Here is a 576716-nt window from a genome sequence, read left to right on the forward strand (position 1 = left end):
CCCCTACAACCTTCAAGGAATGGCGCATTCTTCATGGGATGGTGCATGCCTTAGCAACACAAGGTACTGCCCACATCTACTGTCGCGTTAATCTATTATCACCAAGAGAGAGGTAGTTCCGAACATCTGAAAGTGTCGACTGGTTGCCGAATAATAAACAAGCGTTAAATTCAGTGACGGAGGTTCAGGATTGGCGAGAGGAAGCAAGCACGTTGATTTGACGATTACGGGAACTACAAAGATTCCTAAACGTACTTACATACGGTGCAAATCATTTTACCGTTGCGCTGGAGGTATTTGTAACCTTGTTTTCATACGTAAGGTAGCGTATTTTAACAGCGAAGCTGTTTAGCAAATCGTAATTTTTCGTGTCCGCAGCTAAAAACACCAACAATGTGCCGGGCGCGCACGTGAGCACGGGCCTCAGGGCGGTCACCCGGAAGTCAACGAAACCGAGAAAATGCGTACCGCTCATATGCGCGTGCCTCGCGACGACCGCCCAGCGTCCCCTGCGCATGTTTGTCGAGCCAAGCATACCCATTCCGGGAGAATGGCCAAGATTGCGTCGACCACCCGGCAGTAAAAAAAACAAGAAAATGCCGAGCGCTCGTGTGTGCGTGCCTTGCGGCGACCGCCCAGCCTACACGGGGCAGGTTTGTCAAGCCAAGCATACCGACTTCGAAAGATTGGCCAACATTGGCAAAAAAAAAAAAAAAAACGCCAGCATTCGCAATAATCGAGGCAACGCTTGCTCGGAACGAAAACGACACATCATATCGTACAGCCCTCAAAGGTGATGTCCAATGATTATCACATCTAAAAAACTGAAGGAAGCTTACACTTATAGCAAGAATGATGGAGTAGAGGCCTTTGCGGCAGCGAAGAAGAACGAAATCGGCTGCAATCGTGGACTTAAACATTCCTGATGTTGGGGTTGGTTGCGTACAGCTTAGCTACCTTCAAGCCTTACGTATTAGTGTGAGCTTCCATTATTCTTTTATTTAGTTTGGTGAACGCTTCACCATATTGAAGAAGGCCAGTGGGGCTTTTTGGGCACTTGGCGCGCTTCTTGTATACAAGTTAATTTTTTGTTGCTGATGTACGGTTTCACCGGAGGGTTCGTGCTAGAAAGCTTACTGTATTCATTTCACATTTCTCTAGCTCCGTGAGGGTGACATGTGCTTTTATTTAGGAAGAGCGGTAAAAGAAGGCCGTGCTCTGCCGATACATAACCTCCCGGCTCACACCCAGAGCCGTCACGGCAAGATGTAACTTAATTACAAATGCCGTTAAAATAGAACTGCTATAAATCGAACAGAAAGCTTACTAGAAATATCGACTAAATGAAAGGTTTTTTCTATTCAAGGTTCGCGGCAACACAAATTCGAGCATCTCAACCCGCTTTGGGGGTTTAGCGTAATTGCTTTATGTTTGGTACGATAAAATATAAAAGTAAAATAAATACTAACGCTACCCGCTTTAGGCTTTAACTTTTGATGAAGATCCAACCCTAGGTTTTTTGCTTCCCTTTGGACCCTATGTCATCCATTTAAGGGTCATGTCTATGAAGGAGAAAGTTTTGCATTGCATTGCATCACACCCGGTATCTTTTCCTCCAAAGCAATTTGGGGTTATAAAAAAATTACTAAAGATAGTAGTCTTTCTTGTGCTACCTAAACGTGAAAAATTTGTTTGTCTGTACGTCTTCCTGTCGGTCCCGCGATCCAGACGCCTGGCCCAAATTAAATGATCTTTTGAACGAGACGTTTATATAAGCAAAACATTTCCGAACTGCTTAATCTGGTGGAACAGTTCAAAGTTCCCAATATTGTAGGCAAAACATATTAGGGGTATTTGAGGCTAAACACAAATACAAAAAAATTACACCATCTTCCCGTAGGGGAAGCCTGAGTAGTATGCGAAGTTCCCATTAGTTTTCAGTTCGCGTTTCCGTTGACGTTCAGCTTCGCGTGCCTTCGTTGTATCAGTAGCTTCTTGACGTAGTTTGAATAAGCGAAGGACATAAGGCGCGTTTGTAGCACATGCTCCCGTTTCGGTTTGTAGCGCAGTGGGAAGAGCGCCACGTACCTCCAGTTGAGGTCAGGGAGTCGTGGGATCGAAGCCGGCCTCCGCCTAACTGTTTCCTTTTATAGTGGACTGCGCTGACGTCAGCCCAAACTCTGACGGGGCTGAAGAGACGCTCATGCACAGTAGAGCGCGGACGGCGGACAACAACAACGACAACGAGGGAGGGAGGGAGACAGCCCCAAGCATGAGATGCTTCGCATCCAAAAGCACTCGCGCGGGATACTAGCCCTCCTGGGGGCTTTCCAGTAGGTCCCAGCGTACCAAAAATTTCAGTAGAAGGCGTGCGAGCCGCGGAATGCGCTCGAATTAAATTGATTGGAGCAAACGTTTTCCGCGTTTGTCGTGGGAGGGGTGAGACGGGGGAAAGGGTGACGGGGGCTGAAGGCAAGATGAGAGGCGTTTACGTGGCAGTGGCGGCCCAAGACTATCGTCCTCTCACGACATTTCCAGCGAAGTAAGCAGGTACACGGTCATTTTTTAACAGCGGAGCTGCTATTACTGGCCGTAAGCTCGGGATTCGTGCTCGGCGAAAACTCCCCGCAGGGAACGCTATTGAGTAGGCGTCGCGCAGCTGGTGAAATGGCCACTCTACAACCAAAATACACGTGATAGCTGCCGCCGCAACACTCCAGAGGAGCGTGCGCATGCGCTCAGTATCGCAGGAGAGTCCTTCGCGCAGGACCTCACGTCGTCGGTAAAATGAGCTCAGTATCGTACAAGAGACCCAGCGCTCAGCGCCTTTGCAGTTCTCGGCATGGCTCGGCCACTGACAGTTCGCATGACCGAGGAAGAGGCCGCGAATGGAAAGACGGGACGTGCTACTGAAGCTCACTGTGTCCGTCAATGCTCACCTACTACCGCTCCGCGATTCAAGTCTTGCGCATGAGTGAAAGATTCCCTAGACCTTTTCTTTGTGCTTCTTAAGCTGTTGTATTTCTCCCTCAATGAATGCTCGAGTTCACGAGGATGGCTTGGTGGGCTAGTTGGTGTAGCATCATGAAGAAATTAACAGCGCACAAAGACGATGACGCGCAAGGAAGAGATGACAGGGCAGGCGCTTGTCCTGTCATCACTTCCTTGTGTGTCGTCGTCTTTGTGCGGTGTTGACCCCTTTATAAAGCTGGAGTGTTTTATTTGTTGCCCGTATTGCTCTCGGTCGTTTGATTTGTTGTATCTGTTGTAAACTGCAAGTCCTAACGAGATTCACCTAGACCCGTGATACCCAGGCTCCAATCCGCTTCTCGAAGTCGGCGGTTTCTAAATTTCTTTCAGAAATCACTCTATTATCCGTCTATAAAATATATTAGACTGCTACATCCACCTTTAAAATAAAATATGCTACAATGGCCAATATTCGATGCAATGCTTCCAAGCACGCCCAATAACGGTACTTTTGTAGCGGCAGCTACAAAAGTACCGTTATTTTTGTACTTTTACCGTTACTTTTGTAGCGGCAGGTACCGTTACTTTTGTAGCGGCAGCTACAAAAGTACCGTTTCACCTAGCAAGATAAGTCAGGTTTCCCTTTTTACCGCACCCCAAAGAGCAGCCGTTCCTATGCCTATGACCATTGGTTGATTCATAAATAACCTTAATTGCGCGAAAGATTCAGAGACCACAGTTAAGGAAGGCTTCAGTTTCGCGCGATGAATACAGATTCTAATACTTGAGTGATCAGGCGAAGTATCCATCTTACAAAGCCAGAGCAGGCCGGGAAAGATGCATAGCTTTGTCACGGTGGGAAGTAGGAAATGCAATTTTATGGCCGAACACTCCCACAGGACGTGTATTCCATTCTGATAGCCTGCACTGTGATGGCAAGTAGGAAGAAGGTTTTATGTGTCTGAATGCAGGAAATGGACGCTGGCGGGTGTTGGGAAAGTATTTGTATGAAGCGGCGGATGAAAAATTGGCTCTTCTCGCGTGTCGTGCCTCCCTTTCTCCCTCTCTCCTTGGCGAGGAGCGTGTACTGGTGAGAGATTTCCTGCTTTTTTTGCCGAAGTTGGGTAAAGGCGCTTAGAAAGGGATAACCAATCGAAAGTCATGTGTGGTGCCCGGAGCGGTTTCGTGTCGGCCAGCGGGTTTGCTTGCCCATGGGATATGCTAATGAGAGGAGCGGACAGCTGCCACACGATCGACATCCAGAGGGGAAGTGGTTGATACGGATACAAACATAGTGCGTGCAAGCGCAAATACTGAAGTCAGCAGAAATCGCGCTGAGCGTTGGATACAGCAGGAGAGAGTATGATCTTCAATAAAATCACCCACAGGATAGCCGTATGGCCAGTCCTGATAGCTCAGCACAATAATTAGGAGCTACATGGGAGAAGCCGTGGCTGTCAAGAAGGCACAAAAGGAAGTAGGCGGTGAAAATATGAACAAAGGAGGCGAGATGATGTCAACTGCAAGGCATCAAATTCTTGTGGCGTCGCGCAGAATCCATGCAACTGCCGCAGCGCCAGCAGCTTGAGGATTGCTTTTGGGGAGGGATGGTGATTAAAGCTTGTTAATCTGTTTTTATCGCTGTGCTGCGAAAATGGGGAGTCAACAGCGGATTACGTAGAATGAGAAACCAGCGAAATTGATCAAACACCGCTGGAGCAACGGGAAAGTTTAAAGCACGAAGAATATATAAGAGAATTTCGGGCGGCCATCAAACAGCACATGCAAGAAGTGTCCGTGAAATACGGTTCCCAAAAAGAGGGAGAACTTTTCTACTAAGAACGCCGTGGTACAAAGAAACACCATGTTCCCGAAATTTTTTGCAGCCTTACTGAAGATGGTACTTGGTAACCGTGATTCCTGGAAGTAAGGGACCAGAGGAATTGGATAGTACGCGAGTAACTCGATCAATTCAAGCAGAGGATATTCATGACCTACAATACTTAAATTCATATTTATGGCTGCACTATTTAAATATAGTATTTTATAGACGCCTCGAGACCGCATTACCGCAACGGTAGCTGTAGCCATGACATTGATATGAGCGCAGAATCTAGGTTGGCGTTTATTTTGTACTTATCTAGCGCATTTTTCTCTGCGTACCTAAAACAATTGACGCGGAGGCATAATCACGCCAGGCTGAAACACTCAATTGTATACTCTCGGCAATGTTGGTTGTTTGACTGAATGTTGCCGCATCTCTGTTGGAAAAGCCTCCACATGTGTCAGTTTACGAGCATCGCAACTCCTTCACAGCTGCTTGGCATGGATCGAGGAAACAAATACTTAATTGGAATTGCAAGCTGACAACACCGACTTTTCTAATAGCCTGTGAACATTGCGCTGATGGGTATAAAAGCGTCTTTTGCAACTCCTCTCCCCGTCATACCTTCAAAGCAAGCACTTCAGAGCGTGTCACCTCTAGATCGAAGAAGCGGTCAGACGTTTGCCAAAACAATGTTTTCAATTCTGTTGTTTGTGGCCTGAAGCGGGCGACAAGAAAACGTCATTGACCAAACCCCCACGAATAAATCATAAATAGAAGCGGGATTTAGGTTTCAGGTGCACTCCCCGGCTGAAAGATATTTTTCGTCTGTAAAATGCATTCTTTCCACACTACACCCGCTGTCAGGTGTGGGTAAGCAAGGCAGGTTATCACTGAGAAAACTCTAAATAGATCATCGACTTAAAAGGATAAAGCTCGGCTGCCCTCGCGGAGGAACGAAACCTAAAACCTCTTTGTTATTCTTTTTGTTCTACACTTTTATGGCTTTGGCAAAGCAAACATAAAGTAAAGTATACACGGGTTTGCCTCTAAAAAATTCCGGACCATTGCAGACTGCGATGGTCCATGACCAGCGGAGCTTTTGGCTTCCGGAACGCAATGGAGAAAACGGGCCCTATGCAGTGTGCGGCGTTACTGGACAAAACGACACACGTTGGCTATTTTCAGTTTCATGTGTAGTTAAGTATTTCGTTTTTACATGAACATGGCTACAGCCGTATCTACAGACGAGACACCAATGTCAAGGGAATGTCAAGGGAAGCAGCTGTGAAGCGCGAACTGACGAGGCACAGGTGGTGAGGGGAGAAGGTGCACCACAGAGCTGTGACAACGCCCAAGCTGTGTTTGGCGATGGTGCGTCGTTGGTGTGAGTTGAGCGCCGATGACGAACAGGTGGTGAGTGGATGGGGCACACGGTGGCCAGCTTCAGCTGTATCAATGCTAAGAGGTTTTGTGGTTTGTGCTTTTTCTATGCCCCCTCTGGAAATTTACGTATTGCAGAACCGGTGTCAAATAAGAATGACCGCGTATCTGCTTCCTTCGTTGCAAATGTAGCCGAAAAACGATAGTCGACTGGCGCCCCTGGAAAATAAATGCCTCGCTTCTCTTTCCCGTTCACCTCTCATGCTGTTCTTCTTCCTTCTTGTTCCTCCCAAGACAGCGCTCAAGAGGCCAGATCAAATAAATTTAAATTTACCGCGTTCCACTGCTCCCAGTTGGGTGTCTCGATGCCAGCGCTGCCCTACGGCAGAGACGGTTGTGAATTGAGGCACCCTACTACGACGTTTATAGAACCTCAAGTTCCTTATGCACGAGCGTTCCACGCGGAACGTGGATTCCATCAAGTGGAATCTTTCGTTGCTATTGCCGTTTGATTTCTTAAATGCCGCCAAAAGGTAGCACTGGCAACAGCAGGCGATGGTTGTATGCTGTTGATGTAGCATTTCATTTGGCATCGCGAAAACCAAGCATCCGCGAATTTTTTAATAAAGGTACACTGCAAATATCACTTATGTATTGATTTTCTGCCTTGTGTCTGCGTAATGTTTTGTCCCTGTTCAACAATGTTGACAAGTGCGAACATTCACACCGGACTGAGACGTATAGATTTGGCTGTGAGTACACGACTGTTCCGCAGTTTCTGTTTAACTTTGACCGGGTGGCTGAATCGAGTCACAGACAGACATACACACAGACGAAATTTCTTTGTTTAAGTAGCCCAGGAAAGACTATCGTCTTTAAAATACAACGGGAATTCTGCACGTCTTTGTTACAGCCACAAGGCAATCGCAGTGCAAGAGGTCATCCCATCAGTCTTGCCGCGTGCCCCCAACTCTTAAACGCCAGCCCAGAAGGTGTACCCTGCGTTTCCGGTAAAATGTTAGCCGGAACAGCAAAGCTGCCAGACACAACAGGGAAGCGATGAAGCAAAGAAAACATTCATAGTTCACGCCCATGTGCGTGGCCTCCATGCATACGCTTCTTTGTCTCGTCGTCTCTTGTGGCGGCTTTCAAGATTAAGTAAACTTTACACCGTGGACCGCTCTTCTTCAGAGAGGAGCTGTGCTTCGTAGTAGCAGGCTTGGGTCTTCCGCAAAAGGCCTGCTCACCGTTTCTGCAGGAAGAAAGCAAACAAAACTTCAGGGGGGCAAGAGAAGAAATCCGGGAGACAGCGACAGCGTAAGTTTGTGGAAGCTCTGCTTATGTGAGGAGCTGCAAGTTTAAAGCTTATTTTTTATGGCACACTTACAGCGAAAGTCCTGTCGCGAGGATGCAGGCCAAACGTCTTTTTTTTTTTTCAAACTTGACATCGACGTGGACCCCCGGTACATCAGCTGAGAGAAAATAGCGAGCGCTATCTTATTACAAGCTCTGTGGGACCAAGAAAAAAAAAAACATTGCAATAATTGGAACGTTGAGGCACTACACAAAGTGTAATAGAACCAACAAAAGAAAAAAGGGCAAATGAAAGAGACAAAGAATGATGATGACGATCACGTGTTGTGTGAATTTTAATGGCGCAAGGATGACTCAGGGCAAAGAGCGCCAGAAGGAAGTCATTTCATGAGAGTGATATTAAAGTGAAATAAAAGAAACAAAGGGAAACAAAGAAATTTTAAAGAAAACGAACTTGTGCTGCTTTGAAAATACGCGTAGTTCTTCAAATTGCAGCTCCCCTCTACCTGCTCTTACTGTTGTAGGGACCACGTACTCCTGAGTCTTCTGGCCAACATGGCACTGTTTTTTCTTGTCAGCTGGAAATGGTTAGTGCGTAGCCTTTTCTTCGGTGATGAAACCGCACGTGTATATCCTTGTATTTTCAATTCACGCCGCAGCTGCCAGCCCCTGAAAACATGACAGTCACGTTCTTGACGGGCAAAATGACCCACCACAACCTCACTGGCAGTGCACCGCCTCGCCCCATATCTTCTTGTCCGCGTCATCCGAAGGAACTCTCTCACACAGTGACATCGTGAACCCTGAGGCAACAAAAAGAGATTACGCGGTGCACGTTTCGCCTATGGAGCTATTAAAACAATTCAATTAGAGCCCTTTGGAGCTGCCTTGATGCTGTTCCCGTACGAAAGGATACTGCTAGGCAGTACGGTGGAGGTAGATTTATTTCCCGCAGGGGGCACTTTTTCCGTCTCACATAACAAACAATAGCGTAGAAGATATTTCGTCATGCGCCATTGCGCGTACGTTTACAGCTTAGGAACACAGCTAATGTTAGGTTTTTCCACGCCTGCCCCTCCCAAAGTGCATGAGAAGTTATCCTCAAAGTCGTTACCCTCCAACCACGTACCTCTGTTCCTGAAACACCAGTTTATTCAACCGCAATTAAAGAAACAGGCGCGAAAGCGCAATGAGAGCTTCAGCACACGATTGTTTCTTTGAGCCCCGTTGCCGCTTGACTACAAAATATTTTCGTTTTGTACTTCCTTCTATACACGCTTGACTTCGCGGTGATTACAACATTTCCTTCCTACATATGTGCACGAAGGCTTCTGGTATATACCATGCACCCCAAGTCTGTTTTACAAGAAATTGTCCTTTGAACATGGATTTTCTTATTTCATACTCACGGGAAGTTTGCTAGTACGTATTCTTGGGCAAGTTGGTTTTGCGATTTTAGTGCTGTGTTGTGTGTCCTCTTTCTGGTCCTCGTTCTTTGCGCTATGAATTCCACAAATTCACAGAAAGATTCCTGTTTTTTTCTTGTTGTAGCTCCTTCCTTTGGTTAGGAAATATTCACAGGGGTACATAATTTGCTATCAGTCTTCGGTACTACAGGCTTGATAATGAGGCACTTTTCTGTTTGAACAAGACAGCTTTCTAAACAATAAACAAGACATCTCTCGATACAAATTTACCCCTTCGTTCATCACCCGTGCTCACTGTTCGCTATCCCTAAACCCGACTCCTCCAAAGGTTATTTTTAATGACCGCTGCGTTGACTTCGGGTATTTTTGAACGTACGAGTAACACCTCAAGTTCAAGCTCCGTATTTAAGCGCCTGAAATACGCGCTGTCTTGCATACGGATCGTTTTAGTGAGGGAAGTAAGCCTGTGTCTACTTTACAGTGCTTCACGATTGCACCCAAACATTTTAGATTGCTTTATTTCTCCCGTACTCAAGACAGGATAGCCAATAATGCTCCGGAAGAGTGACACCTGGCACCCTGTTTCTGACTTGTATCGTTTTTATAGAGACCCTCAGCACTTCTCTAAACCTTTTTCCGAAACGTTAAATGCTTGCACAACGTACTCAGCCAACACATCCAGTACTTAGATTAGGGGTTGGCGGTGTACCTCAGCCTAAAATTACCCAATGTCCAACGGATAACTTCGAAACTTGCTAGAAAGATTTTTTTCTCTCTTTAACGGTCTTCTCGTTCTTCGACCACTGGAATTGCGCCATTGCAGCGGTGTAGTGTAGCGGTACCTAGCGGTCGAATAACGCGAAGTTCTTAGAATTGTTCCACCGCTGGAATTACGCCATTACAGCGGTGTAGCGGCTATTTACGGGCGTTCCATGATTTGCAGCAATGAACGCATTCAATATCCACTTTAAAAATCAAGGCACAAAATGAAATCATACAGGGAAGGCGTATCGGCTTCGGCGAGCAAATCACGCAGTGCCGCTCAGCCACTTAACCCTAACTACAGCCTTCGAAGTGCTTCCGTACGCGAAGGAAAAAGTGAAAGCGTTCATTGGAAGTGTTGCAGAATCCCTTACGGGCACTCGTTATAAGATGACAGCGTTGAGAAAGCCAGTCATTGCAAAAGACAGTTCAACATTGTGTGGCTGTGGATTATTTGTCTTGATATTCGACATTTGCGGACAGCAATACTGTTCCTAGATTGTTTGCGCTCTTTTTTTCGTTTCCACCTTTACATATTGTTAGCAGGGTGTTGTGCCCAATACGGACAAGCACAAATGGCGTGATCGCGTCATCCAAAGACATCTATTTGCCTGAATAAATGTGGATTAATTCTTAGACATGTACAAGAACAAAAAATTGATAAGTGTATCCACAGAGGTTCCCCTGATAGCTAAAAGTACGGAGCTGATCCAAACTGCCCACTCGGCACACAGACAAGCACATATATTGAGGGAAACAAATCTGAATTAAACTAGAAGCAAGTAAAGATCTACATAAAATGGTAATGATAGATTAAAAGCAGAATACAGCCAAAGGCTATACTGAAATAAAACACGTACCAGCATAACCTCACAGACACCAAAGGGACAAAATACACAATAAAAATAGTGCAGCAATCACTACAATCGAAAATATACAGTTGGTGTCATTTATTCAAAACAATATTTGGCATATGCCTATGCTCATGCCAAGTCGATAATTTATTATCATTCACTGTAAATTTGTGAAGCCCTGATTACATGCACGGGCCCCTAGGCTCCCCGAGTGGTCACAGAACCTATTTCTGTCTGGGGAGCCCATAACACGCATGTTCAAGATAAACTCTGAATTTAGAATTCTAAATTGTGAAGTCGAGGGCTCCACTTGGAAATCGTATCAAGTAGGTGTCCCCTACCCGAAGCAATCAGTGACATTTTCTGTCACACTTGTCAAAGCCTGTCCGCCCGTATCCCTAAACGTATACACAATAAATGAAAAAAGAGTATTCTCAGCTTCTTTTATATGTAGTTTCGGTCATTGTCACCCCCGCTACCGTCTAGACGGCAGTCGTTTGTCAACAACCATGACAACGCCTGTGTTTGTGTTGAGTAGGCGCAAAAAAGGGCTACAGTGTGCGAGTACGTCGACAACCCGAAAGACAAAGAAATGGCATAGCGGAAGAGCATTAAGCGAGAAAGATGGCGTTGAGAAAGCCATGAGTAAGGTGGAGAAAAATAGAAAACCTCCATTGGGAGCAGATGGCGAGTCGTGTCTTTCTTATAACAGATGGATCGACGGCCGGGATGATGGTCACGACAGTCAGCGCACAGCTCGCCGAAGACCCCGGGAAATACGGAGCGAGCGTATGGCAGCAGACGCCTGGATGGAGGTTTTGTTTCTTGTGTGCAGTATATAAGTGGATCGGTATGTTGGTGACTGCTCGTGACGGCCTAATTGGTTGGTGGCCAGGAGATCGGACGCCTGTCACTGGACAGCGCCATCCCCGGGAATGGTGGCGATCGAAAAGGCTCTGACGGTAGTTGACCTGTTGCATTTAAAGGTTATTTCTTCTCGTTACGATTTACATCTTCTACGGGCCCATACCCTGCGGAGAAGCGGTTAACAATTGACATTTGGGAGGGCTAAGACATCAGCAGGGAAAAACAAATACGCGGTTAAGCAGACTCTTTAAAGGCTACAATAAAGAAGCCTGGAAGGAAAGAGCTTCAAAATAACAAATGAAACACCGGAGGTGTAAATGAATACACCTCCTAAAATGAAAACGAAAAATTTAAATAAATGGTCATAATCAAGGCACGTAAACGATAGCCACAAAAGCCCTGCTAGAGAAATATAAGCTCTTGGATCTACGGCTAAGACGTTCTGTTCCATCTCGAATTTGTTATTCTTCCTCTCTTCTTTCTTTCACTGTTTGCGCATAGAGAAACTTGAAAAATGGGTCAACACCGGATATCCACGTGTCTTGTGGTGGCCATATCTTCGTCTTTGCTTCCGCCACCTAACGCTTCCGTGTAAGCTTGTGGTCCACGTTTAGCACAGTTGTTTTGCTAGATATCGCTCTAGGAGACATCAGCAGCGACCACCTGACTTTCAATGAATGCCCTCAGAGGAAACTCGGTGTTGTGACGCATGAGCGATTTTCCCCGCCCGTCCGCCCTCACGCAAAATATCGATAGAAGCCCCCAGGCAAGACTATGCTTGATCGAACGAGCTTTTTAGTCCTTGCTCCTTTCAGCTGGAGCGCAAAGAATAGAAAAATGGGCAGGGGAAATCAGTAGAATGGTATAACTACGGGATGGAACGAAATCAGCGAATACGTTTGATAATAGTCGTAGTTTAATGCTAGCACCAACGAAGTTATATCACCTCCCCCTGTTGCATTGTACGAGTATCTACTAAGCCAAGTTTGAAGCAAAATGATGGCAACGAATAAATAGATTATAAGCAAAAAGAAACATACCCTTCGTTTTGTAAAGATCGACGGTTGCCAAATTTTGAACTGCCTGTAGAGAAATGACAATTTGGCGTTAAAGGGATAAAAATTTGGTATTTTTGTGTCCTTCGCATTATATAAGTGAAGCAGAACTTTAGGAACTTGTGTAGATCAAAATAATAAATCCGTTTAGCAGTCCTCGTTGCCATTTATTCTTATTTCTCCCATTTCCCTCTACATCAATAAAACCAAATATATGCGAAGGGAAGATTTGAACATTTTGTAAGAAGTAGCGCTTACGCTATACCAGGTGGTTTCCGAAATAAGGAGCCCTGATCGTCTACAAAAATGTTTTTCACCTGCGACTCTTCAAATAGAATACATTCATCATCATCATCATCAGCAGCAGCAGCCGTAGCAGCAGCAGCTGCAGCAACCTACTAAGTCTACCGCAGGATGAAGGCCTGTCCCATTACCTCCAACCGCTCCGGTCCTGCACTGGTCGAGTGCACAGCTTGCTTCCTAATTTCTGCATTTCATCCCTAAAGCCGCTTATGACCTTCCCCATTTGTCTAGACCTATCTCTTGGTACTTACTCTGTTAACATAATTGTCCACCGGTTGCCGGTTCGTATCCCTACATGGCCAGCCCAAGTGCATTTCTTTTCATTATTTGAACTATGCTGTCTCCTACTTTAATTTGTTCCCTCATCCGTGTAGCTTGTTTGCTGTCACTGAGTGTTATTCATAACATTATGCATTCCATGGCCCGTTAAGCCGACCTGTTTGTTTCCTAGGTGTTTAGTAAGATGCCATAGCATGTGTGGAGGCGTTATTCAGAAAGCTTGACAGGGCAAACAGAATTAATGACGAACGGGAAATACTTTAGCCGTTTGAGATTTGCGGATAATATAGTCTTGCTGAGTTGGACTGCAAAACACGTGCAAACAATGCTTGAGGAACTACAATCGGAATTCATGGACGTGGGATTATAGATAAATATAAACAAATCAAAGTAATGAGCAAGAAGCAAACCTAAAACGTCCTCTTCACGTTAGGTAACGAAACGCGAGAAGAAGTAAAAGGATGTAATTACATCGGACAGATGGTTATGGCTGACCCGAACAAGGAGAGAGAAATCCGGCGCAGAATAGGTATGGGTTGGGGAGAACCCGGCAAGCACTCCCAAAAAATCAAAAGTAAGCTAACTCTGACGCTCAAAAGACTTTTATTCTTCATTCTTCTGTCCCTTATCATGTTTGGCTTACGTTCACACTCGCCGTTTATTGGTATACAGCAAAAGACAGTTTCGGCAATTACCATTGTGTTGTTGTCTGAAACTTGTCTTGCAGGTGTTTTTAAAAACTGCTTTGATGTTTCTTTGTAACATAGTGACGCCCACAAAATATTCACCCTTGACACACCTCCCCCAACCGCAGCATCGCGTTTTCTGCTTCCGGATTGTGCCGGTGGGGTTACGTAAATGGCTTGGCCGTAAGAACGCCCTATCCAGGACGTAATAGTGCAGGCTCATTTAAAGTAAATCTTGCCGCCCATTACGTCGCCGCTGCTTTCTGTATGTGAAGAACTCTGTGTTTAAAGACTCGACATTTTCAGACGGCCGGGGCACGGTAGCCTAACGTGTGTTTTCAAAAAAGGGCACTACTGAAGTTGTTTCAAGCTGAAGTGAGATTCATGCATCGCTTTTTTCAGCGAGTCCAGGGAAAGAGGTTTTTGGGGTGGTAGAGGTACGTAAACAAATTTTACTCCTTATGTCTTCACCAGTATGGTTCTAGTTTACGATAATATCCTGAGCTTGTGTTCATGGCTTCAAGAGAATATATAAAATGCATATTGAACGTGGGTAAGTTCATCGGAGCTTTTTTCATTATTTTACTCAAACTTTTGTAGCATTACCCAATGGAACGTTGACCTGCAATTGCCTACGAAAATAAGTAGTGGTCGCCCGTTACATGAGCGGCCTAGCTATTTTATTCGATCGCAAGGTGCAAGCATCAACGATTAACTTTTACAATCAGTCTATATCAGGAAAGGCGGACAAGAAACATCAATTTCGACCGTTTAGTTTTTCATTTAAAATAAGGACCGACCCAAACGTAGTTGTCTTGCTAATAACAGCCCGTTACCCGCTGATCACGCAATGCCCACAATGATGCAGCTATTTATTAGGCGTGGCGCTTTAACTAACTCCGTTGGGTAATAGGTTGAGTCTCTGCGAAGATGGCTGAAGGCGTCAGGCACGCGAATGCGTTGGCATGCGCTTTTAACGCCGCAGTCTTCGAGCTATTGGTGGACCACACAAGACGCCAAGTATCTTTCTCTTGGAGATCGCGCAAATAAAAGGCAACGATTGCCAGCATTACCAAATCGTACTACACACCTAAAATGGAGTTTGCATGACATAACCGGTATTAACGCGAAAGCGTAAACCTAACAGCGAAATTTCCGTGTTCCGTCTAAAATGTAACGCAAAGCTCATTTTTGCATCTTCGGTACCGGTTTATTGGGTACCGGTGTTTAATTGCCTTACCATTAGTACCTTTTTGCAGGCATACTGCGTATGATGTGATCAAAAAGAAGACTCCGTATGCTCGGGGAAAAATCGCAACCTAAGTACATAAGCAGGTGGCTGTTGTGTACAGTTTACCTTCTAACCATTCGCTATGTCTTTCGGGTGTGCGAAAAAACTATACAACCCTGACACCTTCGCGCACTGAGGGGGTGCGTGATACGTAAGGTCACTGAATCAGCCCATCATCAAACAAGGACTACGAATGAAGCGCTTTAAATTCACGGAGGATCACCAAGCGTTCGTGACGCCGACGACAGCTCTCACCACTCCTATGACGAATTTTGCAGCGCCATCAAAAAGGAGTGTAGAAAACAATCAAAAGACATTTTAGAGTACCCGAGATCAGTGCCGAACTTTTTCTTTACTATTTCACAAATTTTAGTTTTTTTTTGTTGCTTTATCATGTTCGGCATTTACCTTTGCTTTTGCGGGTACAGGCAGCACCTCCTCCGTAAACGAAATGAATGCCTACGGGCTCTATCATGTCAGGCGTGAGGGCTACGCGGGCCACACGACTCGATAGGTTCCGCTGTGAGAAATGCGTTTCACATTATGTTACATGCCTAACTGTAGTGATAAGAAACCTATTAAGTAAACAAAAACGCAGCAACAAAATGTGCTACAGCTCCTTCGTACATTACAACGTGAGCCCAACAAGTTGAATTCCTGCAACGTAATGACAAAATGTAACTTACAGCAAGTAATCCACTACCTGTAGCTGCTTTCACGCGAGCCCAGTTTCAAAAGACAAAATGCATAATGCAGAACTGTCCCCGCTACAGCTCCTGCAAGAGATATGCTACGCTACCTGAAATAGTCCTTGCGAAAGGCAAACTGATATTCTAGTTGCGCCTTTGCAACAGGCGGTTTTGGGTAATTACAAGCTTGCCAGCCACCACGCCGTGACGTCGCTGAATGACTCGTGCGAGCATTTCGAAGGGTATCCCAGCGCAAGGCTTAATGGTGTAAAACCGATCTTCAAACTGGTCAACGTTCTAAATCATCGCAGAAATCGGTTGCGGCGTCATCTAACGTTGACCTCGATAGTGACGGGGCACCATTTGCTTTCCACTACAATTAGGCAGGACTACTCACGTGAGCCTTGTCAAAAATATTGCCATCACTCAATCTAGATTACGCTACATAGAAATGGGGGTTTCATCCGTGCAGAATCAATAATCAGCGCCCCAGTGTTGCGAAATTGCCATCCCACCACTGGCAAGCAGTTATTGCGATGTTGCCATCCGACCGCAGGCAACCAGTTGTTACATTCGGGCAGGCGTCCCAGCACCGTGCTCCGCTGCCTCCGTCATGTGAGGTAGCGTGGTGAAGAGCGGCCAGCAAAGGTTACTGCATCAGCCGAAGCAAGACGGGAACAACGCCCTTACGGGCGAGGGTACAGCACTTGAGCAGAATGACCGCATTGATTCGCTGCTCCAAAGCAAATGCTCTTCTGTGCTCGGGGCGCCGTAGTTTCTGCCCAAAGCTCTAGCCGCCCGACGCACCCTTCCCCCACCACACCGACACCTATCTATAGAGCATGCACACCACTACCGTGCCTTGCAAACAAACACCTTTCCCCACCCAAAAAGAGTCTTCCACTACTCCGAACAAATTGCGTCCCCTAGCTGCCCCTTCTGTGGAGCAGACTGTACTCTTTTCCACATGGTTGGTGGGTGCCCCTGCCACCCTCTCCCCAAACCATATCCCTACAACTCTACCAAGCTCTGGAGGCGCGCCCTGTCCAGCTCACGCCTGTCCGACCAGCTTCGATTGGTGGAGCGGGCTGTAGCGGCTGGGAAAGCATATGGGGTTCTGGACTGAGGACTCCACGTCCTCAAGACGCCATACAAATTTACTACACAATGAAGATGTTTATCCTCCTCCTGCTTCTCTAGCCGTCCAACAATGTTCTCCCTGATTTTGCACACCGCGCGAACATAGTACAGACACACACAACACTCTTTCCAGGGTTCGTGAGGGGTCGCTAGTAGCGGGGCACGCTGAGGCTGAGAGAGGGTAAACAGGACGTCTCCGCCTCGGCGTCCGCTTCCTTGGGAAAACTCTCAACTCGCCGCCTCTTCCACCGCCGAAGTTTCAATTACCCCGACAACGAGGCACCCTTGCACTGGCCGTTCTGCGGCATGTTGTGATCTGCCCAAGGTAGGCTTGAACTCGCATAACTTTGCAGGACGCGCAAATATGGTTTCACGCGCGCAGAATCGTAACAACGCTATGTGCTGCACTAGTTTCAACGGAGTTTTATTGAGTGCGAGATTTTAACAAACACGTGTTACGCTACCAATAACTGTGGTCTCTAGGCCTACGGGTATGTCTTCTGGACGTGTGTTTCATGCTACAGTCTTTAGTATACGTTGAGAGTTAGGTTCTGTATTTAAAGCAAGAGAATCTGAAGGCTCTCCAATTTTCCTCGAAGTGGTGTTCGTGTTGTTCGTACAGACTTTGAGGTAGGTCTGTTCGAGCAGGATGCTTCCGAGTCCTGTTTCGCAACGCTGAGAAGAGCGGAAAATTGTTGGTGTTTGTACCCAGCCATATCACAACAATGTAAAAAGACACCTACGAGACTACAAGAGGAAGAGCTGCTTTCCGCGGAGCTTTTGTTGAAGATTACCAAGTTAGATACTAAGTCACGAAATGGCGTTCGGGTTTTGTCGCAAATTAAATTTCGGAAGCAGAAGCTGTTCGAAGAGAACAAAAGTTTTCGAAATTACATGTCTCAGAACGTGACCTTCTTTTAGTGCGACGACATCGACAGATTCCTTGAACGCGACAATCCGGTTGTAAATTTATAATGCGCCTGCAGTGCCTACGGCACATGGCTGTTGAGATTGATCTCCGTGTCAGAAAAGGAGCGAGTGTGTCAAAGTGAAAGCGTCAGACCCGACTCCAAACGTTAAAAATATCACGAGGTTTGAACACCACTGTATAGGTGTTATAAAAATCTCGAAACATATATTTCCCTTTCACCGTGTGAAGAACAATGACCGGTGAACTCTGGTGCTTAATGTTACAGTCATCTAGGCGGCTGCTTGTCAGATAACTTGTATCTGGATAGATCCCGTAACAGACCAGTTACATCTGTTTTCTGCACCCATACTGCCTCCATCGACGGTCATGTATTGACAGCAGTCGATGATTCTGTAACATTTAACGCTCCACTGTGCACGAACTAGTTACGAGAAGTAAACAAAACTCAGTGTAATAGTGCAGTCGTCCTAGCGGCTAATTTGTTTCCGGATACTCTCGATAACGCAAGAGTTATAGCCGTGGTTTTCAAACATGCACACTCCGTTAGTAACAAGCTTCACACTGCAACACACAATGTGGAAACGCCAGCTTCGAAACTCCAAGATTGCAAATATTCCTTTAAAGCAGACTTCACCCGTAGGCAAAAATGCATGGCTGAACCTCAATATTCTTTACCAATATAAGGCGCCTTACATGAAAATGTTGAGGCCCTGGGCCCTACTTTTTTAACACGAAAGTGTTTTATTCCGGGGGTACACAAACATTTGAGTGACGTCATATCCGTCACGAAAGTGGCACCACTACAATGAAGCAAGAGGCCTGTGAATGGTGCACCCCTGCACATAGGGCGCTCTTGCGGGGAAGCAACATTTAGATCCAACGATTACGTTATACTTACAGTTGTTCGTGTTCGGGTTTTACATTTTAACACAGAAGTGTTTAAATGTAAAATGTTTAAATGTTTTATGCCACGATACACCACGATTGCACTGAGGTCATATCCGTCACCGAAATAACTCCAGTACACCTTCGTCACACGACCCGCCAGCAGGACGTCGCTCGCCAAGCACACCCACAAGACAGCCGGTGACTCGCAAATCATGCTCAGCTTCAGATTGCGCGGCACATTTCACTTTCGTGTTTTACCGACTCCTATGATAGACGAATCAAAGACAATTTTTTTTTATTTTGAAAGAATTTGGCCATGCGCTGAAGGTGGTTGCCACAGTTTTATGATCCCGGAGAAGTGAGCGGGCACCGCAAGGTGGCGTTACTCTAGCGCGCGATTCTTGTTTACATCGCTCTATTTTTCGGAGATAATCTGCTGGATCTTACCCATAGACAGCTGTACGGTGAAATAAGCACCTAAATTAATAAATTAAGAAATTTGCTCGTTCCTTTACCTATTTAACAAGTACAAGAAAGTTCGACAGCGAAAATTCGTTGCCGATGTTTTGTGTCCTCTGTGCCTACTCCTAAGCACAGCCCAATGCTAGAGACTCATAATATACACCATACTCGCAAATATGTATTGAACAAAAAAAATCCGGGCCATTTCCCCCTGACGTGAAACCTTGGCAGCGGCGAAACATGCACTTTATAACTGTATTCTTGGCGCCGTGGCGTTTTTTCCAATCCGGTGAGGGGTAGAGGTATATAGCTTTGCTATAAAATTCTTGTGTCCAAAGCGCGAGGCGTTGGAAAGCGAGGGTCCCGTTGTGTTTTTAGAACGCATTTTTGCCCACGGAGATGAAAAGTTCTAGCACGAGTCGTTGGAAAACTAGTGTCCCGGTGTTTTAATACCATGACTATATAAAACGATGATAACGACAGGAGACGCTGACAGCCCGAGCTCCTAAGGGGCTTCACCGCTAAAAAGTGTAAATGGCTCTGGAAGTTGGAGCTCAGCAATCGCTTGTGTGGAGCCATCGTGGGACTTCTGGCTGAAGAGGAGAAACAAAGGGAATATATAAAGGAAAGCCATACGTTTTGGAGTGCAATTTTATTCGCAAGCAGGCAACAAAATCGAAGGTTTAGTTTATTGATAGGGGTACTTTCGGTCCAACCTAAGAGACGCTTTTGTGAAATAAAATCTGTGTGGCTTAACGCCTCAAAAAACGCAAAATAAAAAAAATGCCCAATTCAATCTGGCGTATAAACCAAAGGTATTGGAGAGTACATTGTAGGGCCAACACCTAGCGTGGGGTGCATACAACTAGATACAGGGGGAACAGCGGGAACAGGTGGGCTAGATTTCTTCTGGAGACTAATAGAATAATAAACGAGCATGAGGACACCATTTGTTATATTCGTGTTGATTTTAAATCATTACTGTATTGGTACACATCGTCCACCTAGATTTGTCTTGCTAGGTTACCGCGTTTTTTAAGCAAACGGCTGCTCACCGGACCCGCCACCACCCTACCGCAACGGCCACCACACTTAGCCATTCGTACCGTATTATGCGATTTAGTGAAGCTTCTCGAAGAAAAAAAAACTAGCTACAAAAAAAATAGAAGCACCAAGGCCCAAACGCTGTGTAGTAGAAACGTGCATCCGTATGAACTTCTGTGTCTTTGAAAAAGTGCTATATTCGATTCGGTGTAATAGCTTACCGAAATGTCTGTGACGTGCATTCACGTTCAGGCATGATTACACGCAGTAGGTGCACAACATCGTCCAGTCGAAAGATGAGTCGAATTACCGCCATCAGCTTTTACTCAACATGCACCTCATAAAAAGATCTCGTGTGCATGGAAAGAAGATTTACTCTTGGCTCGAGCTTGTAGAAACCGGCTAGCGTAATCACGGTCTCCTGGCTTCCTCTCTACATGCTCTCATCTCCAGTTGTTCGAGAGGGGGGGATGAAAAGATCAATGACCTGTTTTTTGTATATTTATTTATTATTTACGCTAGATTGTAGGTTCCAACAGTCAAACGAGCGTGGAATCCGTTGCGTAGAAGCGGTTGCAAAAGAGTGCTCCGCAAGTGTTTGCTTGTTTCAGCGGAAAAACGATTAGGCGTAGGAGGATAGCAGTGAGTGGTGTCTATTTGTGCACACAGTACTCAATCTGTGTAGATCCCGCACTCCTCATTCTTGCGAAATCGATGCCGATGACTTTATTCGCTCTAATCTCTTCTGAGTGATTTTACTCGCGCTCCTATTCACTGCAGTGCCGCTGTAGCTGCGTAAAGAGCTGTGGACACCGATTCGTTGAATTTAATGCATAGGAGATGTTACGGCACCAGTTTTTATTGCTTAATCATTCTCTCGCAAGTCCCCAAGCGAAATTTGTCTGTAACAATATATGTGGCGGCTTTGATGTGCATCCTTATTTTTATCTTAAGCCTGGTTGTGTACACTGCGGGACGAATGACTTTTTAAAAGATCTTCTGCACGCTTTATGCACCTGCCATGCTACGCCCCTAGAGCGTTGTACTAGGTCCGAAATGCTGCTGGTTCGGTATATGACGTCGCCGCATACCATTGTAGGCTGTACCAGATAGGTTTAACCATGCTAGGTGAGGCGCCCTGGGACACAACAACATTTCCTCACCCGATAAGGCTTTATGTGCATATAAAGAATAATTTTTCTTTGAGCACACATAACCGCTATAATAGAAAAAATATACATGATTGGTACTTTCAGAATCGACACAAAAAAGAGAAACTAAAAAAAAACCACCAACTGCGTGCACTGGGCTTTTCTGTTCCTGAAGTTTCATCGACGTTTACTGCCCGAACAAAATTTTATGCTTTTCAAATATATATACTCTCGCGCTGTGGGTGGCTAAGAATTCTTTGTTTTCCCTGTGGGTCCTCGAACACAAATTTTACTAATTAAAATAAAATATTTATTCAGATTCTGCTCTCAAACACATTTATTTTTTTCGTTTGCTTCTCGCCATAATAGCACGTAAGTGCTGATCTATAGAGGCCAATTTTCTTGCAGATAGCGGCTCCTAAAGTGGTCATCAGAAACCTTTACGGACTTGTAGGAAACGATGCAAACGGCACACTGCGTGAAGTCAATATTGTATTCCGGTAACCAGAGAAAAAAGGAATCCCAAGGACAGATACAGTACAGGTGTTTAGTTGTGCCGTTTATCATGGCACCGACAACTATCTTGTGCCATCTCAATTTCAACTTATGTTCATTTGATTGGAGTGGAGAGGAAGGGAAAATAAACAGCAGTGGCTCAATTTTTATTGCCCTTCCAACCGACGGCGGACAGCGATGCATTTTTGCAACGAAAAAACAAAATCAATGACAGCGGCTGGAGAGATAAGGACAGAAAAATACCTTCGCCCGAAAAACAAAACCGTTAATTGCTAGATTTAAAAACACGATATTAGAATCCCGTTTTCTTACCTGCTTCTTGTCAGAGCAGATCTTAGATAATAGACGTCATTTTCCAATGATCTTGTCATACCAGCGGCAGGATGGTCGGATGCGCAAAGTCTTTAGTTTTCTGAAGCCTCAGCGTCAGTCTACGCAGATTCCTCATGACGCAGACCTGTGATACAAATATAGTAGCAATACATTATTTTACCAAATCCAGGAAATGAGGACAACTTGCAAACTATCTCTTTCACAAAGCTTGAAACTGCACAAATGGGCCACTGCAGTTCGTGACCTGGTATCCACACTTCATTGTTCGCTTCTTGCGTAGGTCACCCTGTACTTCTAGTGTACCACCCAAATGAAGGCGGCCTAGCAGTGTTGATGGGCAATCCCAAATAAATAAATAAATAAATAAATAAATAAATAAATAAATAAATAAATAAATAAATAAATAAATAAATAAATAAATAAATAAATAAATAAATAAATAAATAAATAAATAAATAAATAAATAAATAAATAAATAAATAAATAAATAAATAAATAAATAAATAAATAAATAAATAAATAAATAAATAAATAAATAAATAAATAAATAAATAAATAAATAAATAAATAAATAAATAAGACGGAGCTCCTTAACAATAGGACACAACATGAGGGCCGCAACTCGATATTTTCATGTGTGCTGTAGGTGCCGCACCAACCCTGAAGCAACCTGAGCTTAGACAAACATTCAGGAAGCGTCACGCAGGTAGAAGCAATATTCCACACAATGTTAGTTTACTTGGAGCCGTTTGCTGCCAGGCCACTGTCTTCAGGTCATTTTTTCAAAGTATACAACGACTGGCCATGTGCTTGTGACACTCCAGCATTAGCGGCGTCAGATTGTTCAAGCACTTCACTCTGAAACTTTCGCACAGCACAGAACGCTAGTCGGTGCTACAGACGTTACCGATGTAGAACAAATCAACACGCGGAGATAAAAGTGACCGATGGCAACTGCTCTTAGAAACTGATTAAAACTTTCCTCTCTTGGAATATTCACCTCGTGTGAGACGCTTTTTGCGGAATTCTGCACTGCACCTATGCCACCTAGAAACACAGGACATTGAACGCCTTCCAGATTACGGCGATAATACGCTAGAGATTGTCATGCAAAACATTAAAATTTAGCATATGCTACCTGCACTGGGCATGTTTCAAACTGACCACCACTAGGTAAAGCAGGGGACGACGCACGTAGCAGCACATCGGGTGCGCGGAATCTGGGGCGCACTGGAATACTGCTTTTTTTCTCGCTAGCCGTTTTATCCGCCGTAGATAGATTAATGCTTCTACTTTACCCCCTTGGTAGTCGCTAATAAACATAAAGAATTTCACAGACCTATTCCGCTACACTCATGATTGGAGATGCCATAAATTACGCGTACTATCTGTACACCCCACTCACTCGGCTATCTAGCCTTTCGTCATCATCAACAGCAACATCAACAGCCTACTAAGGTCCACTGCAGCACGAAGGCCTCTCTTTCGACCTCTAAACACTCCTGTCCTGCGCTGTTCGAGCCCATTCTTTGCCTCCGAATATCCTGATTTCATCCCTCCATCGTGTTATTGACATTTCCCTTCGTCTAAACCCGTCTCTCGGTATCCATTCTGTTACACTAATTGTCCACCGGTTGTCGCTTCGTATTGCTGCACGTCCCGCCCATGTCCATTTTTTTTATTTCAACTATATTATCTACTCCAGTTTGTTCCCTGATCCAGGAAGCTCGTTTGTGTCCCCAAGTGTTGCTCCTGTCATTCTTCGTTCCATGGCCCGTTGCACTCACTTCGCAATCCTTCACAGTCGGCTGCTGAGCTTGGCTGAAGTTGGGGAAAACTCTGGAATATAAACAGATAAAAAACAACCACGCACCCATAAAACCGGCCCACACGGGATGGGTGCCGATACAACGGCGGGCTTTTTTTGGGTTCATGTATCTGCGTGTTCTTTTTCTTCGGTACACTTTCTTGGTCTTTTTTAAATGCTGCGAATTCTTCATATTACTGTTGATGTATTCTTAGCGCCAGCGAACAATCTACTCAGCTGTACGCGCATACGTTCCAAAGTCTCTTCGCCAGAAAGTTATGGTACTGCGTTCGCCCTCATAAGTGCTGGGCCAACTAAGGCTCACAAGCACTCCGACATTTCTGCAAAATAAATGCGATAACTTATTACTGTAACCCAGAGAACGCGTAACTTCATAATTGAGGACACGAATTATATTTGAGACTAAGATGAAGTCGAGGCTCGTGCAAATGACGCTACCTCTCCCTCCCTCCCTCCGTCCGTCCGTCCGTACGTCCATGCCACGTCCATGCCTCCGTACCTGCGTACGTCCGTAGCAGTGTCCCCTTACATGTGTGCTATCTCGTAAAGTGTACTCTTCCCATCGTCAATGAAAGCTTGCTTCTAGGCTAGTTGGTCCATTGCTACTTATAAAGGTGTGCGCTAGGTTGCCATTGACGAAGACGAAGGGCGGGGACACAGAAAGCGCAACTAACAACTGTATTTTTTGATAAGGTCGGAAAATAAAGCCAGTTGCTATTTGCGCTGTCGTATGTGGGCATCTTCTATCTCGCTGTTCTGCGTCTTCGTCAATGGCAACTTAGCGCAGAGCTTCTTAATTTTCCTTCGTGGAACAAACCGTCGAGGATGACAGGCATCGCAAAATATTTACAAAATAAAAACACCCTATTTTTGTTTGGTTGTGGGGTCTAACTCACCGAAGCAACCTCTGGGTTATGAGCTGAACCGTAGTAGAGGGCTCCGGATTCATTTGGACCACATGGGGATCTCTAATGTCCGCTGAAATATCTTCGTACTCGCGGCTTCGATTTTACCCCTTATGACAAAGCAGCCACTGCGGCGGGGATCGAATCCCGTGTTCTTGAGGTCAAAGCCCAACGCCTTAGTCACTGATCCACGGAAACAGGTGACCCAGTTTTTCCCATGAATACGTATTCACGCTCTTCAGAACGGGTAGTTTATCCTGTACCAAGAAAGATGCATGGCCCACAACTCAAATTCTCCGGTAGGTACACTGATCCGCCAAGGTTTAAGGCCACAAAGACTTCACTTCAGTTACGGTTCTAATTTCACCTATCACGCTCTCTCCTCTCTCCACTCCACTGTCTCATCTCTCTCCTTCATGGGCTAATGGGCTCGATAGTTTTATACTGAAGCAAGTAAACGTATTCTCAAACCTGCCCAAGTAGTCCGTTCGCTCATTTCGTGGTCTCTCTCACGCTACCAAAACGTCTGGTCATGACTGTGTCTTTGCTCTAGGAGCCACTTGGTCATCGTCATCAACATGGTTGCCTCCTCACTAACAAACATGCTCTCATCAAACCAAAGGGCACAGTATGATGGGCGGGGTAGCGAACATCCCGCCCACTAGAGGGTGTTCCCGTCGGTTTTACTCCGCGGTTAGAGCACAAATAAGTGGATGGACTGTTTCACGGCTAGCAGGAGACGATTACTCGTTATTGGCTGGTCGGAATTGCGGCCCGCTACCTTTTTTTTTCTTCAGCAGCCGGATGGTGTCGTGTCATGAAATCTTTAACTACGTTGGGAACAGAGAATTGAGGAGGAGTGCCAGCCAGTGTTCTTGTGGAGGGAAAGAACTTTTCACGGGTTTCGAACTTCACATATTTCTGCGTCCGCCCTGATTCATAAAAATAATCATTCACCTATAAATTTTTGTTGGGTTTATAGTTTTCCTTTAATGCAAACCTTTACATAGCTAGGATTATGTGCATTTTGTTTCTGTGCGTATGCACAATCGCCTTCAACCAAAGCCCACTTTATAGCGAGTGCTGTGTAGAAAAATGTATAAACAATTTCACGCCAAATACATATTATATTTGGCCGCCAAGACGAATCTATCACTGTGCTGAGTTTCGTTTATTTCTCACAGTTGGAAAGTTCCCCATAAATAAGTTTGTTCCCTTTGTTCTAAAATCGTCGTCACCTCAGTGCCGTGTTTAAAACCGCTCCGCTGCTCATCCTCCTTCAAAGAGTTCAATGGTTCATAATTTTTTGCCAGTCTAACCAACAATATTTGTTTCAACTCATCTCCTGGTGTCCAGTGTTTAATTCCTCAGTGCAACAGACGGGTCTTCTGTGAACCTTAATGATTCATTCATTCATTCATTCATTCATTCATTCATTCATTCACTTACACTTGTTTACTCCCGCGCAATGTACTACGGCATACAAAGAGTAAGCGCACTTGGAGGAGATTGCAGAGTAATCGCTGCTTAAAACAATAGAAAAGCCCTGGCCTTAACTTCTAGCGCGCTGGGTCTCCTCAGAGGCTCGGTACTCTTTCCCCTACTTTTCTTCCCCTCCGTTGCGAGGCGCGCCGCGTCCCTTCCCTCGCGTTGCGCGGAAGCGCAACCGTGCGCGCGACCGTGTGCGCCCTGCGTTCTCCCCGGTGCGGCCGACAAATCGTCGCGCACTCGTCGCTCGAGCGCCGAACTGGACGGTCGCTCTTTCTGCGCGCTCGTGCGCTCTGTTCTCGCTCGCAGCAGTGGCAGCGGCAGCGTCCGGACAATTGTCAAATCCAGCGCTGTTTTTCCCCGATCCTTAAATTCTGCCGACCACCAAAATGTTCCTGAACTTTTCTTCCCGGCAGCTGTGATTGATTGCTGTTTGTTCACGCCGCGCCACTCGGGAGTTGGGAGTTGGCGTTCTTCCTCCTTCACCTGCCTGTCAAAGGCGCCCACAAGGAGGATTTATCGAGGAACATCCGGATAACGGCTTCCTTACTCGCCTGTAGGGTACCGGCGTACCGGGCAGTGCGGCGTGCGCCGGGTTTCGAAGAATTCTTCGCCCTTAGAGAATTGCGCGCGATGTTTCTTTACCCCTGAAGACAGCAAGTGCGTCTACAGGTGTTGCGACTGGAAACTAAACGAAAATAAAAGAAGACACCTCTGGGACAAGACGGCGCTGTGTGCGCAAAACTAGAACAGTGCGCGTGTGACTTCGTTTCTGTTCGTATCCTCTCGGTGGTCTTCCTAACATTTCTGCGTGGTTGGTGTCCAGTGTTCTTCGCAGCAGACACATCGGGAATTTCTTCTAAGGTAAGCAATTCCACATGCAGAATTCAGGTGGCGCGAATTTTTTTCATTCTTGGCGCATTTGATATTTCTAACTTATCGGTCGCTGGCTGGGTGGTGCCGAATATTTGTGTTACCACGCGAAACATTTTCTTCCCTGTTTGCTTACTTCATGAAAGTAATCGTAAATAGAAAATGACTGTTAACCTTAAAGTACGAAAAGTATTTTGTTTACTCGGATTACAAATTTGTACTTTTCTCGCAGTTAGCATGTGTGTGTGTGTCCCGCTCACTTGTCTCTCTTTTTGCACGCCATTTCGGGCTCTGTATATTTTAAGTGTAATATGGATCGCTGAATTGAAAGCTGATTTGATAGGACCATTCTTCCTCGCTGAATAAGGCACGTGCCTATCCTGGTGGGGTGGAAATTAGAACAAAATTGATATAGTAAGAAAGTGTTTTGGGCGGGTCAATCAAAGACCCCTCTTATCTCGAGGAGTGAAGACAAAAGCCAATGGCCAAAGAGGATGCCCCTGCCCTGCCTAACAAGACGAGACCGTCTTCGACAATTCAACCAAGCTTTTCCTGTTGATGCTTCTGGGACCAATTCTCTAACGTAAAAATTAATCCGGGTTTAGGCTTCATTTCGCTCGATTTGCTTTCTCCCCCCGCCGAGTGAGGAGAATTCAGCGCACTTTTTATCAATGTCCGCCTTTTCTCGCTGCGATTTTTATTAGTGCACAAAAGAGGAGCTAAGGCGCTTTAAAGGGATGGTTTAATGGCTCAACAAAGGGTTTCCATAACTTTTTCCAAATATTGTAAGCAATAGAACAAATTACTTAGCCGCCTCAATTTCTGTCATCCCACAGGAGTAAACTTATCATGCAGCCACCTTCAGCCCATGTTACTAAACAACAAGGGTTCATTTTTATGTTCACACAAAGAACGCATAAAGCAAATATTACAAGTACTACTACTAAAGTAAACAAACAAACTTACGAAGTAAACCGCATTCTGGACGTCAATTGTCAGAAAGACGCTGATCCGCTCTTTTTGGTGTCATTTTAAATATAAAGTTTAGTAGTGCTTCCGTCATCGCGCTTCTTGGTAAAATGGGACAAAAATTGCGACTCACTTTGTCCGTTCATGTTTGGAGCTGAAAGAAAAACAAAAAATTGTGCCGGGAAGTTCTTTTCGAAAATTCCGCCACCCTGTCGCTTCGGTTTAAAACAGCGGCATTCAACACGTTAAACTTTCACGACGGCTTTTTCTCCCAGCCCGCGTTGCTCCGTGTGGCCTATTTTACCGCTCAGCGGGTCGAAAGTTTGTGTTCGATAAAACCGGCCTCCTTTCTCCTTCGTCCTTGGAAATTTCTTGTTCTGCCAGAATACTCTATACCTTCTAACCGCAGGCTCCCTCGCAGCCCTGTCAGGGATATTTATTTATTTTTATTCGCGACGCGATCCAGACTCTTTGCAGCCGATATTTTTGTGTGGTGCGTGGTAGTAACTTCAAAGAAAACGCTTCTGCCACAGAAGCCACCAAGCTCGCTTGAACTCTGCGTTTCGAAGCACGAAAAAAAATGAATCTATGTTACTATGTTTGAGAAAATCTCTCTGGAGAACCACAAGGGCCACTTGGCGTACACAAAGACCGTCGCGTGGTCGCTTCCCTGTCAGTTTAGCGCTCACCCTATGCGCGCACCCTCATCCCTTGAGGATTCCTTTTCGCGCTGCGAGCAGCTCTTCCTTAAACCGATAAACCGGAAAATAAATTTTACAACACGCAAGTGGCGCATTCGCCCTGGAGGAATGTTTTAAACAGTTAAGTTCTTTCTTACGTGCTGCTTGATTTTTGCATCCCAATATGACAACGATCGAGCAAACAGCAGCATCACGAAGAGTAAGTGAAATTAAAGCCCCAAAAACGAAGGCAGCTCCCCACTAACGCATAACGCTTGAGGGTAGCGAAGCTGTTTGCAACCTTGACGACCATCACGAGGGTTCAAGTCCACGATTGCAGCCGATTTGCTTCTTCTTCGCTGCCGCAACGACCTATACTCCATCATTGTTGCTATAAGTGTGAGCTTTTTTCATTTTTTTTGGAAGTGATAATCATTGGACATAACCTCGGAGCAGCGTACGCTATGACGTGTCTTTCTCGTTCCGCCACGAATACGGCGAACTCTGGAGTGTTTCTCGTTCCGAGGAACTATTGCCGCCATTACGGTGAACGCTAGCTTTTTTTTGGCCAATAATGGTCAGTCTCTTTAACTGGGTATGCTTGGCTTGATGAACGTGCGCCGGGGACGCTGGGTGGTCGCTCCCGAGGCCCGCACACAGGAGCGCTCGGCGTTTTTGTGGGTCTTTTAGCTGCGGACACCATCCACTAACAATTTGCCCAACAACTTCGCTAAAAAGAACAGTGCCCCAATCACACTATACGCACACGACTAAAGCCTTTCTAATTGTCGGCGGCTACGCGACGGCTAACAGTGTGGCCAACCGTGCAGCTCTAAGATTTCAAAAATGTCTAAAATGAAAAGCAAGTGCGAGGATGTGGCCCAAAATGCGATTCTGTTCGCGGCAGAACGGAATCTCTGCTCCAGACAAAGTGAGTGCCCCTGGGACAAGACTTGGCAAATAGATTAACAAGGCTACACGAATGAAGGCGCTTTCATTTTTTCAGTGTAGAAGTTATGTCAAGTATACATCTCTTTTTGCATTTATTACCGATATATTGGCTCAAGTGTTTTTTTCGCAACTGAAACATTTGTAATGAGTTACCGCGATCTCTCAAAGAAAAAGCAGACAGCTCACAAGCAGCCACAAGAACCTGGCTATCGGAAGAGAAAAATACAGAGTTCGCAATCAGAGACGTAACCAGTAACATTACGAACACCGTAGATGAGATTATGTAAGTGGCGGAAAGCTTTTGCGGCCAATACGACTCTAGCAAACTAAGGCAAGAAGCAGGAGACGACGTCAGTATTTGAGGACGATGGGGGGATCTTTTTCGTAGCCAGCCGTTTCGGACCTACCCGGACGTTTTTTGAGCAATCAAATAACCAAGGAATAGTAAAAGGCAGCGGTGGGAAAAGGAGAAAATATGGACTGAGCTCCTCTATAGTTAGCGAAGCGTCGGGGAGACAGAGAGAGAGAGAAAGAGGGGGGGGGAGGGAGAGAGAGACAGCAAATTTGTGTATTACATTGCTGACACGTAAATACGCAAGGGACGAGAAAGGACAACAGAGACAAGCGTTTTTATTTATTTATTTATTTATTTATTTATTTATTTATTTATTTATTTATTTATTTATTTATTTATTTATTTATTTATTTATTTATTTATTTATTTATTTATTTATTTATTTATTTATTTATTTATTTATTTATTTATTTATTTATTTATTTATTTATTTATTTATTTATTTATTTATTTATTTATTTATTTATTTATTTATTTATTTATTTATTACGCAAAGCAATGGGGAGGAATGCTCAGTTCAAGACCCCTTCAGCTTTTCCAGCCTCAGCAGCCCGCAACACCAGCAGACGACTTATCTTGAAGTCGAAGCTGGTCAGAGCTTTCTCCCAAAGCTCGTAAGAATGCGAGATTGCGCGGATCTAGCCGGAATGGACGCCGCCCGCTACGATATGAAAGGACGTGCCGGGAGAGTGGCAGGATCGGCATAGCGGGGAATATACGGTGGGGTGCAATATATGGCATTTAGTGGGATGAGGGAAGGTATTTGTCAGGAGGGCGTGGAGCTGCCGTTCCTTTTCTTTGGTTAGGTGTTTACGCGGTGCTGGGTAATGGATACGCTCTGAGTTGTTCCTGTATTATCTCGTGATACGTGATCAACGGAATCTGCCTTCCGGCTCGCCTGCCTGGGCCTGCCGGATTAACTCTCGGGCTATCATGAGTAAAAAGCCACGAAAGTGAATCAGCGCAGAAGCGAGCACGTCAACTTTTTCGTTAGCATTCGTTAATCTGAAATAACAAAAAATGAGCAGTGGCTTAGCTCGGCTATGCCAGGATATACGTAGCGTGACCTAAGGTTCAGCTGGTTATTCTTAGGTTTCCCGGTTGTCTAGGCTTAGCTGATTATCACGCTTACTGTTGCTAAAACGATTTCCAAACCAATCCAATCCAATCCAATCCAATCCAGTTCAATCCGGTCCAGTCCAGTGACTGCTCTTCGCGCATGGCTGCTCCCGCAGCACGGCTTTCCAGGAGCCACGCGAAACAGCTATCAAGAGGCTCCGGCGCAGCGTCAGACTTAGCTACTGCGCAACGGAAGGCACGCGCCGGCGCCAGTGCGTCTGCCGTGGCTATGACGTCACTCCTCTGGAATGCGCAGACCGGCGGATGTGCAGACTCAATTCTCTACACACCCGTACTCTTATTGGATTGGATTTCAATCCAACACAATCCAATCCAAGCCAAGTCAATACAAATCAAGCAAATCCAAGCCAATCCAAGCCAATCCAACCCTATCCAAACCAATCTAATGCTCCTCGCGCTTGCGCAGAACGGCCCTTCACGGCCCACGCGAAACTGCTCAACCTCGGCCAGTGTAGCTTACGCTACAATATTCTTCCAGTGGTTGAGAACGTTACGTCGTATTGAGTGCCTCAAATAAATAGCTAAATAAGTGAGTGTTTTGTTTTTACAGTATTGTGTTCCCACGGAAACACAAGTGAACGATCTCTTGTACTCGACACAATCCGGCTCTTTTAAACAGCATAGCGGGTTAGTGTTTATATTAAAAAGAAAAACAAGGGCCTTGTCTTCGCGCTACAGGAGCAGCTTAGCGTTCACAACGGAGTTAACATATCCGCGCAAAACGGCACTTTCGCGGGGCCACTTGGCTCGTGAAACATTGCTTAATAGGTAAAGATAAACTGAAAGTCACATTGCTATGTTCTACCGCTTTTGTTTTCAGTCGTGGCCGCGTTGGCGTGGAGTTGCTGTTTTTTTATTCCCTCCAAACGTACTGGCCTTGCTAGCTTTGTACAACGTGAATGCGATAATAACTTTATTACTTAGCTCTAGCAGAAAACGGTAGATTTATGCACACTACGTAAAACCGACCCAGTTCCGAAATTTTTTCTTTACCATTTGTTACGGAAGCAGAGACAAAAGTTCTAATTTTTTCTGAACTGTTCTGAAATAAGTTATTAGCCCCTCAAACGAGGAACTAAACTACAAATGCTATTTTACTGCTTTCAGGCTTTCGGACTGTGTTTATTTCTCCCAGAAAACATCGATTTGTTATTGGTAACCCACAACCCAGTTTACGTGCTACAGCTGGTTTTTACTTGTGGTATTCGTTAAGAACTGCGGCACGCAGCAGAGTGGTTGGTGTGCATCAAGAGTAAAACGGTCTACAAGACTCATGCAGAACTACTTCGCGACGATGAGGATGGCTGTCAATACGCAGTGGTAGCACCCGGGGTCACGGAAAGGTGTTCGGGTCGGTCACAGGTCGGTCGGTTCAGACCGGTCAGTGCCAAAGGTTAGAAATAAAGCCGTTTTTTGTTCAGTCTCAATGTCGTTGTCGGGCACCTCGGTTGGTCGCCGAGGGCCCGACAACCACGGCACGTATGTTAAAAATATCGCAGACTTACCTGCTCCATGTTTTTCCCATGTACCCCTTGCTATATCATTCGATATGGCACTGGGCACACTTCACGGCTGGTCCCGAGCCACTATTAGACCTCGATTCCCCACCGCCAGATGACGAAGCGCATTTGTTACGCGTTCGAGTACACCCCCTAGCGCTAGAGAAAATAATTAAATATTCACTAACCAGTTCTTTCTACAAGCTGGTGTGGTACCGTGGACCGACTCCTGTCATAAACGCTCTTGACCAACTGCATCTTCAGAAAATGTATGAGTGTTATCTTCACGGAACCATAAACTATAAAATGCTGTCAAACAATTCAAGTTATTGAAGCTTGAACCGTGATATCTCTTCCACTATTCCCTACCTCCGTGTCCCTCTCCTTCCCCATCAGGACACTCCTGCCCCCTCAGACAATAAAGCTATTCCTCCTCCTCCCAAACATAGGTGCTCTGATATCACGTGTAACAGCGCATCATATTCGTCTCTTCGTTTTAATGGATGCGCCTGGATCTAAGTGTCCCGAATATGCGGGCGCAGGAAAATAAAACACCTGCAATTCAGACGCGAAGCAATAACTGGTTGCGGATTTAACTAAAAAAAAATGAATCATTTCTTTCCAGTGCCAAAAACTCTGAATGAACACATACAAAATGTCACTAGGATTAAAAAAGAATGCGTCCCTGTAATTCCTACATTTTCGTGTAGGGTTTCGGCAATGTCGGCCAACACGGTCAAAAATACCAGCCACATTTTACTGAGAGCGAACCATTTCCATATGAATATGCAGGTTTCTGACCCTTGAAAACGTTCGAAGAAGTTTGTTACAAAAATATTTCAGAAAATGTTCGCCATTCGGAAGCTAATGCGTCAGGCAACGACGTATCCTCATCGACGTCGGTGCCTCACTCAAAGTTTAAGCACGGGTTTCAATTCATTCCACGAATAAGTATTCATTGGCATCACCGCCGGAAGATCGTTTAAGTATCTGTGAGTGCGAATGTTAGTCAACTACAGCTGGCAACGGTTTGCTTTGAAGGTAAGCCTACGAAGTCTACGAAGGATTTTGTAACATCGAACAATGTGTATTCATCGTGTTTCGTCCATTTTTGTCTCCTTTTTACCAATTACGCAAAGAAATTCCAGACACTTAAACAGGGGCTTCAAGCAACAAGAAAATGCTATTGATCCGGAACTCACTAACCTTCGCTTTTCTGTGAACCATAAAAGTCCACGAACGAAAAAGAGGAAAACGATAGTTTTCAGAAACGGCACTTTTTTGTTGTTCTCGTCAAAAGTTTAGCCCTGTTTAACGACTCTTTAGAAACCATTTTGCTCCAGGTGTAAATGAGGCGTAGCTGAAATTAAAGAAAGTAGCCGTACGGCTTTAAAGACGACCTTCCAAAAACTTCGTCGCCAGAAAAGAGGCCTCCTGATTACCGGTCCCCAAGAAGATGACCGCGCGCTCCATTTTGCGTCCCCTTCGTTGGCGCCACTGCTGGCTAGAAGCTGGCTTTATAGTCGACACGTTACAGACATTGTACCGCCATCTCCCCCGCCTTTCATCGCTGTGGCCCGCTTTGTACAGCCCCTCCGGCCGGGGTGTACTTTCGTTGGTGTCCCTTTTGACGACGGGCTACCGTAGCTGCCGCTTCCGAAGCCTGGGCTAATGGAAGTGGCTGCCGCGGCGATAACTCCATAAGACGTGTTAAACCCCGTTTCAGCACTCTGCACTAGAGAGATAGGTGGGAGAACCTTTTTTTCTGCCTGAGTAGAACAGTTGACCTGAGCGAACTGGCTTCAACAAAACTGCTCTTGAAAGATAACAATAATAAGGAAAGGTACTGAACCGGAATCCATCTCCTGATAATGCTCGCCCAAGCGTTCCGATAACAATTGGTGCGCGGGACTGGGCAAGTTCCGGCTTAGACTAAGTTAGCCTGCCTTGATGGCGTATTTTTGCCTTTCAGGAACGTCAAGCAGTGAACTCACATTGTTGTAAATTTAGTGTTTTTATACTGAGTGTTTTATTAGCTAAAAACTGTTTCATGAATGTGTGATGTTCTCGTGTGTTTTGCTGCTGTGTATGTGTACACGGTGTATTACTTTTTTTTCCATGAAACGTCGAATACCCTCCGTCGGACGAAGGCAATGGTTGGCTCGCGAAGCTTTACTTGCGGAAATAAAATGGCGAAGTTCCAGAGGGAAAGTCAGAGCAAAGTCAAAGCGTCAACGATCAAAGTGCAAACAGCCTGAACGTCAAATTCCAAACTCAGACGACGGCAAAGAAATTACTCACAAAAAGGCTAAGCCCCCCCCCCCCCCCCCTCCCCCCCTTCTCCTCTTGTCAACCAGGACGGAACGGCGCAGTCGGATAGACGTCGGCTTCAAAACGCAAGGGAGCCGGTTGGATTCCGACCACTGAAATTATTCTTTCTTGCATCATCACCGTCATAATCATAATAACAATAATATAAAACAACAATAATAATAATGATGTGAGCTCCCAATGGTGGCTTTTTTTCAGGGCGTTTTGGTTACGACACTGCCATCAATATTTTCTGTTCACAGGGGCCAAAGACTAAATTTTAGTGGTGACAGTCGACCTGCCGCAGCATTTCTACCTTTTTTCCACATATGATAAGTAGCACAGCCAAAGTGAGAGCAAGATAGAAACGTGCGCTTATTTTGTGCGATTTTTGAGCGCCATTATCATTTGCATCAAATCCCGGCAATCCTTTCTGTTAAGTCGTTATTCACCAAATCGCTCAAAACTAGGGATGTACTCTAGCTCGTAATGTCACCGTTGTAGGCACTTATAATTGGACGTTTTTATTCGTTACTGACAGAAAGTATTGAATCAATGAGACGTTTTATATATTGCCAAAAACACCTATGTCAGTATGTGCTAACTTGTGCATAGACAGTAATGTGCCTTCCCTGAGAGTGCGTTCACAGGTTTCGAAGCGCATACGCTTTTTTGTTGCTGACTCATCTAGTAATTCCTGACTTAAACAACGCCTTTCTTACCGTGTCTGTGTTCCAGAAATAAAGCGTTCTTTTTTCAACGCCCGCCACCGAAGAGCAAGGCAATGATTGCCGTACTGCGACAGCTGGGCAGTGTTCTTCTGGCCCTGTGACAACACTATTCACTCGAAAAAAATAAAGGAGGAGACTGTGCGTCACTGATCTTGACGATACCCTAAAAAACGGCGGACGCTAATGCGAAACGCACAATAATGATAAGGTCAAGAACAAAGGGATATATAAAGTGGCGGAGCTGTCTGGAATAACACAATAAAAGTTAATGATGTTCACGCTTGTCAGAAGGCAAAGATTCAAGAAACGTCGAAAGAAAAAAAAGAGCTTCAGGGTAAAGAAAAAGAGGATTTCCCTTAAAAAATATATATTAAAATAGAATGATAGAACGAATGTGGAATATTTTTAAAGACCAACGAGGTTACGCTCAACGTGAGTGGGATAATGAAAGCCACGGAAGTGTTACAGGATGAGCGGTACGCTAACAACGTCAGGTCAGAAGACAGTACTTAAATGAGTACCTTGGGTCGCGAGGTTCAAATAATGCCAAAAGGCCACGTGGAAAAGGCGCTCAAGGGCACGAAGCGAGGTATAGCTGCAGAATACGGACGAGTAACCGAGCAACAGCTAAGAAACAGAGGACACATTTTAATAGAAAGGCTTGCCAAATGAGTGTTCGAGTTCCTCAGGACTTAAAAAATACCCTCATCATCGAAAAATGTGATCTCATGTTGGTTCGAAAGGATGATATGAAAGAACTTAACAATCGCGGGCTCGTTAGATTACTCTCTGTTATATACATGTTTTTATAGAAGTATTAGTTACGTTCCCAAACGAGGCATAAGAATTCTATCGACTGAAAAAGCAGGCTTGATTTTTTGGGCCCTACTGATTTCACTCATCTCATCTATCCGGTTATTGTGGAATCAGTGGAGCATAAAATTCCCTTTGTGTAAAGTTTCTAGATTACAGAAAAGCGTTTGATTATTAAGACACCACCACGCTACTTAACAATTCAGAGACAAAGAAATTGAGGAGACTTCCTTAAGAATCTTGAATGATAAGTACGAGGAAAGCGTGCACAGATTTATTCTTCACACAAACAGGTAAAAGTTCTAACCGAAAAAAAAGGGTGACACCAGGAGTCACTATCTCTCCATTATTGTTTAGAGCGGGTCAGGAGGTGGTATTTAGGAATTGTTTGTATGAACGCAAAAAGCGGGCGAGTTGATTTACGTTTCTCTTGAAAGGCTTTTAAAAAAACATGGACGCAGCCGAGAAAAAACATGCGCTCTGTTTGTGGCTTTCCTTGATGACGTCCGTATTTCTTGTGCCTTTTCAAGCTGGGAGTTGTTTGCAAGCTTCTCTGCTAGGGGTCAGAAGCCCGTGTAGCCGCAGAATATTTAGGCCCCTTCCAATTTTTCGCCGGCATTGTCTTCTTCAGTGAGAAAACGAACGCCTGAGAAAAGCCTCACAACTGTACTAAGAAAGCTCCGTCATGGAAGCAAATGAACTCTAAAGAAATCAGAAGTACACTTTTAGATGGAGGAAGTTGTCTTTATGTCCTAGGTTCTTCAGTTATTGAAGGAGTGTACGAACATGACTATCTTGTACGAAATTTCAGTGGTCATTCATATTACTACATGGAGGAAATAGGGCGTGGAAACAGTATGGGCTGGTCAACATTGGGCAAGCACTCTAAAACAATGTTAGGGCTGCCTTTGCTTCCAAACAAAAAGTGCACAGCCGAAGCTTACTTGGGTGAGTAATTCATGCAGAAACGTTGCGCCCAACCAAATACCTTAAATCAACCTGCGGTCAGCCAAATGACCTATCAGAAAAAGGATAATGGCAGTAAGCATTCGCGATATAAAATTGAGCGTCTTCTATCACGAGACAAATTCTGGGGGAGGACGCACTACCTCAAACAAGAACTAGAATTCGGCCGAGCATGTAATATATTGTGCTGTATACAGAGGGGCCTTCCAGGTAATAGAGTGAGTGACCCGTGACATACGGGTTTATACAAAATGAAGAAGAAAAGCTCAATGAAATAAAAAACCTCAGAAGTAAAAGATTGGAATCAGACGAGGCAATGCACGTGGTTGTAAGTCTATATTCCCCTGTCATTTTATAAATGGATCAGGTTATTTTGACATTAACCTTGCGTTTTCTTTTTATTTGTTTGTTTGCTTTTTGGTTGGGGGTGGGGGGGTTTGGCGCTGCCAGCTGGGCAGTGTGTAGGGCCATGTGTGTTGCATTCTCCTGTGAGTTGCATTAGATTGTTCTCCGGCTATAATGCACCTCATAGAAGAATACAATACCGATGGCCCTGCGCACTGCCCAGCGGCAAAGCCCAAAACAACCCCCCTCCCAGCAAAAAAAGAGACAACGCAAGGTGTGCAAAACCAACCTTTTTCAATATTGAAATAACAGGTAAATGTTGCAAATTAAAGGGCATCATTACGAGTTAACATTGCAGAAACCATAACAACTTCAAAAGAGAATGGGGGAGATTCACTCGACGGGACAGGCTGCCTACATACGGGGAAATCCGCGCCCATTGCCATTTGGCGCGTACGATTTTTTTTTTTAATTTCCACACCCATCTCTATCCCGATTCTTGGCAGTCAACTAGCGCCAGCTCCAGCCCCGCTTCTTCCCCACCCCTGCCATCATGTTTGCGGTATTTCCTGACACATGCGTAAAAGCATTTCAGTATTGGTGCGCCCCTCACGCACCATTATCCCACATTGAATGGGCCTGTGATAGCATCCCACTATCCAGGCACCGATTCCACGCCATTCTCTCTACCATGGCCGCCATGCGTTACCCAAACCTTCAAGTCCAAGAATACACGGCCCTCTTGGCTTGCGGCACCGGACTTCTGCCCAAAAAAGGGCCCTGCTGTCCGACGGATAACGGCGAGGACGCTGTTGGCCTAATCACCCCGGCTGTGGCAAATTAAAGTTATTCTGTCTTGCTGTCTGCCTCCAGCTAGGTTACAGCATTCCTTGAATGTTTCTAGCCACGGCCACACATTTTGTTCGTTTTCGCTTGTTTTTGCGCAAACTTGCATGATCTGACTAACCGGAGTAAAAGACGAAAACAGTAAGCAAACAATAAGACGCACGAGCGCACCACAAGCAAATCAGGTTTTTATTGATAAACACAATACGAAACAGGTGCTGTCAACAACGTTTAACAGGAAACTTCCCATACGGCAGGAATCAAGGCACCTAATAGACCCTGACAACGCCATCATTTTAGTAAAATGTTTGTTGACGGGCAAATCAACATGAACACAGCCACCTTCTTGTTGATTTGTCCGGTTTGTTGATGTTTGTTGTTGTTGATGTTTGAAGTTTCTTAAGGAAATCATCGTACTAGCGAACACTAAACAGAGACAGAGGCAAAAGAGGTGACGAAACACACGCTAGAACTTCAACTCAGTTTATGCACCAGAAACACGAAAAGGCTATATATACATGAAGCGTGGAAAGGGTAAAAAGCACTGAACACAAACCAAATAAAATAAAATAGTATCGCATTCGTCACACTTGCTCATATAACAAAGCCACCTCACAGTTCCCGCCAATATCACTCGGCGTAAATTAAACTTACACGTGTGTTCGGCTATCACCCCTCACCCGTGCACAACCTGCTCCCCCTCTCCAAAAAACCGATTTCCTTTTCAGACAGTGCCAAGGATGGTGAACTGATGCACCTTCCCCTTTCTCTATTTATCATGAAGGCCTCAAAAATTTCTCGTTTTATCTGCGAGGAAGACCTGTACAGAATGCGCGTGTGCAGAAAATCCTTGGCACTGTCTGAAAAGGAAATCGGTTTTTTGGAGAGGGGGAGCAGGTTGTGCACGGTTGAGGGGTGATAGCCGAACACACGTGTAAGTTTAATTTACGCCGAGTGATATTGGCGGGCACTGTGAGGTGGCTTTGTTATATGAGCAAGTGTGACGAGTGCGATACTATTTTATTTTATTTGGTTTGTGTTCACTGCTTTTTACCCTTTCCACGCTTCATGTATATATAGCCTTTTCGTGTTTCTGGTGCATAAACTGAGTTGAAGTTCTAGCGTGTGTTTCGTCGCCTCTTTTACTTCTGTCTCTGTTTAGTGTTCGCTAGTACAATGATTTCCTTAGTCAGTAACCAACTCGTCCAACTTGCCGCCTTAGTTGATGTTTGTTGACAGGCAAATCAACGTCAACACAACCACCTTCTTCTTGATTTGTCCGGTGGTTGCAGGGACATGGGATTGTACGGTATTCGGTATTGCTTTACCTACATTGTAGAATTCACCAACCTATTTAACTCCGTTAAAGCTGCGTTCTTCTCTATTGAGGCCCTACCTCAAAAGCGCAATTCCGTAAACATCGAAGGGCTATCAAGTGTTCATACACAAAAATATTTGTAGTGTCAACCAAAGTTAGCCAACACGCACCCATGTTCATTGGATAGCACGTGCGTAGAACTTGTAAGGAGGTGGGAAACAGTAGAAGAAATGACCGACTGACCAATACGACAAATATATTGTAATAAATTTAAACTCTTATCACCGTAGTCTAGTATATCAGTTTTTAGCGACACTACAATAACTTTTTAACGAATCATCTTACAACAGAGAGAGATTAAGACGACCTTGCTGGCGACCGGTAAAGATATAATTCTTTAGTCACAAGCTTCTTTACGAACAGTCTGTCTGCATTGCCGCGGAAACCGACGCGAACGGTATCGTAACTCCTAAACGTGTGAGAACAAGGGGAAAGGAACTAACAAGTAATAGCTGTCTCAGAAAACGTGGTCTTGTTCAGAAGAATGTGGCGGAAAAGTCCGTCGTTAAAAACGCCTTTTTAAAAAGCACCGCAGAAGTTTTTCTTCTTGCTTTCCAGCAACGCGTCGAGTGTGAATTGATAGCACGTTTATAGAGCACATCTATTTCCGTACGACGCTCAGGAACAAATTTGGCAGCACGAGGTTTAGTTCATTATTGAGTCCATGAGGTTTTCAGAACAAATAGGCATTTCCGCTTTGATTACCTCTTTACACGTGCGTGCACCGCTATTCACCCACACTGGCATTAAACATGTAATATAGCAAACATAGGTGCGCACAACGCTCCCTTGTATTACAACAGCCTCAAAGCAATTTGCAGCCAGACCTGAATCGCATCGCCTCCACGTGCGAAGTTATTAGGGCTAAACTTCGGCGGGTGCTGCCGGTGACAGAATGCAATCCTCCAGGACAATTGAGCGATAAAATCAGAGCCGTTTCAGTCGAAGTGGTTTCCTTGACCTACTTCACTACGTCGTTGCCAGAGCCTGTATAGCAAATTAGCGTATACAGTTCAGTTGAATTAAGCAAACCTGCTAAAACCGCGCATTCGGCCGAAAGTTTCGTGAATGTGTAGCGCGAGGCCAGCGCTGAAATAAATCTGTGAGACATCACAATGCCTGTTTATGCAAATTGCCTGCTTGAATTAGTTCGGGGACAGTGAACTTGCTCAAGAATGTCTCTGCACTTTCCTACAAGGGAACTCCGTCGGCTTTCGTTTGCGTATACAGGACGCTATAATGCGCTCTCTTCTCATTCCGCATAATTGCCGCATACATGTTGCGTTTTCCGATGTCACTGCTTTTCTGCCTGCTATTGTTTTACAGTGACGCTGCATACGCCGTGAACTGCGGTGTTTTTCACCGGTCGTGAATGCATAAAAAAGAGCTATGCGTGACTCCTCGCTTCGTTTTGGTTGACGAAACAGCCCATCACATAGAACCACTTGTGCCACAAATGGTTGTTGGACAGTGGCTAAGAATTGATGAAGGCTCCACGCACCATGCTAGGAATGTCGGCCTCATCTAGTCTGATCTCTCGCCACGAGAACTGGATAAACTAGTAATGTTTCTGTGTATCTAAGTACGCTTCGCTTTAACTTCGGAAAAACAGCCCCTGGCGGTTACCCACTTATTCAGAGCGAACGTGTGTAATGGCCAATATTTTGCTAAGGCTGCGTGCCCTAAGCTAATAGTATTTACCTCCTCCAGTCCTAATTCTTGCTACTTGAACTGGGTGTACCGCTTCTTGTCAAGTTTGGAGACATCGAAATTGAAGTTGCATAATAAAAACATCCCCTGGCGCAGCCCCGCAGCCACAGTTTGGTAACAGCCCGTGAACTGAATTGGGTAAGCTTGCAAAAGGGCGGCATGCCGCATGCTAGGTATGCCGGCCAGCTGTCCTACCAGCTCTTGCTACTTAAATTTAATGGACCCTGACTTGTTTGCCTTGGAGCATGCCCACCGAGTCCTGCGACCGCTACCACATGAGTGTGGTCATCACATTTAACCTAGGCAAAGTTGGTGTGTGCAACGTTATGGACGTTAGCTTTGGGCAAGCTTGGGGTTTTATATAGGGTAGAGGTTGTTGTGCCGTCTTTTGCCTCCACAGTGCATACATCCTGGCCGGGCCTGCCATAGTTCTCTGCTCTCTGACTTAAACGGGAGTCGATGGGTTGTAAATACAACACAGCTTTCTTGCCCATAGACAGAATGGATGCGCAGTTTTTTCTGGTGTAATGAGAAAACGCAAAAAAGCATGCGGAGCAAATTTAAAATTTTTGTACGCTTCGCGTAGTGTTCCGCAGTACCGCGGCAGTTGCTGAAACATTTCGTGGTAACACTTTCTCCTTCTCCGCAATTGGACAGTTTGTTAGTTCCCAGTGCGAAAGCAGTAATTCGTTCATGTTCTGTAAGGAAAAGGTAAGCAAAACAAACGTCTACAGAAGTGCATGCGAAACAGCATCACGTTAAGGTACTTTAGCAATAGCCCATGTTACTAACGCGTCGCGTTAAGGATCTTGTCTGGCAGAAAACCCGGCGTCCACGGTGGCGTTGACCACGAGCAAATAGAAATGGCGTCAGTGAAAAATCCCGCAGCACTACCTTGCGATGTCCCCTGATAGCCCAGGGGATCGCAAGACGTTGCCCTAACAGATGGCGTACAAGAAGAAACGGAAAATCCCGCCGCTAGCCGGCGCCGTGCAAGAAATGGAGTGTTGTGTTACGGCCGCTGGATGAGAGCGCACGCGCGGCTGTGTCATTACTAGTAAGTCAGTGTGGTACTCAAGGGCATGATAAGCGAATGATAATCCTATGCGAACGAGGCCCAATATGCCATCGCGTTCCACGGTCTATGGCGAACCTTAAGCCTCCTTCAAATTTAACATCGTAAGAGCTCACTAACACTTCGAACTTTCGTTAAAGTAACATGCTGCGACGCCGTTTCACAAGCAGTCTTGCATCGGCCCTTTGGAGGTTACACTTTCATGGGTGAGTTAAATTTGAGCAAGGCTTCCATGCTGCATTGTAATACGTCGCAAGATTGCATTGTGGTTTTACTCGAAACAGGTTTGGAGTAATTTCTGAAGCTGGTCCAACTGGAATATTAAAGGGCACGAAGAGACAAATATGCCAGTCGTCACAAGTAAAGAAATTTACCATAAAAATTGTGGAGCTTTATTGACAAGCTTACGACGTAAAGCTACAGAGATTCCAATGTAATGATGCAGAAACTAAGCAGGCTACTTCTTTCCAGGCCTTAAATGCTAACTACAGTCAGCAACGCATAAGTAAGGTTGTAACATTGCCATAAACATCCAACCATCATCATCACGGTTGTAACATTAAGACTATGGTAACTTGCCCGAAAACAAAAACAATAAAATGACAAACCAGAATAATTGAAAGCGGTTTTGAACGCTAATAAACGACACTCCCTTTATGTAAACACCCCCCCCCCTTTTAAAAATTCAGTTTTAGCAATTAGAATCGAATACCATAAAAAATAATAAATCTTTTCAGGCATCATCATGATAGTAAATTTCTGCATTTTTCCTGTAAAGCAATCTTAAAAGAAACAAATGACCCATTTCTTTGTATGACTGAGGCGTGCGCAATATCGACAAAACAACGAAAATAGACGCGACAGTTAGTCGGTCAATTTTCCTCATTTCTCTTCCGATAAGAAAGCACGTATGCAAATCGTCGACGTGGAGTACTGCATAATTATGTTTTTATCTAAAAGTTCCATCCCTACAAAATTGCAATCAAACTTGCATTGCAAAACGAACCTTTTAGTTTTAGATGGTACCGCGTTGCTAACCACCTGGAACTAATAATTTACTTCCGCTTGAGTCCGCACACAACATTGGCTCGTCAGAACCAACAAAACCCGCGAGATGCTGACGCAGGAAGCTGTTATTTCACGTTACTACCAGTTGAGAGCGAACCACTGGAAACCTAGTTAGCGAAAATTCGCTTGCACAAAACTTTCTATGCAGACGCGCTCATTCCCCATGGAGACGCCGACAATGCGGAATGCACTGCACTTAACGCCTGCATGCCGCTTCCTCTATCCGTGAGCGCGTATGCCATATCCAGCCCAACTTTATCGTGTGCCCAGTATGAGGTCGAACGAAAAGGAAGAGTTTGGAGAGTCCTCTTACCCCGTTTAGGCACAGAAGCATCTCTTCACAGCGTAGCGACTCGCCTTTTTTTCAAGTTTTATAGCGCTGCCTGATTCGCGTGCATGTTTGGCCGTTGCATCTACGCTTTTTTCCACTGATAGCTGTCCGAGCACGGCTGGGTGCACTGACGTATGCAACTCGGGGGTGGGAAGGAATGGGGGTATACAGTGGGGCCACTGACTCTACTTGTCATCAAGGAACGGCTATAGATCATTCTTTTTCGGTGGCACATCGTGTACTACCAAGTTTTCATGGCTTCGTCGTCTCCTGTCGCCGACAATCACGTGTTGTGCAATGCCTCAATTAAAAAAAACGGAGACAACAGCCAGAACGCATTGTCGCGAACGCCCACTGCCCCCTAAGTTTTTAGTTTTGTTTTTATTAATGTACTTTTTGGTTTTTTCTTCTTTATTCGTTTGGTCCCGCCGCCTTACTAATTATACACTGTGTGCGCAACTGTAACGACGTGTATCATAGTTTGGAACATACATCAAAAATACAAGTTAAGCGGTTTTTTTAACCAGTTGCCATTTTTAAACAATGCTTTTACTGCTGGCACCAAAAATGGTCTCTCCAGTTTAAATGTTTTTAACAGCGAAGATGTTTAGCAAATCCTAATTTTTCGTATCCGCAGTTAAACACACCAAGAAACTGCCGAGCGCTCGTGTGGGCATGTTTCGCGATGAAGGGTCCTCGGCTCCCTTTCGTCAAGCCAAGCATACCCATTTAAGGAGATCGGGCAAGATTGTGGCGACTGCCCGGCAGGTAAAAAAAAACCAAGAAAATGCCGAGCGCTCGTGGGTGCGTGCCTCGCTACGACCGCCCGGTGTCACCGGTGCACGTTTCTCAAGCCAAGTGACAGGTTTATCTTGTGTTATCTTAAGCATCGCACAACAAATAATATGACAATTAGCCGCTAAGGCGACTCTACCATTGCGCCGAGTTTCATTCACTTACGTTAATTAACTCGCAGTGAAGTTGTAACCGGTACAGAATGACTGTTTGCTGTCAATACATGGCCCTTTACGGAGTCAGCGCGTTTGCAGAAAACGCATGCAATTGTTGTTTTACCGAAACTATCGGAAAAGAACTTATATGATAAAAACTGCCAAGACGACTTTAGCAGCACGCACCACAGTTTTCTGGTCATCCTTTTTTGCAGAGTGTAAGAGCGATAAAGTTTTTTATTTGAAGTTATTACAGCAATATTTTGTGCACTCTTCTAGTTCAAATGCTTACGGCGACACCACACCTTCCCACCACCACTCGGTGGTCCTGAATAAACATTTCGCGAATTTCTTCCCTATGTCGTTGTGGGGACTAGAACTGGCCATTCAGCCTGCGGTTAACCGTAAGTTTACATACAGCCACGTTTAAAATCCTTCGCCCAAATATGAACGGTATTTGACAGAAGTGCAGAGCTCTCGTGCACCTCATCCTGATCTGCTTTCACTTGTGGCGAGTAAAGCTTTAAAACGTGTCTCTTTAAACCCGTACTATCTTGTAATGCCATAAAGGGCTGCTGCTCACACCGTAAGCTCCCTATACGCTGCTCTGGGTAAACTCACCCTCAATAGGAAAGCCCTGCACCATGCATTTCGGTGTATGCGCCCTTATTCTAACGAGGAGGCGGTATGCAGCCAGCACCCGAAGGAAACACAGCTATCTGGCGAATACCAATACAATTATAAACGATAGTACGTAATAAAAATCTCACGGGGAATTTCAGCTATTCTTTAGTAGCACGCAGTAGTCACCTTTCTGACTATCTATCCGTTGTAAGGCGCCTCAATTTGTTATATTCCACACCAAAAATAATTTACTCGCCATGTTCATTTCCGCTTGACGCACGTTTTCAAAATATCTACATCCCCGAAAGGATTCCACCATATCATGCAAAAGGGCCAAAATGTTGCAGCGAAAAATTAGGGGCCAAAGCGAACGCACATCATGCCCATACAGTGCTCTGCGCCTCCTGCGCCTTTCCCCCTTCCCTTTGTGCTGGCTTCTCAGCGATGGTAGGATTACTTGGATTAGTAGGCGCAGCTATGTCTCCACCCACACGCAATTCCTATGCGAACCCTTAATCTCTTGTGATACGGGCCACACGTGTAACATGTAACATGGGCGCCGAAGGAGTGGCACCGAGGTACGACGACCAAATCGTGAGAGCCAAAACGTATCTCTATTATTAAAAGAAATCCGCCGAGGCTTATCTCACGTGACAGCTTGCGGAAATATGCTTCCGGTATTCCTAAGCGCAGCTTCGCGGTAACTGTAACAGCATACCTCGTCTTTTCATCCCCCCTTGGCTCTGTTTGTCGGACCATCGGTATCAAACTAAGTCCCAATTCTAAGCCACCGGGGTCAAGTTGGTGTTAGCCGACAGCCGCTCGACGCTGCAGCATCCGGGCACCTAATTGACCGCTGTACACCCACACTTTTTCTGCCCGGTCCACTCAGGGGAGTATCTCGTCCGGCCGGATTTGCACTAAAACTTGCATGCGGAATGCATTCCTCATGAGTTCGCCTCTACTGGTAAACTTCCGGTTTCGTAAAAGTTCTAGTGATACAGAATTCGGTAGTGGTAAAAATTGTGAGTTGTTCTGTCCTAATCACCCGGACACGGGGACTGCACCGACTGCCCAACAGTGAAAACACCCAGTCAGCATCCTGGAGTACTACTTTCGCTGGGCATGCGCGCTCCCCATCGACGTCACATTTGGTGGTGCTTTGGAGCAATGCACTATGCAGAAACGGGTATGGCACACTCGGTGTGCCTAGGGTGGCGCCGCAAAGGTGCTTAAGTCATAATTAGGATGTGCACATTCAGTCATTCTATTTCGTTCGATTGATTGATTGATTGATTGATTGAGGGGTTTAACGCGCCGACGCAACGCGGGCGATGAGGCGCGCCGTAGTGGAGGGCTCCGGATTAATTTTGACCACCTGGGGATCCTTATCGTGCGCCGAAATCTCGTACACACGGGCTTTTTTGCTTTTCGCCTCCATCAGAAAAGCGGTCGCCGCGGCCGGGAATCGAACCCGCGACCTCGTACTCAGCAGCGCAACGCCTTAGCCACTGAGCCACCGCGGCGGGTTCTATTTCGTTCGATACACTTGTTAGGACATGCTATCAGTGCGGAGCCAATATTTAATTAGTTTATCAGTTGAGTCACACTAGTTTTTGCGGGATATTGTCCTATTAGCACCATTATGGCCCTTTTTCGGTGCTTAATTCACTGAAAAACTGGCCTGTGAAGTGGGCTTGAGAAAGGGGCTCAGAATTAATCAAGTCACATCTGATTCTCTGCCGGTTAGTTTTGAACAAAACTTACTAGCGAAGGATTGCGTTACTATCATTTGCTAATGAGGCCCTCAACCGGGAAATATCAGAAGGAACATGGAAGCTAACTCTCCAGCCGCCGGCATTCCAACCTTGTAAATACTGCGCCTCCCTCTCTGTTAAAAACCAGTGCGTAAGGGAAATCGCAACGGCCGACACGTGGCCAATGCATCATTCTGCCAACGGCCAGTCTAAACTTGTATTGCGGCTGCTGACATGGGCAGCCATTAGCAGTGTGTCTTCATTACCTGCAACAAATGAGCGTTTGAATGTAGCAAAAAAAAGCGACCAGGAAGAACACATTTCTCATTAGGGTGATGGGTTTGTACGGCCTGCGTACATGTGCACTAATAACAGCTGCCTCAACTATAACAAATACGAAGTACAAGGGCATAATGAGTTGATCAATAGTTCCTAAATCTGCTTCCCGGCTAAATGTAACAGTAAGGTTTGGGGGGTGGGCGCCGAGTTTGTTTTCCGTCAAATGCGTTTTTGAGTTTGCCACCGACGTCAAACTTTTACATTTCATTTCTTACCATGCATCTTGACAATCTGGCCCTTTACAGCAATCATCTTTATTGCCTTTTGTTTCTCTTCACCGGTTACTCAAATATTTTAAATCCTGTCATATCACTCTCATGAAATAGTTTTCCTTTGGGGATCTTTTCCCTTCGTCGGCCTTGCGCCATAAAAATCAAAACATCAACCAGGTTTGCCTGGTGGGCCCTTTCAGTGGTCCATTCACTTGCTGCTCTGGAATGCGAACACACGATGAAAAAAAAAACGAGCACGTTTTTTTGGTTTAAATAGTGAGCCGGATACATAGCGTTGTTTATCTACACTTGTGTTGCTTAAAAGTTCAAATCAGTTGCCGGGAAATGGGTAAGATGGTAAACGTTTTTTTGCAAAACGTCAAAGAACAAAATACAAGAACAAATGACAAAAGTGGAGCTGGGTTTTGAATGAATTCTAGTATCCTCGCGGCAAATAACTGAGCGTTGTGCGTTGATTCCGACCAGAGTTGTTTCCGTTAAACAGGGACAAGTTAATAACGGCAGCAGCTGCCAATTTATTGGGACGTTCGCTTAAAAAGCTGTGTCGGAGTGAGCACACAACTATATTGCGTTGGCTTTAAAACGTAGCCCAGGTGCCGTCAAAGGGCGTACTTCTTACCCTTCCCTTTTTTTAGTGCATTTAGGTTGTCAGAATGGCTGGGTGCCACGAACATGTTTTCCTGCATTCTGCGTTAATCAGTTCCAAAAAAGTATCTGCCGCTCTTACAAAAAGAAAACAAAAAAAAACGAAGTACGATTTTTGAGTGTGCTCAACATCCCGGCGATTCTTATGCTTTCAACAGAACCATGAATCGACCGGACCGCTTCTCTTTGTGATAGCTCATTAGCCCGTCTCTTTCTGTGCATCGCAGATAAGTCCTTCCGATGGCCATTACAGGCTTCATCAGAGCCGGAACAGCTCAATAATTTATATTTTGCATTCTCTTTTAAGGAGCGATAGAAAAACGACGTCTCTCGCAAAAGTTTTGAAGACATCCGGCTTAAGATACTTAATTCCCGGTCCTCGTCGTCGCAAGTTTTAGCTCGGGGCTTACATTACTCGCGGAAGTCCAGAGCTTTAATGAGGTCCTCATGACGTTCGTAGCAAGTAAGCGATGCCATGAAGTGTCCACTGTAAACAACCTAACCCCAAGGACGTCAAGGCGCTTCCGATCGAGCGGTGACGGATTAAGGTGGATAACAGTAATTGAATGGCTGAAGCAAGGCATCAGGTAAGCCCACATGCAGGTCTAACACCCGCATCTAAGAACTTCGTTCAGTGTGCGCAAAGCAGGGGGCATCGTGTAGATTGATGCGCCAACACTTCCGGTAGGATCAGGTTATACCTGATCAGCGGGAAGCGACATGGGAGCTCAAAAAAGGATTACTTTCACACACTGAGGATAAATGGGAGTGTTGAATGCCTCTTATACACAGCAATCAATCAAAACGTGTGGGTAAATTACGTTAAAAACCATGAAACGAACATTTTTAGGCAAAAGAACAGACTGAATTCATCACAAGCAAAACCAATGCAATGTTTCAGTGTCGTAAAACCAATTTGCATTGACCTCTTACCATCGTGAAGCTCATTTTTAAAATCATATTATTTGTACCCGGCTGTAGTACCCATCAGGAATAAAGGACCCCGGCCTCTTTTGGTGGTACGCGTCATGTTTTTAGCCGAATAAATGCTCCGGAATTTGGAATTTGCGTATAATTTCAAGTAGGCGTATTTATTACAATAATTTTGCTACTTCAGGTATTGAAGGGTATTGGTGTCCCATTTGAAAGTTGTTTCACCCTAGAAATATTTATGGCATCCCGTGTAACGGGTACTTGCCTTAGTGTTTATTTATTTCGAGTGCGGATTCTGTTGCTTCAAAAATTGAGACACAGTTCATCATCATTTAACCTCATCATCATTTAATGTTTCCTTAAAGGTCCCTTGCGGAAGATTACAGAGGGGGGGGGGGAGGGTAGCGGCAAAACAATAATACACACAATGAAAGAACGGTCATGTGAAACGAAAAACCGCAACAACTGAAAAATACACTAAAAATACGCGCAGACAGGAAAAGAAAAAAAAGGAAATTAAAACAAAAATAAAACGAGAAACAGGGTATGGCGCAACTAGTAAAGGTGATGGGCAGATAATAATTGTCGGAAAAATTAGTGTAACAATCAACGAAAAGTAAGAAGAAGCAACAAGCGAAAAAGTCACTAAAATACGAAATCGTAGTGTATTGGAAAAAATGGTCATATAAACGCGACAAATGGCAACAAGACGCAACAAACACGATAGTCACTGAACATACGCGTAGGCAAACGGAAAACGAAGCGGAAACACAGTACTGCCCAAATATTTCAGGGTGTGATCCGGTAGCAAATCTTGAAATTTTGAAACGTTGCGCTCTGCAACGACAGATTCTGGTAGGGACTTCATAGATGCATTGCAACGGGAAGGAAAGACTTGTTGAAAGCGTTAGCAGTACCATAAATAGGTTATATGCTTGAAGATTTGAACAGGCTATGTGACGAGCGAATGGGGGCAAGAAGACCGAGGTATGATGGCCAGCAAAAGTATGGTAAAACTTGTGAAACAGACAGGGTTGCGAAATTTTCCGTCTTGAAGCTAGAAAGGGGACACCAACAGACTTCTTCAAGTTTGTAACGCTGACACTGTTGTCATATTTTGATTAAAAAAGGAAACGAGAAGTGTGGTGTTGAACAGCTACCGGAGAGTCTGTGGGGCACATTTTCTGTGCGTTACAGATTGCAGAAGCGTATCCAAGTTTGCTACAAAAGAAAGTTTCTTATGCTAGTTTTCTAATCGAGTAAATGGGTCTTGAGGCCTTGCCTATTAGTTCTGGATAGTGGTTCGACCAATTTAATTTGTTAGTAATGATAACACCTTGGTAGCGGCAACTGTGGACGTAAGATAAATTAACGGAGCATAGGAGTAAAAAAAATTAGATATAGAGCGTTTCCGTGGTACGTGCATGGCCTTACATTTGGAAACATCCAGTTCCACCATCCATCGGCAACACCGTTTGTCTACCGAGATTAAATTATTTTGCAGAAAGTATTAGTTATTGCTATTGTACGAAGCGATTGCTATTAGTGGAGGATTAGTGTTACGACGATAAATAACACAATCATCGGCGAAGAAAGAAATTGAGTATGAAATGTCTGTTGGGCGGTCCTTTATAAATACAAGATAAAGGAATGGGCAGAGGAAGGAACCCAGAGGGACACCGGAGATTAATTTCGCAATATCTAAGAAGCGATTTTCTACACAGGTCAACTGGACGTGATCTGACAGAAAGCAGGTGATCCACCATAGGACTAGTGGTCCCAGGTTGAGGCATGAAAGTTTGGTCAGCAGTCGTTGGTGAGGGGTGCGATCGAAAGATTTTGAAAAGTCTATGTAGGTTGCATCCGTCTGAAATGAGGAATCCAAGTTTAGGGGAAGATTGGTGGTAGTTTGAAAAATTTGTGTGTCGCATAATAAGTCCGGACGAAAGCAATGTTTACTCGAGACAAAAGTATTGCTCTCGAGGTGGGACTATGTGTGATTATATGATATGTTATATATCTACAGGCAATACAAGTTAGCAAAATTGCGTGATAGTCGGATGGGTCGGAGCGCTTACCAGAATTAGATAGAGGAATTACTTTGCTGATTTTCCAGTCTTTCGCCAAACAACCCTCGCTAACAGACTGGGTAAAAATAATCCGTAATATCCGTAATCCGTAATATCTGAGTAAAAATGACAGTAGTAGCCTTAACTATTTTCACAGGTATGTTGTCATGTCCGGGGGAGCTAGAGAGGTTACGTATATTGATTAAATTTGTAATACCTTCAGTAGTTATTTCAATGGTAGGCATTTCAGTAAAGAAGACAATTATTGGCAAAACAGGAATGTTGGTGGAAGATTCGCAAGTGAAAACCGAAGAAAAGTGTGAACTTAGGACGTCAGCGCGCTTCTCGAGTTGAACCTAAGGCCCATCTGGATCAGTTATGGTAATGTTATACAACTGACCGTTACCGCGTGCGAGTACTTTCCAGAATATTGTTTAGTTAACACTAGTGATATTGAGGATACTTTGGTGGCAATAATTTTTCTCTGAACGCTCCAGAAGGCAGTTTTACTCGGGGATGCACTTAAAATATTTTCTTTCCATTTGGAGGCCTACCCCAATTTTTTGCCTCTCTGAAAATGCGCTTTTTCGTTTGTGGTAGACTTTTCAATAGGTTTGTGTTCCAGGGTTTCACAATAACACCACGGATGCAAATGAGGGGTACGCAAGTATTGATTAAGCCCAGGAGGTTTTGTTTATACAACAGCCAGTTTGCGTCAACAGACCTCCTAAAAACAGTTTCCAAACAGTTGGGTATTGATACAATGTTTTCAGTTCACTGTTGATTTAGGAAAAGTCAGTAGTGTTGTAGCCACGGATGCATTTAACTAACCGCTGCCTGATTGGGGCAGGCGTAGTCAGATTGAATGGGACAATACTGTGATCGCGCAGCCCACCGACACATGATAAACACTCAATATATTCGGGTTAAGAAAGGGGCACCATGGCGGCGGTGTTTGTGCAACGGGCTGGAAACTGCGGTTTCTGCGAGGATAAAGTTTAACACAAAATCAACAGAGTCTTTTGACTGGCGTGACGACGCGGTTAAATTGTCCCAATTTATATCCGGAAAGTTCAAATCACCGCAAAGGATGTAGTTAGCACATGGAAATTGAGAGGTGACATGCAAAATTACAGAGGTACCTATAAGTTCTCCGATAAAGGAAGAACCCACATCAGGTGGGAGATTACAAGATATGAGGACGTATGTGCTACTCGGCCAGACTATATTCACACAAGAAATATCATGGCAGCAATTGCTCGGGAGCTGGTAAGAAGGAATGCTATTTTTATGAAGACAGGAACACCACCACCCCTTCGTCCCATTTCATTGCGTCTAAAAACAGTGTAGGAATAATCTGCTGCCATAGCTCAGTACTGTTAAAGTGAGGGGTAAAAGACCTAGTTGAAATTGCCGCGTCTATGTTATTGTCATCGAGAAGGGCGTCCACTTGAAATCCAATTTATTAAAAGCAAATAAACGTAACCCAGCTGAATTCCAATCACATCTACTCGAAATGCATGAACGAGGACACGCCCCGTTACGTAATTCTTGCCCCAGAGCATCGCAGCCTGTAGCTTAACAATATTTCACGTTGTGATAGCGCTGTTTAAAAAAGTCATTGTAAGGGCGAAGCACCTTAGGGACTCGGGCTGTCGGCGTCTCCTGTAGTCACGGCACTAAAACACCGGGACAGTCACTTTCCAACGTCTCGCACTAGAACAGGACGCGTAATTAGAGAAAAGTGTATAATAGATAAAACCGGCTCAAAGTAAACTAACATAATTTACAGATTCGTAGAACGCTCCCTCTACGCTTCAGCAATCGTCAAGCACAAGCATAAGCTGTTTGTAGGCGGGTTATAATTTGTGTTACACTCAAATACCCACCGCCACTAGACGCTAGGCCTGGCCGGGTCGGGTTTTGGGTTTTAGGCCGAAGCAAGAAAAGGCATACATACCTGGTGCCGGGGCAACATTGGTCACGGAGGACGAGCCCCCAGGGCAAGGCGCGGGCATTCCACTGCACTCGCGTTGACGTCTGCCACGAACACAAACTGGGGCAGATGGGACATGAAAATTGCTTAAATCCGGTTCAACGCAAGAGAGGGCGCCACCACCTCTGCAAGCGCGCGATTGCTCTTCCCACCAGCGCTTCTCCGGCACCCAATGAGCGCGTGGCGTGGGGCAAGAGAGACTTACAGTCTTTGAATACACTTATACACTGCATGCATCGCTCCTTCCCAGATTTAACGTTATGGAGATAACCCGTTTTTTCGCCAACCCGCTTATTGATTTCACATTGAATTTCTTTATAATCTGCTAAAACGTCTCACAAGGTGTCAAACCAGCTGCTACTACTGAAGCTCAGAAACTTGTTGCGTGACACTATCGTACTGCCTAAAGGGTATCCTTACCACGGCTCACTAATGCATCCCGGCTGAAGGCGTAAGCTCAACCTTAGCCGATGTCATTTGGCGCATATTCAATCAATGGTTCTCCAATCTTTAGGTATTCATATTTACTATGATATTTGCTATACTGCTCTAACTAATCACGTTTTTTCTACAGATCACCTCTTCACTAGTGAGTGCATTTTTTTCTCTGCATTTTTTCCCTGATGTTTATGATCATCTAGTACTTCAAAAGCCATTTCATTTTATTCCAGCACGCAGCAGGGGAATCTTAATGTTGACAAGTCACTGCTTGCCGAATTTACCACCGAAAACTGCACATCATTATTTACCGCGCTATAATTCCCCCCTGTTGCCTCATAGACAACCCCAAATAAACACTCATGGACACTTTTCGCAATTAGAGAAAGATGAATTGTGTGAACACTGCACTACACATCGCAATATTACTAGGGTTTGCCTCACTGCCATCAGTGCCATGTCACCTTCCTTCAGAAAGAAGTCGATAATGGCTCGGGGCTGGAGACTAGACAGTTACCCCGATACCTCACGTTTGGTTTAGTGTGCAGAAAATTGTTGCATGTAAAGATAACTAAAAGGAAATTCCACGACGATACCAGCGTTGCCCTCAAATTTGCCTCCTTCTTGAATATCTAGGTGTTTGTACCTGACTGATCTTGGAAGAACAGGCTGAATTCATGAGTAGCAAAGCCAATTCATTGTTTCGGTGTCTTAATAGCAAGGTTCATCCCGCTCGTATCTGGAAGAAACTGATTTTTAAATCCCATCACTGGCACCCAGTTGAAATACACACCAGCAATATAGGATCCTTACGTACAGATACTCGTTTACAACTCTAAATAGTGCACAAACCTATGGCACAGAAATATTTTGTATAAGCGCCTTCACTTACTTTTTCAGTCAGTAAACAAAATTTAATTGAATAAATCATGGAATGTCATTAATCAAGTAAGACCACCATAGGTTCAAAGGACTTCTGCATGCGTTGTTATGGCCTTTCCGGAAACATAGAACGCGGTGCGTCATAAGAGAAATGGAAGCAATAAAACATAAAAGAATATGTCATGGGGTTCATCAGCGACGCAATTCTCAGAACAATGTAATTTTTGTGTCTTTCAACTTTAGTAAATAAGGATCCCGTTACGTTTTACAAGTTCAGCACGTCAAACTTTCCGTAAATGCACAGTAAAAGAAATTCGGAGGATACCTATATTCCCATCAATGTCAAGGTGAGTTGAATGCTTTGTTGAGCTGCTCTTGAAATTTCGGTCGAACATTCGCGTTTCTCTTTTCAAGCCACTGCTATATACTATTCCGCCAGGCGGTAGTTTCTAGGTCTTTGTCGCCCTCTTCTGTTGTGTGGTGCGCCGCCACCCATAGCGATGTGAAATGCTGCCCTTAGTTCTCCTCTGGCGCCGCTGTACCCCTTTCCCGGTGCGTGCTAGTCGGCTAGCGCTCTAATTTTCCGTACCGCTTCATTGCTCCAGAGCTATTTTTGGGGTTCAATTGGGTGCTCATGATGGAGCTCTAAGCAGCCGCCCATGCCTTGCAATGCCCGTTGCACCTTACATGCAAAGTCACTAGGGCCTTCGTCTTCCGTTCAAATTTAGGTTCGATTCAGTCATTTTTATGCTCAGCCCTATTCTATGGCCCGGGGTTGCTTTTGCATAAGCCAGCCGGCGTAGCTATGAAACGCTGCAGCTAAACTCCGTTCGTGAGGCGCTTCTGTGTGCCTGGAAGTCTTTTTTCTTCTACTGCAACCCTTTTATCTCTTTGCGCTGTAATGTGCCCATCGGTAATAACGTGGTGTCTGATATCTTTGAAATGCCCTCAAGTCCTCTTTCGAGGTTGGCTGGGTAAACCTGACAGAGTGTACGGGCGCTTTATCTGTATTTTCGCATGTTAAAATAAGCCAAAATTGCGAGGTATACTTCCAAAGAATTATGGGATCTGGATTTATTAAAATGTATAACCGCACATATAAGTAAAAACGAAGCCAAAATAGCCTACGTAAACAGTGTAGGTTTACTGGTGCTGTATCCATAAACAATATTTGTACAGGTTAAGAAAATTCAATTTAACCTACAGAATACCGGTAAATCTGGATGTAACGAACCTCTAGGGAACGAATTCCTGTATTTAACGCATTTTTAATCCCCCATTGCCAATACCTTTGAAGCCTATGTGTTAGCGACATCTATGTAACGAAACTTCGCGGCAGTTAACCTTAAATTAACGAAGTCGGCAAGCCCTTCAGTCTTTGTTTTTGCCACCTTTATCTCAAAAATCGGCCGGAGAAATGAAGTTTCCGCGCTTCTCCACTGCAGTCTAAGATATCGGTCCGTCGGTGATAAGTCCTGCTGCCAGAAAACGAAAAGTGGTGCCTCTTCAAGACAAGCGGGCAAGTTTAAATGCCGTCTCCGCCGGCGAGAAAGAAGAATGTCGCCGCCTCGTGCCGTACCCCAGGTAGTCCCATCGTAACTGTGTTGAGAGCGGTAAAGAGACACCAGTTCGCAAATAGGCAGTCTTTCAGCAAAAGTGTGTTGTGGAACCGCGTCAAGGCGCGAAAAAGTGTCAAAAGGCAACAGGGATATTTAAGTTACGTTTGTTATTGCGGGGGTAAGTGATCTTGCTTATTTGAAGCCCCGTGTAACGCCTAAGCTCGTGCGAAAGCAGCAGGCGCAAGGGACACAGTTTTTAGCTGTGAAATAGGTCCTATAAGGATGGATTTTATTGTAGGGTGTAACGCGCTGACGCGACGCAGGCGATGAGGTGCGCCGTAGTGGAGGGTTCCGGATTAATTTGACCACCGGGGGATCTTTAACGTACGCCGAAATATCGAACAAGGTCCATTAAGGATGAGTTCATCTTCACTGGTGTCTATCATTTGAGCTTCGTTTCGGTTTCATTAGCGCGAGCCTTTGCTGGAAACCTGTATTTAAAGGAAACCTGCATGTAATAAAAAATTGCGAACTTTTGTCAACTTCGTTAAATCCTGGTTTAACTGTATATAAAAAGGGAAACTAAAATAAGCTTTATTGCTGTAGAAAATGGGAAAAAAGCGGATCTTCCGCAACCTTTGGCCTTTCTACCATTTTCGCATAATGATGCCTGTGGATAAAGGCTTGAAGTCTGGTACCGTTAGTTCCGGGAAGACACTCTAGAAATGATGGGGGTGGGGGGAGCAAGAGGTAATAATATAGCTCGGGGGCTGTCTGTCATTGTTATCCCTCACAGGGGTTTTTTCTTTTATCCGCGCATCTTGTTTACCAAGCACGTCTCCCTTCATCCTCTCATAAACACAAACGTGCATTTTTTCTCTTTATCTAAATAAATAGTTTGCACACAAAAGTAGCGTAAGAGCTTATGTGTTTGTACAACGCGTAAGTGGGTAAGGAAATTATCACAGCGAATGGAAAGCTTTTGTGTAGAATGTCCGCAAAAATAAAAGGTCACTGTGTTAAAATCGTTTCTGTGGACTAGAAGAATAGCACTCTACACACAGAAAAAGTGGGATATTAGTTAGCACTTAAAAGATAATGACTGTCGTTTTTTCTGTGTGGAGGTTGGTTGGGGCATGTTTTAAACCCTTATGCTTTCTTTTCTTCAGGTCCTCGTCGATTTAAAAATATTACTTTTAAAACGGCTGGAGGGTCAACTCTTTTTTATGCATGCGTTTTACTTTTCCTCCGATCAGCGTCAGTTGTTTTGTCACTGTCGGCAAAAACAACGCATGTAATGGGCTTGTGGAAATAACACATAAACATCTGTTACAAAGCCATTTTTGTCAAGCCGCAGAAAATGGCAAAAAAATGAAAAACAATTCTTTGGTTTGTTTATCCCTGAAACCAAGGTGGCTTTTGAATATCGGTCGCTAAAACGTCAATCGTATGTTTTCTTCATTTTAGTTGTCATGTTTTTGTTGTTTGTAGATTTATTTCATCTCATAGTTTCTCCTTAAATTTTTTCCGCGGAAATTATAGTCGACGTTTTGTTTTTATTGCTTGAAGAAGATTTAGCCCGCCACGAAACGTTTGGAACTGTTTTCTTTCTACTACTTCGGCGAGACCCTTTTAAAGTGTCGGTACGTTTTCCATTGGGATGGCGGCTACATAGCTGGGAATAAACAGCCACAATCTTTTATCAAAGCGACATCATGTCTTCGACTTTAAACAAGACACTAGGCAGAACAAACCACACTCTGAGTAGATGAACAAATCCTCATTATTCCGCTGCAGTTACAAAGTTCGGTTTCTGAGTTAAAAACTGATAGCGGCCGCATGAAGTTACGAAAGTTGTACGCTTTCTTTAACGGTGGACACATGTTTTACATCAGCATACTTGCTCCTTCTTTGTACGTTATCTTGTAAGTTTGTAAATTTGTTATCTCTCTCCCACTTAACGTTTTTAGCAACCTCATATGCACTGCACAACGCGTTTGCGTATTGTGACTCCACAAAGAGATGACAGAAATGCGAATTCCTGTATCAATTTGGCTCAGTCTTACAAAACTTGACAAATCTGAGAACAATTCACGGAAATACTTTGTTCAATAGCGCAACTACCACTCTAAATATATATGACGACAACGACTGCGCACGGCATACATGGTTGTGGACAATTAGAGTAGAAGCAGCTCTTCAAGCGAAGATTTCTTCGTTTCACTGATGGCGGTGCCGTCACCATAACAGACTGCGGGAAAGCCAACTAAGAGAGGGCTTTTGATCATGACGATGCAACTAGACAAAAAATTACACCATCTTCCCGTAGGGGAACCCTCAGCAGAATGCGAAGCAGCCATGGGGTTGACTGAAATTCTCATTAGTTTTCAGTTCGTCGTTGCCGTTTACATTCAGCTTCGCGTGCCATCGTTGTATCAGTAGCTTCTTGACGTAGTTTGTATGAGTGAAGGACATAAGGCGTGTTCGTAGCACATGTTCCCGGCTCGGTTTGGAGCGCAGTGGGAAGAGCGCCACGTACCTCCCGGTCCGGCCAGAGAGTCGCGGGATTGAAAGCGGGCGCCGCCTATTTCTTTTTATGGTGGACTGTGCTGACGTCAGCCCAGGCGCTGACGGAGATGGAGAGACGCGCATGCGCAGTAGAGTGCGGACGGCAGACAACGACAACAAGAGACGGAGGGACACAGCCCCGAGCATGAGATGCTTCGCATTAAAAAAACACATTGCGCGGTAGGAATCGAACCTGGATCCAACCAATGGACGGAACAATCAAACTTGGCAGTACCTCGCTGTAGTAATTTGCAAGAGGGCATGCAGATACGGGTTTCTGGTCCTTTAAAAATAACCTTGAAATAGGTGGCTTTACAAAAAGGTGCGGCTACGCCAGACCCCCGTGCCCCAGTGTGCGGGACAAATTACTGCTGCTTGTTCGCTCAAGATACGATTTCGAAACAAAAACTGCAACCAAGGGGTGAATCTTTTGCACTTGCATCATTACATTCGATTGGCTCATTATTTTCGTTGGGTTCGTTGCGCTGAGTTGAAGTGGACTGTGGCTTTGAACTTTGCCACTTCGGATTTTGGACGGGGACAATGGCGGGATCTCGCTTCTTCGTGAGAGATTCGTTTGCTGTCGTCTGAGATTTGACTTTGACTCGCACGCAGTTTGGCTTTGATCATTGACGATTTGGCTTTGCAGCGGCTTTGACTTTGGAACTTCGCCATTTGATTTTTACACGCAAGCAAGCTTCGCGTTTTAACCATCGTCGCTGTTAGACGGAGGGGCTACTTATTTTTTAGGTAGCTTACGAGCCGTTCGCAGCCCTTATTGTAAGAATGCGAGATCCCCTCCGGTCATGTAACTGCCGACACAAGAATCACTGCTTAGTTCAAGGCACAACACAAGAAAGCAACGCAACCTTAAAAAGAGCCGTTATCCTTACATGCGCCTGAACAAACAATACCAACCCCACGTTTACAGAAAGTCAATGAGATTGGTGCCACTTATTGAAGTAATGCTCCGCGGAACGTGATTGTGTAAATATTGTTGTCTGTTCTCGTGGTGAAACATTAAAATAAAACGCCGGAAGCCGGAGTACCCCTCTAAGAGTTTAGTGAGGTTTTATTAAATGAATGTTTTTCGCTCTTGTGCATGTCCGTTCAGAACATACAATTCCGACCAATGATTTTCCAATGAAGCCGTTTGTTCTATATATGCAAAACCTCCTTTTATTCACCTTTCTGCTCACAGGCTTAGGAAAACGCTCTCAGGGGTTCGGTCTTATTGTCGTATTTTTCCAGTGCCTTCTCAATGACAATACACAGTGAAAACAAAGGCGTCACCCAACGTTATTTTAACCTGAGCTAATATCGTTGAATTAAAGCTGGTGTTCCGATCAGGTTCAGCTCTTGCTAAGACTCTGCAAATGTGCGCAGGCTAACTGTGCCTAAGGACATGCGTGCATTTAGGTTCGTTAAACTATGTTCCAGAAACCAAGTTTACGACTGGCAGCCATCGTAAACTTCACAGGAACACTGGGTTGTCCACGTTATATCTGCAGCTCCCGCGCTTGTAATGGCCCAAACGTCAAAGAGAAAGGTTTACGATCAACAAATAAACGGAAACGGCCTCTGTCTTTCCGAGCGAATGCGGCAACAAAGTTATAGCCGTTTGAGTTGGTTAGCGGAAAAGGGAAACATGTTTACTCTCAAAACATTGCAAATCATTGTCAACATTCGCTCATCTTTCAAGTGCAGTCCGATTTATTTGTTTTTTTTTTTTGCATTCTGTCTGGGTTCAGTCACACGACCGAGTACTCGTGTTCGCTACAGCACCATTGTTATAAAAAGGCAATTTATACACTGCTACCTCGTCGTCCATTGGGTTTATGTTGAACAGAAATAGCTTTTATGCTCGTCATACGTACGTCCAGTTTGTTTACACTGGGTTGTACTTTTGCGCTCTGTACGCAACATCAGGCCGTCTCAGCGCAAGAAAATAATACACAGCTGATTTTGTCTCAAAGCCCGACGTTGAATCCTCTCAATGACATTGTACTCGTCATTTTAAAAAGCGAGCACCGGTTTCATTTTTTAAATGTAGGCAAGGCACAACAGCAGCGTGAAGTGATTCATGGCTAAGAACGAAAACATTTTACATCATATAGAGCCATGGGCATCGGCAGCGGGGTGCATAAAGGCCACTTGCCAACACCCCCCCCCCCCCCCCACCTTCTACAACCAAGCCAGCCAAGCATAATGGCCCCGCCCTCTCGACCTTTCCATCTTCCCCCTCAATACAATGGCTTTGCCCTCTCAAGACAAAATCAAGCCGATGCCCATGTCCACAGTATTTGCATGTTTATCTTGCTGTGCATTAAAAATTTGGTGGCAGAAAAGGAAATAACGTGAGACCTAACCTTCGCTTGCGGTGAATGACTTCGGTATGAATTGAAAGCCAAGTCGTGTGTTTTGAATGGGGCGTATTTACCTTCTTTCTTGCGAAGTGGCTAATTCGCTGTATTGGATACAGCCACTTTAACTGCCTGTAGACGAAACAAGGTGCACATTGCACAAGCGAACGCGAACCCGTGCCAATACCGCATTCAACTCTCATCCCATTTATGCCAGTGCTTCGGACTTGGAACGCATTGTTCATCGGAACTTGAAATTGTCAATCTAAAGCGTGCCTGCAAGCGGGTCGACTCAACCACCAATGGAAAGTTCCCGTGTAGCCCGGGTATTAGTTACGTTTAGTCAGTTGAATAGTTCTTGAAAAAAACCTTTCGTAACACCGCTGATGAAAGCGCATGAAAATCACGCCCAGTTGCATTGGAGTTACCGTCCTTGCATTAAAGCAACCGTCGCAAATGTCACCGGCATCCAAGCATCACGCATAACAGAGATTCACTGACGACAGAGCTAGATGTCGGGACATCCAGACACGTACTCGTGTTGCAAACCACCTCTTAGGTCACCGCATCCATATATGTGCAGCTTTCTCGCCACGTAATTTGTTGTCGTTTTCTTTCTGGTCAGCCGAGTGCTCCTTGAATTATCTTCTGCGCTTGTGTTCGTGTTTCTCCGGCAGATTCATCCAAGGTTGTGAGGTTACGCAGATTTTATATTAACAAGTAGTACTAGACGGTTAATGTGCCACTGCTAGTAATTTTCTCTGCACATTGGCTCTTAAGTTTTAAACATTTTCTCGAACAATAATTGAGTCTACCATATTTTCCTTGAAAGGAAAAATGAGCGCAGGCTAGTGCATATTATTTTCAGCCTTGCAAACTGTGACGTTCTCATTTCGCCTGAGAGTCATAAGCCTTACAAAAAATAGATTTTAGGCCTTTGTTTTCCTTTATATGATTTCGCAATCTTTCAAGCATCACACTGGAGTTACTAACAGGGAAACTGAGACCGTTTGGGGTGAGGGACAGCGCCATTTATAGCTACTTTTGGCTAACGTTAAGAATCGCGTATGGAAACGAATGATAATACTGGGCTTTATGTAGCTCGGAGGTAGTAGGGAAGTCGTGTGCGTCTCAGGGGGACGCGAAGTTGCAGACGATCGCAAGCCTTGTCCTGCGCGATAAAGCCACCAACGCGTGCCACATATTCAGATATGCGCCGTGCTATAAATCATAAATCAAAATATTGCAGCGTTAGCTACAGTGGCCGAGGTTGAGCAATTTCGCGTGGCTCCTGGAGACCCGTGCTGCGCATGCGCGAGGAACAGTGACGTCACACGGCGTACAGCTGGTGCTCCAGAGCATCTGCCGCCGCGCGCACCTCGCGGGTGTGTGCATTTCAGAGGAGTGACGTCATACCCGCGGCAGATGCACTAGCACAGGCGCGTGCCCAGCTGTGCACCTCCGTTGCGCAGTAGCCATGTCTGACGCTGCGCCGAAGCCGCTTGATAGCGCCTCTCATCGGGAACCTTATCTCACGCTACATATATATCCAGACATAGCCGAGCTAAGCCACTGGTAATTTTTTTATCAGCGCAATTTTATCAGCACAAGCCACTGCTAATTTTTTATCAGCAACATCAGGACGCAAGCTTCTCCCTCAGGCCTCTAAGTGCTCCGGTCATGCTTTTTCCAAATTCATTCTATGCCACAAGATTTTTTTCATGTGCAGCTTTCCAGCTCATGGCAGTCCTTTCAACAGTGATTACTCAGCAATTTTTTAGCGAAATGAAAAGTTATTTTGCACAGCTAATATTTGGGGTGAATACTTGCTTTGTGCACAGTTTCAAGTCGCGCACCTTGCGCGACTGGGTTCCTGAGCCATGGGAACTATCCCATAGAAATGCATGGGGAGTTAGATTTGACAGCAAATTACACAAAAAAATAGTCATAAACCTGGAATGTTCTGTTAGCGTTTTATTCTTCGCGTTGACTTCTAGCTTAATGCCAAATATCATTTTCCTAAAGTGGTTTTTCTAGGTTCCCGATAGGTTGTAATCTTGAGCGAGAAAGCTGGGTATGTCATCTCATACGTCCGTCGAGTTACCGGCCTCTCGGTAGCCATTCTGTTACCCTCGTGATCCATCAGTCTTCTATCTCACTTTGTAGAGCCAGCGAACTCCAATTCTTTACTTGATATCAGCTCGGATGACTTCCACACGAGTGTGCTCCTTAATCTACGACAATTGCTTCATACGGTTAAGGGTACTATCCTTCTTATTTTCATTTCTCGTCCGTCCAACCTGTTTTTTTTCCAGTGTTTGGTAAATCCCCAAGTTCCGCTTCATTTGCCATCGCCGGCAAAACACTTCGATTGTTAACGATTTTTTGTGACAGAGGCAACTTTAAGTGTATTGTTTCAAAGTTCCCGCAGAATACAGCTCCGCAAACAGTAATTTCACACTTGATTTTTTCTTTGCGTCGACAGTGAAAAATAAAATTACCTCTTGTAGCGTCTTTTGTAAATTCATAGTTTTCTTCGACTTGATCACTTAAGCGTTCATGCATTGAGTCTGTCGGAATGAAATCAAACCGCTGGTACGCTTGGCATGTCAGGTTTAGAGAAATGTAGCAAAAAAAAAAAACTATGTAACACGAATTTCTCCAATTGAGCCTACTGAGGTAGAAAGTCGGATGCAGAGAAGATTTATAGGGACCGCGCAAAAGGTCTCTGCAACGAATTACGCAATACCAGCTTTGGGATATCTACCATTAAATTCAGCCTAACCAAAGTGTGTGCCATTGGGAAAACTCTTTGAGGTGCTCTGTATCTTTCGGCGCATGAAAAGATCAATGTCGCCACATGATTAAGCACAGTGAAGTGCAACCGGATCTTCTAGAACCATTAATCTCCAAGAGAAAAGAATCCCGCTTTATATAAGGGGACATATATTCAATTTATAGTTAAAAGTGCCCTACAAGTAAAGGCGGGCACAAGGGATCCTTCCCTTCCAATGGCGGCGTAAAGAATGCTTAGTAGGGATGTAGCAACCGAGCGCTTTGTGAAAGAGAAACCAACTGTTTAGGGGGCTTGGTGCTGTACGGCATTATTAGACTGTTCAGATCATCAGATGGTTAATTTTTGCAGAAACAGGCGTATCGCAACTGTTTTTCAGTTTCCCTGTCAAATGAGAATGCAATAACAGGGCACGGAAGCAAAGAGTGTTGCAACAGCGGATAAAGTAAAGCCGTCTGTTACAGACGTACAGTGTGCAAATGATTGCTAAGAGAAATTCAAAACAAACTATGAACAGAATTTGAAGCATTCAAATACGTAAGATTGTATGCGAACGATGACGTCCAGATCATGAGAACGTATATTTCCTAGCCAATCCGACAGATATTTTCAGGAGCAATAACAACAAAAAAAGGTTAAGGGAGAATAAGAAACTGGAAATATCTTTACAGGAACACTCAAAATTAACACACAGTTTTCTCAACATATTAGCTTGTATACGTGGGTACAAAACTGGACGTGTAACTGCTGTAAGTTCGGCCTGTTTTGGAAAAAGGAAATTCAAGAAAACAAGAAAATTTGTAGTATTATCATGAAATTATCAATCCACGGCATTTTCTTCGTAGGTTAGCATTCCCCCAAAAAGAATCTCTATGTAACGTATTTCCTTTTACCGAAGCAGACAATGCCGGGGTGCAAATTCAAATTTTAGCCTATTTCGATTGCGTCGAAAGAATTAACCACTGCAGCAAACACTATCCGAAAAAGGTAAAGTTGAATAGCAAGCTCATTGTTCCCGACAAATACCAGCGGGATTTATGTTCCCTATTTTCGAACACGTTTTATGCAGTATTTGTTTTGCACATGTATTGATTGATTGATTGACTAATCGGTTGTTTGATTGATTGATGGACTGGCCTGCTAAAATAACTGCGCACAGGGACGCGGTACTATCCCGGGGGCGGCGGCCCTGTTGATGGTGGTGACAGAAACGAAACACACTCGTGGTCGAGATTTCGCCGTACCAATTCCGATTTTAACTTGCCAGAAGCACAAAAGATGTGATTTACCAGCAGACCAAGCACCGAAATATTACAAAAGCGCGACACACTATATTTATAACTATGTTTTTATTGAAAATTTATATTCAACCAAGCCCTCATGCTGAACGCATTGTATTCAGTGAGACGAGCCAACCAGCTACACTGTAAGTCCCCCACCTATCTAACTCCAGTCCTCTCACTGGGGGTCTCGCGATTCGCACGTCCATAGGGCCCAACAGGGCTACGCGGGCTGGTCTGCACATAACCACCACCGGTTTCAATAGGGCGATGGGAGAGAAGACATGACACACTGCGCTGACAGCCGACTGGATGTTTTATTCACAAACCAGTGAGAAAGCATAGAAAAGGAGAAACATGGAATGGAAATGACAAAAAAAGTAGGTAAGAGCACACTAAATGGCTGGTTTATTTAAATACATACACGTACGTTTAGTTTATTATAAATGTAGTTTCTCCATTTATTCAGCCCACACAGAGGTGGAACGCTGCTGCCTTCGACCTTTCTGTTTAGCATACACGCTCCTAGACATTCACAAGTGCTCATCTCCCTGCGTGTTTTTTCCCAAGTTGCCCACATTCCTGAACATCAGAGAAGATCCGCACGTCGCCCAGTGTATGAGCAGATTATTTATTCTTCTCGATTTGAATGTGTTCGCGTCTTTGTGAACTGAACGCTCAGGCAGTGACTTGGCAGGCTGTCGCGCGATTTTGCGCGCGAGAACTTCACCTAGCAGACAGAATTCGTTCTGCAATGCCTGAACTTCCTGCCGTGATCTCTTGTGGCAGCTTGCGCAAGCAATCTCTTTAGTTTACCAAGCAGGCCACGTCGAACCAAATTTCCGCTCACTAACAAAAATAATAAAAAAAAAACAACTCAGTCACCGGCGTGCCGAATAAGTTTTTTAGCTTGGTCAAAATCCGGCGGAGATAAGGCAGCCGAGCCGTTTGGGGATCGAGCCTCTGCTTTTGCTTTTCTCTTTTCTACTTCTTCCAATTCCGAGCCTCCGTCAAACATTTACCGGCCGAGTTTCACCGCAGGTGCCCCGGGCCACCAGAATATGGAACCTTTTTGCTTGCTTTCTGAAGACCCTGATTGCATCTTTCGTGCAGAGCCCCACTTGAGGGCATTCTTTAAATATGCTAGGACGACGCTTCGATCAACGACCTTACAGCGCGCCCAAAAAGAAGTACCACTTATATGCAGGCTTGCAAACGTGTGTGGCCAAATGCTCCCCGCTAGGGGATTCTTTCCGATTCGCAATGTGTCGTCAATATTCATGTCCTCAAAAGAAAACTGGGATAGTTGCGACATATCCCTCCTTAAGATTACGTTTCCGTTCGAAGTATCTTGTTTTCCAACGCAGCATGCAGGACGGTTCTCGTTCGTGGTCGTTAGCACAAGACTGAGCGTTCCGCCTGGAGATCAGGGTCGTCCATGATGAAATCAGGGGCTAACCCGCGACTTTAATCGTTGAACACCGAGATGCACAGACGAGGTTCGTTCCCACCAGTTCACTTTCAGAAACCCTCATTGCGAAACAAGTTCAAGGGGTTCGACCGAAAGGCTGCCTGCAGTGCTTGCGAAATAGGAGATTTGTGGTCTGTCGGCAACTTGGACTCCCCGTGTGCTGAGCGCAAAACAAGCGTGAGCATGTACCAAGGCTTTTATGGTCTGTTAAATAGAATTGCATGTTCTCGAGTGGCGGACGACCAGACTTCCGACTTTCTTGTGGCCTTACCTACGCTCGCACCTGGATATTCACCGTGGATAATCATAGTGCGTACGTGCTGCGCCTGAGCCGCTTTTGTCCTCCGGCACACATTGCGGCGAGGACGTGATTATCGTACACGCGTGATTTCCTTAATGAGCGTGCTCATGGTGCGTTCTCGGGTTGCTGTGGCCGCTAGGCACTCAGCAAAAGTGGATACTTCGTTCATTGCTAGAGGTGCACATAAAGGCGAGAAGAAGGAATGTAAACACACAGCACGAGTGTTTGCTAGAAAAATGCGCGTTCATGTTTACGATGCTCCTGCAAAGAATCCTAGCCCAACTGCCAAGTTGTAAATTTTGTGACGCCGCATTTCCTGATGACTAACAGATTTTTTGTCGGCACGCTTTTTGCAGTCTTTCGTGCTGTTTGTATTTGGAGAGATTAGGAAACGGAGAACAAACAAAAAAATTAACACAAAATTTTGAACTTTTAAAGAAGGCTAAAACAAAAACCTGTACTTCTGCGGGAGGGGTCCTGCGAATAATTGTTCGCTTAAGTTGTGTTATTCACTTTTTTACCGGCATTTCAATGTGATAGTTCATCGTGGTGGGAGCTGACGTAGAGCCTGTGTAAGCTAATGCACCACGAATGCGTCACTTCATGCACAGATAATTATTCCATGATAGGAAAAGTCAATGGCATTTTCCGCGGCGGTTCTTCTACTAAGGCGTTGTGCTGTTGATCCCAAGAGGGGGAGGCGGGAGTGGCCCCTGAGAGACTACTTTTGAGATAGAAGTGAAAAGCAAAAACGTTAGTATGCCGATATTTAGGCTCACGCTGCAGATCTTTGGGTGCTCAAAAGTAATCCGGAGCCCTCCAGCACGTTGTGCCTGATGGCGTAGGTGTAGCTTCGGCGCGTAAACACCCTAATTTGTTTTGATAAAGCCAGTGGACCTCTTTACGCCTCCCGGATCATAAAAACTTCGAGGAAGAAACATTTAAGGAAGGGCAGCGGCGTAAAGGCACTTCCGGACCGGTAAACAGCTGAATGGCTCATGGTGTTATCGCCCGTGATTCAAAAAAGTTTCCTATATTTACCCTTGTTCAATACGTTTTTTATATTTGGACTAGGCCACGGGGGAAAGGGCGTGATAGGAAAGAGGAGACAAAGAAAAGGGAGGGGATGGCAGAGGTGCTTCGGTCGCGGAAGTTCAAGTGGTCCTCTCAGTGCCCTGTGTTCTTGTACTACCTGATTCCACTTTACATCAACTATCGCGCAGCTATAAACGAGCATGACTCACAGCGAATGACAACGTAAGATTATTTCTGTGCAAAATTCGCAGAAGCTCTGGAACCGCAAAATGCGTGAACCTAAACCCCGCTCCTAGGCACCGAGCCCCGTAAATCGGATTCACCACTGCGCACAAAATCACTGCTGGCAAGAAGTTTTGCAGTGAGGCAATGTGAGCAGTCCGCCATTGAATTGAATCAAACTTATTCCAGCATAAAGAAAAAAATACACGATGTAAACGTTACGGGAGGACGTACCAAAGTCAGCGACTGTCGGGGAGACCTCTTAGATATAATAGTGGGTTAACGAGAGAAACAAGCAATGCATAATGATTATTGTCAAGTACGCATAACGGATTACAGAATATACGTGTGGTTTTCCAGACGTGGTGACATATTGCACAATAAGTAAAAACGGGAACATGCGTACAATAAATAGACAAACGTGTTGCAGTATAATCACCGTAGTGAGTTTTAATTACTACTTCAAAAATGCTCCTTGTATTCTCATAAATGACTGTGTCATCTCTAAAGCAGAGAGATGGGTTACCACGTGGATGAAGCACAAAGATACTTCCGAGTTCAATACTTTCATGATACACCACGTATCCATAAGGAGCCCCATTTATCGTACGCTACGGGCAGACATGCGGATTTTGCATTTGAGCAGGGTTAGCTGTGCTTACACGGTTAAAGGTGAAGTGAGGAAGCCAGTTCAAGCACTTTAAGCCAAGCTGTACAAATCCGCCCGTACGTGTTCGCGCACACACACTTTATTGCAGAGGTCGGACACGTGTCCAGAGCTCCAGAGAAGGCCACTTTGTGTCCTTGCCTTCTAATAGGGCGCGTGTAGCACAGCGTGATTGCGCCTAATTTGGGCAGACTCCCTCACAGAAAGGCCGTACACTTTGTTTTGTTTGCGGCCCAGAGTCTTTGTGTGCGTACACAACGTTTAGCGCCTGTGCTAAGCCGGAGACAGAAAAGCGAAGCAAGACAAAAAAAAAAAGCCAGGATTACTATATACGCGCCCGGAAAGCGGAAACTTCGTCCCCAGTCGACCTGCTTTGTCTGAGCGCCGCGTTTCCAGAGCCAGGTACAAATAGAGGTGGCCGCTCGGGAAAGCGTGCGAAAGCGAGAATTGGGCGAGAGAAAGGTGCCAAGTGGTGACGTCAACGAATCGCCAATGAGCGCGCCTGGCGTTATGAAAGAGCCGCACGCACCATCGCTTCCATTGTGCTCGCGATAACTGCCTAATGAAGTCGCCGTGTTCATAAACATGAGCGCGCGCATGCTCGGCGACGCTATTCTCTTTCTATTTTTTGTCGCCTCTATCTGCAACATTCTCGTTTTCCCTCGCCCACTCTTGCTTTGACCCCTGGCGACTCAGAAATCATCCGTGGCAGGAGCACACTCGCCAGCCTACGGTGGCCTTTGTGAGAAGCAATGGACGTTTCGGAAAGCAAAAAATTAAACTCGACTGAGGGAAAATGACGTCGGCGGTGTAATCACAATGGTGATGCAACAAACATATCTCGCTGGCAGGATGAAAGGAAAAATTCTGACGCGACTAGCCAGATGATTAGTAGACAATTAGTTGCGCCCTGGAACGCCGTCGGAATGTGCCGATGGTTATATAGTGCATCTACCCCTTAAATGAGCAAAAACAAAAGAAACGAGGGGAGGGGGTTGGGCCTGCGAACTGTATTTCTATGTGGCATTCCTTCCGCAGCGCTATTTGTGCTGAGAAGTGTCGTAGATTGTTTTATGCCACGACTCAGTGACGAAACCATATCAGCTGGAACCAGATTATTAAGCAAAATCCAAGGAGGCGCGTCTTCAACAGACTGCCACCAGCATGCCACAAGGTCCGCTGTGAAGGGTTGCCCCGAGATACGGTTCTGACTTGCATTCTATTTTATTTCGGCTAACCTGTGTTCAGTTCAATACCACCATTTCAAAATGATCTTTATATCAGCATTGATCTTTATTATCTTTATAATCGGGAGGCATTCTCAGATAATGAATGCGGCCTACCATTGTCCTTGAAGAACAAAGTGTATCATACCTGAATCTTACCGATACTCACCTAGGGGGCAGAAACTTGGAGGCTTACTAGGCGGGTTGCACTTAAATTCAGGACGAGCCAGTGAGCACTGCAACTGAGGATGATAGGTGTAACCTTAAGGGATAAGAAGAGAGTGGAGTACGTCAGGCAACAAACACGGGTTAGGACATATTAGTAGAAATTAACAAGAATTGGGCGTGTGCAGAGCGTGTATTTCGAAGGCAAGATAACCGTGGGCCATTAAGGGTAACAGAGTGGATCCCTAGAGGAGGCAAGCGTTACAGGGGGCGGCAGAAAGTTATACGGGCAGATGAGATCAAGAAGTTTGCGGGGATAAATTGGTCGCAGTTTGCACAGGACTTGGATAATTGAAGATTAACGGGAAAGGCCTTTGCCCTGCAGCGGGCGTAGCTAGGCTGGTGGTGGTGATGATGATGATGACACAAATCAAGTGCTACTGCAAGCTCAAGCGTATTCGGAAAAACACCGCACTCACACCTCATGAATGAACATATTGTACATGAAGGCGAAAGGGGGCTGAATGTGGGTGCTGTCACCACTCGAGCTGCGTAAAAGGTGAGCAAACCGTGACACAAAGCGTTTGCTATAGCTAACCTTGCCGCAACACTGGCGTGCGGCAGCGTGACATGTTTTCATGCCTCCGTAACCACCACCTGCGCGAACTCCGGCCAGCGTGCGACGAGACGAGACAGGCGTGATTGTTTGCTTCATACCGGGCCAGCGTTACTTCATGCAGCGCACCCCAAGCGATATGCATATAGAATAGAACGAGATTCCGGGCTGTTAGGTTAGCTGCCCGTATAAATGGCCAAAGTGCAAAACACGAGATTTATTGACAGGTTTGAGCCGGGGCTCGGCAGTTATCAAGGATTTTGGGGAAATGTTGGAATATGTATATAAATACACACACATACCAAACCGAAAACCGGAACCGAACCATTATTTTTTGAGCCGGCTGAACCCGCACCGGAACAGAACCGAAAAAAGAAATAACGGTTTCCGGTTCTCAACAAAACGGTTCGACCATCCCGTTATTGATAAGGGGTGGTGTCATTAGGGGCTTCTTTCTTTCATGCGCCATGAACTTCGCAATTTCTCGCTTACTCCTACCCTTTCAATGAATCAAAACGCTCCGAACGCGCTCATCACGGTCACAACATGGTGAAAATTTGATTATTTGATTCGTTGTGAGGTTTGTTAATGCGCCGATGCAACGCAGGCGATGAGGCGCGCCGCAGTGGAGGGCTCAGGATTAATTTTGACCACCAGGGGATCTTTAGCGCGCTCCGAAATCTCAAACACACGGGCGTTTTCGCTTTTCGCCTCAATCATAAAAGCGGCCGCCACGTCCGGAAATCGAACCCGCGTCCTTCGGCTAAGTAGCACAACGCCATAGACACAACATGGTGAAACGACTGCACACCAGTATAGCAATTAAGACCCCTAATTGCAATGGTATGTTGCTGAAGATTGAGCAAGCAGGGTGCAAGGCTGTGAAGAAGAAACGTCAAACTCTTGGTTGCCTGCGCGATGTTTAAAGCACCGAATTCGCCCTTCCCGCGGTCGCCGGTGCGCCTGTCACCACGCCCCCACAAGGGGCCTTTAAAGGCTCAATAAAATGTTCGTCGCTATCTCTCTCTCCCTCATTGGGACGGTGCAAGTGCAATCAGTCCACGAGACCAGCCAAGGTTCGAGCCCTACATTTGCCTATGCCTATTTGCAGGAGCTAAAGAGTGTTGAAATTTTGGCTTTTAGGTACATGCATAATCACAAGAAATAAAACAGTGCCACAAACGAGACGCAGGAAGAAAGGGACGCACATATGTTTGTTATTGGTTCGATACATCGCCTTTATACAAGCGAGGCAAACCTCACGAAACGAGAAAGAGGGGGAAATAGGGCGAAGGGGCCGGAGAAATAAGATTCTTAAATGTACTACACGGGGATCAGAGAAGATTGGTTGATTATAAGGTTTAACGCGCCAACGCTACACAGGTATGAGGCGCGCCGGAGGGGTGGCCTCCGGATGAATTTCGACCACCAGGGGGATCTTTAGCGTGCGCCGAAATCTCGAACACGCGGGCGTTTTCGCGTTTCGCCTCCATCAGAAAAGCGGCCGCCGCGGCCGGGAATCGAAGCTTAGCAGTACGACGTCTTAGCCACTGAGCCACCGCGGCGGGTAAGGTAAGCGAAGATACGTGTCTATTCGAAATTCTAGAGATTGTGTTCTTTCGAATTGACAGGTGTGCCCAACGTTCGGCACTGTACGTTTGGTTTCGCTGATTTCCACTAGCGTGTTTCGTAGTCTCTTGTACAGGTAAAGCTGCTCTTCACAGGCGAATAAAATGCCATGTTGTGTGCGCGGGCGTGTGTTTGCGCGCTTTACGTGGTAGTTTCTTTGTTGATTGTTTTGCAATGGGGATGCAGGCAGTATTCGCTCTTGATTGTCGCAGTAAGCCCGATAACGAAGGGGCCGCAATCCATGGTCGGCGATATTTTTCCGCCGCGTCTTCTTACATGCTTGGCCAAGGATCCTAAATGGACCATGAAAACGAAGCCCTACCTTGCCTTATTTGAAAGAGCTGCCTTTGGTGACCCGTTAAGGACGCTGTTTTCATAAGAAGTGGCGAGAAACACTGAAAAAACTTTCAAATTTTCTGCCACCCAGCATCAGCAGCTGACGTAACAAGGAAGTAATTCAAGGAAAATGGACAATGTCCTAAGTCATTATTATCATCCAAGCAGTGCAATAAAACTAAGCAAGGGGCACCAATAAATAACACACTCATGTCTCTTGGCGGTGGCTTTGTGTAGTCGCTAGGACGACAGTAAGGGTGGTGAAAAAGAGGCTGGTACATTTTCTGTTACACCTGGCCTAGATTTTCAAATTTGACAGTAGTATTGCAGCTCATTTTAAAAAACCACTAGTTCGAGTGAAGAAAAAAATACTTCAGTTTTATGGTGGATTTAAAGTATACAAAACTGACTTTTCGCTCCTTGCTAATAATTCAGTTCTGAACCGGTTCGCGAACCGGTTCAACGCCCCGAACCGGTTCACGAACCGGTTCGGGGATCGAATTAGTCGAACCGGAACTGAACCGGAACAAAATAAATTTACCTGAACCCGAACCGTAACCTAACCCGTATTTTTTCGGTTCGACACACTGATATATATATATATATATATATATATATATATATATATATATATATATATATATATATACATACATATATATGTATATATTGAGGGAGCGAGCGTGCGGGCTCTGAGACAACGTTTATTATCCTGCTCCGGCCGAACGTTCCGGGACGCGCGAGTCCAACGACGATGATGATAATTACACACGGATGGTAATGGCGGTGGGGCGTGAGCACAAAATGCTGGGAAGCGTACCCTTCGGTGCTCACACTGGCCGTGATAGAGATGATGTCGCTTGCACAGTGTATCACACGGAAAGAACGCCCCCAATGCTCGCTATATATATATATATATAACGATTTTGGAATACGGGCAGCCATTGAAAGGGATACTTGATACTGACTATCTTATAAATAGGTGCGGATAAAACTGAATGTTGTCTTGAGAAAGGAAGAAAGGTCGGCATCCGACCGAAACATCGATAAATACAGTTATCTTAAAAACATTTACCCCTATATATATATATATATATATATATATATATATATATATATATATATATATATATATATATATATATTCTAAGGGGATGTATTGCTCAACGCGAGGTAGCTGACGAAAGGCCTTTAATGACCGTTATCCAAGATTGAGCCGGTTCACAGACGCGTGCCTGTCGTCTTCGTCGTCGGTGGTTTTTGTCTTGTTGCCACTGTCGATGCTGCTTTCGCGGCTGCGGAGTCTGGCGCACTATCGTGTTTTGTTCACTAGCGCCTGTACCATTCATCTCCCTTACAATATATATATATATATATATATATATATATATATATATATATATATATATATATATATATATATATATATATATATATAGTAAGGAAATGAGGGGCTCGTTGAGGAAATACATAAAGATAGGTCGGCAGTCTACAACGCCAAAGGAGGCATAGGGGTGTGGTTAGGCTCTTTTTTTACTACGGTTAATGGAGTTAACATTTTTTTAAATATACGAAAGAAAGAAAGAAAAACACGCGCCCAGAGTGGGGACCGAACCCACGCCTTTCGATTAGATCTTGGTAAGGCATTCGAGATCTAATCGGAAGGCGGGGGTTCAGTCCCCACTCTGGGCGCGTGTTTTTTTTCTTTCTTTCTTGCGTATATTTAAAAAAAATGTTAAGTCCATTAACCATAGTAAAAAAAAGAGCCGAACCACACTCCCATGCCTCCTTTGGCGTTGTAGACTGCGACCTATCTTTCTTTATAATATATATATATATATATATATATAGCGAATCAGAAAAATGGGAAATGAGGGGCTCGGTGAATTAAGAGAGATAAAAGCAGATGGAGAATTTTTTGAGTGAGAAAGAAAGTAGTGAAAAAATGCCCACCCGGCGGGCATTTTCTCACCACTTTCTTTCTGACTCGAAAATTCATCTGTTTCTATGACCTACCGCCTTCCCCCTTGCTTTCAGAGGTTTTCTTGACTGCCAATGCTTATTGTATATATATATATATATATATATATATATATATATATATATATATATATATATATATATATATATATATATATATATATATATATATATGATATTTGTGCAGAGAAGCTATTTACGATTGTAGAATTCTGCAGTGAACCACAAGGTGTTTGCACGGCCGCCTCTGCCGATAAGGAACCGAAGAATTGTCAATACTTTATCTTCATTCCAGCACCGACGGCCGACTTGGACATAGGCTTGGCCAGGTCCAACGACCAAGGCGGCGTCTTTCGCGGTGCGTAATGGCCGAGATCCAAACCTTCGCGTTAGTGCACAGAAGTAGTGGCGGTAGCAACGGCTCAAGGACAGCGGAAGCAGATCTGGGGCAGAAAGCCGAGAGCAGAGTACTAAGCTGGCGGGTCAACTTTCATGCACGACTATACAGTCGTATTACGAAATCCTTTGTGGCGTGGTTTTGGTTTCTGACGACTCTACAGCTTGCGATGAGAAGAAAAAGTTCTTGAAGAAAATGTGAGCGCTTACTTTCGTCTGACATTTTTTTTATTGAATCCGCATGTCAGGCCCAAGAAGTTTCATTTGCTTGTTCACTTTACTAATGGCTGCAACATCTTGTACCCAAACGCGTGATCTCCAGGTATATTTTTGGCAAAGCTAGTATCGGCACTAATAGTATCAACTAAAACAACATCCCTTCTGTAAGAAAATATTTAGCACCAGCTGCACGCAGCTAAGCAAACCGATTATTGCCGCGGCAGCTTATGGGCTCCGAATCCCAAATTTTGATTGCGACAATTTGTGTCTAACTAAAACCCATTTTTGCAGCTTCAACCATAAAATCGCTACCCGAGCACAATCGTAAACGCGCATGAAATGCTCTTTCTGCTTCAAAGATCCGGCGTGACAATGATCTGCACATATAACTTAATACAGTCTCTAAAACATGGTTGTTCCGCTTTGTTTTACTGCACGACGTGTAATAAGCAATAGATTATTGGGCTCATGCAAACTTCCAGCTAACAAGCGTCGCCATTGAGCTGCATACAACTGCGGAAATACAGCATGTTCAAGCAGCGCTAATCGAATGAGCGTGCTGCGTGTTTGGGCCTGCAATCAACTTGAGACCTCTTCGATAAATTATTAAAAGTCATCGCCTGTTCTTTTTATGTAATTTGGGTGTACAGAAGTTATGACATTTAAACAGCGGGGCCCGAAATACAAGGAGAGGAAGAGCTAAGGTGAAATATTTCTTTAGCGGCCCTACGTAAAAACTGTTACAGCTGTCCCCAGAAGACCCCAAACTAAAGATCTTCAGTGCACAAGAGTATGTTGATGGACGGGCTCGGGTAAAATTATAGGCGACGTAACAGCTCGCAAGTAGTTGACAAAGACTTTCACAAGAGACAGGACAAGTGCTGCCGTGTGTGTTTTGTGCTCTGTTATGCCTTCGAATCACTTTTTTTTTCTTACACGAGAAAGTGCGGTTCTATTTAGGTTCTAAATGCACTTGTTGGTACCTAACCCAACTCCATATCATTGTGGCTGCAGACATTCATGCGGGGCAGCTAAGTTGAGAAAGGATTTTAACGATAAAACCTACTTCTAAGCTGTGGGTACCCAATCCGTACCCACAGCTTCTGAAATTCGAATCATACGCATTCAGGCACAACTCATTTTTTTACTTTATTGCTTAGGAAAGCAACCAAACAGCGCGCAACTTTTTAGCAACGGTCACTGGGGTGGAGCTAATTCATCAGGTGAGATAGATTGTGTGTACTCTGTGTAAGTAAAGGTGTCAGAGGTTGATTAGCGATCAATATTTATATATTCATGAAGAAGGCGTGATTTAGGGTTTCTTATGAAAGTCTCTTGGGCGGTATACAGTGTGTAGGAGGCGGTACCGAAAAATCACAATGGTTGGTAGATGTTTCCTCTTCCAAAAACAGCAGCGGGAGGCAAAAAAATGCTTTGATATACCCGGGGATCCGCTTGTGCTAAGGAAATTCCACTCAAGACGAACACCCACACAGCAACAGATGGACCATTCTTTGCTAAGGATCAACGAAACGTCGATGGTAACGACAAACCTCGTTCTAGGAATTCAGACTTCTTAAGTCGCTTACTCTTTTCCTCTTACTCGCTTACTCACTTTTCCTCCGCATGGCGTGGGCCCGAAATACTCTCTGAAGAACGTCAACCGTCGTTTTTCCATTATGGCGCTGGCTCCTGTCGGACCTTCTTATACTTGACGGTAGAAGCAACTGAATCGGAAGATGTCCTCCTGAAATGCCCCCGCCATCTTTGCTTACTTTGCAGCTACTTTCATTTTAGAACCCCTTCGCTTATACGGCTGTCAACGGTACCTATGGAACAAAACCAGCTTGGCGATCAATTTGGTAGGCGGTGTGTGGGAAGAACTTTCATGTTGTAAAGAGTAGGTTACTTCTCTCCCTGAAATGAAGTACATGCAAGTCGTACGTCGTACTTCCAGTGTGAACCGACGCCGCTGAAGCGTGGAGTATCCTTGACCACCTCAAAAGGGAACATATTTACGTTGTATGGCCCATTGGAAAGAAGTATCGTTAACCTTACGCTGACGACTACAATGCGAAAGTTGAGAATTATAAAATAAATTCACGTAGTTAAAGCCATGCCTCAAATTAAGTTAAGGGAATGATTGGGAGCTTCTAAAAAAGTCATGGTTACTACGTACTCGGATTATTGTGTTTCAGTTAGATTCATATTAGGCGGATTCGGGCAGTCGCGGAAAGTTTCCGCGTGCCGATAGCAGCCGCACGGGCCTACTCACAGGATAAACCATGTTCTCTGAGACGTATCCCATGTCCTTCTTAAAAAAAGGGTACAGTTCTGATTGTATAAGACTGTTCCGTACTCTTGGTACCCAGTCAACACTACCAACCAACCATTTCAAGCAACCTGCGTTGATTTATAAGGTAAAATAACGGCATTGTATTGTCTGTAGGCGCGTTTATTGGACACGGTATCCAATTATTCCTGACGTATGAGCCTTCGAAATCTTGGCATGTGCAACATCGATTCAACTCAAAATTGGTGGGGATAACGTTTGTCGATTACAAAAATCTAAGCCTCCCCCAAAACGAATCTGACGTGACAAAACTATTTCTCCCTCAAATCGTTTTCCCATACAGGCATGTGCGCATATGTCTTTGCGCGCAACGACGTCTCTGATTAGTTCTGCAAATTGGCGCATTAGGGAAATGATTAATCTTTTCGCTTCGCGAAAGGCATTCATTTGCAAACGATGCAGGCGATGACAACAGGCGTCGTCAGGCTGCAAGGTCGCCAGCGCATATCGAACAAGTCGGGGAGGCAAAACGTATGCCGCGGCGCAAATGCGACCCGATTGTTTTCGGGGAGCGAAGTCTCGCTGCCAGATTACGGCTACGGCGGAGCCGACGATGCGGGTGATGATTGGACGTACACTAATGAAACGTGGGTTCACGAGTCCGCCCCACGCTGCCCGCATGCGTGAGATAAGGCGGGCGGCCCAAAGACGTGCGATCGCAGAATTGTCAGCGTGGCGCCGCGGTGAAAGTGTGTCCCCGATCGACACTCAGGAGATCAAGCCTTTGGTAGCCTCCATTGGGAAGTTGGCGACTAGCTAAGCCAACTCACGGCTTATAATTCTCGTCCGAGGCGGGGCCATTGCAACTGAACATATGGAATCCAACGCTTCTTTGATAACACTATGACAAATGGAGGCAGAACAAAAACAGTGTTGTTTGCAAAAATCTGACCCTAGTTTATAAAAACACTGAGATAAAGCTCCTACAATTTAGTGGAAGCCTTTTAACTACCAGCTCTTAATTAGGCGTGGTGTCAGATACCTTTTTTTGCTTGCACTAATATTCCCTTTTCAAGGTGCCTGTACACAGCTATTCGCTGTTTCTTAAGTTGTCTCTGGCCGTTGATATAATGCGGTTAATTGACGTTCTGCAGACGTGCTCTCCCTAAGCCGTGTATGGTGTGCGGTAATGTGCTGCCATTCAAATTTCACTTAGATATGTTCGGAGACCTTGTGCAGCTTATGAGCTGGCTCTTCAGACGACTAAACAGACCGGGTTCTTCCGTGGCGCTCTTGCTGTTCACGCTAAAGAGTCGCAGAAAAGAAGCGTGTGTGTACCATGCATACGGTCTTTTAAAATAGACATTCTGAATTCAACGCGGCGTTTTTTCCCTCTCTGCTCTTCTATGGTTTTACTTCTTTTTCGCTGTTAACATCTTTGCTGAGGGGATGCTTTCGACACAGGGACTGTTCGTTCATCGGGTTTAAATCGAGGGCTTACTTGAAGCCTGCCTTCCAACTCTGGGGAGAAGTATCTCGGGAATAATAGCTACCACAGTAGAATTGCATTCCCTCACTAGATAGGGATAAAGCCTTTTTAGTGAATGCCCCGTCTGGGGTACCGGTGAACATTTGCGCGGTAGCTTCTTACCAAGCCTAAACTTTTAACTCAGCCACAAACGTAACTCGTTCAAATAGGACGGCCTTATTTTTTAATACATTTCGCATTCTGCGTGTAGGCTAGTGCAGCAGTACTTGGGCTGTGTTTATAACTTTTCACTGTCGGCCTGCCTTTATATTTTTCCCGCCGTGCCTTACACAGATGATCCCTCTAAGGTGTTCTACCAGGTAGTATCTGTGATTTCGTCTTGATATTTCCCCTCAACAACAGCTCCCTGGCGTATGCCAGTGTTAAATCGTTGAGTGAAAAGCAGCCGAATGTGCTTTTATGGAGTTGGAAAGTCCAAACAAGGATCAGGGATAATTAGAAACTCTAAAAGTTGGTGAATCCTGTATGGCGAAATGGCCCCAGTATTTCAGAGTTGAGCAGCTTTGAATAAAAATGCTACGATAGTTAAGATCTTCGCAGATTTTGTCTAGCTATTAGGTGAAATGGGCATGTGTTTAGCGATGCTTGCAGCAGCGGTACTATTTTTAAGATAGTTGATTCAAGCGCAAAAAATAAATTTTTGCGAACTGTCCGAGCGCCTTTTATTTCCGGTCGAGCTATGACATTGAGCGGGTAAGTCAAGACGTTCTCTCGGTGTCTGTTGAAATGTAAAACCTTGCACATGCTGGGTGAACGCAGCCGTTGTTTAAACAAGGTTGCATTCGTCTGTCGCTTGAACGTACCCGATCCGTTAGAAAAGGTGGCACAGTAATGCATTTGCTTGTTCCCGGGGCAATCATTTGTTTTGGTTGTTTTTTAAGAGAGGGTTGGTCTCTGTCAAGTGTTCCAACACCCTTTCCATTCCATTCCGCAGTGATGCCTTTATGTAAAGCTGAAATGAAGTACTTCTACATTTATGCCGTGTGAAGTGAGAGGAAAAGAAATCGAGTCTTCCGATTTGGGCTTTTTTATGGCTCGAAAAATGTTTTTGTTCTTGTCTGCAACTATAGCGCTATGGACACACACTTAGACAAAGTGAGCAGCTAGAATTAAGAGGGGTGCAGTCGTCTCTAAACACGTTCCGACAGAAACTGATATCACAAAGATTTTCATTCAAAGCGTTTATTCTACGGCTTACTGAAGCTTCCAGGCGCTAACGCCGCCTGTACATTTGCCTGGTGAGGGGCGATAATAGTTGGTATGGCGTACTATTCTTGCTTAAACCTCTGGGGCAAAATAGATTCGTATAGTTCGTAAAGAAAGTTGTGCTCTCTTTCGACTACCACACTTAGAATAACCAGTGATAATCCGTGCGGGGAATTTTCCCTTTTTCAGAGAATTTTCGGCTGTACTTTTCGCCAAAAGTGAAAAAGGGAATCTTAAGTGGATTCAGGGAGTTTTAGGAGTTATGGAGTAAAAAGGAAACATATTGCCAGTAAACCTGACCTCGCAATGTTTATTTCTTTGATTTCTTTTAAAAAAGTTTCCTTAACACTTTGTTGGATTCATGTTTAAATATCTGCAACCATGTTCCCGCAGGCCACAAGCATACCAGGCCGCTTCCAATTCATTTCAGAAAATAGAAGGGAGCACAGTGTAAAAAAGTAATCACGGAGAAAGCACTGGTACAGCGTAAAGCCGCGACGGCGAAATGGCTGTGCCTGTTCGCATGTATTCGTGGGTAACATACAAAAAAAAGTATTTTGGGAGCGCCTTTGTCCACGTGCTGCCTACAAGAGAAGGCGGCAGCAGTCCCGGCACTGAGCTAAAATTACCTCAACTACCCAACAATGTCTTGTTATTTTCAATACCGGCAGTTGTAGCTTCGAGCTTTAGCATGCGAAGTAAGCACGCTCGTTCCTTCAAATTGAAAAATGCATAGTGAAATGCTGCTGAGGCTACGTGAAGTACACATAGGTAGCACTGGCTAATCTCCGAAACGGAACAGACGTATACGTAAACATCTATGAACACCACAAAGCGAATGCAGGGAATTGTGCAGGTAATTTTTCAAAAACTGCCGGGAAAAAATTCTAAAAAAGGGAATTTTTGAAACTAGAAATAGGAATTTTTCTCGTCAGTACGGAACATCACTGAGAATAATGCTTTCCTGCCAGTATATAATTTGTCCTTTAAGTATATTACTATCAAAGTAACCATGAGAATGTTTTTGAATAAGTAAGGAACATGACTATTTCAATTTTTTTAGGAAAATTGTTCTTGGAAAGCTCGATAAGTTGCAGCATAGGACTGTAAACACATTCTGCAGAATACAGTGCATTAAAAAAAAATTTAAGTGCATTAACTTTCCGTATAGCGCAAAGGACCGAAACGTTGTTGTTTGGCACTCGCGGAGCAAGTAGTGAACAACATAGCGTTTTCCTTATAGATTTGTTCGCGGAGCGTATCGCTATCGCGTAAGGTACACAAATCCAACCCAGAGAAAAAAGCAAGACAAACCAAGCAAATAAAGTGGCCACGTCTTTTACAGTATCTGATTTCCAGATGTTCACCTTGAAAATTCACTCGCGCGAGTCAGGAGAATGGGTTAACCGTACAATCGGCCTTCAAGTTCTCACACATTAACCAACAAGCATCTTTGGAGCGACGTCCTAAAAATTGTGCCCGGGGGAATATTTGTCATGGTTTTATTACATAAGTCCCTCTCCGTAATCCCCAGTGGCGCCGTTAAGCTGCCTGTGTAGACAACCGGTAAACATAAACAAGCAAGTCTGAGAAGTAAATTACATACCACAGAAACGTACGCCGCCGGCAAATTGCATTGTATGTGAGGGTTCCCGTGAGCACAACAAATTCTTCCCGGCAGTGACTTGGCTTACGCAGCACAGTATAGAGGGCTACCAGGCGTCCCTGAAATCTCATGTGCACAGCGAAAATAGCGTCCTGGCCTTGAACCCTTCCCAGTCGCGATCCTCCGCAACTATTGCAAGCGACCAACAAACACACGCAACGCAAGGCCTCTAGTTTGTTTCTATGCCCATGGTTGGCTGGGAATTCTGTGCAGTCCAATGCACCAACTAAGTTCTCAATGTTTGTCGCGATCATTTGATAGAATAGATACGAGGTAGCGGACGTCAGGGCAATTAGATGAATGAACTTGATAAAAGAACGGCGCGCGTGAACGGAATGTTATTGGTAGGCTTCGTGGACATTGTTACAGGCTTTATGTCGCCATCGGTTAAGCCCTTTTGCTGTATCAATTACACCAACAGGATAAATATTCTGACGTTGCAATCTCCAATCCCTCCGGATTTTCGGCCCCTGTAAGCAAGATTACTCCTTCAATCACAGCCTCTAATTCAGGCGCACATATGTTAAAACAGGCAAAACAGTTTTGTTTTTTTAAGATTGGCGGTGTTCATTTTCAGGATCATCCCTCACCACCGTCTTTTTATCCACATTTTAGGTGCAGCCCATGGTTCTGCTTAACGAAACCGAAAATAGAGACACCACGTTTTATTTAACAGGAGAGAAAAAGTTCACATGGTTCACGCTTGAACTACGAAAACTTAAAAGGGAACTTGAAGACAAGGTAAAACTGTTCATTTTGAAAGCGCTAGCTCTTGGTACCTCACTCAGCTCCATTATAGCAACGAAAGACAATTTTCACTCGAAGGAACGCTAGCAATATTTAAAGATTTGCATATTTTGCGCTACAGTAGCGTAATATTTGCAGAGTGACGTAATACAGTTGATTCATTGAAACACAGTTATCTGTGTGCTAACTACCTATTAGCATTCACTAATACAATCAAACCAGCCTGGAGGCCCCATTACAATGTCCCAGTGATGCCTCTTGGTGGTGGCTTTGGTTCGCCGGTGCCAATCGCGCAATCACGTTTCAGTGACGGAACTGAGAAATTTCCGGGAAATGATTGGGTGTCCCCACTGCTTTATATGTTTTTTTCTATAAGCCGTGGATTATTTTACCATTTGTAATAAGAGTGATAGTATTGTTATCGGGACTAAGCGGTTTTTTTAATGAACCAAGTTCGTATTTTTCTTCAAGGTCCTTTTAAGATACCTTTCGAGCTGTGTGTATTTGCAGATGATGAAGCCGCTGGTCCACCATTTATTAAGAACGCCAATACTTGAACAGCGCACTGTTCTAACTCTGTTTTTCAGATTGGCTGCTGCGTATTCATGTGACCTGTTATATAAGCCTAGCGCTAATTACAGCGAGCGTATGTAGTGTGCCAGACTACGCACTTTCTCTCAACCCACGCAGGCAGGAGCAAGTAAAGGGAAGTTATCGCCATGCCTCTCTCTAATGACGTGCCAACAGATGCTTACCGAGAGTGGTTGTTTGTTGTTCTTCTTAGGCATCTGCAGCCACAGGCTCCAAGGCACATGTGGTGTCGTCTTACTACGCTTAGCTTCTCTGGCGCTTGATTAGGAGCGAACAGAAACAATTACTCGTGAAACGAGCCGAACAATGCGGTGTCTCTGAGTATCTTTTACTACCAGGACCAAAGTGTAGAAAGGCAAACTTACAAAATATTCCCTCACGGCGTAACCCCGAACAATGGGGTATTTATCGTAGATCCTGAGCGGTGACTTACAACCGCGTCAAAATGCACAAACCATAAAGATTTTCAAAGCATTAGAGCTAAAACCTCGTATAGTCTCATACAACCTAGAAGACAAAATTACGTTTAAAACTGAATTTGAATTAGCCGGTTTAAACTCCTTCATTTTAAATAGTAACGAAGCCGGGGTGTTTCTTTTTTTATTGTGCTGCAACCTACAGGCCACCTGGAAGCTTTTAATCAAAACGACACCAACCGCTTTTGGCATGGCGCAAGGCGAGCTACTTACGAAAACTCGTGGCTTATAATGGTCTTCTATTCAAAACTTGCTCATATTTCTAGCGCGGAGAAGCAATTAACGAAACGAGAACATACGACAATAAGACACGCGGGGGACTGAAGCACAGCTGCCTTGGCGAATTAACATGTGAAGCAGTACAGTTATCAATACCGTTTCCGTTGAAACAGTGCAGCCTCTCATAACACCGACAGTTCAGGAGTGTGTTCACTTTTGTCCGCTGTCATTTACTCCAACAAGCAAAAGTTTCTCATTTCTTCATGTGATAGTTAGCAGGTACATATTTACTAGCCCAAAACACGTGTTTTAAATTTAGGCTTCTGTAGCCGTACTGAGCAGGTCTTGCAAAACCATCCGCAGGAACGTTCGGGGGCAGTTTGACGGGGTTGGAAGAGTATCAGAGGTACTAGAGAATCCAATGTAACTACCAGTCGTACACGTCGTTTAAATACCGACTAAGCTCACCTATTTAACCACCGGTCTTAAGCTTTCTTGTGGCAATTTGGACGTCATCCACTGTGCACTTTGCTGCGTCATACATTCTTTGCACTTCAGAAATAACGGTTTGAAAGCGCTATTTTTTAGCCATTTCCTGTAGTGAAATTTGGAAGTTGTCTAATGCAAAGTAATCAAATCCTAAATGAAGTGTAACCAAACGCGTGAAATTTGTCCGAAGCCTCTCTGTCGATTGAAATGCCTGTTAGCAGTTGTAGATTCTTTAATACTTCCTAAATTAGAAAGAAAAAAAGGCCCACTGCGCCAAGCATGTGAAAACATGTACACAGTCCATATTTTCGTTTTCAATATTCTCGGGTGTCCAACTGCCGGTATACAAACAATACCAGAACCCCGCATAAGCAAATGGAGCAGAAACGTGCAGCAAAATTTACGATGAGTGCTCCTCTATAACGATAATGGTCAACAGATTACATTCCAGCCTTTTTTGAATTACTCGCGCTGTGGCTGAAAACCACGAAAGAGAAACTGAAGTTAAATATTCCAACTAAGTATCATAAAAATGTGTCGATAATTTGTGCTATACTGCTGTGCGGATAACGAATGCTTGTAAGCATCCATAATCTCTGTGCACTAGCAATTCAGTGTCTGCATTTGAAGAAGTAGAATGCACAGAAGTGGTAGAATACGCAGAACCGGAAAATGCACAAAACGCTTTGAAAAATATTATAATTTTGGAGATGGCCAACTCAGCAGTATTTGAAGGAGGCACGAAATAAAGCGTGCAGGAAGTGAACTTTAATGTTTTAAGATTAGCATGGAATTAAACCCTCCTCAAATGGGAATATTCCGCAGCTGAAAAATGATCCCAGCCTGTTTGCCTATTTTTTTCGAATCGTTGCTTTGACCCAGAACAACCATACCTTGATTCCTTTGATTTAGGGCAAAGATTCCTCCGCACATGTGTTTTCCGTCGTTTCAGGAACGGAGGCGTCGCTAGAGCAACTTTGCGTCAAGGACACTGAAATGACACCTTTACGTTATGTGTCCCCTTTACCGTAGAGACGTAGGGAGTGGAAACTTCTTACCTGTAACACATGTCTCGACAGACGAGCTCACGAAATGTTTACATTGGCGCAGTAGGGTTCCAAAAGCTTTTTTTACTTCAGTTTTGAAACTGACCAATACTGTGATGTCAAATTTGAAAGCAACCTTTTATCTATTACCACGTACTAACCGGTGCGAACAGGGCTAACAATATGAGTGTTATAAACGTGGATGAATTCAACGTAATGTGGAAGAAAAAAAGGCCCCCTATACTGAACTGTTCAAACGCTTTTAAACTGCTTTTAATTAAGCCGTTTAAAACTTGCCCACGAAACTGTTTTGAACTAGAATTGAAAAAAATACACGCTCCATAGAGAATAAAAAAACTTTTCAGACTTAAAAGCGTCTATGGTAAACTTTACGGAATACGTTTGTTGTATTGCGCCAAGTTACTCTAAATGGTTTAAAAGTACTCCATCAGCTAGTAGCGTACTTTCGCGTCATTGAGAGGCGAATGTTTTAAGTTTGCCACATTCACAAAGGAAAGTTTCGACGCGTGTGCTACAGTTACTGTTTACATCTTCCTATTTGTTGCCCTACGTATGACAGCATTAATTTTTATTCAACTAAAAGCCTAAATGCGTTACATCAGGATAGTGCGCATTGAAGATTTAAAGGTCAAAAAGGAAACAAATTGAGGTACAAAGCAATGAATAGGAAAAGCCCGAACCCGAACTATAAGGAGTTTTTTTACTTGAATAGTTCGAGACAACGCCTGGTTTATGTGTTTCAAATTGCCGTTTCATTTGCTCGCATGGAAAGTTGGGCATGGGAGTAAGCGTCTTAAATGCTCTCAAGGAGAGGGATGGTTTTCACAGCAACAAAGGTGTATAGCATTGCTATGCAGCGAAAAACCTATGATTATTTTGTATGTAAAATGCACTAGTCGACATTTTCATTATCAATTCCGGAAGTGCATCAAAATTCAGAAAATCTCCTCCTGCGTGACCAAGCAAGGCTTTGAGCTAGAAAGTGATTCAGACCAGCGACACGTGGGAAACAGGCTCTGATCCATACCCTGAGTGCATATGTGCCTGCCGTGATTACCGGTGGGTCAGTCATAAGCAAAAACAGGGCTTGTTTATTGGAATGCTGCGGTTGTTATGAGCTGCGTAAACGGGCTACTCATTGGAAATTTTCAGCCGACTTCTGTTTCTTATTATGCCATAAATGTTGCATGGAACACAGGACAGTGAATAGCTAAATACAAAATTTCTGTTCGTAGCATGCGATCTTAAGATTAGCAGACTTACGCTCCTATTCCACAAAAGAACGTATCATGGCAAGGCCACTAACACTGTCGAGTCTGAGGCGATAGAGCATGTGTTCAATTCACAAAATTTCAAGCTTGGGAAAGACATTTATGCTATGGGTTTTTGCCAAAGGTGTCGCTGAAGACTGGCTTGCGGTGATGAGCCAGTAATAAAACATAAAAAGACGGCATAAAAGCCCCGAAGTACCTTTCAACATTAACATCGTGACGTATTTCTTCCAGCTGGTTAGTTCCCACGTATTGCAAAATCTTGAGGCCAGAGGCATGTAGTAATTATAATTCTCTTTAAAATTTCAAATATACCGTCTGAGCTGACTTTGGCAGAGGAAGGGGGAGATAATGAAGAGCCTGGTCTTCAGCAAGGACAACGTACCTTCCCGCCACCTCAACATTTTCCGCATATTTCGTACTCCGTTCGAAATTTCGCTATTTTGTTTCCTGGCGTAAGCATTCTAAAACGTCCGTAGGAATTCTAAGAAATCCTTGCGCAAATCGTTTGTTTCACAAAAACTTATCTTGCGTTAATAGCAACTGGTGTCATTTGTTTAGTTATTCATTAAAGAAGCTGCATTAGATTGCCCTTTGTGGTGCTACAACCTCACTGCATTACGATATTTTGTAGGCTGGTTGCGCTATGAGTGAACAGGTTGTGCGATTTTCATCGTTGTTAGCATGCATTCGGACATTTTGTGCGGCATTTTGTTTCGTTTGGTGACGTTGTTTTGTCCTCTTTTCTAACAATCTGCCTTTACCAGTGATCTACATTTACACTACTATGACAATTGACTATCTCCGCTCGCAAGTTGTGCGCTTTTGTGCTTGTACAAGGCGGAACCGTGTTGGTGCTGTTTGAATAATTTTGTAGCTTTCGGAATTTTTTTGTTTTTTGGTTTTGTTTTTGTAATCCAGCCAGGGTAGTGAGAACATGCAAATATTTGTGGTTTTGTTATTCATATTTATTTACAATCAGTTCTGTATTTTTCGTTCCTATTTTTTGTGTGTGTTACTTCGAAAAATTTTCAATATTTAGAAAATCGCAATAAATCTTTCTCTTGCACTACACACTTACACATTTTTATGCATATACAAAATGTTTCTGGCTGGTGGTTGTTTACAAAATAATCTGCATATTTTCTCTCTTTAATAAATATTGCCTTATGAGGATTACAGCGGTTTATTATATGTACTTGGGGGATTTGTTAAGTCATTTTTATCACTTGCTTCTGCAAATACTTTACGCTGAGAGATTTATACAAAAAATGTGGGAGCCTAATTTGTAGGCGTAAACAGGGAATGCCCGTGTGCCGAGATTTCACCGCACGCTTAAGATATCCAACTGGTCAAAATCTTCCACAGACTTCTACGGTGTGCTTCATCGCCTGCGGTTAGTTTCGGCACAATAAACCCAAAAAATATTTTACATGAGGGAATATTGCCAATTCCGCATTTTTTTTCACGTACAAAAATTACACTTTTCCCGTCTAGGGTACTCGGAAATGCTGCTTACGCATTAAAGTCGCATTTTTGTTTGTATTAGCTACGACAAGTTTCGATGAAGTCGCTAACAATTTCGTGACCAGGCGGAAGACCGCACAAGCACAGCGCATGTAAAAGAAGCTGAGACACAAGCGCCGCGTCCGATCGATACGGAAGTTTCCATTTTCACGGCGACACATAAATCCGATATGAGAGATGGGAGTTTTATTTCTCGCTTCTGCTCCGTGGCCGGGAATGCCCGGTACTAAGCGGCTTCCTGCGGACACGACTTTCCTCTCAGATGTCCAGTGAGCCCCGAAAGAATAAACAAGAAGGAAGGAAATTTGTTGCATGGTGACGCCGGTTGGCAGCGATTATATTCGTTCTGAAGCAGAGGCCCCTTCTCGAAAGGGACTCGGCAACACTCCCGACAAACGCTTTCACTCTTTACTTCATGTCTAGAAGCATCGTCAAATCTATAGTAATCAACAGCACAGGGCAGGATTTGCTCGTCGCAGTAGAACTATCCTCCTTCCGTTTCTGCTTTGCTTTGGCGCTTTTTTGTCGAGTGGCTATCGGATGCGTTTATTGCTGCAACAGAAAGGAGGCGCCCAATATTGGCTTCGTGCTACAATGACGTAATTTGAGCTCTCAAAGCACGCCAACACTCGGGAATGGGAGAAAGATCTTTTGTGCAGGTTTCCAAGTCATCTAATGTGCCTAGAGCAGTAATTCTTGGCTAAAGTGCTTTGTGGCCCACATTCTACCATTCTAAGTACTGGATATAGTTGTTCACTACGTCTTGAAAGCATTAAGGATTTAGAAAAAAAGGTGAAAGAAGTTTTGCAGTGTCTCTTTAACTGTGTGTGCATCGGTAATGGGTGCTTGAAGTCCGCCGCGTGCGGGGACAGGAACTTCAATAGCAAGCTGGTTTGAGACATTTTTTCTGGCACTGTGGGATGCCGCTTTACATTGAGCGAATGAAATATTTATGTACGTTTCCTTAGGACTCCGGGTGAGAAACTCGTTTTGTCGGACAGTCTATTATTGGCGTTAAATATCATTAGAAAATGTACCTACTGTGGACAGGCATGAAACTGTAATTCTTGTAATGAGGTCCAGTAGCAAAAAGGTGAAAACTCAACGGTGCTTTTGCTAACTTGCTTAAGAGCAAGGCGAAAAATCAAAGGAAGACAGAAAAATGAAAAACCGAAAGCGAGGTAAACCAAGTTCCCCGAATGACTCGGCGTTTTGAACTACCATTCATACATTTACTATACTCCATGTGAACAAAGCTTCATGTAGAAACACATGTTCCGCTCAGGCCTTATTGTAGGGAATGCTAATTACGTTCAGTAATTTCCTATATTGGCCCGAACCATGCACTGTATTTGTTCATTTATGCTTTGTTTTTACCGACTGGCTGTGTGTGTTATCGGTTTGGCAGGCGAAGCAGGTGTTGCATTCTTTCTTTCTTATGCCACGCGGGTGATCTCATTTGATAGGGAGAATGTTTCACTCTAACGTCACTGGCCTAGAATAATCTTCTTTGATCTACAGCGTACTCGATGTAAACACGTTGCAATAATCTAGAGCAAAGTATTTCGGTTTTGAAGGTGTCATGAATACAAAATACAAACCTGTTTTATTTGAAAGAACTAGGCTTCGGTAACGCGACTAATTCTATTCCAGCCCGGAGTGCATTTTTCACCATTAAGGAAGACAGGAAACATCGAAAGACGTTTAAGTTTCGCTGTACATGTTATCAGCAGTGGCGTGAGAAGGCTAATACTAAAAGCAGGGTTCTGGGTATATTAACTTCCCGCTAACATTCAAGCGCCAGGATTCAAACAGAAGAGGCACCCCTATAATTGCACCACCAAGATTCTTGGCGCTGGATTTGGTCGGCCACCGTAAAATGGAATGATAAATTCTTTGACTTGTGATAAGGCTGCGCGTAAAAAGGGCGGCCGAGTCACTCCTGCTTCAGCTATGTTTCTATGCTCTAAATTATTTGTTTCAAGTTTCACTTCACTGAAGTATCATTTTATTGAGTCAAAGTATGTTAAATGAATGAACTTGTATTTTGCCTTGGTAGTGCCGTACTAATTTTAAATTGAGAGAATTATTTCCTGTATTGACTGGTTAAAGCTCTGTTGACCTTTGAGTGAGGAGGCGCAGGGATATTTGTAAAGTTTTGTAGTTCCGATCACTTTGTAAATCACCAGTGAAACACATCGACACTTACCCAGTTTTGTAGCATAACGTTCTAGAAATAATCAAATCACTTAGATACATTTTATTCATTTCAAGCATTGAGCAGTCGCAGTAGTTGTCCCCAAGGCCTCAGTTTGAAACCGAAACACGGTTCTTGTTTTCCATCGAACGACTCTGTTGGAAGCCGCAAGAGACGTAGCCACGCGCTGTAAAATAGAATTCATAATGGAGTGCTGATGTGGTGGGTAATATTTCAACAGACGAGATCACCATTCACAAACACCTCCCCGAAGACATATTGCCGGAGCAGAGCAATTAAGAACGCCCTTCAGTTACGGTTCACAAGAAGCGCCATTCCCATTGGTTGGTTAATGTAATAAAAATGAGGAATTACGACAGAGACCAAGAAGGTGTTATTGCACAGTGAGACAGCGAAGCCATTTCAGCCTCCAATAGAATTTCTGCGCTTGCTGCTCCCCATGTAGGCCTGCGTGACGAGAAGTGAGTTGTGCGCACTTTCCATCGTTTCGGTGGAATATAGCACTCCAAGTTTATATAACGTCCACTCTGGTCGCAATCCTTCAAAACGTAATAGGAATAACAATCAACTTTTGTGCTAACCTTGAAATGAAGTTCCTTTTGAGCATACCAGAGAGCTGATTATTTCTCCTGTGCGGTAGGCGAAGGCCCTTAACCTCAATCCTTTTCATGTACGGCATTTGAGCATCTCCTTCACCGTCTACTATACAGACATTTGTGGCTGTCAACCCATTTTACATTTATTTTTAAATTGTCGAGGAATCACTATAGCCCAGCGTTCTGTAAAGAGAGGCCAAGTGACTGCGAAGGAGCCGTGCGATTACATCGGTCCTCCCCAAACCAACGCGGTAGCACGAATTCAGGAGACTGATTTTGCCCAAAGCCGCTGGACGACAACAATAAGGAAAGTTTCACTCGCTCCCGCGCATTCTTTATGCAAAAACGCATACCAAATGAAAAAGAAGGTGAACAAGGGAGTTCCTAGCCTTGCAGAGGACAGAACACACTCTGAAGGCAGATTTAGAAACAAGATAGTGATGACAAAAGAATTACCTCAGCCGCCGGTAGCAAGCTGCAGCTCCGCGCTGGCTACACCACAAAACGGCTGGGGAGCGGCGAACGCAATTGTGTGCAGGCGGTCTCGCCAAGTTGGAGAGGTCTGGCACGGGACCATGCTCATACATCAAAGGAGTGCTAGTTAGTTGGCAGACAATGTCCTCCAAAGTTCAGAGTAGAATTTCACACAGATATCGCAGAGTTGTGGTCCTGCTTTCCCAATTTGAAGTTTAACTTCCCTACTTTTGCTAGAGTGTACGGCGGCGTGCGTCGTCTGCTCCGTTTCAACCCGATTCTCAACGGTGCTGTCAACAGCGAAGTTATTAATCGCACTCAAATTGAACTCGAGGCATTATTTTGCGTTCGGTGGGGTAGAGTTTGGAACGTCCGACACAATTCATGGCTTAGCGCGGACAAGTACCGCCATCCCGCGGAACCCGACATAACCAGTAACGGCGCACTCACATTGTAGCCTGCATGCGTTCCTCGCCAGTTGATACAAACTATACCCGCGGCCATTGTGAAAGACCGTGTGTAATGGTGTTGTTCTCCATTACCCCTGACGTGTAAGTGGCCAGTTTCCTCTTTTCCTGTCGCCTTGCGTTCTTCCATCAAAATTATGATATTTAATGCATAGCCAAAAAGCATTCGCATCTTTTCTTGTTGACCTAAGTGTTCGCAGTTTTACGAGCCACTAAGTAATCACCCGGAATGCCATAATAGTTTCTAAGTTAAATTAGTTATATGACACAGACTGCCTAAACAAGCCGCAAATCCTCATGCCCAAAAGTGTTTTCGAATTTTCTCTGCTTAGCACGAACTGCTGTGTTGTCTTGGAGTGGATTCATGATGCTGTTTGTAGAAGCGGAATGTCTTGGCCGCAATGGCGCTAGACAGAGCTGTCGCAAAGGCGAACCAGAGACTTTGACCATGGTGAGTGGTCCTTGACATCGCATGAAAGACAGCTTTATGCATCCGGCCGAAGATATGCTAGCATCGAAGCACAACGATCCACTTTCCCTCCTTGAAGCACTCAACAAAGGTTGAAGGTTTGAAAACGGTACTGTAAATATAACAGCGGCAGTTGTGTAAGATTAGTCCCCTTTAGTTATGTACCCGTCATTTCCGCATTCAGTGCGAGCTAAATTAAAACACGAAACGCCTATGAGGACACCTCGGCGTCGTGATATTAGGGCCGAGCGCAAGCACTTCGCAACAGAGAAGAATTCTGTGATAGTACACCTTTATTTAGGAAGCGGTATCGTCAAAGCAGTTACGCGGCTGACCTGGGTGTCTAGGTGAAGGTAACGGAACTGAAGATATTGCGTCGACGTAGTCCTGGTGTCCGCGCAAAGCAGGGAACAGGAGCAAACACCGCCGTAAACTACCACATAGGGTGAAGTCCACACCTCTACAGATCGATTGTTTAAGTAAAACTTCCTGAAGAATTCTTTCGGAATCTCGCGCAGCATATCGCAAGCTTTATTTGAGATGAAAAAATTCCTATTACCTTAGCTAATCAACTAAAAGTTTATATTTTGCTGAAAATAAATAATGGGTTATTGCCTAAACGTGTGAGAATGATATAGTGCTGCTCCAAATATCGGTGTCAACTTTAACGTCTTCCCCTGCAGACAATCAATCAATCAATCAATCAATCAATCAATCAATAAATCAATCAATCAATCAATCAATCAATCAATCAATCAATCAATCAATCAATCAATCAATCAATCAATCAATCAATCAATATTAATGAATGAATGAATGAACCAATCGATCAATCAATCAATCAATCAATCAATCAATCAATGACACTGATGAATTAGCTTTGTTGCCTGTGCCTTTTTACTAACATCACTGTACTGACGCTTTGTAGAATACTTGAAATTGTGTTGACATATTTCTCTCACTGAAAACAACCCCGAGCGGGCAAAACTGAAGTTGTACAAGTCGTAAAATTCCAGTTGTTTCCAGTAAAACGAAGACGTTTATTTTCTTCATGGTCGTTTTTAAATAGATCTTGAATTAAAGAGCAAATCAGTTTGCAAATTTTATCTAACCACTCAGTTTAGCTGGAACAATGGAAATGTTGATGACGCTCTCTGAGCCATAGGACCTGTGTTTAAATAACACTTAAACATGACTTTATAAGACATAAACACAAGATCCCAGTGTAGGGCGGTAATGTGTGCCGAACAAATGCCCAGTGAACACCTTTCAGACTGTCGTGCTAAGGCATTTTCTTATTATACGATGCAGTGGGAAGACTAACTTATAGTATAGAACGAAGGCGCTTCATGACGGGTCCAGAAGAAATGAAAAGAAACATCAAAAGAAATTACATGCCAGCTCCTAAAACGTCAGATGAGAATACCAACAAAAGAAGACTTGCCCCCCAAAGTGAGCACGTCTGAGGCCACACGTGGTGGTCGTGCAGCTTCTTATCTGGCTTCCACAGGGACATTCTGCCTCGTGAGTCAAGCCTGAAGCCACGAAGACGAGGACGGTGAATGTACGCGAGATGGCCGACTTTCACGGTACGCTTCTTCGAATAAAGATGACTTCAGCCGAAAAGTGGGGAAGAATGCTTGTAACTTGGCTACGCTCCGGTCACTCTACCCCTCCCAAACTTTGAAACTGCTTGGTGTGGTGTCCTGAGAAAATAAAAAAAAATTACGCTTCATATGGTGCGCTTTCGTGTTCACCCCGAAAATATTTCTGGCGAAGCAGATTTTTCTATGCAGTGGCTTGTAATATTGAGAGTGATACGAAATTACACTTTGTGCTAATGAATGAATTATAAATGTCTGAAACATGAAACGTGTTTTCCAATGCGCAAAACAACAAAAACAAACGTTGCAGAATACATGAGAAAAAAATGAATTTCGCTATTTTTGGGTGGTTCCAGTTCCTGTCGTATTCGTGAAATTGGTAACGTATTGATACGTGGTAAAAAATTGTCCGGTCAAAATGTTGCGTAAGCATTTATATATTTTATTTCTCCCTCAAAACTGACGAACCGTCACATGGTAGCCATTTCGCTGTCTCGCGCGTAATCATGTTACTGATACTGTTTTAAGATATGGGTGGCCCATGGAATGCAGATGGCGCGAAGCTTAGACCGCCGAGATATGTTCAGTTTCATATAATTCGCCACACTCATCTTCTTTTTGCCACATGGCACTGAACTTTCCCCAATGTACTGCGCCCTAATTTAGTCTATTTGTCGACTATTCAGCGCAACAATATTCAACTTCATGCTTCATCAGTTCGTACACCCCGACGCCAATACAACGGAATTCCTTTTTTTAGCCGGGCTCCCACTTTGATCCCAGCCTACTCAATACTTCTCGGCCATCTTGATTTAATAAGTTCCAACTATGCTGATTGCCTTCCTGACACGCCCACAGCATGCAAGGGTTCAGATGGTCGTGAAGGTAGGTGTATGCGTCGTGGCTTTCAGAGTCACTCACTTTGATCTGCGCCCGCCCGGAATGGGAATGTAGTTGCCCAGTGTGTGTTGTAACTGGGCGTTATCCATTCAGCGTGCACGTGGAGGCGTTTCGGCGTCCCATGAGTGCTCCATTGATTGAACATATTTGCCCTCTGCGGTACGTTTCAGAACTTGTAAATCGAGGAGAGTGCCTCAAGCATATGTATAATCAGGGCTTTCGATGTATTTGCAACCTTCGTAATAGACTAGTCATGGCGGATAAAAGAGGCCGGAGAGAAACAGTAGTGGCTGCAGGGAAAAAAATGAAGTCAATAACGTATCATCATCATCTTCATGTTGATTCTCCCCCACACACCCATTTTGTGCTCTCGCCACTGGTGCGCTTGGCGTTACAATAAAGGTTCGCATAAAAGACAATTGCTAGGCATGTAAAGTAAAGGTTCGTTTGAAAGCAAACATTTTCCTGCCAGACGAGCCTTCAGCGTGCCAGAGTAGGCATGTTGATACATAAATTATGATAGCAGCGCAAAAGGAAGAGACACGTACGCCGACAAGACGACAAGGATTAGAGTCGCGGGTACTTGTCGCATTGTTTCCGTTTCTGTGTCTGTTGGCTGCTGTCATTGATTCAGGTGACCCTTGCCTGCTCAAGTACGTTGCGATAAACATCAAGACACGGAAGGTGGCGGCATGCTGTTGTTGTGGTTACTGAAACTTCTTAAGGCTCTTAAAAGTTGATCGCGCACCCCTGCAATTTTAATTGATCGACTGCAAGGGGAGACCTCGTACTGTATCTTTTCGGTTTTTATACCTACCTGGACATTCACTATAGGGTGGAATAAATGCGTTCAGTACCTTTGATCATCTTCCCCTTCATCCGCCTCTCATGACCATATTCATTCCGTCAAAACGATAAGGCATCCGACATGTAAACGGATATCACTCTGGACGCATGTTTTTCTACATTTTCTTCCCTACATAAAATAGAATCTTAACTTCAATGAACCGTAAGATTTGAGAAAAAGCCGACCTGTTATCCTAAGCCTTGCTTGGCGCTGTACACTGCTGGCGGTTATTTATATTCACTGTACCTTGCAGCGCCACTCATAGGACAGAGACCAAGGACGTCTTGCGTAGAGTAATTGATTTCGCAAGCGCTCTATTCCCGAATTCGCATGGCTATCGCGACGCTTCTATTTACTTAATGCGCCTCTAAAGCACTTGCTCTCTGCCTGCGGCTTCAAAATAAAAGGATCAAAGAAGTATAGATTTAGTTAAAACTACTATGGCGGCATCATCTTCGTGCGGAGGGCGATGTTTTCCCATCTGCACGTAAACCCGCCAGTGGGGTCAACAAGATCTGTGTTTGCTTGCTCTTCTGGGCAGCGTGAATGGACGTAATTTAGGCCTGAATAGAGGCGGATTCTCCTTTCGGCCGAGGACAAAGACTGCAGGTATTACTGGGGAAGGCCAGAGTTTGAAGAGAGCGCAAGCTCTTAAACAAGCATAGACTCTCAGTACGGAATGCCTTGGTAAAAAAGATGAAGCTATAGAAAAGAATAGTTCTGGTGCTTTTCAAATAAAAAGGCCTGGCTTTTGTAGTGGCGGTACTGCTGACAATGATGTCTAAAGAACCGACCGAAAAGGATCGTTAGAAGCTGCTTGTTAATTTGGCTGGCGGGTACATTGCCCTGACACGGAAAAATCCTGCCCTTTCGCGACTATGGAGGGAAGAAGATGTGAACAAACTTATCTTAATAAAGGCCTGCTTCTTGTGGTCTGTGGGCAACTTTCTGAAAGAGTGTATTTTTCTTACCTGCGCTTAAGGAACTTGGAAAGGTGATTGCCTTTATGTACTATGTGCTGTTGCGCCAGTCCGGTGTTTAAAATTCGAATAGGTGCATAAACCGAAGCCATTGCACAGATTGTTCGCTAATGTCACGAAAATGTAGTCTTATCTAGGAGCGTCGCTTGATGTCTGGATTATATGGCCTCTAAGGCCTACCCCATATTGTATTCTCTGCATTGCTCCATAGAACACAATGTTGAAAACGGAAGAGCCAAATTTCAGTAGGAATGGTATGTTTTCTGCGCACTCAAATTGCAAGCTTTCTCGCAGAATCCAGGAGCTCATCTTATCACGACTGTATTCGTAGTCATCGTTGCCAGGCTCCACATTTTATTTCTCTTTTACGATGAACTAGGTTCTCTTTCCACTCAGATATGCGATTTGTATCTAACCAGGTTGCCCATGCTGCGCTGTTGGTTTTATGACTCTATGACACAACGGCTCTATGACGCAGTTTTAGTCGCAAATAATTGTACCTTTCAGTCAGAACACCAAACATCGTTGGTTAGACTGAGGACTAGCTAACAGAGTAAATTGAAGCAAATGTTGGAAATGTTGTCTGGAATCTGTTTATCTATTGTCTACACATAAACATTCACCCCTCTTGATAACACATTTTTTGTTTTGTTTTGTTTTGTTTTTTCTTAGTATCATTAAGTCTAGTAGGGGCACGGTTTTGGCTTTCTGACAGCTATAGGGGCGGACACAGAATAAAAATTTCAACCCGTCGAACCGACAGTGCTGATCGATTAATAATGCGTTGCATTATTTGCCGAGTACCCCCTCGCAGCCAGGACCGCGCAGCGCACAGCATTTCCCTCAAAATGCCGATTTGGCGGGAGTAACAGCTTCCATCGTTATAATATCGTAAACGGAGATAACCAGTCCAACCGCATATACAAGAGAGAGAGAAACAACTTTAATGGGGAACCAATAATTCAGAAAAATAGAAAGAATAAAATTTAAACCTTCAGGCAAAATAAAAAAATATACATCTTATACATATTCCGCAATAACCGAATATAGGAAACGTTCAAAATATAAGTAAAAATGGCGAAACTAAGCGAAACGTGTAACGGCCTGCATTTCCACAACCATGTAGATTTGGCAGAAGTAACGCCTCTAAGCGTCGTAATAGCGTAAATGAAGATAAAGGATCGGACAGAATTTGGAGAAAATAAAAAATAAAAATCGAAACTATAAAATTTTTGCAAAAATGATCTGACAAAATAAACAATACGCATCGTGAACATTTCCCCCCAAAACTGAAGAATAAACAAAAAAAGTCCGGTAAAAACGTTAAAAAATACGAATATAAAATGTACAAAATGGCCCAACCCTGCACTACTCTTTTCATCTACGAAAAAGAAAAACCCCGAATTAGTGAAGTAAACAGACTTCATCGCTATGTAATATAAAGTTATATCATTGGCGAAGAGACAGAAAGAAAATTTTAAAACATTTCGACGTATAAAAATATTTTGAAATATTTCAACGTCTTTCTCTACTACTCGTAGCCATATTTGGCTGTAAACGCACACTCTAAACAAGCGGCATAACAATGTTCTGAATAGTAAACAAGGATAGTAGGCAATGCTCTAAATTTCAGCACATTTCTTTGAAAATATTTGCTCTGTGGGGTTTACAACAAGCACATGATGAGAAAGTGTCACATCGAACCTCGGTGGCTGTTTTAAAAATGATACGCGTGCAAAATATGCGATATTAAATCATTCCAGGCATTCCAGGCATTCTTGAAGAACCGTCAAGCTCTGAATCAAAGAACTCTGTTCAAGGTTTCGCACAGGAATGCTAAATTGCGCCTATTTACTATTACTTCCAATACGCGGGACAGACTTCCGCATGACACTCAGGTTACCATGATTCTTATCATTCCTTTTATATCAAGCACTATTTCCGGGTGGGTTGAGCTCAGACCCCATATTTACAGCAAGAGGAGCATTATTGTCTGTTACATGTAGGCGCTAAGGCGAAAGTTAATGAATTAAGTATTGGAAAGACCATGTCTCCGAATGATTGCTGCGTTCAAATTGTATTGAAATTGTAGACGATCTGAGGTCTGCACACGCAGATAAGTTTTTATTGCTTCTCTCTGGGGTTACGGTATTCATCCTTATATTATCCGACGATGAGACCGTAGCCTCCTATTGCAATGTAGCATGGGTTTCGAAACCAAGAAACACCAAAAAAATGCCACTAGACAATTGTATGCGGTATGGGTAACATTCACGAAACCGAGTAATCATGAGACCACATGTGGCGCGAACCGTTCGTACCTTCCCGCTTCTGCGTGACGTCACCATCTGCTACTACAATCCGAAGCAATTTTATCCAAACAAATTCCAAAGAAAAACCTCAAGTGACACGACCCCTTAAAACAGGTCTTAGGCGGAATTCAGAAATTCTCCGAAGGTAACGGAACACTGCATTCTTGCAAAATAAAAACGTGTCGGTTATCAGCCTCTCCTTTTTAATTTCTTCGCTAATCCTTGTGTTTTTAGAAGTTTCGCAATTGCGAACCAGAAAGCTGCTGTAACTTGAGTTGTGTCATCCTATGCTACATCAGTAGACTTGTGTAGCTAAGAGCCCACCATGAGTGCCATTACGCGAAAGAAAACCTCCCCTTTTATCTGTACAATTACAGACGCCACTTCAGACCCACAGCCTGTGCTTCTACTGCGTTCCCGCGAGGATGTTGAGCTCGAAGGTGAGTTCACTTCTCTCCGCAATGTTTTGTTCGGGTGCCGAAAACGCGGTGATTAGGTTGCGGAAGAAATTACAAACGCCAACAAAAGTGTCATATGTAACACATCCATGAGCCCCACGATTCCTTTGTTGCTGGCCATTAACACTATCAACCATAGCTTATTACCCATTCCTCAACAGATGCGCCGCCTGTCGTTGTAGTGACAGAAGATTTGTTGCGTACTTGAAGATACCAGAGCCTCAGAGTGCATTATGGTATAACTTTGGCACCCCACATAATTATTCAATACATCCGACGAAAACAAGACTGACGACTGAAACAGGGATACCTTGATCGCGGCGAGCTCACCTGGAGGTGAGGACTAAGGCTCGTACCGATCTGATGGGTCATAAGAAAAAACATAGCGACCTGCGTGCGATTAAAGGGTGGTGTACGTGGTCGACGACTACGCTGGGTGCTTTAAACAAGAGGAGAGGATTACTTCTGCCCCTTATCTTCAATAACATTCCCTCTTCCAACAATTTCCTAAAAGGCAGCTACCTGAAAAAAATATTTGTCAGTTTACATTAACCTCCGTTTCGGCGTGCAGTGATTTAAAAAATAGTAACAAAGAGCACCCTTTCCTAAAGGGGGCCACGTTTTGGTTTTGGCGGGCTGGTTTTGGCGGGAATTTATTTTTTTTTTCATAGAGCACTCCTCTCTAGTTGGCAATTGCTTCGCGCATCAAAGGCGGGTGCACATTAATCCATGTTCAAATCTCTCCTCGAATCTCAATAAAATTTTCCGCATATCGCGCCCTCCCAGGAGTGAAGTTATAGCTGATTAAATAAAAATAACATCATCGGATACCCAGTCAGGCTGCGCTAAATAGGCGGAGCCGTTTTGGAAGTACTACCGGAGACACAAACAGTAGTCTACCCCGGGATTGAAACTAGTCACCCTTGTGCAGTATTAGGCCGGATCCTATCAACCATAAAAAAAGTTGCGGCTGTAGTGGCCACCAATAGGCTCGTGGCGATGATGGTGATGACGACCAATGAATAATGTGTCTGTATACAAAACCTGTTTCGCTCTGTTCGCTCGAATATTTAGACCTTACATACCCCTTTCTCGGGCAAAAACACTTTCACAGTTGTAGACTATTAAAGCTGATTTATGAGAGCACCAGACTGATGTGAGGCTAAAGCTGGTACCTCTCTCACTATGGATTATTAGGGAGTATTTATTGAAATACGTCACATTATAAAACAGATGTACCACGTATCTGCCTGCTGTGCTGAGCATGACGTGGAAAGACGATTGCTTCTGCGGCTCTGCGTGGTAAGAAACCTCATCTCACTCCTTCCTCATGCTATGGTCTTCTCCTCCCTTCTCTCTCCCTTCCCCAATAATAAGCGCAATTCAGGTTTGCTCAATTCAGTCCAATTGTCCCATTCTCGCACTGCTGGCGCGCCACTCGGGAGATTTTTTTCTCGTTTTTCTTACAACAGCACTACTCCTATTTTTACAGTATTTACCTTCATCTCTGCGGCCTTCCGCTCCATTTTACGGTGTTTTTGTTCAGACCATTATTACACTGTAAATTTATTAACTCCTTTTTTGCCAATAACTGACACCCTTACAGCCGTTCAAAAGCAAAAGAACACCTTTTAAGGGTGTATTTAACAATATAAACCCCTTTAAACAGGTGTATTCTTGTGAATTTGTTAGGGCGTAAGGGGGTTAATTATAGATAGTGATTTACACCTTTCAGGGTGTGAATATTTTTACAGTGTACGGCTAGTGTTGTTTAAAGCAACGCTGGTATAGTCAATTAGGTGTGTATGTCTTCCCTCCAATATGCCTGTTTTATTTGCCCTGAACAATGGTGACATATCTGATGCACCCCACTAGTTTCGGTAGCTCGGAACTGTTTTGCTTGCATGTGTGTCTTAACCAAGCTTTGTTTCCATTTTTGGACGGGCGGCTAAATAGAGAGACAAACAGGCGGACAGTGAGAAAGACCGACCCAAATTTTCGCGTTTACGTAGCTCAAGAACGACCGCCGTCTTTTTAGGGGCAGCAAATTGTAGCGTTATGACGTACTCAGCCCAGAGGGCTACTTCATGTTTTTGAGGGTGTGCAGGGGTTGTTTACGGTTCCAACAGTAAAGCTTAAAAAGTGCTGATGAGTTCCGTTCATGCTTATCAATTGCCGCTCGCTTTGCGTCCAAACAGTTCGCGGAAATAAGGAGGAACAATATTAGCACGCCGACGAACCCTCTCCTGGGTGTACCCAGAAGTCGACGGAAGTACGCAAACAGTTCGACGAAACTTAAACGCACTGGCGGACTTTCCGGAATATTAATTGCCTCATTAGCGGGCCTATACTGGACTGCGGCACCACAGCCCACTTCTGAACAATCTGTAGAGTAGGGAAGAAAACGTCCCAAGAAGACCAGAAGTTCGTTAGATCTTGCGGATCTGCCGCGGTTAGCTGCAGATCCTTAGCGCGATGGCAGACTGTGTCAGAGAACGAGAAAGCAGGCGGGTAGAGAAAGAGGGGAGCTGGCGCGCGTGTCTGTTTCAAGATTAGGGACCGGAGCAATGTCGCGTGCAGATCACGTTCCTTCCGAATCACTTCCGTCAAGATTTAGGCCTTTTCCTCTCTCACTCCCTCTCCACCGGGCCCATAGGTCAACCTCCCTCCTTCTGGCCAACGTGCTTCAGTCCACGAGGGTAGGCCATGCGACGCCGCCGAGCTGCAATCTCTCCGCAAAGCCGGCCGACTCCGCTGTCGCGACAAGGCACGTCTCGAAGACGCCTTGTTTACTGTTTACCGGAATCCCTCTCCTCCGCTGCCTTTGTCCGGCGGTCAAATGTTCAGCCATCCGTTAAGAGGCACAAGAGAGAGTTTGAGAAAGCAGGCAGGGATGATTGAGGAGCCAGCACGGCTCGGTCGTTAAAGAAGAGACTAGAGAAAGTGTTTTTTGGTCATTGCCCCGCGGTGAGAGAAACGTTCAAGGGGGAAGGATTTGAAGATTGGGATTCATTTAGCGGACGATCCTTAGCATGTTTAGTTCACGCGCGTCAGTAGAGGCGACCCGCCGCGGTGGTTCAGTGGCTGAGGCGTTGTGCTGCTGAGCCCAAGGAAGCGGGTTCGATTTCCGGCCGCGGTGGCCGCTTTTATGATGGAGGCGAAGAGCGAAAACGCCAGTGTGGTCGAGCTTTCGGTGCACATTAAAGATACCCAGGTGTCCAAAATTACTCCGGAGTCCTCCATAATGGCGCGCGTCATCACCTGTGCAGCGTAGGCGCGTTAGATCTCATAATCAATGAATAGAGGCTGCCTTGTAGTGGTCAGCTGAGTGGGTTTCTGGATTTGAGTGAACTGTTGTTCTGTAAAGGGACTACGCGAACGCTTGATCGATGACGTTTCAATCGAAGCGGGGTGGGTGCGCATTGCTAGACGTTTTGTTTGCTGGTGCTGAGAAAAACTTTTCAGAGGACATCCACGTTTAGGTGTTTCGATGGGAAACCCGATGGCGTAACTTGTCTTCGATGGAGCGCTTTGAACCGTACCTCCTGCATTCACGGGAACAGCAGTGGTAGAAATAGTATATTCACTGGCAAAAATATACAATGACCCTTGGGCACGATCACTGAACTGGGAAAAACAAACACCAATGCGCAGGAAAGGCCCGCATGGAAATGAGGTGGGCTATGTGTATTCTCTGTTGTGCTTTCATTGTCGTGAGCCTATAGGCATGCCCTTTCATTTCGACATTCCTCTGGTCGCTGCACCCTATTCCAGCACTACAAAGGGTCGCTTCTCGCTGTCACCCTCGACGTTTTGGATTGGAGGTGATGATTACTTTATTCCCGCGGATATTTAAGTGCACAAAAGCTGCATCGTCCAGTGTACACGTGATTATCGTTCCATGAACCTAATGCTACCACCTGAAAAAGAACCCCGCAGCACGAAGTGCGGAAAGAGATTACTATACAGCCCAGACTGTCGTTACGGGACCATGCCAACGTGCTTAAGGACACGCAGGCAACGCCACGTGGCAAAGGTTGGAGTAATATTTATTGAAAAGCATTTTAAATAAGAACTGTTAAACCTTTATAATCATCATCGCGGCACCGATTCAATTATCATCATCCGTGCCCGTCATTACTCGTGAGCAACTCTCCCTCGAGCTGTTTCGTCTTTCTCCATCCGCCATCTTGTAAAATAGTATCACCATCGCATCACCGGGACGTCTCGGCCCTTGGTCTCTCCTCTCATTTTATATGGTGCCGACAAACCCGGGAAGAAGGCTCGCTGCGATTCGGAGTCATCTGAACCTTGGCCTATTAGAAGGAGGACCCCTAGATACCGACGACGGACCCTGGTGGTGGACAGATCGACGGTGGTGCTACCCAAAGCTGAACAACGTGATGATGCGCGGACGAGACGACCACGACTCCTCACCTGCGACGATTTTCCCCAATGACGGTTAATCGCTCGAGAACTGTGCCGAGACGCGAAAGCAACGTTAGGCTTGCCCATACAGATCAGTGATGTTCGCGATGTGTCGACGAGCCTTCTGCGCCAGCTACGAGAAACTGAAGTTAAATTGAGATTTTTGAATGAGGAAATCGAACCTTTGATTGACATCGGACACTTAGACCAGGAATTTGCCGGCAACATGGAATATGAAGAGGTAATTATGCATGTTATGATCCGATTGTACGACCGATTGAAAGATAGAAGTTGTGACACCACATTCTTAGGCAAGCAGGACCAAAATAGGGACTAAAATACAGCCGTTAGTCTTCTCGGGCGACCGTTCATCTTCAAGGGGAGTATCTGCAGCAGAGTACGTGCCGTGTGCATAAATGCGGAATAACTGTTCCTCCCCGCCGATCTATAAGGAGTAACAGGAAGACGAAACGCATGCAGTTAGTCTCTTTGCTGCGTCGTTAATCCCCTAATGGCGTCGTCGTTGCCCTTTTGCGCATATGTCTGCGAACAGTTTTACATTTCCAAAACACAAGCCATTGCAGTCAGTGGGTCCTTTAGATCGTGCCACGGGAGAAAATATTGATGTTAATTATAAGAAAATCGCCAAGGGTTAGTAGAGCGGCGGGTAATGGCAAGGACGGCGAAGCGCGATTGCCAGACGCTTCTCGGTGAGGTTGTGTTCATACGCTGTGTTTCATACGATTCATGCGAGGTAATAGCGTCCAATGAAAGATTTCAAGCGCGTCAACAGTCACAAAAATTATTGACAATAGCAAACGTTGATTCCTAAGCGTAATGAATATGTATATGTTTAACATACTAGAAAAAACGCAGTAGGTACTGATGACAACTGCAAAATAAAAATGCTCGCTACAAGTAAGCGTCGCGAAGTAATCTTTTGCACTCGGTACATAATTACCTTGTGCACCAAAGCCACGACAATGCTGCAACTGCTGTAAAACCCGGTTGCATTTTCCAGTCGCAATCGTCTAGCGACGCGAACTTGAAGAATTCAGGCTAAGGAACACCCAACTTGGTTTCGCCGATGCGGGAAAATATGGTCCGTTTCCCTATTCTGACAATCACACAGGCGACAGCTTTCACACACGATACCTAGAGTACTTAACATATGTATCGAACACTAAGAAAACACTTAGCTTGTGCTAATTTATGCGGACACACATGAGTCGTCCGATCGCCCAGCTACCTATGTCAACTAGGCGACGACGAGTTGATTGTTATTTACGAGAAAAAACTATGGTTGTGAGGCTCTACTTCAAATCGAACTGAGCAATGGTCCCTAAACCTAGCAAAGCGCTAAGCGCAAGGCGCAAAACGCGGTCACGTTCGCTTGCACGGATAGAAATTCGGGCACCAATTGCAATGGATCTGTTGCGTTATGCACATAACTACACGCTGTACACTTCAATATTATCTACCGCAGCTACTACCCAGCGGCGTGGCCCAGCGGATAGCGGGTCGGGTTCCTTGGTTATGTTTTCGGGCGTAAGGGGTTCGATCCCTGTCGGTGCCGGAGTTTTTTCTTTTTTCTGCACTCTCAGCAGTTAGTCTCTGGGTAGTATCGGAACAGACCATCCGGGGTGGGGGACTAACCGTTCGTCCCCTCGTGGTTAGTCCCCAAAGGGACTAATGATTGTGGCAGAGGAAGTTAGCCCCCCAAAAGACGAATTGTTAGTCCTTTTAGCCTAAGAGTGCACAAAACAGTGCCAAATAATGGGGACATCGCATTCATCAACAAACTTCAGTGTTTTTTTTACAATGAATGGACAGTTCTACGAGCCACGTGATTTGGAGACCCCCGCGAAACGCGCCCTATTAGCACGAAACTCACCTCAGTCAGATTTCCAATCGCAAACAGGACTTGAGAATGCGACACCTTCATTGTCTACACTAGACCTTCAAACTCAAGGCTCCTTACTCTCGCGAGCACTGAAATAGACTGCTGAGATATCCAGGAACAAGACAGGCGGCAGGTCATCGATTCGTAAAATAGCAGCAGAATATCCGTATGGCGAATATACCAAGCGGGAGACCATGGATTTCGAACCTGGAGAACTTCAAGGATAAAACAAGACACAAAAAGTAAAAGCGATGCATGACACTGAAGAGCGGTATGCTGAAGTTTTTGAGAGATATCCCAAGGGGATTGCTGCTGAACCTATCAGACAACCCAGTGCACGAAGGAAAGTTCGTGGAAAGCACGCTTTAAAGAAACAAAACATCTGATATCTGCAGCCGAATTGTCAATGTACAAAGCTCCAAAAAGAATCAGAAGTCTCCGGGAAACTGTTTTCAGGCCGGGGAATCTACATTAGAACAACTCACATCTGAGTACAAAAGCGTGGAAGATTGTCTACGAATTTCGACCTGAATGCATCGTCTGCACCGACACCCCCGGCAAGTGCACAGAAGACGGCCCCTGGGACAGTTTCGCCTTCCGATTGCCTCAGCGGATCTGACAGGAAGGTACTTGATGTAACCACTGGAGGCGGACCCACCAAGCCTTTGTTGTGGCCAGGGAATATGTTAAAGGTTTATAATCATCACCGCGGCACCGATGCAATTATCATCATCGGTGCCCATCATTACTTGTGAGCAGCTATCCCTCGAGCTGCTTCGTCTTTCTCCATCCGCCATCTTGTAAAATAGAACCACCGTCGTATCACCTGGACGTAGCGGCTCTTGGTCTCTCCTCTTATTTTATAAGAAGAATAAAAACCATAACAACAAAGTGTATTTGCATAGCGTCAGGTGGACTGGCCTTCGTAACAGTAGCATGCAATACATTGTACGGCGTGCTATTAAAGCGAAGCATACGATACATTGTAGGGTGGGTAACTAAAGAGAAGCTTTCTATGCCTTACTTTGGCCGTCCACTGTTACGCCCAAAACGCACTGCAGGAAAACTAACTTGCACAATGGGGTTCCACAAAGGGACGTCAAGTGCCTCAAGGAAAAAACGCTCCCTGTGGCCAGAATCGAATCTGAGTCACTCGCGTTATGAAAACGACGCCTATCCTATTGGGTCATTCCAATATGGTCAAACATTTGGGAATTTGAAAATTTGTTTGGCTTTGACTCAGGTTTTTTGGGAGAAAGCTTCACAGGTTCACCATCTTTCTGTTAAGAAAAGGCCTTTGATTTTTTAAAATACATACCATTGCATGTATATACATACGCACAGACACACACACACACACACACATATATATATATATATATATATATATATATATATATATATATATATATATATATATATATATATACATCTATAATCCTAAAATATATAGCCACTATTGGCTCTCTGGAAGGCCTAGTGCCTGTTGTCGAGACCGACGGGAAGAGCATGTGCGTCCTTGTGTACTCGAAGACGCACAAATTTTCTCGCTCCTGGTAGCCTTGCTCTGATTCTCAGTAAACAGCCGCAGGGCGAAATCTTTGTAGCACACCGTTCGCCCCGGTGATCAATCTGCGGCAAAAGGGCGGCTTATGCCATCTTTATCGCATGTATTCCTTGCGTTTGGATCAACATTCACTGCAAAGCAGCTTTTTTGTGTGTGTTATTGATATAGGTACCCATACTCTACGTTGTATAAATGAGGCAATAAAAATACAAAATATGAAAAAGGTCATTCTAAGTAATCGTTAATCAACACGCGGGAAGGACGTGTGTAAAATCCGGCGCCATCGGCACGTACATAATTCCACACATGTGTCTCGGGATGGCACGCATGCTAAACAGGCGTCGCCCTGGGGCGGTTCGCTGACAACCCCCCTATGCGCTCCATCAAAACCATACCGGGCGGGGCAGTAGCGAGTTTATTGTAAATAAATCAGTTTAACTTAAGTACGTTTTCAGTGGTCAATAGCCTTAAAAATACTTCCTGGGTGAAGTTTTAGTAATGCGGTAAATTACTAGTACTATGTAGGTACAAATCCATCATGAACAGCCTATTTCGGCCCATTGCTGGACAAACGGCCTCCCCCATTGACTTCCCCCTCTCCTGTCCTGCGCTGCCCGAGTCCATTCTTGGCCTCCGAATTTTCTTATTTCTTCTCTCCATCGAGGTAAATGCCTTCCGTTCTTCTAGTCCTCTGCGTCGATATTCATTCTGTTACCCTCTTGGTCCAGCTGCTGATGGTTCGTCTGGCTGTATGGCCAGCCAAGTCCCTTTATTCGTTTCGGTTGAAGTATGATCTCTTCTATTCGAGTTTGCTCCCTGATACAGGATGCTCGTTTCCTGTCCCAGCTAAGTGATTTTGATGTTGGTAGCTTACTTTTCATTATGTATGAGTTTTTTACGAGGGAGCCCCTACCCATCCCTATTCTGTACCGAATTTATTTCTTGTGGCAGTGAAAATCTGTCCTGGCTAGTTATGGTCTTCATCTTACTCCAGTATTTCGGTACCTATGCGGAAGAAGGTGCTTTCAGCATACTTATTTATCCTTGCTTTAGATTCACTCGTGTATCAAAAATATACTGCGAAGCTTTGTGATTGCAGATCTTCAATCATTTTTGCTGCTGTTCTGCTCATTGACAGAGTAATGCTATGTCGTCTGCCAACATCAGATGACTCGAGCATTATCCGTTTATCCGAAAATCTGCCTTTTCTTAGTCAAGCTTACTGAATACTCCCTCCAGACATGCATGCTGGGAACAATTTTGGTGTAATGGTATTTTCGTGTCACACTCTCTTTTTGTTTGTGAGGAATTATCCTGCCCGTACATTCCTCATAAATGTCGTCTAGGAGTATTATATAACTCTTTTCTATTCCTTGGTTTTTTAATGCTGCCAACACTGCTCCGTGGTCTATTGAATCAAGCGCGTCTTCATAGTCTATAGATCTCGCGTGAACAGGTTGATTATACTCTGCAGACTTTTTTTTATTACTTGATTAATGACACGGACGTGATCCATTGTAGGGTCTCCTTTCATGGACCCAGCCTGTTCCCTGGGTTGTTGAAAATCTAGGCTCCTATGACTGACCGACCCAGGAACAAAATAGGTAGTACTAAACAGGTAGCAGCACCCGCACACCAACGTCTAGCTAAAAGGATGACGATGTTAACCGTTTCGGCGAGGACGTTCAATAAACTGAAAATAAGGTAGACATTCTGGTCACGATATTGAGGGGTGTCTAGGGCAAAAGGTCAGAAAACAATCTGACAAAAAGATTAGGTAAATTTTAATGGGTAATTGGAATAGGCCTGGCGAAACTCTGGGTGGATTTGCTGAAAGAATCCGTGAGCATAATTATTGCATGTTTTAGAGAAGAAATAATTGGGATTTGGCATAAAAATCATAAAAAGAAAAACTAAAAATCACATCGACCAAAATCTAAGTGTCAATCTTGATTTTTATAATAGATATTCAGGGGCTTGGCATATTTTAATTAAGCGCTCACAGGATGGTCGCAAGCCGAATTAGGCTGCATTTAAGATGGCAAGAATAGAGAGTATTCAGACGAAGGAAACCCCACTGCATCAATCAAAAGGCAAAGCGCAGGAGTTTTCAGTAACGCTTCAGAAGAAATTCGTGGTTTTAAAAAAGCACTACGCGGGCCCATCCTCAAGGACAATATAACTATCATAACCAAAGTCTTATTGGTAGTTGTAAGAGGATAAGAGCGTACTTTGAGACAAACTCGCCAACTGTCGTTAAAACGGAAGTTGTGATTGAAAAAAAAAAAAAAAAACAGGCGTACTCGAAAGAATCAGAAAAGAATGAGGAACTAGGATTGTCCAAATTGTCTGAATACAGAAACAGATGTAAAACGCATGACTTCTGTGAACTTAATAGGAGTATCATTAAAGAAACATCAACCAAATCCTGGAGCATAAGGCTAACGAAGCCTATTATTTTCGGACATCGAATAGTATATCCACCGGGAGACGAGATGGTTGACACAACGAACAAGAATGACCTAACCAAGGGACAGGATCTGTGAGGGAGTATTTAAAACGCTTGACCCCACGGTGCCATCGGAACGAGGAAATAAAATATATCTGAACGTCTTGATATTTACAAATTACATCACCATGTTCCGTGTTTCAGGAAAAGGTCAACACAAAGTACAGCCTGAACTACACTGAAAAAGTCTAGTCGTACTGCAATAGATGAATATGAATGTAGAAAGCAATGTTAAATATGAACGCAAAGTGCTCCCTGTTTTAAGCCCAGCCAATAAAGCACTAGAAAAGGTGAATGTAAGGGGGCATCTTAAGAACGTTAGCCTGTTCGATTGAAACCACGGAAAGACAAGCTAGATTTATTATTGCGTGGAGAATATTTCTGGAAAACGGGAGTGCGATGAAGCGCAGGCTACCTGTGTCACTAAAAACAAACGCGTACAACAGATGTATACTCCCAGTCATGCCTTATGGGCAGCCACTTGGATACCTACTAAGCACCCCGAAAGAAACATATAGGTCTCCCCAAAAAGCCACGGAAAGAAGAATGATAGGAGTGACATTAGGTGTAGGAAGCAAGCGCTTTGGGTATAGGGTGCAAGCTGGCATTGACGTTATTCTTGCGAAAATTACGAGAAGGAAGTGAAACTGGGCCAGATAGACAGTTCTGAGAACTGGCAGCTGGTGGGCTTCAGAGTGACGGAGTGGCTACCGAGAGGCGAGACTAGGGGAGGGGACAACCATTAACTTGATAGAGGTATGAGGTCCACGGGTGCGTGTGTGGAAATGCCAGCTCCCGTACCGACGGAAACACCGCCGGCAGTACTGTAGTGTGATCTCTGGCAGCCCACTTTGTATTGGTGCACATCCGCCACCGCGTACGACAGGTATACAGGGCATTCTTCGTGGCGCATCTCGAATAGCGAAGCTCTAGCTTTTGCTGAGGTTGTTGCAATATAGTAGATGTACATCGTGTCTTGTTAGTCCCTTTGTGATACGGGGTTGACGTGGGTAACTACGCAAGGACATGAAATGGCCGAAAACTTGCTTGCGTGAAGCTGATAGCGGTCTCATGGGAATGGTTCACCGCAAGAAAAAATGATCGACATTGCGTTCCGAGACATCTATTTCGCGAGGTTGTTTCTTTGAAGTTGATTTCGAACAGACGCCACGGAAATCGCTTTTTGTTGACACTGTACGTCTTTTACGATCACTACGGGGTCACAGAACTGTACCTACAATTCTATTGCGCTGCTCTATACATCAAAGCAATTATAGGGTAATGTCTTCGTTAAAACATTTGACATGCCAGGAGTTAGCAATTGACAGCGAGTTCAAAGCACAAGGTTACTGTTTGAGTAAGGCTGAAATATTTTACGCCACTACGTGCCTTTCCATTGCCACAAGGATTATGCCATAAGGATTGACGACCCCTCCGTCTTACGACGATGAAGGTTGAAACGGGAATCTTTCTTGCGTGCGATTCTAATGGCGAAGAGCCACAGTTAAAGTGAGAATGAAGGTACTGCAGTGATCGCTCAGGGTAGCACCAATGTCTTTGCTCCCCATTTTTCTATTGTGAGTGTGACATTACTGAAGCACCTCGTGGAACCAATTGTTCTCGAGAGTATTGCCGCCCGCATGACGCCATCATTGAGACGAAGAAAGCTTCGCTTTAATATTTCGCTCCTTGCCGACTGTGTCAGAATCACGCAGCCGGAGAGACGTAGGCTCACCTACGCGAGGAACCCAGGTTGGAATCCCACCACGGGCAACGTGCTTCTTTTTGGGGGCGCTTGTGTAACTGGACTTTCCAGTGTTGCGTTTTGACACGCGCCTGACGCAAAAATGCCGTACGCCCGACGCCATCTCAACATTAGTATTGTGTTTTGAATCCTTTGCGGCCTAAAACTGATTGGCGGGGCCTTGAAAATTTTGGCGAAGCCTGTGCTTTGTATGCGATTCAGTTATGGAGCAGACTAATGCGCTTTACTGTTCTCCATAGCTAATACACCGTCCGTCTTTGCTGGCGGGGAAGAAAAATCACGAACCAGTTACCGCTCGTAATAAGATGATGCATACGGTATAAATTTGCTCAAACAAAAATCAGAACGCGGCTGGCCACTTGTCATACCTCATCATCATCATCATCATCATCATCACCATTTTTTACGGCCCTGTCTTGGGCATTGCACAAGGGGGGGGGGGCAGAAACAAGGGCTGGCGATGATCATGATAACTCAGGGGGAAGGGGAAACATGACAGCCACAGCAAGATTACATAAACACGACAACAGTGAGAACAAAAAGATTACATAAACATGAAAACAGGAAATTACATCTGGCACACATCTTGGGGAATTAACAGAAGAAGCGGGTGGAAATTTTCTGTCTGAGTGAAACAGCAAAATTTGGCCATAAGTAAGCTTCATTATAAGACAAATAATCATTAGAATAAAAAATAGAGGCCTAAGTAGGTAAGAAAGATGACCACAGGTAACTTTGCTGAAGCAAAACAGGGCTAAGCGGAAAAACAAATATGTGAAGTGAGGGCAAAGTGCGGTTAGTTAGACTAAATAATTAAGGAAATACGCAAACAGAACGACCACGCTTGGGGCCTTTTCCGGGTCTTAGAAAATGGCGTCCGCTGAAGCCATCATTGCCGCCCGGCGCGTATTGGCTGATTCAACCTAATACAAGCGAAATCGGGGCAAATTGAGCCTCGGACGTGATGGCAGTTCCTTGCAGCTCTTCGTAATGTACTGAGGCTACAGCACCGCTACACATTAGCCAGGATGTGCTCTGGCAAAATAAAAAGGAACCCCGCTTTTTTCATCTCATCATTGAAGGTAGTTTGCCCGAGCTTGTCTCTTCCTAGCTAATAGAAACGTGACCTTGTGGACTACTACCTAAAACAAGCACGGAACCCATTACAGCGCTGTTGCGACGTAGAGTCTTAATATAAAAAGTCTGCTTGGACAGTAATAGTGTCTTTTTATTTTCCTGGTGGTTACAATCCACTGTCGTTGCCAACATACTCCGACTTGTACTGCATGGCAGTTTCTGTTTGCCACATCGTAACGAGTAGTAAGAAAACATGAAATTTGAAGCCTCGCGCTTTAAATGCACAGTGCTGTGCAACGGAAACACTTCTTTCCAGCGGACAAATTATATTTTCGATGACAACTGACCAAGTTACGAATAATTAAAATGTACACCTTGTACAGATATCCCTTGAATAAGTCATGAGGCTTCAACGGCTTCGTTATACTCAAAATTTCTTTCGCTTCTTGTTTGTGCTTGAATATCTACCGAGGTTTCCTTACTTTCTTGTTTATTTTCTAAGACATACTAGAGGTGGATCAGGGAATTTACTGAGCAAACGATATGTTGGCTGCATCCATTCTCCTGTGGGTAGAGCTCCGCAGTCCAGGTAATCATGTCTCTGCTGGGCGCGTCAGCCCGTCCGTCCGTCAGTTCGTCAGCCAGTCAGCCCATCGGTCGGTTGGTCGGCCGGTCCAGTGAGTGAGTGAGTGAGCAATTGTACATTTCTGTCCCACTCACGTTCTTGAATACCGATAATTTATTGTATGAAGAAAACATTTGATATGTATTAAGTGAGCAATAGTCTTCAGTCTTCATAGTTACCAATCTTCATCTGAGTAACTCAGATGAAGACTGGTCTTCCAATCGAAACTTCAGTAAAGCACAGTTGTTGTTTCTCATCGTGAGTCAACCATTTGCTCAAATATTTCTTCTCGCTATATATATATATATATATATATATATATATATATATATATATAGATATATATATATATTTATATATATAATTAAAAATAGTTGACTTACGATTAAAAACAGTGGTTTATTGACATTTCGACTGGAGGACCAGTCTTCATCTGAGTACCGTACAAACTAGAAGCACGCACGCTTATATAGGTGCGGAAGGTGGGCTACAGTGCACCCCTGTAAGAACATAAGTTTGCGGTTTGGGGCGAAGGAACAGGGAAACTGCAAACTTAGGTGCTTAACAAGAGTGCACTGTAGCACACCTTCCGCACCTATATAAGCGTGCGTGCTTCTAGGTTGCACGTTGCGCAGATCAAGACTGGTCCGCCAGTCGAAACGTCTGTTAACCACTGGTTTCGTTTTTAATCGTAAGTCAAATATTTTCTAAATTTATATATATATATATATATATATATATATATATATATATATATATATATATATATATATATATATATATATATATATATATAGGGAGTAGTAGAACTTTGAAGATGGTAGAGAACACAAGAGAAGAAAAACTTCGAACAAGGTAAAAGCACGATTGTGGCCTACGTTTCAGCAAAGAGAACTTGCTTTCCTCCTTGGAAAGCAAGTTCTCTTTGCTGAAACGTAGGCCACAATCGTGCTTTTACCTTGTTCGAAGTTTTTCTTCTCTTATATATATATATATATATATACATATCAAGGTTGCAGTCGTCATTGCCAGTGCTATTCGGCTTTTTTTCGAAATATATAATAGGGCCGAATGACGTGTGCTTGTCACGTTTCTTTGATTCATTGATAAATAAGCGAAAATATAAGTCGAGAAAAAATCCGCCGTTTTCCGGGAGCGGGACTCGAACCCACATCTCCGCATAACCGGTGCGGTGCGTTAACCAATTACGCTATCCCCACAGCGGCTTCTCTCTCGACTTTAAAGCGGGGGTTTATATTTACAAGAGCTCTGAGGCCGGTCAACTAGCGCCGCCCCTCGACTACCGCGGGAGACGTAGAACGTCTTCTTTCCCAGCGGCCGCCACGTAGAACGTGGTCGGAGGTCGGGGTTAGCAATTGGCATATCCGAACTGCTGGAGCCAGTGCCTCGTAATGCATGTAGCAGAACAGAGAGATACGGGACGAGGGACTCGGTAAAGATACATATCAAGGTTGCAGTCGTCATTGCCAGTGCTATTCGGCTTTTTTTCGAAATATATAATAGGGCCGAATGACGTGTGCTTGTCACGTTTCTTTGATTCATTGATAAATAAGCGAAAATATAAGTCGAGAAAAAATCCGCCGTTTTCCGGGAGCGGGACTCGAACCCACATCTCCGCATAACCGGTGCGGTGCGTTAACCAATTACGCTATCCCCACAGCGGCTTCTCTCTCGACTTTAAAGCGGGGGTTTATATTTACAAGAGCTCTGAGGCCGGTCAACTAGCGCCGCCCCTCGACTACCGCGGGAGACGTAGAACGTCTTCTTTCCCAGCGGCCGCCACGTAGAACGTGGTCGGAGGTCGGGGTTAGCAATTGGCATATCCGAACTGCTGGAGCCAGTGCCTCGTAATGCATGTAGCAGAACAGAGAGATACGGGACGAGGGACTCGGTAAAGATACATATCAAGGTTGCAGTCGTCATTGCCAGTGCTATTCGGCTTTTTTTCGAAATATATAATAGGGCCGAATGACGTGTGCTTGTCACGTTTCTTTGATTCATTGATAAATAAGCGAAAATATAAGTCGAGAAAAAATCCGCCGTTTTCCGGGAGCGGGACTCGAACCCACATCTCCGCATAACCGGTGCGGTGCGTTAACCAATTACGCTATCCCCACAGCGGCTTCTCTCTCGACTTTAAAGCGGGGGTTTATATTTACAAGAGCTCTGAGGCCGGTCAACTAGCGCCGCCCCTCGACTACCGCGGGAGACGTAGAACGTCTTCTTTCCCAGCGGCCGCCACGTAGAACGTGGTCGGAGGTCGGGGTTAGCAATTGGCATATCCGAACTGCTGGAGCCAGTGCCTCGTAATGCATGTAGCAGAACAGAGAGATACGGGACGAGGGACTCGGTAAAGATACATATCAAGGTTGCAGTCGTCATTGCCAGTGCTATTCGGCTTTTTTTCGAAATATATAATAGGGCCGAATGACGTGTGCTTGTCACGTTTCTTTGATTCATTGATAAATAAGCGAAAATATAAGTCGAGAAAAAATCCGCCGTTTTCCGGGAGCGGGACTCGAACCCACATCTCCGCATAACCGGTGCGGTGCGTTAACCAATTACGCTATCCCCACAGCGGCTTCTCTCTCGACTTTAAAGCGGGGGTTTATATTTACAAGAGCTCTGAGGCCGGTCAACTAGCGCCGCCCCTCGACTACCGCGGGAGACGTAGAACGTCTTCTTTCCCAGCGGCCGCCACGTAGAACGTGGTCGGAGGTCAGGGTTAGCAATTGGCATATCCGAACTGCTGGAGCCAGTGCCTCGTAATGCATGTAGCAGAACAGAGAGATACGGGACGAGGGACTCGGTAAAGATACATATCCAGGTTGCAGTCGTCATTGCCAGTGCTATTCGGCTTTTTTTCGAAATATATAATAGGGCCGAATGACGTGTGCTTGTCACGTTTCTTTGATTCATTGATAAATAAGCGAAAATATAAGTCGAGAAAAAATCCGCCGTTTTCCGGGAGCGGGACTCGAACCCACATCTCCGCATAACCGGTGCGGTGCGTTAACCAATTACGCTATCCCCACAGCGGCTTCTCTCTCGACTTTAAAGCGGGGGTTTATATTTACAAGAGCTCTGAGGCCGGTCAACTAGCGCCGCCCCTCGACTACCGCGGGAGACGTAGAACGTCTTCTTTCCCAGCGGCCGCCACGTAGAACGTGGTCGGAGGTCGGGGTTAGCAATTGGCATATCCGAACTGCTGGAGCCAGTGCCTCGTAATGCATGTAGCAGAACAGAGAGATACGGGACGAGGGACTCGGTAAAGATACATATCAAGGTTGCAGTCGTCATTGCCAGTGCTATTCGGCTTTTTTTCGAAATATATAATAGGGCCGAATGACGTGTGCTTGTCACGTTTCTTTGATTCATTGATAAATAAGCGAAAATATAAGTCGAGAAAAAATCCGCCGTTTTCCGGGAGCGGGACTCGAACCCACATCTCCGCATAACCGGTGCGGTGCGTTAACCAATTACGCTATCCCCACAGCGGCTTCTCTCTCGACTTTAAAGCGGGGGTTTATATTTACAAGAGCTCTGAGGCCGGTCAACTAGCGCCGCCCCTCGACTACCGCGGGAGACGTAGAACGTCTTCTTTCCCAGCGGCCGCCACGTAGAACGTGGTCGGAGGTCGGGGTTAGCAATTGGCATATCCGAACTGCTGGAGCCAGTGCCTCGTAATGCATGTAGCAGAACAGAGAGATACGGGACGAGGGACTCGGTAAAGATACATATCAAGGTTGCAGTCGTCATTGCCAGTGCTATTCGGCTTTTTTTCGAAATATATAATAGGGCCGAATGACGTGTGCTTGTCACGTTTCTTTGATTCATTGATAAATAAGCGAAAATATAAGTCGAGAAAAAATCCGCCGTTTTCCGGGAGCGGGACTCGAACCCACATCTCCGCATAACCGGTGCGGTGCGTTAACCAATTACGCTATCCCCACAGCGGCTTCTCTCTCGACTTTAAAGCGGGGGTTTATATTTACAAGAGCTCTGAGGCCGGTCAACTAGCGCCGCCCCTCGACTACCGCGGGAGACGTAGAACGTCTTCTTTCCCAGCGGCCGCCACGTAGAACGTGGTCGGAGGTCGGGGTTAGCAATTGGCATATCCGAACTGCTGGAGCCAGTGCCTCGTAATGCATGTAGCAGAACAGAGAGATACGGGACGAGGGACTCGGTAAAGATACATATCAAGGTTGCAGTCGTCATTGCCAGTGCTATTCGGCTTTTTTTCGAAATATATAATAGGGCCGAATGACGTGTGCTTGTCACGTTTCTTTGATTCATTGATAAATAAGCGAAAATATAAGTCGAACGTTCTACGTGGCGGCCGCTGGGAAAGAAGACGTTCTACGTCTCCCGCGGTAGTCGAGGGGCGGCGCTAGTTGACCGGCCTCAGAGCTCTTGTAAATATAAACCCCCGCTTTAAAGTCGAGAGAGAAGCCGCTGTGGGGATAGCGTAATTGGTTAACGCACCGCACCGGTTATGCGGAGATGTGGGTTCGAGTCCCGCTCCCGGAAAACGGCGGATTTTTTCTCGACTTATATTTTCGCTTATTTATCAATGAATCAAAGAAACGTGACAAGCACACGTCATTCGGCCCTATTATATATTTCGAAAAAAAGCCGAATAGCACTGGCAATGACGACTGCAACCTTGATATGTATCTTTACCGAGTCCCTCGTCCCGTATCTCTCTGTTCTGCTACATGCATTACGAGGCACTGGCTCCAGCAGTTCGGATATGCCAATTGCTAACCCCGACCTCCGACCACGTTCTACCTGGCGGCCGCTGGGAAAGAAGACGTTCTACGTCTCCCGCGGTAGTCGAGGGGCGGCGCTAGTTGACCGGCCTCAGAGCTCTTGTAAATATAAACCCCCGCTTTAAAGTCGAGAGAGAAGCCGCTGTGGGGATAGCGTAATTGGTTAACGCACCGCACCGGTTATGCGGAGATGTGGGTTCGAGTCCCGCTCCCGGAAAACGGCGGATTTTTTCTCGACTTATATTTTCGCTTATTTATCAATGAATCAAAGAAACGTGACAAGCACACGTCATTCGGCCCTATTATATATTTCGAAAAAAAGCCGAATAGCACTGGCAATGACGACTGCAACCTTGATATGTATCTTTACCGAGTCCCTCGTCCCGTATCTCTCTGTTCTGCTACATGCATTACGAGGCACTGGCTCCAGCAGTTCGGATATGCCAATTGCTAACCCCGACCTCCGACCACGTTCTACGTGGCGGCCGCTGGGAAAGAAGACGTTCTACGTCTCCCGCGGTAGTCGAGGGGCGGCGCTAGTTGACCGGCCTCAGAGCTCTTGTAAATATAAACCCCCGCTTTAAAGTCGAGAGAGAAGCCGCTGTGGGGATAGCGTAATTGGTTAACGCACCGCACCGGTTATGCGGAGATGTGGGTTCGAGTCCCGCTCCCGGAAAACGGCGGATTTTTTCTCGACTTATATTTTCGCTTATTTATCAATGAATCAAAGAAACGTGACAAGCACACGTCATTCGGCCCTATTATATATTTCGAAAAAAAGCCGAATAGCACTGGCAATGACGACTGCAACCTTGATATGTATCTTTACCGAGTCCCTCGTCCCGTATCTCTCTGTTCTGCTACATGCATTACGAGGCACTGGCTCCAGCAGTTCGGATATGCCAATTGCTAACCCCGACCTCCGACCACGTTCTACGTGGCGGCCGCTGGGAAAGAAGACGTTCTACGTCTCCCGCGGTAGTCGAGGGGCGGCGCTAGTTGACCGGCCTCAGAGCTCTTGTAAATATAAACCCCCGCTTTAAAGTCGAGAGAGAAGCCGCTGTGGGGATAGCGTAATTGGTTAACGCACCGCACCGGTTATGCGGAGATGTGGGTTCGAGTCCCGCTCCCGGAAAACGGCGGATTTTTTCTCGACTTATATTTTCGCTTATTTATCAATGAATCAAAGAAACGTGACAAGCACACGTCATTCGGCCCTATTATATATTTCGAAAAAAAGCCGAATAGCACTGGCAATGACGACTGCAACCTTGATATGTATCTTTACCGAGTCCCTCGTCCCGTATCTCTCTGTTCTGCTACATGCATTACGAGGCACTGGCTCCAGCAGTTCGGATATGCCAATTGCTAACCCCGACCTCCGACCACGTTCTACGTGGCGGCCGCTGGGAAAGAAGACGTTCTACGTCTCCCGCGGTAATCGAGGGGCGGCGCTAGTTGACCGGCCTCAGAGCTCTTGTAAATATAAACCCCCGCTTTAAAGTCGAGAGAGAAGCCGCTGTGGGGATAGCGTAATTGGTTAACGCACCGCACCGGTTATGCGGAGATGTGGGTTCGAGTCCCGCTCCCGGAAAACGGCGGATTTTTTCTCGACTTATATTTTCGCTTATTTATCAATGAATCAAAGAAACGTGACAAGCACACGTCATTCGGCCCTATTATATATTTCGAAAAAAAGCCGAATAGCACTGGCAATGACGACTGCAACCTTGATATGTATCTTTACCGAGTCCCTCGTCCCGTATCTCTCTCTATATATATATATATATATAATATATATATATATATATATATGTGTGTGTGTGTGTGTGTGTGTGTATCTGTGCTTGCGTAGCATAAAACAACTACCCGTACCGTTAAGGTTCGGGTTCGGGTGAAATATATTCTTTCGGTGCAGTTTTCGTTAGATAATATTATGCGTGGAACCGGTTCGCGAACGGGTTCGAAAAGAATAACTAAATCCAAAGATTGTTTTACTTTGCAGTTCAAAATGATCTTAACTATAAAATACAACGTTGGTTTGTCCAAAAGATGGTTTTGTTTCAATAGCAATGCTGCCGATCTTAATGGCTGCTTTCCATAATCAATGTAAAAAATTTGATAAAAAATTTAACTTGTTGCCGCTCGCAAGGCACTTCTGTGCCCAGCCCTTAGGACGCCACAACATCCAGTTAGCGCGCTGAGAAATCGGGTTTTCTAGATTACGTCAACGCTTACATTGCACAGAGTCAAACTTGAAGGTTTTTCAATACCTACAACCTTCCTTGGCGTGAAAAGCGTCTTGCAGAGCCGGAATCGTGTAGAGCGAGTTACAAAATGCTTCTTCTTTACACAAAACAAGGTAATCGCTTATTTTGCTTCCATGGTTGCATTGACATCCCGTGCAGAGCGTGTAGACAAATCCAGCTGAGTAATAGTGCTGACCACGAGCTTGGGCGACTTCAGAATGCAGCAGCCTTTCCCCCAAAGCAAGAGAGAATTCTGCGTGCCATTTTGCACCAGTAACAATATACAGAAATAGTACGAAATTGTGACAGTAGTCTACTACGCCGTAAACACTTTCCAGCCGCTCTCCCTGTGTGACGAGCCTGTATAGAGTAGGCTTCACCTCCATACAGAAATGAATTGGGGGAACGACACTTTACCACGAGCAGATTGATTGATATAAGGGTTCAACGCACCGACGCAACGCAGGCGATGAGGCGCGCGGTAGTGGAGGGCTCCGCATTAATTTTGACCACCTGGGGATCTTTAACGTGCGCCGGAATCTCTTACACACGGGCGTTTTTGCGTTTCGCCTCTATCAGAAAAGCGGCCGCCGCGGCCGGGAATCGAACGCGTGACCTCGTGCTTTAGCAGCGCAACGCCTTAGCCACTGAGCCACCGCGGCGGGTAACTTTACCAAGAGCAATGGAAGTTTTATATTAAGTGTGAAATCAGTATCCCTCTGTATCCCCATAAATTATAAAATAATGCACCGATTAGGCACATTTGGGGCATGGGTCGCTGTGGCGCGGTGGAGCAAATGGTTTCCTACGTGTGCGTCTCCATTTTTGTTAATGCACGGGTTTTTTCATCAACCAGACAGTGGGTGGCTTCATCCTCATATAGACCATGAAACACGTGAAAACGTATCATGCGATCGCTATGCACCATTGTCTTGATAGACTCAAATATTATCCACGCGGTAGAATACTCGGCAAAATTCACCACGTCACCTGGTGCCCACTCCAGGCTAATAAACGCTATAACCATCATAAATTATAATCAACCTATACAGGAACATTCTGGCCCGTGGGAACCTTATGCAATGCCGAAAGAGCAGATGTAGCTCATATTTTATATGGCTGCCGCGACGTACCCGTCCCAGCTGTTCGCATTTATTTTATTCAGAGCAGTGAGAGGGGGCAGTGCTCAGCATCGGCCAGTCAGTGCAAGCTTGCGCCATGACAACAGCGCTGGAGGCCGCTGGAATGCATGGTCTTGTCGCCACATCCCGTGGCCATTAGCCCACAATGATGGATCTTTTAACGAAATCGAAATTTTGTTCATCCATCTATTAGGCGGGCTGAGACGACATAGTTTCCCTGCTAAAAAAAAAATAACAGGTCGAAAAAAGTGGATATTAAACTTTCGTTTTTCATGCTGCAAGTACAAGAAAAACATTGGGCAGGATGCTTATCCCAAATACATTCATTCATTATTTTAAAGTTCATTTTGGGTTGATGGCACTGCTATTTCAATTCATTTTTACAATGTTTAGTTCTTCTCCCGCTTAGTTCTTCTTCTGTCCTCCCCTCCCCTTGCTTTCTGGCGAACCGGGTGATGGCCACAGGCAATCACAAAAGTTCCCGCGGCTAAAGTAAGCCTTACAGGTGATCGATCGCCCGACCAAACCGCCTTTCGATTACTTGATTGAGACTGGCTCCTGGGTGTTTGTATTTCAAGACCACTTCCGGTTGCCGATCGCCTCACGCGAGCCGCACTAATAATTTCAGGATGTAAACAGCCCCGTGTTTATCGCGCGAGCCCATTTGTAGCCATTTAGACACACTGCGGATACGAAACAATGCGCCTAGGGCGCAACACAAGACCCTGCACCTTTTGTTATCGCGAGGCGCTCATCGGTGTTCCTGCCCTAGTATTTTGCGAAGTACCAAGTGTTAAATTATTCAGAACAACTCAACGGATGTCGAAAACCAGCGCATGGTTAGTTTCATTGCTTCCTGCGAAATATATTCTTTTGAAAGCGAGTTAAAACCGCGGCTGTTCGGGTTGGGAACATTTTAAGGAGATCATTTCAAGAATACACAAACCCTTTTGCAGGATCCGAGATCCGCAGTACTAGCCACCTTGGGAATGGGGACAAAAGATATTGGGTAAGTTCTCATTCCTCGCCAAAATTTCCGTTCCTCCGCTACTTCTCCCTAGTGGGTTGGCCGGAATCGATTCTTCGACATTTGTAGGGGTTGCTATAGAGCGGTTCGTTGTCAGTGTGCGTAGACAAGACACATCGATGGGAAATACGTTCGAGGAGGATTGGGATAGAAGCTGAATGCAGCCAGAATGCAGCATATACAAGTGATTCGACATTCAAAACCGAATCGTTATGAAAAGATTGGGGCAGATGGAATGGTTTGTGTCTAATACGTCGTGCCCTTTCAGATTCAAGCTCTAGGGATCGAAAGATACTTCCGGGGCTCTCGGGCACACAGCCTGGCGTTGTCAGTAAGGGGATATGGGAATGGAAATATACTGTTCGTTATTGAAAAAATGCCGAAAATGTTGACATCTGGCATATAACTGCACCCATTATTGTGCAGTTTTATTGAATTGCATGGCCGTCTTGCTGACGTCCAGTTCTGGAGCTCTAACACACATATGCCCGAAAACAGGCGCGGACGCAACTCTTGTAATCGAGAGCCAAAATAGTATCACGTGGGCTTTAGTTTGTTTTTGAGCAGAAAACTGTTATCGGTATTGGCTTTACTGTGAAGTACTTGCTTTGTAAAAAATAATCGCACATTTCTGAATCATTAACAATGCATGAGAACCTGTTCCCACTGTATCACGAACGTTGCGCCCTGCCAAATGCGCCCGCCTTCCTAAGGCTTTTTTAAACGCCCGCAAAGCGGCGTTTATAGCAAAATCGTTTGGCGCCGCTCCAACCACGTTCTCCGTTGAAGCCGTCTCAGTGATTCCGTTTCCCAGATTTAGCAGTGGCATTGGAGCTACGCCACTTAGTTTGCTGTCTACCAGTATCAGAACTTTGTCACCCCCATTTCCATTCAACCGTGCCATGAACGTCCTCGGTCCTGCACTCGTCTTACACTCCATTTTGCAACGCGAATCAGCGGGGAGAGGACGCGTCAAGAAGCGTGTCGGGGCGCACTTGACAGAGACAGTGGTGCGAGAGGGGTACCCCTACAGCCTCGAATCCCGCCGCCGAAGTGGGGATCGGGTTGGCGTCCTTCTCTTCGCGTTTGTCCTGTACTTTCTTGCGTTTCCGTCGCTCTGCATCCAGAGATATCGGGAATCAGCTTTGTCGACGTGCGTATGTATGGAACACGGAGTAATATTCAGCCCAAAAAGGACAACACTGAGGATAGGAAACGAGAAAAGCAGTCATGACGCCATCATAACCATCATCAACACATTCATCCTGATTGATTGATTGATTTGATTGTGGGGGTTTAACGCGCTGACGCTATACAGGCGATGAGGTGGAACGTAGTAAAGGGCTCCCGATTAATACTGACAAATTAGTGATCTTTAACGTACGCCGAAATCTCGAACATGCGGGTGTTTTTGCTTTTCTCCTCGATAAAAAAATTGGTCGCCGCGGCCTGGTATTGAACCCACATCCCTGGGCTCAGCAGCACAACGACATAGCTACTGAGCCACCGCGGCGCGTTCATCCTCAATCTGGTTGTGTCGACTGCAGGACGAAGTCCTCTCCTAAAGATCTCCATTGAAGTCTATCGAGTGGTAATTGAGTCAACCCTTTTCTCGAAAAAGTTTCCTCCATCGCGTCCATGGTCGACCCCTATTGCGTTTACGGTCTACTAGCAGCCACGTTGTTAAATTGATTGCCCACTTGTTGTCCCACACATCGGGTGACCTAGCCCGCCCATTCCCAGTTTGTTCACATATTTTCAGCTTCAATGTCGTCCACACTAGTCTGTTTTCACACAAAGCGGTACTCCTCAGCTAAGAGAATCACATCAACGATAATATTGTCATGCACAGCCAACCCAACAGACAGCGATCCCGTTCGATACGAAAATTAAAAATAAAAACCTACAATCCCAAAAAATAATGTCTGCAAAATTGACATGTGCGCGTGAGAGCGTAAATTGTGTGCCTACATGAAGTTTCAACGTTCCTTAATACCCCACTCATCACCCCCCTCATCGCGCCCCTCCCACGTGCTCTGCCAGAACGTGGTGCAGAAGTAACTGACACACTGGCAACTGAAGGTGGCCTGTTTCCTACGAGTATTAACCGGTCAGTACCCCACTCGTGAGGGTCTCGGGATAACCATTGGCCAACCAATTGACTTTGAGTAATCGATCTCTGCGCCGTATTCTCCAGAAGAATTGGGTGGAAGAGGGATGATGGGTTGCAGAGTGCGTGATGTCGACGTCTTTCTTTTGCAGTAAAATTGCCTATGAATTTGCGATACACGTAGTATCGCTACGTTCGCAGCACTTTTTGCCACTGCTACCCGCTCCTCGTGGGATTTAGGATTCTCCTCTACGAAACAGACGAATCGCTCGCTCTGAGAGTTGGGTACTCAGGCCACTGCGTTCTTGCGTTACAGCTAGCCGGGCAGCGTTGAGCTTCACACCGAAATGCTGGACGAGTAGCCTAAGAATTTTTCGTGCTGAGAGTGCAATGGACGTGCCGCACATCAAGTCAGCATCAAGAAATGCATCAACAAATTGATGAAGAAAGGAAGGAGAAAAGCACCTAATGAGGATCAGATAACAGCAGACCTTTTGAAAGATGGCGGGCAAATTGTAGTACAAAACTGGCAAACCTGTATACACAACGCGTAATGAACGTGAATTTACCGGAATCTTGGAAGAACACGAACAGCATCCTAATCTATTAGAGAGCTGACATGAAGGATTTAAAAAAATTACCGGCCGATCAGTTTACTGTCAGTCGTCTAAAAGGTACTTACGAAGGTAATCGCTAACAGGATTTCCGCCACCTTAAATTTTAGTTGACCGAAAGTACAAGAACGGTTTCGTAATGTCTATTCAACAATGGACCATATTCACACGATGAATCAGGTGTTAGAGAAATGCGCGGAGTATACTCAACCCCTGTATATTGCCTTCATAGATTATGAGAAAGCCTTTGACTCGGTCGAAACCTCAGGGAATCAGGGTGTCGACGAGAATTACGTAAGAATACTAGACGATATCTACATGGGTCCACAGCTACCATAGTCCTCCATAAGGAGATCAGTAAAAACTTATAACGAAGGGCGTCAGACAAGGAGATACAATCTCTCCAATGTTATTTACAGCATGTTTACAAGAGGTATTCCGAACATTGGATTGGGAACTGGTGGTGTAATGGTTACTGGAGAATACTTCAGTAAACTCAGATTTGATGATTCCGTTGTCTTGCTAAGTAACTTGGGAGACGACTTGCGAAGCAGGATTACCGCCTGAAGAAGCAGAGAAGAATCGTAGGCCTCAGTGGGCGTAGACAGGTTGTTGATGATGATGATGACATCCTCTTCAGCTGCACCGATCAATTGCATGCACCGATCAATTCTTGTTGCTTAATTTTATTTGCACGCCGTGTGGCCAGACGGGGCATATTTGTTTCGTGATAATAAGGTACAAAAAAAGCGTCACCACATTCAACTATGCAATTCTGTTCGCAGAATCTTTTCCTCACACTTCTTTAAATGTCCTTGCACACTCACTGACTACCCTTCCGATCCTGTTCGCGCCTCGTTCACTGCAGCTTCTCAGCTTTTAATCTTTGAATATATATCTGTTTTAACTCTGAATAAACATCGAAAAGTAGTTTGATTCACAGAGCCAGAGGCTCGATGTTAAACATGATGCTCCACTCCATCATAATATCACATCACAAACCATGTTTGTTAATCTATCTGGGATCATGATTAAAATAGTATCGTACACACAGTTTGACTACCTCGTAGAGGTGGTGCTGAACGGTGCGATGCCAAACTTGGCTTGCGACGTTCAAAGCAATTGTAATTGTAATTTCTGCTACGACATGCCATGACAAGAAACCATGACCAATATGTGTGACCTAGGACCTCCTTTAAAATTGTCTAGGCATGAACGCCTTATGAGTGGTAAATAAGGAATCCACAGCTTGGCAGCATAGGAAGCACAAAAGGCAGTGAAGGGAACAGGCCTGGTTCATGGGTTCAGCGCGAGGGAATGGGAAGAACTGACCAAACCAAAACACTTGCGGTGTAGAAAACAGTATTTCGAAAAAAAAAACATTTGATGGTGGATTGGTGTTTCTACGTTTTATTGCAGCCTGTCGCATACAACGCTTGTCCCATATAAGACTTTGAGAAACAAGAGAAAAGCCTGTTTCTATAGGTTTAAAACAGGTATATATACTCGGCCCTTGCTTGCGTGTACAATTGAATAAATTATTTGATGGGAATACTGGTACGGCTTTTCGTTCACAGCACTCCCGCTATTCATGCAACAGTGAAAAAATGTAACATAAAACACTGCTCCGCTTCTTACTTTACTTGGTTTGAAAATATTTTCTCTTTTTTTTAAATAAAGCTGGTATAGCTCTGGAGACACAGGTGAATACAATCCATGATTTTCTGCATGCAAAATATTCAATTAATGGTGACGTGTTCTGGCCTACCAGTTTTCTTGAAATAAACTCTCGTTTGGTGGGAAATCGCTAGCCGTAAATATACAGTATATTACCTCCATAAAGCTGCACCTCCTCACCGCACTCATCTTCTCATTCGCCTGCAGGACCGAAGGCTGTTTACTTGAACTTTGCCATTACATTTCAATCCAGTCTCCTTACCGCTTGAAATGTGAGCAACGTCTGCTTCTTTTCTATTTCGTTTTTTTCCGGTTCTCCACAGGGCCGTTCAATCCTTCTCTGAGCCGAAGTTTCCTGCATTTTGTATATTTTGGAACACCGAATAGGGAGCTTGCGACAACCCCACCTTAGACCAGGCGTCATCCATCGCCGGATTTCTATAGGAAGGGGAATCACTCAAGCAACACAGACAAAGAACGCAGGCTTTGGCTGTGGCTCGAAGTAAACAGTGGACGTAGCCTGGAAGAAGAAAGAAGCGTGGGAGTTCGAAAACCCGAGGCGGGGCGGGGGTGGCACTTCGGAAACGCTAGAAGAACAGACACCTTGCAACACACAGGACGAGGTGAGGTTTGTAGAGTGGCGTACTTCTCAAAGGCTTTCGCGTGGGAACACTTTCGCGTGGGAACACTTTCGGAGACCTCCAGGTGTGAATGAGCTCATGGGTGCTGCCGTTCGTTCTATTTGTCTTGTCAACTGCTTTTTTTGTGTGTATGTGGCCACGGCATTAAGCTCTCCACTACGTTTCTATTGCGTGAATTCTGGAAACTCCGGAAGCACTGCAAATAGGATGAAACCAGCTAGGGGTACTTTTTCTAGTGGAGTTGCAGGTTAGTAAAACGATAAAAACCCTGGGGTTTCTACATTTTAACACAAAACAAACGTTCCACCATTCACCCAAAGACGCTTTCCACATCCCTTTTTGTCCTCTACACCCACCTGTACGTCGTTAAAAGTTTGAAACCTCTACTTTCTTCTCACAAAAGCTCTCTTATATTAGAAGCCCGCCATAATACGATACTTTCCTTGTTCGATTTCCCCACGTGAAAGTTTTCTACGTACTTTTTTATCAGTTCCCAAATGTAAATAAACGCAAACGTACTACACAAGATTTTTGCCGCAAGCTTCTCCCTCTGCGTTTTATCGGGGTAGATTTCGTTGAAAGGAAAGAATGGAGGAGGTTGCTTATGTACCAACAATGTTTTGTGTTTGTAACTTGCGCTCTGAAAAGCCGTCAGGAGCTGCCCAAAAACCGGTGGTGCATAAACAAAGTGTCGGCAAAAAAAAAAAAACAACGTAGGTAGTGCTTTTGTCCGTTGAATGGAAATGTTCGTCCGGATAAGCTCTACTGAAAACGTCTGTCCAAACAATTCATGCTCTGCGAAAGAACCTACGCATGTCTTGGTTTTATGGTAAATAATTTAGAAGGGCATGCAATATTTTTGGTATTTTGGGTAACGGTGGAGCGAGATAGAAACCCCTACAGGGAGCTTTGTCGTCTAATAAAACAAACAAAAACAAAAGAACGTGTTTTTGTGCGTGCGTGCGGGTGGGGGCGGGTAGGGAAAGTCTCCTGAGCACACTTGCCCACTCGCTTTGACAGCCTAATAGCATCGCAGTGAGTGCCTAAGAAGGGTGTTCAGGTAGCTGAAACACTTAAATACTTTTGTGTTTCGGCGTAATTTGGACGCGAAACGAAGAAAGCAAACCTCGATTTAAGCCTCATAATTTCGGACGGTTTATTGTTGAAGGCAACCAGAAAACCGCAGAACACATGGTCACCTTCACCGTTATCCAATTGAACGTAACTACTTTTCTCTTCAAGATTCGGATTTCCTGAAAACTTTCATTGTGTGTAAATTTATTTGTCTCAAAAGGTGAGTGTGAGAGGGAAATAGGTTCCCAGCCTCATGTGGCCCAGAAAACAGACATCAATACCGCCATTTACGGTTTCAACGAAAGAAATATCTCACGCTTATAAGAACCGCTGAGATGTATACTGATATCATTTATAGTGTTTCACTCCATGAAGATCTCGTCCGAGAACGACCCTCGATGTTGTCTCACCCTTACATTAATTTTTACTTGATTCTGATATATTTGGCCTATGATACACCGATGCGAACCGGATCGTGGCCACAAATGTTCGATCAGTGTAGGGGACGGCTTCTTTTCTTAAACGTAATGATCCGTAAGGAGCGGCTGAGTAATTTATCTTAGGCACCGCACGGTAGACAGGACTCGCAGGGCTCCCTTATAGTACTGCTAAATAAATACAAGCAACGCCTACTTGAAATCGAAGCTGGCCTTGAACAATCATCGTACAATGGGACATTAGGGATGTGCGTTTCTCGATCAATACTTCGCGAAGGTCGCAAACAACTCCGACAATAAGGCGACCATTGTACATTTTGTTGCTGCTTGGGAGAAAAGTTATCCACAGTTGAGCAACAGTTAGGCACAGATAAAAGCCTCGGGAATATAGTTGGATGCAGCCTTCGAATGCCAGGAAAAACATTACCCCGCCAGATTACCAATTTCGGTTGTTCATCTGCGAAGGGGAGATAGCCTGTCATCAACTTTATTTTTGTTCACCAGAAAGAAACACATAATTATAGATAGAATAAAAAGGCCGCTATATTCTGATCGTTGGATTCCGGGGTCTCCGCTGGTAGTTCAAAGAAAACAAACAATTGTATTTGCGCAAGCACTAAGACCAACCTGGCATCAGTACGGCTAGAGCTTGCCTGCTTATAGAGCGCACCAGTAGAGCGAACGCTAGCGACTAACAGACATTTTATCACATGCCAGTTTATCGGGTAGAACCTCACAGATTAAATCCCCATTCCATTAAAGGCCATTTTAACGAACGTCAGTTTACGGAATCACGCATGCAGGTTTGATTAATTCATTTGGTATCATGGCGCCCTAAAGTTTGGATAATTGACATTTTAGCGAACATTTACCTAGACGCATACTTTCCAACAGTAGGAACGAGAAGGATGAGATCAGGGGCGGTATTCCCGTGTTTTGTCCCTTTTGTGTCCCTTTCAAACGTGTCCTTTTTGAGCGAGCCTTGATTGGCTAAAAGCGAACACCCGGATGTGGCGCCATGCAAGCCATGGAAGCACGGCGCAGCGATGAGCCGTGGCTACTCGGAGCAGACGATTTGGAGCAGACGATTTGGAGCAGACGATTTTTCGTCGCGGTTCGCTCGTGAAACACTAAACACATAAAAGATACTCCGATACGGTTTCAGTTCTTTAAAATGCGTTTGCAAGAACAGTTATGCTATTTGAGTCAAAGGCCCACTGATTAACCGGAGGTACGTCAGGATGAAAGGGACGCAAAAGGGACGTTTTCAAAAGAGACAGTTACGAGAATAGCGCCCCAGATGCATGTTTGTGTTCTTTAGTGTTTATTAATACAAAGCTTTCTAGCTTTACCAGCCAGAGCTCGGTAATTGGTAATTGGTCTACTGATGGAACGGAACGTTCTGCAAAAGACTACCACAAAACGTTGCGCAATACGCACATTTGGGTGGCTTTTTTTCTCAATGTCGGGCCTCAGGGGCCCTGCTATGATGCAATGCTGACAATAACTTGAGAACAGGGAAAGCTCAGCTGCACTTTAGCAATGCGTTTTAAAGCGAAGCTTTCTACGCCCCACATGCGCCGTAGTTCGTAAAACCAAAATACACAACAGGAAAGCCAAACTTACACAGTTGGTTTTCAGATAGGATACATGATTATTAACATGATGATGATGATGAAACGCGAAGCGCCTCCAGAAAGGAAATGCTTCTCAAGGTCGCAATCGAAACTGGGTCACTCGCGTTATTTGAAGCCGACATCGAAGCCGACATTTGAAGCCGACATTCGGATACGAATTAATCGAATTCAAACAAATCAATCTCAAACCCAGACTTACTTTATTTCGCGCCAAGGAAGCTTGGCGTTTCTACCGCTTTTCTTGTTAGTTGAAAGGGGCTTTGAATATTTATTCCCTTTTTTTCAAAACGTAAATCGCACAAGAAGGGCAATTCTAAGCTCCTGCGTAAATCCATAAAGGACGTATGTGGTATAGGTCAACTCACGGTAGAAGTATCAGATAACTTCCACAGTTATTACACTAGTATTGGTAACTGTCTAACTAGCTCCTTTCCACCTATCATTTGTTCATTCAGATTTACCGAGACGCGTCAATAAAGACTTTTACTCCCCCCCCCCCCCCCCATAGCAAAAGGTGGAATTTTTTCAGTGGTTTGTGGATTATTAGTTAGAGAAGCAATTGGGCCTCGTGACATCTATGCGAAGATTTTAAAATATAACACTGATGTGCCCTGCACCCCACTGTGTCAATTTTTAACCAAGCCTTCGAATCCCAAATATCGAAAACTTGCGAAGGCCGTACCGGTGTTTAAATCACGGTATCCAAATCATTCCTGTAGTCATCGACTGATATCCATGCTAAGCCTAATTGGTACTCTTTTTGAAAAGCTTATCTCAGCTCAGATAAACCTGTGTCTTCATGCAAACCACGTAATCTCTCCTCGACAGTAGGTGTGGAGGGCCTATCGGTAGTCCACATCTTAATTACATGCAAGGCACTGGACACAACAAGACACAGACACTTCAAGGAACTGTACAGACAACACATTCCGCTACACCCTTCCTTGTTTTTGGGTGACAATGCCATCGTCTCTGTGCAACGCGTTTTTAAATATTTGTCTGATGTTAACTTTTTAAACCTCATATACTATCATGCCTAATCAACACTGGCCCTATACACCAGCCATCTCCATTTGTTTTTTATTTGATTTTACTGTTAGTCTGGCTTACACATTTTAGTAGCCACTGTTTTCTGCTGTATAATTTTGTTTGGCGCTCTTTGCCCCAGCTGGCCTTGCGCCCGAAAAACCCAACCATCGTCATCATCATCATCATCTCCTCGACAGTATGGTTTTGTTACACATACGTCTACAGCCACAGCCATTCTGACCCTATCCCAGATCCTTATCTCCGCCATTCATGAAAATAAAATCGCAGAAAGAATCGCTTTAGATAACCGGAAAGAATTTGATACAGTTCGCCGTACACTGTTCTTACAGAAGTTGGAACCATTTCGGTTGGTGAACAGCCCAAACAGTGATTGATTTGATTGATTGATTCACACATTGATTGATTGTAGGGTTTAACGTGCCGACGCAACGCAGGCGATGAGGCGCGCCGTAGTGAAGGGCTCCGGATTAATTTTGACCACCTGGGTATCTTAAACGTGCGCCGAATTCTCGTACACACGGGCGTTTTTGCTTTTCGCTTCCATCAGAAAAGCAACCGCCGCGGCCGGGAATTGAACCCGCGCCTTCGTGCTCACCAGCACAACGCCTTATCCACTGAGCCACCGTGGCGGGTCAATGGTTCAATCAAATTCTTTATAAGCTATTTGTCATCAAGAAAGCAGAAAGTAGTAATTGGTAATGTTATTCTGGGTATAAATCAATCCCCAGTGGAATATCCTAATGCTCGGTCTTTGGATCAATTTTATTTTCTATTTCGATAAATTACTTTCCTAAGTCTGTTCGTTTTCAGAAGTTTTCATGCACGCTGAGGACACTCTTTTATTTGCAGTTGGTGAAGCTTTGCAAACCCTTCAAAATATTATCACGGCGGAATAATCCACCCTCTAAAACCAGTTTTTGCATAACAAATTAACTATTAATACTGATTATTCAAAACGTAAATTTTCATTCAAAATCAACACACTTCGATTTTGACACATTTATTCTAGCTTTAGAAAATCGTAGAATTAAAAAAGGTGTCTACAACTAAATACTTAGGAGTCATTTTTGATCAACACCTGCACTGGAGGAAGTAAATTGATAGCGTATGCCGGACAGTTGCTGTTGGTTGCTACAGAATACTTAAGGCCCGTCAATTCTTTCCACTTTCAACAGGTGATTTTGTATTTAATTGTACATCTGTGTCATCAACAAATAATTTTGTCTTTAGTGCTCTTGGCCCTTGTTGGCTTTGCGCCATTAAACCCAGACCATCAATTAAAACAATCAACAATCAATTAACACTTTCCACTTAACATTCTCCGGTACCTATACTTATCAGTATTACACTGCCATATAAGTTACCTTAATGAAGCGTGAGGGCTGACATAAGCGAGCTATTGAACTCCTATTCAAGGACTAAAAACGAGTGTTAAGAATAACAACACACTCTCCTTTCGACCACCCATTATTCGACGAACTTCGAGTGCTCTCTTTTACATCCCTTCGTGACTACGAAATCGCCGTTTTGGTCAATAGCATAGCAACACCTGGCTGTCCCTCACCCTTAACCTTTTTTTCTCTACCGGCTCGTACGACGAGACAGGCCAGAGGGGGATTTCAACGTTCCTGTTTGTAAAAATGCGTATGGTGAAGGCTTGATTGAGTGCTTTGGTTCGAAAGTAGTGAATGTGTTGTCAATTTACACTAAACTTGCAAGAAATTTTAAATTGGCGTGTAACATGTTTGAGTTGTATAATCAACGTGCTTAGTTTTCTGCAGTACGTAGTTCTTGTGTTTTGCTTTTCTCCGATTTGCCTAGTTTTGCAATCCAATAACGCAGTCATGTAAGTGCACCAGACAGTGGCCTTTGGCTATCGGTCCACATAATTGTATTAATTTCCAGAAATATTCGATAAAGTCACCTGATGTGGAAGGTCTTACTCTGTGTGTTTTTACAAGCACTCCGTCTATAAGGAAAGTGTTCTTTAGAAGCATCCTTGCAGAAAATACCACATCGTAAAATTATAGATTTGTTACCAATTTGTGCTCGATATTAATAGCGTAACTGCATAGTTTCATAACATGACGTGATAGCAATATCTTCGTTAATAACATTTAAACGCTTCTTACGCGTAGAAGGTCTGCTTCGGGGATTCAACCCGTGAAATGGCCTCACGCAAGTACAATTGGCTGAACCAGGCTCTGCATGTTTACATGTTGATATTAGCAATCAGGAGCGAATAAATGCGAACGCCTAAGTGATAATCAAAACTTAAAAACTTGCAATTTCTTCCAAGATAAATAAAATTATTTCATGTATCAGCGACGACAGCAAAGGACCGTTAACGCCTCCCATGTACACCACAGGAACAGCGTTGTTTTGTATCGTCGACGCGTGATGTCTGCCTTTGCGTGTTCTAGTTCACACTGTCATGTTTGTCTTTCCTTTGTTGTTTAATGTAGACTCGTTCCAAGTAAGGCTCTACTGTATGCAAATCTAGATGTATCGGCCATCGCTAGCGAAATCCCAGGGGCCCCACGCGTGCCGCAATGCCTGTCAACATAAAAGTTCCACGAGCGCGAAAGTTAATGAATCAAGGGGCGGTGCGCTTCACTTGAGGGAATTGTTATTATTTGTGTACTCCATGACTCCCAATCATTTTCAACAAGCCAAATACTTTTGTTATGTTTTATGATTGTATTGAACGATGATCCTCAGTGCACCACATAGTTTAGCACGCGATGACAACAGTCATTAAACTATCCCCTCGCAACTGCCTGATGTGCTACTCTGAATTGTTCAAAGAGGAAGAAGAGTCACCGTTTTTTGGAGGATGGCTGGTAGAGACAATCCACAAATATCTTCTGAGCTTCAATTATAATGATGTTCCGACATAATGTTTCTCGCCCACTTGTGTTTGTAAAATGGCACTAAAGGGAATATAGTGATTCTCTGAGGACAAAGCTGAAATAAACTGGCCACCAGTGTCCGTTGGCTTCAAAAATTACCTGTTGATCCGTGCCGTTAACCTAAATTCTTCTCCAATGAATGCGATAAAGAGAAATGGGTCAGGACTAGCACTTGTGTTACCACGAGTGAAAGGTCTCTTTGGCTTCATTTTGCAGAGACAGCGCACACCGTGTTTTATTAAAGTTAGAGTAGTAGATAATTCGATTCAGCTTGCACTTCCGCTAAAGCGATCCCACAGACGGCCCAGCCAGAGTGCTATCCATGGCAGGTCTGAGCGACCAAACGCCGCCGAAGCAACCTGTAAGCTGCCGCCGAGTCGCATGGTTCCCAAAAGCCAAATCTCCGAGCGAGGCCAGCTTCGACGCCCCTCCGGAGCGTGACGTTCCACCTGTCAAATTTCCCCTGCAGCAGCTCAAGAGAATTGCCACGCCATGATTGACGTCGTGAGACATGGCATTGTAGTGCTTTCGTTCTAAACCAAAGGTCTTAGGGCCTTGGTGTTTTAATATAACGCTACTAATATCACCACCAAAAAACGCGTTCTGGATGCGTTATATTGAAACCAACTTGATATATGCTTGGTGTATACAGTCAGAACAACTGCATGTCAATGCTTTTGTAAAGTTGGCTTCCTTAGAAAACTTTTCGTACAGCGGTGAAGCCTACTTAAAATTCCAGCTTACAGCTTTACGAGGCTTACTGTGAGGGCATCGGGTAGATACAGTGTAGTTGGGGTGTAGCAGTGAAGCCAACTCATGGCGGTTTAAGTGCTTTCTGGGGGAACACTTGACAAATAGAACAACACAAAAATACCCTGTCTAGGGTGAATACGACCTCCAAAAAAAGAGCAGTACAAAAAGAACAAAAAGGAAAAAAACAAACAAAATTAGCCCAGCGTGGCTGTCTCAACGTCGCGAACGCTGATGTTAGCAGTGGAGCTACCAGGTCTTTCCTAATTGCTCGGCTAAGATACATAGATGTGCTCAAGGCCAGGAGATTGATTCCCATTCCAGCCTATTCAAATACGCCATGTTCCACTGCTCGTGTCATCTATTGCAACCTTCTGTTACATTTTAATTTGGGATACTGCGCCGATGGCGAGGCACGAGCGCTTTTTGAATGTGGAGGTCAAAACATTTTTTCATGGCGTATTTTTTATTTGCTTTCGCAAAAATAACGCAGTTATCTATATTAAAGGAACAATGGATACAATACATATGCATTGCTGTCTTGCCTCAAATGTCAACCAGATTAGGAGAAATCTCGAATGTACAGTGAGTTTCCGCGAAGGAAAATTTGACATCCACCCTAAATGCAGCTGTGCGGCTACAAAGAAAAGCTATACAGGTTTCTGTATAGGTTGCAATAGCTTTATATCTTTCCTTGTGGCCGTGAAAAATTTCAGGTGGATGAAAAAGTTTCGTTCTCTGCCTCAAATATGCCTAATGATTTACTTCTCCAGAACAATGTTGACAAGTTTAAACATTGCTACCAGATTTTGTAGTTTAGAAATGCTTTGCCGCCTATATAAACGTCTCGTTCAAGAATTCTTTAACTGGTTGCACGTGTGCTTGGTGCTCGCTCTCTACCTCGCTAGTATATTCCCAGTATACACCGCTGTGCCCGCGTGACCACGCCTGGTCTTACGAAAGCCTCTAGTAAGAACAGCTTCCCTGTTAAGAGAAGGAGATTATTCCTTCGCTGTCGCAAACTGGGCCTAACCCAACCAAAACAAACCAAAGCATACTCTCGCCATCAGCTGCGTTCAGCTTTCTGAACCTAACAGATCCGTGAAACCACTCCCGGTTTCCTGAAAGGATTGCACGGCAAATACAATACGACCACGGATGGTGCACACTATATAAAAATGCTCCTAAGGAGATTGGGCCATGTTTTCTTCTTTGCTCTCTTCTGTCTGTAAAAAAACTTCTATGGTGTTCGTTGGGAAGTATATATACCTCAAAGGACCATCTAAATCTGAGACCCGAGAAGTTCCAACGAACTATGTCCTTGTCTTGTACACCCACCGCATATTGACCTTTTGGATTTTGTTCCAACTGGTTTTACAGAAAACTTTGCGAGCCACTCTGTGATTAGTACACTCCGCACGCTGAGCAGAAAATGGAAGCGTAGCAGTGTACAGAGCGCACTCGTGCCATATCGATCATTCGAGAAGGGCGGTTTATCCAGTTGACCTTTCGGTTGGGTTAAAAAAATGATATGAAACGTTAGCAAACACCGCTAAAAAACTGTGGTTAGCGAACTCCGCAAGCTGAGCTGAAAACGTGCGCGTTGCACTGTACAGAGCGCAATCGTCTTATATCGACCCATCGAAAAAGGAAGCGGTGTATTCCAACAACTTTTCACTTCAATAAAAAATTTGGTTCGAACCGCGGGACTGGTGCTCTGCATGATTCAGTGCCCATTGATATGGTAGAGTACTTCAATGGACATCATTCAGGCAGGTGGAGGAGAAGAAGGCCGAGCACTGTCGCAGGTTCCGGCGTTTGTCGATCGGTGTCTTTTGGGCACAGAATAACGCGCAATCGCACGGCTATGGCGTCGACGTTCACGCCCACACTGAATCAGGGCCCTCGTGGAATGGCTTCAGCCTAGCGTGTTTTGTGCCGTTTTCGGTTGGCTGAATGCTCCAGTCACGCAGCCTTTTGTGCCACCTAGCCCATTGACACGTCGGCACGTTACGCATGGCTAGACGTGCAGCGCTGTGGCGAAGGCCTTGACGAGGCTGATTTAGGCAAACCGGCTCCGTATCAGTGTTTTTCGTGTCTCTCCCAACGCAACGCAAGGGCGCTTTTGTAGTTTTTTAGGTCGAAGCCCTTTGGCGCCCGTCTCTGGCTTGGGCCGTGTTGTCGTCGTAACCGAGTGAACGAAGGCAAGACCGAGTAGTGAAAATACCGAGTTAACGATGGCAAGACCGAATAGTGAAAGAAAGCAAAGGAGGAGAGTGTCGCGAAATTGTAAGGAGAGGGTGGATCACCGTGGCGGCGCGAGCACTCTCCGAAAGTGTGCGGGGGGGGGGGGGAGAAGGGGCAGTTTGCTGTGCCCGCAGCAGACGCTCATCTGCGCGACGCTGGCGAAAACGTGAGGGGGGCGTTCGCATGAAGATGGTGTGCGTTCCCTGCCTAAGACGCGGGTCAAAGTCCCTCTTTGAGACGCACTTCGCGCCGTCGACACAGAGGCTCACCATAGCTGCCGTCAAGAGAACCCACGAGTGAGTGCTTCCTCACTACACTGCTGCTGCACTCAAATATCGCATTAGGGAGTATCGTAATCGCCAGACATTTTTTTTTGTTTTTTATTGAGCAATGACAACGTCCCTATCAGATAAAATGGCGCAATGTGCACAAGTAAAGTATTATCACAACAAACGTGTGTAAGGAGGACTATCCATGAAAGCTAATTTTGCACATGGCTGTAACAAACCGACTTTTATAAACGTATGCGCCGGTGCAGATGAAACACCCGTCATTCTTTTCATGCCTGAATAAACTTGAGCCAGGTGTACTGGATGTATGAAGTGTATAGAAATGTTCTTAATTCGGCGACTCAGCGTCATATGAGTCTATTATAATCATGATGAAGGCCATCAACAGTTCCAAGTCTGTTTTTGATAGTACCGCGTGGTTTTCAGTGAATTTATCAGACAGACACAGAACTTTTCAAAACCCAGCACCTTTATTTGTCGACTGACGAGAGTGGTCTTTATGGAACGGTGGGAATTGTGTTTGAAATGCGCTCATTGTGACATTCCTAATGTAGACAAGAAAGTAAATAGACCCATTTACTCCATGTTAGATAGCGGGTGTTACGTAGCGACTGTTTAAGATATTTTCTGTTAAAGAAAACAACCACTGCTCCTTTCAAACAACACAGGCGACTTTTCCATCTCTGAAATTTTTATAAGGTGAACAGAAGTTTATTCAAAGACATAATATGTATTTGCGATAAATGAATTTCGACGTCGTAAGTGAATACAGCAAAATAATGTTTGTAGATCATCTACCAAACCGTTTTACAACCTTCATCATCATCATCATCATCATTTATTTTACCCTAAAGGCCTCTCTCGGGGCATTACATAAGGGGGGGGGGAACAATCAAAGTACAAATGTCAATGAAAATACAGTTCATGTATACAGTTTTTGAATTACCAATGCATACAGGTAGGAACAAACAACAAAAAGAACACAGAGCATGTAGAACGAGTTATTAACAGTCAATTCCCAGTCCAAAATATACAGGTGGCAGGAAACAAACAACGAAAAAAGAAGAACAGCGATTAAGAGTCAAGGGTGGCTAGTAATAAATCTCTAAATTTAAAAGCAACTTGTTCGCTGACAATAGCATCAGTCAATCCATTCCACCCTTCAATAGCAGTAGGAAGAAATGATTTGTTAAAAGCGTTAGTAGAACCAAACAGCCGTTGAATACTCATGGAATTAAATAAGCGACGAGATGTTCGGACAGGCGGAAGTAAAAGTGAGCCATGTAGGTGAGGAAAACTGTAGTATAGTTTGTGAAAAAGACAGAGACGTGAAATTTTGCGTCGAGCTGACAAAACAGGGAGACCGAGGGATGATTTTATTAGACTGATGCTTGCTCGTTTGTCGTAATTTTTGGAGATGAATCTGGCGGCACGATTTTGGACGGATTCAAGAATGTTAATTAGGTATATCTGATGAGGGCTCCAAATCGCAGATGCGTATTCCATTTTAGTACGAACAAAAGTTTCAAAGGCCAATTTACGAAGGCTAGCAGGTGATAATGAGAATGACCTCCTAAGGTAGCCAAGAGTTTTTGAGGCATCGGCAGCTAGTTTGGTAATATGCTCGGTCCAGGTTAGTCTGCTTGTAATTACAACGCCCAGGTATCGGTAAGAATCCACTTGCGATAACACTACTGAGTTTAAGGAATACGGATGGATGACGTTAGTGTGTTTTCGTGAGACAGGCATGAACTTGCATTTGGAAATATTCGGCCTCATCATCCACTGAGCGCACCAGTTATCAATAATGTGTAAGTCTTGCTGTAGTATTAGTTGATCTTCGGGAGTTGATATACGACGATAGATGACGCAATCGTCTGCAAAAAGACGAAGCGTTGATGAAATGCCGGAAGGAAGATCATTTACGTAGATTAAAAAGAGAAGTGGACCGAGAACCGAGCCCTGAGGGACGCCAGAGATTACTGGAGTAGTATCGGAATGGGCACCACCGATAACAGTGAATTGCGACCGGCGGGTTAGGAAGCACTTAATCCATGATAAGGTCCGGGGATCGAGGGAAAGGGAAGAAAGTTTGTTGATAAGTCGTTGGTGAGGGACGAGATCGAAGGCCTTTGAAAAGTCAACGAAAATTACATCAGTCTGAAATGATGGATCAAGGTTAAGGAGCTGTGGTCATTCTACATGTGTTGTTAGAGGTGGACGCTCCTTTAATCACTCTAGCTACAATGATTACGCGATCAGACGAAGGCACGCTTCATAAATTTCCATAGTGTTACTCCAGTTCTTACCATGTCACGCCAATTACGGCAATTGTTTTCACCGAAGAGTATCGGGGAAACATTTGTCCAATAGGCTCCCCCCGCTTAGAAATTTCAAAGTATTATTGCCAGCAGTAAAATATTTACAGGCAGCTTGCCTCTTTGACAATTCTTTTTACGCATTTCTTTAAAAAAAGTATGCATATGTGGCTACGCTTTTTCTGTATGAGGACAAAAAAAGTCGTGCCCGCCGCTTTGGCTCAGCGGCTAAGGCGTTTCGTAGCCAAGCCCAAGGACGCCGATTCGGTTCAATTCCGGCGGGGGCGGACGCTTTTCTGATGAAGGCGAAAAGCCAGAACGTCTCTGCGTAGAAATTTTGGCGCACGTTAATGATCTTCAGGAGGTAAACATTAACCCGGAGCCTTCCACTACAGCGTTCCTTATTGCTCGGGTGCAGCTCAAATGGGGTAATTTTTAAAGAGAGTCGTTTTTTGCAGTCATCTACATATTTAAAGGGGCTCTGAAGGGAATTTGTCAAACTCCCGTTTTTGCTTCCACTGCGTAGACTGGCTCAAATTAACACGCTTTTCATCGTTTGTCTGGTCGATAACTCGGTAATTATTTTATAAAGGCCGAAAGAAGAAAAACTACCATGCGCGGTCTGCGGCCGCCGTACCAACTGAAGGCTGAGACGTCGGGAGGAGGTGCACCGTGATTGGACCATGTCCAAGATTAGCATTCAAAGAAGTTGCGTTTTCCGTTCTGTAAAACAACATGCTTGAGATCCGAAGTTCTTGTTGGATGGGCAGTCTCGATATCTCAATAATCATCGTACCACGCTTCTGCCATGTTGTCGTCTGTAAAATGCCTAAGATAAGCCTGCAGGGCGGCTTGTAATCGCAGCAATTACTAGCCGGGGTCTACGCAGTAGATGAACGCCTTCCGCGTCACCGCAGACGCTCAAATTCTATGCGGTTTTCTCCCATATTTGGAGCTTGCCTCACCCATGCCTGTATCGTAACAAGCGTATTCCCACTAGGCCAAGGGTCTGCTGATTCTGGCCTGTGCCCCATGCCCGCAAGCAGTCGGTGCTTACAGCAACAGCACGCCCTCGAAAACTCGCTAGAGCGTCAGTGTCAGTCTGCGCGCGTTTTGCGAAGTCGTTCGTGGAGCAGTGAACGTTGCGGCGCAAAAATGGTGAACTCAGTATCGAAAACATCAGCAGAAAACGAAGAAATCAACTTACAAAAAAAAAAAAGAATGTAACCTCGAGGATTCGAACTTGCGAGATGCAAAAACATCATCCCTAGCGCTCGAGACCACTCGGACACGCAGCTTTTTTTTTGTTTGTTTGTTACATGGGAGAATACGCTCAGACGTTGCAGTACGAGGAATACAAGCAAACAAAAGAATACACTGAAGTTATGAGAAGCACATATACATCAAAATTCAGGCAAACACACACAAGCGTTCAAAAGAGGGAACCAGTCAGGTGATTGGTCAAGCGAACTATACACACTATGTGCAAATGCCACAGTTTCTCGGAAATATGACTTAGTTGATCTTGGTGGCTCAGCATGCCTATCACATAAGCGGCATCGCCACAGACTGTACAAACCAATCAAGACAAACATGTCATAAGGCGGCTCACCAGGATATTCGAATGGTGAAAATCGGATGGAGAAAGGCGTAATATCCATATCTTTTCTGAGCGTTCACTGTAAAATGTCCCAGAAAAAGACAGCATCTCTGCAGTCTACAAAGCAGTGATCAATTGTCTCTGGTGGAGTACAGAGCCGACAGTCTGTTGACCAAGCTATAAACAGACCCCGGTCTTTCATCCAAGTTTTAACAGGGAGCGTGCCAATGTGTAATTTAAAGAAAAATGTTTTAACACCTGGCGGAACACACATTTTACACACTCTCTTGAGGACATCCTGGTACGGACACTGTAGGTACGGAACACGATATGAAGGTGTGGGAAAAAGCCCAGAAACCAGGGCATCAGAAATAGACTCTCGGGAAGCAGTAAATATGTACTCAAGGCTAAACCGAGCCTGTAAGAAACGAAACGTCTCAATCACTTCTTTGAGGAAACCTCGCGGGCTTCGGGCTGCGTCCACAGACAGCGAAGACACCACAACATCAGGGAGAAAATGTGCCCGACGTATTTACAGCACAGCTTTCAAGAAAGGATGTTGAACATCTCGAAAAGTAGAATAAACGTGAAAGAAGCTGCCGAAGAAACAGATGAACAAGCCCAAGTCCCCCTCGCAAAACCGGAAGAAAAAGGTTATCGCGACGCATTGGCTCACTACAGCCCTGCCGGCATTGGAAAAATGATGTATATAATGTATAACCAGTTTACAGACTTATTCAGTTTGAGTATTTCAAGTAGCTTAGGTGTATATTTGTTTTGTATAGCGCTCGTGCAGTAAGCGTCCCCCCAAATTTCCACAATATCTCACGTCTAGCAAAAGCGTTCGCAGATGTGTAGTCGTGCTGCTGACCGCTGCGCTTGTTCACCAAGCGCAAAAAGTGCTTCCTGACCCCTAGGTTTACGCTGTACGGTAAAAGTTTCAGTTGATTTTATTTCCTTAGTACCTGTATTGACTTCCGTGACTCTTCTCCCGCCTTCAAGAGGCCTTAGAGTAACCCGCCGCGGTGGCTCAGTGGCTAAGGCGTTCTGCTGCTGAGCACGAGGTCGCGGGTTCGATTCCCGGCCGCGGCGGCCGCTTTTCTGATGGAGGCGAAAAGCAAAAACGCCCGTGTGCACGAGATTTCGGCGCACGTTAAAGATCCCCAGGTGGTCAAAATTAATCCGGAGCCCTCCACTACGGCGCGCCTCATCGCCTGCGTTGCGTCGGCGCGTTAAACCCCACAATCAATCAAGAGGCCTTAGATTTTCCTACTATACTCGGTTACAACTCAAGAACGGCACCACCTCATGTAGTATATCACTCCGCCAAAGCGCCGGACCCGTGACGTCAGTGCGCGCGCGTTTTGAAAGGGGTTTGCTATGAATGGGTGATATCGTCTGCCTTGTCTCACGCAGTTTGTTTGTCGTCGCTGGAGTCGTTTATAAGCATATTAAGTCTAAAACATCACGAGAACGGCTCGGGCCATGCTCAAAATATTCCCAGTAACGCCCTACTTGCGCCGCGCGGAGAAACATCCGGCTACGGTGATAAGGCACAGCGGCAACTTGCGGTGCCGTTCTTAAGTTGTCACCGAGTATAGCGTACCAGTCACCGAAGCGTCGCATGTGCGCTTGTGCAGCGCTTCTGTGGAGCGACCTCGACTTGAAGCTTCATACGGGCTACAAACTAACAAACTAAAGAAAGGCACATTTTTTTCATTCAGAAACGTGTCGTGGCTCAGTTGCAACTGAGCGAATGAATTGCGACGACCCGTCGGCGGCCGCGGACTAAACGCTGGGCCGACTGACTGTCGGAAGGTCGGCGAGCCGTGGAGTAGCGCAGTCAAGCCAAGTTATTTCCTCCTGACGTCACATATAAACGCCACAGAAAATAGGTGAGGATGCAGGGAGAAGGACAGCATATTCGAATTGATTTTTCTACAAAATATATTCACGTAAACGCACTCAGAATGGTCGAAACATGCCTATCGACTCCGGACTACAATTTGCGCTAGTAATCACGCAATATTTACAAATAAATTCAGTGTCCCTTTATGTATTCGGACAGTACAGCCAACAAATCGACGGAGGCGTCTAAAAAAAATTCACAGAAAAACACCGGGAATAGAACTGCCCGTCAAAGGGGCTCGGTGCATTTATAGACAGTCTACCAGATCTGCACCGATTTTCTATGGCGAGCATGGAAAAGCTTGAAGTAGGGAGCAACAATTTTTTGCTCAGATAGCTTCGCCTTTCAAGAGGCTGGTAATGTTGTGTAACCGCTGCGGAAACAGGATATAACGCTCTGTATTTTCTTCAACTGCATGACTCTTGAAGAGTAAACCTCTGGCATCAAAGTGACGCAGTCATACAGTCATACAGTCAGGCATCACACCTTTCCTGACACACATCTCTTTTGAGAGTGTGTTTAGGCTGGCTCAAACTTCCATTGTCTCAACGGACCATGGAGCAAATAATGTTAGGAGTAACGCCCAAAGACAGGAAACGAGCTACCTGGATCAGGAAACAAACTCGAGTAGACGATATCTTAGTTCAAGTGGGCTGGCCATGTAGTGAGAAGAACTGACCGCAGGCGGACAATTAGGGTAGCAGAGTGGGTACGAAGTGATGGGTCTAGAAGGAGGAAAAGTCTAGTGATTCGACAGAGGCATGAATTAGAGACATTAGGGGGTAAACTGTGGACTGGAGCAGCGCAGGACAGTAGCGGTTGGAGGTCAATAGGAGAGGCTTTCGTCCTGCAGCAGACGTGAGTAAGCTGTTGATGACGATGGTTCCATCCCGTCTAAGGCCAGATCACCATGCCTGCAGTTTTATGCTTTGGACTCTTTCCGAGCGTCGAATAAACATATCAAAAAGGTTATTACAAGATCTCGCTCCAAAGATTGACCCTTCAGGCAAGCTGTCAGCCGTATCGGCAGACCCTCCTGAGGCCTCAGTATCGCCTCACAGCAGTGCTGGCTTAATTTACGGGGCTCTCACAGCTTTACTAATGTGTACTTCTCAAACTGTTTGTTGTTACCCATAACGTACTTGATTACTTGTCTGCTCATACGAATGTAAGAGTTAGAGAATCGAGCCTACTCGTGAGGGGGGAAGGGTCGCGAAAAACCAATTCAGTTTCTAGTTACCTTCGCAAAAAAGTAGGTTCATCGGAGTGCAAGAATAGGGGCAAAACAGATTTACGGCCGCCATGTCCCCTTTATGACCATTAAAACTTACTATAGCGTGGTATTTTCTTAGACGGTCCCTTTGCTTCTTTACATTATGTTTTCGGCCCGTATACACTACAGCTTATTTCAACAGTATCGCTGTTTTCTCCGTTTTTGGTAACTTCGTTGTATTTCCTCTGAACTATGAATGAAAGGGCGGCTTTTGAACACACCGTAATGATTGTGCCTTTTTATTAAGAGGTTATTTTCGTTTCACTAACCCATTATTACCGTTTTTAAGCCTACTGTTCTTTCTCACCAAATGTCTTGCGGTAACCTGTGGTAACCTGCCCCAGAGATTTAGCTCCACCCTGCTCTACGACGCAAAGTTAATTGTAGAAGGTTTCCTAATCTTCCGACTTCTGAGAAATGCGCAAAGAAAATAACAAGTTGAATACGGGACTTTTTTTCTTATCGCTAAGTGCGCGGCCGTGTTTTAAACACAATGAATAGTCGGAAGCAATAAGAACCACAAGGACTGGTAATTTATCGCTTTTGTCTTTTTTTTTTCAATCTCTCATACTATTTCTTCTTCGTAAAGCCGGCTCTTCACGTTCTTGTTTCGTTTGCAAGATTCTCATGCTTATTCCCAGTTTACTGAAAAATTGTTCCTGGCCTTTTGAATTTCCTGTGCACAAACGTTTCTTCTAAATTCAAAGCAGCTCACCATCCCCGTCATAATTAAATTTCTCAAGCAATTTTCACCTTCCCTCATTTCATCTGTTTTGCAATTGGACTTTGTCAGTGTTTGTAACAGGAAAGTAATCTTCTGACAAAGTAAATAGGAGCAATACCGTTGGAATATTATTCGTAAAACATTTCCTGGTTTAAATATGCCGAACAAAAACCTTTCATAAAGATTATCGTAAAAAAATGGGCTTTCCGTGGTCGCTGCAATTTCACAATGTAGGGACACCATATTTGAAGTTAAAGCAGATTGGACACATTGTCTGGCTCCAGATGAAACAATGTGAACAAAGTAAACTTGGAGCGAGATTTCCTCTTCTTAATGAAAAGAATTGATTAGAGACGTCACAGCCAGCGTGTGGTAATATAACAAACGCGAAGTGAAATTTTATTCATTTGAACGAAGTACAAAAAGCAGGAACTATTTCATTCCGCATACTATCAGAGAAAAGTATCATAAATTTATGCTTATCAAGCCGCTTTTTTTTGTTTTTTCTTTTGTCTGTGTACAAATGACTTGTTTTATGTGAATGGAAACGAATCAGTACGCAAGAGTTTCAGCTTTGTCTGACGTGATCACGCGCCGTGCATTGGGCATGGTCGGTCAAAAATCAATCATAGTCGGTTGGAACACAAATGCGATTTTCTCAGGGTAATTACGACCGGTGAAACTCACTAGCACAAGAAAAAAAGCAATTTTCACCGAAGTTCATAAAGAGCAAAAGCAAAATAAATTTGCTGCAGGCGCTTACAACTTGGTTCATGTCAATTATTCCGCGGTTATTTCTTGTGTTTCTGCACTGAACAGTTCCCGCTTCTTTGTTCTCAGATCTTTGATTTATCTAGGTCCAACTATGCCTTAATAATTACTCCAAGTTACTCCCCTCATTTATTAGTTGGTAATTACAGATAGGAATTTGTGTTGCGGCATCATTATCAGCCTTGAATTCTCCCCATCAGGACCTAAGAATCACTTTTATGCAATTGTAAGCACCCTCTAAAGCAGATATCCAAGGTTTCCATTCGAGAAAACTAGAAGTTATCAAGAAGAGAATAATGCAGCGTCTGGGCGCGCGTTTAGGGAAGGTCTCAGGTGCTTCCACGCTATAACGGTAGGTTTAGATATATTTTGGATCAAAATTACGCTTACAATAAATGTCAGCCATTGGAATCGCTGCAACCAAAGAAACCTTATAATGCCAGAGTCATTGCTCTTGGCTGTTTTCTTCCAAGTTTTGCATGGTCGGTGCTGTCAGGTAAGTGTTCACAATACGACAGTAGTTGCGCCAGTTACGAAAGCCCTGTAAAATTTAGCTATTATGGCGGGAACGAAGCTGCATCATGTTGCACGTATGCCTTGACAAAACCCAACGACAAAAAGTTCCAGGGTTTTTACGTACCTAGGCTTTTCTCAATTACCACGCGAATTACCTGGCAGAGAATAATAAATGTAAGTAGCTATGAGCAAATCAACGGCAAGGCAATCACTTTTTGCCTTAAGAAGTGAGATGGAAAGGTGAAATAGCTCCGCGGCCACTCCGAAAAAGGAAGCCTCAACGCGTTAGAGTTGACTGCGTGATTTTTTTAACACGAAAGTGTTTTATTCGGGTGTACAACAAGACCTCACTGACATTATATCCGTCACGAAATTGACATCGCCAGAAAACGTCCCAGTGACGCGGCGGCGCTAGGTTTCGAGCCCACGTTCCCTCTTGCCGCAGAAGGAGGTGGGAGACGCTCGGCCAACTGGGCTATAACTCACGCCTGTCTAGTTTTACCAACAGGCCTTATATCCTTCCCCATAAGAATATCTATTCAGATGGTGCTGTCGCTTAGGAGAAGTGAAGCGAAGTAGTGCTTTGGGAGGCTAATGAGCGCCGATAGTTGGCGCTACTGCTGCGGGCCGCGAAAGAGAAACTATGCGGCACATAGTGTTAGAATGTGAGGGTGTCCATCCAAAACTACATGAAGGGAATATTGGGCTTCCAGAAGCCCTAGGATTTAAGGGTATCAGAGAGGAAGTTAACTTCAAGGCTGTCGAGGGGACGAAAAGAAGATTAGAATGCTGGTGGACGAAAAGCAGAGAGGGGAATGTTGCCTAGGAGAGTTACCACCTGTAACAGGGAAAAGAAATTATTTCGGGCCTAATACGCTTTAGTGCCTGCCCTAAGCAGCGCTAGTATTAAACCAAGAGTGTAAAACACGGTTATATCAGTCCTTTTTGGTAAGATGAGATGTCATCACCCCGCTTCAAAGGGGAAACCAATAGCAATCATTGTCATCATTATCATCAGCGAACTCTGCCTCTTGCGTTCCACAAGCTGAGCTCTTCGCAACTCAACCGTCTGCTGTACACGCCACGGAGCACGACCGAACCGATCGCACCTTTGACCAAGCGACCCGCTAGCAGGACTTAGGTCTCCAAGCACACCCACAAGACAGCTGCCGACCCGCAAATCATGATTTTTACGCTGCAGCTGACCGCGACTTCACCAAACGTTTCGCAGACATCCAGTTCTGTTTCGTTCGCACGGCTTGCGAGCGCCTGCGGTTTCAGTCGTATTGACGCAATGCTCCGGCGCATGTAATCCAGTGTCTAATTTTGATGCGTCTAATGATGTCATACCGATGAACTATAAATAGCCATGTGCTAGTGCACATCGATGCACAATAAACATTCAACTGCTCCTGTGAAGGCAAATTTCCCTTTCGTGTTGTGCCGACTCCTGTGAAAGAGGTGTCAACCACATTTTTTTATTTTCCCCGGTGACAGCGCATCAAAACAGCGTTCTCCAACGGCTGAATATATGTGTATGGTGAACCGAGAAATACCCTACATAGTGAAGATTGCACACCATTCTTGCCTTAAAGGGACCCTGCAACACTTGCCATCGACTACTCGGAATGTATTTTGGGGTAAAGTCTTTGGTCGCAGCAATCTCCTCCCTCAAGAATTCTGAAAATTCGTTCACTATTACTGAAACTACGCGCGATGAGAAATCGCGCATAATTTTCCTTCTCAAGTCGACCGCAGCCACGTGAAGAAAGCTGCGTGCTCTCCCAGAGACGGGGGTGGCTCGTGGCATTCGGCTGACTTCGACATATCACATGCCGGGGAGTTGCCTCCTTTTCTCCGCAACGTGGAGGGGTCTATTTCTTGTCTGGTGCCACAAAAAAGCAGGCATGACTGCCTGCTCGCAAGCGCGCGCTCAGGCTGGTAGGGCGTTTTCGAAGTAATAAACGTTTGTGGTCGAGTGGTGTCGCTGACGGGAGAATATTGAGCCCGTCGCTCAAACTCCGCGCGCACTCAAAACATAAAAGAAACAGCCAAACTATGCGTACAGGTTCAGGCATAGAAGAGGTTGGTACACAGCGCCGACGACAGCGGATCGTCGCAGGAAAGGAGACATAAGCCCCGAAGTTGACCAGCGACAGCCAATAGAACAGCCCTGGCTCAAATGACGTCGTTTCGGCCTTGCTAGGGGTGCATAATGAGGAGAATCGAAAAGAGCGCGGTTGGTTTTCCGCGTCTTTCACAGTGTTTTGCGCTCCAACTGCTTCACGTACACGTGTAATATTTGGCTCAGGTATTCCTGGCAGTGTAATGTAAACGTCGCGGAGGTTTACTTGCACTGCACAAAGAGTGTTTCAGGGTCCCTTGAATGTTTCGCATCAACAATCATGGGGTACCTTGAGCAAACACTTTCCGGAGTGTCTAAGTCACTTTAACCTGTGTTACGAATGTAAAAAATCAGTTGTTTTCCGTGTCTTGTACTTGTGGTTGAACGGGGGTGCTTGTGGTTTTATGCGTTCGATTACTTCGTCAGAATTAGTTTCTTTCAAAGCGAAGCTTTCGTTGCCTCACTTTCTCTGAGGATGGTGATGACCGTTAGAAAGTGAAAGATAGTTGAAACTCGAAACCCTCTCTAGTCGAAACCCGAGTCTTCAAACTATAAAGCCAAAGTACAAAATCTAAATGGTTCCGTCCGAAACGCATGGCAGGAAAGCCAACTTACACGATGTGTTTCGACAACAGCACATCAAGCGCAGGTGCACAGTAAACCATTTATCCCTGGCCAATATCGCCCCTAGTGGGTGCATGCTCAACACTTCAAAGGCATCATCATCATCAGAGTCGGAAATCAGACAACAACGAACCAATCCCTCACTAAATTGGACCTGATTTGGCTCGGTTCGCTGTGAAAGAAAGCTTCGCCTTTGACCATATTTGTCGTTAGACGAAGGGGATTCGATATTTTTTGTAATTTGGTTTCGCAGGCCACTGTTTCAAGTGTTTTAAATTTCTCGTTTTTGGGGCTTTGCATAGGTTTTTTTATATCTTCATCTGCTGCGAGCTTTTTATTGGTGTTTATTGCATTTTTGTTGGCTAGTTGTAGTTTTTTTTATTGTGTACAGTAACAGGGCAACTTCTAAACAAACACCTGCATTTAGGACTTGGGGATTTCGTTTCAAAAAGCCTCCCGCTTCTCGGCAGCGCCTGGTCTGAGTCATTTCTGAACTGCATTTCAGGCCCTAAGTGTCCTGTTGAGCGCAAAAGTCTCCCTCCCCAAGCCGCGCCATGGGATCCTTGTACCGCTTGAGTTTTTTAAATTCTCAGTTGCTGCGACGCGTTTGACAGTGCGTACCACAGAAAAACAAGGCAGCGAGGACCTCGTGCCTTCATAGCTTGCGCATCAAAAAAACTTTAAAGAAGGCACGCAATCCCGTTACTGTGGCAAACACCTGCAGGGTGTCGCAGAGGGAGGACACGTCGCAATAGATCCTGGATCCTCCAACTTCCTAAGCTTAGTACGTTTTCAGACCAACCGGTTCGAAACCCACCTGACCGCGCGAAATCTCGATCTAATAGTTGCGAGCTCGAATACACGTGGCAAACCATCGCCATAGAGCCGTGGAGCCGAATACACGTGTCTTGAAAAAGGAAACTAGATGTTGCGAAACTTATCAAAGGAAAACAAGACAACGAGCTACGCAGACGCCAAGCCAAGGCGAGACGTCACAAGTGTGATGAGGAAGCGAAGACTTTCCATTCACCTCTTTATAAGGGCTGCTTATATGCTCACGTACGTTTTCTCGCTCGGCTCGTTGTGCTATGGGGAATCTAGTTCCCTGTACATACCCTACAGGCCGGCGGGGTTGAGGTGCCTGCTGAGAAAATAAGGGTGGAGAGTAATGCACCAATGATTACCTTTGAGTGCTTCCGATGTGTTGTTCGGTAGGACAAATTCAACACAGCTTCGACGCTCCTTACGCTGAGGCCACAACCAGAAGTGGTGTGGGAATGGGCAAATTTTGTTGCATGTGAAAGCAACAGCGTCGTTCAAGCTGCACCCCTAGGGAATCTCCAAATAAAGAAAATAATTGCCACAAATATTCTCATGACACACGTTTCCTCACCGTGGAGCAGTGTAAAGGCACCCAATTTCCGCTTTTCGCTGAAAAGAAGTTCGCCGTTCAGGGGTGCGGTTGTGGAGTTGAAAAAACGACGCACAGAGCACCCTGCAGCTCTTCCACTGTGTTACGCGGGCTGAGTAACTCTGAAAAGAGGGGTGGATATAATAAAGTCATGCACCATGCACGGCAACTTGTGCTCGACTACATTAGTAGGGTTTGGATACCTGAAACTTTTCACACAGTACGTCTCCCCACCCTGATCAGACTCCTATTGGCCGACGTTGCCCCTTTTGCTGAATTTTTCACCCCCTCCACCACACCGATAATACACCACTTCACGCTGTGAAGAAAAACTACATGCGCCGTCCCGTGATAGGCCGCCTGAGGCCGATGGAGTTGGAGCCGTTCTTTTGAGACCCTCTGCTTCACCTCCGCGGAGAAGAGCCCGGAACTTTCATCGCTTTATTGCGAGGAAGAGCTATGATGGGAGAATCAAACAATATTTTTTTTTTGTCTCACGTAACTCCGCACAATATTCAGACCATGCAACAGGAGATTTTACAGGTCACACCATAGTAGGGAGTAGCAACATGTTGCGCGCAGAGGTCACGTTGTTGTCCAAAGTCATAATTAGTATTACGGACAGAGTGCAGGTTATTCCCATGCAATTCCGGTGTAACAGATTGTCACGCGCACCCGTATCGGTTATCCTTGCTACAGTACATGCCGTTTATCGAAATTGTATCTCAGCGCTGAGCCAGAACACGACAGAAGCAAACTCACCTTGGCCAACCCCAGTAGTGTTCTATGATAAACTGATGCTTTAAATACGAGGCGCCGTCCAGTCGTGCTAGTGTCAGTGTGTCCGCAAATTTCGCCCTGGTTTCCTTTTTTCGTCGTATCGCACGAGGCTATTGCAGAAACTCACCTGCAGGTTTCCTGTAAAAAAGAGATACGTGTGGTGAGGACTTGGTAGTGTGTGCCGAAATGTCTAGGTCCTCTTGGTATCTTTAGTGCAGTTTCTAAGTGGGTAGGGTGCCAAAAAGAAGCAGTAGCACCAGTTTGTGGGCTACTGCAGCAAACGTTAATTATTTATAATTGGCCTTGCCTTTTCATTCCAATTAGTTAGCTGATGTGTAAAGTGAAAGGCACAAAAAACTACTACACAGACAACTTCACAGTGTTTTGCTTCATAAGCGTCGCGAATAGCGCCAATCGACTGTGTCAGTTGCGTTATCATCCGCGTATGTTACAGCCGTTTCACCGTGCACATGAATGTAACTTTCACTGAAATAATATAGAATAAACTAGTACATCCTCATCGTATGTCATCGTTGGAATAAATAGGATTGCGCCCGGATTGCCCAGATTACGGAGGAAACGCAATTTCTTCTCACAGATAATGCCCGCAGGAGGCATGTTTCTGGGGGAAAAGCCCCAAATTATGCCCGGATTAGCCTTTATTCTCTCCTGCCTACCATCATTTCGATGACCATAATCTAGCAGCATTACAAGAGGACGTTGCGTCACCCCGCTAAAGCATATGCATGCTTTGAAGCTTCAGGAAATGGGAACACTTTCGAAGTGCTCTGCTACTGACCGGCGCGCAATCACCGTGATCAAGCTTGGTTAAAAGGAAACCCAACCAGACCACTCTTTAACTCAATGAACTTTCCGCGCCATAAGGCAGAAAACCTTTTCCGGACCTCATCTGTCACAGAGACAGCGGAAGAAGCTGGCGGGATAGCTTAGAAAAAAAGGAGAACAGCACGGCGTGCCTGGAGCCTGCACGTAAAAAAATATTTGCTTTGGACGAAACCCCACCGAGATGAAGATTAATGGCAGTCTGGCTCGATTGCGCACACTGAAGCATGATCGGCCTCAGCACTACGTTAAGAGGCAATCCAAGCGGCGTATATTAAACGTCGGCATCTCCAAACCGCTACCCGTGCAAAGCCATAAATGCGCCAATCTCCGCAATCGCCGCGAGCGCAAAGTTACGCGCACTGTTGCGCAGTGGAATGTCCCTGGCTTTGCGCTCTCGCTACGTTTATGGCTTCCTTGGGACTCCAAAAGAGGCGAGACGGGATCATTGTTACTGGGGGCAACGCGGGTCGGTGCAACACCTGTTTGCTGTGAGAAGAGCAGTAATGCGGGCACAGGAAATATTGCGCGAAGGCTGCTGCTTTTAAAGCGCTGCAGGGGTCCTCGGCGGAACCGTTTTACTGACTTTTGTACGGAGCGCAGCTAACTTGGCAGTCTGGGATCACATCTGTGAACTTTAACTCACCTGTTAAATGTCGCAGACAGGTGGTAATAGAATCAGGTAGGCATGGTTACTATAGCCAACGTGTTGAAGTCGTTCTCTGAGAATATAGCAACATTTCAAGCTGAATTATAATTGCCAGGCGGAAGAAAGGATTCTGTACTTGGCGTATAGTTAACTTTCAATCGCCTATTTTAAGTGAAAGAAAGTGAAGGTCACTTAAAGAGCAAAACAGAACTTTAACTAATAGAATGAAACCGGCTGCACAATTTATCAGCTGCACAATACTTGAGAAGCGAATCAATTCGTTTTTTCCTGAAGGCAACGACTAACCCTGGTATTCTCAATCCTTCCTGTACTTGAGCCTCTAGTGGGTGAGGTCCTTGAAATCGATTTCCCCATGTATAAGCATTGCGGAATGCTCTCTTCAGCCGAGTAGAGGGAACCAATGAAGTGGAGGGCGGAATAAGAGTACAGACCTAAGACTCATGACGTTGTGACAGCAATATCTGTAAGATATTGCATGCCATGCCTGATCCTTAATGGGAATTTGCGTTATCATTTATAGTGCACTGCCGAAATTAATTTTGCCCGCATTGCTTGATTTCTTCATGCCGAGGGATGTACATGTCGGTTTTATGCAGCACTCAATGACTTCTTAATTTCTGCACTGGCATCGCATGTTTCACTATAACAGCGGACAGGATAATCGCACTCCGAATCAACTTTTCTTCCACACTTCATGGCACATTGACTTCTGCTGACTTCTACGGAAAAGCAGGCATATAAGACTCTGTGTTGTGCAAGCACATAAAACATTTCAGTGAGACACACAGCAACGGAACAAATTTATTTGTAAGCCTTTACCCTAATATTGCAAGGTGACAGGGCGAAAGTGGGATTTCTTGTGTACAGCTTTTATAAATCATTGAGCAGGTAAACATATGACGGGAAGTGTGAAGCTTCATAGACACGTATATGTCTTTTGGAGTTTATGCTATTTTGGTATGGAAGCAGTGCTCGTTCATCCGCAATCCGTTCAAATAGGTGTTTCGCAATGTTCATTCACAGTTTTAAAAATACGAACACCGCCGAGGGGCCCTTGAAATAAGTTAGTTCATTTTTGAGAAATTGGCGCATAGAGAAGTGTGCTAGCGAAATACCAAAAACCAAAGGATAGTTGGAGGCCTTCTTGGACGCGTTTGCTTCTCACTTTTAATTACACCATTGTTTAGAATCTTCGCGGCTCAGCATGTCAACAGCTTTAAGTGAGCTCTGCCGCCTTGAACCTATTGCGCTATCTCACTTGTTTCGTCGTATCTAACACTTGTTTCGCCGTTTTAAGTGCCTTGTCCTGGAAAGCCCCCGCAAACCTATGCGAACAACTTGCCTTCTCTCCGATAAGCTACTACCAAGGAAACCATAACACATTAGCTTTGCGACAGCTTCCGATTGATTTTTATGCCCGCCTAAAAACGGAACCTACGTACAACCCACTATTGTTTCAGCAGCGTGACGTCTTGTTCTTCGGTATGCATAAGCGAAAGGCCTTTCGACTAGATTCTCTCTCCTTAATTCTTTGTCTTCAGCTGCGGTGCCACAATCTGAAAGCAATCTTCTCTGCCACGTGAAAAAGTAAAATAAAAGCGCTGCTTTCTTTTCCTTTCAGGCTAAAAGTGAAGAACCGCCACACTGGCTTAGACAAAGAGCCGCGGGCGATGAATTACGAGCTCGAGGACGGCAAGTTAAAACGGGACTCAATGTGGGAAAAGGGACGTGGAGGCGCAGCTGAAAGGGAAAGTGTTCTCGAAGATGAATCCACTGTTCCTCCTGGTAGTCGACGGAAGCGGCTTCGTATATTAAATCCGCAACTGCATGCTGCTGACAGGGAAGAATTTACTCGCCTTTATTTCTCAGCCCGCGCGGTTAAAAGCGGCTGTAGTTGAAGTCTTAGATGACTCGAAAGCAGATTTGGAAGTAAGAAGCAAGCAATTATCTCCGGACGGGAAAAATGTCAAAGCATAAGACAAAAGAGACAGGAAATTTAAGGGGCTTACGACCTGAACGCTGCGACCAACTTCTGAGGGAGGAGTTTGTATTGCGGCCAACATACGCGGCCGCCGTCACTGGGTGTTTCACACTGTCGTTTCTCGCGCCGTCGCGTTAATTTGTAGCCTTTTTCCGGGTTACTCTTAGCGGCATTGTTCTTCCTGGTTGCAAGCGCGTCCCTGGATAAAACTGCGTTGCGCAATGAAAGCGGCGAGCTACTCTAGTCGCAAGCTTACTTGAAAAGAATCGTGGCTCATATGCGTGGGAACAGGTACCGGGGCGTCAGGTGTAGCCAGGTTGTCGTCATATCCGTGTTAGGCGTCTTGACGCTGGCAGGGCATGGCAACAATGTATACCGCCTCTGCCGTGTAACCTTCAACCATAGAGTATCATAGTAATTTATACAAGAGGGAAACCTGCCGCTGCAGCTGCGTCTCCTCATGGGCGCCGGCAAAGTAACTGAAAATGTTCCTCTCGCAATTGTCCGAGCTTGCTACTTGCACTTTTCAACCCCTGATGACACAGACGACAAGATTGGCGACCTTCTTGCTTCTTCGTACATTCGCAAGATGATTTGAAAAATGTCTGAAAAACGTTTTGGTGAAATATACTTTACAGTCATAAGATATGTTTGCTAGAGTTTTAGGGACAACATTTAAGGTTTATGCAGCCGCAGGCAACTTTTCACCTTAGGTTTCTTTTGTTGCCTACTCAGAGCAGCTCTGCGAAAATCCAAGCAGGCCAAAACTGCCCCCGCCATAGACGTTCTATGGGCAAATAAAATGCGGTGCTGCTTGAAGCTTCTCAGAACTGTTTTGAGCAGGCAAAAAAAAGAAGAGACCACTTGTTAACGAGGCATCCCAAGTAACGATGAAACGCTTCTCCGCGGCATATGAAGGCACGCTCGTTTAAGTGTGGCACAGGTCCGAAAAAAATTTAACGTGAAATTGACTGCTGATGGTAGCCGAAATGGCGCTTCGCAGTATTCTGCCAAATCAATGTAGGTGTTGAATAATAATCAACTGTTTTAATTGTTTGTCATTCCAGTCTTTGGTGTGTGTTTGTGCCAAACAAAAGGCCAACCCCCGTTGCCCGAACTAAGAAAACGTACGCGGTGTAGACGTCCGCGCTAATAGCACAACTAGACATAGACAGGGTTCTTCGGTAGCCTATGATTGCTACTGCACAATTGCAGAGTAAGGTTGAGCCCAACTCCCCCGAATGTGGAACATGCCCAAGCAAAGTAGCGGCGTTAGAGTTGAAGACCTTTTGTAATTGCCTTCCTGACGACCTTTAGAACAGCTTCCAGCCTGAAGATTGTGGTGTAGTTTTGCCAGAATTTGGTGTTTTTATGTAACAAACGGTATTTCATAGTGAATGAAACAAATGTCAGGCATTCGCCTGAAAGCAAATCTCGCTTTGCAATAGTGTTACTGCGAAGATATAATCTCTGCTCCTAGAAAGTTTAGTTCCAGTAAAATATCTATTGCATTTTAAGAGGGCTCTGATTTGGGCGAGTTGTTGAACGTTCATGATTGAAAATCGGCGCGGAAAAAAACACCGCACAAAAAAGGAACGAGAAGTAGACAGGAAAGCGCTGTCCTGTGTACTTCTCCTTCCTTTTTTGTGCTGTGTTTTCTCCGCGCTGATTTTCAATCATGAACTATTGCATTTCAAGTGAGGTGACATAGCTAGCCAAGAACAACAGATCAGAATGAGCAGGATGCGTTAGCTTGATCACCGCATGCGAAACTGCTCCAAGTTAGCATCGAGGAATTTCAGTTGCCTCTAAGACATCTATGTCGTTGCGAAAGCTGTTTGTCGCACTGAAAGTTCACGCAAACTGCGCTGCCTCCAACGCGTATGCGTTCTAGGGGCCTTGAGCAATAAAAATTCTGCCTAGAGGGCAAATTTAAAAATACGTGAAAGCATAACCTTATATTTTACGGTCAGGGTGAAGCTTTTGCAACCGAAGTGACAGTCGTAGGACAGATGTTATACATTAAAAAAAAAAAGCTTTTTTTTGTTCACCTTCAACAGTGTACGATACCACCGGGTTCTCACAATGCACTGCGACACCAGCACATGCACATCTTGCTTCGTTTCTTCAAGAATTCGACGCACGTGCAGCAGATCAGGAGGTATATCAACATTGCCAAACAACTTCACGTCTTTATTCGAATAGTTCAGCCGGCTGGGGTCAGCGGCTGGGGTTCCAGTGTTTCGTTTGTACGATTATCGGTTGATATCATGCTACAAAGGTTTTGTTAAGGATGGTACCGATACCACAACAAAACTTGCTAAGTTAAAATGAACCTTAAGTGTAGGGCTAACCAGGCACAAAGAAATTTGGGCTGTACGTGTACCCGCACCTAGAACGACTTACGATGAACAATTTGGTTTACAAACTACGTTCTCTGCTAAATTTATTAAACGAAGAGATTTAATCCTTCGTATAATCAAATCTGTCTCATAGAACGCATCGCCCAACTCATTTCATCTCGGGAATAGTACATGCGTCGGAACTTTACACCCTTTCCTTTTAGATTGATGCTATAATATTCATGTCACTTCATGACTATGCCTTTGGACGTTTCTCTACTATTTTAGCGTTATGTTAGAAAAATTTCATTACTCGGTGTTATATAACACTTGTCAATTGGTTTTGTAGTCATTGTTCATGACTCACCATCATGCTGCTGTTTGCTGACTTGTAACGTGGTCGGAACCTTGTCATGCAGCTCGAGCGTTTAGTCCCGTACTCCTCCTTTTCAAAGAAAATAAAGCTGTTTTATTGCTTAAAAAAATGTTGGCCTGCCAAGTCTACAAATCTGTCTGTGGCTGACTATCTTAACACTGTCCATGCGACAAAAAAAAGAAAGAAACTGTAGTACAACCATTGTTCACCGAGCAAAAACATAGCACTACGAGGCAAACTACTTCATTAGGCAGCGCATTAAGTCGGTGTGACGTCGACTTTTTGCATTGCTCGACTCGCCGTGTGTACACGGGCCTACCTCATCCAACGCGGTCGCTAATTGCATCAATCCCCCGCTGTCGGTTCGATGAGCCGCCCTGCCAATTTCCCATCAATTACGCCTACCACGCTGACTGACTCGCGAGCTCAGCAGTAAGAGGAACACTGCGGGGAAGTCTGCCCAGGCCGGCGTAGTTCGGGCCCGGGTTCGATTATTTAAGGAAGCTTCCTGTTATCGCTGGCATGCACCTGGGACCCTTCACTAGGTCGGGCCTTGGGAAGCTTCTTTGGACGTCGATTTAGGTGAACCCCCGAAAGCTCCCCAACTTTATGCCATTCCGGTTGCCTCTTCCTTCGAGGATTTCCCATTAATTTTCTCACGTGCCGACCGGCCTTGTCTCTAAGTTTGCTTTTTCTTCTTAGTAAACTGAATGGAAAGATTCGTCCTTAATTTGGAGAACGTTCGTAAGTCCATTCAAAATGCAGGCACAACGGCATGGAAAAGTTAAACTTGTACCAACACTTCTGCAGCAAGAAATGTGATCCTAAAGTTCGTTAACTTAGCACTAAAAGCTCAGAAAACGGTTCTTTTTAGGCAGAGCTTCGAGATATCGACAAAATAACAAAACCGGCAGGCCGTTTGTCTGAGCCAATTACCAACTGCCGTGCGAAAACTGAGTTTTTTAAACCAAACTGGTCGTTTTCTTGCACCGTTTTTTGGCATTGCTAGCCCTTTTTTTAAGGTTTGCGATTAATTTTCTTTACCAACGGGAGGTGTTTGAGCATGGGCATTATGTTTATATGTGGGCAATGCTCTTGAGAGTAGATGTCCTGACAGCGATGCTATGTCAGATTACCGTAGACGCGTAGCAGAGGATTGTTACAACCGCCTCTCCATCGCCACTGTTACAGTCACTGTTCTATCGTGTGTATATAACTTTATCTGCCGCCGGCGCTGTCCACTAAACAATGGTTCATCAAACCATTGCGCATTGAATCGCCCGACCTGTTGCGCAGAACCCTGCGAATATTCCTTGTGTCCTCCGACGTGATCCGACTGCGCATTTCTCGCCACAGTATAGCATTTACTAAACAAAGTCGCGTATTTGTGTTGCAAGGCTTTTTTTAGTGTGACCCTTGTGTCAATTTTGGACCCATGTATGATGTAGCGTGCTTTGAATTCTTGTTAACAACACGTTGTAAAGGCTATTGCTCCAATGGCCAAATTTGGAAAGCCAGATGCCAAAGAGCAAAAACACTTCCTTTCAAGCTCAATGTCAGCAAACAAGGCGAATACCTGAAAACAATGTGCGTACAACGCACAACCACGACGTATGTGATTTCACAGCATATAATGGAGGATCTGTAGTGTTGCTATCGATTTAATTACCCAGTAAACAACCATACTATTGCCATTGTTGGCAGCGCCAACAGCAAAGGCCGATGTCCCCGTGAAATACTATCCCGGAGTCCTGTGCCCTATCTTCGGCGGGCAGCCTTTCAGTGCCGTTCTTTTTAACTACTTCTATCCCCACTGACGCGAAGCGAAGCAGGCAACATAACAAGATGAGACAACGCCGGCTCACCCTCTAGAGAAGGGACACAAGGGACGGCTCTGTAATTGCGCATACATTGGCTCACTCGCCTTTATCCACGGAGCCGTTGACAACGATACGCAGAACTTCGGCTTCTAACTAGCGGAATGTAAACGAGGGAGGGGGGATACTTCATAAAACAGCTTAACTACAACGACCTTCCCGCGTTGAGAGGGCCGTGTACAGCGCGGTACCATCTGAGGATGTCTGGCTGCTATCAAACAGAGTGACTCATAGAGGAGCCTGGACAGCCTCTCTCTTGCTGACACGTGGATATCGCAGAAGACGGTGAAGGGGACGCTAGAGTAGGGGCCTCTGCTCGCTGTCACTTCAATAGTTGACGTGTTGTGGGTAGCTACGCTGGCAGACGAGAACGAGACTTCCGGCGTCTGCGTTGACCTTACAAATAGCGTGTAGTAATAAAGTGACAAGCGTCATATGTCAAAACAGGCAGGTGTCTGGATGGATATCTACAAGAGGCCAGGTGCCGAAAGATCTTGGTTCTTGCTACAGCAAGTGGGGTTTACAAACATTGGCTTGACAGCCCTACAAATATGTTGCTAAAAGTCTAAAGTCAATTATAGCTGCCCGAACGGCGATTGAAGCATTTTATGCTAACTAGCGCAATACAACACCTTTAATCTGCCTCCTGGAAGAGCGCGATTCTTTGTGATATGCGCATCCACCTCAACTGCTTAGTTCAAGGGCTTTGCCATCGCCATGTTGGTCAGACTCGTGATCATTCTTATCGGATGACACAGCAAACACTAAATCTGCCCTGAATAAAGCTACTAATAAGGCTTCCAGAGCGCACCCATCCTTTAATAGAAATTGCGCTCTTCGCTCACTCATCACAGCAACCAGCACCCCCATTGCTAATCTTCAACATCACATCAATTGATTGATTGTACGGTTTAACGCACGGATGCAACGCAGGCGATTAGGGGGGGGGGGTCCGAACGAGGCTATAACTATGGTGGGGAAACAAGCTGCGAAGTCTTTCATTACGCGCGCCCGCAGCTTTTTATCTTTCTGCTTTCCTTTTGTACGACGCAAAACTGCGCACTAACTGGTCTCTCGGTCGTTTACTGAACACCGCCGAAGAAGCCACGTTCCTCTTTCTTTCTCTCTCATACTCCTTTCTCTCCCAATCTCTTCCTTTTTTGTCGGCGTCGGGTATTGCAGACCGCCTGGAATGCCCGACACCCGCACTTAAAGGAAGTCATCTTCATTCACAAGCTCAAGTTATTGCCCGTTGGCGCCATCATCAAGCTTAACCATGCATTTAAAAACTGAAAAAAGTCTAGCACTTCCTATGTGTCTTAATAAAAGCCGAGTCTGAACAAAGTGGAAAAATCGAATTCATAGAATTACTATTGCGGCACATCTGAGGAGCTCTAAATGCTCCGGGGAAAAATTACTGCTTTTCATCGCTTTAGGAGTGGGTGTTTTTCAGTTTTCGCTTTTTCTGTCGTAATAAGTGATATACCGATAATGAATTCCGGTTGGCTTTTTTGCTCCTTTACTTGAACCAGCCGAGACAGAGGGCTCGCAGCCAACAGGTTTTCCATCTCCATCAATTTCAAGTGCTATACAACTTACAATTCCTCCGTGTTTGCATGCAGTTTAAACAAGGAACAACTTATTTCAATACACACCCTAATTTTAGCTCAAGGTACGAAGAATGCTACGAGGCCCGTATAACGCGTCTATAAATGAGCGCACAAAATGGTTGCCATTGCCATTTACCTATTTTCTATTGCCCCGTCCCTGTGCTAAGGACCTCTTTCTACACCCCGTCAGGTGTGTATTAGGGTCGTAAAATCGTTACGTTTATGCCTAGTAGAAAATGACTAATTTCTGTAACCTCGCTAAGTATGAAAATTGTGAAAATGTTAAAAATAATTTCTCGACATTTCTACGGATACCTTTCACAAACCAGTGTCAGATCAATTTTCTCACCCCAAAATTCCTACCCAGTATTTTCGGGTTCCACCATCGTCACCGTTAGAAGGAGGGGCGCACGATTTTTGTGTCTTCTGCTGTATGACAAGGAATATTTGTTATCTTCAATAGCCTAGCATAGCCACAGCTCTTTCGAATATTTTAAATGTGAGTGGGTACACAGCGAACATCGCAGGATTTTCGGGGAACAAAGACATATCACTGAAGCAAAGAAAGAGAAAGCAGGGCAGAAAAAAAGCGCGACGACAGTCCGAGAGAGCGCGAGTTTTCGTCCCCATTATTATTCTCTGCGTTGTTCTCTCTTCTGAGACAGAGTTCCTGCTCTCTTTTGTTGAAGGTTTTTCGTTTTCGGCTTGTCGATCGACGTCTACAGTCTTCAAACTCTTCGAGTCTTTCCTCAGCAAAACTTTCCTAATTACTACCTTGCGTACACGAACCGCGGGAAATTAACCACGGCATGTGGAGACCCTGAGGGAAATCGCATAATCAATTTTGGTCCTTGTTGGCGCTGCCTCAACTCCCAGCGTCCCCCCTTCCCAGTTCCTCTTTATCTACGCTCAACACAAGTAGGGCAGACTTCCGGTTTTACCAAGAAAATAAAACACATTTTTAAACCAACGAAGGCAAAAATAACGAAAAAGAACTGGCCGCCGCCTGTCATAAACATTCGGTGGTAATTCAAGATAAGCTAACTCCGGAAACACGTCGCCCTTAAGTTCTTTACCTTCCGGCCGTTCAATGGGCAGGGAGCACTTTAGATCAGCCCTGTGCGGACAGGAATGAGCGAGTAATTTGTTTTATGAAGGTTTCCCAGACGTGGCGCGAAACCCATTAGCGTCGTCAACTTTCCCAATTCTTTATATGACGCCTTGTCTCTATTTTTATCAACAAAATGATCGTATTTCGCTTATTCGCGTGTTCTCGTGTCGGAACCGTGACGAAGGCAGTAGAGATCTCTGCTTTTTTTCCATAAACGTTTCGACTGTCCCAACTAACGTCTGCCGGGCGTGTTTCCGCCATCTGTTTCCGGCAGCTGTTTTCAGACGGCTATTTGCTAAACGACTGTGAACAAGTTAAAGGTTGAAGTCGTAGCTTTCTGTGTGACTGAATATAGAGAAGAATACTTTTGTCGTTATCAAAGTGGTCACTAAAGGCTTCGTTATTCCTGCAGCTGCGATACTAAGATTCCGTTAACGTGACGAAATGGAGTGTCTAGGGGGCTGAACTGTTTATAAATGTTGTTCCAAGTGTGGTGTTAATGTTTATACAGGACTTCGCGGTACTCGATGTTAACAGACCTTAACACCGGGATTTAGCGGCTTGTTTGGCTCTAGATGAATTAATATCTCAAGGACACCAGCTAGTCATCTGAATCGGGTAAGATGACACGTCATCACTCCGTTTCAAAGGAAATACCACAATCAATCAATCAATCAATCAATCAATCAATCAATCAATCAATCAATCAATCAATCAATCAATCAATCGATCGATCGCTTGTTATTTTACTGCTCTTCATTAGGTGGTTTCAAATATATTCATAGGCAAGTGACGTGTTTTGGGGGCTAACGTGTCACTGTAGCTAAAAGACGGGTACAATACTTTACGTCTAAGCTGTCCGAGCAAGAACAGAATGGCGCTCGATTGCATCGTGCTGTTTTTTCATTCAGGCAATGAAAAAAGATAAAAATAGCTTAATATGTCCAAAGTATATTGCATGAATTCAAAAAAGTTCAGGACATTGGAGGTATGGACACCAAATTATGTGTTCCAACAAAGTAAGAGCTATAATAAAAGTACAAACACTCAGTGGCTGAGCCAAGGTGAACATAAACAATTATCATCATCCATAATGATTCTTGAATCCACAAGTACTGTATTTAAACACAGTAAATGAACGTGTGCGCAATCACTGCAACCTAAAACTTCTTTTCAGTTTTTGCGCATTTCAGGTTTTTGCTAAAATTCTTTCCAAGCCTCACCGAGGTTGCACCGGCACCGCGGATGCTCTACTGATGCCATTTATTCCTACTAATAATACATTTCGGTGACATGAAATGCCAGTTTAAGTTATGAAGGGAGATATAACGGCTCAATTTCTGCCGGCAGACGTCAGCTGAACACTCAACCGGAGCCTATGATTGTGCCTTAGAATAATATATTTGCCAATTGGAATCAATCTTTTCCGAACTGAATGCCTCATAATAAAAATTATATACGTTCCACAGTGATTACAAGTCACCGTCAAGTTGTTCCCCGTGAAATAAACATTCGTTCTACTTAGGCTTCGCGCTTTTACTTCCACTTCGTTTTTCTTTGTTCGGCGAATTTGTTAAAAGTACTAACGGACATGAACCAATCTACGGTAGCGATTTGTATCAACGGTCGTGAGAGAGGCATTTCTTCGGGCTCGTGTGTCGTTACTGGCGCTGTTGCTCCGGTTTATTGATTTACTCTGAGCCTACCCGCCGCGCTCCTCAGTTGCAAAGGCGTTGCGCTGCTGGGCACGAGGTCGCGGGTTCGATTTCCGGCCACACCCGCCGCGGTGGCTCAGTGGCTAAGGCGTTGCGCTGCTGAGCACGAGGTCGCGGGTTCGATTCCCGGCCGCGGCGGCCGCTTTTCTGATGGAGGCGAAAAGCAAAAACGCCCGTGTGTACGAGATTTCGGCGCACGATAAAGATCCCCAGGTGGTCAAAATTAATCCGGAGCCCTCCACTACGGCGCGCCTCATCGCCTGCGTTGCGTCGGCGCGTTAAGCCCCACAATCAATCAATCAAATCAATCGATTTCCGGCCACGGCGGTCGCTTTTCTGATAAAGGCGAAAAGCAAAAACGCCCGTGTGTAGGAGATTTCCGCGCACGTTAAAGATACCCAGGTGGGCAAAATTAACCCGGGGCCTTCCACTACGGCGCGCCTCATCGCCTGCGTTGCGTCGGTGCGTAAAACCCTATAATCAATCAATTTACTCTGAGCCGCAGCAAGATATTTTTGTTCACTCTAAACTGCCAACTGCTATCGCGCTATCGACCCTCACACACACACACACCTAACGATGTATCCGGTACTGTCGGAGTGACGAGCCAGCATCGAATAAGGCAACTGTTAAAGTGCCCTGACATGCCCGGAAGCGTGAGAGTAATAACCACTGTACTGAGCAGAGGCGATGCTGCTGCAGAGCCTGGAGATATGAACTACAGCTGAAATTACAAGGCACGGTTTCCTGCTTTCTCGCCTAAACTCTGAACTCGTGTGTCTTGTTTTTTTTTTCTTCAAATGACGCTACAACACACCTGCGATGGGCGCCATGTTTCGTGCATTATGGCGCCAATGGACTCATAATAATCAAGTTGAGCTATTTACCGCTTGTTTAACTGTAGAAAAACACACGCCGAAAACTGTAGTTGTAAGCATCAAAGGCGCATAACGGCTGTACACTGCGTTGTGGCCAAATAACCACTTTTCGAGGCGGCAAGAAAGTTTGTGTAAGCTGGTTTCTTATGCGCTGTGATGGAGATAGCCCTAAACACGGTGTCTGGTGTAAATGACGGAAGAGTAGCGAGGGTGCTGCTGAAATCCCGTATCTCTTACTTTATTGTCCCGGTAACATAAATGGGTGGGGCCATGCACCCAGCCTATCACTAAACAACGGCTGCAGACATTTATTTTCTATTGCCATGCGATGGCCCAACCTTTACTTAGCTTGGACAACAGAAGGAGAAGAAAAAAAGAAGAAGAAGAAGAAGAAGAAGAGGAAGAAGAAGAAGAAGAAGAAGAAGAAGAAGAAGAAGAAGAAGAAGAAGAAGAAGAAGAAGGACGAGGAGAAGTAGAAGGAGGAGGAGAATAAGAAGAAAGGAAATCGAAAAGAAAAGATGAGAAAATGAAACAAAAAAGAAGAGGAAGAAGAATAAGAAAAAGAAGAGGAAGAATAAAAAGAAACAGAAGAGGAAAAAGGAAAAGAAAAAGGAAAGCCCTTGAATACTTTTGCGGAATTATAAGAAGCATAACAACCGGTATTTTGCTACTCTATGTACAAACCTCGTACTCAGCGAGCTCAGTATGCAAGTCTGTGCAAACCAAACCAACGCAGCTGGATAGTGACGCACCTTTGGTTGGGCCTTCATCTCTTGCTACGGGATTGCTGATGTTCTCATCGGAAGAAAAATTTTGAGTCGCGTTTTTTCAAGAAGCATGGGGCGGTGGCAGGTTTCGAGGTGTTTGGTGTGGGCTTGCCTTGGAAAACCTGGATTTCTCACATTAGGCTTTTGTGGGACATCTAATCGTAAACAATAGTATATCAACCGGTCAAACAACGTCGTAGAAATGACTTTCTTCGCGGAAAAAAAGGCTAAGTGCAAAAAAATTCGCTTTTTAGACTATACACTGTGGTTAGCTGAGGCAAACAATCGTGCATTTTTCTTTTCATGGTAATGAGGACGGATATGAAAGATTATGGTGAAATAGGTACTAACAGCTTCTTTGAAAAACATGGCAAGACCACTTTTCTTCTCGACATTTCATGAAAGCGTCACGATGCCGCGTCAAAGTCGGTCGTTAGTAGAAACAAAAACACCCACGTAGAGTTTTTTGTTTTTTTCAAAAGACGGCTGTCTAGACGGTCTGTTAGCACTCGACCATTCCTAGGCACTGTCAGGGCGATACCCCATGCCGTTAGCTCACTAAACGCCCATCCTTTACTCAAGAACGTGACACTTTCGCAGTCTGTCTGAGAGTCTTGCGCTTCCTTTTCTTTTCTACATCAAAAGCAATTTGTGCAGGGACGGCCGTGGTTTGTTCTTTTGCCACCGTGACATGCCAAAGTGTCAATGCACCAGAACGCAAGTTAATGCCGTTTTTTTGCTGCGAAGCATCTATTTTGAAGCTATCCTCGAAGTTGCCGCGCGAGGCAGGTCACTGCACGACCATTTCGTTTCGCCATTACTCCGTCATGTGTTAGTTCTTGAGAATGTACGACCCTTTGGCCTTTTGGTCGTCACCAACAACTGGCTGAATTCTTGCTCCTTAAGACTATGTGTCCTGAACTGAGGTGTCACCCGGCAATACATCAGGTAGACTTTATCTTACTGCTTAACATCTGGTGAGCCTGAGCAGCCAATGCTTTTTTGTAGTACAAAGATTTAAGGATTGAGGTCCTAATAAATGTCAACTTCTGTACGATAATAATCGACGAAATTTCTGACAATGCGGCAAAAGTGGGCAGGAGCCTAGATTGTAGTTGAAAATTGTTGCATTGTGGATTTAAATATGGGCCCAGAATGATTTCATGATTTATCTACAGCAACAATTATTTAATCAGGTGCCCCGCATACTGTGCTAAAATAGGTTTTTTTATAATTGGGTTAAGTTAGGCAAACTTGAATGCAATATCTTGCTTTGGTCTATTAGCAGCGACGTTAATATATTGGATTGAGCGACGATCTAATTACAACCCGCTGTCGCGAAACACCAGCGACCGGGACTAGTCATTAACTTCCTCTTGAACTACCCGCTGAAAGACTCTGTGAAAGAGCCCAACGCGAGATTTAGGAATTTTTCATAGGACAACATGGGTGGTTATTAATTTGCCGTAATTGCTACATTGGCCGGAATGCGGGCCAGTACGTTGCAACTTCCATGACCTTGCCGCGAATCTCTCAATCAAGGAGCTGTCCCTTTGAAGTTCTCTTACCAAAATGGAATCAAGCTCATGTTGCAGGGGCTCCAGCACTATTAAACCTATAGCTGAAATATTAAAGCTGATAGCTGAAATATCAAAGGTCTGTCGTCGAAAAGAAGACAGAACCCAAGCATTCGATCTGCTATCACACTCCAGCTGCCAACAGTGCAATCTGAACTGACGGCTTTAATGAGAACAACGCCAGCGACGCCGCCTGCAGTTGGCCTACAGATGCGGGATTTTAATATAAAGGTGTGCGGGATATCTTCTTGACATTACAGGATGTGCGTAATTGAAACAATATGAGATGATTTTATTCAGCTAAGTATTTCATTCATCTTTATTAGATATTGTATTTGATGGCTTGAGTGCAGATTGCCTCCATTAGAAGCACATTTTAACTGTAGGAAAATAACAGCGCCTAAATAAGGCAGACAACACCTACGACCCGAAACAGGTGGCTTACTGCGTATGCAAAGTGAATGCAGATGAACCATTTGGGAAGCCGAAGAAGTGAGAGAAGCCTTTTGAAGAACTGGTATGAAAACGTGTTTGAACAAAGCGAAGTAGAGACTGCAGGTTCAAAACCAAACCAGTCCCACACCATACAACGCTAAATTTCGCACAAGGAGCGGAAAAATACAGACTGCCATTTGCATGCTGGTTGCTTGTTTCGGTTGCTCTTGTTGATGGCCACAAATATAGTTTGACCTCGGCCAGGCGCTATTGATACTTTCGCAACATCGTCGAAATTGATGACCTGTTTTGGAGAAACGTAATCTCCTTACTAACGAAACGGTACTGTTGATAATTGTTTCCGGTGCACAGAAGTCTGGCTGATGTGGTATGAGTGCAGCGACCTCATCAGACCCGTGTGCTGGTTTTAGGTAACATAGCTCGTATCATATTAGAAAATAATTATGGCCCAGCTTTAAACGAATTATAGGGGCAAACGGGCCCTCTGTTAGTGCAAACTGCGCATATGAAGAGGCCATGTGCAGGGAAAAAGAAATATTCTTAATGTAAGTGGACAACATATGCAGTTTTATTTTAAGGTGTCTATAACATGTACTTCGTACTAGTTTCGCGCCAGGTGGTTTTGGAGTATATTTAGTACTAGGGAAAGGTTCAAGCCAATGCATTTTACTTTAATAGCTGAATGGCGTAAGGAATGCAGTTGTGAGTGTAGCAGCTCTCGAAACAGATCTGTAAATAAGAAAGCAGGGAAGAAAAGGAGGAAGTACGAATGGACAAAAAAAAGGAAAAAAAGGAGACAATGTTTATTGCATAAAGCTCTGTTACCACCTGATCTATTCGAGCTTCAGGCATTGTGGGAAAGTGGCTGATGTACCTCCACTTTCTATATCCTTCCACGCATTTGTAATACTCCAAGTTTCCGTTAAAACTGCCATAACGGTTATTGTAATGTAGCGTTCCTGACAATCAGCCGAACTTTGTTGCCTTAACTGTACGTCTCATCCCGCAATGAGAATGGAAGAGCAATGCCAAAACAGATGACTTGTGCCAGATGTATCCTCTTCGGCACCTATATCTAAAATCGCAGATAGATCAGGAATAGTTTATAGGAACGAAGTAGACAGAGAAACATTTGCTGCAGTTGAGCAAACATTTAGGATGGTTAGAAAATTGTTTAGAGCTTGTCTATTCCATGTTAGATGTACATGATTCATCATTTTGTTTTGCAATTACAAACTGGCTCATGCTCAATATTTACGCTTGAACTCTATTTTGGCCGCATTGTAATCTATGCAAAAGCTAAGTAACTTGAAGCTCCTCATGAAGGCGCATCTGTTGCTTTATAGTTTCACAGCAATTGTAAAAAAAAATGGACAGAACTTTGTTAAAAAGTTGGGAAACAATGCGTACAACAATTTCAAACCGATCGGCGCAATCTAACTTCTACCCAAAACAGTTGCCATTAAATCGTTCGATACCTCACTGTAAAGCTCCTTGTAAAGCCCCTGTAAAGCCCTGGTGTCATGCCCTTTTCAGGATGACACCAGGGTGCAGTAATATTTTTCTGCAAAATCCAGCGTATGTACACATGCGGGCTCCCTAAATTGCCCAGTGATCGAGCATCTATTTTACACGAGCGAAACATGGCACAGACAGCAGTTGAGCTTGCCGCCATGGGAGTTGTTCAGACGTAAATGTCCACAGGATGTTTGAAGGAATACATATTCCGCATAGCGCTGCCCGCATTGGCTTGGGCAATAAAGTTTAGGGAAATTTTTAAAGAGGGAGAATTTATATCTAGTGTACTTGCCATCATAAACAACTGCAAGCGAGAAGCCGGCTATACAAGTTTATGGAAACGCCAGACTAGCATGTGCCGCCATCCGATTGCTAGAGGGCAGCACGGGGCACATTTATGGGTAAGAAACAAAAAAGGCCATCTTCGTCTATTTTTTTCTTAGGTACATTGAGATACCTCTAGAAAACGCTTGCAGAAAGCATAACGGAAAGCTATGAAAATGAATTACGTCAGATGCTTTCTTTCTGGGAATATATATATATATATATATATATATATATATATATATATATATATATATATATATATATATATATATATATATATATATATATATATATATATCTATATATATATATCAAAGTTGCAGTCCTTATTGCCAGTGCTGCTTGGCGTTTTTTTAACAGTGTTTTATAGTGCCAAATGAGGCATGAGTGCATTTTTTTTTGCAGGAATAAATAATTGAAAATTCAGGTCGAGAAAAAATGCGCCGTTTTTTCCGGAAAAAAACGGCGCATTTTTTCTCGACCTGAATTTTCAATTATTTATTCCTGCAAAAAAAAATGCACTCATACCTCATTTGGCACTACAAAACACTGTTAAAAAAACGCCAAGCAGCACTGGCAATAAGGACTGCAACTTTGATATGTGTCCTTACGGAATCCCTCGTCCCGTACGTCTCTGTTCTACAAAATATATATATATATATATATATATATATATATATATATATATATATATATATATATATATATATCTTTAAGAGAGAGAGAGAGAACGCAGTTTAATGGTACTGACGAGGTCTGTCCAGCAGATAGCCTAACATGCTACGTCAGGTGAATAATGACACTAATGGAAAAAAAAACGACAAGCGGTTTGTAGACAGAGTTCAGTAGTTCAAGGTAAAAATGAAAGAAGAGTTAAAACACACTAGAGAAATGTTCTAACGCACTGGGGGAATGTTCGCTTTCAATTTTAGCAGAGTTCAGGCAACCGCGGAGCGACTACACGTGGTCATGAGATCACAAGGTCAGGTTAAAAATAAAAGAAGGGGTAAACACGCAATGGATGAAGGTTCACTTTGAATTTGAGCACAGTTCAGGAAACTGCGGAGCGACCACGAGAAATCATAACACTTTGACAGCCAACCTAGTAGTCACGGTGAACACAGCCCCGAAATACCTTTAAGCAGCTTCAAGTAGCCTAATTGCTTGAGCAATAAGGATTGCACCTATAATGTGTGTTCTTAAATCGCTCGTCCCATATACTTCTCTTACGTATATATAGATATATATCTATATATATATATGTGTTTGTGCGTGCGCGTGTGCGTGTCTCCATGTGTGTGTGTTGTAACCGGTACTGTGAGCTTGGGCAAGGTAAAAAATGCTTAAAATCAATGACTTCAATGACAGGTCGAATGAAACAAGGTGTGCAAAGTTACAGTATGCTATTCCATATTTACTATTTTACGGAAGCACAAGGACCGAAACCAATCGAGTACGAAGCAGGGATATGTGTCTGTCATTTCTTACAAAACACAATGTAGCATTTTACAAAAAAAGGGGGGGAAAGCGTTCTTGTGGCGTTTTAAACGGTCCCAATAAGATATCAACGCGCAAGATGGTGTAATCCTGAATATATGTTTCAAAAAAATAATTATAAGCTTGCGGCAAAAGTGATATCCTCAGCAAGCGTCAGCCTCGTCACTTTCTTCACCATATTACCCTTAGTAATTAAGCCAGTACACTGTGATCATGTGCAAACTTGAGGCCACTACAGTTTTTAACCATATTGCCCCAGAGAATGTGTCGCTACGCTTTTCATAAGCTTAAAATCAAAGAGAGTACACTGTGTTAATCAACTAAAGATGGTGTAAGACCTAAATAGACTCTGCAACAATTTCGATAAACACTTTTACTGTTTCCTTCATGTGTAGAAGTATTGTAGAAGCTATAGTTATTGCCAATACAGAGCGGCACTGCGGAAGTTGCTCGTTTCAAGATATTCGCCTTATTTTGCTGCTTTGTTCTTCCGGCTTTCTTTTATTTGGCCATGGAATTCATTCATTCCTGCCACTGAAGGCCAGCAGCTTAAACCTTGCTGCAATGACGTAATTCGAGAGGTCGAAGAACGGCAACACCGGGAAAGAGAAAATTTTTTGAGCATGTTTTTTAAGCTATCTGCTGGGCATGGAGCAGTAGTTTTTGGCTGTGGAACTTTGGGACGTCCTACTCAGAGGTAGGCGGGCTCACTCATGAGTCCACCCACTTAGATTCATTTGGACTCAAGCTCACGCGTAAGTGTGAGTTTGAGTGAGCGCGAGGCTAGAGTGGCTAGGTGAGTTTGAGCTTGAGTCAGTCTGAGCCGAGTGGGCCCGAGTGAGTTTGAGCCCGACAGAGTTTGAGTACGCCTGAGACCGAGTGAGTTCTGAGTTCATTCTGTGTTATGAGTCCATTTTGAGTTCTGACTCCATTTTGAGTTTGATTCAATTTCGAGTTTGAGTCCACTGAGTTCTGAGTTCATTTTAGTTTTGTGCCCGAGTGAGTTCTCAGTTTTGCGCTGACTGTAAGTTTGAGTTTGAGAGCGCAGATGTGCTGCTCAGCAATGAGTCTGAGTTTGAGGGAGTGGTGATTCAAAAATAAATTTGTGAGTTTGAGTGAGCAGCGCCAACTTTGCCGAGGTATGCTCCTATTATACGTACTAGATGTGTTTGTTGACTGCTTTCTGAAAGCATTTAGGATTTGGAAAAGTTCAAAAACTGTTGCAGGGTCACTTTAAAACACAAAAAGCGCACGCACGGAATAGATGCTATGTGCGTGAATTGGATCAGCTAGATTTTCGCGCCTCCCCGGAAAGCAACAAAAGCGGCCAAGAATTGAACCCACGATATCGTGCTCAACCATAAAGGTTCGCCCTGCGTGGCCAGGTCTGTGGTACGCTCACGCGTGGCCCGCACATTTGCCATGTGGCGCCGTCGGTCGCCACGATCGACAACGACATCCCCATTCTGTATAGCACTTCTATGAATGACTGTCGCAAGATAACATTGTTATTTTAGCCCTAGTATTTTTCAGTGTAGCCACGGTTGGTGGTTTTCTTCTTTTCCGCACAAGCGAGCTCGACAGCTAGATGTGTAACATATTCTGGTCGCGTAGTTCTTTGGATACTCGTTTCAAGTTCGCGGCTTGTCGCAATAGGCAAGGACACTCCAGCGACACATTGAGAAGCGGTACACATAAGCGACACAAAGTGACAAAGCTCCCGGCCGTACTTGGACAAAATTGCACCTCGGGGCAAGGGTCGCTGGAAAATGAATAGGAATGTTTCGCAAAGCAGTCACGTTACGGGTAGAAATTATATATATTTCGCTTTGAAGTTACTGAGTAAGGGACAGCCTAAGCAAGAATGCCACGAAACTATAAAGCGACAGCGGATGTTGTGTTTTTGCTAGCGTCTGGGCACTCCGGGGGTGATTGCTTATTGGTTGTATTTTCTCGAGTACAGGCATTTGTACGGATGTTTCGAAGACATGGCACTGCTTATGGTAACAACCATATACCTCCTCGGTTCTGCTAGCGCGATAAGTTCAAATGCGGAAAATCTTAGAAAACCGATGAGCACTCCGGAAAATTGCGTGGCTCAAACTGCAGCTTGTTTAAATTTCTGGGCAAGTAGGTAGTTGTACCTATGGTAGTGGAAATCAAGCTAGAAATTTTACACTTGCGCAGTGCACTCCCAAGCAATAGCCTCATCATATGTAGACGCTTGGCATGTGCGTAATGATTTCGGCAAACAAGTGAAGACGCACGCTCAATATGTTCTGCAGCAATACAAAAACGACGAAGACATTGATATATATTTGCGATCCAGCCTTACGTACCTCATTTCAATGATGTTTGCAACAAAGCATTCACGCAGCATTGCAGACTCGGAATTATCTCCCGGGAGCTGGAAAGCCCACCCCGTTTCGTGCTTCATGATTTTGGGGGTCAAGAGGAATAACACTTTCGAATGGGAATGAGGTGCAGAAAAAAATAGCGATATTCTGTTTTCGGACAACTCTAGCAGATTACATGTGTATTACCATAGCATTGAATCGGTCGTTCCAACCTGCTAAAATATAGGGTATCAATGAGGAACGTTTTCCTGGTAAGTGTGATTCAAGCTACTTGTCTTTCCATTGAAGCATTAGGGTGGATCCCGGTGACCTGTCAGCTGGTATCAAGGGAAAATTAATTACAAACAATTTCACCCCACTTCAATGGGCCGTTAAAAACAGCTCAAGCTGTGCTCATTGTGCTCATTGAATATAGAGAACTAGAACCAGAAAGACGCAGACATTTCGCAGACCTATACACAAAACACACACGGGCCGCAACACCCAGCACATTTTCTATCAGACGAAGCAATTGTCAGTCTCGGAAGAGTGTTAACTTACCTTGCGGGTGTAGATTTGTTAAATGAAATTTCAAACTTTGTGTAACCACATTGTGCTGCTCAGTGATGAGGGCAGTGCTGAAGGTATATTATGGGATACTCAGGGGCCTCGCCTTTTTTCCCTTGGCAAAACGATCTGCCCGAGGCACCCTGTTTTGAAGACCGCACGTACTCGCGCTTCCCAACTGTTTTTCTTCACCTTTCTTCACTAACGAATAGCCCTATACGCAACTTTTAGCCAAGCACCTCTTAACAAAACACCAGTACTACCCTTGGCGCTCTTTGGACTAGTAGCCCTTGCGCCATTAAACCACACTACTACTACTAGCAGGCCTACGGCGACTACTACTAGGCCTAGTAGCATCACAGTGGCCGCTGTAATGTTAGAATGTAAATATTGAAAATAAGCAATGTCAGGTACAAGAAGAGCTTCGCTGGAACATTTAGACGCAGTGCAAACTACGTGAAAACACCATAAAATTAGAAGAACACATATCTGGGGCTTAACATTAAGTTAAAAATTGCGGTCTTCGGATAGTAACGAATGCGGGTGGTTGAAATTATAGCACTACCATGAGTGGATTCTTGAGAGTGTTTGTCTTGTTTTCTTTTCGTTCATTTTATAGGAGTTTTTATAAGAGCAGTGATTCACCACGGGCAAATCTGGGTCCAAATAATACTGAATGATATTAAAGCTTGCGAACATGGTCCACACCCGGAAGCAAAATGATTCGCCGGAGGCGGTGTCAGGAAGGACTGACCGAAAAGGAAAACCGAAGAGCACTAACCAAAAAATTTAAAGATGAGAGATATACCCATCCTCAATTAGTGCGGTGAATGAACCATGTAATAAAAGAGATTCACTTTGCAAGAATACCATTCGGGAGCCTTCGCTACAATACTACCGTTCGAAGAGGACGCGGGTTCGATGCCCGCCGCCGTGGCCACTTTTTGATGGAGGCGAAAAGCGAAAACGCCCGTGTGGGCGAGATTTTGGCGCACGTTAAAACTCCCTAGTTGGTCTAAATTAATCCGCAGCCCTCCACTACGGCGTGCGTCATCGCCTGCGTGGCGTCGGCGCATTAAACCCTTCAATCAATCAATCAATCAATCAATCAATCAATCAATCAATCAATCAATCAATCAATCAATCAATCAATCAATCAATCAATCAATCAATCGATCAATCAATCAATCAATCAATCAATCAATCAATCAATCAATCAATCAATCAATCAATCAAACTACCGTTTGTAACGGCAGTCGCCGTAATTTCATGTCGATTTTCAATCGGCGCTGTTCAGTCTAGACTGGCAGTGCAATTCATGTTGTCAGGCACACTTGCGTTCACGTCTTAAACTCCCTTCACCTCCCATTTCTCCTATTCCTCCTCTTAACGCACTCTCATCTTTTCCTACCATTCTCTGCGGTCCTTTTTCGTAAAGGTTTCAAATTTCCGGCAACGACGAACCACGGCTCTGGGATTTTGGAGATGACACTACTGTTGGTAGCGAAATAAAAGGAGCGCAAAGCTTTTGAAGCATAAGCAAAGCACTTTTAACCGAAAGACTCTGACAGGCAAGATACTACTAAACCGGAATGAAAACTGGTGGTTCAGGGCACCAAGTTGGTAGATTCTTTATAATATAATATTTCAAAACTATGCCACTATATTTAACGGGAAAATGCACCCTTACATTGAACCGAGATTGAACAGGCGTAAAAAAGACGTCACATTCCTAGCGCTTGGATGCCAGCTACAAGTGACGGGCGGTAAGTTATAAAGCGCAGTAACACAGCGGCCTTAGAGATATGACACAAAGAAATGGGGCCGCAGCGCCGTTTAAAAGCCGTGTCAAGTGAACCGCGTTAACAAAAGCAGAATGACACCAGATGCTAAGTGAAGCGACAGGAGATGCGATAACGTCTCTGAAAACGCGTACTCCGTTTTTCTTTGACTTGCTCGACGCGCTTGCGTATATTGCGTCGCCACTTTGTCAATGCTTTTAGCGCGTTTTCTATGCTGGGCACACTTGCAATGCCTGTTTACGTGAGAATGCTCGGCGTTTTCTGAATAAAGCTTGAAATCGCCTTTCCTATCACTGCTGGTTGGGCCGTTCCACCGAGAGTGCTCGGGCCTCAATACAACGTTGTTTTATTGCTGAGTCTCTTCATAGGGATATATTCCAAGTTGACTTCTTTTACGTTGATGTCAGCTGACCGAAATGTGTCAGGTATCCATCAGTTTCCCGGGTGGCAAGAAGTTTGCCTTTTTGTGTGAAAGTTGTCGTGCGTGTTCCGATCCCTCCTAAACTTCGCAGGTGTTTTCTCTGTTCTCACGAGTTTTATCAGATAAGGTACAGTGCGTATGCAAATGTTTATTTGAAAAACAAGGAGGACCAGAAATGCCCGATGTTTTTGTTGTTCTAACAAACCAGTCTTCCGGTCGGTATTTTTGATATCGACTAGCTGTTGGATAGGATCAGTTAGACCTCTCCTCGAAAGAATAGTTTGTGCAATCGTCACAGACCCTTCCAGAATTTGTTTACAGAAAACAGTTTGGCATGGCACCGCGAGAACCCCTTGCGCATTGCGCTCCAGCACTTGTTGGGGTTGAGAATTTTTGTTTCGTAATGTGAAAACGCCGCAACGCTTACTAATCTCCTCGACTCCCGTAAACATATTGGAGTGTTTATACCAAACATAAAGGCTAAAATTTAAAATCATCGCGCTTCATCTTGGAAAGATTTTAATGAACATATTAATCAATCCTACACAATCTACGAAAAGTACGCCACAAGGCCATTTAGTTCAACGGTAGCACTAACGTAATTATTCACTCAGTGCCCATGCTTCGTATTTCAAGACCCTTCGGAATTAGGTTAGCTGTCGACTTAAGCTTGCTTCGTCTGTTACGTTTCATAAAAATCTGGACTAACGTGGTGCTCATAATATTTTGGCTTTTGCGGGAACAGATCAGGACATTTTGGTTCCGACGTCCTCTGCCTAATTACTAAACATTAGCAGCGGCTCAAAAGCACGAAGCCGCAGTAGCGCCCGGTGCATTCGTAATGTGTCGCCCCGAATTTCTTGCGTTCTGCGCAGCGTGGCTCTCGTCTATTCTAAAACAGTAACGGTGCGCGCCTGAATTGTTTCCGAAATGAAATAAAGGTAAAGTTGAAGGTTTATACCCTTGAGGACAAATGAATAAGTGCAGAAAAAAAAGGGGGGGGGGGCGGGAGAGACAATCAAAGAGGATTGCGGCCAGCGTGCTTGTTCGTGATATAACCAAACCTGAATACAATATTTTTCTTTAACCAAGGCATTGTAGTCACGACGCAATAAACATTTTAGTAATGGGTGGGGAAGAATAATTAGTGTCACTGCTATCTATACTGAGGAACTGCGCAGAGAACAAATTAAATTGAAGTAAGGAAAGAAGATAACGATTTGGAGGATAGTAGACGAGAGACAAGAGGAAGATTAACGAGACAGGAAGTGGTAAAATGGATGCAAAACAGTTGAAGCCTTCTACGTCTGGGCACGGAAGTTAAGGATTAAAATGTGCCACAGCGGCCTTCATTCTGGAAAGAATGGGGCCAACGAGACCTCTCGTACATTTACCGCATTCGTCCCATAATAAAGCCACCAAGCAGTATAAATTATTCCGGTTCTCTGTGGCCTCCACTCTGCGTATTAAAAACTGTTTGCGAGTCATAAATGCCAACTGCAATTTCTTTCGTAAAGATAACATGACATGGCAGTGAATAAAAAGATAAATCCTCTGCTTGTATCTCTTGGTAACCCAGGTTTCCCAATGCAGGGCTGTAAGTTATCCTGCTGTAGGTATTCTTACATTCTTCATAAGATATAAAATTTGAGTTCTTTTTTTCTACATGGTCTGAAAGTCTGAAACACAACTCGAAAAAAATACAGAGCGAAACAAGAGGGAGTTTGCAATAAACACTTTTGTGAGAAGCCCTGCTACCAGTGGTCCCGCTCGATTAAGATTGGTATATAATGCTGTCTCAGACTCTAGACGTCGAAACCCTGAGCCCCAACAAATCGCCATACGCAAAACAGCAGAACCTATAGTTCGTTGGCGCATTAGAAAAAGTATTGACGGGTAATCCCCACAGCAAATGACCAATTGTAGTACAACATGAAAAAGCTATAACTTCGAGTAATAACATGGCGTGAATGGCATGGTATATAAATACTGAGCCCTATATGCGTTTCGTCCAGTGTAGTAGTGAAATTAACCGGTTATTTATTGCAACATAATAGAGTTCGAGCATGATACGTGGTCGACACTGAGAGTGCGCTGCTAAAGGCCATGAATTCTCATCCCGAGTTGTTATGAATGATCTCCACGACACCATTTATACAAGTTAGAAATTAGAGGCCTGGCGACGGAGCATGGTGGCATGCCGGAAAGGGGGTTTTAATGTACCACCAGTGAGACGTACTGAGCGTGGTAAACTGCTACTTAAATTTAAAAAGTCTTACAACCAGCACAAGATATATCCGTAGTGCTGTTAATAAATATGGCACCAACCTTACCATTGTCATTTATTATTGATGCAGTGTCGCGTGCAAACTTTAATGAGTGAGTGGGCGTCGAAAAGCTCGATGAAAACCTGGGCTGACTTTTAGCGTGTTTTTGTGTAAGTACACTACAACGTGTAGGTGAATAACGCGCTTTCGAACGCTGGAAACAGCTCAAAAACTTCAGGGACTGCATATATAGGAACACGTGCGCTGCAGAAAAGCTTTGTTGTAGTTGTTGTGTCCTTGCTTTTGTGGAGCATGTTCGTTTCAATTACTATGATCGAACGAGACAGCTCAGGGCAACGTTTCGTTGCCGCATTAGAAGCTTACGTGTCGATATCAACCGAACCCTTTTATGGTAATGTGCTGCTTGCACACTGCCAGTTTTAAATATGAGAACAACTTCTTCTTCCTGCTGTGTCGAGGGTGCACATACCGTTTTAGGGGGCTTCAGGAAAATTACCTTTGAGTATTCTTAGTTCATTCAGAGCAACCTTTTAGGGACGTGTTAGGCGGTCATAAATGCAAGCCGTAAAAGTCACTGTTTTTTATTAAACGTAAACTGTTACTTAAATAAACAATAATAATACATTGTGCTGAACCGATGACGGCTAATGCAAAAGCACAAAAGACATTAAAAATGGCAAGTCACGAAAAAGACATCAGCATGGGGAGAAGGAACCGTCTCCTAAATAAACTTTCGCACACGTCTCATGTCCATTTCAAGACATGCGCGAATAACACCCTGCATTGCGTTGTGCTCTCCAGTCACGCCATTTCCGTTTCACCCTGCTTTCCTCTGTATCGAGCCATCCTGGGTAGATTTTAGTGTCTTTTGAAGCAGAAAGGATTTTGACTGTGTCTGCTCACTTCGTTGCAAATGTCGTCGAAATACGATAGTTTCTTGCACCCTTGCCAAGCACATGTCTCCCTTCTCTTTTCCGCTCCCCTCTGATGCTGATCCTCTCCCGTGTCACTCCTCTCACGATATACACGCCGGAGGTTTCATCAAGTCAATTTAAATTTACCGCGTTCCACTGCTCCTCGCCGGGTGCCTCGATGCCAGCGCTGCCGTTCGGCGGAGATGCGCGTTTATCGAGGTACCCTCTTCCACTTGCGCTCCAAGCACCATCTAGTGGAACATGTCGTTACTGTTGCCGTTTGATTCGTTAGATTTCCGCTAGGATTTGATTTGTTGGAATGACCTTTGATTTGTTAGATTGCCGCTAGTATTTGATTTGTTGGAATGCCGTTTGATTTGTTAGAATTCCGACCGCATTTGTATTTTTCTGGACTCATTTTTTTATTGCATCAAGCGTATGTGTGTTTTTATTAAAGGAACACTGCGAATCTCAGTTATGTATTGATGTCATGCCTCAGATATGCGTAATATATTGTTTTGGCTGAACAGTGTTGAAATGTATGAACATTGCCAGCGGAGTTAAACGATTATGTTGGGCTGTGGGTGTATGCACCTATTGTTCAGCATCTGCCTTAACTTTGGCCGGCCGGCTGAATCACGGGACAGACAGACATACCGACAGACAGACCAAAAGTTCCTCGTTCAAGTAGCCCAAGAAAGAATCGTGTTTAAAGGCTCGGCTCTCACAATTTGCTTCTAAGATGAACGCGTAATTTAGCGAATAAGTTCTTAAAAGACTGAAGCATTACGGTAATTATTCATTTGCTCTTGTTGCTTCAGGTTAGTGGAACTTAGTGCTGACTGAGCCACTTTTGCCATATACTGAGCGTTACCCAAGTACACCCTCCAAAATCTTTAATAATATCGCGGGAGCGGCGACCAATCGCCTTGTCAGTGCCTTATCATGGTGTCAAGCAGCGGAGTATGCGAGAGTACGCGCAGGCACACTGTCTTCTGGGTGAGCGTGGCCTAATAGGCTGTTCTCTTTAGAGTGACGTACCCCTGCTTTTCTAATCTGTGAAGGCCATTTCGCTATCTGCCAAAAATAGTAAGCAGCGTAAACATTCCTGACGCACGTACCGGGCAAGGGTTACGAAATAAAAGCTCATCCGCATTGGAGATACGCATGTGCTTCAAATAACCCAGGTTTCCCATGAAGGAAGCCATGCTGATACCATGGCAGGGGTAAATTGCTCTCAAGGAAACAGCGTAGCAGACGATGCTCGCACAGGACAGGGCATTTTGCTGCTGCGCATAGTATCGCCTATTTCGCCAATGTAGACCGCGATTAGGCGCTGACATGCCGATTTGTCGTCGCTACCGTGATATTATTAACAACGTCCTTCTCCAATCGTGCTCCACATGACTTGATCTATGAGGGGAAGTGGTTTTACTAAAAATAGGGTTACCGAAAAGTTCACAAGAACGTCACATGCCTTTCTATTCGAATATACTCGTTGGCTAATATTGCTTTCCAAACATTAATTGCGCAAAATCGCTGTGCTTTGCTGCATTACAAAGCCTAATTAATTTCCCATTACCTGTTTTTACTGGAGAATTCAAGCTTTTGCAACAATGGTATGGTGTAGTGAACTTTTCCACTCAACGTACGGGTCCGGGCTTCCCGTAACAAATATTCACCGCATTGAAACGTGCTGAAAAATGTGAAGAAATCACTTCGTGACAAGTCGGCCATGTTAAATCGGTGGGATAAATTTGTTACTGCCACATACATACCTATAAAAAAGAGTCTGGAAAGTGAAAAAAATGTATTTTTCAAAAGACCTTGTTAGAAAGAGCTAAAGCTGGTACTACAAAATGAAACACTGCTTCCATGTTTTTTGCCCTCAAAAATTACTGATCATGCTTGCAGGCCCTTACAGGTATAAGCTGGAAGCAGCATGGGAGGGCGTTCTGGCCACGCCTTTGGTGTTCGTATTGTAAATGTAGCACCGTCATCCTTTATTCGACTGCAAGCCATTGAACTTTATCTTTCCTGTCAAGGTCTTGCAATCTCGACACCTTCGATGTCGGAAAAAAGTCACGTTCCATTTCGCAATGCAAGCACCATGCGTGCACTAAAAAATGCGTTCAGTTCCGCGATATAATAATATACTTCTAGCTCTGCCCCACCTCATAAAAAATTGCTGGGCAACTCCTGTTCGTAGTTCAGTTTAGGTGGATATTTTTACCACTCGCCACCGCTACGCATTCTTTCGCCTGTCACGACGTACCTCGCAGAAAAATCCGCACAGCACTCTGCGCCATTTGCTCTTTACGTTTTTAACCATTTCAATAGAATTCTGAATACACGGACAGCATTCCACCTCCCGCGAGCAAGACGACGTTGAATCAAAAGTTATTCTCGGCGGTCGAGAAGCCTAACGTCCCTTGAACATTCCGCCCGTTGCAAGGGCAACGTTCCTTGCGAACTCAGCTCTCGCCTTGTTTCTCGCTGGAAACATTTTGTTATAAATGCTGCTGAAGACATAGTGCAACCGCTCTTACATCGCCTTCAAATAACACTCCGACGTGAATTGTGCGTGTTTTTCGCGCTATTTCGGGCTGTGTTGAACGCGCGTGAAATATGGGGTGCTCTGCGTGATGCAAGCATAACATTTTGTATGGCCTGCATTACAGAAGCACTTCGTGAACCAACTTTGGTGGTGTTGGACGCTGTAGCGTTCAATGGTTTTGTGGTTGGTGTCGTCCCCAGCGACTGCTGATGTGGCGTTTGAATGGGGGATAAATCATAAAAGCGCCACAACCACGTTTTAGTACTGATTGTTTAGTCCTACGGCCATCTGTGTCAAAACCGTTGTACTCGTTGTTCCCGCCTACGTGTAGGGCTAGACACCGTAAACATCTTTCCCAAAGGATTTCAGAAGCGCATTCACCGACATGCGTTAGCACTTGCCAGAGAACGGTGCGCTGTTTGTTTACGGAGGGGGGGGAGAGGGGGAGCGAGGGGGTAATATTGAATTCGGGCAAGCGCTCAAGCAAAGAGTTGACGTTTGCTACACCAAAAGCAAAAAAAACTAGAAAAAACAACTCAGAAGTTATGTGAATTTATTGCCACCCGTCTTTTTCGTAAAACTTTAGATAAAGTGTATACTCTAGAACAAATAAATGTACTTTTTTTCTATTTTTGTACGGTGACCTCTTCCTTATTATTGTGGTAACATTATGTTTCATAATTTTCTCTTCACTACCAACCACTGGTTATTGAATTATTCCACTCCCCTCTTTTGCGCCGCTTTGCCCTGGTTATAAAATAAATGAAATTAATTTAAGATGAAATGAAAGCCCTGACTGCGATACCAACCCATCCACCCGCACACGATCTAACACACAACGAACTTAAAGTCCCCTAATTAATGTTGTCCTTTTTTTCCAGTGATATACACGGACCTCCGGTAGTGAAAAGCGGTTTCGGAAAACGGCGCTCAGGAAATGACGTGAATCATTTGACGTAGAGAAATGATCCGGGGTTCGCCAAGTAATACTTCGCATACTCGAAGGAAAAAAAAAACTAAGAGGAGAAAACTTCGGAGGCATCTGAGCACTCCTTATGAGTTCGGAATGTGATACAATCGGTGAGCGTCTAAGGTAGCATTGTGTGCGATCCCATTTTCCCCAGCGCCAAAGAAGAATAAGCAGTCGCAGGGCAGGCATCGAGTGTCGCGCCGCGCCGAGCTGAGTGCTCTAGTTGTGTGCTGCAAATAAAAAAAAAACACTGTGCTGAATACGATTACAAATACAAAAAAAGCAGAAACATGTGATGGGGACATACACAGCAGCAAAGAAATAGGCAAAGTCAAAGGCAAAGCCAAAGTCAACACTCAAGGGCCTTGGAATGAGGGCCGACTTCCGAGCTACAAAGAAGGCTAGTTTGTGATTCTGAGCAAAAAGCAGCTCAAGAACATCACAAAGGGGTTGTGCATGGACGAAAAGGTGTAAGAAAAGACCTCGGGCCCCTTCTTTGTGCGCGATTGCAGTATATGTGAAGTTAGCAAGACAAGTGCGCGAGATCAAAGGAGTGGGCCTGAATTGGTTCTGCTCAGTGAACAACCATAAACACTGTGTACCTCTGCGAACAATCGTCGAAAATAAGGTAACAAGTCAGCGCAGAAAAGCTGTCGTCTGCCTACTTGTGTACACTCATAGTACAATACGCTTTCGTCGTCATCAACTGGTGTGAGTTAGTGCCCTTCTTGAGGCAATGCCCGCCTTTCCGTTGCTGTTGAAATGATGTGAAGAAGCTGTCGTGCCGTTTTCCAACGAGGGGGAATAATGGGGCCCAGGTGTTGCATTGACGCTTGCAAAATCAGTGAGGAATGGCCGCTAGTGGCTTTATGGGCATCCGACGATTTCCTATGTAGGCTGTTGCGTTTTGAAAGAAGTGTCTACGCAAAGATAAACGGCATATGGATTGGATTGTGGATAGCCCCGATATTTTGCGACGTGTACTGGACAAAAGAGACGTGCCTATATTGCATTACGCTTTAAAGAGATGGGCGTTTCGCGTTTTATTGATACCTTGAAGTCTTCATTCGCTGCTTTTCGAGGGTACATTATAACGAAGAAATGATAAAGAAAATTTTGACAGCCTTCAGCGAAGCCCATGTCGGTTTTGATTTCCCGCACCAGTCAGTTGCCACAAGACGAACGCCTGCAGTCTTTGAACGTTAGTGTTGCTATCCGCAATGACGACGGGTGTTGGAAGTGGTGTTTTCATGTAAATGTATCATCAGTTTTTTTCTGTTTCTGTGTGTGTGTTTGTAGATTTAGTCAGTGGAGTATTTTCACAGTTGAGAAGTACCAACTAGCCCACAAGCAAGCTCTCACCTGGCTTGCTGGTAACTGCTGCGAAGTTCGCCGAGGCAGCAGTCACGCGCGAAACTCAGCTGGGCGCCAGCCCAAGTCACGTGTCCTTTCATAATATACATCATCATCATAATCACACTTTCTTCTGTGGGCCGGTTTTACTTCCGTCCATTACTATGACCAGAGTCCTTCAATGCTTTACTGGTCACGAAACTTCGGCGCTCGCTTCATATAGGGACCGCGCGCGCCACTAGAGGCGCCACCGCCGCACGAAGGTCATCCAGCCGCCGCGCGTGCGGCGTATTGGCGAGCTCTTGGCGTGCAAACGCTCGCTGCTTTTGGTGTCTTCGCGCTGATTAAGTGTTTTTTTTTCGTAGTAGTTAACGATGAATAGTCCAGTTATTGTGTTTATCACCTGCCTTCAATGGGGTTTTATTTTTCGAAGAAAGTTACCGTAGACTTCGGCCGCGAACGGCAACGGCTTCTGTGTGTTCTGGCACAAGCGCTGCGCCGTCGTGTTTACGCATTTTTAAATCTATATTGCTTCTTTTCTTAAAGCAAAGTTGTAAATACTACACACACGGTAGCTGTGTAGTCACGGACTGCTGCGGGCCTATCGATAATACAATAAAAAATCTGAAAGAAACCAAGTACGCGTGGTTCAGACTACGCTTAATGAATCCGTTGATTGCTCTGGAATGCACAGAACGCTAAAAGAGATAGCCCAATAGTGCTGTCGTTTCGATGAGTGGGTACATACTTGAGAATATCTAAAAACGCTGCAGAAACGCGAAGAATCAAAACACGAAGAGATATGTTGCACCATGTGTCTTTCTGCTGCCACGCTTTGCAATCCTTGCAAAAACAGGAAGCGAAAAAAGAACAATGAAACTGATTTTATCACACGCAAGAAAAAATTTCAATGTTACGAAGGGTGACAAAAGAGCGTGGTCCAGCGCACAAAAATTTGTTTTTTCTCGCTGCGATGTGCAGCACACGGAGGAAACAGAATATTGCCACGTAGCCAAGAACGACGCAAAGCTTTTCTGAACGCAGTGACCTAGGGATCTCCTGCACTACAAAAGACTAGAAGGAAACACAAACGTCGAAGAAGCAGTCCGCAGTGTGACTTGAACAGTTGAACGTCGATAAAGTAAGTTGCGCGGCGTTTGTTATGCACGCATTACTCTCGGAACGTTATTAATTTCAGATCCATGGAAATAGGGTCGAGAACATTGTCGAAGAAACCAAAAATCAAGTTAGCGACAAGGTGGCACCCTTCCCATATCAAACAATATTGCCCGACGGGACGTACGACAAAAAGAGAAAACGGCGCTCCGGTTGAAACGCCACATAAGAAAATTAATTTCAGATCCATGGAAACAGGATCTAGAACAGTGTCGAAGAAACAAAAAATCAAGTTACCGACAAGGTGGCACCCTTTCTATATCAAACAATACAGTCAAACCCGTTTATAGCGAACTGCAATATGCACCGCGATTAGTTCGATATATCCAATAGTTCGATATAGCCGAACCCGCCTATAACGAGCTTATCGTTACGAGTTCGCAATTCGCGGGAGCCCACCGCCCCCTCCCCAACTCCGCCATCCGCGTATGCAGAAACGAACACAGTAGAGTAGCCATTACCAGACCAAAATAACCCATTTATTATCAAAGCTACTTTCCGCGTTAACTGTCCACGTTGCAAAAAAAAAAAAAAACGGCGATTTTTGTTTTCACTTTCGTTTTAGCGGCTTCAACTAGTATAGCATTCTCTACGCGAAACATTGTTTGCACCAGTTCGAGTCCGTCTCCTCAAAAATCTAAGAAGCATTGGCGGAGCACATCGACTGCCGAAAGCGCTTCATTATAAGCATCGGACGGATTTCACTGGCGACATCATCGGGAACGTTGGCGAGCTCTTCCCACAGTTCACCGATGCTGCTGTTTTGGTCCGCACTCACTGACTGGGCGAGTTCCGTCGCGTGTCCCGCGCATCGGAAACAGTTCCGGAAAGTATTGGGCGTCACGTCGCTCCGTGCGAGGCGCAATGTCTCAGTCGCGGCCAATCCACATCTCAATCGCCGCTCCGAGATCATGCATTTTGGCGGCCATTCTAGGCGCCCAGAGTTCGATATATCGGATGTGAACTTCGTTATAAGGAATATGTTTCCCATGTATTTCCGTAACTGAATTATTTTTGTTCGATATATAGCATAATTCGCTCTATCCGGGTTCGTTATAGCCGGGGTTGACTGTATTGCCCGACGGGACGTACGACAAAAAGAGAAAACGGGCGCTCCGGTTGAAACGCCAGATAAGAAACCGGAATCGGCCACGCGCGATTACAAAACAAACAAAACGAACCCTAAGGGATAATTCGCGGAAATATGAAAATTAAAAGCACAAGGACGTCCCAAAGCTTTTTTTACACGCGAGCCTGAGCGCAAGGTAATACAAGTTTGCAAACAGGTAATGAAGCACCGCTACAAACTGACTGATATGGCAAAAATCCGGATTTAAGATAGCCTTGTACAATTCTAGGTCCACGATGCTCTCAAAAGGGTACATTGCTTTTTCCATTCTCACACACAGTGCATTTCCACACTGCGGCACACTTATAATCGAAGCTGAAATCTCCCGTTGCTTGCCTTGGAATGGCGCCCCTCCATTTATCACACAGCTGCCCGTCGCTCGGTCAACAGAACAAGGAAACATTTTCTGTGGTATCGTTGTACAAGGAACGACATCCCGGGACGCAACACATGTTCGGCATCGTCGTTGCACTACTTAAGTCGCATCGCAAGAGCGCGATATGCATGATACATTTTTTTCCCCGCACAAAACAAACACAACTCGTCGCGGCTCCGCCGTTCGAGCCAGCGCAACGCCGCCCGAGGAGTGACCTCAGTGAGAGGGTGGCGCCACGGCGCGGCGGCCAAACGCAGCATATGAAGCTCTCCCATTGAGTTACGGGGGAGTTTCGTGACCAGTAAAGCATTGAAGGACTCTGCTATGACCGAGGGCATTCGATAATTGACATCGTTAAGTACATATTTTGCTAAACCCTTATTCTGTACCAAACAACGTGAAATAATTAAACTCCAGGGTTTTGGCGTCGTTTAACGACGTTAGACTTCAATGCGTTACGTTAAGCGCAACGTCAGGCAACGCACGCTCGCGTTTTCACGCTGCGTCGCCATCAGTTTTATTGGCACCATAGCACCGATGACGCCGTTTCTAAGGGACATTTTTTGAACAGTTTTGACGCTACAACAAACGCGAACATTTTGCTCAATATGCCATTTAACGTCTTCGCGTTAACTAACTGAAAAGTATTGCCACAATTACAGCCTGCGTTTCTAAAGCAGAAAAATTTTGAATATAGGTTAACTGGCAGAGGAACGGAATGAAACTGGGGACGTAGAAATTTCCTTGATATAAATTTCCCTATATTTAATGTCTAGTTTTTACTTCAAAAGTCATAAATGTGATACCGACTCATTGCTTTTCAAAACCGTTAAAGAGCTCTAAATATGTGCCGTTAGTTTTGTCGGGTTATTCCTTGCATAACTAATCAATGATAATATTGATTATAAGTTCAGATAAACCCAAAATCACTTTTTTAGCTGGCCTCCATGAGCCACATGGTACCATATAACGCCACATGACCGTTACATGCGGGAAAAGCGCTGTTTCGTGTATTTATTAGATTTAGACGTGTCTCTTTCGGCGTGTCGAATATAGATCGCCGGATCCGGAGGTACACGGCTACTTTCTTAGTACTGCGTTTCAGAAAAGTGCGCCACTTTGGCAGGCTTTCTTATAAAATAAGTGAGCTGTACATAACTTTCATTCAAGGCATCCGAACATCTCCCTCTTGAACCCCGGTATCTACGTGGTAACGACAAACCTAAACCGCATACTCCTTGACGTGGTAGATTGGGCAGAAATTTGATTCAAGTATATAAGCCGGGACTTGAAGTACGTTTCTTCAACTTCGCTTTCTGCTCGAACAAAACCCGGAATTCCCGACATTGAAAGAGTTCACTTGTCGGGCTTCCCGAGTGCTGCACTTTGTTGCATGTAGAAATTTAGTTTTCACGCGGAATGAAAGCACCGTATCCGCATGTCCGCTGAAAAACTGTAGCAATCTAAAAGAAAAGAAAAACAAAAATAGTCGAAGAATCTTTAATTTGTACGGACGGCTGGGTACACTATATATGCGGGCTAAGGTCGGTCCTCCGGTCAGGAACACCACAGCGTCATACTCCGAAGGAAATTGCTTACGAAATATAAGCGATTTTATCAAGTACCTAACGGGGGATGGAAGTTTTGGAAAGATGGCTTCTTACTTCATGGCGCAGATTAAAATTGCATTCTACAGTTTTTTTTCCTTCCACTTTCGATCTTCGCCTAACGTTTTTCATCTATCCAAACATGTATGCCTCGTTTTTTTTCTCCCGCTCGGTCGGTAAACGCGGACATACGAGCGAACAAAATCTGTGTTCTGAAGCAGAACGAGAAAACCCGAGGCTTGTCACGAAAAAGCAGGTGCACATGTGGAGAAAAACGTATGCCCGTCAGGCCTAGGGGTTAGCCCGCAGTGCAGAAACATGGCTACAAAGTCAACGAAAAGAAAAAAAAGATGAGAGTATAAAGAAAGAGTTCAAATGAACACTGGAGAGTTTGGGTCCACGGGCGGCATGGTTGCAACTTCAGATTAAAAAAAAGTCTCTAGGAAACGTCATTGAATTTGTACTTACTTTGCCTTTTCTACTCATTTTTCCAGGTAAGAAAACTCTTGTGCCCATCTGCCTCTGACCTAGAAACTAGTTCTGCCCTGTGGTGAGTTTTTTATTTGCTTGTTGGCCGGAGAAAGGCAAAGATGTTTTCTGAGTTGTGTGTTTCTTCGTTTGGGGCCGTCCATTGAGGCATGTTCAAGTGCACTTGTACTGCTGCTGTAGATGGATTGCATCTGGATATTGGAAGCCAGTCGCCCTTAAAATATCCACAGCGGCGTCTCGCCAACTGAAACTATGGTCTTAGTTGCTTTCTATGAAGAAGAAGATCTTAAAAGACGAAAAAGAAAGAACGTTGCGGAACGGAGCGTGATCAACTTGTTCCGGCCGCGATACGCCGGAACAAGTTGCTTTGCAGGCGAATATTCGTACCTATAACGTGAACATTTATAGCACATACAAGATCATCGCTCGAAATTGCAACGACGTAAACACCCTGGGGTTACGTTTAGACCACATCCGCTGGAATTGAAGGAATAATTGATTGATTGATTGATTGATTGATTGATTGATTGATTGATTGATTGATTGATTGATTGATTGATTGATTGATTGATTGATTGATTGATTGATTGATTGATTGATTGATTGATTGATTGATTGATTGATTGTGGGGCTCAGCTTGCCCAAACTACACCAGGGTTATGAGGCTCGCCGTAGTGGAGGGCTCGGGATTAATTTTTGACCATGTGGGGATCACTAACGTTCGGAGAAATATCGACGCAAGCCCGTTTACGCTTTTCGCCTCCATCAGAAAAGCAGCCTCTGCTTCCGGTATTGAGTCCGCGTCTTTCGGCTAAGCATCACAGCGCCTTCGCCACTGAGCCACTGCGGCATGTTTTTGGGCAAATCACGTCAACATTGGAATGATATTCCCTGTCATTTCAATGGAGCTGTATATTATTGGGGCACTGTTGCGACATAATTACGATGGTATTGCGTCTATTCGAATGCTTCTACGCTCTTTCAACATCTGACAAGAAATCGCAAAGACAGATTGGATGCCATAATGCAGTATTGAGTAGCAGGCATCAGTGAACAACAGCCGCACGATGCACTCGACCAATGCCCAGGAGGTTGTAGAAACTGTGTAAATCTCCGATTCTAGTTCAAAAACCCCCCAACACAATGTTTCACACAGCTTGTAACTGTCTCGCATACAAAAAAGATCGCAAAGAGAAAACAAAAAGTGCCCGCGTATCTGCTCCTATCGTTGCAAATGTCTATGAAAGACGATAGTCGTCTGAGGCCCCAGCTAAGGAAGTGCCTTCGTTCTCTTTTCTTCTCACCTTTCATGCTGTTTCTTTCCTGTCTCATTACTCCCTAGATGACACGCTAGAGGTTTGAGCAAGCCAATTTAAATTTTCCGCGTTCCACTGCTCCAGGTCAGGTGACTAGACGCCAGCGCTGAACGTACGGCGGGAAAGCGCGTGAATCAAGGCACTCTACTACAACGTTTATAGAACCACGCTGCCATACTCCACAGGCGTGGAAAGCGGAACGTGATACCCATCTAGCGGAACCTTAAATTTCGTTGCATTTTCCATTTGATTTCTTAAATGCCGCCAGAAGCTATAGTAGCGCTGGCAACAACAGGCGGCGGTTTTCTGCAGTTGATGTAATATTTCATGTGTTACCGCAAAAACCAAGCATTCATGAATTGTTACATAAAGGGGCACTGCAAATATCACTTATGTATTGATTTCTGCCTTATATGTGTCCAATGTCTTGTTCTTGATCAACAGTCTTGACAAGTATCAACATTCCAATCGGACTTAGACGTTTAGATTTGGCTGTGGGTATACAAGACTATTGGGTAGCTTTTGTTCAACTTTGGCCGGGTGGCTGGATCGAGTCGCAGACAGAAAGACCGACAGATATACAGACATACCAAAATTTCTGCGTTTAGTCACCCAAGAAAGCCTATCGTCTTTAAAAGCGAAACTGGTTGGGAAGGAGCCACGTTGGAAACACCATATTTTCACCGTCACGTTGTTGCACTCGGTTTACCTGTTGACCCCTGCGTATGGCCATAGCTTTGTACCTACGAATATTTTCGGACTGGCCTTTACCTTACCATAGGAGCAAAGCTCTCTCAATTATGCTCTAACACTCTCCTAATCTTGCTTACACGGTAGACACTAAACAGAAATATTCCGTATTGGGGGTAAATGGCTTGTCCTCCAGCCCACACAGTATTTCGGGTATTACTTGCTCCGTTAGACGGGGACATTTCTTAAACTCTGCTGAGGAGGAGAGTTTTGTTACGGCATTTAACCAGGACATTGTTACCCGTCGATGTTGCTGAGGGACGACGACGAAGACAATAGATGTTTTTAGGCGCTTGAAGGAAGAAGGTGATGAAGTAAGATTCCGTCCTGCATTTCTCTCTGCCGTAAATACTGTAAATACTGGGAATACGTCGTGTTCCCTCTTCTTTTATTCTCGTAACATATTCTATGCTACGCAGTACTCCGCGGAGGACGAGAGGTTTGCCAGGCCACGGGGTGTTTCATGTGATTCAGAACACCGCCGAAGGAGGGCGTGTTCGTAGGCATTTGGCGGAGCATTTCATTTCATCCAAAGCTTTGCCAGGAAGACGTTTTGGAGTGTCAAGTAAAGTATTTAGTGTTTTTAAGAACCCAGCTGTGGAGGGTACCATCGACATTTGCAAATTACAAAACTGATATTTATTTCATCTTCCCTGTCGTGGCAAGTCCATTTCAAACCAGAACAAAATAATTGCGTTCAAAAATAAATCACCTCACGCTCAAACATACCAGTGGAGCACAAATAAATGCGATAGAACAGACTAAGTCGCTTTCGAAATAAAACATCAAACTCGAACACTCAGTGAAACTCACATGAAATATCGTAAAAATACATATGCAGCTAGTAGCCCCACGGTGACTCAATGGAGTTGTGCTGCTGAACCGAAGGACGCCGGTTCGATGCCGGCTACGGTGAGCATTTTTCTGATGGACACGAAAAAAAAAGAATTCCAGTGTGTCGACATATTAACGCGTGTTAACGACTTCCGAGTTGTCAGAATCCATGTATCACGGATCGCCTTATGAAACCCACAAAATAATTTATTGAAACCCACAAAAATAATTTATTCGCAACTCCAAAACAAGAACACCGGAAATGCGTATATTCTCCTCCCTCATTATCACAAATTTGGGAGAAACCGACTAGACAATATAAAGCAGAAGTTGAATGACATTACAGAAGGAGCCTTGCACAAGATATTAGCAGAAAAAAGCCTTGTTTAAACAATTAGGCTTAGTAAAACACAATAAAGAAATCAGCCCCTTATTTGGCGAGTACAAGTATTACCAAGTTTGATATATGAACTAAGAACAATGCTATCATTAACCATCCGAGGAACGCTCTGCCGCTCACAGGAATATTTCTAATACAAGACATGCTAAAAATACCCACGAACCCTTCAGAAAAGGTAACCAGGGCATTCAGACATGATGATAATGTGAAAATACCAAGAAGGCCCAAGGCAAGAAAGGGAAATTTACCTACTGGAATGTAAGCAATATTATGACATGTGAATGCGAGTATATCAAAGTGCACACGTTTTTGGGCCACGTCGGCCTGCTATGTCTGCTTGTGTCCCTCGTTATCCTAAATAAACTCTTTTCCTAAACGACGGCGGCTCGGCGACAGTGCCCTGGTTTGCAATGGTGCAGCCTGTGAACATTCTGGGAAAACTGTGGGGCAATTTCGTCCCCGCGTGACTGGCGGCGAAGCGGAACCGTCTGCTTCCCGGCGTGTTTACCGGGAATATATAGAGCTTTTCTGCAGTGGATGACTCAGAGGTATAAAGGGAAGCGGAGGACTCTAGGCAAAAAAGAAATAAAAGTAAACAAAAAATATACGTAGTTATATTTGCCCACTCCTTTACTGCTTACAAAACAATATGTAAACTGAACCACTGCTAACGATGGGGCTATTACATAAGAGACTGGCTTCACTACGAGGGAGTTTACTCTGGCTCGAAGCTTAGCACAGGGACTGGAATATTTAAATATTTAGTTCTGCAAAATAAATACATCAGTCGGGTTCCGTTTATAAAATGATTGCAACGGGACATAAACACGTTTATTTCACGCCTCAACACCTGCGTCACAGTCAGAAACGGTTGCACCTTTAAATCAGAATTGTGTCTCAAGAGTCTGACAAACCCCTGGGTGTATTACATTGAGCTTTCGCCTAGCGAGACACGAAGTGTACGCCAGGAATCCTGCCAGCGTTTTCGACATTCCCCTTGCCGTGTAGGAAGATTAGTTGCTTTTATACCGCAACATTTGTATGCGTTGGCCAGTCCTACGCAGGTTTTTGATCCGATCGGCACATGAATTGTTTTTTTCGTGCTCCCGCATGCACACAACACCACATTCCATCAACGTGAAGCGAACGCGTGCACAACACACTACTTCGGGAATCGTTTTATTTGATATTGCTCGTGCATTTCCTGCTTCTTTGCGCTTTAAATGACAAGGTTCCGCTTTTTGGGAAATGCACATGACAGGCCTCATTTTGTCGCTCGCAGCTCGCTGTCTGCCTGCACGCCCACCGGGAGGAGCTGCTGCCCTCTCGTATGCGCCGAGATATTGCGCGAGGGTTCTTCTTTCACAACGCTTATAGGCGGAGTAAATTCCGCGCATAAAACTGATGTTATTTTTGCGCCAAGTTTGAAGTTCATAGTGCCGTTGTCTTTAGAAAAGCACCTCGGTTAATGTGGTTCTATTAGCTTTCGCAGCGGGAGTAGAGGCCGGAGTTGAATTTCGTTTTGGTGTGATGCTAATTTGAAATCTTCGTTGGTTTTAACCAAAAAGCATGAATGTGTTCGTGTCCCCGAACGAGTAAGATGGTGTCTTAAATCAAGAGAAATGCGAAAAACTTGGATAATCTTAAGGCGTCACAAATTACTGGAAAAGAAAACTTTGCTGCATATCAAGCAGTTACTTTCTTCCACAGCCACGGCCAGGCTAGTAGTTGAATAGAGAAATGGACGACGGTCGGACGCACAGACAGACAGACAGACAGACAGACAGACAGACAGACAGACAGACAGACAGACAGACAGACAGACAGACAGACAGACAGACAGACAGACAGACAGACGGACGGACGGACGGACGGACGGACGGACGGACGGACGGACGGAAGGACTATAATTTGTTTGTTTAGGTAGCCCTAAAAAAGCCGTCAGTGTGCTCCAGATTTTGGCACATCATAAGGAATATTCTTTTGCTTCTGTCAACTTTCCTGAAGTATTTATTTTGAATCCGCAGTATTTTTCTCTCCTTTGGATTTTCGTTGTTCTCACAACCAGCAATTTATGGTGCTTCGACTTGCGTCTTTGCTGTGCCTTTTCACTGGAGCATTGCGGCTGACACGAAATGTGTGCCCCAAAGGCAACTTTGAAGATTCTAATGACGCAATCATGTGTGCAATATTCCACCAGGGTACCCCGGGAAATGCGCAGCTATTTATAGCGGTGATAGAGACAAAAAGGCAAGGCCATGAAACTGCAGATTAATGTCCAGCGGAGCGCAAGGACTCGTTTAGTCCTTGCGTTTAGTCCTTGCGTTTAGTTACTGTGTTTAGTCAGCGAGATTAATTCCCGGCTTTGCGAACCGGATATTTATTGTCTCTAGATTACGGGCTCCGACTGCTCGGCACGTTTCCACATTCCAACGAGCGTTAATTAGAAACAGTACGCGGTCGCTATCCTGTGCTTTGTGACATGTGCTAAATTGCGTAACAGAAGAAAAAAGCTTTTCACGCGTCATGCACGCGACAACAAATGCCGACGACAGTGGAATTTGAAAGTAGCGTTCTTTGATGCGGGCGAAACACAGGTACCGGTGAATAGAGCTGGAGGTGCGTAACAAGGCAGCATTTTTTTGTTTTGATTTATTTGCCTCTTTATAGCAACTTGCAAAGAAGGAATATTTCAGAAGACTGCCTGTGCCATTGCGACGTTTTGTGTGAATGAAGGGCATCAACACGCAATAAAAGCACAATGCTACGCGAATTAAAATTGCCATTTCGCGGCGGACTCAGACTGTTTCTAAAGGAGAGCCATGAAGGTTTTTGGCACCTAGCAAGCACTGTCGCTTAAAGGGACCCTGCAACTCTCTTTTAAAATGTTTTTCGAAATCTTAAGTGCTTCCAGAACGTAACAAACAAACACATCCAGTACTTTGATTAGGGGTTCGCAGAGTACCTTGGAATTAAAATTCCGACTCTATGCCCTTCAGATAACATAGAAACTTGTCCAAGGAAATTTTCTCTCTTCACTCTTGGCGTTCTTCGAGCGCTGGAATTTCGTCATTACAGCGCAGTCGTGGCTATTGGCCGGCTTTCCTAAGGGTGCTGCCATGAACGCCTTCGATGGCCACTTTAAAAAGAAGGCCATAAAAGCAAAGAAGAAACGGAACGGATAACTGGTGTGACGAGCAAATCCCGCAGTGCCGCTCCGTGATGGCGATGACTACAGATTTCGCAGGGCCTTTAGACGCTAAGGAGATAGTAGAAAGCGTTTACCGGAAGTGTTGCAGACTCGCTTAAACTACAGTGGAACCAGGCGACGTTGATTTGCAGAGTGTGTGATTTGCGAACATGGCATGGAGCGTATTGCGTTTTTGTTGGTCCAACTGTTGAGAAGGTTTCTGAAACATTAGAGAACGAAACTAATTCTGCGAGAACTATTCATGGCGCGAAAATATATCACGCTGTTTATAGTTATTATCAAGACAAAGTCAGGACGAGCTTCATTTTTGTTGTGGTTGATTAAAACTCGTCGTCACCAACACGGGATTATTCACCGAACGTTTAATGAGGAGAATACTATAGGTTCATGCTGCTCGTGATGTTTTCTTGGGTTGCCATGTCGGGCGTTTTATCAGGGGAACCGTGCAAAGCTTTTGGCTTTAAAGAGTTATTTTGCTAGCCATTCATAAGAATGGAGAGTATCATGTTTATGTATTTATATACTTTTATTTTTTTATGTCTTCGAGGAGTGAAAATACATTCACGCCTCAAAATGAGGGCAACAAGCTACAGCCTGACGAGGCCCTGCCTTCCAAAGTGACTTGTACCTTAGCCTGCAGCAGCGCACAGCACATAACCAAATAAAAAAATGGCTTCAATCCACGCATTGAACGTGGTTGGAAAGCAAAGCTTTTAACGACACCCACAACAATTGCCCAAGCGACGTCACATGAATTCACACACGTGGCCCTACAAAGAGTCAAACCAGAGATTCTGCGAGCCGTTACCTGGAATTCGCGGAAGGTGTGTCTCGAACTCAGCAGCGTCGAGGACGGCCGGGCTAGAGCGGCGGACGACGCCGAGGGAGCTCGGCCGTGCATCGGCGGAAAGAAAACGGAGAGAATCGTCTTTCGACGGGTGAGACAGCGGAGCCTAGCCATCCTGAGGTGCTAGCTCGGGGTTACACCACCGCGAGACACCGCGAGACCGACCCAATTTCGAATGTGAGCTTAGGTATTCCCATTCATACCGATTTAGACTAGTTTAGTAAGTGTAGGAGTTGCGAGAAGGCTGAGGAAACTTTTATAATCCATATTTTTGAGATCCAGTTGATCTTTTCGCAATTTGTAATACCCCTTAAAACACAACCGAATTGGTATTCACCAATTTAGAAAACGGAATCTCATTCTTAGCAGGCAGTGCGCAAAAGGTAGCGTTTCTCTAGCGGCAATACCCCTGTATGTGTTCTCTACATTTTGTTTTCCCGCCCTGCAAACCAATTCTTAACATATCTTTGGCGTAGGCTCACACACTTCCGGTGGGTCCGGGTTACTCAGCAGGTGCTGTCGAAAAAGGTAATCACGACGTGAGAAGAAAGCGCGTAATGGACGCAAAGCAGCGCCAAAACAGGCCCAGAACAACTGCTGCTAAAGGAGACGACAAAGCCATCAAGCCAAAACACGCGCCAGTGCGAGCAGTCACCTGCGTGCGGAGAACGCTGTGTAATAGCGCCCGATCGCCGCGCCATCTACACTGTGCTCCGTGAATGAAAACCGTCCCCCTGTTCCCCAACCGCCTTGGAAGTTTCTTGTCCCGCACGCCACGAAAGAACCATTGGCAAGTAGAGGTAGAAAGCTTTGCTTTAAAAATAAAAAAGTCAACTACAAATATTCGCTTTTCCTACGCTAAAAAGAAAAAACATAACATGAATAACCTACAAAGCAATGAACACGAACACCAAAAAAGAATAAATAAAATGGCTATTCACGCACTGTTCACTTACATTTCATTGAATGAACTATTTGTCAATATTTATTCATTTATTTATTTATTTTTGTACCTGAAAGGCCTGGACAACAGGCATTACATGAGGGGTGAGCGCAAAAGAAAAATCACTGGTAGAAAACCACGCGAGATATTAACAAAGCATTTGAGAAACAATTGATTTGAAAAACTGCAGGGGAGGGTGGGGCACAGGGGGAAAAAATAAAAAAGCCGAAGGAATGTTAATGAGTTTATGGCATACTCCCGGACTAAAAATTCACAAATGAAAAATCACGCGAGATATGAATGAACTTGACAAGCAATTGATTTAAAAAACAAGGGAGGCGGGTTACTAGGGGAAAAATCAGCAGCGGAAGGAAATAAAAAATAAGTTTAAGACTCGCTTCTTAAACTTTAAAAACTTCTTAAAAATTGTTTAAGCTTAGGAAGTTTAAGAAGTTTAAGAAAAGGTCTCACATGAACATGCCATGTAGAACAAAACAATTCACTGAAAAAGGAAAAGAATTCACCAAGAACATGCTAAATACACCAACTGAATCAACTCGAAAAAACATAAAAACAAGCACATTGATAGTAAATAACACAAACAACCGTTTTTTTCATGACAGTTGAACTGTGTAAACTGTGTGGTAATCGCATTACAAACGGTAAATTTATTACAACAATAATTGAAGCACATGGTTTTTGAGTTTTTGAACATATTTGCATATTTAAACTATTTGCTAAGCTCTTCAATCAGCTCGTTATTAATACAAATGCCTTTTACCTGATATTGTTTCAACTGAGTGGCGTAATGTTTTATTCTCGGATTTCGACAACGTTTATTTCTAAGGGAGTTTCTAAGGGAGTACGCCATTTGGGGTGAAAGTTGCCGTTAGGAAACTGGTCGGCGTGTTGATATCAAATGTGGCGGATATCCCGCGCTCGTCCTAAATGAAATATATTGTGGAATTTTAGAATGCCCAAACATCTCCAGTGTTGTTCGGTGCTTTTTGCATACGATAGATTTGCAACGGCCCTGATAGCTATTTTTTTTTGTAACACGAGCAATGCATTCAAACTTGAAATCGTAGTATTACCGCAATCAGAAGACAGTAGTGTTCGAAGGAGTGTAAACGAGCAAAATATAACTGGTTTTTAAACAAACAGGGTGAAGAACGCTTATGTCTCTATAAAATACCAACAGAACTCGATATCCTCATACAGATGTGATTTACGTGACCATTTCACGACAATGTATAATTGAAAATAACACCAAGAAATGCATTGAAGGGACTACTTCCAGAACATTTTTACAAAGTCGGACCACTGGAACGAATTGTAACTCCTTATTTTTTGCTGAAGTATTACACATTTCATTTTATTGACATTACGTTCTATTTTATTTCCCGTAAGCCATTTTGATAATTTGATAATTTGATTTTGATAACCAATATTGTTAATGGTTTGGAAGTTAGATTACGTAAAAAAAGCATTTGTATCGCCTGCAGAGAGGAAAATTGAGGGGGTGTGGGGTATACTATCAATAGCATCGATGTACAGCAAGAATAGAAGCGGCCCTAAGATGGACCATTGGGGAACACCACTCTGTATTGTTCCGAAACTGCATATAGCGCCATCTAAAATTGTACCTTGGTTCTATGAAGTAAAGTAACTACTAGTAAGGTCAAGTGATAAACCTGGTATTCCAAAAGTATTAATTTACGGAACGAAATCTCGTGCTTAACCGAGTCGAACAGAATTCTTAAATCTAGAAACAAACGAAGTCAGAATCGGCCAGATTTAGGGGAAATCTCGAAGGTGGAGTAAGTTTCTGAGAAGGAAAGTTTTACATCCACGGCTACGTAGGAAAGCTATACAGCTTTCTCAGAAAATGCTCAGTTGAAGAAACAGTCGTCCTGGTCCAGGATTCGAACCCGGGACCACCACTTAGCCGGAGCAGTCGCTCTACCAACTAAGCTAACCAGGAGGCAAGTTGTTTGTAGCGTGAGAGCGAATTGATCAACAACATGAAATTTTGGGCGGGTACACCTTAATTATACACCTTAATTATTCAACTGCGAAGTTTCTGAGGTAGCTGTATAGCTTTCCTATGTAGCCGTATGGCTGCTTTGAGGTGCAGCCATACGGCTGCACAAACTTTCCTTCGCGGAAACGAAGTGGGACTAATTTGTTTTCTGGGTTGTTTACTATGTCTTCCTTTAAAGTAAGTAAACCATTTCAGTAGATTCCGCCATTCCAACCGTAATGTTCTCCCACAATTACTTCTTTACTGTTGAGAAATTTATTAAACCTGTAGTGATCACATTTTCAGCCACTTTGGAGAATGGAGACAGGGCAGAAATAGGGCGGCAATTCCCAAAATCACTACAGTTACCGCCCTTGCGTATAACTTAAACTCTAGAGATATGTAGTTTTTCAGAAACAATACCTTTTCTTAGCATCTTGTTACATACGAGACTAAACACAGGTGCAATTATATCTGCTACATATTTAACTGCTTCTTTTTTAATGTTCGCGGTGCCGATTGAACATTTATTTTTTTAAAAGCTTTATGTTTAAAAACTTCACAAGATGTTTTCGGGGACAAAACCTTATTCCCGATTTGTTGTCAACCCGGTGTACTGCAGGGTTTACTTCAGTGGAATAGTATCAGCGTAGTCGTTGCTAGAACAACGCAAGGCGGTTTCGAGGCCCCACGGTTTCCAACCTATCTTTTGCCGGTTCGTTCCGACCCATGGCTTTGGTAAATGCCCATAATATATTGTTCTCGTCCTACACTTCCTACGCCATACAAATGGAAGTCCATCATTCAGATCTCATGCAGGGCATGGCTCGCAGCGGCCATGTTCGAGCTCAAGCAGTGTAGAGCCCACTCAAGCCTTTTGTGGAGACCTTGACGGACATGTCGCATCCGTGGTGGATCCGCAGCGTAGAAAGCGACCCATTAAAAGAGAGTGACGGCAGTGCACTCAACGCTCTCCAGCGATCGAGGGAGCTTGCGTCCTCTCGAGAGAGCAAATTGGTGCAACGCATTGGATGGCGTGGCTTCGTCTTCTAATCAAGTCAGCAGTGCCGTTACCACCGGCCCCGCTGTGACCAGGCAATAATTGCAGAGGAGTGCATTGGCCGTCTTGCAAAGCCATCGTGTGCAGGGTTATTAGCCTCGCTACACGCTAGCAATGCTTGATTCTTTTGACCTGAGGGCGTTTAAAGTGGCCGCAAAGACAAAATACAAGTTTGGTTCGTATAAGGGCTCCTTTAGCTAAATAACATTGCTACAAATCTTACCCCGAACTGAAGAAAGCTGACCGAGATATTAAGGAAAGTATTAAAAGCAGTGGCGCCTGCCCAGCCACTTTACGGCGATTTCTTTGTGACGTCACATAATCATCTTTGTGCGATTGGCTACCGCAGGCCGTAGCCACCGCAAAAAAAACATGACTGGGCGTTTTTAATGGGGCCTCTAGGTACGTTCTACGGTGTCACTTGAATGCTAACCTGCGGTTAACACACTGACAACAATACTTTAGTGATGGTCTCCATTACGTCAAATGTGAGGATAGTTCAACATTTCTGGAATTTTTTAAGTTAGAAACGTCTTTCGTGGCTGTAATGAAGCTGACTTGGTTACCAAAGGCAAGTTCTTTCAAGCTGAACAAATCTAAATTTTATCTTCATGTCACCATTAGGCAAAGAGGAAGCCACAAAATATCACCAAGAATTGTTGAATGCGGTTGACTCCATAATAAGCCGCTGCCACAGCTGCCTAGCAACGGGATTAATCAACACGAATAAAAAGAAGCAGCACTCGAAGTTCCTCACCGGTAGTGGGTATATGGAAATTCCTCAATCATAAGCGTCGTCGAGTTGTCCTCATCCTCTTGCGGTCCCTATTACCACTCTCCTGCAGCCTATATTATGTTTTTTGTGTAACACACACCACAGAACTTCGTCAGCAGGCTATTTAGCACTTGCAATATATGCAATCCCAAGTGAAATTAGAATTTCTCGAGTTCATTTATTCACTAGTAACTTCAGGTGAATTTCGGGAATCGTCGAATAAAGATCCCTGGCTGTGCAGTAAGCTGCCTTTTTTTAATATACGGCAGTCGTTCGTCCGCTTCCGCGACCGCTTCTTTGATGGCCCAGCTTTTCTCGGAGCCGCATATCGACGAGTGGCGGCAGGAGGTTCTTTGCCGCAGGCACGTGCGAAATTATTTGCCTCATTCAAGCCCCAAGGTTACAGGCTGCCGTGTAATAAACCGCGTGCTTCCCGCACCGCGCGTTTCCCGAATTCGTTCTTCCTTGTTTCACGCAAGTGCGATTTGCCATGATCCACGTGCGTCATTTCCGCCACTTACTCTTACTTATACGCGGTGCTTTACCACATGCATACCGCCGCAATAAATCCTTTCCGTAACGTATTCTTTTATTCCTGCACTAATTTTTAAGCACAGTCTGTGTTTGCGCGGCATGAACTAAGTAATGTGGGGGCGCTAAGGAAAGAAACAAGTACCATTACAGCTGCCACCGTCTCTTGATTAATCGGTCTGCTGTGATCCAACCGATTCTGAACACCAGAGAGCCGTTCTTTAAATCAATACCTAACATATTAGAATTACATTTTCACCCTCCATCTTCAAGATCTTTTATTTACGCCCGTAATAGTTTCGAGAAAACATTATTAAAAGTCATTTTTTGCCTGTGTCGATATTTTTATTGCATAAAGTTAATGTTGGAAAAATACAGGGTGCTGCTGCTTAAGAAAACTGCTGCTAAGGAAGTGCGAGCTTTTCCTCTCAACTAATTCCGGCAAAGATTGATGCTGGGGAGAAAAAGACCGCAACTTAACAATGCTCGTACTGCCTGTTTGTTTCAATACCTAACATATTACAATTATATTTTCACCCTCCATTTTTGAGCTCCCTTTGTGTGCCCCAGTGCTGGCTTCGAGAAAACATCAGGTTGAATCACTTATTGTTTCGTCTTTACATTTTCCCTTTTATTGCATTAAGGCAATGTTTCCAGAAACGTGGTGTGCTGCTGCTTAAGAGAACTGCTGCTAAGAACGTGTTTTTTTTTTTGTAAACCAATATCGCTAATGATTGGCGGTGGTGGTGAACCACCGAAATTTAACAATGCTCGCACTGTCTCTTTGTTTCTTGTTTTCTATTTCTTAAGCTTTGAATGCCTCATGTTGCTCAGGAGCAACAACTCCCCCAAATTTTTTTATAACGAACTCTGTGTTTTTTTTTCGTCATTTAATACCATCTGTTTACTGTCAAAGTTTCCTGGACCTTCAAAAATTAAAAAGAGAGGGCAGCACCTACCTTTATGTGCTAAAACAAGACTTGTTTATGCGTTCCCACTCGGATATATCCGGGGGACTCAATCGGATAGCGAGAGATAAGCGCAATTGTACAATTTTGATTTTAGTGTAAATGATAGCAATACAAACTTGTTGTTATTGCCTTCACTTGAACCAGAAATCACGACGATCAAGGTAGCTTTCTTGTCCAACTGACATGTGGGAAGCCAATGCCCAGTTTTCCAGTGCCCGGTGGGTCATTGGGTTCGTCCTATTGAACCAAATTTTTTTTTCTGGCTTCATATTTCTGATGTCGGAAATGTCGGAAGTTCTTTAAGATTCTAAAAATGTTTTAACAATATTAAGCAACAAAATAAACGTTTTGGGCATCTAAGGGTTAAACTGCGCTGTTTCTCCATCGCGCTGAGTTACAAACTCGCCCGGTTCCCGATCTTTAAAGTTTGGCAGGGCAAGCACAAAGAAAAGACGAGACAAGTGCACGAAACAGCGTGACAAATTTGCCTGCAGCTCGGATTTCCTGACGGGCCCAGCGAACATCAGACGAGCTCTTCCTGGGACCCAGTCAGCAACTGCGGGACTCTTTCAAACAGATCAATAGGCCGTCGTGCCTGAATGTCCTAGAACCAATATCAGGACACTTTTAAGGACATGATATACATGTCTTTACTCCCGCTTCCTCATTTGTATTAGCTGAGTGGGACAAAATCAACGGCAATGTTATCTGAAATTAAATAACTTCCGAGGAATATTGTTCAAGCCATTGGCTTCAGTTGCGGGCAGTTATCTCAATTCTCAGTGGGATAACAAATACACCGTGACCTGGCGCTTTCGCAGCCTACGGCACAAGCGCCCTTTACTCTTGTAGTTTTGTCGGGAATTCTGGATGCTCATTATGGTTTATACTGCGTACACACTGTGCCCCGCCATTAGACGAAACTGCGTCACAATTGTTCCGGGCGGGTTACGTGCGATTCGTGAGTCTTTTACACCACTGGGGTGCAACCATGTCATTTCGCCTACAAGATACTGACCTGTGTGTATGTTCTCTGACACACGAAGTAAGCTCTACCTTGTAGTTTCAAAGTGCCAATGTAGCCCTATATCCAAGCGCTGTTTCTCCACCATGCGCTGTTTCCCAATCCGTTTTACACGCAGTCGTACACGGGCGATGCTGGCTCTCGTACGGCAGCCAGGATCGTCTCGTTAACAGGGGCAGAGGCGGCCAGCTCCAACGGTATCCTAGAGACACCCCTCACCCATCTCTCCTCAGAGCAAAGAGAGCTTAATCTGTAATGCACTGCTTCATTTCCAATATTCCAGCAAATGACATTCGTTCAGGTGTAATACCTTCTACGTTAGGGTTACCTGTTTATTTAATGGCTATATACGATAACCAAAACAGGAATGGTTAACAGTGCCGTTTGTAACCGGACAGTGTTCTCGAGTGACTTGCTGGTTCGCGCAGGGGTTAACAGGAGCCCCGCGGGGAGGCCGATACCGCAAGTCTCTTATATACCTTAGTCCATTAGCTAGTCTAGAATATTTTCGGAGGAGAAGATTCTGTGTCACTCTCCTCACCTGTCATCCGCTCAGACGGCGATTAAGGAAGTCTTACGCTTTCTACGGGCGATGAAATTAAACCCCAGGCTATAGACTCAAAGCCTGCAGTAGCAATCACTGAATTTGAACGTTTAGTGCTTCAGCACTGGGCGTACCTGTCTGCTCCAACTTTTCTTCATTCTTCCCTTTCTCTTTTTTTCTATGGTCCCTTTCTCACGTGCAGGATAGCAAACTACGCTCTAGCAATCCTTAACTTTCCTGCCTTCCGACTACATCCTCTCCCTCTTTAGATAAATGCTTGCTTCAATGAGAAAGAGCCTCTAATCATCTGGATGCTGCTCCGGCTAAGCCATTACGCAACAGTCGAATTCGGGCAGATTCCCTGGCATCCATCGATGCTTGAGAACCGCTCTCACGGTGCTGCCAAAACCCGAGAGTGCTGCGGAAACTTCCCGGCTTGTCAGAGTTTCGCAGACTACAGAAAAACGATGACATTCCCACGCCTTTTAAAGCGTTGAGAAATCGCCCATTGAGACGCCTACGCTGCCGTGTTGCCGAGCCGCATCGTGGTCATGAAATCCCGACGGGAGCGGAAGGTTCGCACAATAAGGATGGGATTCCTCTATACACCACTGGTTAACCTGGCAACGTGTGGTGATCGTGGCCTGAAAGGTATTGTAGCTTGCAATGGAGGCAACTTTGAAGTTCATAGATGTTGTTTCTGTAACACTTTCTGACATATATATCTACTGCACGGGATATCGGCCGCAGCTGAGCGCGAAAAACTTCTCGATACGTATACAATAGAAATCCTAATTATATTGATTGCACGTTGATGTTTACTTTTGAAATATACACCGTTTCTCACTGTACAATTGAAGTATGTGTTTTAGTGCAGCATGTACATGCCAAATACACACTTTACCCATAAAAGCGAGGAAAAAGTTAATAAGATGTTGTCGCCTATTTGAAAACTGGCTTAAGCGGCATGGGAGTATTGTTACCAACGAGCTACGCCTTCAGTTGCAAAAATGAAGAAAAAATATCAATTCCGTTTCTTGCGTCGCCAAGTATGCAGGTAGGCGGACATAGGGAGCATAATAAATTAGGGCATATACTCATCTACCGCAGTCCGCGGTAGAAAAATGGTGATATTTATGTACCCTCTCCTCTCCTAACTAATTGATTGCACCGGATCAATGAAAAAACGTGAATAATAATTATTGTATTTGCTAATTCAATTCTCTTCCTTTAAGCAAGCTTCGCATTCTGTAAATTGCAGTCCTCTGAACGCCACGTGCTACCGCCACTTTTTGTAGCCACCCTAACTGAGTAGCTAACCCAGAAAAACCGGGCGAGGATAGATGCACTCCCGGAGGTCGTGATGCGAACACTCTGCTAAAATCATATTTCTGCGCAAGGCTGGATCTACTGCTGTTTGCTCGGGCTTCCAGCGATCTGTTGGCCGCCGCTAAGCCTGCTTCAAACATAAACAACGTATAAATGCTCTTCAATACTTCGCTTCCACCACAATTACGCAACAGCAGTGATACACAGAACGTAGCTATTTGGTTCCGCAAAGGGAATAATACATTAACACCAGCTCATAAGCCAGAGTTCCTAAAACTGCGTGGCGAATAGTCCTAACACGTTGACATAGGCGATCTTAGCCGGAAGCATCAACCCAGATACGTGTATCCCACCCAGCGCCACCAGGACTTGTACGACCGAAAGCGTTGACGAAGTGCTCGAGCAACTTGTTTATCGTTCTTCGAAGAGGAACATTTTCAGCGCGTACGTTTGGTAGGAACCCGGGAGCGTAGAGATATCTTCGGTAAACAACCACACGTTCAGGATCTCTGCGGAACATTAGTCTTTACAGCCGACGCCGCAGCTGGCTGCGCGGGAACCAGGAGTGCCGTGTGGGCTTGTTTACGGGAAGGATGCCAGTCGTGGTTCGGTCTCTTGAAAGATGGGGCTTTAACGCAAGAAAATACATATAAAGTGTACTAACTCGTAAAGAAGGAGAGGTGTGGGAGAAGGGAGGCCGATCGATGGGCGGTGCGCGGCCAAAGATCACTCGCGAAAGTTCAAGAAAAAGTAAGGACTGAAGCCAGAGATGAATAAGCTTGAGCGTCACGATGTGTAAGATTAGTACAAGAACTAGGGAGACGAGCGTAAAATTGGAAACTTAGCCTCGGTTCAGGAGCGAGGTGTTGTGGGTTTTGCAACTAGACGAACCGATGAAATGGAGCGCAAAATTTGTGGGCTGCAGAAAAGCAAGATTTTTTACGCAACTGCCCAGCCCGTCTGGCTGCCAGCCAAAACTGTGATGCCTCAAGCAGCCTTTGGGAAAGCCCGACGGAAATGAAGACATCTCTGCACTTGGATGATGCCATGGTAGGCTAGCTCATAGCTAAAATTGTTTTGGAAAAAGAAATAAGAAAAAAAATATTCCAGAATAGCTTCCGTAAGAGTTTAGCTTGGGCATATCTATGCAACCATGATGTTCTGGGGATATTTTTTTAACTAAAAGAAAAAACAACCGTCTCTGGTGTCCAGCGTGAAGAGCTGCATGAATTCTTCTTTGAGCTGGGTTTATCATGCACTCTCAGATACTAATGTCATAAAGTTTTTTGTGGTAAACAGACCGAATGGCGACAGAGTCGTTTCTTCTCCTACATTGAACCGTCGTGGATGGTTCTATATCTTACGAGTCAAAACGAAAATAAATGCGTTTTCGACCACAACGCAAGGACGCTGTAAGAACGACATCAAGAAATAACAGTCGTTCCGGATACGACAAGGCTTTTAACGGCAAGGCTTGTCAGAACTTAATTTAATTTTGACAGGTTTCACGATATAGAGAAATTGAGGACCTTGTTTGTATGCCTAGACAGCAAACGTTACATGAAACTTACTCTGTGTGCCGTACCACAGATTGTCTCTTGGAGGATGGATGTCAAAGGTCCTTATATCTCTAGATGAAGAGGCGTTGAGAGGGGGTGTTTGACAAACGTGACCAACGGTTACCGATGACGTTCTCTTATCTCGTTTTCTACTTGTTAATCCCACATCATACGAATGACCACTTGTCCTTGACTTTAAAGCTGGGGTCGTATGAGTGCAAACAGTAGTACAAATACACACAGTATAAAATAGTAAGCAGCTTGAAAGTTTGTGATTACCTGAGCAATGGCGAAAGGAGCTTAAATCTCGAATGCGTGAGTAGTTCACCCAGTAAAGGATTACCGGTGGTAGGAAGCAGGGGAAAAGGGGCGCTACGTCTTAGTCGTTCTCTTTGGGAGCATGTGCCCTGAAATAGAGACGAAATGGGCGGAAATGAACGTGATGGGATTTTTTTTTTTTCAGAATGTTATAGTCGCAATGGACGTATGGTCCACAAGTGTGGGTTAGCAGTATGCGCAATGTTTGGTGAATAACTTCGACTTCGGACCAGTACTTGAGTCGATCAAATAGTAAGAAAAGAACCAACGGGGATTTCTTCGATTCGGCTTATTCCATGTAGCAACATCTAACCGGTACTCACAGCAAACGCACGTCTCGATTGGAAACGTCTAAAGAGGCTCCCGGGCTCACCTTTTGGAACGAAGTTTCTAAGTGCACCCTTTCGAGTTCACGCGCTAGCGCACCGGGCTTCTATTAACTCTTTCGCCAAGGGGCGAAAGAAAACGGGGCTTTCGCGGAAGCACTCTTCCGGAAAAGCGACTTCAAAGTGCCAAATTAAGGTGCCGACGAAGCTCCGATAAACATTAAGGTGAAAGTTTTCTGGTTTCGTGGTAAGCTCGCTCATAGTAGTGATGGCATTGGCAAAGAAGTAAAGAAAATACTGACACTGCCTGTTGAAAGGCGTTTCTGGCCTCCATATTGCTTCAAGATCTCTCCCACTGAGATCTCTTTCTTTAGTTAATTCGGCGCGCACCCGCTTGCTGTCACCGTCAGCATTTGCATTTGTACACTTGCACTTGCATTTACGTACGCGAGGCCTTTTTTCCTGCTTGCTTTTTAGTACTGTACTTTTTTCCAGACAAAAAGACGCACTTCCCCTCCGATCAATGTCCAACCGATAGTTTTGTTTTTGAATATGTGCGCGGAAAAATACTGCGCGAAATACTTCGCGGAAAAATTTCAGCCACGGTGTGGCAACATTCTGCGAATATGTAATCAAACTGAAAACGAAAACGAGAGTGAAGTAGACTGCGCTGTTTCGCAAGTTCAGAATAAATTTGAAATTTATTTGCATTCACCTCATACCAGAAGGTCCGCATGACTGCTAGAATGAAGGCAAATGGGAAAGTTACATATGACCCACATCCAACTAATCCTTACGTTCATTTCATTTCTCTCCATTTGTATATTAACATATAAAAAGTAATTCGAAAAGTACGTTCGCTGAATAAATACTGAAAGAAATGCCAGCACTGCAAAAGGCTGAGATGTGTAGGGAAGGTAGTGCGGACTTTTTTTAGTGTGGAAATGCGAATTGGGATCTGTGAGGATACAGGAAAAATGGGGAAAAACTAGCGACTATAGTACGTTCCCGATTACGGCAATTCGGATAACCCGTCGGGTCTTTACAATCTAAACACTGAGGATGCGGCATTCTCTTGCTTTTGGAGTGCATTTGTGTCAGTATATGTATATATCCTACGCTCGCCGGTATTGGAGCCAGTGTCACACCTGCTAACAACTGAGCGCGTAGGTTGCAATCACATGTCTGTGCATACATCAAATCAAGGGGAAGAACACCGCCGACTCTAGTCTGAATTAGTAAAGGTCGGCCGGGTTAACCGAAAACTATAACGACAAACATTTCAGTTGGAAATTTTGGGACGCACTTTTTGGACCCTAACACGAAGTCGGAGTTTTTCAGAGTACGTAAGCTCAATCTAAAAACGTGGTCCAGTTTTGTCACACAAATATACGCCTTACAACCACTAATTTAATCGTCATTAGCGTGTCTTCCCTCATCGTTCTAATGGCTGTCATATTCACCGCGATTCCGACGCCTTCACATAACTTCACATCACATCACATAACTTCCCATTCATCAGGTTCACTGGAACAGGGCCAAAACCCCGATTGTTTATATACTTGTGGAAAGAACACAAAAGAAGACAGTGATTACCTTACTTATTTATTTATATTTTTATTTTTTATTCAAAAATGCCGTTACAGGCCCTCACTAGGTGGGTATTAAATATCGGGCGGGATACATTGAAAACTATTAATGGAATCAAGACTAACCGCATGTTAATAAGCAAGAGAATGAAATACAAGTGGGTGCGAGACAAGACGTCAGAATGGGAGCAGGAAACAGAGCAAGCAACGATGCAGGCTGTAGACCGGGACGACTCGTGTGAAAAGACCAACGCGTAAGACAAGAAGGTAGCGAAGATGCACGCAACCTTCACCACCATCACGAAGGTTTGAGTCCATGATTGCAGCCGATTTGCTTCTTCTTCGCAGCCGCAACGACCTTAACTCCTTAATTGTTGCTGTAAGTGTGAGCATCTCGAATTTTTTTTGGAATCGTTAATAACTGGGCATCACCTTGGGGGGTGTACGCGGGTCTTTCTTATTCCAGGCAAGTGTTGCCACGATAACGGCGAGCGCTTAGGTTTTTTTGTTTGGGCAATCTTGGTCAATCTCCATATATAACTCTGATAACCAGGACACACCTGAGTGCAGGTTTGTCCTGTAATGTGACCAGGTACTGTTTGTGCTTCAATGTACATAGTGATAATTATCACTATGTACATTGAAGCACAAACAAACTTTGCACTTATTGTTAACAGCAAGTGCAAAGATTGCGTCGTTTCATTTCCACGGACTATTTAATCGTGGACATATATCCGTGTTTTCTTGTTCCATTCTGGCATAAACCAAATTCAAGTCTACCGTATGTTACGCCTTTTTCTTCTTCGTCCAGTGTTAAAGTTCGCTAGAAGTATGAGTTATTACTCGCTGAGTGGGCATGTCTGGCTAGACAAATGTGCGCCGAAGTCGGTGGGAGGTTACCAAGAGGCACGCACCAACGGGTGCTTGGCACTTTTTTTGAATTTTGTAACTGCCGGGCGGTCGCTGCAATCTTGGCCAATCTCCCTAATTGGGTATGCTTGATTTGAAAAATGTGCGCAGGGGAAGCTGGGCGGCCGTCGCGAGGCACGCACACAGGAGCGCTAGGCATTTTCTTGGTTTTGTTGACTGCTGGGCGGCCGTCACGAGGCTCGCGCTCACGTGCGCGCGTTCGACAATTTCTTGGTATTTTTACCTGCGGGCACGAAAAATTACGATTACTAAACAGGTTGGATGTTAACCATTTATTTATAGGTGGTCGCCCAAACGCTCCGTGTAGCTGCTCTAATATGTAAGGTGAAATCTTTAGATGCCTCCTCAAACGCGAAAAGATACCGTCGTCGTCGCCGCCGCCGTCGTCGTCGTCGATGTGGCCAAACAAATGGTAAAAAATGGCCACTGCTGTAAAACAAAAGACAATGAATATGACCGCGTATCTACTACTTTCGTTGCAAATGTCTACGAAAGATGATAGTCGACTGGCTCCCCTGCCCAGTACACTCCTCCGTTATCTTTCCCGTTCACCTCTCATGTTGTTCTTGTCCAGTATAGTTCGTCCCAAGATAGCAAGCACTCTAGAGGTGTACTGAAGTCAATTTCAATTTACCGCGTTCCACTGCTACAATTCAGGTGCCTCGATGCCAGCGTTGACGTACGGCGGATACGTGCGTGAATCGAGGCACCCTACTCCACCGTTTATAGAATCACGTTGCCCTACTCCACGAGCGTTCCAAGCGGAACGTGAAACCTACCTAGTCGAAGCTTTCGTTACTGTTGCCATTTGACGCTGCCAGGTAGGGCGGGCAACAGAAGGAGACGGTTCTCTTCCGTTGATGCAGTGTTGCATTTGCTATCGCAAAAACCAAGCATCCATGAACTTTTTCATAAACGAACACTGCAAATGTCACTTAAGAATTGATTTTCTGCTTATACTTGCGTAATGTCTTGTGCTTGTTCAACAATGTTGACAAGTATGAACATTAACACCGGAATTAGAAGTTTAAATTTGGCTGTGGGTATATAAGACTATATATAAGCTTCTGTATATGAGCTTCTTATATATAAGGTATATAAGCTTCTGTTTCACTTCGGCCGAGTGACTGAATCGAGTCACAGACAGACTGGCAGACAAACAGAAAGACATACAGACAAAAATTTCTGCGCTTAACTAGCTCAAGAAAGACTATCGTGTATAAAAACACATTTGGTTTCGTGTGTGATTTGAACGCGGATCTCTAGAGCCGGAACCAATGGCGTTACAACCGCGCTAACTCGACGCCCTGCTGCAGCTCGGTGCGTGCCGCGTGGCAGGTTAATCTGACAGCACGTGACTACAACAGCTGCGCGCGGAGAGCTCTCACTGGGGAGACCCTTCCGAATCAATTGCGGTCAGCGTGCCTGTCTGAATAACTCGCATCGAAAGACGAAGGAACGACAGGGAAGAAAGAAGCACAAAAACCACGTGTCGGTAAAGAGGTCTCTAAACTACTACTCTTTCGCCTTTGAAGCACGTAAGCAGACTGAAGTTCCAGCGATTTTTTTTATTGCGGCATCCCGTATAAAAACTAGAAATCTTTGACTTTAAACCAGCTTCTAGAGGATAACTGGAGTCACGACAAAAGCGCCCCGCGGATGCGGTCATAACATAAAAAAATGAACAAGAAAGAATGGTGAAATGGGTGCTGGCTCCTCCATTTGACGTTTTTCTGTGTTCTAACCTAAGCATACACAAATAGCCAGCCCACAACCAACTAGGTAACTAGACTAGACCAAATAGAAAAAAGCAGGTACGGTGTGTTTTTCATTAGCGGTATTACACAGGATTAGGTGTGCATTTACTCTTGATTATCAAGATACATTTGCATGATTACCGCTGTTTGCTTTTTTGCTGGTTCTGGTGCATCGAGTGTACCAAATTACAAAAAACATATTGTTTTTGCTTGCACTACGCCACTATTTTCGGCATGTTCATTATGACATAAAGCATACGGTGAACGACGCCTTGGTAAAACACAACATCCTTCTGTTCACTAACAGACTCGTCTGGTCGTCCGGCGTTGGAAGTTTGAAGGACTGAACGGCTGAAAATGCTTCTCTTGCATTGTCAATCGGCCCGAAAGCCGGAAAACAGCTTCCATAACAAGGGTTAAGAGCGCTTAATTGCATGTTGTAACCCGAGTAGCTCTTAAGCTACTCGGATTACAACGGTGTGAACTATCCAGTTACAAAAAAGTTTACCAGCCGAACTAAAAGTTGTACCGTCTAACAATTATTGAAGAAAAGCTATTACGTTGGTGGTTAACCAAGGTGACATTTTTCAGCGTGTACAGCTATAGTGAAGCTTGCATTTAAAGGGCCCTACAGACAACATTCAACCTTTTTTCTGTCAACGTTGCATTATTGTATAGGGCGCGGTAATTATTTCTGGCACACCAGGAAATGCTTTCTCCACTCCAAAGGTATCACAAATATTTACAAAGTTCCGTTCTGACACAACCTCGGAGCCCCATCATTGATGTGGATCGAAAACAGACTAATCAGTCTTTTAACTCCCTGAAGCGGTGCGATCAAACGCAGCCCTAGGCCTCACTGTAGAACAAGAGGCAACACTAATGATGTTTATTGGTTTATTGGTTTTTTTGGCTATTTATGATGGCAGGAACATGTGCCTGAAGTGGCTGCAGAGTTTTACTCGTCATTTAGCTCGATTGCTTCAAGTCTGCGTTCGATTAGCGAGAGTATTCTTCGGACTTCGGCATCCTTTATATGAATCAGGCCAGCATTTTGTCGTTGTGGTCATTTTCGTTTTAAAACAATAAACCCACACCCGGACTAATCAATTCACGTAAATATTGAAACAAAATTACTATACCTTTACAAAACGAGAGTTATTGACTATCGCCAACAGGCTAATTACTCCTGGAGACAAAAACCAACGTGTGCGAGCTTTGGTGCGCTGCGTAATTCTAACACCCAGAGGTTCTTTTTCAGTTTTTTGGACTAATGTATTTTTGATCATTGCTTTTAAAGCGCTGAGGCTACACTTGGTCTATGAACCACCCGTAATGGTGTTCCAAGGATTAACTTTGACCACCTGGGGTCCCTCAGCGAGCACCGAAATTTCGACACATGGGCGTTTTCGTTTTTCACACTTTGATATTTTGTTACCCAAAAGGACACTCTCGGAACAGTTTCTTCTACCTATATCGAGTGCAAATTATAGTTGTGATTTTACGCGACACGAATATATTTGGGCAGATTCAGCCCAGCGGGTTAGGTAATTACCAATAACTTGTAGGTATAACTAAACACAGCAATTTCTCTCCCAGAGTTCACCATTATGTAACCTAGGAGAACCTCGTACAGTTTTTTTTTCTTTGCATACTTCTTGGGTCTTCGCTTCCTCAATCCCAAATACTCTGCCGACAATCATATAGGACGCCGGCAAACCTCTCTGCTTCTTCAATTAAGAACCTTCTTTCAGCAGAACCATTGTATCATGTGCAGCTTTCCCGCTCATGGCAGTCCTTTCAACAGTGATTACTCTGCAATTTTTCAACGAAAAAAAAAGTTCTTTTGCACAGCTCATATTTGGTGTCAGTACTTGTTTTGTGCGAAGTTTCAAGTCGCGCACGTTGCGCGACTAGGTTCCTGAGCCATGGAAACTATCCCATAGAAATGCATGGGGAGTAATATTTGACAGCGAATTACACAAAAACTGTTCAGAATCCTGGAAAGTTCTTTTAGCGTTTTCATCTTCACGTTGACTTTTGGAGTTATGCCAAATATCACTTTCCTAAAGTGGTTTGCCTAGGTTCCTGAGAGGTTGGCATTTTGAACGAGAAAGCTGGGTATGTAAAGGTCTGCTTTTACATACAACAAGCAAAAGCTACACGCGAAAACTACAGAAATTGTCTGATGTGGTTATGCTTCTGCCTTTGAAACCTAGTGAAGCCACCCCTTCTTACACTTACTTAGAGTAGAACGCGACCTATTTTTGTGACTCTTAACTATACTAAAACACTGTGCAAGACATTGCAAAGCACACGAGTAATCATTCGGAAAATAACTGCTATGAGCAACTAAGCTGCTCCTATAACGTACACGTAGTATCTATAGCGTAAGTTTCAGTCCGCGTCAATTTCGGAATTGTTGAACGTGTTTCCTGAGCCTACCTGGGCCAATATCGCAGATGTCGAAAGCCGTTCGCTCGATAAAGCTCCGTACCTCAAGTTTCCATCTTGTTTAACGTCACTTCAAAGGTTGTTCTCAATTCGATTTGGGTTTCAGAATCAACGATTTTTGCTGACCGCTTGCGGCGTCCACACGCATATTTCAGCTGTTCTATTTCGCATCTTGCTTTCTTTTTAAACAGACTATACGGAAATAGTGTTTTCAAGAGGTCGAAATATTGAGTGCAGTTGGCCTTTAAGCCTAAACGTTAGGCCTAATCAGTGGCACATATCCAGTACTTTCTGTTGTTATTATATGGCACGCCGGTAAAGTAGCCCGAAGTCGAAGCGCTACAACGACCAATGCTTTAAACGGAGGATTGCATCAAGCTGCAGCGTGCGTTTCTGCGGATGTCCACGCCCGCAATGCACGCTAGGAATGCACCCGGCAGTCAATAAATCAGTCAAATACTTCAGCAAGCACCGGAGGTTCAGCCACCAGATATCCGAATCATGCGTGTGGGTAGTCCGAAGCCTACCTAAGCGTCTCATGCTCGCAGAGAAGCACGTCCCCACAGTGCGGTTTTGGTTGACGCTTTGTAAGAATGTGTGCTGATTTTGCAACTTATTCTTTCGTGGGCGCAGCTGAACCGCTTGTCAGTTTTTTTTGCTCTTTCCCGGCCAGACGTAATTAAACATGGTTAAAAAATTACTGGCCTTGCATTCGTAAAGTCTCGCCCTAACCCAACAGAACACCGGGAAAAGAAAACTAATATTTTCATGTACATTCATAAACAAATGAAAAATGACTATGACCATATGAACCACAACACGCAAAACTGACAAATAAGGTTCGTGGAAACCACGTAATGAGGCGCTTTCGATATGTTTAGAAAGTCACATTTTCGAGCTTTGTTACTTTTATGAAGCCGTACACCCCTTTGGCTTATATGGAAAGAAATTACGCTACTTGTTTGTTCCCATTTATGATTTCGCGTTCGCGTTTCATTTGTTTGTGACTGTACCTCATTTTATATATACTTTTCTTCCTTTTCGGCGACACGGCCAACTTTTTCGGAGCCCTTAAAGAGCGTAACACGCTAACGCTTTCAGAACCCTAAGAGAACTGCTGCAGCGTTTAAAAAAACAATAATCAAATGTCCCTCTCAAGAGCGCATTCCTGCGTCTTGATTTACTGACGAATCAAGCTATTCTTCCAATTGCGTGAGTGCCTATTTGTCAAAACAGAACATTTTTCCCAAGTCCAGCTACTGAAGCTTACCAGGGAAGGTTGGAGTGTTCGTTCTCTTCATATTATAGTTGACTGCCCTTTCTCTAAGTCCTCTGATCCTTGAAGAGGCCAGCTCACCTTTGGGGAAGTCTGTTGCTTGGCCACTAAGGCAGCCGTCCTCGAAGCTCTAGGAAGCAGGTTACGTTGACCGGCATGGTGAGTGCTTCCCAATTGAGGTGGAAGGGGAAAAAATTCGTTCGCACGGACTCTGGCCTCACGATAGTCACTCCGTACTCATCATTATTTCTTCCGTGCGTGCGCGGACGTGCGTAACGATGAAATCCTAACCGCCCACTGGTTTACTTCCCCTCCTCTTCTTTCCCTTCCGCCACGAGGTTAATTCGACCTTTGCCTTCCAAATAAATTCCTCTATTAATTCCTATAGCTGTTTGCTACTTCTAGGCTACGCACAGGTTGGCGAATGCGCAGTATAGTACATTACGCAGTGCAGTTTATGATGCACACTAGGCAGAACATTGATTGATTGATTGTGGCGTTTAATGCCCCGTCGCTTCACAGGCGATGAGGCGGGCCGTAGTGGAGAGCTCCGGAATAATTTCGGCCACCTGGGCATCTTTAATCCAGAACACACGGGCGCTTTTGTTTTCGCCTACATCAGAAAAGCGGCCGCCATGGCTGAGAATCGAACCCGCGTCCTCGTGCTCAGCAGCACAATTACTTACTTGCTGAACCACCACGGCGGGTACTAGACAAAACAGAGGAAAGCTAAGAAACTCACTGAAACATCGCCTATTATTGCCGTAAAATAAGCTACCTTGCAATTTCTCAAACAAGAACGTGTCAGCCCTTCTAAGCTGCGTCATCTCGTCCGGGCACCTACGGCTTTCCAAGAATTTCTTCCAGAGTTACACTTACGCCATTTTATATTTTCCCAGCCTCTTAGTGGGCGCAGCGGGCTAGACAAGTGTCCTTGGGAGAGTAAAGATCATAATATTTGTTAAATGGGGATAACGCTAACAGAGCGTACCTTTTTTGCTCTTTAAGCCCTTACCAAGGGCGTCTTCCCGGTTTGTGAATGGATTAGTACGTTGCAGGAAGGTAACGTCCACGAGCTCAATCCGGGTTATCTTATTGTCTGCGCCACGTGTCTGAGCGGAAAAACAATGAAGGACTCTGACGGGGAGAGAAGCACAGGAGAAATAAAAACCCTCTTGTCTACGCGCGGAGGAATTTTGTTACGCTTCGAAGTTCTTTTTACGGAAAGAAAACGAAAACTTCCAGGACGGTATTCTTCACCATGGCAACCAGCGCGTATGGGCGACAATGTGTAGATTCCTTAGTTGGCGAGCCCGGCGGGGAATAAATTGTCAAGGCTCGTTTTCTATTCAGGTGAGCTGCATGAGCAATATATTTTCTGCCTCGTTGTACCTGATCGCATGGAAAAGGGACATGCTGCTAAAAGACAGTTGAATTATAGTCCAGCCGTGACTGCGATAACAAAGATGAGGTATCTGTGGCCTTGGATAGAGGGAGCTCATGGTAATATGTGGTTTACTTAACGACATAACTTTTATCTGGCTACCAGTGCGCTATTCGATTTGAAAATGAAGGGTAGCGTTGGAAGTGGTGGGAACATTTCGTGATTTAACCACAGCGTCTGCCGCTGCAGCTATCCTTATACCATTTCTGTTTAATTTGTTTCAAATGTTCTCAGAGTCAATCAACATGGATGCCATCGTTACACCGCGACGGTCGTCATCGTCGTGGTAACTGATTTTTGAATATGTGTCGCCTATAAAAGAAATGGACTTTTATTCATTGGTTGCAGATTGCACTCGTTTCCATTTTGCCAGGAGTACCCGGCACATATAAGTGCGCTATTTAGTCACATCTTTTAAAAATATGCACCATGTTCGGTTAATTGGGTCATGCAGGCATCGCGGAATTAGGGTGTAGACAAGCATTACGTAAGAATACTAGAGGATATCTAAAATAGTTTGACGGCTGCAATAGTTCTCGTTAAGGAAAAAAGTAAAACACCTATAAGGAACGCGGCGTCAGAGAAGGAGACAAAATCCCTCCGATGTTAATCACAGCTTGTCTACAAGAAGTATTCAGAACATTGGATTCAGAACAGGTGGGCGTACGGTCAATGAAGAATACCTCTGTGACCTCCGATTTACTGATGTAATTGCTTTGTTAATTAACTCGCGGGACGCATTGCAAAGGATGATTACCGCACTGGACAAGCAGAGTAGAATCGTGGGCCTGAAAATATCATGCGTAAAACTGAAGGTATGCTCAATAGCCTCGGGAAAGCACAGCGGTTTGAGATAGGTGGCGAGGCAGTGAAAGTGGTAAGCGATTGTATCTACTTTGGCCAAGTTGTGACCCTCGATCCCAACCATGAGGCAGAGATAATTAGAAGGATACGAATGGGGTGTAGTGCATTCGGCAGGCATTTTAGGAGAATGAATGGCAGCCTACCAGTGTCCCTGAAGAAGAAAGTGTATGACAGCTGCATCTTACCGGTACTCACTGGCGGGGCAGAAACTTTGAGGCTCACTAAGAGGGTTCAACTTAAATTGAGGACGACTCAGCGCGCAATGAAACGAAGATTATAGGTGTAACGTTAAGGGACCAAAAGGGAGCGGAGTGGGTGAGGGAACGAACTTGTGTTAGGGACATATTAGTAGAAATGAAGAAGAAATGGTTGTGGGCAGGGCATGTAATGCGAAGGCAAGATAACCGTTGGTCATTAAGGGTAACAGAGTGGATCCCTAGAGAAGGCAAGCGGGCAGGGGGCGGCAGAAAGTTATATGGGCTGATGAGATCAAGAAGTTCGCGGGGATAAATTGGTCGCAGTTAGCACAGGACGGACATAATTGGATAATAATCGGAGAGGCCTTTGCCCTGACCGATTGTAGGGTTTAACGTGCCGACGCAATGCAGGCGATGAGGCGCGCCGTAGTGGAGGGCTCCGGATTAATTTTGACCACCTGAGCATCTTTAAAGTGCGCCGAAATCTTGTACACACGGGTGTTTTTTCTTTTCGCCTCCATCAGAAAAGCGGCCGCCGCGGCCGGGAATCGAGCCCGCTACCTCGTACTCAGCAGCGCAACGCCTTAGCCACTGAGCCACCGCGGCGGATGGGCCTTTGCCCTGCAGTGGGCGTAGACAAGCTGGTCATGACGATGATGATTATGATGATGTTGATGATGATGGTGACAATGTTGGGACCATTTATTCTGGCTTACTGGATGCGTGCGTCGATGTACTCGAGCTCGGGAAGGCTGATCCCAGGGAATTTTTTCTAAACATATTTCCCCGCTGCACTCCGGAAGGAGCGCCACTAGTCAAAAATGAGTGCAACTGCTCCAGGTCAATCTCAAAACCAATGTCACTTTTCTGGAAGACCGATTGGAGAAAACCATTGTCATGAAAATCGTATGTCAGGAAAGGGGAATTCAATATTCTGCTGAGATAAGACCGATAGCAGCACAACCTCGAGCAGAGCGCTTTCGCTCCTTGCGAATGATTGCTAAGCTAGAAAAAGTGTAGGGTGGGTGGAAGTCCCAGGAACGGAAACCGGTGGCGGTATTCCAGAAGGCCCGAGCTCTGCCTTCTCCCGAGTTTCCAGCTGCTTGGGTTACAAAATTAGTGATAGTGTGAGCATCCGATACATCTCGAGGAAAACCGCCGTATCGCGCGCCACACGCCTGACATATTAAGCGCACTGTATTGGGCTCGCTTACGGTGATAAAGTACGGCTGCTCATATGGCAAAAATTTAAAAAAAAAGTTCATTTGAACGATGAAATTCGTAGTGAAGTAGAGATTCATGAAATAAAAGCGCGATGAAGTAAAGTAGTCGGATTTCCTTGCCCCCCGTCGCCGCCAGTGCAACAGTAGAGTGAGAGAGCGCACTGCAAAATGCGCCACGCCCTAGTCGGGACTCCTTGCAGCGCGCTGCCCTGGACCCATTACGCCACCCTAATAGTCAGCAAACAGCATTATTCCCATTATTAAAGCGCTGCAACTCCGCCTTGAAGTATTATCATCACGTTACGGGGGCGTCGCCAGAGGTCGAGTCACCCGAGTTCCGCTCAATCTCGGGGATTGTGAACTAGCACCCCGGGATACAAGAAAACCGAAGCCGTGCATCACCAACGTGCTCAAGAGACGAAAGAAAAAATAACGCACATTTTTTTATCTAGAATCTCGCATCTGGCGCGAATCGTGCATTTATGAATGCAATACTGCATACCTCGTTATAACAAAACAGGATAAAACGAAGCAATCGTAATCCTGCTTGAAATTCCCGTAGACCCTCATGTATTTATGATCTTGTTTTAACAAAGGTGAAGTTTCACAGCAATGGGTGTCATGAACCTTTCTTTTTTCCACAAAGGGGATTGACGGACGAATTTGGCACCCGTCTAGGTCACAATGTCTTTTAGCGCGAGACCGCTTACGCCGCAACACGAATGCGGTAGTTCGCAATTCCAGCGAGCTAAAAAGGCTGCAAGCACCTGGCAAGACGCGTGAGGGTGCGCGTCTCCCGGGCTATTGGCAGGGTGAATGAATGCCCCTTAAGGAACTCTACCGGGACGTGACCGACTTATCACGCCACTTTTTTGGCGCTGTTGACGGGTGCGAGGACGAAGTCTAAATCGCGTCTCCAGCTGGAAAAGCCATCTTTCGCGTGAAGAAGACGCGGCAAAAATTCATGGACTTTTCGGTGTGAAGTGAGCCTCAAGCTCGTGTGGTGTCAAATAAGCGTAGGTGAGCCGTTGGTGCGAATACAGTAACAATTTTGTTGCGGGTTTTCTTTTCGCTTGTTCTTGTTTTCGCGGAATTCTGTGAGTTCCGGTGCTGACTACATTCTCTTTTGCATGGACATTTTCGGTAGAAATTGACATTGGCGATAATGAAGTAATGGTTTAACGAAGTAATACGACCCCCTCTTCAACGTCGTTATAAAGAGATTTTACTATAGATGTTGTAGACACCCCTAAATGACTCAAAAAAGCCTGCCATCTTTGTTAATGTTTTGAACTCCGCTTAACACAATATCAGCTCATTAAAGCTACCCTTTCAGTTTCATTGACAGTAAGAAGGCGGTCGCTTTAAATCGCCAAAACTAATCAGACCTTCTCCAAACCAGAGTGTGAAGCGTTATATTTTGCGGAAAAGCATCGATGTGTTTCTTCGTAACAATTGCCAATAGCCCTTAGATATAGTTCAGTCACTGAGCATGCTGCCTTTTTATTTCACATGGTAATCTAATTCCTTTTTTTGTTAAGAAAGTTACGAAAGGTTTCCCCGTTCGCTGTTTGTCGACCTTCAAGAAAGGCAAACTGACGGCGAAAAAAGGACCCAAACAACGAAAAAGTAATCTGCTGCGCTCGGCAGCCGGTACAAAGTCGATCGGTACGGCTACACGGAGCGAAAGTTTTAACGGCACCGAACCTTATCACACAAGTCCACGAGTGCGGCGCCTTTATTTTCTGAGAAAACATTCCTCCTAGCCGTGGGTAACAAAGATGTAGCTGTAAAACCTCTCACTTGAGGATTCTCACGTTTATTTTATCAGCCAAACCCCTTTTTACCACTTTGAATTTTAATAGCTGGTGGGCGGGCAATAAATTTTGGTACATTTTCCCGCCTACAAAGGCCTTTTTGCCATGTATTGTTCCCCTGAACACGGAAGAAAAGAACAGAAAACTTCAATGTCCCTTCACATTTCTTAAGTGTCGCGGGCATAGAATAACAACCACAAATAAACTAAGACAAACTGCAACGCAAATAGAAAAAATAGAAGGCCGAATAGACTCCCAGCTAACATATATAGACATTTATAAAAGGAAGCAAACGAACATTAACAATCTCTTTTCCATTGATTTCAGGGGAACTTCTACAAAGAATACTCCGAAATTGATATTTCCCCCTACAGCTTGCGCCGGCTCAGCTATTGTTGCCGTTCACCGCGTGAACTCGCATATGAGGGAAATATATTTTTCGAGGGCTACTTTTTCGTGCTGGCTCAAAGGATTATAAGAGTATGCATTTGAGATACGGCCTTTCTGTGCAAACTTTTAAGCCTCGCGAAAATTCTATATCTAACGAGTGTAATACAGGGCCCACTCTGGCCTTTATGCCTGCTGTTCATTCGCGACTAGAGCTTAGGGATTCAATATAGCGGCCCACATTCTAGATATCTCGACATTATTACTATGGCCTCCTCAATCAAAATAGCCCATCGGGACATCGAGGACCCGAGCGTTCGAAATGGTGGCAGCAGGACCAGTTGTACTAGCAGCCCTTTGCCGCTTGCCTGTTTTGTAATAGCACGAACGAGGCATATGCTTGAAGTTTTCATAGTTCTAAAAAGAGCAGTTACATTTTAATACGGCGTAAACGTAATTTACAAAGCATCCCGAAGTCCCACCCCTGTAATGCCCTTTGTCTGCACACAAATCCGTAATCGGAAAAATTAAAACACATACGCCTTTTGTAGTTTACATTTATATTACCGGTGGAAGATTATAAAAAAAACATAAAATAGGGAAGAAAGGAAATAAAAATGAACCAAACACCTCAACAATGCCACCTTAAACCACCGGCCTCACGCTAGCAACATAATAAAGCAAGAAAAGCAAACAGAAAGATGAAAAAGATTGTTGCAAAACACCTACTGCGAAACCCGTTACTCCCCCAAAATATGCATTATTGACTGATTTCCCAGAATTAATTGATATAATGGTGTGAATTCAGATTATGGTGCGAATTTTATTGTCACATATATCAAAATAACGTAAAACTTGGAAGTAAAGTGATGAAATCAAAAATATCTCTCTAGTCCTCTGGCTTCAAAACACAGACAGAAGTGAAACGATCCCTCAAAACAAGCAGGACTAAGATTTCCGAAAACAGCCAATGAAGTAACGCCTGCTATATGCACAAAAATGCATAGTTAGCCACGAAAAACATTAATTTGTTATATTATCTCTAATGTCGCTCATGTTTGCACAAAAAAAAAGAAACACAAATGTATAGTTGGAACAAGCCCCGTGCAGTACGATTTCACCAAAAAGAAATGCATTACAGACCAAAATAACCAAAATTTGTAAAGAAAAGTCAAATGTGGCCTAAAAAGCCCGAATAAATAGTTGTGGTTTCAGGGGAGCTCAAAGATTAGTCGATAATTCCGAGAATGTCCGTACAATTATTTTTATATAGCAGCGTCGTTTTGTGGAGGCGTTTGCGTATTATCAAATTTATATTTAATGTACCAGAGGCAGATGACCCTATGCTCGGCCACCAGCTCGCAATTCAATAAATTCTGTGAGAACACAGAACGGAAGCCGCTATAAAAATAAATGCAAGTCGTGCCACTATAGTGAATTTCGGGAGAGTCACGTGAACGGAGAAGGCATGATCGTGGTTACCTTTTTTTATTTCAAGAATTAATGCATCTACAGCTTCCCGGTGTATTGAAGTATGTTGGCCTTGGAGTCATTTACGCTATTAAAAAGCTCGACGAGCGCGAGGATGATTACCTACATTAATCGAAGCGCTTGAGTCGTCTATTTTTGAACTATTTGGACACGATAGACAGATCGAGGTGTTGCACTGCACTAACACGAGGAGATAAAACTACGTAAGGCGGAAGCCTGAATAGGAAGCCTGCTATAAACCACCTCTTCATACTGTCCTCCCCTGTGCATCCTACATGTGCAGCTATGCAGTGCTCTCTGTTGTCACACGCACCGGTCGCTGTGCCCATGATCGTCACTGATCCACGCACTTCATGTCGTACCAGAATACTAACAGTGCTTGGTTGGGGCCGGGGTCAGGAAAAGGACAGCAGGATACCAACTACACGGTTTGGAACCCTGGCACCGGTGCAGTGCCGCACCTATGCCTACAGCCAAGATTGATAATCCCCGGCGTTGTCTGGCAAGACATTTCTCTCGCACGGCAGTATTGATTTTTGTCACTTTGATTGAGAGCCGTCACATCCCGAGAGAAGGACGTTGCCCAGCAATAGGCATTTCGGTCATTCATCAGCTTTATTCGTAAGCCTGACACCGACAGAGACAATTTTTCGAGGTGGTACACCTCGCACTATCGCGCCGAAACATGCATGCGACCGAGCAACAGAAAGTGTATAGTAAACAAACCAAAGTTATTGCTGCTGGCTCTAAATGCGTTTGCAACAGAGTGTAAAATATTCCAAAGAAAACAAACTGAAGTGGTTGTTAACGCATTCCGTCCTCGTAAACAACTTATGAGCAACAAAATTGAGCGCATGAAGGTAACTCAATCTTCTTGCATCATCACTATAACGACCGGCACACCAAAGTATCTTCTCCACGAAAAATTAATTTAAGTTTGTTCGCGCGGCCCACATTTGCTGCCAAGGACGGCGTGGTCGCGCTTCCATTTGATACATGCTTATACAGGGTGTCCCAGCTATCATGCACCAGGGTTTAAAAAAAGAGTAATGGCGTAACTCGAAGAAAACCTAGCGCATATTGTTTGCAGTACTGTGGAGAAGTGGGCAGCATTTTTTCGTTAATGAGACCTAACTAATTATTTGTAATTAATTATCTAACTCGAGAAGTACTGTCCTAATCACTAAAGTGTCAATGAGGCACTTGTAGGTACCAAAGAGGGGCATCTAACTGCAGTATTTTCAGCGACGAATTAATTGCGTACTCATTTATTCTTACTGATAAAGAAAACCCGCGAAATATGAAAAATACCACGTGACGGCGCCTCCGCGCGCATTAGCGCGCACCGTAAAGCAATGCCCTCAAACAGGCTGCCTCTGAGTTAGCCAGAATGAAATAAACAAAAGAAGGAAAGAATAAATCGCGACCGAGTTCCTGCCTTATCTGCACACGTACCCTGCGAATCTTGCTGCTGTTGCGCTTTCCATGCATGCCATTATCAAGGTGATGCGCTGTCTCTTCAGGCGGGTGACAGGCGAAGCAGTTGCTTTCAATCAGCTTATTTGGGGACGCTACTTTGCAATGCGCGCGCAAGCACCGTCACGTGGTATTTTTCATATTTCGCAGGTTTTCTTTATCAGTCAGAATAAATGAGTACGCAATTAGTTCGTCGCTGAAAATACCGCACTTAGGTGCCCCTCGTGGCTACCTACAAGCGCCTCATTGACACTTCAGTGATTATAACAGTACTTCTCGAGTTAGACAATTAATTACAATTAATTAGTTAAGCCTCATTAACGAAAAAATTACTATCCGCTTCTCCACAGTACTGCAAACATTACGCACTAGGTTTTGTTCGCGTAACGACATTGGTCTTTTTTTAAATCTTGGTGCATGATTGCTGGGACACCCTGTATATATGAAACAAGCAATCGCGGAAAGGTCACATTCTGTGTCTTATGAGTGTCGCTTGAAGGCGTCGCCTGGAAAGCGGTTTGTTTCAAACCTGACGGTATTGCGAAATGAGTTACCGAGATTGCTGTGAATAATATAATAATAGTGAGTCCAGCGCGTCGCGAAAATCTTCAGAGATGCTTTGAAATTCCTATGAATATTAAAACGAAAGCCGCGTTCGCCCTTGTGCTGATGTGCAGCTGAACTTCAGGTTGAATTTTGGGGCCCCGCACGTCTCCTCTTGACTAGCCCCCTGGACAACATGCTGTTGCGCGATTCCCTGCTCACTCTCGCTGGCTTGGGCCCACAGGTAGCAGAACAGAATTGCGCGTTAGGTGACAGTAACCAACAACAGTCGCTGCCACGATGTAAAAAAAAAATACCAGTGGCTTAGCCCGGCTATGCCAGAATATACGTAGCGTGAGCTAAGGTTCAGCTAGTTATTGTTATGTTTCCTGGTTGTCTAGGATTAGCTGATTACCATGCTTACTGTTGCTAAAACGATTTCCTATGCAATGGAATACAATCCAATTTATTCAAATCCAATACAATACAATTCAATCTAATCCAATCCAATCCAGTCGTGGTGGCGGTGGCGGCTCCGGCGCGCCAGCTCTGCGCCGTGAGACGTCACTGTTCCTTCCGCGCATGCGCAGTACCGCTCTCCAGGAGCCACGCAAAACTGCTCAACCTAGGCCAGTGTAGCTTACGCTACAAAATAATGTCTCCTTAAGCCCAAGTGTAGTAGCGGCGCTGGCAATCACTCGGCAACAATTGCATCCACATAGAAGCGCGGGCTACAACTATATTCACAAAAGTTCGACCAACCAACCAACATACCGTATAAAGGGGAGGTGAGCACCAATTCCTAGTAGCCCAGGCAGTATGGAGGCCTATCCCAAAGGTCATGGGCTGGGGTCCCACATGGGTATCATGTTTACAGGCGAAAACCTTAAAACACGTGACGCCTCTTCGAAGGTCATGACTTGAACCCTTTAGTGGTCCCGTTGTCCCCGTAGATCGTCCGGGGTCATGATATTTATGCACCGTAGTCGCGAGGCGTCATGCACACAAACAGAGGCTTCAAAAAGACCACCGCTTCCCTTTTCGAGATCGAACTTGGGTTCGTCGCGTTACGAAGCCTATGCTAAACCCATTGCGCAACAGAGGCACACGGTACTGACAGGGAAAGTGTTGGGGGTGATGCTTGCGGTGCGCCGTTTTCATGGGCGCTCTCGCTGCTAGGGCGCAAACAAGTACAGAGTGATTTAAAATACAAAAAAACATGAATTAACGCATTAATTACCCCAAACTAACGATAAATTCACCGGTATCTCTTTAGAGACCTTTTCAGGGGCCGCGGCGCCCTCTCTTGACTACTTTCGGTATCAACGCCAGGCTTATAATAAAACTTATCTAGAGAGGGCGCTACAACCCCTCTGGCGAATGACTCATCCGTACTTGAGAGCTTTCACATTGACTAGAACTGCTTTAATATTTTTTTGTAATTTTCTTGTAGATATTGATTGTTCTGACACAAAAACGTTTAGGTCAGATTATACAGAAGAAATATGTTTGAAGCAGGGTAACGGGAGCAAAAACGACCCTCATGCCTTCTGGAACATGCATGTGCACGCCGTACACTCACTCCGAGACAGGGGAATCTATGGAGTTGTGTCAGTCATGCGACGCGAAATGCGTAGAACAAGTGGAAAGTGGACCACCCGATTAGCTAAATGGCTTATGATGGGGGGTAGATATTGCAGTGCAATACAGAGCACTGACGTAAGGGTTCAGATAGTTCTGTTTTAAATTCCTACTAAAACTGAAAGGTATCCGCGGAGAAGCTTGCATCGCGGCTATGCCGGCCTTCTCGGGAGGCTATGAATTATGTTTGTTCCTAGACTTGCCTTCTTCAGACGGCGCCTTCCTCACCGGATTGCGCTAAAAGCGACGGACATTTCTTAGCTGTCGGCTCCAATGCAAAACCCGCTGACTCTGGATGAATCTCCCCTGTTAGCCTACTGCCACAAAAACCACATAAGTTCTTTGAATCATGCAGCCGAAAAGTGCTTCAAAAAGCATAGGAGAGAAAATCCGAAGAAAATCCACAGGTCCATGATGAGCAAAATGACGACGATGACGATGATGAGGATGTGGCTGTACTGTTTATTGCGCTGAATGGTTGCAGAGTGAAGAGGGATAATAACCTTAAACTTCGACATCGTCCACGTACCCCAGAATATGAATTCACTGTCTTCCCAAGGTCCATTTTGGACACCTTACAGCGTTACACAATGTCTTTTTTACTTTCTTAGTTCAAACGATGAGGTCACAGCACCTACGACACACCGGCTTAACGAATGATATGTTTGGGAAACGTCTGCACGGATGACTTTTCAGTCCCTTCCTTCCCCAACGACTCCGGCGAGACGGATGCGGTAACAAGTGCTTCCTTGGCGACATTCCGTTTCCTTGTGAGTGCAGCCGGGGCGCTTCCTGTCAAACCTAGGGCCGCGTATAAATATCTTTTAACACTTATTGAGTCTTATTCATCGCCATCATCATCATCATCATCATCATAACCAGCCTATTGGCGCCCACTGCAGGGCAAAGGCCTCTCCCGTTAATCTCCAAATATCCCGGTCCCGTGCTAACTGAGACCAATTTATCTAAGCGAACTTCTTGAACTGATCTGCCCATCTAACTTTCTGCCACCCACTGTTACGCTTGCCTTCTCTAGGGATCAACTCTGTTACCCTTAATGACCAACGGTTATCTTGCCTTCGCATTGCATGCCGTGCCCACGTCCATTTCTTCATCTTAATTTCTACTAATGTGTATTTAACACATGATTTTTCCCTGACGCACTCCGCTCTCTTCATGTCCCTTAACGTTATACTTATCATCGTGTGTTCCATTGCTGAGTCGTCTTTAATTTATGATGAACCCTCATTATGAGCATCCAAGTTTCTGCCCCGTAGGCGAATAGCGGTTAAATGAAGCTTTCATACACTTTCGTCTTCAGGGACAGTGGTAGGCTGCCATTTGTTAACTGAGAATGCCTGCCGAATGAACTCCACCCAATTCGTATATTTCTAATTATCTCTACGTCATGATTGGGATCCGACGTCAGTACTTGGCATAAGTATATATATTCGCTTACCACTTCGACTGCCTTGCCACCTATCTCAAACCGCTGGGCTCTCCCGGGGTTATTGAGCATTACTTTAATTATAGGAATACTAATTTTCAGGTCCACGGTTTTGATCTGTTTGTCTAGTGCGGTAAGCATGCTTTGCAATTCGTCCCCCGGTTTACTTAGCGAGGCAACGTCATCAGCCAATCTGAAGTTACTGAGGTATTCTACATTAACCCTTACTACCACCTGTTCCCAATACAATGTTCTGAATACTTCCTGTAAACATGGTGTGAATAACATTGCAGAGATTGTGTCTCTTGTCTGACGCCCGTCCTTATATGTATTTTACTGCTAACATTATGGAGGACGATGGCAGCTGTGTACCCATTGTAGATAACCTCCCATGAATATGCAGTCTTATTCATCAATTGCCAGGACGAACTCGCTGTACGGGGTCAATGTTCTAACGGGTAGCGTCACGCCTTTCAGCGCTTATATCTCGGCTTCAAGCCCCAGCAATTTTACCTTTTTATTGCCGATTTTTGTTGGAAAAGAACTCCCTTAGAGCATTTTGAAGCATTCTTTTTTTTAAATAAGGGCGCTTTAGTACCTTTCAGGTCAGTTTAGAGGTGGAGAGGAGCCTATCAGGACTTCAAGTTCTGTGTCGAAACCGGAAGTTAGAAATTTAGAAATGGAATTTCACGCTGCCTTACTACAACTGTGCTTGCCTGATGTTTAGTTATACCGTATCATTTCGCCGCCCTACTCGTTGCTCGGTCTTTCTGTCTTTTTTCTTGAAAAAGCCTAGACCACGATGAATGTTTTGCTTTTCTGATAATCATTCCAGTTTTCAAACGTTAAAAGATACCCCGCGAAGACAAAAACGATGTGCGATAGTTTTAGAGTCTTTTTCTCTGAAATATTTGTTTTTAAACTGGGTGATATCCCATTATTTTATCACATTCTTTGCAAGAAGGCGCCGTTTCGGCCAGCAAAAATAATGAAGCTGCAATAGCACCCCTGGAAAAGCCACTACTGAGGCCTGCAAAATATCCTTGAAACAAGAAATATTTTATTTTGTGATATTTTGTTCGAAAAGTTGCCAGAACATAAGAAACTGGCTGTGGCGAAGGGAAAAAAGTGACGAATAATATTAGAATGAAGAAACGCTGCCTTATAAAAACCTGCGGTAGAAGCCGTGAATGGTATTCCCGTGCTGCTACGACGGGGAAAGATATGTAGGCTCGCTAGTAGCACCTCTTTTGTCGCTTCCGAAAAGTAAGCTTGCCGCTAGAAGATAAGAACCCACACTATTCACCGAAATCGCGTAAAATGTATCTGACGTGGTTCACCCGCTGTATGTTCTACCGGAACCTTATTTTGTCTTCTTTTTTTAAAGACCTCCCATACATTTTGTTTACAGTTTTCTGGAGAGCGGTCTGCACGAGGTTCCCATTTCATTTCTTAAATTTTTTCCATATTACTTTACGTTCCATTAAATTATAGTTATTATATATTCAATTCTACACTTTACCACATTCTCTTCTATTCTATTCTATTATATATAACATTACATTACATTCTATATTCTATTCCATCGGGCAGAACGCACGTGGTTTGGTATCTGCTATTTCCCCTATTTCCCCTACGTCACACTTACCGTCTTTGAAACTGGCAACACTTTCATCACGGCGGGAAAGCTCATTCACTCCATCGTCAACTCTTCTTGCAAGCTCGCCACCAACCACAAAGAGACGGCGAATGCAGTCGCGCGAGGATTAGCTGGCCGCGCGGCAGCAGTTAAATTGTCTGCAGAATGGTGGACCGAGACGAAGGACAGGTACGATACCTTTCAGAGTATCACCAAATATTATAGAAATTGTAGGAGGGTGCTGGCACCGCCTCACCCTGAGCTAACCAGGGAGGAAGCGTCCACGTTCAGACAGCTGCAGACGAATTCACTGATGACCCTGGTCGTCATGAAGCACATACAGCCAGAACTCTATACGGACGACGCGTGCGTGTTATGTAACAATGCTAGGGCCTCGACCGCCCACTTACTCTGGGACTGTGAAGTGTGACCTAACGAGGCGGCAACCAGGACAGACCTACCGCCGTGGATCTAAGAAGCAGTGCGCATTTGTGACAAAGACACCCAACTATCAGCCGTCGAGCAGGTCCTGGCGGCCCTCGAAAAGCAGCACCGGAGCGAAAGCTGCGGGGTGACGCCCTCCCTTATGGGGCAGCAGCGTCCAACCCCGTAGGGAGTAGCGAAGGGGTGGTCCAAGTAGAGGTGACGCCGGGATCGACGAGTGGCTACGTCCGGGCGCAGTGTACACGCTGTGTCTGTTGCAGGCATTCAACAACGTCTTTCTTCCTTCCTTCCTTCCAAGAGATTTGTACACAACGCGTTCTAGGCCTTCTTCGACACACCACTTTCATGCTTTCAATATGACGCCATTCACCTTTTTACCAAGCGCGGATGAACTTCGGAATAATTCACCCTGTCACATATGTTCCTTTCTAAGAAATCAATTCTTGTCAGCAATAAATTACCATGGAGCGCTTTTTTTGTTGTATCGCTTCTCTGTCGTACGTTTCTGGTTCTGATCTTTGCCACCCTTTCTTTACATGTATTTGTTGCACAATCCAATGCTCTAGTAGTTTACATCCCAACCTATTCGCCCATGTCTTTTCTGCACTGCCCTGTTGTCTCTACTCCTACCAGAGCACTGATTACGGGTATAAATAAATAAATAAATAAATAAATAAATAAATAAATAAATAAATAAATAAATAAAACATTATAACTAATTACGTATAAATAAAAAATATGTTCCCGCAAGAGACATAACCAAAGTACTTGAAGTCGTCGGGGTCGGCCAGAGACAGCAATGGCGGCCAGACGGCAAACACCAAGAACAGTTCGGCTACGTCGTAGGGCATACGTGACAAGGAAAGCAACATCATGTTGCATGTTGCCAAACATGTCTGCTATTATGGGTTTTCGTTGCATTTGTAAGATGTGCTGCTGTTACTGTTGCTCTTACATACCAACTGTATTCTTCGTGCAAATATTCAATTTATTAATATATTACTTTTTTCTTCAGTGCAATAGCATGAAATTGTGGCCTTTAGCTCCTAAACCACCAAGTAACGTGAGCTACATTGAGCACGCAGAAAAAATCAAGGTCTGCATTTAGCTCTAAAAAGAGCGCGCGCATAAAGACTACTATATATGCAAGTAGCTCCGTCTGGCGCATCCGTCGGATTTGTGTGCATGAAGAGAGGTAAAAATAAAGCAGCCGAAACCTTACTGTAGTTGTCTGCAAAAAAATAGGTAATCTTGATTTGACTTACGGTGAACGTCCAGACGTCGTTTGTCCGAGCTGTGCGAGAAAGGTCACAGTGATTTATTCTGCGAAGAGAAAGGTCACCACAATAATTTTCTATGCAGGTAACTCATTTTCTACCCGATCCCTGAAACTTATTGCCTTTCTTCTCGTTTTTTTTTTTTTACTAAATCAGTTCCCGTATTGCTCCCGTTACTTCCCGGCAGGTAGCCTCCGAATCAATATTTCCATTCATGGCGCACGTTCTATGCACGTCCTACGTAGCGGCGCAACAGCCCAACTTCCTTTTCCGGTCTTGCTAGCGAGGGGCGGTCGGCGAAAGCGGAGACAGACCTTTTATGCGCAACGAGCGGGGAAACAAAAAGGAAGAAAATACTGAAGGTAAAGCTACTAAAGATGCAGCTTTTTTCTTACACTGTGGGGGCATTTACTGAACGTCCTGGCCCAATTTAGCATAACTTCCATTTCCTGCTGCATTTACCTTCCTTCCAGTTAAGGACCCTTTTATTGAAGGCACGCTGAAGAAATATTTCAGGAGAAATTTCCGACATTCAGTTTTTTCGGGTTACTCAAGTAAACCTCGTTTTAACGACGACAGCCGTTTAAGCGTTGAAGATTGCTAATTCTCGGCTCTGGGGCTCTTACTACTAGATCGCCGAAAAAAAGAGCTTGATTTCTTTCCCGCAGCTCAAGAAGTACAGGTAGTGCTTTCGTCGAGTGTTTTTTTTTTTTTTTTTTCATGCGCGTCAATGGCCTTTGGTGACTAGAAAACCACCCATGAATCATTATTGCGGAAAATATAGTTGAGCACCAGCTCCCTCTAAATGTATATTTCGAATATGTGCATAATGTGGGATGGAAAATGACATTGTTGGCAAGATTCCAGTAAGGGCTTCGATAGTAGCCCGGAGAAAACATAAGCAGCAGCTGATGTTGCCGCATTTAACCGGTGGGAACATAACGCCGAACCGTTCCAAGTTTTAGCCACAATATAGTCGTTGCTTCTATAGTCCAACCATCACTACAACTTGGATATTCCAACAGCGCATATTTACATAATAGCATCTGCTTGCAACTTTTTTATATCTCATCTCTCCTGATCCGCAAATACAATTTTTTTCGGTAGCTCCTAACACTACGTAAATATTATGGGAGATTTTCTTTTCATCTGAGTATTCCAATGTTCTGCTATATGTAAGTAGTCCGCATTGCAACGCCAGAGACCTCGCGAAAACGCCTATTTAATGATTAACCCCATCTCAGTTTTGTTTGTAGAACTCCAGTAAAGGTCGTTCCTAAAAATCGAGAGGTCATCTTAGAATCGATTTCCCGAAATCTTAAACAACGAGCTCAAAGGGGTCCACAAACGCCATTCGGGCTCAATATTCCGCCAAACTTATCACATCTCACCGAAATTTTAACCGCCGGCGTGTGCCCTAAAACAAGGCGTGTGGGAAAGTGCCAAGGAATAAGAAATGCCCATAGTTCAGCAATTCTAAAGCGAAGCTTTCTTTGCCTAACTGATGGCGATCGTCGACATCAAAACGCAGCGTAGGAAAGCCAACTTTCTCCAACGGTGATAATGATTGTGGGTGAAGTGACACATGATTGAAACACGATCCTTTCTCTGGTCCAAAGCCAATGTCTTCAAAGCCCAAAGTCAACGACAAAATCCCTATCGTTACGCCCGAAACGCACTGCGGGAAAGGCAACTTCCACAATGGGCTTCCGCCGGAATCTCATCCTGTTCTCCCGCGTTATGACGCCAACGTCGATCCAATTGCTCCATTGCTACACGATCGGAGCAGTTCGGATTTCGACTTTGACTTGGACTGAGCTTGCCTGCAAGAAAGGTTCGCGTTTTAACAGCCTTTCAGTTGAGAACAAAGCTCTGATATTTTTATTGCTTTTTTCGTATGTATGGTAGCTGGCTTTTTCAGAGAAGTTTAAATCAGATCGCAAATACGCAAACCGTTAAGTCATGGCGTTCGCGTATAATTTATTTCAAATTATCTCGTTGGTGCTTATGCGCCTTAAAAAAAGACGAGGAAAATATCGTGTGAGTTCATTAAAACGCTATCTCATATTGGATGCCACCTCTACAACTTCCTACTCCCACGCCCTGCGCGAGAGACGATAACTTTGCTCTTTGTGAACATTTTCGAAAATGTTCTTTATTTTGCTTCATTTTACCTTGTGGTTTGCGCTGTCGTGCCCGCACATGTCAACTTCAAAGAAAACTCCAGCAGCGGAGGTAGGAGTTTTCGTAAAAGTGTCTTAAATGTAAGCGCGTTTAAGGTATGAGGTAAACAAATAGCTGGGAATGGTTGATTTTCCAAAGGCTTTACTGCTACAAACCAACCTGTCTAAATGGAAGGAAAACACTTACGAAACTGCTCCGACGAAAATGTTCTTACTTCCACCTACGCGGCGGGCCATTTTCGGACAAACTGAATCGGCTGGCTGTCTGAACAAGTTGCTGCAATCTCCAACCTCGACGTCCCGTGCACACAAATTAAATTTGAAGGCGCTTGCTAGCCTTACCCCAATGAAACACTGCAAAAAATGTCCGTCGGTGAAGAAGTTAGGCTTTAAAGTACACGACAGAGTAATAAAACCGTATGAGGGGAAAGGAGCGCGCCAAAAGGAATTTTGAACTTGATTACACTGGGTGAGTAAATTCACGGCCCGCATTGTCCAAACAAAATGGGTCTCTTGAAGTCTTCGCTCCTGTCACACAAATTCAGGATACTGGGAATTCCTGACCACAAAAAGTGTACCCGTTTTTTTGTAATTTGAGAATAACTTGAAATTTTGCGAATTGCTTCAAAAGTCTTCTCTTTTTAAATTTTGTTGCCAGAAGGGGGAGTTGTCAGATTTAAACTGTGATTTTTACGGAACGTTTCAACGAATGAGTGTGACCAGTGAAAGCAATGCTGTAGTGATGGGGGCGGGGGGAGAGGGGGCTGTGGCCGGTAGACTCATTATCGAAGATCTTATTAGGGGTACGTCACGTACTACAAACGGGACGCATTTAATTGCAACATAGGGGAGCGGTTAAGGGTTAGGCCAGTTGGTGGTACCACAGTCCGCCGCAATTTGTTCTTAGTATTCACACATGACGAAGCCGATGAAGCTTGCAGCTATTTCATGAGTTAAGCATCTTAGGGCCTCGGGCTGTCGGGGTCGCCTATCGTCACCATCGTTTCATGTAGTCATTGCAGTAAAACACCGTGACACTCGTTTTCAAACACCTTGCGCTAAAATGTAATGCGTTCTAAAAGAACAATCCGGGACACTCGTTTTCCAACACCTCGCGTTAGAACGCTTCGTGCTTCAAAGACATCAGGCTTTTACAACAAACCTGTATACCCCTACCCCAAACGGGTTCATCTCCGTGGGCACAAACACTAAGGCATGAAGGCTTAAGCCACCGGGCGCTCAGCATCAAAACTTCATTATACACTTCATCATAACTTCGAAACCGCACCATCGAAACCGCGTTATACACTTATACACTGCATGCTTCGCCCCTCTCCACGTTTCACGTTAGTGGAGATGACCCGATTTTTTTGCGCGATCTACCCCATAAAGCCTTTGCGATGTTGATAAACCTCATCAATTCCTCCACTGTCAAGATGGGTGCGAAATGGTGCACGCAAAGGTAGCGCGTTGTCCCTTTGGCCCTTGAGCACTCTTGGGCTATGTCCGCACTCTTCATTAGCCACGCTCATACGAAGATGGCACAGCTTAGCTAATGTAAATTTAGACCTTAATATTTGCACCATAAACTACATAAACTTCGCCAGGTGTGCTTCACACAACCACAGGTAGGTAATTAAGTGTCTCGGAGGATCAGTACTCGCCCTAGGCATAGCGTCCCCAAACTGTTTCGGATGAGCAGACCTCATCCTAGTAGAATAAGTTTGACTCTTGAGTGTAGGAAGACAAGCACTCGTGCACGGCTCACACTGCAGTGTCGGCCATCAGATGGAAGCACTTGCTTGACACTTTTTGGTTGCTCCTGTGAAAGGAGCGCGATTTTTTAGCCAGAAAAGCTCTCCGGTGGTGTTGACGCATGCACTGCTGCCCCGGAAACCTCAAAAAGAAGCTTTTCATCTTCGTCACTTGGAAATCAAGATTATTTCAATACTGGCGCTTATTTTGTGCCAGGAAGTTAAGAACCGAGTGTTGACGCAGAATGGAGCAGTTCTGTTGGTGACAGGGACATCTTTGACGAGAACATTGCCAGTGGTCGTCAGCTGCATTGTGTGACTGCCTGCCCTGAAATTTACAAGACGGCCTCCAAGAAGCTCCCCAAGGGAAAAAGCCAGTGGTTGATACTCCGCAGAGGTGAAGAATGATGAGGCATTTGAGAGTGTTTTCTTCTGTTTGTACTTTATTAGCAAGAGTCAGCTGGTTTCATATGCTGGGTTCAGAAATAAAGTGCATTTTGTTGAGTTGGTTTAGTATATGCAGTACACACTTTTCAGCGTGGAGTAGTTGCTTTTTAGCACAAGAAGATTCAAAATCAACAAAAATAGGCACTTTTAGAATAAAAGTTAAAAAAAATAAAACACTTACAAACGTGTGCGGCCCAAAATGGTAGAGCTTGCGTGACTGCGTCAGCGAGAAATGCCTACAGCATAACCTGTCCGGTTCCTGTGCCACTGCTGTCCTACGGTTTAGATACCTCCTTCATCGTGAAAACTAATTTTATATCGTGTTAAAGGGGTCTGCATGCTCTTTGAGTTTTTGCGTGGCAGCTACACGAACTCCAGAAGGGCCAATGTGCAACCGGCGTGTGCAAACGTTTACTTAAAAAATAGAGGCGCTCGCTCCTGGGTAGAGGCACTGCGCGTTACTTTGGCTGGCACTTTTGCTACTCTTGCGATACTCCTGCCCAGTATATATGTTTCAGGAAGTGATAATCAGTTTAGAAAATGTTCATTGATTGTGAGGTTTAACGCGCCGACGCAACGTAGGCGATGAGGCGCGCCGTAGTGGAGGGCTCCGGATTAATTTTGACCACCTGGGGATCTTTATCGTGCGCCGAAATCTCGCACACACGGGCGTTTTTGCTTTTCGCCTCCATCAGAAAAACGGCCGCCGCGGCCGGGGATCGAACCCGCGACCTCGTGCTCAGCAGCGCAACGCCTTAGCCACTGAGCCACCGCGGCGGGTAGTTTAGAAAATGCATATTTAAGACAAACGTCCATCTGTGGTCCTATTTCCCTAGCTTCACAGTGAAGGAATATTTGCACACGTAAACATATCGACACGTCTTAGCCTCCCTAACTCTAAAATTTAACCGCATTGTCATGTAAACCTCCAGGGTAAATGAAGAGCAATATTTTTTCTTGAAACTACGTTCACGCTGCGCAATTAAGTTACAATATTCATCAGGTTTCAACAGAACTGCCTGGTATACGCTTGTCTTGGTCCATATGCCCTCCACTTGTCCATAGTTATATTAATTTAATGATTATGGTTCTGTATAGAAGCACTCGGTTACATTTTTTTGCTGGACATGTGTTTTGAGCTGTCACGTTCAGAAGGGTGAAAAACAGAACGTAGAATTTGGAGGGATACAGGATAAGCATTTTTGTCACACGTCCTTCCTGCCACTTCACTTTATGGAAAAATTGGGAATGGCGCTTGGTTTTTGGCTATGCAAGCCAACGCTGCAGAAAGCGTGATGCACGCTTGTACATTACCGTTAGTTGATCGGTGCTTGAGAAGTTTTTTCAGCCTCCAGGCTCCACCATTCTCCCGGCACCACCATGATAAGGGCAAATGATCACTGCGCACACATTTCTAATCCCGTGAGCGCGCTTTCCAGCATTAATCGAGCTCCCCGCTTGCTAAGGTGCCTTTGTTCTCTTACCTACAGACGACCTCAAAAGATATACATCGAAAAAGAAAACCGGTTCATGTGAACTCTAACAGCCGCCTAGAACTCGAACGACTACCTCGAGCAAGACGAATAAAGGTTCCTCGGAAACACGGGTATGCTGGTGAGGAAAAACCAAGAACATATACTATTCCCGAGGTATGCAAGACGAACTCCACACTTTTTCCTGAGGGGTGACTCGCGGGCGCAGCTACGTGGTTCTCCTGTGGGTCTCGACACCGACGACCAGCACGTTTCGATCTTACTTCGCCCTGCCATTGTGCTCGCCCGGCACGCGACCCGCCGAATGCCTGATCGAATTACCCTGCCTCGACAGAGACTTTTCACCCAGCCGTGCCGGTCGCCATCTTCCCCAATTACCGAAGACATGATCTCTGGCAGGAGACTTGATCTTCGGTCGCCTGCCTCGGTAAATGATCTCGTTTTCCGCTCGACGCGAGAACGTGTATAAGAAGATCCTCCGGGAACGAGGCCTTTGAACTCCGTTCTTATGCTACTTGTTAGATGCTCTCATTATTCCGTTCGTCCGAGCATTTGTCCTCTGACGCACTGTACTGGTCGGCCCAGGGCTTTCCTTTCTAAGCGACATAAAAGAGGCTACAGAAATGCCGGCAATGCCGTCCGCCAAGAGGAGGGAATCCAGTGTAGTGAGATGATCAGCCTATCTAGTTCATACTGCTTCCAAGAGTGGTAAATGCAGACACCTCATTCTGGCGGTCACGTCAAAGACAACCCATTGTTATACTAACGCGAGCTCTCGGCGCTTCGCTTTCGCGCCTACTTTACGGGGAGAGAACTAGTAAGGATGATTGAGTGGCATTCAGACCATGATTCAACACAATGGCTGCATCAACATTTTCCTGTTTTTCGCCCCTTAGCGTCGCCAAGTAGGTTTAATGTCCGTGCAACTACCAGTTGTGGCGAGAGTTGTAATCTACATTATCTGTGCCTCATACATTTAGGCTGCTGTGTGGATGACCTGACACACCACCGAGAAACATGACCCTCCTGTAAAGTTCCTCGCACGATTTCTCAGGAGGGTCTTGATTTGACAAGCAAGACCCTCCTGTTGCTTAATGAAGGTACGAAACTTTACGTTATGCTCACTAGCAGCAGTTTAAGACACTTCCTCAGCACCTTTCACATCGCCTGGGCGTGACAGAAGAAGACGACGTACAATGAGTGCTTAATAGAGTTTGTGCATGCGGACGCGGACGTTTGTCTTTATTATACAACGTGTGCTTTGTTTAGCCGCTTTCAGTTCAAATTAAGGTTTCTCGGGCGTACCCGTAAGCGTTCTGAACTACTGGAGGCGTTTTGCATGATAAAGAACGGCTTAAGGGTTCTGCCGCATGCGCCTGAGCCCTTGCTAGGGCAAATGACTACTTTCTAGAATGCTATGACATTGGTGCGAGTGCATTGTCAGCGCAGCCAATGCCGCTTCCAGCTCGTAGCTTGGCTTGATTTCACCCTCACTATGGGCAATCTTTTTTCTTCCGTCGCTCCGTTGCTAGGAATCGATGGCGCAGTTTTTTCCCGCATGTCCCATGTATTGGTCACGGAACAGAATATTTATTGCGGAATTCAGAAAAGTAGCTGATTGATTCGGCATCTTCGCACTGCCCGAAGAGCAGAAAAATACAACTTGTGAGCAGCCCACTTTTAAGTGCAGAGCTCTTTACGGACTAGCCTTGTCGTCGTAGCTCGCTACAACGCGTAACGCTCTCCGATGTTACGCCACTGCCGGATTGAGGCGGCGCAGCAAGATAACAGACCCAAGCAGAGCCCGGCGTACAGTCGCAACGGCGCCCCACAGACGCTTCGAAAACCAAGCGGTTTAGAGTCATAACTGTTCGAAACTCGTGAACCTCTGGCGTTTGTCATACATCGCCCCGTAATTAGGCGCAAAGAAAACCGCAGGTACATTTCAGGGAAAATCTGTGTACAGAACCGGCAGCCTCCGCGTTCATTTAGTTAACCACGCCCGTTGGGTTCGTTTTTGCAATAGTAAGTGAACAAAGTGGCTCCCAGAAACGGCGCTTTCTAAACTGCGCAGTAAGGCGCCGGCACTTGCTGGATGAAAGCAAGCACCAAATGGACAGAACTCCCGCTGTCGCTGTTCTAGGCCGGGGGCACGCCAGCACTGCCAAGGAGGGAAATTTGAATGCCATTCGACAAACGTCCGTTCCATTCATCAAGACAGGAATGAGACAGGGCGGCGAAGAGGGTGATGGGTGGCAGCAGTGAGCGAATAACGGCTCTACAGCCAATTAGGGCGAATCTCTGCTCTGCACCGGCGACAGCTTTCAGGTTGAGTGGAACGCTTTTAATTTTTCTACTTCCAGATGGCGTGCCAATTGTTAGTGCCGAACAGCGCCCATACACAGAGGCTCTGTATTGTACTTTCACTCTGTACTTCTTAACAGAGAGTACAGAGTGAAATTTCAACAGCCGTCCAACTCGCCAGCGTCAGGGCGAAACTAGCGGGAAAAAAGTATCAAAAAACAGAGAGGGGACTGAGCAAAAAATAACACCAGCGCCTGTATTGGGTGTTCCTTGTTGATCTCGTTTTTTTTTCGCTGGTTTTTCAAGCTAAAATGTACCAACAAGCCCATCAGTAAACCCTTCAGGAACGAGTAAACCTGATGTCATTTCACCTTTTCGTAAAGAGACGACCGACCTTCAATGGGCTGGCAAGCTCTGGCACAATAATTGGTTTTCAGTGTTGGGATTTTTGATCCGCGCCGAAGAGTGCTCCAATTCTCGTTTTCGATTGTCTCTTTTCATCTGCTCTTCAGTGGCTCCTCCTGCTTGCTTGCTTGGTCTGCCTCCCTCGAGCTTGCCATCGCTGTTATTTGGAGTTGTTTTTTTTTTCGTTTTTTTTACAATGGCCTGTGCTGGCTGGCCATCGTAGAGAGGTGTGCACACCTTCTGTGCTGGCGACTGCGAGATCATTTGAAGAGTTTGGCATGCTACTAACAGGCGTGTACCATCACTGCACTATCTTCTTTATCTCCTCCTCACGCAGCACGGATAACTGTCCAGATTGTCGAAACCCAGCCACCCCTTCCTTTCCGTCTTGCTGTGCCCTTTATACCACGGGCCCCGTCTTAGCAGCCCCCAGGCAGTAAGAAATGCGTTGAGCAGCTGGGGCGTGCAGGGGCAGCGCAGCCTGGCCAACTGTGCTCCCCCAGCAGAAGCGGCGCGTGGCCTTTTAAACTGGGAAAGCCGGTTCCTATGATATTTTCATAAGCTATTTTATTGTTGGCTCGATAAACGTTTCCCCTACCTACCTACCTACCTACCTAACTTCTGTGATCACATTCGTGTGACCGCTCGGGACTGTTTTTTGTCGCGTCCCACTCTGCAAAATAAGCCGGCACGACGTAACGGCAATTTGTTTCACAAGTTTCCCATCATCAAGTAAGTGAGAAGCGGCAGCTAACGTGCCCTCTAGGCGACCTCGAGAAGACTCCTGCAAGTGCATCTCCCGTTCTTGTGAATTGGTCGCAGCCCTTCAAACAGTTTGCCTCTCTAGTGCTCCCTCTCTGTCAAAAGTTTCAAATTTTATGAGGAAATAATGCGGGTGCGAGACAAAACCACGCCGTCGATGCTACTTGCACGCAAGTTCATCATGCCCTTTCTTGCACATGCACATGAACTGACGCAGCTTCACGCGGAAAGAAAGCCCAACACGTGAAGCCCCGACGTACCGCTCTTAAACTTGGATGACAGAAAGGCTCAAAAATAAAATACGCTAACCGATAGCGAAGCATCCCGTATTTGCTACGTCTCCAAATAAATATATACCACAACTACACTATCCTGTCTCACATCTCCCCCAGCCGTTTCACGTACAAATGCCCTGATTGCGGCCACAACCTCCACCTCGTATTCTTGCCGAGCATTGGTATTCCCGAGCATTGATATTCCCGGGCATGGATAATGCCCGCTGACCAGCTCGGACATGCAGTACCAGAAAAACCTGATCCGGCGGGCCGCCCGTGGCTACTTGGACTGCGGCGGCCACCCGTCTGATCTAAACTTACAAACTGAACCTTTATTCTTCCCCCGAATCGAGCGCACAGATCTGTCGGTAGAGTTGTTTAATTGTTGTTGATGTCTTTATAACTGGGAGGCGGACCCGGAGGAATATTTATCAGTCAGTAAAGTCGCCAATGGTCGCTGGTAGCACTCTGAGCAAAGCGAAGCTCGCGACGGTTTTTCTTCAATTGCAACCCAAAGCACGTCACTGCTTTTGGCTCTATTTCTTTAGAAAAGCAAAGACAACAAATTGTGATTTTCAGCCAAACTTTCAGAAGGATCAAGCCCGCTGTTTCTCGAGTGAGTGTTTCAAAGAGGCTCATTTATTGGTGCAACAGCGTTATATGTCGCACGTCTGCTTTTGCCCGCTCGACTTGGCAATTTAGTGGGGGTCCCGATGAGCCGAGATGCGTAAATGTGCTCGCGATAACGTGAAAACTCATGCTCACTAAAGGCCGACTTTTGTGATTTGGATTGGCTTCACTTTTGCAAGGTGACGGTGCCTCCTAGCGTTTCGCCTCCGTGACCTGGTCGCTATAAATGTTTAAGTATTTGTCTGTGAACTAAGTGCGGAAACCCATCCGCACGTCTGTAAGGCTTTATGTGCCGTACTTCTGTGAAGCTTCGCAAACGCAACTGATAATTCTCAAAGGCGCGAGGGCTTGCATACTTCCACATAAGAAATCGTTTAGGCCACTCAAGACATGTCTTCCCTGCACTGCTTTCGCGTAAAGTAGGGCAGCCAACTTCAAAGGGTGTTGGTACTCAGCCCCTCATAAGTTTACCTGGGTCTTACGGAGGTTAATAAAATGCCGTCAGATCTTCCTACTTCAGACTGTCACAGGCACCTGCAAAAATGCCTCTACAGCAATACAAGTATGTGCCGTAGGGAAGCTGACTTTAATGAAGACCAGTGTATACTAGAGTTGCTCAAGCATGCGTTCGGCATTTTGCACATGGCAGGTTCCGTAACGTGTAAACATATCACCGAATACCATGCGAAGGCTATTAGGTGCAGACGTAGTATAGGCTGCACTTTTTAACATGCCTCTGTGCACTCCACTGAGTGATCTTGCTTTCCTCAGGCAGAATCGTTTGGAGGTATACCGACACTGTAGGCACAAGTTGAGCTCGCCCTAGAAGTTTGATACTAAAAAAAAAACCCTCAATGATTACGGTGGGCCTCTGGTTAAATTCTTTATTAGTTCGTTTGCTAGCCACGCATAAAGGCACTTGAAAGCGGGGTTTCCACCCCCGAAGTACTCGCCACATCGGTGGCCAGCTACAGCAAAGTGGAATTGCAACGCGGAAGCACTTGCGTGCCGAGCTATCGTTCAGTTACCGGTCGTTCATCAAGGGAGTACGCAACATCGCTAGTCAACAGAGTCTCTTTTCAACACACTGCCGCGCTGCAAGTGCGGCAGGCTAGCGGATGGGGCCGTGCACGCTGCAGCCATCTTCATAAATAAGGTTTTGGCGAATTCAAGTTCGTGAAAGGTCTGCCAACCAAGGGCCCGCAGGGTGCGGGCCGCGAACTTGCTTTATGGAGGCCGCGCACGCATTCGGCACGAATTCACAATACATGCCGAGTAAAAGTTGCCTTCCGTTTCATCTCTCGCGACATAAATTTATATATCAACGCGAAACCTCCATTCCCCTAACTTTCGTTACCACGCCTTTTCAAATCGATCACCGGTGATCGATGATTTATATTGCCTATTTCAACATGTTGTAGTCGTTTCTCGTACACCTAATGCGGCCAGTGGTTAGTCTAGGCACTGCCCTTTTATAATCAGTTGAAATTTTCCCGTTCCGGCGACATTGAGATTTTTGACGGCGTTTTTTGCGAGCTGAGGTGCGTGTGTTTTTGAGGAAGGGGGCGTGGCTGCTGCACTTGAGAAAAAAGGATACAGATCGTGGTTAGGCTGCATTACCATAAAATTTTTTTTGTCAAAAGGCTCCTGGCAAGTCAACTACCAAATATTGCGGTCAGCTTTGTAATCAGACAGCGTTGAGAGGTGATAATTACTTAAAAATGGCCCCAGCTATTCACTAATGATCTTTGGTTCGGGCAAAGGGCAGCTTTATTCTCCCAAAGCTTATTTCTGATGGTCCCCCGCATGTCTTGCAAGTGTGTCTGCCATTTTCAACCAGTTTCCAGCAGTTTCGGTTTCGTTTTTGCATTGCGAAATTCATGTTTGGCGCTACTACGCAGTTACCCAACTACAAGCTCATTCGCCATGGCGCCTCCGTTGCCCGCTACTGCTCCTCAAAACAAGCATTCCGCTCGCGCTTCCACTTTATCTACGCTTTGCATCTGCGATAAGAGCTTCTGCTGAAAGTCAAACGATGTCGTCGGGTATCAGTTCAGACGAGGAGAACGCTTCCAATTGGCCTTGAACACCGCCAGCTGTTCACCGGCCAGTTTCGGTTTCACACGAGGGTATTTCCGGAGGTCTAGTGTCGCTTCTTAGTAGTACTGTCTATACTGACGAAGTCTCCAACAGCCTTGTATTTGTTTCTTTCCAAAATTGTTAGGTGGCGCTGCCATGTAGTAGGCTCGTAGTGCTGAACTTGCTTCACAGCCCGACGGCGGCTTAGTGAAAGCTTGCTGGGCATGATTCTAGAACATCGTACCTTATTCCTGCAAGCAGGGCTACCATAGTGAGTCAGAACATGATAATAAACTGCAAAGGAATGTTCTGACTGATAAGTGATCATCAGAACGTCAACAAGCATCTACCAAAGAGTTAGGTTCTCAACTCCAAGCGGGTTTTTTCACATCGCTTGCTTGCCTTCAATAATGTGTCGGTCATATTCATTGAAAAGGTGTTTTTACATCACGTGGAGGCTAATTTGGGCCTTTAATAATGTGAAACCACCAGATTTCTTCTAGAGAACCATCCAAAATAGCAAAATTTGAAATAGTGGTTGGGCTTCACCACATGGCACGGGCACCACGCGGGCTAACATTTTCTTTTATATCTGACAAATTGTACTGCACAACTCAATTTTTTTTCTAGGACGGGTTTTTGAAATGTCTACCTACAAAATGTATATTCTAAATTTTTTCTACTCCTGGTCGTTTATTATACACAACTTACTTTTTCTTATTTTCTTCCACGCGTGGACAAAAATTTCGAATTCGATAATTTTTTTTTTGCAATCATTATTTAGGAAACCATTATTAAAACTGGTGTCGTTGGAAAGCGCGTGGAATAATCTGCATTTTATGTCACTGCAATGTACGCCTAACCAATATGTATAGCACAAAAAAAAATATTTTGTTAGACCTCTCAAAATTGGTCAATTTCCCGCGGTAACGAAAGAGTTAAGAAGACATCGTGTGCCATAAACATATCTAAAACAGGAAATGCGTGTATTAGAGGAGCACTTCCCGGTTTAAGATTGAGTCACGAAGTCAGCATCTATTTTTATGGCCAGCAGGCCACAGAGAGACAGCTTAAAAATTCAATATCAATACTTCATATGCGCACCAATAGTTACAGGCCGGATAAACCCTAATAAAACTTGCTGCTTTTACAACCCTATAGTATAACATGAAAATGATTCACGTTTATTACAAATTAACATTACTAATTCCCCGCGAAGTTAGCAAGTATCTCTGGTTTACCTGCAAGAGGAGTCAGGTGGTCGCCCCATGATTAAAGAGGGCGTTGTGTGTGCCCAGTCTCCGGGAGACCCAGTTTATAAAGGCCGCTTTTGAGGAAGTAAACTCAATGTAATTTCAAACAGATGAGGGCTATTTGCAAACAAGATACTGTTTACTAGAGTCACGAGTTGTGTTTGAAGAATTCTGGGACTTACTGAGCATTTGATTTATCTTCTGTCAATGTTTATTTTTTGAAGGAAGCACTAACAAAAAAGAAACGTGAGGCTCAATAAACATCATAATTCCTCGTAAGTAAGACGTAAGCGTGCTATAAATAAATAAATATTCACGCAAATAACTAAATTATTTTACACGCACATGAATCATTAAACGGCAAATAAAAATAACTACCTTTGTGCCTATTCTACCTACAGGATCAATTTGCTTAGAAAAGCTTTCGGACATTTGTCAGCGGCAGTGAGTTAGCTACTAAAGTATAGTAATAACAAAATAAGGTTCATGGCGAACTTATGGAGACAAACTTGTTTCGCTAACGTTATTGGAAAGAACTCTCCGGCCTTGCAAGAAGAAAAAATAGCACAAAAAGGCAGACACTCAAATTCTCGCTGTGGCAACCTCGCAGAGCTTTATTTTGACGCCCAGCTGCCGCTTCCAGATGGTTCCTCACGCTGGTCTGACCTGCGCTGACCTGGTTCCTCGTTCGTAGAAAGGATAGGAAAAGAAAACCAGACAGACAAAATTCTTGCTGTCGCACAAAGTGAAGTGAATTCCGCACGTGTAAACACTGCTACCATACCAGCAAGCAATCTGTACCACTTCACTCAGCAGCGTAGGGTGCACCGCGCGAAGTCCACCACTTCATATGTTTTCTTTTTTTCCGGAACCTGAAGAGAGTAACCCCGCAGAGCTCCTGTCGACGTGAGAGTTTGGACACGCTGCAAATAAACAAGCTCCATTATTGTGCCTGTGTGTTCGGATAGGTACTTCTTGCTTCGTAGTACCAAGAAGAAAACCACACGCGGTGCGAACCTGTAGTTTCCAGCGACGACGGCGGTAATAAAAAGACGGACAAATAAGCAGAAGGAATGCAGAGAGACGTAAATGACGAGAGACTAGTAGACTAACACATGACCATCACGTTTAGTTAAAGTGTAAGTCTCAAAGTATTTTGGATGATTTCAAAGCAAGGAAATGCTCTTAGGGCTTCTGGTTCTGAGCCAATACTGCCTAGGGGAAAACGATTACTAGAGTGAAGCTGTCTCAGAGTCATGGTAAATCTTCCTTCATGACATCTCTGGGAGTAAACAAAACGAAATATAAGAACACAGCAAAAAAAAATGAATAGACCAGGCACACTCAGGAGAATTGCCGGATAAGCATGAGCTTTAACCAGAGAAACCATTTACGTCAAGTTGTGGGGGAGAGAATACATCAAGTCTTCTTTCCTCGCCGCTGTCTTCAAAAGCGAACACACGGTAGTGGGGTATTTCGGTAATGGTTCTGATAAAAAGTTTCAAACACGACTATGGAAAAGTGGCTCGCTGTTATTACGCTCCGCCATATCTGCACTTATGTCTGAAAGGGCCGAGTGCATTTCTTCTTTCTTCCCCAACACGTGTAATAGCATCCTTGCTCTAAGACTACTATATACACTAGCTGAAACTTTGCATCAGTTTCGGAGAGCAAGTTTGATGCTACCACTCTCCAATAGAATAACGGTTGCATGTACCTTCCAACGCTACAAAATCGACCAAACGTCAACTCAATATCTGATTACTGGACTGCGTTGTGGTTTCGTGCAGTGCACAGCACGAGCTACTATACCCACAAAAGTCATGCGCAATAAGTGTCAGTAGAAACATTGCGCTATCTGAAGTTATTCACGTTCAATTTTCTACCTAAACGTACTCCACAGATAGGCTGGGCAATTAATGTCTACACGGTGGTAGATGTGACATTCTTTTTAATACAAATTTAATGCAATGGCGGCAATATCGTCTGTAGCTACGTGTTCATTAACAGTTAAATATAATCATCTTTACCAAATAGCGCTCAACAGGCTACATGTTCTAACAGGGCTTTATTTCGCAATTTTTTCTAACAATATATTGTAACCGCGTAATTTGGTCACATATCTGCCGCTAGTGTAGCATGCCGATCGGAGTGAAGCAGTCAAGGCGTTGAAGAACTTTTAAAGTTGACTGATTTAATTTACTGGTAACATTGATGACATTTAGCATATAAGAATCAGAACGAATACACTTGTTACATAAATGAGAAAGACAGTCAATAGATCAAGAGTACTTAGCGGGACATGGCTGACTGGATCTCGATCTCCCGGCGGGAGGGCGCGACGACGAGCGGCAGAGTTTCTGAAGTAAGTCCTGGTGCAGGCCGCCCGCCGTCTCAATAGCCAGCGGAGCCGCATTATATTCGCTTCAAGCGGTCCGGAGGGGACGTATTGAGGAAAAAGTGCATCCTGGAGCGTGCGGACCTAATGGAACAAGGCTTTCAGTAGCCAATCCGCGAGACGCTTCTTTGCTCCAATCAGCCATGTTCCCGTCAAAGTGAAAAGGAAAAATCAAACACAGAAGACTCCAAGTTCAAACTCGAAGGCGCCCGTTTCCGGCAAAAGAATTACTAGTGAGAATAAAGTAGTGCATACAAACTCGAAAGAGGAAAAGACAGGCGGTCGCTTGAACCAGACCGAGGGTTCGGAGCACAGATCGGCCCGCGTAGACGCAACGGGGGGTCGGAGAGACGCCACTGGGCGCGGTAACCTGAGACGGGCCGACGGCTCGCTCCCCTCAATAGCCGGCGTCTCCTGGTCGGCCGACGGGCAAACACACGCGCCGGAGCCGTTTCTCAGAAAAAAGGGGGCCAGGGCCCAGCCGTGTCCGAAGCGCTTTCAACAAAACACTTGGGAGGAAGAGCCCAGGCGGCGGGAACAGAACTCAAAATAACCAGAAAACATCAAGAGACCTCCGCTCCGCGACAATATTTAACCTATAATGAAGGTAAATTGTGTACAAAGAGCGCGAAAGGGATCAGGCATTTACTGTTTGTATTCCTGGTCCTTTCCCGTTGCCGCTGGATGGAAGAGCGTAACGCTGACTGAAACATCAGTAAGCAAATGCAACCAAGGCTCATGTCTGTCTGCAGTATTCCGTCAGTTAGAAAGGTGAACTGTCGTGGTCTCTTGATTATTGGTCGTCGCAGGGGAATAATTGTTTTGATGGCCTACTTTTCTAGATAAAATCACTAAAATGAAGGAATTAGGATAGCTCATAGTCACACACACACTCGTACGTGAACGTACACGCCCTGGCAAAATAAAGTGAGCTCAATGCACTGGAAGTAGGAGGTTCTATAGGCCGAACTTGTAAATAATTCTACGGCTGTATTAACGCGTCGTTGTTGGCTCCTGAAGACTTTGAGGCAGGGGCTAACCTTACGCGTCATACGTTATTTGTTTTTTTTTTTTGCAGCCATTTTTTAGCAACTACGCTAAGTAACTTTATTCATATTTGGGGCGGAGGAAGGGGTGTTCGCAAGCAGGTAAATTTTCCTATACTGACGTGGTCCAGCAGCTGTCCTCTATAATGTAATTTATCCTTGTTATGTATTAGCTACAGAGAAAAAAAAATTGAATTTCTCAGCTCGTGAGAGGGGGCACTTGATTTTATGCGTGTACTTTACTTGCGCACGAGTCTCAGTATCCCACACGTTGAGCGGAGAATATTGGTATTCCGGTGGTCTTCCCAAGAGATGGTCTGTGATTTTCGTGCGCGTGAGGAGAACTGCAAGGAAGCCGTAAGAGTGCAATGTATGTTTACTCCGACAGGCCTTTTATCTTCACTTACACATTAGCTACGTTTGAGTGTTTTATTTTAGGAGCCAACAGCTGCAGTCGCGCCATCGCCGTAATTCTTGATAGTTCAATAGGGTGTTTCGCAAAGCGTGTGTGTGTGTGAGGTGGAATTATGCGAAATAGACACAAATTTTAAACTGAAGTTTTTCTGATTACTGGATCGTCTTATTGCAGCCGCTGATCGAATTCGTCGCCGTATAAAGATGACAGTATTTATTGCCTTTGATGAATTCATTCTCCTCGATTCTTATTATTATAGCCAAATTGTCCTTGCTATAGGCTTACTCTCTTCCTCTTGACTTGGTTGGGGAAATATCTATCGAGCATAGTCTCCTCTCGTAAAAGTTATTCTGAACTCCGCCTCACAAAACTTTCAACAGTTACGATACCGGTACGAAGGCTTGGAACAACGGAACATTTGCGCCTGATGATATATATGAGAAATGTCCTCGAATCCGTTTTTGGCGCCGTTTTTTGTGTGTGATAATAGATTTAAAATATTCTTTCTAGTACTGTATGACACGCGAAAATGACATTTAAACACGGCGCCCCATTTCTATCTACGAAATGTGCTCTTATCGGTTACTGGAATGCCTATGACTTAATGCCATTCTCATTTTGAAGCCATGAAGACACTAAAAGTGCAGCAAACCCTCCCTGAAGCCGTTCGATCGCGTTTTCTTCTGACCCGAATATTTGTCTCTGGAATCCCATTCCACTTCGCTGAAAATTAGAAACGCATAAAAGGGTATTTTAAAAGCAACCAGTACAATGCTTCATCGACTCCCGGTGCTACCCCTCACCGCCTTTGGGCGTTCCAGTTAGCTGAGTCCGGCAAAGCCGAGAAGCTGCAAGCCGACATCATCAGCAAACGGCACCAGTAGCAAACTAATCGGGTGCAGCTTGCAAGTAGGTTATGGTAAAAGGAGCATCAAGCAAGATAAGTTGGTCCCGCGCTGTATCGGTGGTTGCTTTAAATTAGGTGTTGCCGGTTTCTCGAGGACGAGTGTTAAACAAATAAGAATTTCAGCTCATATTCTCATTCAACAAGAACGCAAAAGCGCAGAATAATTCATAGATCTTTCGCCTGTCGCCACCTAGCTGTATTTGAGTTCGAGGAGAACTGTCCCTGCCGGGGTTTTCTTAGTGCGCGAACAATGGATGTTCCATTCACCCCAAAAGCCTGCGCCCGACGTCCCTAACATAAAATGGCTCCTTCAGAAGCGCTCCATAGCACGATGGGTTCCGTCGCATCAGCGTGAACTCGGCGGTAGCGATAGGTGACCATCCACGCCAAAACATCGCAAACAAAACGTGCGGGAGAAAGTGGCGAACAGAGCGAGCGAGCAGACAGGCAGCGAAATTCACCATCGTCGTCAACGCTACCGTTACACGGCTGCAGGAACAAGCATCGGAGCAGCACGAAAGGCACAAATCTAACCCATAGTAACGTGTAGGGTTAGATCGTAGAGCGAAGTGTCTCAGGCGGCAAGGCTACACAGCTCTTCGATTCGATATCGTAAGGCGGAAGCAAGGTGTCTCAGGTGTTCGAATGGACATTCATGATTTAGTATTCACAACACACAAAAAAGTGCTTAGTTTTTCTCGTGCTCTTTAAAGATAGAAGTCGCGTCCTTTCAGGACACGGCTTTTACGGACGCCTTTTCCGCACGACAGCTCGGCTCGTGCTTTTGCCTACCCAGCTAAGTAGAGTTAGAAACTAGTTACCCCCCCTTTTTTACACTACCCCGTTTAACGTAGCACCCAGGTGGATTAGACCATCGCCGTTATCAACGCTGCTAACGGTTAGGAAAGTGGGTCGGTAGACTAAAAAGTGGCTTCATAAGCCTGCAAACACCTTGACGGGCTTAACCCATAACAACCTTCAGCAAGTAACAACATGCCATCGCTTGTATGAAATATAATCGATGCAAGCCGGCGTGCGCAGGTTATTACGACGACATTTCCGCACGTGGCCAAAGCCCTGACAAGGACGCACGTTCGTTCTTTTCGGGTGCGTGGCGCACAGCGCATGCGCAACACCTCCTCGTCTGTGGGGAATGACCGCTGCGTTTGTTACGAGCCAGGAGCTGTCACGCGCGTGTGAGCGTCTCATGAGCCTTTGACAAGCCCGTCTGCAGGCTGTCAATCACGCGGTAATGGATTGACTGTTAACGTCGGGTGTTCCGTGCAGCTTCCTGCACGGAGCTCCTTTGCAACGCAGGATGTTCGAGGTTATTATGTTGGTATTCGCGTTAACCAAAACAAGCGGTTGTGGAGTTGACGCGTTGGCGGAGTGCTCCTTGTACTATCTCCATACGTGTCATGAAGTGAAGACAAGCGATTAGTTAGCGTGAAGCAGCTATTTTGTAGTGGTAGCTATTTAGCCGTCAACAACCGCTGTTTGCAGATTCCCAGCCTGGCAGGTTGTAGCCATTATTTGGAGCAAGGTGTAAAGGATAATCGAGGGAATAAAAACCAGAAAGCAAAAAGAATACGTTCACAAAGCGAAATGCAGACGAGAAAAGGGATTACATGTGAAAATCTGTAAATAAAGCAATAAGTCTTAAACAGCCCATATCTAAAACATGCAGTCTCTAGATGTCATTTCCGAAGCAAGCAGGACAACAATTTCGTGAGGTTTTTTTTTTTTTTGCCGCGCAACAGTTAGCCCAAATGTGTTCATTAACAAGTCATAACTTACTTCGTTGAAGCAAAATTTGGAATTCACGCACCGATGTAACACAGTATGTTTATAGTTGGTGCTAAATGAGAAAATGATTTATTTATACAAGTACTTCAGTCTTATTACTGTACATTAAGCCTCCTTTTTTCAAGAAAAAGGTCATTGCAGTATTATTCCATTAAATGTTATCCTCTACGAAATACACCCTGGGAAAAGGGGTTGCTATCTCTGTATAATTCGAAGAAAGTGCACTGCCTTTGACAGATACCCTGTGTAATGCATAAAAAAACGTGCAGTCTATTATCTGGCACAAAAAATACTGCATGCATGTGCAATGCGAAATCTACTCATCAAATTGTGTTGCGCAAACATGCGGATAACTGCTTCTGAGTCCCCATTTAAAAATGTAATCAAGAAATTGTACCATACTCGTTCTGGCGGTTTGCCCCAATTCCGCAGATATGGTGAGGGTGGCGCTGTAACTTCGTCGCAGACTGGGCATGAAAAGACCTCTGAGGTGTTGCACTCCGAATTCATTATAACAGCTGTCGAGGCAATTTAACTCACAACATTGAGCTTCATTGGCGCCTGAGTTACTGGGTGAGATTCGAAAGTACGCAATTCATTATAACAGCTAGTTAGACATTTTAGGTCTCAACCTTGAGCTCCATTTGCGCCTTCGTTACTGGGTGAGATTCGAAAGTGCATAACTTTGCGTAAGAATACCTCTACAATCCAGATTTCAGTCACATCCTCGCTGGGAGCTCTCGGAAGCAGTTGGTGTCTTATTTGCTGAAGAAAGGCATTCCGTAAGCGCAGAAGTGTGGGATGAGCACACATATTAAATAATTTGTGTAAGAAATTGTTCAGCAATCAATTTGCCGCGAAAAAGGCCAATAAATTAGCCGGTCTTTTGATGTAATTGATGTAATTAGAATCGGTTCCTGGCACAACAAGCTCTAGCGGAATTTGATAAAGCTCTACAGAGCGGGGGAATTGGGTAAAAAATATTAAGGCAAGTAAAATACGTAGCTGTCGGCCACTGACATTAAATAAATAACCACGCAGTCAGAATTTGTATTGTGGATTACGCATGTGGGTGAACGTTATTTATAGATTATGGGTGTTAGTACGCCACAGCTAAACCTGGGATATGAAGCACTCCGTAGTGAACAGCTTCGGATTAATTTTGATCACCTGGTCATGTTTAATGTGCGCCGACATGATGACGCATGGGCGTCTTCGCTTTCCACCTTCATCAGAAAATCAGCCACCGCGACCAGGATTGAACTCGCGTGTTTGGGCTTAGCAGCACAATGCCTTAGCCACTGAGCCAGATGTGGAGAAACGTGTTCAGTCGCCGCTGCTTTGAACGTCACATAAATCATTATGAAGGTGCTGCTCCTTCGTGTTCAATATAGAACATAGCCTGCAGCGGAAAACGCTTTCTTCTCCGAAGAGACGTTGACTTTTTTTTCTTACTTCCCGCATTATAACTACTACCCATTTCGGCGTCATAGGCTGCTGATAAAAAGGCGATGTCATTTTTTGTTAGAGAGAGCATTCAACGGAAGGTAATCCTCCATTCCGAAATTTCAAGGAGGACACTACTACCCCGAAAAAATACGAATGAGTCTCAAAGGCACTCGGATCTGAACGCATCTAAGCAGAAACTTCAGCCGCGCTTCGATTCACACGGTCGAAAGCTCCCCGACGTCGTTCGAGCTCTTCGAACTGAACGGCGGGTCCGCCACGGCGTCTAATAACAAATATAAAAGTAGCATCATCTGGGTGCCTTTCACTACCTGTCTCTCCACTTTCTCCCTCTTTCGTATCCAATTTATTGATGTGTCCAAGGGCTTCTTTAAAAAAAACCTTACAAAGTATCATCGTACGTAAATGGTGCAAGAAATAGGTGAATAAGACACACTCGAAAGAGTACTGCGCAAAGAGAACTAACTGAAGCACAGAAAAGCGTGGAAATATTGAAGTGGCTGGATGACTGAAAGCCGGGCACTTGCAAAGGAGCATTTCGAGGGTCCGTATTACGGCAAACCCTTTGATCTCAAGGACATCTCCACGTGCGGAAAACTTCCGCTAATAGGATGGAAAGTGTCCTGCGCTTTAGGAGGTACGAGTCTTTCTTGCCGCAGGTGAAACCGGCGGCATTAAGATTTCTTCCCATCACGGAGTCACTCATCCGTTCTAGCTCATTTCTGTTCCTCTCGTGTCAGGCAGGACAACGAAACGAAACTCGGAACGCGACTTTAGCAGCTCACGTGTCACGAACAGACTGGTGGCCGCTGCTGTACTACTTCTAGCTCGCGGCAATGAAAATTATGTCTGCCTTGCCCGAATTCCTAATCCAATTACTTGGGGCTTTCCGGTTGCTTGACAAGTTTGCGCGGTACTTTTTGCGTGCGTCGCAGCATTTGGAGGTACAAAAAATATGGTTGATCCCTCTTTCACAGGAATCGGTAAAACACGAAAGTGAGATGTGCCTTCACAGGATCAATTGAATGTTTATTCTGCATCGATATGAACTTGCATATCGCTATTTATATTTCGTCGGTATGGCAGCGTCAGACTTGTAAACATTGCACACAGGATTGCACGCGCCGGAGCACTGCGTAAATCCGAATGAAACCGCACGCGCTCACAAACCATGCGAACGAAACCGAACGGGTTATCAGCGAATCGTTTGGTGAACTCACGGTCCGCTGCAGCGAAAGAGCATGATTTGCGGGGTTCTCTTGTGGGTGTGCTTGGCGAGCGACAACCTGCTGGCGCGTCGCTTTCGAAAATGTGCGACCATTGCACCCCTGCTCCGTGGAGTGTACGGCAGACGGTTGCGTTGCGACGAGCTCAGATGGCGCCAACTGTCGGCGCTCATTAGCGTCGTGATGCATTACTTCAATAGAGAAGAGGTTATAAGAAATATATATATGGCACGTTCATATATGTGGCCGTGCTTCAGCTCGTAGCGGAGTCCGTAAAGCGCCTAGCACCTCCCGCTGCGGCGACGGAGAACCCGGCTGGGATCCAGGCGTAGCCGCGTTTTTCTGGCGATGTCATTTCCGTGACGGTTATGACGTCAGCCAGATCTTGGTGAATCCCGGCATGAAACACTTTCGGGTTGACATTACTGAAGACCCACTGACGGATCTTAGAAAGTGCGTGAGCAACCCGTGCCCCTCCTTCGCGAATGTGGGGCTCGGATCGAATCACAAGCGCTGCTCGGGATTCGCGTTTTAAAGACTACAGTCTTTCTTAGGCTGCTTAAACGCAGAAATATTGGTGTGTCTGCAAGTCTGGCTATCTTGGACTCGACTTAGCCACCAAGCCAATGTGAAACAGAAGCTGCGCAGTAGTCTTATACACCCACAGACAAATCTAAACGTCTAAGTAAGTCCGGTCATACTTGTCATCATTGTTGAACAAGAACACAAAATAACGCAAATATGAGGACAAAAATGAATACATAAGTGCTATTTGCGGTGTTACTTTTTTCAAAAAATTATGCATGCTTGGTTTTGACCGTAGGAAACGAAATACGACAAAAAAATATTCCCTCGCCTGCTGTTGCCGCCGCCACTATAACTTCTGGCAGCATCTTAAGAAATCAAACCGCAGCACTAACAAAAAGTTTCACTAGACAGGTTCGCGTTCTGCTTGTAACGCACGTGGACAAGGGAAACGTGGTTTAGAAACGTTGTAGTACAGTGCCTGGATTCACTCGTCTCGGCCGTATACGGCAGCGCTGGCATCGAGGCAGCCGACTTGTAAAAGTGGAACGGGGTAAATTTAAATTGACTTGAGCAAACCTCTAGCCTGTTTATCTTGGGAGGAGCGAGACGGGAGAGGAGCAGCATGAGAGGTGAGCGGGAAAGAGAAGGGAGGCATTTACTTGGCAGGGGCGCCAGTCGACTATATGGTCCTCCGTCGACATTTGCAACGAAAGGACCAGAGACACGGCCTTTTTTTTCCGCACTGCACTGGCTGCAATTTCTGCTCTACAGCGAGTACAAGCCGTGGCGGAAGTTAAGGAACCCGTCGAGACGACGCGTAGACAGATGGTGAGCCTCGCTTTGACTTTACGGTAAAGTGGCAACCGTTGCAGAGGCATCTTCTTTTTTTAGGGGCGAAGCACTTTAAGATCTTTCTTTGTTCGGGGCTTGGCGTCCGTGTACACGGTGTTGCGCATGCGCAGGGAGCATTGGACTGGATTGAATTGGATCGGATTGGATTGGATTTGCATTGGATTAGACTGGATTGAAACGGATTGCATTGGATTAGATTGGATTGAATTAAATTGATTCGTATCGGATTGGATTGGATTGGAATTGTATATACTGTACGCTTGCGTTGTTACTCATTTACATGCGCGAGTGGGCAATGCCACGGGTGATTTACGCTAAGAACGAGCCCCAGTTCTTCGCCCACTCGTCATTATTCACTTCGTGGAGATGCGCGAATTTTTTTCTTCCAGACAACTCGCTCTGCGCGCTTTCTCCCCTCTCTCGTTCTGCTCTGTCCTGTCGCTTGCTCTTTTGTCAGATCGACGTGGCGACGTCGAGCGACGAGAAAATTTCGCCCACATGACCAACCGATTGCTTTCGCCGTAACAACAACTCACCACTCCTCACATTAGTGCCTGACGTGGATGTAACGGCGAAAGCGCGTGGGTGTTCATTTATTACCAGAAATTTCTCGTATCAGCAAGCGGCGCGCTTCCAGCAGCGCTCCCTTCTGTTTCGGGGTGTCATGTGCTAACACGAGTTCCGTGACAGCGTCAAGCCAGTGAACTACAAAGAGCGCGCGCCATAACAGCCCGGCGAGAAACGAGCGCAGCGTCGAAACAAAATAGCGATAAAAGGGCACATCGACAAAACGGCGAATTCCTCATTCGTGGACTCGGCGTTGGCACTACCGAGACCCTCGCGTTCTATCGCGTTCTAAATCGGTGCGGTTTTGTAAACTACGCAGGTTTATTACGCAAACACTTTTCAGGCGAGCTTCTCGTTGAACGGGTGTTCCCGCAGCAAGGCGCCTACGCAGTGCTTCTGCCCTTCTCCGCAATCTTTTCCCTGGTGTCGTATAGCCATTTTAGCGTACGCGTTCTAAGCGATCGGCGTATTGAACATGTATGTAGCCAGCCTGGAGCCTCCGAGTTGGTTAAAGCTGGCGGCTCCATCTCAGGGGCAAGTAGGGGGCATATGATAAGTGCAAGAGCGCGCAAAGGCGAAGAGTTCTTTGGTCTTCATTGCTGTACCTCTTGCGCCGCGCGGGGCCCCCTTCGTTCAGAATGGGGTAGCGTTTATTTGGTGCCAACTGTAGGTTTTTATAGTTTGGTTCCCCACCAAAAAAGGCGCGATACGTGCATGAGCGTTAATCGATAGTTTAAGAATGTTGAAACAGAATATATGAAGCATCCGCAAAGGCCCGTACACATTTACAAAAACAGAAGCAGCAAGAGGCAACAAATATTATATGAATCCTTCCAGCACATAAAACGGTAACGGCAGTCTTTTAGTCAGAACGTCGGGGTAGATCTCGTCCTTGTTCCGTTTTCCCCTCCGCGTTGTTTTTTTCGTCGCGCTGTAAAGCCCGTTCTACATGGGGCGAATTTCGCCTGCGAATTCGCAGTCGCGGTGGTGCCCGTGCGGCAAAACTATTTATTTTCCTATTTTCGCTGTGCGACATATTGCCAAATGCTAAGCGGCGTTCACTAGAGAAGTTAGACTCTTCCAAACATTTGGAAATTCGCCACAGCAACGAGAATAGATCGTATTGGTGCATGAGCGGCGCCGCAGCTGCGAATAAGCAAGCGAAATTCGCCCCATGCAGAACGGGCTTAAGGAACCGTTATGCAGGGCATTCATTTTAAATCGCTCTCCCTTGTAGTTCTGGCAGCCAGTTCCAAAACCTCAGAGTGTTCAACCCAAAAGTGAAACATAAACTACCCCTATAGATTCGAGTGCATGTCCCCAACGCACTTCTCTCCTGGCAAACCACAGCGCATTTGGTATGTCCAACAGTAGGTTGCGAGATTCAAAGAGCCGCCGTGATGCAGGAGATGCGTGTTGATTTTACATTTACCCGTGCCCCGACCTTGAATCTCATACGCTCAGGCGTACACGTTTTTGTAATTCTATTCTCTCTGCGGCGTCCGCGATTTACAGCCGCATTGCAACTCATTACACCCGGTTTTTCGCGCAATGGGGAATTTACTTCTCTAACGTTCGAAGGCTTTCAGAACGTAAAAATTATGCCGCATGCCTTTCCGCGCATCTTCATTGTGTGACATGAAATGTTACCAGTGAAAAAAAAAAATTGTGCATAAACAAAGCGCCAGTCTTAACCAGATTAGAGACGTACCTTTTCATGAAATTTTGAGAGGCGTAAAAAAACAGGTTTATTTCATGTTTTTTTTTCGGACCATAATAAAAAATTGGAAACGGTGATCCTGCACAGATTTATAAAAATTCGACATACTTCTTAAGGCCTTAGATGTCTCATTAAACGCGAAAAGTAACCGTAGTTGCTGACGACTACACGAATGAAACCAAATTACGGCCGCAGTCAAAAACAAATAACTAAATGAAATATACACAGAGAAATATTTGAGTTCGAATGGGATTAAAAACCCGGGTCGCCATAGCCGCAGCCAAGTGCAGTAACTACACCACAAACCTTGTTCCGTTCTGGCATGAAACAAGAATTTTTCGATACGTGCCACAAACTTGGTGCAGCAGTGAAATAGTCTTCGATAACCAGTGGCTTTTGCCGTCAAATCACATAAAACACTTAAGTGCGCGACGGTTTTTTTTAATTTACAAGGAAGAGAATATATTTGTGTTATGTCGCATCACAAACGTCCCAGCAGAGCTCCCGTCCTAAAATAGGTGCAGGATTCCACATCAAATCATTGATTTCAGAAAGCATTGCCCCGACTGCAGATTGGTCGCATCACAATAAATTTCCCCCGAGAAGCTGTTTTTTTTGTTCAACGTTACCCTTGTGGAAAAAACACGAAACAAGAAACTGTTTTTCTCCTAATGCTTTTCTTTTTGTTTTTTTTTTTCGACCGGTCACATCTCTAAACCAGAAGATATACAACAACTTCGTATGATGGCATGGGATTGGGTGAGTCACAAATGAGCACTTCAAAACTCCCGCCCGATTGCGCGGTGAGGTCACCGACAGCCGCACCTCGAAGGCGGACACTTTCCGCGCACATCTGCTTGAGCGGAGCCGCCAAGTCCATCCGTACCTTTAGACAAAAAGCCGCAAAAGGAGGAAAAGACAGCGCCGTAATTCCGGGGACCTTCGAGTCGGCCATTGTTGATGTGTACCCATGAAGACGGTCGTCACGGTCAACGACGATTGTATACACTAAGCGCGCGCGGCGTGAAAAAACACGCCCGTGCCGCCGCCGGCGCAATCGCTTCAAACAACACAGAGGACCTCCTCATTGCTTTCATGCGCTTGTCTGTTGTTAGCGTAAGCACGGAAACGCGGAGATACGCCGTTCTGCTGGAGCAGGGATGCCTCCGTGCGCGGGACCCCGCGCCTTGCTTCAGTTACCTTGTCTTCTTTGTCTTTGATATGGCTCTTATTTTCCTTTAAAGGTTGCCGGCACTCGCGAGCATCGTAGGAATCGGTGTCCCCGGGAGAAAAATTACAGGTTGTCGAAAAGGGCGGTGGGTGAGTTGTTTTGGAGGTTTCCTAAAACAGGCGCTCGGAACTCTTTCTGGATGCTGCGCGTGTTTGAGGAGACATTTGTAGCGATTCCGACAGTAGATTTCGTTTTGTGGCACTGAAATTTATGCATTTTCTTTAGTTTTTGAGCTGGAAGCCTTCACTCCTTCAAAAGCGGAAATGTGTAAATGTGTGCACGGATCGGATTTCCGTGCATTCGCCGGAATCATTCAGGAAGAAATGTGGCCCGTCCTCGATATTAACGATTTAGAAAATTTGTGCACACACACACACACACACACACACACACACACACACACACATACACACACATATATATATATATATATATATATATATATATATATATATATATATATATATATATATATATATATATATATATATATATATATATATATATACATAAAGAGCTTTCTTTGGCTCTTTTTTCTCATGTTCGTACCACGTGACTGTAGGTCCTTGTTATATTTTTCCCCCTTCCACTTCTCTCCTTTTTCTGCCCACCAACCATGCTCCCATTGTACACTCTCCCTTCCCTTGTCCTGCCCTCGCCCTTGCTACATATATATGACACTGAAACCAACCTATTCTGTACTCTGAAGAAAGGAAGTCCTTTTTCTGAAACGTCACTAAACTTTTATTTTTATTTTTTAATGTTTTTCTCGTGTGTCTCTGTCTCTGCTTACCTTATATATATAGTTAAGAGAAAAGGTTCCTGGATATATGGTAAACTGTACGATAGAGAAGTCACATTGAAAAACAATATTTATTCTAACGTTTCGACCGGGGGTCGGTCGTTTTCAAAGATACAAATAGTGCAGATCCGTTGGGTTTAAATACATTTCAGTTGTGGGCGGGGCAAGAAGATGTATCAAGCAAAACGTAGGCTCTACGCGACACAGAAGCATACAAAGGCCCAGAACGCAAGGGGTGGGGGAAAAAAAGGGCGTTGTAGTGGTGCCGGGGAAGAGAAGGAAAAGGGGCGTAATCAAGACAGGCGAGGCTATAGGATAATAGGAAAGGATTGCATGGCACTAAAGTCACCACGCACGTGAGGGACTAAGAGGGGTCTGTTTCCTGCTCATTTCTTGACCTGCTTCTGGCGGCTGCTGCCTGGTACGGCAACCTGCCGCTATTTTTTGAAAACATTGCTGCCACATGTATGTATCAGGGCACGATGCAGGTCCAGAAAGCAGGTCAGGGCACGAAGCAGGTCAAGAAGCAGGTCAAGAAACGAGCAGGAAATGAGCCCCTCCTTAGTCCCTCACGTTCGTGGTGACTTCAGTGCCATGCAGCCCTTTCCTGTTATCCTATAGCCTCGCCTGTTTTGATTACGCACCCTTTCCCTTCTGTTCCCCGGCACCACTACAACGCCCTTTTTATAAATATATATATATATATATATATATATATATATATATATATATATATATATATATATATATATATATACATATCAAGGTTGCAGTCGTCATTGCCAGTGCTATTCGGCTTTTTTTTTTTTTTCGAAATATATAATAGGGCCGAATGACGTGTGCTTGTCACGTTTCTTTGATTCATTGATAAATAAGCGAAAATATAAGTCGAGAAAATATATATATAATAAAAAGAAAATAAAAGTCGAGAATATATATATATATATATATATATATATATATATATATATATATATATATATATATATATATATATATATATATATATATATATATATATATATATATATATATATATATTTATATAGGGAGTAGTAGAACTTTGAAGATGGTAGAGAACACAAGAGAAGAAAAACTTCGAACAAGGTAAAAGCACGATTGTGGCCTACGTTTCAGCAAAAACTTGCTTTCCTATTTATATATATATATATATATATATATATATATATATATATATTGTAGAACAGAGACGTATGGGACGAGGGATTCCGTAAGGACACATATCAAAGTTGCAGTCCTTATTGCCAGTGCTGTTTGGCGTTTTAACACTGTTTTATAGTGCCGAATGAGGTATGATTGCATTTTTTTTTGGTAGGAATAAATAATTTAAAATTCAAGTCGAGAAAAAATGAGCCTTATATATATATATATATATATATATATATATATATATATATATATATATATAGCTGTGTCTGTGTGTGAATGTGTGTGCGCGTGTCCGTGTGTTGAAGGCTTCCTTTTTTTTCAGTATATCCTATAGTAGTCGGCCTAGAAACAGTAGTCAGATTTATTTTTTGAAGAACACTACCTGTTTACAGTGACAAATGACGAAAAAACGCCCGAAGAAAGGACAGGCTTCTGTTAACTTCAACGAAAGCTACCGCAAGATTTGTTTCACCGCAAGACAAACAAAATTTCGCAAAGGCTCGTTGTTTATGTCTGAAAAAGAAATACGTTCGAATGAGAATAGCACGAAAACACGCGCAATATCTCCGAAGTAATCAGCGGGACGGCATTCCTTGTTTATACGGACACACCAGAAAGGTGGCTGGTACGTTCCAAATAGAATACAAGACTCGCGGTGCTATTGGATAGAGAAACAAAAGCGGGGAACGTCCCAGTTTCTGAAAAGACACAAATCAGGACCAAAAGAACGTCCCGTGGAAACCGTTTTTCCAATTTCGAGAGCGGGGAAAGCTTGTTTGTGAAGTGAAAGGCCGCCATTTGTGAGTGGAGTCACCGAAACGTGTGTTGCTTCCGGAACACGAAAATGCAATTGACTTGGTTTTGCTTGAAAGAAAAGGAAAAGTCGATTAGTTTACTAGCGCTTGGCCTGAAGCCAACTGGCGTTACATGCACCCATATTGCAAACAATTCGCGACAACAGGTACCTCACACGCGAATGAAGTTAAATGTTTGGATGCAACAATCGAGGGTCACGCGGGGTGGTAACGCAAAAAAAAGTATGTTAATGTTCTTTGTGCATGTGTTGCGATGAAACGATCAAGTATAAATGTGTGTGAGCGTTTTCATTGAATAAACAGTTGATACAAAGCGCTCGTATTGTCCTCTTCTTGTACATCATCTGTTTGTGCCTTAAATATGAATCAGATCTAACTAGCTGAATTTTCCGCTACCCCTCACAGAGGTGGCAATATCCGCATGTTGAAAAGTCCTAGTTTTCAGTGGCCCGCTCTTAAAAACGGAGCTTGGAGTTTCTGTTTGCTACTTCGGAAAATGTGTAAACTTGTGATATGCGAAGTGCGGTGACGTGATACCAAGCTTCTGAATGCTGTCATGCCTTCAGAGTGTGTGCAACCGTATTTCGCTGTTTTTTTGTGCACTTGTTCTGCTTATGCGTAGGTTTTAAGTATTTAGAGCGCCCACGCATTTATATGCTGAAACCAGCTTTTCGACTAAGTTTGCCGTGTTCAAAGACGTGAAAGGCTCTCTTGGCTTCCGCTAATTGGCTGAGCGGGTGGATAACCGGCGCCTGGCACTTTGGACCCCGTGAGCAGAAATTGAGAAGAAAAAAAGGAAGCTTGCCAATAGGAAAGCGAATTCGGTAACGCAGTAAGTGAACATTAAGCTAACCGAATTTATTCGCGGTCCCTGCGACTGCTTTACAGATCGAGGCGAAAAGTGAAAACGTCCCTGTGTTGAGATTTCGTGGCTCGTTAAAAGATCTCCAGGTGGAGAAACTTAATCCCGAGCAGGTGTGGCTCGGCGTGTACAACCGCCCAAACTATCCGAACACCTTGCCGTAAGATGAGGTGTACATCTGGTCGTTTTCCTTGGCGCTTCCCTTAAGAATGGACGAGCAGAAGAAAGAACGTTTTACAAGTGCAGCTGTGCCCTTCTTTGTTAACTGTACCAAAGGTATTTTATGGCTGTAGTACAATTTACATTCTGCCAACGTCTTCGATGACATCCAAGACATTTTCGTGATTTGCAAATGTGAAATGTTTCACTTCCGAAAATTTACCCTAACGTAGTGCTGCTTCGAGCGTTTCGTGCCCAATATAGGTTTAGACTTTTTTTTTTTTTTGCGAGGTATCTGCGGTGTACTGGCATGGGTGGTCAGCTTCTCCCACTTCCGAAGTGCTGGCCGCGCAGACTACATGGACGTGCGGTATGTATACTGCCGTTCACTAGGCCTTACCAAGACGCGCGGGCTCTGAGTTTTACTAAAGATGAGCACGCGATACCAATAGCGGCGCAGCCGGTGGCAGTTGCCTAGCTACGGGGACCTCTTCTGTGTTTTATTAACGCGAAGCATGCGCTATGTAACGTTTCGCATTCAGGGAGTTTGGTGCTCTCTCATTTTACAGCGAACGGTGACAGAAAACGCCCCGCTTTTCGCTTAATGTGGCAATAATTCTTTATCAATCAAAGCCTGCCTCTGCCTTGTGTGATGCATTGCGGAAAGTGTACAGGAGGAGAGATTGGCGAGGAGGAGGGCCGGGAAATGAATACTGGTCGGAGAAACGGGGGCCGGGGACGAAGTTTAAGTGCAGTCGATTCGCCAATGCATAAGCTTTCGCGTAACTGGAATCGCAGTGCTTTGGCAGACCTCACCGCACCAGTGGGAATGATCGCTCACCATGTTTTTTTCCTCTCACGTATGCTTTGAAAAACGCTACGATAATATTCCTAGGAGCTTCTCTTACACACGACCATGTACGCTGCGACCTCCCCAACACTCTTCCTCACCGTGTCTGAACCGACCCGCAGCTCTCAGATACTTTTTTACAGCGAAGCTGTTAGTTAGCCTCTGTTGGTCAGAAACTTTCATGTCGTAAACAAAAAACCCAGGCAGGACCCAGAAGTTCTCGCCAAAGACGCCGAGTGCATGCAACAGGCTAATCAGGCATACAACATAGATCTCAGAATTCGTTTACGAAAACCACAAAACAAGCATCAAAACGCATTATGGATGATAACGCGCCTGTGAACAATGGGACCCCCCCCCCCCCCCCTCCCGCCAACCACCACGTGTTCCTGGTAAAGATTGTTTGCAGATTATCTTTGAAGCTAGGCAGGACTAGTGTCACTTAATAGAGCAGTTCGTGCACAAGACGCCCAGCGCATGCGTCAGGCTAGACAGGACCCAGAATGTGCCGCCAGAGAAGCCGAGCGCAAGCGAGAAGCCCGCCGAGACTACAAGAAACATTTCACACCCTCCCCATCAGCGTTTCTAGTCGTTTACAAAAGCTTCGCTGGACATCCACTTCCGCAGGGTGGGATGGCGACGATTTCTTTTTCTTCTTTTTCTTCAGCCATGTAAATGCACGTGACCAGCTCGCTGTGAACACCAGCGGGTCCTGATGTGTACAGGGGTGCTCCTGTGTGCTCAGGCGCCTGTCTATTCGGACAAGCCCGCCACTTACCTGCAACATTTTCTTTTCTTTTCGGCTGAATGCAATGGTTTGAAACCCGAATTAAACTCGCAGGGCTCGTAGAACTTACTCGGCCGTATTGGTTGTTCAGACGATGCAAACGTAAGGCGCCGTCGATCCCTTCGCAATTGAAACCGCTTAAATTGTTGGTGAAAAAACTCGGACAATGCTCACCTAGTACTAGTTAAGAATGCAAATCTTTTGATGCCCAGTAGAGCAGCCTGGGGATGACGGGGCACGAATAAATAGGCCGGTATAATGTGGCGCCACATTAGAGCTGAACCGGACGAAGCCCCACCAGCGAGTGCAGAAATGTATCGGGTACAGGTGCCTCGATCATTGGAGACCGCTCCGCCACCGGGTGAGGCCAGTGCTTACCCCCTTCCCCTGATTTCGCTGCGGTGCCGACAGCCCGGTTGTCTTCGTAGGAAAAACGACACCGCGGCGAGTAATGTTAAGCCTAACGTCAGGCTAGTGTATTCCCTTTAATAGCATTTGTACAACGCCGCCAGCAGTTCATCTCGTTTTAACTATGGTGTCATTACCATGGAACTACGTCACACGTCGTGACCAATAGGGGCGACAAGCCGGCGGCACATACTCGTGACTGCAGCCGCATGATGTGTGTCAGCCAACAGGGACATCACACCAGCATATGCCCGGTTTCGCAGCCAATGTAAACATATACGTCGTTTCTCTTTAACATACAACGCCGACGCGTGTTTTTTCTTTCCAATGTGTCATTTAATGCTATCGCAATCAATAGTTGACAAATGAACGCACGAGCAGAGTACCGGGAACAGATCTGCGGGAGGCTTCAAAGAAACTGCAAGCGACTGTCGAAATGACGCTTCTTCGCAAAGCAACACCCTGTCCGGGCTCTCTTATTCCTGTCGAGCTCTCGCGAATGGACCTGCAGACAGGTCATAAGCCATTGCTCCTAAATTTGTCGCGTTGCGCAAGCAGTTCGGCCAGCCCCTGGTTGTGCCGCCAGTACCCGCTGCGCGGCTCAGTTCAAAGGAGGAAGATGACTTATTCGTGGTTCGTCGGCGCCACTCTTTCGGCGGCGCTCGTAGGTTGGCGTGAGGAAGCACGTGAAGCTTGCAAAACATGCCCGAGTTTGCGTTGGCATCCTGCCTCACGCGGCCACTTTCCTCATTTCTGGCAGCCTCATCTATAGACATTGATCGCGCCGCTGGGCGCCTCCCCGGTTTCTTAACACCACGTGAATTCTTTTCGCAATCATATCTTGAAGCTTCTTGACGAACTGTCCCGAAGATGTAGATTGTTGTTATATTTCTGATTTTCTTGCGGCACTGTTTGAACGAGGGGGTTGTTGCAAGACGAATTGCGCTGGATTCCATTTTTACGGCGAAGCTGTGTATGGATCCGTTTCCACATATAGTGTTCGTAGAAGAACTTGGAGGCTCACTAAAAGGGTTTCACCTAAACTGAGGACGACTCGGGCCAATGGGACGGAAAATAACATTAATGAACCTGAAGAGAGCGGAGTGGGCCAGGGAACAAACGCGTGTTAAGGACATATTAGTACAAATTAAGAAGAATTGGGTGCGGGCAGCGCATGTAGTGCGAAGGAAAGATAACCGTTGGTCTTTAAGGGTAACAGTGGATCCTTAGAGAAGGCCAGCGTGGCAGGGGGCGGCAGAAAGTTACATGGGCAGATGACGTCAAAAACTTTGCGGGAATAAATTGGTCGCAGTTAGCACAGGACCGGGATAATTGGAGATCTATGGGAGAAACATTTCCCTGCATTGGGGTAGAGAGGTTGATGATGATGATGATGATGATGATGAGATAAGTTGAAGTAGAACAAGTTTTTCGCAGTCAAAAGCTAGTGCTTTGTGTCTCCTCAAGGGCTCCTGGTGTGAGGCTATGGCTGTGTCTTTCCTGTATGAGCATGCGTAGAGCCCAGTTTGTGGTTATTATTCCACAGTTCGAAAGTGTGTGGGTGGGGGGGGGGGGTCAAGACAGGTCGTAAACCTCCGCTCCTAAATTTCTTGCGTTGCGCAAGCGGTTCTACCAGTCCTTGGCCGCGCCGCCAGCAAGCGCTTGACGGCTGTATAGAAAGGAAGATGACTTATGCGTTATGAGATGGGTGATTTCACAGCGAACGTCTCACGGCCAGATGAGACATGGCTGCACTCCGTGGTCGAGCGGTTAAGTTTGTGGTGTTATACAGGCAGTAAGATACCAACGACATGGCAAGAAAACCAGCATTCCCATGTTTGTCTGCTAGAACAAAGCTCGGTTCCTTCCAAGGTCTATTCAGCTAGAAAGTATGATCGCTACTTACAAACAGAAGTGTTTTTTCTTTTGCGCACTTTTTCAGGACCCCGCTTTAGTTGAAAGTCCGTTGGTATGCAGCCAGCGTTCGTCAGAGTTTCGCATTAGTTTGAAGAAAGTATCGCCGGGGAGAGTGGCATGGCTTATTTCACTGTTCGCCTGTACGAAGACAAACCGGAGCGGGGTCAATGCTTTCATAAAAGTAATGCTCAATAAATGAAACAGTGGCAGTAAAACTAAACACTACCTGCAAGACTGGCATGGAGCAACGCTGCAAACAACTCCCTCTGACCCCTTATCTTGTTCGGCAAAGTTAGCAATTTTTTCAAACTAAAAATAGCGAAGTCTGTTTTTCTCCGCCGGAGCTACACATGGGCCAGAGTGGCGGGCTCGGAATTAAACAAGTCTTGCTGTTACTGACCGCCATCTAGAACGCAACCGCCGCAGATCGAAGTCGAAGCCACCCTCTGTTGCCTAGCGCCGCAAAGTATAAGGACTGAGCCACCACATCTGCCTTTTTTAAAGTTCTGCTTTGTTCAGGTGACCACGGTTAATTCGGTAGTTTCACACCTTCTGAAGCCCTCATTCAGACATCATTCATGAACCCAATGGTCCCAATAAATTGCTACTTGAAAAGGTGGAGCCTTTAAGAAAATGTTTTCTGTGCAACTAACAAATCTAGGAAGGGTTTATGGAGGACCACGAGATAGAATACAGGGCCATCTAGGAAGGCCCAGGTTGGTAGTAGAATCAGGTCTTCTGGAGACCTAGGAAATGGTCTCATTTATTAGACCACCTCACACACATAACACGGCGGTTCTCAGGAAATGAATGGTGGAATGTTCTCGCTTAAGGGTAGGTGCTTATAACGCAATTAAAATGCTCAAGACGGCGTTGGCTCAAGATAAACAGTCTGATTTCTCAAAACATTCTTTTAGGCATTGCCAGAATGTGGGCACCAGTTTGAGGGCACACGCCGTTGGAAGTTCCTCTTCGCAGGTGTTATCTTATAAAGCTGTTTTCCCTCCACTAGTTATATTCACAGTTGTCTCGCAGTCGCTCACCCTGATTGTGTGAAAGAGCTATTTTCGAGTACGATCCGTTGAAGTTGCGCGAAGAGATTATAACAAATATGTCAGCGCTTGTGCGCAACCTCTATTAAATAATACAATTTTCTGTTGTGTAACTTGTGGGAATATAAATGACATTCTTGACAGTTAATTGTCGTTCCCATGATATGTTTCTTTATTTCTTTAAAGAACAAAAGATGTATTTATAACTATCTTGGGATAACCGCATTTCTGGCCCTCTTCAGAAGCTACTCTAGGAATTGATAGAGCTAGATCAAGAAAGAGAACAGACAGAAAACCAGGCACAGTAAACAGTAATTACGTCAAAGGCGGGGTGTTGAGTAAAAGCTTTGTGTGCTGCTGAAAATACAAATAGCCCATTACAAGCCACTACGAAGGCAAATGCCGAGAAATCGGGATAGATAAAATGAGCGTGTACGCATGCGTTTGGGTGTTTGATGGTGTGTGTGGTTGTGTGTCTATCTTTGTTGGGAATGCCCCTTAAGCTCCCAGAAAAAGAGCAGCCGGCCTTGATGATTGATTTGTCTTACAACAAGCAAAAATACTACTGGCTCAGAGAAGCAGACTAAGCAAGAACGGTTCCGCCCACAAAATGTCTCATCCACCGATAAAGCGACTGCTGTTTTACCTGTCAGCCCCCATACTGCTGCAGAATAATGGGACATCAATAAGGCTGTTTAGTGCACGTCCCAGACTCTGCTGAGTATGGCTTCTTCATTGCTATCGCTAAAAGCAGCCTATCTTGTTCAGTAAAACGTGCTTATGCCTTCCAAGTCGGGACCGACTCTCCCGCGAAAGCGGAGGCCCCCAACGCACCGCGTATTGATTGTGCGTACGAGGCATAAGTGATTGCCCTGAGCAAATTTTCCCTCAGCCAAGCACGCCGTGCGCTTACAAATGAATATCGCGTGGAAATGTTTCTCGTCAAACAACATACTCCGATCGCGGTAGTTTGCGCCAGCCAAGTTTGGTTTGCTTGCCGGTTTTTCTTGTTCTCCTGTAGCATGAGAATAATTCAACCGAGCGAATTCTCACGTTGAAGGTACACAGTGTTGTACTTTGGTTGCCTTTAATGCATGCGCGTACAAATGATTTAGAATTAATCAGTGCGCACCGAGCTGCGGTTTTGGTAAGGGAAAGCAGACAGCGAAATATTATTCCGAACAAAAAGGCTCCTAGCGTTCGACTAGCGGGAATCCCTGGCGTCTTTTTCTTTGTTTGCATAGATCCATCAAACATGGAAATCTGTTTGAAGAGCGCTTTTATTTAGTTTTATTGTTTTTACTCCTTAGTGTGTGACGTTCTCGCTGGGAAATATTTTTATGATGAGCGGAGATAATGCCGCTGGGCGACTGCTCTCTCGGGCGCAATCATGCGGATCGGGCGGTAATTTCCTTTGGTCCGTGTGTTCTCTTTCATGCTGAAGGATATCTCATATCCCGACCACTGCCAGCTCAGAAGTAAATATTGATCGAGCTTTGTAACGGCACGAAATCACCGCTATGTTTGGCAGGAACTGAGTTCGCAATGTACTAACGTAAGCAGACGGCAGAGTCGTTATAATTTCCCCGTTATGGTTGCGCAAGGAAAAACAAGGGATAATAAGGTTCTATACGGGTTAATCAATAACGCAAATCAATTTGGGCCTTTTCTCCTTAGGAACTTCCTTGTGGTAGAGCGGTTTTTTAACTCCAGAAGTTGTCATGTTTTTTTTTTATTGACGGGTGACACAAACTTTAGCGAAGGCGATTCGCTTGGCGACTGCCATTACTTTTACCTGAGCCCATACTCGCCCGTTCAGTGAACACAGCTATTCGTACGTGTGTTATAGCGATGGATTTCATTTTGTTAATCTTAGAAGGGCTTTTCTTAACAAGCGCAGTCGACCAGAGGAAAAAGGACTGCGGAAAAGACCATTGACGCTGCGTTTGCACTCGATGCAACTAATGTGGTTGGAGCGACATTTTTGTTTGTTATGAATGGGCCAAGGACCAGGCAGGCAGAGAGACAAACGCTGGTTAACCCGCTGACGGCTATATTTCACAGGATGAAGGATAAGCACAGGACGTGAGCATAATAGACGACGGGACGTTATAGACAGGACAGGTTTGATTCACACGAAAAGCAGAGCCAACAATTCGAATGTACACAATATAGTCCGGCAGATGGGAAGGTCCGAGAGCAAGGCCCAATAAGCAAGTGAGCTCATGTTCCGTCGCGATGTCTTTCTAGCGGCCCCAGCAGCAGGAACGCAGTGTCAGCAATTATCGCACCAGCGCCACGATGACGGTGCCCAGATGTGCTTTCGAGCGTTAGCGGAGGGTAGCGACGATCTTGCTCAAGGTGGCCCGTGGACCAGGCGTCCCAGGGGGTCGTTTCCACGTAACCGCGCCCTGTTCCACCACTTGGCTTCCAGCCATCGTCCTTCGACCTTCTGCGATCACTCACGCGCGGCCCCTCTTCCTTGTCATCGTCGCTGTCGTTCTCGCCGGCTCAATTGCGCGGCCAATAACTCGCGTGGCCATTCATCACACTGTTTATTGGGTGTGTATGAACGTTGGGCACGTATGTGTTCTGTGACATTCATGGACGAAAAAAAATTATGATGAAACAGTTCTGAGAGGCGTGGTTTAATAAAAGGCACTCGAACCCAGTTCTGCCAGATCATTTACAAGTCGAATAACATCCGCTCGCATTGTTGATTGATTGATTGATTGTAGGGTTTAACGCGCCGACGCAACTCAGGCGATGAGGCGCGCCGTAGTGGAGGGCTCCGGATTAATTTTGACCACCTGGGGATCTTTAACGTGCGCCGAAATCTCGTACACACGGGCGTTTTTGCTTTTCGCCTCCATCAGAAAAGCGGCCGCCGCGGCCGGGAATCGAACCCGCGACCTCGTGCTCAGCAGCGCAACGCCTGAGCCACTGAGCCACCGCGGCGGGTCCGCTCGCATTGTACCCGTTTGTTTAGACGGAAGGGTTAACCGAATTCTTTCGAATTATCGAACTTCAAAGCTTACCATCTTAGTAGGCCTGTCGCTGACTCGGGAAGAAACTTTTGGGAAGTAGGCAGTGCGAGTGGCGATTGGTACAGCGATTAGCGAGGCGGCGTTGTAGGAGCCTGCTTCGTTTTTCCGCATCCTTTTATTCGAGGCTGCATGGAGGGGGCGTAAATTACATCCCGAAGGGGGTTCCGCACGTACTTACGAGTCAATATACGAAATAAATGACTACGGAACATCCTGACCAATCAGAAACTGAAAAAGTAAAGATGTACGATGTTATTATTGTTTTTTTTTTCGTTCCCGTTCAACAGCGGAATTATTTTTGCTTGAACGAGTCCATGCACAAACTTACAGACGTGAACAAGTTTTTGGGTGGTTCATACATTTTGCAACTCCCGGATGAGGTCCCAGCTCGGGGCCGAGAAAATCCTTGTTTTCTGCTGTAGACGTCACATCCAGCCCCGTTTTCCGCTCCCGCAGTACTTTATTTCAGACCTTGTTAATGCGCGTTCCTGCGCACCTGTTTTTTCTGTAATAATCCTTGGAAGAAATTCAGCTATAGTGAGGTTGGGATTACCGGATTGAATTAACGCACAGCCCCAGAAACTCGATCACAATTTGGGCCTGCTATGATTACACCGGCGCAAAATTTGATTGAATAAACTTATACGAAAGAACCAGGAGCATGAGAACAAATTGGATGCAGTGGTCGAACTAGAACTAAAGTGGGCATCGATTGGAATTCACGTTTCCCCCTGAAACTCACCCGGTGCAATGAAAACAAACGTGAAAAAAAATTAGAGAATGGTATTAAGGCCTGCACTCAAGCCATACGAAGCTTCCAAAGGACGAATGTTTTCGCCTTGCTTGTATTATGTCGGTACTGTTAAATAATCTTTAAGAGGTCCACTGCATCGGTTCCAAGTTATTTCCACCTACCCTCCCTTTTATATATGCCTCGGACTAGCTACATTCAACCTAACGCGCAGATATTTGTTATATGGGCTCAGCTTGGGGCAACAAAAAGCTTTTTAAGAGTACATAGGCCTCTCTAAAGGAATGACAGGGACACCTTTTCCCATGGGTGAGGAGGCAACATTAATCACGAGACAAGCATCATGCTGGTCATTGGTCTGGAACGAAAAATTACTTCTGCATCTTGCTGATTTATGCACCCGTTCGGCAGCATTGTTCAACAGCGCATAGCTTTTGCGAAGTTCAGCCTCGATGAGCGAGGTTAAAGTATGCACACTGACAACATGAACATTGTTACGTTAAAGGCTATAAAACATGCTTAAAGCAAACATTGGATGGTCTGCAGTACAGAAATAAAGTGCACACGTTTCAAAGGTGTGCGCTCGATTTCGTCACAATAAAATTACCCGGGGAAGGAAACAGCCACAAACCTTTCCCTCACACTTCCTGAAATTCATGATTTGTTAGTTTTTCCTCGTGTAAAGAGCATGGTTCTGAACAAGCGAATCGATATGGCATACCCCGCCAGCTTAAGCAGCATCCGGGTTTTCTTAATACCACCTCTTAGAGTGTTATACCAATGTTTGCTGGTAGGTGAAAATGAATGTGTCCACGGGCTTTCTTGCAGCCACTCGAGTTGTAAAAGTGATCAGGTTAAAAAAAATCTGAGAAATGCTTATGGTTGCTTCCTTTCCATAATGCAGATTCTGCGGCTGGGTACATGGACAAATAACTGATTCCGCTGGGTGTCGATCTTCTGCACATGTGGGCAAGAAGCCTGAGAAAGGTACGTATCGCAGTTCGTCAGTGTCCCTCTGCTGGCAGGTGAAACCGGTGCTCTGCCGGTCGGTTGGTGGGTGGGTGGACCACTGACTCGCTCGCTCGCTCGCTCGCTCGCTCGCTCGCTCACTCACTCACTCACTCACTCACTCACTCACTCACTCACTCACTCACTCACTCACTCACTCACTCACTCACTCACTCACTCACTCACTCACTCACTCACTCACTCACTCACTCACTCACTCACTCACTCACTCACTCACTCACTCACTCACTCACTCACTCACTCACTCACTCACTCACTCACTCACTCACTCACTCACTCACTCACTCACTCACTCACTCACTCACTCACTCACTCACTCACTCACTCACTCACTCACTCACTCACTCACTCACTCACTCACTCACTCACTCACTCACTCACTCACTCACTCACGACTAAAAGAGTGAATATATAGTAGTAATTATAACGTCATTACAATCAGCAAAAAAGGCTAGGAAGTTACCCTAAGTAAGCCGAAATAGGGACCAGGAACAAGGATGAAAACACCCAAAGCAAGTAAAAAAACTAAGTATTTGGCGCATTATTTATAAGTTTGAAGTGATGATATGTTTTCTAAAGCGAAAGCTCTACTACGTCACATATTTAAAGTTCATTCCTCGCTTTGCAAGGGAACTTCAACAACCGGCGCGGAAGCTACGCCTTTCTTTTTAACGCTTCGCTCGTTGGGAGCCTGGTCGCTGTAATACCAAGTTACATGCGAGCGTAAAAAAGCCGCTTAGCTTGCCCTTGATGCTTAACATCGGATTTGCCGGTGTGTGCATGCGCTTCAGCGCAATCGAACCACGTGACTTGGTGGAGGTTTAACGTTTGCTACGCCGGCGCTTCATCCCTGAGTATAGCCAAGGATAGCCCGCCTGCTGGGCTGTCTTTGATATGCCCTTCATCGCAAGTGAAGGGATGAACGCAATCATCCAGTAGATATACTTGAGCGGCAGCTTTCAAAATCTCCAGCAAAGGAAGACTTTCACAAGTTACTTCTTGCATAGTTTTTGCTTTAGTTTTATATTCTGTTAGTTTGAATTTGGTTTTCAATTTAGTTTTATATTTTGCTCCGGCGGCCTGCGTAAATTTTTACAAGGGCGTGTTTGCGCTTGAGTAGGCGATTATTTGCAGTATAGTGTGTGGCTCTTGTGATTTTAGCGCGCAGCTCGATTGAGCTATGTTTTCATTCATTTTTCGATGCGTACTCATAGGAAACGCATTGCAGAAAAGCCAACTTTATCCACGTGCCTTCGAAAACGAGGCGTTCCAAAGCGCGAGGTGCTAGTGTATGTGCGTTTGTTTTTTGTTGCTCGCTTGTTTAGATATAGGGGGCTAGAACTCCCGAGGCTTGACGTGAATTTGAAGCGCGAGGCTTTTTATAGCGCGAAAAGTTCAAGAACCCAAGTTTTATCGCGGCAGTAGCCAAGGGGAACCCGTTGAGGCGCAAGGAAATCTAAAGCATAAGGTGATAGCGGATCTCAAAGCCAACGGTATGATGCGGGAAGAGGACTAAACCCTTCTAGAACGCAAGGTGAAAGCAAGGTAGTTCATGTCTTGAGTTTCACAGGAATGCCTCCGTATTCACGGCTACCAATAGCTTTATATCTTTATATTTTACGTGGTTTGCTTTAAGCGAATTTTGACCTATTTAAAATATTTATCTTCCTGAAATGCTTGGGCAGTTTTTTGGGCGTAAACTTTTATGGGCTTTTATACGAATAAATTTTATTGCACACGTTTCGATGGTGTGCTAGCCATCGTTTTATTCTATCGTAGATGTTTCAGAGTTGAAGTTCTTTACCTACGGTTAGCTCTAGATATTGATGCAGTTAAACGTTTATGTTTATTTATAGGTAACGTAGATATGAGGCTGATGCGACTACTGCAGGAATATTGGAGGAAAGGATCATAATATACTAAATTCATCCATAAACCCGGTAATCAAAACAAAACCTGGTATTGATTCCGCGATGTGTTGAGAAACACAAATACGAAGAACGAAAAATGGCTTCTCGGATTGAAATTATTTTGTATTTCTAGTATTTTAAATAAAGTTTTAGTTCTTAACTCGTGTGAAGTGTGCGTCAGTCACCTTGAAAGAGATCGTTTACAACAACTCGACACCAAAAGAAGCCCGCTTGTCGGACGGTGGCATACAGTTTCTTTTCTTTAGGACACGTGCCTCGGGCGCTCCGCCCTGATTAGTATTAATTTTAGGCGTATATTTACATGAGAAGCAGAAGAAAGCTTCACCGCCGTCTGCGAAAATGAAGCTTAGCGTGGTGCATAGCCTTCCTTCTGGTTTAAATTTCCCACCGGTATTTCCCACCGGTAAATCCATCACATAATCTTTAACTATGGCTAGGGTCATTTTTTACGCTCCCATGTAGCTACAAGTTCTCCACTAGGCCCTTTCCTGCTACGCCGGGAGAAACAGACGCATGGGTCTTGCGTCAGCTTCTCAGCACGTTCGTCTAGTGACGAACGTGCTGAACCAATTGTTTCGCCTTACTCCATTGAAGGGAAATTGTCCCCGACTCCGACATAACTCCTTGTTGTCTGTGTGGGCCGGTTTTGCTGACCAACAGCAAATAGCGTTTCTCTAGCTGGCTTCTTTCCGCTGTCTGTTTTCATTCGGTGTCTCTTCACTCTTAGAGTTGTACTGTCACAAGTCAGGGTTCGCATCCCTCCGCCAGTTAATCTGCCCCGTGATTTCTCTGTACCGTCCTATCTTCACCAAATCTATCCCTCTCAATGCATTTGAAGACAACCCCTCATTTACAGACCGCACTTTTCTTTCATCGCTTGTGATTTTTCGAGCCTCTCAATATTAGTGTCATCTGGGGTCTACCCCGGTGGTAATTGGTTCTCTTGTGACATACTATCCGCGCTCCACCTTGGCTCTGCTGACTCTGGTGATCTCTTGTATGGCCTTCATGGACTCACTGCTACTCCGTTACTCCGCCATGCCTCCCTGGCTCTCTCCGCCTCCCTTCGGCTCCATGGCCTTCCCTTAATTAAAGAAGGATAACAACAACAACATTCCTTATAGCTCGGTGGGCGGTGTCCCTCCAATATCGAACACAACAAGCGAAGAAAAATCGCAGAAAAAGCCGTGGACGTTCGTCCTCGTAGAGAGGGGCATTCGTTCTCGTTATGGCTCCTACCGGTAGAAAGCCTGGTTCCTTTATGTAGGTACTGTACTTGTCCTTGTGACCTTGATATCGTTCGGCGCGGGAACCTCTCGAGGTATTGGATAAAAAAAAAAGTACGAGAATCCAATCCCTTAAACATAGCTGTTCACGAAAGAGGAAAACATCGTGGAAATGGCCGCGTGGCTCATCTTGTGGCTACATAGTTACTGTTTCTTTTGATGTGAAAAGCGGAAGCTGCGCTCCGTAGAACATGAAATGCGGGGTAAAAGTCACGAATCCTTTTCGTTTTTGCAACGCCTCGAAAAAAAAAACTGTTTCCTAATTGGGGATGCTTTAAGGGCCAAGCATGCTTTAGTCATTTATTTGAAGTCATTTTCTTCTCTGATAAACAGAAGAGGCCTGCCCAAGAAATTTAGAGAGCACAAAAATAGCTGATTTTACGCTCTTTTTGCGCAGATATCTAGTTATGGATTTGCTATCGGGAAACAGGCCCAAAGAACGCAGACAATGTGAGGTGCGCGGTCCAGGTATAAAAAATATTAACGGAAGGAATCTGGCCTTGTTGAAGGAAACGTAATGAGGGTGAGAAACATGAAATAAAATCTAGCGTATCTGGAGATGTTTGTAAATTTTGAAAAAAACATGTGGCCTGAAATAAAAAAGCGCTTGTTTGCGCCCTTTCATCCATCGCAGACTGGAAGTGGTTTGGCTCGGTAAATTTTTTCAGCCCTTCTAATGAGCGCCTTGCTCCAGGCGACGCTGAAGCTTCCAAGATTACGGCTGTTTACTAAAATATCTTGTAAAATCGTCCTTTTGTTACCAAGGGCACCACAGGAAGTTCTATTTACGCTACGTTCGACTAGAAAAATCTATGGGGTACCAAAGCTAGCTCTTATGACGTGAGAATGTGTGAGCATTACTTATCGACTTGTGGCGCTAGCTTGTGTCGCTGAGATTTTCTTATTATTTAAACTACGTAAACTCTCCGAAGTGCATGGTTGCAGGGGGGCGTTATACAAGAAATAAGCGCAAAGAATCACAAACATGGCACAATTGTTACAAGGAAAGAAAAAATAATGCAGCGTTTTTATCGCGCTTACGGCAGCTTACACAGAATACAACGAAAACGGCGGAGACAGCAGATGACAGCGCGGCGCACAATAAAAAATTGGCCGCGTATCTGCTTCTTTCGTTGCAAATGTCGTCGAAAGACGATAGTCTTTATAGACATTTGCCAAGGAAATGCCCCCCTATGCTTTCCCGCGCACCTCTCATGCTGTTCCTGTTCCGTGTCATTCATCCCAAAGTAAACACACTAAAGGTTTGATCAAGGCGATTTGAATATACCGCGTTCCACTGCTACAGGCCGGGTTCCCCGATGCCAGCGCTGCAGTACGGCGGAGACGCGCGTGAATGGAGGCGGCCGACTACAAGGTTTATAGAACCGCGTGGCCGTGCTCCACGTGCGTTCCAAGCAGAACGTGGAACCTAGCTAGTGGAACCTTTCGTTGCTGTTGCCGCGTGATTTTTCATATGCCGCCAGGAGGCGGCGGTTTTCTGCAGTAGATGTAGAATATCATTTGCTAACGAAAAACCAAGCATCCAGGAATTTTTTAATAAAGGAACACTGTAAATATCACTTGTGTACTCATTTCCTGTCTTATATTTGCGTAATGCCTTGTTACTATTCAACAAAGTTGACAAGTATGAACATATAAACCGGGCTTAGACGTTTACATTTGGCTTTGAGTATATAAGACTATTGCGCGGTAAGCATTTTACTTTGGCCCGGTGGCTGAATCGAGTTACAGTTACAGACAGACAGACAGACAGACGGACATACAGAGAGACATACAGACAGACCAAAATTTCTGGGTTTAAGTAGCCCAAGAAAGACTATCGTATTTAAAAACGATTCCAGTCATCTTGTGCTCAAGCGCAAGTGCTGCCAAAGCGCAGCGGAGAACATTCAGTAAGGGTGGCAACTACAGTGTCCGGTAGGGCGTTCCACTCTTTAATAGACTGCCAGAAAAATGACGCTTAAAAGGCATATCTATGGCATGAACATCCACCAATCCTTCGTACTGCTGTCCCTTCATCTAGATATACGTACACGGATGGAGGTACTGATGTCGATTATTTGCAACATCGTCACAGACAGTCTGCTTCAATAACAAACACCTAGAAAAGGTGAATGGCATTTGTAGAGTGGCCCATGAGAGAGATCGTTTTAGGTCTGTAACGCTGAAGTCATAACTGTACGAGTTAGTAATAAATCGCACAGCACGTTTTTGAATTTCCTCGAGTTTATTTGTAAGGATGTTAGTGTTTGGATCCCATACCAACACAGCATATTCAAGAATCGAACATACGCTCAAAACTACAATATTTGCTTGATGTCTTCATTGGCTTTCTTAAAATTTCTTTTAATGAACGTAAGAGCGGGTCCAGTTTTTTAAGGTGATGTACTCAACATTTTTATTCTATAAAAGGTCTGTTTAGAAGAAAACGCTGAAATATTTTACGTGATCAATTTTTTTAACTGGAACGTTGTTTAAGTGATAGTTTTGGATAACGTTAACCCGCTTCCTGATGAATGTATAGCGACTACATTTTTTGGGGATTCAGGTTCATGTGCCACTAATGGCCCCGGGCAGGTATTCGGTCGAGGTCACACTGTAAGGAGGAAGCATCAACGTCATTCTCTATGTGCCTATAAACCAAGCGATCATTCGCGTATAACCTTATTTTGGATGTAATGTTTAGAGTGATGTCATTAACGTAGATAAGAAATAAAATTGGTCCTAAATCGGATCCTTATGGGACCCCGAAGTGGCACCCGCGAGATTGGATTCAGACCCATTGATAACCCCTTTTTGAGAAGGACCCGACCGATAATTTCTCACCCAGCCAAGTACGGAATCAGTAAGGCCGCGGTAGGACATCTTAAGGGGTAAAAGTGAATGGGGGACTGTTTGAAACGCTTTTTAAGGTCCAATAACATGCAATTGACTTAGTTACCATCGTCGACAGAAGCAAAAATAAAAAAGAGTCAAATGAAAAAAAAAAGAACTTTGCTATGGTTGAGCTTTGGTTAACCCTAGCTGAAAGCGAAACCTTCACTGCCCTGGATCGGCCTATTGTCAAGGTGTGGTTTTGGAATGATATACAGACCGTCAATGAATACCCCGCTTATTCGTCATCTTTTTTCGCCTCACGGCGTTTTTTAAGCCTCGCCGTTGTACGACCGACCACAACTAGATTTTCGTCTGCCTCCATCGCACACGGCTTTGCGCCGTGTGCGATGTCCTCCTGGCTTTCTGGCCTTCCTTAGCTCCGGGCTCTTATCGCTGCGGGGCAGTCTCCTCGCCTTCCTCCGCCAGGTGGTGACACGGGTCCACCACACGTCTCCTTTCCCTTCTAGCCTGTCTCTCCGCACCATAAGGCCGCTGCTCCGTGCCGGGCGCTTGTGGAAGGGGGCGTGGTTTGACCTCTATCTCTCAAGGACAAAACAGGTAACCCCTCGATCACGTCCCGAGGTAGCTTAGTGTAGCTTCCGCTACAAAAAAAAAAAGCCTCGAATGGAAAAAACAAGTTGCCGAGTTTGACGTTTGAGGGCATATGATGCTGCCCAACACGCAAGCCGACGAACCCAAATTATTTGTAGCTTCTCGTCCGCATACGTTTTATTGAGGCTATTTCTATGCGCGTCTTCTCTCTTTTCTTCGTTGATATGCTTATGCTTAAACCTTTACCAATCGCCCTTACTCAGCATACAGTCCAAAAAATGGCTGCGTGTGGGCTCCACGAAGCGCTTCACCGAAACACTGATTTCTCATTGCAGGGCGACAAATCATTGTTACCGAATGTGCCAATTCGGCGAATGACAAAACCCGGCGTGCAGCTTTTCACTTCTCAATTATTGCCACGTAGGAGAAGAGGCGTTCAGTTTCGAGGTAACAACCATTACCGGGGGCCAGTTGTCTATGCAACTATGCCTGAGAGAAATATGTTTTGGTTAATCATTTACGGGCTTACTTGAACGAGGCTCGACAATGCCCAGAAGGAATACTTCCGAAACTTTTTGAACCTGCTTGGGAACCGGTTATGTGCGTAAGGAAACGCTTTGTGGTACCACAAGCTATATAGCAGTTGTCGGGAACCCGCGGCCCGTGAGCCGCCCCCCTGCACGACGGCGGTACCCCCTCCCCTTGTCACTTTGTATCTGACATGGCAGTTGTGATCTTAGATAGGCTTAGACCGAAACAAAGACCGCTTCCACTTGGCCTTCTCTCCCATCTACACGCTCAGCTGGATAACGTCTCCACTTTGCTTCTGCGAGTGGCAAGTTGGTTAAAGCTGTTCTGAACGAATAATCGCCATGAAAGTTTTTTTTTTTTTCAAGTGAAGTTGTATTGGCTGACTTGGGCTATCGGCGAGGGCGTATGCCGAAATTCTTTGCAGTACATCTAACTTTATTCACGTGCTATGATGTCTATGACGACGACGAGGATGATGATGATGATGCCTTGAAGTGTGTTGCCGTACCCCCTCGGGGGGACTGGCCAGAAGTAAAGCGTTGACTGCGCTCCTGTTGGAGCTTTCAGATTTAATTCACGTGTTATTCGGGCGCAGCTCTCACTCGCCGTTAGAAACTACAGTGGGCACGCGCGCACAAGTGTCGCGCTATACTGTTACGGGACATGGCGGACAATGCCCCATGGGATCATAGCACACTATCCACGTCAGCGAGAGCGACGACGACGATGAAGGGGTGGCTGGCGGTGCAGCCTGCGTGGGCGCTGTCTTCGCCGCTTGTGCATAATGTAAATAGATTGTTTGCCTTCCTTATCTACCATGGTTCGTATGCCCTGCCGCCACGTGAAAATATATTGCCACAATGGGAGCCAATGAGCGTCGTCCCTCACACCCAGCCACATTGTATATGCGGTCGCTCGCTCTGATCAAGCAGTTAACTTAAACCGCGGCATGGGTAGGCCACGCGTGGTTCACTCTGCGCAAGAACGGGAAGCCATTGAAGAACGTAAATGTTCCCGATAATCAAAGAAGAACGATCTACCATAACGGATACCAAACATTTGCCTCCGGGTAAATCTTAGTAAAATGAAAGGGTTTTGTTTTGGTTGATCGACTGTTTTGTGTTTTCATTTTTGGCAGTTGAGTTTTGATTTTGGCACAAGTGTTTTTGTGTTTGGTTTGCGGTCTTTGCATTTTGATTTTAGTCGTTTGGTCTTTTTAGTTTTCACTGACATCATGGTTTGCGTGCCCCGCTGTTTCCGGAAAGAAGTGGTTCGTTAATTTTGTTTTTGCTTGTTACCAATGCTTGTAAATATCAAACTTGTAACATGCTTGCTTTTTAATAACAAAGATAATTTCTTTTACACTTCTGTACGTTGTAGTCCATTCGACAGGTTTTCTCTGCGTGCAAAGCCTCCCGGTTTGCCGTCCAGTTGCCTCCACGCAACTCGGCTTTATGTCTCGAAAGGTGCCATACCCCTGCTGCATCCCATTTCGCAGTTATAGCCAAAAACATAATCCGCGAGCACACCGCCACCCATTTTTCCCCGATCCGGCACCTCAAAAAATCCCCGGCCATCTCCACTAACATGAAACCTGGGGAGGGGCGAAGCATGCCGTGTATAAGTGTATTCTCGGCCCCTTGGCGTTTTTTTCCACGGAGATAAAGCCGTTGGGAGGTAGAGGCATACAGCTTCGCTGCTAAAGTCTTGTGTCTTTGAAGTACGGAGCGTTCTAGCGTGAGGTGTTTGAAAACGAGTGTCGCAGTGTGTTCTCTTAACGCGTTTTGTCCTATGGAGAAAAAACGTTTTAGCGATAAGGGTTAGACAACGAGTGCCTGAGTGTTTTGGTACCGTGATTACACGAGGCGACGACGACAGGAGACGACAACAGGAGACGCCGACAGGAGACGCCGGGCCTAAAAAGTCCATCTTTTATGGCACGAGGTCACTCCCAAGCAAGGCTGCATTCCACAGTGAAAATTAAGCGAGACATTTGGATGACTAGACGAAGTTCCTAAGAGGGAACCTGTTTAAGAATTCGCTGATTCCGGCGTTTCACAAAACTAAGTATAACACTGTAAAAATTAAATCACCGGCACCGGCAGGATTCAAACCTGTGTTTGGCAGAACATGGGAGTTAAAGTCAATCGTACTACCCACTCGGCTGCGACCGTGAGGTAGTTCCCGTGAGTAAAATGGCTTACTCACTCGGCTGTGACTGTTGGGACAGGAATCACGCCAGCAGCTCGACACAGCACGCGTGAATTGTGATAGGGTGTACGTTGCACCGGCAGGTGCCTAGTTGAAGCGGGCGCGTTCCGTTCCTTCCTTCTGATTCTTCGAGTTGCTTCTGCTTCACCTTTATAGCAACAAAGGTGGAGTAAAGCTCGTTGCGCTAGTGAAGAAGAAGCAAATCGGTGGTAATCGCGGACTTAAACCATCGTGATGGTTGTGAAGGTTCCGTACAGCTTCGCTGCCTCCAAGTCTTACGCGTTAGTGTGAACTTCCTTCATTTTTTTGGTTCTCTTATTACGTCCTTGATGACATCTCATACGCACTGCCAATACAACGCTCACAAAAATTATTTTACACCTCAACACAGCCGACAACACTATGGCAATATTCCAACAAACAGGGTTTCCTTTCCTGCTGATACGGGCGACCAAAAAACTGTTTAACCAACCTTCTATATAAAATCGCAGAAATTTAACAGAACGCAGAATTCTGCGTAAGAATGCAAGTTTGTACATAGTTCATGAACCCTTCGTATGAACCCTTCGTAGCAGTGATCCCGCAACGATTTCAACTTGTCTCGAAACCTCGTTTAATCGTATTGGCTAGTGTTGATACCAATCACGACTACGTCATTCAATTTTTTACCAATGGTGCTCGTCCTAGAGCCAACGAATATTTTATTAAGGCCTAATAGAAGACTTGAAGCGTTCAATGCACTCAGAAGGCTGTATGTCCAATGGAAAAATATAGCGTGTCTGGAATTAACGAAACCTTAAAAGCTGAAGAATTGTAGGAAACATCTTCAAATAGCTTCTGGGCCATGGTACGTGGTTAGCGTGAAGCTTTTCAAGAAGACTCTTGCATCCGACATTCCAGTTTTTTCAGCTAGTTGTTTTTATTTCTACGTTGCACTATACTTTCTATGTTCCTTTCCGAAAATTCATGCTGAATAAATGTAGCCGTATCGTTGTGTGCGAAACCTAAAGGAAACCTCACGAGTAAGAATTAAAATGCTGATTGGTGAAATCGCAAAATTATCGCCAACTTTTCCTTTTTCCGTGTAGTGTACGAGCTTCTCAATAGGGGTGTACAATGTTCTCCCGCCGCACCCCAGAAGCCGTGGGGACCGCGTAAATATAAACACTTCGAAAGGAAAGTGTCTTACTTGTTTTTTGGCTTCATATTTTTTTCTCACTCGATGAAGCTACTTCAGAACACGCAGTACGGCATTGCTCCAATACTTTTGTGTGAATGACAGCAGTTCAGCTTACCATGCAGATTGGGGGAGGGGGGGGGGGGTGCTCAGTTCCTTTTCTCTGAGTTGCATCCCTAAGCAAAGCAAGATATTGGTCGCTACTGGAGGCGCCATGACTTCGTTATCTGCGCTCCCGTGGGACACTTGCGCAAGCTCCACTGAGCGTGAATGACCCCAATGCATCTGCGGGAAAACGCTTCCTTGCACTAAGGGGATTTGCATGGAGCCTTCGTTACAGCCGACTCGAGGTTTACCACAAGTTCACGGACAGCAAGTGTCAGCAAGTCTTAGCCAGAAAAAACCGAGCAACTTAAAAAAACGCTACAAAAGGATAATCCAGCCGAGACTGAAACAGGAAGTAGAGGCGGAATAAAATATAAAATAAAAAGGAAAAGAGAAAGGGTAGGGGAGATTCATTTTGGTGAATTCATTCCCGCTTGCGAAGTATGAAGAAGAAAGAGGCAGCAACGACAACGATAAGGCAATAAACCAAGCATTGTCACCAAACACTGGCGGTGAACATTCTTCGGTTGAATGCGTGCGTAAGCATCAGATGCTCGCAACTTTATTACCGTCCCCAACCTTCCTTCGCAATTTGGGGGACGCGCCTAAGTTTTGCCATTCCGTACGTACCATCGCGGCAATATTGTCCGTGATATTACGTCCACGCAACCAAATAGCCCCCCGCCGCTTGAGTCAGCGAGCCGAGATGCCACGCAATATAGGGTAAAGAACCGAAAGAAGGTTTAGTGAAATGATACGATTGCGCTGCGGACGCTATTAGTCCTGTTTAATTAATGAACGAAGAATTCCAATTGCAAGCTTGCCGAGTACGAGGCATTCAGAAGAAACAATGTTTTTTTACCAACAGCAACCCGATATGCAGTGTAAGTTTCAGAAAGCATGCTTGCGATAAAAAATAAATGAGGCATTTCGTAGTTAATGAAAGTATTAATGGTTTCTCGCATTTCCGGAATATGCAAGAATCTACTAAAAGCTGGCGGACATCTTTATTTCCACGAAGGAGATCTAGAGAAGATATCGAGCAATCTAAATACAGATTCATAAAATTGCTATAAAGGATGTTTATGACGTTGTTGATATTTACTCTCTCAGTCATTAAACTACTGATTAAACCAAAGAAATGACAGTTGGAATATGCGTTTAACTGCAAACATGGGCCTTCGTGCTAGCGCACGACTAAGCACAACGGAAAATGTACAACGGCGTAACTTGTACGACAATACCTCAAATACAATAAAACATGAACCAAGCTGTCATGGTATGAGCGAAAATACAGTTTCGTCATACAGGCAAATGAGAACTTCTATGCACAGCAGGCGAACTTGTATAAGGCATCAGGTGCCTTGCCCAGCTAAAAGTACATATAATCGAGCAGCTTCTGACGACAGACCACTATGGATACTCTTTGCATGAAAGAAACGATAAGAGCAGCTGTCGAACCACTAAACAAAAATCGCGTTTCCTAGGAAAGCGCCACGCATTTTACAGATTCAGAAAAAAATGGCGCCAACCGTGAACAATGTGTCATTTATTTGTTAGAATGACGGTTACATTTGTTTTAAAATCTGAAACCATGCGTTTTACCCTCCGGGCACCTGGGAATGTGTAAACTGAACTCAACTGAATGCCTGCCACTATGCTTTAATTATCGCATAAAAATATGGTCAGATCCACAAGAAAAGGATGATTAAGAGTAGTTGAGGGCATTGCGGAAGATGTCATCACTGATTTGGGGAAACAGTATTCCGGCAACACAGAAGAGCAGTTAGACAAGCTTTTGACCTCAAGCTCTCAAAGTACAGCGCCTAACTTCTTCGACAAGGCCCTTGCAATCTCTCCAGTGCGGTTGTCATTGTTGCCAAAAAAGTAGATGTTTTGAACTGCTCTAGTAGAAAATCGACGGTAGAGGTGCTGTCACAATGCCCTCGGGTCACGCGTAGCGCTGACTTCCAAAATTTATACAGGGTGATTAAAGTTACGTTGACAGGTTTTCTTTAAATTAGGCTCTTAGGTTTACGTGAAGGCAATCCCTACACCGAGGTATCCGCCAGGAAGACACAGAATGAGGTGGTAATTATTGATGTTGGTGGATTAATTAACTAAAATTTAATAATTGACTTTTTAGCAGGCATGTTTGTATTTAAAAGTTCGAGGCAATCGTGTTTCCACGCAGCTTCATTTCCAAAAATTCTTTTGCGCATCTGAACTCCGAGATATCGAACTGCGAAGTCTAATTGCCGTTCGCATGATTACGCATGCAAGACAGTGAATACAGGCGCCAAGCTCCTCCATTTTATGACGTGCCTGCTGTGTACTGTGTTTAGTTTGACAACGGGGTGGAGACATGGGCAAAAGTGATAGCTTGCACCCATTCAATCTTGGCTGGCGTTATCACAATCTGCAGTAGGCGGAAGCGCTATGGAAACACAGAACAACAGTGAGGAGCTTTCCAGTGGTCTTCAGTGTCTAGCATGCGTAATCATGCGAACGGCAATTGAACTCCGCAGTTCGATAGGTCGGAGTACGGATGCGCTAGAAATAAATTCCGCCAAATCAAACTGCGTCGAAACACGATTTCATCTATCTTTTCAATACAAACATGCCTGCATACTGCAGAAACTAAAAAGTTTATTATTACATTTTAGTCAATTAATCCACCAATATCAACATCTACGTCCTAATTATGTGTCCCCCTGGGCGCTAAACCTCACTGTAGATGTGGTCTTCACGTAAATCTATGCGCCTATTTGAAAAAAAAAATACCTGTCGACTTAATTTTGATCACCCTGTATATACTACGACGGAGCTCTAGATTACATATCTTTGAACATTACTTGGGAATAGCTCAACACATGGCTTTGAACTTCCGTGTGCTCGCGGAACGTGTGCCCATCAGCTTTGAGGTGTCATAGCCCAAGGAGTTCTGATAAAAATGTGAAAATTGTTATTTCGTGAGGAATGTTCTAGGTATAAACATGCGCCTTCCCTGCTCAACTAAGGTGTATGGGTTATCAACGTAGTCATCAGAGCCCATAGTGTTAGAGGTGTAATGGTGCCGAGCAACGCAATCTCCTGTGGCATAATTGTAAGCTAGAGCAGCAAAATGGCGAAACCGTAGCCTTTGCTGTCATCCCTACAACAACGACACGCTAAGGGCTCGGAGTATCTTATCAGGCCGGTCCAGCAAGATGCCTGACAAAAACAGCGAAAGGTTCGAGATGTTGGGAAAGCCATCGTCTAAAATATTATCCCTGCGGTTTAGGCGTCCCTTTCTCTGTTTAAGAGCGCTAGAAAATTACTACTATTATAAATACTACTACTACTACTACTACTACTACTACTACTACTACTACTTCCACTATGTACTACTGCTGGTACTACTTCTGCTACTACTGCTACTGCTGCTAATACTACTAAGTACTACTACTGTTACTACTACTGCTACCACTACTACTGCTACTACTACTGCTGCTAATACTACTACTACTACTACTACTAGTACTACTAACACTACTACTACTTCTACTACTATTACTACTGCCGCTACTGCCGCTACTGATGCTGCTATTAGGTACCACTACTGTTATTACTACTGCTGCTACTACTACTACTACTACTACTACTACTACTACTACTACTACTGCTACTACTACTATTACTAATACTACTACTACTACTACAATTACTACTACTACCACTACTACTACTACTACTGCTACTACTACTACTACTACTACTACTACTACTACTAGATTTTTATTGACACCTTAAAATATGCGGTCCTTTTCTGATATGCAGAGGACGCATATTTCCCTTTTTTGATAGCGTCATTATAGGGACGAGGTAGTACGTCTGGAAAGAGCAAAAACTCCTCGTTCAGAATATTCTAGGCTGGATTATTAGGCCCTAAAAATATTGTTTTTACTGTGCAAGAGAGTCTATTTACTTTTTTCAACTACTGAAAGTATACCTACAAATAGCTGCAGCCTCCAGCGAAAAGAGCGACAAAAAGATATCGCGACGATCGCCTGCAGGGCTTCGGAGTTTACTACGGCCAATGCAACTGAATGAACTCTGCAAATGAACTGGCATTCCTTAGATTGCTTCCTTCATTGCAGTGTTATGAGATGCGCTTTTAGATCTGTACCACTGCTACCATTCCCTTGTCGTCAAATCGCTCCGAGCGCCTTATAAAGAGCCAAGACCGAAACTTTATTTCCGAGAGGCCGTGCCGTAGATTCGGTCTTTACGCAACAATCTCCGGCAATGTTTCCCCTTTCTTAAGGCTACAGATGTGGCTGTTGGGCCCATGGACATAACTATACTTTGTAACGGGTAGTGGATGCCTGGGGAATACGCCAATAGCAACCGGCGCAAGCTTCGCTAAACGATAGGCTTAGGCCCCAGCGATTCGGCTGAATTGAGTACAGCATCTCTCGTTCTAGTGCGACTGGCAAAGTTAGAGGATGATCCCCTTCGTATATACGCGTTCCAGGCCTTAGAAAAAATCTTACTACTGCGTCTATTCAAGAATCATCCGGTGCTGATCGAATTCTTTGGAACTACTTCGATTGGTCACAGAGCTTTCGCATCAAGGAACGGAATGTACGAAGGCAATCAAAGGGTGGATGCTGTTCCAATCTCAAATGCTCGCACAAAAGGGTCTGCAAAGCTGTACCGCCTCTGCTCGTGTGTTCTTATGGATATTCGAATGCTGGGCGCACTTTCCGTTATTTCTATTTTGAGCTAGCGCATTTCGCCCTTCGTATACTGAGATGTGTTTGCTGATGGTCCTAGTAGCGGGGATAATGTCGCATGAAGAGTCGCTATGATGGTATCAGGAACCGTTTGTGCCCAGGTTCAATCATGTTCAAATTTATTCATTTGAAATGTTTAGAGGTGTTTGAAATTAATTAAAATACACAAACATTGCAGCGAGTTAGTGTAAACTCGAGGCGAAATAGACATGAAAACTGGTAGTTCACACAAAGTATATTTGCAACTGTACGTAATTGACTGAGAACATCAGTAATTATTCAGTTATGCGACCAGATGTTTAGGGGAAATCCCCAAGGTGGAGTATGTTTCTGCGAAAAAAAGTTCTGAGAAAGCTGTATAGCTATCCTTTGTAGACTTCAGTTATGCCGAGGATAAATATTGTTCACAAACCTTCCTTGCTAAGAAATATGCGGCTTCTTGCTTTGCACATGTTGCGCGTTTTTCTGGATTTGCGGCGTTTGTTGCCGATGCACCAGGAAAATATTACTACCGCATTTGGTGTAGCCGCTTCGGCGAATATATTTTTAATATGACCTTAAAAGCGTATGACGAATGCCTACTAAAACAATGTCTGGCTGCAATGCCCTTGTGACGTACACCATGAAATAAAATTCCCAAAACTACTTGTTCTGCACTCGGTGTCATTCGTTCGGCGCTCTTCCCATTTTTAGTGAGAACTCCTTCCTGCATTGGTAGCGCCGGAAGTGTGAAGCAATCGTTCCCGCCTTTGAGAAAAAACGCCTGTTCTTTAGTACTTCTGAGATAGTCAGTTTAACCTGCAGCCGATGTCCTCAACCTGAAGCACGTTTGGGAAACTCGTTTCAACAATCATATGCCTGTGGCAAAGTGCCCAGTCCAGTATCAAATAATACACCACTCGACCTGACGCTTGATGGAGACCGTTCTTCCATCAGGTTCAAGATTCCTGTGGGTGTCCGCGAATGTACTGATTTCAGACCGGTATTCAGTTCACTCCTTTTTTACCCGTGCTCAAGTAAATTAGATGGTTCGGTAGAGATAGAGGCCGCAGAAGCTTCTGTTTGTCTTAGTATTGCGAAAGTCGCGGTTTACGTCGTTTGAAAAGGCGTGTACAAGTTGTTTGTAAGCTGAATGCGATGACAATCTAAATGCATCTTTTCATTATCAACTGTGATCCATCATCATAATCATTTATTCAACCCCTAAGGAGCCCATTGGTGTATTACATAAGGTTGACTGTGCATTCAATACCAATTTGGCACAATCAATATCAATATGGTATTGATTGTGCCCATTCGTCCTGTAACTGCAAAAAAATCGTGTCCGCGTTCTGGGAAACAAGGGATTCAGCTTACACTCCTCGCTCGACGTGCTCATCTGCCGATTGGTCATTATCATCATCGCCGTCGTCGTTATGTTGATGATGATGATGACAATTTTTGGGAATTCCCCATGCCCAATAAGGGAATCGGCAAATCAGCAGTGGTTGTAAACAGGTGTTATCTACTACAGGGTATGGTGTATAGTAAATTCAGAACAACTTGAAATGATTTCTGTGGCAGCATTTTCTTCATACCTTTCATTTTCTTGGTGAGATATTTAGGTGTATAAAACATGCCTTCCTAAAAGTACTTTCCGCAAGTGCTTTTACGAACAGCGTTCGAAGACCGTATACGTTGCCGAAGAAGACTGGTTGGCACATCTTAGGAAGGAAGTTCACCTGCCCAAGAGTTTTGGCCCGGGACACGGCCGCGTACTAGACGCGTCATTTATTTCAATTCTGCCTGGCTGACGAAATGGACCACGACGACCGCTCGGGTGCTGCGATGGTCCCCACCGTGAAGAATGAGAACCCGATGCTAGATGAAGACGTATCGACAAAGGCCGTTACGCCAGAGGTGTCTTGGAGGCGGGTTCGCAATTTGAAGGAGCGATACAACGAACGAGTTGGGTCTCCTCCATGCCAGCTTCTTATTGCGTGCACAGCGGCAATAGGAGAGTACGACGAAAGTAGAATGGCAATGCATCATTTTTCTTAGTCTCTTCAGCTAAAAAACCTGGTGTTGTGCATTTAGAAAGTTTTGGGTCGGCAAAATGCTTCTCGCGTAAGAGAGAAGTTGCATTCCACAGAACTTCGCAACTATAAAAGTGTATGCCCCGAAATTTATTTAAATGTGAGTTAGTGTAACTTACTATATATATACACGGTGTTTCACCTAACTTTAGAAAGAGTTTAAAAATATTTTGAGGGGCACTCTAAGACGATGCAACCAAATTAGTGTTGCTACAATTTCTTTGTATTTTCTCACGCTATTTCTTGTATGTTGCTTACTTAGGTAATTAGTTAATTTTAATTAGCCAACTTTCGAATCAACAAAGCTAGGCAAAAAATCCCAATTAGGAAGTTGCCGAGCAGTATTCAAAACCTCCGAATAAACACTTTCTGTCCTTTTATCCAGTAGCATTAGTGTTTTTCATCGTATTGAAGATGCCCGCGAAATAAAAAAAAAACCACGTGACGTGCGGGCGCGCGCGTCTTGATAACAGCGCTTCCAAACGCTGCCAGCACAAACTACCATCGGCGCTCCGCCGCTTAAAAAGTGACAGAACAGATGACGAACCATTCTGGCAGAACGAGCGATAACTGCTGCGTCTGCTTATCGCTATTGGCGATCTCTCACGAGAGAAGCACATCGCTCGCGCAAATGGCAGAGCTAACGCCTACTTTGCTGCCCTGTCGCCTTTTAAGTGGCGCCTTGCCTATGGTAGTTTGGGAGCACAACGTTTGGAAGCACTGTAATCAAGACGCGCGAGCCGGCACGTCACGTGGTATTTTTTTATATTTCGCGGGAATCTTCAATACGCTGAAAAACACTAATAAATAATGAATATACTGCCAGAAAGTGTTTATTCTGAGGTTTTGAATACCGCTCTGCAACTTTCTAACTGGGATTTTTTGCCTAGCTTCGTTGGTTCGAAAGTTGGCTAATTAAAATTGAATAGTTACCTAATTAAGCCACATACAAAAAATAGCGTGAGAAACTACATAGAAAATGTAGCAACCTGCATTTTGTTGCGTGGTCTTAGAGTGCATGGAATCATTTTTAAACTCGAAAAGAGCTTCTCATCCTTGGTTGTTTGCATTACTTTGTGCTGCTCGCTCATACTACAAAAACGTTGCGGAAAAGGGTCAAAAGTTTACGAAGCCGTTGGCATCATTATCCGATATTTGAACCCTAGTCACGTTATAGCCTTTCACCCCAATGTCCTTTTGAAACGGAACAAAGTTAAAGACTGTACCGACGACTGTTTCTTTGGTTTAATGTTACTGTGTAAACTAGTACAGGCAGCGATTTTGAAGGCAGATTATCGAAATGACGGTCACCATAATTTCACTCTAAAAATTGAGACCAGCAAGTATAACGGAAGGGAAAAAATTGGAAAAAGATTTGACGGCTTAAACGCCTTCAGTGTTATGAAGGAAATATAGGAACAGGGAGACAAAGGGTGCCGTTGGAGCTTGTTGTTTTCTGTTTCTATATTTGGTTATGGAACAAGGACGTCGTTTCGTACTCGTCAAAAGGAAGCTGTATAGCGAAAATGCAACTCCGGATATAGTTTGAAACTATTTCAGAGCAGGATTCGCATGTCGTGGTATCAACTTTCCACGTAAGAGACGAAGCCGGTAGAAATGTGGGGCCTAAGCTGAGGCGCATAAATCTTCCAAAAACATAAAGCGCCGCAGGGCTTTGACGCTGTATTAGCCTGAGTTTCATGGCGTTGAGGGCTTACAAAAGTAACGGCAATGATTGTTTTGGAGAGCATAAGCCTTCGCAATCATGTTCTTTCACATTTAGTGCAGGCTGGAGAAATCAGCGGAAGTTACCATTGCATATCATGCGAACGCGAATGTGTGTCTACAACGCCGGGCAGATATTTCTTTGCTGCTGTATACACAAAGAAAGAAACAGGCAAAATATTGAGTAGGATTGCGAATCGCAGCACTCTGAAATGAACGCAGGTGAAAATAAAAAAAAAATCACACTGACTGCTGACAAAACAAGATTGTTCTTTTTTTGGCCTAGAAGCGAAATTCCAGCTCCTAAATCATTTGTGGATATTTTCCGCCTGGAAATAGTCTGCTGCAGTTACGGAGACATAAAACTTACCAGTAAGTGTAGGCCCAGGCGTGCAACGTTCTGCAGCAGTTACGAGTGCAAAGCTCCTGCTTCGCATTCCAAAATTATATTTGTTCGCTTGGTGTGATTGGAAGAAAAAAATTGGAGCCTATAGGCTCCACCTAGTTTCAGCTCTGAGCTTTGTTGACGTTTGATGCAGCGTAAGTACAATTTGCTTTGCAATGATTTTCAACTGGGGGAAAGATTGCATCGTTGCCCGATGTCGCGCTCCAGCAGAATGCAAGAAAGGAATTGTTTGTCGTCTGTATTGGAGAATAACATAGCACCCACAGCAGCCAGCCTGATGTTATTGTTTTGTTTAAAACAGTTGAGCTGTTTCTTCTTTCCCTATGAAAATATTGTGCAAATTATCAAAACGTACGGGTATTATATTGACATTTTATTCATAAGTATTATTTAATAAACTCACTTTCCCCGATTTTAACAAAGTACCGTTTTATATTTTTCACGTTCTATTTTAGTTTTTTTCTCTCCACACCAAATATCAAAATTGTTTGTTTGCTTCACATTTAATTGTTGTGCCATCATGTTGTTGTAGCGAGCTGTAATAGAAAGGAATACGAGTGGCCAGCGGAGGTAGGAATGGAATGGGGGCTCAGCCCTTAGGGATGTCGTCTAGAAGCTAAGGCGTGTAGACCACGGCTGCGTGATTTCCCTGAAAGTGATGAGCGGACAGTACTCCATACACTCCTGCGCAGCCTGGGCTGCGAGGGCGCAGGCTTGTTGGTGGGCAAACTCGTTACCATCCATGGAGGCGTGAGCATGCGTCCACACTAACTTGATTTTTCAATTTGCTGCTTTGTTCTGCAGCAATCGAAGGGTCCCTGGAGACACCCATCCCGATTGGTAGTTTCAATAGGCTTGCTGCGAGTCAGTGACAATCGTTTGTGCTTGCGTCTGTGTGAGGGACAGAGCAATTTCAATCTCCTTCGCTTCAGTGATGTCCGTGGTCTTGCCTGTTGCGCTTACAAGGAGACTGTTATTGGTCGATACCACTATCGTTGCGTATGGCTTGCTTCTTCAGCGGGAGGCGTCCGTGTATACGACTTCGGGGTCTTTTCCAAAGTTCGTGTTCAGCGTTCCCGGTCTCGCAGCAACGGGTATGGGGAAAAACTGGAAGCACTCAGGGCAGCCAGGGCACTCTACCCGCCACCTCACAAAAAGCTAAACGCAATGGAAGCTCAAATCTAAACGCAAACCAGGCTACACCTGTGGACGTTTGGATAAGTATTCGTTTGAATCTGTCTCCAGGAGGTGACTTACCTCCTGGAGACAGATTCAAACGAATACTTATCCAAACGTCCACATGTGTAGCCTCATGTACCCAGGATAATACCGACCAGAATGTCCAACCTGCAGCAGCACTCCCACACTATACCACCCCACCTGGGAGTGCAGGAATTGCCGTCACAACACCAGAGAAAAAACTTGAGCTATGGGAGGCAGCCCTGGCTAGGTCGAGCCTGGAAGACCAGCTCCATCTGGTCAACCTGCGCGAGAGAAGGCCAGACTTAGTAAAGTCCTAGGCTACGGACCCCACCCATCAGCGACAGCGAAAGTCTTGTTTTTAAATAAACGTTTGTTCGTTTCCTCCTCGCTACTTTTCTGGCTTCGTGATGGGTGGGGTGCATGTTTCTGGGCAGTGGGTGAATAAACAGACTGACGCCAGGGGGTTGGTATCTGCACATGCAGGATCGCGTCGAGGGCCGCCCACCGTATACTGAGAATTTTGTAGCGTAAGCTACACTGGCCGAGGTTGAGCAGTTTCGCGTGGATCTTCAAGGGGCGTGCTGCGCAAGTGCGAGGAGCATTAAATTGGATTGGATCGAATTCAAATTGGGTTTGGATTGGCTTGGCTTGGATTGGATTGGCTTGGATTGGATTGGATTGGATTGGATTTGGATTGGATTGGATTGGATTTGGATTGGATTGTATTGAATTCCAATTGGAGTACGGGTGTGTAAAGAATTGGGTCTGCACATTCGCCGGTCCGCGCAATCCAGAGGAGTGACGTCATAGCAGTGACCGAAGCACTGGCGCCGGTTCGTGCCTTGCATGCGAGGGTACCAGCATTTCAAGGGTATCAACATTGCATGCGAGGGTACCAGTGTGACTTCCATTGGCCCCCAAAGTACTCTTTTCTTGAATTTGCAATGTTCGTTTCGCCAGTAGTGCGTGCTGTTCAAGAAGTGCTCGTTAGTGAACGCATCCGCCCTCTAAATACCAGTCGTATCGGAAGCATAAAAATGTTTTTTGGAACAGTTGTACAGCTGCTAGCTGAATCGGCGGAAAGATTTAGACGTCAGCAAGAAAGATAGTTTTAGCACCCGACGACTTATAAGGTCAGTACACCTTGAAAAAACAGTCTAGAACACTTTTGTTTCTGGCTTAATTCGTTTTCTTTGGGTAGCGACTAAGTAAGCACCTTAGCGTCGAGCGATGAAGGCTTATTTTTGTTTGAACTGTTTTTTTTCGCCCAGAGCCGCGGCTAGCTTTCCAGATATACGCTTAGCTGTTCAGCGTTGCTAAGGCATTTTGAAATTGATGGTAATCTTTTAAAGTTTAGGAAAACTATTTCCGCGGCAAACGCTCCACAAACAAGAGGATAGATTAGACTAAGGCTTAAGACTTATCGTCAGTAGTGCGTACTACGTAGATAAAGGAAAACTATTTCCGCGGCAAACGCTCCACAAACAAGAGGAATAGATTAGACTAAGGCTTAAGACTTATCGTCAGTAGTGCGTACTACGTAGTTAAACTGTTAGTTAACGCTAGACGTTAGGGCACCGCGGCAAACGGAGCAGCAAGCAAGCTTTTTGAGAGAGACCGCTTTTTAAGGCGGATTTCAGCTCAGGAATGCGGCACCGCTGGAAAACACAATCTAGCAGCAACATTGCATTGAAGTCAAAAACATACATAGGCAAATAACGTTCGACCAGTGACACGATCCATGAAGGCAAACCATACATGCGTAATCAATAGGGGCTGTGTTCTTTTGTTTATTTACAGGACGCTTGGGTTAGGTTTTCACGATACTAGTTAAAGCCAAGGCATCGAGTTTAAACCTTGTGAAAAAGGAGCGATAACCCTGCAAGAGGAACAGCGAATCCTAGGCGGAGCTTGTCGCACAGGAATGCTGCAAAAGAAACCGCCCAGAAGCGGTTTAGTCCGCCAAATCCAATTCCATGAAAACACGAGAGAAAAGAGGCCACCAAGCACCTACCAGAGAAACTACGCTTTCGCTCCATTTCCCACACCTCTTGGGCAAGGGCACTGTCACCGATAACTATGATACACTATGCGGAGGTTTCGAGAAATATATCGATCCCGTCGAGTTCATCAGGTTTGATTGTTTTGTACTTTACTGTGTGATCCCCGCTTTGTCTCAGGGTGCATTCGCTTACGCGGTCACGCTGAGCAACGTAGAAAGGATATAAGAGGTCACATAATACAGAATTACTTTGCCTGTGAGCAACGCCAACAGGGCCATCTTATATTTCTTGGTTACACAAGTCCAGATGCACCAATAAATCTTCGATTCCCATGGTAGCTGCTTAGGAGTGAGACAAAATAGACCGAGTCAAGAACTTCAGATTGTCTGCGTAGACAATACACTTCTATCAGTTAAGTAGTCTGAATAGTTTGATAACAAGGCGAGAGGGATGAGTCACTAGCATTTTTTTATTCTAAAGACCCCTTCAATAATCCTCATACTAAACTTATTTGGATAAGAGGGGCACGATTGATTTTGACCAAAAATGGCCATAAGTTTGCACGAGAGCAATTTAATGCGATTGAACACTTCCGTTTCATGTACTCTTGGCAGTTTCTGAGCGCTGTTTTTATTCCAAGTACTAGCACGAGTGCATCTTGGCCAAGGACCGCGCATTGCCACTTCGTATACTTTATTTAGTTCGCGGAGAACGCAGCTGACGCAGTGACAAAATACATCCCCGCTATATTGAAGAAGATGCGAAATAAACGTGAATTGAAGTATAATTCGCTCTTGTAAAGACACCTTTACTACACTTTGGGAAACGGACCAGTCCAGTATATAAAACGCTCGTTCGTTTGAAAATCATAAGGCAGAATAACAAACAAAAGTATCCCAGTTTTCGCACTACAATTTCTCAAACCGCTTGTACCAGAAAATTAACGGTGCTGTTTTATACGAGGTGAATGTGTATTCTTGCTTACCCTTGTTTAAAGTAAAGTGTACATATGCACAACTGTGCATGATAGGAACCTTTTATTAAGCATTGTGTAGCAATGAGCTAAAAATATCGTGTAGATGTACACAAGGCAGTGGTGATTATATTTGTTGGGGTCGACCTTGTTGATCATCTGCGGTTGTGTTGTTCGGTAGCATTCGTTTATTTGGAGGTAATGCCGCGGTAGCCATGGTCTCCTTACAACCTATAAATCTCGGGTTTTTACAGGCGCTTCATGGACTAACTAGTTTCTTTATTTGGCCACGTTGTTCAACTTTCTCGTTACACGATTTTTGCTCACCCCTGGCGTCGTATTTAGAAATAAAACTTTCCCCTTTGCGCCATTCGGGCAAATAAAACAACAAATGATCAAACCGACCGGGAAATCCAGCCAGCCTCGCCGGACAAAAAGGCGAAAGGAGTGACCGATGCTATCGGAACCACGTTTTCGCGAGGCCCTCCCCGGGGCTACTCCTAAACCGTTACCCAACAATTACATGCGGGGCGTGCCAGTGTAAGCCGACAATTACCCGCCGCGGCTATGTAGAGGGAAGTGGTGTTTCGATGTAAGCAGCGAAAGCTCGGCCACACCGATAACACTTGCCCCTCGGATTCCATTAAGTAATCGAAGACCGTGAAGTTTGTGAGCTGAATGTGGAAGCCGAGTTTAGTGGACGCAGCTCCTGCTTTTTGATGCTCTGTTTGTCCGCGTAGCGTCATTCCGTCTTCCGTTTGCGGCGCGTCTGGCAGTAGCGCGGAAAAAACGATCCCGCGATACCGCTCTGGAGCCTTCACTTCGCTCTTGCAGTAAGGGCAATGCGATCGAGTACAAGCCGCATAGTAAAGACCAGCCACAGAATGCTTGGCCCTAAACCGATAACTTTCGAAAAAACGACTCAAAAGAAAACCACACCCAGCCTCACTTAGGATCAGGGCATCAAACAACTAGGCAATAGCCGGGATGCTATTGGTTCGAATTTGCAGCGGTATTTTCCCGGGCTCTTTGGAGAAACGCGGAGCTATGTATCCGCCAGCAACGGATGTTCACGTGGACTCTAAAAGCATTTTGTATAGAATTGCTTCACACTGACTACTGCGCAAATGGCGCGTGATAAAATGGGCTTTCCCCTGCCTTTCCAACAGGTGTTAGCTATCTTCTATTACCATACCGAACACAGGACAAGTTTGCGTTTCTTTTTGGAGTTTTTTTCTATTTTTATGTGGTGTTTTGTTTTTCAAATAGCCAATTGGAGTTGGCGCCTTTCCAGTGCTTTAGTATTTGTCTGTCGTGAATAGCTTAAACCCCCATTTTAATAATTAAACATAGCACGTAGTTTTACGGTTAGTAAAGAAGTCGCTGGCATCATAAACAGGAGGTAAAAATGATACATGCCCTGTGCCAGATGGTGACGATGTTGATGCCACGTCTTCCCGGCATCCACGGGCCCTATGCAGCGTATGATTTGCGCTAACTATAATTATGGAGATAAAACAAAACCAAGTCCGCTCTTCGGCCTATGAAAAGCTAACGAATTCGGGCTCTGGTGCCAGTTAAATGGTGCGTTGTCTTGAAAAGGTAGGGATCTTCGTGGATTTTTGTTTAGCGAGCTTAGTGATCCAAGCGAATAAGTGAGCAAAGGAAACAGCTGGCGTCGTTTATTTAACAGCTCTTTAGTCAGACGCCTAATATGGGTGCGATGTCCTGCGTTATCGTCGCAGTTTTCGTTGCGCTTAGAACTGAACAGTCGTTCGTATGCTGTGGCCTACCCAGAAAAAGTTTGACCCTCTAATGCTTCCTCCATTTATGTATTTATTCTCGACAATAGACGAAAGACGAGCTGAAAGGTGTTACTCTCTCGTCGGCAAGACCCTCTGGAGGGCGCTCTCTTGTGGCGGCCCTTTTCTGGTCGCAAGGTGTTCAAAGAAAGCAGTGGGGGTGCGCGAAAGCTAAATTGAAAATTCAGCAAAAATTGTCGGCACGGCAGAGTTGTATTGAGGTTTGCGAACGTTTTGGTGAAAGTTTTGGCATGAATCAAATCGCAGACACATATTTTCCACCTTCACTTCAGTGAAGCCTGAAATTGCAAAGAAAACGGCGGCAAATAAAACCGCGTGTGATTTCCTTCAAATTTGGAATTTCTCTTCTTGTATAATAAGTAAGGGGCGCATCACTGTCAAAAATTTAAAAAATACACAAGTACATTCCGGTCTGAAATGGTTGCATCAGGCTGTAAATGTGATAGATTTCGAAATGATTCGTATGCCTACACTCGCTCATGTGGCTCTAGCGCGACCGATGCACTCAATTGCGAAAGCGGAGCCTTTCTCAAACCATGTTAGGGCCGTGCCAGAGTTCGCAGGGGAAACTTCTGAGGTATTCATTCCATCAGAATGTCAATGCATGTTCCATATTGCGTTATCGGCCATTTGGGCTCCGGTGCTGCACACTTGAAAAACATGTCCATAGGTTTACTGAATCACTACCGACTTTGTTGCTCGCAGTCTTATATAACTTGGAAAGGTCAAGGCCTTTGGAGAGATAGGTGTCCAGCTTTGTTTACTGTAACTTTGTTTACGAGAGGGAAGACGTAATTCCCGCAAACACCGGAGGCGTATAACACCAAGGAGCATTGGTTATACTGTGTTCGCTCCAAAAGTATGAGCGGCGCTTTTGATGTGACGATGTAAACACCGCTTTCCAACGCATAACCTTGATGCTTGCGTGGCCACGGAAGATTGAAAAAATTATCCGCTGTTGCGCTATGCATATGGGGAAAACAGGCATTCAGAAAGTTCCGCCGCATGTAAAACTAAAAATGTCTGAAATGTCCGGCATTTCCCTAGGACGTTGCGAAAGCTCGGTATCTGCGAAGAAAAAAAAAAAAGAAAACACAAGCGCCTGTTTTCTTTTCTTTTTTTCACGATAGATGACGAAGTTGACCAAGCAACCACACTCGGTCTCTGCATTTAAATTGAACTGAACGAGATTATCAACATGCTCTGTTTACCAAGAGTATACCTGTTAGGCGCGTCGGCATTTGCCTTTCGTAAGAAAGTTCAGCGACTACAATGTTCTGGTTTTCCACGTCACATACTGTCACGCACATGCAAAAAACTGATTAAGCGCGCCGAGCCCTGCAGTGAACCCTGAACGGCTTTTTGTTGTGCCGTAAGCACATTTGCTGTCCCATGGGCTAGAAAACTTGGCGCAGCGCTAAGGTGCCTGTGTGGGTTTTTCTGCGCCACAAAATCTCGCCAAGATGTGGACTCAAGTGCACAGCCCCTCAGAGGGCAAGCGCAGACATGGTAGTTGTCGTGTGCCACACAAACCAAGGTTTGTCCCATTTAAGAAGGGTATAGTTTATCGGGTTCCTCCATCTTGTGGCAAGGGCTACGAGGGTCGGAGTGGTCGATGTATGAATACCCGCCTAGGTGAGCATAGACGGTCTCTAAAAGCGGTCACCTACTCCCGGCTAGTAGAGAACTGCCGCGCATGCGGCTGTTTCCCTGCGTTAAAAGAACCAACTGTTCATACCAGGCACGGCAGGCAGACTTGCCAGCAAATTGTTGAAGCGTTTCACATCAGAAAACTGTGAGACGATTGTGTAAGCCAAAAGTCGATAGCGCTTTGTGACAAAGAATATAACCACCACGTACCACCAAGCTTGATGTTCCTACGTTTTGTATCCCTGTTGTCATCCCTGGAGTGGTCCTTTGTTTATTCTTCATGAGTTCCAGGTTAAGGCTTTTTGAGTGTTGACTATATGGGAGGATGGGTGACGAGGGAGTGAGTTCGATTTGAATGCGTTTTCTTTCCCACTTTTTCTGTTGCAAACGTTTAACTTCAGCACGCATCCCGGGATTAAACTAGTTGTGAGTCAGCGCTCGTACCGATTCATTAAAACGTCATTTTTTGCATCCTGCTTAATATCACCCAGAAGCTTTTTCTTGCGCTGCCAAATAGTCCTCTCTCAGCTTTTCTCACAGCGGCTACAGTGCCGTTCAGAGTTACAAACGGATCTTGCCGCCGCGGGTCTTTCAGAAGCTATGCCCCCTTGCCATCGTTTGATTCTACCGGCCTCAGGGTCATCCCTTCGCTTCCGAATCTACAGCTGACAGCAACTCTTTCAATACCGTGTTTTCCCCGTATCTCGGTTAGCGACCTCTTCTTTTGCATTTATACATTCTCCATCTCATCTTCCTTTCCCGACGGACAGCCTTTCCGTCTCGCCAACGTCGTTTATCGTCCTCTTTCTCCGGCAAGTCGCGTGAACGCTGTAATTCGAATTTCAGGCAAGCCCGCGTTACGCCTACAAATGAGGCGAGACATGTAACCGCGTTGCTTGTCGCTACATACGATGTTTTTTGCTTTTGTGCACGTTATGTGTTTCCCTTAAATGCGTTACGTGTTCTCCCTGCTAATACGAGGATATAAATGGACAAAACGCTGGGTGTTGTCCGTGCTGTCGCCCTTCCCAGGCATGTTACTTCCTTATGCGTGGCGCGAAGGCCCGCGCCCACTCGTTGGACGTCGTACGGAACACAGATGCCGGAGCTGTCATTTCCAGGGGAAGACGCTGGGCGATTCCGAAACAAGAGACAGAGAGAGAAAGAAAGCGAAAGGGAGTAAATATAAAGGAGGCCTTTGGGTGTCGCCAGCAGTTCTCTGGGGAAACACCGTGGTCTTCTGAAGATGGAGGAATGAATGCCTTTCGCCGCGGGCAAACAGGGCCGCGTTTAGCGCGTTGAATGAACCAACGCTGATGACCGACCCCAAGGGAAAACACATTGGCAGAAGTGCAACGGGAGAGAGCGAAACCGGTCTTTAGAATTGCATGGCTGCTTCGGTGGGGTGAAAAGAAACACCGAGGCGCGTTCAGATACGCGGGAGAGTGTTTCGTGAGATTGCGAGAGGAGAAAGGCGAAAACCTGGCGGCGGTCCTTCCAGAACGCGTGAACCTTGCAACGTTCCGTCGACAACAACGCCACGGACGGTCGCTACGCCGGTTGCATGATCTCTGGGGCGCACTGCATTTTCTTGACTTGTGACGAAAAAGAACTGCCGCAGCAGGCAGTGAGAGATACCGCGTTACGTCACGGGCCACCCCTCCACCCAGAAACTTTCCTTTTCTAGTGTGCTGCTCCATCTGACCCGCCGGGGACGCCGAAGACGACCATCACAGCCGCCGTCACGTCCTATCGACGGCGTTGAGAGTGTACTGGTTCTCCGTCGTGTGACAAGCGCAAGGCGCCGTCGTGGTGGGAACGTCAGTGCGCATTGTTTCCGCTGTGCAGTCGCATTCGTTACGTAGTATTGTCAGCGCGTGGCGTGCGGGAGCGGTAGGTGAGCCTGCTTTGGGTCAACAGAACAAGGAGGATATCACTTGTGTCGCGGTGACTGGGCGAGGAAAGCGGTGTCTGCACAATTCGCTCAACCTCCGCGCTGGACTGCGTCGCTGGATTATGTGACGGGAATTGAAAATTTATCGTTTGGTGAGTGAGATTTTGTTCCGCAATGGCTTTCGATAGCGAAAGAAAAACAAAGGCGGCGTGGAGGCATTTACTGTGATGATACTCGTTTTAGAAATTTACATATGCAGCGGAAGGGCATCCGTTACGGGGAGTGTCATGCAACACGTTCACACTTGGAGCTGCATAATTGCGCAGAAAAAAATAATTCGCACGAAAGAATACCGAACGAAGGAGCCGTCGCGTACTTTTAGCGTAGGACCTCGAGTGTTAACTAGAATTTTTTTTCGTACCGAAGGAGTGTAAAGCCAACAAGAAAGTTATAAGCGTAGCGATCAAGATGCCTTACATTCTATTGGGGGCCATTTGTAGTTTAAAGCGCCCTCACAAGGTATGAAATATTGCAGCGAGTCAAGTGCCCTCTTGAACTAATCAGATTTTTGTTAACTCAGCGTGTAACTACTGGTAATGTGGTCTTGCCGTTACAAAGTTTATTTCGGTTGTGTTTATTGTCACGCCTCAAGAGGTATATATTGCAGTGGGTGGGGCAAAATATGCAAATGAACACATTGGTTTTTTTTAATGTATCTACGACTGCTTGGAAAGGACTAACAGGGAGCAAGAATAACCTTGATTGACAAAAGCAACCTTCCCTAATTGTCGTGGGTTGGTGTTGTGCTTATAGACCAGATCATTCTCAGGCTGCGACGATAGTATTAGCAGTTGACACTCAACATAATTTGACATGATAATGGGGTGCGTATAGGATAGAAGTATAGGGGCCGTGCTTCCTGTTTGCGGCCCGCTGTTTCTTCGATGATACAAGGCGCTCAAGAGCTACCGAGCTGCGTTTCCTGACTGTAGGGCCGCATGAGCCCCCCGACAGCTTTCCTGATGCGTAGTTGGAGTCCTTGAGGTTGTTACTGTAGTCGCATCGTGGTTAGCCTCGCGCGTTGGTTGTTCGCCGTTGGGTGCCTGTTGTGATACTTGCGGCATGTTGTTCGTTCGACAAGTGGATTTCTACGCTACGTGTGTTCCGCCTAGAATCACCGTGGACTATTGCATATGTCGGGCAAATTCATTGTCACCTGAGTTTGCCGGTGCATGTGCGAAAAAGGTCGGTTGAACTTAGTTCGGCTGACCAGCACATCGGAAACATTCATATAATTTAGGTGCTTTTCCGGGAAATAATTTGTATTCCCTGAGTCTGCTTAGTGGCAAGGTAGTTGGGACTTAGTACTCCTAAACACTGTTAGAAAATATGTTATCACAAGTGTCTTTTATCTAAACAGGACCGGATATCTGTGTCATAACACTCTGCCGTAACAAGAACATTAAGCAGTTTTTTTTATATTTCGTTGAGCATTTTCAGGGAAACGTGTTTTGTCAATAGAGAATAAGAAGGTCAATAAAACACTCGTGTCTGCAAATCACTTAGGCGGCAAAAGGTGTCATTTGAAAATCTTTTCCTCGTCATTTGCGGCAGATATAAGGGGTTCTAATCGACTTGTAATGTAGGATGTCGTCGCCGAACGCCAGAACAGGACTTGGCCACGATAGTTAGCATTTGGCTGCAACCTTGCAGTGATAATGGAGCTGTCATCACCCTGCCTTGAACACAAATAGACTGATAATATATTTTCTAATTGCCCCACCCTGCATCCTCTTTGAAGCCTTTTTTTCCCACCTCCTTCCCGACTGTCTTAGCTTATAATAACGGAAAGCAACAGCCAGCTTTAAAACAAACTCCCATTAAAGTGGCGTAAATCTTTTAAATTTAACATACAATATGACTATTGGTCGGAGCTATGCAATCGTCGGAGTAAAAAAGGGAATGAGACAATGGGGTTTGGCTCTCAATGCTCGTCAATTTTTTTCACATGTAGTGCAAGTTCAGATAAATTGCGTAGTCGCAGCCGTTCGTTAACCTGTATTGTGTGAGAAGAATTTTGGATCTCCCTGATGTTGGTGAACTGCAGATACTATGCCCCTTCAGAACTGGCGAAGACATTCTGGGATCCTAGTGCATCCGTTTCTCGCACGCTATATAAAAACACAGTAAGGTTTAACCTTGAATTCATCTGTGGTGAAGAACGTTGCAGAATGCACATTTTTTGTAATAGTTCTTAGAAGTCGGTTTTTTTAGTCAAGCCGAATTACTTCCTCATTAACAAAGAACAAATGTAAAAATGTAAGTGTTGGTGTAATTGTAATTGTGCATGCATTTTTTGCGACACACCATTCCAGTTTGCCTTATACTATGCAATGATGCAAAACATCCCTCAGATTTGAGATTACCTCAACTTTTACTCGCGTTAAAGCTGTACTATTAACAAAAATATAAGGATTATTCTATGCTATGCCAGCGTCGGGGGAAAGATGGGAGCAGAGGGGTTCTTCACGCGCACAAATGCTCACGCACGCTTAATTTTTGATTCCGCGAAATATACGGCTCTTCAGACATTGGCATTAGAGAGGAGATATGCTAGAGCTCGTCTTTGGTGGAACTTTCTCAGCGGTAGATATATTTCTGCCAAGATACACTTCAGTGTACCTTGGCAGCTAAAAAGAACTTCTCTTAGTGTTTTCTAGGTAATAACACCTTTCGATTTAGATTATAGCCGTTTCTTTAACGTTTGTTCGCTTATACAGGGCTCGTACGTGTTCTCTCACAGTCCAAGGATTATATTGTGGTGCTTGTATTTGTATTCAACTCCAATAAAAGTTTTATACTTGTTCGGCAGCGATCGAGTTAGCCTTCGTTTTCGCCCATCTGTGCCGTGAAGTTTTAAAGCTTTCTTGAAGCTATTCAATAAACACAGCTCACATCATTTATGTACCTTTCTACTGCCTTAAGTGTGCTCCAGGACGTCGTGGCACTACTTAATGCAGACATCTATAAAGAAGGTCACCGGTTCTGCAAGTTCCCACAGTTTTCTGCCTCCACACAGATCGTCTCAAAGAACACAATTGTGCGAACGGTGCATTCATTTTTTTTGTAGAGTTATATCAAATTAAGCTGAAATTAGGTGCAGAAAAGTGGCGCCAAAAATTTAAGCAATAACTCCGGTAAATACTTGCCAAGGCAGGATTTGCAAAGAAGAGCTCCGCGGCTTCCAAGTCTTCGAAGTAGTGCAGTTCTGCGACATTCGCCACATGCATAAAAATATTCAACTGTTTTTTGCACTGGTTGGAATTTGGGATCAGCACTTAAAAAAAGCGCACACCAGATACATATACACAAACTGCTGACGTTTACGTACGGGCGCTCCCGGCTACGAGTTTGGTAGTCTCTGTTGCGGCACTAATGATCCGCGAATGAACATTGAACATTGCACATTGCTGCTCTGGAGCAGCAAGAAAGTGTTTAGGGCTCAAAAATGTTGTCCTCACTTTCCTACTAATTTTAGAAACGTTATATGAAATAATTGTGCCGGCAACCAAGCGGTTTAATTAAAAAGGTGCATGTGGTGAGAAGTGTAACTACGATGTTTGTCGTTACGTGTGTATATATATATATATATATATATATATATATATATATAGCGAATCAGAATGGGATATGAGGGGCTCCTTGAAAATAAGGCAGAAATAAAGGTTGGAAGTGTAGAAAACCAACGAAAGCAAAGGGACAAAGTGTTACGTCATTGAAACCAATAAAGAATTTGGAAAGAAAGAAAAAAGTGGAGACGAAATGGTCGCCGGGTGGGATCCGAACCCACGACCTCCAGAATACGCGTCTGGTGCGATAACCACTACGCTACCGGCGGGGCTATTTTTCCCTGCACTTTATGGGGTATTTATGATAAAGTATTTTTGTTTCCTGCGCTTGGGGGTGGTAGCCAGCGCCACTCGGACTACTCGGGGTGAAGGGGACCTTCTTTTTAACCCCCGGGCGGTGAGTCGAGTGTCAATGACCTACCACATTCTCCCCTTTGCTTTCCGAGGTTTTCTTGACTGCCAACACTTATTTCTGCCTTATTTTCAAAGAGCCCCTCATTTCCCATTCTGCTTCTCTACATGCATAGCGCGGGCCTTTGTTCTGGCAGTCTTGGTACCATAAGGAGCTTAACAGGGTTCAACGCTGGTTGACCACTCTCGACATGTCGTAGACACTCGAATCACGGCCCGAGGGTTAAAAAAAGGTCCCCTTCACCCCGAGTAGTCCGAGTGGTGCTGGCTACCACCCCGAAGCGCAGGAAACAATAATACCTTAACATAAATAGCCCAGACAGTGGAGGGGAAAATAGCCCCGCCGATAGCGTAGTGATAATCGCAGCAGACGCGTATTATGGAGGTCGGGGGTTCGGATTCCACCCGACGGGCATTTTTTTCCTCTTTCTGTCTTTCCAAATTCTTTATGTGTTTCAATGACCTACCACATTCTTCCCTTTGCTTTTCGAGGTTTTCTTGACTGCCAACTCTTATTTCTGCGTTATTTTCAACGAGCCCCTCATTTCCTATTTTGATTTGCTACATATATATATACACCAAAGACTGTTGACCCTTACATCTAAACAAAATGCGCGGAAATTTGGGCGAGGTAGCATTCGTTGAGAACCTTCGTACAACAGTGTAAAAACAAAGACACTAGGAGAAGAAGCGTCGTCCTGTCATTTTCTTCCACTATGTGTCGGTGTTTTTACGCTGTTCTTCGAAGATGTTCAACACTGTATTGAAACTGGTCTGCTCGTGCAAACGTTGCCACAGCTCTTTTGTTGCAAAGTTAAGTGAAACAGAAAATTTAAAGTGAAGGTGTCGACCGCCGGTGGTGGTCTACTATGTTCTCGATTTCCGTCCACGCTTAGGTGGTTAATTTCCTTGGACTTCCCGGTGTACCAGCTCGTCGAGGTCGTGAAACAACAAGCTTACATTTTGCGAGATCGTATTTCGGCCTGCCGGGAGGGCGCCTGAGGGCGTGTGAAACGCATTTTGTGCCAAGGTCCGAAACGCTGTGCCAACCAGCCTCCCTCTCAGCGCTCGGGCTGTTAGAGCGTGTGAAATTTCTCACGGGGCATCGGCTCTTTCGTTTCCGGCATTGACTTTTGATGAACGGAATCGGCCCCGGCATTGCGGTTTCCATTGCGACACTCACAGGCGTGACTCTCAACCTGTAGGCTTCGCTACACACACTGCCGGCCTTTTAACGCTGGCGCAATTTCCGTGCTCTTGTTACGTGTTCCACGTCTCATTGCGTCTTGATTAGACGTGAAGCGATTCGCAGCCGATAACGGAACGCTGGTTCCTTCTTACCTGCAAATACCCACAGAAATTTCTTAACGCTTTTTACTCTGTGAAAAACTTGGTCTTCTCAATTCCTTGATTATGTTAACAAAAAAAATGTTTTGTACCAGCTTCTGTAAGGATCTTCCTCGTGTATTGTTCGGCCATCGCAAGACCTAAGAGTGAGGCGCGGGCATTGGCGGATAATTTAGCACCGAAGCTGTTAACAAATCGTTTGAGTTTTGTGTCGGCAGTTAGAAATAAGTAAATACCGAGGGAATGTGAGTGCGTGCCTCGCGGCGACAGCACAGCCTCCCCGCGCATCTTTGTCGAGCTAACCATGCCCATTAAGAGAGAATGGCGAAGATTTAAATGACCGGTACATAAAATCAAGAAAATGACGAGTGCTCTTGGCTGCGTGCGTCACGGCGACCGCCCAGCGTTCACCGCCACCCCCCCCCCCCCAAAAAAAAAAAAAACACTCCAGCGTTCCGCGTAATCGTGGCAGCACTTGCTCGCAACAAGAAAGACATGTCACAGCGCATGCCCCTTCAAGGTGATGTTCAGTGATTATCACTTCCAAAAAAAACGAAGGAAGCTCACACATACAGCAATATTTTTAGAGTAAAGGTTGTTGCCGCAGCAAATAAGACGCAAATCGGCTGCAATCACTAAATTAAACCGTCGTGATGGGCGTGAAAGTTGCGTACAGCTTCGCTACCTTTAAGTCGTTCGCGTTAGTGGGAGCTTTCTTTAATTTTTTTAATATCAAATGACGTCGGTCAGGCTGGAAGCGAGCACTTCTCTCAATGCTCATCACAACTAGCTGTTATCGCCGCCACCACCCCCACCACCATCATCATCATCATCATCATAAACAACAACAACAACAACGTCACCATGGCCTGCTCCTTACTTCCGTTGTGTACATATGGTGTTATCTCCCCCAATGAGCAGGAATTGAGGATGCGGAATGTTGCTTTCCACGGCTAGAGATGCATTCAGTAGCGTCAACATGTGTCATATATTGCGCCAGCATCACGCATACCTTCGGACGAGAAATTTACCGTCACCCGCCGCGGTGGCTCAGTGGTTAAGGCATTGCGCTGCTGAGAACGAGGTCGCGTGTTCGATTCCCGGCCGCGGTGATCGCTTTTATGATGAAGGCGAAAAGAAAAAACGCCCTTGTGTACGAGATTTCTGCGCACGCTAAAGATCCCCAGGTGGTCAAATTTAATCCGGAGCCCTCCACTACGGCGCGCCTCATCGCCTGCGTTCCGCCGGTGCGTTAAACCCTACAATCAATCGAGAAATTTACCGTCAAGTGTCGTGAAACACAACGGAAAGGGTATTCGTTAGACAGGGTGCGGAATAACTAACCGCTATTATGCGGTGACCACATTATTCATTCGTTTGAATAGCCTAGAAAACGTACCTGGAGCCTTTATGCCGCGTTGGTAGGGTCACGATTGGACTACGGATGTGTTGAGTATGGGTCCGCCACGAAACCAGCACTGAAAATGCTCGACCCAGTGCTTCACTTCGGGCTTCGCCTGTCTTGTGCCGCATGCCGTACTAGTCCTGTTCAGAGTGTTTATGCAGAGTGCGACAAATGGTGCTTAGCGTTCCAGCGAACTTATGTTGACCTTCTTTTTGCCTCTAAAATCTCAACAATGGATAAAATCCCTGTAAACCAGTTTTTAATGATATATGCACAACTCAACTTGTTTTAAACCGTCCATCAATTTCTGCTCCCTTCTCGCAGAGAGTGAGGGACGAGATGACTATTCATGAGGTCTCCTTCTTCGACACATTCAAATCATCTCACACTGATCTTGTAGCACCATGGCGTCTTCGTCCTGTGTCGTGTGAATTGTCTTTCGTACAATACAATAGGAACAGGACACCAAGAACTGGGATTTTGCAGCATTTCATGTATCTGCAGGACAAATACAAGGCTGCAGAGTTTTTCAGTGATGCATCTAAAACGTTCACTGCAGTGTCTTGTGCTGCACATGGACCCAACTTTGAAGCAAGTAGAACCATGAATGTAAAACCCAGTATTTTAGGGGCAAAGCTCCTCTTGCTCGGACCCTGTCCCGTCCGTCGTAGTGCCGTGTACGTACCGCTGATGATGATTGTGGCAGGATGCCCCTAGGAATTGGCCAACCAAAGATTAGAAGAAGAGTTCAAAACGTTCGATGTGTTCGTTGCTACCCAGCAAGGAGGAGAGGGGGACGAAGAGGTTTTCGTTCGTTGTCTGCGAGCTCAAGACACGTACCGGGGGTACGCGACACAAGACACTCTGCAGAAGGCGACGGCCAAGATGGCTAAAGCGTCACATACCGAATTTGCCAACTTACCCATGGAGATTCTCATAGTCCCAAACAAGCCCTACATGATCACCACAAACATCGACGTCGTTGACGGGCTTGTCAACGGAGCGGTGGGAAGTCTCAAGCTTGGCGAGTGAGGAGTGGTCGTCTCGACGCGGCGGCGCCTGGTTTCGATCCCACGAATCTCTGGCCACGACGGGAAGTACGTGGCGCTCTTCCCACTGCGCTACAAACCGAGACGCGAGCCTGGCTAGGAACGCGCCTGATGTCCTTCACTCATTCAGATGGTGCACGCCGTCAAGAAGACCTATAACAACGTGTCGAGTCTTTATATCATGTGTGGGCGAATGTTTAACGGTTTAACCGATAAGCATATTAGCTTCGCCCCTCTCATCATCATTCACTTCGTGGAGATGGCGGAAATTTTTACGGCGGAAGCATAAGGCATTTTTCTGGTTTTAAGTCACATAGTTGAACATCATATTCCCAAATCCATCATCTACACATATTTGCTGAGTGTCGTCCGTGTATTGTCATCCGGAAAGTTATCGAAAAACCATGTCATTACTCTTGTCTTCAAATCATTTATGATAGCTTTTTCGTCAAACCTTGGGGTGACTGTGTGTTGGGTGCCAGGCCACTCTGGAATTGGAGGAAATGAACTGGCGGATGAAATTGCCGCCAGTGCTGCACTCCGAAACACAGTAAACATAACACTAGCTTGCACAGATCTCAAGCCACAAATCAGACTGAAACTCCGTAAAACTTGGCAAACAGACTGAAGCGAACAGAGAGAGAACAAAGTACACGTAATAAAACCACACTTAGGACAATACAATACTGACTCACACAACAGGCACGTTGAAGTTACCTTAGCTAGATTACAGATAGGCCATACACATGCAACGCACTCGAACTTGCTCACGGGATCTCCAAGACCTTTGTGTAGCAGGTGTGGGCAAGCCCTATCCGTAGTTTACATACTCATTCAATGCAAGGCACTCGATACAACACGACACAAACACTTCAGAGAACAATACAGACAACCTATTCCCCTACACCCATCGTTGTTTCTGGGTGACGATGCCACGATTTCTGTGAAACGCGTGTTTAAGTATTTTTCAGGCGTTAAGTTTTTAAACCTGCTTACCTATCATGCATAATCAAATCTGGTCCTTTACACCAGCCATCACCAGCAGGTTTACACGTTTTTATACCTATTTTTGTGGTAATCACTTCTCTTCATTAAATAACTTCTTCTCTGGCGCTCTTTGCGCTCGTTGGCCTTGCGCCATTAAACACCAGCCATCATCATCATCATCATCACGTACCTCGAGCCGATATGTTCAAACTGATGAAAGTAAATGTGTCTGTCAGTGCGGAATCGTATCGTCCCTGGAAAGGAATTCTGCGAAATTTAGATAAAACTTGCAATAAGGCGAATTCACTCTCCGCCGGGTATCGGAGTCCAAGCAGTGTTCTTGCCGATCACGATGGTACAGGTTCTGTTCTTAGCTGTGGTGGCTACTTTCAAATGGCAGAGGAGCAACGAAAACGTCAGTGTGCAGGAAATTTGAACCCACTTGATGAAAACACCATAAATGTTAGCGTTGCCCTCCACCAGTACAGGCGTAATTTCCTGAGTATAACGTATACGACAATAAACCAGAATGTATCTCTTTGTGTATTGGAACCAGACGAAAATCGAGGTTGGTAACGCAAGTGCTGATGAAGAAAAATCAAGTTGATTAAGTTATCCCCGAACCCTTGAGTCAAAAACAGAAAAAAGACAAAACTTCAACTACCGACTATTGTGCGATGTTTTTGTGGCGCAAACGCGAGTAATAGCATTGTTAAATCCTTGAAAGTAAACTCGAAGGAGCAACGCGCCGAAGCTACACATTAGCTATGATGCGCCGTAGTGAAGGTCTTCGGATAAATTTCGGACACCTACGGATCTTTAACCCGCGCAGAAAGCTCAACACGGGGACGTGTTTGCTTCTCGCGTTTATCTGAAAAGCAGCCAGTGCAGCCGGGGACAAATTCGAGTCCTTGATCTTAGCAGCACAACGTTTTAGCCCCTGAGCAGCACTTGAGGGAGCTGCAAGTGAACCCTTCTTCTCCAGGAAAGCTTGGAGAGACAGGTTTATGCTTGCCATGTCATTTTGCTTCGCTTTTTGTTGATTGGTATATGGCGAAATTTTTTTTTACGCGTTATATGATCCCCTGTTCCGTGACCGACGCGTGCATTCTAGAAACGGTTTGAATGGCGCACCCCCACCAGTCTGTGACAAGTGTGGGGAACGGCTCTCCGTTCTCCACGTGTTAACTGGGTGTACGTCCATGATTGATGCCAGAAAACGACGCTTCCCTAAACTCTACACACACAATATTCCACTACACCCTTCACTATTGTTAAGAGACGAACCAATGTTCTCTTACAAATGTCTTTTAACTTATCTTGGAGATGTCCATTTCTTAAAACTCATTTCATACAGGGTGTGACTTCAGAGCACAGACGCGTTCCTATTTCAGGGAGGTGCGCACAGGGAGCGTGGCTGCGCAGCATGCTCTGAGGCTCCAGGCGCCCTCATAAATCAACCATTGTTCCTCTCATCCGCCATCATCAGCATTGTTATGTTTTAGTCTACGGGCCCTCTACACTCATATATAGTTTTTAGGCAGTGCCATGCCCATGCTCATCTCATACACATTATAACTACAAACCAGACATAGAAGGACCACCTAACAGAGTCTTGGCGCTCTTTGGTCGTAGATACCCTTGCGCCATTAAACACAACCATAATAATAACATTCTAGAAACGGTATTAGTGAAACTATTTTTCTCACATTCAAGTAGAGGACCATAAACCTTTCTTGTGTGGAGGTTAAACGAGCTCGTGTTCTTCCAAAGGGGACGCACCGCTCGAAGTTGTAGCGGTTCGCCAGACCGCTAGGTATTGAAAAGTAGTGCGAAAATCAAAATTTACAGACAATCACCTCAAAGCAATGTCACTTCAGCACAAAGAAAGCCGCCAGCGTGAAATTTCAATGTTTATAAACAGGTGGGTATGTGCCTCAGGGCAAGTGAAGCTCTGGATATGTATGCCGCAACGTTCTGCTCAGTGCTGAAAGTAGGTATCCACCGTGAAGCAACATTTCGCATTTGTGTGGGCGCGTATGTGGAGCAACAATGGCATGATTTTTTTTCTCTACAGCACGGTTTTTATTTTTGGCCCAAAGTGCACAAACCCTTATAATATTTTCTGCCTCTGTTATCTGGGATCAAGGCCTTATACACGAAAAAAAAACCGTTTCATTTATCCGTCGTTATGAGCTCAGACTCGCCGTCGAATGCTCCGAATTACCGCTTCAGAAGGAAGCGGTCAAGTGTTTTACGAACACTTCCTCGTTTTTCAATGCCTTTGAAGCAGTGTGCCTGATAATGCGGAGCAAGGTAGTGCTGCGGGCATTGGTATTGTCTCGGATGTTGTTATATAGAGCTAAAATGCTACTGTTTGAGTTGACGTCAGTGGAGTTTCTCTCCTAAAGCGCTACCCAATCAACAACTCTTTCCATGCGTTAAAAGCGGTTTCAAGCAGCTCACGCGCACTTCCACCAACACACCAGTGTCCTCACGAGCCACGCAGTGCAACCGCTTTAGGATGGCGGCACTGCTGCATTGGCCTGTATACCTGCTTCGGCAACACTATTTGTATGATCAGAGTCAGTTCTACAAAATAGTCGTGAGTCGGCATTCCGTTCTTGGCATGCCGCAGTAGAACGCCGGTGATCCGCAAACGAGCGATGCGATAACAATCGGCAATACTCTGAAAGTGTGCAGCTTAATAGAAGCACAAGAAAAAAACAAGATTGCTCACGTTGTCCCTGCTCTCGAAACATTACCAGCGTGAGTAGAACAAGCGTTGCTTGTGCAGGCGCGAGACGTTACGACAGCTAATGAACCAAGATAAGGAGATATCAGGGACAGGAGCTGCGAGCGGCGGCGGCTTGGTTCGGCGGAACCCTCAATGAAATACAGGGATGCAAAGATGGAAGGTAAGGATAGTCGCATATCTGACACCGAAGGAATGTAGTTCCAGGTTTTTAGTTTACACACGAAGTTGTCCTGATGCCCGACCCACACAAGTGCACGAGTAAGTGTGAACGCAAGGAAGAGACAGGTATTGCTCGAGGGCTACTTAAGTAATGGGAACGGCTAAAACACCTCATGAGGCCGACTTCAAAAAATGTCGAAGGCGAATACGGGAGCCCGAGAACTTTTATTATTAGCACAAACATATTTGTTCAAAAAGCGAATAATCTGCTTGTGGCAGAAAGCAGTTTGCAGCGCACCTCGTGACACACAGAGGCTGAAAGATCAACTTGTGTATCGTCGCAGCTCGGCTCTTCAACGGTTTACCAATACAGCGGTATAAATGACTGCTGCTGGGGTGTGCGGGGTCGTGCAGTTAAAATACCCTGTGAACACTCTGTGTGCGAGGAAATCGTCGTGTATTAGTGGGTGGTCCTTTCTAAAGAGCCTTACAGAAGAACAAAGGGAGGTATCTGTATCCGAAGGAATGCGAGTGGTTCTGCGTCGCAACTTCGTTCATCGTTTCGATTTGCGTTACTCGTAACTATCTGTCTCAAAACGCCTCTTTTGAGCTGACTGAAAACGACTCCCCTCTCGTTCAGTTATATTCTGATCTTACAGAATAGCGGTCTCACAGAATAGCGTCTTGTGAATGGCGCCCCAACTGGGGTCGTGATTACACCTCTCTGGAGGTAGCCAGAGAAGGAATATCTTCGTTTAACGTCTATGCTAGCTAATTGATGCGTAAAGATTTCAGCTACGGACAAATACCACGATACCACTGCTAGGAATGCGCTTACAAACGCTCCCCAACGCCACCGCAAGCGAACGCGTCCCCACCCCCGAAATGAACTACCGACTGCTTTCGTTCCGAGCAGTTTGAACATGTGATATGAAACCCATGCGTGCTCGGTGATAGGCAAGTGACTTAACCGCTACCGTACACCTACGCTGTTGGGGTGCGCTTAAGTGTGCTTACGAGCTTTGAAGGAGCGTTAAGGCTTCCCCTGGTGATAACTTAAAGCACACCTCTTGTATTTAACGCTGGTTTTATGGAAGTGACATTGTACAGATTCGGAGGTGCTCAGTACGCAGTTCCGAATGGTCGTCGGTCTTGTCACGTACTCAGGTCAAGGACTCAAGGGGATCGTTTAATGACAAGCACAGCCGTCGCCCGTGGTCCACGTTTAATTCACCAATTCCCGTTTCCCTATTGCTTTCTTACTCAGAGCCCATAAGCGGGGTATGTGTGCTAAATAAGTCTCATTTCCCCAACTATCTTACTTGCGGACTATGAGAGGGACCAAAATTTCGCACGGTACGAGAAACAGGTTGCTTTAAACACGAAGTAAACATATTAGAGCGCGAATAACACAGCGCCGGCGAAGAAGCACAAGGTCTTGTCCCATCGTTCTTCTTCCGTGTCGTTGTAATCGAAAGAATGAAATAGCATGCGACAACTTGCTGAACACCGTGTTTTTATTAATGTTGCAGCACGCTCGCAGCGAGCGGAATAGACAAGAACGGAATCGATCTTGTCATTATAGCCAACGTCCTTTCCCTTCGTTCCTGACTAATCCAAAACTGGAACAAAAAAATTCCCCCATCTCCACGAAGTGAATCATGACGAGTGGGCGAAGCACTAGGGATCGTTGTTACCGTAAATCACCCGTGAGCGTGCTCACTGCTGCTAAAACGATTTCCAATCCAATCTAATCCAATACACTGTAATCCAATGAAATCCATTCAACTTTATTTCAATCCAATTCAATACAATTTAGTGCAATCCAAATCCAAATCCAATTCAATCCAATCCAATCCAATGCTCCTCGCGCATGCGCAGCACGGCTCTCCAGGAGCACTCCCTCCCTCCCTCCCTCCCTCCCTCCCTCTCTAACATTTTGTAACCTTCTATTTTGTTCTTGTTAACCTTTTGTGAACATTTTGTTCACAGCTGTTTCGATTTACACGGTGCTGCGCCGTGAGCACGGATGCCGGACGCCGGAGAAGCCTCGGCCATAAGGTGCTTCACCCCTAATAAGTGGGATAGTATTGCTGCTCATTGTGCGTCCGAGTGCAGAGCGTATTTTAGGAATGGGATTCCGATCCCGCTTCGCATTCATGACTGAGATGCGCTCGCCAGAGAATGGGAGCGCGCACACTTCCACGCTTAAAGAAGGTAATAATAATAGCCATGTTAACAGAATAAATAAATCAATAAATCAATGAATGAATAAATGAATCAATGAATCAATCAATGAATCAATGAATCAATCAATCAATCAATCAATCAATCAATCAATCAATCAATCAATCAATCAATCAATTTATCCCAAAGAACAACCTGGAAAACGGAATGTTGGTACACCTACAAAAGTTCGCATAATTACGGTGATGTGACACATACCACAACGATCGCTAACATGTGCTATGCAAACACAGTGAACATGATGGTGAAACACAGACACGACACACAATACGTGGAATGGTTCAAAATCCAAATAGCGCATTAAGTGAGGAAACAGGAAAACGAGTTAAACTGAGTGAAGTAGGGATGCTAGCTTTTAAGAACCAGAATCACGAACAATGAGGGAGCGAGCGAATTTAGTGGAAAGCATTGCAAGTTTCATAATATTTAGGAGTTAAAAATGGTGGGAATCGGGATAGTTGTGTGGGCGGAGCAAGATCATATATCAATAGGTAATAAAAAGCACTACTGAGCACTGCATTTGTGCACGGCTGAGTGTGCCACGAAGCGATAATAATAATGGCAATAATCTCATGCTCATTGAGGGGTACCCAATCAACGGTGACAGCGTTCCGCTAAGGTGCAGAGATAGTGATCGCCGAGTTGTTGGCTCACGCAAAAAAGGCCGCTGAGTCAAACTTGCACCGCATTATTAAAAGTAAACAGAAGTGAATTTTTCCAGCTTCTGTTTTGGTTTTCATTGCGTAGACTGGCTCAAATAAAGACACTTTTCATCATTTCTCCAGTCGATAAAGAAGAATTGAATATATAAATCTTGAATCAAGAAATAATACCATGCGCAGTCTGTGGGACCTGCAACAACTAACAGCAGTGACGCGTATTGGAGTTGCGATATGACTGAACGGTGTCAAAGATTGGAATTCAAACCAGTTACGGTTTCGGTTCTGTGCAACAACATGCTTGGCGTACGAGGTTATCGTTCGTTGGGCCTTCTCGATATCAAGGGTACCTACATCCGCGCTTCTGCCATATTGTCAGCTGTAGAACGCGTCAGATAAGCCTGCCGGCTCTGATTTAACCGTAGCGCTCGCTTGCAGAAGCATTCGGAGTGGCTTAACGCCCTCGTGTTATCGGAGACGCTCAACTACGAGGCGCTTCGCCCCTCCCTTTTGGAGCTTACCTGGCTCATCCCTGTGCGGTAAAAGGCGTGTTCGCACAAGACCGAGAGCCGGCTGATTTAGCACTGTGCCTTCAAGCAGTCGGTACTTATGTCAACACCACGCCAACCAGAACCCGCCAGCGCCTTAGCGCCGGTCTACGCACAGTTAACCAGCTCGCTCGTGGCGCAATTAAGGTTGCAGTCTAAACTCGTGAAGTCCGAGTAGAAAACACTACTTAAATACAAAAAAAAATCGAAGAAAAAGTGAAAGCCGGGTTTCAAACTTGGTAATTGCGGTGCACTGGTCCCAGAGCTCCAGACCACTCGGTCACAGCAACAGCACTGTCGGGGTGGAAATATGAAGGATATATCGCGTAGCCTGTCTGTTTTGATCGTTTCAGCATTGCCAGAAACTTAAATAACTCTTTCTTGAATAACGCTTGTGCAGTAAGCGTCCATCGAATTTCCACGAATATATTATCGCTACTTTCTGCCTTCCTTATGGAGGACAAGCGAACGTAAATTTCTGGTTGAGCCGCACACCCCTGTGTTAGTTCACCCAGCGCAATAAGTGCTTCCCGCGCCTTCGTTTTACGCTTTACAATAAAAGTTTCGGCTGGTTTTGATTCTGTAGCACGTATGTTGACTTCGCTGGCTCTTCCCTTGGCTTTAATTGGCCTTACAGGTTTGGCTAGCGTACCAGGCAGCGAAGCGTCGCACGTGCCCATTTGTAGAACTACATGGACTTCATAAACTTTACTAAGCCTAATGCAGTCTGAAAACTAACAAACTAAAGAATCATTCTTTCAGACACCGATGGTGTCGTGGCATCGTTCCAAGTGGGCAAAAGAATGCCGACAACCCGCCGGCAGCTAGCCGACTGACTTTGTCGGAGCGTCGGTGACCCGCACGGTGCCGATGTCAAGCCAAGCCATCTCGATTGCGCGTCAAACGAAACGCCATAGGAAATCGGCAAGGATGATGCAGAGAGGCAGGCAGAACTTTTGAATTGATTTTTCTACTAACTAATATGGCGTATACGCACCGAGAGTGGTCAAAACATGGCCTAGAGAATCCAGAATACAATCGGGGCAAGTAATTCCACAATGTTTAGAAATCACTTCAGTGCCCCTTTAAGAGCACAGCTCATATTTGCTTTTCAGAGTTTTTCAATGCGACGCATCCGACAGTGGCAGTGTTACTTCGGCCCGTAAAACCCATATCTGATTTGTTTTTCAGCTGTACGAAAACCGTCGTCTATTCCGTTTTTGGTTGAGGAGTAACTTCGGGTGGGTCACTTCTGTTAAAAGTAGTGGATTTTTTGTGGAAATATTCTTTATTTTTGACGTACAGTTCCGACGGCTTGCGCCTGTGGCCTTCTCAATATGGATGACTTTGGAGGAGAGAAAAAATACGTAAGCGTGCCGCTCGAAGCAAGATAACCGAAAAGACGTAATCACTTAACAGTGACTCAAAAACGGTCACCAAAATATAAACAAATCAATTCTACCTGTTTAACATAAAGATTTGCTGGGCACTCCCCCCCCCCCCCCCACACACACACACACACGCACTACCATTCGAGGTAGCTATACATAGCGTTCATATTTGCCATCAGTGGGATAGGGATCAGTGAATAGATGCTGTTTCCGGGGCCGCGAAGCAAAGTTAGCGTTAGTGCAAAAAAAAAAAAAAAAAAAGAAAGAAAGAAAGAAAGAAAGAAAGAAAGCGGGCCGCCGCAACCACGAATTGATGTTGTGTTTATGCACTCTAAGGGGAGTTCATCTGCGGTTTGGATGCCCACGGTTGCGCATGTATGAAGGTTGCACCAACAAAGCAACATAGTGAACAAATAACAAATATAATAGATTTAGGAAAACCGTTTGCTAGCGGTAAAGTTTCAATGAATCCATGAGCTATATTAGGGCGGCGATAATAATCTAGTTAAAAAGTAAGCACGTCTATAATAATGCGTCGGAGGACATAGAGTGATACTTCCCGCCCATGGTGATTTAGTTCTCAGGGTCTCAGAGAACAGACGTAATGGGAAGCGCCTGTAAGTCAGACCAGTGAGGTTAGCCGGCGGAGCATTTATTGAGCTGACCAGAGTTCAAATTTCCGCTTGAAGAAAACCCACCGACGGCGACGCATGCGACGTAATGGCAGACATAAGACTAAGACGAAAGATCGGTAGCCGTGGCAAATACAGAGGAAATGGAGGAAACGCAGGGGGGAGGAGGGTGAAGCCGTGCTATTTTTAGACCGGGTACGCTCCGTGGATATCTCTCTACGAAGATGCGTTTCACCGAAAAGCGAGGTGCAGCTTCGATGTGTAAAAAATGGTTTTCAATTTCGCGAGTTATTGATACATCTGGCCGTCTGGAAGTTTCCTGCTGCGAGAAATATTTTGACCTTGCGTCTCAGTGTCGCGTTGGACCCTGAAACCTAATCATGCAGCACGCAGCATTCCGTTTCAGGTTTTATGGCACGGGATATGACGTGTAGTATTGTCAGTTTGGGGGCTGTTTATTGTCGAGAAAGGAGATAGGCCCAAGAACCCACAAGCGCCGATGAAAACCCTTTTTTTGTGTGTTCATCGCAGTAACAGCAAACCAGGCAAGATAGCCGCTCAATCGATTTCTTGCACGAGGTGCACCCCCTCTTACCTATCTATAAAAGGGGCATCCATCCATGAATTCTTTACGCCGGGAAAAATAAAACGCTGGATAAGTATTCTAGACCGACCGATATCTGCGGTTAGAGGAGGACGGAGGGCGAATGGGAATCTTAGGGCAACGTCTCATTTATTGCTGCTAGCTTGCGTCCGAGAAAGGGCTGGTGGAATGTCCCCGCAAGTATAGTTTTCGTGGGGTCACCGCATTAAACTTTGCAGACGCAATTTATTTTTAGAAGTCCATACTCAGCATTTCTTTGCGGGGCGTTCACCGGTCTTTTTCTGCGTTTTTTTTATTTTCTCTTTACCAAACCGCTTTTGGAAGTTACGTGCCCTTCGAAAACAGGACATCGTTTTTTGTTGCATCTTCTTTCTAGCGACAGGAGTGGGTTGTTTTATTGTACATATAGCGTATTTGATGCAATCACAGATAAGCAGGGTGTTGCACGCGGAATTTTCTTTTACAATTCGCTTTTACCGAAATGCTCTATGTGAGTGCAGTTGAACGTGAGCCGAGGTTTTGAAGTACCACTAGAAATAAAATAGCGCACGAGGCACGGACGAGGGCGGGACAACACCACAGCTCTGACTTCAACTGAAAGTGTATTTTTTGTGTTTGCACCACATAAATCATCCCGGCCGCAAGGATAAAATGTTCTTTATCTTTTTCTGGTCTTTATCTTTAGAAGTACTAATCTGCATCTTTGTCTAGTACAAAAATGAAACCAACGAATTGCTCCAGCGAATTGCCTTTTGGTCTCTTACATTTTTTACCATTGGTTTAGCCACCTTAGCGCAGTTAGCCAGGAAAATAAAGCAGAAGTCTATTTATCAGTTTACGAGAGGGAACATAGTAGGCCATAGTGTTTTCGAAAGAAAACCACAAACTCTCTCGCAGAACTCCTTGTAACGTTGTAACGGCTTTCTATGGCAAACTCCCAGCTGAGGCGGAGGCAATGCCCATGAGGGCTGGAAAACTTCAGCTTCTTTAAACAGGATATTTTGTATCAAGGAAGGAAACTACGAGCTGATTCGGCACTTGGTCTAAGTAAGAGGGGCACCGTAGATCCTTGCTGGAGAATAATTCACGCCACTGGGGGATCCTTAACGCGCGCCACAATATCCAGACACACCCCATGGTCCAAACTAGCGAGTGAAACTGCGGTAAAACGTGCCTCACAGATCACGAATAGCTTTCCCTGTAAAACTTCAATTTTTTTTGTTTGAACTGATTTCTTAATGACCTTTTTTGTTGGTGTGTTAGAGACTGTTCTTCAATGACAAATGCCGAAATACTTACATGGTACCCGAATAAGTGATGTTATTTTGTGCTTTCACCCGCCACAACTACCACAAAAAAAGCAATACTATAGCACGGCGTGACCCTCCTCAACCCTGCGTTCCGGCCATATCCTCTGTATTTGCCAGATCTACTGATCTTTCGCCTTAGTCTTATGTCTGCCATTACGCCGCATCAGGCACCGTCGGTCAGTTTTCTTCAAGCGGAAATTTGAATTCTGGTCAGCTCAATAAATGATCCGTCGGCTAACCTCACTGGTCTGACTTCAGGCGCTTCCCATTACGTCAGTTCTGTGAGACCCTGAGAACTAAATCACCATGGGCGGGAGGTATCACTCTATGTCCTCCGACGGAGTATTATAGACGTGCTTATTTTTAAACTAGAATATTATCGGTACCCTAATATAGCTCATGGATATATTGAAACATTACAGCTAGCAAACGTTTTTCCTAAATCTATTATATTTAACTGTTCACTATGTTGCAGTGTTGGTACAACCTTAATACATGCGCAACCCTGGAATAATGCCTAATATTGATCACAAATGGTAGAAAACCCTAAACAAAACATTTGAGTGCCGCCATTGAGTTGTTGGCCGAAGCAAAACGGGTTTCCCACGTGTTCAAGCCAGTCAATTTAGAGCGCACTGCAAAATTTAATGCCTGATCACAGTGCCACGCAGGTCGCGCCTGTTTGTACCACATTATTTCTTTCGAATAAGTACTTCTATTCGTGTACGAGTGAACTACCGATAACTACAACAACCGGCGTGTTCAGAACTATAGCAATTTATTAGCGGGAACTCAAACGCATCAACAGCTGTAACACTGCTCTTGCATTCTATTCGAACCTCATGAATTTCGTTTGTCAAACAGGCTGTGAGCAGGTACGCTTTGCTGAATAATTATTAGCATTTCAGTGTGAACGTTTCTACATGGCGTAAAAAATTCCTCGTTTATTTGTTGCTTACCGCTAATATAGTTATTCCACAAGGGCCCATACGAAGAAAATAATGCGTGCTCTGTTTTGCTTGTCTTTGCAGAACTTCGGCGTGCAGTGGTAACCGGCTCCACCAAGTACTCCACCTCATGGCTCACGCACCAGAAAGCTACGCTATGCTGTCGGCGTCGACGTTGGGACCACTTGTGGCAAACGTCACATCGGCGACCCTCCGAGTCATCAGGGACCAGTCACCGTCACCATCATACAATAGTACTATGAGCTCCCACCTTAACCTTACTACGGGTCACGGTGATTCCGAAGAGTTCGTCCCATACGAACAGAGGCTAGAGACTTATGTGGTGCCCACCATCTTCGCCTTTATTTTCCTTGTGGGTCTTTTGGGAAATGGAACTCTCATCCTGGTCTTCATTCGCAACCGGGCCATGCGCAGTGTTCCCAACATCTACATCATGAGCCTATCGATCGGCGATCTCATTGTCATAACGGGTACGGTACCTTTTATCAGCACGATCTACATCCTCGACTCGTGGCCCTATGGGCTGTTTCTCTGCAAGTTTAGCGAGTTTCTCCGAGACGTGTCAATCAGCGTGACAGTGCTCACGTTAACGGTGCTCAGCATAGACCGGTATGTGGCCATCGCCATGCCTTTGCTAAACCATAAGGGCAGACGGCACACAAGAAGAACGGTCACAATTGCGCTTACGATTTCTGTGTGGGCAGTCGCTGTGATCATGGCACTCCCAGGCGCTCACTATTCCTTCGTCATGGAAGTACAAGCTACTCCTGAACTTCACTATTGCGTGTGCTACCCGTTCCCGCCAGAGATGTGGCCATGGTACCCGAAACTCATGGTACTCACGAAGTTCCTAATTCAGTACGCCATTCCACTACTCATCATCGGTACGTTCTATTGCCTCATGGCCCGTCAGCTCATCCGGACATCACGTGCTCAGCTCTCGACCACCAGCTGCAGCGGTGTGGCCCATCTGAAGCAGATGAAGGCTCGCGCCAAGGTGGCCAAGATTGCTCTCGCGTTCGTCGTGCTCTTCGCTGTCTGCTTTTTCCCCAACCACGTGTTCATGATGTGGTACTACTTCGCCCCTGATGCCCCCTCGCGCTACAACAGCTTCTGGCATGTGTGGAAGATCTTCGGCTATGTGATGACCTTCGTCAACTCCTGCCTCAACCCTATCGCTCTCTACACGGTGAGCGGCGTGTTCCGAAACCACTTCAAGCACTACCTGTTCTGCGCTCGTCGTCCAGGTGTTCACTCCCGCAACAACTCTTACTCGTTCCGCACGATCCACAGCTCGAGTATGTCAAAGTGCACTGCTTCGACTAAAATATGACGCATGACCTGCCTCCGGCGGAGGGCAACAGTCAAATGCGATGGCCAGAACGGCTTTCACGCCACTGACGAAAGAGACTCAAGGTTTGTGTCCGAGGACACATTCTGAGCACGATTTTGTGTCTGGTGAACATTCGTTCTTCAACCGCGTTGCCATCACTTCAGTACCACACCGTACACCTCAAAGCAGTGACGATTGCGTTGACCCGGCGAACGAGGCCTCTAAAAGAGTGGCTAGCCATGCAAACTGTGCTTGTCCTGAACCTCGACTGTGCCTCCAGTGAACCACGATCTATGGGCTTTTTGTAAAAGCACAAGTGCTATGTGTAACGTCGCAGACTGCAGGGTATCAAAACCTGGTGTCAGTGTGGTTGATTCTCTACGCTGAGGGTCCAGGAGTCCTCTGCACGTTTCCATGCCGTGTTTTTTGTCTGTGTTGTAGTTAATAGTAAATTGTGCTTTGGTCTCATCAATTAAACTCGTTCAAGTGGATCGAACAGAACGAATTACCGTATTTCTGCATTCCTGGAGTGTGTCACTCAGACTATTATGTAAACATTGTCCATTTACTCCGCAAGGTACATGAACTACGCATGTATAAATTGTTCGAAAATAATTTCGCCACAATGGTCTTATTTTCGTCCGTTTTATCTACATGCTGTTCCTGTGCTGTGTACCATACAATGCGTTAATCGAACGCCGGGTAGGTGTAAATCAGGCATTATTTGTGTGCTTCAGGTTTGGACTTCATTTTGGCACAGACATGAACGTATCGCAGACAGGGGAGCGCCACTAGAGGAATGCTTTTTATTACCAGCCGAAAACTCTCCCTGGGCGCAAACAAATTTTGGTTTCTTAAATTCTCATACGCAATGTTTTCGCTGTGTGGAAACTCAAACGCAAAAAAATGCACGTAACTTTCTCTGACGCATATTATGTTCGAGTAACGGGACATTCTACTTTCTCTGACAGAGTTTGCGTTCGAGAAGAGGGACCTTGTTTATAATTGTCGCAGTTTATTAGCGATTTTGTCCCAGTTTTACTGATCTCGGTGTTATCTACTTGTGCTGCCGTGCAAACAGTGTAGGTATTATACTTCTGACTTCATCATTAGGCTTATGATATCCAGAAGCCATGCACAGACTGATTTTGATAATCCGCAGTCAATTGTTTTTTTTTTATTTTATCGTTTAAAATTATACATGTCATAGCCATATCTGCCTGAATCTCAGTACGATTTAAACTGCAAAGACTGCTGCAAATTTTTATCTTCTGTAGATCATGAGCAGTACATTACAGTCCATCGGGTGGTAATACAGATCTGGAGGGCACATCGGATTTAAGTATTCCACGATTTGTGAAACAAAATTACAACAAACTGACTTGGTTTCCCTCAAGTCCTTGTTCGCTCGTTGTTCCAGCGCTGACTTGTCTGAGAACCGAGTTATCCCCTGTTACCACAGTACTCAAAATGTGTTGAACGTACCTTACTGTAAAGGATGTTCAAGTGTTCTGGTGTACATGTCAACCTCCTCCCCATTTTATCCCAAAGCTTGCCGCGCCGCACACCTATGTCAATAATCTCCCCACAAACCAAGCACGGTAGTCCAGTGAAAAGCCTACATCAAAGCAAGCGAATGACAGGAAGCGGATCCTGGGCTGAAGCAATGAAAACCTGTATACTACTATTTGGTAGCTGGATGTCGCAGTGTAGAGTTCCTTACATTGACGTCATTTTTTACCATTTTTTTGTCATTTTTTGTCATTTTTTGGCAGAAGCACGAAAAGTAGCATCGAAATAAAAGCCACCTCAAATAAAATATTCCAGCAACAATTAGGCTCCGTATTTAGTATTATTCGGTGTTCTTTGGATGCCACCTTGTGATTTGAAAGCAAATTTCTTTGACTTTCACTACGACCTAAGTTGTTTGGCCGTCAAGTGATTGCTGTTTTCATAAAAGTCATTGATGACAATGTCACCTCAAAACCCGTTTTCAAAACTGGAGTCAGTTGGCTTGGTTGTAGCGGAAAATTGTGGGCAGAAAAATGGGATTACTTCAACTTTAATTCCTTTTTCCAAGGGCTGCGGATTCGCTGTATTTTAGCAATGATTTGATGCCCACCCTCTGGCAACATGCGCGAATTTCCCTTGGTGTACTGGTGCCTCAGAGAAAGCATCGAACAGAGCCTCACCCATTTTCATAAGCTTGGAAGTCTCTAAACAGAGCCAGGTAATGTACAAGTTGTCGTACTGCATTCGCTCTTCACGCGGAGTGAACGTAAGCATCAGGCGTTCTCCAAGAGCCGTGTTCTTGCCCTGCTGCTTCAGTCATGACCTGTGATTTCTCCCTGTATTATTGTAAATGTCATGAGTTGTTGTCTTTTGTGCTTCTGTGTACGGGAACAGTACATGTAAGCGACGCGTAGCTGTAGGGGCATTGGAGGGGAGAACTGTACATAGTTATTTATGTTGGTGTCATTGTGAGCGTCCTCCACTGTGCTAGAATCTCCTCTTCATCAATCCATGTAATAATAGAGGTAACATTGTGTACATTTCACTGGGAAGAGATTGCGGGCACAACGTTGGAGCCTCAAAATACGTTATTTCGGGTATCTAGAGCTGTGTGTATTGTGTGGCTTCTGCCTCAAGAGAAAAAATAAAACAAATCTTACTAGCTTCCCTCTAATGTTTGGGATGCTTTCAAAGTGTATGATAGAATTACAACATATTCTCTTTTCTGTACTTTCGGCCAATGCAGTGTGGTAGTATTCTGCAGTTACTGCATTTTTATAACAAAGCGCTGAACCGACAGATTGCCGATTGTTTAGAGTATATTTTCTTTATCCTAAATTCAATGGCATTACTTAAAAGCCGTTACATCGAAGCGGTTTTTCTGATAGCGTCCTACAACTTTTCAAGTCAGAATTTTTTTATCTACCAGCCATACCGGTCCCGTAAATAGGAATGCTGGCAACCACGACCGTGATCTGTGCGGCAACACACTTTTTAACTGCTCGTGAGATTAAAAGAGGCATTTAAAAACTTGTACACAGATAAAACGACGCTAACATGAAACCTTTCCGATTCGTTCACATGGCTTTTGAACCACGCGCTGAAATAGTTTTTTAGACACTTAACACAGTCTTATGTTTATACACTAGGTGTCGCCACCTTTCAGGCTTCAGAACTTTTAGTGCAAAATAAACTTACTGCGGCCTGTTTGTTCATATAATCCTTGCGACTACGTCGGTATATAAAGCGCTGTCTTTTATATGCGCTAGACGATACGCACTCTAAAAAATTTGGTTGTCTGTCCCTTTAAGGACGAAATTGAGGAAGAGGGAAATCGAGGTCTTTCCGTTGAAAGTTTCATTGAAGCGAACCACTTCGAAAGATTACGATGTTTGCCCTAGACGAGGCTTAAGAAAAGGATGACCGTGCTTTGTTTGTCTAGGGCAGCGGCATCCAATGCCAAACTCCGCCATCTCGATTATTTTGAAGAACAGAGCAGCCTCGGACCTTTTGTGGTCTGGACGACCAATTCCTGGACTACCAACAATCTTCACACCATAGGCAGCTGTCGCGACGGAAGAATGGCACCACTGCTGGCATGGTGTTTTCTGAGACTTGTGAAGGAAGGCACTAACCGGGCTACGACGGAAGGACAACAGGACGATGCCAATAATAGCTCTCTCTGAAATTCCCATTCAGCGTATAGAAAGCTACGTATGGAAAACACACATCACGTTAAAAGCCCACGTAACATCAGCAGTCAGTTCATTGGTAAAATTGGGTTGCACACCATTATTCGAGCCGCGCAAAATAATGAAAACTTATGCGTACAAAGAAACTTGCGAGATTTGTGGAGCCTACATATAATTAATGTACATGCTGGCGCGTTCTTAAGCGCTCCATCGTCGGAATTACTATCTGAAAAACTTAGAGATGTTTTTCACCCACCGGCCTAGTATGGTATGTATGGCTTTTACTTTATCGCGTCTGTCCGTTCTGCACACCTTTATCTGTCCGTTCTGCACGCCACTCAGCGTGCATTCACGGAAATGAAGTTTTTTGTTGTTAGCGCTTCGTCCAGTTCATGCGCTGTTTACCAACTTGCCCAAATGCACACTTTGTGGACAATACCTCGTCTTCCTGGTAAGTTATAATACCAGACAGGAAGGAAAATCAGTCAAGCTACATTTAGTGAAAGGGAAGGGACACTTACGTGAATGGGCTGACTGTGGCGGAAGAGGGACATTAACTGGGCGTGGAGTATTTCGGCGGTACTGCGGCGTGGAACGCTGGCCGAGCACAGCCTCATTAAAGGTATCTTTCAGCAACAATATAATTTCGCGTGTCATGGTGTTCTTTTTGAGGTAAGCTAATTATCCTTTAAGCACTCCCTCAGGAAGGAGATGTCGAAGAGTACGCATTTTGAAGGTAAACAGGTCTTAGAGCTGCATATTTTGTAGTTCCATTAGTCTATATATGCACCGTTTACGGGGAGCACTTGGGCCCGGCTTAATCTGATGGTGCAAGCGCCGCCCTCACCAATACTGGCCTTTTCCAGTTTCGGTTTCGCCGTAGACTCCTATTGTCCGCTCGAAGTGCGTCCGTAGCAAAATGGCACAGGGACGAATAGAAGTCATATTTTAATATTGTGGACGCAGTCGGCGCTCATGTTGGTCGTCGCGAAGTGGAAAAGAACGTTCACGCAAGCGTTCCAATGTACGGAAGCATGTGGAGTCTCCGGCAAGGCACCATCGAGCATGATTCCGTCATTCACTCCCAATAATTCAAGTTTCCTCCATACACCCACGTGTCGCGCTTATTGCAATGTGACAGTTAGATCAAACGAAGTGTTAGATCAAACGAAGTTAGATCAAATGAAGAGTGCCAGGTTGCAAACACAACTTCAATTCGGCAGGAGATTGCGCTGGGAACACATGATGGAGGCCGGCTGGGTGAGGAGTATTCTTCCTCGTGGGAAGTGCTAACTCAGAAGAGATAAACTATGCTCATCGGTACACTTTTATCATAAGTAACATGGGCTCCCTACGGGAGGCGCGAGGTTGCAGGAAGTCCCAGCAGAGGCCGAGGGCTAACCTTTGCTCTTTTTACTGGTACATCTTCTCTTTTACATTTATGATATATGACACCTGCTTTTACGGGAGACGCGTAGTTGCCGAAGGTGTCAACAGATGGCGACCGCTAAGCAAATTCCGGAAAACTAAACTGAATTTTACGTCCAAATGGATGCAGATTAAAAATCTCGCTGGCCTTCTTATTCGCATGTTAGGACAAAATCCTGAAAGTGGTTTTTGGGCAAAAAAATGGGCAGCATTTTCAAGAAAAAACGAATGGGAGATATCAACTGGCTCGGTGGTTATTTACGAAAGTGTAAAAACACAGTGGTATCCCGAAATCCCGCTTGCCTCTATTTGGAGGGTGTCATTGAAATTGTTGTATAACAGTGTTGAGATACGGGAGTAAGTTGCCTTTCTAAACAAAAGCCAGTTCGATATCTCAGATGGCGGGCGGTAAAAAAATTAATATGTGAAAAACTATTTTACCGCTTTTCACTCTCTCCATAGTGGGATTTTTAAAATTTTATGAAATATTGACCTCCAACACCGTAATCAGAATGTGCCCTTGCAATCTGTAGCCGTTTGAAAGAGCAGTTTGGCTAGACGTGTACATGACCTGTCAGGCCTTTTTGGCTCATCAGCCGTGTCATTTGTAAAAACCAATTTGACCCTTTTAGCGGCGTCGCAGAGCGAAATCCTTAAAAACGGTTCTGTGCATTTGTATGAGTAAGATATTCTAGCAAAAATAAGTTGGATTACTGAATCGGTGAAATATTTATTTAAGAATCTTTAGGAACACCGTTTTATTTCCGGAATGCGGAATCACCTCGCTGGTATATGTCAGGGCGAAATCCAAAAACTACTTTTTAGGTATTTTTAGGGGCTACTAATATCAGCAAAAAGCGCTTCGATATGTGAATCGGTGACCGAGAAAATCACGAATTCGCGAAACCACAATTTCGCCCTTTTCTTCGGTTAGGAGGGCAATTTCTGAAAAACCAGCCTTAGTGAGCACCTACTCAATGACGCAAATAAACTCGTGAAATTTCAAGTCTCTAGGTCTAACAGTTTTGGCTGGGCGTTGATGAGTCAGTCAGTCAGTCAGTCAGTCAGTCAGTCAGTCGGGCACTTCTTTTTATGGGTATTGATTGCGCAATATCAATATTACTTTGGCCGGGTGGCTGAATCGAGTGACAGACAGACAGACAGACAGACAGACAGACAGACAGACAGACAGACAGACAGACAGACAGACAGACAGACACACAGACAGACCAAAATTTCTGGGTTTAAGTAGCCCAAGAAAGACTATCGTCTTTAAAAATTGTCAAATACGCCCGTCGAGTCGCGCGGAGGCTTGCGGAAGCGCGCGGGCACCATTGAAGGCCCCGAAAAGAAACGCGTCTGAAAAGGCCAGCCATGCCAGTGACGTCATGGCGACCAACAAGGCCGCGCCCACGGCTCCGCGCTGTAAGCCGTATGTACGAGAGTGATACGAGCGTCATCAACGATGTATTTAGCGTGTGCTTTGTTAGTACGGTCAGATAACGTACCTTTGTTGCAAAGTTGGCTAAAAAATTAGCAGTGGCTTAGCTCGGCTATTCAAGAATATACCTAGGGTGAGCTAAGGTTCAGCTGGTTATTCTTTGGTTTCCTAGTTGTCTAGGATTAGCTGATTATGATGCTTACTGCTGCTAAACGATTCCCGATCCAATCCAGTCGAATCCAATCCAGTCCAGCCCAGTCGCGGCGGCGGCGGCTCCGGCGCGCCAGCTGTGCGCACTGACACGTCATTACTCCTCGGGCGTGCGCAGCACTGCTCTCCAGAAGCCACGCGAAACTGGTCAACTTCTGCCAGTGTAGCTCACGCTACAAAACGTTTGCCGTGGATTTGTGGCTAAGCCGTGGCGCTCCTGAACAAAAGGCTAGGTTTCGATTCGACTTACATCAGCTGCTTTTTTATATAAAGACGACAAACAAAAACGTTTTTGGGGACATTTTCAAGCTGCTAAAGATACCCAGGTGGCCCGACTTCATGCTTATCCTTCCGCTGCTACCCTCCGCATTACCAAGAGTATATTTCTCTTGTAAAACGCAATTTGTACACAAGCAAATTGGTGCACATTGGTATGTCCCATGAGCTAAACCAAGGTGGTTGGCGACGTTAAAAACAAGGTAGTGTCTATTCTGCCGGCAGCCAGTATAATCACCACACGGTATTCCTCCCGGCAGTCGCCTGTGATTTACAAAGGATGCCATCTGGATCCTCCTTGATACAAGTACTCCGCGATAACTCGTCCTGCCGGCTACTGCCGTGGTGTTGTGGTAGAGCACCCCTTACGACGGCGGTATACTAAAGTTCGAACTGTGAATGGGGAACTTTTTTGCTGTTGGCACTATTTGACCAGTTTTCATTCATTGAGCTTTTGTTAACAAATTTTTCTGCATGCCGGTTATTTTAACAACTATCACGAGATCTACGCATATGGCTTCTTCAACTGGGTTAGGTTGGGATTAATATACATTGTGTTCTGTTAGTTTGGCGCAGATAGGTTAGGGTAGATTAGGAACGGTCGGTTTGGTCAGGTTGGCTTACGTTACGTTAAGCCACGTTAGGTTGCTTGTGTACCTCACTTTGTCAGTGCTAGAGATGTGCCGTGAAAATAATAAAAAAAGCTTATATTGAAGCCAAACGAACGACTTTTTATGAGGGAATGAGAGGTGAGTGCAGGCAGAAATTTGGCAAGGTATTCCTCCCGGCGGTTGGCAGATCAGGCACTTCCCAAAAATAATACTCTCCTCGTTCGACCGGTGAAACACTGGAATAGAGAAACGATCGTCTGCTGAAACGAGTCAGCTATTCTCCTAAGCTGCGTTGAGGCAATAACGCAAATTTTTGCGGTTTGGGTGCACAAGTCTTTACTCAGTGAGGAACTTCCTAGGGATACCTGCGAGCAGTTCATTTCTGGGGGCAGCTATGGGGCGCCTTTTTAGGACGTGCGCATGCACGCTATGTGGGTGTCACCGTGTATATATTGTCCTGGGTGCGCAAACACGAGTTCATCGCCGCATGTCTGCCCCGGAGTCATGTGGCGTGATCTCGCGGCACGGCCGCTCGAGTTTCCATCGAGCGGCCGTGTCGCGGGCATCCACCCCAAAAACAAAATGGTTTTCACAGTTCAAAAGTTTCTTGTATCGAGCCTACTTCTTTTGCTTTCGAGGGGAGTATCGTGCGCTCACCACCCATGTTTTTGGACATGGTATTTACCAGACAAAAGACAATGACAGATACTAAAAGACTAAGTGGCCCAAAACTCTGACGATCCATAAGGAGACCCTCTAGGCACTTCCTACAAAACGACATGTGCTCTTGTATGAGTCCCGTGGGACGCAAAGGTATTTGGGCCACAAACTGGACCACATGATGCCAGGATAATCAGTTGGCGTGAATGGCTCCGACCAGCACCAAAGACAAGACCCTCTCGGAAAGTTGATTTGATTGATTGTGGGGTTTAACGCGCCGACGCAACGCAGGCGATGAGGCGCGCCGTAGTGGAGGGCTCCGGATTAATTTTGACCACCTGGGGATGTTTATCGTGTGCCGAAATCTCGTACACACGGGCGTTTTTGCTTTTCGCCTCCATCAGAAAAGCGGCCGCCGCGGCTGGGAATCGAACCCGCGACCTCGTGCTCAGCAGCGCAACGCCTTAGCCACTGAGCCACCGCGGCGGGCCCTCTCGGAAAGTTGACGTTGGCATAAGATCGAATCCCGAGTTCGCTTTTAACAAAAGAAACGCCAAAAGTTTGCCAAGTCGCCACTGCCCTGCCACTCAAGATATTTCAGTGATTCCTTCCGGAACTGTATTCTCAGGGCCAAGTTTACAAAGAGTAATAAAGGAAACTTGCGGTATTTGTTAATTAGGCGGATGTTAAATACAATTGAACATGTGCGCCCGAAATGGCGATATCGAGTAATTGGACTAAGTCTTGTATGTTTTTCCGCGGGAAAGGTGGCTGTATCGACGCAAACCTCGTATTTTCACTCTAAGCTGAGCGCAGGTTACGCAAAGAGGGAGGGCTAGCATGTGCATGGTGTGAAGGTCGTCGAGAGAGGGAGACAGAGGGACAAGGAGGGATACTGTCGGTATTATTTATTCAATACATTAGATACGGAGGGCGCATCTATTGCTGCGCGATTAAGTCTTTCTGCAGACAAAAGCTTTGTCATTGACACTCTCATACACTCATGGACTGGGGTTGAGTCCGTGTCAGAGTATGACACCATTGCATTGAGAGTTTCTGAGACTGCTGCAAGAGGCCCGAGAGCTTGGTCGATCTATAATGATCCACAATTAAAGGCAAAGCAGCAGAAAACCTTGCCGGGGTCTCAGTAGAGAATACGGCACCACAGATGCTTGTTCGTACACAGTTTTACAGCAAAAGCACCAACTGACTTGTCAGGCCACAAATCTGGATGAGAGGTCAAAGATTGTCCTGCAGAAAATGGTCGACGCTGGCAACATAAAACGGACGACGTGTACAGACAGGCAAGCAGGTGAAAGAATGCATGAACATGAAGTATATACGCGCGAGTGCGTTCCAAGTTACTGACACCGTTGGCGTTGCACATACATGTCAACACTGTTTAATATTCCAGGCAACCATCATAAATATTCCATACAAGACATGAGTACAATCCGAGAGCGCCAGCACTGTTTCAGTTGTGAACACACGTGGAGTCGGCTGTACAACAGTAAATAAAAACACATTGAAAAGGTCATTGGGAGTGCCGAGATAACAGTCGACAAGCCAACAAAAGACGCCAGCTCGAGCTACGGCAACCGCAAAAAAAATGTAAGACGAGCTGTCCAATGGTATGGCACATCAGCAGTGCGAATCTGGTAAAATGTAATTGGAGTGAATAAACGCTATTGCAAAAATAATGATTTGTGCCCCATGTCGGGAAAAGGGAGAGTACGGTAAGAGGACGGCTACATTAGGAGAAAGAAGAACCAAAAAAAATTACGATGACGAAGAAGATAATGATGATAACGAGAGAGCGCCTTCGTCCAATCATCACTAATGTTTTGGCATTGAATGCACCTTAACGATTGATTCGTTTAACTCGCCAGTTTTGGCCAACTAAAGGAATAAATGGTCCGTAAGGGCAGGAAATAGACGCCAAGCTCTCATCAGTCGGCCTGCGAACACTACCTCCCATGTTGAAAAACCTAACGGCTGGAAAAGAAAATCTTCAAAACAGACAATTTCAAATGTAAGCGCAGGGTTCTCACATTAGTACTACAAATACCAAATGCTCTTTATTAAGAGAGAGAGATGGTTAAAGCGCGAAGTTTGCTCCCAAGCAACATGAGTCATGGGAGGTTCACAGAGCAGAACAGTCGGCGCGTCACGAATACCTTCTCCCGCAAATGGGAGAATCAGATGTGGGCGTGGAGAAGACCGAATGAGAAGAATAATAATGAAAAAGACTTCATAATATGCGATGACCCTGGCATCATGGATGATGTCGAAGAGATCGGAAGGGCTAGGTGTAGTGACCAGATCTCTGGTCACTACACTAGTGATAAGATCACTAGTGATAAGATCTCTGATTACGCCAGATTTGAGGAGGGACCGTAATAATCTTGTGCGAATGAAGCCGATCAATGAGCTAACAGTAAGAAGGAAAGTTGAAGAATTCAGTATCCCGGCGAAGAACCGATATTAAGCTCTATCTGAGGAAGCAGAGTTTACCACAGAGGACGCGAGCGCCAACCATGCACGCATTATCACGGAGTGTGCGATAGAAGGGGGGGGGTGTAAGATCGTGAGACAGGATACTGGAAAACTCTCCAAATAGACGAAAGATTTAATTAGAAAACGGCAAAGCATGACAGTCTCCACTCAGCCGGCAGAATTGAACAAGCGGAGCTATTGGAGTTAATCAATAAACTTAAGACTCCTGTCATATGGAGAGGATTGATCATGCTGTAAAGGACCAAGGCAGCCTGAAGGCAGTGAAGAGTCGTCTAGGCACGGTAAAAAATCGGGTGTATATGCTTAAAGGCAAGCAAGGCAACGTCATTCACAAATAGGGATTTCACAATCACAACGTCATTCACAACGTCATTCTTCACAAATAGGGATAAAATAGTTTAGTAGCCTAGACCTTCTGTAGAGATCAATACAGTAGCCACGGCATCCTGGATAATACCGAACTAGGAAGTACTTCACAGGAGGTACCGATCCACCGAGTAACTACAGAAGACGTAAATAAGACTACGAAAGAAATGCCGGAGAGCAAAGCACCTGGTGAGTAGCAGATAACGGGAGACCTCTTGAAGGATGGAGGCGAAATTATGCTGTAAACAATGGGAAACCTGTACACGCAATGCCTAATGACCGCGAGTGTACCGGAATCGTGGAAGCACGCAAACACCATCCTAATTCATAAGAAAGGGACATGAAGGATTTGAAAAATTACAGGCAGATCAGCTTACTGTCAGTCGGCTACGAGGTACTTACCAAGGCAATCACTAACAGAATTCCTGCCACCTTGTATTTTAGTCAACCTAAAAGTCTATTCAACAATAGACTATATTCACACGATCGATCATGTGATAGCGAAATGCGCGGAGTATGCTGAAACCCTACATGTAGCCTTCATAGAATATGAGAAAGCATTTGACTCTGTCGAAACCTACGCAGTCATGCAGGCATTGCGCGATTAGGGTGTAGATGAGCATTACCTAAGAATAACAGCGGATATATACAATGGCTCCACAGCTCCCATATTACTCCATAAGGAGAACACTAAAATACCTATAAGGAAGGCCGTCAGACAAGGAGACACAATCTCTCCAATGTTATTCAAAGCGTGTTTACAAGAGGTATTCAGAACATTGAATTGGGAGCAGGTGGGCGTAAGGGTTAATGGAGAATACGTCAGTAACTTCCACTTTGCTGATGAGGTTGCCTTGCCAAGTAACTGAGGGAATGAGTGAGTGAAACACTTTACTAAAGACGACAAGCCATCAGGCCCTGTGGAAAAGGTGAGGATGGGAAGGGGGAGGAGAAAGGGAAAGGTCACAATTCACACAATGTGCACGGTTCTAGTCTTGTGGTCCAATTCACAAAATGCACAGTTCACTCAGTAAGCGGCAATGTCGCTGTTGACATGGGACGTGAATGGGTACGGTCAGTCCGAGACAGCCTGTAAGACCGCTACACCAATTTGTAGAGGCCGTTGTCAAGGGCGTACTCGGTTATTATTTCCAAAGTAGCGGGGTAGTCACGGATACGACTAATGTGCTCCAGTTCAGTCACGGGTGCAGGACCCACAGTTAGAAGTTGATGGCGTTTACGGGAGAATACAGGACAGAGCCAAATTAGGTGGAAGACATTTGGTATGTCATCACGATTACAGAGGGGGCATCGGTGCAATTGAGAGCCTGCTGGGGTTGACCACCAATGTAAATATGTTGGATATAGGATGTATTCGCGTTTACTTTATTCGCGTATACCTCGCCTGGACGCCAGAAGGGCTACGAATTGAAAAGTATGATTGCCGCACTGGACAAGCAGAGTAGAATCTTGGGCCTAAAAATTAATATTGCAAATGAGAGGTCCGGTTCGACGTTTATTGTAGAAACGCTAGAATGGCCCACCCTCCATGATGGTGAATATGTACTCGAGTGATGATGCGGAAGCGCAGGCGTAGGAGGTAATACTCATGATTTTGTACGGATGAATACGAAGCGCCACTAATCAGTCCGTAGTCCACTCGCTTGTCACCATGTGCAAAATAGTAAACAACGCTCAAAATATGCAGAAAATTAAAGTAGTGCTCTATAGACTCGGGAGAGCACAGCGGTTAGAGATAGGTGTCGAGGCAGTGGAAATGGTAAGCGAATATATCTACCTAGATCAAAGAGTGACCACAGATCCCAACCATGAGGCCTAGAGAATTAGAAGGATAAGACTGGCGTGGAGTGCATTCGACAGGTATTCTGAGATAATGAATGGGAGCCCGTCATTGTCCCTAAAGAGGAAAGTGTATAACAGCTGCATCTTACCGGAACTTATCTACGGGGAAGTAACTTGGAGGCTCGCTAAAAGGGTTCAACTTAAACGAAGGATAACTCAGCGAGCAATGGAACGGAAGATTATAGGTGTAACATTAAGGGACAAGAAGAGAGCGGAGTGGGTCAGGTAACAAACACGTGTTAAGGGCATATTAGTAGAGATTAAGAAAAAGAAATGGACGTGGGCAGGGCATGTAATGCGAAGGCAAGATAACCGTTGGTCATTAATGGTGACAGAGTGGATCGCTAAAGGAGGCAAGCTTGGCACACTCTAAGAACTCGAGGAGTGCTGGGCACTCTGTCTAGGAGTAAAAACTTTTGTCCCATATTTCACTCTCTTTGGAAGCATTGGGCGACTCTTCCGAGGAGTAGCGCGTGGCGGCCGAACGAGAGGCGGAACACTCCCCGTGGGATTGACTTGCTGCTTTCGAAGCGGAGTACTTGAACCCTGTGTGGGAATTGCAATGCCATCTCCAAGGCAGCTTTCCGCCACTCCCTTTAGGCGTAAATAAGCTATATTGGCGGCGTTCCCGGATACTGCAGACGGGTACTACTACTCTCCCTGGGAAAGCATCTCGTTACGCCTCAAGAGCGTTCTGCTATTCCCCGCGAGGCAGCGTGCTTTCGCTCCGCCTGCTACTAGACCCCCCCCCCCCCTTCCCCACGATGGTACTATAGGCAGTTACAAGCAAACAAAACAAGACAAGCTATTTTGAAACATGGAAAAGAAGAAAAAACAAGCTCAGACTTTATTTTTCAAAATACCACAACAATCGGTTCATTCTGCAATTTAACACAAAGTGCAATTTATTGGGAATTAAAATATCACGGCATAACAACGGTTCCTACTCCACATGCACACAGGAGACGTAGCGCCTATTTAGGATACATCCAAGAAAAATTCACAAATAAAAATGCAGCAAAGCAATTGAAAACACTGAAATACAAACATTAAATTATGCCGATAAAAATGACATTACCATCCACAAATAAAAAGGTACTGGCATTAGCACGAAAAGCGTCAGTAGAAATACAGCAGTGGGAGAATAGTCAACAGTATTAACATAAAACAAAATGGCCTTAGTACATCAGTGAGTACTTCACATGGACTGGAAAAGCCAGCTCTTATTAACCACACATAAAAAATATTTACAAATAAATTTTGCGAAAGAAAAATCTGGGACTAAAACAATTCAGCGTGGATTTCTATTAACGCATTACAAGGTGCAATCAACACAAAGATACAAAGCCATTGACATGGCAACTTTGCAACAGATATATTCTGGTGGTACAATAGGAAACCGCAGGAAACATTCCCACTGGGTTTTTTAGGCGGGTGGTTGTCAAATGAGGATGCGCTAGTAAGATTTAAAAATGCATAACTTGGTATTAAAAACAAACACGTTCTAGCTGACTGCTTCATAATGTTGGTGGCGGCCTTCAGAACAGTACCGACCAGGGCACCGTGCTTGAGCCAAAGTAACGTCTACAGAAGCAAGAAGGTGCGCTTCGCCTTTGAAGCGTATTACACAATGAACGGCCAAAACACAGACAGCAGCAATGGGAACCCATCCACGATGTCCAAGGGTGTGAGGAGAAGTGTCTTGAATGCGACGGCCACTGCTGCTGACGCCTCGGGGATCTCTCCCTCTCTCTCAAAAAAAAAAATCTTCGGGCAAGTAGCGTCTTCCCGTGGTTCCTACATAGACAAAAAGAGGGGGACAGCAAAGATAAGTTCTACAATGAAAAAAAATATTAACGAGTTTGACAACGTTAAATGAAGTTTATTGGGTGATAGATTAGTTTTTGCGCCGAGAGCACGCACTGAACCCGTATTGGAATGCCATACTGCTTGGCGCAGTAGCCAGTCTAGATGCGGATGTGGTGACCTTGGATGCCACCACGCTCATTGTACCACTTGGCCAATGTCATGTCAGACAGCGCGCCCTACAGCTGTGTCTGCCTACGCACTGCGCCCCAAACCCATTAGTGCTTACGTGTCCGTAGCTTCAACTGTTTACCCCGCTATCGTTCCCGGTATAAAAACATTGCACAAAATTTAAGGAAACATAACTCTTTTTGTAAGGTTATAATCCCTGAATAATTTGCATTGGATTTTGTCCTCAGCCGACTGCAACGTAGAACCAATTATACGTTCACAAGACTAGCGTAGCAAAGTTGCTAATGGGTCATATAGCTACTGTTTTCTTCATTCTCGAGTACGCTTCGTTGCATGCACGCTGCAGATCGCAACATTTGATGAGAACCAATAGGCTCGTTATTGAACGATCAGAACGCTCGAACGCTCGAGCGACGGCGACAACCGACGCGAAAAAAGTAATGTAATGGGTACAACAAACAGTGTGGGCGACAGCGACAAACGAAAAAAAGTAATGCATTGCTGCCAATGCCCTTCGTCGTCGTTGCTGCCGCTCGCTTGTGGGCTGCTTCTGTCCGGGAATAAACCCGCGACGGCGACGGCCCGTCGCCTGCCGCTGTCGCCGCCGTCAGCGGCTTGTGTAAAAAAAATTCGCTTGTCTGTGTCGCACACAATACCTGTTTGCCGTACACACTGAGTGAGGTTTCTCGCGTCGCTCATCGCCTTAGACGCATGTAATTACCCCTTAACAGTGCGGTGAGTACGCCACGAAAAGTCCCATTTCCGTCCATCCTGCCCTCAAGCAAAACGTAAAAAAACTTGTCTGAACATCTGTCTGAACATCTGTCTGTACGCGCGGCGGTCACTAAAATTATTGCAATTTAGTGACTACCACGCGCTAGACGCGCTCATATCACTCAGCCTATTGTACGCAATTCTTTGGAGCCGCGCAGGTAGCCACAGCTACTGCACGCCCGCCACTCTAACCCTAGCCGCCGAGCTATAGGAGTACAGCGTAGCGCTGCGACTACTCGCGCGACCATGCTTCCTACCTGCGAAAACATTCCGCAAGGATACCAACACTTCACGAATCAAAGTGATTGAAACAGTGCACAATAATCGACGCTGTTTTCACACGGGTACAAAAGCCGCCCTTGAAAACTAAGCAACGGTCAAAATCAGTCACGAAAACGTTAGGACTAACCGCTTCCGCGGACCGAAGTACCGAGAGTAACTCTGCTTCGTTAAATACACAAGACAAGAATACGAGGTTAACTAATGGCTTACCTCTACTTCCCGCCAGCGTTTCTTCGTCCGGTAGATAAATCCAAGGTCGTAATAGCTGCGAAAGATCCCAAGCTCAAGGCACCAAGCCTGCGACGGCCGCGGATACGGTCCGGCCCATGGAGGAAAGAAAAGCTTAGGAGAGGCCCTGACGTCACACCCAGCGCAGCCGGAAACGCCATTTCTGTAAGTCGAATGGCGGACCATTGGCCCTGCATGCCATTGGCGGACTCTTTTTGCCTCTCTCTCTCGGTGCACCTTCTCCGCCTCCTCCGTCCTGTATCGCCTCTCTTGTCGTCTGCATCTGCCAGCGCCGAGCCGGCGGAAATCAGCTGATAGGCAGATAGAAGGCCGTTTTGCAGCGCGTGACCGTGAACCTAAACGCGCGGTTACACTGTTACACGTCTTCAGTGTGGCCGCAGCAGGTTTGCGAAGCGGCTCGCTCTAACAATGCCGCAATGCTCGGTGCCAGGCTGCAAGTCGCGATCGGTACCCAAGGAATTGGGCGTCACTTTCCACCGGTTGGTGCATCATTCCGCTGACAAGTATTGCTGTACATTGGTGTGCATTCATCCTTTGTTTGCAATCGCCGCCGTTTATAGGTTCCCAAGCGATGGAGAACGCCGCAAACAGTGGGCGAACGCCGTGCGGCTACCGGACTGGAAAGTGCCCAAGTTTGCGTTGCAGTTTTACTGGCAATCCCAGAGATGACTAGTCAATTAAACGGCCGTTCTATATATATATATATAGGTAAGCAGCACTTCACGCAGATTTCAAGCTAAAAAATTGTGGAATGTTTTTACCGTTGTTCGCGTGCCTTCGATAGAATTTTTTGCGAAGGAGGAGGAGAAGAAGGAGGAGGCAAAACGTTTTATTGAGTAAAAAAAAATGAGAGGGTGGGTGGCGTCAATAAACTTTTTTTTCGCCAAGTTTCAACTTGTCTCAGTGTCAATAAATTCAAGGTGATATCAGTTGAAAACGTTCATACACTATCCTCGCAGTATGAAGCGTTGAAAAGCGAAATCCAGAGCGAGACCACAAAAAGATCCAGATTCCAGGTCCAGCACTCTTCCAGTCAACAGACGGACACATACTAAGGTAATAGGACGATGGAATTATATCAACTGGGAATCTACCTTGCAAAAGCACTGCCACGCATTGCCGGCCTAGCAAACTGTATATTGCAGCGGCGATAACCAAAAAATTGAGTTGCGAATCGTTCGGTTGCAAGTCGCCTACGTGCTGCACACCGTGTATCACTTCCCGAAAATCTACCAGACGGGTGTCCGCGCGTACGACGGGACGGCGCGTTCACGATATCTACACTTCAATAGGCGCGTCGTGATCGCGACCGGAGCAATAGCTTGACGCGGTACAAGGTGCACTTGCAAGTAGAAATTAAATGACATATTCACATCGGCGCAGCTGTCGCAACTCGCAGCATCCTTTTCGAGTTCCGCAAGACCACAGCGCAGCCAAGCGAAGCAGCAATCTTCGCAATCGGACGACAAGGCAGGCGCTGCCTTTCCTCCATGACTGGCGAACGGCGGGCGGGCTGTTGCTAGGACGCCGTTGCTAACGCGACTTCCAATGGCCGCCGAAAACACGTGACTTCCTCCACACTTTTGCCAATGCGCGGGGATAGCTGGGGGCCTCTCCTAAGCTTTTTTTTCCTCCATGGTCCGGCCATAGCGCGCGCATCGCTACACAGTGCGCATAGTTCCGAAATCGGCCTCAGCGCTGTCGCCGCTGTGATGTTCGTCCGAAAGAAAAACTAGTACCACGCACGCACGCACGAATGAACGAATATACGACTTGCTCGCGTGTGCGTGATGTCGCGCTGACGCACAAGCGGCCAGCAGTTAGCCAACACGCGTCGTATACTGTGTCGAAGCAAGTATGACGATAAGGGCAGGTCCAACTTCCCATGTTGCACGAAGCGTCTGCTTGAAAGCCCACTTCGTTCGTAGCACATTGACATCACGGTCTGGCGCGGCCTGTAAGTCGCCCGTCCGGCCTTGGCGGGTTCACCGCCTGTGTAGGTTTTTGCAGAACACGCGCACTTCGTGGCTCGCTGAAGGTGCCTTTCTCACGCTTGCTCGGGCGGTTCGCGTTACCTGATCCCCCGGATGTACGACGCGTTACGTATCGTGATCCACGCCTGCGCCGCCGCGGGGGGGGGGTCATCATTTCTCTTTGCTTAACAAAGGCGCTTGAGTTCCAGCAACCGATCGGTGTGTACGCTTTTATCGTCGCTCGTCAGCCGACGGGATAGTTTTCACCGTAGATGCCCTCGCAGTGGTATCGCCTGTTCCTCACACTCCGATCTTGCAGATAGGCCCCATATTGCTGTTAATACCAGTTATGTATACGGATATCCTTTATTTAACCTAATAAAAGCTATCGTATGTACATGCCTATCTCGGCGACACTAGCCACGGTTGTTGGGTCGGGTTCGTGTTGCGCTTGCAGCTTGAGCTATCAGAAGAGCGCGGACTTCACTTCTTGCAACACCATTTTTCTCAATCGATCTCAGATTTACAATCCGTTTTTTTTAGCTCGACTAGGCGCGGGACAAGCGTAGGTCTATCAAACTCTTTCAAAGCGACCGTCTGCAGCGGTCCGTAGGTTCGTTCGTTCGGTTTGCCGCCTGCCTCCACTGACCGCTGCGAGCAATCGTTACACGAATTCATATTCTTGCACGTTTAGAATGCGCGGCAGAAGTAATCGGGCGCTTTTTACACAACCGCTATATATAATATATTCGTATGCAAATAAAACATCGCTCATGAGTTGGTGTGCGCAGATGGCAGGAGTGCATCTCCATGCTTACTCCCGCACTGGACAAGAATGAAATTGCAATTCTACTCTTCGTACTGGAGATGGGAGACGATGCGCAGGTTTACTCTTCACTGGTGCGGGAGCAGAACTGGGGCTGCACTCCGCCGCGCACGAGAAGAGTACGCGGTCAGTTTTGCTCTCCTCCTCATTGGGAGCGAGCATTGCATCCAACTCCCCGCAGCTTTCGAGGGGAGTCCACCAACGCTTGCAAGAGTACAATGACGGTTGGACTCTTCAACTGCTCCCCCGATTTCTTAGAGTGCAGGGGCGGTAGAATGTTGGTTGGGCAGATGAGATCAAGAAGTTTGCGGGTATGAATTGGCCGCAGTTAGCACAGGCCTGGAATAATAGGACATACATACAAGAGCCTTTTGAGCTGCACTGGGCGTAGACAGGTTGATGATGATAATGATGATGATGGTGATGATGATGAACCTAAGTCAAAGTCAAAATAAACTTTGTGACGCGCATCATGATGTAGTTTGAAGTTTGAAGTTGTCAGAAAAATTTAAAACTGTCTGTGCGTGTTATTGATAACAAAATTTCACTTAAAAATTATAAACAACTCAATCTGATAAGTAGTTAATAAGTTAGGTCGTGGACTGATCGTAAACATGCTATCGTAAACATGACCGTCGTTTCCTAACCATTGCTACAATAGATATCACATCAGTATTATTGTGATCTGTAGCCCTTGTATATTAAGGTAACAGCTTCAGTTCTGATTTAATAAATGTTTTAACTATACTCGGTTACAACTCAAGAACGGCACCGCCTCATGTAGTGTATCACTCCGCCAAAGCGCCGGACCCGTGACGTCAGTGCGCGCGCGTTTTGAAAGGGGCTTGCTATGAATGCGTGATATCGTCTGCCTTGTCTCACGCAGTTTGTTTGTCGTCACTGGAGTCGTTTATAAGCATATTAGGTCCAAAAAATCATGGAAACGGCTCACGCCATGTTCAACATATTCCCAGTAACGCCCTACTTGCGCGGCACGGAGAAACATCCGGCTACGGTGATAAGGCACAGCGGCAACTTCCGGTGCCGTTCTTAAGTTGTCACCGAGTATAGATAGGAAACGTAAAACCGACGCGCCGAGCATTTGTTGTATCAAGTAGGTGTTCTTGAACTGCTCAGTAGGTGTTTTTGGATCCCACTTTAACGGCTCAGCCAGCATTCATTCGCATTTCCCGCCGTAGAGCGGGAAATGCAAATGCTGGCTGAGCGGATCAAATGGGGAGGACGACGATTGTAACTCACAAAAATGCTCTTCAAAGTAGCATGTACAATTGTGCATGCCGTGTCGCAAAGGCATATAAAATAGCAACTGCTACGACCATGTCGGAATCGCGCTATCGGAAAGGCGTCGGCTTCATAACGCGAAAAACCGAGGTTCAACTCCGGCCACGGGGAGCGTTTTTTTTTTTTTTTTTGAGGCGCTTCTTGCGCCTTTGTGGAAAGGTACTGTGCACCTTGGCTTTCCTGTATAAATGCATGTAAAACGTTGGTTTTCCTGGACTGCATTTTGGTGGTAACGATGCACGGCAGAAATGAGGTATAGAAAGGTGCGCTTCAAATATTCGTTACATTACCGATCCTCTGGTGTCAAATTACTTAGTTCCTTTAATGTTGGATGCAATGAAAAAGCTGGCCGATGCATGTACTTGCACCTTTAATAATTCTTTGATCTAACTTGAGTAGTACGTTAAAACTGGAGCCTAAATATTAGCACGCAAGAAGACCAAGACGACAAAACAGACGAACCATGGTTCTTGAAGAGCTCATAGAAATACAGGGCACATTATTTTGGCAATCCTCGAATGTGTACAGCCATCGATAGTACTTTTTATTTTAGGATGTTACCACACTGTAATCATAAAGTCTCCCGTTCCTCTCCTTTACAGCCGTAAAAGGAATTCATCTTATTCGCACAAACTTGTGCAATGAATAGCAATGTGCCTGCTATCAACATAACCAAATTAGACTAGTTACGTTTGTCAAGCCAGAACATTTTTACTGGTAGGTGTATCTTCCGCTAGCAGTGTAGCAGCAGAAATACCTTACACGTGCTCAAACGTTCAAACAAGAAAACAAATATCCGAATACATGCATGGGTTTTCACATTTGAGAAAACCTCATGTGCTAGAACATTTAGAGGTATCTGATCCCATAGTCAGAAACGTTTCTAAAGGGACATTTTTAATGCTCATGCATGCAAAGCTCCGAACAATGCTTGTTGAAGAGCTGATAGAAATACCGGCACAGTATTCTGCAATGTATGGAATGTGTAGAGCCATGGATGGTTGTTTTTTTATTTTAAGAGGCTACCACAATATAATATTATAGCCTCCCGTTCCTCTCCTTCGTTAAAGCAGTAAAATGAATTTATCTCATTTACACAAACTTGTAGAATATCTAGCTATGCGCCTGCTATCAACATAAGCAAATTAGACTAGCCAGGTTTGTCAAGCCAGAAAATGTTTACTGGTAGGTGAATCTTCCGATAGCAGTGTAGCAGCAGAAATACCTTACACCTGCTCAAACGCTCATATAAGAAACAAATATCTGAATCGATGCGTGGGTTTTCACGTTTCGAAAATTTCCCGGAGCTAGGGAAAACCTGATATGCTAGAAAATTGAAACGTATCTTATCCTATACTCAGAAACTTTCCCAACGGGTCATTTCTAATGCTCATACTTGCAAAGCTACGAACGTGATCCCTCGTTTGTTTAGGCTCTCTTGCTGCTTTGTGCATCAATGAACCCCGACCCTTTGATCTAGTCTCTCTGAAGGCTCCTTCCGAGAAGAAGGAACAGTAGTGAGTGCTAGGCCTGAGGCAACACCTTCGTGCTAAGGAGGAAGCATCTCCACTGCACCCTAATAATCAAGTCTACAATAGGATTTTAGATCTGTTTCATGAGAAAAAATATAAACAAGCATGCAGAATACAAAAATCAGTCGGAAAGCACCTGACAAGAAAATGCATGACCCGAAACCATGGTGCATGTGTGCCTGCTGCGTATAAACCATTGAACAGGGTCGCTTCACCGGTACTGCCCATGTGACACCACGAAGTAAAAAGGTAAAATTAGGACGTTGGAACGGGGGAAAAAGCCAGTCGCCTAAAAGAGACTTGCTTAGAACCGGAGACCCTTGAGACTGCAGAGTGAACAGAACACATTGAGAAAGTTGCCTCACTCTGACTTCCGTGTTTCTTGGCTCCAATTGCATACCAAGACGCTCCCAGTGTGGGCCCCTGGTGTCATAAGAAATTGGTTTTCTGACAACCGTCACCTGACGCCTGTAAGTAATCTCCAAGGGCACGAAACACTCACGTGGATAGGTGGCGGGGCAGTGTTGGAAAATACAGGAATAAGGAAATACCAGAGCCGACACTTGTAAGCAGGCCCGGCCTTCAACGAAACAAACAATTCCAGTTGCAAACGTATTTGTTTCGGCACCAGTGCCGGCACCTCATCTAAAGGGATAGAACTTCCCGAAACTTTCGGCATTCCCCAAGATAAAAGAGAATTTTTTCGGGAGAAACGAATACGTACTGTTTTGAGCTCTTCGGAGTTTTTAGTTTCGGTATTGGTTTACAGATAAAGGAAGACCATAGGCCGTTTGACCTTTGTTGGTTTGGAGGTTGCCAATATACTTTATGAATGAACAGGCAAATGAAACAGGGCCGCTTATACCCATACGCGAAGAACCAAGAGCAGACTCTTCTTTCAGCTTCTCACCCGCATGAGCTATTTATTTTGCCCAGGCTTCAGATACCCAGTATTACTTGCATTCATGATGTTTCGATTGCACCGCGCCACCTGTACTAGGGTCTCTCGTTAGTGCTTTCCGGGACCAATGTCGGCCAATCTCCCTAAATGGGCATGCTCAACTTTACGAACGTGCGCTCGAGGCACGCTTGCACGAGCGTTATACATTTTCTTTCTATTTGTAACTGCGGACAGCTCACAAAAACGATTTGCCCAACAGCTTATCTGGTAATACATGTAATATACAGTAATACTGAGCGTATCAAGTATTCAAATCGCCATTTTTAATCCAAGAAATATGACTTAACAAAACTTGTTGCTGAGCTAGTTGGTACATATTTTAAGGAAGAAGAAAACGTGGCGCAAACTAGACGTAGACGAAACAAAAGAGGTAAGACATATACAGGCGCCAACTTCCAACTGTTTATTTGAAGCAAACCACGCGAAATTTATACAAGTGTTGTTCTTTCTGCTTAGATAAGACGTAAAAATTTCGCGTGGTTTGCTTCAAATAAACAGTTGGAAGTTGGCGCCTGTATATGTCTTACCTCGTTTCTTTCGTCTACGTCTAGTTTGCGCCACGTTTTCTTCTTCCTTAATCCAAGAACATTACCTTCGATACTTAACCACTCTCCTTGCGAAATCTGCCCATCCGTCTGTAGGCGCGCCTGTAATACTCCCACAATGCGGTTTGTCTACATGAACCATATGAGCCGCGAGAGAGACCGTAGTACATGTCGCACGACGTTATAACATGTCACGTGATGGCCACAGCCACCCTGGCTACTACGCCCCTGCCCTGAGTAGTCACGCACGCAGAAACATTGTCACATGAGCCGACAGGCATGTACATTCGTCCACACGCTTAACTCGAACTTCAGATTGGGATGTAGCGCCGAGTATTTAAAAAAAATGTGGCTGATTCCTCTGTCATAGGAATAGGTAAAACGCGAAAGTGAAATGTGCAGCGAAACCTGCAGATGAGCATGATTTGTGGGTCAGAGGCCTCCTTGTGGGTGTGCTTGGCAAGCTGCGTCCTGTTGGCGGGTTGCTTCGGGGAAGATGTACTGGCGTCACTTCTGTGACGGAGATGACGTGAGTGAGATATTGTACCCCGCCATAAAACACGAGTTAAATTATGAAACCCGAAAATGAACAACGCTAAGTATAAGTACTCTTTAGTAATAAAAGTTGGTTAGCCGCAAGAATACCCTGTGTGCAGAGGGGCACCCTTTACAGGACGCTTGTTTCGTTGTTCTGGCGTCACTTCCGTGACGCCAGATGTCCGTGATGTGACGTCAGCGAAATCTTTGTGTAGCCGGGAAAGAAACTCTGCCGTGCTAAACGTTTGCTGAAAAACCGTTGAAACATGTGTGGCGGACTTACGCGCCCCTTAAAGTTTTGAGGAATGGAGCAGTTGTTAATAAATTATCTTACGACAAGGCAGGAGGAGGCGATAACTCGGTAAAGCGTTGCTCCAGCTAAGACGGTGGCCGAATGTACACCCGCCAACGCACGCACATGAACGCGCACACAAAGCAAAAACGAATCAACCCGTAACACACTGATTGCATCTTTTTATCTTGGTTGCAAAAGGACAGCAGCGCGAATGCGTTCGCCGTCACCGGATTAGCAAGACTTTGGGGACGACCGTAACACCAGGGATCAAACGAAGAACACAAGAGGCGAGCGTGCATTGTTGATTAGGTGCACCTGCGTTGTGCTAATGACCCCCTGGCGCTATCGATTTTCTGCAAATGCGGGGCGGCTTGATTAATATCCTGGACATGGCCATTGGTTTGCTGAGCAAATACTCCGAAGATGCCCGGATCTCCTGAGGACGTCATTTTGACTTCGTCTTGGGTTTTGAAGTAAATGTTTGGCCAGCAGCAATCGTGCCTCCTGATGGTGCTTCCGCACGTCGTTGAAAAATCCACGTTCTGTGCGCGGTTTCACCTTCTTTCCTAGTACACGGTCCTAGCTCATAAGGTGCTCTATATTCAGGGCTGATTAAATGCGCAGTAGTTGCGTTACATTGAGTTTCAAAATGCTAAAAGTTGGTGTTTCACAAATTTGAAAGTACCCTGCAATCTTGTTCGACTTCGAGGCTGGACGATGATATCGCATCATATGACTCAAGAACTTCCAGAAGACAAGTTTCAAAACTTCCATCATCCATGTATCTAATCACAAAACTGCCGGAAGGAATGCACGCCGCGGCCTTGCCATTCACAAAACACACTTCTTTGTCTGATTTACTGCATGTTAAAACTTCTGGCAGGTAGTCATTATAATAATTCTCGCATTTCGTGAGTTAGAGATTCCTTCTAGAATTTGTGAGTACTTCGCCAATATTAAAAAAGAGGGTTATATTTTCCAGAGAGGCGAGTTCTCTCGAAGCGTGACTTGGAGGTATGCGTAAAAGCGTATTTAAATTTTTTTTGTTTGATGGAGGCGGCTGTTTGTTCGGCGTGACGGGCGTCTTTACTACCCAGCAATTACGCAGTCATTTACATTTTCCATATCCAACGAGTATGGAGTGCTGCTTGATTTAGAGATAGCATGATTTAGAAGCGATTGATAACAACATCGGTGCCCAGTGAACCACTGATACATAACAGCAGCCATACAGTTGAGGCCATCTGGCCTAAAACTGGACAAGCTCAATGTCTTTTGGCAACCCTTGTGTGGTTCTCGACGAACCACACGAATATCTTTCGTATCAGGAGAGGCGTTTGCCGACAAGTGCATATAAACAGGCTAATGAATGAATGAATGAATGGGTGAGTGAGTGAGTGAATTGAGTGAGTGAGTGAGTGAGTGAGTGAGTGAGTGAGTGAGTGAGTGAGTGAGTGAGTGAGTGAGTGAGTGAGTGAGTGAGTGAGTGAGTGAGTGAGTGAGTGAGTGAGTGAGTGAGTGAGTGAGTGAGTGAGTGAGTGAGTGAGTGAGTGAGTGAGTGAGTGAGTGAGTGAGTGAGGTTATACGGCGTGTGTTTGATGGAAAAATAACCAAACTTTTAGCCAAAGCCACAACACTACGCACACGTGCTTGGCAGCTTCCTGCTTCTAGCCAAGTACGCACGAGCTTAGGCAATAAGCACAGTGAAAAGACAAAAGATAAATATCAGCAAGATTTCTGGCTCTCTTTGGCCCTAAATTAAAGAAAATTCTAATTGAAAATTTCGGTCTTTCTGCGTAGGAGAGGGTAGCAAAAAAAAAAGCAATGCCCGCATGTTCAAGCAGGACGAGCAGTTGCATCTGTGCAAGAATATTAGCTGCCCCTCTTTGCATCCGGCGTATGCTGTAGGAATCAGCAGATAATGTTTCGGATAATGTCTCCAATTTTGACGCTATTAGGAAGTGGAATGAGGGCGCTTTGGTCGGTTGATGTTGGTTCAACGAACAATGACATCTTGCTTCGCTACTCAGTTAACCGCCCTTTCAGCGCAGCTCACTGAGCGTCGAGATCCCACTTGTTCCGTCTCCGTGCTACCAAGCAGCCTTACGACACCAATTTCCACTTACACTTCTTTTTCAATTGTGCCTGAGCTTCTTCGTTATCCTTCTTCAATTTAGGGAAGAGGTAATCATCTCCGCTGAGTAAGGGGGATCAGAAGTTCTTGATGATAGCTTACGCAACGATGGGTCGTTGCGTAAGTACGTAAAAAAATCTTTTTTGTTTGAAGCTCGACAAGCAATAAATTTTGATATAAAACAATCAAACAGAAAAACCTGTACGTTTGTGGCATAAACGAGACTCAGAGTAAAATTTCGCAGCATTGACGTTTCAATAGTCTTTGATTTGTTGTGATATTTATCGTAACGCCTTAGTCGAAGGGCAAACACGAAGAAGGGTATGTCGGAAAGATTTACCGAACAGGCGTACGCGGAAAAAAGTTTTCTCGCTGGAGCAGTGAGCGCCTCACACTGGATTATAAAAAATCAGCCGATAACCAGCATAGAGTTATCTTGAACCTTCATTGAGTGTTACAAATGTGTCTCATTGTTCGATGAAACTGGTAGCAATATATTTGCGACCATAATTTCTTCGGTGGCTTTTGCAACAGCGCTTCTCGAAAACCGTTACTTATTCAATTTATTCACAATATAGAAATAGTTTTTCGAAGGATACAAATATGCCCTCAGTGAGCTGTTCCATTGTGTTTAAGGTCGCGAGTCCGACAATGATGCCGTGGCGTACAACCATTCCGAAGCAACAAAATTGTTCCGCATTTTCTGCTGAATGGGCCGTGCCAGGATTGGAAAAAATTTCTTTTTCAGCATTCACTGATTTGCTATACTACGCAAACCAACCGGTGTAGTCTCCTGCCCTGCGCTCGATAAGTTAATATTGCCAGCGGTAGCAGTCGGCGCGAACTCTTGAATTTGAATTCGCTCTGAAGAAAATCAAAACAAATAGCAAGATGGGGACAGAAGGAAGAAACTGTAGTGGAGTTTGGTATCCGCAATATTAGAAGACGAAGTTTTTTCATTTGCCCGCGTGTTGCTGGTAAAGAAATATGCATTTCATCGCTGCAAGGAACTGATATTCTTTTCCACGTAGCTTAGCAGCAGTGTACTCGGGTGTTTTTGCGAGATTTGCTGCTCGTCTGGGGAGCCCGTTGAGACAGTCGGTATAAGCCGTCTGGGATTCCATGCTGCTCGCATTCACCTATTTCGGGGGATAATAGGAGCTGTCGCAAACCTCACGTATGTTTTGCTTTCTTCGCAGTCAGGGCATTGACCGAGAATAATTGGTCGCACTCAGAAACCAGCTTGCGTAAGGTACAGTGCGATTGTTACTTGTAATGGAAATGGCTGGGAGCGCCGACATTGTTTCTTTAGGTACGTCAGTGGACGAAGACAGCGCCCTTGGATCAACTATGCACTGGATAGCTGAGAAGTGTTTGTGGATGAGGCCCAGCTGCAGTCCTTTCTGGTTGTTTTTTGGGGCAGGGGGTAGGGGGAGAATCACCCCGACTGTGGTTTTTGGCCTGCGTGGGTCTTACGAAAGGAAATATAAACCTGCCTTATATTTTTATAAGTGTACAGCACTTTAGGGGCTCGTCTTGTCGTCGTAGATTGCTCGCTTGACCCACGTAGAATCGTACGGCTTTGCGTCGTAGCGGTTCTCGTCACGGCGTAACCCAGAGGCTTCGAAAGCCAAGCTGTATATATAGTAATAAGCGTTCGAAACTCGTCAGCCGCTGGCCCTTGTCATACATCTCCCCGTTGTAAAGTGCAAAGAAAAGTGCAGGTACATTTGAGGCAAAATCTAGGTAATTAACTGGCAGCAGCCGCGTTCATTTAGTTAGGAACGCTCGTGAGGTTGGTTATTAGATATTAAGCGAACAAAAGTGGCGGTGCAACGCCGGTACGCGCGGAAGGAGAAGCAAGCACAAAAAGAACCGAACTCCCCCTGGCGCAGTTTCAGGCAAGGGGCGCGCGAACACTCCGAAGGCGGGGAATTTCAATTGCATTGCGTGGTAGCAGTGAGCGGATAACGGCGCTACAGCCCATTATGGCGAATCACTGCTCTGCACTTCCGGCAGCTTTCAACTTGAGTGGAACGGCCTTAGTTTTAGTTTCAGTTTTAGTTTTAGAAGTTTAACTTTGGGAGTACGAATAGCAGGGTTCCTCAAAGCGCATCGAAATGCGTAAATGATACAATAAAACCTTTTGCGACAAATGGTCGAAGTAAACGTATTGTTTGTGGGTCACAAAAATGTGAAATTAGGACGTGAATAGCATCGTAGAGAGCACCGCAATTACACGAGTTCCAAGTAGGTGCGGTGAAAAGGATAAACAGCAAATGCTTTCTAGACAAACAATGAGTGAAACTTCGGTGATGTAGCACTCAAAGCCTGCTTTCTTAGCCCGCCATGACAAACCATTTCGTCAATGAAACAGCGTATGTATTTTTCCAGTTTGGTTTGGCTTTGCATAAATCCATGGAATGTGCGAATAATTGATGACATTGCACCCAGAATACAATCGAGAAGACATTATGTTACGGAAGTCACAAGCAGCTCTGTCTGGAAAACTACATTGGAAGAACTGTATCCTCGTTTATTTATGCTTTCATGAAGAGGTACCAAATGTGGCGTGCTTTCGTTGATACGCACTCTCAGGTGTAGCCGCAGGTGGGTTTTGCTACAACGCTTCAGAACGACAAATAGGCATGTGTGACAGAAGAGAATTAGCGTGACAGAAGAGAATATGACATGGACGTGATCCCCGGACGACCTGAGAGGAAGGCTGCCGATTGAGCTACGCCTAGCCGGGCAGCTGCTCTTGCGTGATATTTGAAATGGTCCTGTCGCTGCTTCGTTCGTGGCCGCAGTGAAGACTGGGTGTCCGGAATAGCAGGACACAACGGCTGCTGGAGCGGTGAAAAGCATTTTTATTCGGTCATTGGCATATAATAAAGGTGAAAGGCAGCCTCATCGGTCATGGCTTGGTGACGTAAAAGCCACTGTTGAGAGACCGCACCTGTGCCTCACTTCTATTTTGTGACGCAATGTCTACGTCATGAAAAAATTAAAGGGAAGCGGACGAGAGAAATGTCTGCTTTCACTGCGGATTTCTCAGGAAATAACGCATGGTTTCTCGTCGAACAAAAGCTGAGAGGGCCACGAAAGATATGATCTTTACGTTAAAGCAATGTTTCATTTAACCTTTTGAGTCCCTTTAGGAGGATATGTCTGCTGAGACCGTTGTCAGCTTCCTCGTGTCGGGCAACGCTAGGACAAGAAGATAACTCGGGAGTTTTTTCCATGCATCGATAGCTTCCTGTGGAGGTAGGTCTCAGACAAAATCCTGCTTGTAGCTCAGCATTAGGTCAACGGCGTTAACAGGTCGGCCATGTTGGGCGCCATGTAGGTAGGTGGCCATGTCTAGAAGTCGGCGAAGTGAAGCTTTCGATGTTGGCGGGGGTATATCCTGGACGGCTTGCTGCTCGGGCGGATACCACGTTCATCAAATTTATGCTCCAGAAAATCCATGCTTATTTCTCGAAACACTTACTTTTCTGCGTTGAGCCTAATGCCTGTTTTGTCGAGTGTTTCAGCACTGCATGGAGGCGCTGATCGTGTTCTTCTGGCGTACGTCCAAAAACTAAACCGTTGTCCATGTGGCGAATAACACCTGCCAGACCTTCTATCGCTGAGGTCATTCTGCGTTGGAAATAATCTGCAGTTGAAGCTATCCCGAGCTTAGCCGTGTTAAAGCAGTATCTTTCAAAAGACGTAGCGAATGTTGTCAGCGGGTGCATCGCTTCGCTTAAGGGATTTTCCAAATCCCTGTGTTGGCGTCAATCTTGGAGAACACCTTTGCCCCAGAAAACTGAGGAAGTGAGTGCTCTGCTGAGGGAAGGGCAGGTCATTCTCCCTGCACGTACTGGCTAAGTTTCGTCAGTGACGCAGATGCCGATATCTCCGGATCCTTTCGGAAGAACAATCATAGGCCCACACCCCTCAGTTGGCTCTTCCACAGGTCTGATGACATTTACGTGTTGCATACGGTTCAACTCTTCCTTGGTTTTGTTCTAGCGAGACAGGGGGACCGGACGTGGTGTGGCTAGCGTGAAAGGGTTGGTGTTTTGTTCCAGCTCAAGCTCATATTCAGCCTGAATAAATCGATAGCTCTTGAAAAGTCGTGTCTATTGTTGCAGTGGCGATGACAGTTTTGTTTCTAAGTGGCATAGCTTCCAGAAATTTCCGAGAGCTTCTGTAGCTGGCTTTCCAAAAATTCTCTTTTTCAGGCCCTTAACTACGAAAACGTCTTGCACTGCGGGCTCTCCAAGAGCTGTCACTGATAGAGGACAGCTTCTTTAGGGTTGTACGAAGCACGTATTGCCGAAAGAATTGCCGATGACTATGATCGGAAATGACTCTTTCATATGCTACGGCGTCGATTTTCAAGTGCAGTGAACTGTTGCTAACTGTTGCGTCTGTGCTCCACTTGACGGAGAAATCTTCTGCCATAGTTGCACACAGAAAGGCGACGTTGGTGCTTGAAGTAGGTGGTTCGTTTGCAGACTGCATGTATACCGAAGCGTAGTGGCCCTTCTTGTGACAGTTCGAACACATCGAACCTTTCGCTGGGCAAACCACACGAGGATGGTTGTATTTATTGCACCATCGGCAAAGTTTCTGCTTTTAAGGCTTGGCCGCAGTGTTTTGAAAGACCCATGGGATTGCGACGGAGTGCCTGGTCTTTAATACCGATGTTGGACACGGTGTAGGTTTCGGTCTTGTGCCTCTTTGGAGTGTAGCACCGATTGCTGGCTGTTGACGGCTTCGCTCTCACTGGCTTGCATGAGCGCTTTGTCGAAAGTGAGGTCTGCGTGGAGGTGCAGTTTTTTGGACAATTGCATGTCGCTGAGGCCTACAACATTCATTCAATCTAATCTATTCTACACGTTCCACACAAAGCCCACTTGCGTCCAGTCAAAATACAACTACACAATGACATCCTCACTCCAAAAAGAAACGATTTTACTCTTTCATGTACGAAGAAATAGATCCCGGATGTCCTGTCACGTCTTTTCCTGTTACCTTTTTTCTCAACGTCAGGAAGGCAATCAATTCCTTTTTAGTTTTTGGATCGCATAAAATCTAAGTGTTAGAGATGGGCCAGTGCATAATGGTTCCTAGTTATGTCCTAATACATAAGAGTACACCAGAATGCTCTTCAGTCGGTCGACATTCGCTGTATGGGATACTGCGAGCACGTGTCTCAGGAGATGGAAAAGACGTAAACAACGTGTTCACAACGCACAGTGGAATCAACATGTGAAATATGAAGCAACAGCAATAATGGTACAGCCCACAGCAGACTCCCCAGAAGTTACACAAGTCAAGGAAAACCAGTTTTTATAAAAGCAACCGACAAGAAAATTAGCACGTGTAGATAAACATAACAATATCGCGAGTGCCCGTGAATTCACAGTTTTCACTTTTTCCTTCAAAGTTTATCCTTGCGTGAGTTAAGTTACTAACAGAACTGTTTATGTGCCTTTATACGAGTCGACACGTTGGAGTTCTCAAAGGGCCTTACGACATCTTTGGTGCAATACCGACGATCATCTCGCACTGTGACGAAGCTCTTAAGATCTCCTAAAAAGGTCCCTTTGTTTTGGGAAGCTTAATGACCACGCATTGTCCTGCTATGGGTTTCACTTCAACTGCTCTCAGCCCATTATGGAATTCGATCCGCCATGAAGGCTTCACTTACTATGGCTCACACACTAGTCCATATTTTTTACGACTAAAAGATTCTCCTGAGTGCTGAGTCGTAATGGTCATTTGTGGAGACTATTAGGGCACTGAGCGGTTTCACGTGTGTAGTGGTACAAAAATCTATTGAAGGCAGCTTTATTGTTTTTCTTATTAGAGTTGGGAAATCGATGAACACAACGGCTTGAATGGGGTGTAATGACCTTGCTTTTGTTGACGCACGGCAGGCTGCCGCCGAACTAGTGATAATATGAAAAGACACGTCACGTTCCTTAGTAACCCCTTGTTATGCCTATGAGAGACAAAAAAAAGTCTTCTTTCCCTCCACACCTAATGCTGTGAAACATTTACCAGACATGTGCTGCTAGTGGGCACGTACAAATAAGATGATGGTAATTTAATTTCAAACAAAACGATTACCGAAAGTAACGTGAGTTCAAAAAAATTACTTAGTTCCTTTAAGTGAAGTGTTACTCGGCGGATATTCAACGCCTAAGGGAAAGTTTGCAGAGAAAGCCCAAGTTTCCCATCTCCCGGATAATTGTTTTCACTGATGTGTGTGAAAATTCACCACAAAGCACGATTCTTACCCCTTCGTCAAAGCGACTTTGGGGCTGGACTCCGCGTGCTCGCAGTGATAATAAATTTCTGTTTCAATATCTCTTAATGCGCTATTTAATACAGAAGGAGGTTTCGAAGCTTAACATTATCAATAAACTCCATGTCAATCAAAATAACACATAAATAATAATTACAGCAAACAGACGCCATAGGAGTACAAAAAATGAAGGGCGCTCACACTAACACGTAAGATTTGAAGGTAGCGAAGCTGTACGCAACCTTCACGACCATCACGACGGTTCCGGTCCGCGATTGCAGCAGATTTGCTTGTTCTTCGCTGCCGCGAAAGCGTTTACTCCATCATTGTTGGCATAGGTGTGAGCTTCCGTCATTTTTTTGGAAGTGATAATAATTGGACATCAACTAGAAGGGTGTACGCTACGGCGTGTCTTTCTCGTTTCGAGCAGGTGTTTCTACGATTACGGCGAACGCTGGAGTCTTGCTCGCTCTGAGCAAGGGTTGTCATTATCAGGGAAACGCTGGAGATGCTTTGTGCGCATTCTGGCCAATCTCTTTAAGTGGGTGTGGTTGGCTTGATAAACGTGTGCTTGGTACACTCAGCGGTTGCCGCGAGGCACGCTAACACGAGCGTTAGGCGTTTTCTTGGTTTTTAACTGCCGGTTAGTAGCCTCAATCTCTACCAATCTCCCCAAGTTGGTATGCTTGGCTTAACAAACGTGCGCCAAGGACGTTGGGCGGTCATCGCGAGGCACGCACATATGAGCGCTCGTCCATTTTCTTGTTTTTTATATGCCGGGCGGACGCCGCGAGGCACGCTGTCACTTGCCGGCGCTCGAAATTATTTCGGTGTTTTTAACGGCGGTCGGGAAAATTGGGATTTGCTATGAATCTTCGCTCTTAAAACAAACTTTAGCTCAGGAAACATGTTTACACGGGCGAAATAAATAAAATAGGTTGAAAAATATGCAACAAAGTGACCCAGCAGATAACACTCTCATGCCACGTGTGGCACCACGACTTCCACTCGCAGCCTCAAAGCCGTGGATTCGGGTCGCACCGTGAGACAGACGTGCAGAATAACTTTAATTGGCTACAACCGGGGCAATTAGACCGGCGATGTCTTCGTCGCCGTCCGCCGGGCTGCAGGGCCGCTTTCGGACAGAGGTCGGGTGCCGCCGGTCAACGAGGCTTGGTCTTCTTGGACTTGGGTGGTTTGGGTCACGCAGGGCGGTCTCCCAGCACTCCTTGAGGGAGATGGTAAGTAGCATAGGATGGGCTGGGCGCCTCGCTAGTGGGATGCTATTACAGGCCCGTATGATCTTGGATAGCGATGCGTGAGGGGAAGGACAATGCGGAAATCGGTCTGTTATCGCAGACATGATGGCAGTGGTGGGAAAGGAGCGTCTCTGGAGCTGGTGAGATGACCACCAATGATCGGGATAGAGATATATGAGGAGGTGGAAAAAAGGTACGGTCCAGATGGTAATAGGTGGAGATGTCCCCGGATGTGTGGGGCCTGTCCCGTAGAGTGAATATATTCCTATCATTGGTGACGCCATCAAGACTTCGAAAGACGAAAGGTCGAGCAGCTTCGTGTGCCGCTGAGTTTCCATGTAGCATGGTATTTGCGGAAGCCCAGACGAGAGTGAAATACCGGGATGGGATGTTTTTTGCCTTCAAAAGGAGACCTAAAGTTTCTGGGGAAACTCTTGTGCAGAAAACATTGAGGACGGCTGATTTCAAGTCAATGATAATAGTTGCTTTAAGGTGGATAATGCGGGTCATAGCCAACGGGATGGCGATGTCGTCTCCCTCCGTGGGGGAGGTCGGGAGTAAGGAGGCAGATGCTTGCGGGGCTTGTGTTGAGTCAACCTTCATGGCTATCCGCTCTAGCTTGCTCCACTTTCTTTGATTGATTCACACATATAAAAATAATTCTGTTTCCGCAAGCTAAAACGATAACCTACTTCTCTTGTGCCTCCTTCGGCGTTATTGACTGTTTATTTCCCTTCTCTGTTTGTTCTACAAGCCTTTTCTTCCCAATTCTTTGCTATATTCGCATTGCACTAGCCTCAATTCGGCACATCTTGGCGAACAGATAGCACAACAAAAACACACCCAGATTAACAGTTTCCGACATGTCGCCGACGCTCCATTCCAGGGACGAGGGTTATAACGAAAATCCCATTCAACCCAAGTAGCCGTAGCGGCGCTGGCTACCACCCCCAAATGTAGGGTACAGTTCCTTTCACGCAAATACCTGCGAACATAAAGAGAACCACCGCCTCTCCTGTTGCTTAGGTGGTACGGCCTCCACCGGGTTTTTCGGAGGTGGTGGGCTCAAATCCCTCCAGAGAAGCTTGTCTTTCTCATATTACAGCAGAGCTGTTGAAATTTTTAGTTTCCTCATATAGCGCTTCGAGATAAAAATAGCAAGAAAGAATACGAAGTCCCCGTAAGCGTGCGCCTCGCGAGTAGCGCCCGTTGTCTTCCAGCTCGTCCTTCGAGAACATTATGCCCAGCATTGGTGGCTTGTTCCTCGCGTGCTCTTCCCCTTGTCAGTTCACGTGCGTTCGAGCTTCATGAGGGGGTCACAGACGCTGAGTTCGCGCTAAAGAGTCTCAGTTCGAGAAGCCGGTAGCCGTGGGTTCTAGCGCGTGCAACACAGTCCACTTTGGGAGAGACGTCAAAGGCTGCGGACAAAATAATACGGTCCTGCAGTTATGGAGAACATTTAGAGGCATGTTCAGCACTCTATTTGAGGTGCAACAGCCGGTTCACCGACAAAGGGAGAGGGGTCGTCAGCTCTATTGTTTCTCCAGCCTCGCACCACTAGTGCTAGGTGCGCAAACTGTTTTTAGGGGCGAAGCTCCTCTTGCTCGGGCCCTGTCCCGTCCCTTGTTGCTGCTGTATACGGTACGGCACATTAATGATGATTGTGCCAGGATACCCCTAGGGATTGCCCAACCAAAGATTGGCCGAAGAGGACAAAACGTGCAGCGCGTTCGTTGCTACCCAACAAGCAGAATAGGAAGAAGAAGAGGTTGTCGTTCGTCGCCTGCGAGCTCAAGACACGTACGGGGGTACACGACACAAGACGCTCTGCAGAAGGCGAAGGCCAAGGTGGCTAAAATGTCACACACCGAATTCACCAACTTACCCATGGAGATTCTCATCGTCCAAAACGACCCCTACACGGGCTTGTCAACGGAGCGGTGGAAAGCTTGACGTGTCGAGTCTTTAATGATGTGCGGGCAAATGTTTCGCGGTTTTTATGTGCGGGCGAATGTTTCACGGTTTTTTAAGCAGCATTTTTGCTTCGCCCCTTTCATCATCATTCACTTCGTGGAGATGGCGGAATTTTCTTTCAAAAAGTGGTGTTGCTGCGTGTGTGTGTGTGTGTGTGTGTTTGTTTGTTTGTGTGTGTGTGTGTGTGTGTGTGTGTGTGTGTGTGTGTGTGTGTGTGTGTGTGTGTGTGTGTGTGTGTGTGTGTGTGTGTGTGTGTTCGTGTGTGCGTGTGTGTGTGCGTGCGTGCGTGTGTGTGCGTGCATGTGTGTGTGGGCGCGTGTGTGTGTGTCATGATGGCGGCTATAATTATGTCCGGCTCCGTTCGTGTTCCGCGAATGTATGTGTGCGAGTGTCGAATTTCAAATTCGTAAGTGATATCCCATGCCGTCGTACCGTTGGAACAGTAGAAGAGCGCCGCACCACCGTCTGTAAATATGCTGTAGCCAGACACCTTCATTGAAAAGCTTGAGACGTCGTTCGTAACAAACACAAAGACCGTGAAATCTACATGGTCTGCAAAGCGTTTGTTCAGGTGACCTTTTGTGTCTTTTAACAACACGCAGCCACAGTGTACTGGTTGTACGCCATCTTTGTAAATGTTCCTATGTTCTCCATAGTTTGCTCTTAAAATGCTGCTTTGAAGTGCAAGGTAAACTAAAGGTTGTACTTTGCATCGGGCAGATCTTACGCTCCCTGCCGCGTGCGCAATTGATTTGTATCCCATGGCGGAGAGACCGGAAACAGGATCGATTCGGAGGTTGGTGTGTCCGTGTTCTTGTGGAGCGGCCGCTCACGTACCACCAGTCTGTCTGCGAGATTTTCAAGACGCCATACATAATTAAATCAAAACTTCATCTCCTGGTCACTTTAACACCACTACAAGAGCGTTCCTTTGCCTACAGTTTTTGGCTCAAGTACAATACTCGATATAAGGGGGCCGTTAACAAGAACACAACGATACATGTACAAAAAAGGTAGGACACTCTGCACATAATAGCACAAGGCCGTTGCTCAAGGGACCTTATCTCGCCGTTTTACGTGTCTTACATGAAGCCTTTGGGCTATTTACTCTTTAATTATACGTTGGGATGCGGCCTTCCATCAAAGCTCAGATGCTTATGGCAGTAGGCAACGGAGAATAGATGTGATTTAAGGGGATGGTAGATAAGCCTTTTTAAGCAACGTGTAGGCGCATCATTACGTTGACAATTTCAATTCAAGTTGGTCGTTGAATAATAGATATCGGACTCCTTTCTGTATTACTGTTTGCAAGGTGGCCTTTTTCGGCTGAGTGCGTGCCATCGAGTATCTTGTTATTGGCACGTATGCTTGCATTGCTGTGACTGGACCTTTCTTTGCAGAAACCACGAAGGTTTGCTGATGTGCTTCCGGAGATCACAAGGACATCTACAATCAGTTACTGAAACTGAGTGTATATTGGTTATACAATTAGACGCATTGTGGGAAGTCGAATAATATTCTATTTCCAAAGCAGAATATTATTTTATGCTTGCCGTACCAGCTTAAGTACCAAACAAAACATTATATGCGCATCCTATAGAACACAAAATGCAAACGTGTTTCCTAAGATATTGAGCTTACATCGAAAAAATTCCCCCGCATTTCCCCGAGGGGGAGAATGTGAAAGTGCGAATGCACGGTTGTCGGCCCGCTTGCGGCGCTTGCGCTCGGCCCCCGCAGCCCACCGCCTCGCCGCCTTCTCTTCCATCTCTTCCATCGGGTTTGTAGTATCACGTGTACACCACGCAGTTATCAAGCCGCTATAACGCCGCTGAGTCGCCAACGCACGCCGCTGACGACGTAGTTTGAATGCGTTAAAGATATAAGGCGCGTTACTAACACTTATATCAGCGTCCCGCCTGTTTATCGCCAGCCTTACTTAGGCCACCAGAAAAGCAATGTTTTAAAACGCGTAATGAGCATGTGTATCCCGCCGAATGCAAAAACATTTTTCTTCAAGCTTCATTCTTCCACACTCCCAGTTAAGATATGGCTGCGCGAAAAAGGAATGTCTATTCCTTGGTCGGACAATTGTCGCCTCTGTAATCAACCAGAGACAATTGATCATTGTTTTGTGTTGTGCCGGGACGCTGTGTTCTTCTGGGACGTTTTGCAGCGGACACTAAAAAAGGACATCGACATCACCCCGTACACCATTCGCTTCCTGCCATTTGAAGATGTTAATCGGGTGCCATATGACGTTTTCGTCCTCCTAGGATTGTTTAGCTTGTGGAAGTGCCGTATGACTGATCGGCATGCGGAACCCCCTAGGCCGACCAAGTGCATTTTTCGGGAACAGGCGGCTTTGGTGCGGAGCGTTTATGCTGCGCAGAGTGATCCACCAGAGTGGCTGCCTCTTTTGGATGCGTGCGTTTGCTTGCCTGAGTTTTGATCTTTGTTCGACTGACTGTTAGTGCTTAAATTGTGTAAGTGTCTCGTCTTTTCAAGTTTTCTAACATTTCCATGCATTAAAGAAAAAAAAAAAAAAAGTCGCGTCCGTGGCTTAGTCGGTAGAGAGTCGCGCTGCGGCCGCAAAGTCCTCGGATCGAAACCTGGCGCCGGATGCTGTTTTTTTTTATATAGAGAGGAGGACTGCGGACGCCGCCGCCGCCGCCGGCGGTGCAAGGTTTGGGGTCGCTTATAAAGTGCATTCGCACTTAAAACTCGGAGGGACCCTTAAGACAACATACGCCAGAGAGCGCAAGAACATTTCCCTGGTGCCGCAGAAGTAGAAGCCGTGAGATAAATTACACACAGTTATACGCATCCCGCTATCATAATTAGAAGGCAGAAGTGAGCTCGCTTTCCTTTATTTTTAGCTCTACTTTCGTAGAATAAGCCTTCTCTGTGGTTGAAGTGAACCTGCCCTTTTTAAGTGCCGTTGGACACACGTGCCCACACTTTTGTTTTTGTCACGCGATGTGGCGTCAGCCCCGTAGGCACTAGTATCTGTGTCTCCCCAGCAGGTAACGTTCTGGTCTAGGCAACGCAGGCAACGCAGGCAACGTTCCGACCATCCAAGATGACATCAAATGATTATCACTTTGAAAAAATGGAGGAAGTCCACACTTGTGAAAACAAACATGGAGTCGTTGCAGCAGCGAAAAGCAAATCGGCTGCAATCGTGTACTTAAGCCGTCGTGATGGCCATGAAGGTTGCGTACAGCTTCTGTATCTTCAAGTCTTACGCGTTTGTGTTAGCTTGCTTGCACTTCTTTATATTTGGAACGTTTTATTGCAGACTTTTATCGTTTGTTCTTTGGTTTGGGGGGCAGATGTATAAAATGTATATATTGATTTTGTCAAATCATTATTGTGAAACTTTTATTTTTTGTATTTTTCTTATTTTTGGTTTTCTCAATTCTGTGCGATCCGTTGTCTCTCTTTACTCTTCATAATGATTACAGGTGTTACCTCCGCTAAGTCTGCATTTTTGTGGAAATGCCGGTATTTGCACAGTTTACCATTTTCGCTATAGTTTATTGGCCTTTTGGTCGTTTTTTGCGGAAACGTTTTGTTTATTCTTCGGTATTGGGACGAGATATACAAGGTGTTTATTTATTTTGTGGGATAAGTTTTGTAACACGTTCAGTTTATCTATTTTACTTTTTGTTGTTGAAAATTCTGTGCGAAAAATTATCTCCATTTACGCTATTATAACTCTGACTGGTGTTGCTTCGGCCTAATCTCCTTTTTTGTGGGAATTCAGAGGGTTACATGATCCGCCATTTACGCTTTACGTAAGTGCATAGCACTTTTGCGCTTGCCTTCTCGTCTTAGCTTGCTAACGGTCGATGCGACTGCCGGAATAAGGCAGCGCTGCGAGATAGCGGACCCAAGTAGAGCCTTCTGTACCGGTGTCAGGGAGTCACGCTGGTGGTTCGAAAACCACGCTGTTTAAATAGACAAAGCAGTTGAAACCTCGTGAACCGCTGGCGCTTGTCATACATCTCCACGTTATGTAGCGCAAAGAAAACTGCGGGTACATTTCAGACCTTATCTGTGTATATAACTGGCAGCCCCCGTGCTGATTTAGTTGGGAACGCTCGTTGGGTTGGTTTTTACGATAGTAAGAAATGGCGCGTTCGAAATGACGCAGAAAGGCATCAAACGCGTAAGAAAAAATAACGCGTTCGGAATGACGCAGATAGGCTCTAGCCGCGCAAAAAGAAGTTACGCGTTCAAAATGACGCAAAACAACTCCAGCATACGAAATTAAAGCAAGAGAAAAAATAATAAAACTTTCACTGACGCAGTTTCAGGCCGGGGGCGCGCGAGCACTGCGAAGGCGGGAAATTTGAATTCAGCAGTGAGCGGATAATGCCGCTGCAGCCCAATATGGCGAATCACTGCTCTGCACTTGCGACAGATTGGACAATGAGTTGAACGGTATAATTTTTAGTCGTGTTGTGAACGTCTTCGTGTGGACTTTTTTCCTTTATTTTTACTTTTTGGGGATAAATGGAGCAGTGCATATTTTTGGTTTTATAAATTAATTTTCGTGATTTTTTTATGTGTATCTTTTTTCCGAAATTCTGCCCCACAAATTATCTACATCTGCGCTATTATCAGGAATACAGGCGTGACTTCCAAAAAATCTTTTTTTTGCTTATTCTTTTTTGTGGAGATGCAGGGCGTTACGTTTCGCCATTCTTGCTATTTTCTCATTCATTCTTTGAATTTTTTCGCAGACTTTTTTCGTTCTTCTGGGGCTTTTTGGGGATAGGTGTAAGATGCACATTTTTGATGTTGTCAGATCTTTTTCGTGGTAATTTCATTTTTCACTTTTTCTTAGTTTTTGGTGTTTCAATATTTTATACTTTCAATTATCTCCATTGCGCTATTGTAACGGTTACTGGTGATACATCCACCAAATCAGCATTTTTGTGGAAATGCAGGGCGTTACACGGTCCTGGCTGGATGGGAGGGGAGGGTACTCGACCAAAAAGGGTACGCACTAAAAGAAATGCGCGTAGAGAATCGTACGATGCAATCAGCTCTCTCATCCGTGACGGCGTCGACAAAGCAGCAGCCCTGTGGAGCACGTCCAAATTTGTCGCCTTAGTGAACATGGCGGCAAAAGCATACACGCTCGTCTTAGACAAAAAATTAATACGGAAAAAAGGAAAAGACGACAGGCGAGAGCTCTCAGTCCACTTAGAGACACCAAGAAGTAAAAATATTCATTAAGAAACTGATTTATTGCGCCAACTTTTTCTATTCTATCAACTGCTTTTATCATTGCAGATTGCCCACTTTAAAATTAGCCGCATCCGGGAGCTCCCTAACAGCTTTCCTTTGGTATGTCTTCGTGTGGTTGAACGCTTTGCTGCTACCTACATACCCTCAGCTTAGAAAGGGGAACTCGATTATTTTGTCTCCCGTTCTGAGATATTCCGAACTTTCTCGCCATGTTCATTTGCATAGAAATGAGCCACCCAACGAATCTTCCTTTACGAGAAGCAGTAGGCGTTGGTCTCTAAAAAAAGACAGAACGCAACAAGAAAAAAAAAACGCTGAAACTGAACCAATGAACAGCTGGCATTATAATATTCCTGCTCACACAAAAACGCTATATCCGGAGTTTACTTTTGTGTCGATTCCTACCGGAGCGCGCAATAACCTGTTATTAGAACGCAATGGCAACTAGCATGTTAAGACGTCCCTCTCCACTTTATTTCCGCTTCACCTGACTCGTTTAATTTTGTTCACCCATCCAGACAGTTTTATGAGAGGAGACGTGGGCGCACAGATAATTTCGCACCCTGATATGCTCCCGTGAAAATGCTTACATTGTGAAAAACACAGACTAGTCTCTAAAAGGGAAACAGCAAAGCAATAGCAACCGCGATAGCGATAGAAATAAGAGTATTACAAGTGACAACAGCAGCGGTGCGAAACAACTCGCGAAAAAATACAGCTATAGGCATTAAAATGTGTTGTTTGGCTAGTTGATGCATTTTGAATTTCGAAATTTGCGCTAACTGGACATACGGAGGAGAGAGAGAGAGAGAGAAAAACTTTTATTGAGCGACTGGGGTTAGGGAAGCGTGGTGGCCGCCGGTTGGAGGTCGGCGGCGACGATGACAGCTCGTTCCACCAAGACGAACTAGCCGCCCGGGTCGGAGCTACCCAGCGCATCCTCCCATTGCTCGCCACGGGTGATTAAAGGGAAGGGATTGGAAGGACCGGCCCACGTAGAGGGAGAAAGTGTGGCGCGCTCGCCACTTGCGGGGCAATGAGGTGAGGGGTAGAGGGAAGGGTGGATGTGATGGAGCACCGCCCTGCAGGGAAAGGAATGAACCTGCAGAAGTCGCCAGGAGCGCGCTTGCTCATGGCTGAGCTGGGAATGCGCCGGGGGGTATTAAGTGCAATGCACTTCTTAAGCGACCCTGAACCTGCGTCCACCGGCGATTTCCGCGCACGTGGAGATGGGCGCGCGCAGCCTGGCCGCTGACATGGCACATACCCACGTGGGGGATTGGCCAAGAATCGGGCGTGAGCAGGGCTAATGCACCTGCGTACGTCTGCTAACCTGAGTTCCAAACTTGTCCTGGTGTATGTTAGACTGATGTGCGTTCTCTTTGCCGTCTGTTGGCATTTATATTGTGTGTTAATTGTCATTTGGGAGTTAGTCTAAAATTTTCATGCATGAGAGACAAAAGAAATGGAGAAATCATATAGACGGCGGCTTCATATGGCTTGTGACCTACGTTCGGTTGCAGCCACTGAAGCGTCTTTTTTTTCTTTCACTTTAGCACGATCATCCATCATCATCGTCAGAGAAACTCAGCATTCCTGCAGGACGTTTTCGCGTTAGAGACGCCATCAGCGACAACACTAAAGCTTTGCTGTTGAAGCAGCGGTTATTCAAAGCTCTCTTAATAGAATACAGTATGTATAATGCTGTGGGAGGAAGTAATGCCCCTATTCAACTGACTGTTCTCGTTACAGAAAGCCCAACTGCATACACGGATCGATATACCGCAACAGGGGCATACGGATGGGCAAGGCGGCCCGCCGGAGTGATACTAGTAGCGCTGCGAGCGCCGGAAAATCGCCCTAGAGCGGCGTACGCGTACCGGGCTGCCATGCGGTCGGTGCTGGTTTCGCTTGCTGTTGTCGAATGTAATAGAGCTCAGAAGCTAAGTTGACTTTTCGTATGCAGATATGCGGTCATACACAGTCCGTAGCCTCGGGACGGGCTCTTAGAAGGCGGGAATTACCGGCAGCTGTAAGCATGCCGCGGCTGTGTGGGCCTTCATGAAAGAGGCAACTGACGAGACCTGCACAAGCAGCCCGAAGCAGTGGGGAAAACCATCGAAAAAACTCGAAGCGGGACGTGTACAAGAGCATCGCGGACCGGTTACTGCGTATTTTGATTAGGAATGGATTCCTGGACTCCCTTTTTCCCCGTGGTTTTGTTATTGATTGCAATGAGCTGACGCTACACAGACGACGAGGCACGCCGTAGTGCAGGGTTCCGGATTAATTTTGGCCACCTCAGGATCTTTAACGTGGGCCTAAATCTTGATCACACGGGAGTTTTTGCTTTTCGCTTGCATAAGAAGACCGGTCGACGCTAGACGATCGCGGAAGTCGACGCTCGCGACCGCCGCAGCCGCGAACGTCGACTTCCATCTCAGTCAAGAGCAGCAAGTCCTGCTCCGAGACTTTTAGTGGAGCATTCGGGTCTGGCGAGCAGTCGTTCTCCAACGTGTTCGACGGCACGTCTACGGCAGCACGTCTTTGATTCCATTTAGAACATCACTCGCGCGCAGCCGGAGGGAAGGGAGGACAAGTAAAGCCTTCCAGAGTTGACAGACTAAAACGCATAAACAACAAAATGGCGGCGCCCATGAACCGTCACAGTGTAAAATAATGTCACGTGATGCGAACTGACCAATGATCATGGCGCCGGCCCAGAACAATAGGAGAAAATAGTGCCGATACTGTGTACCCTTATCTAGTCACCCTAGCCGACCGCAAACGACAAGCCCACCGACACGACTAGAAACATTACATACCCTTCTCTATCACCATATCTATTTGTTTACAACATATTCACTAGACATCCCCTTTCGCAAGGCGGGATGGTGACCAAATCTTTTTTTTTTTTCTTCTATTTGGTGATGGTTTTTCGTTTTTGTGTGAGCGATATTGTTTGATCTGTACGGGCGTGAATATATTCACATGCCGAGCCTGCATGAGCCTGACAAGGCTTACAGTATCAAATAAATAATAGAATAATAATGATATTAATAACGCACAGTTCATGTCACGACAAAATATTTTGATCAGGGTGGAGGAAAGTTTTATTGTTGTTTTGGTTTCTTGATGATCTGTTATTGTTGCGTTGCTTAATTCTGTAGCAGACGCAAACTGCTGCGTTGTCTAACAGTACTGAAATCTCTCCGGCGGTTTTTGTTTTGCATCCGTCGCTAGTATGCAAGGTTTTAGCAAAGTCGCCGGGTTTGATTGGTGCGCGGCGACGTTCTGCGATCTAGTTCTACGTGCTGTGCCCTTGAAAGCGGCATGCTGCTAGTACACCGGGGGCTGAAAGCGAATAGTCTTGAATTGAAAACTCATTTGCAGTGCCTTTGGAACAAAATAGAAAAATTAGAAAAATTAGAAGATTTGTGCTCAGCGGCGCAGGGACGGTACGCATAATTGCTTGTTCAAAATTTATTTTCTTAACACAGAACAAGCTTCTTCCAAGGATGCATATTGTCCTTGATGATACAATGTAAAGAGCACTATTATGTTTCGTTGAAGAAGGTGTTTTAGGTACCTTCAAAGAACGCGTCGACAAACGCAAAAACACAATACCAAAATAACACTATTAAGGAACATGAAATGTCGCCCGTGCCTTCAGAAGATGAAATATTTCTTTTACGTTCCTAATAACGTCCCGATTCGCAATGAAAGAACTTCGCTATAAACTTTCATATATATGATCTGGTGTGAGGCAGTGATTAATGCTCACCGCTTGATATATGTGGCTTTGTGTACGTAAAGAAAACTCTCACGTCTTTTCTTTCGCCTTTAGTTCGTTGGTGTCAAAATTACGCAGCTCGGGTACCTTTACTGTTTGGGTTTCTGCCTAACCTCGACCACAAAGCCCCCCTTGAAATTAAAATTTCCAGGCTAGAGGTGAGGCAGCCCGGCGTGCGAAAGCGAAATAAACGTCGCGGAAGAGAAACCTCTGCGCGCTGGTGTGACAGTGCGTGTGGTCCCGTTTGTTTACACGTTCACAATTCAAGCACAAAACTCTTCTGCAAAGGTTTCCACTTTAATTTCGAAGGCACTGAACTAGATGTGAATGTTTTTTTTTTGTTTTTTTTCCTCGGCGCTTGACTGGTCGCCGAAACTTGGTGGCTGAAAGGCGAAGATGGGCTAGCTATTTACCCGGCAGCCGCAGTGTCATATAAACACAGAAGCATGGAGGGGAGAAACAGGTTTGAGAGTGCGTAGTAAACACTATGGTTCCGTTACTATGGTACCTATATAACGTGACCCTTACAATGAGCAAGGATAACAGTGACAAAGCAAGAAAGTCCTAAAATTGTTCTCCTGAAGGCTTAACATTGGCGTGGTGGAGGCCAGCAAATCTAGATTGCTTTGAAACCAACCTCATTTAAATTTGAACGGGACAGGCAGACTAAAGCAAGCTGCTTACAGTTAAAAATACTCCGTTTCCTTCATTCTCGTCAGATGCCACTTTTTGTTGGAGCCTTTAAAATATTTTTTTTTAGATTACCACATATAAATATCAAGCTACCAACTCGCCTTAATTTATAACCGCTGGTCGCAGACATGTCCTCTTGATATTTATTTTCTAGAGGGAAGAGAAAAGGGAACAGTAAATAGTAATCGCGGGCTCGCTAAATTCGGAAGCACAATGAAATGGTTCAACTTAAATTGGGGACGACTCAACGAGCAATGGAATGGAATATCATAGGTGTAAGATTAATGGGAAAGAAGAGAGCGGACTGGGTCAGGGAACAAACGCGTGTTAAGGACATATTAGTAGAAAATAAGAAGAATAAATGGGCGGGGCAGGGTATGTAATGCGAAGGTAAGATAAGCGTTGCTCGTTAAAGATAGCAGAGTGGATCCCTAGAGAAGGCAAGCGTAGCAGGGGGAGGCAGAAAGTTAGATGGGCAGTTGATGTCAATAATGTTGCAAGGATAAATTGGTCGCAGTTAGCACAGGACCAGGATAATTGGAGATCTATTGAAGAGGCATTTTGCCCTGCAATGGGCGTAGACAGGCTGATGATGATGATGAAATAGTAGTCGAAGATGGAATATTGGTACTCAGTTGTGTATGCAGGGCTTAGTTTTTGAGGGGATAGACGCTGGAAAAGAGGGAGAGAAGTGCAAATGGGCAAAAAAACAAGAGCCCATAAGAAAGAAGAAAATAAATAAAATAAAAACTTCCTTATCAACCTAACCTTCGGTTTCTTATTTGCTTTTCTTTTCTCAAAGCATTCAAACTTTCTGAGCGTTTTGAAGAGGAGACACCAGCTTTGCGTGTGTTTATTTGGCGCAGAGCAATAATAGGAGTTGTCTTTATTGGACTACCGGCAGCTGGAGCACCCACTCCTTGGGTATCCGAAAATATTGCTAGGGGTGGTAGGCCTTAATACTCTACCCGTTCTACTGTGTCAGTTATTTATTAGCAGCAGAAGTAGCATTCATAATATGAGTGATAGAAGTCGCATTAAGAGCATCATTGTGACTACTATTTTAATGTTTGCAACAAAAATATCAGTAGATTTAGTATAAGTATTCCTTGTAGGATTAGTTCAGATAAGATTGGGGTGTTACGCACAGAATCTACTGGGGTTGATGAGTCACACAATACTAAAACTTTACGACTAACTGTGAAGGTGTCGGAAGCATGGTTAAAAGAAATGTAGTTTAGTGGGGCATCCTCACCAATCTGCGCTTCAAAACCTGCGAAAGTGTGTATGTTGGGACACCCTCCTCAAGCATATTTTATGGAGATCAATCTTTGAAAAGGCTGAGCATCTCGGCAGTGCGGGCAACGTAGCATGCAATTGAAGGTAATGGAAGGCTAGTGAAACGCGGAAAACTTGTATAAATCGCGTGTTCGGTTTAGGGATAAGTTTGTGTGGCAATCTCGAAGTCATAGAGCAAGCATAGATTGGAAAAGGGACGCCCCAGAATTTAGCCCTATGTGTATTCCATTATCCCTGTATTTGTTTTTATGCGCTGTGATGTTTTCAACACTGCATAGATCATCAAGCTATATCTATGGTCAGCTGTCCACCTTAATTTGATGCGAAACATGACGTGGCAACTAGTGCGATTATTGCATCTGGCCTAGCTCCATAGTCGCTTGAGGATTGTAGCCTTTTTTCTATTTCGAACGCACATTTGACAAGAAAATCACCGGGCGCTCAGACACGAGATGTTGACAAGAAACTTGCGTTGGGCGTAATCTTTAGGGGGACGTGTTCCTGGTAAATATACTCCTTCGTTTATTCGTGACTCGTCAAAATACAACCGTTGTCGTAAAGCGCCCAACCAACACGCAGTCGACGTGAAAAGGCGGGAATGCGTTTTGAGTTTCCACAGCAGTCGCACTGTAATAACGCAATTTGACCCTACAGAAAACCCTGCCAAATAATAGACATGATCCAAGAATTGTGAAAACCTTCGGACAAATAGCTTATGCCGGAGAAGCAAAGCAGTAGAATGAAGTAGCTCTGCCCCAAGTGGGTCATAATGCTTATTAAGCAAATAAATCAATGAATCAGACGCTCCTTGTTTGGATACACGTACCTGAAGGGAATTGTTTGCAAGAGTGGCGGCGAGCCTTTGATTTCAAAAAGGGACATTCTCGTACTTGGGGCCGCGTAAAGGCGAAACAATACCCGTTAAAAGATGGCTACAGAAATATGGCAATCAGCCTATTTACATGGTGTTGCCCCTCGTACGGATCACTGAAGCCGCTTAATGGCGAAGTATACAACGAGGAACACCTAAAATGAGTTCCATGTTCCAAGCATGGTTTAGAATAGTACAAAACTGGAGGTGTATGGCAGTCCAGTGCGGCTAAGAGGGGTAGCGGCCACACTCGGCGACATCAAAGGACTTAACAGTTGCAGCCCCGCACAAGTTGCCTCTAGACGAATTCAATATAGGGAGTGTATCACACATGTCATCTACCGATGGACGAAGCATTGCCAACCGTATCGTCATTCCCGCGGACCCTACAGAAGCTCTCATTTGGATGGCTGCTTGAGAAGGTGCGCCCTGCCGTGCGATAGGGTGCTCAAACAACTCTAAATTGCGCAAAACATCGACGCCATAGACATTAAAGTGTACGAGCCCCGGGACAAAGAAGTGGTGCCCCAAACGTGACCTCTTACGCGTTTGAAATCAAATATGAGAGAGACCACTCTGAGCGGCTTACCTCAGTTTGATTTCTCTGCTCGACTGGAGCTGCAGTATTTGAGTAAAACATTAGTACTCGACAAGCAGATCGGTGTGTCTGGAACATTATGGACAGGTCACCGCCGTAGACTGTGGGTAGGTTTGGTCACTGAACAAGGCATCGGCACGCGTTTGCGCTTCACACTTTTCACAATAATTGGACCGGAATGTTTCTGTTCCTATAGCCGCCACCTCCGTTGCTGCTGCGGTGTATTAGTGCAGCGTTGTTCAAGAGGATCACCTGCCATTTAACCGTGCCTGTGTATTCTTTAAACTGATTATACATCGTCTTGCACAACGCTTGTACACGCGGGCTTGGGTGGATACCTGCAGCCGATTTCAAAAGCAGCGAATTCACGTCGCTCACTTTATGAGGCAGCGACGTGCAATGGCGTTGCCTTGCGATATACCGGCTGCTTTATTTGTCTTGCTTGTTCTATGATCGTTTTCTCCACAGTGCCTGTCAATGAAGGCGAGCTCCTGTCGGCTGGGAAGTTTTTCTATCGGCATTTTTTTGCCAGAAGTCTGCACAGAGTAGACGAGTTATTCGCACATGGCGCATCTGTCAAGACGTCGCACTAAAATACATACCTCTGCAGCTCCGGCGCTTGGGTAGAGACACATTCCAAATAACTCATCACCAATAGGTCTGATTGATCAAGATGGCAGCCGCAGTATCTTAAAATGTATCTCTAAGGCGATGTATCGCCAGTGTTGATTGATTGAGTGTAGGGTTTAACGTGCCGACGCTACACAGGCGATGAGGCGCGCCGTAGTAGAGGGCTTAGGATTGATTTTGACCACCTGAGCATCTTTACTGTGCGCGAAAATCTCGAACGCACGACCGTTTCCACTTTTCGCCTCCATCAGGAAAGCGGCCGCCACGGCCGGGAATCGAACCCGCATCCTTGGGCACAGCAGCGCCACGCCTTAGCCACTGAGCCACTGCGGCTGGTTGGGTCGTGAGTGCTAACATCGACTGGTAATCATCAAGTTCTATTAGTGTAAAACACGACAAGAAACTTATTTCTGATTGCGCTCTCTACAATGTCATGGGAATTGGTTATTGACCTGACCACTTTCAAAACTCCTTTAATGCTTTTTAGAAGGTGTAAAGGCCAACTGTATTGGGAGGAGGAGGCACAGGAGATGGGGTTTCAATTCTTAAAGAATCGTATTGAGGCTGGAATCTGTATAGAATGTCGAGGGCAGAGTCCTGGGCGTAGACCACGGCACGGGTATATTGCGCGTATTAGGCCGCTTTGTGCAGCAAAAATGTTGTTTTCTAGGACGGTGCCGGTTTATAGCCCTTTCGATAAATTTGAGTTTTGTTGCCTTGGGGAGAAAATATGAGTATCAGAAAACGAGAACTTTGCGGCCGTGCCAGATGATGTTGTTCAGGAGACAACTCACCATCAAAAGGATACTCTATCACGTCAATCTAACCGACATATATTACTCCACCTAATTTTCCACCGCCAGAACCACCTTCGCAACGAGAGACTTCACTGAATGTGTCATCTCGTAACCTGTCATACGCGCGAATACTAAGCTTTGGAAATAACGTTGCTTACGCCTTAGTATAACAAAACAACTGTTTACGTGCCGCCTACACGCACCCTTTGCCTCAACAATCATAGTGTTTTAAAAGCATGCCACAGCCAAGATGATTTCTTAACCATGTGCACCCGGTAAACCAAAGCAGCTCGGTAAACCAAAGCAGCAAAAAACACGGATGCCTCGAAGCTCTCGAACATGGAGGCCTCCTGACCTCTCTCCCAACTGGGACCTAAGTACAACAAATCTTCCTTAACAAGCTCTTTAAGCACAGCGACCATCCGAATATGGTCCTATCCCCTCAATTCCCCCGATTCCCTTACCGCCTCCACCCACACCAGCCAATCAAAACCACACGAACACTCGGAACAAAGTAACCGACGTTACACCCAACCATAAAATTAAAAAAAAGCCCTAATCAAGAATCAGCGAAAAGTTTGCGGAATCCGGAACAGAGCACTAAGTCAATACCCACGTACGCACACGCTGCATACTTCCCACGTTCGAGCAAGATTTCTCTCTTATTTTGTGCTCGTAATGAGGAACCTCTCAGACACAACTATACTGCTTGGAGAATCGTAATTACCGCATGTTCCTACTTGAATAACTGTCCCTGTGAGTCCCGTGCTCTTCGGCTGACTGCGTGGGGTATTTTGCTCTTAACTTACTTTCCAAATAAAACCTGTGGGTATTGTACACCTTCCACCAATTTCCTTTCACATTTACCCCTCAAGAAACATCGTTAACGGATTTTCCTCCCAGCTGGTTTGAGGGTTCAACTCATTTTTATACCGACGGGGTAGTTATTTTATCAAGTTGCAAACAAGGAAAAGAGGGAACAAGGGAAGTGACTTTAATGAGCTGAACATGGCACGTGTCCTCTTGACATTGTTATACTAAATGACCTTTACGTGTTTTAAAATCTTATTAGCCTACAGCGAATATACGAAGTTTAAATGACGTGGCTCTGTATAAAGACGCCTAATTACAAATGGCGAGAGTTCTTTTCAAGAGGCAATAGCACGTGGATGACATCTAATTCCATATCGAAAAGGGATTCATGACGAAAACGATAAAACAGACATTCAGCTCAATGTTTTCATACTTTTGATTTGTGTGTAAAAGAATACCTCCGTGAAAGGGCTAACGGGGAAGAGCATTTTATAGGGCTCGGATCATTTCGTAACTTTAGCCTAAGGCTGAACACGAGGAAATAGAGTAATGTTGTATTTCATCGATATGTTTTGCTCTCTGTCTGCAAAAGGCAATGCGTTTAATTAGGATAGCAATGAGCGAAGTTTTGTAACGGACCGACTAACTTACAATGATTACTTTATTGGTTTTTGTCTTTTTCACCACGAAAGACTGGGAAACTGTGTTTTTTCAAGAAAAATATCTAAGCGAGCTCTTCCGGTATTTCAATCATGACGTCCCTGTGCTGCCGTCGTGAATGCATGTATGGTATTACTTGTTAGTTTTCATCGGCGTTAAATTTAAATATTATTTGTGCAGGTTTTTTATGACTATGAAATCGCAGGAAGGCTGAATGAAGGCTGCGTCAGCGTATAACTATTGTTAATAACTGAACTGTATTGACCAAACATCACTTTTTTCATAGACCGTTTTGAGTGTGTGGGCGACTGTAGTTTATTAAAGGGGCATGTTTGAGGCACAATAAATGAAACAAAAGAGTTTTTAAGTAATACTTATTTGCTGCCACATATCTGCACTTCAGTAAAACGTAATAATTTTCTGGTACCTTAAAATCTCAATACGTCAAAACGAGTGATATCTTGCTGTCATAAACGTTGTTCATCAACAGCGCACTTCACTCGAAATGTTTTCCCAGTTATTTATTCCAATGAAAAGAACTCAACCTTAAACCATGCCTGACCATGTTATTAGTTATGCGATGAAAGTAGGCTGTACTCGCGGTCATTAAAAGGTGTTAAAATAACTGGAGTACATAGCAGTTTTTCCCGTGACCATAGGACATGGGGATCGCGATAGAACCGCTTGGCATACATGTAGCGGTGGAGGCTGTAGCATTGGCTGGCTTCTAAGCTATAAAGACGTACAAAACCCAAAACCGGGAAGTCAAGTTTTGTGGTTTCGGTCCGCAACGAAAAACTATACAATATATCGGTTTCGTTAATTTGCGTCAAGTATATCGCCTCCAACATTTTTCGTTTCTGCTTTCAGTAACATTACCGTGGACTGGTTTTTACCTCCGGCGTCCGTATGTGACAAATGGAGGCAAAGGTGGGCTAATAGCGGATGGAGGGACGCGACGAAGCTGTCAGCCAACTTACACAGTTTCTGTACCTTCAGTCATGCGGCAGACGTTCACATCTTGATCAGGCCGTCGGCCGTACTTCATCTTTCCGCTTGTGACGGATGCGCTGGTTTCCGCTGCGGTAAAATGGAAGGAATTTAGGCGAAAGGGTTGCACTACAGCGCAACCCCGGTTATGTGTCGCCGGGTTTTCCGAAAACCCGTGTTTTACGACAGACTAGCCGAGTCCCGGCGAATAACGGTTTGAAACAATGCATCAAAAAATTGAAGCCGTTTCACTCAACGTAAAAGCTTTCGGAAGTGCAGTGCCGTGATTCGCCCTAAGTGGCTGTAGCGCTAACTTTTGCTATCCAATGCAATTCAAATTTCCCGTCTTCGCAGTGCTCACGCGCCCCGTGCGTGGAACAGCGCCAGTGGGAGTTCTGTATTTTTGTGTGCCTGGTTTTCATCCCGCACGTGCCGGCGTTGCACTGCCACTTTTTTTCGCTTACTACCGGAAACCCCAACCCAATGAGCGTTCCGAACTAAATGAACGCGGGTTCTGCCAGTTAATTACATATATTTTGCCTCAAATATACCAGCAGTTTTCTTTGAGCTAAAAAGCGGGGGCATGTATGCCATGCGCCAGCGGTCCCCGTGTTTCGAACGAATATGACTATTAACCGCTTGAGCCTCTGCGGAACGCCCTACGACGGTACGCCACGCTCTACATGGGTCCGTTATCTCGCTGCGCCGCCTCATTCCTGCAGTCCCTTGACATCGAGCGTTGCAGCGAGCTACCACAAAAAGGCAAGCCCCTAAAGTGCTCTTAATTTAAGACATCGGTTATCCGACACTATTTAATGAATGACCCGCTTTTTCCGACTACCCAGGCGAAACACGTCGCCAACCGGCGGATAAAATGAAAGTGCGGCGAGCCTGTTCCAAGTATATTGAGCCCGCTCAATCGGTACTGCTCTGCATAGCTTTCTTCTCCGTCGCATACACTGTAACAAAAAGGGCCAATTTTACGGACAAAGCCACTGGTAAAATGTTGCCGGACACATTTCCGTAATTTAGACAATGGAAAGAATTTTAAGAACGGACATTCCGTAGTACGGAAAGGCCGTAACAAAACAAACACTCCGTTTAAAAAAGCACGTCGTTCCGTAATTGATAGAACCTTCAGAAAGGAAAAAAAAATACTTCGATGAGGAATCGAACCGGCGACGTTTCGAATAGGCACGACGCTCGAGACCACTGCACCACCGCACGAACGCTGCACTTACGCCGAACAACCTGTATACTACATGAATGCCCACCCTGCGTGTGCGATACATCGGTGTTTACTAGCTGGCTTATAGATTTCCTAGCTTGTAAAGTGCAATTTCTTAAATAGCGCTTGGCAGTAATGTTCCGCGAAGCCCCCACAATAGTTGATCGCCATCAACTCCGCTGTTTCGAGAAAACGCTCGCAAAAATGTGTGTGACTGGCTGCGAGTGCGATTTAGCACGGCATGAATAGTCCTTGCTGTGCTTTGGTTTTAAGCTTTAGGCTATATACTTCCACCGATATTGATTCCTTCAGAACTAAATTACCGTCCGCAACTCTGCTTCTGCACCCAAATGACCTTATATTTTCTACAAGTGTACCGATCACACACGCATGTGCAGTTTGCAGGTCCGGGGCAGCGACGTCGCTGGAGCGTCGTAAAGACATGATACAGCGCTCGTGTTGAGCGGTATGGGCCTCATGGTCCTCACTAAGTTTACTACACTTTAGACACTAACGAAACAGAGCCGCATTCATTCCGCCAGGAATATTGTCGGGACGCAGTTTTCGCTTCTCGATCGATTCCCGACGATCGACAAGACAATATATTTCTTCCAGTTATTATTAACTGATCTGTTTCTGTTCTGCATCATACAGAAAAAACGCCTGTATTTTGCAAAGCAGAAAAAGATTCCGTTTGACGTGTAACAGAGAGAGCATCCGTATACTGAGGGACGGAGCGTACTACCGTTAAATTACGGGTGTTTTCTTTGTTCTGCATCAAACGGCACCCAGCTTTGTTTTATTACGGCAATCTGGTCCGTAATTTGCCCGTAAAATTACGGATTGTTTTTACAATGTACTCCGTTTCTCTCCCCTTCAGCAGCAGTCGTGATCAGGCTTAAGCTTCCACACGTGCTTGTCGTGATCATGTAACAACGCGGTCACCGAGGTGAGTGAACGCGTTTATACCGGCTCCGTCTTCGAATGTTTTCGAAGCGATTTCTACATTGTGTCGGCCACCTTTTCTCGCATTCTTATTGAACGTTCGGGCTTCGACCACGACGCCAACGAGCTAAGCTTAGGTGTGTTCGTTGATGGCTAGGCCTTGCCGGCGCAGCAGCTGTGCTCCGCCGACGGGCTGGCGCCACGCATGCGGACTCTCACCAAACGACAACACATGCGCCGCCGACGAGAAGCCAGCGCCCAATCCAGATGGAAGATCGCCGGAAAGCGCCGGTCGGGAACCCGCCACCGCGGGATGGACTTGGCTGGCGTAGTCGACGCAAGATCGAACAAGGCCGGCAATGACCGGAAATCCACGCAACACTAGAACATAAAGGGACGAGTCATCACGGCGTCATGCATGTCCGTGCTACCGAAAGAGGAAACCAAGATAGTGGTGAGGCCGCAGGGCAGCCTCGACCTCGCCGGAGCCAGAGCGCCAACGGTCACCACAGCCATACTCCCGGCAGCCGGCAGCCATACACCCGGAGAGCATGGAAGACACCATACGCCCAAACCCCCCGCCGAACATCGTTATAGTCAGTGCATCGAAGAGAGCGAACGTGCACCGTTACACCAAAATAAAGCAAACCCAAATCCCAGGAAAGCAGCATGAAGTCAATGCTTACGAGACGACACCTCACCACGACCAAGGAAGTGATCCAGGGCACCCTTGTCGAGGAGGGACCCTGAGAGCTAAACGGGAAGATCGTCAATTCAAGAAATCTACTATCTCTAATGGCCACGCGCATCGGCAAAACGACCAGGGTGATCGTCGCGGTCGACGAACTCAAGGTGTCCAACTATGTATATGTACACGTTAGGTACGGCTCAATAGTACCATGCTCGCTCTACCGCAAGCAAATAGACGCCTGCAACCACTGCGGTCGCCTTGGCCACTGAAACGACGTCTGGCCAAACGCCACCAACCAAGTCTGCCGAGGCTACGGCCTCGCCAGCCCGGACCCGGACCACCCGAGTACCCCCAAGTGCTGCCTCTGCGGTAGAGCTCCCCTGACCGCCCACAGGGCCTGCCGAGCGCGATACAAGACCACGTACGCGGTGCCCAAAAGGCAATGGGAACGCCAGAAGACCGCCATCCAGCTGCAGTGAGACTTCCTGCCCCTCCGCCGCGGGGCGGCCAAGTCCCAGTAACCCTCACGTGACCGGTCGCTTTCCCACAGCGGTAGGAGGAGCCACCGCAGCACCGCCTCCCGGCCGGACTACAAGACACCATCTCCCGGAGACAAGGTGGCCTGGCCGGACACCGTCTGGGGCGCCGCGCGTGAGGGGTCCGGTATGGTACCTAAAGTCACAGGCCAAACTCAGGCTACCGATAACGGTCCGTGGAGTCGCTGAGGAAAGAGAACGCGGCAATCCGCGAACTGGTACATAAGTTAATGCAGGAAATGCGCGAGCTCCGACGCGAACGCGCTGCGGCGGAACAACACAAGCACAATGAACAGCCCTCGGCGCCGGCCAACGTTTCGGTAGCGGACGAACCAGCCTCGGAGAAACGGGCCATAGAGACACAACAGGAGGCAGGCCCGACGCAGACTCCGCAGACTCCGACTGTGCAGCACGGCCCGTACACGGGCGAGCCTAATGTAGAACTAAACAGAGACTTCCGCGTGGAAGAGATCAGAACACCACTGCACGAAATCAACGGCAGGTCGGTACCGGGCCCCGAACGGGTGTCGAACCGGGCCCTCAAGAATCTCGACGACCGCTCGGTGGAACGGACCGACTACATCAACGCCTGCTGGCGGCCGGGCACCCTTCCGCTCCAGTGCTAGGCCGCGAAGCCTATCCTAATCCCAAAACCCCGCAAACCGCCAAGCCTCGACAACCTCCGCCACATAATGCTGACATCGTGCGTCGGCAAAGTCATGGAGCACGCCCTGCCCAACCGATGGCAAGTGTACCTGGAGCAGAAAGGGATCTACCCTCAGTCCACCATAGGCTTCGACCACTATCTCGGCCCGCAAGATGCCATGACTCAATTGAAACACCAAGTGCTGCACAACAAAAACAGGGGAACCATGGCGATCCTCGTACTCGACTTAGAAAGCGCCTTCGACAAGGTCGAGCACTCAGCGATCCTGCGACAAATTTCACAACGACTTCCTGACGGACAGACACGCCGTACTAGTGGCACGAGATCTCCAACTGCAAGAGCAAACACTGGGCAGACCCCGCAGGGCTCGGTCATCTCGCCCACAATCTTCAACCTGGTCATGATCGGGGTGGCACACAAGCTGCAAGATATAGAAAACGTCCGGCACTGCATATAGGCCGACGACATTACTTTCTGTGTGTGCAGAGGCAGCGACGGTCACATCGAATCGACGCTGCAGTTTCCAATCGAAGCCATAGAAACCCATCTACAAGGCACGTGCCTGCGGTTCTCTCCCAATAAATCAGAACTCCTGCTCTACCGCCATACACAACGGGGTAAACTCAAAGCCCGAAAAAAATGCGAGGAAATCAGCCTACACAGAAGCGACGGCACGGTCATTCTACAGTGCCGAAAATCACAGTCCTCGGCATGATAATCGACGCCACGGACAACACCGGCGGAGCCATCACCAGACTAATACATAAGACCTCCAACGTCACGAGACTTTTCAAGAGAATCACCAACAGAAGGAGCGGAATGAGGGAGAAGAATCACACACGACTCATCCACTCGTCCGTCGTTTGCCACATCGCTTATGTCGCGGCCTTGCACAACTGGTACAGACAAGAAGAAGACAAGATCAAAGTTCTCATACGAAGGGTTTACAAGATCGCCTTGGGCCTGCTGGAATCCACCGGCACGGACCGCCTGCTCCAGCTGCGCACCCACATCACACTCAAGAAAATCGCAGAGGCACAACTCACTTATACTGCTGGAGAGGTTGTCCAGCCGATCAGCAGGGGTTTCATTTATTAGTTTTCCCACAGAATAGCGGAAGTGTTCCAGTCGACCCAGTAGATAGCGCCATGTGCGTGACGTGTGCGCTGACTTGGAAACATGGGCGAGGTGACGGAGAACCCAAACATCCACAGGTATCTACAGGCAGCAGGATGAAACGTGTATGCTGCGGCAGTGCTCGGGAAACTATAGGCCATATTGTCAGGGACTGCACATAGATACGACTGCCGCGGGGTGAGGGGCAAACGAGGTTGGTGGTAGCTTTAATTGGAATTTGGGGTGAGGGGGGGCCTCAACTTCGTGGCCATAGTGGTGGCGAAGAGGCCGCTGGAATGGCGGTGGAGGAAAAGTAGGGAAAAAAGGAGTACGCAGGGGAGTGATCATACAGATGAGAATTTAAAACAGCGCGGAGGGAAAAAGGGGAGTGGGAGCGACGGGAGTTCAAACAGGGGTGAGGGGAAGGTGGGGTGGAGACAAATCTATAAGGTTAGCTAGAAGTAGGGCAACTAAGTGGAATAATAGGGCAACTAAGTGGAATAAAACAAGCAAGTCGGTTGCTGGCAACCAACACCATGATTTAAAGGAAGGGAGAGCCACTACTCATCATCATCGAGGGCCTGGCTTGCACTTATCTGGCAAAGAAATGTCGCGAGATGAATGGTAACGTTAACGGCTTGTTTCTAGGCAGAGTGCAGTTTCTCATTAAAACAGCTAAAAGGGCTAATTAAGCTGAGATTTTTTTAGTTAAAACAAGTAATCGGTTTAGGTCGCTTGAAAATTATTTCGTAGTTTTTCAATGAGGCGGCCAATAGCTGCGGTGCAAAACCGGGGGGGGAGGGGGGGGGGGCACGCAAGTCGAATATTTTTTTATGATCCTAGGTGTGCTGGCGGCACACACGCCTGGAAACGAGAAAGATGGATTGGACTCCACAGAATAAAAACCCTGGAACTTTCTCGCATTGTGCTGTTCGCAGTGTTATAATTAATAAAACTAATAGCGAATGCGGCAACCTCGCCATACGCCGCTGAATATTGGCGAAGAAAAGAAGCTCCTGTTCTGTGCTACTTTTTTTTAGCCTGGTTCTCGTTGAATCTGCGAGAACGCTTTAGTCATTTTGCTTGCGCGCACTTACGTGCTCCTTCTGCATATGTCAAGCCCGCTATGACGCCAGCGCCGAGTAAACAGCGGATGTCATAGGTCTTATCCCTGGAGCTGTGCAACCGCAGTGATGACCAAGATCCGCGGAAGCGAACGCTATGTGGTCGTGTTGTAATAAACAAAGTGGAGTGTGCGCGCAAGACAACTGCAGCAGCAGCAGTAGCGCCTGAGAGTTTGAAGACGAGGCAATAAAATCTTTGCTCAAAATCCCCACTACCACAGCTGAAAGGCCTTGATGACTTCGACACAACTGACTCTCCTCTAACCGGGTGCATTGAATGGCTTTTTAGAGCTTCTTCCAATAGCTAGTGCGTAAACTTTGGACATTTAACTGCTTTTTGTCAGTAGAGAGTGTAGTAATTTGTTCAATACTGATAATTTTGTACTGCACTGCTTCACTTAGGTGATTTGACACTGGCTATGGACGAGATACTCGTTTTCGTCGGATTGTCAGCAAGCTGGGACCAAAGGCTGACGTGTCGACAGATTGCAAGTGACGCATTCTGTTAGCCAAGAAACCGTACAGCACTACTAGTCCCCCCTATTAAACATTATGTTGACCGTTTCATTTCCTGCTTTGTGGCCTGCGTGGTTAATAAAAAAGTTAGTATTATCCTAGCCCAAAGCAATAACCCGAAACTCAGCATGATACTACACTATTCTCGTACAGGATACTGCCCGCCAAGTATAGCGGCTGACTTTCCCCAACCACGGGCGCAGAGAGCCCGTGAGGGGGAGAAATGGTGTATGCAGAAAGCCGGAACTGTCACTGGCTAAGACCCTTTTTAGCCTTTTTTAGGGATTGTGACATCCCTCATATAAAGCGTTATTGGTATGTTGTAGCGCCAAGAGCCGGAGGCTGGTGGCAGGCCACTTGATGTCCGGCAAGCTATTTTATTTGCCGTAGTCGCGGACGCACACTGACGTTCTACACCGATTTCAATAGTCTGCGGGATGGAACAATATTCTCTTTGCTATTCGAAATTGCCTAACAAAAAAAAATCGTTTCTGTTGGTTGCTGTGCCCTTATTTAGATACGCGAATCCGTAGTCGTAAGCCGAAAACTGCCACAACGAACTAAAAAAACTGAACTATAGCGAAAGAACAACAGCGACACTGCTATCCAATGTACATTGTACTTGGGGCAGCCACTCTTAATGTCTTAACGCAGTTCTCTTTGCGGCGAAGACAAGGTTGCCGCACATTCTACGAAGCGAGGAGTATTAAAGCTCCCACCGTGGTTTAGTAATGCGCGCCCATGCGGCAAGCGCAACTGCACCGAAGGCGTTATGTTGTTGAAACACAATCGACGAGCAGTACGTAGCAATGCGTCGTCGTTTCGAAAACAGTACTTTCTTGGATGTATTGCGTGTTCCATGCTAAGCTATCCCGATTCTGCTTGAGAGCAAACCAACGAACTCGAGATGGGAGAGGGCAGTTGAATGCGGGTAATTTCCCCCGAGAGATTGGTGGCTCTTGCAATCCTAGAAGAACGATGAGAATAATGAAGTCGTTGGCAGATTTAGTGTTAAACATGTACTCAGAAAGCTTGAAGTTTCGCAGGATTACTTAGTAATACCAAGAGCTTGAGCCGCACTTCTCAGATAATTGGTTCAAGTGCTTGTTCCACTATTTGCTCCTGTACCATTCACATGGGTGTTGACGTTGCTGTTTTACTGATTCGGCCACGAAGTATGTTACTGCTGAAACAGTCGTACAAACAGTATAATGCCTATTGTGAAAAAATTTGCTGTTTATTGTCATTTTGTTCGCGATATAACTGATACTTACGCTACCGAAACGTTGAACACAAAGATTTTTCTGTTACCGTGCACTTGTCAGCGCGAAGATCAAAAGGCTTTTTGAAGTGAAGCTTTAGTGTCCTCGCTGATGCCGTTGAATGCCACAACGCCCTCAAGGAAAGCCAACTTTTTCTGACGAAGATGATGAATTATCGGGGGTGAAGTGAAATAAAAAAAAAATTATCAGTGGCCTAGCTCGGCTATGCCAGGATATACGTAGCGTGAGCTCAGGTTCAGCTGGTTATTCTTAGGTTTCCTGGTTGTGTAGCTGATTATCATGCTTACTGCTACTAAACTATTTCCAATTCAATCCAATCCAATACAATTCAATACAGTTCAGTCCAGTCCGGTTACAGTCCAATTCAATCCAGTCCAGGCCGGTTCAGTTCAGTCCAGTCACTGCTCCTTGCGCATTCGCAGCACGGCTTTCTAGGAGCCACGCGAAACGGCTATCAAGCGGCTCCTGCGCAGCGTCAGACTAGGCTACTGCGCCACCAAGGCGCGCAGATGGGCATGCCCGGGCGCCAGTGCGTCTGTCGCAGCTATGACGCCCCTCCTCTGGAATGTCCAGACCCAATTCCCTACACACCCGTACTCCAATTGGATTAGATTTCAAATCCAACCCGACAAAATCCAATTTAATCAAATCCAATCCAAATCTGATCTATTCCAATTCAATCCAAGCCAAGCCAAGCCAATCCAAGCCAATCCAATCCAATCCAAGCCAATCCAAATCCAATCCAATCCAATCAAATCCAATTCAATCCAATGCACCTCGCGCTTGCGCAACACGACCATTCAAGGTCCACGCGAAACTGCTCAACCTCGGCCAGCGTAGCTTACGCTACAAAAAATTCCCCGCATTTCCCCGAGGGGAAGAATGTGAAAGTGCGAATGCACGAGTTGAATTTGCGCGGTTCGGTAATGTTCGCGAAAGAGAGATCACACACACACACAACTACAAAGAAAGAAAGATGCATTTATTCACAGACACCTATTTGTGTTGTCGTTGTACTTTATTGCTAGAGCGGATATCAGCTTTGAAATTTCGTGTCAGTACTCCTTTAAGCAGGTGCATTAGCCCTTCTCACGCCCGATTCTAGGCCAATCCCCCACGTGGGTATGTGCCATGTCAGCGGCCAGGCAGCGCGCACCCATCTCCCCCCGTTGCCAAGGAAGACGAGGAGATTCCTGGCCAATCCCCCACGTGGGTATGTGCCATGTCAGCGGCCAGGCTGCGCGCGCCCATCTCCACGTGCGCGGTCATCGCCGGTGGACGCAGGTTCAGGGTCGCTTAAGAAGTGCATTGCACTTAAAATCGCTTCCCGCGGCCGTAATCGACCCTGGGCCCTTCGCGTTATGAAGCCGGCGTATATTCGATCGCCCCATTTTGACATGTTCGAAGCGAAGATTGAGCATCAGGTACCGACTTGCGCCGTGCACCCCAAACCCAAACGTTAAACCTGTGGAGTTCGCACGGAAGAGTATTCTGAAACCATTAGGAGTAGCACATACTCGCAGCGTGGGATTGGCCAACCAAAGAATCCACCACGTGAAAGCGTCGTGGTCAACCATCGTCGTAGTTGGACATCATTTTTTAAAATTTTGTGTCGAGTTTTCCCTACGTAATTTAGGTTTTTGTTACGATTATTGTCAACCGAAGATGTGGGTGATAACTTGATGAGGATGCCGTCTTAACCGAAGTCATTTGCCTCTAACACAGCATGAGGGATGGCAGGGCATCGAAAGCGAATATTTCCGTTAGGCAGCGCGCTTGAAGAAGCATCCATGCTGCCAGTAGCACAAACACCAACCACCACATATCATCCCGCAATGACGAGCACAATGTTGAACAAAACATAATATTGAAGCAACCAAGTCAAACGAGCAGCGTCCAGGTATTAGCTGACTCGCAATGCACACTGGGATGTAACAGCATGGCGCGATGGCTACACATTGTGGCCAGCAGAAACAACCTCGCCAGCACCGTGGTTCAGGTGTATCCGGGCACAAATTAGAACTTCCTCCAAATCAGCATTTTTCTGGAAATGCAGGTTGCTACATAGTTCGCCACTTTTCGTTTTTATCTATATTTTCCTATCTTCTGGTTTTTCAAAATTCTGTTCTGCCGTTTATCTCTATTGACGCTATTATAATCACTACAGGTGGAACTTCCGCCAAATCTGCCTTTTTGTGTAAATGCAGGGAGTTACACGGCTCGCCACTTTTCGCTACTTCTTTGTATTTTCTCTATGTCTTGGTTTTTCAAAATTATGTTCCACCTGTTCTCCCCATTTACGCGATTATAATGATTCCATTGGAAACCTCCGCCAAATGTGCCTTTTTGGGAAATGCAGGGAAATGCAGGATGTTACACGGTTCGTCCCTTTTCGGATTTCTTTTATTTTTTTGGTTTTTAAAAATTTTGTGTTACCAATGATCTGTATTTACGCTATTATAACGCTTACAGGTGAACCATCCGACTTCCCCCCAATTTGCTTTTTTGTGGAAACGCAGGGCGTTACACGGTTCTGACTGGGGGGGGGGGGGGGGGGGGGGGTACTTGGAAAAGAATGCTACGTATTAAAATAAAGAATTAGGCATCTTTGAGGCAAACATATCCCCATAACAGACAGAAGCAGTGTTCTCTTAATTAAATATACGCGTGGGCTTGCTTTTGAAACCCTATTAAAGGCAGTATTTTCAGCCAAAGAGAAAATTATATAAAACAGGCTTGCGCTCCAGCCTTGAGGTGTGCTGCAGCACTCGAGCGTGTGCACTGCAGTAAAAGAGGTTCTTTCAAGTGTCGCGTTAGCACTGCGAACGCGAGAAAATTGAATTAAGCAAACCATTACCGCGTTGACCATGGGAGGTACGAGAAGGGAGGAGAAAAGCGTGATGGTGGGCAGGGAGAGAGGTGGAGGCTACACGCCAGGGGCAGCGGAAGACGACAACATTTTCACCTAAGTAAGCAGATATGCGGCCACTTCTAAAGACGATAGTCTTTCTTGGGCTACTTAAACGCGGAAAGTTTGGTCTGCATGTCTGTATGTATGTCGGCCTGTCTGTGACTCGATTCAGCCACCCGGCCAAAGTAAAGCACAGGCTGCGCAATAGTCTTATATACCCACAGCCAAATCTAAACGTCCAACTCCGGTGTCAACGTTCATACTTGTCAACATTGGTTAACAAGAACAAGGCATTACGCAAGTATGAGGCAGAAAATCAATACGTAAGAGATATTTGCGGTGTTCCTTTATTAGATTTTATGGGTGCTAGGTTTTGGCGATATCAAATTAAATACTGCATCAACTGCAGAAAACAATCGCCTGCTGCTGCCCGCAGTGGTGGTGGCAATTAAAAAATCAGAACGCAACAGCAACGAAAGGTTCCACGAGATAGTTGCCACGTTCCGTTTGGAACGCTCGTGTAGTAGGACAACGTACTTCCATAAACGTTGTAGCAAGGTGCCTCGATTCACGCGCGTCTCCGCCGTACGGCAGCGCTGGCATCGAGGCACCCTACTTGGAGAAGTGGAAGGCGGTAAATATAAATTGACTTGAGCAAACCGCTAGCGTGTTATCTTTGGAGCAACGAGACCGGCGAGGAACAGCATGGGAGTTGAGCGGGTAAGAGAAAGGAGGCGTTTACTCGGCAGGGATGCCAGTCGACTAATGCCATTCGTCGACATTTGCAACAAAAGGAGCAGATACGCGGCATTTTTTTGTGTGTGTCCCTCATGTTCCGCATATTTCCGCCTGCTTTCTATATATATATTTTTCAGATATGGACCACGTCCCTTCTAAATTCGCTGCATTAAAATTAGCATCAGTTAGAACTTAGCGCTTCTGACCTTTTATTCTGTGCATTCGGTTCCCTTTATTTTCCGATTAAAGAAACTAGCGAGTAATGCTGCAACAGGAGCGGTTTTGGTACGCACTAACATTTAATAAAATGGTTGTTTTTACTTTCGTTAGTAAGACTAATTGCTTGTCATTTTGCAATGGTTTGTGCACAGACCTTTAGGTCAACGGGGCAGGTCGGTTGTAGGAATATTTCTGCGACATATATAGTAAGGCAGCGCCATTCCTTTTCGTTTACGAAACATAAGTGAAGCATTCGTTTCACACCTTCGTTTGAAACACTTCCAAGAGGGCAAAAGGAGATTGAAATTGCTATGTACACAATGCAATTCCCGATTTTTCTTGATGCTAACCGGGCATCTTATTACGTTTTAAAGCGAAGGTTTAGTGTTCTCCCTGATGGCGTCTGTAACGAGAAAATTCCCTGCCGGAAAGACAACTATTTCTGGCGGAGATGATGAATGATCGTTGGTGAACTGAAAGAGAAAAAAAAAAACGCTTCAGTGTCCGGAATCTAACCTGGTTCGCTCGACTTATGAAGCTGGCATCTACCAGACAGCTTCGTTTAGGCATGGTCTAAACTCAGAGTCAAACTCGGACGGCAACCAAAGAATCCGTCACGAGAAAGCTTCGTGTACAACGATCGTCGACGTTAGACGAAGGAGTACATAATTTTTTGCATTCCTGAATTTGTACAGTCTGTGCTAGTGCCACATGTCTGAATATCAGCCGGAACGCCACCAGCCAACTAAGCGCATTTTTCGTCAAATGGCTGCGTTGGTGATGGATGTTTATGTGGCGCAGAGTTATCCAGAGCAGTCGCTGTAGCTTTTGTACGCGTGCGTCTGCCTGCCTGAGCTTTGATGGGTGACAAACCGCAATTGGACTTAAGTGCCTCTTAATCGATATCTGTTAGCTTTTGTTTTGTGTTTTAGTCTTTATGTGTGATCGGGATTTTGCCTAAATTTTTTCATATATTACAAAATTTCTTCGTGGCTTTGAGGTAGATAGACACTTAATTTCCTATTAAAACTGTCCGGGTTCAGGTACCCGCTATCCTGCTTTGTATTTTTCAAGTTGAGATCTTTTGTGCAAAACTATTTTTAATCATCGTCTGTACCCATTTGTTCATGAATAACCGTGCTTTTTTATGTTTTAGATTTCATTAGGTGGTATGCAACCAATCGCCATGTTTAATTTATGCTCTGCGTCGTCTAGAAAGGAAGTCTTCTGTACGCTAGATGAAATGGAAATCGATATGAGTGGCCCTTTCCCGTAAATAAGTGTGCTTAGGTGTGTATTACATTGCGTTAGGTAATGTGCGTCGTATCAGCGGATTTAAGTCATGCTCATGACTTAAAATTGCTCATGAGGCAGATTTGTTCTAAGAACCTTTTTGCGTGAGGTAGTAACGACAGGGCATGCATTATGTGTGCCTCCGGGAGGTATTGACATGATTTGCGTCAATACTAGGAAACGCTAGTGTAAGCGTCATGAAATAAAATGCCGACAGTCATCCTTAAATTGTGCCCTTGTGAAATGCCTGAAGTTTGTGCTACCTAGCGTCACTATACAAGCTATGAGAGCACCACCACTGAGGCTTGTAAGTCGGCAACGGCGGACGTTTTGTGTTTATCAGTGTTTCAAGATTGCGCTCTACGGCCTCGCCGCTATCTTCGACCGGGTCGTTTGTTAACAACACTACTGAAGATGCAGCAAAACGGCATCTTCAGACACACTTCTGCTGACACGCTGCTAAACGCGTTATCTTTGATTCGCGTTCGGAACGACGCCAGTCTCGCGCAGGCGCAGAGCAGGGAGGACAAGATGAGGCTACCACAGTTGAGCGACAGAAAACGCATAAACAACAAATTACACTCGCCCATGAACCGCCGCAGTGTAAAAAAATGTCACGTGATGCGAACTGACCAATGATCATTGCGGAGGCACGGAACAATAGGAGAAAAGAGTGCCGATACTCTGTAACCTTATCTAGTGACAATAGTGCTACCGTAGAATGCAGCATACCAGTGATGTAAAATGTTTTCGTTGACTGTTCCCCCAACTTTCTGCACTCATATAAACCTAAGTGTTTTAAATCAACGTCTAATTTACTCTAGATCAATTTTTCGACAAACCTACATTTATAACTCACAATATCAGCCTCTACTTGTCTGATAGCAGAATATATAAACAAGGGATGCGATTCGGGAAAGACATAACGAGGAAATAAACAGTGTCCGAAGGGCAATTGTAAAAATATTTCCGAAATGTTATAACTTGGTTCCTGGTTCAAAAGCCCAACCAAGAGGGAAAATGAATGCAGAAAAACCAACCCAAAATCAACTAATATTAATTAATTATTAATTAATTAATTATTTGGTTATTGACTAATCAATTGTAATTAATTAATTATAATTTATTTATTGTAAGTTTATTTATTTATTTATTTATTTATTTATTTATTTATTTATTTATTTATTTATTTATTTATTTATTACATACTACGAGCAATACGTCCAAACAGGGAGAGCGATACAAGTGCACACAATTCAATTCAACAGTTCTACACCGCCTTATGACAGCATGTTTGCGGTAGCTAGGTCATTCCACTGATATACCGTGAATGAGAAAAAAATTTGAAAAGGTTGGTCCATGCAAAGTAAGCAGTAAGCGTGTGGGGTTTGCTGTGCCGGGTAACGTTGTTGTTAGAGACTATAATAACAGTGAGGGTTGAGAGCTAATTTGTTACCAACGAGCAAGAAAGAAAATCTTATCTGCATTGCTTTCTTCGAAGTTCCGGTAAAGGTAGGTCGGGAATTTTTGATTAGTTCAGCGGTTGAGTCATTTCGGGAAGATTTGTTCTGAATAATCCGCACAGCTTTTCTTTACAAGTTAAATTTTTCCCTACGGATCCCCAAATGTGCATGCGTATTCGAGCGTGGGTCTTATTACTGCTAAGTAACCTAGAAATTTAAAGCTAGGCGGGGCACTTTTAGCCTTTGTTTTAGAAAACAAAGCTTTCGGAAGGCAGAAGTGCAACCGTCGTTGATGTGAAGGTTCCAGGGGTGCTATTCCAGAACGCTCTAGATTGAGCGGAACTCGGGAGACACCAGCTATAGCTACGCCCACGTAACGGGATTACACACATTTCGAGGCGGAGTTCGAGCGCTTTAATCAAAGATGGGATTCATGTTATTTGCTGAGTATTCAGGTGACGTTACCGATACAGGGGAGCACGCTCCAAGGAGCGGGACTAGGGCGTCGCGCACTTTTCAGTCCTTTCTCTCGCTCCACTGCTGCACTGGTGTCTACCGTGGGCAAGCACGTTCAACAACTTTACGTTATCGCGCTCTTATTTTATTGATCTGTACTTCACTATAAAGTACATTTATTTCTTATTTAAGGCATTCATATGAGCTTTTTGTTGTACATTTGTCGTCCTAAGAAGCAGTTTCTGCCCATTTCCACCGTCAGTGGCAGGCAATGCAATCACGTGACTAGGACCGGCGGCAAGCACAAGTGATGGAAACACGCAGCATTCAAAATATTTGCTCCTCGGTGTTACGTTATCGCAATCCACCATCCGCTTTTCGCTGCCTATTTTAGTCAATGTTTGTCTAACCGCTGTTGCACTCGAGGAGAAAGCTTGGCGATACTTCTTAACTTCTTTACTGATACATTGTACTTGCGTCTCCTTCCTTGTTTTCATTTCGTTGTCTTTTGGAATTGGAATAAATTACTTCTACCGTCTTCTTTTCTGCTCTACGGTGCTTGCGTCACTTTCTTCACTTTCATTTCGTACTGAAATACGTCAGTAAGCACGAGGTCGCGGGTTCGATTCCCGGCCGCGGCGGCCGCTTTTCTGATGGAGGCGAAAAGCAAAAACGCCCGTGTGTACGAGATTTCGGCGCACGTTAAAGATCCCCAGGTGGTCAAAATCAATCCGGAGCCCTCCACTACGGCGCGCCTCATCGCCTGCGTTGCGTCGACGCGTTAAACCCTACAATCAATCAATACGTCAGTAAGAAGACTGCCAAACACCACAGCCTCCCAAGAATCGGGGTTCTGCATGGTTAGTGTTCCCGTATCCTTCTCATGTGCCATCATGTTCCCTTGTGACACGGCACGCATTATTCTACAAGTTTTATTTTCCCAATTCCCACTTTTTTGAATTTTGACAACCCAGCTATTAGCTCTTAAAGTTTGCAATCCCGGGAAAATCGCCCAAATAAGCATGTGCTACGAAGAAAAGAATAGCATCCACCACATCGTTTCAAATTTGTTTGCTTTATTTTGCTTTACTCCTCACCGTTCTTGTTCGACGAAGCTGTCTAGAGTCGTTGGTTTTTTTTTATTGAGTCCAATCCTCTCACACCCCTCTCTTCCTCCGCAATCTTTCTGCTCCCACTCACCCTCCTTCGGCATCACGCTGTTAGTTTTGGTTCCAACTCTCCCCTTCACAGGCTTTGCATACTTTGCTTCCTTCCAGACGACGAAGACACTGGGCAAAACCTGATGAAATGCGTAAAGATCGTCTCCGATAATAGATACCGCCATTGATTGTTTACTACCCTGCCAGTAATGTTTTCTTAAGAATGGTGCGGCGCGCAACGGCAGAAGCGAAAATGTCTGCGGATAAATTAAACGCACGGTCATGCAACCCCTGTTTCGAAACAGTTTTGCCAGCAGACGATAACCGAAGAGCACGCTCCGGCTGCAGCCGGATAGACGCATGGTAGAAGCTGCAGAAGCCATGTCGGGCGAACCAACTACAAAAGGCGAAAAACATGTCAGCCGTAATCTTATTGCGCACATACCGGCAGACTGTCGACTGGTGGCGTTCGCTGGTGCGGTCGCTACCAACGCTTCCATGGAAGGCACCGGTCGCGTAAAACCGCATTGCATAATACAGTTGCTCCTCGGCGGTCATGGAGCGAAAGGCCCCTACAAGTCGTCGCAAATTGGTCGGTCACCAGATCACGGCGCAGCCGACGCACAATACTTTTCGCGAGACTAAATCGAGGTCGAAATTATTCCTCCGCCCCCGCTAAAGAAAAAGATCAGTCGGGATAGATATGCGCCTTTACGGCGTGACCGTGAACACTTAACTACGCCACAGCAGCCGCCATATGAAGCCTCACTAGTTCAACTCGGCCGTGCAATATTAATCCCGACTTTCCTCCGAGTCCTCGAGTCAAACAAACACACCCAGCCCAATCGTGGGCGCGGCGTAGCGACCGAAGCCCCACCGAACCATGGCTGCCATGGCGTCTATTTCGCCGGTGGGGTAGCGTCGCAGCAGCAAAGTCACTTGCAACTGATGCTCCAGCAACAAAGGTCATGAGCAAAGAATGAACGAAGTCCCCAGGCCACCATCAGTGAAATGCTACCACAGTCGCGGGGATGTTTGGTACGAACGAAGACTTCGCTTAAAGCCGAACGATAGGAGCGGCCAAGACGACAAGATTTTTCCATGGCAGCCGTCTTCATACACAGTAAAACACAATCCATCACAGATTATATGACTTCAATGTCCAAAACGCACTGGTCAATGTTCAAACATGCTCATGACACGCTGAATTGGGGGGACTTCCCGTCGTCCACACGTAAACAGTCAGCCACATTTGACAGAGTCGAGAGAAGGGCGCGGTCCTTTCGCTACAGTGAACACCTTCGCTTACTTGGTTTCGGCTTCAAGTGAACCACCTATTACTGGAATGCTCTGCCTATGCCGACTCAAGGTGCCGTTTAGAACATAAAATTGATTGCCGCCACCCTGGACCATTGACATTAAGATTGGTACTTGGACCATGGCCCTCTCCCTCCGCTCAGCGCAAAATCTTGTCCGCGCTATTCGAATTCCTCCAGGACATTGGTGTGTCCACGAAATTGTAGTCGTTCCTCCATCTCAAGAGCCTTTGAACTCAATACCCTGAAGAAGGATCATATTTTATTTTTTTTTCACTACTACTACTCTCCTTTTTTTCACTACACCTCCTACCTTTTTCCCTCTCCTCCTTTCCCCGCAGAGTAGCATGTCGGCGAACTGATGTCGGCAAACCTCTCTGCACTTTCCTCTTTAATAAAGAGTTTCTCTCTCTCTCTCTCTCTCTTGGTTTCGGCTTGCGCTGAGCTGCCCTGGAGCCACTCTCAAATCACCTAGCAAACACAATGCAGTGAAAAAGCAGAACACCGAGGAAATATTAACCTACCCGCGCCGCCCTTAGATGGCGGAGTTTGGAAAGAAGGGTGGGGCCAGGCCAGAGTTTTAAAGGAAATAGCGGGGTTATCTGCTTTACGTGACAGAATGCTTAATTGAAACTAGATTCTAGACGGCGCTGCACGCCCATGCTTGCACACGCCGTGCTTTTTCAACGTGAGCGGCCTCAACTGGGCGCGCTGATAATGCCAAGCGTGCCCCATGTGATTGCGTCGGTTTCGCTGGAGCTTATCCGATGCTTTACTATCAGTACTTTGTTAATTTGAGCAGCTGGAAACTCGGCAGAGCTATATCAGCCCTTCTGGAATAGCGCTCCAGGGCAAGTTATTTGTTTGTGTCACGCCTAAATACTTATAGTTATTCTCCTCTTCCAGCCGCAACGAACCTGGTTTGTACACATTCTTGAGTGATGCTTTTTTACAAGTTACGGGAAGATACACACACGGAAGAATCACACCCAATTCATCCCACCATTTCGGAATGTATCCAAAACTATTATTGAGGTCATCTGGATCAGTTGCGCAATCGATATTTTTATACAAGAAACAATCGTCCGCGAACAGTCGAATCTGAACACCAGGGTTAACTTCATCTACAATGACAATAATGTAAATAGACAAATAGCGTGGGACCTAATTCCCTTCCCTATGGCACTCCCGAATTGACTGGAAGACAGTCCGAGTGCTAGCCGCCCACATCAACAAATCGTTTGTGGTTGGTTAAGTAAGCTGCAATCCGAAAGACAGACATTTCAGGGACACCAGTTATTCTAAGTTTTAAACTGAGCTTCTTGTGAAGTACCTCGTGAAAGGCATTGCAGAAATCTAAAAAAAATACAACGAACTGATAACTACAATAAACTAATAACATGTAATAAAGCAACTTTTGATAAAAATATTTTTCGTTTTTTATGTCGTTTAGTTTAGCACCACTGCTTGAAATGATTCTGAGGCTTGGTAAGCTATATACTTTGAGTGCTTGATCGCTTGAAATAAGCCCACTCTGCAAGGCAAGAAAACCTTTCTTCACTTTACAGCTCAGTTTCCCCAGCTCATTTTCAGATAGCTCATCCAAGAATACCCATTTATGAAGACATCTTAGATCCACAGCGGGTAAAGGCTTCGCAATATGTCGTTGCCCTCTCAATCAGATTCAAGGAGGATTTTTGCGGCAATGCACTGTGACTACGGCAGTCTCTGTGAAAACTTGTATTTTGAAATGCAAGCGTTCGTGGGAGATCAAAGGATCCCGAGGATCTTATGAGTTTTTTTTCACCTCGGCATAGACCTAATCCATTCCCGCCCACTCCAGCCCTACTACTTAAAAGATTCATTCCGCGCTTCTGTGGCATTCGCGTCTTAATTTGGACTGCTTGCGACAACACTGAAGGCAATGTTTTAAGCTGCGTTTTTACACGCTGAGTAATGCTGCGACTGAGTGGGTAAAGCTGTTGCCTGGCATTTATAAAGGATTTACTGCCTTGGCATGACATGGTCGGCTCCTCTTGGGAAGGATCGGCGTCGGTTAATAAACTTTGGCGTTTATGAGAAATGTCCTTGATTGCTCAAGCGTGCGAAAAAATTGATCGCAATTGAAAGACAAAATTTCTCGGATGGGTGCTTACTCAACGCCGGCCTCCTTAAAATTATTCCGCCTATGTCCGGCTGTTTGAAACGTTTCTATAAAAGGAAGCGTGCCATAAAATAGGCTGCTTGATGCATATACCTTGTTTTAAAATCAAACAAAGACCTGAATTCGATTTTCATTATAATTGTTTAGGAACCACGTCTTACCCTATTTCGCGGGCTCCAAGAGCAATCTCGTTTAACCACTTCACGGGTTTGTGCATATTTAGATCAGAAAGGGAATTCAAGGCCTCGTTCACATATGATCATAAAACTGTTCAATAATCGGCATTGCCTTTTGCATGAAGTTTTTCAACTCAGCTGGTTTATTTTTACTACACATAGACCTATATGTAACAACACAAAGTAAGTGACAGAATTACTGGTGCAAAAAATGGCGCCGGTACATTTTTCCGCTAAGAGGCATCTTTGATCGTGATCGCCACGTCCCCGACCAACACTAGCCACGAAAAGACTTGTTGCCCCCAAATACCAAAATGTTACGCTGCCTGCCTTGTATTTTTACAAAGCATATAAGGTGCTGAAAGGGCTTCTTGCGCGCTATTCTGCAGTCTTCGACAACACCAAGCCGATCTCTCAGTGACCAGACATGCATACTTCAAGCATAGAAACTTCGGCACTATGGCTCGGTTTTCTGGGACAATCACAAACATTGATTACCTTAGAGCCCTTTTTGCCCCTACAGCAACACGAACAAAAAATCGTGACCGCACACTCTGTGCTCGCATGAGCAGGTGCGTCAGGTTTTTGCGGCCGAGTGTGCAATCATGAATTTTTGAAGCAATGCCCCAAAAAAAAGATGTCTAGAAAGGAATAATTCCTACAGCTTCACAATAAGTTGGCATAGGCATGTATTGATCTTGAAGTCATGTTCTGTTTTTCTCAGTGATCCGTGCTTGTAAGAGCACTTTTCTGAAAACGGCCAAAATAAAAATCCCCTTGTTATCTGGGAAACTAAATAGAAAAGATAAGGATATAGCAAAGTTGCGCCTAGCTTTAGTATCTAACCCACGGGGTGGTTGAGTGGTGAAGACGTTGTGCGGCTCAGCCCATGGAGGCCAGTTTGAGAAGCGGCCGCGGGGGCTGCTTTTCTGATAGAAGATAAACCCAAAACGCCCGTGTGTCAAGATTTTGGCGCAGGTAAACAATCCCAGGTGGTCAAAATTAGCCTAGAACCCTTTCCTTGGGCGTGCCTCATAGCTAGGGCTCGGGTTTTGGGGGTTCAATTTCGGTAAAATTAGAAAGATGTTCCTCGGAGCTTCTTTTTTAGAGATATTTTGGTGTTTTTCGAAATTTATATCTTCTAAATATCCAATTCTGAAAAATTCGAAATTCCTTCAGCTCTATTTTAAGCACTCCAAATTATGTGTGAAATAATATCTGAACAGTAACACCTCAGAACGCTCGGAGAAAATCTTGATATTAGACTTTGAATGAGAGACACACATTTATATACACAAGAACAAATAGTTAAAGACGAAACATGTTACATAATTACTACGACGAAATGAAATAGGGATGAAGAATAAACACGCACAACACAGTGCTGAACTTCCAAGTATATATTTTATTAAAAAATTACGCTGCTTATGCACACAAAAATTAAGGACATTGTGACATCACATTACATCACATTTTGAAAAAAGCTACTTCTTTATCGGAAAGCGATATAGACGGAGTACCAGCGCAGTTTCTCCCCCCTGCCTGGCGAAATCAGCTTCAAGAATTTCGGGCTCAAGCATTCCGCGTCTGGCCTGGGCGGCCACTTTTCTGATGGAGGCGAAAAGCAAAAACGCCCGTGTGTACGAGATTTCGGCGCACGATAAAATCCCCAGGTGGTCTAAATTAATCCGGAGCCCTCCACTGCGGCGCGCCTCATCGCCTGCGTTGCGTCGGCGCGTTAAACCCTACAATCAATCAATTAATCAAGCATTCCGCGTACCTTCCTCAAAAACTGATTGATTGATTGGTTGATTGATTGATTGATTGAAGATTGATTGGTTGATTGATTGATTGATTGAGTTGATTGAGTTGATTGATTGATTGATTGATTGATTGATTGATTGATTGATTGATTGATTGATTGATTGATTGATTGATTGATTGATTGATTGTTTGTTTGATCGATTGAGGGGTTTAACGCGCCGACGCAACGCAGGCGATGAGGCGCGCCGCAGTGGAGCACTCCGGATTAATTTAGACCACCTAGGGACCTTTATCCGTGCGCCGGTTTTGGCCTCCATCAGAAAAGTGACCGCCGCGGCCGGGAATCGAACCCGCGACCTCGTGCTAAGCAGCGCAACGCCTTAACCACTGAGCCACTGCGGCGGGTTCCTCAAAAACTTTGTGGGATACAGCAGGGGGCCAGACTTGCATTTTTGCAGTGCTCAGAAAAGTGGCCACCCGCATTGTTTGCTACTGTCCAGTTGTGCTCGTTTTAAAACACCTTCCTGTTTGTCCTATGCACACTTTCGCAGCTCCGGGGAGTATCGAACAAAAAACCCCCATGCTGCAGCCTGCGTAGCGAACAGAATGGTATTTTGAACAAGCTTCAGGTTTTTTCACTAATTCTTTTTCGTCAAAGGGTATATCGTTGATAGCTCGGCTGGGGAACTCGAAACCACATTTACACCGTACCTTTGAGCCACTTTCTTTACGTCGTGCGTGGCTTTGTGCAAATACGGTATGACATGCACCTTCTTTTAGGGGCGAAACCCCTTGGAGGTAGGGGCTGTTGGCGTCACCTTTCGTCGTCGTCGTCATCGTTAGTTGATTGATTGTAGGGTTTAACGCGCCGAACAACAAAGGCGTTGAGGCGCGCCGTAGTAGAAGGCTCCAGATTAATTTTTAACACCTGGGGATCTTTATCGTCGTCGTCGTTGTAATCGCCCTTCGTGTCATACAGTCCCGGCATTAGACACCGGGGAACTCGTTTACGCCCCGCGCTAGAACGTAACGTGTACTAGAAAAACATCAGGACCCTCGTTTGCGCCTCGCGCTGGAGCGTTTCGTAACGCGTACTAAAAAAAAAACATCAGGACACTCGTTTACTCCTCGCGCTAGAGAGCTTCGTGCTTCGAAGACAAGAAGCTTTTATAGCAAAGCGGTACACCTGTACCCCCAACGAATTTATCTCCGTTGGCAAAAACGCAAAGGCGTTAAGAATACACTTCTTCAATGCCGCAGTTTTCTGTCGCGCGCGCTTCTTTTGTCGATAGTGTAGTGGAGAGGGAGCAGGACGAAAAACTTTATTTTTAGCCTGGTGATGTGGGAGGGGTTCCTCAGTTCAAGAGACCATGGGACGACCTTGCTCTCTCAGCCCTGGACACCAGGAGTTGCTGTGCATCCAAGCCGGCGCTGGTCGTCAGGTTCTCCCACAGCTCAGAGAAGGGAAGGGAAGTGGGTAAAGGTGGGAGGACTGGGTTGTGTGCGCACCCCAAGATCATGTGTATGAGGTAACGTGTCGGACTTTAATGCAGGCTGCCCGCAACATCGGGCTGGCCCGGCTGCCGCAAGTTCAAATCGCACACTTGCTTGAGCGGTGTTGTGTTTTGATACCAAAAAGGTAAGTTTCCGAAAGAATTCGGCAAAACAACGTGAACTTAAGCAAGGAAACTGGCTGCAAACAGAACAAACAACCAGTAGGTCTGAGTTCTGCTACAATGGTTGCCAGAAAACTGAAGCGGCCGTGACACCGGTCACGTTAATAGAAAACTGTTTATGCCAGCGAATAAAGCACGGACTAGTTTTAAAATAACGTGTTTGCAGCTCTACAGAACAATATACACAAAGAGCGTTTAACTGGTTTAACTCTGGAATGCACTTACTTGACGTCACTGGTACTTGCGCTGCCGCCAGACGATGCGCGTTTGACGTTTTCGATGCGCCTCAAAACCAGAATTTCAAAGGCGTCTCCTCAATTCTAGAAGCGATGAATTGTGAGAGCATTCTGGATTTATGTTCTAGAAAGGGCATTTAAGCAGGCAAAATTAAGGAAAGGCAATTGCATTTTTTCCTCGCAACCCCTTTAAGGACGCATGGATATAGGCCACCGGCACAGCGCGTATTGGGCCCCCTAAAAGTCCTCCTCCGGCATCTTTTAGGGGCGAAGCTCCTAAAGCCATGGGTCCGTCCATCCCTTGTGTCTCGTGGTACGTGACCGCCGCATGATTTCGGAGATGTCGCAAAGTGGGCCGCGTTGCACGCGCAAGAACCGGCTGCAACGGCAGCGCAAACTCGGCACCGGGAGCGCGAGCTTGTCTGTGTTCGCCAACGGAGGCGCGAGCGCACGTGCACTGCGAGGGGGAGATCACGCAAGAGATCACGCCACGAACGCAGGCAGTCGTTCTCGGAGATCGAACGAGACGCAAGGACCTTTGCTCGTTTCATCTCGTCTTGTTCGGGCACAAGTTCGCCCTAAATAAAAGCTCTTCCTTTACCGTTGTGTCCCATCCTACGTGAAAAATTGTGGTGAGGTGCGGGGTAGTCCTCGATGGCGCGGGGTCTTTCACCAGGTCTGGGCCTGGGAGCATTGACTCCGAAAATAAAAGTTGATTTGTACAATGTACGCATACAGTCTTACGTCTTTCTTAATGATGTAATGGGCGAACTTTCACGGGAGAGTTACGGTTACCATCTCCCCCTCTCGAGCTTCGCCCCACTTATCATCATTCATTCCGTGGATATGGCGTGACTTTTTTTTAAAGCAGCTTGCTCCGTCCGGCTTCCAAATTCAGCGCCGGGTAAATGCGGTGTCCACTGCTGTGATTTCACGTTTGTTGACATTGGAAATGGTTTTATGTGGGGAACTGACAGTGCCCAAAGGCAGCATAATATTGAAAAAACAAACACAAATATATCTGGTGCCACTGCAGTGGGACACAATCGGTCTGCGTACATGTATGGTATGAGCCACAGACCATGTATGTACAAGCGGCGTTAAAGTGGTGTGTGACGCGTGGCTGATTGTGATTCTTCGACCCTCAAGCTGCCGTACAAGAGGTAATAAGCTGCGTTTGCTACCATGGCCATCAACAGACAAAAAAGTTGGACAATGTAGCGGGAGTTTTACTGGGTGCAGTGGTTAAGCTTGACAACGGGGTGCCGCAGATACTTATCGACTTCTGTTAGTTATTTATGGCTATAGTGTATATACCGTCCCTTTTATATAAGCGTTAATGTAGCAAATTTGTAGGACTGCCTACTAAATCTTTAGGTTTGATAGGATGGAAGGACTTCCGTGAAAGAACACGTCTTAAAGTAGCACCGAGGTGAGCTCCAATAACAGCAGGGTTCGGTGATGCTAAGACTAACTTGTCCTTTTACGACCTATAATGAATTATTGGGATGGCCACTAAACTTGTTTAGGCTGTCACTGCGTTCAAAATACCTCATTACCCCTTTATCATCATGCGCACGGCTTCAGTGCACCGTAAACTAAAAAAGGCGTGCAATTTATTAAAATCTTTGTATCTTTTTTTGCTTTATTGACATTGTAGCCCTGAGATATGACTAAACAACAAGCACTAAAGTCGGAGACACGATTAAAAGTTTTCTTCCGTCACAAACGACACAACATTCGATATTTGTTATGCATCCTAACGGCGAACAGTTTCATAAAACACTTTTTCGCAGCCTAGTCCAACACAATTCACTTCAACTCCTTGTAGATGACTGAGCGGCGGAGCGAAGGGTGGCTTCGCCGTCAAGGGAGCCGGTGATAGAGCGCGACGTCGGGCTGAATTTCCGTCCACGGCATGTCACCACTAGCTTGCAGGCGTGGAACATCTCCGTCAGGATGGACTCCTGAAACAGACCAAATAAAAGTGTGAAATAAAATAGTGCTGTCAGCCTCGGCGTACCATACCTGCTTCACGGAATGAACTTTGTATTGGCAAGAGGACGCGAAGACGGCGATGGACTAATATAACCTGTTGTGCCCCCGGTGGTGACAAAAAAGTACGGGGATCCCCTGCAGATCAATGACGATTGTGGCCCCCTTTGATGTAAGCTTCAATTTTTCACGGGCCTACATCGCAAGAGACCACACAAGCTTTACCTCCGAGGCCTCTGGCAAAGACACGTACATGACACTCAGCCTGTCTCGTAATCTACCTAGAACATGGCACACTACCACTGGCTTCAAGTTTATGTTTTTACTGACATGCTGTTTGCCACTACAGCCGGTAAACAATCAATGCGTAACCGAAAATATGCCGACAATATGCCTTGTGTGTGATTGCGTTAGCATTTTTCAAAGGTCGGCAATAAGCCAAGTTAAACTTTCCCGCGTCACCAGTGATAATGAGACCATGTTTTCAGATGATTCAAAAGATTGCTTCCACTAGTTCTTTCAGGACAGGGGTAAATAATGTAGATGTGTTGTGCACCGCGCTTAATTGGGACACGACACGGATTGTGTCGTTTTCTCGTTAATGTCTACGAAAACAAATTATTAGAAATTCCGCCACGACCTTAAATCAGAGAAGCGGCTCGAACAAAGCGCTGTGGGCAGTAGCTGGTTGTCCCAGGATACCGGGAATATGAACATAATGCCCACAACAGTACGCATTCGTCTCTGCCACGAACAGCTTAAAGGGAGGCTACTTGCTGATTCAAAGTTTGTTGTGAATGAAAAATCATACGTTTTGTAGCTATCCCGGCCTTTGTTCGATGAGCAACGATGCGTTATTTTCTGAAAAATATGTAAATAAAGATAGAATTTCTCTCGCCCGCTCCCCTTTCATTTTTTCGTGACGTAGCCATTGCGCCACAAAACAGGAGCAAATCCCCGGCGGCGTGCTATTCACGTCGAGGCTCCTCGCTCTTGTTCCTCGCCTACCTATCCTTTTATCACTCCCTTTCTCCTCTCTAATCTTTATATACCCCTCCTAACCCTCCCCCCCGCACTGGGTTGTATGCAGGTGAGGCCCCAGCTGGGCTCAATAATATCCCCAGTGCATCTCCTTTCCTTTTCACTCGAACCACTTAGTAGTAGTAGTAGTCTCTCTGGGGGCTTGGCCTCCGGCGCAGACCAAAACGACAACAAAGCTAGCGGCGGCGGCGCGGCGCGGCGGCGCATAGGTTTATTGCAGCAACGTTTCTCTGGCCAAAGGAGGCTGGCTTGGACTTTGATTTTTCAGCGACGGAACAAGAAACACGTTTAAATGCTGCAGTGGCGGGTGTGGCAAAATACTCCGGCGTCCCAGACTCGCGTATATGCGTTTCCTAGTCAGTACAGCCAGCCGTCACCTGGAACGGGCCGATCGGTCAGCTAATCACTCGCAATAAGTTCATTTCACGGGTGATCATGTTCGAACTGGGCGCACATTACCGATAGAAACATTTTGAATAAAGTTTTACTCCTCCTGCTGCTCCTACTCCTCCGCGCGCAGAGAACGGGAGATTGGAAGCTCGGTCGGGTCGCTTAACCAACTGAAGTGCATCTTGTTCCGTATGCCAATTCTAAAAAGAAGACTTAAGCTTCTCCCTGGAAAGTACATTGCTTGCATAACCTCGGGCACACACTGTCGTAGGTTATTGGCTCTGCTATGTGCACACTAATGCTTCTCGAAAACGCACCTGAAAGCATGGTAGCTGACGAAATAGTGACGTAAGCAACCTGCCTCGCAGTTTATAAAATCTGTAGTCTGTGTTTTAGGAACGACGAGCTCACGGAAAGATTCTATTTATGTTTATTCCACGTTCTCAATCTCTTAGGAACTGGTTATTTCACGAAACCATCTATACATGCTTCGCCAAGGAGCTCTCGCCATTGACCACTTTTGTGACGTCACAAACCGTGGTACCCAAAAGCGTACGGGGCGTCGCCCCCTGTTTTCATGTTTCTGTCGTTTTCTGCCTTATTAAACAACTTCTAGTTGAGAGGATGTTGTATTTAGATTATCTGCACCGTAATCCACCGATACAGGCCAACTTTTTCTCACCCTTTAGTGTCCCTTTAATTAGCCTTTACGTCCAATTACAACATCACAACCACAATGCACCTTATTCTACCCGAATTTAACTTCAGTGCGTCATTCGACTTTTCAGGGAGACTTTTTGAGTGTGCCTTATGCAATATTACAGTACCCGACTTACCGTAACTACCGGATTCTAACGCGCACCTTTTTTCCGGAAAAATAGGCCGAAAAATCGCATGCGCGTTAGAATCGGATACGAAACCGAAACTGCCGAAATAGCGGAAATCTCGTCCCACCCATCGCCATCGCCATCTCAAGATGGTGCCAAAGCCTTTAGCAACATGGAGGAAGACTTCCTCCATGTTTAGCAAAAAATTTTCGAATGCAGGAAGCATAAGCGCCTAGGCTTTTCTGTCGGCGTTCACACAAATCGTCAAATCGTTCCACTTGATTGATTGTGGGGTTTAACGCGCCGACGCAACGAAGGCGATGAGGCGCGCCGTAGTGGAGGGCTCCGGATTAATTTTGACCACCTGGGGATCTTTATCATGCGCCGAAATCTCGTACACACGGGCGTTTTTGCTTTTCTACTCCATCAGAAAAGCGGCCGCCGCGGCCGGGAATCGAACCCGCGACCTCGTGCTCAGCAGCGCAACGCCTTAGCCACTGAGCCACCGCGGCGGGTAAATCGTTCCACTTGCGCACTTGATAACAGCAATGGCAGCAGCGGCTTTCACGCGTTCAAAACGAGCGGTCGGCTGAAGCATGCGGCTCTGGAGAAGCTCGCGGGATGGGCGTGCGAGGCGTGGTCCACGATCCCATCGACCATGGTTGAACGTTCGTTCAGATGTGTGGCATCGCGAAAGCTCTTGGCGGCACCGAGGACGAGATGTTGTGGTCAGCGGAAAGCGACGAGGAGTGAGATTACTTCGCCCCGTGCGCGTTACAATTGGAGGTGCAAGTTTTTTGTTTTTTTTTTTACCAGGAAAATCGGGTGCGCGTTAGAATCGGGGGCGTGTTAGAATCGCGTAAGTAGGGTAGGTGGCCAATTAAAAATGTTTACCGAAAACATCCATAACTTTTAATTCATTCGCGGTAGGTTCCTAGTCTGCGTCTGATTGGCTTATTTCATGGCTATTGACAAACATTATGCACTGGTTTTGCAATGCCCCCAATTAAGGCCTGAAGGATGTTTTCAGGTATTCTTCTGAAAGAGCTAATCAACATACGCGTTGAAAGCTTTCAGCAGAGGTCCCTACTTACGCGGTCGTTATGCAGACCGAACGTAAACATGGCGTTGACGCTAGTGCTTCTAGGTCACGGTAAAACATGCTGGAGAGGCTTTTCAGTGTAATATATGCATATAAATTGAAGAACGCGTCGCGAGCAGCTGTCACACAAACGGGGAGCGTGAGAGGCAGCCGGGGCAGCGCGCTTATTACGAGCGGAGGCCGAGCTTAGGCCGAGCGAAGTGTTCCACATGCCTCCGTTGCTTGGATGATGTTACCGTTTTCTCGCCTTCATTTATCACCCATCTTGAGCACCTTTCCGAGATTCTGGCACTTTTCCGACGGACGAGTCTCCAGCTAAATTCCTCAAAATGTCATTTCGGCCGTAGACCAATCCTCATCCTGGTTCACCTCGTCGACGCCAGGGGAGTTCAACCCGACCCGGATAAAGTTTCAGCAGTCCAGAACTCCCCGACACCGACACCGCAAGATGTTACGAGGCGAGGATACGGTAGAGAAAAAATTATTTAAAGCATTCACACTATTTACACGAAGAAAGGCTTGGCTGCCGCTAACATTCAGAATACCCCACAAAAATACCTCGTCGTCTTCCTCTACCAACACCCTTCGTTGAACGTCCTGTTTATGATTGTGCAGCAATCCCTTATAACCACATGGTTCGTCATCTACCAGTTTGCCCCGTGGCAATCTAAAGGTTGAAGATACCATGATGATCTATTTCGCACAAATAAACAGTTTTTCGATTGCGGTGAGACAAGAAGGTCTGTTGGGGACGATAAAGCATAAGCGGTGTGAAAAACAGCCTCTAGAGATTGGAAGCACTTGGCAAAAACAATGCAGCTGGAATACTGCGCGCTTTTGAACTGCATTGTATGGGTTCCTGAAACTGTCAGTACACCAACGAAGGGTGCACAGGTAGACAGTTTAACGAACTTACTTCTCAGTTGAGACAGGATTCAAAACATCAGTGGACGCGCCTATGGCTTCGTGAACTTATATTCGCAATACCTTTACACAATGCAAAAACTATATTTGTAAGAAGTTTTCTTTGCCTTTCAATAAATATTTGCAAAAAATTTCATGCCTTTTCCTTTATGTCTGTTGTAGGAAGCCTAAAATCGGGGGTCATTCCTTTTTACTTTTATTCAGGTCAAACAATCCGACACCCAACAGCCCCGAATCTGAAGCAATGTGAGAGTTTAAAATAGATTTTCGATTTGCTGTTGCAATGCCTCATTATGCAACATGTTTTAAACTGTTAGCGGCATGCCTTCGTGCGTATGGGGCATGAGTAGGTTTTTACCGTCTTCACCATTTAAGGGACCCTGCAACACTTTCAATAAGCGCGTTCACTCTTTCCTTTGCGTCTGGAACCACTGCGAAAGCTATAGTTACCTCCAGAACGAAGCGGCACTGCGTGATTTGCTCGTTGCACGAGATAAGCGTTCCGTTTGTGCTTTGTTTCTGTGGATTTTCTTCAAGTTGCTATCGAAAAGCGTTCATTCCTGCAACTGAATTTAAACAGGCCAACAGCCTCTACATGGCCTTAGTGACGTAATTCGAGCCTTTGAAGAACGTCTAGACCGCCAAAGAGAGAAAAAATCTTTTGAGCGAGTTTACAGTTTAACTGATGGGCATAGAAGCACGATGTCGGGGGTTCGATTCCCGGTCGCGGCGGCGCTTTTCTGGTGGAGGCGAAAAGCAAAAACGCCCATGTGTAAGAGATTTCGGCGCACGTTAAAGATCTCCAGGAGGTCAAAATTAATCCGGAGCCCTTCACTACGGCGCGCCTCATCGCCTGCGTTGCGTCGGCGAGCTAAACTTTACAATCAATCTGATGGCCATGGAGCCGTAATTTTCGGCTGCGGTACTTTGGGACTTACTAATTTTAGTACTGGGTGTGTTGGGCGACCACGTTCAGCAAGCATTTAAGATTTCAAATAGGTTGAAAAAAGTGTTGCAGGGTACCTTTGATCTAGTCTGTACAACAGTCAAATGCACAACCAAAATTAATATTTTAAACAATTATTATCTTAGTGTCATGCTCTATAAATTGCCTGACTCTAAAACTAAAAACCATGACAGCAGCAAAGTGAGATGACCATCACTCATGTCAGGGTTAGTGAAGACTACAGCTTTGATATCTTCCCTCAGATGGCTGTTTTCGGTTGAGTATATAAATATAAAAAAGCAATATCGAATTTTGATTATTTGTGTTAGGGTAAGAGTGTATACAAAGCTCTAGCAGCTCACCCTCTCCCCGTAAGGCACCTTGAGGACCTCCCAGATAAACTCGCCGATGCAGAGAAGTGCTCCAACCAGGCATCCAAAAAAGAGGACGATGAAGACGCCACCAACGGAGGACAAGCCCATCTCACTACTGCTCGCCGACGACGAGGAGGCGTTCGAGTAGAGGTGGCATTTACCAACTGAGCTGGGGTCAGGGGGATTGCGTGTTTTCCACCATTTCTCCTTCAGCTGGAATAGAAGTCCCCCCTCGTGGAACTCCACGATCGCAGCAGACAGCACACTGCGAATCTTGGCATCTGCAATCACAAAGCATGCGTTCTTAGATTTAAAAGAACATAAGTATAATTAAAGATTCATTCGTGGATATTTAGGAATGCTTGCGCATTTCGTTATCTCTCCCTTGCGCACTTCAGGCTTGGCTTGATACGCAAGCGTTGCTCAGGTTTCAGAAGTCTGCAACGCGGAGTTTTTCACACGCCCCATGTACACCGCCTTAACCGTGATTAGTGCTCTAGCTGTCTCAGTGGTAACGCTTGCTCGTTTTAGCACGGGCTGCCTGAAGCTCCTTTTGGTGTTTACCAGTATCGACGTTTTGTTACTGTCATTTCCATTTCCTAGTCTTTTGTCACCCAGCAGTCGATGCACACTCGATTGTACAACGCTTGCAAGCGGCGGCGCGAATCACGGGACCCGTCGAAGCGGTGTGCGACCGAACCGGTGCTTAGACAGAGGCAGGTGGGTAGCCGCGTTTTGACTTGGCGTTTCTTTGGCAATATCGCGATTGCAGTGAAGGCAGCTGTCTTTACACGCTCTCCCAACTATCTCGTTCTGTGCTCTTGTGTAGCTCACACAGTTGATAGATAAAAGAGGTTCCCTCCCAGTATATTTGCACCAATGAAAGAGTTTTGCCGACATACCCTATACGGGGTGATCAAAATGAAGTCGACAGGCATTTTTAAAATTAGGCGCTAAGATTTACGCGAAGTGAGGTTTTCATACAGGGAGGTTTTCTAGTGAGGTTTTGTATGCAGGGGGACACATAATTCAGTGGTAATTAATAATGTCGGCCACCTAATTACTAAACTTGAATAATAAATTTTTTTACTGGCTGCAGTAAGCAGGCATGTTTATATTGAAACGCTAGATGCAATTGTGCTTCGGCGCAGTTTCATTTGGCAGAATTCCTCTAGTGCAACCCTATTCCGAGATATCGAACTGCGAAGTTTAAGTGTCGTTCGCATGAATACGCATGCTAGACACTAAAGACCAGCGCAAAGCGTCTCCCTTTTGTTCTGTGTTTCGATAGCGGTTCCGAGTACTGCAGATTGCGATAACGCCAGCCAGCCAAGACTGAAAGGGTGCCGGTAGTCAATTTTTCCTATGCCTCCACCCCGTTGTCAAACTAAACACCCTACACAGCAGGCACGTCACAAAAGGGGGGAGCTTGCGCCTGTTTTCACTGTCTTGCATGCGGAATCATGCGAATGGCTATTAAACTTCGTGGTTCGATATCTCGGAGTACAGATACGCTAGAAAAATTCTGCTAAATGAAAATGTGTGGCAACATGATACCGTCCAACTTTTCAATACAAACATGCCTGCTTACTGCAGCCACTACAAAGATAATTATGAAATTTTAGGTAATTAAGCCACCGACCTCAATATTACCACCTCATTATGTGCCCCCTGTGCACATAGCCTCAATGTAGAGGTGGCATTCACGTTAATCTAAGTGCCTAAATTTAAAAAAACCCGTCGACTTAACTTTGATCTCCCTGTATATTGCTAAAGCAATAGCAATGCAGATCCGGTGCCGTATGCCTGACGATTTCATACAAATGCCGCAGCTCTGTACAGGTGAAATAGAAACTGGTAAACGAGTATAAACGGATAAATAAAACAGTAACTTGTTCCAGGATTTCGTGCAGACGAGGAACACTTTGACATCAGTCCTCAAATTGCGTGCCTGTGCTGACATATACAGAAGGAACGTGAATGAACTAGACTTCTATTTAGGCCTCATCAACCGTTGCTGTAGAGATATTGGTGTGACTGTCCTTACTTAGAAGTTTTCGTGTCCCCTATACCGACTAATAGACACACACGGAAACACTTTTCTAGTTTTTAATGTACAACGCGAGTGGCGGCTGTGGTTCAACTTGTACCACATGGGATGTTTAACGTGGTCTCAAATCTCGTGCCCACTGGCAGTTTTTTATCCTTAGCATGTGCTGCGTGGGGATTGAGTGAATTCATTGAGTGAATTGAGTGAGCATTGAGTGAATTGAGTGAGTTTTGGTGCCGGAGAAACTTCAGCCAAACGCACAGGAAGCATCTTACGGTATTTCAATACATTTGATAAACCAATCGGTTGGTCGCGACCATCCTCGCAGTAGGGCGGCCACGTCAGGCGATTTTACAGATTGTTGGTGTGATTCCTACGCCACCTCTTCTTTTTCTACGGCAGTTATTTTTCAGCATTTGGTGAAGAGAGATCAGCTCAGTAACATTTCCCGGTGGCGATTCGTGTCATTTAAAACTGCTCCTTTTTTATCTCTTGCGTGGCGGATACAGAGTACTGCTCAATGAAAGTGGGAAACTGAGCTCGCGTGCATAATTATTGGAAACAATACGTGTAGGAACTGACCTGGAGGAGTCGCGATGCCGTATCCCTTGGAATCAAGCTGTCCTCCAACCTGCGTCAGCTGGCAGTTTTTCTGCACCATGTACTCGATGGTGGTGGACTCCATCAGGTACGCGTAGCCGCCGCGTAGCACACGGTCCACGCCCTTTTTGTTCGTCTCTGCGAACACGCTTGGCTGCGCTGCCTCCATCACGGCCCACATGCGCTTGATGAGCGGTGAGTCGTTGTCCTGAAAAGGGGTGCACACGAACAAAATAGAAAAAAAATGACGCTTCGTTTTTCCCCGGGAAGTCTCTCTGAAAACAAGCTGTATTACGGCAAACTTCATCTTTAATCACCCCTTAAGAAGTGTAGGAACCTGTGGGTGGCTGCAGGGGAATTCCGGACACCGAATGGCCATAACTGCTCAATTAAGCAAGTTCACCCGCCGTTGCGACGTAGTGTTAAGGCGTTGTGATGCTGAGCGCACGCACGCGGGTTTGATCCCGGCCGGGGTGGTGGCTTTTCTGATGGAGACGGAAAGCAAAAACTGCCTTGTGTCGGGCTTGTCATGCACTTCAAAGTTCCCCAGGTGGTTGAAAATAATCCGGAGCTCCCAACAACGGTGTGCCTCATAGAGCAGTGAGTTCCGGCGCGTGAAAGTAAAGTGTAAAGATTGGGATATTTTTATAAATGCCCATCACACCAAAATTGCTGAAATGAGCAGTATCCCAAGCCAAATCCAAGATGAGTGGTCGAAAGTTCACAATCAGCAGCTTTTTTCAAGAAATTGGCAAAAACATAGCGTATTCACACAAGATATATGCAGACATGCACATACAAACGCATATTTGCGCTCGTCCTGAATCCACTCTTGGAGTTCTGGGGCAGCGGATGTCGCTCACTCACAATCCTTTGTGTGGAGAAGAATCTTACTCCGTAGGAAGATAAATAACTGTCCTTGATATGAAGTGTGATATTTCCGCATCAGAAGAGCAAAAGCCGCTGGCCATTGCGCCCTGTTGTCGGGTCTACCCCTCTGGTCTTTCACGTCAAACAGCAACGGTGTTCTTTTGCCACAAAGAAGACGCGTCGACTGATTCGTTCCTTTCTGTTTTCAGGAGCGAATTCGAGAAGGCCAACAACAAGTTACAAATAGGGGAACAGCGCCACACAGACCAAACACAAGAAAAAGAAAGTCCAACTATGAGGGCTGACTTACGACTGACTTTATTTTTCGGCTTGTCACATATATGTGCTGACCCTCAAAAATATAACAAAAGCAGAAGTAACACGAAAGCTGGAGATAACCAAACCGGTCGTCACATCTCACCGACGCCATGTGCCACAAACACTTGCTCAACTACTGTGGGACAGAAAACTAATCTCTTTCTGCGAGAGGGACAAGGAGGGTACGCTAATCCATTTTTCTTCTCAGTGCTCTATTTCTGCGGCTTCAATTATTTCTCTAGTTATTTTATCTTTGTGTTTTGCAATGACCTGTGTTTTTTGAAAGATTGGGGCGCAGCCGCGGCAATCCCGACAGTGGACACCTAAGCGGCCACTAATCGCCTTATGAACGTTATAGTTATGTTGTTTTAATCTTTCGTTGAGGCGTCGTCCCGTTAGCCCTACGTACGTTTTCGCACAGGACAGCGGAACTGAATATACGACGCCTTTAACGCATTCTACAAACTGGTTATCGTGCTTCAGAGAGCAAGGCTGCATTGTTCTTTTGGTTTTCTTTTATAACTACTTTTTTATATACTTTCTTTGTTCTTCTTGTGTTTGGTCTGTATTCCCCTATTTGTAATCATGCACCAACTCGCCCAAGCCTTAACGTTTGCAACAACAGGTCTTCCTTAGGAGGTGGTAGGATGTAGACCATGATGATAATGGTAGCGATAGCACTGGGATGTCCTGACATCTGTGGAGAAACGTTTTGTTGGAGCCCGTTGTACATCATATTAGGCGGTAAGACGCGGGCATTGATACGATGTCATGCCCGCTCAGGACTATCAGGCAACCACCTGATAGTTCAGGATAGATCAGGATAGATCAGTTCCCTGATAGATCAGGACTATCAGGCAACCACAGGCGCGCAGTGTGCCTCTCGCAAAATTCGTTTGAGGACTCAAGAACGAACCATGTCACTTCACATGCCTCACTCGTACTTGTATATTTTTAAAGGAGTGCACTGGTGGTTCGAGTGTGAATACATGAACAGTCTGCTATAAACTTTGACCAGATCGGGACAAAAATTCTGTACACAAACATGACAAGATGTGTTTCTGATAACTGACCCATCAAGAAACAATTTAGCCATCGTATTCGTCGGCAACCTTTTGGAATTTGTGGTACGAAGGAAAGACCAGGTGCTCCAGCAGCCACCCACCACTTCTCTGTGCCGCCGGAAGAAGAATAAACTGATTAAAAAAATATTCCGTGCACTACCAGTCCAACACGCCTGCAAATAAAACATGCCCGTCAGGATGCGTATTTCCAGACCCAAATAGGTGATTAGATCTTTCGAAACAATACACGTTACGCTCTTAACCTCACTGTTGCATTTTCCCATTAGGTTGCGCAAGAGGCTACATCTAGGAAACCGCTGTGATGCTGTAATGCAATTGCTCGAAAATCTTCCGCTGTAGGTAAGTGGATAGGAAAGATATACGTAAGGCCCATGACAAAACACAATCAGTAACTCGACACTTTCGTAAGTGAGGTCGACGGAATAACGCAAAGGCAAGTCCCATAATTGAAAATGATGTCATTCCTGAAGCCGTTGTCTTTAGTAACGTTGTTGCATTGCACCAAAGTGCCCGTAGGGGCCAACTACGGCACCGTGTGGCTTAAATAGGCGTAACTGATTAAAACGTGGTTACAATTAAACGCCACTGGAATGTTGGAATACTTTCATTTTAAACAGGCCGTAAGGCAGCATACAAAGTAGCGTAAATTAAATAAGCGAATTTGCATAAACTAAGTTTTGTAATAAGAAACGTTTTATAATAAGGAAATGGCCAGCTTTGACAAACGTTGTTGCTGAGCTAGTTTGTGCATACTTAAAGAAAGAAGAAAACGTGGCGAAAACTAGATGTGGACAAAGAAAACAAGGTAAGACAGATGCTTTGTTCTATTGGCTACTGCCAAAGATATTATCCCCTGAATGAAATGTTATGAGTGATCGCGGGTCGTGCCCATACGTTTTCAAAAACAGTGACACTAATTTAGGTTGCCAAAGCCAGTAATAAACGGCAACAGAAAGAAGAAACCCAAGGGAAATCAACATGAAACGGCGAGGAACATTACGAGAGACCATACGAGCTGCCTACAGGACCTGTACAGAGGAGCACTACGAGCTACACTAACGCTGCGCCATCTGCAGGGTGAGTGGCTCGGCCACTACACGTGATTGATTTTTACGTCGTAAGAGTTACTAAGAAATTCTGACCGCCATTCTTTCACAAGGCACTGGAAATTCAAACGAGATCAAAGGGTCTAATCCTAGGCACTGTGGCTGTCGAAGCAACAACAGAGTGAATGCCCACACAGTAATACGGAATAGGGTTACTACACGCTGAACCAGCCTACTATTTCCATCTGAAACAGCCTGCTATGCATTAGTGGGTTTGATAAACTGCTGAAAAACTTGCAGTTGTTTCTCAGGATCGCGGATGGAATGTCCTGATAGCGTGGGGCGGTGCCCTAGCACCTCTCATCGTCTGCTTCTACAACGACTAAAGCGATGGCAGTGGAGTTAAACTGCAGCCGATCAGGGCTGGCCAGGCACTTCTCGCTACGCTCACGGCTCTAAAAGGACCCCTCAGTTTAAGTGCATGGCACGGAACCGTGGAAACGTATGGCGTCCTCTCTATGCTTAGTCGTAGTGCCTGCCCATTTTGGGCAGCACCCCCAAGTAGGTCTCAATGCTTTTGCCACGCCATATAACGGCGCAGTAGCGTGTGTTTGTAACGCACCCACTTAAAACCTACTTCTTGAGCGATCGCAAGAGCAGTCCACATCAACAAAATCTGAAAAAAATATATGAGCTGCCAAGTCTTTCGAATAAAGCAATCTTTTGGTGGTTTCCATGACGCCTCAGAGAGAAGCGTATGGCCGCATTTCAAAAATGGCCGCGTGTCTGCTACTTTAGTTGCAAATGTCGACAAAAGACGATAGTCGACTGGCGCCCCTGCCAAGTAAACGCCTCCCTTCTCTTTTCCGCTCACCTCTCATGCTGTTTCTCTCCGGCCTCATTTCTCCCAAGATAACACGCTAGAGGTTTGCTCAAGTAAATTTAAATTTACCTTGTTTTACTGCTCCAAGTGGGGTGCCTCGATGCCAGAGCTGCAGTACTGCGGAGACGCGCGGAAATCGAGGCACCCTACTACAATGTTTATAGAACCACATGTCCCTAGTCTACGAGCGTTCCCACTGGAACGTGGAACCTGTGTAGTGGAACCTTTCGTTACTGCGGCCGTTTGATTTCTTACATGCCGCCAGGAGCTATAGTAGCACGGGCAACAGCAGGCGACGGTGTTTTGCAGTTGGTGTAGTATTTTATTTGGTATCGCAAAAGCCAAGCATTCATCATTTTTTTAAATAAAGGAACACTGCAAATATCATTTTTGTATTGATTTCCTGCCTTATCTTTGGGCAATGTCTTGTTTATGTTCAACAATGTGGACAAGTACAAACATTGACACCGGACTTTGACGTTTAGATTTGGCTATGGGTATATAAGACTGTTGCGCAGCTTCTGTTTTACTTTGGCCGTGTGGCTAAATCGAGCCACAGACAGACAGAGACATACAAAAATTTCTGCGTTTAAGTAACCCAAGAAAGCCTATCGCCTTGAATAGACAAAACCGGAGGGGTGCCTGTCAGGGTGGCAGGACCGGTAGGTAAACAAGATAGCAAAATGGCAGCTACGACGGGAGTATTAGCATGCATACCATAAAACGAGTGTGCTTTGTAAAACGCGAAGCCATCCCTATATAATCTCAAATCACTGTCACCAGGGTGTAAGAAATTGTTTGAAGATCTGTTCGTAAATTTCCAAAATGTGTAAGCGTCTCATCTTCTTTTCTCCGTAACCGTAACTTTAAGCTAAGCCCGATGGCACGTCTTGCTCCAGCTTCAGATGCACGCAACACGGGGCTTCTAGCACGCCAAGTATAATCGTCTGCTTGCTCCATTATAATCGTCTGCTTGTTCCGGCAGAGGAATGCTCCCCCTGAGCTCCGTTTGTTGCCCAAGAACATGAACATTCCTTTGCCGGTAATCCCATTCTATTCTCGTTTGCCACAAGCACGACACTGTAATCGTGGCGCAGTACACTTGGGATTCAAAAAGCATAGGCTTCGCGCATTAGCTGGCGAGCAGGGGCCGGTGCCTTAGCAAGGCCGGCATCTACGCCAAGGCAGCACCGCCACAGCCAGCTGTAATCAGTCACCTTTTTAAGCTAACGCCCGGTCCATCTCTGTTGTTTTATCACTTCCCCTCCACGGATCAACAAAACACAGTTCCCTGAGATGGACCATTACGACTAGCGCCATACTAAGCCCACGCACACAGCGCAGTAAAATGCATAAACATTTATTACAGGCGTTTGTCAAGAATTCTCGCTGTTTGATATTCGTATATCCTAGCTGCAGCTGTTGTCAGTTTTAGTAAGTTCGCCATGCCAGTTCGGCTGTAATAAGAGAGAAGCTCACGTTTAGCGCGTATATTCTTCTAGGATCAACAAAATTACTATGTCCGGTGCTAGGAAAGGGGAGACCAACAAGCAGAAAATATGTAGATCTGAAATAACCACGTGCAGAATTTAGAAACTTGACCTACTCTTACCCCCGACACCAGAAAATATAGAATGATTACGGCAAGAGGCAGATATTATTTCGCATGTAGATTGTCAACTAACTAATATTACGGGTATTCTTTTGTAAATTGAGTCTTTCATCAGGCTAAGTTGGCAATCCGCATCTTAAAGCACAGTATGCGCTGTTTTAGTTATCTGCGAAATCGGAGATTAATTGCCTGCGAGTTTCCCTTTCCCCCGCCCCACAGTCCGCCTAATTGACCTAGTTGTAGGTTGACCCAATTTATCCGATTCTTGCAGTTTTCTCACACAGTCTACACAACCGCAAAATATTTTTCTGCCAGCTTGCGGTTCTAGCTCAATATTGAGTCAGAGACTAATTTTTACCTCCACGTGCGCAAAATCAGCCGATTTGTCAGTGGGATAAGAGAATTCCTTTGTGGAATTAGAGACGCAAGAACGCAAACAAACCTTAATGGAGCCGCTTCATGCGCACACGTTTCGCATTCTGTTAGTACTAACAGCTTGACCCAGAATCCGCACGTGTGCACGGCGGGGCGTCTTTTTCACTCGTGGGACCCACTTAGACACGGATGAACGTAAAAAACACGAGCGTCGTCTGTGAACCAAACGCGCCCTTTGAGCTTAAGCGCTTTGTAGTGGCTAGACTGTAATCCTGGATTCGGAGAAAAACACTGCCTTTGAGCTGTGACAAGTGGGTCAGACTGGAAAACTACCATGCCAATTGTATAAGTTGATTTCGACTTCTTTTCACTTCAATGAAATGTGAACTTTTACTTTTGGTCCCCATACAGATTAGGGGACAAGAAGAGAGCGGAGTGGGTCAGGGAACCAACGCGTGTTAAGGGCATCTTAGTAGAAACGAAGAAGAAGAAATGGACGTGGGCTGGGCATGTAATGCGAAGGCAAGATAACCGTTGGTCATTAAGGGTAACAGAGTGGATCCCTACAGAAGGCAAGCGTTGTAGGGGACGGCAGAAAGTTAGATGGGCAGATGAGATCAAGAAGTTTGTGGGGATAAATTGGTCGCAATCAGCACAGGACCGGGGCAATTGGACACTAATGGGAGAGGCCTTTGCCCTGCAGTGGGCGTAGATAGGCTGGTGGTGATGATGATGATGATGACAGACAAGCCGTGTTTGGAGCGCGAGTGGCGTGTCTGTTTATTGAGTTTGGCGTATCCTCGTGGTGTATTTCTGTTAGAACTAAGAATGGCGCATTTAGTGGTTGTTTCAACAGAGATCTTAGCAAAAATTTTTCATTGATGCGCCTTTGCCTGGTCTACACATAGAGAGATAAGACACAACGGTTGGAGGTTAGCCAGACAGGACTTCTAAGTTCGCAGCCGTAGACTACAGGGGGGCCATGGATACATAAAGAACCCAAAAGGGAGGAGTATAAAAGACCACAGACAACATGAAAGCCTGCAGACCTGTCTTGTTTGTTACACTCACATATGCTCAGCTCAGCTGGAAAATTTAAGCGGGGCTGTGAGTGCCCTGAGCGATGATAAAGGGTATTACCAATGACCGAAGGGGGCGGAGCGACTGTCCGGGAGGCTGCCTAGACTGTTCCTGATATTCCGACGTCGTCCCAGAGCAAAAAGTACTTAGCGCACAAACACAGGCAGCTCTAATAGAACAATCGTAAAGTGACCAATATTGTTCACAAATATGTACGCTAATGAGAAGAAAATCTGTGTTCTTTTGTATATACGCACAGAAACTGGCACTTAGGCTCGATGTTAGCTATCCTAACTACGTTTGCCTGCAGAAAAGGGCTTATAATTAAAAGGAAGTTTGCTATACCCTAATCTAATAAGAAGCTGCAGTGTAAAATTTTTAAGAACGGGCATGAAAAACTCTGGTTGGGAATGACCATTATACCGGACACCCCATTTACAAGTTGCTTTGTAAAGTGCTTGTGGTCTGCAATCGTTTTTCCGTAATTTTTTCTTCACAGTAAGTAGTGGCATAAGGGGTAATTATCTCAAAGACGAACCCCGAATTAGTTCTCATTACGCGCGACTAATCAAATCTCGTTCTTCTATTCACTGTGGACAGTTGGATACCTTGTGCCTCTGGAAAAAATCGCGAGGTCATTTAAATGGGAGTTTTCAATTTAGATTTTTTTTTCAACCGAATGTACGCATTTCATTAGCGTTGTTTCATTTGTTTCTCGAAAAAAGAGATTCTAACGAAGACACAAATGTACTAGTGCCTAATGCGATTCATTTTTTACAAGGAGGGTTTTTAATGTAGTAATCCATACATGATTACGATTAGTCGCAAGAGCAGTCTGTATTTGGCAGAGGTGCCCATAGACGTGGTTGAATTCATCGGCAGACTTACAGAGACGAACGTTTTTGCGTAATACAGCAAACAAAAACGTCGCCTTTGAAATATGACCGCCGCTACGTAAGAAAGAGCCCTAATCTAGATTCGTACCTGCAATATGGTTGCCTGCTTTCCCATATTGGTTCCTTTGTTTTGTCCTTTTTTATATTCCAAAGCTGCTTCACAAAAGTACTTCTTACTGATTCGAATGTATTCATCTGAGAAGTTTGTTTTGGGGGGTACGCTGGCGGTTTATTTTTAAAAGAGCCTAAGGCAAAACATCAACTGCAGATGTGCTCAACAAAAGTAGCAGACGACGCGAGCATTATACCGTGTACTTCTTATAGACGCATCTAGAGGTCCCGCCAGAGTTTGGTTCTTTATGCGTATTCAGCTCTTTCGGCCTACAAATAGCATAAGAAAATGCTGAAAAGCTTCTCGAAATCTAGCAAAACTACTCGTACTCTCTGCATCTCTAGGCGTTGTGCGCAAAGACGTGAGGAACATAAAGCAGGTTGTAACATCCCTAATACTTTCAAATTGAAGAGCTGTGGACCCCGGAAAATAGGGACGTGCAGACTACGCGCAAAGATGACTAGGACATACTGCAATCGTAACAATACATTTTTATATCCTTAGCAAATAAAAGCCAACAGAGACACCACAGACATCGTCTACGTTAATGAATACACCGTTGATAAAGATCTGTTTACGCGTCAAAATGATGCAGAATGCAGGATAAGAAGTGACCGCAGAGCACAAACGAAGTTACGGCCCGCGAAGTCTGCGCATTGTGTACATTGCCTCCAGGGGTCCGCGCACCGGACTTCCACCGGATTTCATGGTGTGGATAGAACGTGCACATCATGGTCCACTGCTCGGGGATCCGGAGAACATCTATACATTCAGTTTTTCCCTATGCTGGGTAGCAAACTACCGCAATACAAAAAAAAAGCAAATCAAGGCATTTTCATTCCTACATGAGAAGGACAAATCCGGGGTGGTGCATGCGGTGGTTCGGCTGTAGGCGCTGTGGCAGGGCGGAAACGTGGGAGCAGTGGGAGAAGTTACCTTTTTTAATTTACAGCAAAGTTTTTTGTTCAGTACAGATACGGCAGCTCGAGTGTCCACAAAGGCGGGAGGATCCCATTAACAATTGGGTAAGATTGAGAAGACGGGCAAGGAATAATGTATGCGGGAAACGCCATAGTTCTCGCCTCTGGAATGTCGGCGATCAATATATTTTTTCACGGCCGCCACCCGACTGCCCACAGGCATGATGACAGGGGCGGCAGAGAAAGGACGATTGATGGCTGTTGTAAATTAATTTCTCTTTAAAAGGCGAGGGTGGGGTGGATAGCAGGTCAGCACTTTCAATGTTTGAGAGGTCTTTATGCGCTATTAACGTACGCTCTTTTCACGTATGCATGGCCGGGCGGTGGCACTCGGTAGCAGCAAGTATGAAAGCAACGCCGTATGAAAGCAACGCCGTTCATATGAGCATATCAAGACATCAGGATTTTGCCTGAAGCATATCAGGCAGGTACCCACCGGACACCACGTGTTCATGACGAGAAGCCCCGACCGAACTAGAAGTATAACTGGCGTCGGCTCGAGGAAGCGTTAGGCCAAATGAGCATGCAGACAAGACCATGCCCCTAATGGACAGTAGCAATGCGGCGCTTCCACAAGCAAGGAATGAGAAGCCGCTCGTACGTAAGGCGGCGGAGAGTTGTTTACGGATGACTCTTCGAAGTGGTGACGACAAGCGCGGCCCTGTTGCTGACGAAGGCGCGTACTCCCAAAGGAAAAGCAAGAGCAGCCGGCGACCTTTTCGCGAACAAGCTTTTTTTATGCTGTGAACTAGCTACGCAAATTCGTCGATTGCTCGCACTAAAAGCTTCTCATTGCGCCGGGGTCGTGAGGGTTGGTGACGCGCAAACGCAGGCTGGTTGTGCAAATGCTGCTACCTTTAGGGAAAGCTTACATCTACTCCGACATTTCGAGAATTTTCGCTAACGACATTCGAAATGCGCTGCCTTCAATGCCCTTGCTGTTATGTCTTATCGTGTAGTGCTTAGGCATCCAGGCGCACACGGGCTTGAAGGAGTTGACAAACTCTTGCCTGTAGCTTGTTAGGTATTCTTGAACCAACTGTGTTTCATGAACCAACTTTGTTTCATTACCCTTTTGGAAACGGTAATGAAACACCCCGTACCCTTTACGCTTTGCTTATTACCCTTTTAGAAAGGGTAATGGAGCAAACACAGCAGGCGTATCGTTTCGTTACGGACATGCCTGTCCATAATGGAACGAGATGCACTGCAGCACGGCAGCGCACGTCGGAGAATATAGCTTTAAAATTATTTCAGTTTAAACAATTAGCTTCAAGTTTCCACTGAATAAGTTTACAATAGCCATAGGTAGAAGGTGACGTTATTCTATTTTGTCCTTTCCTCTTACTAATGTACAGTCGGGATCAATATGAAGGTGATCACAGGAACATCGAATAGCGGGTTCTCCAACCTGCACAGCGGTCATTTTCACAACTTTGGAGATACAGGTAGCAGTGCCGTCTTCCCCTCGTTGTCTCTTGCATCATAGAATCTTAACAAGACCAATAACATGGCCCATAACCGTTCAGTCATTCATTTTAACACAAGAAGCCTCAGGAAAAACATTGATGGTATCACTAATTTTATTTCATCACCAAATCACTCTTCTTCGTTTATTTGTACCTCGGAAACGTGGCTCTGCGACGATGACTCGGACTTGTATGGCTTCCCATCTTATGTTCCTGAATACTGTCACCGCGGAAAAGGTAGTCATTGTGGTGCTGCCATTTTTGTTTCTTCTGGCATTGCGTACAGTCGCTGGTATGACCTTGCCATTGACGTCAGTAACTGCGAATCAGTTTGGATAGAGACCGACCATTCATTCATTCCAAATAGTCGCGAAAAATTCATTCTCGGCTGCATTCATCGGTCACCATCATCTTCGGTCACTGAATTTCTATTAGCTCTGGACAAAATTCTTAACAAATTATCCTTTGAAAAAAAAAACATATCTTACTTGTGGGTGATATAAACATAAATTATTAGATGAAACTTCCAAAATGTATGCAGCTTATACCGATTGCTTTACTGGCTACGGCCTTGAGTCATTAATTACTTCTCCCTCAAGATGCATCATTCATGGGACAAGCAGCCTATTAGATCATACCCGCCGCGGTGGCTCAGTGGCTAAGGCATTGCACTGCTGAGCACGAGGCCGTGGGTTCGATTCCCGGCCGCGGCGGCCGCTTTTCTGATGGAGGCGAAAAACAAAAACGTCCGTGTGTACGAGATTTCGGCGCACGTTAAAGATCCCCAGGTGGTCAAAATTAATCCGGAGTCCTCCACTACGGCGGGGCTCATCGCCTGCGTTGCGTCGTCGCGTTAAACCCTACAATCAATCATCATCCTATTAGATAATGCTCTATCAAATCTTACGCCACCCTCACTCTCTGGTGTAGTTGAAGTTGACATTACCGATCATTTTCCCATTTTTGTTGCTTTCCTTGGTGAGGCATCTCCAACAAAGTTTTCGTATTTTACAAGTGTCTTTAATAAGAATCAGTTTGTTGGCGCCATAATTTCCACTGATTGATCTAATGTTAATTCATCATCTGATCCCGTCGAAGCAGTAACTGAATTCTGTAGGCTTTTCTTGAAGCAGTTTTTGTCAGCACGAGGAAATTGAAGTGCAAAAAACAACATTACTTCCCTAGTAACCCTTGGATGACGAGTGCATTATTAACTAGTTTAAGAAATAAAGAAAATTTCTATAAAAAAACTAAGAAACAACCTTTCAACACAACTTTAGCGGAGTAATATAAAACATACTGTAACGTATTGAACAAACTATTGAAAGTGGCCAAGCAACGCTACTATAGCAACGGATTCATGAATAATAAAAATAATAAAAAAAATCAGTGCAAGCTCTTGAACAAATTTTGAAGCCGTCATTTGCTCCTCAGACCATACCTAAAATTCGATTTAACAACGAAACATACAGTCAGCCTGGCCACATAGCCAACGCTTTTAGTGCCTACTTTTCATTATATCACGTACATAAACAAGGAACGTATCAAATAGACTTGCCTCGTCCCACGCATTCATTTTTTCTTTCTCCAGTAACGTCTGAAGAAATATATCGAACAATCCGCCACTTAAAAAGATAAGTCCCGGAATAGATAATATCTGCGCACGTCATCTAAAAATAGTGGCGCACTGGATCTACGTACCCATGAGCATATAATTAATCTAATTTTCAAAACCGGCATTCCCCCCCCCCCCCCCCTGTTAAAACGCGCAAAGGTCATTTCGGTGTATAAAAACGGTGATAAAACGGCAACTACTAACTATCGACCTAGTTCAATTCTTTCTTCCTTCAGTAAGATTATTGAGAAGTTGTTTGTTAAGCCTTTAACTAATTATTTAGATACGTTTAACCTATAAAAACAATGTAAATTTGGTTTTTGTTCTGGAAGTTCTACTAGTCTAGCCTTACTTTCTCTAACTGATCACATTAAACATTCAATTGACAATGGTTACCTAGTTGGCTCAATATTTCTGGACTTCAGCAAAGCTTTCGATACCATAAATCATAGCATCTTATTTACAAAGCTTCAAAGCTTTGGAGTAACTGGCCCGACCTTAACTCTTCCGAGAAAACTATCCCTTAAACAAGGAATACGTTGTGTGCACTAACGGTATATTTTCAGAATCAAAAACTATTAATCAAGGCGTGCCCCAGGGGTCGATACTTGAACCCCTGCTCTTGATACTGTACATCAATCATCTTCCTAATTGCCTGAATTCATGCCATTGCGTTTTATATGCGGATGATACCACAATAACATCTTCTGACAAATCCATCGATGGCCTCACATCTAAGTTAGACACTGATCTCGCGAACGTGGTTAGTTGGTGCCGTAATAATTTCTTATATATTAATCCTGAAAAAACGAAGTATATGATCCTTAAAACTAGTGAAAGGCAAATACCTTCCATTCCTGCTTTAACGCTTGATACCAGTCTTATCGCTGCTTGTAACTCTGTGTCGTTTCTTGGCGTTTTACTGGACTCTAAGCTAAAATTTAATTCTTATCAAGAAAAAACCTTATCAAGAAAAAAACTGCATACGGTATTAGGGCCCTAATTAAAGCTCGGCCGTTTTTCTCACATGATGCGCTTTTATCACTTTACTTTTCTTTTATTCATAGTCATTTAAATTACGGGATCGTGGCATGGGGCAACACCTACCATTGTTATACATCATCAGCCCAACATATCCAAAATCAATCAATTCGCATTATCACCAGGAGCTATCCTCAATCGAATTCCCAGGATTTATTGCGCCATTTTAATGTGCTACCAATGAACAAGTTGCTTCCGTATAATTTAAGCATAATATTTTTTAAGTCTTTATGTTCCCAACTGCATTTCAATTTCATCGACCCTAAATTCTTAGTAAACCAGAACACCACAAGATTTGCCTCAAATAAAAATTTTCTACTACCACGTATTTTAACTAATTACGGCAAAATGACTTCAGCTTTCACAGCCATATCAATTTGGAATAGTCTACCAGCTGCTGTTAAATCCACTAAAGGCGTGTCTTCATTTAAATCATCCTTGAAAAATCATCTGTTGTCTTAATTATTGTGTTTCTATCGCTTATTCTTTTTCTTGTTAGTGTTTCCTATTGTATAATTGATATGACGGCCTTGTACACCTACCTCGTACGTTTTTTGCTTGTATGGTTTCCTCAAAATGTTGTAGTTTTTTGTCGTAATTGCCATACATTTCCAATTGAATTTTTTTCTACTATTTATTGTTGTTTTGGATAATAATTGCTTGTCGCTGTTTATTTTTTGCTGCCTGAAGTTTACTCAGTGATTACCCCTGTGGTTAACTTACCGAGGGTCCCGGTACAGTCTTCGACTTTGGGACCCTTGTCTGAAAAAGTTTGTACTGTTGTATCACTTGCCTACTGCACTTTAATAAACTTTCTTCTTTCATCTTCTTCTTCTTCTGCTTGTTTATTTGCCACCCGATCGATCACCTTCAAATTGATCCCGACTATACGTGCTTATTCAAATGATAGCTGGAAAATCAGTCATTCAGGGGGAGAGAATCTTTGACATTTTGCCCTAGATATCGCTGTGTTGCGCTGGCGAATCGCCTCGAGGGAAGCGACAGCCGATCATGAAGGCACCAGTGAGTGTCCCATGTCATCTAGCTTTTGAGAAACTGTTAACGGGTTAGGGCACTGGTAACCCACTTCTCTTTTGTTGTAGAGGCTTGGTTAGAAATCTCTCATATACAAAAATTTCGTTTCACTACTTTTTTTCTCTTAAGAGCAGCCGCCATTTCTCTACCATTCGTAATACGGACCACGATTGCCTTCACTTTTCGTGTTTGATTAGGCATGTAAGGCATCCGCTTTAAAGACATTTTAGGCGCAAGGCGTTTACAATTTATTTATCGTTTTTTTTCCTGTGCGTTCAAGCTAACACCTACTTTCAATGTTAAAGCAGGTAAAGGAAGAAATAAGGCTTTGTAATTTTACAGATCAAGAAGTGCCAGGGTTCGAATCGTTCGAATCTTGTGCCTGGCTTTACTCCCAGTACTTTCGCCCCCCTAGATCCCAAGGACCGCAATTACCGCGGACAGTGCTTTTGTCTTTCGTAGTCGTTATTTTTGCGTGCATATTCTGTTAGGTATAGAAATGTAGGCAGTACGAGCACACCGTTACCCACTTGTTTTCCCCAATCTCGCTTGCCAGTCGAAAACATCATATTACTGCGGAAAATACCCGAGGTCGTTCAGACACCTGAAATTTGTGAGAAAAAAAATTGCGTACTCCACAGCTGCCCTTGGACTTTAAAGTGCATGTGACGTCCGGACACCTGATCGTTAAGGAAGAGCGGCTCCCTGAATCCGTATTACATAAAATAAATACTGCCAAATCGATTGGTCCCTCTTTGAAAATACGTAAGCCCCTATTCCCCCTTCTTCGCGAACGAACGTGGGGCTTGCCTTGCTTTAGGAGCCCGCAACACGGCTTTTTTCGAACGCCCCCTTGAAGACCATAGGAGGCTTGTCGCCAGAATCGTGGGGCAGTTAGAGCGCAAGGATTCCTGGACAAATGAGTCCTCCCACCGGTGAGCGGCCCTAACACTTTCCGCTCTGCACAATAAAAGCATTCATCATCACCATCATTGAACGCCCCTTCCCTCTCTCCTCCCACCCCGCATGGGCCCTGATCATCCTACTGGTCTCGTTTGTTCGCAGCCTGTTGGCTAGATTTATTAAATACGATAGTCTTTCTTGGGCTACTTAAACCCAGAAATTTTGGTCTGTCTGTATGTCTGTCTGTCCGTCTGTCTGTCTGTGATTCGATTCAGCCACCCGGCCAAAGCAAAACAATGCCTGCGCAGTAGTCTTATATAGTCACAGCTAAATCTACCCGTCTATATCCGGTGTAATGTTGATACTTGGCAACATTGTTGAGGAACAACAAGACATTACGCAAATATGAAGCAACAAATCAATACAGAAGTGATATTTGCAGTGTTCCTTTATAAAAAAAATCAAACATGCTTGACTTTTGCGAAATTAAATACTTCATCAACTGCAGAAAAAGAATTGTCTCCGCAGTCGCCTGCTGTCGCCCGCGCCACTATAGCTTCTAGCGCCATTTTAAGAAATCAACCGGCAACATTTAAGCAAGGTTCCACTAGATAGGTTCCACGTTCTGCTTGCAACGCACGTGGAGTAGGGAAACGCGGTTCTATAAACGTTGAAGTATTTGATTGATTTGATTGATTATTGGGTTTAACGCGCCGACGCAACGCAGGCGATGAGGCGCGCCGTAGTGGAGGGCTCCGGATTAATTTTGACCACCTGGGGATCTTTATCGTGCGCCGAAATCTCGTACACACGGGCGTTTTTGCTTTTCGCCTCCATCAGAAAAGCGGCCGCCGCGGCCGGGAATCAAACCCGCGAATCAACGTTGAAGTAGGGCGCCTCGATTAACGCGCGTCCTCGCCGTACGGCAGCGTTCGCATCGAGACACCCGGTTTGGAGCAGTGGAACGCGGGAAATTTAAAATGATTTAAGCAAACCTTTGGCGTCTTTACCTTGGGAGGAGGCGACGCAAGAGAAACAACATGAGAGGTGAGCGGGAAAGCGAAAGGAGGCATTTACTTCGCAAAAGCCGATAAAGAGTCTTGACGGCATTTGCAACGAAAGGAGCAGATACGCCGCCAATTATTGTTTTTTTCTGGTCAGTTGGACTCCTCCTTTCGCTTCACGCAGTGCAGTCAGCGTTCCATCAATGGCGGGACTAAGGGACCACGCGTTAGCGAAGCAGCCCTTTCCCCATCGCTTTGTCACGTGGTTCTCTTGCGCTGAAGCACACGCACAGACGGACCCGCCGGCCCTGAGCGAGGGCAGGCGAAGCAGTCCTTCCACCCCCGCCAATATACGTGGTACCACAGCACAGAGACTTTGAGCTAGTTCAGCGATAAGAAAGAAAGGAAGGTCTAGCTTGCGTGCCGGCGGCTGAAGGTTACTTACTATGCGATGAATGACCTTGAAAAATGTAGCACAGCAGAGATTTTGCTATAATATATAAGCCATTGTCAGATCCCTTGTAATGGCGTACGTGAAATAAGCTTTCTAGTGAAGGAGGCAGCTGAAGAGAGAGAGAAAGAACAACTTTATTTTGTGCCCGGTGGGAAAAGGAAGAGGTTGGAGATCCTCCTCGGTCCTCTTCCCCCTTTTAGGCGGCAGCGAGGAATCCTTGGACCTCGGCGGCGTCTTCAGCCATCCGGACGAGTTCGACTTGCACTTCGGGATCGGAGCTGAGCAGCGCGGTCTCCCACTGCTCCACGGTTCTAATGTCTAAGAAAGGGCGTCCTTTCTGCTGTACCAGTTTACTTTTGATGGGACACGACCAAACCATGTGCTGGAGGTCCGCTCTGCCTTTACAAATTTTGCATTCAGCTGTGTACAGCCCCGGGTAACACCGGCTGTAGGCTACAGGGTTAGGGAACGTGTTGGTCTGGAGCAAACGCGAAGCCACCGATTGCCACTTAGTTAAAGTTCTGTGTGGTGCAGGGTATCTCGCTCGTTCAAGGCTGTAATGATCTAGTATTTCCCCATAAGATACCAGCCTGTCCCGCCCCGACCGGCGAAACGAGTGCGCGTCGACGGTGGAATCGTCGGCGTCGGCTCGGTTGGTTAGACCTCGAGCCACGGCGTGCGCGTTCTCGTTCCCCGGGAGACCGCAGTGGGACGGCGGCCAGACTATTTGGACCCCTCTGACCCGATCGCCGCAGAAACCGGCCAGCAGGATTTTAAGCGTTTCCGATGGCACGCGCCCTCTCGAGAAATTAAGGATTGCCGACTTGGAGTCGCTCACTATAAATTTGTATTTGCTGGATGCCGTCATTGCCAGGGCAATGGCCGCCTCCTCCCCTACTTGAGGCTACATAGCCCAAGTAGTGCAGTGAGCCCGGATCCCAACCATGAGGCAGGGGTAATTACAAGGATAAGAATGGGGTAGAGTGCATTCGGCAGGCAGGTATTCTCAAACGCATTCGCACCCAGGTCAAACGCATTCGCACCCAGGTTTCCCTCTTTATTGCGCTATGTGCCGCTAGTGGCGGCATTTACACTCCTATAAAGACGTACACAGAAATATCGGGGATTTTTTCTAGAACCTGAAGTACATAACCTTGCTGTGATAAAAAAAACACGTCCAACCTCCATTAAGATGAAACCTGGGGAGGTGCGAAGCATGCAGTGTATGAATGTGTTCTTGGCGCCTTGGCGTTTTTGCCCTCGGAGATGAAACCATTGGGGGGGGGTCGAGGTATATACACCTTTGCTTGATGCACGGAGCGTTCTAGCGCGAGGAGTTGGAACATGAGTGTCCCGGTATGCCTAGTAGTACGCGTTACGTTTTATCGCCAGGTGTAGGAGAGCGACTGCCCCAGTGTTTTAGTACCATGATGACGGCTTGGACGAATGACGACGGCAGGAGCCGCCTACAGCCCGAGCCTCTAAAACGTAGCAGAAGCCGTTTAATTCTTCGCAAATTCAGCATGACGCTCACGCACCACTATGATTACGCTGGAGCATATACGAATGCGTTCATGTCTAATAGCCGCAGGGATAGATTGGTCTACTGGGTCAGAGCTACTGATTTTCAGGGGCATTTTTCACCAGCTGCCGCGTGATTCGAAGCAAAGTTATTCGCACGGTTGTTCATTTTAGGTTTACCTAAAGTGGCATCCAAAATATATTGAAAAAAATGCTTCAGTATTGAAAAGCTTGTGTCTTGATCCACTGACCCCAGTGCGTCCCTCCGTATTGGCCGAGCAGGTGGCGATTTCACATTACGCTATTGAGTTTGCGCCATTTGCGAGTCGTTATGATAAGTGATGCAGTTGAACCGCGAAACTAAAATCAGCGCCTTCCACTCTGTGAAGAATGATGACTCACAAATCTGCGGTGCCGAGCCTCAAAGTGATCTACAAAATGCTTTGACAGGGTCGTAGCCGAAGGGGTGCGCGAAGCAAACCATGTTTGTTTTAAAGACGATAGTCTTTCTTGGGCTACTTGAACTGGATAATTTCGGTCTGTCTGTATGTCTGTCTGTCTGTCATTCGATTCAGCCAGCCGACTAAAACAACACAGATACTGCGCAATAGTCTTATATACTCACAGCCAAATCTAAACGTCTAAGTCCGGTTTTAATTTTCATATTTGTTAACTATGTTGAACCGCTGAGCCATCGCTGCGATGGCTCAGAGGTACAGCACTCGCCTCCTATGCGGGAGGTACCGGGTTCGAATCCCCGTACCACCGGGCGCATACCGGCTTCTTTAATTGGTACAGGCGCCCTGGTCGAGTGCGGACCATTGAAAGGGGAATCTCCACCTGGAAAGCTGCCTTTACCCTTGCGAGGGGCCCCTGAGCCTTGTCCATATGGCGGGGCCCCCGGCCCTCATGTCACGTGGCCGCATTAGCCGGGTGAAAGAGTCTGGCGGCATTTCCTGCCACAGGCGGTGGTGTGTTGAGCAACCACCGTGGCTGTGGAAGGCACCATGTGCGTTCGTGTGCCTTGGTGGCGTCGGGCACCTACCGGTAAAATAGGTACAAGCGACTCCCCGGCCTGGCGCTCGGCCCTTGTGTGGGACTACAACGCTTGGGAAGTTCACCTGGCTTGCACGGGAAATCGCCCCTGTGGAAAGGGGCGGCTGTAAAACCACAGAAACTTTTTTTTTTTAGTTCACAGTTCTTAGTGCTAGCTTGTCCCGCCGTTTTCTTTTGTGTCCTGTGTAAACCGATGGTTTTTATTCCATTCAAACATGTACCAACTAGGCTAGTCCAACACCTTCTGTAAGATTTAGGAGAGCGAGCATAAAGCCGCGAGCAAAGTTATTCGGGAGAAGTTGCGGCAGGTGCGCATATTTTATTTATGAGAAATTTCCCCAGCATGAATCCAGATTCGTATTACTCAAAATGGGCATTTGGATGCTATATCGTCTTGAGACACTGAATCTCCAGCATTCGCGGCTTTAATTTCAGTTGAATAATCACAAGGTATATTAGTCTACGAATAATATAACTTTCATAAATCTTGTCACACATGTTGTTGAGCCACTTGACGCCACCATCCTAGCCGCGTGATTCTCACAAATTACAAATTTAAAGTGGGCATCTGTGCCTACATTTTGCTCTCCTTGGTTGAACAAGAGCGCTAAAAAAAAAAAAATCCGCTCCCCGCCCTTGGCTTTTGCAGATGGGACGAGCGTGCGGGGCAGGATATTCACGAAAGTGACTCCTAACAGCATTTCACCGTAAAAATTTGCGGGGGAGTCAATTCGCTTCCGCGAGAAGAACGGCCAACAAGGAAATGCGTTCGAATAGCCCGTACAGGGATCATATGGAAGCGGATCTCTACAATTTCCTGATAACCAAAACGCCAGAATTTGACGCTACTGGGCTCTCATTTTAGTTCAGAGAAAATATGACATTGGAATCTACCTGCATGAATATTGACGCGGTAAACATGCAGCACGAAGAAAAAAAATACATAAAGTAAAATAGCGCAGTTGAAAAAGATATCTTGAGTGTAGTATAAATACTAAGAAGTTAGAACAAAAAGCCTAAGCAAAGTCAGAAGAAAGGATGGTTACGCCATACTTACGTGGAAAAATGCCTTCGTAGACCCTGCCTGTAGGCACCCGTACTCGATGGCGCTCTGCTTGGCGAGGTCATTGACGTTCTCTATCGGTGACGTCATTCGCTGCGCCGTCAAGAAAGCCGCCAAGTTCGCCGTGTAGGAAGATATCATTATGAGGGTGAAGAACCACCAGATGCTGGCAATGATGCGCGTGGAAACCGCACTGTAAGAGAAAGCAAAGTATTGCCAGTTATTCAAAGCACTCATGGAATGGTATCAAACCGATGTAGTGGTTTGAGCGAAACACTCATCGTGAGTGCTATCTTGGCTACGTGACCGATATTTGGTCCTACGAAACCTATCGGAAGTGTGTCTACCCTGGGCGCGTACACAAAAGTCCTTAACCATGTTGTACTCTTGCACTTTCATCTCTTAACCATGGGAAATGTCCTTTAAAGATAATGCGTTGTTGTGACAGCCTTTGAAGGTAAAAGAGATTGAGGAGTGGGAATCAAGTTGCTGGTTACGCACCAAACCAACATACATAATGAAACTCATCTCAGCTACCTTTCCATTGTCGTGCTAAATGCAAACATTACTAACCACAACAGCTCACCCGCCACGTGACTCAGTGGCTAAGGCGTTGTGCTGCTCAGCACAAGGACGCGGGTTCGATTCCCGGCTGTGGCCACCACTTTTCTGATGCACTCGAAATAGAAAAACCGCCCGTGTGTACGAGATTTCGCCGCACGTTAAAGATCCCCAGGTGGTCAAAATCAATGTGGAGCCTTCGACTCCGGCGTGCCTAATCGCCTGCATTGCGTCGGCGCCTTAAACACTACAATCAATCAACCACAACAGCTGCACACCTGACGCCATATTATCCTGGGAGTAAATCTCTCTTCAAATTTACGACCCTACTTGTTTTCTCAGTCCTTTTCTGGGTAATTGAAAACGTCAAAAATTAGTCTACAACACGCTCGTCGCTCGGTACGCTCGCTTCCAGAAACCAGTTCCCTCCCGGCCGAGCTCATCAGATATTTCCTACTCGGAGTCGCCCCTTAGGCGCTATCTGGGACAACCGTCACAAGTTGTTGTAGACTAATTTTTGCTTGTTTTCAGCTACCCAGAAAAGGCCTAAGAAAACCAGTAGGTCCGTAACTTTCCGTCCGGAGAGAAATTTACTCCCCGGATAATATGGCGTAAGGTTTGCAGCGATTCTGGTTGATCGATTGTAGGGTTTAACGCGCCAACGCAAGTCAGGCGATGAGGCGCGCCGTAGAAGAGGGCTCCGTATTAATTTTGACCACCTGGGCATCTTTAACGTGCGGTGAAATCTCGTACACACGGGCGTATTTACTTTTCGACTAGTCGGTGGGCCTTCACTACAATTATTTATTTTATTTATTTATCATATACTGCGAACCATTCAAGGTCCAAGCAGGCAAGGTACAGAAAGTTCGAAGACAAAACAAAGGTACAAAAAAGCTACAACAAAATTGTTACTTGGATACATCAAAAGTAAGAAAAACATGAGAATCATCATGAAATTTTACTCGTTGCCATAGGGCTGAGTACACCCACTGCAACACAATCCATAAGCAAAGCACCACACTCTTAGGCACACAACATGTTGGTAAATCAAAGAAGTATTGTGAAAGTCAGGAAACAAGGCGCATGTTATGGTGGAATGGAAAGTAGAGTAAGGTTTCGGGGCAACAAATTCCACTCAGTTATTGCTTTCGGGAAAAAAAGAGTGTTTGTATATATTAGTTCTTGCGAAGATTGGCTTGATGCTGCAGATATGTTTGTGACGGGAAGGCCTGGAAGAATAGTTTACCATGTAATTTTCTGGCTTTATTTCTAGTTTAGAAAAATATATTACACGGAGTAAGTTAAGCCCAGCAGCTCGTCGTCTGTCCTCAAGAGGTTCAAGATTTGCCAACTGCAACATCGCAGAGGGGGAATCGCGACGTCTATACCTACTGTAAATAAAATGGGCTGCCAGGCGCTGAATTTTTTCTATCTTTTGTATATTGCTTTTGTGTGAGAGTCCCATACTACGGAGGCGTACTCCAAGGACGGTGTTACCATTGTTTTGTAAGCTTTAAGCTTTAAGAAACTGGGGGCATTAGCTAATCGATGTTTTAGAAACCCTAGTTTTTTTACGTGCGGAAGAGCATTCATTTACTATATGGGTTGCCCAGTTGAGGCTTGAGGTAATTGTTGCACCAAGATATTTAAATGCAGTACAAAGGAGAAAGCCTCCCTTCAAAAGGGCACACGTAATTCCGGCAGTAGAACACACAGTTCTCTTCATTTACGCTACTTCGCTATGCGGAATTGAACTAAGAGAACGCTGGTATTTGATGGGGACTATTTATTGACACCTCACTTTCTGGCTACGCGAGGTGTCAAGAACGAGCCAACTTGTGCCTCAGTCACGTACCGCCTTGGCGTGCGCCGACAGGGCGCAACACGCTCTGAGCTAACCGCGCAAAACCCCTTCCACGCACGCCACACTTGGGCTCAGATTATATGGAGTGGTGGAAAACTTCTGACATTCTGACAGGGTTGATTTCTCATGAGGTCGCACGCGATTGACTTCACGCGCACATTACCGTATAGCGCTTTCGCGGGCGAGACCAATCACGTGAAACTGCATAAAAGTGAACACCACCGAAAGTTTTCCCGAATTCAATAGGATTCGGCTCAGCTCTCAGTACGTGAGTCACGGCGGACACCTGGCACGCTTAGGTAACGTATGTTGCTTCACTTATCGCTAGAATTCCCTTGCGGCATGCTAAAGCGTGTTTGACCATTAACGGGCCATGGTTAAGCGTATTTAAGGCAGAGAGAGTGGGTGCATTGACTTAAGAATGTTTAGGCACATCTCGAGTGCTGTTATGCTGCCAGGACGAGTGACATGCAGGAATATTTACCTCAACCTCCCGCATCTTATTGTTGCAATATCGTGATCCACTTTATCTTTATTGGAATAAACCATTCAAGTTTCCTGACGTATTCTCGTCGTCCAATCAGAGTGAACGATCTTTCAAGAAGCTCTCCCGTCATGCTACCACGACGCTCGACGCCGTCGGCACAGTTGCAAGGGCACTGATGGCACCACAACTTTGTCAAAGCGATGTCAACGTATTTATAATATGTTACATGAACTTCTTAAGCTGGTGGCATGATTCATGTTTATGGCCCCCCACAAAATAAAACAAATTTTTAAAAACGAACTCGTTTGATCCATGTTTTTTTCTTTCCCAAACATAGCCTTTATTTTTTTCTTAATCCGCCGATAGCCCCTTAACAAAAATGAATGCCCGCAGGAAACAAATGAGAACATGCACTAAAATTTTGGGAATCCAGGAAAGTAGGAAAAGTCACCAGGTAAGTTATGTTTGAGTTAGCAAAAAGACCTAAAAGGACATCCTTAACTGCGATCACTGTTGATAATCTAATCGAAAAGCATTGTAGTAGTAGTACGCTTTGCGGGGTATACGTTGCAAAGAATACGCTGTAGGAGTTGTCCTGAGAAAAGGTTATGCAGGGTTTTTTGGAGGGGACGGCAGCTTGTAAGCCATCGTGGATTTCAGCTGTTCTTCGTACGTATAGTTCAAGGCTCTTCGGGTATTTATGGTTCGGGGTGTCCTACAGCAGCACTCAACACGCTGGATGATCGGAACATGTGCACAAAGTCTGGTTTAAAGAGACCCTGCAACACTTCACTTCCTTCAACTTTTTTTTTTTTGAAACCTTTAAAAGCATGCAGAACGTCGTCAACCAACACTTCCAGCACTGAGATTGCAAGGGAGCGAAGTGCCTCCTGGTACCTCCGCCATAAATTACTGCTCTATGCCTATCAGATAACGTAGAAGCTTGGACGAAATATTTTTCCCCCTTTCCCGTTCTTGGCTTCTTTCGACCCCTGGAATCACGTCATTACAGCGTTGCAGCGGTTATTGCACGGCTTTCCTTCAGTTGCAACAACGAATGCATTCGATAGCCACTTTAAAAAGAAAGCCACAAAAGAAAAGCCGACACAGAAGGCGTATCTGCTGCAAAAAGCTAATCACGCAGTGCCCCTTCATGTGGACGATGACTATAGCTTTTGCAGTGCTTCCAGGCGCGAAGGAAAGATTGAAAGCGTTTATCGTAAGTATTCATATTCCGTTTAAAACATTGGGAGGGATAGCGACGAAAGAAAGGCAGGAACCAGGGGAGTGTGCAAGCGATCAACCGAGAGAAGACGTCGCAAGGGCGAAGAGGTGGCGGGTGCAACGTCTGCAAGCGAATATGGTCCTTGAACGATAAGACGCCACTACCGATGCAGGCCGTCTCCGAACTTTTATTTTGCGCAGCGAGCAGCGCACATTATGCAGTTTAGAGAAGGCTATGTCGGAAAGCAGTACGACTTCGCATCCTGGTTCTGCTGTGGTGTGGGTGATGCCCATGACGACGGCAGTTGTAATGATCCTACTCGCAAATCACAGTCAAGAAAAGCGTGACTGCAGATATAATCGTGAGCAGTTAGGTTCCTGGGGAATCTCCTGCGTTATCGAAAGTAATGCCAGCAATGAGTATTAGTGCGTCGGATGATTTTAAGCTGAACGTTGGGTTCTCAGTGAATCTCATCTTCAAAAAAGTTAACCAAGCAATGACGATGCTTGCTTCTCTAGTGACTGCGGATGCGTTGATTAGGTGACGGCGGAAATTACGTTAGTTCGCGGCTTAATGCGCAGCAAAAACAAAGCGTGCAACACTGAGCTCTCGTGTCTACGCGAGTAAAAAATCTTTATATTGTTAGACGGGAATGGAGACACTAAGCTGGAATTCCTCCCTCTTTTTATGCTAAGCACGCCATATGACATTCTTATCTCGTTTTCCTCCATTGAAAGGGCAGTATTGTTGCCCGCATAGCAAAGTACCAGTCCTTTTTGGATTCCCTTTGAACCCAAAATCGCTTCCTTTCAGGGCGTTTTATCGCGCGCTCTTAATTGCGCCAGAAGGAAGCCTAGTTTCCAGTAAGAGCGCTTACATTATTTCATACCAGAGCGTCAGTTCCCACTGCTAAAAACCGTTGCTTCTTTGCACTGTTAAATTGTCGTAGCATTCTTGCTTTATTACTCTATAGCACACTACCCTTTTTACTGCCGCGTACAAGGCGCGAGAGGACCGAACAAAACTTCTAATGAATGGGATCCCCGTCTTGAGCGCGCTGTGGAACAATGCACGAGCGATTTGGAAAGTGCTCAGTACAAACTCTTTGCTGTAATGCGGTACACTACAAAGAACATATTCAAAGCAGAGTTCTTAGTAACGTTTGTAGAAGCAGCGGTGTCTGCATATGTATAGAACCCTTACGTTTTATCGCAATGATTAGGCCAAAAGAAAGCTAGAAAAACGTTACATTACCTCCCCTTGGTGTCCTTTTGAGGTACTTGGATGCCTATTTGTTATGCCAGTGTTGGTGAATAATGTTCTCGGAAACTTCGCAACGGATCTATTCTTCGTGTAGGTTGTAAATGGAAATTTGCAGGGAATTGCGATAAGTGAAGTCTTGCACGCGGTTTAAGTTGCAGGTGTCACGTAGGAGTGAGGCCAGTACTCTAAAGGTAGGGTTGAGCACCGTCGCCTTCGGCAAGGACAATTGAGCCGTGAAGTATTTCTGTAGAATTAGCATTAGAAAGGGTGGTAAAAAATACTTTCGTTGGGCGAATGCAAGTTTAGAGAGATACAGAAGATAATTTTTAACAAACAAATACTCAACGTAACACTGATGAGACAATCAAAGCAGACAAACATCAAGTTGTAATTTTCGCGTTAAAGCTATACCTCGACTATGAAGGATTCCCTACTAAAACGCTACGGATTAGTTAAGCCCCACCTGGGGCCATTTACAGTTTGCCGAAATTTCTGCATGCATGCAAAAAAACTGTTCTGATTCTGGCATGGGTATCACTTCAGAAAGGCCCTCCCCTCTGCTAGACACTGAGGCTGAGGCTATACAGGGAGACATAGCCAGCCTTCTCGCTCAAAATTCCGACCTCTGCAGGAACCTAGCACAACCACCTCAGGAAAGTGATATTTGGCATAAACCAATAAGTCAACGTGATGATGAGGTCTCTAAAGGGAGTTTCCAGGATTCTGAATATTTTTTGAGTAATTCTTTGTCAAATTGTACACCCTATGCATTTGTATGGGATAGTTTCCATGGCTCTGGAATTTAATCGCGCAACGTGCAATACTTGAAACTGTGCACAAAAGAAGGTTTGCACCCCCAACATTAGCTGCGCGACAAAAGTTTAGATTTCGCAAAATAACTACAGAGTAATAACTGTTGAAAGGACTGCCATGCGCGGGAAAGCTGCACATGCAAATTTCTCCCAGAGTATGCTTCAACAAGTTTTCACAAAACTCGAACACAAACAGAGTTTACGTGCACCGGTCTGCCTGGTGTTTGCCCATGGTGTGCGTGGCCCTTTTTGCTAATCTTGTGCATTCATATCCTCAAACAGAGTAGCAGCTGCTTGAAAAATATATATATAGCGCGAAAGAAGGCCAAAATTCTTAGTTTTGTGCTAGAGTGACGCCATTATTCACTGATCGGGAAGACACCTCAGAAGAATCCGAGCCTGCCAGAAACACTACACTAGGTCCCTAACGGGTCGTTAGCAGAGTGCTTCTCTGAATTCCGGTCGGAGTGGCGCACGTGTCTACGGCCACTGGCCACGAGGGCCACTCCCTGCTCCTCACCGACTCATCAGCTATGCACTGGCATGGATTCCCGTTCGCGTATGCTGTTTTGCTTTCGTTCTTGCATGGCAGCGCGAGCCTCACACGTCTTGGCTGCATCGTCGGGCCACTTCAGTTATTGGCTCTCAAATCACTCGAGTTACTTATACGTAAAATTGTGCATACGTAAGGGACAGGAAAAAGAAAAGACAAACGAGCGCTCGTCCTGTCTCTTCTTTTCTATGTCCCTTCCGTATGCGCAGTTTTGCGTATAAGTAAGAAGAACCAACTAGCCAAACAACATGCTTTATTTAGTCGTGAAGAGCCTTAGCAGAAGGAAATCAGCGTCAGTCAGCGGTCCTTGGTCTCTTTGATGTTTTGTAACGGTTTCTTTCCCTGGTGATCAAATTTCTATTAGGGTGGACACAATCTGAACTAGCTGCTTCATATTAACTAACACACGGTACAATGAGGAACTTGAACAAAGGACAAGCAAAAGATTTGACGACACACAATGTTGTTTAGGCGTCGGATTGACGACACAGTCAGCGCTGGGTAAACCATTTTTGTTTGCCTCGTGCTGAAAATTAGGCGGACCCGTATGTAAGTCGCAGTTCAAATTTTTTTCAGGTTGACTGTGCAAATACTTTGGGGCGGATTTACGCGAGTACCAAGATGCCATAGAGAGGAGTGCTAAAAACTTGTGTAGACAAACTAACAAAGTGAGCAATCCTTTCCTTCCGTCATTTTCTCTCTTTTCCTTACACGCCATCCCCTCGACCATTTCACCTGTAAATTCCTTCAGACCTCCTAAGTCTTCAAGATAAATTGCTCACGTTCTTCATCTCTTCCCTCACCTCATTCTCCCCTCCCTCGACGCGCTTCAGCACTCCTCCACTCTATCCTACAGCGTATCGCCTCGCCTAGGCTGCACACGCGTCTCGGTCGAATCGACCGAGAGCCTGCTGCCGTCGTCGTGACCTCGAAATTGGCCGTTAGTACCACTACCGTCAGTTGTCTTCAAGGTATTTACCAAAGTAATCGCTAACCGAATCTCTGCAACCTTACATTTCAGTCAACCTAAAGAACAAGCAGGGTTCCGTAAAGGTTATTCAACAATGGACCATATTCACACGATCAATCAGGTGATAGAGAAGTGCGCTGAGTATACTGAACCCCTATATATAGCCTTCATAGATTATGAGAAAGCATTTGACTCGGTCGAAACCCTAGCAGTCATTCAGGCATTACGGAACCAGGTGGTAGATGAGCATTATGTAAGAATACTAGAGGATATCTACAGTGAATCTACAGCTACCATCATCCTCCATAGGGAGAGCAGTAAAATACCTATAAGGAAGGGTGTCAGACAAGAAGACACAATCTCTCCAATGTTATTCACAGCATGCTTACAAGAAGTATTCAGAACGTTGGATTGGGAACAGGTGGGAGTAAGGGTTAATGGAGAATACCTCAGTAACCTCAGATTTGCTGATGACGTTGCATTGCTAAGTAACTCGGGGGACGAATTGCAAAGCATGCTTTCCGAACTGGGCGAACAGAGTAGAACCGTGGGCCTGAAAATTAATATGCAGAAAACTAAAGTAATGATCAATAACCTTGCGACAGCACAGCAGTTTGAGATAGGTGGCGAGGCAGTGGAAGTGGTAAGCGAATATATCTACTTAGGCCAAGTTGTGACCCCAGATCCCAACCATGAGGCAGAGATAATTAGAAGGATCAGAATGGGGTGGGGTGCATATGGCAGACATTCCCAGATAATGAATAGCAGCCTACCATTGTCGCTGAAGAAGAAAGTGTATGAGAGCTGCATCTTACCGGTACTCACCTACGGGGCAGAAACTTGGAGGCTCACTAAGAGGGTTCAACCTAAATTGAGAACGACTCAGCGGGCAATGGAGCGGAAAATGATAGGTGTAACATTAAGGGACAAGAAGAGAGCGGAGTGGGTCAGAGAGCAAACTGGTGTTAAAGACATATTAGTAGAAATTAAGAAGAAGAAATGGACATGGGCAGGGCATGTAATGCGAAGGCAAGATAACCGCTGGTCATTAAGGGTAACAGAGTGGATCCCTAGAGAAGGCAAGCGTTGCAAGGGGCGGCAGAAAGTTAGATGGGCAGATGAGATCAAGAAGTTTGCGGGGATAAATTGGTCACAGTTGGCACAGGACCGAGGTAATTGGAGAATAATGGGAGAGGCCTTTGCCCTGCAGTGGGCGTAGATAGGCTGGTGATGATGATGATGATGACCACTACCGTACTCGTTCGCCGACGGTGCATTGCCTCGCGTAGACCGACCACCACACTCTTAGAATTTGCTCTTTGTCTTAACAACCCAGAGCTTCTTCAGCTTCTCGCATTACGGAAATGCTTGAAAGCAATTATTCATGCAAGAGACACGAATTACACTGCTCACTCGCGTGAGGCCGCGCGTAAATGGGGTACTGAGGAGGTGCGACAGCCGCGCGGGTGTCCTAACTGGCACGTCACATCCGGAAGTTCACCGGAGTGGCGGCAAGTTGTGGCGACACACCGCTAGGGGCTGCGTCGGGTGAAGTTGCGTGTTTTTGAAAGGTTTTAATAAAAAAAACTGCGTGTTTCTGGAGTTTAAAACTAGGTGATTATAGATTTTAGTGGTGGATAGCACACCTTGAAGCAGGATTCAGGGCATGTAAATATTCGTTGCAGTTGACCTTTAAAGTACGTTCCTCGCGCTCGTTATCCGGCTGCTTCGAGAAAACGGTTAGAACACGCTAGGATCGCTGCGCAGCAATAGAGCTATTTTCATGTCAGCTTTAGGCAACTGTTCAAACCGTTGAGCTCAGTAGCGCATCACAGGAGTCATCACTCCTATCATCATCAAAAGCCTCCTTGTGCCCACTGCCGGACGAAAGCCTCTCCCAAAGATCTCCAGCCACGCTGAGTGCTAGCTGAATCCATGTTTTCCCCCAAATTTTCGGAGCTCATCTCTACATCGAGTTCTCGGCCGACCCATATTGCGTTTGTGGTCTATTCGCAGCCACTCTGTCAAACAGATGGTCAACCTGTTGTCCCTCATTCGCATTACTTGACCATCCCATGCCCATTTCCTTCGTTTAATTTGAACCTGAATGTCCTTCACCTTAGTTTGTTCCTTAATCCTTGAAGTTGTTTTCCTGTCCTTCAGCGTGACCCCTAGCAATCGGCGTTCCATGGCCCGTTATGCCTAAGTTTACCAGAAATAATAAGGGGCCTTGTTCTGTCCCCCACAGGACGAAGGCCTTTCCCAAAGATCTCCAGCCACGCCTATCGAGTGCCTAAAGGCCGATAGAGTGATTTGAAAATCATTAAGAGTCTTTTTAGCAAATGTACTCAACCCGGGTAGCTAAATCCTTGTCTGGTCAAGAAATGCTGTTTTGTGTTCCAGGAAGCTTCACCCCGCATGATTGAACCTATTTAGTACAGCCTGCCGTGGTATCTGGCGACGTTATGACCGGACCAGGCAGCATTTAGGACCTGGTGATGTGATGGAGGGCGGTTGCTGAGCAATGGTATGCTCAGAAATTGTTCACTCTCCATTGATGCACATAAACTGAGACATTTACAAAATTCACTTTTCTTCTAAAAAGCTGCCTCACTTTTGTCTTCACTGGGACGCAAATATTTCAGCAAGTCAGTAACTGAGGAACAGCACCGGATGAGCATAACGACATGCCCGCGGCTAACGCAGTTTTTAGAGGCAAGTACCTCTAAGTATTCGTACACAAATAGGCCAGCTCTTTTACATCTCCGGAAATAGCTGCGGAGAGAATGACATATCACTAGTCCTTTCATGAAAGTAATCGTTGCTGCCGGTTTATTCAAGCAGCTGTCACTCCGCTGCGTGTTCGGGGAGCATATGTTTCTTGATAGAGGCAATGTAGAGTCATTCTGCACATCCTCCCCTGTTTCCCACGAGGTGAGTCACCCAAGTTATCTATGGACGAGTAAATAAAAAAATGTCGAGTAAGCGAGATATCCTAAAAAAGTCTACTTCTCTAAATCACGGACTGCAGTGGTACTAGAAACAAAAGTTTAAAAAGAATAAAGCTGTGCTGCTTCATGTGTACATATATACATGTATAACCTCGATGTGTACCTATATACGTATACGTTCTTCAAAGTGCGCACAGACAAATTGCGCACAAGGATTTTGCATATATATTACTTCGCCCAGAAACCCTGTGAACTCGCGAAGCAGGAGGAAAAATTGCTTTACATAAAATAGGCACATCTAATCTTCAAAAAACTTGTATGTCAACTAGCAGGTTTGGAAATACACCTAACACGAGCCCGGAGCTCTGCGACCTAGTTTCCATCGAGCGGCCGTGCAAATGAACGCGTGGCTCAGTTGTAAAACGAAAGTCATGAAGTGTGGCTTTGCAAATACATATACCAATAGCATCCCCTTGTTGGACCCCAAAAACAGTTTCTTTATCGAAATGCGTGTTTGGTTAATATATTTTCTTGTTCCCATTTCATTTGTCCATGACTGTACATATGGAGTTCGCCTTCACGCGTTTGTTTAGTATATCTTATAACATCGATATTTCAACGTTCTCGGCCGCTAAACTGACTGTTTGTTCAAAACGTGGTTCCATAAGCCTCCGCCTGCTCAAGCTAATTCATGATTTTTTGTATGCAAACTTCGAACTGGAAATCTCCTGGCGTAGGTATTTTAGGATGGCCTTAACTTGTTAGGGGCTAAGAAATATTAACGGAACGCAACCCATTCATTGGAACAGAACTGAATACGCTGTATACAATAAAACAACCACTGAATACTGTATTCTTATTAAATTTTTTTTCCTAAAATGCCGTTGCTAAAGACTGGCTTCACTATACCCTGGGGGAGGCATTTATGTGTAAAATACAGTGGTCCAGGACAAATTGACCAACTTGATTACAATCAATACCATTTAAAGGAGTGCAATATCGTGAAAACTGGCGCAGAAGTTTAAGACCGGATTTATTTGAAAAAAAGGTGAAATATTGAAAAATTCTACGAAAATGTTTTATAACACAACAACAAAGTAAAATATACTGAGCAGAAGCATGTGAAAGATAAATTTTATTTCGGGCGGCAGAAATTATTGCTGCGTTTGATGTGTTCTCACCAAACGAGTTCAACTTTTCACACCACCTTTTAGCAAGAAGTCCAGTAAAAGGGAAACGGCACGCTCTTGCAACTCAAGCGAACACAACTTCGTTGAGCTGATGTTTCACTAAACAAAATGTTGCATACTTAAAGTTCACAATTGACACTTAAAGTTCTTAAACTCTCGAAACCTAAAGTCCTTAGTCTAGATACTCAAAGTTAGCAATTCGTTGTGTTTCTCTGGAGAACAGTTGGTTCTTTGGTCGAAAGCATTCAAAGAATCTGCAGATGTTTTTCTCCATGGAAGAGACCACAGGAACAGCGATAAAATCAATGTACAAATCCAAATCCTGTGCAGGGTGGGGATATACCTTGAACGAAAAGGCACCCAGAATGCTTTGGGAAACATTCATAGCTTTGTGCGAGTAGTCGTCAAAAGTTACTCCCCTTATAGCTTAACTGGATTCCCGTTATGTGTAATACCGCCTAAATTTAGACATGTGCCCAAAACAAGGCGTCACCTTCATTAATAGCCGTGCCCGGGCTGAACCTGCATAATTTCACTTTCCAACGTCTTGTGGCACAGCACGCTATTTATGGCTTGCATTTTTTTTGCCACTGATATGTGTTTGCCTATTGTTTCTTGTGCGATACCCTAGTGTTTCTTGCGTTTCTTGGTTGACGGGCGACCGGACAGTACTGTAAGAGCTACTAACGAGTGTGCGTGACATACAACAGATATTTCGAGAAGGAAGATATGGTGCAATATCGTGTGGAGCTAAGGGTAACTTCGACTATACCACAATTAATAGCAAGAAACTACGATCAATAGATTCTGGGCTTGTGGCAATGTTCTTCGTTTCCAACTTCACGCACCCTTTCGAAAATCAACTCCCGCAGGCGGAACGCCTGTTGTACTGTTGAAATTTTAGATACATCGTAACTGTTAAGCGAAGGGCTGCCAAATGATACTATTCCCACAATAATTTGTTGATCAAGTTATGATTGCTTTTTTGCTGTATTATATTTAGTGTTGCAAAACATCGCTTCGTACACCTATACGTCATCATCACCAGCCTATCTACGTCTACTGCAGAGCAAAGGCCTCTACAATAGATCTCCAATTATCCCGGCCATACACTAAAAACGACCAGTTTATTCCCGTCAACTTCTTTATCAAATCTGTCCATCTAACATTTTGCCGCCCCCTGCCACGCTTCCCTTCTCTAGAAATCCACTCTGTTACCTTTAATGACCAACGGTTATCTTGTTTCGCATTACATGCCCCGCCCCCGCCCATTTCTTCTTCCTAATTTCTACAAATATGTTCTTAACATGTGTTTGTTCCCAGACCCACTCCGCTCTCTTCTTGTCCCTTAATGTTACACCGATAATCTTCTGTTCCAGTGCTCGCTGAGTTGTCTTCAATTCAGGTTGAACCCTTTTACTAGATAGGCCCTTCACCATAGAAGGGCAGGGCGAATAACTTCGATTGCCGCTTACCTTGGGTTGAGATCTGACCCTTGCTGCATGAGCGAACCGATGGCGAACCAAAACCTGTGCGCCATGTCCAGCTCTTTCTCCGCCTCTTCCGTGTCCCAGGGGGCGTCCGCGTCACGCCGAAGCACGAAGCGGTTCTCCAGAGGACTGAAGCGGCCAAGCAGCCCGTACCAGAGGCTGAGGGCTAAGTAGGCGGTCAGCATGTACAGCCATACGTCCACCGAGAATGGGAACAGGAATGAAAAAAGTGGAGGGTCCCCGAGGAGCGGCTTTCGGAACAGGATGCTGATGCCCGTGTTCATGAAGGGCATCGTGAAGTCGACGGCTTGTTGGCGCAGAAACGTGATGGTCAGGTCAACTATTGCCATGTCCGCCTCCTGCACGAAAGGGGCAAGCAAAGATATATAACTGAACCTTCGCAGAGAGTGTGGCCAAATACATAAAACAGGCTACTTGGCGTAAACTGTTTATTTATAGAAACTACTTTCGCAAACCCCAGTCAAGATAAAGAGCTGGTGACACTGCTGACTACAACACGTCATTTGTGAAGAACACCAAACAACGATGCCGTGTCTCATTTGAATAATTCCGACATTTTAAGTAAGTAAATACGAAAACAAAGCAGTATAAGAATACAGCTACTAAAACCCGCCGCGGTGGGTCAGTGGCTAAGGCGTTGCGCTGCTGAGCACGAGGTCAAGGGTTCGATTCCCGGCCGCGGTGGCCGCTTTTCTGATGGAGGCGAAAAACAAAAGGCCCGTGTGTGCGAAATTTCGGCGCATGTTAAAGAACCACAGGTGAACAAAATTAATCCGGAGCCCTCCACTACGGCGCGCCTCATCGCCTGCGTTCCGTCGGCGCGTTAAACCCCCACAATCAATCAACACAGCTAGAGGCAAGGAATAAAACCAGTGGGCAGATTTAGCTACGGTGCCAGATTGCAGTGACTGCGAAAAATCTAAACTCGTGTTTTCGGCGCGGCGTTGTAACAACGGACGAAGAAAGCAAGCATATACATGCAAGAAGAGGGCAAGGTATAAACGACTTTATTCGCACGAATACAGTTTAGTAAACTGTCACGATGATAAACGGCGAAAAAATGAGCTAAAATTCATACGTTTGTCTGTTCGCTTCGTAGTAAGCTTATCCAATTTCTCTTTCGACGCGACATTTTGCTTACTGGACCACGCATACGCTTACAGCCATTGGAGTGCAAAAGCGTGCTTGTAGCGCGTATAGCGAGCGTTCCGGGAGCCTGTAATTGTTTGTATGCATTACCGCGGTCCCCTAATCTATCATTTCAACATTATTGTGCTTAACCAATGTACGCTTTGTGACAAAAATGTATTATTTAACCCCTTTTTCTTGCATTCGACGAACATAGCTCGGTGCTTGATCCCGCATTTAACTTTGCATTCTGTAGGAGGTTATAAAGGTCCTGGCACCGCTTGATTGTGGTAAAAATGACGCCGGTACTTTGCGTCATGCTATGTTTTACAATATGGGATACGTCGTAAATGTTGGTTATTCCGATTAATTAGTGTATTTTGGCCTATTCTTCTTGTATTCTTGCTGTATTCAAACCCCACATCACTATTTCATTAAATAGCACTAAACGGCTGTGGGGGCATCAACTTGTTTTGATACTGCTTGATTGACGATTAATGCTTTCTTTCGCAGCTAGGATGCAACTCCTTTTTATCAAATATGCAAGCATGAAAATTATCGCTGTACCTAACATAGAACCGTCTGAGCGATACAGCTAATATTCTTTTTTTTACATTGCCAGCACGTGTAGCCTTCATCTATCTTAATTTTTCTGCCGAGAAAGTGCGTGCAGCCATTTTGGTCATTTTCTTCCTCGAATTCAAATCCTCTATGTGGGTAGTGAAACGTATTCAATATTATTTCTGCATTTACACAATTTTGGTTAAACTTGAAAGAAATTAGAGAACATCCAGCATAACGAAAGCCAGCTTTCTCGCTCATTTTTGATAGGCAAATATCACTTTTTATCTCCTTTATCTAAAAAATATAAATTCGTCAACTGCAAGCAAATGTGGTTTACAAAGTGCCCAATTTAGGCGCCAAAGAGTACATTTTCCAATCAGACCGATGTTCAAATTAAAGATGCCATATAGAAAGTGCAAAGTGCTAAGCAGTGATGAATAGAGGTTGCTGAAGCCACAAAACTAATGATCGGATAACACCTGCGCACTTCATGCGGGTTGACAAGGCAAAGCATGATTGTCGAGTTCAACGGCTGACACTCTGCTTCTACGTCGTGTTGTCGGAAGGCTTTGTAACCTTACCGCTTCAGACGCTATGCTTTGCGATCTACCTCAACGTTTTCAAAGGGGGAAGGGGGGAAGGAGTGGGCACTCCTGCCTGATCCCTCGCTCAACTGGGAAAGGGTCACTAATTTGTCCGTTTACGAGGAGTCGGGAAGTGAGGCTACGGTACAAAAGGTTTAACCTCGTAATGAGGTCCATTGCAAAGCCGAAGCTGCGAAGAACGGCCATCAAGGAGGGGGGGTACAGATAATTTATTATAGCCCACGTATCAGGACGAAGCGACTAGTGATAAGAGCGCTGCCCTACGTACAGAAAATTATCCCATCATTTTTCATGTAACAAGGTCCACAGATAACGGACCCAAGTAGGGCCTTCTGTACCGGGGACAGGGAGTCACGCTGCGGCGTAAAAAACCGCGCGGTTTAAATAGTCACAACCGTTCAAACCTCGTGAACCGCTGGCGCCTGTCATACATGTCTCCGTTATTTAGCGCAAAGAAAACTGCACCTACATTTCAGGCAAAATCTAGGCATATAACCGGCAGCACCCGCGTTCATTTAGTTAGAAGCCCCAGTTGGGTTGGTTTTTACGATAGTGCGCGAAAAAAGCGGCCGCGAAAGAAAGAAATGACGCGTTCGAAATGCCGCAGAAAAGCTCCAGCCACGCAAGAAAAGAATGGCGCGTTCGAAATGACGCAGAAAGGCTCCACCCCCGCTCGAAAAAAAATGACGCGTTAGAGATGACGCAAAACCGCTCCAGAATACGAAATTAGAGCAAGCGTAAAATGAACAGAACTACCGCTGGCTCAGTTTCAGGCAGGGGGCGCGCGAGCACTGCGAAGGCGAGAAATTTGAAATGCAGCAGTGTGCGGATAACGGCGCTGGAACCCATTACGGCGAATCACTTGCTCTGCACTTCCGACAGCTTTCACATTCAGTGGAACGGCTTTAATTTTTTTGTGCGTGTTTCGGACAACGGATGCTGGCTTTTTCGCTGAATGGGCCATTGAATCCTTTCTTCATAATAGCAATACACCCTGTTTAAACGCAAGCAAGGCATCCGGAGTTTACGATTTGCCTTAACATCACGCTCTACAACGAATGACTAACATATGAAAAGAGGAAAGCAGATCCAGATGTGCGAATATCTAAGGAACATCAATGCTTCCAGCTTTGACTTTGGTAACAAAGATTGGTCCGCCATGTACGTCTTTCACTAAATTTCCCCCCAGCCGCCAGCAGAACGGCGGCCAAAAACCACCGTAGCCAGAAAGATGAGCTCCATTTTCGCCTTCAGGATGGGCTATCTGGCTCACGCCTTTACGACTACAGCACCACGGCATTAGACCTCTGCGTTGGCTGGAGCATTCACATGGGATTCCGTAGTTGCTTCTAATGGCTTCCTTATGCCAGTAAATCGTAGACCTCTCAGCGTAATTGGAACACTAGCGGCGTAGATGCTCACACTGGATGAGCATATAGTTCTAAATGCCTGTTGAGCCAGCATGAGATAGAATCATATCACACTTTGCCAAACATATCCTACCTTTGGTTTCGTTAGCTTAGTCGGATATTTCGTGGTATTTATTCTTGTGCTTTCAGTTTTCGGCGAGAAACGATCTTCATTTTGAGTATCATAACTAATTAACGTGCTGACGTTACGAGTTGGGCATTTTGAGGGGAGATGTGAGGCGTTGTATGTTTGGGGCCTTTTAGCAATCCTTCCTGTTTGTTTGTTTTTGGGTTCTTGTTTTGGTTTCGGTAGCTTAAGAGGGCATATAAGAGGGACCGTTTCTAGCTTGTGCTTTCAGTTTTCGGCGAGAAGTGATCTTTATTTTGAGTATTATAACTAATAAACGTGCCGACGTTACGAGTTGCGCATTTTGGGGGGAGATGTAAGATGTTGTATATTTGGGGCCTTTAGCAATCCTTCCTGTTTGTTTGTTTTTGGGTTCTTGTTTTGGTTTCGGTAGCCTAAGAGGGCATATAAGAGGGACAATTTCTATCTAGTTATATAGCTTTTAGTTATTGTGCTTTCTAACTTTCTGCTTTTTCTTTGATGAATAGACTCGATTTACATTACCATAAGTAATTATTGAGGGAGCTTTGCCAATTATGGAATTTTGCAGATAAGGGGCACATCATGGTCGCTGTTATTTTACAATTATTGCTCGTGTTTCTTTGTGTATTTTTGTTTGTTCTTTTTACTCACGATTGAGTGTGAACGGTGGATACGAGGGGAATTTCTTTCTTGGAAGGTAATTCTTATTTCAACTTTCTGTTGTGTTCACACATTTTCAGAACTACACAAAAACGGATGTGCTGGTTGTCCATAAGGATTTTTGTGTGTACATAAAGCTCTTAAAATGGTGGTTTTACGACGTGTTCAGCAAAGAATCCTAGTGCACAAAACTTCAACGGCACGAAAATTCGCAATATTTTCTTTAATGCAATTACAGCGCGGACTATACGCCGACTGAAAATTCAGTGCCAGAGGGCCTCATCAATAACGCGAAATTTTGAAGAACCTGCAAAAGGGCACTGGAGGAAGTTTACACGTTGTCTTGTTGTCTTACCAGTTTAACATTTATTAGCGTCTATAAAGCTTATGCAATCCTAAGCTTTCTTCGACAGTATGCAGACGCTTGGGGTAGAATTTTATTAGTTCATGGGCAAGTTGTTCTGACCTAACTTGGTAGGAAAATAGCCCAGAGAACTTTTCACTGTGACCTCTTACCCGAACTCCGAAAACAGGCGGGAAGGATTGTGCGAGAGATGTGGCCTTTCCAAACGCCCTCTTCCACGTTAACGTAGTGATACTGCATTTTTGAGAGATGAGTCAGTATTAACACGCCTTATCGTGTAGTGTGACGTCATCACGGTAGTCGGTGCAGAAGCCGTGTACGGCGTGTTAGGCTATTCCTGTTTGCTCTTGTAATAAATAAAATAGCGGTTTTTCAATTCAGTAATAGTAAAAGGAGCGATAACATGGTTTAAACTGCACGACGCAGCTCCAGATTACACCTCGGCAAAGTCATTAGTGTTTTTAATAGTGATAACGCTAAAACCATATGTATATGAAATGGGCGCATTGTCTGTTTTCGACTCACTAAGCCCATTCAGCCAGCGGCGTAGGCAGAAATAATTTTTGAGGCTGTTATCCGCTGCCGGTAAACAAAAGAAAAAGAAATAGATTCTGCACACTCCAAAATATATGTAATCGTTTTTTTCAACTTTAATAAACCGAAACCATTTTTATTTTTGTGTTTACATTATAGCATATCGATTATGTGTGTAAACAGCACAGGCAAAAATAAGGCAATTAGAAGGGGGAAAGAGGGATGCAGCGTTCCGGAAATTTCTGGTGGTGGTCTGACCCAAAACATCACCCTGGCTACGCCCCTGCATTCAGTGCACGTTCTATTCCTCAGGGTTGCGCTGCCCCGGTTGATTCATCATGTTTATGGGGGCAGTCGCCTGCACGTGAGGTCCTTCTTCAGTCAACGTTTTGCTCAGGCTAATTTTAGGTTTTCCACAGACCTCGGGCTTCGTGCATTTGTAGCTTTTTTAGCTACATTTCTTCTGCTTCCCTCAACAAGTAAAGAATAAAATATATTAAAACTAGTTCTATATCTTACCGTCGCACGCGGCACGGAGCAAGAAAGAAAGACCCGAAGCGGCTTTAGTAGATTCCGTATCACGTAGGGCAGGCAGCTACTCGATGATACGATAATTGCACCGTCAAGTTGCAGTAGTTTGGCACAATATACAACGCGCAGAAAGAAAACCTACAACAGAAACTATTCCCTATGAGATACAACTCAGGAATTCAAAGTTGCGTTTTGTGTACGGCTCATTTCATAGGGTAAAATGTACTATTTTAATTGTGCTATTTTAAAAATCGTCAGATTTTTTATGACTACAACCTCGCACCTCAGTTGGCTTCATTTATGGCGGTAGCTTCGAATTGGAGGGGTCAATGTATTCGCGAGAATGCCTTAACAATCATTCTTAAATCTCCCTTGCACTAACGCTCATGCTTGCCAGAGAGGCTGCCCATTCAAGCATCCTCACTGCAAAGCGTGCCTACTAAACCACGTGCCTATCCTTTAGCGTGCCTGCTGCACCACCGGCCAGCTTTAAATCCCACTGGAGGTGTTGAAACATCTCTTTGTGTTCTCAACCAGTCATCGAATAAAGTAAAAAAAAGTATGGAATATATTTAAAACAGCGGCGTAACACTGTATTACGTGCTTAACTTACCACAAAAGAGCATAATTCCTGTTTTTGGTTATCACTTCTTCGCGTATGAATAAATATTTCACTTTGAAGAGAAGTAACTTGTAATTGTAATTTCTCCAAATAAGGAATTAAAATTGTGGCTTCCTCGTGCTAGCGCTTACAATAAATTGATCGCGTAGAATGTGAGTGTATGCAGATGCTTGTACATTGTCACTAACCCGATCTTCGTGTGTGCGATGTAACCGGCCGTAATGTTCATATCTTACGTGTGTAGATGTTTGCGAGAATATGTGTGTATATGTACGTGTGCGTGTGCGTGTAAGCGTGCGCATGCGTGTGCGGTGCACTGCGCAACTACTGCCCACCGCAACTACTACCCATATATCCTTGCTTGTATTGTCGGTCGTTTTGTACTTTTATAGTGCACCAGCCTAAAACTCCCAGTGCATTAGGTGTGCACTTTCAAACAAACAAACAATCCTGGACGGCATGCTGGTGACGTTTTGTGACATAGGCACACCACTTGGCCAACACATCATTGGTGAGCGCGGCACCAGCCCGTGCCTTGTGCAGAAGCCCTTTTGCGCCCTGGGGCAATCCAACGGCAGGGGAGCGGGGTTTGGTGGAACCAAATTTCGCAGCGACTGCTTGGACGCGTGCATGGCTGCAGGCTTTGCTTCTGTGGAGTCGGGGTCGTATTTTTAGGATGGGACGGATAACGCTGGTTTTGAGAGGAGTTCAAAGTGCATACTCGCACACGTGTGAGTGGTCTCACTGCCGATTCCGCGTGCGTGTCCCGGGACCCAGTCTATCCGAACGACTATATTGCGTGTGTCCCGCAGTCAGCGACAAATGGTCTTGATCAAATCGCAGGTGATTTCAAGAAATGGGGCTTGGCCAAGTTGATCGAGAGCTTCGTGGCTGTCCGTGAATATTGCAAATTGGTTTGTTGTCACCGTGTTGTCACCGGCGCCGTGTCATGATTACGGCCACGTATGCGAAGAGAGGCTTTGGCACACGAACCAATATGTCTTCCCAACGGGCTCTAACAGGCGGCAGTTGCGGGGAAAGAGAGTTAATTTGACCGGAAGCAAAGTTTTCAGAAGCTGCCCCGCGAGGTGGCTGCATGTCTTCTGTTGTGGCTTCCGGCCCGCTCCAATAGAATAGCGCGGATTCGGGGAAGCTGTGAATAGCGGTTGAGTTCTTCTGCGCATGTGTGCCTAGGAAATAAATAAATAAATAAATAAATAAATAAATAAATACCAATAAAAAGAAGTGCCCGACTGACTGACTGACTGACTGACTGACTCATCAACGCCCGGCCAAAACTGTCGGAACTAGAGTTTATTTGCGTCATTGAGTAGGTGCTCACTAAGACGGGTTTTTCAGAAATTTCCCTCCTAACCGAAGAAAAGGGCGAAATTGTGGTTTCGCGAATTTGTGATTTTCTCGGTCACCAATTCACATATGGACGCGCTTTTTGCTGATATAAGTAGCCCTTAAGAATACCTAAAAAGTAGTTTTTGGATTTCGCCATAACCTACACCAGCGAGGTGATTCCGCATTCCGGAAGTACAACGGTGTCCCTAAAGATTCTCAAATAAATCTTTCACCGATTCAGTAATCCAACTGATTTTTGCTAGAATATGTTACTCATACAAATGCACAGAACCGTTTTTAACGATTTCGCTCTGCGACGCCGCTAAAAGGGTCAAATTTTTTTTTTACAAATGACGCGGCTGATGAGCCAAAAAGGCCTGACAGGTTATGTACACGTCTAGCCAAACTGCTCTTTCAAACGGCTACAGACTCAAGGGTACATTCTGATTACGGTGTTTGAGGTCAATATTTCTTAAAAATTTAAAAATTCCACCATGGAGAGAGTGAAAAGCGGTAAAATAGTTTTTCAGATATTAATTTTTTTACCGCCCGCCCCCTGAGATATCGAATAGATTTTCGTTGGGATAGGCAACTTACTCACGTATCTCAACAGTGTTATACAAGATTTTTCAATGACACCCTCCCAATAGAGGCAAGCGGGATTTCGGGAAAAGACTGTGTTTTTACACTTTCGTAAATAGCCACCTAGCCTGTTTATATCTCCCATTCGTTTGTTCTAGAAAATGCTGCCCATTTAATTGCCCAAAAACAACTTTCAGGATTTTGTCCTAACATGCGGATAAGGAGGCCTGCGAGAGTTTTTAATCTGCATTCTTTTGGACGTAAAATTCAGTTGAGTTTTCTCGCGTTCGCTTAGCTGTCGCCACCTGTTGAAAACTTTGGCAACTACGCGTCTCCCGTAGGACCAGGTGTCATATATCATAAATGTAAAAGAGAAGATGTACCAGTAAAAAGCTCAAAGGTTAGCCCTCGGCATCTGCTGGGACTTCCTGCAATCTCGCGCCTCCCGTAGGGAGCCCATGTTACTTATGATAAAACTGTACCGACGAGCATCGTTCATATCTTCTGAGATAGCACTTCCTACGAGGAAGAATACCCCTCACCCAGCCGGCCTCCATCATGTGTTCCCCGCGCAATCTCCTGCGGAATTCAAGTTGTGTTTGCGACCTGGCACTCTTCCTCATATCATATTAAGGGTGCAAGCGAACCAAGCTCCTTCTTCCATCCACTTTTCCGGACCTTGGGCTGTGGGAGAACCTGGTGACTAACAGCGATCTGATGTCCAGACAATACTTCCTCCAGAGCGAAGGCTGCCCACTCATCACATGGCCTTCTGAAATTGGGAATCACTCCCACTTCGCCGGCTCAGTAAAACCTTTTTCACTCACTGACTCATTCGCTCAAACGCTCCATCTTAGCGCAATTTGTTTAGCGAGAGTTGGAGTAAAACACGAGTACCAGTCGTTTCACATTACCACGACGCGCCAGCAGTAGGAGCCTATGTACTGACAGCAGGCAGACGCTCCTGAGTGTGTACCGCTTCCCAATGAAGTAGCCTAATATGGCGACCAACGAATACCAATTGCTATTCCTAATATAATGGCTCACCCGGGCACCGCCGGGCACTACCGCTAATAAATAAATAAATAAATAAATAAATAAATAAATAAATAAATAAATAAATAAATAGTTACAATGCTCCTCTGTGGGGACAGGTGACGGGTTATTTTTTGTTGAAAGCCAATACGCACGTGTAGCTGCCTTGGGGGTGGTCGTGGTAACGGGAGAAAACCCGCGAAAGGTCTCCGACTGTTGCTGTTGGAAGGAAAAATGAGGTTTAAAATAGATTTTTGGAGCCCTTTACTCACCCTATCCATCACTTCTCGAATCATGCCGTTCCATTCTCCCGTGGAATTGGAGCCGTACGCGCCGTCCTTGACGAGATGCAGCGTGTACTGGAAGCCGATCTTTTGTGCCAGTGCGTCCATGAGATCCACCGCGTAGCCTTCAAAGCGGTCATTTCCCTCTCGGAGGTGGGCGTCCTTCTTCAACATCGTGTAAGGCGGGTTCTGCAACGAGCCGACGGAAGAAATTGCATTGCTTTATGCACCTAAACTTATCCTCATTACCCTTGCACAAAACATAGAGTCCGCGTACGTGTAGAAATGCACACCCACGGGACCGTCGCCGCAGGCCCGTCCTACAAAAGCGGGCACACAGAGCCGAAAGAAGCGGAAACGTGCCTCGGCGTTTAGTAAAAAAACATCCCCCTCGCGAGGGGCACGATCAAATGCAGAGCATTTCCGCGGGGGGCGTGCCTGCAAGTCTTATGGATTACGTATTGGTTGTTGTTGTTGTAATTGTTGTCTTCCAGCGTAGACATTGTCGATGAAGTCGATGGTGAAACGTGAAACGTGCCGTGAACCCCCTGCCGCGGCTATTACGCAACATGGAGAGGCTACGACGCAACGTGGCGCGGCTATGACGCAACACAATCCAACACAATCCACTTTAATCCAAACCAATCCAAATCCAATCCAAGCCAAGCCAAGCCAAGCCAAGCCAAGCCAATCCAATCCAATCCAATCCAATCCAATCCAATGCCCTTCGCGAGAGAGTGTTATAGCGCCGAAATCGCGCCACCACATGAACGCGAACCGAACACGGCGAGAGAGGGTGTTGCGAGCGGAGAGAAGGCGAGGAGGACGCGGGGGGAGAGGGCGCACCTGTGGCCGACGGTTGAATGAGTCAAGGATATAAGGCGCGTGCGTAACTTTCCATTCTGTGTCGGCTCCGTGGAGCAGTCGTTAAAGTGCCGTGTACCTTGCGTTCCGCCCGCAGAGTCGTGGGATCGAAACCTGGCGCCGGAAGGTATTATTTCTTTATATAGTGTAGGGTGCGGACTACGTAGTGATGCGGACTACGGACGCCAACGCGGGTGACATCGTGAGTTACTAAAATGCTCTGCATTTAAAACCGACACGCTGTTTACTCGCAGGCGCTGAAATTGTGCGCCTCCACCCTTATTATTCATCGAATGCGGGTGACCATGTGGCTGTGCTCCACAGTTTACTTTTCCTGCTTGCAGCCTGGCAATAGAGACGCTACCCACTCCCCCTTGCAGGCTAGGCATCCTTCACTCAGCGTCGCCTAGCAACCGAGACGAGGCTTTGCTGGCTATGCATTTTTTACTAACCCATTGTTTCTTCTGGAATAGCTTCACAGACAAGGGATGCTTTTTGTTCACGGCGCGAACAGAGCTTCACAGTACATTAGGTATGCCGCGGCCTGCCGAAACATGACATTTCAGGCCACGCAAACCCCTCCACATTTTCGATTACGCCTTGTGTCGAGAAACTAATCAACGGTCCAGAGCTGTCGAACGTTCTCTGAAAATGTTTTAGCCACTGCACAATCGCGGCCAGAAAGATACCATTTTCAAAAAAGTAATAAAAAGAGCCGTATCTTTTTAAAGATAGGTTTCTGTGCGAAGACGTGCTTGGTGACTTGATGCGGAAACGAAAAAACAGCCATTGGAATTTGAGTTTAAACAAAGGTCGGTTTGATTTAAAATGCCCAAATGCTTCCATTGCACATTCTTGTATTTTTTGTTGATTGATAATTCTTCACACTCTTTTTGGTAAGAAAAAGCGCATTCGCTGGTTAATAACACCGCATAGTTCAGTTTTCAAGGTAACCAGGAGGAGGAAACTGATGACGTGAGACAAAAAACGCGAAGCAAGTAGACGTAGAATCGCAATAATTTCTAGCGGTATAATAATAATAGTCTTCCGGACGAGGAACACAGTGGGAATATCATAATTTCTCCTTCGTAAACAAGCAGCAGTGAAAGTTGTCAGCACACGTCAATTATTGTTTCGATAAAAAAAATCAGCCATGCTAGAAAAGCATTAGTCTAAAGCACCAACAAATACAACCATCAACATATTACTGCTAGTGTTTATTGTTCAAATTAAAATTTTTGATATTTTTTGGGATGTTGCATGACGAACGAGCCTTTAGCAATGATGCACATCGTAGAAGAAAGCTGCGGAAGGAACTGGCATATTTGAAGTACGCTGAAATGTCGACATACGGGCGTTAGTTTTTACCTCCATAAGAAAATAAACCTTAGCATTATTGTGGAATAAAGTGTAAAAGCGCATATAATCTCTATTATTGGTATTATGTTACCATTTTTTTCTCATTTTTAGACGATTGCGCGGCTGCCAAGAATTTTCAGTTGTGTGAGCCTGCAATGAGAAATCCGCAATGGCTCGCTGAGCATCGAATGTTGTGCTGGATACCCAACGAGAGCAAGCGTTCCCAAATGACCACGGGGAAACATTAAACAAAGAACGACAGGCGTACGAAGAATGTGGCTGCATTTCTTGCAAGCTCAGTCCGATTGTGTTCTCTGCCTCGTCCTAGATACCCAGACCCGCGAACTGGTGATCTTCCAAATCGTACGCTTCCCATTTACCCGTTGTGTAAGATGGGAGGTTGAAAAAGAGCATGACTGTTATGTGGGAAAGTTCCCTTGCAAGAATACACCAAGTATTGCGCACATAATGCAACATTATATTGGAGAAGTGATTTAATGAAACCGAAAGACGCAGCTGTCGCTTTATGTTGAAGAAAATGAAACACAGAAGTTGAAGAAATACAAAACTGGTGCTCATTCCAAACCCATTGTAGCCTTCTAGCTAACGTTTTTACCTTCATGAGACTTTGAGAAAAAGCCTCCGATAAAGTGTGTCTTTTTTACGGGCGAAGGGAAAGGGCGGGATTGCAAGTTAAGGGCGGTTCTGGCACGAGCGCTTATGATCACTACTCGTTCATCCCGACTGTTTTCGTTTTTTGTGCCTTCGGTGCGTGTGGGGCGCATATAGGGAAAAGCTTCGTAGAAGGTTCGCGCAGGTTTCTCGGATAAAGATTTCTTCGTTAGCAAACAAGCTTCACGCACACTTTTGTAATTCAGCTTACAGACAACATTGCAGCACGGAAAATTGAGGATGAGTTTGTGAGATGGCCCCAAATCAAGGAGACGTCCATACATGGTCAGTCTTTTATAGCTTTTGAGCAATATTTTAATAGTCTGTGGAGATTGTTTTTTTATTGTTAGGGAAGGTTTTCTCCCAGTCGCATACTCTAGGAGTCGAGAACCGAAAGAATGGATAGCAGACTCGCCAACCTGATTGAAGCCAAGAACTCCATCCAGAACAGATGGAAGGGACAACGTCTCAACCGAAAACTACGCAAGAAAGTGACAGAGCTCAACCGGGCGATCGAAGAGCACTGCCGCACACTATGCACCCAACAATGGAATGAACTATGCAACGCTGCCGACGGCCAAATACACAATGGCAAAACTTGGAACCTACTCAAGCACCTTCTCGACGAGACCAAGACGAAATTGCACCAAAGGGACCGACTAGCAAAGCTCCTACACCACGAAGTCACGACGCACGGGACGGACGCCGTCCTGAAGCGAATGCTAGACAAATACCTCCCATCGACACCAACTGACAATCACGGACCGTACAAGGGCAGACGCAACGCGCGCCTCGACAGGGACATCGAAGTAGAGGAGGTCAGAACGGCACTGCACGACCTCAACAGCAGATCGGCACCCGGTCCAGACCTCATCACGAACAAAGCCCTCAAGAATCTAGAAGATCGATCTATCGAGAAACTAACGGCGTACTACAACAAATGCGTGAAAACTGGCTCACTACCACCACAATGGAAGAAGGCCAAGATGATACTCATCCCCAAACCGGGGAAACCGCCGAGCACGGACAACCTCCGCCCAATATCGCTCACGTCCTGCGTGGGCAAGGTGCTGGAGCACGTCCTGCTAAACAGGTGGCAAGAGTACCTCGAAAGAGAGGGGCTGTATCCCGAGACGATCATCGGCTTTCGACAACACCTTAGCACTCAGGACGCCATGATCCAACTCAAACATCAAATCATAGACGGAGACACCAAAGACACCAAGGCAGTACTTGGCCTCGACCTGCAAAGTGCTTTTGATAAAGTCAAACACTCCGCCATCCTAAAGCAAGTGTCCCAACTCAATATGGGCGAGAGAACGTATAACTTCGTCAAGGACTTCCTCACAGGCAGGACAGCGGAACTTAGGGCCGGCGACCTGAAGGCGAAGGAGAAACGCCTAGGTAGCACAGGAACGCCTCAAGGCTCAGTCATTTCACCACTGCTGTTCAACCTCGTGATGATCGGAGTAGCCGAAAGCCTGAGCAGAATCAACGAGGTCAAGTACACGATCTATGCAGACGACATCACGCTGTGGGTAGACGGAGGCAGCGATGCTCACATAGAGTCTACGCTGCAAACAGCCGTTGATACAATCGAAGGCTGCCTCAAAGGCACCGGACTCAAATGCTCACCGAACAAGTCGGAGCTTTTGTTGTACCTACCGATCAGAAACCGCAGAATCAAAGATCAAAGGGAACACGAGAAGATCAAGATCAAGACCAGCGACGGGACGACGATACCGATAGTGAACAAGATCAGAGTGCTGGGGATGACAATAGAGTCACACGGCAGGAACGGTGACACGATCACCCGACTCACCGGGAAGGCGGCGAACGCGACCAGACTTCTTAAACGTGTTTCTACAAGGAAAGGAGGAATGAGAGAAGAAAATCTAACTAGGCTCATACACTCGTTTGTGATCTGCCACATAGCCTAGGTGGCGGCATTCCACAAATGGAGGAAGAGCGAGAAAAACAAGATCGACGTACTGATACGCAGGCATCAATAAAGTTTTTCCAATCCAATCCAATGACCGAATAGTTTTTTTTTGGTTTCAGGAAATCGTAGAAAGGAGCTTTTTTCTTTTACAGTTTTTATTTCGCTAATTCGAGCTCTTGGCATATTTGGCACGCGAAACTGCTTAGCCCGATTTGCTACAATCACAAAAAAGGGATATGCCAGGCTCTACAAGAAGGTCTAGCGCAAGCAGATATTCGAATTTGTTTAGGCAACACTGCAAAGCAAACGCCAAGTCTTACAAAAGTAGTATAGAAGGAGATAAGCACACATTACATACACGCGAGTTGATAACGCAATCATGACGAGGCCAGACTTTAACTTGTTGACCTGCTGCCCTTTTAGGGAATGCCTTCAAAGGCCAATATTTACTCTAATGACAGTTTTCTTTATTGTCCAGGGGGCTCAACAGTCACTGTTGCCTTGGTTAGCTAGGGCTATTTCCTTTAGATACTTCTTGAAAAATATTTGCCGTACTAAAGAAAAAGCTTGTCATCCTCTTTTGCAGAAACCCACCCAGCGCCAAATCAGAAATTTAACTATGGTCAAAGCAGGGAACAATGTCATAGGAGCATACTAGAAACGGGCAAAAGATGCAGGCTGGTTATATCTGAGAAAAAGTTTGGGTTCTGTGAGCCCCGTAATTACTGAAGTGAAAAACATATAGATAAGTGTTTATTTTTTTCTTAGGCGCCTCATACCGAGTGAACAGGTAAAAGGTATTTATTTTTACTGAATGAATCACTTACATGTGAGTTGCCTTTAGCATCTAAGCGCTAAAATTTTACAATGAAAGCTCTTAGCGTAACTCACGAGTTTTTAGCGTACCTCACGCGATTGCGACCTGTATTCTTTTTGCACGGTGCTGCTAAGAAAAGATAATTTTGAATGTTTAGCAGTTGGCGAATCTTCCCTTAGTAATAAACGTTTAATTCTCTCGAAATGCATCAAAGAGAAAATCCTAATCGCAGCATGTGCTTCGCTATTTTCCCTACGATTGTCGGCAATGCTGGATACAAAGTGAAGAAATGAAGTTCTATATACATTACGAATTCTCTCATAACGCTGTTATTACGCTGTGACGTAAAGAAACACGATAAATGCGTTTGTGCATACAGAAATTTCAAAAATTCTTTACATTTTATGTGCTGTGATATTGCTCCGACCTATACAAGAAGATGGTTCAAAATTTCCCTCTGCAAAGTGACTACAATTTCTTACACTTCCACGCAGAATAAAATTTGATACGTTTTAAAGAAATTCAACAGGCCAACATACATCTGGAGGAATTTGTAAACCTTTAGGTTGGCCAGCCGCGGCGAAGCTTCCAATCGTAAAGAATCAACACCTTCCTTAATTATACAGAAAGGTGTTTTAAATGTTTTAGCATTGGTTTGAGCCAGCGATATACCTGCAACCAATTTCCGTACTGACATAACAAGGTGCCGGAAGAAAGAACTGCCTTTAACGACACTCATAAATGATCCAAAGCTGTAGTTGCTGGAAACTGGGTCGCTAGGTGAAAAAGAATAGCTGTTTTTTTCAGCGTCTCCATGTGGGAGGCGAACTGCCAGTAAGTAGGGGCATAAAATAGGACCTGGCTTATTTGCCGTCCTTTGTGGTGGCGTCTACGTCTGGGGCTATTTGCATTTAAATTGTATTCGCGCGTACGACGGTACCTGCTTGAGCTATTTGCACAGTAGGGTGTAACGACAATAAACACTTTTTTAAAAAGGCCGTGGAAGAAGAAACCGACCAGTGGACGTTCAATAGGACCCCTTTTAGGAACCCGCTGGCAAGGAGTCTTTCAAGATTCGAGCAATGTGTTTGTTCACGTTCGACGTCCGTTGAGGGTGCTCAGTTCTTGATAGCACAGCAAAAGTAACTTGTCGCCGTGAGGCTCAAACTTCAGTGTAGCATGTACAACTTTTTCAATTTTTTTCAACTCCGTTTACCCTCTTTTCCACGCATTCCAAACAACCCCTCACAAGGGGAGATGCCCATCTCAATTGTTCAAGGGGGCGGGTATTTACTCCTGTTGCTTTATAACTTAACGCATCACCTTGGGATTTCGCGTGGAAAGCATTTGGTCTACTTTCTCAGCAACTCCGTCCAATGCACGACTTAAAGAGAAAAACGGTCACCCCTTCAATACAAAAATTCTTCCAATCGCAATTACTCTGATTAAAGAAGCGTGGGTCTGCTACATACTCCGTCACTGCTATGGTATGCCAGTGCCTGGGAAGTTGCTGTGGAAGCCACGCGTTCTGAGGCACACTGCATACCGGGAGATCAGCGTGGTAAATTATTGAATGAAATTGAACTAGATTGGATTTATGGTATAAATGAGCATGATATCTGTTGTGACACCCAAATGGAATGCTTTCTATGCGGAAAGTGTTAGTAGACGTTACCCCTGGGCGTGGTTTGTTGAAATGGCCGTGTAATTTTCTACAGCGCACTGCCTGTAGTTGCATAAGTGCTCAATTGCAAATAACGCTGTGTGGATGGGCATGGCCCAACTTTCGACATTACCGTTGCTAGGTGATGACTGCAGGCCGGTGACAACGAGAGGAGCTCTGAGAAAGTCACGACTGATTAACCAACTGAAATTGGCAACGATGGTAATTATACCCACCCACACATACTAATTGACAGATTAAATAAAAGTGATACTCTTCCATTCTCCCGTCATATGAGAAAGCTTAGGTGCCTCTGTCATATTTATAAAACACTGTTCTTTTATAACGCTGGTTTGCACAATAACAGGCCCCTCAGAATTTCATCGTCTTGCATTTAAGACCTGTTAATTTGTAGGAAAGCAACGCTTATTCCAATAAAAAATGGCGGGTATTTTCTGTTCGCAAAACGAGGTTTTTCACCGTGGATGTACTAAGTTCAGTTTTCATCTCCCCAGAATAGCTCCACAAGCTAATTACATTGTTTGGTACTTAAACATTCATTTTTTTATTTAAAACAGGCGGTTAAAGACATGAATCATCTATTTCCCTATGGGTGGAGCCATCGATGCATTCACAAGTGGAATGCAACATGGGAAACGGCGCTAATGTTTTTTTTCGGTATAATCTTTGACAGTCACCTCACTTTTAAGACGTCTCATCCTGTCGTTTCTGCCCTTGTTGTGCACTTTGTAACGGCGTCTTAATCACGGACCTCCCGTTCAATACCCTTCTCAGTGCTGTTGATAAACGCTGATTGCTCGCAAACTAGCCCAATTAACAGCTGCGAAAGTTGTTCAGCTCGCAGTTGTGTGACTTACCACAATAGTGGACACGCGGAATGTCCTGTTTTGAATAACGTCCGTGAGTTCCTCCTGCTTCTGTTGCACGTAGCCCCGGGAGTAACGAATTCCCGTACGGCGTGTCCACGTTCCAACCTGCAGATAAACAAAGTGTGGTGTAAGAGAAATGCTGCAACATGGCTGGCGTATCCGCTGTGCACCTCATATTCCAGTGACTGTGAGCTGTTTCGTGTTAGTTCGCCACTTTCTCCTTCACATATTTCTCGAACGAATAATTTGAAAATGTTTTCGCTAAGGCCCACACGGAGTGCTAAGAACCGTAGGACGAGAACACGCTTAATGCAGCGAAGCTACGAAAAGTGACACCAATACTTCATGATATATACGTTAACACTGGTAAATTCACTTGAATTTGTTGAGATGCTGTTCGAAATAGCTTCAAAAATAATAACCCAGACATGTGCTCCGCTGTGAAGGAATGTTACGAATTTAAATATTTTTTGAACTTTGAAAACTCGTAGTAATTAGAGCATTTGATGTACACGTTGTTAAACGCTGCATTCAAGTATCCATTCTTTTATTCTCGATAAAAACCATATTATATTCATGGGGCCTGCCGTAAGGTAAACTGCCTCTGGGTGTGGAAAAGATTAAGGAATTAAGCTTCAAAATACAATTTGAACTTCATCATTTTGAAATTGCGTAGTGCACCCCGTAAACCAGTGGCTCCTTTTCTGATATAGGTGAAGAGCGAAAATTCCCGTGCGTCGAGATTTCGGCGTGCGTTACAGATCCCTAAGTTGCCAAAACTAAACCGAGCTCCTTCAATAAGGTGCGCCGCACAACCCACGTTTGACATGTGTGTATATATATATATATATATATATATATATATATATATATATATATATATATATATATATATATATATATATATATATATATATATATATATATATATATATATATATATATATATATTTATATATATATATTTTATTTATTTTATTTAGAACATAGCTAACCTCTTAGTGGAGGCTTTTGCGGGAATTGGGTGATACATTCATAACAATGACATAGCACACGTCAATTAAACTTTAGTAGTACACTTCGCGTTTAAAACAGAGCAATGACAAAGCACATACCAAAAAGAAATTCAAAGCACACTTCGCGTTTACAATAATCTATTTGTAGAAGGGAAACGTAAAACATGAAAAATAAGAACCATGTAGGAAAGCTGCGGCAGTACACTATTCTAGATTACACAATATACCATTTTTGTGAACCAAAATTCATCCTGGGGGATAAAGATGAGAACGGGTGAACGGTATAAAGAACATGCACATGCGCACAAAAATGAGACTGAAAACCACAATAGATAAGTTATACGGGCACTGCTCAGACATGGTCCAGGCTTGATACTGCCGACATAAAAGCGTCAAGGGTTCTGCATGCAACAACGTTATCTGGTAACGCGTTCCAATCTCTGATTGCTTGGGGAAAAATGAGTACTTGAATGTGTCTGTGTGGAATCCATATTCGGTTAAATGTCGGCTGTGTTTCGCTCTAGTGCTTCTGGTATTAGACGGGGTTAAGAAAAGAGTTTTTTACAATCTTGAGCCCATCATTTAAAAGAACAAATGGAAATTTTAGGCGCAGGATTCTAGCGCGACTGCAGATAGTTGGGAGGCCAGCACGGGCGAGAAGCTCTGTGGGAGAGTCGTGGCGTCGGTACTTGTTGAAAATAAACCTAGCGGCTTTTCTCTGAACACTTTCTAATTTTTCTACGCACGTTTTAGTGTGTGGGAACCAGCTTATTATCCCGTATTCTAGTATAGAGCGTACTAAGGAAATGTAGGCAAGTAGTTTGGTCTCAGATGAAGCTGATTTCAGGGAGCGTTTGAGAGAGTAGAGCGCAGAAAGGGCCTTAGCAGTAATATACGATACGTGTTTATTAAACTTCAGGTCAGCAGAGATAATAACTCCCAAATATTTGTATTCATCCACTATTTTAAGAACGTGTCCATCAATCATATACTGGTATGTAAATGGCACTTTTTTTCTAGTAACAGTCATACATGCAGACTGGTCGAAGTTAAGTAACATTTGCCCGTCGTGGCACCATTTAGAAATGTTTTTTAGCGCGTTATTTAGCAAAATTTGATCGTTCTGAGTGTTTATTTCTCTGTAGATAATGCAATCATCTGCAAACAACCGTACTGTTGCATCTATCTTATTTGAGATATCATTTATAAACAAAAGAAACAAGATGGGGCCTAATACTGTTCCCTGTGGGACACCCGACGTAACTTGCACTGTACCTGAGCATTGTCCTTCAAGTTCTACGTACTGCAAACGATGTGACAAATAAGCGGATAACCAATCTGTAATTTTTCCAGATCCGATAATGTTACGTAGTTTAAATAGCAATTTTGGATGTGAAACGCGATCGAAAGCCTTTGATAGGTCAAGAAATACGATATCCGCCTGCCCACGCTTGTCTACTGTTCGTGCAAGGTCGTGAAAAGTTTCTAGCAATTGAGTAGTAGTTGAGCGCCCTTTTTGAAATCCGTGTTGATTTTTATTGATCACGTTATTTGTCTCAACAAAGGTTAATATGTGTTTTAGTACTATATGTTCCATTATTTTACAGGCAGTGCAAGTGAGTGAAATAGGTCGAAAATTTGAAAGATGGGTCTCATTTCCTGACTTATGGATCGGAACTACCTTAGCGATTTTCCAATCTCTGGGTACCTCACATGTATCCAAGGATTTTTTATAGATAAGCAGCAGGTATTTGCTCACCCACTCCGCGTATCTTCTAAGGAAAGGATTCGGTATGTTGTCAGGACCACATGATTTTTTAATATCTAGGGTGAGTAACAAGGATATAATTCCGGCTTCACTTAAATCTAGTTCTTCAAGCGTGCTCTTATCTAAACTTGGGGGGTTAGAGGGGGGCGTAATGCCGTTATCGACAGTAAATACAGACTGGAAATAATTGTTAAACTGCTCAGCTTTAAGCAATGCGTCTGCAGGCGGCAAGTTACTATGTTTGCGTTTTCCCGAATTTAAGTATCGCCAGAACTTATCCGGGGAAGCTTTTATAAAGTTGCCTAACGTAACATATATATATATATATATATATATATATATATATATATATATATATATATATACATATATATACATACATATATATAGATAGATAGGTGTGTGTGTGTGTGTGTGTGTGTGTGTGAGAGTGTATGTGTGTTTGTTTAGAAAAATTCGCAATTTTAGTTATGCAGGTTTCGAGTTATGGCTAGCATGAATGAAGCAAAAACCAAACCAAATTGCTCGAGATCAATGGTGGTGAACACTTCTTAAAGAACAGTGAAAGAATGCGTGTTTTGCACCTCCTGCTTTCCGGCGAACTAAGTCACTACGCGGCACACCAAAGAAGTAAGGTCACTTACCCCCGCATACAGAAACGTATCTTTTGTTTCACTTTCAGCTTTTTTTCTGTGCCTTCACCCGTTGCACAGACTAAACTCATGCTGAAAGGCACATTTTCGCGAAATTGATTCTCTTTGCCGCACTCAACGCCCACGCAGATGGCGTTTTGTCCCTTTTCTTCTCCGCCAAGACACATAAACCTGAATGCCCTTTGAGGTGATCGTCTCTAAGCGTGGCACCTGACAGACCTGTGTGGGGATGTTCTTGCAGCGGCCTCTTGCAATGCTGCTGATTGATGACAGTTTTCGATCAAGGAAAGCACAGGACGTCTCTACCTTTATAAAAATGGAGCTGCCACAAGCGGTGAGCGCATTTTCAATCGATCGAGAATATGTGTACTACTCCCTGCCGTGCGCCTCGTTTTTGAAGCTGTCAAAGAAGGCACAGATTGCGTTAGCGCCACCCGGTCTCAGACTGAGTGCCGCGTTAGCTTAGGTGGCTTTATTGAGTTGCTCTCAAATTGAAAAGGCAAAAGTTTTCATTTTCTGGCCGCACAACCAATCACCGACGAACCGACACCAGAGGCAGCTGTCGAGACTCGGACTACACGCCGACAGGCAGGCCTAAGGGACACCTAACCGAAACCGCACTCCCACATGGAAAACCACGGAAATTTGCAGGTTGGGAGGAGATCGCACAATGGCTGCATTTCTCCAGCCGACTTTTCAGAAAACGTGCAAAAAACACACGGACACACGGATCGTGACCGTAGCGAATTTGTTACAGGCATATACATATATACATGTACATACACACACATATATATATGTATATATATATATATAAATATATATATATATATATATATATATATATATATATATATATATATATATATATATATATATATATATATATATATATATATAAATTGTGTGTGTGTTTGTGTGTGCGTGTGCTTGCTGTGGTGACATCGTTGCCTGCATTTCACTCAAATTTCCGATAAATGCCATATAATTATTTTTATTTCAATTCAGGAGCCTTCGTAGGCAAACTTTCTAGACAGTAAAGCATTGCGAAAGTGTCCATGAGGGACCCAGAGCATGGGCAAATAAAGAAAAAAGGGACATTTGTTTCCAAAAAGAGCCGACAACATCACTCGTTCAAAACTTTTACCGCAAATAAGCATGCGTGATGGCAAATATTTTCATAGCTGGAACCCCTAGCAGTAAAGCACTTATGCGTACTGTCTTCCAGGTCTATAGAGCAATTCAGACCGCGTACAGAAATTAACGTGCGCCTAACTCTCAAATGCGGTTTTCTGTCTGCATTCGGAAGCCACCTCCATGGCAGGCAATCGTACAGGGGAGCTAGTGTGAAGTGGCTCTAACAAATTCTCTTCACACGACTGCCGTCAACGTTACATTAAGAAAAGAGAGCGCATGGCATTCCAAATAAGATAGATGCAGCAGACGCCACTGCCTTCTAATGCAAACAAAAATTACTGAAGGGAACGAAACTTTTCTTTTACGAAGAGAGAGCTCTACTCTGCGCTTTATATATTGTAAGCGAAATGCCGGGGGTAATACAATCGGGTCTTGGCGGAGTGCTCACATCTCTTGATCTTTGTATGATATCGTTTGTGCGAGTCTACGTTCAGATCTGGCTTTTTCATTTGATGTTTCTTCTTCGTGTATTAAGCTCAGTCTCGGGTTGCCCTCTACTACACCATTCGCGATGTCGTCAAAGTTCCTGCTTATAAAGGCGAGGTCATCTGGAAGTAGGAAGTTTATGGGGTGTAAAACCTTGTAAAACGAAGAAACAACTTTCACAAAAATAAATAGTAAATTACTAAACCACACAAATAGAATTACTGAATTTTTGAGCGCACGCAAAAAAAAAAAAAAACTAGGAGTACTCCCGAAGGCCAGAAGCGCGAGCTGGAATGGAGGTTCCCGATAGACAGGCCGTGAGAAACAGCTGGTTTGAACCGGAATCAAAACAGGCGAAAGGTTTGAAACCTCTGCACATAAATAAAAAGCGCAAACCCCAAATTGAAAGTACAAGGTACTTTCAAAAGTACCTTCAAGTACTTTAAAGTACTTTCAAGCGCATGAAGAGGGAACGCTGGAATGTAATTAGAAGACATTGAACTTCAAGCTTTACAGTGGTCTTCAAAACTAGACGAGAGGCTTGCCAAATTGCTTTAATGCATCCGATTCTATTTCCTGCGTGCACACACCAAAATTGCAGGCAATGTGCCGACCAAGGACACAAAGCCACACGCAAGATAGCAAAATCGCGTAGCTTAGAGCCTCCGGTATCTGTCGAAGGCATTTGATCCCATACCACCATTGGCTTCATTAATCATTGTTTTGCCATGATTAATTTACTACACAGCAAATTAATAGACCTCACATTGCATAAGAGGCATTTCTCATCAGTTAAAGATAAGCAGTTGATGACTGCATGGATTGTGTTCTAGAAAAATATGAGCCACGCGCATCGTTCGCACCGAATGCGAATGCTCCCAAAGCGAAGATTTCTTGGTAAGTAGCAATGCAAATTACGAAATGGAATATTTCTCACGCAATGCCAAATACTTTGCATTAACTTCTATATTTTCGGCTCTTGTTGCGACAAGTGGCTATACCAGAGGTAGGCATAACGACTTTTACCCTTCTGTGGCTCAAACCTATGTTCCAAACAACGTAATCACTTTCGTTCCAGATATCTGCGTTAAGACAAATTTGTTACACTGAAGGACGCCTAAATATCCCTAAATGTTTCCAAAAGTTGTTTTTGAGCCAGCAAGAAGGCGCAGGCTAAATTTACATTTACATTAATGCAGACCCGCGCACTAGCGCATGTGATTGTTAAATTCTGATGCACAATATTTTTTACTGCGAAGGTACACGAGGAATGGTTACCGTTTATTTTCCGAATAACGGTGTTGCGCGTGGGAGCAGAATATGTTAGTTAAGAAATGTTCGTGCGGTGACTATCGAAAATTATTTCGAAAAACAGTAGAGTGCATTCAAGTTTGCTGCTAAAGCGAGATGCTGCTTTTCAGTGATTCTTGGTTAAATATTGCTATACTTCCTTCTCCTACTTGTGCCAGCTTTGTTGAGAGGTTGTCTCACGTCGCGGTTAGGTCCTGCTTCTTCCAGAGCCCATCACACACGGAAGGCAAGAATCGAGACGGATTTCGCGTAAAGTCACGCTCGGTCGCTCGATCGTGTTGGCACCACCATTTATACGCTAAGTACTAACATCCCTACACAGATACACCACAATTGCATCAGCGAGCAGGGACAGCCGAACGAAACGCTGCAGTGGAAGACCTCGAACGCTCTGTCAGCGGTAAACACGCGCACTCCTCTTTCTGGGTGCATCGGCATTCCTCCGTTCTGTAGGCGAGCTGCTTGGCGCATGCCTAACGCGCCTGGGCTTTGCATATCAAGAGAAGGGCGCTGCCTCCTTCATTGCTGACTCGGCGCCGCTTCGCTTAGAAGGCACGGGAGGCGAGACGCATTGCTTGCTCTTAAGGTATAGAGCCCTCTCACTGAATAGTTGACAAAGAACATTTCCATTGCACCGTTCAAGCATGGCAATAGACCCCAGATGTATCACAAGTTAGTGATAACTAATAGCGATGAAATTTTGATGGTTGTAACACGCACCAACTACATTTCAGATGGTTAGACACAGACTAAACCTGTCGCTGTTAGGTGCGTGAAGATTTAGGGCAGGAGTCGGAGTAGTAGTACTACCCTTGGAGGTTGCGCGAAGCAGAGGAAGAGCGTGCTAAATCCACGTTAAAACAAGAAAACAAGAGAAGAAAACTCGCTCTTACTGAGTCATTCACAAAAGCGCAAAGAAAAGTAGATTTCTGATTTATAAAACTAAGAATCAAAGTGCACAGTATTTGCACTGCGTTTGGGCCCTCAAACACACGCATGTCCACTGTGAAAAAATATTGAACAATCGCAACAGAATAACGATGTAACGAAATATAGGCACCTTGCTTTATTTAGACCTCAACTAATACATTTTTTACCAATAGTACCTACTACCACCCTTCCAATTTCTCTACCTATCGCGGATCAGGGTTCAAATCGAGCCCCTAGAATTTCATGCTGTTAGACAGGCACAAACATGCCGAAGTGAAAGAAGAATTTTGCACTCACTTTCTCAAAGCCAGTGGACTTCAGCTCGATGACGTTCAAGGCGAAGTCAGTCCTCAGGCCGTTGTCATCAAGGCGCAGGTAGCCTGTCAGCCCCTTCACGTGAACCTGCACTGATTCAACGGTGTAGCGGACATACAATGAGATCGCTGAGGGCACAGTGCATGAAGAAACATTCCGTACTGCAAATTGTGCGAGTAATTTTGTAGCGAAAGTTATAGTACGCTACCTCGGGCAGTCTTCGCGGTGTGAACAGTTTTGACCTTGAGAGCTAGAGGTCAAACCACACCCCCTCCCTTAAGCGCCCGGATTGGAGATGCGCACGATGGCGGGGAGCAACAGGCAAGGAGGGAACGAACAAGCGCGCAGGACCCGTGGCGCCTGGCGGGGGAAGGCGAGGACACCGCCGCCGCCGCGATAAGTGCGCGACGACGTGCGTACACAGCCGCCGATGGAGTAGGTCGAACATCCAGCTGTGGTCGCTCGTACAGTGGCGACGCTTAAACATTGCTGTGAGACGGAATAGAAGAAACACGCTACTGTTGCGTCCAGCTTGGCTACCTTCGAGTGTGAGCTTCCTTCATTTTTTTTTTCAACGGACGTGAGAGACACTGAGCTGCCGTAACCTATAGGTTAATTCAAGTTGCCCGCCGGTTTGCTCGCGCTCGATGATTTTGGACAGAATTCACAATGTTTCAATGCATAATATATTTTACGTTCTTTTTAACAGGCCTGGTGAGAATTCAACATTCCTATCTGCGGGCGTGTACGCTTTCAGCGCCTTGTAAATGGCGTGAAAGCTGCGTCGGGTGGCGTTAGAATAAAACACGTGAAAAAGACAAATTTCCAAACACTAAGCACGCCAAATTGCACCTAAAGCACCCTTTATATTGCAGCAAATGGTTAAAACAGCGTGACAACGTGCAAATAGCGAAAGTGCCTTGTGCTTTGTAACCGAAATTGCTATATAATGCGTCTTCCAGGCTTCAATGGTGCACTAAGGTCCAAAATGCCTCTGACAGGTGTCATTGCCCAAGATTGTTTGCGTTATGTTAGTAAAATAGTGCATTAACTGGCCTGTTCTGTTCGAGACGCGAAGGTCTATTGAGCAACCAAGTTGACCATTTTATTTGACTTACAACCTAACGTTGCGTCATTAGGTTTTAGAAACTTCACCAGCCACGCTAGAGATTGTCACTAGCGATGGTGCGGATATCGTCTCGGATGTGCGTGTCTTTTCTTTGGATGGCTGACGGCATTGTTCTTTTCCGGGATTTGCCTGCGTCATTTCATTTGTTTACTAGAAATAATAAACCCTTAGTTTAATACCTACGTATGTTGAAATGGGGTCAGTTTACTGTAATAATGCATGTTTTCTTTTCGTTAAAAGGACAGAAAAAAAATTAGAGGCGGGATTGTCAATTTAAACACATACAAAAGATAGCTGGCCCAGACGATATGCTTACTTTATTAAAGGGGTGCGCGATAAAGGAAGAACAAAAGCAAACGCGTAAAAATAAAAAGTAGAAATGAAGAAATCACATTGTGACTAAAGACGAAGTTACGGTATTTCATGTGTAAACACTATTGATGTCTGACGGTTCCCTGGCACTTCCACGATGTCTAAATTCTAGCCAGATCCCAAGCTCATTATGTTTAAGCTTCATTACCTCTTTTAGACTGAATTTCCCAAGCACTAAGTTTCCCCATGCTTTACGCAAAGTTATGGCACAATTGTAAGGATTATCACTGAGGTACGCCCACAAAAACCATTTTCAGACGATCAAAAAAAAAACATTCCAATGCTTTAGAAAATAACTACAGAAACTGCACGCCACACTCCCTAACTTGAGCAAAGTATGACAAGGAAACACAACTGGCGTTGTTTTCGTCATGCATTTCCAGAGAAAGCGTTATTAAACGATCGTTGCGAAATGCCAGTACAAACTCTCAAAGCTCGGGTCACGAGCACCGCTTCAGGGCGTCATCATCATTACCAGCGTTATCAGCCTATCTACGCCCACTGCAGGGCAAAGGCCTCTCCCATATGATCGCCAATTATCCTGGTCCTGGGCTAACGGCGACCAATCTATCCCCGCAAACGTCTTGATCAATTCTTCCCATCTGCCGCCCCCAGCCATGCTCGGCGTCTCTACAGATCCACTGTGCTACCCTTAACGACCAACGGTTATCGTGCCTTGCCCAAACCCAGCCCTGCCCTGCCCACACCCATTCCGTCTTCGTAATTTCTACTAATATGTCCTTAATACGCGTTTGTTCTCTGATACACTCCGCTCTTTTCTTGTCCCTTAATGTTACACCTATCATTTTCCGTTCCGCTGCTCCCTACATACACTTCCATTGCTTCCACTGCTCGCTTGAGGGCGCATATGTATAGGAAGGTATCTTTCTCCACAGGGGAATTACTTGTGCCCCTCTCTTATGCGCTGCCTATTTCTTGAGGCACAATTTTGTAGTCTTCGTGCTTTATTGCGTGCATATTGCACGCTTCGCCGTTTATAGCTACATCGTTCCCGTCTCTTCCGTTTTGTTTTATCGGCTTTTGATGCAAAATACCTGGGCAGGAAAACTGGTCACAATTCACCGAAAATCTTCCCCCCAGTCACAGCTCCTCTTCTCGTGTGCTTGTTATACCCACGTGCCCTCACGTTCACATGCCACGCTCTCCTACCAGAAAAATCCCTGTTACCCTTCATGCATGGTGCCCAGTTTTCGCAGTGTAATCTTCTTAGGTCCTGCTCAGGAGACCCTGTATGAAATCACACACGCGTAGTAAATGTGCAGAGAATTTTTTTCTTATCACTTTGAGGGTTATTTTGGTGCCGTTCGTGGGGACGCGGACGACGACGACGAAGGTCATTTTTCGGGGTTTAGGAGACATCTAAGGCGTTTGGCATAACATTTATCCCCCTATAAGCAACTGGAGTTATTACTATTACCAAAAGGCTGATCACGCAACAAAAGCAACGTAGCTTCGCCGAGTACTCTGGGCCGTCCAGCTGGCTGAGGACGCTGCCAGAGCCCAAGGGCTCACGGCCGACAAATAAGCAACACAGCTGGCAAACTGAATAAACTTCCTTGGCTACGGCCGCCTCCACGGTTCGATATTTCGGTAGCCTGGAATACCAACTTTCTAATCTAATTTAGCACATTTCGGTGTGTGAGATGACGTCAGTATAATATATACCGGCTGCCAACTAAGCTGGGGCACGGAGCGCGTGCTAAAATGCATTGCCGCGCCATCTGACGGCGCACTTTGGATGCTGAGACACATTGATGTGCGCGTTCGACCACGTTCGCTGCCCTGTCTTATCCTTCTTATCAAGTGCTAAAGATGATCACATTCAGCATTTGTCGGCTAAGGGTGTCTTTCCCTGCTGAACACGTCTCAAGCGAACACGATTCGGGGGCGGCCGGCACGGGTGAAGTCCCCGGTCCGACAGATAACATATCTTGCTCGTCTTGGTGGCGAACTTGTGCAACATGTTTTCCATTGCGCTTATTACTATTGTTTGTTCACAACACGCAGTCGGTTGTTAACCAAGAATGAGCACACCGAACCGAAGGAGGAAGAATTGGTTTGTTCCAATAAACTCGGATGTCAGGTCACCTTGCGCGTGTACTAAAAGAACTATGGGAGGGGAACAGGCAAGCGGAAATCGGCGCATTCATAGGCTTGATCAGCGTAAAAATGAAGCCACCGCCAAAATGATGGCGACGTTAAAATGACTTCCCTTAGCTCCAATTGTTGAATGTGATTAGCTTGGACGCTCGAAGCGAGGAAAAATACAGGCACTGAACGTTGTTGTACGCGCACGTGCACAACAACGTGGCTCAGCAACCACAAGTGCGACGTCGGATGGCGCGGCGATGAAGTTGAGCACGTCTTTTTCGCCACGCGATGTCTTTTTGAAAGACCACCAAGGTAACCAAAAAGAAGCAAGGCAGGTAGAAACGAATAGAGAAAAAGCATGAAAGCTGAAAGGTCGTTAAAGATGTACATGGCAGATAAACTCGACATCAGAAAGGAAAATTGCTACAATAATTCCAAGGGCAGTGCTTTGGTTTTTCAGGCTAGAGCATTTTGCGTGAGTACCGAGAACTTTGTGGGGAAGTATGAGTATAAGCAAGTGTATCAATATAAATCTACACGAAGGAAATATTCGGCTTCTAGAAGCTTTAGGATTTAAGGGTACCGCAGAGGGAGTTGACTTCGAGGCTATCGTGGCTAAGAAGGTTCGACTGCTGGTGGACGAAAAGCAGAGAGAGGATAATTGCCTAGGTCAGCTGCCACCTGTGACAAAACAAAAATCAGTATTCCTGCCTTAAGAGCAGCCCTAGTAATAAACGAAGAGTAGCAACCACAGATACATTAGTTTTTTGGCAAGATGACCCGTAATTAACGCGCTACAAAGAGGTGGCCAGTAAATATCGTCACCACGCCCTCGTGTTCCCCACCTTGTTTTGCCGTCAGGTGTACGTGTTCTGATAAAAACACAACGAGAGAGTTAATATTTGTCCGGTGTTGTAGAAACCTCGATTAAATACGGACGCAGTTATTTTAGAGTTGGTAACATATTGCTTTGCAATCGATATCTCATAAGAGAGACGGTAGTTACCGTTGACACATTACATCGTATTCGCGCGGTATTCTGTGGTAGTCCGGTGCGTCAACTTGTCGTTTACCGGTTTTTGTAACAGAAACGTGGTGTTAGACACCCATGCAAACTTCCCGTTGCTGTTGTGCTTGGAATGCGCAGCTTTCACGAACAAAACCTCGCTTTCATGACATAAGCGCTCGTTCAGAAATACTACATCCCTTCTCTGTAACCCAAAAAAAAGCAAGGTATCGCCAATGCTTTTTCGTGGCCCGCAAGGCCATCCCAAAATTAGACCTCGCGACAAATTTTTGATGACAATAGTAGCATCTTTGTATTGTACTGGGAGTAGTGCGTCACTGACGTGGCATTAAATGTATACCCGTTGGCAATCCTAAATTTTACCCGCCGCGGTGGCTCAGTGGCTAAGGCGTTGCGCTGCTGAGCACAAGGTCGCGGGCTCGATTCCCGGCCGTGGCGGCCGCTTTTCTGATGGAGGCGAAAAGCAAAAACGCCCGTGTGTACGAGATTTCGGCGCACGTTAAAGATCCCCAGGTGGTCAAAATTAATCCGGAGCCCTCCACTACGGCGCGCCTCATCGCCTGCGCTGCGTCGGCGCGTTAAACCCTACAATCAATCAATCAATCAATCCTAAATTTCCTGCGAAGTTTCCCCTCAACCTTTTTTTTTTTGCAAACGTAGTACATCTTTCTTTAAAATACCCGTTGTTCTGTCTACCCTATTCTTCTTTCCAAGCAGCTGTAAATCACCCACGCTAACGTTTACTTTTCGCGCTGCCATTGCTTACCCTTGATTTTTAATTCAGGGAGGTTTTCGCACGCACCAAGCGTTTTTCTTTATACATTTTAAATATTAACTTTAGATTGCCGACCAATATTTCAACTTAAGTTTTTGTTATTTTATTACCAGGGTACTCTAACTGTGTTACCGCTTTGTGAATTTCACCGGAGCCTTTAAACACTTTGAGGTCAACTCGATCAACACACACGCTCTTTCTTCGCCCACTCAAGTGGGTTTCATCCAGTCTCTCACACAAAATATCAAACAAAAAGGCCCTGTTGCTGCCTGTTTCCAATAAAAGGCACGGAACACATACCGAACTTCGGAATGACGTTCACAGTATGCCTACAGAATTGTACTCCCTCTTCCTGGGACAGCATATGACAACAATGAACAGTCGTAGCTCGCTCATTTGCCGTGAGCGCTCTCTCTGAACTGCCGCTTGAAGATGCGCTATCGCTTTTATATGCTACAAGAAAGTTCCGTTGTAATTTCTCGGAGATTCTGCTGCAATTAAACGGTTACACCCACTCTAGCTGGGGAAACCATCTTGAGCAACGAATGTCGCCTGGATAAAACTACAGCGCCTCATAAAAGATGCGGTTCTTATCCGCTTTTAACGGAGTATAATCAGGAACTACTGCACTTTCAAAGGTGGGCCTAGATCCACTAAATAGACTACGATGTCTAGGTGTGCGCATACTAAGCCAATTGCATTCGACGGACCACAATACACGAATTATCAAGCAAGAAGCTTTTCCATCTAATAGAGTAGCGTTAAGGAAAAACTTTGTACAGTAAAAGTTCGTTAATTTCAAATAGGTTAATTCAAACTCACAGCTAATTCGAACTGACGCACTGGTCCCGGCGCGGCGCTGTATATTACAATGGGGGTAAACTCCCCATAATTATAACGCGTCGGTATGAAGAACCGTTAATTTAAATTGGGATCTCCTGGTTTCTGTTGCTCCTCGGAGACGAAGGCGGCACAGAAGGATTAAAATGTGTTGCCAATCCAAACCAGACCTAATTTACTAGAGATGCAACAAAAAAAACACAGCATAGCACGCGCAACGCTGCTGCGACAGGTTATGCCGCTTCCGCAGCGAGCGCCGCGCCGGCGACGCCATCCGCTGTTCAAGCTTCATGTGCATTATTTACGATTTTCGAAATCACCTTCCACACAAGTGTAGTGGCGCCTAATTCGCAATTCCGAGTCGAGAGGTGGCTTCTTTGTGTTCTGCCCGCGCACTGTGGCGCGATGTCCATCCATCCTAGCGCCCGCCTGCCAATTCGAACTCCGCCTAATTCGAACCGTTTAATGGCCCCATTGAAGTTCCAATAATGAGCTTTTATTATATACGGTTTTGTTCGAGCTCATTCATCCGCACTGCCACGTGTAGAAGTGGAAGGTGCTGGGCGAAGATCTAAACCTTGGTGGTAGAGTCTAGTGCCACATGCAGGCACGTGTCGTCTTGATCCAGCTAGTTGGGAACCTGCTGTTGCGGATTAGGAGCAACGGGGAGGATGTGAGGGGCACAGCGCAAGGAAGGACGTGATACACTTAACCAGCTTCAGCTCAAAGCCGACGCGTCCACCAGCCATCGCACGCCCGTGAAGTGCAGGTAATCCGTCTTGACCGAGGGTAAACACACTCGCGAGGGTAAACTTTCCCCCTATCCTCACGAATTCTCGCCCTTGGGCTAAGAACACGCATTTTGAAAGCTTAAATTGGCGCCACCTGATTGGTGACTAAAGGCTTGATTCTTTGGAAGCCCAGCGTCTGTGGCCAGGTTATGAGATATGCAAAATTTCTTTCCAGAAAAGGCGGCGGTATTGCACGCGCCCGTGATTCATTTCTCCTAACCGTCAGTAGTTTTAGACTCTTCCTGTAGTCAAGACAGGCTGTTCCACTCCTAACTTCGTAGCAACTTCTGTTTGTCTCTCGCCTACAACGGCATTAAATAGGAAATTTTGAACTCCACGTGAGCTTTTTTTTAGTCTCCGCGTAAGCTAATTTTTCGTAAGGTCATGGTCTGCTTATCATGGCCTATGCTTGAACATTGAATTTGGCGGTCTTCATTTCCCACTTCTAAGAGAAGGACTGTTCAGGCCACCACAAGTCCGTCCGGTTGCGACAGAAAACCCTGAGCGCTGGTAAGTGCGTGCCTCGCGGCGACCACCCGGCGTCGTCCAGGCTTGCGCGTGGGCTAACGCCGCATGAGGCCCTCCCGAATTCGTCGTCGTCGTGGTGTGGCGACCGGCACGCCATGGGTCCGCCGCGCTGAAGACAACGTCGATGAATCCGCCAAGCCATCCCTTCACAATCCGCATGTGGAAATGTCCACGGGACCAGATGATGAAGAAGTGGAGGTCTCCAGAGGCGAGCACGCGCTTGAAGAGGTTTTGCCCTAAGTGATTGTTCCTTCGGAAGACGACTACGAAATTGACGACGACCATTGCTACTGAATAAAGCACTGTACATACTTAAATGGTCTGTGCATTACAGTGACGTCCAAAACGGCTTTGTGGTGCTGGGGTCGGGCGGCTCGCTCTCTCCTGGCACCGCTTTCAGTGTGGGGAGGAGTTCGGTCTACCCCAGCCCTGCTGTTTGGCCATCCTTACACCACTAGTGTAAGTTGCGCCAATTTTTATTATATTAATACATCTATATTCTTTTATTCCAGACCTTCATTTTCACTACCAATGTTTAAAACATGGTTTTCATTGATATCTTTTGATTAATTAATTTAGGCCCTTTCTCACGGAAACGGATAGAAGCGTCATAGTTGCCCTTCTACAACAGCATTTTATCCAGGGATTTGCAGCAGCACTAGATATATACTGAAGTATATACAGTACTAGTAAAGCGCTAATGCTTTATTTATACAGAACAGAGATGCAACCAAGGTAACCCCCTCGGCGAACACCTTTTGAGATTGTCGGCATTTCTGTGTCGGACGCAGTGCGTCAAATGCGTGTGCAGAATCTCAGATGTACATACACATTCCTGCGTACTTTTTACCCGTACAAAGTCTAGTTCGAGCATAAAGACACGAAAAGGGCCTTCTATAGGTACAGCGCACAGATTATATGAATGGCCCGCTGTTGTGGTGCCGCTGGAAAAAAGAACTGCCGCAATGTCTCTCTCCAAAATGTTATATCCAAGTTTGCGCTAAGATAAAAGTAGCTTTTTTTTTCCGGGAAGGTTGACCACCCTCCGAAACTGCGGCGTTGGGCCAAGGAAGCTCGGATTGAAATTCGATTTTTGACCCTTCAGTCGCAGCTGTAGTACTACCTTGCCAGTATAGATCTCGAACGCGCTACCTTTAAAAAACTGAAGAAGCACCGTATCTAGGCGGCAATCTACCAGCGGGTCGCCCGGAGCAGCCCCCTAAAGCGAAGCTGAGAAAACAAGGCACAGAATGGCGTCTCCTTGAAAAGTAACGTGATGTGGGTGTAGTGGAGACTTCATTCAAGTCAGGAATGCCTCAAAATAACAGAGGTTCGAACTCCTTCGTTCAGAATGTTGAAAAAGAAATAGCACAAGGCACGAAAACGAGGGACGGCAGAAAGAAAGAATGGTATGAAGAAGAGCGCTGCGGTTATCAGCTGTAGGACATTTCTAGAAATGGCGCGGACGCTGCTGGAACTAGTACATCTTGTTCTAAGGTAGTGAACATAAAACATATATTTATTACTTGGAGCCACAATTATTATTTTCCTGCAAGCAGTTCTCATCCGCTGGACAGTGTATCGCCTTTTGAAATAGTCACTTTTTTGTTGGGCACACAGGAGGTACTAGAGCGAGCGTACAAAGGGCACTAAGACGGACTGGAACGAGTCGTGAAAATAAAGTACTGCTTTTGTCTATTCCTTGGACAGCAAAGACTAGCAAACTTTGCAGGTGGCAATCTCTTTTTTATGGTGTCGACATATGTATCCTGGCGTTTAGAGACCCTCAGCTATTCTCTTCGAAATGCTGTAGATGGTGCACAGATTACTTTTAGTTCAGCAACCGACCTCAGGCCTTTTAAATTTTACTCCTCATTTGCGCGCTTCACAAAATTGCGGGGCACATAGTTCGTAATGTTTCTACTACGCGTCATCCTACGCAATAGAATTATATTTTTTGGTGGCCTTTTAAAATTGTTCATGTCTCTGTTCAGACTGCAATATTGAAATTTGTTGAGGAATAGATATCCAACGTTTTGAACGCAAATGTGTTTGTGTAGTGTGAAACCGTTACACAATGATCATTTAAACAGTGTTCGTAATCCTAAATCTAATCAAGGAACTCTGGTGAAGTTACGCTGAAGAAAAGTCTCAAGAAACATGCAGACATACGAATGCTGCTAAGCCTCAGACGTCTGAAAAGATAAGGCATGCAAGAAGGCGAAAACCACGGATACTCCGCATGCCTTATCACTGGAATGACGTTGTCTTCTCAAGGGAAACCTCCAATAAAAGCCCGAAGCGAAGCTCCTATTCTCGGCGAGATCGTATCTTTAACTCGGCTTTTCTTATGGGGTAACCACAAGATACCACATAGAAAATCCTAAGGCTGACGGCAGAAGAAGGGAATATATGCGGAGCAGGCTCGGGGAATGCCACGCGCCGATCGATACTGGGCCGTCTCGCCCAAAATAGACTGTGATACCGAGAACTCTCATGTTTCTCCCGAATTCCAAGACGAAACGGTATTACATCACTGCAGAAACGACATTTTGGGATTGTGGCAAAATGGATGCAAAATACAGCGTTCGCGGACGCAGAATGTTACTGACACGCTCAAATTCGATAAGTAAAAACCAGTGTATATTTGCGTGGCACGGTATGTTGGCTGCATCAGCAACAGTCCTTCTGCAGAACTTGAACACAGGTTGATATCGAAGCAGCGTTTTTATTTTGAGGATGATTGGGTGTGAGCCTAAATTTCGCGTTCATCCTAATTGCGGCATCCACGTTTCCTCTGGGATTTTTTCGCAACTTTTGTTATCCTTATGTGTGGCATACCAGTTTTGGACAAGTGAGCAATCAATTTCTCCCCAAATATTCGTGCAATTAGTCTTCACAACACAAATCTTTTCATCGTGACACAGTTCATGTTAAACAAAATTAAAATTTCAGGGTCTTAGACCGCTCCACGGACTAAAACACCTTTGCAAAGATATTGGTGGCTAAGAAATAGGTAGGCTAGTTTTGTCTCAATTGCTGTAGAACATCTATTTCACCTTTGTAACTCATGTATTAAGTCTAAATATTGCAAAATTGGGCTATATTCCGAGTATAATGCAAATCTCAGGACTTCTTTCAGAGCCAGCAGCAATATCTTGTTTGAATTATGGTTGTTCGGTTGTTTGTATATAGAAAAAATGACCAATTATTTGTTCACGTTAATAATACGTCAAGGAGAAACTATACGCTAGATATAAACCACTTCCATTCTATATATGCTACAGTACCTTTTATTTCGCTGCAATTCACCCATGCTTCTATTCGTTTGCCCTGATTGCTTCTTTGCCCCTGTTTTCAGGAACTCGCCCAGTCTGCCGGACAATATCCAGAACAGGATATATATTTTATGCAGACATCAGTGGCGTATTCCGCATCGCATTTCTGGGAATGTGGCGAGTCGCCAGATAGAATATAAAATTACGAAAACATAAGAAGAAACAAATACAAAACAAAGCATTCAACAAGAGATCAATAAACAAATGGTAAATATAAACGCTTTATAGGATGGGCGTATGTTACATGGTCATCTGATTTTGTACATAATTAGATTTTTAGGGATATAAATGACTGATGCTCATGGTGAGAAGCGTAACTTTGGTGCGTAGCTTGGGGCACAAAATTTATAACCGTTCACGTATGATGAAAAGCGGAGTTGTTGGGCTGGTGTATTGCTTCCTTAGTTGGAAAAATAACGGTGGGCTGAAGTGCCGTCCGAACCTCTTTTTGTGCGCAACTGCTGCACATGATGTACAACGCCCATTTTAGTTCCAAACAATTACCAATCAATTTTTGGTAAACTTGCGAGACTTGGCATTGTCACTGCGCCTTTATTATCACTTAAGTTTGGAATTCTAGCTAATAATTCCAGAGGTCATGAACATAAAAGGATTTCCCGGCGGAACTAGCACTGACGTCGTATTAAAAACATTCAGGAGCAATAAAAAAAACTTTCTCTATACCACCTTGTAAAGTTTCAATCCCCAACTTGTACTTGTAATTGCCGTAAATAGTATTTTTATTCGCGTGACCAGCAGCGCGACATCTTTGGTGCTTGACAACCTTGCAGCAGAACTAGGCCTACTAAACCATGTGCTCTTTGCATGTGGTTTTCCTCGTAGTGGTTGGGTTCCTTTGACTAACGTTCTTCATATTATTACCGTTGTCGTAATAGACAGCACAACGCCCCAGAAGCAAAAAAAAGGTGTTATATCACGTCCGATTTATTTATTTATTTATTTATTTATTTGGAATACCCTCAAGGCAATTGCATTGAAGAGGGGAGTGGGTGATTACATAACAAGAAATAAGAAAAACGCAGTACAACGAACACATTGCGAGTACATATCACCGCTAAAACAAACGTAAAACAGTAAATAAGGTTGTAATCATTCTTTTACAACGTGAGAAACGTAGCTAAGGTATACATGTTGTAAGGAGTAATACAGGAGGTCAGTTGCAATTTCGTGTCAGTTCTGGCGTTCCTGGCAAGACTCATAAAAAAATAAAAACAATAGAAGCAAAACAGCAAAACAAGTGGGATTGGCAGGAACCATTGTATCGCTACAGACAATAGACAAATCTAGGTGATGATGTTGCACACAGCGGAATGAAACAAGTCTGGGTTGCTAATCGTAGCGACATCAGAAGGAAGATGATTCCAGTCCCTAGAGGTACGTGGAATGAAAGAGTGAGAAAAGGTTTTAGTGTTGCAAGTAGGAATACCAACTTTGTAAGCATGGTCTAAACGAGAAGATACGAATGAAGGGGGACTAAGTAGTGCGTTGTGAAGCATGCCGTGTGAATATATTTTATGGAATAAGCACAAACGTGCAATTTTTCGTCGGGACGTCAGAGATGGGAGATTCAAGTTAGTTTTCATTCTGCAGACACTGGCTGCTCGCTGGTAGTTAGAAAGAATAAATCGTGCGGCGTTATTCTGAATCATTTCTAGCTGGTTAATCAGTACTTCAGTAGATGGGTCCCATATAGATGAAGCATAGTCAAGTTGTGAACGGACAAGGGATTGGAAAAGGAGCAGTTTTACAGAAGAAGGAGCGGAATGAAAATTTCGTCTTACATAGCCAAGCATTCGATTGGCTTTATTAGTGATATAGTCAATATGAAGATTCCAAGATAGGTCAGCAGTGAGATGAACGCCCAAGTATTTATATGAAGTAACAGCTTCGAGGATTTTCCCATTAAGTAAGTACGGGTGCGGGTTAGTAGCGATACGGGAAATTCGCATTGATTTGCATTTATTAGTATTTAATGTCATTTGCCATGTACTGCACCAATGGGATATGGAATTGATGTCGGACTGAAGTGTGCATATGTCATTATCGTTATCAATCTTCCTAAAAATGACACAATCGTCAGCGAATAAATGCACTGATGATGAAACACACTCAGGCAAATCATTGATGTAGATGAGAAAAAGTAGTGGACCCAGAACGGTGCCCTGGGGTACACCTGAAATAACCGGGCTTAAAGATGAAATGGTGTCATTGGCTATGACAAATTGCTGGCGATGCACGAGGAAGCACTCAATTCATTTGATTATGCCGGTGGCGAGACCTATATTTCTTAGTTTGTGAAGAAGTAACTGGTGCGGTACTTTATCAAACGCTTTTGCGAAATAAAAAAAATGCAGTCGGCAAAGGAACGGTTGTCCAGAATAGAGTGAAGCTTGTTAGTAAATAAAATTAACTGGGTTTCACATGAAAAAGACTTTCGAAAGCCGTGCTGTGCGGGGTCAAAAAATGAATTAGATTCAAGAAAGTTGGCAACATGAGAATAAATTATATGTTCAAAGATTTTACACGGTATGCTAGTGATAGATATTGGCCTGTAATTGAAAGGGGACTGTTTATCTCCAGATTTAAAGACAGGTACCACTTTGCCTATTTCCCAATCATCAGGGATATTACTTTGTTCTAGTGATTGCTGAAAAAGTTTAGCTAGGATAATAGAACAGTTGTGTTTGGTACTTTTAAGGAATTCTGAATTAATACCATCAACGCCAGCGGAAGAACTAGTTTTAAGTGCGTCAATAATCTTAATTATTCCATTTGGGTCAATTTGCAGAGGGTACATCGCTACGTAGGCCCGACCCTTAAAGTTGGGTAAAGAAGAAGTGGAACTGGAAGAGAAAGCATCTGAAAATACTTTTTTCAGCGCGCTAGCACACTCATTATCGAGCATTGGTTCGCCGTTTGCGTCAATTAACGTTATTCGAGAATCTTCCGTAGGGTTGACGACGCGCCAAAATTTCCTCGGGTTATTTTGCAAAAAGCTAGGCATCGTATTTGTCAAGAAGTTTTGCTTTGCAGTTTTGACCGCTGCAATATACTCATTAACTGCTGAGCGGTACAAGGACCACCTATAAATACTGAGAGATGTCTTGGCGAGACGGTACAGCCGCTTCTTTCGGTTTGATAAGCGCCTAATATTTGGGTTATACCAGGGAGCATTCGAATTACACGGTATTTCCCGAGTAGGTATGAAGCGATCTGTTAATTCAATGATCTTGTTCTTAAATAACGCCCAGTTGCATTCTAGCGATCGTTCATCGAACCCATCTAAGTAATCAACTATAAATAAATGCAATTCACTATTTATTTCCGCAAAATTGGCTTTGTTATACTTTCGAATGGTTTTTGTTTTTTTTGAACGTTTTTGCACTGGAATTGTTACAGTTAAGTTTAAAAGGGCATGATCACTCAGTTTGGGCATGTACGTTATTTGCGAACACACATCGGGGCAGTTTGTAAGAACAATGTCCAATATATTCGCGGTAGTTGGCGTCACTCTCGTAGGTTGTGATACTACTTGTGTTAAGTTAAAGGCTAAGCATAAGTCAATAAATTGCTGAGTACTAGATGAAAACGGTGTCGAAAATGGTATTGAGGCCGACCATTTAATTCCTGGGTAGTTAAAATCCCCCAGTAAGATAATAGGACATGCTGGGTATCGGGATACAACCATGTTTATAGCGTCGTGAAGGTCGCTAACGAACGTCAGCGAGGAATTTGGTGGACGATAGCATGCACCTAAAATTATTCTGCGATACGACAGCTTAGCAGATACCCACACGATTTCTAAAACCGACGGTATGTTAAGTGAAAAGGATTCGAATTGTTTTTTAACAGCCACGAGAACACCGCCCCCTTGCCTTGCGTCCCTATCACGGCGATAAAGATGGAACTGGTTAAATGAATCAAAAAGTTCACTATCACGTATATTTCTATGGAGCCAAGTTTACGTTAACACTACAATATCTGCAGATGAAGAATTAATTGCTGCTGACACTTCAGTGCGCTTACTGATTAAGCTTCTGATATTCGTGAATAAAATGGAAGCATGCGCAGAATGGGAACTACTACCACTACCCCTCGCTACCCGCTATCTTGGTGAAACCGGAGGTTGTTCGGGAAGGGGGGCGGATACACCGGGAGTATTGTTCTCATGGGAATAAAGCGTGATTTGAGCTTGTGGCCACTGGAACAGCCTGAATATGAGACGGATACCTTATCCCCTCAGCCACAGGCTTTAAGAAGCCACGCGGCGGAAAAATGCCGCACACCATATTTACACGATTGTAGGTCGAACCATTCCTTTAAACTTCAAAATATGAAGTTGCGGGGACGACCACCAATCGAAACTAAAACTTGTATCGCCGGCGATGGCTATAAAAACGAGAAATCCGGAACGCAACGGCAAAGTTGCAAGGGTGGTTCGCTTTCCGACTCTACTTATTGCGTATAGTAGTTATTCCGAACGCTCTTTCACAACACTTTTATGTGCCCTTACTGTGCTCACACTGGACGATGACGGGCTGTCGAACCGCGGCAGCTGTGACAGCAGCGGCAGCACTAGTGAATACACTAGACAGGACAACGCTGTAGGTCAGGTGAGCAACACATTTGCATTGTTGAATTCATTCGTGTGTCCTGTATTTTATTTTTTTAGATGACCGAGGGAAGAAGGCGGGGTGAAGGGGGGGGGGGGCGGGAGGGGGGGGGCGGCCTACATTCAAGTTGACCTGCAATCGTGTTAATACGGTGCATGCCTGTTCGTAGTTGTAGGACCGCACTCGTGTTTTGTTTTTGTAAATTCTAATCCTGATTTTGATTGTGGGGGTTTAACGCGCCGACGCAACGCAGGCGATGAGGCGCGCCGTAGTGGAGGGCTCCGGATTAATTTTGACCACCTGGGGATCTTTAACGTGCGCCGAAATCTCGCACACACGGGCGTTTTTGCTTTTCGTCTCCATCAAAAAAGCGGCCGCCACGGCCGGGAATCGAACCCGCGACCTCGTGCTCAGCAGCGCATGCGCCTTAGCCACTGAGCCACCACGGCGGGTCTAAATTTTAATCCTCCCGAAACTCTACCCGCCAAATGACTGGCGAACGCTTCTGCAGAAAGCTGCAGGTGAGCACGTCCGAATGACTCAACAATAATAACCCCACTATTTATTCTAGAAAAGCCATCGAACTGCTTGGAGGATCAACTCCGACGCACGCAGTATTACTCTTTTCTCTGGATATTACTTCGAATGGCGAGTAAAAAACGGATTTATTTTGTTTCAACGACTCAAACTTCCTTCAATAAAGGTTTACGCGTAACAAGTAAATTCCTATTTTAAGCTATAAATCATTCGTCTGGTACGATCATGAAGGTCGGTTCTCTCAAATTAATGGTTACGCGAGATAGACGTTGACAAGCTTGAGCAAGAGTATTGGCAAAAAAACGACTGTTTAAACAGTAGCTAAACAGTGAGAACCTTTCCCAATAATCTATTTTATATTAGACATGACGTATCATCGATTAGGCTTGCACATTCTGAACCACTTCACGATTAGTGTAGCGCAGGCACCGCCACGCACCTTGTACTGCATTCACTTAGCTGAACTGTGTTGAATAAAGCCTTAGGACTTCTACTCCATGCACTCTTGATATGCTGTTTTCCTGAACGAAACAATTACTACGTTGGGGAACATTCTCGCTGGTTTCTTTTAATGCGCAAGGCGGAATCCTTTATGTTGTTTTGCATTTTTTGCTTTTGCAGGTTGACCACCGCCTTCGACGTCATCGCTAGCGCGCATGCGAAACGTCGTTCGCTTGGCGCACAAAGATTCAACTGTTGGATTGAAACTAGCCGTAACTAGTTAAGGAACCTGAGCACGTGGGAAAATTAGGGGGTCTTGTCACATCGCACAGATATGTTTGTGTGCTATGTAACGTGCACGATTTTGGGGAGACACAAAATATTGCAATATTTTATATATTGAAGAACTTCACCCTGTGCCTTGACTTGTGTCTTGGACGTATAATGTACCTATTTCGCGCTTTCTCACGCGAGCGCTGTCCAGCAGAGTGGGTTGTAGTATCTGTCAGAAATATTTGGAAAAACAAGAGCGTTGTTTCAAACAATGCCCACTAAGTTTTTAGGTCGTACCAGAAGTAGAGGCGAAATTTGCGTTTTGAAGGTTTTTTGTTCGAGCAATTTCGTCAAGTGCACAAGGTGAGAAATTCAACTCCGCAAATAGACACAAAAATAAACGTTTTTCAGCAAATGACAGCACACCGTTAAAAAAAAGTTTAACTGTGGTGGCTGATTTTTTTTCTTATTTCGGTACAGAAAGCAAAGCCAATAGGCAATTTTACGCAGCCCACAGACGGAAACTAAATACCTGAACGCATTCCCATGATTAAAGTAGACAGGCTCCGCTCCTGGTGTTCTTGCTGTTGAACGTTCTATATATCGGCTCCTTGGTTTTTATCCGCTTAGCAAGGCAAGTCTTTAAAGCCAAGACATTTCATGGACATGCCCTACAATTAATTTTCTAGCCGCATAGTGTTTCCGAAAACCTGGAGAAGCCTTAAAAACAACGACAGAAAGACGTTTCGGTGACAGGTCGACGTTGTCGTATATAGAAATATTTATAAGGCTACATATAGGACGACATTTAACCGTCATCTCTGTGGGACCCCTCTGCCATCCTCTTTGCTGAACCACGCGTTTATACGTTACCTGCCCGTAAACAGAAATCTTATTTTCAAAGATACAGCAGTCCTCAACGTTATAACCGGCGTCCTGCTGAGAACATTGCGTTTGCAAAGGGGGGGGAGGAGGTTACTGGAACAAAGCAGACGTAGGACCGCGTGTCAAATATGGCTAATATTATTTTGAGTCCCATTCTCCTCTTCTGTTTGTAAAATTGAGCTGCCGCCACTGTGCACCTAGCAACAATCAGGCTCCCGAATTACAATTCTGCATTTGAATACAAATGCTGCCTCAACATTTGAGTACTATTTCTCCTAACAAGCAGTTACAAGACGGTGCAGGTAACAGCAGTCCCTTATAAGAACGACAATTTTATCTATAAGAAAAAAAGGAAACTCTGAAACCAATCCCCTGCAAGGATCAATACCCCAACCTTTGACAGATCCTTCATCACCGCTTATCGGACAAATATTGGAGTCCCAGTCACCTACGTAAGACTTTCTTCCCTGCGGTAAAAAAGAAGAGAATACTTTAGTACTTCGGTGTTCGCCTTACGAGACTACGATATTTACGATAAAAGCCACTCGGAACTAAGTCGGGGCAATTCGTGAGGCAACTGAAGTCTGTATACGACCTAATGGAGTTGGAGAACTATACGTACTGCTGGCTGCTATGAACGTTATATTGGCACAACAGTACAAATGTGTAAAAAACGGCAAGGTTACAAACTGGGTAGATGATTTCAAAAATATAAAATGCAGAAATAAATGGACCTAAATAAAGACAATAATGGTAACATGACCGGTAAGAAACTATTCGACACAAGCCTTGTCGCCCCAATTTTTTCTTAAGAAAAAATAACAGCCCAAGCAAGCAGCAAAAATTGGGAGAAGGTGGGAAACAACACAACATTTGACGATTTGACGTAATGATGCTTTTATTCCCGGTGGTCATAAAAAAATGTCGTCACTCCAAATCGCTAATTTCTCTGCCTAATATAACCAAGATATCACCATGGTTTTGTGTCTGAAACCGGGAATGTTGTGGTCAACGTATATAAAGGTTCAAATATCTACGGGTCAACGCTGTACTTCTTCGAGGTTGCAAAGTGATGAACAGTCTTGGCGCTGACATTTTTCCGTACGGGGCACAATCCTGGACGACTGCGGCTGCAATGGGAATAGTCTGTGGAAATACGTTGACATGAGGTATTTGCGCCACCGAGTAGATGGAGACGTACCTAACTTGTCTGCGCACGTCGTGACACCAAAGTTAAGAATAAAAGGCTGTTACCTACGCTGCGCCGGGAAACCGGCAGTGGCCCGATGGGGACCACGGCTGTTGAAATGGGTATAAGACAGTGGAGATGAAAATAAGATACGCCAGTAAGGAAATGGCCAAATAAATACCGTGGCGGGGGAGCGCACTGATAAGAAGACGGGGCCGAGACAAATGGGCAAATGAATGTCAACACGCAGCGGCTAGTTGCGCTATCTGCAAAAAAAGAGGCTGTCGACAGCAGGCCAGACTGCTTGCCAAATGCATGATATTAACGCAGAAAAATGGTCCTACTTGTACATTTTGATCCAATTTTGGCAAGGTTGAGCAACTCTCACTGCACAGAAAACAAACGGTATCGTCTTCTCGTAAACATACTGTTTTTATCTCATACTGCCAGCAAGACGCCCACGGGAAACACTGCTGCAAACCAAATTTATAAATTCAGTGAATTTGTGTTTCATCGCCCGCTCACCTTTCAGTATGTTTGTAGTTAATGGGAAAATCTCTGGAATAAAATGCGCGTGAAAGTTGCTAATTCAGCTTAAGCAAAAGTGCTGTGGTCTAGAAGCGTTTTAGCGTTATTTCAATATTTATGGTTTCGTAATTTCAATATCTTAACGGTAAACAGCCTATTTCAGCGGGTATTTTATTGTTACTTTTGTTGTATCGCTGCCTTCTTGGCAATTATGCTGTCGCAAGTATTTTAATCAACATTGTACTTGTGAATAAGTACAGCTCTGCTCGTGTGTAAAAAATAGTGTTAATAAATTATGCAGTACTTATTTTTAAGTGTGCCAGCTAAGTCCTGGGGCAGCAGCTTTGCAATGTGATTGGCATATGTTGGGTTTTAAGGCATTTCTTGGCGCTTAACGACGAGGGCTTCTCTGCCAAGAGGGATTTTCATCAAAATTCTTCATGACAGTACGTTCGGTAACATCTCCGGCAGCTTCTCATTTTTCTATTTAATTGCCAAGCAACGAGTTTCCACTGGGCAGCACCGGTGTCCGCTATGGCAATAACATTACCGCTATCCCAAAATTTGTCCTTCTCAGGCCCACCCGCACACGCGCATACCTGATTGCGGGCATTTTCTGATTACGCCAGCGTAGCTGTGCCCCCACCGTTTTCATGCGCTGCAGAAGTGCTTCGCCGTTGGTCCAGTTTGAAGGCGCTTCGCACGACAGAGAGTTCAGTTCGAAGTTTTCGATGTGCTCCATGTCGTGGAGTGCTCGGGCGAACAGCGACACCGCGTCAAAGAGGAGTGCCAGCTCCGTCTGCGAGGAAAGTGAAGCAGAACAGCCGTATGTGAATTCATAAGCTCTCAACGAATGTAGAAATAATTTGTACCGATTGCACGTAAATGGAGAAGATGAGGCGCAGAAGAATGCTACTTAATTTCGAATTTCGTCAATCTATGTTCCAACATTTTGCCACTTCTATGGTGCTGAAAATTACGACCGCAAAACACGTGGGAAGAAGAAATGGTACCACCAGAAATTTAACAAAAATTTTGCATTTCACAATAGTTTAAGAGGTATCGCTGTACTTTTAGTGCCAACAATAATTTGTGACTTCCACCAGAACAGAAAGCTTTGCTGATGTCATCTCTAAATAGTGAGGGTAAAGATGGCCTAACAGTCTCCCATCTAGATGTCATAAGAAACAGCGCCTCGAAAGAATTGTTTGGCAGCACAGAAAGTTGTTTATTTGCCTTGGTTCCCGTGGATTCTTGAGCGTATGCATTACTAAATATATGACCCTCTGATGTCGAGAAAACCTTAAGTTAACCTAATATACATACTCTAGTATACTTTTGCGTGGGCGGTTGTATACGGCCAGCCTGTGCTATTTATAAACATACCAGGTATCTCTGCCGCCTACTACTGTAAATAGATTCATACGCTTTACGCCTCTTTCCTCTGTTATTCCTAGTAGGCCCTACATTGTCAGTTTGATCTAGAGTACAAACATTCTGACCGAAATGGGTTACTGTGCTGTCTGCACTACACCGTATCTACTGATTCAGTCACAAGTTCTCAATTCAAGGCCAATTTTTCTTTGTAGCTTACTTCATTCAGGCCCGTAAATTGCGTTTTCTTTCCCTATGTGTCTAGCGAATAATTTTAGTGCGGGAGCAGAGAGAAAACGTAGAGTAGTTAAAAAAACACTCCATGCTTTAGACTTTTATTACTCAGAATCTATTGCTTCTGCACTCCTAACTTCTTTTACAGCAAAGCTGTTTACGTCTAAGCCCCAAATGTTTCATCTCCATTGGCAAAAACGCGAAGGTGCCATGGATTAAGACGCCGAGCGCATGCGTTAGGCTAATCAGGCGTACAGCATAGAGCTGAGAATTCATTTAATGGGAACTTACCTGATCACATTCCTATGCGACTTACTATTTCATTACCGTCTGGCTTAAAAAGCGTCGTGTTCAGAAGCAAAACGTTTTAAAAATTTATAGAAACGTTCCTAACGGCCCAGCTTGCTTCTTTTGGAAATGTATCACACATTTACTGAAATGAAAAATAGAGACAGGGAATTTTGGTTTATGCAGTTTTTGCTAGATGGCGCTAGCTGTCTAGCAAGCAAGAGTTTTATTTTTTTTTTCAGTACAGAAGTGACATATCTCTAAAATAAGGAAACTAGGCCATTGTGAACATTCATATGTATTTGTAAAGCTTCTCGGATTCGTGCACGATAGTTTTTAAGTCCGTGGGTCATGAAGTAGCAAGTGCATAGGGACGTGATCACGCGAGACCCTCTCAAGGAAACTACAAAACTCGCAACGAAACCTCATTATGAAAGATAAGGCGCCTGTGAATAATGGGAGCCTTCACCATGTGTCGCGAATAAAGAATGTGCTAGACAGAACCAGCGTCACTATATAGAGCAGTTCTTGTCAAAGACCTAGAGTACATCGTACGGCTAGGCAAGACCCAGAATTGACCGGCAGAGAAACCGGGCGTTGTGCCAGTAGATAACGTATTAGAATACCGCCAATGGGGCAAGCAAGCCAGCAACGGCGGCCATTTTGGCGTTTATCAGTGTTGCGAGCTTGCCGAATCTACGGCCTAGCTGTTAAATTCGTCCTGGTCGTTCGTTAGCAACATTACTTAAGAAGCAGCAAGACGGTGTCTTTGGACACCCTTCTGGTGCTGAAATGCTGTTACACGCGTTATCTTTGATTCGCGTACGGAACCACGTCAGTCGCGCGTAACCGCAGAGCAGGGAGGAGAGGCTAAGCTTACCAGAGCTGACCGAGTAAAATGCATAAACAAGAAAATGGCTTCGCCTATGAACAGTCTCAGTGTAAAGAAATGTCAGGTAATTGGAACTCACCAATGATCATGGTGGCGGAACGGAGAAATAGGAGAAAAGAGGGCGGATTGTCTGTACCTTTATCTAGCGGCACTAGCCGAGCCCAAGCCACAATCCCACTGAGAGGACGAGAAACATTTCATACCCTGCTCCATCAGCATTTGTAGTAATTTACGACAGCTTTGGTGGACATCCAATTTCGCAGAACGGGATAGCGACCAATTTTTCCGACTAGATCCGCCTTTACTCGTAAAGAACTGAGGCAAATATTTTTGGATAAAGTTTAATGTCTCCCTCTTCCGAGTCCAAGGCTGACCCCACCAACAATGGAGCTGTCATTCAAGTTCGCATTTCGGGTGATAAGCATTTCAAGTACAGTTTTGTATCTTCCTTGCGAAATCAATTTTTATTCGCAGTGTTGTAGAGGGAATATCATTCCAGATTCTCGGTGGTTAGATGATGTTATGATTTGAAAAAGAGCACGTTTATGGGTTTTGCAGTAATGCCTGTTCAAACAGCCTAATGATCTACTAACTGTGCCGCAGTGAGTAGCAAATGACGACCACTGCGGGAATTCGAACCTCTAGCCTCATCTATAGCCCAAGAGTGCTCGATCGACTTCACTTTCCCTCCGCAGTAATTATACGTAACAAGTTGTTGCTCAGGAAATATTGAGTGTCTTTTGTAATGCTTTCTGCGTTCTCTAATCGCCCGCAAAAAAGGCGTTATCGATTGTAATACGTTTAACTACACTATCAGCCGGAATACAAATCGGGGTATTTGGAAACCCAAGTAAATCTTGTGCCTATTTCCACGGCATATTCCATTTCATCTCCGTCTCTCTCGGCGGGGAAAAGTAAAAAAAACGACGGTAGCGATAGATGCACAGGGTGGCAACAGGCTGGTTTTTATTCTATTTCGCAATAACAATACACGTTATGTGGCGTATAACACTGGCAAACGTAACAGGCTGCAAAATAACTTGATACCAGGATGAAGTTTGAGCCTGGATGAGCAGGAAGAAAGGAATAAAAAAAAGGGTACTGCGTACAGCTTCCTTGGCTAGGTGGCGTTGCACTGTAGAAAAATTCATAGCGCATGCGCTATGAATTTTGCAAAAGAAAAAACTTCAAATCAGGTCCGAACCTCTTCTATATCTATGAACGTGGGCATGTGACACGCATTTGCACATAAATTGAGGAATTGGGCCTCAGGAGGCAACTCTGTCGCGACCGTGCTTTGGTGTAACCTATTAAAGCAGGCGACCACCCGGCTTCAGCGTCGCGCCCTTTTACTAAATACGAAATTTATATAGAAGTAAGGAAGCGTCAAATTTCGTACCTGACTCTCTCCGTAATCTACGCTGAGGTAAGTTGAGGTGAGCTGAGCTGAACGCAACTCAGCAGAACAGAACAGAACTGAGCTGGGCTGAGCTTAGCTTAGCTGAGCTGAGCTGATGTGAATGGAACGGAACGGAACGGAACGGAACGGAACGGAACTAAGCTGAGCTGAGCTGAGCTGAGCTGAGCTTAGATGATCTGAGGTGAGCTGAACGCCACTCAGCAGAACTGAACTGAAATGAACTGAGCTGAGCTGGGCTAAGCTGAACTGAGCTGAACTGAGCTGAACTGAACAGAACGAAGCTACGCTGAGCTGGATTGGAGTAAACTAGAGTAGACCTGATTGATTGATTGATTGATTGATTGATTGATTGATTGATTGATTGATTGATTGATTGATTGATTCATTGATTGATTGATTGATTGATTGATTGAAGGATTGATTGATTGATTGATTGATTGATTGATTGATTGATTGATTGATTGATTGATTGATTGATTGATTGATTGATTGATTGATTGATTGATTGATATAGAGTTATTTTCTTCTGGGCATGCATACTACACAATCTCCTGTACCCTGAGGACAAATGGTGGCATTATTATTCGGGCTGCTCGCTCACCCGCAGCGCGGTCATCTCGAGGGCCCGGCGTCCGAAGCGCAGCTCCGAATTGGTCCAGTCGTGGAGCAGCTTCCTGGTCTCCTTCTTGTCCAGGTCCACCAGTCGCAGCGCCGACACGTTGGCGAGCGCGCCCCGGAAACGCGTCATGTCCAGCGTGTGCGTGTCCTGCACCACGGGGGTGAGCATTAAGCTTAGGAAGAGAGCGAGGCTGATCGATACTCAATGAACATGCATGTAGGTAGTGGTTATAATAGGTGAAAGATGCACAAGTCGCCATTTTTAAATGCATTGCGCGTGTTAAACAACATAGCACAAGAATTTTAACAGCGATCCTTTTTTAGTTGGTGAACGTCCGCCGGTGCGGCCGGTGTACGTCCGCAGGTAAACCTCTCTGACCGATGGGACTCGTGTCGGAGGTGCGATACAACTGCTACAATTATGACTTTGGAAATTGGTCGCGGGGTCGCTCGCTCTATCACTTGTTGCGACGACTGGTGCAGTTTTGACGGGCAAAGAGAATAAATAATGCCAAAATAAAAGAATACCAAAGGCCGCGATGTGATATTGTTATTCGAGTTCTTAATTAGCGTCCAATAACCACACAAGCCGCACAGTGACCACCGAACGAGTTGAAAACTTTTGAGCAAACGCTCGTCCCGTTGCGCCCTCCGCCAATCTTGGAGCTTCACCGCAAAGCTAGTGGGCACGCGTACATTGTACGTACTTTTCACACAGAGTGTTTATTGCTCTTTGGGGGGCTTACGGCGACACCACGCGAGAACTTGGCTTATACCCCAGTCAATCGTGCCTATTTAGGTGCACTTCCACAGAGTGCACTAGGCTAAAATGTCATTCGGGAGCAGCTAAACGGCAAACGCGAATGACACTTTCAACGGAAAGCAGTTTAAGCTGAGTGTGTACCCCAAACACACTTTACCGGGGCCGGCTCGCCGAGTGAGTAGCCCCGTCTGCAGGGATTCTAAAATAGGAAAAAAAAAACACATAAAACAGCGAGCGGTTAGGGGATAATAGGTAATGTTAAAAGTTGAGTATAGATACATTTAGTTGAGTATAGATACATTTATTTCTACAAAACGAGAAGCAGCGACAAAAAACAACAACAACAACAACAAAAAAGCTCACTCTCAAAGACGTGCCAACACCGCCTGGTGGGGTGATATCAGCCGTTCTCTGCGGCGTTCACGTACATGGTTTCTTGCGGGCCTGTGGTTGTGTTCCCGTTTGAGCCTTTGCGGTTATATTCCACGCTCTCAGACAATTTCCCCCAAATGACAATTCTGCTGCGATTCGCTTCACAATGAATAACAGTGAAGATCTCAGCGCCGGTGTTCAGTCGCTGTCCCGACTCCGTTTCTGTGGACTTGTGCGAGGCGCCAATTGCCATTAGGAACAATGGAAACACAACGAAATGCTTACATTGTTTCTCACGTGATAAAAAGGGGGAGTTTTAAGTAATTTTGCGGAATATTTACGCCGGCTATCGTTACTGACATCATGGCCAACGACACTTTGTTTCCTCTTTTACCAGGGCGCAGCACAAGTGTCATTCGGGGAGCCCGAGCGCACTCGGCGTAAGTGCACTAAATAGGCACGTTTTACAAGGGTATTTGTCTCGAAGCATAACCACGCAGAAAAATAGACCGAGTCACCGAGCATAGCAACGCATAAACTTAGCCGAACCTTGAATATGCAAAATGGGACCGCAAGCATCGCTGTTTGCCCCTTTCTCGTGCCACTAGTGCAAAGCTGCCCCATTTTTTTATACAAAAATTGCACACGCGTGACAGATGAGGCTGTCGGCTGTCAAAATTCGGTTAATTTGGGAAACCCTTTCACAATTGCCACCAGTATGGGTGCACAATACGGTTGCACGTAGGTAAATCTATGTTACCGTAAGACCCTCTTTACAATGCCTATCCAACGAACAAGAACATTTATGTTCCTTTCAATGACTCGAAATAAACATGCCTAATGTGTTCGTTAGAAGGTCCTTTCTCATTCGTGGCAAGCTAGAGACATTGTAAGGGCCTAGGTTTCGTATTTTCAGTTTGAGAGGTTTGATAAAATACTTTTTCGAAGATCAACCACTAATAACGTGTTCCTCGTGTTCCCTTATTAGCAAGGCGTTAAAAACATTCTGTAATAAAAACTCCCTCCTAGCTCTGGATTAGGCACTCTCCGATGCCAATTCCCCTAAGCAATTCACTCATCAATATGCCAGAGCATCTTGAAAATTTAGCAAGGTTAGTCACTCGGCCACGCAGTGATTTGTAGGTTTTGTTGTCTAATATTTCCAGAATCACCTTATGTAAGATTTTTCATGCAATTCAGTCGTATTTATTAATTGAAAACCAAGCTATGGAATGGCTGATCTGTAATCCCACTCCAAGAGAGAAACCTCATACTGCATAATTGGGTAATTGTGCACACGGTACAACTCAAACTCTAGTTTCTGGACGGATATTTCTCCTCATGAGTAACCATCGCGATGACACAATGGGCGTCTTTGTCCCCACTGTGGGTTTAGTTTTCGTTGAGAAATGAGATAAGCACTCCTCATCACACACAGCGAGCTTGACTCAAATTTAAAGTTATGGCCAAGGTCTAAAGAAAACCGTCATCTCGCTTAAAAGTGTGTAGGATTTGCCAACCTAACCCGTAAATCTTCGTTATGGCTGTTCCGTGCCGTTACAACTGTTGCCTTATTCTAAACTATCAATAGTGCAAAACAAACACTGTGAGTCTACATCAATGCCGCTTTTATCTAAACACCCTCTATAGCTGCGTTTGTGCTGCTCTGGTTCGTATTTTTACGCAATAGCGGGCTGCTATGTGAAATCGTCTAAAATAGCTAGACTGTTCTTCACAGCAAACGTTCGTGGCGCTAATTCGCAACCTTGGATTAGAAACACGTAAAACGTCAAGAACTTCCAAGAAAACATCACAAGCACCAATTCAAGGCTGCAATATCTACCTGCCCACGGGCAAAATATTCACGTGACTTACCAGGGAGGTAATAATGTAGTTGTAATACTCGGACATCATGCCGATTTCTGATGCCTGTAACACAAGAAGAATTGAAATGAGATAATGCTCTAGCCAATGCAGAATTTCCACACCATTTTTTTTACAGCGGAGCAGTAATGGCCAGGTTACTGTACATTTCCTGTTCGTGTAAAAAAATCCCAAACAAAACCGCCCAGGCTGGGCCTATTTTCAAGCTTGAGCTGTTTAAAAGCGCTGCAAAAAAAGTCCACAGGTAAACCCGGAGGCTCCGTGTGTCTGTGAAGTACGAAGCGGTCCATAGAGTGAGGGGTTCCATAGCACCCGGCAGTAGAAAAAGTTGGCCGTCAACGCCAGCACATCGCCGATGCAGCAAGGAAGCTTATGAACGCAGTCCAGCGAGCGAACTCATCAACAGCGAACTCCACCATCTCCATCCATTCTCCTATACAGGAATGGCGGCAATACAAAAGCATGGCGGCATGAATGAGCACTAGCGCAATTCGTAGGAGAGAGGTGCGAGCCACTGAAGACTGCAATACGGAAACGGACCGCGAAGCAAATCTGTCAGGGGCGCGCGTGGATACCTGATACATGAATACGAAAGGATAAGCGGCAGGGATAAGCATTTCGACATAATTACCAACCACATGAAGATGCATTGATATTAGCTTCCAAAGTATATAAACTACTATTTAATAACCATGAGCTGTTGTACTTCGTGAAGGTGGATGGCCAAAGAAGCTGAGGTTACGCAGAATTTTGAACAATGGCACACATTCTTCATGCAAGGCGGGCTGCGACTATCCGCTCCTCAGCGTTATCCACTCTCAGTGGAGGCTTCGATATTGGGCATAGACGTATCCGGTCGTACTGAAGAATCCGTGCACGAAAACATTCAGCAGACAGTCTACATGTGCCCCATAGCTCAAAATGTTTGCCGTCCCCGGAGTCTAGGATTTCGGGCAACACGTGGCTGCCCATTACGACGGAATGAAAAAAGTGAAATTCAAAATGGAGAACGAAGCATTTCTGGTTTTCTGTCCTGTACTCGGCTGGATGGGCTAAATTTTTGGCGTATAAACAAGCAGGGGTCTATATACAAGTAAAGGGCCAAACAAACAAATAAACAAACAAACATACAAACGAACAAAAAAAAACAAGCCAGAAAGAAAGACAACAATAAATGAACCAAACCACACAAAACACGGCAAAGAGACAGAGAAACAAAACAAAGAAAGAAACCAACCAATGCGCACACACAACGCCTCCCGCTGTAGAACTTGTGATTCAACGGCATGTGAATAAAGTTGGCTTTACCGCGGGGCGTTTTTCTATTTTTCGAACGCAGAGCAAACATGCAGGGGGTCCAGGCATAAACAGCGTTGGTGCCATATGACATCACTTCGGGCGCATTTTTCTATTTCGCGATGAAGGTGCGCTGAAAAAATACTGCACTTGTAGCCACAATGCCCATTTACTGTTCATCATGAAGGCTGCAATCCACTCGAGCTGATGCTGGGCGGGCCCCTGACACGGCCATCGCGACAGACGAATAAAAATTTGCTCACCGCTTCTAGGAACTCGTAGACACGCTCAATGGGCACGTCCAGCAAAATGTTGAACTCTTTCGCCAAGTCGATGCGCTTGAGTAGCGTCTTCACCGCTCCTTGGTCCGGTCTGTAGAGCTCCAAGTTGACCCGTGCACCAAGAGCGAAGGATGTATTAAGAACATCCTTCATGCGCACGAAGCCTGCAAGGAGTGCGGCGCCAGAGCTGTTATGAAGAGGCACTTGTACGTAGTGGCAGAACAAATCCTCAGCGAAGACATCGAAAAGCACGCGGTGCATTTCTCGGCAGAGCCTGTAAATTATTGGTTCCGGTGCACCTCTTCTCTCTCGGCGGACATTCCAATGCGTTGTTGCCTTAGAAGTGCTTAATTTATTTGTGATGTGCAGTAACCACTCAGATTAGGCACGCGTAAATATTCTGACTAATTCCCATAGAGCATTTTTGATCCGATACATCTCGTGCGGATATTGCTTATAAGAGTACATATTGTTCAATATTGCACTGGCAGACAGCAAAACAGAAAACAACTATCTCAATGTACTTAATGGGGACATGGGCAAGATTGCCCTTTGAGCAGTAACTAGCAGTCACCCAATGAGAGCGGAACCAACTGTCCGTACAGCCAAAGAGCATCATGAGAAACAAGGTTCAACGTTTAGAACAACCGCAGGTTTGGAGTGTTGGTATAAAGCTGTAAAAAATGCAGACAGGTAAGTACACAGGACGAAGTGCTTCGTCTTGTGTACTTGTCAGTCTGCGTCTGCGTGGCTATTTAGCCGTCGTGAAATATTAAAACATACTGTGTTTGAGAATTTTTTTCTATTCTTGCATCTCCTAGCAGTCCTGCAGGGTAGTGGGAAACATGGAGTAACGAGCATAAGAAATTTAGAAAAATTGTAAAAATAGTCGCATCCACCACCGTAGTCTTCGATTAGGGTTCCTCTCATAGCTGAGGCGTAGCCACTACGACCTAAACCTAATCCGGGCTTTAACTCTGAGAGTCGTTAGGGAGCAAGTAGACAAAGCACTCAACCAAGTGAACTGACCTGTTCTAAAGAAGAACTGATACTAATGGGAAATAAAACGTAATAAAGCCGTAGATTTATCACCACTTCAGGTCAGAAATTCGTATATTTCAGGGCACTCACGTCAGCCTGTTCCACTTCAACCAAGAGAAGAGGGGCGAGTAAAAGTGCTCACCACCCTCACTAGAGCCCAGATTATGTTTGTGCAGGCTTTTACCTTGTTGCGCGTGCCTGTCGGCGACACATTTCCCCAGAATCACGTTTCAAAATCTCGGTCCTCGTTTTGTGCAGTTCATTCCTTCTCAACTCGACGAATAAGGCCAAATATAGACTGCATAATTAGCAGTGAAAACGGGCAAGATACGCAGCTAAAGAACCATTATTAGAATTTGGTTTCTTGCCTCTGATCCTGATACCTTTCGGCTTTGCGACGTGACTCTGCTTTCATGGCGAGCAACAAGCTTGGTTATTACATATTGGCGGGATAGATTAGGTTAATCAGGTTTTGGGCCACTAGAATCCAGGGATTACTCATAGTACACTCCGACGTTTTACTGCTCAGCAACTGCTGCGTTGACGAAGAAAGAAAACAAATAAAAAAAAACGTAAGAAAGAGCGAATATATTAAGAGCGTATCATATTCCGTGCTTTTTAGAAATTTTATAACTTTCTTTTCCTTCTTTGAGTCACAGCATCCACCCGCAAAGAGTACCTCTACACACTCTCTTTGCCATAAATAGCTTACCCGTCACGGTAGTTATGAAGACAGTTGTTTCCCCAACTCTGCTTTAGTTTAGGTAATTACTCTACTAGTTACTGTATGGTTAAGAGAACAGATTATAACAAGACTTGCCTACTGACATGCCCTAATGAAATAGCTAGGCGCTAACCCCTAATAGGAGGTACGACATCAGATGATGAAAGCGGCTGCTATCAGCGCGTTCTATAGTGTTCTTTTCATTCGCAGTGCTACTGCCTTCGGCACTGAAATCCTACCCTTCTGTAGTTCCCCCGGTGAATACGCGCGTGAGCCTTTTTGTAGTCCCTGGGTTTCCCGGAGAGCATGTGGATATCTATTCGCTGGGAAGCTGCATAAAGGGCATATAGCTTCCCCCAATGACTTAGCCTTGTCGGCCAACGCATGCCTATATGCTTTACGACACACCTAGTTCTTTCGCGAATGCTTCGTATATCCCGATTTAATGTAAATCTTAATACAATAGAACTAAATTATGCGATTTCGTACTCTTACAAGAGCGCAAAGTTCTGTTTGCTATTTAAGAATAATTCACAATGAAGGATCAACCATTAGGAATTCCCGGCTGGTGCCAATGCACAGGTTTATACGCGAACCTTGATGTTACAAAAAATGGATACCACACGACTTTTATCAGAACAATGCCCTCAAAATTATGTAAAAACAGGCTGCTTAAAAGGCTATAGCCTCAATCATGACACTGAGTTTCATATATGTATTCGTTCATACTCAATTGTACTTCATGTCAAATCTTTATCTGCTGTCTGCTGAGAGTTTGTATACGCAAAATCGCTGCAACATCGTGTATTATAGTAACTGCCTCGAACAAAATTGCGACGATTTGCCAATAGAACTGTGGTAAAATTAGACCTAGTTCAAATACTTGTTATATAGCTGCTTCAAGTGAAATTGCAAATTATCTAAAATTTCCGTCTGGTGTCAATTACTTTCCTCCTGCAGAATACGTACAGTTAGATAAAACGGCTGTGACGTGTTTACTCGGAACCACCGATATTAATAAGGCGAATGATTTATTTATTTATTTATTTATTTATTTATTTATTTATTTATTTATTTATTTATTTATTTATTTATTTATTTATTTATTTATTTATTTATTTATTTATTTATTTATTTATTTATTTTTATTTACATATACTGCCAATGCCAATTAGGGATTATTGCAGGAAATTGTGAACATAGTGAAATGACAAGATAAATACAAAGGGTACTACGTAACAAGTGAAATATTACATTAACGAGCGAGACAAAACAGATAGCAATACATTTTATGACTACAACAGTACCATACCAATTATAACTATATACTTACCAAAGGACATAATACGAAATAGTTACTGAAAGAAGAGTAGGGAGCACTTCAAACAGTGGACAAACAACTCAATTCGTCATTCCAAAGACATTAAATAACATACGAGCATTGATGAAAATATTTCCAATGATTGACTGTTTGTTATACTGATGGGGCAAATTATTCCACTCTCTAATTGCTAGTGGAAAAAAGAATATTTGATACAGTCAGTCCGGCACTGATATTCATTCAGTGTCTGCGAATTCTTTTGTCGTGTTGGCCTTGTCTCTGTGTATGACATATACTTGGAACTGTCTATGTTCAGCTGTTCGTGAACTAATTGATACATCCTCGGCGTTCAGTCGCACTGAGCGAAGAGCGCTTGGCAACTACATTGGTATAAAAAATATTTCTGGGTGCATAAAAATAACTGGGTAGACTGTAACTCGAATGCGAATTGAACCCTGCTTTTCAGGATAGGAGCCGAGCGGGTTACAACACCGCTACCGTCACAACCTTGCCTGCGGGCGAGCACGATATGACATAGGCTTCATTCCCATTCGCGGACAGCTTGGTAGACTGCTTACGAAGCAGTCGAATTAGACATCTAAAGGAACAAGAATTCGAACGGCGCAGCGGTCCCTAACGCTACACCAACGCACACAACAGTCTCGTACACACATGTTAAGAAACGCAAGCCGCTGGTTTCGTAAATACAGTAGAACCCCGATAATACGACTTTCAAGGGACCGGCAGAAAGCGTCGTATGACCGGGGGTCGTACGACCGGGGTGCGGCTGAATGCCGGCCTAGGAGACGGTCTCATTCGACAGGTGGTCTAAGAACTGATTTAAACTACTATACTCAGCGCCTTTCGCGTTATTTGCGAACCCTTACCTGCAATCCCAAGTTTAAAAGAAGCAACGCCTATGTTGCCCCCCCCCCTCCTCAACCGCGTCAAGCTAGTCCGCCAGCCAAGTGCGGCGTCCGGTGCTATTTATAGACCACCAGCCCCGCCCCTTGCGCACGCTAGATAAGGCCGACGTGATCCAGCAAATTGACAGTGAAAAGGAGTAAAAGTGCAAAGGCCAAACGAAACGAACGATAGTGCATGGCGGAGATGAAAAATAAATCGGCATCGTCGTACATGGTGAAGACACACTTTGTACGGTCCCGTCCCGTCGTTATTGGATCAAAGTGCTCAGCACAGCTGTTCTGGTCCCCACAAGACCCAGCAGTGCGAAGTAGATTAGATGATTCAAACTTAGCGAGTGAACTGTGATGCGGGGAAAATTATAGCGCCGTATTACTACAGCGACTTGCTGCGGCAGCCAGCGAGTGAACCAAAATGGCGGTGCCAACGGGTACGTGTCCCCACCATTGCGGCGGATGCGGGTGAATTGAGGAACTCTAGCTAAGGAAGGAGTGGAGAGACAACGCAACTTTGAAAGACGGAGAAATATGGGAAGAGAGCGTCCTGAAAGGAAGAAGCTTGGATCGAGCGGGAGGGGACAGTGGCTGATCGGCCATCGCCGTGGGGTTACGTCGTATGTGTTTTCGCGTTCGTCGGCAGCTCGACGAGAGCTTCAAATTCACGGTCCGCCGGCCACCTGAACTTCGTCTTCTCGCGATTGTCACGTTGCCGCAGTGCTGCCGCGTGGGGCCGTCGCAGGTAAACTCCTGCTCATGCCTGCTTGCTAGCGTCTGTTCAGCAAGGGATCCGGCCCGCTGGCGGACCTTTGTACATCAAGCAGCGTCAAGCGGGTGTTAAGAATAAAGAAGGTCGGGACGAGGCGGCGGAGCGGTGTTATATATGGAAAAACGCCGGTATATCCGTGCCAGAGTCCGTCGTGTTAAGCCGACCGCGTGCACCCGAGCGTTATATCATCGGAGTTTTTAATGCAATGTTTCTATGGGGAGTTTGCCGGGGCCGCGGCGATCCGTCGTAAGTCCGGGGGACGTATCAGCGGGGTTTCACTGTATTACCGCTAATATTACAAACATTGCGTGATTTAAAAATAGGAGAAAATCATCTTTACCACTAGTAAACTATACTAAATATTCCAAAACAAGTAAGTTTGTGACAACCTTACTACGCAAAAAGGCGGCGCTGGCGTCACTTGATAGTTTCGACAGGAAGGTAGCCTGCATGGTTGCTGACTTAGATTCTGCCTCCTAGAAGCAGTGTTCGTTGACTGCCTCGTGCAAATTGGAACGGGGCTTAGCATGGCGGACTGTACGCAAAGACGACAACGAAGCCGTCTAAAGGCTAAATTAGAATGTACCCATACTACGTGCAACGTACCGCACACTAGGTAAGCTCCTTTCACGTTTACAACAATTTGCGTGACTGCACGCGAATTTGGGTATACAAAATAGAAGAGAAATGAAAGGGAAATAAGGTGAATCAAGATTGCTCAAAGTGATGTAAAGTGGACGAATAAGTTAATAACGGTGAACCAAAATGATTCAAAGCGTGTAAAGGGCAATCAGAGTGTTTCAGGACGGATCAATACGCCATTATGGTGGATGACTCAGTGAAGATGATAAATGAATACGAGGATAAAGTTAATGTTGAGCTAATTAGGATGCATGACTAGGTAGTAAAGAGGATAGATCAGGGATTTAAAGACAATGCCTACGCGAAACGAGTGTAACGACAAATTACGCGAATTAGGTACGACTATTGAATAAACAGCTAAATAAGTGGCCAATTAGGCTTAAAAAGAAAAAAAACGTAAAGTGGACTGAAAAGCAAGATAATGTGGGGGTAAATTTAGTGGTCGCGAAGAGACAAGTCACGCGAGAATATTAGACATTTGTGTCGACGGTTGGCACAAATGTGGAGACATCCAGTGGGAAACAAAGTCAATCATCTGGCAGTGTTTAATAGGTACATTGCAACTCAGGCTTACGTCTCTAAATCGTCTTATACCCGTGCCACACGTACACGGAAAATGACATTAAGTGTTTAAGGCCCTAAGATACCGAATGACATTATTTGGGCGGGCCGTGCTGGACCCTAAAACGCAAAGGCATAAATGTGTTAGATATGATGGTTACATTGACCAAAAAGGGAAATTCACTCATATTTTAGAAGCCTTTAACGTAGAGAAATGCGTCTTACAAGGGTTAAAAATATTTTGTGTGAAAGAAAATGTTATGAAAAATAGTGTTTTCTTAAAAATGGTGTACGCCATTAGTAAAAGTGGCTTCAGCAGCTGCCGTCGCCTGCCAGTGGTAGCCCAATCCGAAAAATTTCCCACGTCTAGTAACACGATGTTTTCCCGTTTGCCGCTGTTTTATGAACTTCGTCTTCTTCAAAACTTCACCGCCAAGACTGCACAAAAAATCGTCTGATTTTGAAGTTCAGTTACGCTTCCGCGTCAACGCTCTAATGCTGAGAGTTTCGTTGGTTTCATTTTAGTGCTCATCGCGTTCGAGAGCAAACATATTTAAGGCGTTTGTGAAGGCGAATGAGTTGTGCGGAACTCCTTAAACCAAAAATGACATTAGGGCGAATGGCATTAGATTCTTGCGTGTTGAAGCGAATTAATGGCATTAAGACCTAAGCTAAACTTAATGTCATTTTCTGTCTAGAGTCATGGACAATTCAAATGCGAACCGCGGAGCGCACGGCCGAAGATACCGGTGCCGTAAACTGGCAGCGGCCGTCGAAAACGCACGGACATGCGCAGTTGATATGTCGGGTGCGAGGGTGCTTGTCCCACTGCGATATGTCGCCCTCTCCTCTCTCGCATACTCGCCTTTTCGCCATGCCGCAAGAGCGCTGCAAGCACTGCAAATAGTACCGCCGCTGCAGCTGAAGGTGTTTGTCGCCTTTTTTTGAGGGAGTCATGGCTGAGGCAATTCGCGGATTTGGTGCCGCAAACAATAGATATATCATCAGAATTAGTCTCCAATTGTATATAGTTACTGCAAGCATTGTGTGGGTTGGGCAAATAATTGGCAGAATTTTAACATTCACAGAAATTAAGAAGATAGGCAGGTCCAATCATTATATAAGCCAGCTGCAAAAGCAATTTTGGCGGCCTGCTTTTTTTGAGTATTTTTTTTCTTTTTCCAGGCACCTCAGTGCTTCTAGAAATCTGCGGAGCAGGTACCACTGAGCATGGTTTGGGCGCGACCCAAGTGCTGATCGTTATTTGCTCAAGTTACTGCATTCCACATGCCGAGATATGTCTGCAATATCACGCCGGCACACACGGGGAGCAGGCGCTCGTGGAGCCGAGCATGCAGCGTCCGCAGATAATATCTCGCTCCGTATCGCCAACAATTGTATTCAGCGCTCCTGCGGCATGGCGAGAAGGCAAGCATGCGAGCGAGCAGAAGGCACCATATCGCAGAGGGACATGCTCCCTCGCTCCGACATCTCAACGGCGCATGTCCGTGCATTTCCCCCGGCCGCTGCCAGGAGACGGCACCGGTATCTTCGGCAGTGCGCTCCGCGGTTAATATTTTAAATGTCCATGACTGTTCGTGTGGCACGGGTATTAGAGATAAAATGAGACGCAGCGAATTGCATTCAGTTGGAGTGCTTAAGCAACGGCCGCAGTAGTTTTATGTCCATAGGTATCCCGAATTCCAATTAGCGGACATTTTACCTTAAAACAGATGAGCCCGGCCGCTTCTAACCACTCAAGCAGCCTCACAAAGCGACTGTGAAATGGACACCCGAATGTTTCTGGTATAGTCTACCAAATATCACTTAGATAATAGAATTTCTGACTGCGCAGGGAAAGGCAGCAGCAATCTTTACAAATCATAACCTCTTTCATTATTTCATCCAGATGGATGCCGTTGATGACGCACGTGTCATTTGATGCGTGGAAGCACCAAGGCCGGCGTCTGCAACTGCTCTCGGCCTGGTTTTCGGCCATTGCTTCGTACGAATGCGGCAACCAAGCAGTCGTATCGGTTACCCGGTACTGTTGGGCTGCAATAGCTCTTCGGCGAAGACTGGACGACATCGTTAGCCGCGCCGGTAGCTTGATATACGCGTGGCAAACCATCGAGGTTTTCCAGGGACATATACAGGTAACACCTACGTTAAAGGGACCCTGGAACACTTTCGAGAAGCTATTTCACTCCTTCCTTCGCGTCTGGTAGCACTGCAAAAGTTATAGTTATCGCCAGCACGGAGCGGGGTGATTTTCTCGTCGCACCAGACACGACTTTCATTTCTTCTTTATTTTTCTGGCTTTTCTTTAGGTTCCTATCGAAAAGCGTTCATTGCTGCAACTGAAGGAAAACCGGCCAACAGCCGCTACATGGCCTTAGTGACGTAATTCGAGCCGTCGAAGCACGTCAGGACTGGGAAAGAAAAAAAAATCTTTTGAGCAAGTTTAGAAGTTATCTGATTGGCATAGAGCAGTAATGTTTGGCTGAGGTACTTTGCGACCACCTAATCTAAGTACTGGGCGTGTTGGGCGGCTATGTTCTGCAAGCATTTAGGATTTCAAAAAAAGTTGAAAATAGACTCGCGGGGTCCCTTTAACACTTCACCGACCCTTTCCTTCCTTCAGGCACATTGGCCACTCTATGCGTTTTTCTAAACAATATGTTGTAACATATTGTTGCTGTTTTTCCCATGTCTATGTATTCTGGTGGCCGGAGATGTTTGGTGTGTTTACGTCGCGAGGATTTCATTTCTGAGTGGTGGTGTCGGAACGACGTCGGGCTGCCATTCGGAATCTTGCTGTGCATTTGGGTGCAAGACCAAACGACCTGCAGAGCTTTGGTCAGCATTAAGTCAGTCCTACATTCCTTAGGTCCGCCCGTGTTAACCAATGTCAGCGCCCTTCTAAGGTCTACCCCTTAGTCCGATATATTTTGCTAACCATGCAAGCATTTTCATTATTTTCTGTGGGCTGACAATGCCCGTACGTGCGATTCGTGTCCCAGTCGACAATATATCGTTGAATAACCGCACTTCAAACAATAATAAAATTATGCCGGCCTACTTCGGTCTTCTTGCTGCTTTATTTATGGTAACACTTTACGTATGCGTCACCCTTTAGGGGCGAAGACCCTTCGGGGCTGGGGCTGTTGGCGTCTCCTGTCGTCGTCGCCGCCGTAATCCTCGTCGTAATTGTCGTTTCATGTAGTGACTACACTAAAACTTAGGAAAACTCGCTCACGCCTCGCGCTAGAACGTGATGCGTACTAAAAAAAAACACCGGGACGCTCGTTTACGCCTCGTAATAGAGAGCTTCGTGCTTTGAAGACAAAAGACTTTCACAGGAAAGCTGTATACCTATACCTCCCAGCGGTTTCATCTCTGTTGTCAAAAACGCCAAGGAGCCAAGATTACGCTTATACATTGCATGCTTCGTCCCTACCATGGTTTCATGTTAGTGGAGACGGCCCAGGATTTTTGGCAATCAATGAGTCATGCGTGAAGCAATACAAAGCTCATAATGTCACAGCCAAGTCAAAACGCCGAACGAAGATTAAAAGAAGCGGTTGCTCGAAGTCATTTGTAGATTGGGTCAAAAGGAGCAGAAGCTGCCGGCGCTTTTGATGATTTTAAAATTGCACAACCTACTTACGTTATTGTTGAGCGGTTCTCCCCGCTTACCCTGATGCTAAAGTCCCCTAGCTGTGAATGATTACAACAACAATTCCCGTGATGGCTCAATGGCTATGGTGTGCTGCTTGGCCCAAGGACGCGGGTTTGATGCCGGCCGCGGCGGCTGCCTTTTAGATGGAGGAGAAAAGCGACAACGCCGTTGTGTCAAGATTTGGCGGTACGTTAAAGATATCCAGGTGGTTAAAATTATTCCAGAGCCCATCACTTCAGGTCACCTCATATCCAAGGTGTGACTTCGGCACGTTACTAAACAATTAACAAATCAAACCATCTCATCAAAGGAAAGCTCACTATGGTACAGCGATATTTTGAAAACTATAACCAGGACGGAAATATTTTAGGTAAAGTTGTATGAAGTTGTACGTACCGGCAGTTGCTGCGTGAGCACAAATTGGCATACCGACATAAAAAAAAAAATGGGGTATCAATTTTGATTATGTGGCTTGAAAGTGCAAGGTCTATGGCTTCCGCTGGAATTGCACGCCTCCCGCTCTTCGGCACTGTAGGCGTACTTTCTTGGTTGCCCGCCCTTAGCTGAGGCAGAAACTGGCGGCACACCTTCTGTCAAAGCACTTCTGTTGCGATACACGGCCATAGTTAATGCGACGGCGAACACCAGGTAGACTGTAGCCTTTACTACGTGCGCTATGCCGTCACGAGTCGTGCGCGCTCGTGGAACCGCAAGGAGATCGCGATAGTTTTAATGCGTGACTAACAGATGAATCATGTTGGCAAAATTTTCACTGCGTCCTTCTCAACAGAGCGAGCGGCGGAAGAAGGAAAGAAGCGGGCGCGTAGAGATAGCTGCCTTCCATAGTGGCCAGGGTGGTGTTTTCTGCGAGACGTTAATCGGTGCAGGTCTCATAATGACTTCTCCTGCTCTTCCCCCACCACTCGCTATCTTTTCCGCATGCTCCCGGCTTGGGCTGTCGGCATAGATGGGCCGGGTTGCGGGAGATAACGAATGGTACAGTGGCCTAGCGGCCTGTCCGCTGGTGCACGCCACATCGCGGAGTAGCGGCCGAACTGGCCGTCTCTACTGACCATTTTGAAAAACGTTGGACGGTACAGGAAGTGCTACACATGCGGCGTTGATCAGGACAACGCGACATACACATCACTGTTGTGGTGTTTGAGAATGTCTTCGCGCGTACGTATCTGTTTGTCAGCGTACGGACGAGATTTTCACACATTCGTTAAGATCCACGAATGAATCTTGGAGTAATTTTTGTGTCTCTTCTCTGCTGTACGTGTCGACCACCAGGCATACTGACGGCTTCCTCTGGCGCGTTATGAAGCCTTGAGACGCGCGTTCCCATGGAGTTTCGAAAGGCTCGGACCTTTTTTGTGTACTTCGTATTTTATTTCTGTTCTTGGCACCCTTTCCTTACAAAGCCATACTCCACGGATGAGCGTTTAACGTGGCGGCCATCCGCTGTTCACAACGCTGACTAATTTGCCTCGTTAGGCAGGCAAATTTGTTCGTTAACAAACTTTTGGTGCCGGTTTCCTGTAGAACCTCTTGATGAAAACACCAATGCAACACTTGCAGACAGTAGATACCCATATTGTCACGTGACCAAAGACCCGCCGCGGTGGCTCAGTGGCTAAGGCGTTGCGCTGCTGAGCACGAGGTCGCGGGTTCGATTCCCGGCCGCGGCGGCCGCTTTTCTGATGGAGGCTAAAAGCAACAAGATGAGATTTGGGCGCACGTTATAGATTCCCACGTGGTCGAAATTAATCCGGAGCCCTCCACTATGGCGCGCCTCATCGCCTGCGTTGCGTCGGTGCGTTCAACCCTGCAATCAATCAATCAACGTAGCCAAACACGACGCAGTTTTCCTATAGGAAAAGCGAGTTTATTGGAGTTAACTTGTGCTCCCCCAACAACTCAGAAAATACACAGGCGGCGAAAGAGCAGTCAAAAAAGTGACGCGCGCAAACTGGTGTCGGCGAATCCACTACCGCGGCGTCTGCTCTGCTGGTATTTATCTTACGGGGCGGGTGTTTCTCGAACTGTCGAATTACATACAAAACACTGTCCGTTCTTGTAGTTTCCTTTTCAAGAACTGTCGTTTCAAGAAGAATATTGTAGGCTGGTGACGCTAGTTCGAAACACTATCTTTATCAAAAGAGTTAACAAGTCCGGCATACAAAATTATCAATGGAACACGCGCCTCACTTGGCACACAGATAACACAGCCCAGCCTGGCCAAGTGGTAAAACCAAACCATAAATAAACAAATCCAATACAGGCTTCGCGGCAGTATATAAAGTTTAACTCAGGAGGCGTGCGCAATATGCGGATGCACACGGAATTGACAATTAGTGTCAATACACAGTCGACTGACGTGTAACCGTCGCCGAGAAAAACTACCCTTAATAAAAGAAAAAAAAGTGAGTTGCTATACCTAGCCTTGCGTCTTTGCCCAGATGTGCTTTGCCGCCTCATTTCTGTTTTTAATGCCGTGCGCATTACTTTGTACGTAGTGTATACTTCTAATGTTACTACACTACGCTTCTTGCGTGCTATCTGTTCTGTTAGTTATACTTTATTACCACGTTGTATTGTTTTAAACTACGTTGCTTCTGTTCAATTTGCAGTTAGGTGTTCTTTTCTCGGCCCCCGTTACTCAATCTTCCTACGGGACACTCTAAGGTGATGTGAATAGATAAATACGTAAGTCCACAGAGCTGGCCAATGAATAAACAGGCTTTGACTTCGACCCCTACGCACTCTTTTGATTTTGTAGTTAACAAACCTTGGTTACTCACTCTCGGTGTCCTCGTAGATAACGGTGACGGTTTTCCACCGACTTGTCTTGAGCGCCAGGTCCACGTAGGCCCGGCTAAGGACGTCCGGGTGCGGGTACACGTTCAATGAGAAGAGGCGCTGTCCAGACGAAAGGTCCGCGTATGGAGGGGTCCAACTGGTCTGCACGTGTGGCACGTGGAAAGCACTGCACGTTGATCCCAGAACAGACACCACGGACGGGGAACGTGGACCGAGCACCAGGGAGACACCCTGTCGTAGCATGCTGCATACTGCAGAGAGGGAAGACGAAGTTGTAATGCTGCGTCTTTCAAAACTCACAACAATACATAAAGCAGCAATTTAGGCAATCAGTACGTGGCTAAAAAAGCCAAACGCGTTAACCAAAGTAACCAATTTCTGTCGTGGTGCAGTGGCTGAGGTGTGGCGTCGAATCTGAGGCATTGCGTCGAGTGGAATAGTCTTCTATTCGACTCAAAGGAAAGCGACCTCCGTGATCACAACATATATAAATTTGAGGTAATTAACGTGCACATCTTGCCATCTGCTACGGAGAACCACTGATAAATTGTGATTGTGAAGTTTATAATATTATGCACAAATAAAAAAAAATTCATTCTTATTACCAACACTACCACGATGTTTACATCGGGTCAGCATTTTTTTCTCGTCACTCTGACTAGGAATAAGTCCGGCCCGCTCGACACGCTCGTTTGTGACAAAATTTGCTGCTTATCGCGAAGTATAGTTGCGAAAGCCCTCGAAATATTGAAACTTTTAGGTAACTCGAAAGAAGATTCGTATTTCTATCTTGGAGTGCTTTTTCCTCCTGTAATAGACCTAGCCACGTTGGTTTGACGTCTTGTGCAAGCCTGGGCAGGGAGTATGAAATATTTATTTGGTAGGACAGTCCATGAGCTCCCGCATTGAGAACTTCTCTTTACTTAGATGAAATTAAAAAAAAAATCAAACAATTTCATCAAGCCTTTTCGCGGGAATTCACCATCATTGCACAGCTTTGGGTCGCTGACCCACTCGCACCGCGGGCACTAAACAGTTCTCTCCATCGTGCAAATACAGAAATGCAATGGAGGCTCTGCTTCGGGGGCTGCATTCCACGAACGCTTTCGGAAAGTGCACTAGAAGTGGTTGGGAAATTTTATGGGGACATTGTGCTGGATGTCACCCGCAGAACTGACAGACGAGCGCTAGAGGTATGACTCCGTCTTTCTACTTCGGACTTTCAGAACTGCCCTCCGGACTTTCCTGCCTGTATATTTTGCTCCATCAATGCTCTTTTATTCCAACGTTCTTTTTTGCGTGTGCCTCAGCCGTGGGAACTGAACACGTAGTAATAAGCTTCAATTCAGAGCTCACAAGAAGGCCAGTCCACACTTCTAGAGTGGCTTTATATTGTTCGTATTTTTTAAAATCAAACCGGAAAGAGAGCAAAGAAATTTCCATTAAAGCGGATGCAAAATTTTGTAGGTGTCGCACCGTCTTTACTAGATGGTGAGCTCACACGCCTTTTCAATTGGAAGCACAGCGCAAAGATGGTTCCTAATAAGGTCTACCGAAATGCTGTGATATTAAAAACTTGCGTTCAGAGGAAGATGTTTACAGGATATAAAAGAAAACATTTACGCGCTCGTGGTCTCCAAAATATCGCAATTGAGCTCGAAGTTACTTTATCGCTTCTGGTCAACTATGCCTCTTTAAATGGGCCATTGAGCATAAATGCCACCATATTGCATCAGCAGCAGCGAATTGTATTGCACAATGACCGAACACCTCAAAAAATGAAATTAAAGTAATCAATTTCTAAGAGGAGCTAGGCAAATTTTCGACTTGGTAAGACTAACCTATGGCCATCGGATTGCGAGGTGAGCATACTTTCTAGACACAGCTATGGTTTTCTTACTGTCTACTAGGCACGCAGAACGAAATACAGCACTTGGACATATTGTACAAAAGATCATTTACGCTGTAGCTGACTAAAAGGGTATAAAGTGAATGCGTTGTGGCCGGCGCCGTAGGCAACGTGGACAATTAGTGCGCGAAGCTCCAAGTACAATGATGTTTACGCTATCCTGAAGCGCGAAATTGGGGTAATCGCGCGAAAAGGCTCATTGTTGGCCTCAGTATTCGCCAGTGACGATGACAGCTCCCACCACAAGTTCAAGGCAGTTTCACAAATCCCTATTTGGGTTTGATGATAACATAACCAACTAATAATCCCCCCATACGCACTCAGGGGTATTGGCAAGTGACCGACAGCTGCCGCTAGCGGCTCGAAGCTACATCACCCATTTTCATTCGCTTCGATGCTAACATATCTATGGGCAGCAGGGAAATCTATCCAACAAAAATGTTCTCCCAAGCAAAACTCATGGGTGCATAGGTGTACTCAAAGTGTTCTTTCAGGCTCCGCATCGTCAAGCCATGTTCAAGCCAATGTTCCGCAAACGTCAAGCCAACCGCAAACGACAAGTCAATCCTCAAGCCAATGTTCCGCAAACGCCTAGGCTCAATTTATGCTTCCTCAATGCAACCTTCTTTTCAACGCAGCCGTTTTGTTTCTACGCTCAAACGTGTGCCGGGGCCGGTTGTTCAAGCATTGTGCCCATATACCGCGGCTCACCAACTGGCCTCGTCTGCTCCGCCGATGATCTTTCAGCTTTGTGTGCAAGAAGTTTCAACAAAACCTTATCAGAGCGAAGAAATGTATCGGTTTTTAATTGTATTCGTCTTCCGCGGGCACGTGGGAAACAGCAAGCTGTTATCCTTATGTGTAAACCTACGTGTAAAAGAGTTTCAGAGGGGCGCAACAACACAGGACCCTCAACATTTTAATACCATAGTGCGTGAAAAACAACTCTTATTTAAAAAGAGATTGAGTTTATACAGGGTATCTTGGGTCACTCACATTTGGATTGTGTCATTGTTTTCTCGAGCACACGATTATAAACTCTACACTTGCATCTCACATAGCACTGCTTAATTCCCGGAATAAAAATAAGTAATTACGAAACGACGCAATGGTTCCTTGTCGACCTGATTGAAAAGTGTCAAATTATGTCAGGGGTAAATTATTTTACAAAGCGACTTATACGGCCTACACAACTGCCCACTGACGCGGCTATCCTCATTGCAAAATGTTTTGCGTCTGAAATTTATTCGGTGTGTTTTGTGCTAATGGCAACGGTTACTTTTAGTGCGATTGCCATTCTTGCCTCTTGTCGCACGTCACTTACTTTCCTGCGAGTCTTTCTTTGTTTCGCCTCAAACACCAAACAGCATGCGCGGGATGCCGAGACGACACCAGCCTCGACAGAGTGGTGTTGACAGTGTAAGAAGGGGAGAAGTGTACAGTATGTTGGCGTGGGGAAGAGGTTGCTTGGAAAGGGAAAGACGCGGCAGGAATGAGGGTACAGAGAGCAGAGGAATATAGGAAGGCGTCCGGAGAGGGCAAAATGCAAGAAGATAGCAAGAACTGAGGGTGGTTCGACAGATAAACGGTGCTTGAAGAGGAGCACAATAAAATAGAGCACGCACGACGGCACTTTCGCGTCTCCCCATCTGTAATCCTCATCGCGTCTTCAGGCGCTCTGTAAGGATATACAAGAACTAACTAGCCCAACTTTCGATTCTAGTGGTTGGACTGGTCAGAGGGAGCAAGTGGTTGCAGGTAAGCGCAGCTTTTCTGATGGAGGCGAAAAGCAAAACGCCCATGTATTGGAGATTTTGGCGCACGTTATAGGTCCCCAGGTGGTCAAATTTTATCCGGAGCGCCCCACTATGGCGCGCCTCATCGCCTATGAAGCGTCGATGCTTTAAAACCCACAATCAATCAATCATAATACAGGGGAGGAGGATGGATGTAGTAGCAGGGGAGCGGAGGTGTTGCGAAATGGCGAAGATCCTGAATGGTGAAAGGAGAGAATAAGCAAAGGGGAAAGAGTGAAAGTTGGAGGTCAAGTAAGGTGGATGCACGAGGACAGAAGGGATTCAGTTCTCACCGCAAAGAGGGTACACAACCTCATCATTTGTTGTGATCATGCTCAAGTCACCATTCATCAAGTTCACCCAGATGCTTAGAGCGCAAGCGCAATAATTCTCAAGTAGCAGCTGTCCTTCAGTAACCTCACTTGATCATGTTCGGGGGTGACAGGTGGCTACTGTAACCGTGTCAGTACAGGTGAATGCAAGTACCTGTACCTCACTGTTCAAGTGGCAGTGGTGGATATCTCCAGCAGTCAAGTTCTTTGCACCTTCTTCATATTGTCACGTTGCCAAAAACGACGCTGTTGTCTTCAAGAAAAACAAGTTTATTGGAGCGAACTTGTGCTCCCCTAACAACTCAAAGAAAACAAGGCGGTGATACAGCAATCAACAAAGTGACATGCGTAAACTGGTGTCGGCGATTCGAATGCCATGGCGTCTGCTCTGCAGGCTTTTATCTCTTGGCGCGAGTGTTTCTGGAACCATCGATTTACATCCAAAACATTGTAGATAAAATAAGATCATTCTGGGCTAGTGACGTTATGGCGAGACAGTCCCGTGCGGCATAAAAATAAAGAATGGAAGACGCACTTCGCTTGGGACGCAGATAATACAGCCGGGCATGGCCGGGCAGCAAAACAAGCAATAAACTTATACATGGTTCGCGGCAATATGCCGCAGGGCAAAAAACGAAGTAAAATACTGGGGTTGATTCCTCTGTCATGGGAATCAGTAAAACACGAAAATGAAATGTGCAGCGAAACCTGTAGCTAAGCAAGAATTGCGGATAGGCGGCTGTCGCGTGGGTGTGCTAGGCGTAATTTCCCTGACAGATATGACGTCAGTGAAATCTCGGTATATCCCAGCATAAAACACTTTTGTGTTAAATTATAAAACCTGAAAACGAACAACCCGAAGTACAACGTACTCTTTAGTAGTAAAGGTTGCTTCCCCGCAAAAAAAAACGTATGTGCAGGAGTGCACCCTTTACACGCCGCTTGCTTCGTTATACTGGCGTCACATCGTGACGGATATGACGTAAGTGAAATCTTCGTGAATCCCAGAATAAAACGCTTTGGTGTTAAAAGGTGAAACAACGTTATTTGTTATGTACCCACAAGCCTAAATATAATAGTCAAAATATTCACGAACTGATGAAGAGTTGGAACGCCCCTGTAATGAAGGGCCTCAGAGAGGGGCACCCCATGTACCGAAAATATTGACAGCATATTTAGGACGGGTGTTTAGCGAGCTTGATGACCTCGGTTGGTTCAACTAATCGTGAAAAGATCTGCACAGAACTCGTCAGGAACCATACTAGTGAAGCCCACTTGTAGGGGTAAAAGTAAATACAAATAAGTGGACCATTCCCCCATATACAGCCTGAAATCGCTTGTTTTAGCTTACGCTGTCAAATTCGCATAGAAGTCGATGAATAGAACTATCTCAGACCAGCTGGAAGTACTGTTAAAGAGCAAAAGACGGAATGGATGCGCAGAATTACATCGGTGTGTAGGGCACTCGGAATGCACTAAGCACTGGACAACAAAGTATTTAAGCATTATTACAGTTGATATCCTCCGTTTCGACTTAGTAAGTACAAAATTGGAAACTTAGTAAATTTCAAAAGAAGATGTGGTTCAGGGCAACCGGCGATGGACAGAATATGGTGAAGAATCACGCTTATTGGTAGAAAACAAGTCTTGCATTAGACGATTGAAAGATATCATAATCGAAAGTGATAGAGACATGGTGCACGGGTATGCCTTTATTTCAGAGAACAAATGACCACTTGAATACAAAGTCTTCAGAATCCCCATCGAGAGTTAGGACTAGGTGTAGAAGGCCCTTAATTTAAGGAAATAATCGCAAGTTTGGTGGCAAAAATGAGTTTGAACAGCAAAGAACAAGAGCAGTCGTAAATACCAGATGCCTTATGTCTACAATAAACGATACGGCAGAATGACGATAAAGTTGCGGGTGTTTGTAATGACGATGATGATAAAACTCTACTTGAACTTTTTAGGGTTTGTCTACAAGGTCTTGAATCAATTTGAGGGTGTTCTTAAGAACAATTGAGTAGGTTAGAAACACTCGCAGATTTAGCGGTCATGCTAACGGGGAATCCTTGTATAAAATAATATTAATATAAGAACACATCGCGCAAATAAACTCTGCAAAAAAAGCAGTTTCTGGGAGTAATCCAGCTTGAGACAAACACCTGTGCTTTCAACAAAATCGCGAGATCCTTTTCAGTGGGAAGGTCACTTTATATACGCCACGAGTACTAAGAAGATTAGTTTTCCCTCCTGTACAGCTAATCCCACGCCTTTTCTGAGAAGCGAGCTGTAATCCGTGGGTGCTGGAGAAAGCTTAACAGTAAGAGTAGGCATCTTCTCGGCTTCAGAACGGATAGGAGAATCCTTGGCTGGTGGAACACGTGGCCTAAGTAAACAGCGGATCCATCACGTCATCCAAAGCAGAGTGCTTGGTGAAGTCTCAGGGGTCGAGAAACTTCCGCGGCACGTGCCAAGTTGATGGCATCCGGCGTGCGATCTCTTCGTGATGAAACACATGTGTCTTAGGGGACCCCACGAGAAGCTCGCACAAACAGCGCATACGATGACAGCGAGACACTTTGAAAGCACTGACTCGTGATCCCGTTCTCTCCTCAATGTCTGCCGGAAAGTGACGACACGTGAAGGACATTGACTGGGTTTATCCTCAACTAAGAGCCTCAGTTTGTGTTTATCAGATGTCAGTAACCCCGATTTGAAGCTGGCAACTGCTGAGATGCAATAAAGAGCTTCCCTAACACGCTCAAACGCAATCACTGTGAACGTGCAGCTTCGTAGCCGTAGTTTTCGCTCTCGTCCCTCTTTTCTGTGCACGGCAAAACATTAGCTTTAAGAGAAAGAACGAATTAAAGTGGCGCTTATGTTTCTCACCCATGTACACATTACATTTCGACAAATGTGGCAGAAGCTGGTTCGTAGGAGAAGTTGATTTTTCCTGAACTCGATAAACTGCCACGTGTTTCCTGCTACGCGCTTCTAGAGGCCTCAGGGGCTCACGCAGCGAATTTACTGTGAGTCCTCCGGGAAAAACAGCCTTTTACTTCTCTGGGCTCTTTAAGGGTAATTTGGGTTGGGGCTTCCTGCTTCTTTCCCCTCCTGGTACAAATACATTTAGTATCTGTGAAGGGATTAGGACAGCTGATTTTGTACCCATTATATCTGCAATACTCAAGTCGACGCTTTACGAATATTATTAAACCACATGTTTTAAGAGTTTTCTACATGTTTGTGCAGCAGAGTTCGAATTTATATACAGAGGAAGGCCGCCCATACGTTTTTAACCCGACCGGGAAAACAAAATGTAACAACCAGGAAAACGCAGCAGTGAGGAAACCTTCGGAAATCAACGAGAATAGTGTAGCTTTCACCTTTCACTTGCAGCCACGTGTTTCTGCAACTTTGGTGTTGGAACATTAAAAAAAACTCGAGAATGTAGGATTGCCGCTTTTTGAGATCGCTGGAAAACAACGCGCGTGTCAAAGGAAGGTATCTAAGGATGTCGGCTCTCTCCCGCACTAAGCTGCTTGTCTACTGCGTTTAGTACGCCAAGCTTTCCCTAAAGGGAAAACGCCCTCCCTTTTGCCGACGACATCAAGGCACGACAAAGTTCTCGTTTGCAAGTCCAACGGTGTTTTCAAAGCTTGAAGCGCACGATGACGACGAGAGCACGTGCTAATCTTGCGATGGTGCTTTAGGGCAAACACGCACTTCTGGCATTCCTAAGTTAAACTTCTGTTTTAAGCGCAGTGATGATGGTAATAGCATTGTGTAACATAGGTCCATCTAGTGGTGATAAATCGCACCCTGTGCGGTTTTATGCAGTCCGTTCTGTAGCCAAGCCTGTCCAAGGCTCGTCAAATGCCAAAATGGCGGCTTGCGCATGTTGCCCGGGTGGCTACGGAGTGCTAGATGTCGACGTATGATCCGGTAACGTACTCTGAGCCACGACGTAACAGTGAGGATTTTAATACATGGGACTTTGTGTGAGCTGCGCTGGGACCAGACAAAAACAACGTAGCAGCCGGAAAACGCAGCAATGACGAACGTAAGAGCGGGGTTCTATTTTATCTAGCAGACATCAAATGTACGCGAAGGCGGACGACACACGGAGTATCTACGTTTATTGTTATGAAGATTCAGGCCCACAACAGAAGGCCCAGTGTCTCACACATGATGTTGGTTGACAACTATGTGGCGGCCAGTTGAACTTTGCACCGTCATAAATTAGTCGCTGAAATTTTCATAACAAAGGTTCCTATTTTCAACCTAAAATATACGAGTTGCATTTGCAGCTCAATATATTTTTTGTTCTTCACAATTAACCAACAAGATGAATAATGTCGTGGCCTTGCAGCTCGAACGGCAATCGCTAGTCTGCAAAAACGGCGAAAAATGTCCTTGGCAGCCACATTACGTTACCTACGATTTTTTATATGCTTCAAACTTAGCCTAGAGTACAAAACAATGTCAGTGCGAGCGTGCATAGCTTCATGCATTCTAGGGCTGCCTATGACGTAGAAAATTACACGCACAGTTGATGGCTCTTATTGCTAGCTCTTCAGTTCTATTATTGAGATTTGGCTTGAGGGCAAGCTTGTCGCGCTGGTAAATGAGTGAAAACTTTATTTTTTCGTACCAATAAGTGTTGGCTATAACGTCCATATGGATGACAAAAACCAGAAATCGACACCTGTAGCTCCACATATTGGACGGGACGGCGCGAGCCAATGCTCAACAAAGGCGTCTCGTTATCAGCCCTTGCAAACTCTACTCAAAAGGTGTCGGTGAGAGGCAAATTCCGCAACTGTTTAACTAAAGGTTTAGGCTGCGCATTTGATTCGCAGTTGCGGGAATGACTGTTCCGCAAAAGCCGAAAAAGTTAGGATAACATTCCCACTACGGCTGTTGTTCAAGCCACACAAAGCATACACCCCCTCAATATTTCGATTTATCTAGTTAATAGTAGTGAATTTTTTTTACAAAATAATTGCGCAATGTTGTCACGAGGTGTAACTCTCCCAGATATCGGAAAAGTTTTAAATGTCCTAGTCTGACTTAGGTGGTTGCCACGGCGGTAGCCATTTTGAAATATTCGTACGGGTTATTGAGGCCGCTCCAAATATCGGCAGTCTTGGGGAACTAGAAGCCCACTTGTAACAGGGAAGCTGTTTACCAAATGGTTAGTGTATGGTGCCCACAGTTTAAACTGCCAAGAATGCCGAGCGCACGGGAGCGAGTCCATTGCGGCGACACCATGGCAGTTAAAGGAACCAAAACAATGTCGAGGGCAAGTGTGTGCGTGCCTCGCGGAGATCGCCCAGCGCCCCTGGCGCATGTTTGCAGGCCAAGCATACCCACTGAGGAAGAATGGCCAAGACTGGCCAAGAAACTCCAGGGTTCACCGTAATTGTGGCAGCACTTGCTCGGGACGAAAACGACCCCACCGTTCACCGTAATTGTGGCTACATTTGCTCGGAATGAGAGACACGTCAGAGCGTACGCCCCTCCAATTCGATGTCCAATGATTATCACTTGGAAAAAAGTGAAGGAAGCTCACACCTATAGCAACAATGGTGTCGTAAAGGTCGTTGCGGCCGCGAAGAAGCAAATCGGCTGTAATTGCGGAGTCAAGTATTCGGGATGGTCGCAAACGTTGCGTACAGCTGCGCTACCTACAAGTCTTGCACGTTAGAGTGAGCTCCTTCATTTTTTTTAGGCGCCTGAAGTACCCTCGCTTATAATCATCGTCGATTTGGCAAACCCATTGTGTAATATAGCCCCCCGAAGTTTGTTTTAGCGTGGCATCGAACGCCATCAATGAGGCGTAGAAAGCTTCGCTTTAAAAACGTAAAGGTTTACTACTCCCCCGAAACAATGATCATAAAGATGACGATGCGTCAAGGTGTATGTACGGAGTTATGCAATGGCAATTTTTGTCTCTGAAGAGGCTAGCATCATTGTGTATCTTAGAGACGCGCATTAAAATTAGTTGTAGCGGGAGAATGTAGGGTACGACAGATTTTCATCGAAAGATTTTAGTTCATGACGGTGCGTGAAACAAATGCACAGTGCTGGAGCTATCAGCGGACTGTCCGACTTTTATTTGTCGTGGTAATTAAGGAACGCATTAGCGGTGTTGCGGTTTACATATATTTCGCATGTTAGTTCTTGGGCAAAGAGAAAATAGTCTTTAATGATACTGGTGAGGCTAGCCTGGCCAAGGCGCCTAGCTTGCCACACAGATGTATGAAAAAATGAAATCGATGAAGAGATGATGATAATGACTCTGATGAAGATGATGCGCTCATTAATAGAGTCCTGTTTAAACCCTACTGAAACGTTCCGTATATACGGAATTATGAGAATACGGAGTTCATACGGATTATGCCGCCCCCAAGCACACCGAAAGTAGATGTTAGTATAAAAAACAGCGAATCACATTTGTGTGGGCAATAAAAATGTTTGGCACAGGTTTCGTGTTTTTATCTTCAATAATAAGCAAAATGACGCTCTGTATGTTTTCCGTATACTCCGTATATACGGAATTCATACGGACAATGATTTGGCGGTTCTAATAAACTTACAGACATAAAATCGGTGCCAAATTCTTGGATAAGTATGCACTATTTCGTTCACATGTGTTTCTCAAAAATATTCCGTGTTTTGTTGCGGCTTTGTGTCATTCTAGGAAAGTACTCCGTATTCCAATATTTCCGTATATACGGAACTTTTCAGAAGGGAAGAGTCTGATCAAGCCCTGTGCTTCGCAAAAAAACCAACGTCTTCCCACAGCAATAAGCGTATTGTAGTAGAACTGAACAGGTGTCAAGTTTTGAACACGCACGTTCCCAAAGATCCGCAGCGCGGGTAATCTTACACCGCATATCCCAACCCTCAAATGGCGGACATCGTTTTCCCCGACCTTAACTGACCCAAAGACGGCCAGCTTGTTTTTTGGTCTAGTGAAAGCATCCCAAAGACAAACAAGGAATGTTTGCACCCGACATCCTTTTCCCTGTTTCCACTACCCCTTCTTGGCTGAGTCTAGTCCTGCTTTCGTGAAATAAAAGTACAATTAATCGACGCACACTTATAAACGATTATAAAGCCCGTAGCTTTAAATATATTGAATGCTTGCTGTGGAGATTTAGTTCTAATACTTGAACTATTATTAATAGATCCACCACTAACTGGTCGAACCTTCGACTACTCAAGCAATACATCTCTGAAAACGGGCAAACACGCCATTGTGGTTGTCAAAACAAGCACGTAAACCTACGCACCTTAAATAGCCCATTGAAGTCGCGAAAAGAATAATGCGCCGGCTACGACGACATTTACTATCCGAGCCACAGCGATGCCATAGCAAATCATAACCTCGGCATCGCTAGTCGATTTAATGACTGGCTGCTTATTTACACTGACAAGCATATGGATGTTATTACTGTTTGAAGGAATTTTGTGATACTTTAGACTAGTCGCTGGCCTAGTAGCTCTCTTGAATGTCAATTTGGTAGCCTGTTTGCTGACTTCCAATAACCAACAAAAGAAGGATCAGCATCTAGGCCGGTCACTCACCCGCTTACCCGCTTGATAACCTCCGTAAATACCTCTGTTGAGAAAGATGATGCCTTGCCTCCCTCCTGCCCATCATCATCAGCAGCGTTATGTTCCATTAAACTACGCATGAAAAGGGGCCATGGCGACTCGTCCCTTTTTCCACGACCTCCTCCGTTGCTTGCTTAAGGGTCTTCTTTATACGCAGGTTTATATCCACAAGTTATGCACTCATCGACGCTTTTAAAGACGGTAGTCTTTCTTGGGCTACTTAAAAGAAGAAATTTGGTCTGTCTGTATGTCTGTCTGTCTGTCTGGTCGTATGTCTGTGACTCGATTCAGCCACCCGCCCGAAGTGAAGCCGACGCTGCGCAATAGTTTTAAGTGCGAATGCACTTTATAAGCGACCCTGAATTCCGTTGACCGCCGTCCGTCCACATAGCAACAGCTGCGGGTGCGCGCGCTCCTCGTCTTCCTTGGCAACGGGGGGAGATGGCACATACCCACGTGGGAGATTGGCCAGGAATCTCCTCGTCTTCCTTGGCAACGGGGGGAGATGGGCGCGCGCTGCCTGGCCGCTGACATGGCACATACCCACGTGGGGGATTGGCCAGGAATCGGGCGTGAGAAGGGCTAATGCACCCGCTTAAAGGAGTACTGACACGAAATTTCAAAGCTGAGATCCGCTCTAGCAATCAAGTACAACGACAACACAAATAGGTGTCTGTGCATGGCACATACCCACGTGGGGGATTGGCCAGAAATCGGGCGTGAGAAGGGCTAATGCACCCGCTTAAAGGAGTACTGACACGAAATTTCAAAGCTGAGATCCGCTCTAGCAATCAAGTACAACGACAACACAAATAGGTGTCTGTGAATAAATGCATCTTTCTTTCTTTGTAGTTGTGTGTGTGTGTGTGATCTCTCTTTCGCGAACATTACCGAACCGCGCAAATTCAACTCCTGCATTCGCACTTTCACATTCTTCCCCTCGGGGAAATGCGGGGAATTTTTAGGTACCCACAGCCAAATCTAAACGCTCAGGTCCGGTGACAATGTTCATACTTACGCGGTCAACGTTGCTGAACAAAAAGAGATTCCGCAACTATGAGACAGAAAATCAATACATAAGTGGTAGTTGCAGTGTTCTTTTATTGAAAAATTTATGTATGCTTGGCTTTTGCGATAGCAAATGAAATACTACATCCTCTCCAGAAAAAAAAATATTCTGTCGCCTGCTGTTGCCCGCGTTACTATAGCTCCTGGTGGCATTTTAAGAAATCGAACGGCAACATTAACGAATCGTTCCACTATAAAGGTTCCACCTTCCGCTTGGGACGCTCGTGGAGTAGGGCAACGTGGTTGTTTAAAGGTTAGACTAGGACGCCTCGATTCACGCGCGTCTCCGCCGTGCGGCAGCGCTGGCGTTGAGGCACCCGACCTGAATCAGTAGAATGCGGTAAATGTAAATTGACTTCAGCAAACTACTAGCGTGTTATCTTGGGAGGAACGAGACGGCGAGAAACAGCATGCCAGGTGAGCGGCAAAGAGAAGGGAGACATTTACTTGGAAGGTGCGCCAGACGACTATCGCCTTTCGTGGAGATTTGCAACGAAAGGAGCAGATACACGGCCAATATTTTAAATACATATGCCGTACACATAGCATTTGTAGCATATACCGTACAATGCAATGATTACACTAGTCCCACGTCTAGGGGAAACCAGTGCTGAAAGAGCAATAATAAGGCGGCTTGAAAGAAGGACGGCCTCTCTAGCGCACACTGCTCTTAACACTCTGAGAATATTGTGCCATCAGTGGCCTGGGAAACTTCCCTTATCCATGCCGCCATGGTCCTACGAGAGCCTTCAGTGTCAGCTACATGTTCCTCACATGAGAGTCAAGCGAAACACGCTTGTGAAAGCAGTCAGATTTTTGGCTCTTGAACATTTGGAGAACCCTTATCCCAATAACCTTCAAATTTTTACGGATGGCTCAGTCGATCCACACAGAGGGGTTAGTGCAGCGGCGTATATCATTCCTGATGCCCAGGCTGCCTGGCCTTCACTCCTGTATCATCTGGTGTCCTCCACCGCATCCGAGTGCATTGCCATCGCAGCTGCTTTGAGAAAACGGAAGTCATATAAGCCGCACGAAGTTGTTATTCTGACTGACTCAAAAGCAGCACTACGACTTTTGCAGTGGGGGATCCCCACGAAAAACGACTGTCAACGTTCCTTATGGCTTGTGCAAGAACAAAGATTCAAGGGTTTTAAAGTGCAGGTTCAATGGATTCCATCTTTTGTTGGCGTCAAGGGCAATGAGACCGCTGATCAGAGGGCACGAAGTGCGCTGCAATTTCACCGACTGTTAAAGTTTCCCAGAATCACTGGAACGACTTCAGGCGGACAGTGGCCGAACATATCAAGTCCTTGGGAAATCCCTATCACCAGCCTTGCGTCAGAAAGGGACTTCAAAGATCGGAGGCAACATTGCTGTACCACATCCGAACAGGCACAGCGAAGACCACAGCATGGCTATTCAAGGTGGGCCTTGTGCGATCACCTCAGTGTTCGTCATGTGCAGTGACAGAGGATATACACCACTACGTAATGTGTTGCCCAGAGCATGCTGCCGAGTGGACTGCATGTTCTCAGCAATTCGGAAGCTGGCAGCTCCACACAGCACTCTGGACCACATCGTCTTTCCAAGATGACATTGAATGCTGCGCAGAGACGTGTCGTGCCTTCTCCTAAGCTTCCTTCAGGAGACGGAACTGGCGAACTCGTGGTGAAAGGACACTACTATTTGCTGATTAGGAGGAGCTTGGGCGGAGCGATTGCCGGCATATCCAGCCAGGCTAACCCCACCTGATCCCACACAACATTCACCACCACCACCACAGCGAAACATACGGTAGTATGCGACCATCACTAAACTCTTACAATTAAAAAAAGCAATACGGTGTAAAGCGCTCGCAAAACATCTACTATTTCAACCCAATGTGAACAGCGGTGGTAACCACCAAGAGTGCTAGAGCTTTAGATATTAAGCAGCTGGTTCAAGTCACCAGTGGTTTCTCTTATTGAGGCATTGAGCCTACGGCAAGCACTAACAAAATTTTCTTGTCATGCATCCCAAACATGCGTTAAGCCGGGCATTTCTCAGCGATACGTGCTTCTCATATGAAAGAGAACGCGCGAGAGAAACCCGAGGCTGGTGCAGAGTTCTATCTCCAAAAAAGTACGTCTATACTAGCGTCAGGTTAGCTGCACCTGCTGCATAAAACCAAGCGCAGCCATGGAAGCAACATCCCAAGAAATATTCAGAGTAAGTGAAGAATAAACGTGACTGGAAACGATGAAGAGAATGGGGAGTGTTTCTGCGGCATTGTTTATCAGGTTTGTCTTTGTTATGGCAAGAAAGGTTCTTTACATTCAAGCACGCTTGCTTATGCATGCGTGTACTGGCCGCTCAGAAAGCTTTTTTTTTCATAAAAGGATTCGCGCCTTTTCTTAAAATATTCGGGCTGCTAAGGAAAAGACGCGACGTGATGTATTTTGGTATTCCTCTCGCCCCTCGCCCCAAAAGACTTCTTGTTGCACTTGGCTCTCCACAAAACACAAAACCGGTGTAGAAGTCCCAGCACTCATGAAGGAAATTTTTTCTGCTTGAATTTTGCAACGGTCCAGCGCTGCAGATACCCTTTGAGCCGCGTAAACAAATGCATCTTGTCAAAACCAAAATAGGTCAGAAAAAAACGGAAATTGAACTGACGTGTATGCTAATTTTCCACGGTCAAACAATAATCTATGCTCCACCTGTTGCTGGTTGCTGAAAAAAAAAATGTGAGCGTACATTGTCGACAAGTCCCACGGGAAAAATAGGCGTATCAACGACAAAAGCAAACTGCGAAACGCTGACAAAATATAGCGTATTTGGATAAAGCTCTTGCCCTTGCATCAAAAGGTCAGAAAAATAGTTCTTAATGTCACCTACGTTAGGTAGAATGACCCTAAAAAACGAAAATACAAGCCGGTGTTGAGCGAAAAACATAAGAAACCGCTCAATCTGCTGCAACACGAGAAATTCGCTCTGGCATTATGCGGCCGAAGACAAGAAATCAGTTATTCCCCTTCGATTTTAGTCAAACATCAGACCATTCATTACTTTCGTAATACTGTCACAGAAAAGTAATATTTGCATAAATCAAATTTTGGTGGGCACGAGCATTACATACTACATACCTTATTTGCAGAACTCACAGTAATTGTTTTCAACACGCAGTGAAAAGACCCGGCCGATCAAAAAATTAGGATCAATAATTCAGTAAACTTAACAATGCCACAAGTCAAGCTGCTACACCCTTAAATGAACAGTGCAAGAAATATGTGCACCACTCCAAACCAAATTAAAGAAGACCTGGCCCCCTTGGCCAAAGGCACCGGACCCCTGCCCGAAAGAGGCCCTGCTGCCCGCCGGACGACGGAGAAGACGTCGCCGGCCTAATCGCCCCAGCTGTGGCCAAATAAAGTTGTTCTGTCTGTCTGTCTGTCTGTCTGTCTGTCTGCCGCAATTTACCGAGGCCTAACACCTAATATGCCTTTCTAATAAATTTGCGAATCAAAAGTGAGGGCTTTGTGCAATCAATGTATAAAGGGTTTAAAATGTTTCCCGACTTTGTAATGTTTCAGCTCTGTAACAGTGAATATTACACAGGTTCATAACAGTCACGTTGTCTTTAATCTCACTTTGTGTGTGCGCAGAATGCCTTTTGAAGTGGGTTTGTGGCGGTGTAGCCAAAGAAGGACGGGTGTTGTACTGTCAGAACACCCCGAAAGTTTGTAAGAGGCGCATCCTTACCCCTTTTTTCCTATTTTCTTTTTTCTTGGTCATGCTTTTTGCCCACTTATAACATAATTAGGAACAAGTTAAATATAACAAAGCAAGAATAAGGTACTGTCTTGTCGCAGACTTTAAAATTTTTGTGCAAGCGGGGCATAAAAACCCCCGAAAAATATTTTTGGCAATGCCACTGTGTGCTCGTGCAATTATTTTCACAATACTGCAGATCCCTAATCTTGAACTTCATGAAAGCAACTGTATTTTTATAAATTCGTTTTGTGCCTTTAATTAGTGCTGGTTTTAATCTAGGGAGGTTCCCTATGGGAACGCTGAAGGGTTCTCCCTGTTTATTTTCTTAAGGTGCCGGTTGCACTCCCTCAGCTCGCGCTGCAGTTTTGCACAATATTTGTGTAGCCGTGTTTTGCTTGTTTTCATCACAGACATGGTAAATGTATCATTAGAAAGCAGACATCTTCTATTTCTGATCTCGCAAATCAGTATATTTCAGCTCAGTTGGCTTAAGAAGTAGAAGCCTAATTTCCAGCGCAAAAAAAACGTAGTTCTGCTTCGCTTTCGTCGTAATTTGCCCGAATTATACGAACCTATTCGACGTAACTACGCGTGGTTTGGTATGTGCTTAAAACACATGCCGATGTAGATAATTACGGTGGGAATGTTTGTTTCACGGTATAGATTTCGTCATATGGTCATTGCAAAATAGCTAAAATAGCAGAAGTTCACTCGCAGTAAACCTTGACACGGCTTAATTCACAGCAATGCGTTTTCGTATGCGCCTCGCCAGCATGCGAGTTTGTATACAAACGAAATTTCGCGGCATTTGGTTGAGCGCTTTGAAGTGCAGAGCACTTTAGGGCCGCATCTTGCCGTCGTGGCTCGCTGGCTGGTCCCAAGCAGAGCCACACGGCGTTCCGGCGTAGCCGCTGTCGTCGCGCCGTATCCCAGAGTCTTCGAAAGCCAAGCGGTTTATATAGTCATAAGCGCTCCAAACTAGTCAGCCGCTGGCGCTTGTCATGCATATCCCAGTTGTTTAGCGCAAAGAAAACTGCAGGTACATTTGAAGCAAAATATACGTAATTAACCGTCAGCGCCCGCGTTAAATTAGTTAGGAGCACTCACTCGGTTGGTTTTTTCCACAGTAAGCGAAAAATGTGGCACCGCAACGCCGGTACGTGCGGGAAGAAAAGCAAGCACAAAAAGAAGAGCACTCCCGCTGGCGCAGTTTCAGGCAGGGGGCGCGCGAGCACTGCGAAGGTGGGAAATTTGAAATGCGCTGGATGGTAGCAGTAAGCGGATAACGGCGCTACAGCGCATTATGCCGAAACACTGCTGTGCACTTCCGACAGCTTGCACATTGAGTAGAATGGCTTTAATTTTTTTAAGTTGTTTTGGCCCAAATATAGCAGTTTACACATACACATGAGCCCTTGCGTGCCAGTTTAGCGCGCGTTCCTGCTTAATAAACACCTTCAAAATTTTCAGAGATCGAACTTAAAGACCTGGTTTAAGTAATTACGGTGTATTATTGTGCTGTACTAACCTGAAAATTATAAGCTGATAGGTAAACGGGCTACTTTTTTCCACCCCACCGAAAGCGCGAGAGCACGACCTATAGGTGGCATTTGTTGAAAAGTTAAGCTCTACATTTTTTCGCTTGGCAACACTCGAAACGGCCACAGACATGGCCGATGCACCACGGACCTGGCGCGGCTTGGGCCGCTGCGCCCGCACGCCGAAGAAAAAAAAAAACCGGCGTGCGTCGTCAGCTCCGTTTCAACCCGATTCTCAACAGTGGTGTCAACAGAGATGTTATTACTCGCACTCACACTGGACTCAAGGCAATACTTTGTGTTCGGTGAGGCAGAGTTTGTAACGTGCAGCACAGTCATGTGCTTAGCACAGACAAGTACCGCCATCCCGCAGAGCCCGGCAGAATCAGTGACGGCCCAATCACATGGTTGCCTGCATGCGCGCCGCGCCAGTGAATACAAGCAATATAAACGGAAACTCTGAAAATGCGCTAAGTGGAATATGACGTCCACTGTCATATCTTCATAACATTACCAGGAAAAACTACAATTACAACTTCTTTATTATCGCAGCGACAATTTTATAGCAAATGTAGCGATGCTGTTGCGTGTGGTGCCATCCCATGGCAAAGTTTTGAAGCATTTATTTGCGGTTGCGGCTTTCGCCTTCGGCGGCGCGGCCGAACAAATTTTTTGAACGAAGGGCAAGGCTGCAAGAGTGGCACTAACAACTACTCACACACCCCGGGGTGCGAAGACATTTGCTCCGCCAGAGATCTTTTCACACTCTGGAAACCGCCCGTGGCAGAGCGCGTAACCGTCGGCCTGGGGGCGTCATGAAGGGACTAGGCTTCCATTCGGAGGCACTTCCTCAAGGAAGACAGAGAGAGGGGGCTGTCATGCGTTGGGGAGATGGCTGAAGGAATTAGCTACGGCATTGTAGAAGGGAGGGAGGGGGCAGTGTTTGTAGCCTTGGTAATTTAACCTTTACCTCATTTTACCTAGACATTCAGCGAGCAGTCGGCCCATGTAAAGTGAGAATTCCCTCTTATGTTCTGAATTGGAAGAAAACATGCTCCCGCTCTCCTGTGCTAGTAGCTTTCCTATTTTTCAACGCGCTGTCCAACTCAAGTTATGTGGTTGACCACGCGCGAGGTAAGAAAGAACGCAAGAAGGACGAGCACTGACTTGACGCAGAAGCTCATGGTAGTTATAATGAAAAACCTTTAAAAAGAAACAAATACTTTTCGCTGTCACGGCAGATCCGTTAGCCTTCTGCCATCCTAGTAAGAAGGCTACATAGTGCAAGCAGGTTAAACAAACGTAAAACAGTCTTTATTTCATGGTGTCGAGTGTTTCAATCTTTTTAATGTAGTAATATTATTATTATTATTATCATTATTATTATTAGCCTTCTGGAAGTACATTCATTCAAGATCTAGTAAAACTAAAGAATCTATTCGTTTACTAGACTCCCACGGCAATGAGGTTGCGGAGGTGGCCGACTGCTTTGCTCGTCAGTTTTCTTTTTTTGGAATTCGCGGTGGCAGTGATAACAGTAGCGCCCCTTGTCACCAGGGCGGTAACTCTGGTTGTTTCCAACTGGATGAGAACATCGTGCGGACCAGTATCAAGCGTTTAAAGCCCTCGCTTTCTTGTGGACCAGATAGTATTCCTGCCGCCATTCTAAAAACGTATGCAAACATATTCGTTCCTGTGTTCACTTCAATGTTTAATAACTGCCTCCGGTCTGGCACGTTCCCTCGCTCATGGAAAATCTCTCGCGTATTCCCTGTATTCAAGTCAGGCCCCAAAAACTGACCCCATAAACTATAGGCCAGTCTCGCTCCTTTGTTCTGCCTCTAAAATATTCGAGTTATCTCTTCATATGGTCTTGTCTTTCTCGCTTAAACACGTCCTCATTCGTAATCAACATGGCTTTATGCGTGGTCGTTCAACTTCCACAAACCTCGCGTGCTTCATAGAGCAGGCCGTCCCAGCAATCGTTGGTAGAAGCCAGCGTGATGTGGTCTACTGTGACATGAGCAAGGCCTTTGATGTAGTCAACCACTCGTTATTGCTTGCCAAGCTCATTCTGTTAGATGTCCACGCTTCTTTGGTGGGTCTTATACGTTGCTATCTCCAGCAGCGATATTGCTATGTAAGTGTTAACGGTCAAACTTCATTTAGGTACAAAGCAACCAGTGGTGTACCCCAGGGATCTGTTCTGGGTCCCCTTCTTTTCTCCATTTTCATTAACGATGGTGCTTCTGTAATTCAAAATTCTTCTTTTTTGTTGTGTGCTGATGATATGAAAATCTTTAGAGAAGTGCGTAATATTCATGACTGTAATTATCTTCAGGCTGATATTGCGTCATTCCATCGTTGGTGCACCAAAAACGACCTAATTTTGAACCCCTCAAAAACGAAAGTTGTCTCCTATAGTAGAAAAACTCAACAGCTGCAATACTCTTATAAAATTGCAAGCACTGCATTTCCGAGGGTGACTGAAATTCGAGACTTGGGAGTACTATTTGATTCTTCTCTGACTTTCTCTTCCCACGTTACACAAATTACCCGTCGCTCTCTTGTGCTGTTTGCAGATATTCTAGAGAGTTTAAAGGTCCTCTTCCTTTCTTCAAGTTGTATTCGGCTCTCTGCTTGCCTCTTCTCGAATACGGCTCTGTTGTTTGGAATGGAACTTGCAAGTCCAATAGTGACCATATCGAAAGAGTTCAAAAATCAGTTCCTCTTTATCTTTAAGCACCGCTTCCGCCATGTGCAAGAAGACGCTAACGGCAGTGTGCCTTTTCTGAAAAGTCTTCCTTCCCTTCGGTGTTGACGAATGCGAGCTGATATCTTTATTTATAAACTTCTTCATGGGGATATTTTGTGTGACGACTTGGTTACACTTATCAATGTCAACTTGCCGAACAAACTTTTTCCGAACATTTCGAACTTTTAGAACAGATGCTTTAAGTAGAAGACGCCCGTCCATCTGCAGAATACAATGTGCATAAAATGAATATTCTGATCGTCGTGATATATTCCAGAGCTCTTTTTCTTTGTTCTCAAATGACTTGAAAACTGTTGTAGCTTAAGTGCCTTTATGTCATTGCAAATTTATGTGCCGTATTTATTTTAGGCAAATCATGTTCTTGTTTGTTTGTTTTTCACATTTCCTGGTTTTGCGTTACTTGAATTTCTCTAGGTTTGAGTGCCAGTGCTTGTAATGCTGAGCTTCTTTCAAAGTTTAAACGTCCGAACATTTTGTTATAAAACCTTCGTTTTATGCGTATAACTTATCTCTGTCATGTTCAGTGAGTATTTTCTGTTTTTCACGTGCCTTGAACATTTCGCTGTCCGAGTGTCATGGCTTGCAACGCTAGGTCTCCTGTTTCTTTTCTTTTCTTTTTCTTTTGCTGTTTTGCTTTTTGAGATTACTGTTACTATCTTTACTTTATTGTTTCTTTCATGCATATAGTTTTGTGTGTTGTGTTGTCTTGATTTTAGTTTGTTTTTATGTATGTTTTGTATATGGTGTACCAGTACCAAGACCCTAGGGTTGTTCCTGGGCACCGAAAATAAAGGTTGATTGATTGATTGATTGATTGATTGATTAATTGATTGATTGATTGATTGATTGATTGATTGATTGATTGATTGATTGATTGATTGATTGATTGATTGATTGATTGATTGATTGATTGATTGATTATTCTGAGGTTAGTGTTCGGCTGTGGATAGTGCAGGCGGCATTGCCGCCGTGCAGATGACAAGGGTGTTGTTGATGAATCAGGGAATGGAAAACGCCCGTGGAATAATTTTCACGTAGCTTTACAACGTATAGGAATCACCATTTTAGACCCCCCCCCCCTAACCCTTAAAAAATATGGTCGCTTGTCGCTAAGAGTCGGGCGCCCAATCTAGGCAGATATCGTTTCACCCGGCATCAGACCCATCCGTCGTCTAGTTTGTTGCATTTTTATTTGAACCTTGCCTTCACTTATGTGGCCTAGCAAACAACATTCGTAAGACTGACATAGAATCATGCAAGCACTTAGGCGAATGCAATGAAGTTCTTGCTAAAATGCAATGGTTTCATTTTGTCCACATAAAGAATAACCGCTCTACTGCATTTGTGCGAATGAATTCATTGAAAAATTGGCATACGAAATAATCAGTCCCACACTGGGCGATCTGGTCGAGACGTATAAACGTCTGATATTTCGAGGGAAAAAATGCTTAGCATGTACGGGAGCCGTAGATTGAAGTAAAAAATTAGGAGGTGTTTATTATCTTGGGATTCTGTAAATACATATGGTGATTTCTATGACATCAGTATCATTTGCTAGCAATTAATGCATGAAGCCAAATACAGGGATCTACATTCAAGTACACGTACTTCTTCTGCGTGCTTTATGCAATGAATACACCAATGCAGTGCATTATGCCACCCGAGATATTGGTTCGCTATCAAGGCATGCACCCTGAATTTGGTGGGCGCATGATCATAAGAAGGACAGAACAGGACAGGAGAGCAATTGTGCGCGATCGAAGAGAGTGCGCGCGTGCGTGCGTGTGTGTGTACGTGCGTGTGTGCCTGTGGGGGTGCACGCTTGCGTGCGTGTGTACAATGTGCGTTTGCGTGCGTGTGTGTGTGCGTGGGTGTGCATGTGTGTGTATGTGCGTGTGGGGCGGTGCGCACTTGCATGCGTGTGTATATGTATGTGTGCGTGCGTGTGTGCGTGTGCGTGCGTATGTATATGTGTGTGCGTGTGTGTGTATGTGTGTGTGCATGTGGGTGTGTTTGCCTGTGCGTGCATGCGGGGGGGTGCGCGCTTGCGTGCGTGTGTATGTGTATGTGTGCGTGTGCGTGTTCGTTTGTGTGGGTGCGCGCTTGCGTGGGAGGTGCACGCTTGCGCGCGTGTGTAGGTGTGTGTGCGTGTGCATGTGTTTTCGGTACATTGGTTTTCAATGGCGAATAAAATACCATAGAAGAAGAACAAAAATTTCTGGGGAAAAATATCTGACCCTTAGAAAATGATTCGAGCAGACAGAACTAAGCTGTTGCACAATTGTACAAGCCCACACACAGGTGCACGCGCGCTCGTGCACGCCCGGACGCACTAGCGCAGAAATGCGCGTGGCCTTCTCACAGCGGTGATAGAACAGAAAAATATTGAACAAGCCGATCAGTACAATAAACTCGGGCAAATCAACGCCAGACGGAATAATGATGTCTGCTATAGCACGCGATGAAAAAATCCAGAAAGGGCACGGCGATGCCGTGGCGGATCCAGATGAATAGGATAGTACAAGCGGGAGACCCCAAGCGCCTAGAAAACTATCCCCTTCGACTCTCCTTTTGGTAACGTGCCTTCACAAAGCCCTCCTAATCCTCCACCCCTCCCGTTACCTCCAGCGCTTGACTTTGACCATTCTGAGCCGCCTTGAAGGGTGCTCCAGAACGCTCTAAAGCTACTAATCTGAGATTTTCTTGCTTCATTTGTTTTAGGAGGTGGTTTAGAAGCACACTATAGCAAGTATCAGCTTCAGCGGAGATGTGTGAAGTCACGGGATTTGCTGGCCACGGGACCATGTCCTTTTCTGTAAATTGATTCGCGCTTTCCGACACCATCTCTTCTGATTGAGATAAATAGTTTAATGTGTTGGTGCATTGGGGGTCGCCCCTTGCAGTTGGTGTGGGTGCACAGCAAGTTTCTGTACTAACCAAAGAAATCGACAACAAAGTGCATCAACAAAGCTGAAGCACAGGAAATGATGAATGCACTTAGTTGAGCCGAAAAACGAAAAAGGAAAGTCCTTTAGATCGCCAAGAATTGCGAAGATACTGAAACACCGAAACTGAGAGTCCTCAAAACGCCAAGCTACCGGGGTTCCTTTTTTTCGAACGGCGGGACGGGGTGGGGGTTGGGAGGGGGGGGGCAATGGGTTCTTTCCTGGTTTTTTGTGTGTGTTCAAGTTAATATTTTAGTCTGAAATATCGATTTTTATGGGTACATGCTAGATTTGTATCGATCCCATTATATGCTCAGAGAGTTATCTCTGAAGTGCCTACCTGTAGTGCCTTTAATGCAGTTAAAACAATTATTTTTGTACGTTGGCAATGTTAGCCTGTCGCGTGTGGATGTGAACGTTGCTACGATAGAATTCAAAATTTCTGTTTAGGAAAGCGCCGTGGGGAATTGACAAAAAGAGAAGGCCACATATTCCTCACATGGCTGATTAAATATCTTTCGTGGTATTATATGTAGAATAAATTATTTTCTTGTAGCAACTTTCAACAGGAAATTGGAAAAATAAGTGTAACGTCTGCCACAGCCACTGCCACTTGTAGCTTGCACATACATAATGTTGCATGTGGCTGCGGGTATAACAGCTGCCACATCTCGATATGCCTGTGGTTAGGACGGCAAGCAATAGGACTAAAACATGAAAATGAGCTAATGCCGACGGAGAAAACACTGGTTCCTTAGAAATATGAAAATGTTCAAAAGTTGTAAGCAAAGCGTTTTGCTGTTCAATTGCCTAATTCAAATCCATGGTTTTTTTCTTTCTTTTTGTTTCATTAATGAAAGCACGCTGTATTTTGTCTTGGTTACAGAAGTGTCGCGCAAAGATCAGCCTTTCGATCCATCGCTCCATTCTCAAAGCAGGGAAAATACGCGGACGCCAATTTCTCTATCGTAGGCATACACGCACGGGATATAAACCACATCATACAACAAAAACAAAACAACAACAACACAAACAGAACGAATAAGTTGTTTTCTTCTTACAGTCACCTCCGTATCCACCACATTTCTACTACTAACTACTTACCGAACTGCCCCCAATGAGATAAGCTTAACACCACAGCTCATCTCGTCTGGACGTGCCCCACCGACCTTCCACCACCCAGATCCGCTACACTTGAGGAGCGGGAGTGCGCGTTGCAGAGCTGCCAGCTCGAAAACCAGGAGGCCCTGATCTCTCGGGAGAGGATGGCAGCCGCGACACGCGGCTACCGGACTAGGATGGTCACCCACAGCTCCTAACTTTTTCTCCCCTACCCTGTCCGTGTTGTTTCAATAAACGTTCTCTCTCTCCCTTTCTCTCTCTCTCTCTGTATCTTCTGTCATTGATTTAGTTGAACGCAATCAGAAAGGCAACCTTAGTGGAAAGTGACCGCCGGGTGCGGTCACTTTCGATTTTTCTTTTAACCGCTCAGTCTGTACGAGTCTCCTCTTGGAAAAAATATCAGCTGCTGGTAATTCCTCCTCCTATAGCGTTTGCGATCTTTACCCGTACATTTATGGAGTGCTGTTTCCTCCTCCTATAGCGTTTGTGATCTTTACCCGTAATCTATGGAGTGCTGTTTGCTAACACTGGGTCGTGAACCGACAACGCCAGTAAAACACAGCCAGAAGCAGAAGGTTTGGGGAGGAAAAACGGAAAGAAATATCTTCCAAGAACTGTTTATGCGGACTGTGGGCGATAGGTGGACTGCTATAACCAAGAATCAGAGCCAATCCTGTGCACTCCCCTGTTCGCCGCCGCTGCGGGAAGTTTTACGCCAATATTGATCCCTAATAAACTCATCCAACTCTCGACTTTGTTACACCTCTGCAACCATGGGCACTGAGCAAAGGAGCAATACCCCCGGGTGGCAGCAGGTGCCCTCCCACTGGCAGAAGGGAAAAGCCGCATAATCTCCAGCCCGGTCCATCTCGTGTTAAGCGTGTACAACGCAGGTTGTTCGACCCACTAAGAGAAAAGGCTCCCTAAAGATTGCGTGCGCCTTCAGTTCCTGCCGCTGTTTTGTTTTACACTGCCACAATGGTAGTGCTTGCAGTGGCCCGTGACGGCGAATCGCGGGTTTCATATCTTCGCGACTTGCTCTCGCCACGCGCTTTTTCTTTTTACTTCACGGATTCCGCCTCACCCCCGTCCCCTAGCATAAAAGGGTGACATGCTTAAAGCGCCATCGTTAACTGCGATACCCTGCGCTTTCCCGTGGGAGCTAAAGCCGTTGTGCAACCTACGCTGCCGCTGATAGGGAGTCTTGGTACCTCGCACTCCTCCAACCAGCAGCTGTGATGTTTATGTTTGAGGCTAAATACCAATTTTTTCAAGTTTAACGGCTCCTGGTTAGTAACTCAGCTAGTACGCTACGTTTCCTCCGGCGTAAAGGCGGCACTGCGTGCTGCAAAGGATGTGGCCTGAAATGTTCTACAAATGGTTGACTGGCGCCGTGTCACGCCGCTTTTATTTTCGCGCGGATTACATAGGGTGGGGCGAGTTTTTGTTTTAGCCGTTCCTTTATGGTCATCACGCCATGTTCACAATTTGCAATGTTAGCATGATCGGTCCGACTGGGGAAGTTGCAATTGTTTTTTTAACCATCGTAGAAAACAAATTGCTCCAGTCCAGGCTGTGAAGGTGGTTGCAAAGCGAGGCTGTAAGCGGCACCCACAAAAATTGACCATGCGACGTCACTTGAATTCACACACGTGGCTCTACAATGAGGGAAGCCAAGGCTTCTGCCAGCCGTTACCTGGAATTCGTGGGGGCGGCCTCGCAACCGCCGCAGCAGCGTCGGCCACGGCCGGGCTAGAGCGGCGGACGACGCCGCTGTAGCCGGACCGTCCGTCCGCGGAAAGAAAACGACGAGGAGTGTTATTCGAAGGGTGAGACAGTGGAACCTAGACCTCCTGATGTGTTAGCTCGGAGCTACATCACCGTGCGACACAAGCGCGGACACCGAAACAATTCGGCATGTGAGCTTATTGATTCATCTATATACCGATTTAAACTAGTTAGCCTAGTAAGTTTGAGAATTCGGAGAAAGCTGAGGGAACTCTTATAATCGCTATTTATCAGAACCAGTTGCTCCTTTCGCCTTTTGTAATACCTGTTAAAACGCAACCAAATTGGCATTCACCAAGTTTTAGAAAACGGAGTACTATTCGTGGTAAGCAGTGCGCTAAAAGGTAGCATTTCTCTAGCGGCCAGGTGTCTGTATGTGGTCTCTACATTTTGTTTTCTCGCCCTGCAAACCGATCCCTAACGTATCTTTGCCGCACAACCACTTAATTCCGTCGAGAGCGGGTTATCCAGATGGTGCTGTCGAACAAGTGAACCAAGCCGTGCGAAGGAAGCGCGCGACGAACCCGAAGTTGTCCCAAAAGAGGCCCAAAACCACCATGGTTAAATAAAGCAGACGACACAGCCGACGAAATAGCCTCGAGGACGCACCCGCCGGGGTGAGCAGCTCCAGCGCGCGAGGAACGCTGGATAATAGCGCCCATTCGCCGCGCCATTTACACTGTGCTCCGTAAGTGAAAAGCACCACCCTCAGCCGCGTTGGGAGTTTCTTGTCGCGCATGCCACGACAAAAGCGTTGGCTGTTTTGGGTAGAAAGCTTTTAATTAAAATTGTTCCTTTTGCGATAAAAAACATCAGAGTGAGGGCATAAAAAGCAATGTCGGAAAAATATCATTGTAAAAAGCAGCTCCAGCATAAATTTTATACATCTTTGCAGTACCTGTCGCTTCCCTTGTAAAGAAAAAGTGCTTTCGGATTCTCTTGACTGGTATCCTGAACATGTATTACAAATTACTGTTTGCTGCCGGGAGGCAAGAATGGAAGATAGGCCATTTGATAGCTGCGTTGATGGCATAGTTCAGTATAGTAGCAGTATTGGTTCGTAGTCGAGTAGAATTGTATCGTTGCTAAGGATAGCATAGTTGCAGTAGTATAAAGCGATTAAAAAAACATAACTTTTTTTTGTACCAGACTTAGCTTACAACCCATTCTAGGGTACAGTACTGTTCTGATTCCGATTTAATTGCCATGGCATCAACAGAGACGGCCGGACTGCACAGCGCTGAAGACCAGGACCGAACCAAAGATGAGAAGCAAGGGCCGACGTCTCCAACAGCGGTTCATTGATAAAACCGCCTGAAATACATACATTAAACCCAGATAATTTGCATGATATCACTATTTCACGCCCTTACACCCAAGTTATTTTTTTGCTCCTTTAGCAAGTAGCCTGCGCTTGCAGTCTCAGCGACATATGTATCGCTAAGTCGTCCAACCTTCCACCGTAACAACTGTGAGAAAGAGGAAAGTCAAGTTGATGATCAACGTCCTCTTTTATTTGCGCTGCATGCGTGTAGACAGCTAGAGCACTTCAGCGCGGTGTGGAAGAACGAGGAAGCCGCGGCAGGGAAGGCAAAGCCAAAGCACCCCAGTAACGCGAAACAAATTGCTTATCCATGGTTCATGCAGAAACCAAGAAAGCGCCCCCAGGAATCACGCGTGGAAGGAAGGGCGCCTTGTAATTTTCTCTCGCAAAACCCATTTCCTTCGCCTTTTCAGCCGTGGATCGGTGGCGTAACCTGCTGGAAAAATCTGAACTACTCTCAAGATGGCAGCAGTGGGATGGCCACCTGAGAAGTAAGTCTTCTAAGTAGTGGTCAAAGTTTTGTTCTGTCACGTTATATTTACACTTGCTGTCATTTAAAATAATAAACGTTTGAAAATATCCTGAGAATCGATCACCTATATTGCTTGATTGATTGATTGTAGGGTTTAACGCGCCAACGCAACGCTGGCGATGAGGCGCGCGGTGTGGAGGGCTCCGGATTAATTTTGACCACCTGGGGATCTTTAACGTGTGCCGAAATCTCGCACACACGGGCGTTTTTACTTTTCTCCTCCATCAGATAAGCGTCCGCCACGGCCGGGAATCGAACCCGCGACCACTTGCTCAGTAGCGCAACGCCTTAGCCCCTGAGCCACCGCGGCGGGTCGATCAGCTATATTATTAACGTGCGACATATTGTAGTTCATGGGGTCATAGGCTTTAGGACCATTTTGGATCAACTGATAAGCTTAACTGTTACTTCGTAGTTTTACCATTGAATGTCATGGTTGCGAGCGTTTTCTCTCCACTAAGTTCTCTGGCTAAACTTTAATATTTAAACATAAATAGCTCTCATCGTTTTTTGTTGTTGGTCAACTTAATTTTTGATATGGGCAAGTTTTTTTGCAAAACCACTATATCAGACACACTTCACTTTGGCTATTTTTTTCTCTAAGGTGTGCGATAATCCAGCATTTTACAACAAAATGTCGCAACTACTACATACTTTCGGTGGGCGAATGGGCGGTGTCGAGCATTTCGTGCATGAACTAATGCTTAATGACGCTCCAACCATAAAACTTGTATATTCAGAGTTATAAGTACAGACCTCGGATGATGGGTTTTCTTCAAAATTTTGTAGCTGCTCCTGATAACATTCCTTTCTTAAAGCTTCTGTATTATGCGGGGACATGTTGAAAATATGGCAGGAAAGCTTGGGAGATAAATAGCGCACAAGAAACCTGCCATAAACCTGTACGCACCGTGTCGCAGGTTTTTGCACCACACTCCCATTATGTGTTGCTGCCAACACTTCTTATGACCCCCGCTCCAGCAGTTTGATTGTGTCGCCTCCCACAAGAACTTAACCTAACAGTGCCATTACGTGAGGCACTTAGTTTTTAGCAGAAGGAGAGGTTCACTGCACTTGCCAGCCTTGGAAGCTTGGAAGCTGTCTCGGGGCTTGAGGAGTTGCGACATCGGCGAAAGGGTCGTGCGAGGAAGTACGTCGTTGTTAAGGTTGACTCGCTCGACAGCATAGGTGAATGCTCGCTCCTCGTCGTCGGAGCTTCCAGCATCAAACAGTCCTCCTGCGAAGAATGCACATAGGTCTTGTCAACCCATGCACATTCCAAATTTCTTAATGCGAAAAGTGAAGTTATGCTAAATTTGAAAAACGTCGGTTGAACTAACTGATGCTTTAACTTTGCATTTGAGTTTTCTATACCTTTTGTTTAGAATGTCATGACACTCGGAAGCGAATGTTAAAGGTCATTCCTGGTCTAGCGATGAAATCTTAAAATTCCTGCAATCCCTGTTGTCAGAGAGAGACTCGAATGGAATCCTATTCACTTGTAAAGAACGTACAAGTTTTCCGAATGTCAGTTTGTCCAATTTCGCAACGGACACGAAGAAACAGCAAAAGCTGTTGGCTCGGGAACCATAGTGGCACCATCGATTCGCACCTTTTTGGCATGTTTTTTTCTTTGGGTTTAAAAAAATTTTGACACATGTGCCGTAATTGGGGTCAGTGTGTCAGTATGTAAGAACCGCATCTTCCCTTTGCAAAAAAAGCTGTTTCGCAAAACATTCTTGTTAATGACTTCGAAGCGCATGAAAGTTTTTACGACCAAGATAGCTCCAAAGCAACGAAGGTAACATTTCAACTTGTATGTTTTACTTGCGTTTTTTAAGCGAGAACATCAATAAGTTTAGCGGAAACAACAAACCAATCATTACCGTTATAAGCTTTTTTCAACCTAAAGTACTCTTCTATTAGCGGAAATCGCTTCAAAAGTCATATATTCTTATCTCAACGAAAGAGTCCCACGCATCAAAAAATACAATTATTTCGGAAAAACCAAAAGCATACAGATCTGCTATGCAAGATGTCGATACTTTCCCACACCAAAGACCACAGCTTTGGTGTTGGCTCTACAACAAGCCACAGGGCGTGGGATCAATGGTACTCAGCAAAGTTGATTTTATTTCCATGCCGGTCGTTGTTTGCTCCGTAAATATGATGCCTAATGAAGATAGAATGCGCGATGTACGAATGATACGCAGGCCGTGCAACGGTTATGCCCTTAACACAAAGACCCTCACTTGTGAAAATGAAGGTTATGTGATTAAAAAAATTACGAACACCTTCTGAAACAAATGTTAAGCCGAACGTGTCGAATTGTCAGAAAGAAGGCACGTGAAGGAACAGTATAAGTTCCCCGTGGTAAAGCCACAAGGGCCGGTGTAGAAAACCATCCACCACCGCAACCTTGACGGCATTTTGCATTGCTAATAGCAGGTTGCGTTATCCAACCAATGTTCCACCCAACGCACATCGCAGTTACATGTACTCTTTAAATTTTATGTACACTTAGTGGTTGTAATTTCGTTACACAGCAAACAAAATACGTTGTTCCTATAACAACGAGCGACAAAAACGTTTTGCTCATTTGAATTACATTACACCGTTGTAAGCGTAATGCATTCCGTAGTTTCAACAAGCTTAATTTTGTGAACGTGTTGGCTTTTTGCTGAGTTTTGATTTTATGCCTACTGGCCTACTGGAGTTTTGATTTTATGCCCCGGAGACTTAGTGTATAATCGGCTTATTCGAAAACGTGATGGGAGGTAAGCTTCTTAGTACAGCTGCTGCGCCTTCGTGATTTCGACATATTCTGAGCTGGCGCCTTCATCGTTGCATGTGCATATCGCTCGCTTTTTATGTTGCGTTCCTACTAGAAACCCCCCATACAGGCAGTAGAAACAACTTAAGTGGACAAGTTTACGTTTTCGGGCAGAGCCATTCGTCTACTTCAAATCCTGAACAACCTAATTAGGCAATTACGTGCGCCAAAGTGTTTCATAAATTTTGGTGGCTGCTAATGCAGTTACATTAGCTGCATATCTGAGTGCCAAGTGATGTAAAAATGAGCCTTATGCTTGTCTTGTAGTCGCCAATTCGGGCGTTAGAATACGACAAGCGACAAGTGAGCATTTTTTACTGATACTTTCTTCGTCTTAGCGCTTTTTATTTCTCTACGAATTTAGCCTTTCGTATTCATGCGTGTCCCATATATCAGAAACGGACGCTATCAACCATAAGGACGTGTCCTGCTTTGCAAATATATTATCTGCTTGAGTATTGTAGAAGAAAGCGGCACGCGCATTGCACAGGCAGAAGATTTTTTCCACCCATTAATCGTTGTCATATTTTTCACAAATTGTTTCTTTTCTGCTTTATTTTAGCAAGGGAATACGCCTATTTGAACGATCGCAAGGAATATAACTATTGTATTCCAGGTAAGACAACCCATTCTACATTTAGAAAACTCTGTGTAACAATGATCTATGGATGAAAAGAACATGTACAATAGAGGCACACGGGTTTTCGGGAGCTTCAGGAAACCATGCAGATATATCACACTACCCGTATATCACACAAAGGCACAACACCAATCGCACCCAAGTTCCTGCATCTCAACAACATGCACACACATGCCAGTGTTATTACTGTTCCACATATAAAAACATTCTATTTATTTTGCGCAAACAAATTCAGAACACACACAATATACTGCGCTGGTTGTCACAATATGAGACGGCTCATGACGGATCACTCACGCCATCACGTCAAAAGAAGGATGCAGCGCAGTTTCTGGATGCTTTTTTATAGGCGAATTCACCGTGAAATGGCGCCATTGTTGAAGCAAGGACAGGCACTGCATTTTGTTTGAATGGAGAGCACAAGCTTGCAACTTTTTGTATGTTTCGTTTTTCTGCTTGACAGCAGAGCCCAAGCTTGCGTCTTTTTTGTATGTTTTGTTTTTGTTGTACTTCGCACCTGCGGGCCCAGTGCAAAGTCAGTCTTTATAGAGCAACAGCTCTACTAAACTACATCTTTCAACGACATTCATCGCGTCGCAATGACCCTCAGCTGCCGGCGAGTAATCAGCGCTGTTGTAATCGCTTCACTTACATGAAGCTTGGCCGCTGTGATACCAACTGATTAGGCAAGTGCGACATTGCCGCTTAGCCTGCTCTGGATCGGCCAGCGGCAGCTGGGCCGTCTGTGCACGCGGTTCAGCGCAAGCCAACCACGAGTATGAAAGAGGGTCTAACCACTGGTATATGTAAACACCGCACTGTCTGAATTTACACGAACCAACAGTAGTAAGACACACGATACACGCACAAAACATCCCTGCTTTACCGGCTGCTTAGCTGGCGCTTGGAATCTCAGTCTCGCCATTAATGGCGCCCCTGCTGAACTGCCTGTACGTACACTTCAGCACTAGCGAGACGATGAATGCAGTCATTCAGTAGATATAGCTATACTGCAGGCATCGAAATCACAAAGAAATATTTTCACGAATCACTGTGTGCAAAGAATTTGCTTTCGCTAATGACAATTTTGTTTGCAAGAGTTGAACCAGAGCTCCTTTTTTTGTTCTACTTTTGTCTCACCCTCTTCGACACCGATTTTAACTCGTCTTGTAATACTTACGTAAAAGGCTATCAAACGACAGCTTCACTTGAAGAACCCGGTAATATTTGTTTATGAATATTATTGTTGTTTCAAATGTGCCACAATTACTCTTGGCTGAATAATGTTCGCGTAGAAGCCGTACCATCGACACTAGTAGCTTGAAAATATCTTGCTACTGTACGCCTTGCCAACGCTGTTTGTTACGGCTGAAATGCTGAGGCAAATGCCCTGAAAATCGTTCCAAAGCAGAGGTTGCAACGCCGAAAGAGAAACATGAGGAAATCGACCCAGAAAACAGCCGTGGGTTGGAAGATATATTTTGCATATAAAAAAAGTCATACATAAAGCTTGAAATATCATTCAGCTCCCTTATTTCGAGGCATGCACAGGTCAATTTTCAGAGTGCGTAACCGATTTCCTTTTCAGTGCATCGCACAGGCGAAATTATATGGGCAAGGCTTCGCTTGAAAACGTATTCTTAAGAGGCATCGAGAAGCAAAATACTTTCATTATGTAGGGGAAGTGGGATCGTGTATAAATCGTTACGCTCAGTTTATTTAAACCAAACCATCACGCGTAATTTCTCAAAAAACAAAATCAGAACGATGCAAGAATGCAAGCTTAAACTCGTCTTTGAATTGATGGTATATATTGCTACAAAACCACGCACGACATGGCTGGTTAGCCTGCTCAGGATCGGCCAGCGGCAGCTGGGCCGTCTGTGCACGCGGTTGAGCGCAAGCCAACCACGAGTATGAAAGAGGGACTAACCACTGGTATATGTAAACACCGCACTGTCTGAATTTACACGAACCAACAGTAGTAAGACACACGATACACGAACAAAACAGCCCTGCTTTACCGGCTGCTTAGCTGGCGCTTGGAATCTCAGTCTCGCCATTAATGGCGCCCCGGCTGAACTGCCTGTGCGTACACTTCAGCACTAGCAAGACGATGAATGCAGTCATTCAGTAGATATAGCGATACTGCAGGCAGCGAAATCACAAAGAAAAATTTTCACGAATCATTGTGTGCAAACTGTTTGCTTTCGCTAGTGACAAGTTTGTTAGTGACAACCAAGCGTTCATATCATGCATGCTATACCATTAGATGGACAGAAAGCGTGCTCATCGGAATAGAGCAATATAGCGAATAATCTGCGGAACAGCTGTTGAATAAAAATATCAGCTTCTGTATTTTTTGTAAGAATATATTCAAAAATACTAAACGATACAAGCTCGTACATGCCCCTTTTCTGGCTGCGTGTTCTTGCTATCTAGTGCCATTTGTTGCAAATGTGAAATTACATTTCACAATTCTTTCGGACATCCATATGCATTTGTCACATGTATCTCAAGACGTGCCATAGGCCCCAAAATAGTAGGGGAGAGGAGATTCCCTGTCTAAAGTCACAACAGGAACACGGCGAAAACCTAACAAGAATTCCCGTCGTACGAAAAAAAACGTTGTTGTGACGACAGTAGTCCTATTGTTACGACAAAGCCATCTATGGCTACGGCAGACGTTTCTGTCGTAGCGACAAAGTCAGTTTTCTCAACGACAAGCATTCCTGTAGTCACAACAAAACTGCCATTTGCGCTACTCTTGACAGTGAGCAATAACATTCAAACCATGTACAACTACTGATGCAACATCATTATCAAAAGAAGTGAATTCGGCACGACGAAACATCAAAATCTTAACAGTAATACGACAAACGACAAAACATCAGAATCACGACACAACAAGGTGACGGCAAAATGACAGTATGACACACGGAAATACGACAAACTAGAGAAATTTTTGTTGCTGCTTTTTTCGACTGGGTTTCGTTTTTTCACGCGAGGTATTGCAGTTCACAAAGTGAACAAGGAAAGCACACATAAAGATAACATGAACATAACGAGACAAAACAGATAGAGAGACATAAATGGATTTAAAAATAAAAAAAATGGAAACTCATGGTCGTTGCATATCTATGACGGAGTTACGTTCCAACAATTCCACATCACTGGCAGAATAGGTTTCAGCTTCGCTGTTACAGTGCCTTTTGCGTAAATGCAGGTGTCTTAAAGAACTGTTTGTGTACGCCTGATTTAAGGTTCGGTAAAAGTTCCAAATTCGCTTTTAACAGCAGAGCTGTTTAGGCCTTTCAGTTTCGCCGTCGACAGTTACCAAAAAGCTCAGCACGGCCGAGCGCATGTGAGTGTGCGCCTCGCAAGTAGCACCCGGCATCACTAGGGCTTCCGCGTGGGCTTCCGCAACGTGAGGAGCTTGCAAAAAAAAAAAAAAAAAAGAGCCTAGCGTACGTGAGCGTGCGCATGTGAGGAGCGCCGCCGTCGCACAGCTTGACCTTCGATGACAGTCTGCCCAGAGTTCTGGTTGTGAACCCTTGCGTGCTGTTCTCCTCACCAGTTCCCGTGCGTTGGCATCTGAAGTGAGGGCATAGACGCCGTGTTCGCAAAGCCGCTCGCCGCGGGTTCTAGCGCGGGCTGAAACGGTCAATTTTGGAAGAAAAGTGAAAGCCTGCGGTCGAAACGATCCGGCCCTGCCAGTCATGGAGAACATTCAGCGACAAGTTTCGAAATCCATGCCAGGTCCAAGAGCCGAGTCTCCTAGGAAGGGAGAGGGGCCGTCAGCTCTCGTGTTATTCCGGCCTTGCGCAAATAGGGCAAGCACCGCTAATTCTTTGACTTACTCGGTGTTTGCAGCTCTTTCACTTTTCGAATAAAATCACACGGAAGGTTCACTGTTTCTAAGCCAGTAACGGGTTTCGTTGTAATCATTGAAAATAGTTGTTGAGACAGGCTCCCCGGTAAAAGCCCGCCTCGGTCGCTCAGTGGCTGAGGCGTTGTGCTGCTGAGCACGAGGATGCGGGTTCGATACCCGGCCGCGGCAGCCGGTTTTTTGATGGAAGCGAAAAGCAAAAATGCCTGTGTGTACGAGATTTCGGCGCATGCTCTAGATTTCCAAGTGGTCAAAATTAATTCTGAGCCCGCAACTACAGTGCACCTCATCGCCTGCGTTGCGACGGCGCGTTAATCCCGACACTCAATCAGGCTCCTCGGTAAATATGGACGTAATATTCGAACAAGAAAAGTTGGAAGTGGGGCGCCGATGAACGCGTTCTTCACATTTTGGTAAACGGCCTGTTGGTTCCAAAGGCGACGTACGGGTATAACTTCTACAGACTCTCAAAAAAGCAACGAGAGTTTGTAGAATAGCTTAACCGCGAAGCCATGCGAGTTGTCTCTGGTCTTCGTTGCTTCGAAATGGTTTATAATCTCCATCTTCACTCAGGGATGAACACCGTTGAAGACACAGCTGAAAGCTTAGAAGCCTCATAACTACTACGCCTCGAAAGCACTCAAGCCGGCAGGGCCATTCTTCGTCAACTTGGTCCCTCGCTGGACACAAAGCCTCCGATCTACCAACCGCCTGCACCATGGCAGCAAATAGCCATCGTTGACCACCAGCCCATGCCCAAAAACACAAGCACAGCACATCCGACACGTCGCCAACGAGCAGCAATGACAAACCTGAAAGAGCTCCAGCGTACCGACGACGATGAAGGGGGCGCAGGATTTACACTGACGCAGCTCTTCAAGATGATCAGGTCGCCATAGCGGGGTACTGCGACAAGACCAAAACTAAAGTAGCCAAGGCTCTCCGTGGTACCCCATCTGTGAAGGAAGTGGAACTGAGCGCCTTACTACTAGCGACGGAAGAAGGACGCAGAATTGCCGCCACAAGCCCGACTGAGGCACTAAACTATTTCCTGCTCTATACGGACACCAAGGAAGCTGTGAGAGAATGCGGGAAAAATAACAGGCGGAGTCGGACGGTCGCAAGAATTCGTGCAGTAGCAAGAGACCTTCGACAAATCGGCCACACAATTACAATTCGCTGGGTGCCTGGCCATAACGGGATACCGGGCAACGAGGAGGTACACAAGGCAGCACGGGAGATGCTTTCCAACACCGATAATTGCCAAAAGCCTCCGTCGCGACCGACGAGCGTCTTACCCGCTCTCCAAGCATCGACACTTCCATCTTTGGAGCTGCTGACCGACGAGTTGGAAGAGCAAGGGAATGACCAATAGTACGACTTCGAGGAAGCTGTTGCCAAAGCACGTGCTGAGCGACGTGCAGCGCTTCGACTTCGTCTACCCGAAGAGGATGACCCTATCCCATCCGGTTATAACCGGTGGGAAACGGTCACACTCCGACGCATTCGGACGAACACTGCCGTAACGCCGCACATCATGGCACGCTTCCGTCTACAGCCCGGCGACGGTACCTGCAAACTTTGCGAATCACCTGACAGCCAACAAGTCCCTGAGCTGGACCATCTGCTATGGAGCTGCCCTGCCTTGAAGGACCAGAGAAACCACCCGCATGCTCTCATTCCTCCTCAAGTCAGGCCACAAACGCTGCGGCAGTGGACCCATCCCGATGGGTCTACAGAAGACAGGAAGATGGTCCTCGACTCTCTTCTCGTATATGTTCGAGAAGCTGCCGTACAGGACCACATTTAGTCGGGACACTCCCTGCCCCTCCCCCTTCTCCAACTCTCTTCCCCCATCTACCCCTCCGGCGATGACAAAGTTCAAGGCACGGAGTGTAATTAGGATTAATAAATACATATTACAACAACAAAGTTGCAGATAACATCTACAATTTAGAAGGCGCTGTTTTAGAAGGCGCTAATGTCAATTCCCGAAGTGATACGCCGGTATTGTGGCCTGCCATCAGCTATGGTTTTACTGTGCGCTGCAGAGTTTCCTAGGGCTCGTTAATCAGAAACAGCTGTACCTTGGTTTCACCTTCCGTCACCTTTTGTCCGTGACAGGGTCCCCAAGCTTTCGTTTCCAGATCTGCTGGTGTGACTGCCCCCGCAGCACCACGGAAGCGCCTTTTCTCAGCACATGTGTCCGGGGCGTGCCTTGAATATTTTGTATCCAGGTGCCTTTTCTTCCGTGGGGCTAGACAAAACGTGTCGCAGCTCTTTTTCTTGAGTTTTATTCCCAAAGAAAACTTTTTGACCTTTATGTGCGCATGCCACTGTTTTGGCGCTTGGCACTGTTTTCGCCCTCGGCCGCTGTTGCTGTGGGGGTTCTTGTAGCAATGGTCGTAGTTCCCGCTTTGGCGTGATTGCGTCAGTTTGGGGCGCGGCTTCCATGCACAGCTGGCGAGTGCTCCGAAACAGCAATATGAGCCTGGTGCTCCTTTTGCGTAACTTAGACTTAGCGCATGGTTACACGTGTAACAGCAAGAGTGGAATAAGAAGACAAACCCCCAGGCTTATTTAGGTGCAGTGCCTTGCTTTTCGACGCTTGTATGAATACAGATTCAAAAGCAAAACAGCCAAATATAGATCAGCATGCATGCTCGTTAAATTAACACCACAGGGTACGGCTTCATCTGCTAGTAGCTGACGGAATCAACACAAATCAATGTAACGCATGTTTCTGCCTTCTTTAAGCCGAACACCGAAAGTAAACTATGAAGCCAGCTATCACTTGTTGATTGATTGATTGATTGATTGATTGATTGATTGATTGATTGATTGATTGATTGATTGATTGATTGATTGATTGATTGAAGAACTTTAAATTGCCCAGATTGATCGTTTAGCCTTCGGTCAGGATGAAGTTTCATAAGCAATATTGAAATGCTCTTTGCTGTTACCACGATGGGATAGGCCCGATCAACAATTAAATTATTACGGTAATGAATAATACACGCAAACTGAATTAATTTGTTTCTAAATGCGAAGTGCACAAGCGAACTACCTGATACAAAAGTGAATGATCAAATTCAATTATAGCATTGTTTTACTTTCAATACAAGCTTCAGCGCGCTACACTGTACAAGTTGCGATGTTTTTTTTTTCTTTTTTTTTTGCATTGAAATGTTCAAGGCTCTTCTCGATAAGGTTTTGTGTTTAGAAAAAAATTCTTTTCTGTAAAGTAGACGCACTAACGTTCAGAACTTCGTCACTTGTTGGCGAAATGGCAAAACCATGTTGAATGTCTCGCAAAGCTACCATTTTGCACATCGCAGGAAGTTAATTAAGCGCATGTTAGACATGCAGCGCCCTCAAATATTCGATAGCCTTTTTGACGGGCAAATAAAACACGGTCAATTGTAGTGAACGCAATTGAGAACAACGAAGACAACCAACGCAGCTCATTGAACATGGTTTTTTATTCATAACTGCGAGAGCAGCGTTTTTATAGGCACCATAAATTTAATAAAAGCGGAGCTGTCGCACATGGCGCATGAACTTTCCAGCAGCCCATATCGACGCTACATGGGGCCAGCAGGGAGCCAGAACGCTATGATGCAAAAAAAAGGACTAGTATACAGGTGGGCAGAAAACCCGGAGTCGAATGGAAAAAAATAGGACTAGGTACTTATGTAATACGGAAACGTACGGACGGGAAGTTCGGCACAACAGCAAAGATACCAACGAGGCGCAAAAATTGAAGCCGTGAACATGCTGTAAGCGCGGGCTCTTAAATACGCCGAACGTCAGACCCAGTAATACAAACGCTGAAAATTAAAAAAAAAAAAACAAGTCCTTAGGAGTAAGAGAGAAGCACGCTCCAAAACTTCAACAAAAGTAAGCTATAAATCTTAAAGAAGCGGCAATTTTTGTCTAGCTTTACGCGCATGCTCTAGATACCCCGTCACGCTAAAATACAATGTCGGCTGCCGGAATTCCAAAAATGGTCGACCACGCAAACAGAACAAAAAAAAATTAAAATTTGCTGAATTCAGTTCCGCGATAGGAACTCAGGGCCTACTGAATCTGAATATCCAAAAGAACTTCGACGTAATAACGAGCCCAAAGAAAAGGGGAGAGGATGAACAGACACGAGACAGGACAGGCTGTTGTCTTTAGCGGAAGTAGGAGAGGTTGTAACAACTGCCGGCGGTTCTTGCGCAGGCCTGACTCTTCGCGACACCCGCGTACTACTCTGTTTTAGGACGCAACAAGCAAGAGAACTCTTCGAGGCCCTCTGTATGCACAACAAAACTGACAAACGCGGTAGTGTTTGCTAAGGACAAAGAGTCTGGAGCCACAATACAGCTGCATTTCCTGCGAAAACTGTTTCATCCGCTTCAGTTCCATTCTGTTTAGGAGGGCAATACTGGGGTGCTGTTTTTCTCCAATTAGACGCAAAAGAGGGTGTCTAGTGCTTGTCCTGTCTACGCGTATCTTCATTGTCTCACCGTTTTTTCGTGTTATCATTTGCAATATCCAAGTTCTGCCATATGCAACCAGGCGAGACTTCTGCGTGCAAGAGTTCACCAGGCATTCTTTAGGACATGGCCGAGCCTTGCACTGGCTAAATAAAGGTGCTCATATCGAATGCATTGTGGTCTTCCAGATAGACAGGAGTCTTAGAGACATATACTGAGGCATACAGGAGTTCTTTAACTCTGCTAATTAAAAGCCTATAAAAGCAGCCGGTAAAAAGGTAAACGTGAACGTAAACGCTCGCTGCAAATACACTCCCCACCACCCGACACCACCGTAACCACCACGACGAAAGATTACACGCAAAACATAACCCTTTCATGATGAAAACAGCTGCAAGAGACGATTACTTGTTGACAACAGCCTAACATAGACAGAGGGGATCTCATAGCTTCAAATTAAACTTAACGGCTACCCATTCTCCACAACTTTAGTCTTAAGTCTGTGCCCAATTTTTTAAGCGTTATTCGAATAGCGGTTCTTGAAACTTCGAACCTTTTTTGCCAAATAATATGTTTTAAGGCTGTTTGTCTGTACTGGATACCTTTACCCGCTTTCTGTCCTATAAAATTAGTCTCAATTCTCCCTTAGCGTGTTCAGTCACTGTGGTAGTTTTTTTGATATCCCTACGGCAACGTAAAATGGACATGCCTGTGCCAAACTTCTGCGGAAATTCCGAGAACTGTAAACTGGTACGTTGCGTTCTTGTGCAGTTTGTCTGGTTACGAGTTGAGAAGATGTTGTCGCTTTTATGGTGACTTTAGATGATGTTATTTTTATGATTTTTTGTTTCGTTTGGTCAGTGATGATAAAATTTACCATTATAGCGATGAAGGGTCTTTGCATCGCTAATTTTGCTTGTTTTTAGAAAATGCAAGGCGTAGTGTACGGTTGGTTGTTTTCCTTATTTTTATTACTATTTTAGACGTTCTTCTGCGGACTTGTTTATTTACTGTTCGGTTTCCGGGGGAGACGTATCAAAATTCGTATTTTTTATTTCGTCAGAATATGATTTCGAAAGTTTATTTTTTCTATTTTATAGTTCTTGCTTTTAGAAAACTCTATTCGACCAATCTTGTTTATGTACGCCATTATTTATTTATTTATTTATTTATTTATTTTAAGTGCTTACGAACAAAGCTGGGCCTTCTCGCGTAATGCAAACACGGACTGCGGCCCCCGTGACATCACAGCTTCTGTTAGGTAGGCGCAACAATGTCAGCGCAGCGTTTTCCCCCTGGGGTAGCGAGCGGCAGAGTCATGACATCACTCGATGAGTTCAAAAGCGGTGTTTGTAGGGCTTGCTTCCAGCAAGTACTGGAGTTGAGAACGACGGACCGTCAACCCAGAATTGTGCAGATCACTACTTTAAAAACGGCCTATACCGGGAGAAATCATGTTTAGCTCGACGCTCCTGAAACATCTTTGAGGTGTAAATATTGGGCAAAGTTGGGGGTTACCCGAAAACAAACAACCCTGTATATGCATTCAAATCTCGATATAACGAATCATGCTAGACCACCCAAAATCATTCGTTATTTTGAAATATCGTTGTTATAAAAAAGCTATAACGGAAGACTGGGCGAGTTGGTACTTGTTCATATTAACAGCGCTACCGGCACAGACAAAAAGAAGAGGGCACAAACAGCGCCGTGTTTGTGCCCTCTTCTTTTTGTCTGTGTCGGTAGCGCTGTTAATATGAACATGTTATAAAAAACTTGTGGCTATATGCCAGTACTCATTCCTAAGAGTGAAAATGACGTAACGTGGGAGCATACGCGGGTAGAGACAAGCAAACTCTCAAATCGAAACGTTGCACTCACTTCAAAATAGCTTTATTTAAAGAAATCAGCGTTTAGGGTTGTTTTTTATTTCTCTTCGTGTGTATGCTACGGCGCGCCAGGTTACCCCAGCACACACCTCGTGTCAGCAATAACCTCGTGTTTCAGCAGCACATGAGGTTGTTGTATTAAGGTTGTATACCTTTTTATCTCTATCTGCCATCATGATTTCAGAAGGCACCATTTCTGTGCGTTGTGGGGCTGCTGAAAGTGCTCCCTCTATGCGTGCCGTTACTTTTGGATGGCTGAATCGCCCATATGGAAAGGAGCGGCTGCAAAAACGCAGGAACTTTTTTTTACTTGGCTAGGCTGGTGAAAGCAAGCACCCCTCTGGCGTCCACCAAACGCGCACCCGCCCTTAACGCGTTACCTCATGGTAACGCGTTCCATGGGGTTCTAGGCTTTGGACAGAGCTCTTACATCCGAAAGAGTAAAACCACAAAAAATATTCAGCGCGTTTCAGCACAAACAACTACCAGAAAAAATAAACAGGAAGAAGCAGGTTACGAGCACTGTGTCATCATCAGCATCAAAAGAAAAAGAAAGGAATAGTGAAGAAAATTCCCTGTGCTCGGTCATTTCTCGATGGCTAAGGAAGCACAGCGCCAACATAACAACAAAAAAAAAGTCGGCAACTGAATTTTCCAGCGCAGCATTTGTTGGCCTTCCGCATATGTTGGCCATCCTCGGTGATGTTCGTGATTTCCAGTACTGGATCGTGAGACTGGAAACCCAAGTCGCGGTCGCTTTCGCAAGGCGTGGAGCAGGTCGAGAAAAAGACACGTGCGAAAAGTTTACATACGCCTCCAGGTTCAGAGAATAACGCATCACCTTCCAGGAGGGTTACGCTCTCGCGTGCGTGACGTGGGTGGAACTCAATATAAGGCCAGAACTCGCGAGGGGAGCGGTTAAGAGCGGATTGAGTTTCGTCGGTAAGTGCCTTCCAGTCCCGGACAAGAAGCTTTTCCGCTAAGGACCGACCTTCCTTGAAGCTTGTGGCAGAATATGGGAGAGAATATAAGAATACTGTGCAAGAGGTGTAAATGAAGTTTTCTGCGAAGCGCGCCGCGCAGCTCGTGACTCAACGAAAAAAGAAACTCAGTAAAGCGACATCCCCGCATAGGGGCGTGCTGATTCATAACGTCTTGTACGTTCTGGTTAGCTTTTTAACAATTAAAGTTTGCAAATAATGATATTGTGCTCTTTCCGCCAAATCTGCACAAAATGCAGGGCGCTACACGGTTCGCTCATTTTCGCTTTTTTTTAATCGTATGTCGAAGGTTCTCTTGAGGACTTCTTTTGTATAGTCTTCGATTTTGGTGGGATATCTTTAAGATGCATATTTCTGGTTTGGTCAAATCTTCTTTTTGCAGATTTTATTTTCTCTCTTTTTATAAATTGTTTTTGTTTTCAAAGTTCGGTTCGACCAAGTACCTCCATTGACGCCATTCTAATGATTGAATGTGTTAATTCCGCCAGCCATGCATTTTTGTGCAAATTTCGGGCGTTACGCGGTGCTGACTGTGGCGGTGCACAGCTAAGAATGCTACTCACTGGAAACTTTGATTTAGAGATGTCGCCTTTGGTTCGGTCTATTCGGTGAAGTCTGCTCCCACTACAGTCACAAGTGACGGAGCTCGAGGGAAAGATCTCCTTGGCCTCACCATCCAGGAAATGGTTACGACGCGAAAGACTTAAAGCAAGGTATTTCGTGTTACGCGGCGCAGCTGATGCAGAGCACTAGGCGAAGAAGCACAAGTGGCTGGAGTAGCCGCAGGACAACCCTTATCGTGCGCTGAGAGAAAGAACAGCTTGAGGTGTTCTCGCTTCGATCGTCGAAAAGGGCCTATTCGCCAGAGTCTTCGATCCCGCCCCAGCGTAAACAAATCCATTCTATCTGTTACAGCAGTAAACATATCCATGCAAAGGTTTTGGTTACTGTTTCTAATCACTGTTACGAAAAGCGCACCGATATTTTATTCATAAAATATCATTTGGGATTAGAAAGCTCGGTCAACCCTCCGATTTCTGCCTAGTTTGGTAATAGAGCTCGACTAGAACCATTATAGTCAATACGTATTTTTCGAAACATTATTTTATTTCTTTATTTTATTCCTTCTACAAACAAGACAACAGTCAACCATAAAACAACTTTATGTTTCTTTCATCAGGAGAAACAAACATGGTGCCCAGATAAGAATCTTCAGAAACCAAAATCTTTTTGTACTTGTCGAGCCTTACCATTATTCAATCAACCTAAAACGCAGGATGATCGGCGTAGACTCTTCAGTTCGATAGACATTCATTTTAAAGGAATCTTAGTTTAATATACGAGCGATGTCAAGAGGAATCGTCTCTTCATCTGCATATAAATGAAAATCCGCCCACATGGCTTCAAGCAGAATATTTTCGTTAGCGCTCGCTTAAGAATATTGTGCCCATTCATGGCAGTGCAGAACCCACGGGGACATACGTCAGCATTTTCTGGTTTTGCCTAAATAATAAATGAATGATAATGTATTAAACTGATGCTTCAGCGCAAGTGTGTCTAAATGGACCGCCAAGAAAAACTGTTGAACCAGATGTCTTGGTGTTGAACCAAAAAAAGGAACATGTTTTTATATATTCGATGCGGACACACTCAACCTACAAAGCGCATACACTGAATGGACTGAAATATACCGTTAAGTTCCCCCCATCTTACACTGAAATAGATGCGTCCATGCGAATAAATATTCGTAATGCCAATATCTGCGGGTCCAGTCACGGTTCGCACTTGGTCATTCACCATTCCTGAGATGCGCTGGCACTACGCATTTAAACTTCGCACATGATGCCTGCAACTGCATATATCAGCGTCTATATGTATATTGCGAGAAACAGAGATAGAAACAAACAACTTTTATTATTTTTTAGAATATTCAAGGAGTTTGCAGAGCTGAGTGAAGGTCAAATAGTTTTGTAACAAAACGCAGCCTTTACATAAGTGCTTTATGCTGAAAGCCAGTGATGTATTCTTCCGCATAACGAATTTGCGTGTCATGATATATAAAAATTCCCGTTAATGATTCTCCTCAGGTGAAAAAAAACCGTGTTATTTAAAAAAACCGCCCACCCTTTTCTTTGCCCTAAACAATTTTACTAATTGGTCTGTCCATTTCTCACATTTTTTTCCCCTCCTGGCTGTCTAATGCCAACTACTGAAAAATTAATTGATCAGGGCTGAGGGATAGCACAAATATACAGCATGACGCTACGCAAAACACCCCTACGGTCCCCAGGGACACCCTACGTGTCCAGCTCGGTGGGGGTCTCGAGGGAGAAATTCGTGGCTTAATGCTGGAGTGATGAATGCTGCACGACACATGCGAGGTCCCGACCTCCCGAGGAACTCCCAATTCGCAGAGGGCAAGATTCGCGAGAAACCTCTAGCGTAGTGGGTAGAAGAGAAGGATAAACGCGCAAGTCCCGCGTGGTTGGTTTTGTTGGTTGGACTGATATTTGCAACAACCGGTACGTCTAGCAATACTCCCGCCCCGTGACTTCTTCCGCAATCTTGCATGCGTGAGGAAGCGATTTATATCGCGCACCCGAAAGAGAGTGTTTTTTCTGTCGAAGGCTAGATGCTGCAGAGAAAACGAAATGTAGACGCAGCAAAGTGAGGTCATAGAAGCGTTTCCTTGGAAACAAATCGTCGCGAAAGCCGGGGTCACGGATCTTTGTCCCTGGCTCTTTACCCGGTAAGCTGGGGTAATTACCATCCAGCGAAACGCAAACACTAGCAACGAAAAGAAAGAAAGGTGTTTTTCGCGGCGTTGTGAGCGAAACGGCCATGGGTGGCGCCACGCGCGTTGTGCGTTTTTTTTTTCACTATAAAAAAAGGGAGAAAAGATGAACTCGACGCTTTCGACTTTCAGGATTTCTCACGGTGCATTTGTACGACGAGGTTTGTCTATTGTGAACTAGGTTTTGCGTGATTGATGCATCTGCAAATCGTTGTCAAACATTCGATGAAAAATTTCCCCAACGTTATTAGAAATTAAAGAGCGCGGAACCACCTTCCCTGCCCCATGCACACGAATAAATAATAAATACCAGGCCTATACTCTCAACTTTATTTTAGTATCCGGTATGGTAACTAGTATTGAGAATTTAGGCGTAACTAAATAAATGACAGTTATTGACCCTCACACCAGAAGACGTAATGAAATTACAGTCTACAGCGTAAACATGCAAGTTGGACATTTTGGGCTCCACAAAAGGGCTCCACATATTTCTGCTGAAGGAACGGAAAAAGGCCGCGAAGCTGCGGGACTGCAAAGGCGCAGTAAAGTAAGTTGCATTACATCGCTTTCGGTGAAGTCTTCGAGCGCATAACAGGCGAAAGTAAATGTTCCTAGCGAGCAAGCCAGGGAAGAAGAAAGGAAGAAAATATGATGGGTTCCTATTGCTGGAATTACGCCATTCGTAACCTCATCATGCGCTTGTGACTAGAGTCATGTGTGCATTTGTGGGTACACATGCGTCAGCATATAACCCTCTCGGGATTTTATGCAACGCGACTATATTCTCGACATCGCAAAATTTTACGTGAACTTGCCACCTTTACAGAACCGTTTTGTGGTGCCTATCAGTTGTGGCCCATGCTTCTCGTTCACAAAATGGCAGTGTGCGCATTTGCAATACTAAAGTTTGGTGACATCCAACGCACCTGTTAAAAGACCTACCCGTGGGGCAGGGGCTATCTCACGCCAAAGGTTTGGTATGTGTCTGAGTCTGTACTTGATTCTCCCGCGTAGGTAACTGGTTAGAAGGCTCACTAATGGGTGATTGAGCCAATTGGAATCTGCAGTAGGTGATGCTTAGGGGAAGGACAGTGCAAAGAGGGAAATGGGGAGCGGAATTGGAACTAAGAGAAGAAGGAGAATATAGGAGGTATAAGAGCACGGGAAATACAGCGGGGTGGGGATAGGTAATGGGCAAGTGTAAGTGCGATTGGAGTGGGGAAATAAGCGGGTGAGGTGAAGGGTAGAAGCGATTGAATTAGGTTTTCAATGGCGCTCGTGTTATAGGAGGGAGATGGGGAGCGAGAGAGGAGCATAGCTGGAGGAAGAAGGATATGAGATACCGCGTAACTGGGAACAGATCGGAATAGATAAGGACGATGGGGTGGGGAAAATGTGCAGCGCGATAGGATAGGTTCTGCGTGAGGAACGGTGTGGTAAAGGTGGCGCAGGGAGAAAAAGTACATAAAATAACTACGAGATGCAGAAGAAGTGGATGAAGAACTAGTAGTGGTGAGATGAATTGTATTAGGGGAGATTATTAGGGGAGCATGCAGATGAAAGGGGACAAGAGGAAATTGGCGGAGGCGAAGGTGATAGCGGGAAGGAGGAGAGGAGTTGAAGAAGCAGGAAAAACAGAAAGGGAAGGGTCATTATGAAGGGGTAAGGTGAAGGGCGGGAAGGTAGGAGAGGAGGAAGTCAATGGAAATTAGAGAAGTGTTGGCGACAGTAGGGAAAAGAACGCGAGAGACGAGATGGAAAGAGCGTTTGCGGTGAGTTTGGGGCGTCCCGTGAGGAAGCCGATGGGAAGTGTTGGAAGATGACAGGGGAAGGGAAATGAGAAGAAGGGGAAGCATAGGAGGGAGTCCGAAATGACAGATAGAGGAGGCGAGAAACGGGAGAGCGGGCGGAGGAGAATTGAGGAGCGTGAAAGGTGGGGGACAAAAGAAAGATGCGGCGTTTTAAGGCCGGGGCGGCAGAATCTTATTCGTCTTTCACGTGATTCTCAGCTGTTTTTTACACTTTTCGCCAGAGCGAGCGACAGGAGCGAAATTCTGCTTTACTTGTGAATCCCGCAAACTATTCCCAAAGCGTCAGTACAATTTTCCCGAAGTACAGCGTCTGTATGTATTATTTGTTGTTTTTATATACATTTAAAGCTATCTTAATTCAGGTACCAAACCCCACTTCCGTGAAGTTTGCCTGTTTTATACGCGCATAAAGAACTGCTGGAAAACTCCCACCTCCCCTCGCGGGAACCCTTGTGTAGATGCGACGCATAGGGGGTTCACGTTGCAGCGTTGGACAGCGGAGGAACGGCGCTGGACCGATGGAGCGGAGCGGCGCAGGCACCGCGTTTTATAGCGCGCATAACGGTGAGGGGACGCGCCGACGCCAGTGCGTATGCAGCGGCTATGACGCAACACAATGCAACAAAGTCCACTTTAATCCAATCCAATCCAAATCCAATCCAATCTAATCCAAGCCAAGTCAATCCAAGCCAAGCCAATCCAAGCCAAGCCAAGCCAAGCCAAGCCAATTCAATGCCCCTCGCGAGAGAGTGTTCGCTATCGGAGAGGAGAGGGGGTGAGCGGTGGAGAGCGCAACTCGCGCGGCGAGGCGAATGGGGGAGGGGCGGACGCCAACGACAATGCCGACGCCGGATGCAGGGACAAGGCGAGTGAATGAGATGCAGTCGCATCTAAAATACAACAAAACCAAGCATATCTCCCTTGAAATAACCCCCATCCGCCACCTGTCTCCCCTTTAGGTTACCATAATTCTCGCCTTTTATATTTGTATTTATATATAAATATATTTTTATATTTCAACGCGGTGGCTCAATGGCTAAGGCGTTGCGCTGCCGAGCACATGGTCGCGGGTTCGATTCCTGGCCGAGGCGGCCACTTTTCTGATGAAGGCGAAAAGCAAAAACGCCCATGTGTACGAGATTTTGGCGAACGTTAAAGATCCCGAGGTGTTCGAAATTAATCCGGAGTCTGCCCCTACGGCGCACCTCATCGCCTGCGTTGCGTCGGCGCGTTAAGCCCTACAATCAATCAAACGTCTGCAGCTAGGTCGGGATCAAACCATTATGTAGCACTAATTCCAACATTACTTGCTTCCGAACATGATATCTACCTCAGAGGCTTAGTTCACTCGTCAGAAATTGTTTGAATTAAGCTGAAATATGTAAACCCGCAAAACTTTTCTGGTATACACCTACAACCCATACCACAATCGTAGTAAAGGTTTCTGAAATATGCGAAAAATTCTGGTGGATTTCTTCAACGCACGGTGAGTTCCACAAAGCACAGATAGAGTATAATGCATGAGTAAAAGTACTGCATCATTACGAAAAAAAGCAGCTTGGTTTCCTCTCCTACAAAATTCTATTTCTGTGTTAACTGCCTAACTTTTATTTACAACCTGAAGTGGAACCTTATTCAGGGCTTTGCTTTTAAATTTTCTTCAAAGATTGTTCTTCTTTTCTCTGATTGAGCTTCCGCGCGTTTTGCCAATGCTACTAAAAAGTCAACAGTTGTTACTCAGCGCTTGTTTTGCCTTATCTATCATTCCAGTTGCCGCCTTCTCAACTGAAGGCTTAGTGCGTAACCAAGTAGGCCAAGTATAGGGTTTCGTTCGGAATTACCTTTACAAAATTCGACCTCATACGGAGCCGGTGTGGCTTTAGCGAGGTAAATAGGCCATGGAATCTCATCACAACATTTCTAAATTTTGCGTAAGCATCCATACAGCCGGTGCCTCCCGCTCCACAGGAGATCTACCTCGACAGATGTATGCTTCCAACCTCAGGACGTTGAGAGTCGTTTCAGTTCAGAAATAGCATTGAAGCTTTCACGTTCTAGGGGTCCCACGTCAAAGGAGAGGTTCGTAGGCGATGCGTCATGCAGCAGGGCGGGTAATAGCAGCCTCTTCGATCCACGCGAAAGGAGGCATGAAGCGCAGGTTGTTTCTGCGACTAAAAAAGACGGGTCGTCTCGGTTTAGTCCCCAATATTGATAGCATCTGCTTCCCAACTCTGAGGTCACGGATGCTATAAATGCCTCGCTCCGGAACCCCATCAGACCAGAAATGCGGAAAGGTCTGCGGCCGAACTGAGGTCTGGCACTTCTTGGAGATAACGTTCACCTTTGGCTCTATCTGATCGCTTGAAGTGGAGACATGCATGTCGGCAGCTGGTTGAAACATACAAAGAAAATATAAGAAATACAGGACATCACAGGGCAGCCTGCTAAGAAACACAAGGATCACATAAAAATACACCATGAAGTTGCGGAGCTCCAAGAAAGCGGAAGAACTAAACCGTTCACTGACTTCAATGCTCCACTAAATTTAAATTTATTGATGCTACGGGTAGCGCGCTTACACCCACAAAATACTACTAATCCCAGTTTAGGACGGCTGCTAGTATTATTACCATACGCTGTAATAGTACACTGCTAACAGAAGTGGAATATTTTATACAAATGTATAGTATAGTTGGAAATCTGTCACTGCAGTCGCTTGAGGTTTAATTTTCTGTTCTAGAAACTGCGCTCAACTTTGTTTTTTTTTTCTGTCACTTAGGAAGTCGAGATAATAAGGTTTAAGAACATATCTTTTAGGTTGTTTTCTCTCTATATACTATTTATTTTAAATAAAAATTAAAAAAACTGTATGAGCAACATGGTTGCAGGAGGACTTAGATGTCATGCGCGTTAAGCACCAAGAACGAAAACGGTTAGCAGTTCAAACTACCGGAATAAATATTTTGGAGCCTCTTTATTATCATATGGTGGAAATTGCTGCTGAATGATATTTATCGCAGAATTTGGGCAGAAAGTGGTATCATAATAAAGCATTTGCTTTAAAACGAGAAGTGAGGATTGTGTTCTTGTTGTACAGACACCTGTCTTATTTGCGCATTTTTCGGTGAATTGTGACACCCGCTGTGTCACTGAAAACAGCGAATTGGCAATCTTATTGTTCGCATTCCGCCGAAAACTTGTTGGTTGGCCACATTGACATAGCAAAAAGACATTCTATTTTAATAGGGTTGGGTTAACTTTGAGGTTATTAAGCACAAAAATGACTGGAGCATATAGAAAGCCCACTCAGGCTGTGCGGGAGGTTGTCCTGTATGCAAGTTTTTTTCCGTGTTCTTGTTTTTTTTTTACACCATATAATATTGCCGAAGATTAAGTTAAACCCAACTAGCAAAAATGCCGGCTTCAGCTGCCTCGGGCTCAAGTTTCAAGGGGGACTTCACTGAGGAAAGCACCGTTCACTGTGGTTCATTTTGTAGTTTCGGAGCTTACGAAATTGCTCAAAATACCGCAAAAGTAAATTCACGAATTCCAGTAAAACAAATAAACTAAAATTGTCACAATTTCTACAGATTTGCTTCCTTGTATTTAGTTGCTTCATTGCATTGAAGTGAGTTTCTTTTTGTATTTCAAGAAGTGCACCCATGCGTTCGAACGCTTCTGCGGCTTTCCATTGAAAAAAAACCTAATATTTTGCGTAGGTTGTCCGGGTAACATAAGCTGGAATTAGAGTTTGTGCCAAGCGTGCGAGTTATTTTAGTTGCTCCGTAGAATGAGTTTTTTAGGTTTTTAGGAAGAAGAATTTTGACGCTGCTTTGCGCACCGGATGCGGTACACCAATGTGTTCGAATCAACGTTTCGAAGCCATGCAGAAGGCATCCTGAAGGACGTCTCAAAAAGAGCAAAAGAAACATTGAAGCCGTGATGCCACGAGTTCAGCGGTATAAGGGCCAGGTAAAACATTTTTTTTAGAGGAAGAACCCTCCAGTTTTATTGCAATATTTTTAATATCATGCACTTGCTTTTGAATCACCACCGTCATCATGCTCGTTTACACGTCGTCGCAGCGCTTTCATGTCACGGAGAAGGGACTTTTTTTATTCGGCAGCTCTTCTGGCTCACCTGGTGAGTGGAAGCGTTCCCTCATCAACATTATGTGTTCCGTGGATGCCGCCACTTTAAGGCAGCTTGCATTGCACGGAGCACGCGTGCAATGCAAACTACGCCAAGCTACGCCAAGCTCTTGGTTTGCATATCCAAGGTTAACGGAGCTACGCCGCAGACACTTTTTTCTCTAGGTTTTACCACTGACGTGATAAGTATTTTTTGTGGGAACCCAAACAAGTATGCTCGGATACATATTTTAGATAGGCCTACATATAACTCTCGAACGGCTTCGGGGTGTGGCGCAGCCGTCAGGGCGGCTACGTTGGCGGGCCTGCTAAAGTATAAAACCTGGTGCACAGCATTTGTCTATGTATTCAATCATAGCTTAGAAACATAGAAACAACTTGGATATCTTAGAATTTCTAAAATAATGGTTTGGCTCAGTACAATCGCCTATATGTATTATGTGTGTGCTTTAAGTGCATTTTGCTCTGTTTATGTGACCCATAGGCTGCAAATAACTGCACCTTCCACAAATCTGCTGTTATGTTTTTGAAAGAGCAATCTATAAGCTACAATTTCATGCATAGCAATGCTTAATGTATCCTTCGCTTCAAGCTTAAAAAACTAGTTTTGTAGAATCACCCAAAATTGGCATTTTTCGTGGTAACAAAATAGTTAAGAACGGCGATCGTTTGTACTGTGAGTAGACTTCTCACGCCCATGCTCAGGAGACCGCCCGAATATTGTATTTAGCGTCTCAAACCGACGCCTATGTTGAGCATATATTTTCTACAGCTTTTGAAGCGTCTTTTTCAATATTCTGAGCATCAAGATACCCATATTTTACAGTCACTTGGAGCGGCAAGCGTGGCCACAACGGATGAGGTTGTCGTATTTGAGTGAGCAATAACGGGCGAGCAATAACAAATTCGAGGTCAAGAACTTCGGCGCTTTCCCATACTATATACCAGATCTCAAGCAACCACTTCTTTATGAAGGAGGAAAACTTTTGTTGCGAGCACCAGAGACGTCACAGCTGTTATTCTGCCGATCTTAAATGAAGTTCGCATCGCCCGCGCTTATGCCCCCTAGTCAATCAAGCGTTTCTACCAGTCCGTTTTCGAAGACGTGCATACCATGATGCCTCTCACCGCCCTGACCAGCGCTCCCCAACCACTCGCTCGGGAGAGGAGAATAAAGACCACTAAATTACAGACCGTGTTGTTACAAGAAAACATGGTAACACAGATCGAGATTTCAAACTTCCAGTGGCTGTCAATCACTCAAACTGTGCGCTGCGGGGCTGGGGGGTTGTATGGGCTCCATCGCGTCAGCGGAGTGGGCTTCATAACCTCTTTAACCCACGGAATATACCCCCGGCTTTGAGATGACAAGCCTTAATTCGCCTTCGACTAGTGAAGCTTAGCTCAAGGCATGGATGCCACAATAATTTAGGCGAACAGTACGAGTAAATTTCATATTTCTTGCACGTGGACGGTGGTCCTTCCTTAGAAAGGCACACACATACACGAAGAACATTTATTTTTAATTTTCTGTTACTCTAGACTGGGCCTACCAATAATAACTAACCCGCATCAATTGCAGACCCAAGGATAAGTCGTATAGGCTTGAAGTCCAACTCATGTTCTGAACGGCGAGTGGCTTTGGTGAGGACGGTGTTCTGAAATAACCCACACAAAAACAGGTTTGTTTTCCACCACCGCACGCTTGGTCGCTTTAGAATGGATGCACTGCATCACACACTACGTCACAAACTCGCACGGACGCATAACTCCTACCCGAGCGGCGAATACGTCGGTATTTCACTCTTACGTTTTAGAGGAAAACTGCCGCTCCGACGAAAGCGGCGATAGGCATTTGGATTGGTGATCAGCTTGGTCTGTGTAAGCTGACCTTCTCATTTGCGTTTTTTTCCGCCACGCGCGGACGCTGTAACCTCGCGGTATATAGCCATACAAGCTTCGATTAAGACAAAATTGCTGAAATACAACTTGCATTTTGAGGAAAAATGCAACCGCACTCATCTTGGTACTTCTCCAAAGACGCAAAGCAAGATCTCGTTGAAATCTTATAATCGGAACACTACTCTTGAAAAATCATTTTGGGTGGGTGCTAAAACAGTTTTAGTGGCGTCAAAGTTACGTGACGTGGTTTCAACCAAGCTCAGTAAGCGTGACGGGAATCATATTGTTTCAAAGTAACTCTACAGCATAAATCTGTGGCGCTGGCGGCAACTTTAGCTCCCAACTAAACATTTATGTCTGACTGGGACGGCCAGGAGATGTTCCGTTCTTAGTTGGCTTGATTCACTAGTCAGGTTACCATTATTGCGAACCATGACAGTGATTTTGTTTGTGGGAACCCTGGAGTGACTCGTTACCACTATACCATCAAAACTAATTAAAAATCTTTCAGGTTACAATAGCAATAGTGAACGCAGTTCTGGAGGTTTTTTTCTCAAAACCATGTGGTCGTAATAACGGCCGCCCACTTTCAAGAAACACCAACGCATTCCTCTACACAAATAGCTCTTCTAGACCAGCAGATATGACTGCATTTTGTTGCGGCATGTGACTTTCCCTCTCTAAAAGGATTCGACACGTAGAAAGTACTCACATGATACAACACGTAAAAGATTGGGTATACCATGACGGACTGCAAGGTTTACGCTACAGAACATAGGGCGTCAACGTAAGGCATGGTTGTTACCAGACAAGCCTATCTTTCAAGAGCAGTGAAGGAACCAGCGCGTGTTATTACGAGTGCATTGATTGATTGTAGGGTTTAACGCGCCGACGCAACGCAGACGATGCGGTGCGCCGTAGTGGAGGGCTCTGCATTAATTTTGACCCCCTGGGGATCTTTAACGTGCACCGAAATCTCGTACACACGGGCGTTTTCGCTTTGCTTTTCGCCTCCATCAGAAAAGTGGCCGCCGCGGCCGGGAATGGAACCCGCGACCTCGGGCTCAGCAGCAAAACGCCTGCGTTTTTACGAGTAAACGGCTGGCTTAGTCAAACAGTACAACCTTTCGTTTCGGCGAAAATTAGTCCACAAAGTATTTCAAAGGGCCTTGAATGTTCCTTGTGTTGTTTCATTCGAGTGCAGTTTCATCAGCTTCCCCACATTTTGGCTTAGCAAACTTCTCCCTTAGATTTTCATTGCGCAGCTACTGATGAATCCTGACCAGTTTTGTCCCTCTTTCATCATTAAAACTGAGCTGGAAGCAATACGTACCATAAAACATCCCAGTAAGTTGTCTGTACGACCCAGAGCAGTGTGTTAGCGTCAAAAGTACGTGTATATTTGTCATATAATTACCCTTTTTTGAATCGTTTTCTAAAGACTAGTGCCACTTTTTTATTTGCACTGTAGAACATATTATCGGCTAGCTTTAACCTGGAAGGGGGACATTTTTTTTTTGTGATGCCTAACCGTTCTATGGCCTTTCGCGGCATTAAGGAATGTAATGAGAGCAGACACTCGACAGACAGTAGCCTCATGCTCCTATCCAAGATATTCGACGAATAGGCGAGCCGCCTGATAGCTGAATACCACTAACGCTGTTCTGCAGAGTTACAGAACGCACTTATTTTTCATGTGAAATCACATCACAACAGCTCGCCCAGCCAAAACGCCCAACTGTGTAGTCGTTAGAGGTGTTGAAAACAAAGATGTGGGTACCAGAATATGCCATGAGTGACCGCTTGAAATATCCGTAAGCGCGATTTCGACGGCTCATGATCGGCTTTCGCGAGGTTGACTTTCTGAACTCGACTGCTCGGGTGCATGCGGCTCACCTCGTCAGGAAGGCCCGGCACTATAGTAACTGCCGCTGTATGCACAGGCTAGCATATTATTTTATTTTCACACTTGGACGATTGCTTTCTTTTGACAATGTGAGACCTCAAGTACTGACGCCTGTATTGCCTTATTGCTAAAGTCGTTTGTTTGCGTGCAGAAACACCTTCCTTGCTGGAACTAACTGGGGCCGAATAGCTTCGTACGAATAGATAATGTGGAACACCGGTTATGCGGAACCCGCGCCACACCGGGACTATGAGTCTCGCCGTAATTGAGATTCCGCATATATTTCAACCATGCGGGAATACCTGACGTCACAAGTGGCTCCAGAAAAAATACGGCCTAGGCGGCTAGAGTCGCCACCGTAGCATAACAGGATATCAGTACAAAACGCAGGCTATAAAAGCAGAACTCACAGGTCCACTAAAAGCAATTCAACAATCTCCATGAACCGCTATTTGGGTAAACGAACGCCACGCTACGGGCACCGGCAACGCATCCCGTAACGCAACGCAGCCGGCAACGCATCCCGCGGCACTATCCTGTGATTTCCCTTCCGTAGTAGCGCCGACGTCGGTAGACCACAGAAAGGCACAGGAAGTATACGACAGTTTCCTAGTCCCCTGGATCAGGCGCAAAAAATAGGTAACCAAAACAAAACACCAACATAAACTTTCCGCTGCCAGACCGCGGCATAAATTTGTTTCGGCAATTCTGTTTTTTTTTTCTTGGCATGCCCGGAAATGGAGGGACAGTGTGTGTCCGCAGATTAGATTTCTTCCACCCTACCATTATGCCAGCACGCAACAGGAGACGTGGGTAAAATAGAAGAGGCGATGGTGGCGCTAATGCGTCTCCGCATCCAGGACTCTGACAGAATGCAGGAGCATCAGGTGATGCAAAATGCCTTAGACACAGGCATGTATTTTGGGTTCGGGAACCGTATATAAAGGGTCTTTTCGGGTTCCTTTGAAATTTTCTGTGTGTCCGAATACTTGCTCGTACAACATCGGCATGCGGTAGGGTGGGTTTACGGGGAAAATAGAGCAAGGTAACACTGGTAGTCCCAAAAACCTGCCTTGCTTCTGTATAGTATTTTTGTTTGGCAACGCCTCGTTGAAACCTGTAGTACACAGGAAACACGTGGCAGTCATTTCCCCATAAGCATTGAGCAGAACCATGTCCGCTTTCTATGTAAATACCACCTGGTTTCTGCCATTGGTCCGTAAAGAATATTTACGAGTAGTTTGTGGGCAGTTCAAGACTGTTTTCACTATGCAATGTTTATGGGAAAAAAAACTTGAAGTTGCTCTGCAGCGGTTCTCAGCAGCCGAAAATGAGAAATACTAGAGACCTCCAACTAGTGATCGTTGCTAGCTATGTAGAGAAACCACTCACACTTTTGTCGCACTCAACAGCATTTTCCGTGCTCCTGTCATATTACTTGCATAACCAGGAATCACAAAATGTAGATGCAACAAAATGCGACTGTTACTTCGCAAAAGAAATTCTGGACCTCAGATAAAAAGGCGAGTACGGCGCATTGCCAAATGCCAAGGCGAGGAAAAGGGGAGCAAGTCTGCTTCCAACCAAATAATTTTCCTTAAAAACGACCATAACAACAGTACGTACTCACGCGAACTTGAAGATACCCTGGTAGAATCTCGTTTTCCAGCAAGAGGTAACGTGCAGACGAGGGCATTATAGCACTGTGTAGGCCGAATGCAACAAATGCATAGCCGAATTCGAATCGCTACGGTGGGTGCTGCCCGAAACTGAAGAGAGCAAGGAAGTGAGCCTAACAGGCAAGAAGGATTGTACTTGTTTGCGAGCCTGCCGTTTTTACCTTTACTCGTCCCAACTCAGAGTGATGATGGAGTCGTTTTAGCGCCCAAATATTATAATGTGGTTCTTTTATCCATTGTAATAAAAGTAGATGTATTGTCCTGTGTTGAAAATTTGCGATAAATTTGGCTTCGCCGCAAGGCAATTTCGTTGAAGTAGAACTTTTGAAGAAGAACAGAAACTGGCAGGGCCACAGATATAAGCCGTTCCTCATCAAAACGCTGAAGAGCTAGCGGTGGGGGTAGCCCTCATGCAGACGAAAGACAGAGAAGCCGTCGCCTACTCCTTAAAAGCCCGAAGAAGCTTCACGTCAGGATGAGTGACACAAGCAATGTATCACATGCTGTGAACGGTATCTCCAGACACGGCAGTAATGATTGTGTTGGTACGTGGCCCTGCCTCCACAAAGTGTAACAAATTTCATCATGAAAGAGCCAGCCAACTTTTCCACCAGACCGCGGATAACGTGCAGGAGGTGACACCATTACAAAAGTACCAAGAAGTAACTCAACATTACAACCTTAGTCGGTGGGTACTTCAACAAACCACACAACGTCGCGAAATCCCAAGAAGCAACACCTCCCCACAAGCACTTCACTTAGGTTACACCGAGTATGTCCAGAAAATACGGAGCGGAATAAAAGAGGTGTTATCAACCAAATACAGTCAGACATATTGCCAAATAGTGTAGTCTTAACAGAAACCTAACCCGCGTTCTTGCTACCCGTTCTTCTAAGATCAGTGGGAGATACTGATGAGCAGCCCTTCAAACTCGTCTTTCCTTCAGGTCTCCGGAAGAGCAGTGGATGCAAAGACGGCTAGTCGTTTCCCGCGAAGAGGAAGCCAATACAAAAAACAACCAAAGTAGTTTCGATAAATTTATATCTGTTTTGCCACCAGCGTGTGCTAAACACTGCCTTTAGACAAATCATGGACAAAGCTCTTCCACCAGTTTACAGTAGTCACATGAGATGAGGTACGTTGTTTTTTCGCGCGTGGCTAATACCCTCAGCACACGTGTGCGCCCTCAATCATATTCCTAACATTCAGAAAATGAATCCTATCATCGGCATCGAACTACGAGATAACGTTTAATGCATCAGACATCCTTTAGCCTAATCGCCTACCCTGTTCACAGTGCGTACTGCATCTTTCACCATGGCCACATTCAGAACAAAAAGAAACTCTCCAACGTTTGTCTTATGATGTAGGCATACGTACCAGCACGGCTCTCCGGGAGCCACGCGAAACTGCTTAACCTCGGCAAGTGTAGCTCACGCTACAAAATGCCGAGCGCATGTGTACGTGCGCCCCGTGAGGAGCGCCTAACGTCGGCCAGATGGACTTTCGAGAGCGCTCAGCCCAGCGTTCGTGGCGTGATCTCTCGCGGGCTGTTCTCGCGAATTCTGGTGCGCTCGCGCCAGAAGTGAGGAGCACAGACGCCGAGTTCGTGAAGCCGTGTTGCCGCGGGTTCTAGCGCGCGGTCCACTATAGAAGAGATGTAAAAGCCTGCGGAAAAAACGATCCGGGCCTGACAGTCACGAGAAGCAGCAGTTCGGAAATCCATGGGAGGTGCAACAGCCGGGCCCTGACGAAGGGAGAGGGGCCTCCAGCTGTGCTGTTTCTCCAGCCTAGCACCAATATTAGAAGCTGCGCCAATTTTTTTCCCCATTTTCTCGTATTGTGACTGTGTGTGTATTTCCGTGCAGGCAGAAAGCAATTCATACTGCAAGGAGGTGCAGCCAGAATCCCACAATACACTAGTACCATTTTAGTTTGGTGATGTTTATTACAATCAGCCAATCCCTCCATTTATCCCATTGGCGTGAAAAGTTGGGTACGAAAAATGGCTGAAGAGCCACATAAATTTGTTTTATTTTCCCTCTAATATTGCCATTTTGGGTAATCTGCGTTTTAATTCCCAAGAATTTTACTTTCTGCAATAGAATTATTCGGAAAGGCATTAAGTTGAGTGTTGTCCTTATGGCGTGTTCAACACTTTCGCAAGCCTCTCGTTCGGACTTTCACGCTAATTGCCAGAAACAAATAACTCAGGAACTCATTGCTGCAGCTGCTCGTGTGCTCGCAATGCACCGAGCCACCGAAAAAAAAAAACCAAGTTCACCCTCTCGGCCCCACGAAAATAGCAGTTTCAAAATATCCCGCTCTCCTTTTTTAAATCTCGTCGCCCATTCCACAGAGTAGCGTGAGAAAAAGGGCGCGTGCAGCAAGGCCGGCGGGGAAATCAATTTCAACTTTCTACTCGCCTTTTCGCAACACTCAGCTTCAACAGACGCTCGCCACGCCCCGCCACGCCCTGCCAAATCGCACTGGTGTTGCGCGCCTCCGGGGAGAGTGCCGTTACAGCAGCCGAAGCCAAAACAAGGAACAGTTCTGTTTCCCCCTCGCCTGAGGGGTTCCTGCTATTTCCACTGAATGACCGTTGTTTTCGCAGTTCCGTACGGCTAACTGCTTGCAGGCAATAAAAGCGATGCCGTGTTCTCGCGGGCGCGTATTCGCGCCATTCTCCCGCACAAGCAGAACACTTCATCTTGCATTCCGTGTCGAGATAGCCACGTCGGAACAGAAACGCAAGCGAAACGTTGTCGAGTAGCGGCGCTGTACTGAAACGGCGTTCCACAGGGCTGCTCCAGTAGCACCCGAAACTGGCGTCTATGTGTGGCGTGAGGCCGCAGCTGTCGTCATCAATCGCGCAGGCGCATATCTAAGCAGTCTCTTTGTCTGAATTTCATGCGTGCTTCGTTCCGGTGCCAACAGAATCCCGCCGATGTGACAGCCAGCATCGTTTGCGAACAAACGCGCAGGTGCATCGGGGCTGTTTACTGATCGTACTTTCTTTTCAGGTTTACTGGCAGATCAAAGGGTAATGGGTACGGTCAATGTCTGTGAAAGTCTTTCAAACTGAGCTCCTATGTTTGGTAGATTCACATTTGGAACAACACGGCAACAGAATGTCATTGAAAGAGCGAATGTGTTTCTTGTGGTTAGGGTTGTGAAGCCTAAGCAAACAATTAAAGCAGTTCCACTCTACGTGAGGGCTGCCAATTGCGGGGCTGTGTCAATAGATGGCGTCACAGCACCTTTGGCGAATAAACTTGATGATGATGATGATGATGATTAGCGGCTCTTCTTTTGAATCGGGGCGTCGGTTGTCACTCACTTCCCTACTCCTAGCTAACCTAATAGATTTGCTTCCTTCCCCATCTCCCCCTCGCCCCTGTTTTAAACTCTCATCACTCCCACCCCCTTTTTTCTCCCCCCTGTGTTCGAAATTCTCATCCGTATGATTACTGTACTTGTCAAAGTGTCTGTGGTGCCCCCTCTTGACTAGTTGCAGTATCAGCCCGCGTTGATACTGGAAGTAGTCTACAGAGGTCGCCGCACAGTCGCGGTATCCAGAGCATAGAAGGCTCTTGGGGTATTTACAGGCAACAGAATGAAACCTGTGTATCCAGCGGCAAGGACCGGAAACCATAGAGCATAATGTCATAGACTGCATAGAGATAAGACCGCGGCCGGGCGATGGGGAAACGACCGGGGGGGGGGGGGTTGCGGGAGAGACAAAGGGAAGGAAAGGCACTGGGGATATTTTGAGCTCCGCAGTAAGCTCACCTGCATACAACCCAGTGCAGGGGAAGAGAAGTAGAGGGGAATGGTAGGATAAAGTAGAGAGAGAGATATATATAGAGAAAGGTATAAAGAGAGCTGTCAGTCCTCGAAAGTTGTCAGTCCGGGCACTGCGCTCCGGGCTGCAGCCACTGCGTGAGGAGGTCGACTAAGGGTAATGGAGCCGATACGCGAAGACTTCCCGTTGAGAGTCCGCAGTCCCCTTCGGGAAAAGAAGGTCCTTTATGCTGGCTCTGGGAACGCCTCGACGCTGGAGCGCTTGGTGGAGCTCGGTGGAGTACCCGGGAAAACGACGTTGACGGAGGCTTTGGGATTTGGTGTGAGGGTACCCTCAACTTCAGGTTCATAGACGTGACGAAGACAAGATTGGACTGGTGCTGGAAGAAAAGTAGGGAAGCGATGGGTACCTAGGGGGAGTACTCAAAAGGATTAGAATTTAGAGCTGGAGGGGTGGGGAAGAAGAAAAAAACAAGTGTGCAAAGGAAGGAAAAAAGGGGGAGTTTAGAACCGCGTAGAAGGGAGGATAGGTCGCAGGCAAATCGATTAGGTTAGTTAAAACCGCGGATGAGGGTTAAATAGGTCGGAGGAAAATCGATTATGTTGTAGATATATATATCCCAGGTGCCACATTTGTGGAAGATTTGCTTGCATGCTCTTCTTCAAAATGTCACTGCGAGACTGCTCCTTCCTAGCTGCCACAAATGTGGAAGTCCAAGCTTTCACTTACGCTTGATAGATGGCGCTAGAAGTACCACACTTGCGCGCTTCTTTGATTCCAAACACTAACACTACGTGTGGACGGCACAGGCAATGGTACCTGCAGTTTCATGCTCCTCCTTGCCTGTTCTTGTTATATCTAGTTTTAAACACCTATATTTTATTTCGTGAGCTTACGGAATGAGCCTAGTTTGTATTATTTTACATCATTTGTTATTTACAAATTTATGTGCAGTTTAGAATTGCAAACACGTTCGTGCGACTCAGGACTAAGAAGTCCAGCTTGGCGGATAGGGCAAAACGTGTACTACAGACTGCAGTGCGCCGTCGTAGTCCTGTTTCATTATTTACTGCTAAAGACGTTTAAGAGCACCTGTAAGCTTCAAAATGGTTTTTCATTATGCAGGTTACAGTTGGCAGACGACAAAATACAAGAAATTCTCTTTCAAAGAGCATATCCGAGTGGCAGCGGAGAGGCAAACTTGGAAGAGTCAGATTGGCAACAAGAGTATATTCCGTCGGAGAGACAGCCGTTCACGGATGGCGAAACGAAATCTCCTTAGACAGTGACGATGAAGAAGGTTATCACACATCTACTGAGATGAACAAACGAAAAATGCGGCCCTGGGTGAAGAAGGATCTCAAAGTCAACTGTGGAGAAGAACACAGTGCTCTGAGGCAAGCAGATCGAATGGAGGAAGTTAAGAGCCCTATGAGAATACCTTTGAAGGTCGTCCATCATAACCTACTTGAGGCGTTTACCTTCGAGTCGAACAGAATTAGGATTCAAGAAAATCGTAGCCGCAGAAGTAGCCCCTTCCTTCCCACCTCTCCCCCCCCCCCCCTGCCCCCCACACACACACCCAGCATGTGTAATCTGAAGTCGTGCACCAGGCGAAAGCGATTTTTCTGCACAAAATGTTCAGCTTACCTGCGCGTTGATACAAAAAAATCAACTGCTCTCAAATTTTTCATCCCTCTTGAAGGCTTTCAAGAGTTCAGTGCCTTGTACCCTATTTTCAACTCCTCATTTCTGACTGCAACAAACGTGGCAGTAATAAAATTCTTAAAAAACACACATGTATTGCTATAACATTTTTTCAAGGCATTACGTTGAATAACAAAGAGGTAAAGCCGCAGGTGAAAATGAGACAGAACGAAGGCAAATCAAATAGGTTTGTTAAGGGTGGGGAAAATAGGAGGAACAATGTAGTCAATTCGGTTGCTGACAATCGATGTCCGTATACAAAGGGAGCGGAGGTGCACTAATCATCATCAGGTTTATAAAGATGCACTGAATTGATTTCTCATTAATTTTTGGTAAATATAGCATTATTTCATAACTTTTTCCTATTTTATATTATTGTGTACCTATCTGCGACCTAGCCACGGCAACTTCCGTGGCAACGGTAAAGCGCAAAGATCACCCCTAACAATTTGCGAAGGGGTAGCGGTGCCTGTGTGGCGCTATGGGATTGACATCAGCTTCGTAACGCGACGGACCCAGGTTCGACCCCGACCAGGGGAAGCGGTGATCTTTTGGAAGCCTCTCTTTCGGTGCGCCACGCCGAGTGGCTACGGTGGCTAGACACCATGCACCCGGCAGAGTTATTACGAAAGCCGGGCCGCTGAAGTGCTCCGCAATTCAAATCATTGTGATCCCTAATTAATATTTTACTAAAACGAATGTTAACGCCATATGCATCCTATTTGTGAACAGATGTGCCGGTATTGCGAAGCTGTCATGCTGTTCGCCACCTACAGGGTGAAGCCACGGAACTGAGTGCGGCTGTGTGCCGCGCAGAATGCCTTGTTAAGGTGGGGACCGTTTCGACACGGGGTGGCGCAGAGGCGCGAGTGCAATGCTCAGCTCGGCGATGGTGAAATTCCGTTTCCTTTCATTATCATCGCCATCTTTTTTTGAAGTGCGCCTTTCCCGCCTCGGGGTTTTTTTATGACAGCAGGTGTTGTCAAATGACGCACGTTAAGCTTATGTGTAGTGCAAAAGGGCAACCGAATGGTTTTTGTTGAGTGCATCTCCTGCAGCTCATACTATAGTCAGCGTTCTATATTCTGGGTTGACCACAAAAATTTCGAAATATATGTGCCCAATTAATTTTAACTTGGCACTAAACTTTCTGAAATCTGAAAGTTGGCGTCGTGAAGCGTCTAAACGTGCCACTACCGCTCGTATGCTAAACGCTCGGTTTCAATGCGTGATTTGAAAACCGCACAAAATAATACGAAAGACTGCACTTAATTGC

At 45.2% G+C, this 576716-nt stretch overlaps 2 protein-coding genes and 1 non-coding gene across 4 annotated transcripts in view; 1 reads left to right on the forward strand and 2 right to left on the reverse strand.

Moving 5' to 3' along the window:
- Nucleotides 1–26633: 26633 nt before the first annotated feature.
- LOC144151382 (neuropeptide CCHamide-1 receptor-like) lies at nucleotides 26634–327991 on the forward strand. 2 transcript variants are annotated; one of them, XM_077682418.1, is made up of 4 exons: nucleotides 26634–27255; nucleotides 100470–100532; nucleotides 274585–274667; nucleotides 324098–327991. In XM_077682418.1, exon 4 carries the CDS (start codon nucleotides 324144–324146, stop codon nucleotides 325365–325367), a length of 1224 nt encoding a protein of 407 aa, XP_077538544.1. In that variant the 5' UTR covers nucleotides 26634–27255; nucleotides 100470–100532; nucleotides 274585–274667; nucleotides 324098–324143; the 3' UTR covers nucleotides 325368–327991. The 2 variants fall into 2 exon arrangements, with proteins under 2 accessions (XP_077538544.1, XP_077538545.1); XM_077682419.1 differs by lacking the exons at nucleotides 26634–27255; nucleotides 100470–100532; nucleotides 274585–274667 and adding an exon at nucleotides 303409–304082.
- Nucleotides 307754–307828, reverse strand: Trnat-cgu (transfer RNA threonine (anticodon CGU)). The gene has a single exon. It is a non-coding gene; the product is annotated as a tRNA-Thr (tRNA).
- A 75108-nt stretch (nucleotides 327992–403099) lies between the features above and the next one.
- Nucleotides 403100–576716, reverse strand: part of LOC144151566 (glutamate receptor ionotropic, kainate 2-like) — a 178671-nt gene continuing 5054 nt past the window's right edge. Inside the window, exons 2-15 of the mRNA XM_077682666.1 lie at nucleotides 542027–542185; nucleotides 512415–512684; nucleotides 499933–500114; nucleotides 498365–498418; nucleotides 495338–495502; nucleotides 491175–491327; nucleotides 471112–471216; nucleotides 463502–463618; nucleotides 455295–455495; nucleotides 445494–445867; nucleotides 432134–432332; nucleotides 411704–411929; nucleotides 409060–409352; nucleotides 403100–403439 (exon numbers count right to left, since the gene is read on the reverse strand). Of these exons, the coding sequence (XP_077538792.1) occupies nucleotides 403290–403439; nucleotides 409060–409352; nucleotides 411704–411929; nucleotides 432134–432332; nucleotides 445494–445867; nucleotides 455295–455495; nucleotides 463502–463618; nucleotides 471112–471216; nucleotides 491175–491327; nucleotides 495338–495502; nucleotides 498365–498418; nucleotides 499933–500114; nucleotides 512415–512684; nucleotides 542027–542185 (2648 nt within the window). The 3' untranslated portion in view covers nucleotides 403100–403289. The remainder of the gene's footprint in view (nucleotides 403440–409059; nucleotides 409353–411703; nucleotides 411930–432133; nucleotides 432333–445493; nucleotides 445868–455294; nucleotides 455496–463501; nucleotides 463619–471111; nucleotides 471217–491174; nucleotides 491328–495337; nucleotides 495503–498364; nucleotides 498419–499932; nucleotides 500115–512414; nucleotides 512685–542026; nucleotides 542186–576716) is intronic.

The sequence above is a fragment of the Haemaphysalis longicornis genome, unplaced genomic scaffold, assembly GCF_048455015.1.
Source record: "Haemaphysalis longicornis isolate Haplotype H1 unplaced genomic scaffold, Haemaphysalis longicornis Haplotype H1 scaffold_9, whole genome shotgun sequence".
NCBI classification, from domain to species: domain Eukaryota; kingdom Metazoa; phylum Arthropoda; class Arachnida; order Ixodida; family Ixodidae; genus Haemaphysalis; species Haemaphysalis longicornis.

What these genes read in the sequence shown, in the direction of transcription:
- LOC144151382 (XM_077682418.1), top strand. Translation starts at nt 324,144, where the DNA reads ATGGCTCACGCACCAGAAAGCTACGCTATGCTGTCGGCGTCGACGTTG.